The sequence below is a fragment of the Schistocerca piceifrons genome, chromosome 11 (assembly GCF_021461385.2).
Source record: "Schistocerca piceifrons isolate TAMUIC-IGC-003096 chromosome 11, iqSchPice1.1, whole genome shotgun sequence".
In the NCBI taxonomy this organism is placed as follows: domain Eukaryota; kingdom Metazoa; phylum Arthropoda; class Insecta; order Orthoptera; family Acrididae; genus Schistocerca; species Schistocerca piceifrons.
The window spans coordinates 175874182-176450897 of NC_060148.1; positions in this window are offsets into that span (position 1 = coordinate 175874182).

A 576716-nucleotide genomic window follows, 5' to 3' on the forward strand; every position below is an offset into this window, starting at 1 on the left:
GAAGTTAAGTCCCATAGTGCTCAGAGCCATTCACTTGACGACCGAGCGCAGCGGCACAGTTTTCTGTGCTAACAGGCAAGCAACACTGCATGAAATAACCCCAGATATAAATGTGGGACATACGGCGGACTTATTCGTTAAGATAATTAAATTCGGCGTTAATGGACTGTGGCAGCAGACGACCGCCGCGAGTGCCTTTGGTAACAGCAGGACACCGCCTGCAGTTCCTGCCCTGGGCTCGTGGCCACATCGGTTGCGCCCTGGACGACGTGAAAGCCGTGACGTGGTCAGACGAGTCCCGACTTCAGTTGGTGAGAGCTGATGGTGGGCTTCCAGTGTAGCGCAGGCGCCAGGAAGCCACGGACACGAGTTGTCAACAAGGCGTTACGCAAGCCTCCACACGAGGTGCATTCAAGTTCTAAGGCCTCCGATTTTTTTTCTAATTAACTACTCACCCGAAATCGATGAAACTGGCGTTACTTCTCGACGTAATCGCCCTGCAGACGTACACATTTTTCACAACGCTGACGCCATGATTCCATGGCAGCGGCGAAGGCTTCTTTAGGAATCTGTTTTGACCACTGGAAAATCGCTGAGGCAATAGCAGCACGGCTGGTGAATGTGCGGCCACGGAGAGTGTCTTTCATTGTTGGAAAAAGCCAAAAGTCACTAGGAGCCAGGTCAGGTGAGTAGGGAGCATGAGGAATCACTTCAAAGTTGTTATCACGAAGAAACTGTTGCGTAACGTTAGCTCGATGTGCGGGTGCGTTGTCTAGGTGAAACAGTACACGCGCAGCCCTTCCCGGACGTTTTCGTTGCAGTGCAGGAAGCAATTTGTTCTTCAAAGCATTTTCTTAGGATGCACCTGTTACCGTAGTGCCCTTTGGAATGCAATGGGTAAGGATTACGCCCTCGCTGTCCCAGAACATCGACACCATCATTTTTTCAGCACTGGCAGTTACCCAAAATTTTTTTGGTGGTGGTGAATCTGTGTGCTTCCATTGAGCTGACTGGCGCTTTGTTTCTGGATTGAAAAATGGCATCCACGTCTCATCCATTGTCACAACCGACGAAAAGAAAGTCCCATTCGTGCTGTCGTTGTGTGTCAACATTGTTCGGCAATATGCCACACGGGCAGCCGTCTGGTGGTCCGCCAGCATTCGTGGCACCCACCTGGGTGACACTTTTCGCATTCTCAGGTCGTCATGTAGGATTGTGTGCACAGAACCCGCAGAAATGCCAACTCTGGAGGCGATCTGTTCAACAGCCATTCGGCGATCCCCCAAAACAATTCTCTCCACTTTCTCGATCGTGTCGTCAGACCGGCTTGTGCGAGCCCGAGGTTGTTTCGATTTGTTGTCACGCGACGTTCTGCCTTCATTAAACTGTCGCACCCACGAACGCACTTTCGACACATCCATAACTCCATCACCACATGTCTCCTTCAACTGTCGATGAATTTCAATTGGGTTCACACCACCCAAATTCAGAAAACGAATGATTGCACGCTGTTCAAGTAAGGAAAACGTCGCCATTTTAAGTATTTAAAACAGTTGTCATTCTCGCCGCTGGCGATAAAATTCCATCTGCCATACAGTACTGCCATCTCTGGGACATATTGACAATGAATGCAGCCTCATTTTAAAACAATGCGCATGTTTCTATCTCTTTCCAGTCTGGAGAAAAAAAATCGGAGGCCTTAGAACTTGAATGCACCTCGTAGTGGTGTGGGCTGTGTTGACATGAAATGGACTGGGTCCTGTGGTCCAAATGAATCCATCATTTACTGGAGATGGCTATGTTCGTTTTGTGTACATAGTTCCGCGTAGTCAGCGCGTACGCAACTTTCCCACTAGAGCGCGCCCCGCTAAGCACAACAGCGCAGGCGCAGCGCTCGTCCGTCTCCGCACTACGAGATGGCACTGCCGTAGAGATGGACCAAATTCTGTTTCTGCCGATCCGCGTGTTAATGTGTAACGCAGCCAATGAGATTGCTGCTAACGTAGAACCTCTTCTCCTCGCGGATCACACTCGCGCAGTGATACGTTAACGCGCGAGGTATTATAACGAGTGTACAGACCTCCGATTAGTCAGTCTGCATTTGTCTGCACCAGTCTGCATTAGTCTGTACCAGTCTGTACGAGTGCTACATTTGTCTGCACCAGTCTACAGTCAAGTTAAAGTCTGCACCTAATAAGATTACCGTATTCCTGTACATAGTCATGAAGATAAATGTATAGACACTTTTGTCAAGTATCAGAGAAATATGTGACAATAAGATTAACGTACGAATACCGAAGGAACTTCAGATTGTCAATTGTAAATAGCATCTGAAACCAAGTTAAGTAATTTTTATGCTTCTTGTTATTTTAATAAAGTTGTGTGAAAATTAATCAAGTTCTGTTTAAAGTTGGTCACCGTCAATCTGATACTCTAAGCGTGCAAGTGGCATTTCTATCGTCTGACCTTACTGCGGAAGGTAAACACGCCACGATAAGGCCACGAGACATATTGCTGATACTCGCCTACTTCGTTAGAGCGACAGGTCAAATAATCTGATGGTGTGGGCACCGAAGGTCTTACAGTACGCACACAACAGGTCAGCTACTTGCAGACCATTTGCAGCCATTCGTGGACCTCTCGTTCCCAAAGAAAGACGGAATTTTTGAGGATGACAGTGAGACATGTCACTGTGCGACAACCGTCCGCGATTGGTATGAAGAATATTCTGGACATTTCGAGCCACTCAGATCGTCCGACATGAATGCCATCGAACATTAATGGGAGATCTCCTAGAAGGCAGTTGGTGCAGAACACCCTGCAGCGACAACAGTTGGGCTATAGCGGCGGCATGGCTCGAGGTTTCTACAGCGCAGTTGGAACGACTTGTTGGGTGCATGGCAGGTGGAGCTGCTGCACTGCGCCGCCCACGACGGGGCCCGCCTCGATATTAGGAGGTTGTCCATGAGTTTTGTCACCTCTGTATGTCATGGCAGTGCTGTGGCATTTGTGTGACGGTCGCATGTAAGAGTCAGATGGGTCGACGTGGAGACATGACAGAATGACCAAGAGGTGTGGCTGTGACGCCATGGCCATTTCATCAATGAAGTTGCTTGATTTATTGGTGCATCAGTGTGGGCTTTCAGACATGCCTATAAGAAATGGTGTTGCAATCATAGTCACGTAACTAGCCCTAAGAGCACTGGTCGTAAGAAGCCCCTATTGGACATGGACTGGCGAGAAGTCTCATCCCTTGTTACTGACCATCGGTTTCAAACTAGGGAGGAACTGCCACTGTGAGACAATGCATGCCCTTCCCAACCAGCGAGCTTTCCAGGGGAAACGTCATGCAGTGCACATTTGGAGTCAAAAGTCCACTACATCAACTGATTCTGTCCAGAAGAAACAAGGAACAGGGCGTCTACGGGAAGGAGAGGATTAGAACAGGCTGAGCAGCTCCGAACAGCTAGAAGAATTTCAGTGGAGCCGAAGAAAAGATTTGCTGAATGTTTCATCTGGAGTGTAGTGTTAAGAACAGTGAATCATGGTCACCTAAAAAGAAAGAAGAAAGATATTTACATAGTTCTGAAATGTGGCTTTGGAGAAGAATGCTTAGAGAACGCGTAAGGTGAAGTGGACTGAAAGACTTAAGAATGAAGAAGTAATAAAAGAAAATGGGGGAAGAGAGAAGGTTATTGAAAGTGGTCAGAGAGGAAAGAAATATATGCTGGAGGATATCCTGTGTAGCAATTTTCTACGACTAAGAACTCCAGAGGGGAAAGTGGAAGGAATTAGAGGAAGAGGTAGGAAGAGAATCGGAACGGCGGGCTTCATTGGAAGAGGACAGACATAGAGATGAAGGAAAATGCTCAAAACAGAACACAACGAAAAACTTCCAGTTGAAAGCCGTCAGAATACATAAGTGGGACGATTCTGTGGTGATGTTACAAACAAGTTAACAGCTATGAACATTTGTTCAGTAGAAAAAATGTTGAGCCATACCCATGCCATCTCTTATTTTACATCCTGTTTGTTGGTGTTGCCACGTCGATATGTCAGTTTGAATGTCTGTTGTCACTGAGTTCCTGCTTTGTCTGTCCATCAGCGGCAGCAGCAGCGCCTATCGATATAGCCCTCATGTGTGATTTTTGCTGCACTGCCATTACTTCCCGGTTGTCGTCTGCCACGGAGTGAGCCAGAAGGGCAGTTGGGACCTGCGAGTCGTGGAGTTGGAACGCGGCACTAGTTCAGTCGGTCTGGAGCAGCAGTGAGCAGTGGGGCCTGGGTGTCCACAGCTCGGCCGACCGTTGCCGCCACGCATCACTTGAGCCGCGCCACGGTCTTCGTGGACCGTCGGTCGGCCGTCCTACGGGACGACGTGAATTGGTTCGCCGATCGCTTATGGGTTGGCTGTGTGTGTGTGTGTGTGTGTGTGTGTGTGTGTATCGACTCCCGATCTGTTTTCGTGATTGCACAGCCACTGCTGAGTGTCTTCGTGCAAGTGTCTGTCAAACTGTGTGTGTAGTTGGTGTCATTCCCACTGACAACTTGTTTTAAATGTTGTCGGAGTAGTGGCAGTGAGTCGGTCGGTTGGAGCGGATCAGCAAGCAAGTCTCCTCGCGTGGCAATCGGCCGGACTCGCTGGCGCTCTCTACGCAGTGTCGGAGTGTGTGGGGAGCTGTTCCGATTGCCTCAAGGTTCGTGGCTCACCGATCCAGGACATCAGAGTAGAGTGGTGATTTAATTACGGAAGCCACGTCTGTTCACGGTGTCCCCTTGGCTGGTGGTTCGCTGTTGGCGGTATTCTTTGGTCAAGATTTAGCTGCCGTTTGGTGGAATTAACTATGTTTAAGATTCAAGTGCAGCAGTGGAATTTTCTGCCTTGTGGCCGTTAGTGTCCCGGTAACCTGTCCTGGTCGCCGACGTAAACTCAGGCAGCGTCCTTTCCTCACCTTTAGTCGCTGTCCAACATGCTGTGTACTTTTTGTCAGCTTAATGTATTTTTGAATGCATGGTTTCGCGGCGATAGGAATTAATAAAATTTGCTCGGGCTTCCTGCTGCGTCAGGTGGTTAAAACCACCTGGCGCGTCTTGAAGCCCGAGAAAGTTCTATTAATGTATTTTTGGCTGTGGGCGGCTATGGCTGCAACGTTTTGGCTTTGGAATCCTCGTACACGGGTCGGTGGTTAGCAAGTCGTCTTGCCAGTGGGTCCCTGACTGTCTCTTGGTAGTGCTGCCGGCGGGTCGAGTGTAGTTGCGCCGACTTCTTGTCTCACCTAAGCGCACCTTAAGATTTCAAGGTCAGGCCATGCCCCTTGAGCGCCGTTGCCAAGACTACCATTCTTATTGGCATTTAATTGTGTGTTTTTAATGGCTCATTGCCGATGGTTTGAATTTATATGCTCGTGTTTTTAAAATCAAAGGCTTTCTGCCTGTTGAAAATTTATTGTAGTGTATTGGTTTTAAAAGGATCGGCCTTCAGCCGCTTTAAGTTTTAGGGATCTTATTTTTTCAAGTATTACGTTTTGGAAGATAAAGCTGTGGGCTTTCTGCCTATTGAAAAGTTATTGCAGTGTATTGTTTTTAAAAGCATCAGCCTTCAGTCATTTTAAGTTTTAAGTATCTTACTTAGGAGTATTACCTTTTGGATGGTAAAGCTGTGGGCCTCCTGCCTGTTAAAAATTTATTGTAGTTGTGTTGTTCTTAAAATGATGGGCCTTCAGCCTCTTTAAAATTGTGATTTCTTACTTATCAAGTCTTAGGTCACTTGGGCTTGAATACTATTTAAGGTTAAAGGCTTTGGGCCTTCTGTCTCGGCAAAATGGTAGCAGTTTTTCTTAAACAAAGGCCTTGAGCCGTTTTGAAGTAAGGTTTCTTATTGGTCATAAAGCTTGGGCCTTCTGCCTATTGAAAGGTTATTGTAATTATGTTGTTTTAAATGTATGGGCCTTCAGCCGCTTTTGGAAGTAAAGACGTTTTCTGTCGACAGTCAAGCTTAGAAGTTGTGCTGTAATGTTTGCAGCACTGAATAAAGTGTTATGTTTGGAGTGTAACTGACAGCTGCTCATTCTGGCCCGCTTCCACAATTCCTACTACTTATCCTATCCTGCGGGCTTAGCAGCGCGTTTCAGATGTGTTTCACAGTAGCAAAGACGAGCAAGTGATGATCGCTGCTAAGGTGTGCGCTTTAGAGCCCGTGTTTACTGGACACTTGTTTCTTGTTCTGGTCGGTACTACTTCCTGCTAGAAATGGGAAGCAGTGAGGCTGCAGTACAAGAGGACCACTGCCAGAGGTATCAGGACGACTTTGGCCCGAAGTTTTCGATTCGGTCGTTGCCGGACCACGATCCCTCGCCCCTTCACAATCGCCCCTCAAAGTTTGTAACATAGTTACGGAAATACCCAGTGCTCCAAAGAACACCGTCTCCGTTGAATTCGATGTCAATGGGACGTCAAACCCTAATCTTCCTTCCCTCCTCTACTGAACGATAAAAGGCCTGAGAAGCGGCTGGTGCTCACAGCGGCAAATAACTCTACATACCTTCAGAGGGCGAAGCGATGCAGAAGGTGGACGGTGGCTGTGCAGTGTGGTCCGACCGCTCTCCGACTCTTCTTTTTTTCTCAAATTACATGAGGAACTGGGAACGCCGACGGCCCGGCTTGGCTTTTAATCCACTGGTGGCAGCGTTCGAGTGTGGCGCAAGTCCTACGAAGGCATGGACCTAAGTTACAAACAGCCAATGTGCAAGCTGGTGGTGCCGCCATAATGCTGTGGGCTGTGTTTACACGAGTGGTCTCGTAAACTGACATACGGCCGGGAGGGCGGTGTGCTGACCACATGCCCCTCCATATCCGCGTCTAGTGACGTATGTGGGCTGGGCGGTTCGGATGGGGTTTAGTATAGTTTCTGTTGGCATCTAGTCCAAATGAATGCGTCATTGTCTGGAAATTGTTATATTCGGCTACTTGGAGACCATTTGCAACAATTCATGGACTTCATGTTCCCAAACAACGATGGGATCTTTGTGGATGACAATGCGTCAGGTAGAGGGTAGAGTCAAGCCAAGGTGGTCCTGTCGTGTTTGATTGTGTTTTTCGTTGGATAATCTTTTGACGGGAGGTTGTAAAATGAACATCAATGAACTCTGACGGTGACAACAGGCGTCTTCGCAGGGCTGCGCTCACAGTTTGACGGACACTCACACCCTCCATCGTAACTCGACTGGTCCAGTGAACAACCCGATCTGAAATGACTGGAAGAGCTGGTCGAACGTAGCAGTCGGGCTGCCTGCGCTGATGCCTCGCCTCCTGGCTGCGCGGTCACGATATTCATCGGCGCGGTGCACACGCCGCAGCCGGTACTGGGGGCGGCAACCGCCCGTGCACTGCCCGTGCAGTGAGAGCAGCCGCGAGCAGACAGGTGGGGCGCGGCGGTCAGCACGTGGTGGGGGACGGCTGCACGCGTGCGACTGACCAGCGGCGCGCCACGTGCGGGACACGTGACCCTAATGCGATTAGCCGTCGTAATTGGAGGCCGGTTTCGGACGAGGCACACGCGCCGTCTGAAAGGCTTCGCTGCGCAGCGCGTGGTGAGGGGCGGGGGGGAGGGGGGGGGGGTACTGCAAACTGGCGACTTCTCAAACAAGTGTGGAGCCCCGTCCGCCGGCCATTCGGACCCCACAACTACAACCTGTCGCTGTAAAGGGGTAGAGGGCGCACAGGTCACACGCTAATAATGTGTGCTCTCCAAGACTCGGCGCAAACGAGCGACAGCTGCTCTCGGTCGCAACGTCAGAAGTCGTAGACGTCATTCCGATAAAAAAAAATGCTGACATAGCAGATCGCAGCTAGTTATCGAACAATGAACTGGTTTTAATAACTGTGTGGCCGGTCGATTCTGTTTTCGTTCAGTCGTTTCTTCAGGCGAATGAAACTTACAGCTCCGGGCACGTGAGCTGTTTGGATGTTTTCCACACTCCGTCCGAGTTTGAGAGGTTCCTCGTAACATCAGACAACTATCTGATACACGTCTCCGATGGCAGCGCTACTTACATGAATTTTTTGACACTCTCTCCGGGTTGTGTGGGTTGTGAGTTGTTCTCACTCACACACTCGTCCAGCCTTTTCAGTCATACACCAGCCGCTACAAGCTTCCCAACGTTCTTACATCTACATGTACATCACATTCCGCAAGCCAACTAATGATATGTGGTGGAGGGTACTTTTTGTATCACTACCTGAGCCCTTCAGCCCCGTTCCACTCGCGAATAGCGCGTGGGAAGAGTGGCTGTCGGTAAGCCTCTGTCTTGTTGTTGTTGTGGTGGTATTCAGTCCTGAGACTGGTTTGATGCAGCTCTCCATGCTACCCTGCGAGGTGCCGGGGCTAGCAGTGTATTTAACACTCAATTCTTCTAGAATCTACATATATGTTCATGATGCTCTGAGCCCCCCCTATTCTAGCTCCAACTTTTGCTGTTGCACAAGGATAAAAAAAAATACGCGAACTGACTCTAATCAACCCTGCCAGTGGAGTAGAAGAGAGTTTGGCACCTGCAATAATTTAATTTGATAAATAAGTTAATTAAGCGAAGGTTTCATTAACATAGTGAGGAATGATGTGGTTGCTCTACCTATTAACAGAATGAAAGTTCTGTCCAAAATAACAATATGATTTATTAAGACTAAACACAAAATAATAAACAACAACACATGAAACATTAACAATACATCAAATTGGCTCTAATTGGATACTTAAACAAACGCTGTGAAAGTGAAGTTGTCCCTAAAACTAGATTGTGAGGATTATGACGAAGTGATATGTGCAGCCAATTCCTAGCAACTCAATTCTTAGAGAAAACACATAGCCAACCCAACATTAATTGCTGCTACCCAAGACAGAACAAAGTTAGAAAAAGACGAACAGGCGCGCTCTGCTGAACTGTGATTGTCACCTAGGAAAATCCCTATCTGCCGGTGCTGCGGACATACATTACCAAACCGACTTCTTGACTCCCAGGACACGATCTGCCGTACCGGAGCCGCTGGCTGGTTGCTTCGACGTCCTCGACCGAAAGGCGAGAGCCAACTACTCCCCAGAGCACCCGTACAAAACCGAACACAGAACATTCCCGCCCCCCACGACAGTGGCCGTGGTTAAACGTTCCAATCAGCAACTCGAAAACCGGCGGAAAATTCCACTCCATTGCCGGAACGCTACCATTCCACCAATGGAGATTCTTGGCGCCAATTTCTGCGCCGATCTTGCTACGTCACAGAGCTATGCCCTGAGCAAGCCAATCACAGTTACTATTTTGCAGAAAGCGCGGGAATTTTCCCGCCACAGCTGCCTGGGTACACAAGTCATTCCCACGCCTCGCTGGTAGCCCGCCAGAAAGTGTTTTCGCTAAGTTTCTGCGAAGTAACGGAACCTCTAGCCCAGCCGCTACTTCTAGCCCTGTGGGTGTGCCTCTTGACAATGTCGGCGTCTGGAAAGCATTCACTCGACCCCCTCACACCTGCCGGCTTATCCTTTCAAAGTCAGACCGAGCCCGCCTGTCACTGGACCACCCGGGTGACGAGAGACGCTGCGTGGGAAGTCCGCGTGTGAAGGAATAGCAACTTTCCACCGCATGCAATTAGAGAGGAGAATCGTAAGATAGAAATATGAGAGGAGGTTCATGCCACCTCTCATAGCCCCCACGCCATTTTAGATTGTAATTGGTGAGCGGTTGGCTCACTTAGGAGCAAGGTAGTGAGTCAATCGCCCAAGAACAATCTCGCAAACTGGCTGCACATACCGCACTCTATAAAGAAAATCACTGCAACTGAAAAATGCAGCTCATAGAGGGAGGATTGTTTATGATGGAGCCAACATCACCTTCTTAATATGGAACACTAACACTCACATCACACATCCATACCCAGGGAGCCCCTTCCAAACACCGATTCACACAGACATTCACTCTCTAAATATGGCCCGGACATGTGAGCCAAATATGGAGCAATTTATTCTTTACAATCAGAGTTGGAGTGCTCCGCAATTAAATGCCCAAAATGTTACAACAATTTTAATCATTAAACTAACCTGAACTCACTCACACATGATATTATTTAAGTTAACAATCTCTTTGTGAGCTTTCAGAATCTAATTACAACCTCCGATTCATTCTGTCTCCCTGCAGCAAGAATAACCTTTACAAAATGTTCCCTGAACTGATGGTCCATTCACAATGACAGTGGTGGTATCTGCTTCAGTTTATGGGGACTTCAGGCACACTGTTTGCATACACACAACCATAAATACAAGATACAAAAAAACATGGTGTGGAGAACAATACAGTAATTTGTAATAAGAATTACAGTGTAAAACAAACACATACAAGGTATCACATACATTACAAAAACAACACTTGAGAAAGAAATTTAAGAAAAAAAACAAGGTTCATGGGACATTAAGTTGTGCGTGCACATTGCACACTGTTCACGACTGTGCTGAGAATGAGGCACTAAATCACATTGTTAGAAATGTTCGAAGCACTTCACAAATTCATTAGTTTCTCTGAGGTATGTTGAGTCATATGCATTGATGCACGTGGTTCCATGTCTTGAGCATTGGAGGGGGACTTTTGGGATGGGGCCACAGTACTGACATCACATAGGGCTAAACGTCGGGTGTTGTTGCTACGTTGTTGCAACAGCAATAGGGAGTGCTGGAACGTCTGCAGTACGCTGTTGAGATTGAAGTCAGACCCACGCATATGATCACTGCAGTACGGTAGGGAGACACAGTGATAGGCCCTCCTCACGTCGATTAATTGTCTCTGAGGTCTACTTGTTGGGATACATCACTAGTCTAGGTCTCTTCTCTCGCTGGACAGTACTTTACGTTTCCCAATATTGCAGTTCGACGAGGGATGATGGCACGTGGAGTGACTCCACAAGTGTGTGAGGTCATCCATACAGGATCGAACTAGAAGCGACGATTGCCAAAACTGCTCTCTAATAGAGAGGAGAAGTTAGAAATGAGACCATACATTTGTTAGTGTGGCACGATACTGCTTTGTGCATGCAGATCGGCCAATGCTAGTGAGTTGTAAAAACCCAAACAGGTGAGTATATAGCGTCCCTTTCTGTCCTGAGGCACATGAGACGCCGGTTATGACACCATATGTGATCTTCTTCGTGTACTCACGACAACGTGGTCTGCCGCAGGGAATCCCTCCAAACGGCTGCCGCGTCCGGAGAGCTAGTTGGCTGTCGCGTGTGGGTCGCGTGTCAGTGTCAACGACCAGCCTCACTTTCACTTGTGGCCCGGCGAGGACTGTCTGCCGCCAAATCCCTCAGGTATAGAGCCCGGTGACTGTCAGCTTGTAGGACCGGATGCTCTCGCCCCCTTCACGTCAGGTGGCGCGCTGACGCTCTCTTCTGTAGGTAGCCGATGACCTCTTGTTTTTGCTCCGGCTGGCCTCTGCATTGCCACGATCCCCGTCATCTGCACAATTCTTACAAAAATCTTATGCCTCACTTTTCCCCATGACCTTCTATGTTATAATAAATTTACATAACGATACATTGATGGTCTGTCATTTCAGACACTCTAATTTTTAATTTTATAGTTATTTATCTGTAGCTATCTTGGTGTATCTAATCTAGACATGGAAATAATTTATCTTGATATTTGTGTAGAGACCGATCTCAGTATTGTACATGGTGTGTGATAACTGATGCTATGTAATGGATGAACAACTAAATGTGCGGGCCCGTACTAATATTACTGTTAATTATATAGATCGACAGTAGACATGCTCAAGAATTAACTACCATTTGCCAACGATCTACATTCAATGTCTTTTAATTAAATTATGTTGTTACGCAGGTCTAAGTTTTACTGAGCTATAAAGAACATGCAACTATGCTACTTTCGCTCGCCAATCTTCCCTCCATCTCGGGTGTGTGGTTTGATGACCTGAAAAATAGCATCCCAACAGGCGCGCGCCACACTTGTGGTAGAAAACCGCCACAATATTAAGGATCAAGTTATTGTAAAATCCTAAAGTTTAATTTATCCTAGTATATGGTACTCTCTTATTATTATTATTATTATTATTATTATTATTATTATTTTTGTTTGTTTTTTACCTTATACAACACTCTTACATAATTACTGTTACGCTGAGATATCTCGCTGCTCGCCGTTATTGACGACAGTGATGTGCGCGCCGTACGACATGGCCTCCGAGTTCTCACTACGCCTCACTGAAACTCCAGAGACTGGGTTAGCCATGGCTATACAAGACAATAAATTTATAGTTGAACTTAATTTTGTATGTGATGCAGTCTTAGCAATGAAAGCGCACCTTTCCAGAGGCAATGTAATTTGACCCAGCCAAGTCTGGTTCCTGTTGAGGATTCAGTCGCCCACCACACGCCAGCTACACAGTATGTCACGAATACCCTAGTATGAGTCACTGGTTATTCATCTGTGACAGTCGCAAGCAGCATGCTAAATCCCCAACCAGCACATTGGCATGGTAGGCTTTATGCCCGCATTTCTAACGTCTAGGGCACCATTGGAGTCAAACGCTCACAGGTTAACCGCGACTTGTAAGACAACGATGCTGGCGCAGCTCTGCAAAAAAAACTATGCTGCCCATATTCATCCTCGAAATCACGCAATATACCACAATCTTGCAGTGCAATGATGCGTGCCTGCAAGCATTGGTACGAACGTTTTACGAACTGGTTGTGGCCGCCATGGAGCGTAACACGACTTCTCAGAACGCTTCTAAGAGCACGTTCTTGTATGCGCCCGTTTGTGCGACATCTCGTCACTCATCACTATCCCTTAACATGGACACCAGATTGGAAAGGACAAAAACATTGCTCATGGAAAGGTAGTGCCTCTTATCGCATTGACAGTGGAGCTTGCGAACATAAACAGAAAAAAATTAGCAGCAGCAAATTCTTATGCGAGACAACGCAGCGTGTTAATACTTTAACAATCTTAATCTATTAATGCAACGACTATTGTTCCCCGAAGAAAGATTCATATATTTGCCTATTCTACTATGTACACCACTTACACTACTACTATTCCACGAACTTCTTTGTGTGAGAGAAGTGGTGGAGTCCTATGGACTAGCGGCAATCCCTTCTCAGACTCCCCCTCCTCTGACGTGCATTAGGATTTGCAGGTCTAATTTCAATCTCCTGGTTCTCCTGTTGTCCTTGATTTCGCTCTCTCCAGTTACGGTCGCTTTGCCGTTCGTTATTCCTCCTGTCCCAGATTCCTTGTCTAGATTGACCCTGTTCCCTGACGTTCTGGTTTCCGTGTCTCTGGTTTCCATAATCTTGAATTGCGTAACCTTGATTTCCGTAACCCTGGTTTCCTAACTGACGAGCGCGATTATGCGATCTGTTGTCGTCTGCCCTGGCTGGCCCGTGGTATTTGTTATTTTGCGCCTTCTTCCTGTCCTTTGCGTCTTGTTTATCGAAGACTACTTCGAGTTCGCGCAATAGACTCTTGAATGCTTCTACGTCAGATCCGCACTTGCCGACAAGTGTCTGTTGATACCTAACAGGCAATTTGGAAAAACAAAATTTGATGATTTCTCCCTTGCTATATGGACTATCTAAAAATTGATTCTTCTTGAGTAAATCATCAAAAAATTTGGTTGCGCTCCTTTGCCCGGACACTTCCAGTTCAGGACAAAATATTATTTCCTCTTTAATCCTGTCTTGCGTTTCCTTTGACCAGTAAATCCCCAGGAACGCATCAACAAATTCCTGATAAGTCTGACACGTCGCTGCCACACCCCGCATCTTTTCCGCGGCTTGGCCTTCGATGTGTCCACACATGAATTCTAATTTTGCCAGGGTTGGCCATGATGACGGTAATGAATTAGAAAAGTGCATCACCCAGCTCTTCGGATGCATCGACCCTCCATTATCTCTGAACTTTTGGAATTTTAGTATCGACAGGAAGTGATTGTGATCAAAATCCTGTCCGATCCTCGCACTGGTGTTGTCACTCGTTTCCGATACTTGCACGTCTGCTGAGTGTCCAGGTCTATCTTGCTGATAACTGTGATGTGCTACCTCTGTATCACAGTGGCAGTGGCACTCAGAATTCACTCTCCTAAGTGGGCTACAATTATTGGAGCTATTACTAGGTGTTTCTGCGTGTGCATTGTTAGTTCCGCACTCTGTCACTGGGCTAGAGCACGGCGGGCTTTTCCTCGGAGACACAATTCTGTGTATTCCATCATTGGTATCCGAACGCGCAGTTCTCGTGTGCCTGTTTCGCTCTAGTTTTGCTATCCGACTCTCTACTTCTTTCATTCGTTTCGTGATGTTCGTAACCGCAATATTACCTTGAGTCTTTAAGGCCGCTAGGGATTTTGAGTGGACTTGCGTCGCACGTCGCAAGCGCCCTGCGAGTTGAGAAGTTACTCTTGCGATTTTCATTGCCCCTGTTGCTGCAGTTTTGGCTAGGCCTGCTAGTTTTTGTGCTACCATTGACATTTGTTTTGCTTCTCCACATTCTTTCTTTATTGTTAGTAATTCCCCACGAATTTTCCCTATATGCGAAATTATTGCCTCAGTGTCCTTCTTAAGCTGTTCGTCAGCTTCTTCCTTCTCCTTCTTACGTTGTTCGTCAGCTTCTTCTTTCATTGATCGTAGGAAGCTCAGTATTGGGTTAATGTCATCATTTTGATCCTCGTCACACATGGGTGATGTAACTCTGGACACCTGGGCGCTAGAGCTCTGACGTGGCCGAGCTGGCCCCTGTCTGCTCTCGTTCGTTTGATTATAAACTTCTGCTACCGTCTCGACCTGTGTGACTGTCTCTGTTTCATCCTCTACCTCACTATCATAATCACGGCCGCAACGCTGCTCTAAGATCGCGTCCAAATCACCTTGCTCATCAATGAACCTGGCGTCCTGTCCTGCTAAAAATGTGCCCATCTCATCTCCGAACCTATTCCCGTCGGTAAACTGCCCCTTATCCATTATGCTATCCTCTTTTGTTTTAGCGTCGCTCGATAATAGTCGTGCCTTACTTCTCGTTATCATTCATGAAAAACAAATTTATCTAAAATGCACAATAAAATTAATCTACTCCATATATTTTTTACACATAGACCTAAAGTTTCAACAACGCCGCTCCAACGCTGTAATTATACGCACGATTTGTTGTGGTACAGAAACCGCACACAAACCCAACAAAGTGTGATGTGATACGGACACACCATCAAAGGAACACAAAAACAATGAACAAAAAATATATATATATACTGAAAACAAAAACTGTAATCATGCGCCGCTACTTAAAACTAAACGCGGAACTACCAGAAAAAACTTGGGTATTAATCAATAACAAAAATTAGAGAAAAAAAATTTGAATGTTCGTACTAAGAATACTGTTTGTTAATCAGTGATTCTCAGGAAAGATCCGAGGCTAAGGGTCGCCATATTATGCGAGGTGCCGGGGCTAGCAGTGTATTTAACACTCAATTCTTCTAGAATCTACATATATGTTCATGATGCTCTGAGCCCCCCCTATTCTAGCTCCAACTTTTGCTGTTGCACAAGGATAAAAAAAAATACGCGAACTGACTCTAATCAACCCTGCCAGTGGAGTAGAAGAGAGTTTGGCACCTGCAATAATTTAATTTGATAAATAAGTTAATTAAGCGAAGGTTTCATTAACATAGTGAGGAATGATGTGGTTGCTCTACCTATTAACAGAATGAAAGTTCTGTCCAAAATAACAATATGATTTATTAAGACTAAACACAAAATAATAAACAACAACACATGAAACATTAACAATACATCAAATTGGCTCTAATTGGATACTTAAACAAACGCTGTGAAAGTGAAGTTGTCCCTAAAACTAGATTGTGAGGATTATGACGAAGTGATATGTGCAGCCAATTCCTAGCAACTCAATTCTTAGAGAAAACACATAGCCAACCCAACATTAATTGCTGCTACCCAAGACAGAACAAAGTTAGAAAAAGACGAACAGGCGCGCTCTGCTGAACTGTGATTGTCACCTAGGAAAATCCCTATCTGCCGGTGCTGCGGACATACATTACCAAACCGACTTCTTGACTCCCAGGACACGATCTGCCGTACCGGAGCCGCTGGCTGGTTGCTTCGACGTCCTCGACCGAAAGGCGAGAGCCAACTACTCCCCAGAGCACCCGTACAAAACCGAACACAGAACATTCCCGCCCCCCACGACAGTGGCCGTGGTTAAACGTTCCAATCAGCAACTCGAAAACCGGCGGAAAATTCCACTCCATTGCCGGAACGCTACCATTCCACCAATGGAGATTCTTGGCGCCAATTTCTGCGCCGATCTTGCTACGTCACAGAGCTATGCCCTGAGCAAGCCAATCACAGTTACTATTTTGCAGAAAGCGCGGGAATTTTCCCGCCACAGCTGCCTGGGTACACAAGTCATTCCCACGCCTCGCTGGTAGCCCGCCAGAAAGTGTTTTCGCTAAGTTTCTGCGAAGTAACGGAACCTCTAGCCCAGCCGCTACTTCTAGCCCTGTGGGTGTGCCTCTTGACAATGTCGGCGTCTGGAAAGCATTCACTCGACCCCCTCACACCTGTCGGCTTATCCTTTCAAAGTCAGACCGAGCCCGCCTGTCACTGGACCACCCGGGTGACGAGAGACGCTGCGTGGGAAGTCCGCGTGGGAAGGAATAGCAACTTTCCACCGCATGCAATTAGAGAGGAGAATCGTAAGATAGAAATATGAGAGGAGGTTCATGCCACCTCTCAACCCTATCCTGTGCAAGTTTCCTCATCTCCCAGTACCTACTGCAGCCTACATCCTTCTCAATCTGCTTAGTGTATTCATCTCTTGGTCTCCCTCTACGATTCTTACCCTCCACGCTGCCCTCCAGTACTAAATTGGTGATCCCTTCATGCCTCAGAACACGTCCTACCAACCGGTCCCTTCTTCTAGTCAAGTTGTGCCACAAACTCCTCTTCTCCCCAATTCTATTCAATACCTCCTCATTAGTTATGTGATCTACCCATCTAATCTTCAGCATTCTTCTGTAGCACCACATTTCGAAAGCTTCTATTCTCTTCTTGTCCAAACTACTTATCGTCCATGTGTCAATTCCATACATGGCTACGCTCCATACAAATACTTTCAGAAACGTCTTCCTGACACTTAAATCTATACTCGATGTCAACAAATTTCTCTTCTTCACAAACGCTTTCCTTGCCATTGCCAGTCAACATTTTGTATCCTCTCTACTTCTACCATCATCAGTTATTTTGCTCCCCAAACAGCAAAACTCCTTTACTACTTTAAGTGTCTCATATCCTAATCAAATTCCCTCAGCATCACCCAACTTAATTCGACTACATTCCATTATCCTCGTTTTGCTTTTGTTGATGTTCGTGTTATACCCTCCTTCCAAGACACTGTCCATTCCGTTCAGCTGCTCTTCTAAGTGCTTTACTGTCTCTGACAGAGTTACAATGTCATCGGCGAACCTCAAAGTTTTTATTTCTTCTCCATGGATTTTAATACCTACTTTGTACTGGCTCTAATTTCTCGCATTTTCTCCTCGTGGTCACTACGCGAGACGTATGTGGGGGGGATGTGATTTGTTATCCGAGCCCTGCGCTGTCCCGACATTTCAGTAGTAAGTCTCTCCGTGATGCACAACGCCTCTCTTGTAACGTCTGCCAGTGGAGTTCGTTTAGCATCTCCGTAACGCTCTCTCGCCAGCTAAACGATCCCGTGACGAAACGCGCCGCTCTTCGTTGGATCTTTTCTTCTTCTTCTATCCCAAATTGATAAACAATACTCAAGATTCGGTCGAACAAGTGCCTTATGAGCCACATCTTTCGTGGGTGAGTTACATTTCTGTTAGGTTCTTCCTATGAATCTGCGATCTGATTTTCCCACTATTTGTTTTATGTGGTCATTCTACTTGAGGTCGCTCTGGATAGTTACGCCTAGATATTTTACGGCATACGCTGTCTCCAGCTGTTTGTCATCAACAGTGTAGCTGTACAGCAGTGGATTTCTTTTCCTGTGTATGCGCAATATGTCACTTTTATTTACGTTCAAGGTCAACTGCCAGAGCCTACACCATTCATCAATTCTCTGCAGGTCGTTCTGCAAATTCTTACTATCTTCTGGAGTTGCTACTTTGGTACAAACTGGATCATCTGCGAATGGCCCTAAAGAGCATCCAACGATTTCTACTAGATGATTTATATAAAATGTAAACAGCAACGGTCCTATTACACTTCTCTGTGCTACTCCGGATATCACCTTTACATCTGTCGATTTCGTTCCGTTAAGAGCGACGTGTTGAGTTCTACATGCAAAAAGGTCTTGAATCCAATCTCAGTTCTGCTCCGATACTCCGTAAGCTCGTATTATTTTCATTAAACGGCAACGGGGGACGGTGTCAGATGCCTTTTACTGAAACCAAGGACCACGGCATTAAACTGAGCCCCGTTGTCCACTGCGGCGTGGATCTCATGGAGGAACACAGCGAACTGAGTTTCGCAGGATATCTGTTTGCAGTATCCACGTTGATTTTCATAGAGGAGACTTTCATTCTACAAAAACGTTACAATTCTTGAGCATAAAACATGTCCTATAATTCTACAAGAGGTCGTCGTCAACGATATAGTTACACAATTGTGTGCATCTCTCCTAAGGACTTTCTTAAGAACGGGACTGACCTGCGCTTTTTTCCAGTCGTTAGGTACCTTTCGTTACTCAAGCGATCTACTACAAATTACTGCTAGAAGGAGCGCAAGTTCTTTCGCATATTTTTTGTAGATTCATATAGCTATCTCATCTGGTCCCGGCGGCTCTCCACTATTAATCAATTGCAATTACTTTTCTATTGCACGATCGGTTATCTCAGTATCTCCCATCTGGACGTTAGTATGACAATTGGGAGGCGACACAAATAATGCGTCTTACTTCAAGGAGAGATAAGAAAACTATACTTCTAAAAATTAAATATTTTCAAAATTCATGTATTTATTTACGTAAGTGCGGATTTTTCGCACTTCCGAAATTAAATACAATTCTTTTTGTTGGCTGTAAAAGTGTTATAACTCTTGCTACACTGGGAATTTATGGTTACAAAATGAACAACTACTTTGTACTTAAAGTTACTAAAGTTCTATCTATGACCTCCTGTATGATAGCCACTTCCTCATTTCTTATCTTCTAAGGACGCCTAATTTTCAGTACCGTTCTATAGCACCACATCTCATTCTTTTCTTTTCTGCTTTCCCGTTTTCTATCATTCACTTCCACATAATGTTGTCCTTCAGATGTACATTCACACAAAACATTGTCCCGCAAATTGATATTTGATGTTACTGGACTTCTCTTTACAAGGAAGTCCCTCTTCACTTGTGCTAGTCTGCTCCTTATGTCCCCCTTGCATGTCGTGCGTTACTTTGGTTCAAAGGTAGCAGAATTCCTTAAAATCGTCTGTTTTGTGGTCCCCAATTTTGATGTCCAAGTTTATCACTAAGCCCATTAGCTGCTTCATCCCTTTCGTCCTTCTTCTGTTTACACTTAATCCATAGTGTTTGCTCATTGCACTCTCCATTTAATTCAGTATGTCCTGCAGTTTTCCCCTGCTCTCACTAAACACAGCATGGTCATCAATGCATCTTGTCACTCATAGCCTTTCATCCTGAATTTCAACCCCATACCCGAACCTTTCTCCTATTTCCGCAATTGCGTCCTCGATATGTAGATCGAACAGTACGGCAGATAGCATTCATCCCTCTGTTACAGAATTTTTTTAAGGGGAGTACGTATGCCGGAATTGGTCAAAAAGTGACATTTTCGGATTATTATCTCTTATTAATGTTTAATCTCTCCTGGATAATTTGATGCCTTATTTGTCGAAAAATTCCAATTGGAAGTGTAGTTTTTATTATTTCAAAGTTAATAGTGCGTGTGTAAAATTATCCGGTCGTTCTGCACTGACTTGCTTAAGTATCTCTTTCTCTTGAACTACTGAATCTAGAAGGCTGTGGTTTTTAGCTATTTATTTCTTGAAATCATGTTAATGTTCGTGTTAAGAGGTTGGATGCACTGTGTAAACAGAAATGGCGGTATAGCACAAGTCTTTTGTTTATTTACTTTGTGGTTGTCGTGTTTCATGAGTTTTGAACTGAAAACATGGTGGTTTGGTGTGTTATTATACGCTCTTATACCTCTTTTCAACATGACGAAAAGAAAGGGATGTTTCAAGAAGCGACGTTTCCATTGAAATCAGCATATCACAAAATCTGAATCCAGTGTTGATCCTGAAATAGGTTTTTCACAGACCCGTGATAAGGACACGCCTGCTAGCGCTTCGAAGAGGAATCTTGGAGACCATGAGGATTTATTTATTGGCAAAGATCAAAATAGTTTAGGTTATGTTCTTTTAGATTTGAGTGTGTTAGGACAAGTTTTGCAAGATGCTGTGTCATGTAAGGTTTGTGGTGGGCAAATTAGCATCTCTGAGGACTCATCTGCAAAGACTGGACTGGCTAACAAACTTGATATTCAGTGCGAAGTTTGCAGGCTCTCGACATCATTTTGGACTTCTGAAAAGTGCAAGAATGACTTGTTTGAGAGCGATGTTAGATTCCTATATGGAATGATGTGCATTGGGAAAGGACTGACTGCAGCTGAAGTATTATATGCAACGCTGAACTTGTCAAACCCACCAACCAGATCAAGTAAGTACACAGAAGTAATTGGTGAATGTGACAAATCTGTTGCTTTTGCATCTATGAAAGCTGCTGCTAAAGAAGCAGTAGAATTAAATAACACAACAGACTTATCTGTGACAGGTGATGGCACATGGCTGAAGAGAGGTCACACATCAACAAATGCAGTTGCAACTGTTACTAGTGTTGACACAGGTAAAGTTTTAGACACTGAAGTGGTAACTAAATGCTGTCATCAGTGTAAATCTGTTGATGAAACAAGTGAAAGCCATAAAACAAATTGTGCTAAGAATTATGAGGGAACTAGTGGGGGTATGGAGGCTACTGCAGTTGTTTCTATGTTCAGACGTTCAGAACAGGAGAGAGGTTTGTGTTACACTGAGTACTTGGGGGATGGTGATTCAAATGCTTACAAATCAGTAGTGGAAAGCCAACCTTATGGTAATAAGCAGATTGTTAAGATTGAATGTGTGGGCCACGTTCAAAAACGGATGGGAACACGTCTCTGAAAATTGAAGCAGACAAAAGGAAAAGAGAAGTTATCAGATGGAAAGACTCTAAATGGTAAAGGAAGACTTACAGACAAAAACATTGATGAACTCCAGCATTATTATGGAATGGCAATAAGAAACAATACACATGACCTACAAGGGATGAAACGAGCAGTGTGGGCTACATTCTCCCACAAATCTTCCACTGATGATACACATATACATGGTCTTTGTCCACCTGGTGCTGATACATGGTGTAAGTAGCGCAAAGCTCAGGCAGCGGGTAGCGAGGAACAGTTTGGGCACAAAAATAGCATATCATCTGCAGTGGTGGAAGCTATTAAATCGATATATAGAGAATTAGCTCATCATGACCTTCTTTCCAAATGTCTCCATGGTCGAACACAAAACCCGAATGAGTCTTTCAATAATGTAATTTGGACCCGCACACCAAAAAATGTCTTTGTAGGAAGGAAAACACTATGCTTGGGTGTTTGTGATGCTGTGATAACGTTTAATGGTGGTATAAAGGGAAGAACTGTGGTACTAGAGAAACTTGGTATCACTCCAGGTGCCAACACGCTGCAAGCCTTTCAGCGAATGGATCGACTTAGGATCATGAAAGCCCAGCGTGCAGCAGAGGAAATGCCTAAAGAAGCAAGGGGCTGGAACAGAAGGAAGCTTCTAGGTTTGCAGGATAGTCAAGAACAGGATCCAGATAATGCTGATTATGGGCCTGGCTGTTTCTAGAAGCTGGCATGCCTCCATGTGTAATATCAAATATTTGAACTTTATTTACCGGAAATGACATTTTTAAAAATATTTTACCCATTATCTCAGGAACTATTACAGACACATACCTCTAATCTTACACTATGTTACCACTTAGTATACTGCAGCTACTGAACCTCCCAAAACATCTCTACCTCTAACGGTTTTTTACTTACGAAAGAAGAAGTGGACTGTTAAAACAAAATATTGAATAACATTTTTAAAAAATCAAAACTAGCTAATTATTTCTCTGTACGTTTTGATTCTGGTTCAGTAATCAGGAAAGGAGTGATACTATACATCCCAAAAATTTCAGATCTCTATCCGTCACAGGTTCTGGGATAATGTGTCATCAATATTGCAAATTTAACACTGTGGGTATAGGACGTACGTACTCCCCTTAATGCGAGCGCTTGCTTCTTATGTCATCCATTCTTATTGCTGCCTCTTAATTCTTGTACAATACCGGCGTTTCGTTGTAGGTTACACCTGTATTTATCTGACATTGTCTCAATAGGAAATTGGAAATTTTGTGGTAAGATATTATGGGACCAAACTGCTCAGATCATCGGTCCCTTAGCTTACATACTATTCACTCTAACTTAAACTAACTTACGCTAAGGACAACACACACACACCTATGCCCGAGGGAGGACTCCAACCTTCTGAGGAGGGACCCGCTCGAACCGTGACGAGGTGCCACAGACCGCGCGGCTACCCCGGGCGGCCTCAGAATAGGAGAAAACGATCTTAAGCAGGAAGCGAAATACAAAATTATAATTGATATGAAAACTTTCTACAAAACTTACAGCAAGTGGAGTACTGTTGTAACTGTCAGTGCGTGGGGTCTCATGTGTCACCCACTGTACATACATCTTTACTGTTCGGACAGGTTACCCAGCGCTATGATGTTCTCTATATGTATTACGTTGTACTTTGGCTTCAAGTAGAGCTCACATCGCAAATCTCTGTTTGCAGTTACTGACTGTAATGGAAATAATTAAGTTGACGTTTCACTATGTAGGTTCTATGATTCAATTGCTGTCATATTTACTGTTCCTGAGTATAACAAATTTTACCCGAAGATTTAAAGTTAGAATGTTAGGGACGGTGCAAAGGTGTTGTACACAGCTGGTTGCATCTATAATACCGCACGTGATATGAAGATGGTACTTAAGCTACTGAAATTGGTCATCACTTTGTAACAAAAAATTATTGTAAAATGCTACTGAGACGATACGTAGAAGACTTGTGAAAATTTTAAATAGTTTTGTAGAAAAGTTTTAAATTTTTTTATAATTTTATGTTTGACTGCACATCTATTTCTCCGATTTTAGAGCACTATGCAACATTTTACATCGTCGAATGCTTCTCATTAGTCATCAAATAATGTAAATAGGTCTTCGTTTTTCATAAGCGTTGCTTCGATTATCGAGTGCAGTCGAGAACTACTTCTGTGGTGGCTTTACCTCTCCTATAGCCAAACTGATCGTCAGCTAATAGAACCTCAGTTTTGTGTGTGGTGTCTTAAAAGAGGTCATATATTGAAGATCAACAGAAGTAATACGCTGGTATCGAAAACTTAAAGACGAAAGCAACTTTCTCATGATTTACCACTGCCTGGTAATATAGCTCTATGAGTTTTGGACGATGCATACACTGAAGAGCCAAACAAACTGGTACACCTGTTGTGAATCTTCAGGTTTTGGCGGCGCGAATGTCCACGTAACGTGTGCGAGTCCGGGGACCTGCCAAGAGGGGAAAGGGGTGAGGTGGGGGAGAGGGGAGAAAAAGGATGCCAATGGCTGAGGAGACGGGGGCAGGAGGAGAGGGACAGGGGAGGGGAGGCCCGGGGGAGGATGGGGGAGAAAAGGAGGAGGGAGGGAAAAGGGAGAGGAGGGAGGGAGGGTGCCCAGAGGAGTAAGTACAGGAGGAGGGCGGGAGGATCAAAGTTGGTAGGAGGGGTAGATGGAGGGGAGGAGGGCATCATCAGGGAGGGGGAGCTGGCGGAAGCCACCTCGGGAGAGGGTAAGGAGGGTGGAGAGATGGAGACCGGGTGGGACGTGCGAATACAGGCGCGGCAGCGGGCGGGGGTGGGAGAGGATCGGGGAGACGAGCGGGTGAGGAGGATCGAGTTTGCGGGAGGTGTACAGGATCCGTATCCTTTCAAGGAAAAGGAGGAGGTGGGGGAAGGGGATGAGATCGTAGAGGATCCGCGTGGCGGAGGGGAGACGGATGCGATAGGTGAGGCGGAGAGCATGGCGTTCAAGGATTTGGAGGGATTTATAAAAGGTAGGGGGAGCGGAGATCCATGCTGGATGGGCATAACAAAGGATAGGGCGGATGAGGGATTTATAGGTATGGAGGATGGTGGAGGGGTCCAGACCCCACGTACGGCCGGAAAGGAGCTTGAGGAGACGGAGGCGGGAACGTACCTTGGCTTGGATTGTCTGGAGATGGGGAGTCCAGGAGAGGCGACGGTCGAGGGTGACGCCAAGGTACTTAAGGGTGGGAGTGAGGGCGATGGGACGGCCATAGATGGTGAGATAGAAATCAAGGAGGCGGAAGAAAGGGGTGGTTTTGCCTACAATGATCGCCTGGGTTTTGGAAGGATTGACCTTGAGCAACCACTGGTTGCACCAAGCGGTGAACCGGTCAAGATGGGATTGGAGAAGGCGTTGGGAGCGCTGTAGGGTGGGGACAAGGGCAAGGAAGGCGGTGTCAGCGGCAAACTGGAGAAGGTGGACGGGGGGTGACGGCGGCGGCATGTCCGCCGTGTACAGAAGGTACAGAAGGGGGGAGAGGACGGAGCCTTGGGGCACACCGGCGGAGAGGAAAAAGGTGTAGGAATCGGTGTTATGGATGGTGACATAGGAAGGACGGCGGGAGAGAAAGGAGCCGATCAGACGGACGTAGTTAATGGGAAGGGCGAAGGTTTGGAGCTTGAAGAGGAGACCGGAATGCCAGACGCGGTCATACGCACGTTCGAGGTCCAGGGAGAGGAAGATTGCGGAGCGACGGGAATTAAGCTGTTCGGAAAGGAGATGAGTGAGGTGAAGGAGAAGGTCGTCGGAAGAGAAGGACGGCCGAAAGACACACTGGGTAACGGGAAGGAGGCGGTGCTGGCGGAGATGCTGGTGGATGCGGCGGGTGAGGATAGATTCCAGGACCTTGCTGAAGACCGAGGTAACGCTGATGGGACGGTAGGAGGAGACGGCGGACGGCGGTTTGCCAGGTTTAAGGAACATGAGGATACGGGAGGTTTTCCACAGGTTGGGGTAGTAACCAGTGGACAGGACTACATTGTAGAGCCCGGCCAGGGTGGAGAAGAAAGAGACAGGAGCTTCACGAAGGTGACGGTAGGTGACACGATCGTGACCAGGAGCGGTGTTGCGTTTGGTGCGGAGTGTAACAATGAGATCCTGTGTAGTGATAGGGGCATTGAGTTCCGTGTGTGCAATGTTGCCCAAGTACTGGAAACCAGGGGCGAGGGGAGGGACGGAGGTGTCAGTTCGATTGCGGATATCCGGGAAGAGGGAGTAATCGAACTGGGGATCATCGGGGATGGAAAAGACATCGGAGAGGTAGGAGGCAAAGTGATTGGCCTTACTAAGGGTGTCAGGGAAAGGGTGATCATCATGGAGAAGAGGATAATAGGGGGAGGGTTTAGTTCCGGTAAGGCGACGGAAGGCTGACCAGAACTTGGACGAGTTGATTGGTAGGGTAGCATTTAAACGGGTGCATGTCTGTCGCCAGTCCCGGCGTTTCTTAGCCACGAGCAAATTATGAATGTGTCGCTGGAGTTGCCGGTGGTGTCGTAGTGTGTCCGGGTCACGCGTGCGGAGGAAGGCATGGTAGAGATGACAGGATTCACGGAGGAGGAGAACGACCTGTGGGGGTAAGGTAGGACGGTGGGGGTGGATGGCGACAGTAGGGACGTGGGCCTCCACGGCCTCAGACAAGGTCTGCTGGAGAAAGGAGGCGGCATGGGTGACATCGTCAGGGTGGCGGTAGGTGAAGGGGTGGCTATCGACCTGGGTGGAGAGGGTATCCCGGTAGGCATTCCAGTCGGCACGGGAATAGTCATGGACATACTTAGGGGGAGGGTCAGTACGAGGGTCGGGCCGGGGACGACGTCCGTCTGAAACGCTGATGAGGACAGGGAGATGGTCACTACCAATAGGCTCCAGGACATCCACCGTTATGCGACCAAGGAGGTTGGGGAAGGAGAGAATAACATCGGGAGTGGAGTTGGATTCGGGACGGTCGACGTGGGAGAGGAAGTCGAAGGGAAGCGTTGGGGCGGACATAGATGGTGGCGCAGGTAACAGTAAGGCCGGAGAAGAAGAGACTAAGGATCAGGTGTTCGGTGGGGTCGGGAAGGAGAGGAGAGGAGCCGAACGGGGATCTGGCGGCGGTGACCAATAGCAACTCCACCACGCGCAATTGGGAGGGGATTATCGGAGCGGTGGAGGAGGTAGGGCGAAGTGTGGGTGGTGTGGTGGGGTTGGAGGAAGGTTTCATTAAGGAGGAAGGCATCCACGCGGTGGGTGGCAAGGGTGTGCAGGAAGAGGTTCTTGTTGGCGGTAAGGGAGCGGATGTTGTTGAAAAGGATACGTTGCTGTCGTGCCATGACAGGGATTTAGACGAGGGTGTCAAGGCGGGAGAAGGTGAAATGGGCCTGGTTGTTGGAGTAGGTGGCGTACATCTTGAGTTGGAATATGGAACGGGCGGCGAGGGAGATCTGCTGGAGGGTGTGGGGGCGCTGAAAGGGATGAACATTTTGAAGGACGATTGTGAGGAACCTGATGATGTACTCAGCGGCGGGGGGGGGGGGACGAAGGGAATTGCCAGGAGGAGTGGGGGCGTCGAGAGGACGGACAGGTACGGTGAGTTCAGGAGTGGTTGGAGGGGGTCGGGCTTTACACTTTTGGGAGTAGGTGGGATGGGGGAGATTGCAGGTATTACAGGAGGGAGGGGACTGGAGGTTAGGGCACTGCCGGAGGAAGTGCGCTTGCCGACAATGCGGGCAGGTGGGGGCCTCGCGGCACTCAGCTGTTGGGTGTGCATTGTAGCGCAGACACCTCTGGCAGCGCAGGGATTGAGGAGGGGAACAGGAGGGGTCGACCTTGTACCGCTGGTTGAAGAGGAGGGCACCCTCCTTCAGGAGACGGTCAATGGAGGGGGCGTCCTCAGAGAAAACCCGCATAAGGCGGGTGGGGCCGGTTGAGTTGTAAATGCGGCGGATCGCCCGCACCTCCAGCGTGGGATGAGCCTTGAGCTCCGCCAACACCTCCTCCTCCGTGATCGACAGACTGAGCCGCATGATCACGGCAGTGAGGGTCGGTGGGCGACGTGGGGGTTGGGGTTGGCGGGTAGGAGATGGAGAAGGAGCAGGGGTAAGGGAGGCGTTAGGACCAAAACGGGTGATGGGGAGGCGGGAGAGGATGTCAGTATGGAGGGTTGGGCTGGGGGAGGAGATAAGAACAGAATCCCGTCTGGGAGTAAGGAGAGAGATGGGGCACCAGGGAAATGTTGGCGGAGGAGGAGGGAGAGATTCTGGGCCTCGAGAAAGGAAGGATCGGGATGGGACAGGAGATATTTGTATAAACAGGGGGGGGAGGAGGAGGAGGAGGAGGAGGAGGAGGAGGGAGCAGGGCCAGGCGGTGAGACATCCATGGCACCCTGGGGGGGGGGATGGAGGTCAGGGCGGGGCCTTTTTGGGAGCGGAGGAGGTGGGGGTGCCACTAGGGCGTTTGACAGCGGCAGCAGGGCGGGTGGTGACAGGAGGGACGGGAGCAATGTGGAGGTGGTGGGAAGGGACAGGTCCCGGTGTGGACGCAGCAGTCGGCGCCGGAGAAGGTGACGGTGACGGCAAAGGCGAAGGCGAAGGCGACGGCGACGATGAGGATGACGGTGGTGGCGGTGGCGGCGATGGCGATGGCGATGGCGACAGGGAGAGCTGGGCGTGGCCCGACGGGTCACCACCCGAGCCGGAGCTGCAGTGACAGGCTGGGGGAGTGGGGGGAAGGGATCAGAACGAGAGGAGCGAGACGAAGAAGCGGGAGAGGGGGCGACAAAGATGGAGGGTGAAGGGAGAGTGAGGAGAGGTGGGATGGAAGGAGGGGGGTGGGACTGGGCACACCAAGTTATAGTGGTGGAGGCGGCGGAAGGGGATGTATAGACGATGGCAGTGGTGGTAGTGGTGGCGGTGGTGGTGGGGGCGGACATGACGACAGGGAGAAAAAACGCACAGCACGAAAAGGAAAGGACACAAACTGGGAACAGACGAAGACGCAGACGGACGAAGACGCAGACGGACGACCGGGGTCGGACTGCGACGGCGACGGCGGCGGCGGCGGCGGCGACCAGGCGGTGGTGGCGAGAACCGGCCCGCGACGGTGGCGGCGACCAGGCGGCGGCGGCGACCAGGCGGCGGCGGCGAGAACCGGACGGCGACGGCGGCGGCGGCGACCAGGCGGCGGCGGCGGCGGCGGCGAACAGACGGACGGACAGCAGGTAGCAGCGGTAGCGGCGCAGACGGACAGCGAGCAGGCAGGCGGACAGACGTACGGACGGACGGACGAACGAACGAACGAACGAACGAACAGCTACAGCAGGCAGCGGCGGGCAGACGCACAGACAGACAAACACAATCTTCGAAAGCGGAGATTCCAACCTGAGAGTAGCCCAGGCTTTGCAATCAGGCGCCTTCGAATGAGGGGATCCAACCCTCTGATCGCCGCTCCAGTGCTCGCTTCGTCCCTTTATACTGTTGTACCGCGCGACTGCGCATGCCGCCGCAGATGCAAATGCGCCAGAGACGTTGGTCGGCGGCAGAGACGTGCATAATGCGCGAGTTGTATCTATGACTCCGCAGTTGATCTGTGTTGGCATATCGATATATCATTGTGAGCTGCAGTGTGACGACGTCTTTGTGAGTCTATTACAGCAAGTGCCGGATTCCATGATTTATCAAGAATGAAACCACTATCTCTATTAATTAAATTCGTCATCGAGCGAATTTCAATTGCCTCCTTCACTATCGAGTCCCAAAAGGATGATGCAGTTGCCAAAATTTCAACGTTGTCATACAACATACTGTGACCATTATCAATACAGTGCTCTGCCACTGCCGACTTATTAGGTTGTAAAAGTCGTGTGTACCTCCGGTGTTCTGTACATCTTTCTTGGACAGTACGAGTTGTTTGTCCGATGTAAGAAAGGCCACATTGACGTGGAATTTTGTAAACTCCAGATTTTCGGAGCGGCAAATCATCTTTGACGGAGCCCACGATTGCAGCTGTCTTGGGTGGAGGACGAAAAATCACTTTTACTTTGTGTCTGCAGAGAATGCGTCCTATTTTTGATGAGAGGCTACCCACACATGGCAGGAAGGCCATCGATTTAAAGGTTTCTTCATGTTTTTCTGCTTTCTTTGTGCCCTCTTTCGGTTTCATTTTCAGTGCCCTCTGTATTTGTTGTGGAGAGTACCCATTGTCTTCAAACACTCTTTGTAAGTGGGAAAGTTCATCTTGCAGACTGCTTTCGTCGGAAATAAGATGCGCTCTGTGGGTCAAAGTTCGGAGAACACTCATTGCCTGGGCGGGATGGTGGCAGCTATTTGCACGTAAATACAGATCTGTGTGCGTCGGCTTCGTTTACACTTCATGTCCCAAAGTGCCATCCTCTCTGCGCCGAACCAAAACATCCAAGAATGGAAGGCATCACTCCTTTTCAATTTCGATTGTGAGCTTTATTTGATCGTGGAGGGAGTTCAGATGTCTTAAGAAGTCTTGCAAGTTGTCTTCACCATGGGGCCAAACTACAAAGGTGTCATCAACATACCTCCAGAATACCGTGGGTTTCAAGTTAGCAGGTTCAAGCGCCTTCTCCTCGAAGTCCTCCATAAATAAGTTGGCCACCAGAGGGGATAAGGGACTACCCATGGCGACTCCGTCCGTCTGTTCAAAAAATACGTTGTTAAATAAGAAATATGTGGAGGTCAGAACATGTTTAAATAAAGCTGAAATCTCTTTGTCAAAACTTCTTTCAATAAGCTGTAGAGATTCTGGAAGGGGAACCTTTGTAAATAAAGCCACCACATCAAAACTCACTAATATATCAGACGGGTTCATTTTCAATTATTTCAGTTTACTAATGAAGTCAGCCGAGTTTCTTATGTGATGGGTACATTTTCCTACAAGAGGCCTCAACAATAGTCGTGTGAAGTTAGCACCCCTTTTTCGAGAAATATACATTTTTTTCACAGTTCTTGTTAGATGTGCCATAGTTCTAGAGTTCTTTCCACAAAATTTCAATAGTTCTGCAAAATGTAACGAAGAAAACAACAATACTCGAAAAATTTTTCGTATCGAAAATATTCACTGACAATTTTCACAAAATGTAAATAAGTACAAGAGTTCTGAGCACAGTTCTGAACAGAACTCCAAGAGTTCTATCGAAAATCCAAGTAACATTTTTTTGTGCAGCTAATAGTTTACGAGATAATTGCAATTTAAGAGAAAATCTTTTCACTTACTGTGAAGTTGGCACCCTTTTTTTTACAAATGTATACTTTTTTCAGATTTCTTGATAGATATGGCATAGTTATAGAGTTCTTTGTACAAAATTTCAATAGTTCTGCAGAATTTAGCGACGAAAACAATATTCGAAAAAATTTTCGTATCGAAAACATTCTTCGTCAATTTTCGCAAATTGTAAATAAGTACAAGAGTTCTGAGCACAGTTCTGAACAGAACTCCAAGAGTTCTATCGAAAACCCAAGTAACATTTTTTTGTGCAGCTAATAGTTTACGAGATAATTGCAATTTAAGATGAAAATCTTTTCACTTACTGTGAAGTTGGCACCCTGTTTTTCAGAAATGTATATTTCTTTCACAGTTCTTGACAGGTATGCCATAGTTCTAGAGTTCTTTGTACAAAATTTCAATAGTTCTGCAGAATTTAGCGAAGAAAACAACAATACTCGAAAAAATTTTTCTATCGAAAACATTTTTTGTCAATTTTCGCAAAAATTAAACTTGTACAACAGTTCTGAGGACAGTTCCGAACAGAACCCCAAGAGCCCTATCGAAAATCCTAATAACATTTTTCTATGGCGATAATAGTTTGTGATAAATTGATTTAATGTGGGACACACTTTCTCTACAGAAAATATAAATATATTCGTACAACAGTTCTGATGACAGTTCTGGACACCACGTGAAGAGTTCTATCGAAATTCCTAGTAGAATTTTTTAGTGCAGGTAATAGTTTAAGAGGTAATTGCAACTTAATTAAGAACCCCATAAGAGCTCCTACTGTGAAGCTGGCACCCTTTTTTTTCAGAAATATATATTTTTTCAGAGTTCTTGATAGATAAGTCATAGTTATAGAGTTCTCTGTACAAAATTTCAATAGTTATGCAGAATTTAGCGAAGAAAACAACATTGTATAACAAAGCTAATTCAGGAACCCTTTGCTTCTGTTACAGTTCTTACTGTTGCCACAATTAATCACTTGTGCATAGATTCCAACTGTACTGATCATTACAAAAATACAACCATTGACCAAGATGTAAGATTTGTGGTAGTTGCGTACAAACACAGTAAATATTTCTCGAATAGCTGTTAGCTTGTCTAATTGTCTCCTTTCATCACGAATAGCGCGACTGTAAAATCTAAGGCTCTCCAGAATAAATTTGAAACGTTTTATGTTCATTTGGAAGGTGAAATTTTTCAATGCCATCACCATCAGTTCCACACAGATCTTCCAGGCTTTATCTGTTACTTTTGTTAACAACAATTAAAAACAAGAGACAGGTGAAGGCTTTCAATTCAATATCATCTATTGATTTTACCCCTCTCTCACGCTGAAATGAGGCTTTGATGCTCTCAAAATTCTGATTGGAATACAAAACTACAATAGACAAATATCGTTATCTATGAGGCAATTACAGCATCACAAATGCTGCTTTGGCTGCACCTATTGGTACAGGTAAATTTCGAATAATATTATGCTCGCCGAACAATATGCTTTGGATTTCTTCAACATTATCTAGTACTTCCCACTTACAATAATAAAATTCCTATAAAATAACGCAACCAGGCGCAGTGTATTAATCTGAAATTTGACGTTCAGACAGCGGACACTGACTATTAAACAGTTCAAACAGAATTTAAGTGCAGTTTACATTCTGGATTAGCTTTGTACTACTTACTACGTTGATAAACAAATAAATTAATCGCTGAAATGAAATTCGAAAGGGCGCAGTGGATAAAAACGAGCAATCGGCTCATATCTCATCAAGAGAGCATTAGCGTCGATACTGAATCATACAACGTTGAAAGGCACACATGAAGTGTATATTTTTAGAATCAGGAAGAACCAGATGAATTTTATTACGTAAAACAGTAATTGTTTTGAGCTCTCATGACATCCAGGACCCACTAACAGCTAAAAATATGCCCAGGACCCTCATGGATGAAAGTTACGTGGCAACATCACCAGCCGCTAGGATACATAAAAACATGTGCTGTGTGTAACGAATAAATTTGAAATTGCTGTCGTTAATATTGTTGCAAACATTTGTTCTAGTTAGAAAGGAAGTGTGGAAGTTTGATGAGTTACACTACAGCGAGAGTTAAAAGTCTTTACAATGTATAGAAATGTAAGTATATTTACTGAATATATCGTACAAACGAACTAAGTAGTATGTTTAAATCCTAATTCAATACATGACTGATAGAGGTGTTATAATGCTGAGGGGATACAGTATTAAAGTTAATAACAAGTTCGAAATTTGTAAATAAGAACCTCGTTTATTTGGTCCTCAGTAATCCGGATTTCCGGTTTATCCGGATTCATATTTTGTGTCCCTTGGTATTTTTCTCTTTTTTTCTTATAACACGAAGATGTGTAGTCGGTGAGGTACATAGGCTGCTTATCACTAGGCTGGTAATTTAGTCTAGTACTGAGTGATAAGGAACTCGGAGTGTGTGAATGACATTGTTTCTCAAGTATTGTACATTAATATAACGGTGTATTGATGCCCAACAAGTAAGTTGCATAGTAACCAAGCCAACAGCACTCCACCACAGCTCATTGTACCTCTGGTGCGATTCTCGACAGGTGTGACACCATCTGGTTAGTGGCGCGTGTGAATGTATCTGCTCTCTCAGCCATCTGTTTGTTTTGCACTGACGAGCCTTCTCTCCTTGAATCATCTAAGCGTGCACATCCCACGCTTCCACCTACAGTTACTACAGTCAGTCTTAAAGAAGGTGTACTGGCATTTGTATAGTGCTGAACATTTAGACTTTATGTATTTAGTAGAATATACATCCGGGTTTTCGATTTTCGGTTTTCCAAAATAAAAGTGAGAATTTACGATCGTCCTCATAGCTGTACTTCCAGCAATACCTCATCTCCTGCGTTCCCAATTTCGTAGAAGTTGTCCTACGAAAATTGCAGAAGCACTCCTGGACGAAAGGATATTGTGACGATATTCTTTCGTCACAGCCTGGGGTTAGAGACCCGGTCCGGCACACAGTTTTTATCTGCCAGTAAGTTTCACATCGGCGCACACCCACTGCAGAGTGAACACACAATCTATTTCATAATCTACTGGCACCATAAAAATGTTATGAGGGTTTTTAAAAGAACTCTTTCGGTGCTATCCAGAACTGGCAGCAAAAGGGTTGTGCCAATTTATTATAATGTAGACCAAGTGGGTCTCTCGAAAATGCTATTATCTCATTAACTGTTATCCCCACAAAAAATGTTATTACAGTTGTCGGTAGAACTCTTAGGGTCGTATTAAGAAATGCCATCAGATCTTTTGTACGAATTTATTACTTTTACATGACAAAAGTGAGTCCCACATTAATTATCTCATATAATGCCATCGTCACAAATAATGTTATTATAGTTTTTGGTAGAACTCTGTGGGTGATATTCAGAACTGTCATCAGAACTATTCTACGAATTTTGCTATATTAGATAAAGTGAGTATCAGATTAAAACAAATATTGTATAAACTATTATCGCCACAAAAATGTTCTTATCATTTTCAATGCAACTCTTCCGGTGCTATCCAGAACTGCCAACAGAACTGTTATACAAATTTATTTTTTCCAAACTGACAAATAATTTTTTACCATACCAAAATTTTGCCGAGTTATTGTTTTCTTCCCGAAATTCTGTAGAACATTCGTGTTTTGAGCAGGGAAATCTAGAAGTATTGCATATATATCAAGAACTGTTAAAAAAATTTATATTTATCGTAAAAGGGGTTCAAACTTCACGGGAAATGCTCATAAGCATTCCTTAATAAAGGCAGTTACTACGTAAACAATTACCTGTACAGAATATGTTACTAGTATTTTCGATAGAACTCTTACAATGCTATCCAGAGCTGGCATCAGAGCATACGAACAGACATAATTTTTTTTTTTTTTAGTGAGAGTGCCCCACACTTAATCAATTACCATACAAACTATTATAACCACAAAAAATATTATGATTATCGATAGAAGTCTTGAGGTGTTAACCAGAACTGTTCATCAAAACTGTTGAACGAATTTACTTTTTCTGTGGAGAAAGTGGGTCTAACATCAAAGCAGTTACCGTATAAACTATCATCGCCACAAAAAGATATTATTAGGATTTTCGATAGAGCTCTTGGTGTGATGTTCAGAACTGTTGTACGAATTTACTTTTTGCGAAAATTGACAAAGAATGTATTCGAAAAGAAAAATTTTTCGAGTATTGTTGTTTTTCTCGCTAAATTCTGCAGGACTATTCAAATTTTGTACAAATAACTCTAGAACTATGACATTTCTATCAAGAACTCTGAAAAAATATATACTTCTGAAGAAAAGGATTCCAACTTCACAGTAAGTGAAGAGGTTCCCTCCTTAAATTGCAATTATCTCGTAACATGTTAGCTGCACAAAAAATTGTAATTAGGATATTCGATAGAACTATTGGGGTATTGTTCAGAACTGCCCTCAGAACTGTTGTCCGAATTTACTTTTTGCGAAAATTAATAACGAATGTTTGCTATTCGAATTTTTTTGAGTATTGTTGTTTTCTTCGTTAAATTCAGCAGAACTATTCAAATTTTGTACAAAGAACTCTAGAACTATGGCATACCTGTCAAGAACTGTGAAAGAAATATACATTTCTGAAAAAAACGGTGCCAACTTCACAGTAAGTGAAAAGATTTTCTTCTTAAATTGGAATTATCTCATAAGCTGTTAGCTGCACAAAAAAATGTTACTTGGGTTTTCGATAGAACTCTTGGCGTTCTGTTCAGAACTGTGCTCAGAACTGTTGTACTTATTTACAATTTGCGAAAATTGACGAAGAATGTTTTCGATACGAAAATTTTTTCGAATATTATTATCCTCGCCAAATTCTGCAGAACTATTGAAATTTTGTACAAAAAACTCTAGAACTATGGCATATCTACCAAGAAATCTGAAAAAAGTATACACTTCTGAAAAAAGGGTGCCAACTTCACAGTAAGTGAAAAGATTTTCTCTTTAAGTTGCAATTATCTCGTAAACTATTAGCTGCACAAAAAAATGTTACTTGGGTTTCGATAGAACTCTTGGAGTTCTGTTCAGAACTGTGCTCAGAACTGTTGTACTTATTTACATTTTGCGGAAACTGCCAAAGAACATTTTCGGTACGAAAAGTTTTTCGAGTTTTGTTGTTTTGGTCGCTAAATCCTGCAGAACAATTGAAATTTTGTACAAAGAACTCTAGAACTATGCTACATCTATCAAGAACTGTGAAAAAAATGTATATTTCTCGAAAAAGGGGTGCTAACTTCACACGACTCTCAACAATGATGCCAGATGTTTGGCAACGTCATAGGTCGGAGAGCCTATGTTACTCACTATGGGGCGTAGAGGGACATCTTTCTTGCGGACCCTTGGTAGTCCATAAAGTCTAGGAGGCACTGGACCACTTGGTTTCAATCTCGTACTGTCCAAGAAAGATGTACAGAACACCGGAGGTACACACGACTTTTACAACCTAATAAGTCGGCAGTGGCAGGGCACTGTATTGATAATGGTCACAGTATGTTGTATGACAACGTCGAAATTTTGGCAACTGCATCATCCTTTTGGGACTCGATAGTGAAGGAGGCAATTGAAATTCGCTCGACGACGAATTTAATTAATAGAGATAGTGGTTTCATTCTTGATAAATCATGGAGTCCGGCATTTGCTGTAATAAACTCACAAAGACGTCGTCACAGTGCAGCTCACAATGATACATCGATATGCCAACCCAGATCGACTGCGCAGTCACAGATACAACTCGCGCATTGGAGCGGCAGTCTTGCGGCTCAGTCTGAAGATGGCTGAACGTTATACAGCCTAAGTATTAGAAGAAGAAGGAGATTTCTTGCGGCTGCACACCCGAAACTTAATGGAACAAACTGGTACACCTGCCTAATTTCGCGCACGGACCCCGCGAGCACGCAGAAGTGCCGCAGTACGACGTGGCATGGACTCGACTGATGTGTGAAGTAGTGCTGGAGGGAATCGACACCATGAATCCTGCAGGGCTGTCCATAAATCCGTAGGAGTACGAGGTGGTGGAGATCTCTTCTGAACAGCACGTTGCAGGGCATCCCAGATATGATCAATAATGTTCGTGTCTAGGGAGTTTGGTGATCAGCGGAAGTCTTTAAACTCAGACGAGTGTTCGTGGAGCCACACTGTAGCAATTCTGACCGTGTGTGGTGTCGCATTGTCCTGGTGGAATTGCCCAAGTCCATCGGAATGCATAATGGACACGATGCAGGTGATTCGTACGTACGTGTCACCTGACACTTATCTACCTGTATCAGGGGTCCCAAATCACTCCAACTACAGAGGCTCCACACCATTACAGAGCCTCTAGCAGCTTGAATAGTCCCCTGCTGGCATGCAGGATCCGTTCATTCATGAGTTAGTCTGCATACCCGTACACGTTGTAAGTAGGTTGTTTATGTTTTCTTATTGGCAACGTTACGTAGCGCTCTGTATGAAACTTACTGGCTGTGCTGTGTGCAGTCAGTGTCTAGTTTGCATTGTTGTCTGCCATTGTAGTGTTGGGCAGCGGCAGCTGGATGTGAACAGCGCGTAGCGTTGCGCAGTTGGAGGTGAGCCGCCAGCAGTGGTGGATGTGGGGAGAGAGATGGCGGAGTTTTGTAATTTGTCATGAACTGCTATATATATTATGACTATTAAGGTAAATACATTGTTTGTTCTCTATTAAAATCTTTCATTTGCTAACTATGCCTATCAGTAGTTAGTGCCTTCCGTAGTTTGAATCTTTTATTTAGCTGGCAGTAGTGGCGCTCGCTGTATTGCAGTAGTTCGAATAACCAAGATTTTTGTGAGGTAAGTGATTTGTGAAACGTATAGGTTAATGTTTGTCAGGGCCATTCTTTTGTAGGAATTTTTGAAAGTCAGATTGCGTTGCGCTAAACATATTGTGTGTCAGTTTAAGCACAGTCAGGCATAATTGTTCAAAGGGGACGTTTCAACGTCCATCCAGTCGACACAATTTGAAACGAGAGTCGTCCGACGAGGTAACATCTTTCCATTCATCAACAGCCCAGGGCTCACGCGAGGCGTAAAGCTTTGTGTCCTGGAGTCACCAAGGGTACACGAGAGGGCCTTTGGCTGAGAAAGGCCATATCGATGATGTTTCATCGAATCGTTAGCAGGCATCGAAATCTGCAGGGTTGCACTCCTGTCACGTTGACTGATTCTCTTCAGTGGTGGGTGGTCCTGTTCTTGCAGGATCTTTTCCCGGCCGCAGCGATATCGGACATTTGATGTTTTACCAGATTCCTGATATTCACGGTACACTCGTGAAACTGTCGTAACGGAAAATCGCCACTTCTTCGCTACCTCGGAGATCCTGTGTTCCACCGATCGTGCACCGGGTGTAACACGGCGTTCGAACTCATTTAAATCTTGATAACCTGCCATAGGTATAGTACAGAACATAAATAAGCTGTGCTACGGCGCGTGTTGGTGCTGTTGGTAGGTTTCTGTCAGACTGTATAGTTTAGTTGGCATGGCTGCGGTTGTTTGTCTTCTCCTCGTCTTCACTGGCGCCTCTCCGTTTCGCTAGCGTTGCCTGTCCGCTAGTGGCAGCAGCGGCACTTACCGATAGGTAGTAAATGCTGCCCTATCTCTGGGGCGACGCCGTGTTTCTTCCGTGTCGTGTGAGTGTGGCAGTTCGGTTGGGGACGCAGGGGGAGCCAGGTCCGCTCACACCGAGAACACGCCGGGACCGCTGGCAGTGTGGATGGACTGCCGGGTCGAAGGGCTGTGGTCACGAGGGTGCACGAAACCGGATCCTGCAAGTTGAATGCATTTCAATTCGCATAGAGAAACCTGCACCATAGAAGTCTCGCGATTCTCCAGTGACTCGGGTTCGTGTTGCTGCTCGTGGTGTCGCCGAGGCAAAGACCAGCCAGTGGAGAGTTTGGGGGAGGTGGGTCTGAGTAGCCTTCCTGGGCTTCTAATTACTATTAACCATTTTGATCTTGTTACAGTGTTAAGCTGGACCAGCGGTATTTTTCTGCCTTGTGGCCGCTAGCGCCCCGCTTACATGCACTGGAGATTGGTTGGCGATCCTTCTACGTTGGTGGCAGTCATTCCTTCTTGTTCCGGGCTCCCTAAGCGCAGTATTCTGTGGGCAGAGTCCAGACCGCCTGTTCGGGTTTTGGCGTTTTTTGACGCCTTTGCGTTTGTTTTATTGGACGTCAGGTAGCCTCACCAAGATTACCGTGTCACCTGTTACACTGCCACTAGCCCGAGTTACCATCTTGTGATCTGAATGCAGCTCTTGGCTGCCTCCCTCATCGCTCGCAAAGTGTTTTGGCCTGATCTACTCAGAGGTCGACTCCTGGAGCACCGCCTCAAACTGGCCCTTGTGTTTTACTATTGTATTATCGTATTAGCAAGTTACCATCATTGGTCGCACCTGTTTGGTGATCTGTTGCTTGTCTTTTAAATTAACCATGCCATTCTATTTGCCGTTTGACAGTACGTTAAATTTCTTTTTTATAATTGCCATTTTTGGGGTTGAAGAACATCAGCCGTGATTATAGTTACTTGCTTTAAAGTACTGATTTCGACCACATTGGATTGTTTTCAAAAATTATTTCCTGTGTCTGTATTTTATGTATGCTTGTTAAATTTGTTTTAAAAATAATTGCCATTTTGGGCGTTAAAGGCCTTCAGCTGTGATTGTGGTTACCTGCTTTAAAATTCTGATTGCGACCGCATTGGCTTGTTTTCAAAAATTATTTCCTGTGTATGTATTTTATGAATGCTTGTTAATTTTTTTTTAAATAAAAGCCATTTTGGGCGTTAAAGGCCTTCAGCAGTGATTGTGGTTACCTGCTTTAAAATTCTAATTGTGATCACATGGGCTTGTTTTCAAAATTTATTGGCTGTGTCGGTAATCTGCGCTCATTTGGTAAATTGTATCTTACTGAAGATACTAAAATTACACAGTGTTTCTTTCCTTTCATTAACGTGTTGAAGCGGTCGCTCATTGTCATCCATGAAAATGAAGTAAGGGCCGAATGCAGCGCTGAAAAGACGCACATGTTGAGGGAGTACGGTGTCACGGTAACGCTGACCGTCTAATGTACCATGCTCGACGTAACATGTGCTCGGCACACTGTAACACCCGGCCCATCGCCGATTACGTAGTGGTAATGCACTGGCCTGCCCATTCCACCGACATGAGTCCGTTCCAGCACGTGTGGCGTGGGTTGGGGAGACATATTGCAGGAGGTGAACGTGCGTCAACGATCGATCAGCCGGCAGCTGTCAGCTACTCTGGTCCAGGAACAGAACTCCCAGCCAGCTTGACACCACACAGTACTATTATGTACAGTGTCCAGCATTTTGTAAAGTTCAGCGGATCATCATGAAACCGGCAACTCGGATGTCACTGAGCAGAAGTATGGCATCTGTTCGTCTCATTGCATATTTCTTTAGCATACCTTCTGAACTGAACAAAGTGTACTGAACTGAAGCATACTGTAGCACAAATTGGTTCTTTCTATGTTTCTGGTACTAGTTTTATTGAGCTATGTTACTTGGTAGTGATACTTCATGCAAAAGTTATGGCAGGCATTCAGTAAGTAATGCAACACATTTTTCTTCTGATGCCAGGTTGTTCAGGAGTCCAGTACAGCTTAATATTTGCCTTCTTCTTGCTACAAAATCCTATTTTTCGACATAACATTTGAGAGGTGGCATGAGCCCCGTCTCATATTTCTATCTTAGTCTGAGTAATTCGATCTTCCTCTCTAATTGCATGCGGTGAAAAGTCGCTATTCCTTCACACGCGGACTTCCCACGCAGCGTCACTCGTCACCCAGGTGGTCTGGTGACAGGCGGACACTGCGGATCTCGAGAGGGTTAAGCCGACGGGTGTGAGGGAGTCAAGTGAATGCTTTCCAGGCGCTCACATTGTCATAAGAGCGGCGGAGACACGCCCGCAGGGGTCTGAAGGAGCGGCTGGGCTAGAGATTCCGTTACTTCGCAGAAACTCGCTGAAAACACTTTCTGGCGGGCTACCAGTGAGGCGTGGGAATGACTTGTGTTCCGAGGCACTCTTGGCGGGCAAATTCCCGCGTTTTCTGCAAAATCGTAACTGTGATTGGCTTGCTCAGGGCATAGCTCCATGACGTAGCAAATTCGGAGCAGAAATTTGCGCCAAGTATCTCCATTGGTGGAATAGTACTGCGTCGGCAACAATTTTCCGCCGGTTTTCGAGTTGCTGATTGGAACGTTTAACCACGGCCACTGTCGTGGGGGCGGGCCTTCTTTGTCTCTCTCAGAGGCGCATTTGTATTGCTAGGAAGTCTTTAGTCTGGAACAACCAGACCACGATAATTTGTTTCGGGCTATACTCGCGACATTATCATCACCACGACGAGACGACGAAGCAACCAGCCATCGCCTGCGGTACGCCAGATCGTGTCCTTGCAGTTAAGAAGACAGCCTGGTAATGTACGTCCGCAGCATCGTCAGATTAGGGAATTTTGCTCTGTGATAATCAGAGCTGAGCAGAGCGCGCATGTTCCCGTCTTTTCTTACGTGCTTCTGTCTTGGATGTTCATTGTCTGAGTTCTCACTACTATAGCAGCAATGAATGTTGGGTTGGCTGTGGATTTCTCTTAAGATTTGAGTTGCAAGGAATTGGCTCCACATACCACTTCATCATAAATGTCACAATCTAGTTTAGGGACAACTTCACCCTCGCAGCATTTATTTGAGTATCTAATTTGAGCGAATTTGATGTATTGTAAATGTTTCATGTGTTTTGTTTATTATTTTGAGTTTAGTCATAATAAATCATATTGTTATTTTGGACAGAATTTTCATTCTGCTAATCGGTAGAGCAACCCTATCATTTCTCACTACATTAATGAAACTTTCCTTTATTTAACTTATTTATCATATTAAATTATTGCAGGTGCCAAACTCTTTTCTACTCCACTTGCAGGGTCGATTACAGTCAGTTCGCATTTCTTCTTAATCCATGTGCAACAGCAAAATTCGGATTTAGAATAGGGGGGGCTTAGAGCATCATTTACATATGTAGATTCTAGAAGAATTTAGTGTTAAATACACTGCTAGCCCCGGCACCTCGCACACTCACATGAGGCAGCCTTACGGTACCTTAAGGGGACAGCCTGTATGCCCGGATACTTCCACTCTACTGTTCAAAGTCTTAGTCAACGTCTCGCTGCATCAGTAACCTCGCCACTGAGCGCGTCCTCCACTGGGTCGAACAGATGGAGGTCGTAAGCTGCGAGGCCCGGGCTGTACTGTAGGGTGGATGAGGGAGAACAGTCTGATCGAGTCTTGTGAGCTCCACTCCAGTAAGCAGACATCTTATAAGGTGGCGTGGTCCCCTGACCTCGATTTCTTACATATTCCATCCTCACAATCGTATTCTGCACATCGAGATGCTTTATTCGAACCCAAGCTCGATAAGGTAGAGTCAATTTTGTATGAATTCGTGTAAGCGATATGCAAATCTAATAAGTAAATTGCAAGTGCACACCGAGGTTGAAAAAGTCGAGGTTGGCGTGCACCACATGAGGGCCCCTTCAGAGGGGTGGGTCGGCGGAGACCTATTTCGGCCATAGCGACTGCCCAGAGAGAGAGGACAGCTTTTGGCCGAGTGAAGGGATACCGACCCCCGTGTTCGACTTAAAAACAAATTCCACTACATTGTGTGAGAGCACCCAGAAGATGCATTTTTTGACGGACCGACTGTGTAGCTACGGAGTTCTCACAGGAGGATGGTATACACCTAATGGAGATGTTACTTATTTCTGCATTGGTCGACTTAAATGAAACGCTGATTGGCGGAATATTTCTGATGCAAAGAGCAAGAGGAGTGAGGGAAGACAGCGAATGATATACCCTTGAAACATTTCCAGAAAAAAGGGCCATTCGTTGTCGCTCTTGGAGTGGGAACACGTAACGAGAGCGAGTGTGCTCGTACGTGTACTCAAAGAGTGAGGAACAAAGTCTCTCCTCAGTACTTCACTGGGAGAGCACCTCTGTCGAGAACGAATCGGAGTGCGACTCTATATTGAAGTCGCTTGCAATTAGATGTTGTTCACTGTGTTGGTCGCCACACTTATTGTGCGGGGTGAACGTGGACAGAGTACCACTTAAATGCCTGCGAGCAAATTTTTGAGTGGCATCGTGGTGGACTGGTTATCGACCGGTGTACCACGCCAATAGACTAGGGGCGAACAGGAGTCCTCGACTTCATCAAGGTGTAGGGAGAGTTTGATTGGCGAAGGTCAGATAGAAAATATTTCATTTGTCAGCAGCGAGTGGTGCAGACAGCAGTTGTCACAGCTCACGGTATTGCGTGCTACAGTGTATGCGAGCCCCATATTTCCTCCACAACAGTACACTGCATTACATTTCTCATGGGACAACCTTGACCGTACCTAGAAGAGTTATTCAAGTTGTGTAGGCTCGGCTCTCAGCCTTTCTACCGAGTAAATAACGTTCTTAAAGAAAAGGGAGAAAAGAACCTTCCCATACTTCGTAAAATAATAGCATTCCTATCCATAAGAGGCAACCTACTGTTCCGAAAAAAACCGGAAATTTATGAATTTATAAGAAAAAGTTTGACTTGATTTCTCAGAATATTTTTTGGAATAAATTATATTTTTCGTTCGTTTAATGTTTTTCTTACACTTACTAGCAATACACCAGCGGACAACTTCAGAATATATTTGTTGCTGAATGTTTTTCAAGCAGTTCTTGTTGGTACATTAGGAGCGTCTGTCTGACTTCTGTAGCAGTGTGAGGTGGAAATTTTTCCTTGCAGGAGCCAAAGGTTACTTGATGGATCGATCCATTGCGCAACTTGACAAAATAAAACACACACGCTCACAATGTGTGTGGCCTTGCCTTGTCGCGGAGATGCTCCTTGTCACCTTTTGTGGCGACCAAAGTGCTTAAGTCGTTTCTTCAGTTTCCTGAGGGCAGCACAACACACTGCCCCGTGAAGGCTGAGTTGTTAGCCAACATGACAGTTCAGCCAGTCTCGGAGAAGTCGATCGCAACACTGGGGGTCTCTCGTTGCAAGTTACAGAAGCGATTTGCTGAGCGCCGCCACCTATCGGAACCCCACGAAACCGTAGGGGCTGCAGTGGGAATATGCCACGACGTCCCACAAGGAACTGCAGCTTTCTTTCTAGCCGCAAGTGGCCGCAAATAGAAGTGTTGCACTACTTTCCGAATGCTCCCCCCGTACTCCGGTGTACTTGCGTTTCGCTTTGACCGAGGCAGCCAGCGCGGCGTGGCGAGTGCTGTGCGGCAGAGCGGTTCTGCAGAGCCGCTGCGGTCGGCAACAGTCGTCGGTCGGGCAGTCTGAACCTCAGACGGAAATTGCAGGCTCTGTCTGATGTCTGGGCTTTCCGAGAAGCGCTGCCCCCGTCTGCCTGCGGCCGGCGAGGTCAGCGCTCAAGAGCGGAGGGCCGCGACCAGCCGCCCTCACACGGGCACAGCCTCCCGTAGCGTAACCGGACTGGAGAGCTGCACTGGCCACACCAATATTCAAGAAAGGCCGTAGGAGTAATCCGATAAATTACAGCCCCATGTCATTAACACCGAAACGCGGAAGGATTTCCGAATGCACATTGTGTCAGAACATTACGAATTACACTTCTGGCCTTAAAATTGCTACACTAACAAGGTATGTGGATGATAAACGGGTACTCATTGGACAAATATATTATACTAGAACTGACATGTGATTACATTTTCACGCAATTTGGGTGCATAGATCCTGAGAAATCAGTACCCAGAATAAACACCTCTGGCCGTAATAACGGCCTTGATACGCCTGGGCATTGAGCCAAACAGAGCTCGGATGGCGTGTACAGGTACAGCTGCCCATGCAGCTTCAACACGATACCACAGTTCATCAAGAGTAGTGACTGGCGTATTGTGACGAGCCAGTTGCTCGGCCACCATTCACCAGACGTATTCAGTTGATGAGACATCTGGAGAATGTGCTGGCCAGGACAGCAGTCGAACATTTTCTGTGTCCAGAAAGGCCCATACAGGACCTGCAGCATGCGGTCGTGCATTATCCTGCTGAAATGTAGGGATCGAATGAATGGTAGCGCCACGGGTCGTAACGTCCACTGTTCAAAGTGCCGTCAATGCGAACAAGAGGTGACCGAGGCGTGTAACCAATGGCACCTCATACCATCACGCCAGGTGATACGCCAGTATGGCGATGACGAATACACGCTTCTAATGTGCGTTCACCGCGATGTCGCCAAACACGGATGCGACAATCATGATGCTGTAAACAGAACTTGGATTCGTCCGAAAAAATGACGTTCTGCCATTCGTGCACCCAGGTTCGTCGTTGAGCACATCATCGCAGGCGCTCCTGTCTGTGATGCAGCGTCAAGGGTAACCGCAGCCACGGTCTCCGAGCTGATAGTAGGTGCTGCCGCAAACATCGTCGAACTGTTCATGCAGATGGTTCTTGTCTTGGAAACGTCCCCATCTGTTGACTCAGGGATCGAGACGTGGCTGCACGATCCGTTACAGCCATGCGGATAAGGTGCCTGTCATTTCGACTGCTATTGATACGAGGCCGTTGGGATCCAGCACGGCGTTCCGCATTACCCTCCTGAACCTACCGATTCCATATTCTGCTAACAGTCATTGGATCTCGACCAACGCGAGCAGCAATGTCGCGATATGATAAACCGCACTCCCGATAGGCTATAATCCGACCTTTATCAAAGTCGGAAATGTGATGGTACGCATTTGTCCTCCTTACACGAGGCATCACAACAACGTTTCACCAGGCGACGCCGGTCTACTGCTGTTTGTCGATGAGAAATCGGTTGGAAACTTTCCTCATGTCAGCACGTGGTAGGTGTCGCCACCGCCGCCAACCTTATGTGAATGCTCTGAAACGCTAATCATTTGCATATCACAGCATCTTCTGCCTGTCGGTTAAATTTCGCGTCTGTAGCACGCCATCTTCGTGGTGCAGCAATTTTAGTGGCCAGTAGTGTACCTCCAATGGAATGGTCTATTAGGCCATCCACTTGAGTGCTACAAGGAATCCGTTGAACTTTGGTTTCACGATAAATCTGTTTAATCTAAAGCCGATAAATTCAACTAATTACCAACGAATTACAATAACCAACAACTTAAATTGGAAAGAACACACAAACAATGGCAAAGTATGGTAAAACAGGGACTGCCTTTTTTTGGCAGAACACTAACAAAATGTAACAGATCTACTTGAGAGACTCCCTACACTACGCTTGTCCGTCCTCTTTTGGAGTTCTGCATCGCGCTGTGGAATGCTTACCAGATAGCACTGACGAATTACACACATCAAAAAAAAAGTTTCGCATCACCTCTGATCGAAGAGTTCCGGGACTTCTACAGAAAATTGGAATAGAGATCAATATGAACATCATTTCCACCCTTTTTATTGCTCATGAAAACCACCCATTGCATGTTGTACCACCATACAGAGAGACCTTCAGAGGTGGTGGTCCAGACTGCTGTACACACCGGTACCCCTGATACCCAGTAGCACGTCCTCTTGCATTGATGCACGCCTGTATTCGTCGTCGCATACTGTCCACAAGTTCATCAAGGCACTGTTTGTCCAAATTGTCCCACTCCTCAACGGCGATGAGGCGTAGATCCCTCAAAGTGGTTGATGGGTCACTTCCTCCATAAACATCCCTTTTCAATCTATCCCATACATGTCGATAGGGTTCATGTCTGGAGAACACACTGGCCACTCTAGTCGAGCGATGTCGTTATCCTGAAGGAAGTCATTCACAAGATGTGCACGATGGGGCCGCGAATTGTCGTCCATGAAGACGAATGCCTCGCCAATATGCTGCCGATATGGTTGCACTATCGGTCGGAGGATGGCATTCACGTATCGTACAGGCGTTACGGCGCCTTTCGTGACCACCAGCGGCGTACATCGGCCTCTCTGAACAGTCCAAGGGGACTGTGTCTGTGTGACAGTATCCACAGTGAACGTCTATCTTCAGGAGTTCTGGGAACTGGGGTGATGGAAAACTTTTTTTGATGTGTGTACGTAGAGAAAGTTGAAAGAACAGCACCACGTTTTGTATTATCGCGAAATAGGGGAGAAAAAGGGGAAGTAAGGGCACCAGAGAGGCGATTCTGACGTTGTCGTTGATAATGGAAGCAAGACTAAAGAAAAATAAAGACACCTTCATAGGATTTGTCGATCTTTAAAAAGCGTTCGACAGTGTAAAGTGGTGCAAGATGTTCCAAACTCTGAGAAAAAAGGGATAAGTTATAGGGAGAGACGGGTAATATACAATATGTACAAGAGACAAGAGGGAGTAATAAGAGTGCACGACCAAGAACGAAATTCTCGAAATTGTAGTAATGTTCAGTCTATACATCAAAGAAGGAGTAATGGAAATGAAAAGTTCAGAAGTGTAATTAAAATTCAAGGTAAGAAGATGTGAATGATACAGTTTACTGACGACACTGCTATCCTGAGAGAAAGTCAAGAAGAATTGCATTATCTGGTGAATGGAATGAACAGTCTAATGAGTACACGATATGGACAGAGAGTAAATCGAAGAAAGACGAATGTAATGAACAGTGTCAGAAATGAGAAGAGCGAGAAACTTAACATCAGGATTGAAGGTCACGAAGTAGATGAAGGTGGGGAATTCTGCTCCCTAGGCAGCAAAATAACCAGGGACGGACGGAGCACGGAGCACATCAAGAATAGCTGACAATGGCAAAAAGGACATCCCTGGTCAAGAGAAACCTGTTACTATCAAACAGAGGCCTTCATTTGAGGAGGAAATGTACGTCTGGAGTGCAGCATTCTATGGCAGCGAAACATGGACCGTAACAGAAGAGAATCGAAGCATTAGAGACGTGGTGCTATAGACGAATGTTGAAAATTAGGGGATTGATAAGGTAAGGAATGAGGAGGTTCTACGCAGAATCGGAGAGGAAAGGAATATGTGGAAAACACTGATAAGGAGAAGGGACAGGATGATAGGACATCTGCTAAGACATGAGGGAATGACTTCCATGATACTAGAGGGAGCTGTAGAGGGCAAAAACTGTAGAGGAAGACAGAGATTGGAATACGTCAAGCAAATAATTGAGGACGTAGGTTGCAAGTGCTACTCTGAGATGAAGAGGTTAGCACAGGAAAGGAATTCGTGGCGGGCCGCATGAGACCGGTCAGAAGACTGATGACTCCAAAAATAAAAACGAGGCGGGGGATAGAGTGTCACGGACATGATACAGGATTTGGATTGGGCATCATTGAATCAAAGGCGTCTTTCGTTGCGGCGGAATCTTCTCACGAAATTTCAGTCACCAACTTCGCTGATGCCGACCTACATAGGGAGAAACGATCATCATAACAAAATAACCGAAATCAGAGCACGCACGGAAATATATAGGTGTTCGTTTTTGTCGCGCCTAGAACCGCTCGGCCTCAGCGGCCGGCAGCTACACCTGCAAACCATCTATGAGGGATGCTCAGATTGTCCCCTAACAAATCAGGTCCCTTTCACTAGATGAATTTCCGTCAGTTATTACGAATTGTGATGTTTTTGACACGGAAACAGGAATGCAGTCGCACAACTGAGACGATACACCACAGATACACAATTTGATAGAAGTCGCTAGTGAGCAACAGTGTCAGTAAACTTGTGAAAATCTAAAGATATGAAACTAGTCTGACATCCCCTGTCGATAGCACTCACTACTTTCGTAGCTTTGAAGCCCATGTTTGTAATATAACCTGAGTCGTATGAACACACAAGCAAAACTTCGGTTCTTTAAACAGTCGAACCCCCACGCGTAAAACAGCTTCAGAATTTACTTTAGAAATAAATTAATGTGCGGAATGACCATAAACAATAAACAGCTCAGGAATGGTTAAAAACTGTATTTAAACTTGTACCAAATGTCCAAATTATTTTATAGGCTACCGGTTTCGACTATCACGCCCTCTGTTCTACATAGTGGCTGAGCTCTTGAACTACGTACATCAGGTAAGAAAGGTAGGCAATTTTCGCACCAGTTTATGTACACACTATTTTAGCACACCTCGGAATGTGCTACGTTGTAGTCAGCCTCGTGTTTCATTGTCCTTCACTCTGCAGACTTGATTTCTCGATACGATAGATCTAACTGATCGATAAAATCCGACGTATATGGAAATCTCTTCCATCTGGTGAGCAAGATGTATGAGACAGACGAAATATCCTGAGACTTCAAAAAAATGTAATAATTCCAATCCCAAAGAAAGCAGGCGTTGACAGTTTAATAAGTCACGGTTGCAAAACACTAACACGATTTTTTTACAGACGAATGGAAAAACTGGTAGAAACTGACCTCGGGGAAGATCAGTTTGGATTCCGAAGAAATGTTGGAAGGCGCGAGGGAATGTTATTCGATCTGTATACTAAGCAAGCAGTAAAGGAAACAAAAGAAAAATTTGGAATAGGAATTAAAACTCATGGAAAAGAAATAAAGACATTGAGGTTTGCCGATGACGTTGTATTTCTGACAGAGACAGCAAAGGACCTGGAAGAGCAGTTGAACGGAATGGACAGTGTCTTAAAAGGAGGATGTATGATGAACATCAACAAGATCAAAGCGAGGGTAATGGAATGTAGTCGAATTAAATCAGTTGGTGCTGAGGGAATTAGGTTAGGAAATGAGACACTTAAAGTAGTAAAGGAGTTTTGCGATTTGGGGAGCAAAGTAACTGATGATGGTCGAAGTAGAGAGGATATAAAATGTAGACTGGCAATGGCAAGGAAAGCGTTTCTGAAGAAGAGAAATCTGTTAACATCGAGTATAGATTTAAGTGTCAGGAAGTCTTTTCTGAAAGTATTTGTATGGAGTGTAGCCATGTACAGAAGTGAAACATGGACGATAAATGGTTTAGACAAGAAGAGAATAGAAGCTTTCGAAATGTGGTGTTATAGAAGAATGCTGAAGATTATATGGCTATATCACATAACTAATGAGGAGGTACTGAATAGAATTGGTGAGGAGAGGAGTTTGTGGCAGAACTTGAAAGGATGGGTTGGTAGGACACGTTCTGAGGCATCAAGGGATTACCAATTTAGTATTGGACGGCAGCGTGGAGGGTAAAAATCATAGAGGGAGACCAAGAGATGAATACATGAAGCAGGTTGAGAAGGATGTAAGTTAAGTTACTCGGAGATGAGGAAGCTTGCACAGGATAGAGCAGCACGGAGCGCTGCATCAAACCGGTCTCTGGACTGAAGACCACAACAACAACAACATGGAAAGGGCGGTATCATCCGTGGGAGTGCATGGTGATTGCACTCGCAAGTTTTTGGAGCGAGCAGCGGTGACTGGTCATCGTTCAGAGTGTTCCGGGAAGGGACGCCGAACATTCCAGAACAAAACTGTTTCCAGCTTTCGCAGTGGAGAAATAAAGTACACGTCCTGCGGTTGGCCTGGTTGGCTGTTTTGTCGGGCTCACACAGCAGGGGAGCCGGAGACAAAGCAACAAAGGCACAACACTTCTTCAGGGTGTGGGGCAGATAGAGGATACTTTTTCACCGGGAGGCATAGGGGGACCTGGGGAGGTGCAGGCGGTTCACGACAGAGTGGGTAGGATCAGCCTCCAGCTCTTCCCCCACAATCGATTTTCACTGAGGTGTCCAAAGTCGTCAGATGCCATCGAAAATCGCCGCGGACCTTTTCTCCCGGCACAGTGCAGCAACGCGATCTGGCATGCGTTCAACAAGTCGTCCCGAGTCACTTGCAGAAGTACTGAGCCGTGCTGTCTCGCAGCTGTCCATAAATGCGACAGTGTTGCCGATGTAGGACTTTGTTCACCATCTGACATCTCTACTACATCCCGTAAATGTTGAATGGGATTCATGTCAGGCGACCTGGGTGGCTAAATCACTTGCTGGAATTGTCCCGAGCAGCTGTGGCACAGCGACATGGGGCATTGCGATCCATAACAATACCATGGTTGTTTGGGAACACGATGTCCATGAATGGCTGCAAATGGTGTCCAAGTAGATGAACATCCCAACAGCCCAGTCCGTTCCCTATAAATACAGCCCACACCGTTATGAGGCCACCGCCTGTTTGCACAATGCCTCGGTGGGCTCTGCGCCGCACTCATACCCCACCACCAGCTGTTCCCAATGGAATCGGCTCGTCTGTCCGGGCGACGGTTTTCCAGTGGTAGAGGCTCCGACCAGTACCGTCATGAGCCCAAGAGAGGCGCTGCAGGCAGAGGCACTCGCACTGGTCGTCTACTGCTATAGCCCGTTTCTGCCAAATATCGCCTACTGGATACGTTCTTCGTACGTTGATTTCTGCGGATATTTCACGTAGTGTTGCTTGTCTGTTACGACTGACAACTGTACGCAAACGGCGCTGCTCTCGGTCGTTAAGTGGACGCCGTCGGAAACTGCGTTGCCCGTGGTGAGAGGTAGCGCCTTAAATTTGGTGTTCTCGGCACAGTACGGACACTGTGGGTCTCGGGACATTTGAATTCCCCGACGAGTTCCAAAATGAAATATCCCACGCATCTAGGTCCAACTGCTGTTCCGCGTTCAAAGTTGTTAATTGCCGCCTTGCGGCCATAATCACGTGGGAAACCTCTTCAAATGAATCACACGAGTACAAAGGAAAGTGCCGGCCGGTGTGGCCGAGCGGTTCTAGGCGCTTCAGTCCGGAACCGAGCTGCTGCTGCGGTCGCAGGTAAGAATCCTGCATCAGGCATGGATGTGTGTGATGTCCTTAGGTTAGTTAAGTTTGAGTAGCTCTACGTCTAGCGGACTCATGACCACAGATGTTAAGTCCCATAGTGCTCAGTGCCATTTGAACCATTTATGAGAAGGAAAATGCTGGCCTAGGTATGGTGCTTCGACGTCCAATCCACCTGTCATGAAATATGCTATTCAATACCGCTTCAACCGCACGCGACCTATGTGCCGACATCTGTTATCGTCCCGTAATTTCTTTGTGCCCAGTGGTAGAACTGTACACGACGTTCAAAGCCGTCGCCATGCAATTCCTGGTGCATAGAACTATGGTACGGGTGCAATCGATGTTGATGTAGCATTCTCAACACGGACGTTTTTGAGATTCCCGATTCTCGCGCAATTTGTCTGCTACTGATGTGCGGATTAGCCGCGACAGCAGCTAAAAGCCTACTTGGGCATCATCATTTGTTGTAGGTCGTGGTTGATGTTTCACATGTGGCGGAATACTTCCTGTTTCCTTAAATAATGTAACTATCCGGCGAACGGTCCGGACACTTGGATGTCGTCCAGGATACTGAGCAGCATACATAGCACACGCCCGTTGGGCATTTTGATCACAATAGCTATTCATGAACACGATATCGACCTTTTCCGCAATTGGTAAACGGTCCATTTTAACACGGGCAATGTATCACGAAGCAAATACTGTACGCACTGGTCGAACGCTACGTGATGTATATATATATATATATATATATATATATATATATATATATATATATATATATATATATATATATAGACCATTTTCTTCACTTCCTCAAATGTGATCCTATTTCCATCATCATTCCTATCCCATTGTGATCGTATTTTCACCAACATTGAGCAACTCTTCAAAATATTCCCTCCATCTGCCCAAGGAATCTGTGGTGTCACCGCCAGACACCACACTTGCTAGGTGGTAGCCTTTAAATCGGCCGCGGTCCGTTAGTATACGTCGGACCCGCGTGTCGCCACTGTTAGTGATTGCAGACCGAGCGCCGCCACACGGCAGGTCTAGAGAGACTTCCTAGCACTCGCCCCAGTTGTACAGCCGACTTTGCTAGCGATGGTTCACTGACAAATTACGCTGTCACCAGCCGAGACGATAGTTAGCATAGCCTTCAGCTACGTCATTTGCTACGACCTAGCAAGGCGCCATTATCAGTTGCTATTGATCTTGTAATTCATGTATCGTCAAGAGCGATGTTCCCCAATTATGGATTAAAGTTAAGTATTCCAGAAGCCACGTACCTTTTTTACTAGTCTCACCTCCTTTAACTGTTCCAGACCTCACGCCAGCCTGCGTGAGCTTAAACGCGTGCCTTTCGGCTTCACCTCATAGTGGCTTGGTTGTCTTGTCAAGTCACAACAAGAGCCATTTGAACTTTTTTTTTAATATAACTATATCTCTCGAGTAAAAGAATTTAAATATTTAGGTGAATGGATTGCAGAAAACTGTAATGAAAAGAAATCTGTCAGGACAAGAGTCCTGAAAATGGAGACGGCGTTTCAGTTAACGAAAAACATTTACAACAAAAAGAGTCTGTCGTGGACCTGCAAAATACGACACTATACAACAGTAATTAGACGCGAAGCTCTCTACGCATCTGAGACACTAAACCTTCAACACAGAACACTAAAAGAGGAATTAGAAGTGAAAGAACGTAAGATAATGAGGAAAATCCTAGGACCAAGAACTGAAGATGGGGTACATTATCCAAAACCCAATGCAGAAATATATAAAAATGTCTCCAAGATAACAGACACAATGCGCATGAGAAGAATCCAATTCATGGGGCACTTAGAAAGAATGGACTCAAACAGGTTAACGCACAAAATCCATAAATTTTTAATGAACAAAACTACAAGACCGAACTGGTACGAACAGACGGAAAAAGACCTGAGAGAATTAGGGTCTCCAAATCTACGTGATAGAAATGAAATCAGAAAAATCACAAACACACAGGATTTTGAGGAAGAAGAGAGAAAAACTAACCGACATACATGGTCTACGGAACGAAAGCTAGCCCATTCGTTGTTTATGAAGGAATACTGGGCGAAAAGGAAGGCGAACAAATGTTGATTACGCGTGGTCCTAAGTGATCCATCCGCGAAGAAGAAGAAGATGACAGCTCCGCCATGCAGTGCCTGTTTATACCTCGTGTACTCGATACTAGCGCCACCTGTAAATGTGCGTATCTCTATCCCATTACTCTTGCGACCTTAGTGTAAGTTCCGCAGCAAAACGGCGTACGTAATTGGTACTGGGCAATAGCGGCGTCTTTTTTTAGATTAATTAATCATTGATTTCTCGGCTTTGACGTCACCCTTTCGGGGTTGTCCTTCCGATGCCATCATCACTGTCAGTTTCGCGATCAGTGATCAGTTAGTAGATAAGTTAATGCTATTTTTTTTTTTACCAGTTCGGCCTGTTGTACGATCACTTTTCCGCTCCTTTTCTTCCATAGATCCATAACTCTCACACGTCCATGTCTGCATGTTTGTTTTGAGCAATCATCCGATCTGCAACCATTAAAAGTATGCGATTTTTAATTGTTGTTTGATTACAGTAGCTGCGCACTCGACGGTTATTAACGTTTAATCGGGGCACGCAGCCGCACCCCACGTGCTGGGGCTAGGCCCTTCTGTCCGTGTCCTCGCGCACAGTCCCCCGACGCGGCGGGCGAACCCTCGCACTTCCGGCTGCACGTCGGTGGCCGGCACACTTGCTGGAGCACCGGTCGCCAAAAATCTTCTCCGCTCGAAAAAACGTCAGAACAGTGTTGCAGAGACAATGAAAAACGTACGGAAAATTTAGACGAACGCAAAATCTCCAAGACTGGCGATCTTTTACAGAAGCTCGAAATTTATCGAGATGCTTGTAATAGTCCCTACAATGAAATTTTGTCTCCAAACTCAGAAGAAAATCCAAAAACATTCTGCTCGTACGTTTAGTACGCTAGCGGCAAGGCACAATCAATGCTTCTCTGCGCGATAGCAGTGGAAACACTATCGACAACAGTACCGCCGAAGCAGAGTTACTGAACACAGCCTTCCGAAATGCCGCCACAGAAGAAGACGAAGTAAATACTCCAAAATTCAAATTGAGGACAGCTGCCGACATGAGTAACGTAGAAGTAAAATCCTCGGAGTAGTGAATCAACTTAAGTCACTAAAGAAAACCGTCTTCTGGTCCAGACTCTGTACCAATTAGGTTCCTTCCGGAGTACGCCGATGCATTAGCTGCATACTTAACAATCATATTCAACCGTTCATAGACTCTGGACTCGCATTCGGGAGGACGACGGTTCAATCCCTGCGTCCGGCCATCCTGATTTAGGTTTTCCGTGATTTCCCTATATCGCTCCAGGCAAATGCCGAGATGGTTCCTTTGAAAGGGCACGGCCGACTTCCTTCCCCGTTCTTCCCTAATCCGATGAGACCGATGACCTCGCTGTCTGGTCTCCTTCCCCAAAAAACCGAACCCAACCAACAACTGTTCGCTCGACGAAAGAACCGTACCCAAACACTGGAAAGTTGCACAGGTCACACCAATATTCTAGAAAGGTAGTAGGAGTAATCCACTAAATTAGAGGTCCATATCGTTAACGTCGATATGCAGTAGGATTTTAGAACATATAATGTTTTCAAACATTATGAATTACCTCGAAGGAAACTGTCTATTTACACGCAGTCGACATAGGTTTAGAGAACACGGTTCTTGTGAAACACAACTAGCTCTTTATTCACATGAAGTGTTGAGTGCTATTGACAAAGGATTTCAGATCGATTCCGTACTCCTGGATTCCGGAAGGCTCTTGACACTGTTCCACGCAAGCGGCTTGTAGTGAAATTGCCTGCTTATGGAATATCGTCTCAGTTATGTGACTGGATTTGGGATTTCCTGTTCAAAAATGGTTCAAATGGCTCTGAGCACTATGGGACTTAACATCTGAGGTCATCAGTCCACTACTACTTAGAACTACTTAAACCTAACTAACCTAAGGACATCACACAACACCCAGTCGTCACGAGGCAGAGAAAATCCCTGACCCCGCCAGGAATCGAACCCGGGAACCCGGGCGTGGGAAGCGAGAGAGCTACCGCACGACCACGAGCTGCGGACTGCGATTTCGTGTCAGAGGGGTCACAGTTCCTAGTAACTGACGGAAAGTCATCGAGTAAAACAGAAGTGATTTCACGCGTTCCCCAAGGTAGTGGTATAGGCCCTTTTCTGTTCCTTATCTATATAAACTATATGTGAGACCATCCGAGCAGCCGTCTTCGCTTTTTCGCAGACGATACTGTCGTTTATCGTCTAGTAAAGTCATCGGAAGACCAAAACAAAGAGCAAAACGATTTGGATAAGACATGACTATGGTGCTGATTGGCAATTGACCCTAAATAATGCAAAGTGTGAGGACATCCACATGAATGTTAAAAGGAATCCGTTAAAGTTCGGTTACACGGTAAATCTAAAAGCCGCAAATTCATCTACATACCTAGAAACAACGAACAACTTAAATTGCAAAGAAGACATAGAAAATGTTGTCGGGAAGGCAAACCAAAGACTACGTATTATTAGCAGGACACTTAGAAGATGCAACAGATCTGCTAAGGAGACTGCCTACACTACGCTTGTCCGTGCCCTTTCGGAGTACTGCTTCTCGGTCTGGGGTCCTTAGCAATAATCGAACAAAGAAGAGCAGCACGTTTTGTATTATCGCGACATAGGGGAGACAATGTCATTTACATGATACATGATTTTGGGTGTTTAGCTGCGGCGGAATCTTCTCACGAGATTTCAGTCATCAACGTTGTCCTCCGAATGCGAAAATATTCTGTTGCCGACGATCTATCTAGGAAGTAACGATCATCGTAGTAAAATAGGTGTTCTTTTTACAGCGCGCTGTTCGACATTGGAAATAATAGAAAATTATTGTGAAGATGGTTCGACGAACACTCTGCCAGGCATTTAAGTCTTGTTTGAGGAGTATCCACGTAGATGCAGGTGTAGAAGAACCAATACTGCATTGCGGTGTGCCATCTCGGGCCACAGATGTATCGGTCTCATTATTGATCGTTAACCTAGACAAATGAGTAAGTTATGCATCTGCAGTAGAGTAGCTACAGTAATGGCGCGAAAAAGTTGGGCGCCGGACCCCCGAGTAGTGAGCCTTAAAAACGCTTTCATTTGCAACACTTCGTGTCGACTGTTCTCTGTTTCAGATTCCTGCACCCCACACGGACCCCAAAGTTGTGAAGCTGCGACTGTGTGACGAAGCACTGGTGTGTTGTCTGTGTGAGCGAATGATTAACCGATGAATGTCAGTAACTCGTATTCGTACGCATTATGTAGAATGAGCACTATCGTGACAGAATTGTAATACATGTTTTGAACGGTATTTGCCGTGCGGGGTAGCCGCGCGGTCCAGGGCGTCTTGTAACGGTCCGCGCGGCTTTCCCCGTCGGAGGTTCGAGTCCTCCACGGGCGTGGGTGTGTGTGTGTGGTGTTCTTAGCGTAAGTTAGTTTAAGTCAGGTTAAGTAGTATATAAACTTAGGGTCCGATGACCTCAGCATTTTGGTCCCATAAGACCTTACCACAAATTTCCTAAATGTTTGAACGGTATTTATCTTCTACTAATTGCGTTGTCTTATAAGAGGATTCATTCGTTTTCATATCCCTTGCTACAAATACGAGGGCTGACAGCGACATAATTATTAGAACAGATGCAGCAAAACAGCTGCTTGTAATAACAGATCTTTATTTACGACAGGCTGTTTCACCATTAATCGCCATTGTCAAGTACGTCTAGCCCGATGTGACGTCCATATTACGGCGTCAGCCAACTGTTTTATAATTGTCACTGACTTAATAAGGCCTTAAATGGCGTAGTATATCGAAAATAAAACGTCAATCACGGTGTGACAGTAGTTTGACAGTTGCACTCTTACAACGCTACATGTTTACAGAGGCTGAGCCCAACCCCGGCTCCGCTTCGCAACGTCAACAACTACAACGCTAGCTGTACACATTTTGTCATTGAAAAATTCAGCCACTATCTAGAATAAAGGACCAGACAATGGCGTATTGTGTCACCGAAGCTAGTAGCATACAAAATACATTGACATAAAAAAATCGAAACAAAAAAAAATTAAAAATGTAGAGTAATGAAATTTCGGGAGTACGTTTCTATAGGTAACATACGTCAGTGCCTAACGCTGTAGGATCACAGGTCCGAGATAAGCAGTTACAAATCTGAAATGCTGGCACAGTAATAACCGGTGTAACTGCCAGAGTGTTGATGCAAGCATGTAAACTTGCATGCATTGTGTTGCACAGGTGCCGGATGTCAGATTGTGGAATGGAGTTCCATGCGTGTTGCACTTGGTCGGGCAATACAGGGACGGTCAAGGCTGGTTGTGGATGACGCTGCACTTGCCGTCCGATGATGTTCCACGTGTGCTCGACTGGAGACAGACCTGGTGGTGGAGCACGCCGAGGCAACACGTCGACAGTCTGTGGAGCATGTTGGCTCACAACAGCGCTGCTTGGACGAGCGTTATCCTGTTGGAAAACACTCACCGGAAGGGTGTTGATGACTTGCAGCACAACAGGTCGAATCACCAGAATGGCGTACAGTTTTGTAGCCAGTGTGCGTTGGATAAACACGGGAGTGCCCCTGTTGTGATACGAAATCGCACCCCAGACCATAACCATGACGTCCTCTTGGGTAAAATAGTCCGGAGGTAAAATAGTCCCCCATTCGGATCTCCGGGCGGGGACTACTCAGGAGGACGTTGTTATCAGGAGAAAGAAAACTGGCGTTCTACGGATCGGAGCGTGGAATGTCAGATCCCTTAATCGGGTTGGTAGGTTAGAAAATTTAGAAAGGGAAATGGATAGGTTAGATATAGTGGGAATTAGTGAAGTTCGGTGGCAGCAGGAACAAGACCTCTGGTCAGGTGAATACAGGGTTATCATCTATCCACCGTCTTCGTGGCCTTCCTCTGTCTTCTTCCGGTTCGGCTTCATTCAGAAATCTTTTCAGTCGTTCTTCCAGTATCCATCCTGAGGACGTGTCCAAGCCAGGCTGTTTTTCGACTTTTATAATTCTTACGATGTCAGCTCATTGTATGAGGCGGTCTAGCTCGGTATTCGTCCTAGATCTCCAGAAATGATTATCATCCTGAACTGCCCCACAGATTTTGCTCAGCACTACGTTTGACTATCCTGACTCAAATGGTTCAAATGTCTCTATGGGATTTAACACCTGAGGTCATCAGTCCCCTAGACCTAGAACTACTTAAACCTAACTAAACTAAGGACAACACACTCATCCATGCCCGAGGCAGGATTCGAACCTGCGACAGTAGCAGCAGCGTGGTTCCGAACTGGAGCGCCTAGAACTGCTCGGCCACAGCGGCTGGCGAATATCCTGAGCAGCTGCTTATAAAACACTCGTTAGCGTTCATTTTTCGCGTCCGTAAGTTACAAATGGCCTGATCATGGCCTTGTATGGTTGCAGCCTCAGCTGCCAGTTTAATAACGTGGAGTCCAACAATTTCTTAAACGCGTGGAAGCATCTATTACCACTTAGGATGCGCAGTATTATTTCAGTTGTCATGGAATTTGTCCTGTTAATGTCAGAGCCCAAATAGACAAAGTTCTGCACATGTGCAGAATTGAAACCGTCTGCTGGTGGTCTATCCCAGTTATTATTTTCCTTCCTGCTGTAATTCTAGTACTAGAAGCTAGAGGACTTTCTGTAAATCAAACAAAGACGAAGTATGTAATCTCATAATTCTTGAAAAGTGATCTGAAATGCAAAAGTTAAATAATAATGCACCCATTAAACTGTGTACTCCAACGCTCGTGGCTGGAGTACAGTGCTTTGTGTTAAATTTAAGGAAACTGTCCTGTTAGCAGTAGCACAAGCCGCCCGGTGATACAATCGCAAATCGACTGAAAGTTTGATGGCGTTTTCTTTACAAATGCCTCAGGTAATTGTGCTATACTTGCGGTACGAGGGTCTAGTGGGTAGCATTCCTGACTTTGGATCATGAGGTACCGGTTAAAAAGAAAATTTAAAAAAAAAGTTGGATTTTTTTCTGCTCGGGGACTGGGTATCTGTGTTGTCCTCATCATTTCAACACCATCATCATTATTCGTGACACTGGCTAGATTGTGCTGTGTAAAAAAATTGGTCTGCGTAAAAATTGGGAATTTGTAAGGGCGCTGGTGACGGCGCAGTTGAGCGCCCCACAAACCAAACACCATCACCATCATTACACTTGCGACCTACCTCGGTCACCATTTGCCGCTGCTCCCATCTATTGCAAAACTGCGGAAGCAAAGTTGTAGACTTAATTGAACAAATCGATGTCAAGGGTATTGGACGGTAGTTTTGTGGATAACTTGTACACTACTGGCCATTAAAATTGCTACACCAAGAAGAAATGCAGATGATAAACAGGTATTCATTGGACAAATATATTATACTAGAAGTGACATGTGATTACATTTTCACGCAATTTGGGTGCATAGATCCTCAGAAATCAGTACCCAGGACAACCACCTCTGGCTGTAATAACGGCCTTGATACGCCTGGGCAATGAGTCAAACAGAGCTCGGATGGCGTGTACAGGTACAGCTGCCCATGCAGCTTCAACACGATACCACAGTTCATCAAGAGTTGTGAGTGGCGTATTGTGACGAGCCAGTTGCTCAGCCACCGTTGACCAGACGTTTTCACTTGGCACCCCATACCATCACACTGGGTGATACGCCAGTACAGCGATGACGAATACACGCTTCCATTGTGCGTTCACCGCGATGTCGCCAAACACGGATGCGACCATCATGATGCTGTAAACGGAACCTGGATTCATCCGAAAAAATGACGTTTTGCCATTCGTGCTCCCAGGTTCGTCGTTGAGTACACCACCGCCGGCGCTCCTGTCTGTGATGCAGCGTCAAGGGTAACCGCAGCCACGGTGTCCGAGCTGATAGTCCGTGCTGCTGCAAACGTTGTCCAATTGTTCGTGCAGATGGTCGTTGTCTTGCAAACGTCCCCATCTGTTGACTCATGGATCGAGACGTGGCTGCACGATCCGTTACAGCCATGCGGATAAGTTTGCCTGTCATCTCGACTGCTAGTGACACGAGGCCGTTGGGATCCAGCACGGCGTTCCGTGTTACCCTCCTGAACCCACCGATTCCATATTCTGCTAACAGTCATTGGATCTCGACCATCGAGCAGCAGTGTCGCGATACGATAAACCGCAATCGCGGTAGCCTACAATCCGACCTTTATCAATGTTGGAAACGTGATGGTACGCATTTCTCCTCCTTACACGAGGCATCACAACAACGTTTCACCAGGCAACGCCGGTCAACTGCTGTTAGTGTATGAGAAATCGGTTGGAAACTTTCCTGATGTCAGCACGTTGTAGGTGTCGGCACCGTCGCCAACCTCGTGTGAATGCTCTGAAAAGCTAATCATTTGCAATATTACAGAATCTTCTTCTTGTCGGCTAAATTTCGCGTCTGTAGCACGTCTTCTTCGTGGTGCAGGAATTTTAATGGCCAGTAGTGTACTATCCTTCTTGCAAACGGGTGTGACCTGTGCATTCTTCTTCTTCCAACAAGGGCAGAGTGAAAGACTTAAAGGCGAATATTATTGCTCCGAGTGCGGTAGTAAGGAGTAAAACCGGATGCTCGGGAGACAGCCGTAAGCACGCCTCGGCACGCAGTGGACAGGGAAAGGCCGGCCAGCGGACGACCGCCGTCGCCGCCTGTGAATGGACGCCGGCGCACCACCAGTCGGCGGCCACCTGTTTGTCCGAGCTGCGCCGCGCCTCGCCGCGCGCCAAATAATGAATCGGCGCCGGGCGAAGCGCAGCGGCGAGGTGTTTTTTATCCGCCGCTGACGGGGTTTGTCGAAGGGGTTGCGAGGGGGTAGGGGAGCGGGCTGCGGCGGGGGAGGGGGAGGGGGAGGAGTGTCCCGTTATGTCGGCCCGCAGAGGGCAGGCCGCGGCAGAAAGAAAGCAAGAAACGACGCCGGGCCGGCACCTGTTGCGCCGCCCGGCCGCCCGCTACCCTATCTGTTGCTCGGTCGCGGCGCGATGCACAGTGCTCGGCGGCGTGGCGTGCTCTCTTGAAGAAAGCTGAAGGCAAGTTTTCGTTTCATCGGTCAGAATTTTACATCACTTTTATCCCATTCAGTGCTGTTCCTAATGTATACCACACACTTAAGCTCAGCTTCATTTACCAATTCGCGAAACACTTCAGCCGGCCGAAGTGGCCGAGCGGTTCTAGGCGCTACAGTCTGGAACCGCGCGACCGCTACAGTCGCAGGTTCGAATCCTGCCCCGGACATAGATGCGTGTGATGTCCTCAGGTTCTAAATTCTAGGGTACTGATGACCCATAGTGCTCAGAGCCATTTGAATTTTTTTTAAACAGTTCCGGAATTCCATTTCTGGCGTAGCTTCTAACTCTCCGGGAGACGCGTTTTTCATCTCTTTTCCAAGGGCAACGCTGGCGGCTTCCAGACCATCGAACAAGGGCTAGTTATAAGATACTGAAATGTCTTAATTATTTTTTTCAAAATATTTCACTTTTAAATTTCCTTGGAAATTAATTCATTGATTGCGAATTCCTTGGAATAAGCCGTATTAGGTTCAGGTCTACTACCCAGCATAGACATATGAATATTTGTGCCGGATTCGAGTCATGTGTAGTAGAACTACTACCCAATACAGCTGATGGCATGGAATTCTGTCAGCGAATTAATTTTGAAATTTATTAGTGATTGGCCCTGCAGTGAAATATACAGAATATCCCAGAAAGACATTGTAAGTAATGTTTCAGTATCACCGCTTAAAACATTTATTGATTATTAACACAACGGTTACGGAAGATTTCAATTTTCAAGTACACTACTGGCCATTAAAATTGCTACACGGCGAAGATAACGCGCTATAGACGCGAAATTTAACCGACAGGAAGGAGATGCTGTGATATGCAAATGATTAGCATTTCAGAGCATTCACACAAGGTTGGCGCCGGTGGCGACACCTACAACGAGCTGACATAAGAAACTTTGCAACCGATTTCTCATACACAAACAGCAGTTGACCGGCATGGCCTCGTGAAACGATGTTATGATGCCTCGTGTAAGCACAGCAATGCGTAGCATTACGTTTCCGACTTTGATAAAGGTCGGATTGTAGCCTATCGAGATTGTGGTTTATCGTATCGCGACATTGCTGCTCGCGTTGGTCGAGATCCCATGACTGTTAGCAGAATATGGAATCGGTGGGTTCAGGAGGGCAATGCGGAACGCCGTACTGGATCCCAACGGCCTCGTATCACTAGCAGTCGAGATGGCAGCCATCTTATCCGCATGGCTATAACGGATCGTGCAGCCACGTCTCGATCCCTGAGTCAACAGATGGGGACGTTTGCAAGACAACAACCATCTGCACGAACAGTTCGACGACGTCTGCAGCAGCATGGACTATCAGCTCGGAGACCGTGGCTGCGGTTACCCTTGACGCTGCATCACAGACAGGAGCGCCTGCGATGGTGTACTCCACGACGAACCTGGGTGCACGAATGGCAAAACGTCATTTTTCGGATGAATCCACGATATGTTTACAGCAGCATGATGGCCGCATCCGTGTTTGGCGACATCACGGTGAACGCACATTGGAAGCGTGTATTCGTCATCGCCATACTGGCGTACCACCTGGCGTGATGGTATGGGGTGCCATTGGTCACACGTCTCGGTCACCTCTTGTTCGCATTGACGGCACTTTGAACAGTGGACGTTACATTTCAGATGTGTTACGACCCGTGGCTCTACCCTTCATTCGATCCCTCCCAAATCCTACATTTCAGCAGGATAATGCACGACCGCACGTTGCAGGTCCTGTACGGGCCTTTCTGGATACAGAAAATGTTCGACTGCTGCCCTGGCCAGGACATTCTCCAGATATCTGACCAATTGGTAACGTAATGGTCAACGGTGGCCGAGCAACTGGCTCGTCAGAATACGCCAGTCACTACTCTTGATAAACTGTGGTATCGTATTGAAGCTGCATGGGCAGCTGTACCTGTAGACGCCACCCAAGCTCTGTTTGACTCATTGCCCAGGCGTATCAGGCCGTTATTACGGCCAGAGGTGGTTGATCTGGGTACTGATTTCTCAGGAGCTATGCACCGAAACTGCGTGATAATGAAATCACGTGTCAGTTCTAGTATAATATATTTGTCCAATGAATACCCGTTTATCATCTGTATTTCTTCTTGCTGCAGCAATTTTAATGGCCACTAGTGTATGTCTACCTTGTCCTGACGTATATACATTGAGGCGCAAAAGAAACTGGTGCAGACATCGCATTCAAAAACAGAGATTTGTAAACAGGCAGAATACCGTGCTGCGGTCAGCAATACATATATAAGACAACAAGTGTCTGGTGCAGTTGTTAGATAGATTATTTACGCTACAATGGCAAGTTATCAAGATGTAAGTGAGTTTTGAACGTGGTCTTACAGTTGGCGCTCGAGCAATGGTTGTGATGAAGTTGGAACTTTTCCGTACGACCATTCAAAAGTGTACCGTGAATATAAAAAATCCGGTAAAGCAGCAAATCTCCGATATCGCTGCGGCCGGAAAAAGATCCTGCAAGATCGGGACCAACAACGACTGAAGAGAATCGTTAAACCTCACGGAAATGCAACCCTTGCGCAGATTGCTGCAGATTTCAGCGCTGGGCCATCAAGAAGTGTCAGCATGCCAACCATTCAACGAAACATCATCGATATGGGCTTTCGGAGCCGAAGGTCCACTTGTGTACTCTCGATGCCTGCGGGACACAAAGCTTTATGCCTAGCCTGGGCCCGCCAACAACTACATTGGACAGTCTATGAGTGGAAATATGTTGCCCAGTCGGACGAGTCCCGTTTCAAATTGTATCGTGTGGATGGACGGGTACGGATATGGAGACAACGTCGGGAACCGTGGATCCTGGCTGTCAGCAGGAGACTGTTCAAGCTGGTGGAGGCTCTGTGAAGGTGTGGGGCGGGTGAAGTTGGAGTGATGTGGGACCCCTGATACGGTTAGACAGCTAAGGCGCACGTATGCATCCTCTCTGATCACCTGCATCCATTCGCGTCCATTGTGCTTTCCGACGGACTTGAGTAGCTCCAGCAGGACAATGCGACACCCCACACGTGCAGAATTGCTATGGAGTCGCTCCAGGAACGCTCTTCTGAGTTTAAACACTTCCACTGGCATTCAAACTCCCCAGGCGTGAACATTATTGAGCATATCTGGGATGCCTTGCGACATGCTGTTCCAAAGACATTTATATCCCTTCGTACTCTTACAGATTTATGGACAGCCCTGCTGGATTCATTGTGTTGATTCAGCACGACTTCAGACATTAGTCGAGTCCATGCCACGTCATGTTGCGTCACTTCTGCATGCTCGCGGGCACGTGTACCAGCTTCGTTGGCTCGACAGTGTATACTGCAGGACATCAAGCTCAAATTGGCCGTAAATTAAGAGAAATATTCGGTCCGCAAGAAATGAGTTTCGTGAGGAGCGAATATTTGTCTTAATTTATGGTCAATTTTGAGCTTGATCTCCTGCAATATATATTATTGACATAAACACAATTACGTGAAACCGGCATAAAAGGCCGAAACCTGGGTCATAATTAAATAAACAACAATAGATTCAAATGGCGGTGTGTTCTTTTAAAAATTATTGTACGACTGTTGCTCAGCAACGTCAAAAACTGTGTACGAAATATCTTAATTGTTTTTTCAATACATTCCCCTTTAAAATACTTCGAAATGAATTGGCTGACTGCGAATTCCTTGCCATCAGTAGAGACGTGAGGAAATTAGTGACGGGTTCGAGTCCTGTGCTGGCACAAACTGGCAGTAGATATACTACTCGATACAGCTACTGGCAAGGAATTCGGAGTCAGCGAAATGATTTTTTTTTCCTTTATTGAATTTCGATTCCTCCCTAATGGGGCGGGCTGGCAGTAGCTTATTACGCTGCTCTGCAGCCAACAGACTTTTTAAAACGTAAGAAGATGTTCAGAAACAATAAAAGCAGGCGATAAAACTGAGACTTAAATTATAAAACGGTCGAAAATTGTGGAAAGTTAAAACATAAAGCAAAGGGTTGGCAAAGCCAATAAAATACACAGGATGCTGACAGGTAACATAGTGGACACACAATTTAAAAAAAAAACATGGCGACTGTCTGGCATTTGTTCGCAAGAGATATAAAATCATACCTAGCGACAGTATGATGGCCGTTCACAACACTTCGGAAAAGAAACACAACACTGAACACTCACTGTAAACACTGCACTAAAATGTCGGCACAAAGAGGACACACCACAACCTAGGGCAGATGGGGGGGGGGGGGCACCTGGACAGATGAGGGGAAAAACAAGGAGGGAGGAGAGGAAAAACGAAAGGGGGGTGGCACCAAAGGAGGGAGAGGAGTCATAAGGGGAAGGAGGGGCAGGGCAGATGCGAGAGGGAATGGGTAAAGGCAGAGGAGGGAAATGTAAAAGGACTCAGAGGAGAGAAGGGGGGCAGAGAGAGGGTAAGTGGTGAAGAAAGAGAAGGGGGGGGAGAGGGAGCCCAGGGAAAGGACGGAGGAAAGGAGGTGGGGTGAGGATCAGAGTTGATAGGAGGGATAAATGAAGGGAGAGAGGGCATCATCCAGGACGGGGAGTTGATGGAAGCCATCTTGGGAAAGGAGATGAAGGGTGTAGAGATGGTGGGTAGGGGAGGAGCAACCAGGGGGTGAGGGGGATCAAGGCGGCAGGAGGTGTAGAGGATGCGGATATGTTCGAGGAATAGGAACAGATGGGGGAAAGGAATGAGGTCATAGAGGATCAGCATGGGGGACGGGAGGCGTATACGGAAGGCGAGGCGGAGTGCATGACGATCAAGAATTTTGTCGATGATTGCGCTTGCAGTGAGATATATATCCCGTAAGGATGTTGTAAGTAAGGTTCCTGTATCACCACTTAAGTATTTGTTGATTATTACGACAGCTGTATCAGAAGATATCTGATTACAAGTACGTCTACGTTGTCCCGACCTATACAGGGTGGTCCATTGACAGTGACCGGGCCAAATATCTCATGAAATAAGCATCAAACGACAAAACTATAAAGAACGAAACTCGTCTAGCTTGAAGGGGGAAACCAGATGGCGCTATGGTTGGCCCACTAGATGGCACTGCCATAGGTCAAACGGATATCAACTGCGTTTTTTTTAAATAGGAACCCCCATTTTTTAATTACATATTCGTATAGTACGTACACAAACATGAATGTTTTACTTGGACGACTTTTTTCGCTTTGTGATAGATGGCGCTGTAATAGTCACAAACTACAAGTACGTGGTATCAGGTAACATTCCGCCAGTTCGGACGGTATTTGCTTCTTAAAAATGGACCGTTTACCAATTGTGGAAAAGCATCTCCGGCGGTACTCCGAAAAGATACCGCACTTCGATTGTACCATTCCAGCACCAATCGAAGCGTTAGGGTTTCAGGTGCCAGCCAGCCAGCCAGCCAGGCAGCTGAGCAGCAGCGGTCCAGCCGAGTATCATCATCAGCAGCAGCAGCATTCGTCCCGGCCAGCAGCAGCGGTCCCGGCCAGCAGCAGCGGTCCAGCCGGCAGCAGCGGTCCAGCCAGCAGCAGCTCTCCAGCCAGCCGGCCTTCCAGCAGCAGCAGCGGCCCCGGCCCCATCCGCAGCAACAGCAGCAGCAGCAGCAGTGGCTACGTCGTTCCTGCCAGCCGTCGCCAGCGCCAGCAGCGTGGGACTCTGATCTTTGTCCATCTTCGTCGGTCCACAGTTTTTTCCTCCTTTTCGTCCTGTGCTATTTTCGTTCATCCCTGTTGTCATGTCAGCGCCCACCACCACTGCCACTACTACCACCACTGCCATTGTGTACAATTCGCCCTCTGCTGCCACTACCACCATTACATGGTGTGCCCAGTCACCCCCCCCCCTCTTTCCATCCCTCCTCTTCTAAGTCTCCCTTCGCCCTCGCTCTTTGTCGCCCCCTCCCCAGCTTCATCCTCCCGCTGCTCCCGCTCCTCCCCCTCCTCTCTCTGATCCTTTCCCCCCACTCCCCCAGGCTGTCGCTGCAGCTCCGGCTAGGGTGGTGGCCCGTCGGGCAACTGCTCATGCCTAGCTCTCCCCGTCACCTTCATCCATCACCGCCACTGCCACCACCATCGCCGTCGCCGTCGCCTTCACCATCTCCGGCGCCCACTGCTGCGCCCACGCCGGGACCTGCCACTTTCCGCCACCTCCCTATCACTCCCGTCCCTCATGTCACCACCCGCCCTTCTGCCGCCGTTAAACGCCCTAGTGGCACCACCACCTCCTCCGCTCCCAAAAAGGCCCTACCCCGTCCTCCTTGCCCCCCCCCCCCAGGATGCCATGGATGTATCCTCGCCAGGCCCTGCTCCCCCCGCCTCCTCCTCCTCCTCCTTTCCACCCTCTTTATACAAATACCTCCTCTCCCATCCCGATCCTTCCCTTCTCGAGTCCTGGAACCTCTCCCTCCTGCTCTGCCAATGCTTCCCTGGTGCCTTCATCTTACTCCTCACTCCCTGATGGGATCCAGTTCTCATCTCCTCCCACAGCCCCACCCTCCATACTGACAACCTCTCTCGCCTTCCCATCACCCGGTTTGGCCCCAACGCCTCCCTCATCCCTGCTCCTTCTCCATCTCCTACCCGCCAACCCCAACCCCCGCGTCGCCCGCTGACCCTCACTGCCATGATCACTCAGCTCAGTTCGACGATTACGGAGGTGTTGGCGGAGCTCGAGGTGCATCCCTTGCTGGAGGTGCGGGCGGTCCGCCGCATTTTCAACTCGGCCAGCCTTACCTGCCTTATGCGGGTTTTCTCCAAGGACGCCCCCTCCGTTAACCATCTCCTGAAGGAGGGTGCCCTCCTCTTCAACCAGCGCTATAAGGTCGACCCCTCCCGTTCCCCTCCTCAATCCCTGTGCTGCAGAGGTGTCTGTGCTATAACGCGCACCCAACAGCTGAGTGCCACAAGGCCCCCACCTGCCCGCATTGTAGGCAGTGCCCTAACCTTCAATCCCCTCCCTCCTGAAATACCTGCAATCTCCCCCATCCCACCTAATCCCAAAAGTGTAAAGCCCGACCCACTCCGACAACTCCTGAACTCACCATCCCTGTCCGTCCTCTGGATGTCCCCACCCCTCCTGGCAATTCCCTCCGTCCCCCCCCCCCCCTACCGCTGAGGACATCATTGTGTTCCCACCATTCTTCTGCAAAACGTCCACCCTTTCCAGCGCCCTCACACCCTCCAACAGGTCTCCCTCGCCGCCTGTTCTGTCTTCCACCTAAAAATGTATGCCACCTACTCCCTCAACCAGGCCCATTTCACTTTCCCCGGTCTCTACACCCTCGTCTAAATCCCTGTCATGGTGCGACAGCACCATATCCTGTTCAACAACGTCCGTTCCCTTCCCGCCAACAAGAACCTCTTCATGCACACCCTTGCAACCCACTACGTGGATGCCTTCCTCCTCAATGAAACCTTCCTCCAACCCTACCACACCGTTCACACTTCGCCCTGCCTTCTCCACCGCTCCAATAATCCCCTCCTGATTGTGCGTGGCGGAGTTGCCATTGCCCACCACCACCAGATCCCAGTTCGGCTCCAACCTCTCCTTCCTGACCCCACCGAACACCTGATCCTCAGTCTCTTCTTCCCCAGCCTTACCGTCACCTGTGCCACCATCTATATCCGCTCTAATGCCCCTATTCCTTTCCTCTCCCACATTCATCGTACCTTCTCCTCCTACATGATCGCCCCGACCTCAACATCCATAGTCACTCCGCCACCCAGTTACGTTGGTGGCATCGGTTCCTCTCCACCCTCCAAGGCGACCTCGTCCCCATTCCTCAGCACACCCGCCCCGAATCCAACTCCACTCCCGATGTCATCCTCTCCTCCTCCAACCTCCTTGGCCGCATAGCGGTGGATGTCCTGGATCCCATTGGTAGCGACCCTGTCCTCCTCACTGTTTCAGACGGTCATCGCCCCTGCCCCGACCCTCGTAATGACCCTCCACCGAAGTATGTCCATGATTATTCCCGTGCCAACTGGTATGCCTACCAGGATACCCACTCCACCCAGGTCGAAGGCCACCCCTTCACCTACCACCACCCTGACGATGTTACCCATGCCACCTCCTTTCTCCAGCAGACCTTGTCTGAGGCTGTTGAGGCCCACGTCCCTACTGTCACCATCCACCCCCACCATCCTACCTTACCCCCACACGCTGTCCTCCTCCTCTGTGAATCCCGCCGTCTCTACCGTGCCTTCCTTCACACGCGTGACACGGACACACTACGACGCCACCGGCAACTCCAGTGACACATCCGAAACTTGCTCGCGGTTAAGAAACACTGGGACTGGCGACAGACATGCACCTGTTTAACTGCTACCCTACCTATAAACTCGTCCAAGTTCTGGTCAGCCTTCCATCGCCTCACCGGAACTATACCCTCTCCCTACTATCCTCTTCTCCATGATGATCACCCCTTCCCTGACACCCTTAGTAAGGCCAATCACTTTGCCTCCAACCTTTCCAATGTCTTTTCCATCCCTGAAGATCCCCAGTTCGATTACTCCCTCTTCCTGGATGTCCGCTATCGAACTGACACCTCTGTCCCTCCCCTCGCTCCTGGTTTCCAGTACTTGGACAACATTGCACACATGGAACTCAATGCCCCCATCACTACACACGATCTCACTGCTACACTCCGCACAAAATGCAGCACTGCTCCTGGTCGTGATCGTGTCACCTACCGCCACCTTTGTGAAGCTCCTGTCTCTTTCTTCTCCACCCTGGCCAGGCTCTACAATGTGGGAAACCTCCCGTCTCCTGATGTTCCCTAAACCTAGTAAACCACCGTCCGCCGTCTCCTCCTACCGTCCCATCAGCCTTACCTTGGTCTTCAGCAAGGTCCTGGAATCTATCCTCACCCGACGCATCCACCAGCATCTCTGCCAGCACCGCCTCCTTCCCGTTACCCAGTGTGGCTTTCGACTGTCCTGCTCTTCCGATGACTTTCTCCTCCACCTCACTCATCTCCTTTCCGAACAGCTAAATTCCCGTCGCTCCGCAATCTTCCTCTCCCTGGACCATGGATGTGCTTATGACCGCGTATGGCATTCCGGTCTCCTCTTCAAGCTCCAAACCTTTGCCCTTCCCATTAACTACGTCCGTCTGATCGGCTCCTTTCTCTCCTACTGTCCTTCCTACGTCACCATCCATAACACAGATTCCTACACCTTTTTTCCCTCCGCCAGTGTGCCCCAAGGCTCCGTCCTCTCCCCCCTTCTGTACCTTTTGCATACGGCGGACATGCCGCCGCCGTCACCCCCCGTCCACCTTCTCCAGTTTGCCGATGACATCGCCTTCCTTGCCCTCGCCCCCACCCTGCAGCATTCCCAACACCTTCTCCAATCCCATCTTGACTGGTTCACCACTTGGTGTAACCAGTGGTTGCTCAAGGTCAATCTCTCCAAAACCCAGGCGATCATTGTAGGCAAAACCACCCCTTCCTTCCTCCTCCTTGATTTCTATCTCACCATCTATGGCCGTCCTATTGCCCTCACTCCCACCCTTAAGTGCCTTGGCCTCACCCTCGACCGTCGCCTCTCCTGGACCCGCCATCTCCGGACAATCCAAGCCAAGGCATGCTCCTGACTCCGTCTCCGCAAGCTCCTTACCGGCCACACATGGGGTCTGGACCCCTCCACCATCCTCCACACCTATAAATTCCTCATCCGCCCTATCCTTTGTTATGCCCATCCTGCCTGGATCTCCACCCCCCCTACCTTTTACAAATCCCTTCAGATCCTTGAATACCATGCTCTCCGCCTCACCTATCGCATCCGTCTCCCCTCCTCCACGCGGATCCTGTACAACCTCATTCCATTCCCCCACCTCCTCCTTTTCCTTGAACGGATGTGGATCCTGTACACCTCCTGAAAACTCGATCCTCCTCACCCACTTGTCTCACCCATCCTTTCCCACCCCCGCCCGCTGCCGCGCCTGTACTCCCACGTCCCACCCAGTCTCCACCCTCCTTACCCTCTCCCAAGGTGGCTTCCGCCAGCTCCCCCTCTCTGATGATGCCCTCCGCCCCACCATCTACCCCTCCCACCAACTTTGATCCTCCCTCCCTCTTCCTGTGTTTGCCCCTTTGGACACCGCCCTCCCTTATCTCCCCCCTTCCCTCCCTGCTCCATTTCTCCCCACTTCTCCCCTGCGCTTCCCCTCCCCTGCCCCTTTGCTCTTACGCCCATCTCTTCAGCCATTGGCATCTTTGTTCTCCCCTCTCTCCCCCCCCCCTCACCCTTCTTCCCCTCTTGGTAGGTCCCCGGACTCGCACACACTATGTGGACATTCGCGCCCCGGAGATCATCGCCATTAGTGTCTCGTGTGTGCCGTCGTGTTTAGTGTTCAGTGTTCACCGTCACACTCCATCGTTCACCAGTGCCATCGACATCTTCAGTGTTTGTGCGTCGTGTCAACAGTTTGTAGTGTGGATTGTCATCGAGTGTGAACGGCTTCATGTTTTTTATGTTCATGTGTTTCCTGTTTTTCCCCACCGTTTTGTTCCAACTCATGTGTCGTCTCTGTTTTATCATTGTAATATCTTTGGCTGAAGAGCGGCGTATTGTGCTGCTGGCAGCCTACCTTTTTTTACTACGGGTATTAAAATCAGAATAAAGAAAAAAAAATGCGGAAAAGGTCGATATCGTGTTGCTGTCTGGCTATTGTGTTCAAAATGCCCAACGGGCGTGTGCTCTGTATGCTGCTTGATATTCTGGACATGATCCAAGTGTCCGGACCGTTCGCCGGATAGTTACGTCATTTAAGGAAACAGGAAGCCTTCAGCCACATGTGAAGGGTCAACCACGACCTGCAACAAATGCTGAAGCCCAAATAGGTGTTTTAGCTGTTGTCACGGCTAATCCGCACATCAGTAGCAGACAAATTGCGTGAGAATCGGGAATCTAAAAAACCTCGGTGTTGAGAATGCTACATCAACATCGATTGCACCCGTACCATATTTATATGCACCAGGAATTCCATGGAGACGACTTTGAACATCGTGTACAGTTCTTCCACTGGGCACAAGAGAAATTACGGGACGATGACAGATTTTTTGCACGCGTTCTATTTAACGACGAAGCGTCATTCACCAATAGCGGTAACGTTAACCGGCATAACATGCACTACTGGGAAACGGAAAATCCACGATGACTGTGACACATCAGTGACCTTGGTGGGTTAATGTATGGTGCGGCATTATGGGAGCAAGTATAATTGGCCCCCATTTTATCGATGGCAATCTAAATGGTGCAATGTATGCTGATTTCTTACGTAATGTTCTACCGATGTTACTACAAGATGTTTCACTGCATGACAGATGGCGATATACTTCGAACATGATGGACGTCCGGCACATAGCTCGCGTGCGGTTGAAGCGGTATTGAATAGCATATTTCATGACAGGTGGATTGGTCGTCCAAGCACCATACCATGGCCCGCACGTTCACCGGATCTGACGTCACCGGATTTCTTTCTGTGCGGAAAGTTGAAGGATATTTGCCATTGTGATCCACCGACAACGCCTGACAACATGCGTCAGCGCATTGTCAATGCATGTGCGAACGTTACAGAAGGCGAACTACTCGCTGTTGAGAGGAATGGCGTTACACGTATTGCCAAATGGATTGAGATTGACGGACATCATTTTGAGCATTTATTGCGTTAATGTGGTATTTACAGGTAATCGCGTTGTAACACCATCTGTTCTCAGAAATGATAAGCTCACAAAGATACATGTACAACATTGGAACAACCGAAATAAAATGTTCAAACGTACCTGCGTTCTGTATTTTAATGTAAAAAACCTACCTGTTACCAACTGTTTGTCTAAAATTGTGAGCCATATGTTTGTGACTATTACAGGGCCATCTATCAAAAAGCGAAAAAAGTGATCCAACTAAAACATTCATATTTCTTTACGTACTACTCGAGTATGTAATAAATATGGTGGTTCCTATTTTTAAAAAAATCGCAGTTGATATCCGTTTGATCTATGGCAGCGCCATCTAGCGGGCCAAAAATACCGCCATCTGGTTTCCCTCTTCAAGCTAGACGAGTTTCGTTTGATGCTTGTTTCGTAGGATGTTTGGCTCAGTTACGATCAGTGGTCCACCATGTATAAAACATCTGGTGTGACAGTATCTGGTGCCGCACTCGTTATATTTCATGTGATATTCTAAAATATCGATTTCACGTCGATTTTTTTACAGTTCATATCATAGGCATTTTATATTTATATATTAACAGTCTGTTATTAAGTAAATATAGAACATTTATGGTACGAATTGTCCAAAAAAAATTAGAGGAAATACTTAGAATATCATACTAAATTATTACTCCACACTGTTATTATGTAAATATAAAACATCTGTGATGTGAACTGCCGAAAAATTACAGGAAATATTTACAATATCATATCAAAATGTTGCGCCACACTGGACGAAACAGCACTAAATCGAAGTGAAATCGATATTTTAGAAATTTATGTGAAATATAAGGAGAAAAATTAGCAGGTACAGTCATACCACATGATACATATGCGTCAGGACAACGTTGTTGTACTTGAAAGCGGAAATTGTCTGTAACAGCTGTCGTAACAATCCATAAATGTTTTAAGCAGTGATATTGGGACTTTACTTACTATAATTTCGAAGTATCTCGTATAGCTCGGTGGACCGTCAGCAATGTCTGTTCTTTCAGACATCCATGTAAACATTCGCGTTTCACATCGATACATTTCTGCATTCGATAAAACCAGTCCTTAGACCAATGATGCGACTCTTCCTGAGTACCAGTACTTCATCTGAACACACAAAATAGATTCCAGGCCTTTTTATGTTAAACAAAATGAGATGGCAAAGTGCCACGTCTGGGTCCGTGGGGGTGACGTTTAGACCATCGAGACCTTCACTTACTGGTTTCGCTGTATGCGGCGATGTGTTGTCGTGATGGAAAATTATTTTCTTTTTACTAACATTTTCGAAAATTTGCTACAGATAGATATTGATGATCCAGCCGGCAGTGGCGCTACTCTAATGCTAGCCTTACAGTAACAATAAGGCACGTTTTAGAAAAAAAATATCTCGCAACCATATTCTTACAAGCATTGCGAATTAGTCGCAGTTTTGCTGTCTTAGGTTCCGTTCCAAAGACCTATCCGGCCGAGTGATTTTTCTTTTCAGGGTCATAACAATGAATGAAAGATTCAATAACGATATCCCGAAACAAATGTACATATTATGACCAGAGTTTTCGTCACCGTTTATGTGGAATCTCTCGGCGACAAAGTTTGACTTATACCAGTGTCCATTGTCATGCTGATGAGATCACAAGGCTTCTGCAGATCTTTCTCGAGTAACAGCAGTTCTTGGGAATTCTACACGAAATTCATTACCAACGCCGTGAACTCCCCATTTCAGCCCCTTCAGATTTAGTGGCAAGACGGCCCCGTGATAAACTGAACACGGATCGAGCACGAAAATAGGAATAGGGTGTACTGAAGTGTGAAAGAAGAAGCAAAATAGTCAACGATCCAAGTTCAAAATGTGCAAACATCGAGCGCGTTCCAAGAACCGCAGTGGCGTGAAGATGTGAGCGCACTGCTGGGCTGCGAAGGGGGAGGTCCGTGTTAAAATCTCCCTCGTGCCCCATAATCATTATTTTTTTCACAAAATTATGAACTATCCTTGCAGTCACTGACGTGTGTGTTCGATGTGTTCAAATTTGTGTCTGTGCCGTGGTGTAACGTCCGTTTGCAACAGCGGGGGACCTCCATACGGCCGGCCGCGGTGGTCTAGCGGTTCTAGGCGCTCAGTCCGGAACCGCGCGACTGCTACGGTCGCAGGTTAGAATCCTGCCTCGGGCATGGATGTGTGTGATGTCCTTAGATTAGTAAGGTTTAAGTAGTTCTAAGTTCTAGGGGACTGATGACCACAGATGTTAAGTCCCATACTGCTCAGAGCCATTTGAACCATTTTTTGAACCTCCATACGTACACGAGTACCACATGTTCTGACTCTTTGTGTCTTTGACGCTTGAATTCCTTCGTTGTAATATATTTCACATCTGTTCATTTGTAGCTTTCATTTCTGTGAGAGGTCTAAGCGACATCGCGCGTGCTCTCACTATTCACGACATTTACCAGCGACCACGTGCCTCGCATTCTGTGACCAATGTGTGGTGTGACAACTGAGAAGACTACAGAAGGGGGGAAAGACACGTCAGTGACCGGACGGAAAACAAAAACAAGCCACGTCAGAGGTGTGCCCACGGCTCTGCCGCGTTACAGTCCAACACAGTGACCACACAACCACGACGTAACGCTTGTGGCAGCTCGCTACACTTTGCACATCTTGAGCTTGCACCACTTAGTGTCTCTATTTTGCTTCTTTTCTCACAGTCCAGTACACCTTCTGCCTCGTTTCATGCTTGATCTGTGTTCACTTTTTGGCAGGCGGTTCACTGGGTCAGTTGAGCACTAAATCTGAGGAGGGGCGCCTTGGCGAGTTTCCCTCGTAAGGGAAAAAGCGATCCCGTTCGGATTATCGCAAAACATTCGTATTCTCTCACATTCCAACTCGGAATTTGCTGTTTTTATGAAAAAATGCGACAACGTAACTATGAAACTGAACATCACTTTTTTTGTCATTAAAACATATGAGAGTAGAACTGTCAATCTGTTCGTCACACTTATTTCATTGAGATTTTCATACAAAAATACCATCCAAATTTCCGACTTTTCCGGTGGATTTTCCAAAAATGTTCTTTTGTGCAAACCTTGTCCAGGCAGTTGTAAACACAACAACAAAAATCAGCTAAATCGGTCGAGTCGTCCTCAAGTGCTAATTTTTTCGGATATGCGGCAATTGAGTTTTATTTATAAAGATAAATAATCGCCGACATTTTGATCACCTGCCTTCGGTCTGGTGTACTTAGCGGGCACAGTACTGAAGAGCTGTCCGGCTGAACGGCGGCCACACAAGGCTGGTAGATACACAACTAAATCGCGCCGGCCCTGTGGCCGAGCGGTTGTAGGCGCGTCAGTCCGGAACCGCGCGACCGACTTCCATCTCTTCCCAAAACTGAAAATTTTTCTTGGTGGACGAAGATTCACTCCAAACGAAGAGCCAGCTGGGGTGGCCGAGTGGTTCTAGGCGTTACAGTCTGGCACCGCGCGACCGCTGCGGTCGCAGGTTCGAGTCCTGCCTCGGGCATGGATGTGTGTCATGTCCTTAGGTTAGTTAGGTTTAAGTAGTTCTAAGTTCTAGGGGACTGATGACCTCAGATGTTAAGTCCCATAGCGCTCACAGCCATTTGAACCATTTTTGATCCACAACTAAATCAGACACTGCGACAGAGCGACGTCGCGCAGTGGTTAGCACACTGGACTCGCATTCAGCAGGACGACGGTTCAAACCCGCGTCCGGCCATCCTGATTTAGTTTTTCCGTGATTTCCCTGAATCGCTTCAGGCAAATACTGGAATGGTTCTCTTGAAAGAACGCAGCCGACCTCCTTCCCCCTTCTTCCCTAATCCGATAGGACATATGACCTCGCTGTTTGTCCCCCTCCCCCAAATCAATCAACCAACCAACCGAACTATGCGGATTCTTACTGGCGTAATCAAGTCCACTCTGGCTGCACGCCCTGAGGCCGCATTCCCACCACCTAACCTGAGAGGAAAGGGCAATGTTCTCAGGGAATAAAAGAACATCTGCAACAACGAGCATCACGTGAGGACATGCCCGCTATCTGAAACAACAGGCCCCACTCCAGACATTCTCCACCCAGAACAGCTAGCGACCTGGCAAACTATAACTTCAATCTCCACGTATCTCGGACGAGAGACTGGCACAATAGCAATCCAACAGAGTTTCTGAACTTCCTGCAAGCCAACAACAGCGCATGGGAACTTGTTGTGTGCTGGAGGATACGAAGATTCACTTCAAAAGAAGAATTGATAGCCGGAGTTGACAACTACACTACTGGCCATTAAAACTGCTACACCACCAAGATAACGTGCTATAGACGCGAAATTTAACCGATAGGAATAAGATGCTGTGATATGCGAATGGTTAGCTTTTCAGAGCATTCACACAAGGTTGGCGCCGGTGGCGACACCTACAACGTGCTGACACGAGGAAAGTTTCCAACCGATTTCTCATACACAAACAGCAGTTGACCGGCGTTTTCTGGTGAAACGTTGTTGTGATGCCTCGTGTAAGGAGGAGAAATGCGTACCATCACGTTTCCGGCTTTGATAAAGGTCGGATTGTAGCCCATCGCGGCTGCGGTATATCGTATCGCAACATTGCTGCTCGCGTTGGTCGAGATCCAATGACTGTTAGCAGAATATGGAATCGGTGGGTTCAGGAGGGTAATACGGAACGCCGTGCTGGATCCCAACGGACTCGTGTCACTAGCAGTCGAGATGACAGGCATCTTATCCGCATGGCTGTAACGGATCGTGCAGCCACGTCTCGATCCCTGAGTCAACAGATGGGGGCGTTTGCGAGACAACAACCATCTGCACTACCAGTTAGACGACGTTTGCAGCAGCATGGACTATCAGATCGGAGACCGTGGCTACGATTACCCTTGACGCTGCATCACAGACAGAAGCGCCTGAGATGGTGTACTCGACGACGAACCTGGCAGCACGAATGGCAAAACGTCATTTTTTCGGATGAATCCTGGTTCTGTTTACAGCATCATGATGGTTGCATCCGTGTTTCGCGATGTCGCGGTGACCGCACATTGGAAGCGTGTGTTCGTCATCGCTGTACTGCCATATTACCCGGCGTAATGGTATGGGGTCCCATTGATTACGCATCTCGGTCACCGCTTGTTCGCATTGACGGCACTTTGAACAGTGGACGTTACATTTCAGATGTGTTACGACCCGTGGCTCTACCCTTCATTTGATCCCTGCGAAACCCTACATTTCAGCAGTATAATGCGCGACCGCATGTTGCAGGTCCTGTTCGGGTCTTTCTGAATACAGAAAATGTTCGACTGCTGCCGTGGCCAGCACATTCTCCAGATCTGTCACCAACTGAAAACGTCTGGTCAATGGTGTTCGAGCAACTGGCTCGTCATGAAACGCCAGTCACTACTGTCGATTTACTGTGGTATCATGTTGAAGCTGCATGGGCAGCTGTACCTGTACACGCCATCCAAGCTCTGTTTGACTGAATGCCCAGGCGTATCAAGGCCGTTAATAAGGCCAGAGATGATTGCCCGGGATACTGATTTCTCAGGATCTATGGACCCAAATTGCGTGAAAATGTGATGTCAGATCTATTAAAATATATTTGTCCAATGAATACCCGTTTATCACCTGCATTTCTTGTTGGTGTAGCAATTTCAATGGCCAATAGTGTATTTAGAAAATTTTACCTTATTGATGTGACATCCAGTTTAAAAAATTATATAGTTGTTCCACTACGCAAATATTATGAACCATATATCCATATCATATATTTCCCTGCGTCTTTTCTTATAAGAAATTTTATCCCGCTTTACATTGCTTGTCCTGCCTACACAGAGTCTCCACTAAGAATATCGTGTCCATGCACTTCCCTACCCACTCGGTAGCTGCTAGTCCGCCCGACCACAGAGTCTCTTGCCGAGGACGCAGAGCGCTGTCAGCGATATTAACACAGTCTACAGGGCTGCCAACATACAAACAGGCTACTTACAAGGTACTCCATAGTGCATGAAGTACTGCATGTTTTGGAGCACAGCTTGTGCTGCTGGTCCCGGCGGAGGTTCGAGTCCTCCGTCGGGCATGGGTGTGTGTGTTAGGATAATTTAGGTTAAGTAGTGTGTAAGCTTAGGGACTGATGACCTTAGCAGTTAAGACCCATAAGGTTTCACATACGTCTGAACATTTTTTGGAGCACAGCTAAAGGTACATCTGCTAACATATCAGCCAGAACATTCTCTACGAAACTGTGATAACTTTGTCCGTTGGGTAGATGAAAGTAAGGCCCTACCAGACAGTCACCAACTATCCCGGTCCAGACATTGACGGAAGATCTTTGTTGATGACGTGCTTCAGTAGATGCGTGAGGATTGCCCTCTGCTCATCCATGCCAATTGTGAAAATTTACAGTCTGATCCCACAGAAACTCGTCAGAGAAAACGAGCTGTATCATGGAAACTAAGCATTTCCTGAGCTATGTTCAAATAACACAATTTCTTCGTCTACACGTGAGCAATGCGCCCTTCAATTAGTGCCGGACGTTTTTGTGACACCCTGTATACCAGAGCTGATGATATATCGATATATCCGCAGATCGCCGCGAGCGGTAGCCGCTTTGTCCATGACGCCTTTCCACGGTTCGTGGTGCTACCCCCGTCAGAGGTTCGAGTCCTCCTCGGGCATCGGTGTGTGTGTGTGTGTGTGTGTGTGTGTGTGTGTGTGTGTGTGTGTTGTCCTTAGCGTAAGTTAGTCTGACTAAACTGTGTGTGAGCCTAAGGACCGATGACCTCAGCAGTTTGGTCCCATAAGACCTTACCACAAATTTCCAAATTTCCCATATTTTTAAAAATAGCAACAGTTGCACTCCTCCACTGCTAGTGCTGCGAGTCGTTATGGTATGTTGACGGTAGTCACTGGCGGTAGCCACTCGGCCTGGTATGTCAACTAAAGCAAAATTTAACACCTAATTGTTGTTCGTTTGTACAAGTGAATACTTATAATCCGAAATTCATGCAACCTCGAGAGGCTATTATCATCTCACTATAATGTTTAAAAATGGTTCACATGGCTCTGAGCACTATGGGACTTAACTGCTGTGGTCATCAGCCCCTAGAACTTAGAACTACTTAAACCTAACTAACCTAAGGACATCACACACATCCATGCCCGAGGCAGGATTCGAACCTGCGACCGTAGCGGTCACGCGGCTCCAGACTGTAGCACCTTAAAAATGGTTCAAATGGCTCTAAGCGCTATGGGACTTAACATCTGAGGCCATCAGTCCCCTAGAACTTAGAACTACTTAAACGTAACTAACCTAAGGACATCACATACATCCATGCCCGAGGCAGGATTCGAACCTGCGACCGTAGCGGTCGCGCGGTTCCAGACTGAAGCGCCTAGAACCTCTCTGCCACTCCGGCCGGCGGCCGATCCTTTCTTGCAGTTACGTTGTCCCGTAAATTCCTTATTTTCGCAGTTCGATTCAGTACGTACTCACGCGTTCTGTGGCCTACCCACCTCACCGTAAGTATTATTATCTAGCGGCGCATATGAAAAGCCTCTCTTTATTTTCCTTGTCTGAGCAGTTCACTGTCTACGTTTGATTTCCGTACAAGCCTACACTTCAGATTGCTACCTTCACAAAAGGCTTCCTAACGCCAAAATTTAACTTCGATATCAGCACATTTTTCTTGCTCAGAAATGATTTTGTTGCTATACTCTCCCTACATTTTGTATCCTCTCAGCTACTCACATCCTCAGTTATTTTGCTGCCAAAATAAAAAACTCATCTACCGCTTTTACTGTCTCATGTGCTAATATAATTCCCCGAGTATTTGATTTAGTTCGACTAGACTGCCACTATGATTCTTACACTGATTCTTATACTTTTGTTGATGTTCATCTTATGACCTCCATTCAACACACTATCCGTTCCGTTCAGCTGCTCTTGCAAGTCTTTTGACGCCTCTGACTGAATTAAATATCATTGGCAAACCTTAAGTGTTTTTATTTCTCCTCTCTTTCCAAATTTCTCCTTTGTTTCCTTCACAGCTTGTTCAATGTGCGTGCAGACTGTATAACATGGGGGATAGACTACAGCCCTGTCTCACTCCCTTCTCAACCACCGCTTCCCTTTCATACTCTATAGCTCCTACAACTGTTTAGTTTATGTACCCATCATAGTGTATTATTATCTAAAGTGACTTCGCCTGAAGATGACCAATAAGAAACTTGTCGAAACCTTGCCGCAGAACGACGTCTTGGCGCGGTTGGTAACCCGAGAAGAATTCATCCCAGTATCATTATATATTAGTCATGTACTAAGCTTATTGTAAAGTTAAGGATGGCTACTAAGATGTAAAACACGCCCAGAAAGTCTTACCATTCTCCTTTGCAACTGATAGGTTTCTGTTATAAATCGACATATGCTTCTTCCAGTAACGATTTTCTTCTATTTATTCTCTGCACGAGGCGTTCCAGGAAGTAATTCGCATGATAATGTTCGTTTTCGCTAGAACTACCGTGGAACATGAGAAACTCTCTTCGTAATGGGAATTATTTACAGGAACTTGCGGTGTGGAAAACGAACAGAAGAAAATCGTGTGCGGCAGCGGCAAATGTTATTTTACAGCGAATGAAAACGTTTGTTTCACACACACACACCCATTATCTCTATCTTCCACTTTACATTGAACAAGAATTAGTGAGATAGTTGTATGCTTCTGGATTAGTCTCTAAATTTGCAACTGACTGGCCTAGCTAGAGAAAAAAAATCAAGTGCAGTATGTACGGAAAACCTACTTCCGCATAGTGATGTGTTTTCTGAAGGGTTTGAGTCACTGCTGATATCTTTTAAGTGTAAAAACTTTTTGCTTATTTATTATAATATTTTGTTCTGTTAATTCTTCGGAATTTCCAAAGCATTGTTACGCCATACTGCTCCTTACTCCTGGGGCTTTTTTACATTATTTTATGTATTCAGCTTTCTCTTGATTTCTTTTAGTAACTTGTAATGGTATTTGTTCCATTATCTGATCCTGTGAGTGCTTGTATCCGGGTCGTATACCACAACCGCTTTTTTCTTGTTTTTCTCATACTGGAATTTCATGTATGTTATTGTATGCCACTATGCGGTTGGCTCACTCCTTTTATCAACACGTGATTTGTGCATAATTTTGACTTTATATTATTGGTTTGTATACCTTACGCACTGTACTTTATATGTCTATTGTATCTACGGCATTTTATAGCAATGTAAAAATTGTTTTATGGCCTGTCGTTTAACTTTCTTGCTTTGTGCATCTTTCTCAAAGTTATCTTTGATATTCAACAAATTGTTTGTAAATAAATTAAAATTTATCGTTCTGTTTTCGCCGCTATGCGGCACCACCTGTGCGTGCTTCACTACCCTCTTGTGGCGTAAATTGTCTACCTAGAACGCACGATGTTTCTTTCTGAAATTAGTCTGCCATGACAGCTATAGTGTCTTGATGCATCCGGGTACCTAGGTGGTTCAAATGATTCAAATGGCTCTAAACACTATGAGACTTAACATTCCTACCTAGATGGTCAGATGGTCATTGTGAGTATGTAAGCTCTCAATATATCGAAACTTTGTAATGCTTGTGCTCTTGCCACGTTGGTCTGTACACCTTCGTATATTTTCTGTCATTTGTGTCTCTGTTTGCATACTATCTTATAATGGCTATCTCCTGAAACGTGTCAGATAAAGTGATTCAATTTTTTTTAATTAGTGTAAACGGTGGATTTATTTTCAAAGGATGTTCTTAAGAATTTACTTTATTTACTAGCGATTTATCAAGAACATTAACACATTTAATCACACTATGTGAGCGTGCAAGTAGTTGCCAGAGAGCAACTCATGAAATCATCAGCAAATTCCTTTTTAACAAATGGTAATTTATTCACTTTAATGGTGCGTAAACCATTTTTTTAAAGAAACAGATTTAAAATTATAATCAGAAAGCATCCTCTAAATATCAAGTTACAATTTATTCAGAGGTAGAAAGAAACAAATTTTTGACAGTATGAGCTTTCGGGCAGAGAACCTTCCCGCTCCCTTTTGACACGGCCGTAGTTACGACCGCTCACAACAGCCTCTGCAAGACTACACTGGTGCAAATCTGCAACGCACCTGATTACTTTAAAATAAAAGTTTTAACAACTGACACAAGCACACAAACTATGCACTCCGTAGGAGGGATGGAAATGGTACAAAACACTAAAATTAAAATATTAACTTTGCCACCGAAGGTGCAACTTGATCTTAACTTCTAAGAAAAGTCTTACCGTGGAAGGGTGGCAGCTTTATGTACTAAAATGACCATTTAAATAAAAGCCCATGAATTGTAGTCTTATATAAAATTATACAAGGTTTGCCAAATAAGTTAACATGCTTAACACAGATACCGCCTCTCACGATCATAGGCAAGACCAAAACATATTTCAGGAATTAGCCGTTATACTCCAAGCAATAAATTCGTCAACACACCGAATCCGACAAACATGACAGAGGCAGCTCCGAACGACAGGCAGACACTAACTGCCTAACAAATGCGGACGAGAGACAGAGGAGCAAGGTGGGAACGAGACACTGACCAAGAACGCAAGTAGAATTTAACAAGTAAATGAAACAACATATCACCAATCACTTAACTTCTAATACACTGCGATTTCTGGCGAAGACATAACGCAGCACCCCCAAAACGCTCTCCCGGACCGTCCGCTGCCAGCCGCTTCAGCGGACGCAGGAAGGCGCGCCGATCTCCCGTCTCACGGCGTCGCAGCTCGCGCCGGCCAGACCGATGTCGTGGTTTGACTCCTGTTGCTCTCGTGTCGGCCGCGAAGCCACTACCCCTCGCTATACGGCGCGGCCCACTGGACTCACGTGGCGACCTCACACGCGCCGACGCTCAAGGCGGACAAGTCGTCTCGTGTCTCAGTGCGCGACCGACCAACCCATCGATCCAACCGCCAATGACCATTGCTTGAGCCAAACTCGAGCAGACTGGCGGCCTGACACACACTGGCACTCCGGACGACAGACAGACACTGACTGCCTCAGCAATGCGGACGAGAGACAGGCCCACACTGACTTGGCTGACCAACTGACCGACTCGCCTTCTAGCGACCTCGTAGCGCCCATTAAATGCACGTGAACAGGCAACCTTTCCCCTTTCCCACCAGAGGGAGACACCAAAGCTGCGACTGCCACAGCGGCGCCACCGCCAGAAACGGAGGGCGACTGCTTCACAGTATGCGCTCTTCAAAACAGCAAATTTTACCACGGCTCATAGTGGTATTTCATTTAGCGACCAACTAATTTGCAGTATGGTTGAATTCTTCCTGAGCGACTTTAATGTCACATTACAATACAGGATAGTACATGGAGGGCAGTGAATAGATTAAGAACAGGAGTCAGAGGATACAAAGTAAACAGGGTTAAGACGGGCTGCTCTGAAGGTAACCAGTATGGAGAAACACAGACCATCGAACATTTTGCTCATGTGTCTACGGATGGAGTTTGTCTGTACAGCAGAGGATCTATTTTTGTGCAATGACGAGGCCGTTAAAGCTGCAGAGTTGCCACGGAAGTGCACCGAGGTGACTATAGTCATTGGATACCTTGGACGTCCTTGCAATTCGACGTGCCATGGACTAGACAAGCCGTTGGGAGTCCCCTGAACCGTGCCGCCTCTATAGCCGTCCATAATAGCGAAAGAGTTGCCGCTGCAGGATTTTGTGCACGAATCGACGTCTCGATGTCTTGTAAATGTTCGACGGGGTCCATGTCGGGCGACTGGGTGGCCAGATCTCTCGCTCGGATTGTCCAAAAACTAACTGCGAACAGTTGTGGCCTGGCGTGGCGACATCGCGCACAGTGATCCACAGAAATTCCACCGCTGTTTAGAAACACAAAGCGCAGGAATGGCTGAAATGCCAAACATAACCATTTCCAGTCAAAGGTCAGTATTAGCACAACCGTTATGGAAGCACCACCAGTTTCAAATGGTTGAAATGGCTCTGAGCACTATGGGACTTACCAACTGAGGTCATCAGTCGCCTACAACTTAGAACTACTTAAACCTAACTAACCTTGTAAGGTGTCAGGCAAATCCCACACCTTCCATGAAAACCCTGACATGATAAGCAAATCCAGTAGTATGTCACATAGCTCCGAATAAATCGTGACATTAAATTAACCAAAGTCATACGAGTAACGAGTGAGCAAATGGAATACCACAGACTAACACAATAATGCCTAAATGCATGTCATACCTTCCCACCGTGAAACAGACGCAGTTCCGAGGGGAGAAACGAGAAGCCGAGAGCAGAACCGTGTTAAGCTAGAAGGCCCTAAGATAAGGGACGGACACCGAGGTCGCTAGCCAACCACCAGGACCACCCCCCAGACCATGTTAAAAGATAGAGCCCTCCAGAAGAACGGTATAGATCTTACGATAACACTAAAAGGGCCACACCAGCTGCAAGTTTCAGAGTGAGACTTTTTCGCGTCTCTGTTACGTTGCAAACTTTAAAAACATTGCCCCACCACGAAAAGTATAACGTTTCTCATTGGATAGACAGAATTTTTTTGGCGGAGCTTAAGGTTAACATTGAGAACCTGATTGGTCAGATGAAAACACAGCCAGATAGCTTTTTTAAAACCAACTTCGGTAAATTGTAGTAAGGAGAAATTAGAAGAGAGTTGCTTCCGAGACGGCGAGATGCGTGGAGCTGTGCCGGCCGCCGCCCCCTGACGAACACCGACAAGGCAATGAACGCACACGATGCCGCATTTTTGAGCGCATAAGGCTTCACTCAGAACTACAGAAGTCTCATCTGTTACATCCCCGTTTTGCGTAATACTAGTGTCGATCGTCAATTGAAGCTCATGGTATTCACATTTGCTACGTAAGTTAAAATCTGAAACGTGATGATTTTTCTGTTATATAATTATTGAGAAGCCACATCAGCCACTGTAATTTACGACAAGTTAGTAAGTAATTAAAGATAATTGAGGGTCATTGTAGACCATTTTGATAGTTTTCTCTTTTGTGAAACTTAATTTAAACCTAGATTATAAATGTGATATGGCATAGGTCATCCTTCGATCCATTGTAGAACTTGGAAACACACTCAGGGAATATTCGTTCACATTTTTGTTGAACGCAGTTGGTTTTTATCATCCTGTATTAAAACATTTTATCAATAGTGCAATTTATAAAGAATGTTTTGTGAGTAGAATAAAATTTCCAATGGTAAACTTAACTGCTTTTTCGACGTTATTTTACGAGATAACTAAAAACAGGAAAGCCTTGAACCCCTTCCACTAAATTTAGTTAGTATTGATTCTTTTACAGGGAGTGCAGTGGAGCTGACGCTGAAATCATTAAGTGTTTGGTTATATCATCGCTAGTCTCACTGAACTCTTCTGAACTCTACATGTCATGTGTGGTCTGGCGTCTCCTTACCAACAACAGGTCCCAGGTTCAAACTAGTCAATTCCCTAAAAAACACGCTCAGAGCGTCGTTGCGCGAAAGTGGTAGGGAGACACGATATAGAACAAACAGACACCACGCAGAATGTTAGAACCTAAGGACATCACACACATCCATGACCGAGGCAGGATTTGAAGCTGCGACCGTAGCGGTCGTGCGGTTCCAGACTGACATGCGTAGAACCACTCGGCCACATCGGCCGGCACCACTAGTTTGCACCGTGCGTTCTTGACCATTTGGGTCGACAGCTTCGTGCGGTCTGCGCCGCACTCGAACCCCAACATCAGTTCCTACCAACCGATACGGAGACTCGTGTGACCGGAACACGGTTTTCCAGTCGTTTGGGGTCGAACTGGTATGGTAGCGGGGCGCAGGAGAGGCGCTGCAGGCGATGTCCGTGGTGAGAGGTGAGGCCTGAATGAGCGCAACCCCGAATCCTCCCGAAAGCAGGCAGGTAAGCAGGTAACAGGACCGAATCCTCCCACACTGACACACTGCCACAGAGCATTGTGTGCGCTGATGACCACAGCTGCCTGCGGCCACTTCGCGGTTCGCGGCAGATCGTTGTAGAGTGAACATGTCCTCAGAAGAGCTTACACTTTCAGGAAATAGGAAGGGAAGGAAAATGTCGGTTTTCAAAGGTAACACCTTCGGTTTTCAAAAACTGCTGAAAGGTGGTCTAGCGCGATGGACGAGCAACGTTAATGGCTGCAGAAGTTTTGTTAAAACTATTTCTATTGAGGAGCTGGACGTCTTGGAGTGTCAAGAAGAGCAGGATCATTAAGAAATGCCTCGTAACAAAATTCAGAGGCAAGAAATCATTTGTGACCTATAGAGAACAGCCATAGAAGATATTTGTGAGGGACGCGGGATAGAAACTACATCGATGGAAGTAGAGGGCACCACTTCACTACGCGCCATATCGCTGTTGCTATGACGTACTCCAGCCATTCGGAAGCCGTCCTTTGCATATAAAAGGGGGAGCCTCCCTAGTTTACGACAGTCAGTTTTAGCCCTGGCGACGACCATGCAGGTAGTGGTCGAAAGCTTGGAGTTTTATCCTGAATTGACGCGGCATGTACACCGAGAGATTTTTATTCAAGAAATACGTCGCGGAAGACTTGGTAGCCACCGCCAAAAATAATTTATCAGAAGTTAAAAGGAGAAGATACGCAAGATATAACTACGAGATATGTCAACAATTTTCGTAAATCTATTTACAAAGCTAGGCGCAAAATTCTGACAAAACTGCCCATTAATGCTGCAGATGTTCATGATGTTATCAACACGCTGAATGTGGAAACCACAGACGGGACAAAGTGTTTATTAGAAAATAACGCCGAGAAAAAAGTGATCATATTTTTTGATTCTGATAACCTTAATACATTAACGCAGTGTGAATCTATATATGTTGGTGGTACATTCAAGTGCTGTCCAAAGTTTTCCTCAACTCTTTACAATACTTCAGTTAGAAAATGGCCATTGCGTTCCATTGGTCTTCTCTTTATTGAAGGACAAGAAAACTTCGTCGTATCAGTATGTATTTCAAAGCGTTGTTGATAAATGTAGTGATGCAGGTTTGAACTTTTCGCCATCAACAATGTTTTCTGACTTTGAAGAGAGCGTAATGAAAGCTGGAAGTGAGGTCTGGCCTGAAATTCGCATCCAAGGATGCAAATTTCATTTAAGACAGAGCTGGTGGCGAAAAATGCAAACATTGGCGATTGCACAAGTACAAGCACTCAGAGGAAATAATAAAAATATTTTTCGCCGTCTATTGCGCTTCTATAGACCATTCAAATCAAGGTTTCTCAACCATCTCCTATATTCAGACATCGGACACTTATCAATTTGTTGTATGTATAGACTTGTTGGAAATGTAACCATAATTCATAAAATGAACGCTCAGATAGAATATGTGTTGCGAAATTTTGATTTGCTATTTTAATAAATTAATTATGAAGAAATCAAGGCTATAAATGACTCCAGTTTCTAAAAATAAACATCTAAATAAGATAAAAGATAAAATTTCTAAACATAGAATATACGCGAAAAATTTTTACATCATCTACTGTAACTTCATATGCTTTCCTTTGCCTGCTTGGAGTATTCATAACGTTTAGAACTGATACCTGCTTCAAACGGGAGGATTCAGTCCCGCCGTTTTTCAGACCCTTGCGGGCTTGGGCAGATTCGGTACCATTTTCTGACCGCGGTAAGATTCGGGGCAGCGGCCGCCGGAAATGTGACATTCTCGGCACACTATTGAGACTGTGGACCTCGGAATGTTGAATTCCTTAACGATTATCGAAATGGAGTGTTCCAACTGTCTAGGACCAGTTAGCGTCACGCGTTCAGCGTCTGTCAATTGCCGCCGTGCGTCCCTGGTCGCATCAGAAAGCTTCTCATACGAATCACTTGAGTACAAATAAGAGCTCCGCCAATGAACTACGTGTTCATACCTTGCGTGTGCGGTAATACGGCCATCTCTATATGTGCATGTCGCTATCCCATTACTGTTGTCACCTCAGTGTGTATACGGGGTGGTGCATTGAACGTGACTGAGCCAAATACGTCACGAAATAAGCGTCAAACGAAAAAACTACAAAGAACGAAACTCGTCTAGCTTGAAGGGGAAACCAGATGGCGCTATGGTTGGCCCGCTACATGGCGCTGCCATAGGTCGAACGAATATCAACTGCGTTACCTTAAAGAGGAACCCCCATTTTTTATTCCATATTCGTGTAGTACGTAAAGGAATATGAATGTTTTAGTTGGACCACTTTTTTCGCTTTCTGATAGATGGCTCTGTGACAAACGTACAATTACGTGGTATCACGTAACATTCCGCCAGTGCGGACGGTATTTGCTTCGTGATACATTACCCGTGTTAAAATGGACCTTTTACCAATTGTGAAAAAGATCGATATCGTGTTGATGTGTGGCTTTTGTGATCAAAATGCCCAACGGGCGTGCGGTATGTACCATGGCACGCATGTTCACCGGATCTGACGTCCCCGGATTTCTTTCTGTGGCGAAGGTTGAAGGACATTTGCTATCGTGATCCACAGACAACGCCTCGGAACATGCGTCAGGGCATTGTCAAGAACATTACGTAGGCAAACTACTCGCTGTTGAGAGGAATGTAGTTACACGTATTGCCAAATGCCTTGAGGTTGAAGGACATCATTTTGAGCATTTATTGCATTAATGTGGTATTAACAGGTAATCATGCTGTAACAGCATGCGTTCTCAGAAATGATATGTTCAGAAAGGTACATTTATCACATTGTAACAACCGAAATAAAATGTTCAAGCGTACCTACGTTGTGTATTTTAATTTAAAAAACCTACCTGTTACCAAGTGTTGGTCCGAAATTGTGAGCCATATGTTTGTGACTATTACAGCGCCATCTGTCACAAAGCGGAAAAAGTGTTCCAACTACAACATTCATATTTCTTTACGTACTGCACGAATATGTAATAAAAAATGGGGGTTCCTACTTAGAAAAGCGCCATCTGGTTTCCCCCTTGAAGGTAGACGAGTTTCGTTATTTGTAGTTTTCTCGTTTGACGCTTATTTCGTGAGATATTTGGCCGAGTCTCTAACAATGGACCACTCTGTATATCAAGTATCAATTTTTTTCCAGTCTTAAGCGGACTGCAATTTAAGAGTGTTTTAGATCAGAGAACTGGGGATGAGATCAAGTGGTGGAAGGCAGGGAGAAAGCGGAACGTTACAACTCACAACGTAGTGAAGATAAGGGAGAAGAAAATGCCTTGTAGAGAAGAAAAAACAGATACAAATGCGTGTCTGGGGAGATATGGTTTGTCGGCAGTAAACTCGTTTAGTTGGGCATTGCAGAATGGATAAAACGAGATTCGCCATTTCTGATTGTCGATTAAATTGGGTGTCACTGAGCGACGCCGTGCTGAAGGTTGTCTGCGCCGGTGTTACTGTGGCAGCCGCTGTCATACAGTGTGGAGCGAGGAGCTGCGTCTGTGGTCGCCGCGGTGGATGGAGCGAAGCATCGCTGCGTTGACCTTGGTCAGGAACCAGCCTCCCAGGGGGGTAAATACTCGGCTCTGCCAGGGGGGGGGGGGGCAGAGAGGGGAGGTCGGAAGAGAGAGAGAGAGAGAGAGAGCAGGGATCAGAGATACGCGGCAACATTGCTTGTGTCGAGGCATGGGGGGGGGGGGGGCTAGGGGTGTTGCTCAAAGCTGGCCCGCCGTTGCAAGCCGCGCGCTTGTTGGCCTCAGTCAGAGCCTATTCTCTTCTGCCGTGTTCCGTAGTGTCGCGTCCAGAAGGACACACAGTGCGCCCGCCGCCTGTAGCACGAGGTGTGCTGCAGCCAACAGGCTGTCTCCTCCCGTAACCCAATACGCGCGTTAGGGATCGCCGCGTAGCCCGTGCGTCCGCACGGAAAGTACAGGCGGGAGCAAAGTCTTTCCCTGGTTGCAAAAGTCTATTTGTTACAAAAAATGGTTCAAATGGCTCTGAGGACTATGGGACTTAACATCTGTGGTCATCAATTCCCCTAGAACTTAGAACTACTTAAACCTGACTAACCTAAGGACATCACACACATCCATGCCCGAGGCAGGATTCGAACCTGCGACCGTCGCGGTCGCGCGGTTCCACACTGAAGCGCCTAGAAACGCTCGCCACTCCGTCCGGCGCGGTTTGTTACAAATGGCAGCCAAACTCGTAAGTTTTTTTATGGGTACGATTCCGCACGTGTCATGGACTGTGCGGCTGGTCCCGACGGAGGTTCGAGTCCTCCCTCGGGCGTGGCTGTGTGTGTTTGTCCTTAGGATAATTTAGGTTAAGTAGTGTGTAAGCTTAGGGACTGATGACCTTAGCACTTCAGTCCCATAAGATTTTTAAAAAAAATCCGCACGTGGTCTGTTTGCTCTCGGTAGAGCTTTATTTTATCACAACAGATGTGGCTTTTTATTCAAGTACAAATCAAATGAGTGGTACAGATATACTAGAAGCAGAAGTCCGAAGAGTCAGAGGAAGGACGGAAAAGCTGTGGGGCGTGATAAAATAGAAGCAGGCCTCTCAAAACTGATGGATGAAAATCAAGTATAATGGTTACTCAAAATTTTAATTTATTTGTGTAGAAACATTCCATTGGAGTGGCTGCCTGAGGCTGTGCAGGTACGAGCAGCCCATAGTGGCTCGCCTTCATGCTTTCCCTTCTGGCCTGTTATTTATTTTGTACGTCACATGTAAGTACTGTCTCTGTCTAGCATTGTCAGTGAGTACTTACAATTTTATATAAAAGATTTGTTTCTCCTAAAAAATTTGTATTTTTTATAGGCCACTTTAAACGTTTAAATTCTGATGGAGGCACAAACCTGGTTAATAAGATTAGAAATTCTCACCGAGGTCTCACTTGTTTCAGTTTTATCCACGAGTTCGGAAGGCACTGTTGGTCCAGATTGTCCCACTCCTCAACGGCGATTCGGCATAGATCCCTCAGAGTGGTTGGTGGGTCACGACGTCCATAAACAGCTCTTTTCAATCTATCCTAAGGGTGTTCGATAGAGAACATGCTGGCCACTCTAGCTGAGCGATGTCATTATCCTGAAGCAAGTCATTCACAAGGTGTGCACGATACGGGTGGGAATTGTCCATGAAGACGAATGCCTCGCCAATATACTGCCGATATGGTTCCAGTACCGGTCAGACAATGGCATTCACGTATCGTAGACCTGTTACGGCGCCTTCCATGACCACCACCGGCATACGTCGGCCCGACACAATGCCACCCCAAAACAACAGGGAACCTCCAACTTGCTACACTCCCTAGACAATATGTCTAAGGCGTTCAGCCTGACCGTGTTGCCTCCAAACATGTCTCCGACAATTGTCTGATTGAAGGCATATGCGACACTCATCGGCGAAGAGAACGTGGTGCCAGTCCTGAGGGGTCCATTCGGCATGTTGTTGGGCCTATTTGTGCCGCGCTGTATGTTGTCGTGGTTGCAGAGATGGACCAGCATACTGCCATGGACGTCGGCAGTTAAACTGTGAGTCATGGCCGGCCGATGCGGCCGAGCGCTTGTAGGCGGTTCAGTCCGGACCCGCCCTGCTGACGGTCGCAGGTTCGAATCCTACCTCGGGCATGGATGTGTGTGATGTCCTTCGGTTAGTTACGTTTTAGTAGTTGTAAATCTAGGGGACTGATGACCTCACAGGTTGTCCCATGGTGCTTAGAGGCATTTCAACCACTTTTTGTGCGTCATGCAGCGTACTGCGCACACTTTGAGTCGTAACACGACGTCCTGTGGCTCCAAGAAAAGCATTATGCAGCATGATGGAGTTGCTGTCAGGGTTCTTCCGAGTCATAATCCGTAGGTAGCGGTCATCCACTGCACTAGTATCCCTTGGGCGGCCTGAGCGATGCTTGTGATCTACAGTTCCTGTCTCTCTGTATCTCCTCCATCTCCGAACAACATCGCTTTGGTTCACCCCGAGACGCCGGGACGCTTCCCTTGTTGAGAGCTCTTCCTGGTACAAAGTAACAATGCGGACTCGATCGAACCGCGGTATTGATCGTCTAGGCACGGTTGAACTACAGACAACACGAGCCGTGTACCTCCTTCCTGGTAGAATGACTGGAAGTAATAAGCGCTGCTCATGCATGGTTGTTTACATCTTTGGGCGGGTTTAGTGACATCTCTGAACAGTCAAAGGGACTGTGTCTGTGATACAATATCCACAGCCAACGTCTGTCCTCAGGAGTTCTGGGAACTGGAGTGATGCAAAACTTTTTTTTATGTTTGTAGATGACGAACAGCGCATGGCCTATAACACTACTTTTTGGAACGCCAGAAATCACTTCTGTTTTACTCAACGACTTCCCGTCAGTTACTACGAACTGTCCCTGACAGGAAATCACAAATCCGGTCACGTAACTGAGACGATATTCCATGAGCACGCAATTCACTACGAGGCGCTTGTGCGGTACAGTGTCAAAAAGTCTTCTGTAAATCTACAAATACTGCTAGAAATACTTTTCTCTCTTAAACATAGTATTTTATTTACTCATCTTGTTATAATACTATGTCATTAATATCCCAAGTAAACAAAAATAGTTAATACACAGTTATAGGGTAAAAAATTCGACATCGAAGTTTCGGGTATCTCCTAGCCAGATCATAGTTAGTGTGAGAATATGTCAGCTGATGCACGCCGGCTAAAGCGACGGCCTCCGCCTCTCGGCCACCCCTTCGGCAGCAAACGTGACTTTGTACGGTGAAGGAACGTAGGCGTAGACTGCGCTTTATTGGCAGAAGATGTGACACATCTACTAAAGAGACTGCCTACGCTGCGCTCGTCCTCTTTTAGATTAATGCTGTGCAGTGTGCGATCCTTACCAGACAGGAGTGGTGGAGTACACAGAGAAAGCGCAAAGAATAGCTTTGCGAAATGTTGTTTGCTCTTCAGTGATTGCGACTGATTGCCATTAACGCCAGTGGAAAAGATGGAGCTAGGTTCTTCATAGACAGTCTTGCCCCCTATGAATGCAATGCTCTGTTGCCTCGGCAGATGACGCTTTCAGATAGGGGTTTCCATGTGCACTTTATTTTTCTCCTGTGTACTGAAGAACATGGAGGTTTTTGGAGGGTTTGGACGCTTCCAGGAGAAAAATAAACTGCAGATGGAAACCTGTTGTTGAAACCATCACCCAGCAAGGCAACAAAGCATTCTATTTATAGGAGACATGCCTGCCTATGAAGAACCTAATCTTTTCCACGGGCACTAATGGCAATCAGTCGCAATCACTGAACATCATAGGGAGTATTCCTGCCTACGGTCCTACAGCATACAAAGTCACGTTTGCTCTCGAAGGCGTGGGTTAATATCTGGATGCAGGAGCCTACAACTTAAGCGATGTTGGATAAGGTTTCCGGTCACGGATTCCTATCCTCGGTTTGTCCCTCAAAACACCCCCCTACAACCCCTTGAAGTTTGTCGCAATTTCTAGGACGCATTTTATAACAGCTTTACGAGATAACTAGTCTACAAAGTACATTAGTCTGAGTGCACCATTACCGTAAGCGCCACAAATTTGTAATATAAAATCACACAATACACGTAGACTATATAATGCAACACAAGAACATCACCTCAAATTTTAGAGCACACTTTTACAGAACTGGGCGATGGTAAATACATTTGACAGTGCACCTGTCCATGGAACTAAGAGCTACTGTGAGGGAATAATAATCCTTGCTTTTTAAAACATGGTACATTGTAATGGTTCTCGAATGGCTGTATTGACCACCTTCTGTTAATATCTGTACAATGTCCTCGTCAGTGGCCACTCTTAAATGTCTCCTGTGTGCAAAGTCAGACCGTAGACGATATAAACCTTCTGTGACGTCGTTATTCTGAAGCGAACTAGGCCACTGGTGGTAGCACCCGTCTGTAAGTGGATTCTGGAATACTGTTCAGTTTGTCTTAACCATAGAATTTTCAGCAACGTTTTCTTTAATAGAATGCTGAGATCTAGTGCCGCAATGGTTGCACCAAAAGATATGTGAATAGAAGTAATATTTCGTTCTTCAGCTAAAGTACTTTGAAAAACCCAAAAATGATTGCGAACACTTTTCTCCAGGTAAAGTCAGTGAATTTACTCGCCGAAGTTAAGGAATGATATCATTGCCAAGCAGGCGTTTTAGATTGTTTATCTGTCTATAAATCTTACGAACTGAATGATAAGGGTTATTACACGAGGGGCGTTTGAAAAGTCCGTGCAAAGTCCGAGAGATGGCACCACCGGAGGGTATCGAGGTCATGTTTAATTAGTAGCATCTTTGGAAAGAACGCACACAAAGTTTCAGCCATATTGGTCTGTTTATTTGTGTTTGGCATTCGTGTGAATCAAGAAAGTCAAGTGAAGTCAAAAAATGGCCGAAAAAGAATTTCGTGTGGTGATTAAACATTACTTTATGAAAGGCAAAACGCCTCAGGAGACTAAAGAGAAGCTTGATAAACATTACGGTGACTCTGCACCTTCGAATAGAGCAGTTTATAAGTGGTTTAAAAATTTTCGAAGTGGCCATATGGGCACAAGTGATGCTGAACGTTCTGGACGCCCTGTGGTGGTTACGACTCCAGAAATCATTGATAAAATCCAGGTGATGAATGGCAGAAGAGTTAAGGTGCGTGAGATTGCTAGTGCTGTGGGCCTCTCGAATGAACGGGTACATAATATTTTGCATGAACATTCGGACATGAGAAAGCTATCCGCAGGATGGGTTCCGCGATTGCTCACGCTTGACCAAAAACGCAATCGTATTTAGTGTTGCAAAGATGGTTTGCAGCTGTTTAGGAAGGATCCACAGCACTTTAAGCGTCGTTTCGTCACTGTGGATCAAACATGGATATATTACTATACTCCTGAGACCAAACAAAAATCTAAATAATGGGTTACCAAGGGAGAATCAGCACCAAAGAAGGCGAAGACCATTCCTTCCGTCTGAAAGTTTATGGCGACTGTCTTTTGGGATTCGCAAGGGGTAATCCTCATCGACTATCTGGAAAAGGGTAATACCGTTACAGGTGCGTATTATGCATCGTTATTGGACCGTTTGAAAACCGAGCTGCATGAAAAACGCCGGCGATTGGACAGCAAAAAAGTCCTTTCCCATCACGACAATGCACCAGGACACTCACCTCAGCAGTTGTGGTTGCAAAATTATTGGAAATAGGATTGCAACTCGTTTCACATCCCCCCTATCCTCCAGACGTGGCTCCCTCGGACTACTATTTGCTCCTCAATTTGAAGAAATGGCTGGCGGGACAAAGATTTTGTGCAAACGAGGAGGTGATTGCAGCAACTAACAGCTGTTTTGCAGACTTGGACCATTCCTATTATTCGGAAGGGATCAACAAATTGTTACAGCGTTGGACGAAGTGTATAAGTCTAAAAGGAGACTATGTCGAAAAATAAAAAAGGTTTACCCCAAACAAGTAAGTAGTTTTTATTTTTGCACGGACTTTTCCAACGCCCCTCGTATGTGCAGCTCGTAAACAAACGCCGGTCATCAACTGTAAAACTCGATAAATGACAAAGATTTTGACACAACGCAAGATTGAAGTCCAATTCGCTGTAAAAGTTCTCATTTTAACGAAGTTCCATGATATATTGTGCTTCTTAACCTGATGCTGTTTCAATGTCTGTGTACAGTGTTAAGCAAAAAATCGTAAAACGTATACGCTTAGTTTGAAAGAAAAAAGAAAAAGAAACGAATTTATCGACGGAAACTGATCTCACGTGTTATAGAAGCATAATAAAACATTTCAAATGTATTCTACATCTGCATCTACAGCCAGATCTACATACATAGACCGAACTCTACCTTACGGTGCGTGGCGGAGGGTACCTTGCACCACTACCAGTGGTTTCTTTTCCTGTTCTACTCGCAGATGGCGAGACGGAAAAACGACAGCCTATATCCTTCTGTTCGGGCTCGGATTTCCCTTTCTTGTCTTCGTGTCCTTGCGCGAGATGTACGTTGAATTCAGAGAATTCTCTAAATTTTCTCAATAATGCCTCGCGAAAAGAACGTCGCCTCTTCTCCAGGCATTCCCATTCGGGTTCCCGAATCATCTCTGTATACTCGTCTGTTGCTCGAGCCTACCGGAGACAAATCTGGCAGCCCGCCTCTGAATTGCTTCGACGTCTTCCTTTAATTCGACCCGGTGGGTATCCCAAACACTCGAGCAGTACTCGAGAATGGGTGACACTAGTATTGTGTACGATTTCTCCTCTATAGATGAGCTGTACTTTCCTAAGATCGTCCCAATAAACCGAAGTCTACCACTCGCTTTCCCTGCCACAGTTGTCACATGCTCGTCGCGTTTCATGCCACTTTGCTACGTTACGCCCAAATTGTGTCAATGCTAGATCCGAACAGATTGCTGCTCACGATGTTGGTCAGATGTTTTGTTTGTACAGAGAACAAGAGGGATCCTCTCTCACTTCCCTGGCACACACCTGACCAGTTGTCTCTAATGAACAGTCGCCGTTGAGGGCGAAGTACTAGGTTTTGCTACTTAAATGCTGATCACATAACTGAGAACCTACTCGTATGCTCGTACCTTCGTTAACTGTCTGCAGTAGAGCACCAGGTTGAACACTTTCTGGAAATCCAAGACTATCTAGTCTGGACGTTGGCGTTAATCCAGGGTCCGTAATATGTCGTGGGAGAAAAGGGTGATTTGGTAAGGTAAGTGAATTGGACCTGGTCATAACGGGGACTCGACCTATGCTGGTGAAAATCAACATGAAAAGAAGGTCGCGGTCCTAGCATTAAGTCTGTAACCGCCCCAGTATAGGTTTCTGGAGGAAATGTAGCTCACATTAACCTCCCAGTCTTTAAAACGATATGTGCTCACAAACTGTTATCCAACTGAAACTCATATGCTGACCTTTGACTGAACCCTTATTTTAAGTGTAACTGGTATGAATAAAACTTGTCTTTATATTAAATGCACAACTGAAGTAAAGCAATTATCTGGTCTCAATAAAAATTTCAGCTGTTGACCACACTGTTGCAGATTTCTCCGAAGCATAACAGCAATCATCAAGCAGGCAGCGGATGAGACACATTTCCATATCTAAATAATTATTTAATGGTTCAAATGGCTCTGAGCACTATAGGACTTAACATCTGTGGTCATCAGTCCCCTAGAACTTAGAACTACTTAAACCTAACTAACCTAAGGACATCACACACATCCATGCCCGAGGCAGGATTCGAACCTGCGACCGTAGCAGTCGCGCGGTTCCGGACTGAGCGCCTAGAACCGCTAGACCACCGCGGCCGGCAATAATTATTAATGCTATTGCATACCATATGGTGCAATGTGGTAATGTGTAATGATAAAGAGTGGGGTGGAGAGAGTAACTATTCCTGTGAAATATTCCAAGACAGTGGTATCAGAATGAAATATGTAGTCAAAGACACAGAATAAAATTTCACATGATCTTCTGACATAACACTGGTATGAGCAATACTGCGCTTAACAAAGTGAACAATGATTGAAAAGGGCACAATCTGAACAGAGAATTTCTATGAAAACCAAACAGCTTAATCAGTCGATATGTTATTGGGTGACGCAGGGAAGTGTTGTGGTCTTTTTCTCAGCTCTGAGAAAGTGAAGAATGTTCATTGACTGACAACAATCATTTCTAGCTGCACAGTGCTGCAGTCTTACCTCTGACTTCTTCTCTTCAAAAAATAATAACAGCATTCAAAATCCAGGATGAGATCTTCACCTTGCAGCGGAGTGTGCGCTGATATCAAACTTCCTGGCAGATTAAAACTGTGTGGCCGACCGAGATTCGAACTCGGGACCTTTGCCTTTCGCGGGCAAGTGCTCTACCATCTGAGCTACCCAAGTACGACTCACGCCCGGTACTCACAGCTTTACTTCTGCCAGTACCTCGTCTCCTACCTTCCAAACTTTACAGAAGCCTGCGAGCAGATACTGGCAGAAGTAATGCTGTGAGTACCGGACGTGAGTCGTGCTTGAGTAGCTCAGTTGGTAGAGCACTTGCCCGCGAAAGGCAAAGGTCCCGAGTTCGAGTCTCGGTCGGGCACACAGTTTTAATCTACCAGGAAGTTTCATAAGCATTCAAAATTTTTATTCTCTCTGCTTTCCAATATATACATCATATTCATTCTTCCTGTTCATCACAATAAATCATTCTTCATCCAACAGATACAATCACAGGTCGACACAGCACTACTGAGCACTGCAACCCTTGTACCATCTGAAGTTGTAGAGAAAGCTTTTGACATTGTTGACTGTAATACTCCCTTTGAAATCCTGAAAAATACAGGGCCCCTTATTTACAATTTGTAGAGAAGCAGACGGGATCTATAAGACTCGAGGTGCTTGAAAAGGAAGCAGTGATTGACAGGAGAGTAACAGAGTATTGTAGCCTACCGCCAATGTTATTCATTCTGCATATGGAGCAAGCAGTAAAGGAAACCAAAGAAAGGTTTGGAGTACGAATTAAAGTTCAGGGAGAACAAAAAAAATATTCGAGGTTTCTCGACGACATTGTAATCTGGCAGAGTAGGCATAAAATGTACGCTGGCAACGGCAAGAAAAACATTTATGAAGAGAAATTTATTAACATGGAACGTAGCCTTAAGTGTTAGGCAGTCTTTTATGAAAGCGTTGATATGAAATGTAGCCACGTATGACAGTGAAAAATGGATGACAAACAGTTCAGACAAGAAGAAAACAGGACCGATGACCGTAGCAGTCTGGTCCCTTTAATCCTACAAACCACCCAAGAAGAAAACAGAAGGATGCTTAAGATAAGAGCAGTGGATCATATAACTAATAAATAGGTACTGATTAGAATTGCGGAGAAGACAAATTTGTGGCACAATCTGACTAGAAGAAGGGATCGGTTGATAGGAGGTGTTCTGAGACATCAACGGATTCGGTATTGTATGGAACCGTGGGTGCTAAAAATCCTAGAGGGAGACAAAGAGATGAATACAGTAAGCAGATTAAGAAGCATGTAAGTTGCAGTAGTTATTCGGAGATGAAGGGGCTTGCACAGGACAGAGTGGCACGGAGAGCCGCATCAGACCAGTCTCTGGACTCAAGACCACCACAGCAACAACCCACAGTCGGCAGACCTCATCACAGGGGCAAACACACGTCTAGCTTCAGACGATTGCTGTGTGGTTTCCAGAATTGAAGGCTGTCTGGTGGCCCCCGCTGGAAAGCGTGGTCACTGTCCCCCTCTCCAGAGCGCAGTTCCCGGAAAGACTCCAGGGAGGTCCAGGGGGTCGCGTCCGCCAAACCAGTCTGAGACGCTCCGTTAGTCCGTTCTCAGCTCCCACGGAACTCACAGCTCGCTGCCAGAAGGAAAAGTTACCACCACCAAGTTATTTGCGGTATTAACTGGAAACTGAAAATCGGTTTGATCAACCACTGTAATAAAAACAAATCTTTGTAATAGTTAATCTCATATCCGCGCCTATGTAATCTATGATTTCTGATCACATTATGCAACTGCATAATTACACTGAAGAGGCAAAGAAACTGTTACACTTTCCGAATATCGTGTAGGGCTCCTTGAGCTCGCAGGAGTGCCGCAGCACGACGTGGCACGCACTCGACTAATGTCTGAAGCAGTGCTGGAGGGAACTGACTCCATGAATCCCGCAGGCCTGTCCATAAATCCGTTAGAGGGGGTGGAGATCTCTTCTGAACGGCACGTTGTCAGACGTCCCAGATGTGCTCAATAATATCTGGGGAGTTTGATGGTCAGCGGAAGTGTTTACACTCAGAAGAGTGTTCTCGGAGCCACTCTGTAGCAATTCTGGACGTGTGGGGTGTCACGTTGTCCTGCTGGAATTGCACAAGTCCGACGGAATGCACAATGGACACGAATGGATGCAGGTATCAGACAGGATGCTTACGTACGTGTAACCGACAAAGTCGTATCTAGACGTATGATGGGTCACATATCACTCCACCTGCACACGACCCGCTCCATAACAGAGTCCCCTGCTGACATGCATGGTCCACGGATTCGTGAGGTTGTCTCCATACCCGTACACGTGCATCCAACGATACAATTTGAAACGAGACTCGTCCGACCAGCCAACATGTTTCCAGTCATCTACAGTACAATGTCGGTGTTGATGGGCCTAGGCGAAGCGTAAAGCTTTGTGTCGTGCAGTCGTCAAGGGTACACGAGTGGACCTTCGGCTCCGAAAGCCCACATCGATGATGTTTCGACGAATGGCTCGGACGCTGACATTTGTTCATGGCCCAGCACTGAAATCTGCAGCAATCTGTGGAAGCGATGCATTTCTGACACGTTGGACGATTCTGTTCAGTCGTTGGTTCCATCCTTGGAGGATCATTTTCCGGCCGCATTGATGTCGGAGATTTGATATTTTACCGGATTCCCGATATTCACGGTACGTGAAATGGTCGTACAAGAGAATCCCCACTTCATCGCCACCCCGAGATGCTGTGTCCCATCTCTTGTGCGCCGGCTGTAACACCATTTTCAAACTCACATAAATCTTGATTACCTACCATTGTAGCAGCAGTAACCGATTTAATAAGTGGGCCAGACACTTGATTTCTTATATAGGCGTTGCCGACCGCAGCGCAATATTCTTCCCGTTTACATATCTCCGTATCTGAATACGCGTGCCTATACCACTTTCTTTTTCGCTTCAGTGTATAAAAAGTAAATAATTACGGAAAGAGACAGCTGAAGTGGCTTACCGCTTTCCTATGGCATGCATGAGTGGTGCTTTCTGAATCTCTTCTGCCGGCCGGAGTGGCCGAGCGGTTCTAGGCGCTAAAGTCTGGAAACGCGCGACCGCTACGGTCGCAGGTTCGAATCCTGCCTCGGGCATGGGTGTGTGTGATGTCCTTAGGTTAGTTACGTTTAAGTAGTTCTAAGTTCTAGGGGACTGATGACCTCAGCAGTTAAGTCCCATAGTGCTCAGAGCCATTAGAACCATTTGAATCTCTTCTAACATGTGGGCAGGCGCTTTTCTGCCTCAAGGAAGACGAATAGTCAGAAAAGTGAATGCTTCCTGCGAAACTGATAATTCGATATCGGTATGTTGATAATTTTTATTTTCGGTCTGCCTAATTACAAGTGAATGAGGCACAGTTGTTTTACTGTATCCGTTTCGCCTTCATGCTTTCCAAGGTGCATCGTGATTTCATATTATCGATTGCCTGCAGAGTCTTGGAGCTTGTGGGTTCTTCTGTCTGGTGTAGTCTCTCTATTTATCAGCAACTGCGTGTTTAATGTTTTTCAGTGCTTTTTTCAGATTTGGCTGCAACTGTGTGGTTGGGTTTCATTTCAGTGTTTGTATGGTGTTGGCATTTATTTATTCCCTGGTTGTTATGGTGTATTGTTCTTCTCCCTAAGTACTGTTTCCTTTTCCTTCTTCGGTCTCGTTATTATAATGTTATCGGTTACAAACTTTTGCTTCGACGTTTTGATACCAGATACAAAATATCTTTTTCCCATATGAACATAGACTGCATTGATCATTCAGCAAAAGCGTATGAAACGAACAACAGTGGATGGAAACATAAAATGACAGTTGTAGTGAGTAGATAAAAATTAGGTTATAAATCTTCTATACCTGTATGTAAGAAATGAAGCCGATTCTTTTCGTGTGCCTTGGTTAGTCAGAGGAACAACTGTAGATATTTTGACACGGTGTTGGATTTCCGAGGACCGATGTCTTGACAGTATCTATACCGATAACGGGCAGAAATTGATGAGATTATCGATTCCCTGGATGGATGTACACACAAATAAGTTTGCGCAGAACTCTTTAAGTGCGCGAGTCCTACTTCCATTGGACTATGTTTTAATCACCAGTTTCAATATTTTGTGTTCCTGTTTGTCCCTTATTCGTTTCAGTGCTGTGTAAACGCTGTGTTGAGTTTCTTTTCTATTGCTGGCACGACGATTGCGGGGTTTCTTATGTGCTATTCTAACGTTAAATCAGTTTCGTTCATTATCACGTTTAGGTAGTGTTTTTCTTTCCGAATACAGCATGTTAATTTCATTTAGTAACCTATACCGTTCTGCATATAATTTCGACTCCTGTGCCTACGCAGAACTGATTCTAGCCTTTATATTAAAGTGAATTGGGTTTTGGTCCTTCTTTTGGCTAGTTTTCTTGAATTTTGTGTGATGTATCTTGTTACGGAGTCACGGATGTATTTTTTTGAACTTGTGGCTGTTGACAGGGAAAACTTGACATCGCTGTAGTAACGTGTCCAGCTTTTGGATTCCTGTAGACTTCGTTTGTGTGGGACTGGCTAATTACAACTGAATGAAATACAGTTTTTACTGTCATACACGTTTCGCATTTATTCTTTTTGCAAGGGATCTTCAGCGGCATTTATATATGAACATATTTTTGTTTATGCTGCTATTTTGATTACATTTCAGACGTTGTATTTTGTCTTCTACTCCTGTACAAGCGGTGACACAAATGACTCGCGGTGCAACAAATACAGTAGATCTCTGAAGAAATGTAATTGTGTCGTTTGTGAAAAGAAAGAACTGCCAGTGCAATGTTTCAAACTGTTCGTTAGCGTTTCACCTCGCCAAATGGAAAAAAACGATAAGCGGCATACTGATCTGCTAATTCTGGAGAAATCACTGTAACAGCATAAGTGTGTGTCTCATGCTAGTACAACAAGTCGTTCAGATGTTAAAATCAACGCTACGAACGAGAAAAACTGCAACTGTCGGATCCAGTTTGACTGGTGCATAATGGCGGAGACTGTTCTCGGCCCTCCGAGACGTCACAAAGACGTCGGTTTGAGACCTCAACACGACACAGAGGGACGCAAGCGCGGGCTGTGTGTGTACCTCTACGGCCTACGTCCGAGGTGAACACTCGAGTAGTTGGGCAGACCGCTAAATGTGCAGTCGTTTTGAAATTCAGTCCTTCCGCGAGGCAATCGTTTTCCCATTTCTTCAGTCCGTTTCGTTTCGCGAAGTCCAGTGATATCCTCACCCCCGCTTCTTTAAAGAATCGCAGTCTCCTATATAAGACAACTTCAAACGCTTAATTACTAGTCTTACTTCAGGAAGGATTTAATGTGCTACATATTTTACGTTATGCGTATGAGAGAGAAAAAGTTTGGAAAAGGTTTTACGTTACGTTAAGCGTTAGTCCGAAGCCGCCAACTGCTGTCATTATCAAATGCTACATCAATGCACACTACTGGGCATTAAAATTGCTACACCAAGAAGAAATACACATGATAAGCGGGTATTCATTGGACAGATGTATTATACTAGAACAGACATGTGATTACATTTTCACGCAGTTTGGGTGCATAGATCCTGAGAAATCAGTACCCAGAACACCCACCTCTGGCCGTAATAACGGCCTTGATACGCCTGGGCATTGAGTCAAACATAGCTTGGATGGCGTGTACAGGTACAGCTGCCCATGCAGCTTCAACACGATACCACAGTTCATCAAGAGTAGTGACAGGCTTATTGTGACGAGCCAGTTGCTCGGCCTCCATTCACCAGACGTTTTCAATTGGTGAGAGATCTGGAGAATGTGCTGGCCAGGGCAGCAGTCGAACATTTTCTGTGTCCAGAAAGGCCCGTACAGGACCTGCAACATGCGATCGTGCATTATCCTGCTCAAATGTAGGGTTTCGCAGGGATCGAATGAAGGGTAGAGCAACGGGTGGTCACACATCTGAAATGTAACGTCCACTGTTCAAAGTGCCGTCAGTGCGAACAGGTGACCGAGACGTGTAACCAGTGGCACCCCATACCATCACGCCGGATGATACGCCAGTATGGCGATGACGAATACACGCTTCCAATGTGAGTTCACCGCGATGTCGCCAAACACGGATGCGACCACCACGGTGCTGTAAACAGAACCCGGATTCATCCGAAAAAATGACGTTTTGCCATTCGTGCACCCAGGTTCGTCGTCGAGTACACCATCGAGACGGTCCTGTCTGCGATGCAGCGTCAAGGGTAACCGCAGCCATGCTCTGTGAGCTGATAGTCCATGCTGCTGCAAACGTCGTCGAATTGTTCGTGCAGATGGCTGTTGCCTTGCAAACGTCCCCATCTGTTGACTCAGGGATCGAGACGTGGCTGCACGATCCGTTACAGCCATGCGGATAAGATGCCTGTCATCTCGACTGCTAGTGATACGAGGCCGTTGGGATCCAGCACGGCGTTCCGTATTACCCTCCTGAACCCACCGATTCCATATTCTGCTAACAGTCATTGGATCTCGACCAACGCGAGCAGCATTGTCGCGATACGATAAACCGCATTCGCGATAGGCTACAATCCGACCTTTATCAAAGGCGGAAACGTGATGGTACGCATTTCTCCTCCTTACACGAGCATCACAACAACGTTTCACCAGGCAACGCTGGTCAACTGGTGTTTGTGTATGAGAAATCGGTTGGAAACTTTCCTCTTGTCAGCACGTTGTAGGTGTCGCCACCGGCGCGAACCTTGTGTGAATGCTCTGAAAAGCTAATCATTTGCATATCACAGCATCTTTTTCCTGTCGGTTAAATTTCGCGTCTGTAGCACGTCATCTTCGTGGTGTACATTAGTTACAGTTAACTACAGGTACCATCATTCACACAATGAACGTATGATTCGTACTGTATCTTACAATACGTGCTGAAACTGCCAGCCGTCAACCTCAATGCAAGCGTGACATTGGGGAACAAGATTGTGACGTACCCTCAAAAATATCCCTGGCGTCTTTCGAATCACATCGCAGGCAGCTGCAGTTCTGGCGACTAGTTCCACCTCCGTATCCACTTTAGATATTCCCATAGGATATAATCCAGCGGATTCAGGTCAGGTGACCTCGCAGGCGATGGGATAGGACCTCTCCTTCGAGTCTAGGAAATAGAGTACTGAGATGGTCGCAGACGTCCACACCGTCATGTTGTATCCACACCCTCTCACGAACAGCCGTTTTGCAACAGCTCGGGTGGAGCACTTTCCACGAACCTCAAGTAGTGGTGGCCATTCAAACAGGTAGAAGATACGCCACAGCGAGATTGTCGCCTACAGTGCCGGTCCAGATATTCGCAGCAAGACGTACTTGATGGTGTGACTCTGCTACAGCGTCAGGGTTTCCCTCTCCCACACATGGCTGTTCCTGCTGTTCGAAATACAATCACGATGAAATGAGGCCTCTTCAGTAAACAGCTCTACTCGGAGGGAATCTGGACGATGAACCCACTGTTGGAGCAACCACTGACACAGTGTGACCCTTGGTGCAAAGTCAGTCGCAAGCATCGCATGTACTCGCTGTCAGTGATACGGGTGTAACTGCTGTTCGTGTAGTACTCGCCACACGCCGGTACGTGCAGCGCCCCTTTCCCGTGCAGTACGACGAGTGCTTGCAGTGGGGTCCGCTGCAACACGTTGCAGCACCTTCAGAACCGGGTGTGGGAGTGGTCCTCACATTGCCGGGTCCCACGTGTCTCCCGCATTCGTCGGTCGAGAGAAATAGAGGCTCGTCGTGACGCATGATGCCTGTTAGGAAATCGTCCCCCGTACAGCCTTCAGGAGCGAGAGCACTACAACGGGCTTCTCCATACAGGAGGCGCGTGTCACTGAGCTCTACGATACTGTCCCGGTACTGCTGCATCGTACTGCGCTGTACGTCTCCGAACAGCACTGAGTAATCAATGGGTCTGTCGTCGATTCACAGCACGTTCTGTCGAGGGACACTGTAAACACAGCACAACAGCGCCACCTTATGGACAAGTAAAGTAAACAAAACCTGCATCATGACTCCCTACTTATCAGGCTCGTCCTCCGTGTCTCCTTGCAGTAAATGAAGAATGTGCATGTAAATGAACAGCACAGTACGTGTATGCTTGTACACATGTTAACTGTAAATAAGCTGGAGAACAGTAATGCTAGAGAAAGCTGAGCGGACGATTTGGATGGGATTCGGTTAATGAAAAGGGGACATACAATTAAAGGGTTATTTCCCCAAAACAATTAATTAATTGTAATAAATTACACTGTGGCTTGCAAATTACAGTGACACAAACAAATCAAGCTGCTTACAATATGAGGTAATGAAAATGTTATATAGCACAGGTAAACAGAAAAACTTCAAAACTGTTTAGAATTTGATACATTAAGAAATAATTATTGTGCATTAAACTACATACTTTCACCTAATACAGTTAAATTTTCAAATGTGAAGCGCAAATGTATAATTTACAATTAAATTTTCAGTTCAAGTTACTCCTTGCTATACCTTCTTCAAAAGAGTGACAAAATTTTCAACAGGTATCTCAGTTAAAAATGCCCTAAAATCCTTAACACAACAACACGTACATGACTAAATATATGTACGGCAAGGCCAAACAACAACAGCGCAAAACACATTCAAACTTTCGCCAACATGGGCCGCTCTCCGGTGAAAACATGTTACGACTACAGCAGCGGGCAAAGTTACGTAGGTAATAACACAGGCCACCTACCAATCTAGCCAAAATCAGTTTACACGAAGGAGGAAGCAAGGGGGGAGGGGGACACACACACACAATAAATTCCATACGCAAGTGCACTTGCCAAACCTACTACTAAAAATACAGTATAAAAGGGTCTCAATTAATGACAAATCTGGGATAGGCCCAACAATATTGCACCTGAGTGCTAGTAGCCAAAATAAGGTTGACAGATACCAACGTCTGACATCATCTTAGGGCTAACTGGCACATCAAATAAATAAGAGTAAAAGAACAAGCAAACGCTAATGTCCAAGAATTTATATAGGATTAAGTACACACGATGCCAAAATCAATTGCTAGCACCTCGGACATCGTGTTAGGCTTAATTGACACTACAAATAAATAAAGGTAAAAGAACAGACAAATGACAATGCCTAGCAATTTAAATAAAAATAAGTAAGCACAAGGCTAAAAGCAACTGCTAGCAACTTAACAAGCACGAATAAAAATATCAGACTGCTGCCACATCACAAAACGGAACAGGCGCGCACGCTTTCCCCAGCAAGCCAGAAAACCAACAACACACACTCCAGCAACCGAGCCAGCCTGACCACAGTAATCTCAACTCAGAATCAGGGCGCGTGAGCACACCGGGTCCACGCAAAACGCACACTGCCAAATAATTCCCACCAAGAGATACGGCTGCCCCCCGGGCGGGAAAACAGGGGCGACGACCTGGTACACACCAGCAGAAAACTCGACACCTAGACTCCGGCTAAAACGGAATCACGCAGAAAATATAAACAACAGCTGAAGTAAGGTGAAACGAACCCCGCCACGCAGACCGGACAGAGCAAACACGCAGAAAGCCTGCCCTGTAGTCCTTACAACTCCCGGGTGCGGAAACCCGAGCGATATCGAGGCACCATTTTCAGAGGCTGAGAACCTCGAGCGATCGCGCGCGGGGATCCGTCAGTTGTCCACTGCAGCACGTCACCCCCACACCGCCCAGCGGCCAAATCAGCGGGGCCCGCCATCAACGAGACCACACCTCCTTGCCGGGGCGGAAGGCAAAGTGCCGCCAGCTCGGTGCGAATCCCGCTGCGGAGCCGAGCGCGCGCGGCCCCCCGCGATTAACGCTCCGGAGGGCAGCAGCCGACTCAGCGCCTGCGCAGGCCGAACCACACGGAAACAGAAATGCAAGTCGCTGTCGATAGTGGCGGATACGCAACGCGCCAGAGAAATGCCACAAAAGCGGTACACAAGTTTACTTCCATATCTCCCTAAACTGGTTTCTCCGACCCCAGGTTTCCTACCTAACATTGTTGAGTGGAGCATTCTCTATGACCTGTTACATTTTTGCAGGCTCTTGAAACACCATTTATGTACAAACCTTTCATCGTGAAACACATATGGTTCAAATGGCTCTGAGCACTATGGGACTTAACTGCTGTGGTCATCAGTCCCCTAGAACTTAGAACTAGTTAAACCTAACTAACCTAAGGACATCACAAACATCCATGCCCGAGGCAGGATTCGAACCTGCGACCGTCGTGAAACACATATCTTTTACTGCAAGTTATTCAAAGCGCAATGGGAAATCCAGTACGTTCGTCAACTCGTCCCCCCGATCTCAAATCTTTCGATTTTTCTTTCTTTTCTTTTTTTTTTACACCGCAAACCTTTGGTGTATACGAGCCCCATTAATGAGCTAGAAGTAGTAGAGTAGCGCGTCATCGATGGCTGCCAGTGCATCCGTGATGAAACTGGAGTTTCTCAGAGAGAGCGTGGTTGCGTAATGCGTAAGCCGTTCGACAGAAGAAAGCATCACTATGGAACGACACCATACTGAGCCCTGCTTGTAAACTAACAGGGGATGATTTGGTGCTCTTTCAAGTAGCTCGTAATTTAAATTTAAAGCACAGGAGCAGAGATAATATGTTGGGCAAAATAGACCGGAAAATACTTGCTTTGTGTTTTGATGGGAGTTGTAGTTCCGTTGCATAGTGTTTTGGTGTTCTTTTAATTGCAACGAATTATAAAATTGTGGTGATAAATGTGTAAAATTATATAATGTATTTAGATTTAAGTGTTTAAATCTTATAAAAAATTGTAAACCAATTGTGGTCATGTTTAGGGTTTATTTTGACTAATGTAGTGTCACGTGACCCGACTCAGGACTGTGGATATGGGGGGGAAAATCGGGTATTTGGTGGTTATCCGTTGTGGTGGCAAGCCGGCAGCAGCAAAGTGCCGCTAGTGTAAGCATGGACGGCAGTGTGTGTGAAGGAACAACGTGGAAGTGTGTAGGTGCGAGACAATAAACAGTGTACGAATTGCACCCATTATTGTTTGTACAGATAGGATTTATTTGTGAATTTAAAAATGCATGGCCACAAAGTTAAAGCGTTTCTTTTGAATAAATAAGTTTCAATCTGAACGTGTATAATTCAATACACTGCTGCTCAAAAGCTAGCCAATATATGACTCAATAGTAGGGGCTCTAACAATACCACCACTTGCAAAGTAGGTTAGAAATCAGATTAATAATGCTGCTCACGCAGCTTTATCGCTTTGTCGGGCAACAACAAAGTTATTGACTGTGGATGGCATCGTCAGAATGGAAATAATTAAGTCACTCAAAAAAAGTCATTAATTTTGGCACTTATCTTGAATGGATTCCTACGTAGATTTCGTCGAAGTTGTTATGGCTCATCTTGTTGATTCTAGGGTGGTTCCACTTTGACTGCTAGATGGTCCATATTTGTATTTTAGCAATATTTGAAGACCTAATCAATGCGTTTTTCAGGAAATTCTTAATGATCAAACAATCCGAGATCAGAACAATGGTATGGTAGAAATAATTTTTTACATGGCTGCTAGGTCTACATCTACATCCATACTCCGGAAGCCACCTGACGGTGTGTGGCGGAGGGTACCCTGAGTACCTCTATCGGTTCTCCCTTCTATTCCAGTCTCGTATTGTTCGTGGAAAGAACGATTCTCGGTATGCCTCTGTGTGGGCTCTAATCTCTCTGATTTTATCCTCATGGTCTCCTCGCGAGATACACGTAGGAGGGAGCAATCAACTGCTTGACTCCTCGGTGAAGGTATGTTCTCGAAACTTCAACAAAAGCCCGTATCGAGCTACTGAGTGTCTCTGTTGCAGAGTCTTCCACTGGTGTTTATCTATCATCTCCGTAACGCTTTCGCGATTACTAAATGATCCTGTAAGAAAGCGCGCTGCTCTCCGTTGGCTCTTCTCTATCTCTTCTCTCTACCGCGCGAGGTGGCGCAGTGGTTAGCACACTGGACTCGCATTCGGGAGGACGACGGTTCAATCCCGTCTCCGGCCATCCTGATTTAGGTTTTCCGTGATTTCCCTAAATCGCTTCAGGCAAATGCCGGGATGGTTCCTTCGAAAGGGCACGGCCGATTTCCTTCCCCATCCTTCCCTCATCCGAGCTTGCGCTCCGTCTCTACTGACCTCGTTGTCGACGGGACGTTAAACACTAACATCCTCCTCCTCTTCCTTCTCTCTCTCTTCTATCAACCCTATCTGGTACGGATCCCACACTGCTGAGCAGTATTCAAGCAGTGGGCGAACAAGCGTACTGTAACCTACTTCCTTTGTTTTCGGATTGCATTTCCTTAGGATTCTTCCAATGAATCTCAGTCTGGCATCTGCTTTACCGACGATCAACATTATATGATCATTCCATTTTAAATCACTCCTAATGCGTACTCCCAGATAATTTATGGAATTAACTGCTTCCAGTTGCTGACCTGCTATATTGTAGCTAAATGATAAGGGTTCTATCTTTCTATGTATTCGCAGCACATTACACTTGTCTACATTGAGATTCAATTGCCAATCCCTGCACCATGCGTCAATTCGCTGCAGATCCTCCTGCATTTCAGTACAATTTTCCATTGTTACAACCTCTCGATACACCACAGCATCATCTGCAAAAAGCCTCAGTGAACTTCCGATGTCATCCACAAGGTCATTTACGTATATTGTGAATAGCAACGGTCCTATGACACTCCCATGCGGCACACCTGAAATCACTCTTACTTCGGAAGACTTCTCTCCTTTGAGAATGACATGCTGCGTTCTGTTATCTAGGAATTCTTCAATCGAATCACACAATTGGTCTGATAGTCCATATGCTCTTACTTTGTTCATTAAACGACTGTGGGGAACTGTATCGAACGCCTTGCGGAAGTCGAGAAACACGGCATCTACCTGTGAACCCGTGTCTATGGCCATCTGAGTCTCGTGGACGAATAGAGCGAGCTGGGTTTCACACGATCGTCTTTTTCGAAACCCATGCTGATTCCTACAGGGTAGATTTCTAGTCTCCAGAAAAGTCACTATCCTCGAACATAATACGTGTTCCAAAATTCTACAACTGATCGACGTTAGAGATATAGGTCTATAGTTCTGCACATCTGTTCGACGTCCCTTCTTGAAAACGGGGATGACCTGTGCCCTTTTCCAATCCTTGGCAGTTTACGGAAGTGAAGCAAGAGGGAAGTCGACATGAAGTGTTCCGGACAAAACCGCAAGGCGGACCCATCGGACACCTTCTGTTGTGCCACTTGCTTGCCGTTACCATTGTTAGCAAAGTGGTTATCGCCAACCCGGAGCGTGCATCTTTTGCCTTTCAGTTCTTCCTCTAATGGGGATAAACAGGCTGCTAGTTTCTTGATGTACAGAATATCTCATAACAAATCAATACCTAAATCCACAGCTCTGAAACCGGCAGTAAATTTGTAATTTGGAGCCGATATTTTGTACATCGCTTCTTTTTCCCTTGATATATCAATACTTCTTTCCGGTATATCGATGGCCGGTAACGATAGTTTATTAAATATCGATGTATCGGACTCCCGATATTTTTACAAATATCAACAGTTCTACCTAGAATGCCTCCGGTCAGAGCCAAATTCTGAGCTTACGGCACGCGGCACTGACGCAGTGCCCCTGGTCATCAGCCTCATTACTCGCCGCAAATCGCCGATTGGCGTAAGCGTTCGAGCCTGGTGCGCATCTACACCCAAGGCTTCACTGAGCGTCACCGCCTTAACTGTACTGTACATTAGGGGCGTCTATTCTTTCGGAGATAAACTAAAAATGGTTCAATTGGCTCTGAGCACTATGTGACTTAACATCTGAGATCACCAGTCCCCTAGAACTGAGAACTACTTAAACCTAACTAACACACACATCCATGCCCGAGGCAGGATTCGAACAAGCGACCGTAGCGGTAGCGCGATTCCAGACTGAAGCGCCTAGAACCGCTCGGCCACAAAGGCCGGCTCCAAAACTACAGACACCACAAATATAAATAATGACATTTGCTTAAATTCTGACCAATAAATGGTTTGTTGACTTCAGAGAATGAAATGAATAGCAACACCCGTGGTTACAATTGTTGTTGTGGTCTTCAGTCCTGAGACTTGTTTGATGCAGCTCTCCATGCTACTCTATCCTGAGCAAGTTTCTTCATCTCCCAGTACCTACTGCAGCCTACACCTTCTGAATCTGCTTAGTGTATTCATCTCTTGCTCTCCCTCTGCGGGTTTTACCGCCCCCCTCCCCCCTCCATGCTCCCTTCCAGTGCTAAATTGGTGATCTCTTGATGCTTCAGGCTTTGTCCTTTGGTCTAGTTGTGCCACAAATTCCTCTGGCCCCCCAAACCTATTGAGTACTTCCTCATTAGTTACGTGATCCACCCATTTAATCTTCAACACTCTTCTGTAGTGCCACATTTCGAAAGCTTCTTGTCTAGACCGTTTATCGTCCATGTATCACATCCATACATGTCTACACTCCACACAAATACTTTAAGAAAATACTTCCTAACACTTGAATCTATACTCGATGTTAACAAATCTCTCTTCTTCAGAAACTCTTTCCTCGCCAAGGCCACTCAGCATCTTATATCGTCTCTCCTTCGACCGTCATCAGTTATTTTGATCCCCAAATAGCAAAACTCATCTACTGTCTTAATCGTCTCATTCTCTAATATAATTCCCTCAACATCGCCTCACTTAATTCGACTACATTCCATTATCCTCATTTTGCTTCTGATGATATTCACGATGTTCATCTCATGTCTTCCTTTCAAGACACTGTCCATTCCGTTCAACCGCTGTTCCAGGTCCTTTGCTGTCTATGACAGAATTACAATGTCGTCGGCAAACCTCAAAGTTTTTATTTCTTCTCCCTGGATTTAATTTCTACTCCAAATTTTTCTTTGATTTCCTTTACTGCTTGCTCAGTATAGGGAATGAATAACGTCGGGATAGGCTACAACCCTGTCTCACTCCCTTCTCAACCACTGTTTCCCTTTCATACGACTCGACTCCTATAACTTAAAAAATCCTTCCATCTAAAATACGTAACAATAGATCGGCAAGAAAAGTAATAATGAGAATCTCTTCTGATGCGATAGGCAACGACAGTATCGGTATAACCGTGATTAAGAATGTTTCCAGTGTCTTAGTACCTGTCTTAACTGACATATTTAATTGTTCCCTCGTGAATGAAATGTACCCCACTGCATGGAAAAGACGCATAATTCGACCCATCCCTAAGATCGAAAACCCTCAACTGGCTAATGATTACTGACCAGCTAGCATACTGCCTGCTGTTTCCAAAGCGCTTGAATATATTGTTCATCATCAAATCACTCAACACTTGCATGAATTCAACCCATATGACAAATTTCAAAGCCGCACGTAGTGGCCGCGCGGTTTGAGGCGCCATGGCACGGACTGCTCGCGCCCTCCCGACCGAGGTCCGGGTACGCCCTCGGGCTTGGGTGTGTGTGTTGTTCTTAGCGCAAGTTCGTTTTAGTAGTGTGTAAGCCGAGGGACCGATGACGTCAACAGTTTGGTCCCTCAGCAATTCACACACATTTGAACGTTTGAACAAATTTAAATCCGGTTTCCTTAAACACCACAGCACGAACACTGATGTAATTAAAGTTAATGATGACCTGAAATATTCCATCGACAGCCGGAAGGCAACAATATTGACGGTATTAGACTTCAGCAAAGCTTTTGACACTGCTAACTTTGACATATTACTCAGAAAAGTGCTACAGCTTAATTTCTCAGATAGTGTAATGAGGTGGTTTGAACGCTACTTAAAAACAGACAGCATTGTGTGTCGGTGTAAACGAAAAATCTTCCTGGAAACATGTCTCCCGAGGAGTACCACAAGGATCAGTCTTAGGGCCACTTTTGTTTTCCTTATATGCCAACGCCATGTCGTCCGTTCTGGCTTCCTGTAAATATCATTTCTATGCCGATGACCTCCAGCCTTACCTAAGCGTCAGACCTGAAGATATAAACACTGCAATCGTTGATATGAATTATAGTCTGTCTTCAGTAGTAATATGGGCGAAAAACCTGCGGCTTAAACTAAATGCAAGAAAGACACAAGTAATCTTAACAGCTCATCAGAAAGCTCAGATTTCCGCGAACGGCTGTCTCCTGTTCTGCTCGACGGCATTCCAATACCATATCAGAAAAAAGTTAAGAACATGAATGTAGCTTTGGATGAGCATCTCAGCTGGGCAGAGAATACAGTCGCAGTGTGCCGGAAGACTTCCGCTTGTCTCCATGCTCTCAAAAAGTTTAGGAACGTATTTCCATAGGACTTGAAACGCCAACTTGTGCAAGCACTCATTCTGCCGAACGTCCACAATTGTGATCTAGTTCAACACGGTATGAGTAGTGAAAACAAAAGACGGTCAGAACTAACCACGAATGCCTGTGTGCGTTACACCTGCAGCATTCGCCGATATCATCGTGTTAGTGAGTGCTTCATACTCCCAGCTAGGGTGGCTGCGGCCGGACAAACTGCGTGACTACCGCACTCTGTGTCTACTTCACCGACTCCTCGTCACGCAAGCACCCCAGGACCTTGCTTCACAGATTAATCACCTTTCATGCCATCATAATCGAAACACGAGGTCACTCTTCTTTGGCTTCTTAACTGTGCCCACTCACAAAACAAAAACATTTGCAAACTCCTTCTCAGTTGCCGCTGTCCGCCTCTGGAACAAACTGCCTCTTAGTTTGCGCAACATTAAATCCCTTGCACCTTTTAAGAAAAAGCTGAAGCATTTCCTGCTGTCATCGTCATAACGTTTTCTACAAAATTAATGTATAAGGCCAATCTTCCCCTCTGTCTAATAGCAAAGCTAGTGTCTCCTATCTTGCTCCTTTCTCTTCTTCCTCATCATCTATCTCCATTAGCCACGCAATCTTGTTTTCCTTCTTATTTCCTTAACTGTTTTTCATCACTTCCCTGTTCTTCCCTTGCCTTCACCAAGTTTCGCTCATACCCACTGCCTGTACCTCTCCTATCTAAACTCTGTCTGTATCATAACGTCTAATTATTGCATTAGTTATCGTGTATAAACTGTATAAAACGTATGTTTATGTATTTTCCCAAGTATTCCTTTGTAATTGTTTATTTCACTTTTTTTACAAGATGTAGTTTAATATGTCCAATAAAACATACACTACTGGCCATTAAGTCATTTGTATCACCGCTTCTACAGGAGTAGAAGATAAAATACAACGACTGAAAACTACACTACTGGCCATTAAAATTGGCTACACCAAGAAGAAATGCAAATGATAAACGGGTATCCATTGGACAAACATATTATACAAGAACTGACATGTGATTACGTTTTCACCCAATTTGGGTGCACAGATCCTGAGACATCAATACCCAGAACAACCACCTCTAGCCGTAATAACGGCCTTGATACGCCTAGGCATTGAGTCAAACAGAGCTCGGATGGCGTGTACAGGTACAGCTGCCCATGCAGCTTCAACACGACACCACAGTTCATCAAGAGTAGTGACTGGCGTATTGTGACGAGCCAGTTGCTCGGCCACCATTGACCAGACGTTTTCAATTGGTGAGGCATCTCGAGAGTGTGCTGGCCAGGGCAGCAGTCGAGCATTTTCTGTATCCAGAAAGGCCCGTACACGGCCTGCAACATGCGGTCGTGCATTATCCTGCTGAAATGTAGGGTTTCGCAGGGATCGAATGAAGGGTAGAGCCACGGGTCGTAACGTCCACTGTTCAAAGTGCCGTCAATGCGAACAAGAGGTGACCGAGACGTGTAACCAATGGCACCCCACAGGATCACGCGGGGTGATACGCCAGTATGGCGATGACGATTACACGCTTCCATTGTGCGTTCACCACGATGTCGCCAAACGGATGCGACCATCTTGATGCTGTAAACAGAAACTGGATTCATCCGAAAAAATGACGTTTTGCCATTCGTGCACCCAGATTCGTCGTCGAGTACACCATCGCAGACCCTCCTGTCTGTGATGCAGAGTCAAGGGTTACCGCAGCCACGGTCTCTGAGCTGATAGCCCATGCTGCTGCAAGCGTCGTCGAACTGTTCGTGCAGATGGTTGTCGTCTTGCAAACGTCCCCATCTGTTGATTCAGGGATCGGGACGTGGCTGCACGATCCGTTACAGCCATGCGGATAAGATGCCTGTCATCTCGACTGATAGTGATACGAGGCCGTTGAGATCCAGCACGGCGTTCCGTATTACCCTCCTGAACCCACCGATTCCGCATTCTGCTAACAGTTATTGGATCTCGACCAACGCGAGCAGCAATGTCGCGATACGATAAACCGCATTCGCGATAGGCTAGAATTCGACGTTCATCAATGTCGGAAATATGATGGTACGCATTTCTCCTCCTTACACGAGGCATCACAGCAACGTTTCACCAGGCAACGGCGGTCAACTGCTGTTTGTGTATGAGAAATCGGTTGGAAACTTTCCTCATGTCAGCACGTTGTAGGTGTCGCCACCGGTGCGAACCTTGTGTGAATGCTCTGAAGAGCTAATCACCTGCATATCACAGCATCTTCATCCAGTCGGTTAAATTTCGCGTCTGTAGCACGTCATCTTCGTGGTGTAGTAATTGTAATGGCCAGTAGTATATAAAAGCAAAATATGTAGACTGCCTGGTTAGAGGTAAGGGAGGGCCAGATGGACGTAATCTTGGCAGGTTAAATAAATAAACAACAAATAAAATATATATATATATATATCCCCGTGCAAAACGCGTGCAGACGCACGTGGGGCTAGAGTTCAGTGAGGAAGTACCCCCTGCCACCCACTCTACAGCAGTCCACAGGGCTCTGCCACAGAGGAGCGCACGGGGAAACACAGATGGGCGAGGAGAGTCGGAGGATGTACGTCAGGAGCCTCGTGAGGGAAGCGTCGGCCGGGGGCGGGAGGCTGTGTGCGTGTGTGCGTGTGTGTGTGTGGCGCCATCTTGTTGTGTGGGGGCGGGGGTGGCAGGGGCGGCCCAAGGTCAGCCGGAGACGGGGGCCGCCGTTCCGACCGGGCCAAACCGGCCAAACAGACCGGCCACGGGCGTGCCAAGCCAGTACGCCCCTCTACAGCGTGGAAGCTCGGCTTACTGCAGCCACATTATGCGGTAACGAGTCTCCACAGTAGCGGTGCCTTCGGCGATGCGATGCTGTCGCTGGCAAAGACGGCGATACTGCGCTGTGTGTTCTGGACGGAGAGCTACAGTATCAAGTGTGGATTATATCCTCTCTACTTCGACCATCATCAGTTATTTAGCTCCCCAAATAGCAAATTCATTTACTAATTTAAGTGTCTCATTTCCTAATCTAATTCCCTCAGCATCACCTGATTTAATTCGACTACATTCCATTATCCTCTATTCGCTTTTGTTGATGTTCGCCTTATATCCTCCTTTTAAGACACTGTCCATTCCTTTCAACTGTTCTTCCAGGTCCTTTGCTGTGTCTGACTCAATTACAATGTCATCAGCAAACTTCATACTTTTTATTTCTTCTCCTTGAATTTTAATTCCTACTCCACATTTTTTTGTTGTTTTTTTTTTTTTTTTTGTTTCCTTTACTGCGTTCTCAACATACAGACTCAGTAACATCGGGGATAGACTACAACACTGTCTCACTCCCTCCCCAACCAGTGATTCCCTTTCGTCCCCTTCGACTCTTATAAATGCCATCTGGTTTCTGTACAAAATGTAAACAACCTTTCGCTCCCTGTTCAAGAATGGTTCAAATGGCTCTGAGCACTATGGGACTTACCTTCTGAGGTCATCAGTCCCCTAGAACTTAGTACTTAAACCTAACTAACCTAAGGACATCATACACTTCCATGCCCGAGGCAGGATTCAAACCTGCGACCGTAGCGGTCGGGCGGTTCCAGACTGTAGCGCCTAGAACCGCTCGGCCCCTCCGGCCGGCTCGCTCCCTGTATTTGACTCCTGCCACCTCATACAAAATATATTGAGAATAATACGGTCGTGGTGCACACGCTTCCCAATAGAACTGGACATCGATAAAGGGAAAGTTCACGAGAGGGACTGAAATTCAGGCCGGAGGGATACCAGCGATAAGATTCTCTAACGACACTGCGATTCATAATCCTCGTTAGGAAGCTGCTCTGTGTGTTCACGAGTTCACCATGTCGGAGCTGCTAGATGGGTTCGAATGGCTGGAAATTGCTGGTGCGGGCGTGGGGGGTGCTTCTCGAAACAAGGTGGCCCGAGTGTGTGATGTTTCAAGTGGCACAGTGTCGAAATCTTTAGCTCACATAGGGAAAGCGGAGAAACATCATTCGCTAAGCCAGGAAGCAGAGGAATGTGACGACAAATAGGAGGACGACAGCTGCCCAAAACCTCTGCAGGGCTGAACGCCGCCCTCGGGGCTCCTGCCACCACCATTAGCAGGGATCTGAAGGCCGAAGAGCAGCACCAGAACCAGCCGTCAGCGATGGAAATGCCCGTGGAGCCGGTGGGTTTCTGCGCCGGGCGATATCGATTCTAACTTCCATTTTTGATCGTTGTCCCTGTGCGTTGTTCTCCTTGCGTCTTTGAGGCAGGCTATTTGTGGTGGCGCGTGTGCGCGAGCCCGGGAGAGCGGGTCCGCGCGTGATGCGAGTCAGTCGGTGACGTGACGTGCTTTCGGTGTGGTCGCTGTGGGGAGCTGGCGACGCCGTGTGCCGTGAGGACCAGCCGAGTGGGAGCAGCGGAGAAGCGTGGCCCGCTGCCGGGAGGTATTGCAGTTGCGTTGACACGGCTGGCCAGTGGCGGCCAGCATTTGCCAATACCTCGAGGGCTATGTGGAAGGACGGCGTGTGAGTTTCACACGAAGAAGAAAAAATCAACCGCCAAGCTTTCGTGGTGGGTTCCTCCTTCTATATACAGGGTGATTCATTGATCGTGACCGGGCTAAATATCTCACGAAATAAGCGTCAAACGAAAAAACTGCAAAGAACAAAACTACTATAGCTTGAAGGGGGAAACCAGATGGCGCCATGGTTGGCCCGCTAGATGGCGCTGCCATAGGTCAAACGGATACCAACAGCGTTTTTTTTTAAATAGGAACCACCATTTTTTATTACATATTCGTGTAGAACGTAAAGAAATATGAATGTTTTAGTTGGACCAATTTTTCGCTTTGTGATAGATGGCGCTGTAATAGTCACAAACATATGGCTCACAATTTTAGACGAACAGTTGGTAGCCGGTAGGTTTTTAATATTGAAATACAGAACGTAAGTACGTTTGAACATTTTATTTCAGTTGTTCCATTGTGATACATGTACCTCTGAGAACTTATCATTTCTGAGAACGCATGCTGTTACACCGTGATTACCCGTAAATAGCACATTAATGCAAAAAGTGCTCAAAATGATGTCCGTCAACCTCAGTGCATTTGGCAATACGTGTAACTACATTCCTCTCAAAAGCGAGTAGTTCGCCTTCCGTAATGTTCGCACATGCATTGACAATGCGCTGGCGCATGTTGTCGGTGGATCACGGTAGCAAATATCCTTCACCTTTCCCCAAAGAAAGAAATCCGGGGACGTCAGATCCGGTGACGTCGTGTAGTACTTGGACGACCGATCCACCTCTCAAGAAATATGCTATTCAATACCGCTTCAACCCCACGCGAGCTATGTGCCGGACATTCATTGTGTTGGAAGTACATCGCCGCTCTGTCATGCAGTGAAACATCTTGTAGTAACATCGGTAGAACATTACGTAGGAAATCAGCATACATTGCACCATTTAGATTGACATCGATAAAATGGGGGCAAATTATCCCTCCTCCCATAATGCCGCACCATACATTAACCCGCCAAGGTCGCTGATGTTCCACTTGTCGCAGCCATCGTGAATTTTCCGTTGCCCAATAGTGCATATTATGCCGGTTTACGTTACCGCTGTTGGTGAATGACGCTTCATCGCTAAATAGAACGCGTGCAAAAAATCTGTAACCGTCCAGTAGTTTCTCTTGTGCACAGTGGCAGAACTGTACACGACTTCCAAAGTCGTAGCCATGCAATTCCTGGTGCATAGTTATATGGTACGGGTGCAATCGATGTTGATGCAGCATTCTCAACACCGACGTTTTTGAGATTCCCGATTCTCGCGCAATTTGTCTGCTGCTGATGTGCGGATTAGACGCGACAGCAGCTAAGAGACATACTTGTGCATCATCATTTGTTGCAGGTCGTGGTTGACGTTTCACATATGGCTGAACACTTCCCGTTTCATTAAATAATGTAACTATCCGGCGAACGGTCCGGACACTTGGATGATGTCGTCCTGGATACCCAGCAGCATACATAGCACACGCCCGTTCGGCATTTTGATCACAATAGCCATACATCAACACGATATCGACCTTTTACACAATTGGTAAGCTGTCCATTTTAACACGGATAATGTAGCAAGAAGCAAATACAGTCCGCACTGGTGGAATGTTACGTTTTACCATGTACTTATACGTTTGTGAGTATTACAGCGCCATCTGTCACAAAGCGGAAAAAGTGTTCCAACTAAAACATTCATATTTCTTTACGTACTACACGAATATGTAATAGAAAATGGGAGTTCCTACTTAAAAAGACGCAGTTGATATCCGTTTGACCTATGACAGTGCCATCTAGCGGGCCAATCATAGCGCCATCTGGTTTCCCCCTTCAAGCTAGACGAGTTTCGTTCTTTGTAGTTTTTTCGGTGGCCGCTTATTTCGTGAGGTATTTGACCCGGTCACGATCAGTGGACCACCCTGTATAGTGAATATTTGCGTACTAAAGGACAGTTGACTGTTGCAGTTGCTCGTGATAATGGGCAGCAAAACATTCACTGCAGTGGTGGCGAGGCGAGTTACGTTCTGGAACGGCTATGAAATTATGTTACTAAAGTCGCTAGAAATAGCGCCTCGCATTTGTAAGTTTGGATTTGGTGTTTAGTGGCACGCTGGAGGTGGCTGGTTTACTTGAACGTTATTTCTTAATTTAATTACAGATTTAGAATTTTCTGGTTTTACGAATTAGTGGTTCTTGTTGTTTCTTAATAATTTCTTGTGTGTATGGAAGGCAAGTGGCCATGATAGATATGGGTCACGTTGTGTTTTACGGTCGGATAGAGGCCGTGTGGATTTTGCTCTGTAGCCGTAGGGGCCGTGCTTATTGGTTGGTTGGTTGGTTGTTTTGGGGAAGGAGACCAGACAGCGTGGTCATCGGTCTCATCGGATTAGGGAAGGATGGGGAAGGAAGTCGGCCGTGCCCTTTCAGGGGAACCATCCCGGCATTTGCCTGGAGTGATTTAGGGAAATCACGGAAAACCTAAATCAGGATGGCCGGACGCGGGATTGAACCGTCGTCCTCCCGAATGCGAGTCCAGTGTCTAACCACTGCGCCACCTCGCTCGGTCGTGCTTATTGCATTAGCGACCTACTGAAGTGACATTAGTTTTCTATTGCAATTTCAAATACCTATCTGAAGGCTGATTCTGTACGTTAGGTACTGCACGTTTGATTTATGTGGTATCGGCCATTCAGCAAAGACGGATTATCTTGTAACGTGGACCTTAAGTCATTGGGTGTGCACATCTTTCCACGTAGTAACCAAAACTTTTTTTTTGGGTCGAAGGAAACTAAGCTCCTTTATTCTGTTCATTGGAGAACTTGTAATATGTTTATATTTAGGTATTGCTTTTCTGTATATATACAGGGTGAGTCACCTAACATTACCGCTGGATATATTTCGTAAACCACATAAAATACTGACGAATCGATTCCACAGACCGAACGTGAGGAGAGGGGCTACTGTAATTGGTTAATACAAACCATACAAAAATGCACGGAAGTATGTTTTTTAACACAAACCTACGTTTTTTTTAAATGGAACCACGTTAGTTTTGTTAGCACATCTGAACATATAAAGAAATACGCAATCAGTGCCGTTTGTCGCATTGTAAAATGTTAATTACGTCCGGAGATATTGTAACCTAAAGTTGACGCTTGAGTACCACTCCTCCGCTGTTCGATCGTGTGTATCGGAGAGCACCGAATTACGTAGGGATCCAAAGGGAACGGTGATGGACCTTAGGTACAGAAGAGACTGGAACAGCACATTACGTCCTCATGCTAACACCTTTTTATTGGTCTTTTTCACTGACGCACATGTGCATTACCATGAGGTGTGAGGTACACGTACACACCTGGTTTCCGTTTCCAATTACGGAGTGGAATAGAGTGTGTCCCGACATGTCAGGCCAATAGGTGTTCAATGCGGTGGCCATCATTTGCTGCACACAATTGCAATCTCTGGCGTAATGAATGTCGTACACGCCGCAGTACATCTGGTGTAATGTCGCCGCAAGCTGCCACAATACGTTGTTTCATATCCTCAGGGTTTGTAGGCACATCACAGTACACATTCTCCTTTAACGTACCCCACAGAAAGAAGTCCAGAGGTGTAAGATCAGGAGAACGGGCTGGCCAATTTGTGCGTCCTCCACGTCCTATGAAACGCCCGTCGAACGTGTACCTCACCCCTCATGGTAATGTACATGTGCGTCAGTGAAAAAGACCAATCAAAAGGTGTTAGCATGTGGACGTAATGTGCTGTTCCAGTCTCTTCTGTACCTAAGGTCCATCATCGTTCCCTCTGGATCTCTACGTAATTCGTTGCTCTCCGATACACACGATCGAACAGCGGAGGAGTGGTACTCAAGCGTCAACTTAGGTCACAATATCTCCGGATGTAATTAACATTTTACAATGCAACAAACGGCACTGATTGCGTATTTCTTTATATGTTCAGATGTGCTAACAAAACTAACGTGGTTCCATTTAAAAAAAAACGTAGGTTTGTGTTAAAAAACATACTTCCGTGCATTTTTGTATGGTTTGTATTAACCAATTACACTAGCCCCTCTCCTCACGTTCGGTCTGTGGAATCGATTCGTCAGTATTTGATGTGGTTTACGAAATATATCCAGCGGTAATGTTAGGTGACTCACCCTGTATATCTCCTTAGTAGGTCTGTTACATGTTCTGAGTGTCCTGCCAATAAAACGCAGTCTTTGATCAGCCTTCCCCACAGCATTTTCTATGCGTTCTTTCCAATTTAAGTTGTTCGCAATTGTAATACCCAGGTATTCAGTTGAATTTACGGCTTTTAAATTAGACTGACATATCGTGTAACCGAAGTTTAACGAGTTCCTTTTAGTACTCATGTGGATGACCTCACACTTTTCGTTACTTAGGGTCAACTTTCACTTTACGCACCATTCACATATTTTGTTCAAAATCGTTTTCAGTTTGTTTTGATCTTCTGATGACTTTACTAGTCGATAAACGACAGCGTCATCTGCAAGCAACTGAAGACGGCTGGATTTTCTCACATATCGTTCATATCGATAACGAGCAGCAAAGGGCCTATAACACTACCTTGGGGAACGCCTGAAATCACTTCTGTTTTACTCGACGACTTTCCGCCAATTACTACGAACTGTTTCGCAGCATGATTGCGTTAACCACATACAGGAGGGAATACGCCTGCAAGACCGTATACACTTAGTTTTGGCAGAAGGGCCAGGTTGTTGTTGTTGTTGTTGTTGTGGTCTTCAGTCCTAAGACTGGTTTGATGCAGCTCTCCATGCTACTCTACCCTGTGCAAGCTCCTTCATCTCCCAGTACCTACTCCAACCTACATCCTTCTGAATCTGCTTAGTGTATTCATCTCTTTGTCTCCCTCTACGATTTTTACCCTCCACGCTGCCCTCCAATCCTAAATTTGTGATCCCTTGATCCCTCAGGACATGTCCTACCAACCGATCCCTTCCTCTAGTCAAGTTGTGCCACAAACTTCTCCCCAATCATATTCAATACCACCTCATTAGTTATGTGATCTACGCATCTAATCTTCAGCATTCTTCTGTAGCACCACATTTCGAAAGCTTCTATTCTCTTCTTGTCCAAACTATTTATTGTCCATGTTTCACTTCCATACGTGCTACACTCCATACAAACACTTTAAGAAACGACTTCCTGACACTTAAATCTAAACCCGATGTTAACAAATTTCTTCAGAAACGCTTTCCTTGCCATTGCCAGTTTACATTTTATATCCTCTCTACTTCGACCATCATCAATTATTTTGCTCCCCAAATAGCAAAACTCCTTTACTACTTTAAGTGTCTCATTTTCTGATCTAATTCCCTCAGCATCACTCGACTTAATTCGACTACATTCCATTATCATCCTATTGCTTTTGTTGATCTTCATCTTATATCCTCCTTTCAAGACACTGTCCATTCCGTTCAACTGTTCTTCCAAATTCTTTCTACATCTACATCTACATCTACATTGATACTCCGCAAGCCACCCAACGGTGTGTGGCGGAGGGCACTTTACGTGCCACTGTCATTACCTCCCTTTCCTGTTCCAGTCGCGTATGGTTCGCGGGAAGAACGACTGTCTGAAAGCCTCCGTGCGCGCTCTAATCTCTCTAATTTTACATTCGTGATCTCCTCGGGAAGTATAAGTAGGGGGAAGCAATATATTCGATACCTCATCCAGAAACGCACCCTCTCGAAACCTGGCGAGCAAGCTACACCGCGATGCAGAGCGCCTCTCTTGCAGAGTCTGCCACTTGAGTTTATTAAACATCTCCGTAACGCTATCACGGTTACCAAATAACCCAGTGACGAAACGCGCCGCTCTTCTTTGGATCTTCTCTATCTCCTCCGTCAACCCGACCTGGTACGGATCCCACACTGATGAGCAATACTCAAGTATAGGTCGAACGAGTGTCTGACAGAATTACAATGTCCTCGGCGAACCTCCAAGTTTTTATTTCTTCTCCCTGGATTTTAATACCTACTCCGAATTTTTCTTTTGTTTCCTTCTCTGCTTGCTCAATATACAGATTGAATAACATCGGGGAGAGGCTACAACCCTGTCTCACTCCTTTCCTAACCACTGCTTCCCTTTCATGCCCCTCGACTCTTATAACTGCCATCTGGTTTCTGTACAAATTGTAAATAGCCTTTCGCTCCCTGTATTTTACCCCTGCCACCTTTAGAATTTGAAAGAGAGAATTCCAGTCAACATTGTCAAAAGCTTGCTCTAAATCTACAAATGCTAGAAACGTAGGTTTGCCTTTCCTTAATCTTTCCTCTAAGATAAGTTGTAAGGTCAGTATTGCCTCACGTGTTCCAACATTTCTACGGAATCCAAACTGATCTTCCCCGAGGTCCGCTTCTACCAGTTTTTCCATTCGTCTGTAAAGAATTCGCGTTAGTATTTTGCAGCTGTGACTTATTAAACTGATAGTTTGGTAATTTTCACATCTGTCAACACCTGCTTTCTTTGGGATTGGAATTATTATATTTTTCCTGAAGACTGAGGGTATTTCGCCTGTCTCGTACATCTTGCTCGCCAGATGGTAGAGTTTTGTCAGGACTGGGTCTCCCAAGGCCGCCAGTAGTTCTAATGGAATGTTGTCTACTCCCGGGGCCTTGTTTCGACTCAGGTCTTTCAGTGCTCTGTCAAACTCTTCACGCAGTATCGTATCTCCCATTTCATCTTCACCTACATCCTCTTCCATTTCCATAATATTGTCCTCAAGTACATCGCCCTTGTATAGACCCTCTATATACTCCTTCCACCTTTCTGCTTTCCCTTCTTTGCTTAGAACTGGGTTTCCATCTGAGCTCATGATATTCATACAAGTGGCTCTCTTTTCTCCAAATGTCTTCTTAATTTTCCTGTAGGCTGTATCTGTCTTACCCCTAGCGAGATAAGCCTCTACATCCTTACATTTGTCCTCTAGCCATGCCTGCTTACCAATTTTGCACTTCCTGTCGATCTCATTTTTGAGACGTTTGTATTTCTTTTTGCCTGCTTCATTTACTGCATTTTTGTATTTTCTCCTTTCATCAATTAAATTCAATATTTCTTCTGTTACCCAAGGATTTCTACTAGCCCTCGTCTTTTTACCTACTTGATCCTCTGCTGCCTTCACTACTTCATCGCTCAGAGCTACCCATTCTTCTTCTACTGTATTTCTTTCCCGCGTTCCTGTCAATTCTTCCCTTATGCTGTCCCTGAAACTTAGTACAACCTCTGGTTCTGTCAGTTTATCCAGGTCCCTTCTCCTTAAATTCCGACCCTTTTGCAATTTCTTCAGTTGTAATCTACATTTCATAACCAACAGATTGTGGTCAGAGTTCACATCTCCCACTGGAAATGTTTTACAGTTTAAAACCTGGTTCCTAAATCTCCGTCTTACCATTATATAATCTATCTGACACCTTTCAGTATCTCCAGGATTCTTCCATGTATACAACCGTCATTTATGATTCTTGAACCAAGTGTTAGCTATGATTAAGTTATGCTCTGTGCAAAATTCTGCCAGACGGCTTCCTTTTTCATTTCGTAGCCCCAATCCATATTCACCTACTATGTTTCCTTCTCTCCCTTTTCCTACTGACGAATTCCAGTCACCCATGACTATTAAATTTTCGTTTGCCATCACTACCTGAATAATTTCTGTTATCTCATCATACATTTCTTCAATTTCTTTGTCATCTGCAGAGCTAGTTGGCATATAAACTTGTACTACTGTAGTAGGCATGGGCTTCGTGTCTATCTTGGCCACTATAATACGTTCACTATGCTGTTTGTAGTAGCTTACCCGCACTCCTATTTTTTTATTCATTATGAAACCTACTCCGGCATTACCCCTGTTTGATTTTGTATTTATAACCCTGTATTCACCTGACCAGAAGTCTTGTTCCTCCTGCCACCGAACTTCACTAATTCCCACTATATCCAACTTTAACCTATCCCTTTTTAAATTTTCTAACCTACCTGCCCGATTAAGGGGTCTGAGATTCCACGCTCCGATCCGTAGAATGCCAGTTTTCTTTGTCCTGATAACGACGTCCTCTTGAGTAGTCCCCGCTCGGAGATCCGAATGGGGGACTATTTTACCTCCGGAATATTTTACCCAAGAAGACGCCATGATCATTTAACAATACAGTAAAGCTGCATGCCCTCGGAAAAAATTACGGCTGTACTTTCCCTTTGCGTTCAGCCGTTCGCAGTGCGACAACAGCAAGTCCGTTTTGGTTAGTGTTACAGGGCCAGATCAGTCAATCGTCCAGACTGTTGCCCCTGCAACTACTGAAAAGGCTGCTGCCCCTCTTCAGGAACCACACGTTTGTCTGGCCTCTCAACAGATACCCCTCCGTTGTGGTTGCACCTACAGTACGACCATCTGTATCGTTGAGGCACGCAAGCCTCCCCACCAACGGCAAGATCCATGGTTCATGGGGGGAGGCCAGGTAGTTTCCAACAAGGTCTCATTATTACGGTGGATGCCTTAAGATTCGCCGATGAGCAGAGGTCAAACTTAGTCTCCGAAACGCGCTCCCCGCGAATCGCCAAGCCACAGGTGCCGACGAACCTTACGCAGAACGTGTCTGACGCCCGACGCTGTTTCCGCTGTCAAGCTGCAGACCACCTCGTCCGACAGTGCCCGGTGCAGCGTCGTGAGCGTGCGTCCAAGTGACGTCAGAGTAGGGGAGGCGTGAGGCGGCGGCCGACTAGCCAAGGGCCGGGTGACGGCCAGTTCGTGGGTTAACGTGCGCTTCCCGCCTCCCTTACGTATGTGCGTCTCTGGGAAGTGGGCCGGTCTGTGGCCTGCTCGCTCCTGGGAGTTCCCGGTCTTTGGTACATAAGCTGTGGTACCTGGAGTGTCGGCGTTTGTGCAGATTCTCCAACCTTCGTCCTGCCAAGTACAGATGTCGTGTGGCCACTTCGTTCTTGGTCGTCCACTCTTATTATTTCCTTTTGGTTCTTGTACATATAAAATATTACCCGTCTCTCCCTACAGCGTACCGCTACTTTTCTCACAATCTGGAACATCACGCACCATTTTACAATGCCAAACGCTGTTTCTAGGTCGACAGAACCTTTGAAAGTGTCTTGGTTCTTCTTCAGTTTTCCTTCTATTATCAACCATAACCTTAGAATTCATTCTCTGGTGCTTGTACCTTACCAAAAGCCAAACTGGTCGTGATTTAACACATCCTCAATTTTCTTTTCCATTTTTCTGTATATTATTCTTGTCAACAACTTGGATGCATTAGCTGTTAAGCTGACAGTGCGATATTCTCGCACTCGTGAGCTCTTGCAGTCTTGGGAACTGTGGGGATGATATTTTTCCGAAAGTCAGACGGTATATTGCCAGACTCATACATTGCACACATCAGCGTCAATAGTCGTTTTGTTGCCACTTCCCCTAATGTTTTTAGACATTCTGATGGAATTTAATCGATCCCTTATGCCTTATTTCATGTCAAGTCCTCCAAATCTCTCTTAAATTCTCATTCTAATACTGGGTCCCCTATGTCTTCTAAATCGATTCCTGTTTCTTCCCCTGTAACATCAGACAAATCTTGCCCTCATAAAGGTTTTCAATGTACTCCTTCCACCTATTTGCTATCTCCTCTGTGTTTAACAATAGAATTCCGTTTGCACTCTTAATGTTACCACTCTTTCTTTTAATTTCACCGAAGGTTAATTTGACTTTCTTACTATTATTTCTTTTTGGATTTCTTCACATTTTTCTTGCACCCGTTTCGTCTTAGCTTCCTGTTTATTTCATTCCTCAGCGACTTGTATTTCTGTGTTCCTGAGCTTCCCGCAACATTTTTGTACTTCCTTCTTTCATCAATCAGCTGAAGTATTTCTTCTGTTACCCACGGTTTCTTTGCAGTTACCTTCTCTGTACCTATGTTTTTCCATCCAGCTTCTGTGATTCGGTTTTTAGTGGGTTACTCTTGCTACAATGGCGGGTATAAAGATTTAAGTGAGGTTGACCGTGGTGTTGTAGTCGTGAATGTCAGGAATTGGGTAAAACATCGAATGGCCGACATCGCTGCGGCCGGAAAGCGATCCTGCAAGAACGGGAGCAACAACGACTGGAGAGAATCGTTGAATTGCTGTAGATTTCAATGCTGGGCTGTCAACACGTGTCAGCGTCCGAACCGTTCAACGAAACATCGTCGGTATAGGGTTTGGAAGCCGGAGGCCCATCATGATGACTGCATGACAAAAAGCGTTACGAGTCGCCTGCGCCCGCGAACAAAATGGTTCAAATGGCTGTGAGCAGTATGGGACTTAACTTGTGAGGTCATCAGTCCCCTAGAACTTAGAACTACTTGAACCTAACTAACCTAAGGACATCGCACACATCCATGCACGAGGCAGGATTCGAACCTGCCACCGTAGCGGTCGCGCGGTTCCAGACTGTAGCGCCTAGAACCGCTCAGCCACAACGGCCGGCGGGCCCGTGAACATTGATGACGGGAAACATGTTGCCTGGTTGGAAGTGTCTCGTTTAAAATTGTATCGAGCGGGTACGTGACAACCTCATGAATCCGTGGACCCTATATGTCATCAGGGGATTGTTCAAGCTGGTGGATTCTCTGTAATGGTGTGGGGCGTCTGCAGTTGAGGCCATATGCGACTCCTGAGACGTCTAAATACGACTCTTAACAACTGATACGTACGTAAGCATCCTCTGTGATCACCTGCATCCATTCATGTCCATTGCGGATTTCGAGTAATATACGAAGACAGTAACTGTTCTCGAAAGAAGTTACTATTGATGACCGTGCACGCTCCTCGTGAGATGCACATTCCCAACTGTCCGCAATTCTACATATGTATTGTACCTTATAGACATTTGCCCGGTCGGGGCACACATTTTCAGCTGTCCTCATCGAGGTATATCAACAACACCTGTCGGCAGCTGAGGGTTTCAGTTAGTCAACATTGATTTCGAGTAACTTGAGCAATATCAACAGAACAGTGCGACAGCGCACACGTGCAGAATTGCTACAGACTGAACGCAGGAACACCCTTCCGAGTTTAAACACTTCCGCTGGCCACCCAAGTCCCCAGACGTGAACATTATCGAGCGTATCTGGAATGCCTTGCAACGTGAGTTCTTAAGAGATCTCCATCCCTCGTACTCTTGAGGATTTATGCACAGCCCTGCAGCAGTATTCGTGGTGTCAGTTCCCTCCAACACCACTTCAGGCACTAGCCGAGTCCACGCCACGTCGTGTTGCGACACTTCCGCGTGCTCGCGGGGAGCTGTACACGATATCAGGCAGGTGTAGCAGTTTCTTTGGCTCTTCAGTGTATTTCATAAGGTCATGTTGTCAGAGCCAGAATTAAACGGACTGTACAGGTTATGTAGACTATCACAGCACCTGAAGATGAGCTCCCAAGGGCTTGAAACGCACCGCGTATTTTAATAAAGTCACGATTTGTGGTTGAAGTCTTTTGTTCTCTATTTTTTTCGAAAGTAATACAGTCGCAGATGAAACACTGCAAACAATGGATAAAATTGAGCGGCATACATTGTTTGGAGGTGTACAGGCTCGGTTGGCAAACCCTTGCGATTTTGCCAGTACAGGGTCGGTTGGCAAACCCTTGCGATTTTGCCAGACACGTAGAGATGGGCAAACTGAAACACGTAACTGTTTCGAAACAAATGAAACAGTACAATGTAATGTTCCGATACGCTGTTTCGAAACACTGAAACAGTTTGTGTTTTGTAATCTAATATTAAAACCTACACATTTTATCATCTTGACTGTCTACTGTATAAATATGTCCATATAAACACAAATGAGGTGCGAGAACGATGATCATATCGCAGAAAGTATGAAACTATCACTATCAGTTTCGTATTTCCTGCAGCAAATGTGCTGCTTTCGTGTCGTGTGACTTTCATACTTGTGAATTGGCTGAGGACAGCCATAGCTGAAGACAGAAGAACCACCACGAACGGAACTGGAGGTGGGAGCAAAAATGGTTCAAATGGCTCTGAGCACTATGTGACTTAACATCTATGGTCATCAGTCCCCTAGAACTTAAAACTACTTAAACCTAACCAACCTAAGGACATCACACAACACACAGTCATCACGAGGCAGAGAAAATCTCTGACCCCGCCGGGAATCGAACCCGGGAACCCGGGCGCGGGAAGCGAGAACGCTACCGCACGACCACGAGCTGCAGACAAGGCTTGAGCAAACTGCATTCCGTTAGTATGGGTAATATACCCATCCTACTAATTTCCATCTACACATAGGGAATCATTGTGGATAATATGCACAGTGACTGTAGACTCACAAATAACGCCAAATAATTCGAATAAATAACAAAATATGGAGAGCTGCATCACACCAGTCTCAGGACTGAAGACCACAACAACAACAACAACAAAATATAACAGAAAAAATTTTAGTTTTTCAAGATGTTTCGAATCGTTACTATAAATTCACGATGCTTGCCAGCCCGTCCCGTTCATCATTACACTACCAGTGACATATCAAACAAATTGCTTGCAATTATACCTAGATCAATTTTATGTATATGTCTAATAACTGTCACTCTACGCTTTTTTTGTTCAAAATGTCGTAGGCTTACTTGCGTTTCTTAATATGATTACTGTACATGAGCAGAGAAGCGTATGTTATAAAAAAGTGTAATTTAACTGAATGATTTTCACATATTTATTATTTTGAATGAGAATAGTATGCGTTGTTTTATTGTTTGGTTAGTGTTTATAAAGCAGATGTTACGCCATTTCGGAATAGGACAGTCAGCTAGAAACGAAGCTTTATTTTCGGATATCTTAAGCTTGATGCTATTGCTTGTCAAAAAGATTTCGACACTCTTGAAAGAGTTTCACGAAGTGGTATGTTGTGTTTCAGTACCTGTGCCGAGCCCGAATCTCGTCCGACACAGAGCAGAATGAAACATCACTGTTTCGATACAATTAGTCCGTTCCGAGCACAGGTGGACTGAAACAGCCTTATTTTGCAACAACGATACAGTTTCTGTGTCTGGCTCGAGATCGAATCTGGTCCGGTTATCCGAGAGAGGGGTGGAATGAAACACCACTGTTTCGAAACAGCGAACCACAGCCGCTCCGAAACACTGAAACAGTTGCACGTATCGATACACTGTATCGAAACATAGAAACAGTGGCCAAGTCTACAGAGACGTTTGATCGTGTACGTGGAAGTTTGCCGCGTGCCGTGTCCCGTACCCAGGCGGCGGCCCGCCTTCCTCGCTGTGCGCCGTCCCTGACCTGGGGCAAGCGGCGTCCGCTTGCGCTGCGCTGCGCTGTGCTGTGCTGTGCTGGGGACGGGGCGGGCTTTCACTGCGCGCGGCCGGCGCGCCGGTGCGGCTTTTTTTGTCGCGGCGCGCGCACCACTGGGTCAGCCAGCGGCCGCTTATAACGCGACCGGCTCTCAGGGGTAGCAAAAGCGAGGGCGCAGGAGGCGGCGGCGGCGCGTAATTGGGACGGCCACCCCGAGAGAGGCTATTTTTAGTCGGCGGCGGCAGCGAGCAGCGAGTGAGCAGTCGCGGCGGCGGGGCGAGAGCAGAGAGAGGGAGGAGTGGGCAGGGAAAGAAGAAAAAGAAGAAGGAAGGGCGACGCGAATAGGGGCGGCGGAGGCGGCGAAGAGCGCGCTGGGAAGGCGCCTCCAACTCCGCAGAGAAGAGGCGCCTGCCTGCAGCGTCACAGGGATCCGGACACCCCTGGCTGACCACTGGGCGTCAAGGGACGCGGAAATGCCAGCATGAAGGGACCAGCAGGGTACCGCGTGACACAGACAGGATGGTTCAAATGGCTCGGAGCACTATGCGACTTAAAATCTGAGGTCATCAGTCCCCTGGAACTTAACAAGGGAACCTCCCCATCATACCCCCCTCAGATTTAGTTATAAGTTGGTACAGTGGATAGGCCTTGAAAAACTGATCAATCGACAAAACAGGAAGCAGTTGTGTGGGACTATGAAAGAAATAAGCAAAATATACAAACTGAGTAGCCCATGTGCAACATAGGCAACATCAAGGACAGCGTCAGCCCAGGAGCGCCGTGGTACCGTGGTTATCGTCAGCAGCTGCGAAACGAGAGGTCCTTGGTTCAAGTCTTAACTGCGCCATAGTGTCGGGCAACGTAGAAGAATCTTTTTACCCATTCGCCAAGTGTACAAGTTAGGTGGGACGACAACATATTCCTGTCATGTGATACATATGCCGTCACCAGTGTCGTATAGAATATATCAGACGTGTTTTCCTGTGGTGGAATCGGTTGACCTATGACCTTGAGATCAAATGTTTTCGGTTCCCGTTGGAGAGACACGTCCTTTCGTCTACTAATCGCACGGTTTTGCGCTGCGGTCGCAAAACACAGACACTAAACTTATTACAGTGAACAGAGACGCCAATCAACGAACGGACAGATCATAAATAAAAAAAAATTAAACATTTCACTCGAGGGAAGACTTGAACCGCGGACCTGTCGTTCCGGAACTGCTCACGCTACCCACGGGACCACGGCGCTCCTACGCTTTCACTATCCTAGATGTTGCATATCTTGCACATGGACAACTCAGTTTGTATATTTTGCTTATTTCTTTCATAGTTCCACACAACTTCTTCCTGTTTTCTCGATTGATCTGTGTTCAGCTTTTCAAGGCCTATCCATTCTGCCAACTTATAACTAAATCTGAAGGGGGTACGAGGGGCAGGTTCCCTTGTTAGAACTACTTTAACCTAACTAACCTAAGGACAGCACACACATCCATGCCCGAGGCAGGATTCGAACCTGCGACCGTAGCGGTCGCGCCGTTCCAGACTGAAGCGCCTAGAACCGCTCGGCCACACCGGCCGGCCACAGAGAGGAACTCAGAAGGATTCCACTCTCATCTCATTCATTAGTTGGGACCACATTAGCCCGACACTTCAAATAAGACGCCTCTACCCATACTGAACTGACAATTTATGCTCCAACAGATTGCAAGCAAAAGCCATAGGTCCACACAATCATTGAGATATGTGAACATCGCCATTTTTAGATTTCTCTCTAGGAATTTGAGTCTCACCTTCAGCTTCGAAGCTGAAGAAATGAATTAAAATTTTTGCCACAGCCACGACTTGAACCGAGGTCTACCTACTAAGCAGGTACGCCACCCACTACACCACACAGCAGAACAGCTACCACAGTTGCGCGGACTAGTCTAGTGTAGAGCCCTACCTAACACAAACCAGTTCAGATCATCTTATTTTCCCCTTCTTGGGTCGTTACTCGCTTAATTTGTTCACGAGACCCAGAAAATGTTAGCTACAGGCTCCCAGGTAGATGCAACTTTCCTTGACTTCCGGAAGGCATTCGATACAATACCGCACGGTCGCCTGATAAACAAAGTAAGAGCCTACGGAATACCAGACCAGCTGTGTGGCTGGATTGAAGAGTTTTTAGCAAACAGAACACAGCATGTTTTTCTCAATGGAGAGATGTCTACAGACGTTAAAGTAACCTCTGGCGTGCCACAGGGGAGTGTTATGCGACCATTGCTTTTCACAAAAATGGCCGTGAGAACTATGGGACTTAACATCTGAGGTCCTCAGTTCCCTAGAAGTTATAACTACTTAAACCTAACTAACCTAAAGACATCACACACATCCATGCCCGAAGCAGGATTCGAACCTGCGACCGTAGCAGTAGCGCGGTTCCGGACTGAAGCGCCTAGAACCTCTCGGCCACAGCGGCCGGCTTTGCTTTTCACAATATATATAAATGACCTAATAGATACTGTCGGAAGTTCCATGCGGCTTTTCGCCTATGATGCTGTAGTATATAGAGAAGTTGCAGCATTAGAAAATTGCAGCGAAATGCAGGAAGATCTGCAGCGGATAGGCACTTGGTGCAGGGAGTGCCAACTGACCCTTAATATTGATAAATTTAATGTATTGCGAATACATGGAAAGAAGGATCCTTTATTGTATGATTATTTGATAGCGGAAGAAACAATGGTAGCAGTTACTTGTGTAAAATATCTGGGAGTACGCGTACGGAACGATTTAAAGTGGAATGATCATATAAAATTAATTGTTGGTAAGGTGGGTGCCAGGTTGAGATTCATTGGGAGAGTCCTTAGAAAATGTTGTCCATCAACAAAGGAGGTGGCTTACAAAACACTCGTTCGACCTATACTTGAGGATTGCTCATCAGTGTGGGATCCGTACCAGGTCGGGTTGAGACAGGAGATAGAGAAGGTCCAAAGAAGAGCGGTGCGTTTCGTCACAGGGTTATTTAGTAAGCGTGATAGCGTCACGGAGATGTTTAGCAAACTCGAGTGGCAGACTCTACAAGAGAGGCGCTCTGCATCGTCGTGTAGCTTGCTGTCCAGGTTTCGAGAGGGTGCGTTTGTGGATGAGGTAACGAATATATTGCTTCCCCCTACTTATACATTCCGAGGAGATCACGAATGTAAAATTAGAGAGGTTCGAACGCGCACGGAGGCTTTCCGGCAGTCGTTCTTCCCGCGAACCATACGCGACTGGAACAGGAAAGGGGGGTAACGACATTGGCACGTAAGGTGCCCTCCGCCACACACTCTTGGATGACTTGCGGAGTATAAATGTAGATGTAGATGTACCACTGTCGTGGGTCTGCGGTACTGGAATAGCAGGACAGCGTCGGATCTACATCTGGGCCTCAGATATGGACAGGATTTGCCCGTTATGTCCGATACTGTGGTGCTGTTCCAGTACCGGAAAACCTTGGCAACAGTGACGATCTAATGAGGGGAAAATAAGATGAAGATGCGAAGTCTGTCCTAGGAAGGGCATTGGACTGGGGTATTCCATGCAGCCATTTTGCCTCTAGTGCTATGTGGTGTAATGTCTAGTATAGCTACCTAGTGTAGCCATGTATGGAAGTGAAACATGGACAGTAAACAGTTTAGACAAAACGGAATAGAAGCCTTTGAACTGTGGTGCTACAGAAGATCGGTCAAGATCAGATGGGTAGATCACGTAACTAATGAGTAGGTACTGAATAGAATTGGGAAGTAAAGAAATTTGTGGCACAGCCTGACAATAAGAAGGGATAGGTTGGTAGGACATGTCCTGAAGCACCAAGGATCACCAATTTAGAGCTGTAGGGATGCATAGGGGGTCAAAACTGTAGAGGAACGTCAAGAGATGAATGCAGTAACGAGATTCAGAAGGATGTAGGCTGCAGTAATTGTACAGAGGTGAAGAGGCTCGCTCAGGGTACAGTAGCGTGGAGAGCTGCATCAAACCAGTCTCTGGGCTGAACAAGAACAACAACAACAATAACAACCTGGCTAGTAAGCAAGCAGACCCAGGCCCAACTACCAGCAGCGGCACAGCGATTTTCAACTTTGTAGATAAACCTTCATTTTCTATTAATCAAGTCATACCGGAAATGAGAGGGGCACAGCCCTGTGGTTCTTCTGTGAGACAGACGTTCTGTTGTCACCGGAGAAGCAGTAACGCCACAGCGGCTGAGCCACGAGAGATGAGTGACTTTGCACCTGGACTGTACACTGGATGCCACACGACAAACAGATACATTGGTGTCATTTCAACTGTTCTAAAGCTCCCCAAGTCAGTCGTTGGTGATGTGACTGTTAAGCCGAAACGCTAGGAACGAGCACAGCTCAAACAAAACCAGCCAGGCCTCATGTAATGTCAGACACGAACCGTCGTGCATTAAGGGGAGGGGTTAAAAAAATCGCATCAAATCAGAGGACGGAATCACCCGGGAGTTCAAAAGTGACACCAGCACCTCACATAATACTCTGACTTCGCGTGGGCACTTCAAAAGAATGGCTACAGTGGAGTCATAAGCCACACAGTTTTGAGGTACTGGATGATGGGGTGTCTGACACGAGGGCATTAGTGTGTGGGTAGTTGTGCGAGACCGTGACAGTACAAGATTGTATGCAGAAGAAGATGTCTGCTGTGGATGCCCAGGCTGTCAGGGACAGAGCATTTGATGTTGATGTGGTGATATCTTTTGAAGTGTAGGTGTTCTTACTTGTCATTCGGCTTTATGGGGATTAGATTTGGACATGGGCTTGAGTGAGATGGCGGCTGTGGGGATCTTCTGTTGTCACACGTGAAGGTATTTGCCATTCTTCGTAGAATCTGTTCATCAATTTATCGATCTGTTTGATCGGACACTGTGTGTTGTTGCCACCTCGCAAGTTATCGACTGGGGTGGTGTAGAGGGCGACACCTCTGGACAATCGATGGCTGGAAATGAGTGATTCGGAGAAATGAATCCCGCTGTACGCTGTCCTAACCAAATGGAAGGGTGTGGGCTTGACGAACGCCCAGAGAACGCTACCTGGCATCGGGTGTAGCGTCACCATTGGAGTATCTGTCAGGTGTGGGGCTGTCAGTTAGGGTGTCCATCTCTTATCGTGCATAAGAAACCTCTCAATGGGGAAGGATGTCAACACATTTTATAGCATTGCGGACTCCATACAGTAGAGTAACAGTTGAGAGGCGACTGTTTGTATCACCATTACGATGTGCCCTGCCTTCGCGCAGCAATGGTTTGTGGAGCCCAATGGAAAACCTCTGCAATGATGTACACCGCCGACTTCCCTCTTGTCTAGACAGTGGTTTCGGCTCTTCAGGAGGAACGGGCTGCCATTCCCCCTCAGGTGTTCCCGTACATCTTTGAAAGTGTCTCACGAATGCGAAGGGTGGAACACACATCATATAAGTGTCCACTAAGACCACTAAGACAAAATTCGGAGTAAGTATTAAAGTCGACGGAGAAGAAATAAAAACGTTGAGGTTCGTCGATGACATTTAATTCTGTCAGAGACAGCAAAGGACTTGGAAGAGCAGTTGAACGGAATAGACAGTGTCTTGAAAGGAGGATATAAGATGAACATCAACAAAAGCGAAACGAGGATAATGGAATGTAGTCGAATTAAGTCGGGTGATGCTGAGGGAATTAGATTAGGAAATGAGACACTTAAAGTAGTAAAGGAGTTTGGCTATTTGGGGAGCAAAATAACTGATGATGGTCGAAGTGGAGAGGATATAAAATGTAGACTGGCAATGGCAAGGAAAGCGTTTCTGAAGAAGAGAAATTTGTTAACATCGAGCATAGATTTATGTCAGGAAGTCGTTTCTGAAAGTATTTGTAAGGATGTAGCCATGTATGGAAGTGATACATTGGTGATAAATAGTTTGGACAAAAAGAGAATAGAAGCTTTCGAAATGTGGCGCTACAGAAGAATGCTGAAGATTAGATGGGTACATCACATTACTAATGAGGAGGCACTGAATAGAATTGTGGAGGAGTTTGTGGCACAACTTGACAAGAAGAAGGGACCGGTTGCTAGGAGATGTTCTGAGGCATCAAGGGATTACAAATTTAGCATTGGAGAGCAGCGTGGAGGGTAAAAATCGTAGAGGGAGACCAAGAGATGAATACACTAAGCAGATTCAGAAGGATGTAGGTTGCAGTAAGTACTGGGAAATGAAGAAGCTTGCACAGGATAGAGTAGCATGGAGAGCTGCATAAAACCAGTCTCAGGACTGAAGACAACAACAACAACAAGACGTGTGCGAATCCTTTTGGACCAGACGACGTATGTCGGCCCGAACAGCCAGTGCTGTAGTGACGGTAGGCGCAGTGCTGGTATCAGCAAGGACTAGAGATTCGGGCGTGGCGATCTGGTTGGTCTCCACAGTTGTACACTCATCCTGTTTTCGTCCTACCGGCGGCTGCCTTACGAGTGAGTCGCTGTTGTTTCGACAGCAGTGACAGCCGCGACTGACGCGACTACCGAAAGCTGCCACAAAGCATCACCATTGTTGTCCTGGTGCGCTCCACCCCCTCGAATCTTCTCTCCATGCTTCCTGTTTATCACATTCAGCAGCAACATTGTCCCATATAAAATCTGTCAACCTTCCTTATAAGTAGATTCACAGGCTCACAATGTAATGGTCATTAAACAGAGAAGTTAACCACATTAGGACAATTTAACACTATGGTGCACGAACGCTCATTTTATGAGCGAGCTCCACTGACGGAAAAAAAAATCACAACAGCAACAAGGAGTTGTGCGGCATGAACCAAAGTTGGTAGGCGGCCTTCTGTATCTGGAACATGATGTCAATTCAGATTTCGCGCCAGCCGCATATGAGTGGTTCTAGTAGCGCATATCAGATTTGCTTCAACCACACGTCGTACCGGTGTGAGCGTTAGTTATCTTTGAAATTGCCTCTAAGGCGGCAAAGGTGCCACTATCACTGACTTGGAGCACGGTCGTGTGATAGCGACACGAGAAGCCGAATGTTCCTCCTGCGGTACTGCGGACAGACTTGGCAGGAATGTAGCCGGTGTACACGACTGCAGGTAGAGGTGGTCACCAGAATGTACGGCCGCAAGAAGACGGGGCTCTGTATGGCCACGTAGCACCAGCGAGAGCCGAGACCTTCGTGTTCGGCGTACGGCTCTGGCGCAACGTTCTGCATCTGCAGCGGCGACCCGAGCAGCAGTTGGCACCGCAGTGGCGCAACCAACTGCTGCGAATCGGTTACTTCCAGGATAGCTCGGGCACAGACGCGCTGTAGCACGCATTCCACTGACCCCAAGACCGACGCCATTTGTAGCTTCAGTGCCGTCAAGCGACTGCTCATTGGATGGCAGGGTGGACGTGTGCTGTGGTTTCTGATCAGATCTGGTGCTGCCTCGGTGATATCCTTTGGTTAGAAGTAGAGCAGTTGAGAGCCTGCAACCAACCACACACCTGGAGTCATGGTCTGGAGTGCGGCTTCGTATGACGGCAGGAACACTCTCGCGGTTATCCCACGCTACCTGACTACAGATCTGTACGTCAGTCGGGCGATTCGGCTTGTTGTGCTGCCATTCATGAAGAGCATTCCAAGGGGTGTTTTCCAACAGGATAGCGCTCGCCCACATACCGCTGCTGTAGCCCCACGTGCTCTACAGAGTGTCGACATGTTGCCTTGGCCTGCTCGATCCCCAGATCTGGTTCAAAATGGTTCAAATGGCTCTGAGCACTATGGGACTTAACTTCTGAGGTCATCAGTCCCCTAAGAACTACTTAAGCCTGACTAACCTAAGCACATCACACACATCCATGCCAGAGGCAGGATTCGAACCTGCGACCGTAGCGGGCCCAGATGTGTCTCCAGTCGAGCACACAGGGGCCGTCACCTTGCGACAACTCGTGCGTCACCCACAGCCAGTGTTGCCGCCCCTGTATTGAGCGACCAAGGGCAACAGGCGTGGAACTGCCCCCCACAAACTGGCATCCGGTACCGCTGCAACACAATGCACGCATGATTCCTTGCTTGCATTCAACTTTCTGCCGATTACACTGCTCATTAGTGTTTCAGCAATTCACTTTTCCAATGGCCTACATTAATCTGTGATGTTCTAATGCTAATCACTTAAACATGTTACCTAGACAACTGCAATCTCGAAATTACTTTACATTACATTATTTTTTTGGTGTTGCGACTTTTTTTCCGTCAGTCTACATGGCTATATTTAACAGTATGCAAGATGTTACAAGAACTGGTAGCGAGTTTCCATGGGATTCCCAATATTATGGAAATATTTTGCAGAAAATTTCGCAGAATCCGTTTCACTAATTAAGACAGAAAGTTTTAACTTCAGGTAAGTGTAAAGAATAGGACAGGTTGTGTCTCATGAAAATGTGTCACGATAACTTTCTAACTTCGGACAGTCTATGGAATGTAAATTCAAGCGCCGACTTCAGCAGATGAAAATTCAGGCTAGGCGCCCTGGAGGTATTAATACGGTTCACAGTATTTTTAGGTCGTCGGATGCGCACAAAATACTTGCAGATAAATAACTTGCGGATGCCCTGTAGGGAGCGTTTCTCTTATTCGCACATACTTCCGCTTGGGGAATATGGAATTGAGACCTACATACATGCTCTGCAAAGCACTGTGAAGTGCATGGGAGAGGGTACTTCGCACTGCACCAGTTATTAGGGCTGTCGCAGTCACGCAGGGAGCGAGGGATTAACGACTCGTTAAACGCCTCTGTGTTGTGCTGTAATTAACTTAGTCTTACCTACGCAATCCCTACGGCACGAATACGTAGTGGATTGCAGAATGTTCTTAGATTCATCACTTAGAGTTCGTTTTGTTTCCTGCAACGCCTTTTTCTTGCCGCAGTACGTTTACGTTGTATCAAAACGTGTCTCTTTTCCGATTTGTTCTTGACATCAGAACATTAAAGGAAGTTCGTATGAACACGGGTCTAGAACTGCTTCATTAGTGAAGTGTGAAAGTGTAGTGACTACTAGAAGTGCAGTTTACCAAAACGTCGGTTTTTACCTACTTCCTTGGTCATGACATTTTCTTTTTTTCTGATTGTCGTCTCTTTTGTTTTGGAGGAACTTCTGTCACCTCACAATGATGTATTCACTGTTTGTCATTTCCTGGGTCACATACCCCTAGACATAATCCAACAAATGCTTTTTACCCACGATGGAGCTCCGCACCTCACTTTATGTGGATAGTTTGGCAGTACCTGGATAAGAAGTTCCGAACAGGTGGATTAGTCGAGAGGCATCCGTTGCATGGCCTGCCCGATGACCAGATCTGAATCCAGTCTTTGCAGTATGAAACGTCCCCTTAGAAAAATTAAGAATGACAGTGCTGGTAAACCTCTTACGTTATTTGATTTTCAAACAGCTGACCAAAACTGAACATCCTCAGACATTTCTCTCTTTACTTATTCTGATCAACACTAAACTGACACACAATATTTTTAGCGCAACGCAATCTGACTTTCAATAATCCCTACAAAAGAATGGCCCTGACTAACAATAACCTATACCTTTTATGAATCACTTACCTCACAAAAATCTTCGTCATTCAAACTACTGCAATACAGCGAGCGCCAATATTGCCAGCTAAATAAAGGATTCTAACTACGGAAGGCACTAACTACTGATAGGCATAGTTAGCAAATGAAAGATTTTGATACAGAACAAATAATGTATCTACCTTAATAGTGTTCGAAAGTCATAATATATATATCAGTTCATGACATCCGGTCTTACAAATTTGGTTTTTCTGACGGACACACGTCCAGATCGTCCTCTCTCAAAACTCCGCCATGTCTCTCCCCACATCCACCACTGCTGGCGGCTCACCTCCAACTGCGCAACGCTACGCGCTGTTCACATCCGACTCCCCAACACTAGAATAGTGAGTATTCCAACAATGCAAACCAACCACAGACTGCACACAGCACAGCCAGTGATTTTGATACAGAGCGCTACGTGGCGTTACCAATATAAAAACCTAAACAGGCTACTTACAACTACTGAACACCCGTACCTGGTCGTTGAGACATTTGAGTCTCATCTTCATCTGCAATAATGATGAAAGTTGAAGAAAAGAATTACTGGACTGGAATGGCAGCCACTACACCACCACAGTATTCCAGCCAACAGTCCCGCACAGACCACCATTTCGCAATGCCCTCCCCAACACAAATTCAGTTCACATCTTCAGCTCTTGCAGCACTCTTTACTATACTACAATGATGGTGTAATGGCTAGCACCCCCCCCCCTCCCCCACCTTTCTAGTGAGGAAGAAGACTGGGTTCAAGTACTGGCCATAGCACGAATTTTAATTTATTTCTTCAGCTTCCCTCATTACCACAAATTTGTCAAGTATCTGACTCATGTTTTCATACACCCTGTATTTATTTACGTGGCAGACGCGTTTCACCTTTTACGTTAGTCCATCTGGAGTGGATATCATCTGTAATAATACAGTTCTGTGTTTATATGCGATACTTACATAAGGGGCAGTCAAATGAAAACGAGGCAGATAGAAAAGAATTGGCCAGGTTTGAGTAGGACTGAGGGTTCCGTAGTAACTTAATTATGTATTCACATTGTTTGTCGATCCAAGGAGTTGAGAATCTTGACGATTTTTGCCTGTTATCAATAGTAATATTGGCAAGACATTGGTTCAGGGAATTCCAAGACTTTCGAGAATGTTTTCAGTTTAAAGTCGGATAACAAATGGCAGAAGAAATATCTTTCTCGTCTTCTATAGTTACAAACTAACAATTTGTTGGTTATTTCCTTTAATTGTGCTATCAAAGCTTCCTTCTTGCCAAATTTCTTGACTCTACTTCAACGGAAAGTTCCGTGTACGTTTTAATGCGAGAGTTAACGGGTATCAAAATATGTGACACAAACCGTCATATATTAACATTGCAATGACTTAGAAGCTTAACGTATTTCAGCCACCAAGGGACCATGGACGTTGATGTGTGACATTAATCTGAACTTCGTAAGTCTGCTCGCTCCTGAGATAATGGGTCTTAACAGACGAACAGACAGACAGATGTATAACAAATGGCAGTAAGCGTTTTTCGTGTGATATAATTATAAATTCACAGTTTTCGGATTATTTTCTTCCGATCTACTGTAAAACCTTGATTTTTACCAGATTTCATGATTATAGACCAACGAGAGGTACCCTATAGGTTTTCATGAGTGACTTTGCGAGTATCAAAACACGTGACGTAAACGCCCGTATGTTTTGACTGCACCGACGTAGCAGCTAGCGTTTATTCCATCAGCGAGGGACCATAGATGTGTGACGTAAATTTCAACTTGATACATCTAGCCATTGTTGGGAAATGTAGTTCTTGATAGTCGGGTGGACAGAGAGACAGACCTGCGGATTGAGAAAGAGATTACGGAAGGTTCCGGTTTTGCCGACTGCACTACGGAACCCCAAAAAGTAAGTAAACTGTTTAGCATTACAAAAGCAATCTGCATAATAGTAAATACATACATCTCACTGTGAGAGAAGACGACCAGTGCAGTGCGGAAAAACGTTTGTAGTTGCCTACGCAACCCTGATAGTACCCAGGTGTGCATCTCCTCGTCTGAAGCAAAGGACGGTCACGAATGTCTCTCTTCAGGGCTCCTAAAATATGGAAAAAATACGGAAATCGTATGGAGGATGTGTAATTGCTACCCAGGGAAATTTCTGCAACGTAGTCGGAACAATCTTGGCGAGATGTGGGCCGGCACCCCATGACGGCTTTGACCGTCTTCCCTCGCAGTGGGATACACGTATTTAGAGTTACGATGATAATTTTTTGAAATAATGAACAGGTTACTTACTTCCTTTCCTGTCTCTTACAGACAGCACTCGATAAGAGCGTGTAGCACTCGATAAGTGCCTGTAAGGCCAAAACCAACCAATCGCACGAAAAGTAAAAGAGAAAATACAGGGTGTTTCTGTAAGAGTGTGTAAAAATGTAACAGAACGCAGAGAATGCTCCACTGAACAATTCGAGGTAGCGAGCCTGGTGCCGGAGAAGCCAGCTTAAGGAGATGTGGAAGTAAACTTGTCTACCTCTTTGGGTAGCACTACTGTTTTCCGGCGTATTTACGACTGAAAAGCGTACAAGTTTACACGTAGTGTGCTCTTTATTTACATGTACATCCTTTATTTCCTGCAAGGAAACATGGAGGACTAGCCTGATTACTAGTAAGTCATGGTGAATTAGGCCGTCTGAATGGCCACTTGTACTTAAGTTTCCTACAGAGAGCCCTACCTCAGTTGTTGACAGAACGTACCGTTGGCTGTACGTGAGAGGACGTGTCTGCAACACGACGTTGCACCGGCTCCCTTCACTATGGATGTCTGCTGGATTTCCTGCACTGGAAAGGGATGTATTATTGCACGGCCTGCGATGTCACCTGACCTGAATTCCCTTGATTATTTGCTGTGGGGATATCGAAGGTCACTTGTGTATGAGACCCCAGTGGATAAGGAGATGGAATTAGTTGCCAGAATTGTAGCTCCCTGTGATGCGATTCGAAATACACTGGGGTATTTGTCAGGGTGCGTCAGAATCCAATTCGCCGACGCCATGCTTGCATTGAGGTTGATGGCCGTCAGTTTCAGCACATTTTGTAAGACACTCTACAAATGGTACGTTCATTGTGTCAGTGATGTTATCTGCAGTTAACTGTAACTAATATACAACAGTGAATCAAATGAAAACCTTAAATATTTTTTTACATATTATTTATTGTGCAGAAGTGGTACAAAGCTGTATCACTTTTCAACATAATCTCCCACACGCTCAATGCAAGTCCTCCGGCGCTTAACAAAGTGCATAATTGCCTTTAGAAAAAAATTCTTTTGGTAGTCCGGGCAACCACTCATGCACCGCGTGGCGTACCTCTTCATCAGAACAGAACCTCTTTCCTCCCATTGCGTCTTTGATTGGTCCAAACATATGGAAATTGCTTGGGGCAAGGTCTGGTGAGTATAGTAGATGTGGAAGACACTCAAAATGCAAGTCTGTGATCGTTGCAAGTGTTGTACGGGCAGTGTGGGACCTTGCATTGCCATCTTGCAAAAGGACACCTGCTGACAACAATCCACGACACTTCGATTTGATTGCAGACCGCAGATGATTTTTTAGGAGATTTGTGTATGATGCCCTGGTGACAGTGGTTCCTGTAGGCATGTAATGCTCCAAAATGACGCCTTTTTCGTCCCAAAAGAGAGAGCATAACCTTCCCTGCTGATGGTTCTGTTCGAAACTTCTTCGGTTTTGGTGCTCAGGAATGGCGCCATTCTTGCTCGCTCCCTTCGTTTCCGGTTGGAGGAAGTGAACCCAGGTTTCGTCCCCAGTAACGATTCTTGCAAGGAAACCATCACCTTCTCGTTCAAAGCGCCGAAGAAGTTCTTCATAAGCACCAACACGTCGTTCTCTCATTTCAGGAGTCAGCTGCCGTGGCACCCATCTTGCAGACACTTTGCGAAACTGGAGCACATCATGCACAGTGTGGTGTGCTGACCCATGACCGATCTGTAAACATGCTGCAATGTCATTCAGTGTCACTCGGCGGTTTACCTTCACAATGACTTCAACTGCTGCAATGTTCTATGGAATCACAACTCGTTGTGCCTGACCTGCACGAGGAGCATCTTCCTACTCCATTCGTGGACTTGCTACTGTGACAAACATGCATCACCGTACTGAACCTTCATTCGGCGATGAATTTCAATACGTTTCACACCTTCACTACGCAAAAACCGAATAACAGAACGCTGTTCTTCCCTGGTGCCAGTCGCATTTGGGGCGGCCATCTTTATACTGATACTGCGACGGTATGTGTGCATCTGCACTATGCTGCCAGCTACAGGCCATTCTGCACGATGTTTGTAGCACGCTCACCGACTTACAGGATAACGGCGTGATATTTCCATTTGTTATTAGAAATTTAAGGTTTTCAATTGATTCACCCTCGTAAATAAAAAGTACAGAGTAATGCGGTTTTATTCCTATTATGTGGCTGGCTTCTCTGAACCGAGGTTCCCTACCTCAACTTGTCCACTGGAGCATCCTCTATGCCCTGTTAAATTTTAGCACGCTCTTACGGAAACACGAACTATTTTTTACAGGTTGATTCTTGGAGAGAAGTTAACGGCAGCCAGTCATTTTTTATAGAGCTGTTTATTTATATAAATAACGTCGTTGCCGGTTTCGAACAGACAGGTTCATAATCAGAGGACTGTTCAGGTTAAGATACATTTTTCTCGTACTTCTTGAGGGTATTTCTGTCCTGTCGTTGCAACTACGACAGAACAAAAATACCCTCAGAAATTATTAAGCAATTACGGACACTACGGCCACAAAAATTAAGAATATTTCTTGTAGTTTACGTTAGTTTTCAGTTTTCATTGCCCCATATGATGAAAATTCCTTGGGGTGGTGGTGCCCTACAACGAAAATGTAATGTGAGAAACTGTCTATTTAACTGAAACTGTGCCTCATACCGATTTCGAACGATGTAAACAAATTTGTTTACATCCTTCTAAATGGTAATGAGACACAATTGCAGTTTGTTTTGAGCAAGAATTAAAGTTAAATAGACAGTCTGGTGCCCTGAAACGGAAATATTATATGAGAAACTAGAATTGTGGGTTAAAAGCGACTTCGAACGGTGTAAACAAATTTGTTTACATCGTCAGAAATCGTTATGTGGCATAGTTAGGGTTAAATAGAGAGATTCTCACGTTACGATTTCGTCGTAGGGCAGCACCACCTCAAGGAGTTTTCATCATAAGGGGGAATGAATGGTCCCGGCAGAGGTTCGAGTCCTCCTTCGGGCACGGGTGTGTGTGTGTTTGTCCTTAGGATAATTTAGGTTAAGTAGGGTGTGAGCTTAGGGACTGATGACCTTAGCAGTTAAGTCCCATAAGATTTCACACACATTTGAACACACTTTTTTTTTCTTTGAACCTGTCCGTTGGAAAACGCTAACGGCGCAATCTATATAAATAAGCATCATTATAAAAATGGCTGCTTGCGGTTATCTTCTCTGCAAGAGTCAACACGTGTTTTGTACACAGTCACAGGCACAGGCACAAAATGTCTGTTTTCGGCAAAATAGGGAATACTTGTCAGGTAAGCAGCAGTTGATGTGGGACTATTGCAGTATCGAAACTTACTGGCAGATTAAAACTGTGTGCCGGGCCGTGACTCGAATTCGGGAAGGTAGGAGACGACGAGGTACTGGCGGAATTATAACTGTGAGGAGGGGTCGCGAGTCGTGCTTGGGTAGCTCAGTTGGTAGAGCACCTGCACGCGGAAGGCATAGCTCCCGAGTTCGAGTCTCGGTCCGGCACACAGTTTTAATGGGGTTGGGTTGTTTGTGGGAAGAGACCAAACTGCGAGGTCATCGGTCTTGTCGGATCAGGGAAGGACGGGCAAGGAAGTCGGCCGTGCCCTTTCAGAGGAACCATCCCGGCATTCGCCTGGAGCGATTTAGGGAAATCACGGAAAACCTAAATCAGGATGGCCGGACGCGGGATTGAACCGTCTTCCTCCAGAATGGGAGTACAGTGTGCTAACCACTGCGCCACCTCGCTCGGTACAGTTTTAATCTGCCAGGAAGTTTCGTGTCAGCGCACACTCCGCTGCAAAGTGAAAATCTCATTCTATTGCAGCATCCTTCGAAAAGGTACAACATATTCAGGGATACGAAATTAACTGCGGAGTGTGGCCTTGTGGAGGTAAATTTGCCTTCCTCTCCAGATGACTGTATTCTTCGGACAGGGCAAGGCGTGGTATGTCACGACCCCATCTCGTTCGAAGGAAGTCTCGGAGCGGAGGGAATAGCTCCGGACGAGGAGTTGAGTGGCTGAGGTGGGGGCGGGGGTGGGGGTGGTGCTGGGGGGGGGGGGTGGTGTGTTTCCGATGACAGCCGGCGGCGAGCGGACAGCAAACAGGCCGGCAGCGGCAGCGGCAGCGGCAGGGGTGTCCGGGCAGCGGGCGGCTCGCCGCGCGTGGCGCTCCGCTGGCCGGGTGCGCGGCGGTGCGGTGCGTGTGCCAGCCGGAAGTTAGGTCCGCGTGGCCGGCCACTCCGTCTGCAGCCGCCACGGCGGGCGCGTCGTTTACTGACACCACTGGCGGCCGTTTACGGTGACTGGCAAAAGGAGTGAATGCATCCGGGGGACATCTACGAGGGTAACACCAAAAGTAAGGTCTCTTATATTTTTATAAGTACGTAAACCTGTTTATTTCTACAGTCGTTTACATCAGCTTACAGCCTGAACATTTAGCTATTTTTCGACACGATCACCATTTCTGTCGATGCATTTTTGTAGACGCTGAGGCAATTTGTGTATGCCCATGTCATACCAGCTCGCCGCCATGCTGTTCAGAAAATTATGAACCTCTTCTTTGACCTCGTCGTCGGAGCTGACTCGCTGGGACCACAATTAACGCTGACACGTACTGTGAAACTGAAAAAAACTCAAACGGGCAATTGAGAACCAGAGAAGCGGAATGTTGAGCAAGGGCGAACACATTCTCCGTGACAACGCTCGCCCACACATCGCTCGGCAAACCGTTGCTCTCCTGCAACAGTGGAACATAATCACCCACCCAACCTATAGTCCTGACTTCGCGTCCAGCGACTATCACCTGTTCCCTAGGTTAAAAGAACATGGGGCCGGAAAGCGATTCAGCTCCGACGACGGGGTGAAAGAAGAGGTTCATAACTCTCTCAACAGCATGGCGGCGAGCTGGTATGACATGGCCATACAAAAACTGCCACAGCGTCTACAAAAATGCATCGGCAGAAATGGTGATCTGTCGAAAAATAGCTAAATGTGGAAGCTGTAAACTGATGTAAACCATTGTAGAAATAAACAGGTCTACGTAGTTATAAGAAAATAGGAGACCTTTCTTTTCGGATTACCCTCTTACATTTACAGATTACCCAACAATCCACGCTAAAGTACCTGGCAGGGGATTTTTCGAACCACCTTCAGACTATTTCTCTGCCGTGCCACTGTCTAACGGTACGAACTGCGATTTGTCTTATTTCATTACGATGATTGTTCCTCCCTATGTAGCTCGGCGGGAATAAAATGCTTTCATGTTTAGGCGCGAAGCTGTTGACTGAAGTTGCGTGAAGAGATTACGCCGTACCGAAAATCGCGTCTGTTTTAATGACTAGCACCGCAACTCGCATATCACACCCGCCGCACTCCTCCCCTATTTCGTGACAGTACAACACAAACTGCCCCTCTTTGCACCTTCTGGATGACCTCCGTCAGTCCTGTCTGCTAAGGAGCCGATACTGCACAGGCGGCACTGTGGCAGAGAACTGACAAGCGAGCTACATATCGAAAATGTTCAGACAAAGCAGTCTTTTCTTTTTTTGTAGTGTATCTTCCACACAACTTTATCTACGCGATCGTTACAATTTAAGTTGTTCGTAACAGTAATTGCTGCGTATTTAGTTGAACTGACAGCCGTCACTTGTGTGATCTATCGTGTAACCGAAATTTGACTTTTTTTCGTAGCTGTGAGTTCCTTATTGACAGACATTTGCCAGTTTTCGCACCATACAGATATCGTGTTTATTCTGCAGCTGTTTTTGATTTTCAGATGATTTTGCTGGACGCTGTATGACAGCGTTATCCGCAAACAATGTGGGAGGGCTGCGCAAGTTGTTTCCTAAGTCGTTTGTGCAGGTTAAGAGCAACACAGGGTCTGCATTAATTCCTTGGGGAACCGCAGACCAGTCTTATTCGTCTTCGACATGCACAACAAGGAACGGAATTAATTTCAGGAAAACACGCCAAAGGGTGGCCCAACTCGATCCATTATTTATCATTCCAAAACAAGTATTTTTATTTAATAGGAATTCTATCATAATCCAACTGACTCTTACCAAGATTCTTACCAAATACATACAAATCGTTGAGGTTTTTAAATTAATGCACATCACAATAAATAAGGATACATGCATTATACACTACTGGCCATTAAAATTGGTACACGACGAAGATGGCGTGTTACAGACGCGAAATTAAACCGACAGGAAGAAGATCCTGTGATATGCAAATGATTAGCTTTTCAGAGCATTCTCACAAGGTTGGCGCCGGTGGCGACACCTACAACGTGCTGACATGACGAAAGTTTCCAACCGATTTCTCATACACAAACAGCAGATGACCCACCCCCGTTGCCTTGTGAACCGTTGTTGTGATGCCTCGTGTAAGGAAGAGAAATGCGTACCATCACGTTTCCGACTTTGATAAAGGTCGGATTGTAGCCTATCGCGATTGCGGTTTATCGTATCACGACATTGCTGCTCGCGTTGGTCGAGATCCAATGACTGTTAGTAGAATATGGAATCGGTGGGTTCAGGAGGGTAATACGGAACGCCGTGCTGGATCCCAACGGCCTCGTATTACTATCAATCGAGATGGCAGGCATTTTATCCGCATGGCTGTAACGGATCGTGCAGCCACGTCTCGATCCCTGAGGCAACGGATGGGGACGTTTGCAAGACAACAACCATCTGCACGAACAGTTCGACGACGTTTGCAGCAGCACCGACTATCAGCTCGGAGACCGTGGCTGTGGTTACCCTTGAGGCTGCATGGTGTACTCAACGACGAACCTGGGTGCACGAATGGCAAAACGTCCAGGTTCTGTTTACAGCATCACGATGGTCGCATCTGTGGTTGGCGACATCGCGGTGAACGCACATTGGAAGCGTGTATTCGTCATCGCCATACTGGCGTATCACCCGGCGTGATGGTATGGGATGCCATTGGTCACACGTCTCGGTCACATCTTGTTCGGACTGACGGCATTTGGAACAGTGGACGTTAAATTTCAGATGTGTTACGACCCGTGGCTCTACCCTTCATTCGATCCCTGCGAAACCCTACATTTCAGCAGGATAATGCACGACCGCATGTTGCAGGTCCTGTATGGTCCTTTCTGCCCTGGTCAGCACATTCTCCAGATCTCTCACCAACTGAAAACGTCTGGTCAATGGTGGCCGAGCAACTGGCTCGTCACAATATGCCAGTCACTACTCTCGATGAACTGTGGTATCGTGTTGAAGTTGAATGGGCAGCTGTATCTGTACACGCTATCCAATCTCTGTGACTCAATGCCCAGGCGTATCAAGGCCGTTATTACGGCCAGAGGTGGTTGTTCTGGGTACTGATTTCTCAGGATATATGCATCCAAATTGCGTGAAAATGTAATCACATGTCAGTTCTAGTATGATATATTTGTCCAATGAACACGCGTTTATCATCTGCATTTCTTCTTGGTGTAGCAATTTTAATGGCTAGTAGTGCACATGAAATTAGAAATGGTACTCGAACGATATGTAAACTGTGCAATAGAATGGTGGCTCGATTACAAAGAGTTAACTGCATAAATAAATCCGTGGCGGCGACTAGCACCACAAACTGTGGGTTGATTCCATCACAGGTCTTCAGTACAAGTTCGAATAAAAAACATGAAAATGCGCGTATCTCCACGGCGAACGTAAGCTCCAGCCCTAGTCCAGGGCAAGAAATTAGGCAGAAGTACGTAATAATGTTGGTATCCAGAGTCCATTAATCATCTCACCACTAGGAGAAAGACAATCGCGTCAAATATTCCTTTTACTAGGTATAACAGGGAGCGTAAGGGAAATGACGTTACTCTATCGTACTGTCCCCACTTCGTCTTGCTTCGAATGGGCCTACTTTGGACCCCGCCTATTCAGCTGTTGGGCTTTGACCTTTGCCCAGTACTGTGGCACCCTCTGCCGATGCAACGCCTTTCTTTCCTTTGTCCAGTCGGTGCCTTTCTTTCGGGATTTTCCCTGCAATCCTCGGACTTCCTTCAGGGTGCGTCTCACAGACTGTCTGTTCTAGAGATCAGTTATTTCCAGTTCTTTCAGTTTCTGTCAGTCAAGTGGTGCGAAGCTTCTTGTTTTGCCAGAAGGTGGACAGACGGTTGGTCAATCTCTTTGGAGGCAGTCTTCCAACATGGATATAGAGAGCTACACTTCTTTTTCTTGCACAGTCAGAGAGCCTCTCGATATGATACGTGTAGGATCTTCCCGAGGATTCAACTCTCCCTGACTTCCAATTTCTCCATCAGACATCTCCAGTTCATGGGAAGAAATTTTGGAAATTTGTAGTAAGTTCCTATGGGACCAAACTGCTGAGGTCATCGGTCCCTAGGCTTACACACTACTTAATCGAACTTAAACTAACTTACGCTAAGGACAACACTCACACCCATGCTCAAGGGAGGAATCGAACCACCGACGGGGGGAGCTGCGCGAACCGTGACAAGGCGCCTTAAACCGCTCGGGTACCCCGCGCGGCTCATGTGAAGACAATCCATGGTATACAGCGCTACTGGTCGTATGACTGATCTACAGTGCGTAAGTTAAAGGTTCCGTGACAGGCATTTCTTGCTGTTGCTGTTCATCCTACTGTCTTTTAATAATAAGTTTATCCTTAAAGTGTTAGTATTTTTTTGTCATTAACATGTTACGTTCTGCACGTCTCACTGATACTTCTCAATATATTTTTACTTAAACTGAAATAACTGAGAAGGTGGAACTTCTACATTTTTACTTAAATTGCTTGATGCAACTGAACCTTCTAAAACTGCTGAGTGAATCTGACGTACAGTCACTTAGCTTGTCTTTATCGTTAGAACACCGACCTACAGAATTTTCCGTCACAAGTATATTTCAGACTTATTCTATTCATTAATGAGTGACAATATACTAGGATAACGCAATCTGGCTATTAATTAACACAAAAGAATGGCCCTGAATTAGAAGAAAATCTAACAATAACCCATACAGTAAATCGTCATGACACGAACTACAGCAAATACAGCAAGTTTAGAGCCAGCTAAATAAAAAGATTCTAACTACTGCAGGCTCTAACTATTAATAGGCATGCGGTCAGCAAAGGAAAGATTTTGATGCAGAACGAACAATGTATTTAGCACATTTTTACCTTAATCATGTGACATTCAGTCCCAAAAATTATATAATCGCCAATAATTACATTACTTAAATTTTACAAAAAATGGCTCTGAGCACTATGGGACTTAACATCTGAGGTCATCAGTCCCCTAGACTTAGAACTACTTAAACCTAACTAACCTAAGGACATTACACACATCCATGCCCGAGGCTGGATTCGAACCTGCGACAGTAGCAGCAGCGCGGTTCCCGACTGAAGCGCCTAGAACCGCTCGTTCACAACGGCCGGCTACATTTTACAATCCACGTCCAACCAATATTAAATCTCCATCACAGACACACGTCCAGACGAACCGTTCGCGCTAACACTGCTTCCAACCTCCATCACTGCTAACTATTAAATTCTAACTGCATGTTCGACCACTCACTGAGTCTCTTACAAAGGACACACACCGCTGTCAGTAATATTAATGCAGTCTAAAGCGCTGCCAACATACAAACAAATAGACAGGCTACTGACACCATACATCATCTTCGTACTGTTTACAGTCTTGGTCTATAGGATATTTTTGTATCTTTGCTTAATGATAATCTTTACATTGTAAAGAAAACATCAGGTGTATATCACATGTGCCATATTCAACATGCGTGTTGGGAATATGAACAGTGTGGAGCAGATCATATGCTGTTAACCAAAACATCTATGCAACGAAAAATATTAGCCACCTGATGATGGGCATGGTAGGTCGAAACCGGTTATGGCAGCAAAACAAAATATTCAAGAAGTATTTGTGGCTGGTTGCTACATTCTCCAACAAGGAGTGTTTAATGTTGTTACTAGGCCTGGTAGAGCATGTGAGGGGCATAAGGAGTGTCATACGTCGAGTGAGCACGGTCAAAGACGCGGAGATGCCGAGCACTCGCCTGAGATAGCGTTATCAGTACCTGAAAGTGGCCTCATTGCGGGTCTCCGTGTGGCCGGCTGGTCGAGTCGCGCGATATCCCGATTTGTGGCGCATTCCGATCTGACAGCGATACGGTATTGGTCGGTTGGTTGGGAGGGGGTACGGAATCAAACAGCGAGGTCACCAGCTCCATCGGATTGGCGAAGGGAGGGGAAAGAAATCGGACGCGACTTTACAAAGGAACCATCCCCGAATTTGCTTGAGGCGATTTAGAGAAATCGCGGGAAATCTAAATAAGGATGGCCAGATGCGGGTTGCAAACGCCGTCCTCCCGAATGCGAGACCAGTCTGCTAACCGCTGCGCCGCTTTGTTCCGTTCCGGCTGAGCCGTGGTAAAAATTGCTGTTGTGAAGAGCGCGCCGCAGCGCGTAGTGTGAAGCAGTCGCCCTCCGTTTGTGGCAACAGCAGCTTTGGTGTCTCCCTCTGGTGGGAAAGGGGAAAGGTTGCATTTAAGGGGCGCTATGAGGTCACCAGTAGAGCCGGCTCCACCCGCCTTATGCGCGTTTTTTCTCAGCACGCCCCCTCCATAGACCGTCTCCTGAAGGAGGGTGCCCTCCTTTCTCACCAGCGTTATAAAGTTGACCCCTCCCGTTCCCCTCCTCAATCTCTCCGCTGCCAAAGGTGCTTGCGATATAATGTGCACCCAACATCTGAGTACCACGAGGCCCCCACCTGCCCGCACTGTAGGCAAGCCCACTTTTTACGGCAGTGCCCCAATCTCCAGTCCCCCCCTCCTGTAATACCTGTAACCTCCCTCATCCCACCTACTCCCAGAAGTGTAAGGCCTGACCCCCTCCTACCACTCCTGAACTCACCGTTCCTGTCCGCCCTCTGGACGCCCCCACTCCTCCCAGCAACTCCCTTCGCCCACCCCCTACCGCTGAGGTCATCATCCGATTCCTCACCATTGTCCTGCAGAATGTACATCCTTTTCAGCGCCCACACACCCTCCAACAGATCTCCCTCGCCGCCCGATCCGTTTTCACCTCAAAATGTACGCCACCTACTCTAGCAACCAGGCCCATTTCACCTTCTCCCATCTTGACACCCTCGTTTAAATCCCTGTCATGGCGCGACAGCAACGTATCCTTTTCAACAACATCTGCTCCCTTCCCGCCAACAAGAACCTCTTTCTCCATACCCTTGCCACCCACCGCGTGGATGCCTTCCTCCTTAATGAAACCTTCCTCCAACCCCACCACACCGTCCACACTTCGCCCTACCTCCTCCACCGCTCCGATAATCCCCTCCCAATTGCGCGTGGCGGAGTTGCCATTGGGCACCGTCGCCAGATCCCCGTTCGGCTCCAACCTCTCCTTCCCGACCCCACCGAACACCTGATCCTTAGTCTCTTCTTCCCTGGCCTTACCGTTACCTGCGCCACCATCTATGTCCGCCCTAACGCCCCTATTCCCTTCGACTTCCTCTCCCACATTGACCGTAGCTTCTCCTCCTACGTGATCGCCGGCGACCTCAACATCCATAGTCGTTCCGCTGCCCAGTTCCGGTGGTGGCATCGGTTCCTCTCCTCCCTCAAGGCGACCTCACTCCCATCCCCCAGCACATCCGTCCTGAATCCAACTCCACTCCTGATGTTATCCTCCTCTCCCCCAACCTCCTTGGCCGCATAACGGTGGATGTCCTGGAGCCTATTGGTAGCGACCATCTCCCTGTCCTCCTCACCATTTCAGACGGTCGTCACCCTCGCCCCGACCCTCGTACTGACCCTCCCCCTAAGTATGTCCACGACTATTCCCGAGCCGACTGGAATGCCTACCGGGATACCCTTTCCACCCAGGTCGATAGCTACCCTCTCACCTACCACCACCCTGACGATGTCACCCATGCTGCCTCCTTTCTCCAGCAGACCTTGTCTGGAGTCGTGGAGGCCCACGTCCCTACTGTCGCCATCCACCCCCGCCGTCCTACCTTACCCCCACAGGCCGTTCTCCTCCTCCGTGAATCCCGTCGTCTCTACCGTGCCTTCCTCCGCACGCGTGACCCGGACACACTACGACGCCACCGGCAACTCCAGCGACACGTTCGTCTTTTGCTCGCAGCTAAGAAACGCCGGGACTGGCGACAGACATGCACCCGTTTAAATGCTACCCTACCAATCAACTCGTCCAAGTTCTGGTCGGCCTTCCGTCGCCTTACCAGAACTAAACCCTCCCCCTATTATCCTCTTCTCCATGATGATCACCCTTTCCCTGACTCCCTTAGTAAGGCCAATCACTTTGCCTCCTACCTCTCCGAAGTATTTTCCATCCCCGATGATCCCCAGTTCGATTACTCCCTCTTCCCGGATATCCGCGATCGAACTGACACCTCTTCCCCTCCCCTCGCTCCTGGTTTCCAGTACTTGGACAACAATGCACACACGGAACTCAATGCCCCTATCACTACACAGGATCTAATTGCTACACTCCGCACAAAACGCAACACCGCTCCTGGTCACGATCATGTCACCTACCGTCATCTTTGTGAAGCTCCTGTCTCTTTCCTCTCCACCCTGGCCAGGCTCTACAATGTAGTCCTGTCCACCGGTTACTTCCCCGACCTGTGGAAAACCTCCCGTATCCTCATGTTCCTTAAACTCGGCAAACCACCGTCCGCCGTCTCCTCCTACCACCCCATCAGCCTTACCTCGGTCTTCAGCGAGGTCCTAGAATCTATCCTCACCCGCCGCATCCACCAGCATCTCTGCCAGCACCGCCTCCTTCCCGTCACCCAGTGTGGCTTTCGGCCGTCCTTCTCTTCCGACGACCTTCTGCTTCACCTCACTCATCTCCTTTCCGAACAGCTTAATTCCCGTCGCTCCGCAATCTTCCTCTCCCTGGACCTCGAACGCGCCTATGACCGCGTATGGCATTCTGGTCTCCTCTTCAAGCTCCAAACCTTCGCCCTTCACATTAACTACGTCCGTCTGATCGGCTCCTTTCTCTCCCGCCGTCCTTCCTATGTCACCGTCCATAACTCATATTCCTACACCTTTTTCCCCTCTGCCGGTGTGCCCCAAGGCTCCGTCCTCTCCTCCCTTTTGTACACGGCGGACATGCCGCCGCCGTCAGCCCCCATCCACGTTCTCCAGTTTGCCGATGACACCGCCTTCCTTGCCCTTGCCCCCACCCTACAGCGCTCCCAACACCTTCTCCAATTCCATCTTGACCGGTTCACTGCTTGGTGCAACCAGTGGTTGCTCAAGGTCAATCCCTCCAAAACCCAGGCGATCATTGTAGGCAAAACCACCCCTTCCTTCCGCCTCCTTGATTTCTACATCACCATCTATGGCCGTCCTATCGCCCTCACTCCCACCCTTAAGTACCTTGGCGTCACCCTCGACCGTCGCCTCTCCTGGACTCCCCACCTCCGGACAATCCAAGCCAAGGCACACTCCCGACTCAGTCTCCTGAAGCTCCTCTCTGGCCGTACGTGGGGTCTGGACCCCTCCACCATCCTCCACACCTATAAATCCCTCATCCGCCCTATCCTTTGTTATGCCCATCCGGCTTGGATCTCCGCCCCCCCTCCCTTTTATAAATCCCTCCAAATCCTTGAACGCCATGCTCTCCGCCTCACCTATCGCATCCGTCTCCCCTCCCCCACGCGGATCCTGTATGATCTCACCCCCTTCCCCCACCTCCTCCTTTTCCTTGAAAGGATACGGATCCTGTACACCTCCCATAAACTCGACCCTCCTCACCCGCTCGTCTCCCCGATCCTCACCCACCCCCGCCCACTGCCGCGCCTGTATTCCCATGTCCCACCCGGTCACCATCTCTCCACCCTCCTTACCCTCTCCCAAGGTGGCTTCTGCCAGCTCCCCCTCCCTGATGATGTCCTCCTCCCCTGCATCTACCCCTCCTACAACTTTGATCCTCCCCCCCACCTCCTGTGTCCTTTCCTTTAGGCACCCTCCCTCCCCCCTTTCCCTTCCCTTCTCTTTCCTTTCCCCCCTCCCTCCTTCCCTCTCCCCCGGGCTTCCCCTTCCCCCTTCCTCCCTCCCCCTCTCTCCTTTGCCCATGGCATCTCTGCTCCCATTTCCCCTTCCTCCTCCTCCACCATCTCTCTTGGCAGGTCCCCGGACTCGTACACACTCAGTGAACATTCGCGCGCCGGAGATCATCGCCATCAGTGTTTAGTGTGTGTGCATCGTTTTGTGTTTCGTGCAGTTACAACTCAACTGTTCACATGTGCCGTCGCCGTTCTCCGTGTTTTGTGCGCCGTGTCTCCAAGTGTTAGTGTTTTTTTCGTCCAACGTGAACGGCTTCTTGTTTATTGTTTTTTTGTATCTCCTTTTTTTGCCCGCCGATTTTTGTATTGTATATATCACCTCTCTGTCATGTTTATTGTTCCACTTAAGGCTGAAGAGCAGCGTACTATGCTGCTGACAGCCCGCCTGTATAGGTGTTTAAAATTACAATAAAGGAAAAAAAAAGTCACCAGTAGATCAGTCTGGGCCAGTCTCTCGTCCACAGCATGCTAGTCTGTCTCTCGTCCGGAGTTGTTAGGCAGTTAGTGTCTGTCGTTCGGATCAACCTTTAAAGCCGGCAAAATGAGAGTCTTTCCAGTCCGCCAGTAAGAGAACTTAGCGAGTGGTCGCCCAGTCGGGGCTGAGTTCCTGCGTTTGAGTCTGCGCGTTAGGCCGCCAGTCTGCTCCAGTTGCTCAGGCAATGTTCATTGGCGGTTGGATCGATCGGTTGGTCGGTTGCTCACTGAGACGACTTGTCCGCCTCGAGCGTCGGCCCATGTGAGGTCGCCACGTGAGTCCAGTGGGCCGCGCCGTATAGCGAGGGGTAGTGGCTTCGCGGCCGACACGAGAGCAGCAGGAGTCAAACCACGACGTCGGTCTGGCCGGTGCGAGCTGCGACGCCGTGAGAGTGAGACGGGAGATCGGCGCGCCTTCCTGCGTCCGTTGAAGCGGATAGCAGCGGAAGGTTCGGGAGAGCGTTTTGGGGGTGCTGCGTTAGGTCTTCGCCAGAAATTGCAGTTTATTACAAGTTAAGTGATTGCTGATATGTTATTTCATTTACTTGTTAAATTCTACTTGTTTTCTTGGTGAGGTCACCAGCCGTTTTGCTTTGGGGCCGTCGCACCATTCCTCTCCGTTTGCCCACCCGCGGGAAGGTGGCTGTTTTTAAATTGGGCGGTCCGTTTTTTCCTTGTGGAGTAGGGGCGGGTTGGAGCAACCTGCGGTTCAGGTTGTTCGGTAATCTCCTTATGAATCTACCGTACGTTAGTAGTTGCCTCTGTGATGTTTGTCGGATTTGGTGTCCAAACGAATTTATTTCTTGGTGTATAACGGCCTAATACCTGAAATATCTTTTGATCTTTGGAAACTGATATTATTGCCTAGGATCTTGAGAGGCGGTATTGAAACTTCCCCTTTGAACTATTTATACACGAGACTTCCCCTTAGAACAATTATACACGACTGTGCTTAAACTGACACACAATATTTTGTTAGCGCAACGCAATCTGACTTTCAAAAATCCCTACAAAAGAATGGCCCTGACTAACATTAAACTATACCTTTCACAAATCACTTACCTCACAAAAATTTCGCTGCTCAAGCTACTGCAATACAGGTGCGCCACTACTGCCAGCTAAATGAAAGATTCAAACTACTGAAGGCACTAACTACTGATAGGGATAGTTAGCAAATGAAAGATATTAATAGAGAACGAACAATGTATTTACCTTGATATCATCATATATAAATATAGCAGTTCATGACAAATTACAAACCTCCGCCATCTCTCTCCCCACATCCACCACTGCTGGCGGCTCACCTCCAACTGCCCAACGCTACGCGCTGTTCACAGCCAGCTGCCTAACACTACAATGGCGAGTATTACAACAATGCAAAGCAGCCACAGACTGCACACAGCACAGCCAGTGATTTTCATATTGAGCGCTAAGTAATGTTGCCAATAAGAAAACATAAACAGCCTACTTACATAGAGAAAACATAAACAGCCTACTTACATAGAGAAAACATAAACAGCCTACTTACATAGCGAAAACATAAACAACCTACTTACATAGCGAAAACATAAACAACCTACTTACATAGCCCCCATGCTCCCCACAAAAAATTTTTACAAATGGTGTTGGGCACTGGCCAATACAGATTTGACAAAAATTTTTCACAATTACAGTAACAAAGATATAAAATGCACACACTTATTGATACAATGTTGGTCAAAAGCTAAAATTTTCTCACAGTCCATAAAGACAGTCCTAATCGTACATAACAGTAGAATAGCAGTGTTTTTCTCAAAGTCTGAGCAGTAAAAGAAAATGCACACGGAAGTAGTGGATTTCCATGCAATCTTGAAGAAGTAGCGTTGTCCTTCCAACGGAAAGACAGTGCTGACTCTTGACATGCTGACAGATAACGGGCCACAACAGAGCAAACCCACAGCAGAGTCAGTCGTAGTTTGGAAGAATATTGGTAGGTAGGTCATCACAGAGCAGACCCACTGTAGTCCTGGTAGAGAGTATGGTATTGGTGGGCCACCAGAGGTGCAGACCCACTGCAGTCCTTGTAGAAATAATGGTACTGGTGAGTCAGCAAAGGTGTAGACCCACTGTAGTCCTTGTAGAAATGGCCAGCAGCCATCTGTTGCGACTGTGCAGGTGCACAATCACCATCGAAGAGTCTTGCAGAGAATATAGCAAGTCCATAAACCACCACTTGTGCACTCACAAAGTTTTTGGAACTGTCCTTAGAACCAGCAATGCTGTTATCCAGTTCCTTGCTGAATTATTAACACACGTGCAAACACTAACAGACCCAACTTCTCACATATTGTGCATATACTATGACCAACAGAAAAGTGTCAGTGAAATGAATGCTTACAAGTTACTTAATTTGATTAACTGGTGTCAATTACAATTATATAACATAAGAATACAATTACAAAGATACAAAATACATCATTAAAAACATAACAATACAGACAACATTTGTAGTACAGGCTTTACAAAAGAATAGAAATAAACATAGACATCAGTGTTACAGGAATGATGACATGAGTACAAAAATAAAAGATCAGAATCACTTTTGAAACGTCAACTTCACACATGAGCATTAAAACAAAACAGAATTAATAATGTCTAACATCTTTACAAAGTAAATAACATATTATTAACGCAAATTATATTTGAGGATAACAGTATTCCTCATCATAGTTCATGTAGCTGAGTATGAGAAAAATTCGACAACAAAAGTCTGATGAGGTAAACATATAAAGACAGGAAGAACATATATACACAAGGGTACCCAAACACATAGTGGGATAACACAAAAGGAAAGGACAGGGTTTGTTTCATTGCAGTATTTTGCAAACAAAACTTTCTTTGCTTCTTGGAGATCTCCCTTCATTCATCATTATTCCCAAAAGTCCTATCTAAGCCTGCCTTCTGTATTTCGTTCACATCCTCTGTCAAAAATAGTTTTTCTCTCTGCTTTCTGTATTCTGTTCACATCCTCTGTCAATAATAGTTTTTCTCCACTGTACAGTATCCTTTTTATTTTGCCAGACCATTTTCTGATAGCTTCTCAATGCATTTCTTATAAATTTATAATAGTTAGTTTCTTATATAGTCTCCTCTTAAGCTAACTTAAATCTACTGAGCTCAGATACTAAACTAAGGGACGAGGCAATGCAGCAGCACATAACAAATTAACACAAACAGCAATGCAAAAAAAAAGCTAATTGGCAAAGCTAGCAGTATAAATTAGCAAAAGTCAAATTCAATAACACTATGCCTGGCAAACAGCAGCAACTTATACCTAAACATGACATAGCTCAAGCAGAAAAAATATTACAGTAAAAACAACAATGCAGACAAGAGAAATGTCTATTCACATCTTAATGTCTATGTAATTAAAGTGGTGCACCATAACAACTGATTGTAAAAAAATATTACCATGTACTTGAAAAGAAAATTATGTGTTACTGTTACTAGTTCCTTCTTATTGTTCTTTCCTTTCCAAGTGCTCCTTTTTTTAAAGAATGTGGATCATAAAATAATTATTTAATAGATCTGTTGACAGAAAGTGTTCACATTAGCAAATGCATTTCATTTTATAAAAGCAATGCTGCAACACAGCTGGAAACCAGATATCAAGTGAAATAAGCAACTACGAAAAGCAAAGCATAAAAATATCATTCAATAGTCATGTGACATTTCATAAGTTAGTAGAAATTCTCTCAACTCTCGTAGAAAGACGCTTGTCGTAATCAGGTGTGCAGATGTACGAATATTTCCCATCAATTCATAAGCATTTCAGTAATTAGCACAAAGTGCGAGTAATCATATGTTTTCAAGTAACGAGGGTGTCGCATTAGCGATGAAAGGCACACCCTAATGGCTTGTTCTCCAGGTGTTTGACACGTCCCACGTCCCCTTTTTTTTCTACCTGTGCCGCTGAAAAGGGCTCGCAATAATGGCTTTTTCTCCAGGCGTCTGACACAGCTGGGTGCCCGCGACGCATTACGTGCAGGTGGTCACTTAACTTTCTTACGGAAATATTTACGACGACAGCAGTTTTCGCTACAGTGAGTCTCATATAAAAATATTTCACAGGTCAAGAATTAGCGTTGCAAATCTGTAGAAACAAAATCCTATGAATATAACAGTGTCCAAAAAAATTTTCAGTGGCATTGTGATACATTCACACATGATTCACACATGTACACACATTTCATAATTCTAAAGTATGATTCTTGGTTTCCAACATCCTTTTCCATAAGTCAGAGTCCCTAATCACTATTCATTACTCCTTACCTTATTACACATATATATATTCGTCGACACGTCAATCTTGCGACGGCACTTCAATATTTCATCATAATAAATACATAGCATAACCAAATTCCTCATATAGCATCAGCTTATTGATCATAAACATACCTCAACAGCATAATACACATCGTCGTCGTAAAAATAACATCATAACACCTCAGTCAAATCTCAAAATCGTCGTAGCTTCCTCCAATAATTAAAAAAATTCTCTGCTCATGTCAAAAGTGTCATCTGCCTCAAACGTACTTTAAAAATCATGAATCCATACCAAATACATCATTCAAAGCTCTCATAGTATCACAATGGTTCCGAAAAAATATGAGCATTTCACAAAGTACAGACAAAATACAATTTCATAAGTGTGAAGTTATCCAACTGTGTAATTGCGTAAACATCTGTCACTGATGTAATAAAAAAATGTTTATCTCTCAGTTACATGATCAGATAGCTGTGTAATTTGTGTGTTAGAGAAATATGGTACCGATGTGTAAAGTTGTATAAGCAAATACCATATTAGCTAGGGTTCCTTGTGCTTGCCAAACACATGGTACACAAAGTAGGCGTGTACCCCCCTGAGGATTAATGTAATTATACCCTCAGGTGTTACAGATTACAGCAATAGAATGAAATATATCACGGAAAACTTTCTTTGTAATTCAAAAATCTTGAAAAATAAATGGCTTAAGTACAAAATCTCTCAAATGCGTGTCCTGTAGCGCTAAATGTGCGTCTTGCTGTAAGATAATTCTGTGGAAGTGTCGTACTTATCGTCCTCCGAAAGCCAAGTTCTGCAGAAGTCAATGTACTTACCTCATGATAAACAAAGTGAAATGCTTTGCGTATAGATATCATACTTGTTACGCTTATTGCCGTGATGAAGAAAGTACTGTGCTGTAACGTATTGTTGTGCTACAGAAAAGGCTGTTTCCTTGTAGCTATACCACAATAGTCACCACTAAAACATGTCTCACTTTATAGAAGAATTCAGAAAAAACTGTGCAGATATAAAACAGATACACCGCAAAAGCAACATTGTAAATTGTCACGCATTAGCAGCGTCGTGATAAAATCGTGTAGCTGTCACATAAACTAACCACTGTATCATCTGGCGTTTCACAGAAAGCACCTCAAATCCAGGATCCACTCTCAAGCAAACCAAAATGTTGCATGAAAATTTCATTAGCAGTGCTGGTATGTTCTAAGTATGTGAGCCTTATAGTCGTTACATAATCGTGCAACTAACAAGCAAGAATGTACACACACAATAACACTGTGTCTCCTGTTCACAATAACAATGCATTCGTAATTTCTGTTTAAATAAGTTCTCTTGGTTCTTGGCTGGATATTTAACTTCAAACATTGTTGCATGGTAACAGTTTCTAAAGCATACTAGTAACGTGAAGTGAAACGTTTTATGGCAAAGACAAAGTTAAAAGGCAGATTATCTGTCAATAAATGGTTTTACATGTGAAGTGTGGTGCAATCCTTTACTCTTCATAATGCTCAGAGTTTGAACTTGAATGCAATTGTCAGGCGGTATACGTCGGTAAAGAATACTGGAATTTTTCTCAAGGTTAGCGTCTATGTTATTTTTCTCCGAGCTAGCGGGCGCACGCGGCTGCCCGCTGCATGCGGTGTGAGTCATTGTCTGTCCCTTTGTTGGCGCGCGTCGTTATTGGGGTTTGGAGACCTAACTTCTACAAATTCACCGTGACGAGAAGGCCCTGCTCTGTTTGAATCCCGCCAGTTCTGATGCAATTCAGGTCTGTCGTTACGATCATATCGTCTGTCGTCATGTCGGTAGATTCCATAGTTTCTTTCTTGTCGGTCACATGGTGGAGAATTTCTCCCTGAATCGTAACTGTGCGCCAAACTGTTGCGTCTGAAGTTATTCTGCCTCCATTGATAATAATAGTTCTGGTTGTCATATTGTCTATTTCTATGATTGTCTCTGTCATATTCATTACTACGGAAATGCGATCTTTCTCTGTAACTATTACTCTGCCAATGGTTGTCATATGGGCGGTGTCTGTTTTGGTCACGATTTGCGTTGTAAGAATAGGCTTGTCGTGGCCAGTTATTGTTTCTGTCGTCACGGAATTGTGACGGATGTGACCTGTAGTGATTGTTTTCCTGTTTTCGCATCCGGCGACTGTCAGTGTCAATTTCTAATTCTTGTAAGAGTCCCTGAAATGCTTCAATGTCGTCTTTGCAACGTCCTGCCAAAATAATATGTCGTAAATGTTCAGGCAATTTGATTAAGCAAATGCGGATGAGTTCTGAGGGGCTGTATGGGTTTGACAGGTACTGATTCTTGTGCAACATGTCTTCAAAATATTTGACAAGACTGGAAAATTCAGATTGTTCGAAATGTTTCATCATTATGATGTTATGTTTTACGCGGTCTTGTGTGGCTTGAGACCAATATGCTGAGAGGAAGGCATGGTAAAACTCTCCTTCACTGTGGCAATCGTGAATTACCGATCGCATTCTTACAGCTGGTTCATTCTCTAAGTAGCCACACATAAATTCTAACCTGTGCTCCAATGACCAGTTGGGAGGGAAACAATGAGAGAATTGATGGAGCCACGCTTGTGGATGAATGTCGTTCCCAGAATTCTTAAATGTTTTGAATTTACGTGTAGTAATGAACAGCTTATAGTCAAAGTCATCATGTCGGCGAGTCGCATATCGGTCATTGTTACGTCGTTTCGGCGGTTCCATTTCAAAATTCGGTGCACATTGCCAATTTCTTTCATAACTTCCGAAATGCCCTGTGTTATTATTTTGCGGCTTTTCCGTGTTTCTAAGTCCCTCTTCCCGTATTGGAGCGCGAGTGGCCTCTGAAATACGTAATTCTTGTATTACCTGTGTCAGCTGATCTTGTACTTCCCGGATTTCTCTTTGGTGTTGCGTATTAATTTGATTCTGATTTTGTTTGAATTTCCTAATTTGTTCGCATTCTTCTGTGTCATTAAAGACTACCGGTTTTGTGTCGTTCAGATTATCATCTACCTTCGTAGATAAGTTAGTGAACCGATCCGAAAGTTCGGCTACTTTCTCCGATAGTGAACACATTTCCTCAATGTGTTTTTCTGAACCAAGTTTCAGATTGTCCATTTGTGTTGAAATCGAATCTACTGTGTTCTTTAAGTTTTCCTGAGTTTTTGCAAGTTGCGTAACCGAATCGGTAGATGCAACTGAGTCAAATTTAGCTTGCAAGGTCTCATGTTTTTCATGAACAATAATTTGCAGTTCTTTTATGGCTGCTTCGTGATTCTGTAATGCCTTTTCATGCCGCGAAAAAATAGGTTGAAAATGCTCACAAATTTGAGTTTTTACGTCATTACAGACTTTTTGACATTTCGATTCAATGTTATGTAACTCAGTAGTTAAATCTTCACGCGTTTGTTCAAGAGTTTGTTCCAATGAGTCTAACTTTTGAAGCTGTTGCTGTGTTTGTCTCTGGTGTTGTTCCATTGTGTCTAACTGTTGCTGTGTTTGTCTCTGGTGTTGTTCCATTGTGTCTAACTTTTTAAGATTTTGTTCCACCGTGTCTAACTTTTGAAGCTTTTGCTGTGTTTGTCCCATTTGTTGTATTAATTGTAATAACAATGCATTGGTGTCTGAAACATGTTCCTCAGTGCTTTTCGGCAGTGAATTTACACCGGAAACATTCACATTTTGACAAGCAGAAAATGTGTCTTGACTTATTTGAGAAAACGGTGAGGATCCAAAACCTGAATCTACAGTATTTGCGAGATCGTGTCGTGTCATTTCGGCTTCCTGAGGCGAGCTGTTGCCGACCGATCGATCGATAATGATTCCCTCTTCACTAATTGTTTCACTGTCCACGCCATTGTTTGACGCCCGCTCCATTTCCCTGTGCACAGTTACCAAATTACTACTTTGAACATTAGTAAATTCATTACTCTGCGGCGCTGATAAGCTACGCTCGTCGTCACTATTATTTCTCAGTTTAGTTTGGAGCCTAGTGTTACGTTTTTCACACGCCATAATTGTCACAATATTTCACACGATAACACAGAAAAGCACAATTTGAAGTGCAAAAATAGGAGAACACATTAACATAGCACTGAAAATAATATCTAGTTAATTGCAAGCGTAGCTGCGAAATACTTGGTGCAAATCTATATGCATGCCACAACTGTTTTACTGTACAACAATGAAAAACTACAACTACAAAGGAAATTTTCTCTATAATTACGCGCTAGCAATAAACAAAAGCTACACTAAATACTCAAACTACAAGAAAAAAATCAGAAGATTCCAGTGAGGTATCCTAGGCTAAGGGTCGACATATGCAACGTCCCCTTTTAACAATTTATATAAGACTGTCCTTTGTCCCACTACATGTTTGTGTACCCTTGTGTATTTGTGTTTTTCCTGTCTTTATGTGTTTAGCTGATGAGAGCTACGTTGTAGAATTTTTCTAATACTCTGTTATTTTCTTTGTAAAGATGCTTAGACTTTATTTATTCTGTTTTGTTTTAATGCTCATGTGTGAAGTTGTTGTTTCCAAAGCTATTCTGATCTTTATGTAGGTACTTATAATTCCTGTAACACTGATGTATATGTTATTTCGATTCTTTTGTAAAGCCTGTATTACTACAAATGTTGTCTGTATTGTTATGTTTTTAATGATGTGTTTTGTACCTTTGTTATTGTATTCTAATGTTATAAAATTGTTATTGTCACCAGTTCATGATATTATTAACTTGTTAGTTACATTTCACTGCACACGTTTCTGTTGGTCATAGTATATGGACAATATGTGAGAAGTAGGGACTGATAGTGTTTGCACGTGTGTTAATGATTCAGCAAGGGACTGGATAACAGCATTGCTGGATCTAAGGACAATTCCAGAAACTTTGTGAGTGCACAAGTGGTGGTTTATGGACTTGCTATATTATCCGCAAGACTCTTCAATGGTGATTGTGCACCTGCACAGTCACAACAGATGGCTGCTGGCTATCTCTACAAGGACTACAGTGGGTCTGCATCTATGATGACCCACCAACGCCATTATTTCTACAAGGACTACAGTGGGTCTGCATCTTTGATGACCCACCAATACCATTATCTCTACAAGGACTACAGTGGGTCTGCACCTCTGGTGGCCCACCAATACCATACTCTCTACCACGACTACAGTGGGTCTGCTCTGTGATGACCTACCTACCAATATTCTTCCAAACTACGACTGACTCTGCTGTGGGTTTGCTATGTTGTGGCCCATTACCTGTCTGCATGTCAAGAGTCAGCACTGTCTTTCCGTTGGAAGGACAACACTACTTCTTCAAGACTGCATGGAAATCCACTACTTCCGTGTGCATTTTCTTTTACTGCTCAGACTTTGAGAAAAACACTGCTATTCTACTGTTATGTACGATTAGGACTGTCTTTATGGACTGTGAGAAAATTTGAGCTTTTGACCAACATTGTATCAATAAGTGTGTGCATTTTATATCTTTGTTACTGTAATTGTGAAAAATTTTTGTCAAATCTGTATTGGCCAGTGCCCAACACCATTTGTAAAAATTTTTTGTGGGGAGCATGGGGGCTATGTAAGTAGGCTGTTTATGTTTTCTTTATGTAAGTAGGCTGTTTATGTTTTCTTATTGGCAACATTACGTAGCGCTCAATATGAAAATCACTGGCTGTGCTGTGTGCAGTCTGTGGCTAGTTTGCATTGTTGTCTGCCATTGCAGTGTTAGGCAGCTGGCTGTGAACAGCGCGTAGCGTTGCGCAGTTGGAGGTGAGCCGCCAGCAGTGGTGGATGTGGGGAGAGAGATGGCGGAGGTTTGTAATTTGTCATGAACTGATATATAGATTATGACTTGTGATGATATTAAGGTGAATACATTGTTTGTTCTCTATTAATATCTTTCATTTGCTAACTATCCCTATCAGTAGTTAGTGGCTTCAGTAGTTTGAATCTTTCATTTAGCTGGCAGTAGTGGGTGGCGCTCCTGTATTGCAGTAGCTTGAGCAGCGAAGATTTTTGTGAGGTAAATGATTTGTGAAAGGTATAGTTTAATGTTAGTCAGGGCCATTCTTTTGTAGGGATTTTTGAAAGTCAAATTGCGTTGCGCTAACAAAATATTGTGTATCAGTTTAAGCACAGTCGTGTATAATTGTTCTAAGGGGAAGTCTCGTGTATAAATAGTTCAAAGGGGAAGTTTCAGTATCTGTGTAAGGCGGTACATGTGTACTGTAGAGCATCTTAATTATTGCTTGGCCAACCTTGTAGCATTTTATATAAGATTGCATTTCATGGGCTTTTATTTAAATGATCATTTTAGTATATTAAGTTGCCACCCTTTCACTGTAAGACTTTTCTTAGAACTTAAAATCAAGTTGCACATTCGGTGGCAAGGTTAAAATTTTAATTGTTAGTATTGTGTACCATTTCCATCCTCCTAAGGGGAGGGGGGGGTGTGCTTGTGTAAATTGTTAAAACACTTAGTTTAAAGTGTAAGCAGGGTGTTTAGGTTCTTATATTGGTAACGCCAACGCCACGTAGCGCTCTGTGTGAAAATCACTGGCTGTGCTGTGTGCAGTCTGTGGCTGGGTGGCATTGTTGTCTGCCATTGTAGTGTTGGGCAGCTGGATGTTAATAGCGCGTAGCGTTGCGCAGTTGGAGGTGAGCCGCCAGCAGTGGTGGATGTGGGGAGAGAGATGGCGGAGTTTTGAGAGCGGATGATCTGGACGTGTGTCTATCAGAAAGAGTACATTTGTAAGAATGGATGTCATGACCTGCTATATATATTATGACTTTAGAACACTTTTCAGGTAAATAAATTGTTCGTTCTCTATCAAAATCTTTCATTTGCTGACTATGCCTATCAGTAGTTAGTGCCTTCAGTAGTTTGAATCTGGCAGTACGAGGTGCATTCAAGTTCTAAGGCCTCCGATTTTTTTTCTAATTAACTACTCACCCGAAATCGATGAAACTGGCGTTACTTCTCGACGTAATCGCCCTGCAGACGTACACATTTTTCACAACGCTGACGCTGACTGGAATTCGTCAGTAGGAAAAGGGAGAGAAGGAAACATAGTAGGCGAGTATGGATTGGAGGGAAGAAATGAAAGAAGAAGCCGCCTTGTAGAATTTTGCACAGAGCATAACTTAATCATAGCTAACACTTGGTTCAAGAATCATAAAAGAAGGTTGTATACGTGGAAGAATCCTGGAGATACTAAAAGGTATCAGATAGATTATATAATGGTAAGACAGAGATTTACGAACCAGGTTTTAAATTGTAAGACATTTCCAGGGGCAGATGTGGATTCTGACCACAATCTATTGGTTATGAACTGCAGATTGAAACTGAAGAAACTGCAAAAAGGTGAGAATTTAAGGAGATGGGACCTGGATAAACTGAAAGAACCAGAGTTTGTAGAGAGTTTCAGGAAGAGCATAAGGGAACAACTGACAGGAATGGGGGAAAGAAATACAGTAGAAGAAGAATGGGTAGCTCTGAGGGATGAAGTAGTGACGGCAGCAGACGATCAAGTAGGTAAAAAGTCGAGGGCTAATAGAAATCCTTGGGTAACAGAAGAAATATTGAATTTAATTGATGAAAGGAGAAAATATAAAAATGTAGTTAATGAAGCAGGCGAAAAGGAATACAAACGTCTCAAAAATGAGATCGACAGGAAGTGCAAAATGGCTAAGCAGGGATGGCTAGAGGACAAATGTAAGGATGTAGAGGCTTGTCTCACTAGGGGTAAGATAGATACTGCCTACAGGAAAATTAAAGAGACCTTTGGGGAAAAGACAACCACTTGTATGAATATTAAGAGCTCAGATGGAAACCCAGTTCTAGCCAAAGAAGGTAAAGCAGAAAGGTGGAAGGAGTATATAGATGGTCTATACAAGGGCGATGTACTTGAGGACAATATTACAGAAATTGAAGAGAATGTGGATGAAGATGAAATGGGAGATATGATACTGCGTGAAGAGTTTGACAGAGCACTGAAAGACCTGAGTCGAAACAAGGCCCCCGAAGTAGACAACGTTCCATTAGAACTACTGATGGCCTTGGGAGAGCCAGTCATGACAAAACTCTACCATCTGGTGAGCAAGATGTATGAGACAGGCGAAATACCCTCAGACTTCAAGTAGAATATAATAATTCCAATCCCAAAGAAAGCAGGTGTTGACAGATGTGAAAATTACCGAACTATCAGTTTAATAAGTCACAGCTGCAAAATACTAACACCAATTCTTTACAGACGAATGGAAAAACTAGTAGAAGCCAACCTCGGGGAAGATCAGTTTGGATTCCGTAGAAATGTTGGAACACGTGAGGCAATACTAACCTTACCACTTATCTTAGAAGAAAGATTAAGAAAAGGCAAACCTTCGTTTCTAGCATTTGTAGACTTAAAGAAACCAGATGGCAGTTATAAGAGTCGAGGGGCACGAAAGGTAAACATTGGTTGGGAAGTGAGTGAGACAGGGTTGTAGCGTATCCCCGATGTTATTCAATCTGTATATTGAGCAAGCAGTAAAAGAAACAAAAGAAAAATTCGGAGTAAGTATTAAAATCCATGGAGAAGAAGTAAAAACTTTGAGGTTCGCCGATAACATTGTAATTCTGTCAGAGACAACAAAGGACTTGGAAGGGCAGTTGAACGGAATTTACAGTCTTGAAAGGAGGATATAAGATGAACATCGACAAAAGCAAAACGAGGATAATGGAATGTAGTCAAATTAAATCGGGTGATGCTGAGAGAATTAGATTAGGAAATGAGACACTTAATGTAGTAAAGGAGTTTTGCTATTTAGGGAGTAAAATAACTGACGATGGTCGAGGTAGAGAGGATATAAAATGTAGACTGGCAACGGCAAGGAAAGCGTTTCTGAAGAAGAGAAATTTGTTAACATCGAGTATGGATTTAAGTGTGAGGAAATCGTTTATGAAAGTATTTGTATAGAGTGTAGCCATGTATGGATGTGAAACATGGACGATAACTAGTTTGGACAAGAAGAGAATAGAAACTTTCGAAATGTGGTGCTACAGAAGAATGCTGAAGATAAGGTGGGTAGATCACATAACTAATGAGGAGGTATTGAATAGGATTGGGGAGAAGAGAAGTTTGTGGCACAACTTGACTAGAAGAAGGGATCGGTTGGTAGGACATGTTTTGAGGCATCAAGGGATCACAAATTTAGCATTGGAGGGCAGCGTGGAGGGTAAAAATCGTAGAGGGAGACCAAGAGATGAATACACTAAGGAGATTCAGAAGGATGTAAGTTGCAGTAGGTACTGGGAGATGGAGAAGATTGCACAGGATAGAGTAGCATGGAGAGCTGCATCAAACCAGTCTCAGGACTGAAGACCACAACAACGACGCCATGATTCCATGGCAGCGACGAAGGCTTCTTTGGGAGTCTGTTTTGACCACTGGAAAATCGCTGAGGCAATAGCAGCACGGCTGGTGAATGTGCGGCCACGGAGAGTGTCTTTCATTGTTGGAAAAAGCCAAAAGTCACTAGGAGTCAGGTGAGGTGAGTAGGGAGCATGAGGAATCACTTCAAAGTTGTTATCACGAAGAAACTGTTGTGTAACGTCAGATCGATGTGCGGGTGCGTTGTCTTGGTGAAACAGCACGCGCGCAGCCCTTCCCGGACGTTTTTGTTGCAGTGCAGGAAGGAATTTGTTCTTCCAAACATTTTCGTAGGATGCATCTGTTACCGTAGTGCCCTTTGGTACGCAATGGGTAAGGATTACGCCCTCGCTGTCTCAGAACATGTACACCATCATTTTTTCAGCACTGGCGGTTACCCGAAATTTTTTTGGTGGCGGTGAATCTGTGTGCTTCCATTGAGCTGACTGACGCTTTGTTTCTGGATTGAAAAATGGCATCCACATCTCATCCATTGTCAGAACCGACGAAAAGAAAGTCCCATTCGTGCTGTCGTTGCGCGTCAACATTGCTTGCCAACGTGCCACTCGGGCAGCCGTGTGGTCGTCCGTCAGCATTTGTGGCATCCACCTGGATGACACTTTTCGCAATTTCAGGTCGTCATGCAGGATTGTCTACACAGAACCCTCAGAAATGCCAACTCTGGAGGCGATCCGTTCAACAGTCATTCGCCGATCCCCCAAAACAATTCTCTCCACTTTCTCGATCTTGTCGTCAGACTGGCTTGTGCAAGCCCGAGGTTGTTTCGGTTTGTTGTCACACCATGTTCTGCCTTCATTAAACTGTCGCACCCATGAACGCACTTTCGACACATCCATAACTCCATCACCACATGTCTCCTTCAACTGTCGATGAATTTCAATTGGTTTCACACCACGCAAATTCAGAAAGCGAATGATTGCACGCTGTTCAAGTAAGGAAAACGTCGCCATTTTAAGTATTTAAAACAGTTCTCATTCTCGCCGCTGGCGGTAAAATTCTATCTGCCGTATGGTGCTGCCATCTCTGGGACGTATTGACAATGAACGTGGCCTCATTTTAAAACAATGCGCATGTTTCTATCTCTTTCCAGTCCGGAGAAAAAAAATCGGAGGCCTTAGAATTTGAATGCACCTCGTAGTGGCGCTCGCTGTATAGCAGTAGTTCGAGTAACGAAGATTTTTGTGAGGTAAGTGATTCATGGAAGGTATAGGTAAATTTAGTCAGGGCCATTCATTTGTAGGGATTATTGAATGTCAGATTGCGTTGCGCTAAAAATATTGTTTGTCAGTTTAGAGTTGATCAGAATAAGTAAAGAAAGTAATGTCTGAGTACGTTCAGTTTTGCTCAGCTGTTTGAGAAGCAAATAATGTAAGAGGTTTATCAGGACAGTCATTTATAATTTTTCTAAGGGGACGTTTCAAAAGTAATCTGGTGTGTTGCAGATTTGCACCAGTGTAGTCTTTCAGAGGCTGTTGTGAGCGCTCGTAACTACGGCCGAGTCAAAAGGGAGCAGCAAGGTTCTCTGCCCGAAAGCTCGAACAGTCAAAACTTGTTTCTTTCTGCCTCTGAATAAACTGTAACTTTGATATTTAGAGGGTGCTTTCTGATTGTAATTTTAAATCTGTTTCTTTTAAAAAAATGCTTTTAGGCACTATTAAAGTGAATAAAATTACCATTTGTTAAAAAGGAGTTTACTTATGATTTCATCAGTTACTCCTTGGCAACTACTTCCACGCTCACATAGTGTGATTAAATGTGTCAATGTTCTTGATGAATCGGTAGTAAATAAAATAAATTCTTAACAACATTCTTTGAAAATAAATCCACGGTTCACCGGTGTCGGAGTGCGTGAGGACTTGAGGCAGGCGTAATCGTCGTGAAAGGTGCAGACCGACGACGCCTGAACCAGCACGGCGGAAGGGTGGGAGGACCTCTGTACTGAGCACAGAGCGCGCCGTAGCCTCTCCGTACCCGCGAGCGACATCCGAGGACGTGCAGAGGACTCCCCTCCTGCAACATTTTGCGTTATCCCCCAACCAATTGCTGGGACACTAGCGACAACCGCACTGCCAAACTTACCGTCCGACGCCTAGGCTGCCATTGTCAGCACAACACAAACGGCCGCGTCTGGAGTGGTGTGGTGATCAGGAAGCACGCACTGTCAATTATTGGCATCGCACTGCGTTCAGCGATGAAGCGTAGTTCTGCTCCACTTCTGACAACCGTCGTCTGTGCGTACAGCGGTGACCTTGTCAGAGGTCCCACTCTTACAATGGTTTCTGGAGGCGTGACGGTGTTACTTCAGGCTAGCACTCGTGAGGTAACGTACGGGTTGTGGCGGCCTGGAAATGTTGTAAGTTCGGAGTTGGCAGCACGGGCCTCTCGGCGAGCTGGGACTAGTCAGCAACCGCGTGGTGCCGAGCATTAGCAGGAGCAAGAGGGGCAGCCCCAGCCCGGGCTGCACGGGAATTCCGTGTTGGCGCTGTGTCGAGAAATGGGCTTTATGCCGATGAAGGAGATTTGTGTACCGGGAGTGCCAAAGGCGGCCGACTTTGTGAAACCATAACGGCAGATATTTCACAGTTCATGTAGAAATTAAAAACAGCCAGAGGAATCATGATACCTTAAAAAAGAAACATGTACATTACCATTATTTGCACGACAATTCTGATGCTGTAATCAGATTTTCAATATCTTTACTAGTTCAAATATTAGTACCTCACTGTAAGTTATACAAGTAACACCCAGCAACGAATTTCCAAAATCTAAACGGTTCATCCGATTTTGTCGATCGATGGGTCTTTAGAAAGCTATTAGTGTAAACCTGAATTGATATGAATTACAGACATGTAACTTGAAAAGTACATGTGTTTTTGGAGGTCAAAGTTGCCAGTTACCATTCATTGCGTCAGGCCATAAGCACTCCACAGTTACACGAAAAAATGGTAGCAGCATGCTTACAAACACATTTATTCGCCTATGCCTTTGTTTATATCCGATATATACTATTCATGAAGAAATTGGTTAAATATTTACTGTGTTTTAGAAAGCACAGAGACATTAGGCTACTGGCCTAGCTCTTGTTGCTATTCCTTTGATATACATTTATTTGATTTATTTGTGTATTGTTGTGTACATAGTTCTGCGTAGTCAGCACGTACACAACTTTGCCACTAGAGCGCGCCCCGCTAAGCACAACAGCGCAGGCGCAGCGCTCGTCCGTCTCCGCACTACGAGATGGCGCTGTCTTAGAGGCGGACCAAATTCTGCTTCCGCCGATCCACGTATTAATATGTCACATAGAACCTTTTCTCCTCCCGGATCACACTCGCGCAGTGATACCTGAACGCTCGAGGTATTATAACGAGTGTACAGATCTCCGATTAGTCAGTCTGCATTAGTCTGCATTAGTCTGCCCCAGACTGCATTAGTCTGCACCAGTCTGTATCAGTCTGCATTAGTCTGTACCAGTCTATAGTCAAGTTTCAGTCTGCACCTAATGAGATTATCATATTCCTGTACATAGCCATGAAGAGAAATGAATAGACACTTTGTCAAGTATCAGAGATATGTGAGAATGAGATTAACGTACCAAGACCAAAGGAACTTCAGATTGTCAATTTTGGTCACCGTCAATCTGCTACTCTAAGCGTGTAAGTGGCATTTCTATCGCCTGGCCTAACGGCAGAACATAAACACGCCACGATAAGACCACGAGACATATTGTTGACACTCGCCTACTTCGTTAGAGCGACATGTCAATTAATCTGACGGTGTGTGTACCGAAGGTCTTACAGTACGCACACCACATGTATTTAATAATTTGTGCTAGAAAGTGTTTATGGTCCAGCCGTAGGAATAGTTATCTAATTTCAAGTTATTCAAATGTAAATCGAGCATTTCGTATGTGTTTCAATATGTTTGTGAGTGCGCGTTGGCCGGCCGGGGTGACCGAGCGGTTCTAGGCGCTACAGTCTGGAGCCGCGCGACCGCAGCGTTCGCAGGTTCGAATCCTGCCTCGGGCATGGATGTGTGTGATGTCCTTAGGTTAGTTAGCTTTAAGTAGTTGTTTCTAGGGGACTGATGACCTGAGACGTTAAGTCCCGTAGTGCTCAGAGCCATTTTTAGTGTGCGTTGGCTTGGAGAAATAGCGGAAGCGCTCTACTCAATCAGAGCGCTCGTTAATGGGAGACTGGATGGAAGTGGGGGAGGGGTACTGAACAGGACGGCGCGATACGATCGGCTCGCAGAGGACGGGGGAGAGCTGGATGGGGAAGCAGCGACGGTGGGTCGCTGGGAAGACTTGCAGAGTGTGGAGCAGTTTGCGCGTGGTCACGGGAGACAGAAACATTTCGTAGTCCCGACTGCTGCACTTGTGAGATTTCCGTGGCTTCTGCAGTGAAGACGTAGTTTGCGTTTAGAAGTGAGTATCTCACAAGCTATGGTGTTGTTCATGACTAATGACGTGAAGTAGGAATGTGTTGTTTCCCTCTTATGCAACTTACATTTTATTTCATTGCTGCGCCATCGACACCAATAAGTGTTGTGCAGTAATAAACGGCATTCTTAAAGGTACTTCTGCTATCGTACTGATCATGTAAAGTCGTTAAAAATAGTCTCTGCAGATTTTATTTAATTGCAATCTTTCATTTATAAATTTCTATGTTACATTTTCGTCGACAATTCTATTCTTGTGTGTATTCTTATTGTGTACTGCAGACCCAGCAGTATTTGGCTTCTAATGCGGCAGCCCTTGGACAACGAAACCAGCCAAAACTTTTAATATTTCAATTCTAAGTCACAGAGTACGTAGCTGAGGGCCACAATCACATTTTTTTTGAAAGCCAACACACTGTTGATATTTCAAAAGTATCCGAAAAAAGTTATATCGATATTTTTTACAGCAATGCCGTTATAGTCTCTCGATATATGGAGAACGCAACGGATCATCAATAAATCGGCGTACCACAAATATCAACCTAGGATATCAGTCCCACATTTTAAATACACTGGAGGTTTTAGGGCTGTATATTGAAGTATTCATTTATTAATTCATATTCTGTTCATCCTATCCCCCCTCAGAGCAAGAAACGAAATTAAAAAGATGCACATTCATTCTTCATGTTAGCCACTTTACAAAAAATGATAACTGCATGTGAGTGGCACGGTAAGAGGTGTCCGATGGGTCCCACGTTCGCCTTCGCACACATCCAAGCTGTCCGCAACACACCTACATCTACATTTATACTCCGGTGTGTGGCGGAGGGCACTCTACGTGCCACTGTCATTACCTCCCTTTCCTGTTCCAGTCGCGAATGGTTCGCGGGAAGAACGACTGCCGGAAAACCTCCGTGCGTGCTCGAATGTCTATAATTTTATATTCCTGATCTCCTCGGGAGGTATAAGTAGGGGGAAGCAATATATTCGATACCTCATCCTGAAACGCACCCTCTCGAAACCTGGACAGCAAGCTACGCCGCGATGCAGAGCGCCTCTCTTGCAGAGTCTGCCACTTGAGTTTGCTAAACATCTCCGTAACGCTATCACGCTTACCAAATAACCCTGTGACAAAAAGCGCCGCTCTTCTTTGGATCTTCTCTATCTCGTCTGTCAACCCTGCCTGGTACGGATCCCACACTGATGAGCAATACTCAAGTGTAAGTCGAACAAGTGTTTTGTAAGCAACCTCCTTTGTTAATGGACTACATTTTCTGAGAACTCTCTCAATGAATCTCAACCTGGTACCCAACTTACCAACAATTAATTTTATATGATCATTCCACTTCAATTCGTTCCGCACGCGTACTCCCAGATATTTTACAGAAGTAACTGCTGCCAGTGTTTGTTCTGCTATCATATAATCATACAATAAAGGATCCTTCTTTCTATGTATTCGCAATACATTACATTTGTCTATGTTAAGGGTCAGTTGCCACTCCCTGCACCAAGTGCGTATCCGCTGCAGATGTTCCTGCATTTCGCTGCAATTTTCTAATGCTGCATTTTCTGTGTGTACTTCATGTCGACTACCCTGTCTTTCTCATTCCTGCCAACACCAGCGACGTAGCATTTCTAGTGTCAAATCTGCGTAGTGAGTTTAGACGTTGCAGTTTCTGCCGGTAGCGCCGAGCGCCGATTACGTCAGCACATCCCTTCAAACCTGTCCGCTGAACGCAGCAACCGACCTTACTGTTTAGATTTTTGTTCATTTTTTGAAGAATGCCGACGTCAACAAAGAGCACACTAGTTGTGTTAATTTCTTTTAACACAACTTGTGCTGTTTCTTCACATTGATCAGAAATCTTGTTATTCCATACCCTCCCCCCCCCCCCCCAGTGCAAACGTGCTTCTTCTTTTGTGCCACCTATACTTACTCCACACAGTCAAAAAGACTGGACGTGACGTAAGCTCAGAAAATACTAGGCCTACTTCACGCAATGAAAACAGGATCATGTTCTACTACAATTTTAAAACAACAATTTCAAAGATTTTGTAAGATGGCAAGAACTATGCCCCTTACGTGAAGTCATTAAAGATCACCTAACTCACGTTGAACGAGCAGTAGGGCTGAACAAAATGACTGACAAGGCACAATGCATCTTGTAGAGGGTATAGTATGGACCTAGTGAAATAACTAATGTCGGGTGATGGTTTTAAAGTAAGTCACACGACATGAAAACTTTGTGGAAACGAGTCGATTTACTGGACGCTAGTTTACCCCAGGGAAGTATACAGAATTGAGCGTGGCCAGCTGGGGGAGCGGCTAAGGGAAGCGACAATAGGCGGCTTAGGGTGGCTCAAGCTCTGAGAAAGCGGTAACGAAACGCGGCCTCCAGCCGCCTTAACATGAGTGACAGTGAGTGGGTGGTTGACCCCGACCCCAGGCTGGTGTACTGGGAAGCAGACGGAGAACTTTACGCCTGTTGATAAATGTCTGTCCTCCGGTTTTCTGTGAAACGTGCGACAAAGCCACGCAAAGCTACGGTGGAGAGGTCAACAGAGGCCAAAATATGCGTGTTCGTCACTATAGCAACTTGATGCTGAATTCACAGTCTGCAGAGCCTGAAGTAAATCAGGTGAAGAGCGACAGCATGAAATACGCCGGCCTCCGATGGGAACGTAGGACCGAGGAATTTGAAGTACTCTCCTGGGAGTCAGAATTCCGGAAAAATTGGTGTTTGTGCAGACGCTAACCTTGATGGGTGACCTGGGAGGAGCTAAATATCAGAAATTGAGAAGAAGGGAAATTTTATGGGAATTTGTTCACTTTCCAGAGCAGGCATTGGCCGGCAGTGGGAAGCGACGCATAATTAACGCGACTTGCGCTGCAATTGGCGTAAGTGATTTTGCTGGAGGGGAAACCGAGGCGAAGAGCGGACTGGCAGAAGTCCCCGTGGCGGTCTTCCGTTCCCAGCTTGCCTAGAGTGCGGACGTGGCGTTCTTTACTCAGCTTGCCTGAGAAAGGGTGAGCATCTCTGCAGTTTAGGACTTAGCAAATGGAACGATTGAGCTTGGAGATAGAAAGTTTTTGTTTAGCTACGTACTGAGCAAGATAGCTAGGAGTGAATAGACGAGCGCAGCATTGCACTACCAAGAGGTCGGCCGACGTCCACACAACGACGCCGCTCCGCCACGCTGTATTCGGTGATATTGCGCCCGCTCCGGCCACTGATTAATTTGTTGGATCACGTCGCCAAAGTTTCCACGAGGGTTTCATGGGCCATGTAGTGTAGAATTCTTGTCGCACTTCGCATTATGCCTGGGTCAGTCGATAGGAATTACTTTTGAGCTATCGAGCTTTACTCCACGCAAACGCAATTTATTATCACTGCCTGTTAGGAGAGTCATGTAATGTGATGATTGAAGGTCGTGAGTTAAAATAAATCTGTGCTAATCGACTGCATCTGTTTTCAATCAAGTAGTTGAAATCCCAAGTCACTTTCTTAATTAATTTTATGTGCAACATTTGCATCTGGTGTTCGATAGCTGAATATAACATCAATGTGCACCCCTATTTAATTAAAAGGGATCATTTCTAAATCAATTAATGTCAACACTGCCACCGCAGTTCAATCAGGAGTCACAGGGCCTTATTACTTTCTTTGCGTTATCCGATATTGCGGCAGTTTTGCTCTTTCTGTTGATCTGTTAGTCAATTAGCTGGGGTGAACACACGCCAAAACCAGATAAGTGACGGGTGGGATGTTACAATTTATTGGAAAAATGTCATATAAAATAAAAATATCGGCCCTCGAAGAGGCCCTATTGATATCGATACATCGATGGTGGAAAATGTGTCGTCATTGTATATCGATTATGATGATGTTTGGTTTGTAGGGCGTTCAAATGCGCGGTTATCAGCACCCGTACAAAGTCCCAATGTTAGCTCAGTCCGACCTCACCACTTTGTTGAATGATGATGAAATCATGAGAACAACACAAACACCCAGTCCCCGAGCGGAGAAAATCCAAAACCTGGGCGGGAATCGAACCCAGACCCTGTAATCCAGAGGCCACGAGCCGCGGAGATAGTACACTACTCGCCATTAAAATTTGCTACACCAAGATGAAACGCAGATGAGAAACGGGTATTCATTGGACAAATATATTATACTGGAACTGACATGTGATTACATTTTCACGCAATTGGGATGAATACATAATGAGAAATCAGTACCCAGAACAACCACCTCTGGCCGTAATAGCGCCCTTGATACGCCTGGGCATTGAGTCAAACAGAGCTTGGGTGGCGCGAACAGGTACAGCTGCCCATGCAGCTTCAAGACGATACCACAGTTCATCAAGAGTAGTGACTGGCGTATGGTGACGAGCCAGTTGCTCGGCCACCATTGACCAGACGTTTTCAGTTGCTGATAGATCTGCAGAATGTGCTGGCCAGGGCAGCAGTCGAACATTTTCTGTATCCAGAAAGGCCTGTACAGGACGTGCAACATGCGGTTGTGCATTATCCTGCTGAAATGTAGGGTTTCCCAGGGATCGAATGAAGGGTAGAGCCACGGGTCGTAGCACATCTGAAATGTAACGTCCACTGTTCAAAGTGCCGTCAGTGCGAACAAGAGGTGACAGAGACGTGTAACCGATGGCACCCCATACCATCGCGCCGGGCGATACGCCAGTGTGGCGATGACGAATACACGCTTCCAATGTGCGTTCACCGCGATTCCGCCAAACACGGATGCGACCACCATGATGCTGTAAGCAGAACCTGGATTCATCCGAGAAAAGTAATGTTTTGCCATTCGTGCACCCACGTTCGTCGTCGAGTACACCATCGCAGACGCTCCTGTCCGTGATGCAGAGTCAAGGGTTACCGCAGCCACGGTCTCCGAGCTGATAGTCCGTGCTGCTGCGAACGCCGTCAAACTGTTCGTGCAGATGGTTGCTGTCTTGCAAACGTCCCCATCTGTTGACTCACGGATTGAGACGTGGCTGCACGTTCCGTTACAGCCATGCGGATAAGATGCCTGTCATTTCGACTGCTATTGATACGAGGCCGTTGGGATCCAACACGGCGTTTCGTATTACCCTCCTGAACCCACCGATTCCATATTCTGCTAACAGTCATTGGATCTCGACCAACGCGAGCAGCAATGTCGCGATACGATAAACCGCAATCGCGATAAGCAACAATCCGACCTTTATCAGTGTCGGAAACGTGATGGTGCGCATTTCTCCTCCTTACACGAGGCATCACAACAACGTTTCACCAGGCAACGCCGGTCAGCTGCTGTTTGTGTATGAGAAATTTGTTGGAAACTTTCCTCATGTCAGCACGTTGTAGGTGTCTCCACCGGCGCCAACCTTGTGTGAATGCTCTGAAAAGCCAGTCATTTGCGTATCACAGCGTTTTCTTCCTGTCGGTTAAATTTTGCGTCGGTAGCACGTCATTTTCGTAGTGTAGCAGTTTAATGGCCAGTAGTGTATTTCGATGTCTATTGGAACAGTTGTGGTCATATCGATATTTCATCAACAGCTATAGTTTCTAGACACACAGTTCCCAGGGGTCCATGGGAGACCAGCCGGGGGTCTACGCTGCCGTGAAAAAAATAAAGGGGGGTTCGCAACTTGTAAGTGGGGTCCACGAAAATTTTTAAGCACCTTATTTATTTTTTTTTTTTTGAGTAGCTTGTGTATTTCAAGGTGGTCAGCGACTGCTGCTTGTAAAATCAAGCATATACGATATTCAGTAGGACGCACGTAGAGACTCGCAGAGCGTCGCCCGCTCGCCCGGAATGCTTGCTTAGACGTGCAGTGGGACGGAATACGGCTGGTGCTGTGCTTGCAGGCTTCACTAATGTAAATACGAATGCCGAGGACAAATCGTTACTCATTTGTTTCCAGAATTTTTAGAATAAAAGTGTGGGTGAATCGACGTCGGTGTTTGCCTGTGCCGAAAAAAGTAAGTACCTGCCCATTTGTTAGCGATGTATTAAATTTATAATAAAAAGCCTTTCTAACTTCTCAGTCTTATTGTTTGTATTAACAATAAGAACCTACACTAAACAATAAGGCGATGCTCTTATTGAGTGCAGTATATCTAAGTACTAATACAGTCCAGTAACAAAGAGACTCTATGCTTATGAAACGAAGCACTGGTCTCGTGAATTAGGTATACATTTTCTTTAATCATGAATTAACAACCGGTTATTTAATCTCGTGGCTGCTAAAGCTTCGACGATTGAATAATAGTTCTTAGAAGTTTATTGGTTTTAACAATTAAAAACAGTGTTTCCTCTATGTTTTAGTTTCTTCATTGCAGTAAGTGATTCTATTCTGTTCTTTTAAATTAGCCATATCCCGTTAAAATCGCATCATTACTACTAAAAAAACACATTTTTTTCTTTGCAGATTACAACTGATACGGAAAATGGCTGAATCTAAGAAGAAATGTCGAGAATACAGTGTTGATTATTTGAAATTTGGTTTTCTTTCGTCAAAGACAGACAAACGATTGCCCTTATGTCTTTATGCAACAAGGTTTTGAGCAATGACTCTATGAAACCATCGAACCTCGAAGATTATCTAAGAAGGTGTCATCCTAATGAAATAGGTAAAGATTTGAAATAGTTTCAAACATAAAGGAAAAATATGAAAAGACACCCACCCTCCGTGGACTGTATGTTCACTTCAACATCTCAAAGTAATGATGATGGGTTGAGGGTATCTTACAGTATCTCGTTGCTTATTGCGAAATCTGGAAAACCGCATACCATCGGAGAAAGTTTTACCCGATATCGAAGAGGTTTTAAAAACTGTTATGCACAGACCTCCATTTGTCGTACTCAAAAGAATTCCTTTAAATAACAACACTGTACAAAGATGTATTAATGAAATGAGCTCTGATATTAAAAGCTTCTTGTGTAATTACCTGCAAACCACTCATTTTTCTATTCAGCTGGACAAGTCGACTTTATATGATAATGAAGTATCATTGTTGGCATATGGTCGTTTTGTTAAGGACGAAGAAATCCATGAACAGCTGCTATTCGCGGAAACTATGAAAACACACATTAAAGGCGAAACAGTATTTAATGTCCTGAGCGACCTTTTTTAAAGGAAAAATCGATTCCATCTGCAGACATTATTTCGGTGGCAGCAGATGGAGCTCCGGCCACGTTCGGGCGATATCTTGGGTTTATAAGCCACCTTAAAAGAATGATATCAGGACTTACTGCAGTTCACTGTGTCATCCACCGACAACACCTATAGCGAAAAATTCGAGTTATAAATTGCACCAGTTGCTTCAGTTTGTGATTAACGCAGTTAGCAAAATAAGAAGTAATGCGTTGAATAATCGTTTATTTGTACTATTGTACGAAGAAAATGATGAAGATTTCCAACGATTGCTCTTGCATACTGAAGTACGCTGGTTGTCGAAAGGTGCATGTTTATCAAGATTTTACTGACTTTTCGAATCAGTTATAGAATTTCTGGAAACTAAAGATCCAGATTTAAAAGAAAATGTGATCAGATTTAAAGCAGACATTGCATAATTGACATGTTTGTTCAACAAATTTAATGACGTTAACTTGCAGTTACGAGGGGAGCCTAAATTTAATAAAAATAAAGGGTCTAATTCCGGCTTTTCTTGATAAATTGAAATTTATGAAGCAAAATATTAGTCGGCGTGAATGCTGCCAGTTTCCAAACTTGTCACAGGCAGAATGTCTTGATGAGGATATTCATACATATGCTCAACATATAATTACACAGCATGAAGACTTCAAAAATAGATTTGAAGATATTCTATGGAAATACCACCATGGATCATAAATCCATTTGATGAAACGGAAGTGGCGAATGTGGTATTACAAGAGGAACTACTTGAGCGTAGTACCATTGAGGAACTGAAGGTGAAATTTAAGAAGGGCTATCAAACATTTTGGCTGCAGGCAGAAATACCCGAAAAATATCCTGGGCTGTAGGAAATTGCGAGAAAATTTTTTGATAGCTTTCCCCTCGTCATATATTGTCGAAAAAAAAAGGAGCAGGTTGAACATCACAGAACGGTGAGATTTGAGGTTATTCCTTACAATATTGAAGCCAAATATTGATAATTTACTGTCAATTCATGAAGTACATCCGTCTCATTAAAATTATGACTATATTTTTAAATTGTTTATTTGCATTGTTGACTTAATTGTTAATGTTTTGTAGATTTCTGATTAGTACGTTATCAATGTTTATTTTTAATCTTATTAAGCATATAATCATAAGTACTATTTTAATAAATAGGACACAAGAAAATGTGCTATTTTTCTGTTTATTTTTGCCACTCCGAATTTAGGGTTGGGGCTCGACCGCGAATGTGTTTAGGAATTTTGGGAATATAGTAGAAACGTAGCACAAGGGGGTCTACCGAAAACAGTAAGATTTTGAAAGTGGTATAAGAGAAAGAAAAAATGTGGTGACCTCTGCTCTGGACACATAACGGTATCACTCGGGGCGCCGTCGTGTGGCGAAACTATGGCGCGTGGTTTGAGGCGACGGCCGGCTGTGGCTGAGGGCTCTGGTGCCTCATGCGACAGGACTGAGGTTCCACTCCTCAACAGGACGGTGCTGGCCCACACGTGGCGGGTGCCTCCATGATGCTTCTTTATTCCAGTCTCTGATCACAAATGAATTCTTTAGACGATGACCGGTTTCAGTCTGTAATGACCATCTTCAGATCTAAAATATATAGATATATACAACTAGTGAGCAGTGTGTCTTTTAACATAAAACAGCAATATGTATCACAATATACTGTCACACACCAGCGAAATGTACAGATAAAATATGGTATAACGTACCTTTTTTAGACCATGTCCTAAAGTGATACGGCCATAATGGCATCGTCAAAACATATAAATATAATCAGCATAGCATCGTCACATAGATTTATGATATGGTGTAGAATAGGCCACATCGTCCACATAGTGATTACTGCCAACTAGCTACTGAGGTACAGCAGCATCGAGAAACCTGTTTGTCTACATCCTCTCTTGATGTCGCTACTGTGGGCTTGCTTATATGTAGTCATCATTTACGCAAAAACATAATCTGATAAAAGCACATTAGATAAAAGTATAGAAAGTAATTGTGATACATTAAAATATGAGTGCAGGTACCCATGTAAAACTATTAAAAGAAAATGTATGAAGAGTGTAAATCCGACCCTTTTTTATGGTGAATTTACGATCAAGAATTAATATAGCGAAATACATTGCCTGTGGTATCCTATAAGCTACTTATGAAAGATAAAATGTCTATATGACAGCTGAAAGAGAGACGGATTAATGACCAGCGCCCTGTGTTGGGTCGGCTGCTAGGATCTCATGTAGGCGCGCACCGATCGTAAGAACTTCACCAATAGATGGCTTTACATACATCGTGACATGTCTCCCACAGAGAACGTTTGAACAACATATAAGCATTCAATAAATAAAATTATATAGTTTGGCTATACATTCCATGAGTAGGTAGGAGATAATCAGTTACAAGATTAGAGCGACTACTGTGCGGAAGTAAGGCAAATGCCTTCTGTTCTCAACATAACTCATCAAGTAAGGCTACGTATAAATACGCGAGGCATTATTTAGTTATCGTAGTATGCTATCAAATAAAGCAAAGAAGGCGTTGTGTTCAAAATGGCTTTGTCCATTGAGTACTCTAGTGGGCTCATGCCTTTTGGCTTTGTAAATTTCTAACTCTTCCGACAAGTCGAGAGCGCGACCTTTCTCTGCCCTGTGTAAAATACGCATACAACTCTCGATATTGTCTACAGTCTGACCGGTTTCTGCTAAATGCGTTCCTAATGAAGTTTTGTTATGTGCTTGCAAATGCTCCCTGAATCTAATTTCAAAAGAGCGGCCAGTTTGACCGATGTAAAATTTGCCACAACTACTACAAATGATTTTGTAAACCCCAGAACCGTCAAATTTATCAGAGTATTTACTCAAACTGCGTTTTAAACGGAGTTTCAGAGTGTTGTTAATTTGAAAACGACATCTAACCTTAGATTTGTTCAAACACTTTTCCATTTGTTGGGACATTTTTCCGTAAAATTTCATTGGAATAGTTTTCAGGTTTGCTTTATTCTTTCTTTTCTCTAGATGATTGTGGGTCGGCCTATTATTTACTTTCTGTTTTTTTATCCTATTGTATAGGCGCATAACATCTTTAGCTGAAAAACCGTCGGCTACTGCAATTTGCTTTAATATACTAAGTTCTTGGTGTATTTCACTGTCGGCCAATGGTAATTTAAAACGTCGGTGGATCGTAGAGGTGAAAAAAGCCCTTTCATATCGAGGCGGATGGCATGAACTGGCTCCAATTATAGTATCTACATCTACATGATTACTCTGCAATTCACATTTAAGTGCTTGGCAGAGGATTCATCGAACCACAATCATACTATCTCTCTACCATTCCACTCCCGAACAGCGCGCGGGAAAAACGAACACCTAAACCTTTCTGTTCGAGCACTGATTTCTCTTATTTTATTTTGATGATCATTCCTACCTATGTAGGTTGGGCTCAACGAAATATTTTCGCATTCGGAAGAGAAAGTTGGTGACTGAAATTTCGTAAATAGATCTCGCCTCGACGAAAAACGTCTTTGCCTTAATGACTTCCATCCCAACTCGCGTATCATATCTGCCACACTCTCTCCCCTGCGTATCTGTACATGTACACTTTCTGAAAATCGGAAATTTATGTCTGTTATCAACCTTCTTCATGGTAAGGTCTCTCTAAACAGTTAATTGAGCCCGCGATTGTGCCGCAGTTGGTGACTGAACAGTGTCCCTGGTGGAACACGTGACCCACCAGCTGGCACTCGAGCCGTGTTGCAGCGGCCAGCCGCACTGTCCAGGACACGGAGGGCCAGCTGCAACAGGTGTGGGCCAGGTCGCCCCAGGAGACGGCTCAGCTGCTTCCGACCTCCCAACCGCACCACGGCCAGAGGGGGCACAACGCGGTGGCGGTAAAAGGGGGATCACCTACGTAAATATCACTCGATTTCGTCATCACTGAAATAACACCACATTGCCATCCAACTGGTACCTGGAAAGGTCTTGGTCACTGGCCATTAAAATTGATACACCACGAAGATGACGTGCTACAGACGCGAAATTTAACCGACAGGAAGAACATGCTGTGATATGCAAATGATTAGGTTTTCAGGGCATTCACACATGTTGGCGCCGGTGGCGACACCTACAACGTGCTGACATAAGGAAAATTTCCACCCGATTTCTCATACACAAACAGCAGTTGACCGGCGTTGCCTGGCGAAACGTTGTTGTGATGCCTCGTGTAAGGAGGAGAAATGCGTACCATCGCGTTTCCGACTTTGATAAAGGTCAGATTGTAGCCTATCGAAACTGCGGTTTATCCTATGGCGACATTTCTGCTCGCATTCGTCGAGATACAATGACTGTTAGCAGAATATGGAATCGGTGGGTTCAGGAGGGTAATACGGAACGCCGTGCTGGATCCCAACGGCCTCGTATCACTAGCGGTCGAGATGACAGGCATCTTATCCGCATGGCTGTAACGGATCGTGCAGCCACGTCTCGATCTCTGAGTCAACAGACGGGGACGTTTGCAAGACAACAACCATCTGCACTAACAGTTCGACGACGTTTGCAGCAGCATGGACAATCAAATCGGAGACCGTGCCTGCGGTTACCCTTGACGCTGCATCACAGACAGGAGCGCCTGCGATGGTTTACTGCACGACGAACCTGGGTGCACGAATGGCAAAACGTCATTTTTCGGGTGAATTCAGGTTCTCTATACAGCATCACGATGGTCGCATCCGTGTCTGGAGGAATCGCGGTGAAAGCCCATAGCAGGCGTGTATTCGTCATCGCCATACTGGCGTATCACCCGGCGTGATGGTATGGGGTGCCATTGGTTAGACGTCTCGGTCACCTCTTGTTCGCATTGACGTCACTTTGAACAGTGCACGTTACATTTCAGATGTGTTACGACCCGTGGCTCTACCCTTCATTCGATCCCTTCGAAACCCTACATTTCAGCACGATAATGCACGACCGCATGTTGCAGATTCTGTACGGGCCTTTCTGGATACAGAAAATGTTCGACTGCTGCTCTGGCCAGCACATTCTCCAGATCTGTCACCAACTGAAGACTTCTGGTGAATGGTGGCCGAGCAACTAGCTCGTCACAATACGCCAGTCACTACTCTTGATGAACTGTGGCATCGTGTTGAAGCTGCATGGGCAACTGTACCTGTACACGCCACCCAAGCTCTGTTTGACTCAATGCCCAGGCGTTGTGGTTGTTCTGGGTAGTGATTTCTCAGGATCTGTGCACCCACTTTGCGTGAAAATGTAATCAATGTCATTTCCAGTATAATGTAATTGTCCAATGAATACCCGTTTATCACCTGCATTTCTTCTTGGTGTAGCAATTTTAATTGCCAGTAGTGTTCTTTGCTTATGATGAGTTTCGAGTGATCGTCACTGAGCCAATACGGCTCGCTACTTAAATATTTTTTGTTTTTGATCTCACACGGCTTCTCAGTAGTCGCCGCGATGTCAGTACCGATATCGGACTCTGGTCGCCGCATACCTTTGGCGGGTCGGCTTCCCGCGCATAGCGAGGCGGCAGAACGAGGAAGGCGGGCGAGTCAGCTCTGGACAATGCGTGGGGAGCGACACCAGTGTCGGAGAGCGACGCCGGCAGTCGGTGCGCCCCCCGGAGGCAGTCGCTGGGGGACAGAACGCCGTGGGCTCCAAAATCCTGGAGCGATCACCTCACAGTTTGGTCCCTCCAGCCCCCCCCCCCCCCTCCCCAAATTTCTTTTCAACCAACCAACCAATCGGAGATCCTTCTATGGAAGGCCGACGTCGTCCCGATGACCGTCATCGTGTGTTCATTCAAGGGCTGAGAAGTGATTTCTTGATTCTGCCCTTGGCTTCCGACGAAGAATTACGGCAAGTTTGGTGTATGATGTGAACATGAGAATTCTAAAAAGGTGCACGTTGGTGGCGCCTTTTTCAGAATTCTCTTGCTGACAGTACGGGTAGTGTAACTGATGATGACAAACAGAAGGCCGAAATTCTAAAACCAGCTTTCAAACACTCGTTTACGATAGAGGACCGCAGCACCATTCCCCCTTTCAACTATCTCACAAACGAAAGGATGCCTGACGTAGTGTTTAGTCTGTCTGGGATTGTAAAACAGTTAAGATCCTTAGACGCCAGAAAGGCATCTGGCCCAGACGGCATCTCGGTAAGATTTTATTTTAACGCGAATTCTTTACAGACGAATGGAAAAACTGGTAGAAGCCGACCTCGGGGAAGATCAGTTTCGATTCCGTAGAAATGTTGGAACACGTGAGCCAATACTGACCTTACGACTTACCTTAGAAGAAAGATTAACGAAAGGTAAACCTACGTTTCTAGCATTTGTAGACTTAGAGAAAGCTTTTGACAATGTTGACTGGAATACTCTCTTTCAAATTCTGAAGGTGGCAGGGGTAAAATACGGGGAGCGAAATGCTATTTACAATTTGTACAGAAACCAGATGGCAGTTATAAGAGTCGAGGGGCACGAAAGGTAAACATTGGTTGGGAAGGGAGTGAGACAGGGTTGTAGCCTATCCCCGATGTTATTCAATCTGTATATTGAGCAAGCAATAAAGGAAACAAAAGAAAAATTTGGTGTAGGTATTAAAACCCATGGAGAAACTTCGAGGTTTGCCGATGACATTTTAATTCCGTCAGAGACAGCAAAGGACTTGGAAGAACAGTTGAACGGAATGGACAGTGTCTTGAAAGGAGGGTATAAGATGAGCATCAACAAAAGCAAAACGAGGATAATGGAATGTAGTCGAATTAAGTCGGGTGATGCTGAGGGAATTAGATTAGGAAATGAGACACTTAAAGTACTAAATGACTTTTGCTACTTGGGGAGCAAAATAAATGATGATGGTCGAAGTAGAGAGGATATAAAATGTAGACTGGCAATGGCAAGCGTTTCTGAAGAAGAGAAATTTGTTAACATCGAGTATTGATTTAAGTGTCAGGAAGTCGTTTCTGAAAGTATTTATATGGAGTGTAGCCATGTATAGAAGCGAAACGTGGACGATATATAGTTCGGACAAGAAGAGAATAAAAGCTTTCGAAATGTGGTACTACAGAAGAATGCTGAAGATTAGGTGGGTAGATCACATAACTAATGAGGAGGTACTGAATAGAATTGGGGAGAAGAGGAGCTTGTGGCACAACTTGACAAGGAGAAGGGACCGGTTGGTCGGACATGTCCCGAGGCATCAAGAGATCACAAATTTAGCATTGGAGGGCAGTGTGGTGGGTAAAAATCGTAGAGGGAGACCAAGAGATGAATACACTAAGCAGATCCAGAAGGATGTAGGTTGCAGTAGGTACTGTGACATGAAGAAGCTTGCACAGGATAGAGTAGCATGGAGAGCTGCATCAAACCAGTCTCAGGACTGAAGACCACAACAACAACAACAACATGCTACAAATATAGCACAATTCTTATCCGTCATCTATCAGAGATCATCGGAACGCCGGTAAGTTCCACGGGACTGGAAGAAGGCCCAGGTCATAGCAATCTATAAAAAAGGTAGAAAATCGGATGCTCATAATTACCGGCCAATTTCACTGACATCAATTTCTTGTAGAATCATGGAACATATTTTGTGTTCAGACATAATGACCTTTGTAGACTCTGAGTAGGTCATCTGCAGAAACCAGCACAGTTTTAGGAAACAGCGGTCATGCGAGACACCGCTGGCCTCTTTGTGCGAGTTTGTAGATACCGGCTCCCAGGTTGATGCCATATTTCTCGACTTTCGAAAGGCGTTCGACTCAGTTCCGCACTGTCACTTGCTACAAAAAGTGCGCGCTTACGGTCTGTCCGATGACATATGCGGATGGATAGAAGGTTTTCTAACAGACAGGGAGCAGTATGTCGTCCTGAACGGGGAGACTTCAACAGAAACAAGAGTGACTTCAGGTGTGCCTCAGGGCAGCGTAATAGGTCCTCTCCTTTCTACGATTTCCATAAACGATCTGGTTGATGGTATTGACAACGGCCTTAGACTGTTTGCCGATGATGCTGTAGTCTACAGGAAAGTAGTATCACACGAAAGTTGTGAACAAATCAGTGAGGATTTGCAGAAAATAAATGCGTGGTGTAATGACTGGCAGTTATCTCTCAATTTCAGTAAGTGTGATCTACTGCGTATAACAAGGCGAAAATCCCCTTTAATGTACGAGTACAAAGTAAATGATCAGTCTTTCGAAGCGGTGACATCAGTCAAGTATCAGGGTGTGACTATTCGAAATGATCTCAACTGGAATGATCAGATTACACAAGTAACGGGTAAGGCGAACTCTAGATTGCGGTTTATTGGTAGAATCCTGAAGCGATGCAGTCCTTCAACAAAGGAAATAGCTTACAATACGTTATTTCGTACAGTCTTTGAGTAATGTTCGTCTGTATGGGACCCTTACCAGTTTGGTCTGATTCAAGAGACTGAGAAGGTCCAAAGAAGAGCGGCAAGATTCGTGAGTGGTACATTTAGCCATCGCAACAGCGTTACAGATCTCATAGAAAGTTTGAAGTGGGACACATTTGCAGATAGACGACGCGCTAAACAGAAGGAGCTGCTCACTAAATTCTGAAATCTGATCTTCGCCGCGGATGTAAAGCATGTATTATTACCACCAACTTTCAAATCGCGTAATGATCATCATTCAAAGATAAGGGAAATAAGAGCTCGTACTGAGGCGTTCAGACAGTCGCTTTTCCCTCGCGCGAGCCGCGAGTGGAACAGAGGGGTAGGGGGGGGGGGGGGGATGAATATGACTTTGGCGCGAGTTGTGCCCTCCGCCACACACCGCTTGGTGGCTAGCGGAGCATATATGTAGATGCAGATGTAAATGTAGACTTGTGAGTGGTGTAAGCTTTGCTTCGGTACTGCAGTCTCCAGTTAGAGCGCCGCCTGGGAGGAGAGCGTTGATGTCGGCACTGTCAGCTGCTTTAAAGTAAATGACTGTTTTCGATCGAAGGTGCCTCCAAGTGAGGGACCGAATCACTGCTTGCCTTATTAAGAAACCTAAGTCGGCCCCCAGCGTGTTAAATTCTATTATCTACAGTTATAACATCTACGTGATTACTTTGCTATTCACAATAAAGTGCTTGGCAGAGGGTTCAATGAACCACCGTTCCCTCGAATGGCGGGCGGGAAAAACGAGCACTTAAATTTTTCTGTGCTAGCCCTGATTTCTCATATTTTATCGTGATGATCATTTCTCCCTATGTACGTGGGTGCCAACAGAATGTTTTCGCAATCGGAGGAGAAAACTGGTGATTGAAATTTCATTAGAAGATCCCGTCGCAACGAAAAACGCCTTTGTTTTAATGACTGCCATTCCAATTCGGGTATCATGTCTGTGGCTCTCTTCCCTTCTTTGTACTTTTTCGATGTCTTCCGTCAGTCCCACCTGATGCGGATCCCACACCACACAGCAATACTACAGAATAGGGCGGACAAGCGTGGTGTAAGCAGTAGACCTGTTGGACCTTCTAAATCTTCTGCCAATGAATCGCAGTCTTTGGTTTGTTCTACCCACAACATTGTCTATGTGATCGTTCCAATTTAGGTTATTTGTAATTGTAATCCCTAAGTATTTACTTGAATTTACAGCCTTCAGATTCGTGTGACTTATCGCGTAAACGAAATTTAGCGGATTTCTTTTAGTACTGATGTAAATAACTTCACACATTTCTTTATTCAGGGTCGCACCACACAGATACCTTACCTAAATCGTTTTGCAATTCGTTTTGTTCATCTGATGACTTTACAAGACGGTAAATGGCAGCTTCAAGTGCAAATGATCTAAGAGGGCTACTCAGATTGTTTCGTATTCGTTAATATAGATCAGGAACATTAGAGGGCCTATAACACTTCCTTGGGGAACACCGGATATTACTTCTGTTTTACTCGACGACTTTCCGTCTATTACTACGAACTGTGACCTTTCTGACAGGAAAACGAGGATATTGAGTAATTTGACATTCTGGTAGTGTCCACGAGTGAGCTTTGGAGGTACTGTTAAGTGTTTGTAGCAATGGAAAGATTGACTGTGCAGCTTTACAGTGGGACGCTTATGAATCGTCTTAATTGCAGTTCACTACTTATGGTATTTCACGGTTCTACTTGTCGTGGCGAAATCGCCGATAGTATTTCCATAATTTAGATTGGGACGTCATTCTGTGGTGTGGCCCTCCCGAGAGTTTAAAGCCCCAAATATTTTCTTACTGCCTTTGCTGAGACTGCCTTGCAACAGTTGTTGGTTTGTCTCTTGTCTACCCCATGGTACTGCTGTTCAGTGCGGTGCGGTACAGTCGAAGTGTTCAGTAGTACCGCATCTACTCCCTCACCCATTTTAAGATTGGTATCACGGGGATGTCAACCTCGTCCCGTCTGTCCTCAGATCGGTCTGCCGCTGTGGTTGCCCCGGTTGCTGCCCGCAGTGGGGCTGAGCCCTCGCCTGTGGTTGATTGGGAGGTCGTCCCAGGGCGTGGCAGGCAGCGAAAGACGTCCCCAGAGGCTGATCAGAAAGCCTCCCCGGTGCGTCTGACAAACAGGTTTCAGGCACTGTCTCTGGCTGAGCCAGATGCAGCTGCCTGCCCTGTTTCAGAGGATGATTCTCAGACTGCAAGGTCCGGGCAATCGCAGAGGGTGGGCTTATTGGTAGTTGTGAGCTCCAATGTTAGGCGCATAATGGGGACCCTTAGGGACATGGCGGCTAAGGAGGGGAAGAAATCCAGTGTGCACTCCGTGTGCATTCCGGGTGGAGTCATTCCTGATGTGGAAAGGGTCCTTCCGGATGCCACGAAGAGCACAGGGTGCAGCCAGCTGCAGGTGGTGGCACATGTCGGCAATAATGACGTGTGTCGCTTTGGATCTGAGGAAATTCTCTCTGGATTCCAGCGGCTATCTAATTTGGTGAAGGCTGCCGGTCTTGCTTACGAGATGAAGGCAGAGCTCACCATCTGCAGCATCGTTGACAGAGCCGACTGCGGACCTTTGGTGCAGAGCCGGGAGGAGGGTCTGGCTGCAGATTCCTTGACTTGCGCCATAGGGTGGTGGGGTTTCGGGTTCCGCTGCATAGATCAAGAGTTCACTACACTCAGCTGGCGGCTACACGGGTAGCGGAGGCTGTGTGGCATGGACTGGGCGGTTTTTTAGGTTAGAAGGCCTCGGGAAAGTACGGGGTGGGCTGCAATCTCAAAGGGTGCATGGCAAATACAGGACGTGCTTGGATAAAGGAACAGTCGGAATTGTAGTTGTAAATTGTTGTAGTTGTGCTGGGAAAGCCCCTGAGCTACAATCGCTAATAGAAAGCACAGAAGCTGAAATCGTTATAGGTACAGAAAGCTGGCTAAAGCCTGAAATAAGTTCTGCAGAAATTTTTCCGAAGTCTGAGACAGTGTTCAGGAAAGATAGATTAGGCAGAATTGGTGGCGGAGTGTTTGTGTCTATCAGTAGTGGTTTATCTTGTAGTGAAGTTGAAGTAGATACTTCGTGCGAATTGGTATGGGTGGAGGTTATACTTAACAGCCGAACTGTTGTAAGTAGGCTGTTTATGTTTTCTTATTGGTAACGCCACGTAGCGCTCTGTATGAAAATCACTGGCTGTGCTGTGTGCAGTCTGTGGCTAGTTTGCATTGTTGTCTGCCATTGTAGTGTTGGACAGTTGGATGCGAACAGCGCGTAGCGTTGCGCAGTTGGTGGTGAACCGCCAGCTGTGGTGGATGTGGGGAGAGACATGGCGGAGTTTTGAAATTTGTAAGATTGGATGTCATGAACCGCTATATATATTATGACTATTAAGGTAAATACATTGTTTGTTCTCTATCAAAATCTTTCATTTGCTAACTATGCCTATCAGTTTTTAGTGCCTTCAGTAGTTTGAATCTTTTATTTAGCTGGCAGTAGTGGCGCTCGCTGTATTGTAGTAGCTTGAGTAACGAAGATTTTTGTGAGGTAAGTGATTTGTGAAAGGCATAGGTTAATGTTAGTCAGATTCTGAAGTCAGATTGCGTTGCGCTAAAAAAAAAAAAAAAAAAAAAAAAAAAAAAAAAAAAAAAAGAAAAAAAAAAAAATATTGTGCGTCAGTTTAAGCACAGTCCTTTATAATTGTCCAAAGGTGACGTTCACTGTGCTTAAACGACGGGACGGAACGTTGGGTCATAAGGTGCATAGAAAGCCCACACATACTGATCGTCATCTACACAAACATTCAAACCACCACCCTAGACAAAAAAAGAGGTGTAATGAAAACTTTGGTAGACAGGGCGCACAAACTTTGTGAACCTGTTTATTTAAAAGATGAGATTGAACACCTACGGTCAACTTTCGTGAAGAATGGCTATTCTAGCAAGGATATAGATCGAGCACTTCGCTCTAGGCAGAGAATCCGGAGTAACGACGAACAACAGTCGTCCATGGGCAAAGTTTTTCTTCCGTTCATTAGTACGGTCACAGATCGTATTGGGAAAGTTTTAAGCAAGTATGGGGTGGAAACTATTTTCAGACCTACTAGGAAAATAAAAGAATTTTTAAGGTCGGCAAAAGATGCACGGCACCCTTTGGCTACACCGGGGTATATAAAATTCCTTGTAGTTGTGGACAGGTTTACATCGATACCACAAAGAGAAGTGTGAACACCCGTCTTGTCGAACATATGAGGAACTGCCGCCTGGGTCACACGGATCGGCCGTAGCGGAACATGTTTACCAGGAAGGTGATCATGAAATAAAATACAGCGAGACGAGCGTCATATCAAAAACTTCGCATTATTATGCACGCTTGTATAGAGAGCCTATCGAGATTGATAAACATCGTAATAATTTTAACAGGAAAGACGAAGGTGTTAAACGATAAAATTTGGGTGTCAGCGTTGCACCGCAAGCGTGACGATCGATTACTTTCAATCGAGAATGTTGGCGTTCCCAGAGACAATCTGATAGCCGACGCCACGTGATCAACTGTGGCGCCCTCTGCACTGCCTATATAACCAGCGCTTCCTCGAGTTCTCTTCGCAGTTCGCCGCTTTACCTCCGAGGATGTCTCCCGGAGTCGGAGACGAAACGTCAGGAGAGAGTTTTATACTTCGACCACGGCCTATCATCCCGGAAGTTTTAAGTGAAGACAATACCGGCCGTGAAAGTTTACATTGTATGAGCCGAACTAAGTTAATAATTGGCTCCCTCTACCGACTGCCAGACTCCGATGATATAGTTGCTGAACAGTTCAGAGAAAATTTGAGTCTCGTAACAAATAAATACCCCACTCATACGGTTATAGTTGGTGGGGACTTCAACCATCCCTCTATATGTTAGCAAAAATACTTGTTCAAAACCGGTGGTAGACAGAAAACATCTTCCGAGATTGTCCTAAATGCTTTCTCCGAAAATTATTTCGAACAGTTAGTCCACGAACCCACGCGAATTGTAAATGGTTGCGAAAACACGCTTGACCTATTAGCCACAAACGCCGGCCGCTGGTGGCCGAGCGGTTCTGGCGCTACAGTCTGGAACCGCGCGACCGCTACGATGTGTGTGTTGTCCTTAGGTTAGTTAGGTTTAAGTAGTTCTAAGTTCTAGGGGACTTATGACCTCAGCAGTTGAGTCCCATAGTGCTCAGAGCCATTTGAACCATTTTTTCTTAGCCACAAACAATCCAGAGCTAATAGAGAGCATCGTGACTGATACAGGGATTAGTGATCACAAGGTCGTTGTAGCTAGCTAGTCTCAATACCGTTTCTTCCAAATCCACCAAAAACAAACGCAAAATAATTTTATTTAAAAAAGCGGATAAAGTGTCACTAGAAGCCTTCCTAAGAGACAATCTCCATTCCTTCCGAACTGACTATGCAAATGTAGACGAGATGTGGCTCAAACTCAAAGATATAGTAGCAACAGCAATTGAGAGATTCATACCTCACAAATTGGTAAGAGATGGAACTGATCCCCCATGGTACACAAAACAGGTCCGAACTCTGTTGCAGAGGCAACGGAAAAATCATGCGAAGTTCAGTAGAACGCGAAATCCCGAAGATTGGCTGAAATTTACAGACGCGCGAAATTTGGCAAGGACTTCAATGCGAGATGCCTTTAATAGGTTCCACAACGAAACATTGTCTCGAAATTTGGTAGAAAATCCGAAAAAATTCTGGTCGTATGTAAAGTACACAAGCGGCAAGACGCAGTCAATACCTTCGCTGCGCAGTGCCGATGGTACTGTTACCGACGACTGTGCCGCTAAAGCGGAGTTATTGAACGCAGTTTTCCGAAATTCCTTCACCAGGGAAGGCGTATGGAATATTCCAGAATTTGAAACACGAACAGCTGCTAGCATGAGTTTCTTAGGGGTTGCGAAGCAACTCAAATCGCTTGATACGGGCAAGTCTTCAGGTCCAGATTGTATACCGATTAGGTTCCTTTCAGATTACGCTGATACAGTAGCTCCCTACTTATCAATCATATACAACCGCTCGCTCACCGATAGATCTGTACCTACAGATTGGAAAATTGCGCAGGTTGCACCAATGTTTAAGAAGAGTAGTAGGAATAATCCATCGAACTACAGACCTATATCATTGACGTCGGTTTGCAGTAGGGTTTTGGAGCATATACTGTATTCGAACATTATGAATCACCTCGAAGGGAACGATCTATTGATACGTAATCAGCAGGGTTTCAGAAAACATCGTTCTTGTGCAACGCAGCTACCTCTTTATTCGCACGAAGTAATGACCGCTATCGACAGGGGATCTCAAGTTGATTCCGTATTTTTAGGTTTCCGGAAAGCTTTTGACACCGTTCCTCACAAGCGACTTCTAATCAAGTTGCGGGCCTATGGGGTATCGTCTCAGTTGTGCGACTGGATTCGTGATTTCCTGTCAGGAAGGTCGCAGTTCGTAGTAATAGACGGCAAATCGTCGAGTAAAACTGAAGTGATGTCAGGTGTTCCCCTGGGAAGCGTCCTGGGACCTCTGCTGTTCCTGATCTATATAAATGACCTGGATGACAATCTGAGCAGTTCTCTTAGGTTGTTCGCAGATAATGCTGTAATTTACCGTCTAGTAAGGTCAACCGAAGACCAGTATCAGTTGCAAAGCGATTTAGAAAAGATTGCTGTATGGTGTGGCAGGTGGCAGTTGACGCTAAATAACGAAAAGTGTGAGGTGATCCACATGAGTTCCAAAAGAAATCCGTTGGAATTCGATGACTCGATAAATAGTACAATTCTCAAGGCTGTCAATTCAGCTAAGTACCTGGGTGTTAAAATTACGAACAACTTCAGTTGGAAAGACCACATAGATAATATTGTGGGGAAGGCGAGCCAAAGGTTGCGTTTCATTGGCAGGACACTTAGAAGATGCAACAAGTCCACTAAAGAGACAGCTTACACTACACTCGTTCGTCCTCTGTTAGAATATTGCTGCGCGGTGTGGGATCCTTACCAGGTGGGATTGACGGAGGACATCTAAAGGGTGCAAAAAGGGCAGCTCGCTTTGTATTATCACGTAATAGGGGAGAGAGTGTGGCAGATATGGTACGCGAGTTGGGATGGAAGTCATTAAAGCAAAGACGTTTTTCGTCGCGGCGAGATCTATTTACGAAATTTCAGTCACCAACTTTCTCTTCCGAATGCGAAAATATTTTGTCGAGCCCAACCTACATAGGTAGGAATGATCATCAGAATAAAATAAGAGAAATCAGAGCCTGAACAGAAAGGTTTAGGTGTTCGTTTTTCCCGCGCACTGTTCGGGAGTGGAATGGTAGAGAGATAGTATGATTGTGGTTCGATGAACCCTCTGCCAAGCACTTAAATATGAATTGCAGAGTAGTCATGTGGATGTAGATGTAGATCTTTCGGCCAAGCACTTAAATGTGAATTGCAGAGTAGTCATGTAGATGTAGATGTAGATGTAGAACTTTCGGCCAAGCACTCCTTGGCCATTGTCAAGTGTTATGACTGCCAGTGGGCTGTTGGTGCGCCCTTATATACGCTAGCTGCCGGCTGTGACGTCACTGGCGCACGTGACATTGCCACATATGGGCATGTTTTGAGTCGGCGTTCGATGTGCCCTCTTGTATGTCACAATGTTCTTTACAGGTGTTAAAATAAAATGTGTCGAATATTATCGGGGGTGGATACGAACCGACAGAAAAACAAAAACAAAGTCTGTTAAAAATGTTCGCTAAAATGCATATCTTAAGAGCTATAAACACTTGTTCAGTGGGAAAGATGTGTTTGACAGTAAGTTGATACTATCACCACTCTATACATGGAAAGCAAAGACCTTTCAGTACAACAGATGTGTTTCACAGTATCAAAGATGAACAAGTACTCCTGCCTCCTAAGGTTTACTAGACTTTTTTCTTTTTTTAGTGGGTACTACAACCTCAAAAAATAATAGACATTTTTAACACCCTGCGTAGATGTCATATCCAAAAGAATTATTTGTGCAAATATGAGATCTGACTTTATGATTGAAACGGATGCAAATAATAATTTGTCTAGGGAAAAAGCAAACTTTTGAAAATGCTGACAAAACTGTCGTTTTTGAACTCGGTTTGACCATGTAGTGTGTTTTCAGAAAATTTTTCTCTGTGTAAAAGTGCTGATAACTGTTCCAGCAGATCAACTTTCCTACCATTATTTTCTGAGTGCAGTGCAATTACGCGGTTGTTGATGCGATTTAGCGAATTGCAACACTAACAGAGACACGAGTATGTTTCAGTAGCTTTGGGCTTGGTACTAAAGTACACTATGTGATCAAAAGTACCCGGACACCCGGCTGAAAATGACTTACAAGTTCGTGGTGCCCTCAATCGGTAATGATAGAATTCAATATGGTGTTGGCCCACCCTTATCCTTGATGACAGCTTCCACTCTCGCAGGCATACGTTCAGTCAGGTGCTGGAAGGTTTCTTGGGGAATGGCAGCCCATTCTTCACGGAGTGCTGCACTGACGAGAGGTATCGATGTCGATCGGTGAGATCTGGCACGAAGAAACGTTCCAAAATCTCTGAAAGGTGTTCTGTACGATTCACATCTGGACTCTGTGCAGGCCAGTCCATTACAGGGATGTTATTGTCATGTAACCACTCCGGCACAGACCGTGCATTATGAACAGTTGCTCGATCCTGTTGAAATATGCATTCGCCGTCCCCGAATTGCTCTTCAACAGTGGAAAGCAAGAAGTTGGTTTAAACGTCAATGTAGGCCTGCGCTGTGATAGTGTCACGCTAAACAACAAGGGGTGCGGGCCCCCTTTATGAAAAACACGACCACACCGTAACACCACCGCCTCCGAATTTTACTGTTGGCACTACACACGCAGGCAGATGACGGTCACAGGGCATTCACCAAAGCCCCACCCTACGATCGGATCGCCACATTGTGTACCGTAATTCGTCTCTCCACACACACGTTTTTCCACTGTTCAATCGTTCAATGTTTACGCACCTTACACCAAGCGAGGCGGCGTTTGGCATTTACCGCCATGATTTGTGTTTCATGAAATCCAAATTTTCTCACCTCCTGCCTAACTGTCATAGTACTTGTAGTGGATCCTCATGCAGTTTGGAAATCCTGTGTGATGGTCTGGATAGCTGCCTGCCTATTACACATTACGACCCTCATCAACTGCCGGTGGTCTCTGTCAGTCAAAAAAATGTTCAAATGTGTGTGAAATCTTATGGGACTTAACTGCTAGGGTCATCAGTCCATAAGCTTACACACTACTTAACCTAAATTATTCCAAGGACAAACACACAGACCTATGCCCGAGGGAGGACTCGAACCTCCGCCGGGACCAGCCGCACAGTCCATGACTGCAGCGCCTTCGACGGCTCGTCTCTGTCAATCAACAGACAAGGTCGGCCTGTACGCTTTTGTGCTGTACGTGTCCCTTCACGTTTCCACTTCACTATCACATCGGAAACAGTGAACCTAGGGATGGAAATCTCGCGTACAGACGAATGACACAAGTGACACCCAATCACCTGGCCACATTCGAAGTCCGTGAGTTCCGCAGAGCGACCCATCCTGCTCTCTCGCGATGTCTAATGACTACTGAGGTTGCTGATATGGAGTACCTGGCAGTAGGCGGCAGCACAATGGACCTAATATGAAAAGCGTATGTTTTTGGGGTCGTCCGGATACTTTTGATCACATAGTATAGCTTTCTTTGTTCTCCTGCTGTAAAACAGTGTCAAATGTCAGAAAAAAGTCGTTCGGACAGTACTCCGGTGCCTGATTAATGACCAAAGACCGTACAATGACGGAGGGGTAATTTTACGAGTTGTTGTTGTTGTGGTCTTCAGTCCTGCGACTGGTTTGATGCAGCTCGCCATGTTACTCTATCCTGTGCAAGCTTCTTCATCTCCCAGTACCTACAGCAACCTACATTCTTCTGAATCTGCTTAGTGTATTCATCTCTACGATATTTACCCGCCACGCTGCACTCCAATGCTAAATTGGTGATCGGATAATGCCTCATCACATGTCTTACCAACCGATCCCTTCTTCTAGTCAAGTTGTGCCACAAACTTCTTTTGTCCCCAATTCTATTCAATACCTCCTCAGCAGTTATGTGACCTACCCATGTAATCCTCAGCAGTCTTCTGACGCACCACATTTCGAAAGCTTCTATTCTCTTCTTGTCTAACTATTTATCGTCCATGTTTCACTTCCATACAAGGCTACACTCCATACAAATAACTTTCAGAAACGACTTCCTGACACTCAAATCTATACTCGATGTTAACAAATGTCTCTTCTTCAGAAACGCTTTCCTTGCCATTGGCGGTCTACATTTTATACCTTCTCTACTTCGACCGTCATCATTTATTTTGCTGTCCAATTAGCAAAACTCATCTACTACTTTAAGTGTCTCATTTCGTAAGCTGATTCCCTCAGCGTAACCGGACTTAATGCGACTACATTCCATTATCCTCGTTTTGCTTTTGTTGATGTTCATATCCTCGTTTGAAGACACTGTCCATTCCGTTCAACTGCTCTTCCAAGTCCTTTGCTGTCTCTGACAGATTTACAATTTCATCGGCGAACTTCAAAATTTTTATTTCTTCTCCATGGATTTTAATACCTACTCCGATTTTTTCTTTTGTTTCCTTTACTACTTGCTCAAAAGTACTGGAAGTAATAACGAACGAAAGGTGTACAGATTCTCCTTCGAGACTGGCTGCCCCTGTGTGGGCCGCAACCGGTACAGCACATCTACCTGCCGCAACGGACGCAGGAGCGTGCACGTGTACCGAACCACGTGGTTTAAGCGTGACTGAACTACAGTCAGCTGTGTGTTTGCTTAGGCAGCTTCACTGCAGCTGAGTTACAGTAATGGTGGGAGCAGCAAAATGAACAAACCAAACTTTAAAGCACACCGAAGAGAAACTGAGAATTAGGGAAAAGTTTTCGTGTGTTTATGAGGCAGCTTCAGATAAATCAGCAGTTGTCTCGCAATGCACTTCGTGCAAAAATTTTCTACAAGCTTACACTCATTCGGAAACCTCGAGTGTATTCCAATATGTTTGTAAATTTGGCTAGCAGTTTCCGCACTCCGTAGTACATTTTAAAACAGGACATACATTTAGTAACTAGCAAGTGTGTGCAAATGTGTGCTAAGGATTTGAGGAAGTTAGCAGAACATAGACTTTCTAAATTAAGAGCAAACATGCAAATAGGAAAAAAATATGCATCGGTTGATATTAAAAACACATTCGGGTGGTATGCAACGCAGTGCAAAGTAAGCTTAGTACGAAAGAAAAGCTTCTTCTTTCAGACACTTACTTTGTAGTTTAACATAATATAAAAACGAACATCGTGTTTGCTAAAATGGTTTTGGGGCATTTTGAACGAACTATTTTGGCCATTTAGGACGAATTCAGTTCGGAATACTCATCCTGGACAAGTAATTAAAATTGGCGTGATTGGGGTCATATTTGGCTGAAACACACTAGGATTACAGGAAGTAGACTTTCCAAACATTACGTTAGTTGGCGTCGCATTTGCAAAAGTTGTCCACTCTCGGAGACATACTGTAGAAACACGTGTTAGATGTGGCCTGATGGCAGTTGGAAGTGAGGATAGCCGGTACTAGTCGAAAGACGATGAAGCTGTGGAGACAACTGTCCATATAGAAAAAAATGAGCCCTACTTCAGGCGAAAAGGACAAATAAAATGCACCATTTTGTGGCCTACAATGAGCCAAAATGAATATATATATATTTCGTGAGATATATAGCCCGGTCACGATCAATGGAGCATCATTATATATATATATATATATATATATATATATATATATATATGATATATATATATTACCCGTGTTAAAATGGACCGTTTACCAATTGCGGAAAAGGTCGATATCGTGTTCATCAATAGCTATTGTGATCAAAATGCCCAGCGGGCGTGTGCTATGTATGCTGCTCGGTATCCTGGACGACATCCAAGTGTCCGGACCGTTCGCCAGATAATTACGTTATTTAAGGAAACAGGAAGTGTTCAGCCACATGTGAAACATCAACCAAGACCTCCAACAAATGATGATGCCCAAGTAGGCGTTTTAGCTGCTGTCGCGGCTAATCCGCACATCAGTAGCAGACAAATTGCGCGAGAATCGGGAATCTCAAAAACGTCGGTGTTGAGAATGCTACAGCAACATCGATTGCACCCGTACCATAGTTCTATGCACCAAGAATTGCATGGCGACGACTTTGAACGTCGTGTACAGTTCTGCCACTGGGCACAAGAGAAATTACGGGACGATGAGAGATGTCGGCAGATAGCTCGCGTGCGGTTGAAGCGGTATTGAATAGCATATTTCATGACAGGTGGATTGGTCTTCGAAGCACCATACCATGGCCCGCACGTTCACCGGATCTGACGTCCCCGGATTTCTTTCTGTGGGGAAAGTTGAAGGATATTTGCTATCGTGATCCACCGACAACGACTGACAACATGGGTCAGCGCAATGTCAGTGAATGTGCGACCATTACGGAAGGCGAACTATTCACTGTTGAGAGGAATGTCGTTACACGTATTGCCAAATGCATTGAGGTTAACGGACATCATTTTGAGCACTTATTGCATTAATGTGATATTTACAGGTAATCACGCTGTAACAGCATGCGTTCTCAGAAATGATAAGTTCACAAAGGTACATGTAACACATGTGAACAACCGAAATAAAATGTTCAAACGTACCTACCTTCTGTATTTTAATTTAAATAACCTACCTGCTACCAACTGTTCGTCTAAAATTGTGGGCCATATGTTTGTTACTATTACAGCGCCACCTGTCACGAAGCGAAAAAAGTGGTCCAACTAAAACATTAATATTTATTTACGTACTACACGGATATGCAATAAGAAATGGGGGTTCCTATTTTAAAAAACGCAGTTGATATCCATTTGACATATGGCAGCGCCATCTAGCGGGCCAACCATAGCGCCATCTGGTTTCCCCCTTCAAGCTAGACGAGTTTCGTTCTTTGTACTTTTTTAGTTTGATGCGTATTTGGTGAGATATTTGGCCCGGTCACTATCGATGGACCACCCTGTATATATATTTTGAGAATCGGGTAAAAGAAAGCTTTTCCATCAACTTCCGAAACATGCTCATAAAACTACAATGGAAGCGTACCGGAGAAGCTGCTACATAGCGTAGCACGGCGGGAATACGGACGGGCGAGAGCAGGTTTCCTGTAGCCTGCTTGGCCTGGGCACAGCTTGGCCCGCCCGTTCTGCTTACTACGCGCCGCAGCTTGCCTGCCCGGCTAACAGGGAAGGGCAGGCTAATAGCGGGATGCGTACACGAACGTGACTGATTACAGCAATTTGTGTTTTCAGTTGTTGGACTATGTTTTTGTTACTCTTGTGACGTCACTGTTCGCCTTTCGGCGGCGAGATCCACGGACCCTCCATTCCCCCCCCCCCCCCCCCTCCCGCCCCTCTTGCGCTGGAAAGTTCCACCCACAGTGCTAACAGCAGGCATCGAACCCTGCCACCACAAGCTCGAGTCCCCGGCGGACCGGACACCCCTGTAGCGTCGCCGCCTCTTTCTGCGCCTTATTTTCCTCGAGCGGAGCCAGCGCTTTTTTTTTTCTCGCGGCACGCCACCCACCCCTGCGGCACCCCCTCTCTTCCTCTATTGCCACCCCCTCAGCCGGTCCCCCTTCAGACAGCGCGCTGCTATCCCGCCGCCGACGCTGTTAGCTTGATGGCTCCGGGACGATGGTTGGGGAGGGGGTAGCAAAATTGCCAGAATTACAATTTAAAATTACCGCCGCCGCCACCCCTAACTGTCCGACAGGGGTGATTGGAGCCGGACCGCCACCGGATGCTCCCGCCTCACACACACTTATCCTGTCTCGGCTTTTCCTTTTGTACCTTTTCTTTTTATTCTCTCTCTCTCTCTCTCGTCATTCTCGCGACATTATAGCGAGCGCTGGTAGAAAACAGAGGTCGCTATATATCCCTCCCTCCAATCTCTCCCCCAGTAGCCTATCTCTCTCTCTCTCTCTCTCTCTCTCTCTCTCTCTCTCTCTCTCACACACACACACACACGCACACACACAGACATCAGTATTCAGTGCATATCTCATTGCTTCTCTCTACGTACCGTTTGGAATTATTCCCTCCACTAAATCCATTACTGTCCATTGAACCACACATAGAGTAGACGAACTAAAAGACAATCATCCAGTGCTGGCATTCCTTAAACAAACTGTGTTCTTCATTCCCCTACATATCGCTGATGTAGCGAATATCACAGAATTAGTGCCTTTACAAACAACTGGTTTCAATCATCTCTGTTACTTAATGGCTAAACGAGCTCACGAGCAACCAGCTTCAGTTGCAGACTGCCTATCTACCGGCCTGCAGGCGCAACAAAAATTTGATTTTCAATATCTATATAAATAAAAATCACTTGTCACCTGTACGACAGATCATCCCTGAGAACGGCTTGACCGATTTAGTTGATATTTTCTTTTTGTGTTCATTATTGTCGGGACACTGTTTGTACGAAGGAAAACTTTTGGTAAATCTTTGAACATAGCTGCCAAGGTTCAGTGACCGTGTCAGAATTATATTAGAACAAATAAGCCCTCGGTCACAAATATTAAGTCAGAATTGACCAGGTTTCGACGCTACTATGAGCGTCGTCTTCAGAATTAGACTAACTGGTCTAAAACATATTATTTATATAATACATTAATAAAATTAAAGTTTGTACTGACCGGAAAAGATGCAGTACTTACAAGTCACATATTAAAAATGATCTAAGCCGGAGAGGCGACGTCATGAATAGTTGTGAGATGGCGAGCCGCTAAGGGCTGCTCGTACTGTGAACAAGGGTTGCAACAGTCATGCAGGGTTCATGCATTCGTGACAGTGTCTTCATATCCATAGACGTCCATGCGCTAGATGCAATTTGAAACGAGACTCTTCGGACCAGGCAACATATTTCCAGTCATCAACAGTGCAATGTCGGAGTTGACGGGCCCAGAGGAGCTGTAAAGCTTTGCGTCGTGTACTCATCAAGGGTACGTGAGTGTGTTTTCGGCTCCGAAAGTCCATACCGGTAATGTTTCGTTTGGTTCACAAGCTGATTCTTGTTGATGGCCCAGCATTGAAACCTGCAGCAATTTGCGGAATGGTTGCACTGCCGCTACATTGGACGATTCTCTTCAGTCGTCGTTGGTCCCGTTCTTGCAGGATCTTTTCCCGGCAGCAGCGATGTCGGAGATTTGATATTTCACCGGATTCCTGATATTCACGGTACACTGGTGAAGTGGTCGTACGGGAAAATCCCCACTTCATCGCCACCTCGGAGATGCTGTGTCCCATAGCTCGTGTGCCGACTGTGACACCACGTTCAAACTCACTTACAGCTTGAAAACCTACCATTGTAACACCAGTAACTGATCTAATTGCTGCGGCAGACACTTGTTGTCCTATACAGGCGTTGCCGCCAACAGCGCTGTATTCTGCTTGTTTACATATCTCAGTATTTGAATACGCATGCCTATACCAGTTTCTTTGGCGCTTAAGTGCATTTCATCAATGTAACCGAGTGCTGTAAGTAGAACTTCCTATAACGAACACAAATAATAATCTACTGTGGACGAGAACGTGCTTGTTACAAATTTGGTTTTTTGTAAATAACTTGAAAACTAATGGAGGTAGCGTATTGGTGTCACAGATATAATGTTGTTAGATCAAACTGAGGCTACATACGAATTTTCTTGTTCGAGAATCTAATATTTAGTGCCTTCAATTTTTCTAAAAACACCAGTGTTGACCAAAATATTCCTCTGATCAAGTTGAGACTTGTCACTTTTGATTGTGACATAGATTTGCATATTCTGAATAGTTTCTTTAGCTTTCAAGCTTCATATTTAGCGTTACTGTTTTTTTCTTGATATAATATATTTATCAAAACATTTTCATAAGATCGTTCTGGGACTTCATAATGCAAATCATTAATATGCTGAGGTGTACACTGAAGAACTTTGGAAAAGTTACTGTAATTTTTAACTTTACTCACAGATTATGCTGTAATCCTCTGTACGCTACGCATAGGCGCGTCACGATGACGGGGCGCTAGTAGTAGCAGTGAACTGGGGTGAGCTGGGGCGCACGTGTTCGCCTCTGTGCCACAGCGCTTGTTTCCCTTCAACATGGGGCCGGCAGACCTGAAGGCGAGCTGCAAAATATTGTCGCGTCGAACTGGAATAGGGTGTGTGGGTCATGAGGTCCTTTCTCGTAGCCTGTTCCTCACAGTCTGACCGGACACAGCGGCTCCAGCGGACATTCTGAGACCGTCTTCCAGCGCCCGGGCGTATCCGTGGGACGCCGGAACGAAGAGCTGGACAGATGTCGGTCTTTACGTGGTGTTGCAATGCGTCGGCAGCCGTGTTAAACTGGTCTCTCTCTCTGTGGCGCGTCCACAATCGCGTGACCCGAAATTCAGGTACCTAACTGAGATAAAAGCAGGAAGCGATTATCTGCAAACTGGACTCAACCTGTCACCCGACGAAAACTGCTATAATTAGAAGTCGCTGAGCGGTGGAGCGAAGTTAAGACGCTACAGCGCAGTTTCCATACTAGAAGGATTACATGCTTCGGGGACTGTGAGTAGGCGGGGACTGTTAGTCAAACGATAAATCAGGATATTAAGGAAGATTTAGGCAACAGATGAATGAATCAGCAGATACTTTTGATATCAAATGCGCTACTTTGCAGAAAGACAGTGCCATTAACATTTTCGATTAAAGAGATAAGATTGTTGCCCCCTACATCTATATCCGTCTGCATGACTTCTCTCGGAGGCGGTTTACAGAAGCTCATTTAGACCATCTCTGGACCGTTCCACTCTCCAAAGCACGTGGGAAATGCGGACGTCTAAGTCTTTCCGGGTGAGCTCTGATTTGTCTTATTTTATTGCAATGGTCATTTCTTCGTACGTAGGTGGGAGTCAAGACAACATTCCCGCATTCGTAGGAGAAAGTCGGTGACTGAAAGTTTGGAAAAGATGTAGAGGCAATCAGAAACGCGTTTGTTTAAATCATTACCACCCCATCGAACGTATCATATCCGTCACTCCCCCTCCTATCTCGAGACAATAAAAACGATCTGCCCTTTACTGAACTCTTTCGATGTTCTCCGGCAATCTTACCTGGTAACCATGCCACCAGCAAAGGACAGACAAGCCTAACGCAGACAATGGCTTTAGCGGTTCTGTTGCGCCTTGCAAATGTTCTGCCAAACAAACGCAAACTTTGGTTCATCTTCCGCATAACATTTTGCAGGTGATTGTTCCAATTTAAGTTGGTTCACAGTTGTAATCCGAATGGATTAAACTGAATCGCCAACATTCAGATTTGTGTGATTTCTCGTGTATCCGAAATTTAGCGGATTGTTTTTAGTATCCACCTGGACGACCTTACACTTTTCATTTATTGTTCAGGACCGATTGCATATTTTCGCACATTTTTGTAATTTAAGTTCTGAAGACTTTACTAGTCGCCAAACGCCACCATTATCCACAAACAGTCTAAGAGGACTGGTGACAGTGTATGGGGACTAGAAACGGCAGGGGGCCTACATCCTTCGCGAATATCAGATGTCACTTCTGTTTCACTCTATGAGTCGCCGTCAGTTACTAAGAACTTTGGTGTTTCTGGTGGGAAATCATGAACACAGCAGAATGAGAAAATGTGGTATTGGTTTCAAACCAGTTAGGTTTCCCAGAGGTCAAAACCGTGGACAGGAATGAATTTAGGAAAATGGTAGAAAACTGTCGGGGTTTCAAGCTACGTGTGGCCTCGTCAGAAAACGGGAAGCACGCAGCGAGTGAGGTACGGGTGGCACATTAAAACTGACAGCCGAACAGCAGCTGAAAATGGAAAAATGAGCGCCAGTTCGTAGTCCACAGTGCCTCAGTTGGAACGCAGCAGGTTAAATAAGTGATATTTCCCACAGTGACAGCTCCAGCTGCTTGTAGCCGATTATTGCTGTAATTAAGCCGTCGAAATGTTTGAAACTATCAGCGAGACAAAAATCGTTTGGAGATGAAGCAGACAGCGCTAGGGTGGCGCCTACAACCTGCCGTGTATGTGACCCGCGAAGCTTAACGCCGCGCGCCCACAGCGCGCACAGGCGAACAAGCGCCGCAACTCACGGCTATGTCCTACGCACCACGCGTACACGAGAAAAACGAAAAAATAATCATGCTAGGACGGCTGTTTGAGAACTACATACAATTGTACATTGTTGTTGTTGTTGTTGTGGTCTTCAGTCCTGAGACTGGTTTGATGCAGCTCTCCATGCTACTCTATCCTGTGCAAGCTTCTTCATCTCCCAGTACCTACTGCAACCTATACATCCTTCTGAATCTGCTTAGTGTATTCATCTCTTGGTCTCCCTCTACGATTTTTACCCTCCACGCTGCCCTCCAATGCTAAATTTGTCATCCCTTGATGCCTCAAAACATGTCCTACCAACCGATCCCTTCTTCTAGTCAAGTTGTGCCACAAACTTCTCTTCTCCCCAATCCTATTCAATACCTCCTCATTAGTTACGTGATCTACCCACCTTATCTTCAGCATTCTTCTGTAGCACCACATTTCAAAAGCATCTATTCTCTTCTTGTCCAAACTGGTTATCGTCCATGTTTCACTTCCATACATGGCTACACTCCATATAAATACTTTCAGGAACGACTTCCTGACACTTAAATCTATACTCGATGTTAACAAATTTTTCTTCTTCAGAAACGATTTCCTTGCCATTGCCAGTCTACATTTTATATCCTCTCTACTTCGACCATCATCAGTTATTTTGCTCCCTAAATAGCAAAACTCCTTTACTACTTTAAGTGTCTCACTTCCTGATCTAATCCCCTCAGCATCACCCGATTTAATTTGACTAAATTCCATTATCCTCGTTTTGCTTTTGTTGATGTTCATCTTATATCCTCCTTTCAAGACACTGTCCATTCCGTTCAACTGCTCTTCCAAGGCCTTTGCTGTCTCTGACAGATTTACTATGTCATCGGCGAACCTCAAAGATTTTGTTTATTCTCCATGGATTTTAATACCCACTCCGAATTTTCCTTTTCTTTCCTTTACTGCTTGCTCAATATACAGATTGAATAACATCGGGGAGAGGCTACAACCCTGTCTCACTCCTTTCCCAACCACTGCTTGCCTTTAGTGTCCCTCGACTCTTATAACTGCCATCTGGTTTCTGTACAAATTGTAAATAGCCTTTCGGTCCCTGTATTTTACCCCTGCCACCTTCAGAATTTGAAAGAGAGTATTCCAGTTAACGTTGTCAAAAGCTTTCTCTAAGTCTACAAATGCTAGAAACGTAGGTTTGCCTTTTCTTAATCTTTCTTCTAAGATAAGTCGTAAGGTCACTATTGCCTCACGTGTTCCAACATTTCTACGGAATCCAAACTGATCTTCCCCGAGGTCCGCTTCTACCAGTTTTTCCATTCGTCTGTAAAGAATTCGCGTTAGTATTTTGCAGCTGTGACTTATTAAACTGATAGTTCGGTAATTTTCACATCTGTCAACACCTACTTTCTTTGGGATTGGAATTATTATATTCTTCTTGAAGTCTGTGGGTATTTCGCCTGTCTCATACATCTTGCTCACCAGATCGTAGAGTTTTGTCATGACTGGCTCTCCCAAGGCCATCGGTAGTTCTAACGGAATGTTGTCTACTCCCGGGGCATTGTTTCGACTCAGGTCTTTCAGTGCTCTGTCAAACTCTTCACGCAATATCTTATCTCCCATTTCATCTTCATCTACATCCTCTTCCATTTCCATAATATTGTCCTCAAGTACATCGCCCTTGTATAGACCCTCTATATACTCCTTCCACCTTTCTGCCTTCCCTTCTTTGCTTAGAACTGGGTTGCCATCTGAGCTCATGATATTCATACAAGTGGTTTTCTTCTCTCCAAAGGTCTCTTTAATTTTCCTGTAGGCAGTATCTATCTTACCCCTAGTGAGACAAGCCTCTACATCCTTACATTTGTCCTCTTGCCATCCCTGCTTAGCCATTTTGCACTTCCTGTCGATCTCATTTTTGAGACGTTTGTATTCCTTTTTGCCTGCTTCATTTACTGCATTTTTATATTTTCTCCTTTCATCAATTAAATTCAATATTTCTTCTGTTACCCAAGGATTTCTATTAGCCCTCGTCTTTTTACCTACTTGATCGTCTGCTGCCTTCACTACTTCATCCCTCAGACCTACCCATTCTTCTTCTACTGTACTTCTTTCCCCCATTCCTGTCAATTGCTCCCTTATGCTCTCCCTGAAACTCTCTACAACCTCTGGTTCTTTCAGTTTATCCAGGTCCCATCTCCTTAAATTCCCACCTCTTTGCAGTTTCTTCAGTTTCAATCTGCAGTTCATAACCAATAGATTGTGGTCAGAATCCACATCTGCCCCTGGAAATGTCTTACAATTTAAAACCTGGTTCCTAAATCTCTGTCTTACCATTATATAATCTATCTGATACCTTTTAGTATCTCCAGGGTTCTTCCAGGTATACAACCTTCTTTTATGATTCTTGAACCAAGTGTTAGCTATGATTAAGTTATGCTCTGTGCAAAATTCTACAAGGCGGCTTCCTCTTTCATTTCTTCCCCCCAATCCATATTCACCTACTATGTTTCCTTCTCTCCCTTTTCCTACTGACGAATTCCAGTCACAATTGTACAAGGATGAAATGAAATCCAACATGCCAATGTACTCGAGTTGTTAAGTCTCCCATAAGGGTAACGTTATACATTCGAACATTGGTTCCCAAACCTTCTTAGACTATTACCCCCCCCCCCCCCCGAGTGCAATTAGAAACTAGCTAACACCCCCTCCCCCATATCCCCCCTGCTGTCTGTGCCACACTCCCATATTATCACTAAATTTAGCAGCTAACTAAACTGTAAAATTAAACCCTTTTCGTGCAACACTCTTATCTTTAAAATGATGAAAGATCAATGATATTTAGCTTGTGTGTTTGTTTGTTTGTTTGTGTGTGTGTGTGTGTGTGTATATATTAAAATGGATGTCGAAGCAATTACCCACAACTTGTTCTCAGGTAGGAAAGCTAACTATCCACTGTGAAGGGACACACTTGCGTTACTCCTCTCCATTGTGGCAGTTGGTTGATCTGCACACTGCGACCCCATTTCAAATCAAACCAGGTGAAATGTGTGCACTGCACTTACTGTTGGTAAACAGCTTGATTGCCACGTTTCTTACTTCTGAGCTGGTAAAAACTGAAAGGCTTCACGCTGTTTATACTTTGTATCTGACCACAGCCACTAATATAAGAGTAATAATAATGATAATAATAATAATATATTGTACATCACTATAGTATATCTTATACAGGGCGTCCCATATTGATCTATAGCGGCCGATGTCTCTGTAGCGGCACAATTCTGCAAAAAAGTCTCTAGTAAAAGTTGTAAAGTTTGAAGGGGGTCGTGGGGTGGTTACCTCGAAATGACCTTCAACACTGTTTTCAAGGTCAAACAAAGGTCAAGTTCATTTTTGTAAATGGTGACCCCCATCTTTTATTCCATACTGGTATTCTACGTGAAAAGTACGAATTGTTTGTAGAGAACATTTTTTCTCAAAACCAATAGTTTTCCGCCAGGTAGCGCTTTATTGTAACTTTGCCAGGTTACCAGTATGTCGAGAAAGAATTTCAAGGCCATTTCAAGTTCACAAAAATTTCACCAGCGGACAGAGTTCAGAAACCATACAAGATTTTCACTGCAAATTTGTTCATTATCGAGATAAAGAATTTCAAGGCTATTTCAAGACCACGAAAATTTCACCAGTGGACGAGTTCAGGAACCATATAAGATTTTCACTGAAAATTTTTCCCGATCTTGCTTCGTTCTCGAGATACTTGTAACCTGGGAAAGTTACAATGAAGTGCCCTTTGGCGGTAAACGACCGATTTTTCGAAAAAAAATGTTGCCTACATACAATACGTTTTTTCGCGTAGAATACGAATATGGATAAAAAATAGAGGTTACCATTTTCAAGAATTAACTTGTCATTGATTTGACTTTGAAAACAGGGTTCAAGACCGTTTCGAGGTAACCATACCAGACCCCCTTCAAACCTTACAACTTCTACTAACACACTTTTTTTGGAGAATTGTGCCACTCTAGAGATATTGGCAGGTATTGGCAGGTATAGATTAAAGTGGAACACGCTGTATAGTTACTGCTGTGTCGTGCTGTCAATTAATTCATTTGTCCGTTTCTAAGCGAGTAATGAAGCAATTTCTGGCCTACTGCAGATGTACCTACAACTTGGAGAACACATTTTCTTTAGGTATTTAGTGTTTGTTACGCATATGTCTCACTTTTATCATCAGCGATGTACGAGACAAAGCACAACATACATACTGCGATATTTCTGGCAGTGGCCGCCAGTATTTTATCTTGCTAGAAGCTCGCCTTAATACAGCTTTTTATAAGTGAAGTAGCATATGGTACAAAAATGGAGTGAGGTACCAGCAGCAGATGGTACAGTATGTATGTACCAGTCCCGTGGGAGAGTCCGCCAATTGCACTGAACTTCCTTCTGATGGGTCGCCACAGTCGGGTGTTGGGCGCCAAAACACCCAACTTCTGTTATTAATTGTTTAGAAAGTCTTCATGGTATTTAAACCAGTTTTCAGTATGACAATCTCTCATGGTTACCCTACGAGTCTACCGTTTTTGTTTATAACGTTTCACTAGTTTTGAGAAACATAAGAATAATGATACCACAATCGAAGTGCTTCGGACACTTTTGGGACGCTTCGGCGCGCCGGGGAGACGAAGTCTGTTCCGTGTGTTCTTCAGAGGCGGAGGTGTGTGTCTGTTTCGGACGGACATGTCGTACTCTGTATCGGAAGTTGTCAGAAAAGTTACCGTACTATTAAGAAAGCTATGTCGAGTGTTGTAGAAAACAGAGTAAAAAGTGATATTTTAACATACACTCCTGGAAATTGAAATAAGAACACCGTGAATTCATTGTCCCAGGAAGGGGAAACTTTATTGACACACTCCTGGGGTCAGATACATCACATGATCACACTGACAGAACCACAGGCACATAGACACAGGCAACAGAGCATGCACAATGTCGGCACTAGTACAGTGTATATCCACCTTTCGCAGCAATGCAGGCTGCTATTCTCCCATGGAGACGATCGTAGAGATGCTGGATGTAGTCCTGTGGAACGGCTTGCCATGCCATTTCCACCTGGCGCCTCAGTTGGACCAGCGTTCGTGCTGGACGTGCAGACCGCGTGAGACGACGCTTCATCCAGTCCCAAACATGCTCAATGGGGGACAGATCCGGAAATCTTGCTGGCCAGGGTAGTTGACTTACACCTTCTAGAGCACGTTGGGTGGCACGGGATACATGCGGACGTGCATTGTCCTGTTGGAACAGCAAGTTCCCTTGCCGGTCTAGGAATGGTAGAACGATGGGTTCGATGACGGTTTGGATGTACCGTGCACTATTCAGTGTCCCCTCGACGATCACCAGTGGTGTACGGCCAGTGTAGGAGATCGCTCCCCACACCATGATGCCGGGTGTTGGCCCTGTGTGCCTCGGTCGTATGCAGTCCTGATTGTGGCGCTCACCTGCTCGGCGCCAAACACGCATACGACCATCATTGGCACCAAGGCAGAAGCGACTCTCATCGCTGAAGACGACACGTCTCCATTCGTCCCTCCATTCACGCCTGTCGCGACACCACTGGAGGCGGGCTGCACGATGTTGGGGCGTGAGCGGAAGACGGCCTAACGGTGTGCGGGACCGTAGCCCAGCTTCATGGAGACGGTTGCGAATGGTCCTCGCCGATACCCCAGGAGCAACAGTGTCCCTAATTTGCTGGGAAGTGGCGGTGCGGTCCCCTGCGGCACTGCATAGGATCCTACGGTCTTGGCGTGCATCCGTGCGTCGCTGCGGTCCGGTCCCAGGTCGACGGGCACGTGCACCTTCCGCCGACCACTGGCGATAACATCGATGTACTGTGGAGACCTCACGCCCCACGTGTTGAGCAATTCGGCGGTACGTCCACCCGGCCTCCCGCATGCCCACTATACGCCCTCGCTCAAAGTCCGTCAACTGCACATACGGTTCACGTCCACGCTGTCGCGGCATGCTACCAGTGTTAAAGACTGCGATGGAGCTCCGTATGCCACGGCAAACTGGCTGACACTGACGGCGGCGGTGCACAAATGCTGCGCAGCTAGCGCCATTCGACGGCCAACACCGCGGTTCCTGGTGTGTCCGCTGTGCCGTGCGTGTGATCATTGCTTGTACAGCCCTCTCGCAGTGTCCGGAGCAAGTATGGTGGGTCTGACACACCGGTGTCAATGTGTTCTTTTTTCCATTTCCAGGAGTGTATAAACGAGGTGTCGCCCACCATCACTGCGAGTGCTACAGATCTTGCCCTCTGCGGAGACAGAGACTAAGCTGGGCAAGTGGCATCCCAAACACAGGTTCAGTTCGAGATGACAGCATAGGAGCCTCCGCCGAAGAAGATCCCACGACCGACGAACTATCTTCTGCGCTTGGGAACAGCTTTAGATGTCGACAGATTCGTGGAAACAACAGTTAGGGACTCTCATTCCACCTCTCCAGATCTCTCCAAATTCCAGATCTGACTTCCAACGTGACCACGTATAATTTTATAATGCGTAGTAGGTGGGCTATGTCAAGACCCTGTAACCTCCGTCGCATTAATGCCACTAATTGAGAAAAGTGATTATTGATAACTTGTGTAATGACTAGAGTCTTGCTAAATTGTGACAATCATGATCTGTTGAAAATAATTTAGTTTCGTGATTCAAACAGACTCGAAACATTCAGTTATTACCCGTCAGCAAATTTCATGTTGTCCCTCAGGGCGTGACTACCCTCAGATTGGGAACCGCAGCACTGCAAAGTCACATTCACGAGACGTATCACTGCCAGTTGACGTACCTCGCTGAGACCTGGACCGTACATGGAAAGAACAGCAGCGGCGTAGTACACAAGGTAACCGAAACAAATGCGCAGCGAGACGAACAGAAATGACACTTTTATTCAAAGACAGTAGTTATACCGAGGTCACCACGATTTATGATGGTCCCCGGGCATTACAACAGGTGGGACATTTTCATACAGCGCGCCGATGGTAACAGCATGTTTGTGGGCATGCTGGGAACCTGCAGCCCATTCCATACGCCGAATATCCTCAGTTCGACGAGGTCGCGCGTTGTCATCCTGAAAAGCCGCACACGGGGAGCAACCTGTGAGTGTGCCGTGTCCAAAGATATAGAAGTCAGTGTTCCAGTTCTACTTAACGGCCGGCAGCTGTCGCCGAGCAGTTCTAGGCGCTTCAGTCCGGAACCGCGCTGCTTCTACGATCTTAGGCTCGAATGCTGCGTCGGGCATGGATGTGTGTGATGTCCTTTGGTTAGTTAGGTTATTGGTAAGCATGATAGCGTTACGGAGATGTTTAGCAAACTCGAGTGCCGGACTCTGCAAGAGAGGCGCTCTGCATCGCGGTGTAGCTTGCTGTCCAGGTTTCGAGAGGGTGCGTTTCTGGATGAGGTATCGAGTATATTGCTTCCCCCTACTTATACCTCCCGAGGAGATCACGAATGTAAAATTAGAGAGATTAGAGCGCGCACGGAGGCTTTCAGACAGTCGTTCTTCCCGCGAACCATACGCGACTGAAACAGGAAAGGGAGGTAATGACAGTGGCACGTAAAGTGCCCTCCGCCACACACCTTTGGGTGGCTTGCGGAATATAAATGTAGATGTACATGTAGATGTCATCGGCGAACCTCAAAGATTTTGTTTATTCTCCATGGATTTTAATACCCACTCCGAATTTTCCTTTTCTTTCCTTTACTGCTTGCTCAATATACAGATTGAATAACATCGGGGAGAGGCTACAACCCTGTCTCACTCCTTTCCCAACCACTGCTTCCCTTTAGTGTCCCTCGACTCTTATAACTGCCATCTGGTTTCTGTACAAATTGTAAATAGCCTTTCGCTCCCTGTATTTTACCCCTGCCACCTTCAGAATTTGAAAGAGAGTATTCCAGTTAACGTTGTCAAAAGCTTTCTCTAAGTCTACAAATGCTAGAAACGTAGGTTTGCCTTTTCTTAATCTTTCTTCTAAGATAAGTCGTTAGGTCACTATTGCCTCACGTGTTCCAACATTTCTACGGAATCCAAACTGATCTTCCCCGAGGTCCGCTTCTACCAGTTTTTCCATTCGTCTGTAAAGAATTCGCGTTAGTATTTTGCAGCTGTGACTTATTAAACTGATAGTTCGGTAATTTTCACATCTGTCAACACCTGCTTTCTTTGGGATTGGAATTATTATATTCTTCTTGAAGTCTGTGGGTATTTCGCCTGTCTCATACATCTTGCTCACCAGATCGTAGAGTTTTGTCATGACTGGCTCTCCCAAGGCCATCGGTAGTTCTAACGGAATGTTGTCTACTCCCGGGGCATTGTTTCGACTCAGGTCTTTCAGTGCTCTGTCAAACTCTTCACGCAATATCTTATCTCCCATTTCATCTTCATCTACATCCTCTTCCATTTCCATAATATTGTCCTCAAGTACATCGCCCTTGTATAGACCCTCTATATACTCCTTCCACCTTTCTGCCTTCCCTTCTTTGCTTAGAACTGGGTTGCCATCTGAGCTCATGATATTCATACAAGTGGTTTTCTTCTCTCCAAAGGTCTCTTTAATTTTCCTGTAGGCAGTATCTATCTTACCCCTAGTGAGACAAGCCTCTACATCCTTACATTTGTCCTCTTGCCATCCCTGCTTAGCCATTTTGCACTTCCTGTCGATCTCATTTTTGAGACGTTTGTATTCCTTTTTGCCTGCTTCATTTACTGCATTTTTATATTTTCTCCTTTCATCAATTAAATTCAATATTTCTTCTGTTACCCAAGGATTTCTATTAGCCCTCGTCTTTTTACCTACTTGATCGTCTGCTGCCTTCACTACTTCATCCCTCAGAGCTACCCATTCTTCTTCTACTGTATTTCTTTCCCCCATTCCTGTCAATTGCTCCCTTATGCTCTCCCTGAAACTCTCTACAACCTCTGGTTCTTTCAGTTTATCCAGGTCCCATCTCCTTAAATTCCCACCTTTTTGCAGTTTCTTCAGTTTCAATCTGCAGTTCATAACCAATAGATTGTGGTCAGAATCCACATCTGCCCCTGGAAATGTCTTGCTTCTTGTACATACTGTAAATTAGCCGCTTTTCTCCATAGCTATACCTACGTTTCTCAGAATTTAAAACATCTTGTGCCCTTGTGTACTGTTGAATGCTTTTTCTAGCTAAACATATCTAACGAATGAGTCGTGGTTTATCTTCGCCCTCGCCTCTGTTACGAAGCGCAACGTCCCAACTGCCTCCCTGGTGCCTTCACACATCCTAAAGCCAAACTGATTGTCATCTATCATATACTCAGTTTCATATTCCACTGTTTTGTATATTCTTCTTGTCAACGAGTTGGTGCATGAACAGTTGATCCTATTGTGCAGTAGTTCTCACAGGTACCTATCATTGTTATCTTCGAGATTGTGGAAAAGTATTCCGTAAATTGTTTGTGGTGTACGGCAACGAGCCACAAATTGGTTTTAGGTTACTTTATTCAATAATTACTGTTACCGGTGGTTTCGACTTTTTTTTTCCTTTTTTTTGCAGTTCGTCACCAGACAGTTTTTTCATGTTTCCGTCAGTAGCGATTACACATTGGTTTCCTGTGAGTTGCCCTAGGATAAACAATAATTTACAAATATTTACAAATTACAAACGTGTTGCGCTACATATTTGCGTTGGAATGCACCTTACGTGAAAGTCCATCTGGCGCATTTGTATCAGCAGTTTTCTTGCAATGAAATACGTTCTCAAGGATGTTCGTATTTGCACATTCACAAACGTTGCACTGCACTGTAAACTGCTTTTGTCGGTCACAAAACGAATTTTCAATGTGCAGCACATGTTTTGATTTATAGCACACGAAAACAAATACACAATTTGCAAAGTACGTGAGTGTCGAAGATGCTACAATGTAATGACAAAAATATACGGCATATTTCTCTGGATGGGGGGACGGGGGAGGGGGGAAGGAGGAAACAAAAATTACTGCGATGTTACATTTAAATAGTGTTGAACATTAAATGTAGGACATTTAATGGAGACAGAAACGATAAATACATTGGATTATGTGAATTATAACATTACAAACTAAGTTTATACAACGATAGAGATACAAGTGTGGGGAAGATGTCTGCGAATTCTTAAGTTGTGTTTGAACATCGGTAATGGAAATACATTGGCATTTATTCAGTGCCCTAAATAATACGGACTATTGTAGGTACATCAAATATTATATGTTACTTGTTCTGCATATACGTGTACAAATAATTATTTATATTGGACCAGATAGTATCTTTTAGAAATTTTTCAGGAAAGCAGTGTTTTTCAATTCAGTCTTCTCATTAAGAATACTAACACGGTCTCCAGCCATATCTGTGTATGACAAAATTCCTCCGACAGTCCGACAGTACGTCGCCTCTTTCTTGCATTTCACGTAACAACTTGAACTTTCGTTTTGTTGCCACTCCCATTAATGATTTAGGAAATTCCGATGGAATGATATCTATCCCTTCTGCCGTATTTGATCTTAAGTCTTGCAAAGCTCTCTTCAAGTCTATTGGTGGTTTCCCTACTCCTTCCAAATCCGCACTCGTCTCTTCGCCTGCCACGTCAGACAGCTCCTGCCCTTCCTCTGTACTCTTTGTACCTGTCCGCTCCTTCCACTGCGTTTAACAGTGGAATTCCAACCGCAATGGTAATGTTGGCGCCCTTGCTTTGAATTTGACCGAAATTAAACGGTTACGTAGAGAAATCCCCTGTCTCGCTGTTCCCATTCGTAACTGGAAACACAAACTGATTGCTAGCTTACCCCCTCAGATACGCCGAAAAATCTGAAATTACTGTACAGATAACTAAAAGTAGAGGAAGTCTACTTGAAACACGCGGTGTTTTTTTGGTCGATGCTTCCGTGCACCGAATTATTTTTGAATGGCATGAGGGAATGCGCACTGGAGACTGCCGTAAGCAGTGTCCGGCATGTTCTTCAGTTATTGTTGTCGTTAGACGTAAGGCTGACTTTTGTGCAGCGTTTGTAAATACCTGTAAAGTGTTAAAACTATTTCAAATGAATTGTTAATTATTTAGTTACAGGTCGTTAGCTACACATCTACATCTACATTTATACTCCGCAAGCCACCCAACGGTGTGTGACGGAGGGCACTTTACGTGCCACTGTCATTACCTCCCTTTCCTGTTCCAGTCGCGTACGGTTCGCGGGAAGAACGACTGTCTGAAGGCCTCCGTGCGCACTCGAATCTCTGTAATTTTACATTCGTGATCTCCTCGGGAGGTATAAGTAGGGGGAAGCAATATATTCGACACCTCATCCAGAAACGCAACTTCTCGGAACCTGGACAGCAAGCTACACCGCGATGCAGAGCGCCTCTCTTACAGAGTCTGCCACTTGAGTTTGCTAAACATCTCCGTAACGCTATCACGCTTACCAAAAAGCCCTGTACGAAACGCGTAGCTCTTCTTTGGATCTTCTCTATCTCCTCTGTCAACACGATCTGGTACGTATCCCACACTGATGAGCAATACTCAAGTGTAGGTCAAACGAGTGTTTTATAAGCCACCTCCTTTGTTGATGGACTACATTTTCTAATGACTCTCCCAATGAATCTCAACCCGGTACCCGCCTTACCAACAATTAATTTTATATGATCATTCCACTTCAAATCGTTCCGCACGCATACTCCCAGATATTTTACAGAAGTAACTGCTACCAGTGTTTGTTCCGCTATCATATAATCATACAATAAAGGATCCTTCTTTCTATGTATTCGCAATACATCACATTTGTCTATTTAAAGGTCAGCTGCCACTCCCTGCACCAAGTGCCTATCCGCTGCAGATCTTCCTGCATTTCGCTGCAATTTTCTAATGCTGCAACTTCTCTGTATCTGCGAAAAGTCACATGCACCTTCCGACACTATCTACTAGGTCATTTATATGTATTGTGAAAAGCAATGGTCCCATAACACTCCCCTGTGGCACGCCAGAGGTTACTTTAACGTCTGTAGACGTCTCTCTATTGAGAACAACATGTGGTGTTCTGTTTGCTAAAAACTCTTCAATCCAGCCACACAGTTGGTCTGATATTCCGTAGGCTCTTACTTTGTTTATCAGGCGACAGTACGGGACTGTATCGAACGCCTTCCGGAAGTCTAGGAAAATGGCATCTACCTGGGACCCTGTATCTAATAGTTTTTGGGTCTTATGAACAAATAAAGCGAGTTGGGTCTCACACGATCGCTGTTTCCGGAATCAGTGTTGATTCCTACAGAGTAGATTCTGGGTTTCCAGAAATGACTTGACACGCGAGCAAAAAACATGTTGTAAAATTCTACAACAGATCGATGTCAGAGATATAGGTCTATAGTTTTGTGGATCCGCTCGACGACCCTTCTTGAAAACTGGAACTACCTGTGCTCTTTTCCCATCACTTGGAGACTTGCGGTACACGGCTGTTAGAAGGGGGGCAAGTTCTTTCGCGTACTCTGTGTAGAATCGAATTGGTATCCCGTCAGGTCCAGTGGACTCTCCCCTGTTGAGTGATTCCAGTTGCTTTTCTATTCCTTGGACACTTATTTCGATGTCAGCCATTTTTTCGTTCGTGCGAGGATTTAGAGAAGAAACTGCAGTGCGGTCTTTCTCTGTGAAACAGCTTTGGAAAAAGGTGTTTAGTATTTCAGCTTTACGCGTGTCATCCTCTTTTTCAGTGCCATTATCATCCCGGAGTGTCTGGATATGCTGTTTCGATCCACTTACTGATTTAACGTAAGAGCAGAACTTCCTAGGATTTTCTGTCAAGTCGGTACATAGAATTATAGTTTCGAATTCACTGAACGCTTCACGCATAGCCCTCCTTACGCTAACTTTGAAATCGTTTGGCTTCTGTTTGTCTGAGAGATTTTGGCTGCGTTTAAACTTGGAGTGAAGCTCTCTTTGCTTTCGCAGTAGTTTCCTAACTTTGTTGTTGAACCACGGTGGGTTTTTCCCATCGCTCACAGTTTTACTCGGCACGTACCTGTCTAAAACGCATTTTACGATTGCCTTGAACTTTTTCCATAAACACTCAACATTGTCAATGTCGGAACAGAAATTTTAGTTTAGATAGCCTGAAATCTGCCTCTTATTACTCTTGCTAAACAGATAAATCTTCCTCCCTTTTTTTATATTCCTATTTACTTGCATATTCAGGGATGCTGCAACGGCCTTATGATCACTGATTCCCTGTTCTGCGCTTACAGAGTCGAAAAGTTCGGGTCTGTTTGTCTGTTATCGGTAGCAAAATTCTGTACATGTTTTAAAACTAGTTATGTAAGGATACCGTATGGCGATTAAGCCCTACTTCGTCGATCGTGCACCGTCTTGTAGCTTCAAACAGAAGAACGTCTCTTACTATGGAACTGTGACATTTGCAAACTGTCTGAGTTTCGTTACTATCTAAACAATTTTACCTACTTTGAATATGGAAATTTGTGTTATTTTGCAGTATCTTCAGTTTCAAAACGTATTTCACTTGTAACTGGTTTTTGATAGTACTCCTGTTTAATTTGATTTCACTGACTGATTAATGCTAGTAATAACGGAACCGACGTTTAAACAGAACATTAACAACAATTGCTCCATTTGCAACGCTTCTACATTTCAGTACAATGTTTCTTCCTAGGTACATGACCATGTTGTATGTTGGAATTCATTGTCACACGTAGACAAATCTTAATTTCCCGGAGGATTCTTTTAATTTCAGAAAGAGATTTCAGCACATAAAAAGTGAATGCTATCCTTCAGAAATGGAATTAAAGAATTAAAGTTCTATTACACGACTGGTTGGGGGAGAAAGTCTGAGAAGTGTTCCAAGATACAACACTCTGTCCTACTTCAGAATCCTTTTTTAGTCCTACCTTTATTTTTTGATCCATTCAGCCATGTGCAACCCATATAATGGTTTCATTTCGCCGATGTTGATTTGTACTGCTTTGTTTTCGACATCGCGATTATATATTGTTTTCGCTGTATTGTAATTCCATTTGGTCTTCAAGCTCTACATGCACTATAGAAAAACAATAGAATGCTGTTAGTCCACCGAAAACGAACGCCGACTAAACTGAAGGAGCGCCACAAAATAACTGATATAGTGTAATGAAACTTGGGAATATATTTGCCTAGCTAACATATTTAAGTGATTCACACTGCAAGATCACAAGTTAATGTAAGCAGAAAAGCCACTGAAAATGTGCAGTGCTTACACATTTATATCCACTGTAGCTGCCAGAATGTTGAATGCCGTTCGTAGTTTGGCACCTTGTTATAGTGATAGTGGCGTCTCGTTTTCGTAGTGTGTTCACCGGCGCCACTACGTCTGCTCGCCTTGTCTGTCCGTGAGTGGCAGCACCAGCGCGTATCGTTAGCGCGTACTGTGGTACCATCTTTGGAGCGGCCTCTAGTATTTCCGGGTCGTCGTGTGTCGAGGCAGAGGAGTTGGGACGGTGCAGCAGTGAGCTCCGGACAGCCAGTACTCGACCGACCGCTGGCGACACACATGCGCTGTCCGACGGAAGGGTGTGGTCGCCAGAGTGCACGACCACGTCAAGGACCGGATTCAGCAAGTGTTACTTGTATGGACCGTGATATTCGAGTTGCGCAACTGTCACCTGTGTGTGTGTGTGTGTGTGTGTGTGTGTGTGTGTGTGTGTGTGTGTCCGCCAGTCGAAGTGACCTCATGACAATAAGTTGTCAGTCGACGATTTATACTGGGACCTTTCCCGTGTCTGAATTGTGTGGGGACGATCATTGGTTGGTCGTTCGGTCGGTCGTCCCAGCGGACGACGTGCATTTGTTCCTCCGACCGCTTCTGGCTTCTCTGTGTTTGTGCCGACTTACAATTGATCCATGTTGTTTTACAGTGACTGCTTTTAGTATTGAGAGTTGTTGGTGAAATTGTTTTCCCGGATCCGTGTGTTTCGTGTGGTTTTGAATGTGCAGTTATTTTAATGCTCTCTACGTACTGGATTTAGAGGTGAGTTGCGAAAGCACATCAGTTCGGCTTCGGACCGAGCAGCGAGGAGGTCCGCAGTGCAAAGACACTGTCGAACCGAGGGGCTGTAGCCCAGGACGTTTGAAGTTGAGTGAACCGTGTCCAGTACTGAAACCCCCACTGCTTGAGGTCTCTCTGTTGTTTGCGTGTTGCTGCTCCCAGGGTCGGTGAAATGGTTCAAATGGCTCTGGCCACTATGCGACTTAACTTCTGAGGTCATCAGTCGCCTAGAACATAGAACTAATGAAGCCTAACTAACCTATGGTCATCACACACACCCATGCCCGCGGCAGGATTCGAACCTGCGACTGTAGCGGTCGCGCGGTTCCAGACTGTAGCGACTAGAACCGCTCGGCCACTCCGGTCATCGAGTGGTAGTAAAAACTGTTCAAGTAACAAATACACTCCTGGAAATGGAAAAAAGAACACATTGACACCGGTGTGTCAGACCCACCATACTTGCTCCGGACACTGCAAGAGGGCTGTACAAGCAATGATCACACGCACGGCACAGCGGACACACCAGGAACCGCGGTGTTGGCCGTCAAATGGCGCTAGCTGCGCAGCATTTGTGCACCGCCGCCGTCAGTGTCAGCCAGTTTGCCGTGGCATACGGAGCTCCATCGCAGTCTTTAACACTGGTAGCATGCCGCGACAGCGTGGACGTGAACCGTATGTGCAGCTGACGGACTTTGAGCGAGGGCGTATAGTGGGCATGCGGGAGGTCGGGTGGACGTACCGCCGAATTGCTCAACACGTGGGGCGTGAGGTCTCCACAGTACATCGATGTTGTCGCCAGTGGTCGGCGGAAGGTGCACGTGCCCGTCGACCTGGGACAGGACCGCAGCGACGCACGGATGCACGCCAAGACCGTAGGATCCTACGCAGTGCCGTAGGGGACCGCACCACCACTTCCCAGCAAATTAGGGACACTGTTGCTCCTGGGGTATCGGCGAGGACCATTCGCAACCGTCTCCATGAAGCTGGGCTACGGTCCCGCACACCGTTAGGCCGTCTTCCGCTCACGCCCCAACATCGTGCAGCCCGCCTCCAGTGGTGTCGCGACAGGCGTGAATGGAGGGACGAATGGAGACGTGTCGTCTTCAGCGATGAGAGTCGCTTCTGCCTTGGTGCCAATGATGGTCGTATGCGTGTTTGGCGCCGTGCAGGTGAGTGCCACAATCAGGACTGCATACGACCGAGGCACACAGGGCCAACACCCGGCATCATGGTGTGGGGAGCGATCTCCTACACTGGCCGTACACCACTGGTGATCGTTGAGGGGACACTGAATAGTGCACGGTACATCCAAACCGTCATCGAACCCATCGTTCTACCATTCCTAGACCGGCAAGGGAACACAATGCACGTCCGCATGTATCCCGTGCCACCCAACGTGCTCTAGAAGGTGTAAGTCAACTACCCTGGCCAGCAAGATCTCCGAATCTGTCCCCCATTGAGCATGTTTGGGACTGGATGAAGCGTCGTCTCACGCGGTCTGTACGTCCAGCACGAACGCTGGTCCAACTGAGGCGCCAGGTGGAAATGGCATGGCAAGCCGTTCCACAGGACTACATCCAGCATCTCTACGATCGTCTCCATGGGAGAATAGCAGCCTGCATTGCTGCGAAAGGTGGATATACACTGTACTAGTGCCGACATTGTGCATGCTCTGTTGCCTGTGTCTGTGTGCCTGTGGTTCTGTCAGTGTGATCATGTGATGTATCTGACCCCAGAAATGTGTCAATAAAGTTTCCCCTTCCTGGGACAATGAATTCACGGTGTTCTTATTTCAATTTCCAGGAGTGTAGAAATGTACGTTTGTAAATGTTGGGCACTGTACTGTGAGAGAAGAGGTTCTCATTGTGTGCATCGAGGGGTGCTTTAATTGTCACAGAAAGTTGTAAATATTCGGCCGGCTGTCCCACAGTTAGGCAGGATCGGCATGCTTAATCGAATTTGGCAATGTTAGTTTAAGGGGTGGCTGGATGCCCTTCCTGCCACCACCCTGTACCCTCTGGGATGGAATCAGTGTACACCAACTGTCTGCGACAACTGTAATCCATGGAATAGTGCGAAAGTGTTCAAATGTCTGCGAGCCGAGTAGCTGAGGCGGGATGTGGGGACCAGCCCGGTATTCACGTAGTAGGATGTGGAAAACCGCCTAAAAAACACATCCAGGCTGGCCGGCACACCGGCCGTCGTCGTTAATTCGATCCGGAGCCGGCGAGCCTACCCGAGTCCAGGAGGCAGCGCGTCAGCGCTCTCGGCTAACCTGGCGGGTAATCTTTTTGTTCATTCATGTAATAAAGTGTAATAATATTCCATATGCTGTATTTCCAATGAGCCATCTCACAAGGCAATCAAAGAACCTACAGCCATGGCTGGACGATTCTAGTTTCATCTGGTCGCAACACTTCTTTTCCAAATAACAACCTACAACCATCTGAGCCTGCCTACTGTATTCGAGTCTTCTTTCCACACTTTTACTCCCACTCCTCTTCCCCACATACACACAGTTCCCTCGATAACCGAAGATCGCTTAATGATCAGAACGTCTACTGTCAACTGATTCCCTTCTGAAATTGTCCCACAGTTTTGTTTTTTCCCTAGTTCTATTCAGTATCCCCTCATTTTTATTCCGCCTACTACCTACAGGATAAATCTGTAGCAATACATTTCAAAAGTTTCTATTCCTCTCTTGTTTGAACTGCTTTTCTTCTTCATCTCACGCCAGTACAAGGCTTCATTCGACACAAATACCTTCAAAAAAGACTTGTTAAGACTTAAATTTACTCTCAATATTAATAAATTACTCTTTTCGAGAAATAATTTTCTTGCCCAGCCAGTTTTCATTTTATTTTCTATCTACTTCGGCCACCAACACTTACTGTGCTGCCGAAATAGCAACACTCATTATACTACCCACATACCAAAAGATTTCTTCTACCATTACAGTCTCTTTTGCTAATCTAATTGCACTTGTATGTGATGGAGACACTTAACATTTATAATGTCATCTCTCTTGGACGCCTATGTGCTACTTAAGACAATTTTATAAGGCCTGCGTGTTATAGGCAACAATTAATATCACCATTGTTTGCGTTGATGTTGTAACCTGTATGTATCCTAAGATCCGATGAAGGAAGCTTTAGTTTCGGCGAAACCGGTAAATATGGAATAAAAATAATTCCTGCGATCTTGGCTATCAGTTTATTGTTTTACAACCATCTACATTACTGGCCATTAAAATTGCTCAACACCACGAAGACGACGTGCAACAGAGGCGAAATTTAACCGACAGGAAGAAGATGCTGTGATATGCAAATGATTAGCTTTTCAGAGCATTGACACAAGGCTGGCGCCGGTGGCGACACCTACAACGTGCTGACACGAGGAAAGTGTCCAACCGATTTCTCATACACAAACAGCAGTTGACCGGCGTTGCCTGGCAAAACGTTGTTGTGATGCGTCGTGTAAGGAGGAGAAATCCGTTCCATCACGTTTCCGACTTTGATAAAGGTCGGATTGTAGCCTATCGCGATTGCGGTTTATCGTATCGCGACACTGCTGCTCGCGTTGGTCGAGATCCAATGAGTGTTAGCAGAATATGGAATCTGTGGGTTCAGGAGGGTAATACGGAACGACGTGCTGGATCCCAACAGCCTCGTATCACTAGCAGTCCAGATGACAGGCATCTTATCCGCATGGCTGTAACGGATCGTGCAGCCACGTCTCGATCCCTGAGTGAACAGATGGGGACGTTTGCAAGACAACAATCATCTGCACGAACAGTTCGACGACGTTTGCAGCAGCACGGACTATCAGCTCGGAGACCATGGCTGCGGTTACCCGTGACGCTGCATCACAGACAGGAGCGCCTGCGATTGTGTACTCCACGACGAAACTGGGTGCACGAATGGCAAAACGTCATTTTTTCGGATGAATCCAGTTTCTGTTTACAGCATCGTGATGGTCGCATCCGTGTTTGGCGACATCGCGGTGAACGCACATTGGAAGCGTGTATTCCTCATCGCCATACTGGCGTATCACGCGGCGTGATGGTATGGGGTGCCATTGGTTACACGTCTCGGTCACCTCTTGTTCGCATTGACGGCACTTTGAACAGTGGACGTTACATTTCAGATGTGTTACGACCCATGGCTCTACCCTTCATTCGATGACTGCGAAACCCTACATTTCGGCAGGATAATGCACAACCGCATGTTGGAGGTCCTCTACGGGCCTTTCTGGATGCAGAAAATGTTCGACTGCTGCCCTGGCCAGCACATTCTCTAGATCTCTCCCCAATTGAAAACGTCTGGTCAATGGTGGACGAGCAACTGACTCACCACAATACGCCGGTCACTACTCTTGACGAACTGTGGTATCGTGTTGAAGCTGCATGGGCAGCTGTACCTGTACACGCCATCCGAGCTGTGTTTGACTCAATGCCCGGGCGTATCAAGGCCGTTATTGCGGCCAGAGGTGGTTGCTCTGGGTACTGATTTCTCAGGATCTATGCACCCAAATTACGTGAAAATATAATCACATTTCAGTTCTAGTATAATATATTTGTCCTATGAATACACGTTTATCATCTGCATTTTTTCTTGGTGTAGCAATTTTAATGACCAGTAGTGTAGACCGCTCCCACGTGAGCACAATGTGTTCCCTACTAAATCGCCTGCTTCAGTTCGACTACATTCGGTTAACCTTGTTTTCCTGTCTTTGACTATCTTCTTGTTTCTACACTGAGATGAAACAACTCACGGGATTCTGCCTTAATACCGTGTCGGAGCTGCTGTTGCCCGGCGTAGCACAGCAACTCGGCGTGCCGTGGACTCGGCAAGTGGACAGAAGTCCCCTGCAGGAATACTGAGCCGTGCTGCCTCTGTAGTGCTCCATACTCGCGAAAGTGTTCTCGGTGCAGGATTTTGTACACGAAACATCGTGTCCCATAAACGTTCGATGAGATTCATGTCGGGCGATCTGGGTGGCGACGCCATTTCCTCGAATGTTCTTCATAGCAATCGCGAACGAGCCTTTCCCAGTGCCATGACGCACTGTCATCCACCAAAATTCCGTCGTTGTTTGGGAACATGACATCCACGAATGGCTGCAGAAGGTCTCCAAGTTGCCAAACATAGCCATTTCCATTCAATTTTCCGTTCAGTTGGAGCAAAGGACCCAGTCCAGTCCATGTAAACACATCCCACGAGTTTGCACAGTATCTTTTTGACAAGTTGGCCGTGGGGTCTGCGCGACATTTTAACCCTACTGCCAGCCCTTGGGAAATGAAATCGGGGCTCACCTGGAAAGGCCACGGTTTTCCAGTCGTCTAGGCTCCAGACGATGTGGTCACTTGCCCAGGAAAGGCGCTGGAGGCGACTCGCGCCGGTCGTCATGTGCCGTAGACTGTGAACGCCCAATTTCGCCGCGCTGCCCTAACGGATACGTTCGTCGTGCGTCCCACATTGATTCCTGCGGTTATGTCACGCAGCGTTGCTTTTCTGTTAGCACTGACAACTGTACGCAAACGGCGCCGCTCTCTGTTTTTGTGTGAAGGCCGTCGGTCACTGCGTTTTCCGTGGTGAGAGGTTGTTGTTGTTGTTGTTGTGGTCTTCAGGCCAGAGACTGGTATGATGCAGCTCTCCATGCTACTCTAACCTGTGCAAGCTTCTTCATCTCCCTGTACTTACTGCAACCTACATCCTTCTGAATCTGCTTAGTGTATTCATCTCTTGGTCTCCCTCTACGATCCCTTGATGCCTCAGAACATGTCCTACCGAGGGATCCCTTCTTCTAGTCGAGTTGTGCCACAAACTTCTCTTCTCTCCAATCCTATTCAATACTTCCTCATTAGTTATGTGATCTACCCATCTAATCTTCAGCATTGTTCTCTAGCACCACATTTCGAAAGCTTCTATTCTGTTCTTGTCTAAACTATTTATCGTCCACGTTTCACTTCCAGTTCTAGGCGCTACAGTCCGGAATCGCGCGACCGCTACAGCCGCGGGTTCGAATCCTGCCTCGAGCATGGATGTGTGTGATGTCCTTTGGTTGGTTAGGTTTAAGTAGTTCTAAGTTCTAGGGAACTTATGACGTCAGCAGTTGAGTCGCATGCTGCTCAGAGCCATTTGAACCATTTCACTTCCATACATGGCTACACTCCATACAAATACTTTCAGAAACGACTTCCTGACACTTAAATCTATACTCGATGTTAACAAATTTCTCTTCTTCAGAAACGCTTTCCTTGCCATTGCCAGTCTACATTTTATATCCTCTACTTCGACCATCATCAGTTATATTGCTCCCCAAATGGCAAAACGCATTTACTGCTTTAAGCGTCTCATTTCCTAATCTAATTCCCTCAGCATCACCCGATTTAATTCCACTACATTCCATTATCCTTCTTTTGTTTTTGTTGATGTTCATCTTATATCGTCCTTTCAAGACACTGTCGATTCCGTTCATCTGTTCTTCCAAGTCCTTTGCTGTCTCTGACAGAATTACAATGTCATCGGCGAACCTCAAAGTTTTATTTCATTCTCCATGGATTTTAATTCCAACTGCGAATTTTTCTTTTGTTTCCTATTTTCTAACGTAAGTCGTAGGGTCAGTATTGCCTCACGTGTTCCAAGATTTCTACGGAATCCAAACTGATCTTCCCCGAGGTCGGCTTCTACCAGTTTTTCCATTCGTCTGTAAAGAATTCGTGTCAGTATTTCGCAGCCGTGCCTTATTAAATTCGGTAATTTTCACATCTGTCAACACCTGCTTTCTTTGGGATTGCAATTATTATATTCTTCTTGAAGTCTGAGGGTATTTCGCCTGTCTCATGCATCTTGCTGACCAGATGGTGGAGTTTTGTTAGGCCTGGATCTCCCAATGCGTGGACTTCGGTGTTCTCGGCACACTCATTACACTGTGGATCTCAGAATACTGAATTCCCTAACTATTTCTGAAATGGAATGTCCCATGTGTCTACATTCAACAACAAGTCTGCGTTCAAAGCGTGTTACTTCGCATGGTGCGGCCATGATAACGTCGGGCACGTCCTCACATCAACCACCTGAGTGCAGACGACACCTCCGCCTATGCGCTGTTATGTTACACATTGTGTACGCAATTCTGTATGCGTGCTAGTCCCGGATCTATGTTTCCAAACCTGGACAAAAACTTGACAGTGTGGCCCCGCACCCCCTTACTCTCCCCCTATAGCCTTTGACATAAGACGTCAAAATTTTTAAAAAATTCGATATGTTCATTTTGTAGCGCACATCTTTCTGAAGAGTTTGATATCCAAGCAATATATTTTCGAGGCAATGTAAGAGATGCTATTAAGTGTGCCAAAGTGCAGTGCCACGCCTCTTCGCGCAGTATTCTTCTATGCACGTCACTGTATTTCGCTCTGTGTAATCCAAAAGTGTATATTTTGTTATGGAAGCAATCAAAGCCATATTCAGGTCAGTGGAAGTTAAAATGTCCTGTGGTGGCTGTCCTACTCCAAGTCGGACGGTCTGACATCCCAACCCCGTTAAAAAAACACCCCACAATTACTACTGGATGGGATTATTTGTGATCGGGAGAATGAGAACTCTTCAGAAAATTTGCTCCCTTTATTGCCTACTAGTTAATAATTTTCTTTATTGTGTGACGTAAAATTAAGACAAGAGACAAGCTAGACAGTACATATTTATTCGATCCTTAGGTCCCAAACATTTTTTTGTCTCTAATATTGCTATAGCATTGCAGGGTGCGTCATCCTTTCTGCGACAGCATCTGATATCCCATCAAAGTTGGTGTCCGCCTCTATAGGTGAGTGGTCAGCGCGACGTACTGTTATGCCAAGGGGCGCGGGTTCGATTCCCGGCCGGATCGGAGATTTTCTCCGCTCAGGGACTGGTTGTTGTGTTGTCATCATCTCATCCTCATCGACGCTCAAGTCGCTGAAGTGGCGTCAAGTGAAAAGACTGGCACCACGCCACTCATCTATCCGACGGGGGGCCCTAGCCACACGGCATTTCATTCCATCGAAGTTTGTGAAACGTTTTGCCACATGAAAAATCAAAATGTCGTTGTCTAATACTGAAAAACCTGTCAATACGAATAGTATCCAAAACTGGTGTGGTTTCTCGATTTCGATACGTATATTTTCTGACTGTCTCCTAGATAAAACGAAATACGTCTTTCTAGTATTGCCGCAAATGTAACACACATCAAATAACCGTGACTGTTTTCGCACAAATGGTCATTTTCATAACAGGACAGAATATAATTCACGAAGTACCAATATCAAATGCCTATTAGGTCTATTACAAGCAAAAAGTTTTATGTTAGAAAATAGTTTGACATTCCATTCTTAAGCTCCAGTTTCTCACGAATGGGATGGAAAAATATTAGTTGTACAAAATTTTCATATACATTTGGAATGCTCGTGTTCTTCCATACAATTTGTGTGTCCCTGTTTCGTCTCCTTCCTCATTCTAACAAACAATCTGGTCATCACTAATTGTGTAACTATTGCTAATTCTGTAACTATTGCTGCCATTGTCAAAACTTACTCTTCAGTTAACTGCGCTAGGCAACGGCCTTGCCGCAGTGGTCAAACCGGTTCCCGTGACATCACCGAGGTAAAGCGCTGTCGGGCGTGGTCGGCACTTGGATGGGTGACCATCCGGGCCGCCATGCGCTGTTCCCATTTTTCGTTGTGCACTCAGCCTCGTGATGCCAATTGAGGAGCTACTCGACCGAATAGTAGCGGCTCCGGTCAAGGAAAACCGTCATAACGACCGGGAGAGCGGTGTGCTGGCCCCACGCCCCTCCTATCCGCATCCTCCACTGAGGATGACACGGCGGTCGGATGGTCCCGATGGGCCACTTGTGGCCTGAGCACGGAGTGCTTTTGTAACTTCGCTAACCCTGCGAGTATCACCGGTTTAGTTACCCCGCGTTTGTTGTCAGGTGAGGCGTTTATTACGTGTTCGTACGACGCGTTTTTCGCGCTATTCCGAGAACAGAATTTAAGCGGCTTCTAACTGGGGACTGTGCAACTGGCCTTTAAGTAGTGTAGCGATGTGGCAAAAATTTTCTGTCAAAATTTCATTTTCTTGGCTGCACCGAGAAGCCTTTCTTACGTATTATTAACTATTTGTCGTTTAATCATACAATGTAGGCTTTCACGGCCGGTGTTGCCTTCAGTTGAAACTTCCGGGCTGAGAGGCCGTGGTCGATGTATGGAATTTCCACCTAACGTTTCGTCTCCATCTGCGGGAGACATCTTCTGAGGTATAAGTAGTACGAAATTTTCATATAAATTTGAAATCGTCGTGTTCTTCCATCTCAGCCGGGAAGTTTCAACTATTTGTCGTTTATTTTCACAATGGTAGTCTGAATCAATGGATTTCGCTAGCAATTACACCAACGGTGTGATCATTCGCTCACCCAATCAAGCATATAAGCAAACAGCGACTGTCATTCACCCGTTCGGGTTTATTCGGCACAGCTCGCATAGCCTCGTCCCCTTTTGTCAGCGGGAAAGTTTTTTCATTTCCAGATACGACGGGGATTCCCCTGGCAGAGACATCAAGTACACTATCCACGCTTTCAAAAATAAACTTTTGATTCCCTGAGAATGTGTTGAAAATGTCCAAAAACCAACGGGAATGCGTTTCAAAATTATATGAACAATCTATAGACGAACGTGCCCTGGATGCTAGGTGCTTTGTGAAACAAGACTTTTTTCTTGAAGAATATGAATTTGGCGCGCCCTGAGATTCCCCAGTTTGCCCTCCCCCCCCCCCCCCCCGTTTCCCCCCTAGATCAGGGCGTGGTAGCTGGATGTCGATACCCCACCTATCTTTCACTACCTCCGCGTGTGTTCGTGAAGCGATTACCGTTCCTTTAAAATTCGTTCACCTCTTCTAGGGTATCTTGTCTAAGCATAACGCTTACACACGGCCAGATTGCCCTGTACTACCCTTAGTACCTCTTGAAAATGCAAATTAAATGGCAGCGGTGACGTTGATCAGAAGTGACTTGCGTCCATACCGATACCGTGCAAACGCGTGTTATGTGAGTGGCAGAGGGTGCTTCTCATGGTAGCCAATATAAGCGCTTTTTCCTGCTTTAATTGCTTGTGGAGCGCAGGAAGAGTAACTGCTTAAATGTCTCTGCTGGCTGTACATGATAGCAGTATTTTCCTAATTTCTTGAGATATTGCAAGTATGTTTGTAAAGCTGTCGTCAACAACTTTGTCAATCAATGCGCAGCCGAATAATTGCTTTCATAAGGGCTACACGCGGACCAATTCGTTAGTGACTTGCACAATTTGTGCAGATTTTTCACTTAAAAACATTACGCCCTTTATCCAAAATTGCAGCCATTTGTTTGTCTGTACATCTACATCACATCTACCGATTTTCGTCCTATTCCGCTAATTGCACCATTGTGTGCCGTTCTTTCTATCTTGGTGCGTATTAATAATCTAACGTAACGAAGTGAACCTGTGTCTAGCCATCATGTGGCTATTGGTGACCTGAATGGAGAGTTGATGATGATTATGTTTCTGTTTTGGGGCGCTCAACTGCACGGTCATCATCGCCCGTACAAATTCCCAATTTTTTCACAGTCCAATTTTTCTCATAGTCCAATCTACCCACTCTCGCGAGTGATGATGATGAAATGATGAGGACAACACAAACACCCAATCCCCGGGCAGAGAAAATCGCCAACCCGTCCGGGAATCGAACCCGGGACCCTGTGGTGCTGAGTGGAGAGTGACAGATCGCTTTCGCATCAGTTGTGAGAGATTTGTGCCAATCGCAGATGATATTTACTTAAGATATCATTAAGCAACTGGAACACACTTTTGACCTAGCAACACTATAATGAATGACTGAATGACTACCAAAACGTTACACGGCATGGAAGGATCTCCATACCCCCCCCCCTCCCCCGCCCCTTCCCCCCCCCCCCTCCGCCCGCGGCCTCAACGCAGTAAGTCCGTAAATACATGGGAAATACACTCACGAGGAGACGAAAACAAGTAAATGATTTTGCGCAACATAGGAAAATATAAGAGGCTATCAGAATGTTATAGTTCGATGGCTGTACAGTTTAGACTTTGTACGTCAATCAGAGGAATCACCGTGAGCATTGAGGCAATCATCACACCGACGCACGAGGTCGAAGGTATCTGCTTGATGAAACACCGCGTTCTGCTTCGTGAAGAAGTCCGCAACTGCCTACGGTGCCTTTTCTGAGGGACCGAGGACGTGGCAGAGGCGTGTGACCGTAATGGATCACACTGGCCTCCCAGATCGACCGGTCTCTTGTGGTGAATCTTGACCAGCAGCGAACTCAGGACACCATTCCACAACGGTGGTTTTCCACAAACGTGCTGTCCATTAAACATTGTTCATTCTCCGATGGATGTCTACCGGTGTTCGACATTCAACAGGCAAGAAAAGAATAACATACAGTCGGCCCTATTTGGACGACTTTGGTAGTAACGTAGCCATAGTTCAAGTTTGCGGATGTGCCGCACGCACGTCGGAAATACTGTAACGACAGTCCCTTCTCTACAAGTCGGTGCTTATACACCTGCATCGGAATGGCGCTATGTTGCATATACACTGCCATGGCGAAAGTGGCGGGGTAGCGGTACGCACATTTGCAGATGGCGTTAGTATCAAGTACACGAGGTATAAAAGGTCAGTGATCGACGGAGCTGTCATTTTTTCTCAGGTGACTCACGTGGAAAGGTTCCCGACGTGACTGCGGCCGCACGAAGGGGATTAACAGACTCTGTACGCGGAATAGTAGTTGGAGCTAGAGACACACAGCAGGTTACAGGCATTACGTTTCACCTCAGACAACGCAGTGGCCGAAGTGTGACACTTAACGTCCGAGAGCAGTGCGGTTTGTGTAGACTTGTGAGTCCTAATAGACAAGCAACACAGCGTGAAATACATCACTGGCCTTTAAAATTGCTACACCAAGAAGAAATGCACATGATAGACGGGTATTCATTGGACAAATATGTTATACTAGAACTGACATGTGATTATATTTTCACGCAATTTGGGTGCATAGATCCTGAGAAATCAGTACCCAGGACAACCACCTCTGCCTGTGATAGCGGCCTTGATACGCTTGGGCATTGAAGAACAGAGCTTCGATGGCGTGTACAGGTACAGCTGCCCTTGCAGCTTCAACACGATACCACAGTTCATCAAGAGTAGTGACTGGAGTATTGCGACGAGCCAGTTGCTCGGCCACCATTTACCAGACGTTTACAATTGGTGAGAGATGTGGAGAATGTGCTGGCCAGGGCAGCAGTAAAACATTTTCTGTATCCAGAAAGGCCCTTACAGAACCTGCAACATGCGGTCGTGCATTATCCTGCTGAAATGTAGGGTTTCGCAGGGTTGGAATGAAGGGTAGAGCCACGGGTCGTAACACATCTGAAATGTAGCGTCCACTGTTCAAATTGCCGTTAGTGCGGACAAGAGGTGACCGAGAAGTGTAACCAACGGCACCCCATACCATCACACCGGCTGATACGCCAGTATGGCGATGACGAATACACGCTTCCAACGTGCGTTCACCGCGATGTCGCCAAACACGGATCCGACCATCACGATGCTGTAAACAGAAGCTGGATGCATCCGAAAATATCACGTTTTGCCATTCGTGCACCCAGGTTCTTCGTTGAGTGCACTATCGCAGGCGCTCCTATCTGTGAAGCAGCGTCAAGGGTAACCATAGCCACGGTCGCCAAGCTGATAGTCGTGCTGCTGCAAACGTCGTCGAACTGTTCGTGCAGATGGTTGTCGTCTTGCAAACGTCCCCATCTGTTGACTCGGGGATCGAGACGTAGCTGCACGATCCATTACAGCCATGTGGATAAGATGCCTGTTATCTCGACTGCTAGTGATACGAGGCCGTTGGGATCCAGCACGGCGTTCCGTATATACCCTCCTGAACCCACCGATTCCATATTCTGCTAAGAGTCATTGGATCTCGACCAACGCGAGCAGCAATGTCGCGATACGATAAACCGCAATCGCGATAGGCTAGAATCCGACCTTTATCAAAGTCGGAAACGTGACGGTACGCATTTCTCCTCCTTAGACGAGGCATCACGACAACGTTTCATGAGGCAACGCCAGTCAACTGCTGTTTGTGTATGAGAAAACGGTTGGAAACTTTCGTCATGTCAGCACGTTGTAGGTGTCGCCACCGGCGCCAACCTTATGTGAAAGATCTGAAAAGGTAATCAGTTGGATATAACAGCACCTTCTTCCTGTCGGTTAAATTTCGCATCTGTATCACGTCATCTTCGTGGTGTAAGAATTTTAGTGGCCAGTAGTGTAACTGCAGAAATCAATGTGGGACATACAACGAACGTATCCGTTAGGTCAGTACGGTGACATTTGGTGCTAATGGGCTACGGCAGCAGACAACTGACGTGAGTGCCTTTACTGACAGTGGGACATCGCCTGGGCTCGTGACCATATTGATCGGACCCGAGAAGAGTCGAAAAGTGTGGCCTGGTCGCATGAGTCCTGATTTGAGCTGGTAAGAGCTGATGGTAGGGTTCGACTGTGGCCCAGATCCCACGAGGGCACGGATCCAAGTTGTGCAAGCTAGTGGTGGGCCCATAATGGTGTGTTTACAGAGAACGGACATGGTCCTCTGGTCCAACTGGACGAAAAATTTATTGGAAATTGTTACATTTGCCTACATCATGCTGATGTCATGTTCTCAAACAACAATGGAATTTTTATGACAGCAGTGACTTATTTTCCATTGACACACAGTATCGTAACTGCCTGACAAGATAGTGAATCATCCAGTGGGGAAGACAAACTATCTCAGACTTGACAGGTTCAAAGAGTGTGTGATTTTATTTCAGTGACTATAAAGTCGACTGAAATTTACGAAGAAAACTTTGTAGTAAGATCTCACTTGTCAGTATGACTTTGCATTCGATCTCACCTGGATAAGTGGGCCGATTCAGTCGGGAAGGGGTTTCACGAGGCCCATCATATGTCTCCCGAGGTGAGCTGCCCCAGAGCTCTCGCATCTGGCCCCCGATATTATGGATACTGGCGCTGGGACGGAACTGACATTCAAGCTGGTCCCAAATACGTCCTATCGGGGGCAGACCTGGGGATCCTGCCGACTACGAAAGTGTGCTGCCGTAAGCTGGCGCCGGCACACCGTGTGGCACAGAGGTTGTGCGGATATCGACAGAGGCCAACGACAGACTGGCAGGAAACGCGCCGCCAACACGCTCTCGGCCGCCAGTATTTAAATGGCCGCCGCGGACCGGAGGGCCAGTTAGCTGTAGTCTGTTCGAGTCAGCCGCACTGAGTGAGTTACAGGGTGTGACCGAGTCGGAGCTCCAGTGACAGCCTCTAGCTCGGAAGAGGGCAGCACACAGCAACCGTAAAAGTGTTCGTAGTGGACTTTCTACTTCACCAGCAATAAGGCTAACGTGGACTATACAGAAGAGCTTGTACCACAACGGAGATCTCAAGGTAAGTAAATTTCCATTCTTATGAATAAAGATTGCAGACAATCTTGCGTGCAGTTTGTGTTATAGAAAGAGCATACTGGTCACCAAACAACATCCTTTCCTTGCTGCCATGGTACAGTTCTACAGAGGCAACGAGACGACATAAAAAGGTACCTCTGCACCACCACACAGACTGTTCACGGAGACTCGTGCCATGTGCACGGTCATCGTGCTGTTGGAAAATGGCACCGCGATGCAGTCGTATAAGACGTAACACGCGGTTATGCAGGGTGTCCGTGACGAACACGTGTGCCATCACAGTACAGTCAGTCACTGCCAGTTGTAACCTGAAGCTGTACCCGGTGACTCTGACGACACGGGGACTGGAGCACCGCTGCACTTGTCGAGAAACGTTGAAAGACTGGGACATCTCCCGAGGTCACCCTGGAGTAGCGCAGAACCATGGCGAACATAATCCGACGCCACTGAGAGAGTTACTTGTTCTCGGAGACAGATAACCATGTTGGTGCTCCGATTACTCTCTGAGAGACTGTAACAGGTGGATGTGAAGGTGACTGGGCAGTAGTTTTGTGCATCACTTCTACTTGTTGTAGACGGGTGTAGCCTCCTCTTATTTCCACTCACTGAGGACTGTATTCTTGTATTAAAATGGGATCTAACTCATCTGAAAACTGTGCGTAGCATCTGGATATTTTTTGAAAATATCGCTAGTCCGATATATCGATATTTAGAAGATAACATTATGACTCGCGATGTATCGAAAACATATCGATATATATAGACGGAGAGATATCGATGAGCCGGCTTATAAAAATATCGGCTGCCCACTGTAAATACACTGCCAGTTTTAGAGCTGTATATTTAAGTACTCATTTAGTATTGGATATTCTGTACATCAACATGCTAGCAGCCTGCCTTTCCCCCTTAGAGCAAGAATTGAAAGGACAACGATCCACGTTCACGCTTGGCATAACCGCTTTGCTAACTTTGGTAAGTGTATGTAAGTGGCAACATAAAAGGTAGGTGACTGAGGGGTGCAACGTTCGGTTTCGCCGCATGTCGGATTTGTGCGGAACACTTCACGTCGACTTCTGCGTGTTTTTTTTTTTTTTTCTCAAGCTGCGTGGTGAAGCTAAACGTTGCAGTCTGTGCTGGCACCGCCGAGCGTCGACTGCGTCAGCATTTCCGCTGACTCGTCTTCGCCCACCGCAGAGAGCAATCTTGTCGCTTTGACTTTAGTTCACCATTTCCAGAAACTGTTTTGAATAATGCTGGCGTGAAGAAATAGCACACCACACACTAGAGCCGTTTAAAAATTGTTTTCTAACGCAACTGGTGTCCGATTTCATCACCTTGGAAATCTTGTTGTTCCATTCACACCGCCACCACCCACTGCAATCCAACTTCTTCTTTGCGCCACCTGTAGAACCAAACCTGTTCTACGGACCGTAGTATGGTATGTCAGATCCGTTAATCGGGCAGACGAGTCAGAAAATTTAAAAAAGGATATGCATAGGTTAAAGTTACACACTGTGGGAATTATTGAAGCTCAGTGTCAGGAGGAATACACTTGTGGTCAGATGAATACAGGGTTGTAAACACAAAATCCAACAGGGGTAATGCAGCAGAAGGTTTAATAATGAATAAAAAATAGGAACGCGAATAACCTACTACGAACAGTATAGTGTAAACATTAGTGTAGTCAAGACATACACGAAGCCCATGCCTACCGCAGTAGCACAAGTTTATATGCCAACTAGCTCCGCAGACGTGAAGAGATTGAAGAAACGCATGATGACATAAAAAAAATTATTCAAATAGTGAAGGCACATGAAAATTTAGTAGTCGTGGGAGACTGGAATTCCATAGTACGAAAAGGAAGAGAAGGAAAAGTACAGTAGTAGGTGTTTATAGACTGAGGGTGAGGAATGAAAGAGGAAGCCCCCTGGTGCAATTTTGCACAGAGCTTAACTTAATCAAAGCTAACAGTTGGTTTAAGAACCATGAAAGAAGGTCTGGAGCCAGCACAACGATTCAAAAAATGGTTCAAATGGCTCTGAGCACTATGGGACTTAACTGCTGAGGTCATCAGTCCCCTAGAACTTAGAACTACTTAAACCTAACTAACCTAAGGACATCTCACACACACCCATGCCCGAGGCAGGATTCGAACCTGCGACCGTAGCGGTCGCGAGGTTGCAGACTGAAGCGGCTACAACCGCTCGGCCACCCTGGCCGGCTACACAAAGTTTCAGATAGATTATATAATGGTAAGTCAGAGATTTAGGAACTAGGTTTTAAATTGTAAGGCATTTCCAGGGGAAGATGTGTGATCCGACCACAATGTATTGGTTATGAACTGTAGATTAAAAGTGAGAAATTGTAAACAGGTACGAATTTACGGAGATGGAGCATGGACAAAATGAAAGTACTAGATGTAGTAAGGAGTTTCTGAGGGAGCATTAGGGGACGATTGACAAGAACGGGGGAAAGAAGAATAGGTAGCTTTGAGAGATGAAATAGTAAAGGCAGCAGAGGATCAAGTAGGTAAAAAGACGAGGGCCACTATAAATCCTTGGGTAACACAAAAATATTGAGTTTAATTGATGAAAGGAGAAAATATAGAAATGCAGTAAATGAAGCAGGTGAAGGAATACAGACGTCTCAAAAAAGAGATCACCACAAGGTGCAAAACGGCTAAGCGGGAATGGCTAGAGGACAAATGTAAGGATGTAGAAGCATGTATCTCTAAGTGTAAGATAGATGCCGCCTACGGAATATTTAAAGAGACCTTTGGAGAAAAGAGAACTATCTCTATGAATATCAGAAACTCAGATGGAAAACCAGTCCTAAGCAAGGAAGGGAAAGCCGAAAGGTGCAAGGCGTATGTGGAGGAATTGTACAAGGGAGAGGTACTTGAGAGCGGTATTACGGAAAAGGAAGAAGATGTAGATGAAGATGAGATGGGAGATACGATACAACTTGAAGAGTTTGACAGAGCACTGGAAGACCTGAGTCGAAAAAAGGATCCAGGTGTGGACAACATTCCGTTAGAACTACTGATAGGCATGGGAGAGACAGCCACGACAAAACTCTTCCATCTGGTGCGTAATATGTATGAGACAGGCGAAATACCCTCAGACTTCAAGAAGAATATAATAATTACCATCCCAAAGAAAGCAGGTATGAAAATTACCGAACTACCGGTTTCATAAGTCGCGGTTGCAAAATACTCGCACTAAAGCGAATTCCTTACAGAAGAATGGAAAACTGGTAGAAGCCCACCTCGGGGAAGCACAGTTTGGATTCAGTAGAAATGTTGGAACACGCGAGGCATTACTGACCCTACGGCTTATCTTAGAAGTTACGTTAACGGAAGGCAAACCTACATCTATAGCAATTATAAGACTTGGAGAGTGGTTTTGACGATGTTGACTGGAATACTCTCTTTCAGGTTCTGAAGGTGGCATGGGGAAAAAGGCTATTTAAAATTCGTACAGAAACCAGATGGCAGATTTAAGAGACGAGGGGCATGAAGGGGAAGCAGTGGTTGAGAAGGGAGTGAGACAGGGTTGTAGCCTATCCCAGATGTTATTCAATTTGTGCACTGAACCAGCAGTAACGGTAACCATAGAAAAGTTTGGAGTAGGAATTAAAATAAACGGAGCAGAAATAAAAAACTTGAGGTTTTGCCGATGACATTGTAATTCTGTCAGGGACAACAAAGGACTTGGCAGAGCAGTTGAGCTGGATGGAGAGTGTCTTGAATGGAGGGTATAAAATGAAACCAGCAAAAGCAAAACGAGACAAGGGAACATGGTCGAATTAAATCAGGTGATGCTCAGGGAATTACACTACTGGCCATTAAAATTGCTACACCATGAAGAAATGCAGATGATAAACGGGTATTCATTGGACAGATATATTATACTAGAACTTAAAATTGCTACACCAAGAAGAAATGCAGATGATAAACGGGTATTCATTGGACAAATATATTATACTAGAACAGAGATGTGATTACATTTTCTAAGCGCTACAGTCTGGAACCGCGAGACCGCTACCGGCTGAGGTTCGAGTCCTGCCTCGGGCATGGATGTGTGTGATGTCCTTAGCTTAGTTAGGTTTAAGTAGTTCCAAGTTCTAGGGGACTGATGACCTCGGCAGTTAAGTCCCATAGTGCTCAGAGAAATTTGAACCATTTGAATACATTTTCACGCAATTTGGGTGCATAGATCCTGAGAAACCAGTACCCAGAACAACCACCTCTGGCCTTAATAACGGCCTGATACGCCTGGGCATTGAGTCAAACAGAGCTTCCATGACGTGTACAGGTACAGCTGCCCATGCAGCTTCAACACGATACCACAGTTCATCAATAGTAGTGACTGGCGTATTGTGACGAGCCAGTTGCTCGTCCACCATTGACTAGACTTTTCAATTGGTGAGCGATATGGAGAATGTGCTGGCCAGAGCAGCAGTCGAACATTTTCTGTATCCAGAAAGGCCCGTACAGGACGTGCAACATGCGGTCGTGCATTATCGTGCTGAAATGTAGGGTTTCGCAGTGATCGAATGAAGGGTAGAGCCACGGGTCGTAACACATCTGAAACGTAACGTCCACTGTTTAAATTGCCGTCAATGCGAACAATAGGTGACCGAGACGTGTAACCAATAGCGCCCCATAACATCACGCCAGGTGATAAGCCAGTATGGCGATGACGAATACGCGCTTCCAACGTGCCTTCACCGCGATGTCGCCAAACACGGATGCGATCATCACGATGCTGTGAGCATAACCTGGATTCATCCGAAAAAATGACGTTTTGCCATTCATGTAGACATGTTCGTCGTTGAGTACACCATCGCAGGCGCTCCTGTCTGTCATGTAGCGTCAAGGGAAACCGCACCCCGGTCTCCGAGCTGATAGTCCATGCTGCTGCATCGTGCAGATGGTTGTCTTGCAAACGTCCCCATCTGTTGACTCAGGGATCGAGACGTGGCTGCACGATCCGTTACAGCCATGCGGATTAGATTGCCTATTTCTACTGCTAGTGATACGAGGCCGTTGGGATCCGGCACGGCGTTCCGTATTACCCTCCTGAACTCACCGATACCATTTTCTGCTAACAGTCATTGGATCTCGACCAACGCGAGCAGCAATGTGGCGATACGATAAACCGCAATCGCGATAGGCTACAATCTGACCTTTATCAAAGTCGGAAACGTGATGCTACGGATTTTTCGTCCTTACACGAGGCATCAGAACAACGTTTCACCAGGCAACGCCGGTCAACTGCTGTTTGTGTACGAGAAGTCGGTTGGAAACTTTGTAGGTGTCGCCACCGGCGCCAACCTTATGTGAATGCTCTGAAAAACTAATCATTTGCATATCACAGCATCTTCTTCTTGTCGGTTATATTTCGCGTCAGTAGCACGTCATTTTCGTGGTGTAGCAATTTTAACGGCCAGTAGTGTAGATTAGGAAATGAGACACATAAAGTAGTATATGAGTCTTGCTATTTGGGGAGCAATATAACTGAGGATGGTCGGTGTAGAGTGCATACGAAATGTAGACTGACAATGGCGAGAAAAGTGTTTCCGAAGGTTTAAGTGTCGCAAGTCTTTTGTGAAAGTATTAGCACTGAGTGTAGCCATGTACAGAAGTGAAACATGGACGATAAGAGAATAGAAGCTTTCGGAATGTGGTGCTACAGAAGAATGCTGAAGATTAGATGGGTGGATCACGTTGCTAATGAGGAGGTATTGAATTGGGGAGAGGAGGAATTTGTGGCACAACCTGACCAGAAGAAGGGATCGGTTGGTAGGACATGTTCTGAGGCATCAAGGGATCACGAGTTTAGTATTGGAGGACAGCGTGGAGGGTAAAAATCGTAGTGGGAGACCAAGAGATGAATACACTAAGCAGATTCAGAAGGATGTAGGCTGCAGTAGGTACTGGGAGATGAAGAGGCTTGCACAGGACAGGGTAGCATGGAGAGCTGCATCGAACCAGTCTTCAGAGTGTTCCGGCGTAAGATCAAGCGCCGGCACGTCGGCCTGGAACGTCACAGAAAGAAGGCTGTGAGACGACTTCAGCCAATAGTAGGCTGACTAGGGCGACTCCAAGACAGGATCGTCCTCTACGCCGCTCCATCCAGCCTCGGCCGAACTGGAAGAGTCGCACTGGAAGACGAGGCGTGTCCCAAACGATTCAGCCATGACTTGTGATCTATATTAATTGCTTGCATGCGTATATCGAAAGACATTTATTATTTGCATGTTGCAAATTGCTTGTGACACGTCTTTGTGAAAAGGTAAAGTTAATTATTGTCAATTTAATTTACTGTAATGAACATTAATAAGATTTACTCGAATGTTGTCTAGCTATCAGAGGAAACAACTTCCTAGGCACGCTACATTAGACGAGTGGGCAGGATCCCACAGGACTGAAAACGACAACACCTACAACATACCTGCTCCACACAGTCAAAGAGACAGGACGTGATGAAAGCTCAGGAAGTAGTGAAACTCCTTCGCACAGTAAAAGGAAGTTATGCTCTACTACAGTTCCAGAAGAGTAGTATTAAATATTTATCAAAAATTGCGAAAATGATAATATAATATAAAAAAAATATCGGTACTCGATAGTCCCGTTTTGATATCGATACATACGACAGCGAGGAAAATTGTGTCGCCGACATATATATCGCTAGTTTTTGGGAACTTTCCGACATATCCATGTTTTATCAACAGTCCTACCCTGGATCCTTTTTAAACTGGAGCCATATCACCGGTTTCTCAACGGTACTTACGGTAATATCTGTACCACTCAGAGATGGAAACTGGCGCAATACTGCTGAATTTTCCTTTGAAAAGGAGCATTTTTGCTTCTGCTTTGCTACCCTCCATTTCAGCTTTTGTCTCGTCCACGAGTGTCTGGACAATGAGTTTGGCACCGCTGACCGCCTTTACGTATGATCAGAATTTGTTTGGGTATTGTGGGAGGTGTTTCGAGAATTCTCGCACGGACCTGTTGAAGGCTTCGCGCACTGTCCTCCTGAGAGGCAAACGCGTTTTATTCAACATTTCTCTATCTGCAGCCTTATGTTTAGTTTTACACACATTGTGTAGAGGTCTGTGTTGTTACAAGTTTCTTTACAGTGACTGTACACCACAGAGTGTCATTCCGACCACATACTGTTCCACTAGATGAATCTCTATCCCGTGCGTGGACAACTATTACTTTGAACATGAGCCATAGTTATTCTACATGCTCCTGCCCAGGGGAAGATGTTTTGAGATCCTCTACATGATATTATATTACTTGCATTTTATCTACATTTCTTAAAAAAGTTAAGCTCAGTTGCATGAGCAGGACTAAAAGTAATAATATGTTCATTAATGTTAGTACTAATCCTGTAAACTGACTTGTTGCACATCTAACTAACTAACTAACCTGTTTGGCTACGCTTTACTCTCTAGTAAGCATTTTTGGTACAACTGCCTTGTGGTCATTGACACCAGTTTCAGTGTGGACAACCTTACGGGAGACAGGTCTGTTTGTTGCCGTTAGATCTAATATATTTCTATCGCGACTCGGCTACCGAAGTTCCTGTTGTAGTTAGTTATCAGAGAAGGCATTTAGCAACCTCTCGGAAGGCCCGTCCTCCAGTTAAAGTGTAATTTCTCACCGACTGATTGCCGTATGCGCCGAACGTCTCCCAGGATGACACTCCGATTGGGAAACGTAGGTAGCAGCAAACTGAGGCTTCTACATCTACATCTGCGTGGATACTCTGCAAATCACATTCAAGTGCCTGGCAGAGGGTTCATCGAACCACCACAATTCTCTATTATTCCAATCTCGTATAGCGCGCGGAAAGAACGAACACCTATATCTTTCAGTACGAGCTCTGATTTCCCTTATTTTATCGTGGTGATCGTTCCTCGCTATGTAGGTCGACGTCAACAAAATATTTTCGCATTCGGAGGAGAAAGTTGGGCATTGGAATTTCGTGAGAAGATTCCGTCGCAACGAAAAACGCCTTTGTTTTACTGATAGCCATCCCAAATCCTGTATCATTTCAGTGACACTCTCTCCCCTATTTCGCAATTATACAAAACGTGCTGCTCATCTTTGAACTTTTTAGATGTACTCCGTCAATCCTATCCGGTAAGAATCCCACACTGCGCAGCAGTATTCCAAAACAGAACGGACAAGCGTAGTGTAGGCAGTCTCTGTAGTAGCTTTGTTACATTTTCTAAGTGTCCTGCCAATAAAACACACTCTTTGGTTAGCCTTCCCTACATTTTCTATGTGTTCGTTCCAATTTAAGTTTTTCGCAATTGTAATTCCTAGGTATTTACACTACTGACCATTAAAATTGCCACACCACTAAGATAACGTGCTACAGACTCGAAATTTAACAAAGAAGATTCTGCGATATCCAAATGATTAGCTTTTCAGAGCTTTCACACAAGGCTGGCGCCGGTGTCGACACCTACAACGTGCTGACATGAGGAAAGTTTCCAACCGATTTCTCATACACAAACAGCAGTTGACCGGCGTTGCCTGGTGAAACGTTGTTGTGATGGCTCGTGTAAGGGGGAGAAATGCGTACCATCACGTTTCCGACTTTGATAAAGGTCGGATTGTAGCCTATCGCGATTGCGGTTTATCGTATCGCGACATTGCTACTGGCGTTGGTCGAGATCCAATGACTGTTAGCAGAATATGGAGTCGGTGGGTTCAGTAGGGTAATACGGAACGCCGTGCTGGATCCCAATGGCCTCATATCACTAGCAGTCGAGATGACAGGCATCTTATCCGCATGGCTGTAACGGATCGTGCAGCCACGTCTCGATCCCTGAGTCAAGAGATGGGGACGCTTGCAAGACAACAACCGTCTGCACGAATAGTTCGACGACGTTCGCAGCAGCACGGACTATCAGCTCGGAGACCGTGGCTGCGGTTACCCTTGACTCCGCATCACAGACAGGAGCGCCTGCGATGGTGTACTCGACGACAAACCTGGGTGCACGAATGGCAAAACGTCATTTTTACGGATGAATCCAGGTTCTGTTTAGAGCACCATGACGGTCGCATCCGTGTTTGACGACATCGCGGTGAAAGCCAATAGCAGGCGTGTATTCGTCATCGCCATACTGTCGTATCACCCGGTATGATGGTATGTGGTGCCATTGGTTACACGTCTCGGTCACCTCTTGTTCGCATCGACGGCACAGTGGACATTATATTTCAGATGTGTTACGACCCGCGGCTCTATCCTTCATTCGATCCCTGCGAAACCGTACATTTCAGCAGGATAATGCACGACCGCATGTTGCAGGTGCTGTACGGGCCTTTCTGGATACAGAAAATGTTCGACTGCTGCCCTGACCAGCTCATTCTCCAGATCTCTCACCAATTGAAAACGTCTGGTCACAATACACCAGTCACTACTGTTGGTGAACTGTGGTATCGTGTTGAATCTGTATGGGCAGCTGTACCTGTACACGCCATCCAAGCTCTGTTTGACTCAGTGCCCAGGCGTATCAAGGCCGTTATTACGGCCAGAGTTGGTTGTTCTGGGTACTGGTTTCTCAGGATTTATTTACCCAAATTGCATGAAAATGTAATCACATGCCAGTTCTAGTATAATATATTTGTCGAATGAATACCCGTTTATCACCTGCATTTGTTCTTGGTGTAGCAGTTTTAAAGGCCAGTAGTGTATTTACTTCGTCATCTCTTGTGATGGCACCTCGGAAGGCTGTGTTTAGTAACTCTGCTTTGGCATCACTGTCTTTGATAGTCTCCACACTGATATCGCGCAGAGAAGGCGCTTATTGTGTCTTCCTTCTAGCATACTCCAATTACGACCAATATCTCTGTTGATTTTCTGCCAGGTCTGGAGATAAAATTTCGTTGTGGAAACTGTTATAAGTATCTCACATTGAAGTTCGCGCTGAATGTCGAGCTACTGTAGAAGAGCGCCAGTCTTGGAGATTTTGCGTCTGTTTAAATAAATTTCGTATTTTCTTTTTCGTTGTTTCTGCAACAGTTTTCTGACCCGTTTTGCGTGTCAAGGAGGATCAGCTCCGTCGTTTGTTAATTTATTTGGTATAAATATCTCAGTTGCTGCCGATACTATTTCTTTGAATTCAAGCCACATCTGGTCTGCTCTTACATTGCTAATATGGAAAGAGTGGAGATTGTCTGTCACGAAGGAGCCGAATGAATTTTTATCTGCTTTTTTCAATAGGTATATTTTCCGAATAGATTTCGTCTGAATGTTTTTGGTTACACCTTGAAGTGAGTCTGGCAGTAGACAGAAGGATCCTGTCATGATTTTTTGCCAACTGAATCTTGATCAGACAACATCGCATGCAGTTTCGGTTTCTGTGTCGGCGGATTCGAGTTTCTCCATTTATCATCAGCCTCTCCTACCGATGTACGCTTAGTTCAACAGATACACCTACGCTTTTATTTTTTAATTTTTTTAAGGAGTGTTTCATTTTCTGGCACCCCCGTTTGCGAATGCTCCGGCAGTTACTGATTGGGCAAGTGTACATTGAAGCGGACTAAAGTTTCTTCTGAATTTTTTTGTTGTACCTAGAGCTGGTGCTGGTGGTCGAGAGAATCATCCAGTTGCCGAGCATTCATAAGGCGACTTATAACATTATTTGTTTATCGTTCATTTAAATTTTTATGATTTTTTGCTTTAAAATTTTCGCATATTGATACTGTACTATATTTTTTGTATATGTGAAGTAAAGTGTACTACACAAGAGACTGAAGTTCTTAGCATTGTATGTGAGTAATGTATGTAACGTACTATGTAATTTGTCTATTACGTTAAATAATTTTCTGATGACATTTATACTTAAAAATATATGTGTGTATAAACTACTCACGTTGATGTAAATTTGAAAATTGTAAGAAATGGTCACGCAAAGGAACAATGTAAGAAATGGGTGTAATGTAAAAGCCAGTGTGCTTTTGTCTGAAACCTGGAGAATGGAAAAGGTGGCAAGGGCGGATTGGCGCGCTACCTAGAGCAAGCGCAGGAAGAAAGTCACACAGTGCGTAAGCAGCAGTGACTGAGGCAACACCCTTGCCTGCAAACTTTCACAAAATTACTTCGGACGAAGACTGCAAACGGCTTACGGCATACCTGCGAGTTGTTGGGCTACTGTATGTAAAACTGAACGACGCCAAGAAGAGAAATTGGGCTCATACAGTAAGATAATAGTAGGCCACACTGTGGGTAGTATAGCCGTCGTAATTCTTTGCCACACCCGAGCTTACAGTCACCATAAAAGATTTTTTTGTAGTTTTACTTCTGTACAGCATGAACCATTAACTTAAAATGTGTTTTAATAATCATTGTTGAACTTTAAAGAAACTGGTTCACCCTGTTATTTCATCCTAATCATACACCTACATAGGGTTCCTTCCTGGTGTTTGATTAATCCGAGTATCCTGTTTTACAGACTTATGAAGTGCCAAGTTGATATAAAGAGGCACCATTTAAATTGTTTTTGTATTTTCTTAACTACTGCAAAATGTTACACCAAAAGTTTGGTTCCGAAAAATTCAATCAGAGTGAAGCCAAGTTACTAGAATCTGTTAAATGACTATACAGATTTTGTCAAAGAACAATAGCTTTTGAAAGAAAATTCCAGTAAGAATGAGATTTTCTTGAAGTGAAATGTTCAGTATAAAATGTGTGTACTTTAGTATCTAAGAATTTTAGTATTTAAGTTTGTGAATTATGAAAAGTGCATTTCTAAAGGTCTCCCGTGGTCAAATTTTTTCTTAGTTTCCTTTTTCTTTTAAAATCGTAATGTATAGGTGTGTAACGCAACATTGTTTACGCGGAGGAATATTAAATGCAGAAGCAACTCAAACAATAGCAAGAAAGTAGCCAGATCACACACTTCTGCTTTTCCAATACTTCACCGTTTCATTGCGTGGATAGGCTAGTGACCATTAGTTCATGTTCTGAACCACTAAATGAACTTGGAACTGAGATCTGCTAGCTTCAATATAATACTATTCATATTGCATTTCTATTTCTATCTAACAGCTGGGTAGGATCTTAGGAAAAGAAGTAACTAGTCTGATTTACTTGTCCATTAGACACAGCACACGGACAAATCCTGTAGAAAGGGTAACGCCATTGATCAGCTTTTGATATAAACAGGACTATCCTCCCATAGTGTACTTTATTTGGAAACTAAACCAAATTTTAGTAAACATAGAGACAGGGTTTTTTGTCATTTAGGTAAAAGCACACTAAATTATACTACTGGCCATTAAAATTGCTACACCACGAAGACGACGTGCTACAAATGCGAAATGTAACCTACAGGAAAAAGATGCTGTGATATGTAAACGATTAGCTTTCAGAGAATTCACACGAGGTTGGCGCCGGGAAGCCACCTACAACGTGCTGACATGAGGAAAGTTTCCAACCGATTTCTCGTACACAAACAGCAGTTGACCGGCGGTACATGGTGAAACGTTATAGTGATGCCTCGTGTAAGGAGGAGAAATGCGTACCATCACGTTTCCGACTTTGATAAACGTCGGATTGTAGCCTATCCCGATTGCGGTTTATCATATCGCGACATTGCTGCTCGCGTTGGTCGAGGTCCCATGACTATTAGGAGAATATGGAATCGGTGGGTTCAGCAGGGTAATACGGAACGCCGTGCTGGATCCCAACGGCGTCGTATCACCAGCAGTCGACATGACAGGCATCTTATACGCACGGCTGTAACGGATCGTGCAGCCACGTCTCGAACCCTGAGTCAACAGGTGGGGACGTTTAGCAAGACAACAACCGTTTGCACCAACAGTTCGACGACGTTTAAAGTGGCATGGACTATCAGCTCGGAGACAGTGGCTGTGGTTACCCTTGACGCTGCATCACACACAGGAACGCTTGCGATGGTGTACTCGACGATGAACCAGGGTGCACGAATGGCAAAACATCATTTTTTCGGATGAATCCAGGTTCTGTTTGCAGAATCATGATGGTCGCATCCGTGTCTGGCGACATCACGGTGAACGCACATTGAAAGAGTGTATTTGTCATCGCCATACTGGCGTATCACGCGGCGTGATGGTATGGGGTGTCACTGGTTACACGTCTCGGTCACCTCTTGTTCGCATTGACGGCACTTTGAACAGTGGACGTTACATTTCAGATGTGTTACGACCCGCGGCACTACCCTTCATTCGATCCCTGCGAAACCGTACATTTCAGCAGGATAATGCACGACCGCTTGTTGCAGGTCCTGTACGGGCCTTTCTGGATACAGAAAAAGTTCGACTGCTGCCCTGGCCAGCACATTCTGAAGATCTCTCAGCAACTGAAAAAATCTGGTCATTGGCGGCCGAGCAACTGGCTCGTCACAATACGCCAATCAGTACTCTTGATGAACTGTGGTATCATGATGAAGCTGCATGGGCAGCTGTACCTATACGCGCCACCCAAGCTCTGTTTGACTCAATGCCCAGGCGTATCAAGGCCGTTATTACGGCCAGAGGTGGTTGTTCTGGGTACTGATTTCTCAGGATCTATGCACCCAAAATGCGTGAAAATGTAATCACATGTCAGTTCTAGTAAAACGTATTTGTCTAATGAATACCCGTTTATCATCTGAATCTGTTCTTGGTGTAGCAGTTTTCATGGCCAGTTGCGTACAATGGTAGTGGTAGGGTTACAGACTGTATTTAGCGAGTGTCGCAACGCTGGATCGGCGGTACTGCGAAGAACGGAGGAGCAGTGTGCTTTTGTCGCACCCGGAGGTGGTCCCGCTATAACAGCCGGCCGGGGACGTCGGAGGCTGCGCCAGGTTCCGATGCGTGTCTCTGCGCACGCATATGAGCGGCATACGCACGCACGCACGCACGCACATCCTGGCTCACACAGGTATCGGGTTTCATGCCCGCCGTAACGAGATGAGTGCCGGCAATGGCTCTTAGGCGCTAGGGAGGGGGGATACCGAAGGGGAGGGAGGGAGTGGTGACGTCACAGGCGCCAGATGTCTGCCGCCGGCGGCGGGAAACCCTGGGAAAGCGGCGGCTGGCTGCGTTTCCTATCTGCCTGATCGCACCGGCGCTGCACGGAGAGGCTCGGTCCCAGCCACCTCAGGCCGCACTGCCCGTCACGTCCATTCGTGTGTGCAGCGCTACTTCTTTCGTAATTTTTGCCTTTGTACACACTTGGCCAAAAGTACTGAGCAGTCTACACATTTTGTACGTGTCCGATACACATGACAGTGAATAAACCCTTTGGTTCAAAAACTGGTATGTCGGCATTGCAAAAGGCCAAAAATAATGATCGACTTTAAAGCCACCAATAGAATATCTGGCGTAATAAAATTTGCCATTCGAATGTTTTTCTGCGCACTAACCAGTTTGCTGCATTCGCTCGTTGTGGACACACGCCACTAATCTAGTGCTGTTTTGCTGTTGAGATCTGTGACATCGGTGATAGTGCTGCATTGTGCCCAAGAGGAACGAACTTCTGCCAGTACCTCGTCTCCTACCTTCCAAACTTTACAGAAGCTCTTCTGCGAACCTTGCAGAACTAGCACTCCTGATATAGTATTATTGCGGAGACATGGCTTAGCCACAGCCTGGGGGATGTTTCCAGAATGAGATTTTCAATCTGCAGCGGAGTGTGCGCTGATATGAAACTTACTGGCAGATTAAAACTGTGTGCCAGACCGAGACTCGAACTCGGGACCTTTGCCTTCGAGTCTCGGTCCGGCACACAGTTTTAATCTGCCAGCAAGTTTCATATCAGCGCACACTCCGCTGCAGAGTGAAAATCTCATTCTGGAAAGAAACTAACTTAGTTTACAACCAAGAGCTCAGATAAAACCTCTGCATCAGCGAGGGAAATCGCAGGTGGAGACCTCGAAAACTATGAAATGTTCACGCCGATCTGTACAATATGCTACTCAGCGATTCGTTATGACCGTGTTAATACGTCCTGAACCGGGCGCCAGCGGATCACAACAGGCCGCGAGGAGCGAATGATAGCGAGGGAGCCGGAAAAAAAAATAGGTAAAAAATCTCTTTAGGCCTCTTGCTGAGACGCCTGAAAGCATTAAGGGGATACGGAATCACCTATCCCCGCAATGTTAATATATGCCTACTATAGGGAACATTTTCTCACAAACTACTGGAGACAGAGAGGTAAAAATTTTACTGTATGTGCATTCATATGTTACAACAATACTGAAACAACAGTTTATTGTCAAAGTATTTTCTTACAGAGATATTGTACATTTATTTTTAAGTAAATTTTTTCCATCGCTTTTTACTAGACTATCACCCCTAAGTCTTTTGTAAATCAAGTAATTAAAAAATCGTTGTTTCAGTATGTAATAGGGACCTATGTCACTACGTCATAAAAATTTCAGACTTCTAGGTTGACCAGTACCTGAGATAATGTTCCTAGATGAAGTAAAAAGTAAACTTACGGGAAACGGAGAAAGAAGATTAAAACATTCCTGATCCGTAGCTAATACCCCCTTCACAGTCTTCATAATCATCTTCAAGTCTTCTTTTGGCACCCCTCTGCACCTGTCTTGCTTTTTTCACTAATGTCTTGATTATATTATCAGCATGCCTTAGTCTGTGCTGATCTAAAAAGAACATAGCACGTACCGTACGGGAACCAACACACATACCCAACTTTTGAAGGACCTGGCATTTAGTTATATTTCCAAGATTGAAGGTTGCCACAGCATCATACACACCAAAATGTAGTGTATTAATTCCGACAAACACTGTTTTTGGGAGACGATGCCATATCACACTATTCAAGCACTCGTTGGGGTTCTGCGTTTTTCCGTGAAGACATTTCATCAGAAGACTTCTGTCAGCCAGATCTCTGAAAATGGGCTTTATTTCTGCCATGATGGCTGATGGTAGACTGTGGTGGTGAATGTATTTCTCTCCTGTTGTTAGTCCCCTATTGTATTTACACCAGCTGTTTTCACCTTTGGGGCACAAACCATGTTGTGGATGCTCATCCGTGGATGCGGTGTGGAAATATAAAGCCCATATAGCTCTCCTCATTTCTTCAAGATTGCCTGTATTTTGCCTGATTGCAAGGCCATAGCAGTTCTGAATGTGGTCTATTATGGAATCAGTCAATCTTCCTCTGCCATCCAAGGTTTTCCCATCATCTAGTTTTTTCCCTTTCATAACTGATTTTAACCTTCTCAGCCTGGCACCCATTCTCTTCTGCACATGTCCTATACATTCAAGTTTGCTTATATTTACACTGTTCCCATATGGTTTGCTTTCCAAAACTTCTTTGAATGCTTTAGAGTCACCATCTCCCAGATATTTGACATAGCGAACATTATACCACTGTGAAGAGCGATGAAAAATTTTCTTCACCCCAGCAACCTCCATGCCACCACTACTACCATAATAATTAGCAATACAGTCATCACTGTGTTCATTTTTCAGCCTGCCTGTGCACCTACAGTATTTAGACATTATTGCAACATCAATAACCTTGCCAGTATCAACAAAAGTTGCTGTTACAACACCATTGTTGGAGGTGTGGCCCCTTTTCTGCCACGTGCCATCAAACGCCACTGTGAGGTCACGACTGCCGTCATTTTCTTCCACTGCTTCTTCCACAGCAACCTGCATTGACTTCTGTGCTACATCTTCAACTGCAGATCCTAGTACATAATTGTAAGCTTCAAACTTTGAAGGTGCACTTGGAAGATTTAGAACACCACATAGCATATCACCAGCTGCTTTGCCCTTACCAATTGCTCGCAATCCATAAACTAACCTAATATTTACACTATAAAGTTCAGTTTTCTTGTATCCATTATTTACAGTTACTGAAACCGAACTTGGAAACTTACAGCTGTATTTACAAACACTGCATATTAAATTAAACTGGGCAGCCAGGCCAACATGGGATTCTACTTTCAGAGAAACGTTTCCATGACATTTTTTGCAGCACAAACTGTTTTCAAGAGCTTCACACAATATATTCGTATCAATGAGTTCAAAAACTTCATTCCCTCTATCAAGTAAATTATATTTCTCTTCCAAATCTCTTAGTTTTTTATGAGAAGCACTGTTTTCATTTGGTGTAAGTTCGTTCGGCAAATCAGTAATAAGTGGATTCACATTTTCCAACAGTGATGATGATGAACTGCTTTGCTTTGCTAATGAATCATTATTTCTTTTCTTTTGCCAGTTCACACGCTTTTTAAATACTTTTGCTTTAGCTCTAGGCATTTTCACTGCGAAAAATGAAGCACTAAATACGAAATAACTCAACAACAACTACTTTCTTATATCACACTGTTTACAAAACAGTCCCGCCACAAAGTCAAAGAGTAACTTGAGGAAACCAGAGAGAAACATTTTCGGGCAACTAGTGTATAAATAGTCGCTGGAAACCGGGATATTTGAATTCATGTCACTTTAAAGGTACTGCCAAAAAGTTCATGGTCAGCCACGAGAGACGTGTATAACTAAAGCGCAATACCCGATCTCACAAATATATAAAAATAAAATAGTTATAATTGTAGTAGAGCTATGTATGATACGTCATTTTAAAGAGGAAACATGGCAGAATATAATACGCCAATAAAAAAAAATTCCATTTTTTAACCCAAAATCCGATTCCGTATCCCCTTAAGAAAACAATATCTGCTCGCTCCACTCTTAGACGACTTCAAGAAGCTGGCCTAAAAGGCTGTACGTACAGGAAGAAGCAGGCCTCTCTGACAAAAGTGGATAGGCACGGTATTGGTGGGTTCTACTACACCAAACGGTCAACGAACGAGATTTCTGGTCTGACAAAGCAAACATTCAGCTAGCTTCCTCAACTCGATGCGCTAACAACACGTACTCATGTCGATGGGGGGGGAAAAAAAAAACACACACTCCTTCTGCAGGCCACAAGTGGCCCATCGGGACCATCCGACCGCCGTGTCATCCTCAGAGGGTCAGCACACCGCTCTCGCGGCCGTTATGATGGTACTCTTGACCAGAGCCGCTACTATTCGGTCGAGTAGCTCCTCAACTGGCATCACGAGGCTGAGTGCACCCCGAAAAATGGCAACAGAGCATGGCGGTCTAGATGGTCACCCATCCAAGTGCCGACCACGCCCGACAGCGCTTAACTCCGGTGATGTCACGGTAGCCATTGCGGCAAGGCCGTTGCCTAGATTGAAAACAAAATGTTTTAATTTATTAACCCATGATATAATTTGTTCATATTTCAGGTTTTTGGGGCACCGGGTGTGACCTACATCAGTCGCTGGAAGGGCGACTAATACGAGAGCACGGGGTGTGTGGTGACGACCGTAAAACGCGGTGGAGGGGGCGCCTGGATCTCAGGCTGCGTGAGCGCTGCAGGAGGAGAAATGATCGCATGTGATGGCCGCAAGGATTCCACAAAGGACTCAGGCTTCCTAGAATCTGCATTACTGCCCTGTTTTGCAAACGTTTATGGCGACTCAAACATGAACGTCGGTAAATTCCAGCACAATAACGCAACCTGTCATACATCTGTCCGTACATAAACTTGGCGTCCTAGAGAATAACATCGAGCTTCTGGACTGACCTGCCCAATCAAAAATGGTTAAAATGGCTCTGAACACTATGGGACTTAACATCTGAGGTCATCAGTCCCCTAGAGCTTAGAACTACTTAAACCTGACTAACCTAAGTACATCACACACATCCATGCCCGAGGCAGGATTCGAACCTGCGACCGTAGCAGTCGCGCGGTTACCTGCCCAATCACCGGACCTGAACCCCATAGAGCATTTATGAGGTTTAAGGAACAGAAAGTAAAGCAGCACACAATTAAGTCAAAAGAAGAATTAAAAGACCGCCTGCGCTTTAAGTGGAACAGCCGGTCGCGGGGGCCGAGCGGTTGTAGGCGCTACATTCTGGAACCGCGCGACCGCTACGGTCGCAGGTTCGAATACTGCCTCGGGCATGGATGTGTGTGGTGTCCTTAGGTTAGTTAGGATTAATTAGTTCTAAGTTCTAGAAGACTGATGACCTCAGATGTTAAGCCCCATAGTGCTCAGAGCCATTTGAATAATTTTTTTGAAGTATTCATCATTTTGTTTTGCAGCTCCTTATATTGGCCGTGTTTGCAATTAAAATAGTTCGTCAGTTCCGCCAGTTAGGCAAAACACCGTTTTCTCTCAGTACCCAAACATGTTTCGGCACCACTGTGCCATCATCAGTGGGTTTTCGTTTTTATTTACTCTGCATTGTGCACATTATTGTTAAATGATTATAAAATTATGTCCATCTCTAGTTCAAACAACAGATCTTTTCTTTTTGTAAATACATTTACACAGATCTTTTCTTTTTCTAAATACATTTACATTTGGTGTGCATGAATTTTCTGGATCACTAGTGTGTTACTTACTACAAGTAGCAATATAGGTGCGAAAACATCGTGACAAACGAAATTACATTCTAGAAGATAGGTTAACTCCCAGCAAAAAACTTTCTCATCAACATCGTTTGGTTGCAGATGACAAGCTACCTGTAGTATTTAACACAAAAGTGATCCAGAAAATTCATGCACATCAAATGTAAAGGTATTTACAAAAGAAACGATCGTTATTTGAACTAAAAATGCACATAATTTTATAATAATTTAACCAAAATGTTGACATTGCAGAATAAACAAAAACGAAAACCCACTGATGACGGCACAGCGGTGCCGAAACATGTTTGGGTACTGAGAAAAACCGGTGTTTTGCCTAACTGGTGGAACTGACGGAATCCAACTATTTTAAATGCAAACACGGCCAATATAAGGAGCTGCAAAACAAAATGATGAATACTTCAAAAAAAATGATTCAATTGCTCTGAGCACTATGGGACTTAACATCTGAGGTCATCAGTCCCCTAGAGCTTAGAACTACTTACACCTAACTAACCTAAGGACACCACACACATCCATGCCCGAGGCAGTATTCGACCCTGCGACCGTAGCGGTCGTGCGGTTCCAGAATGTAGCGCCTAGAACCGCTCGGCCACCGAGGCCAGCGATGAATACTTCCACTAAATTGTTTTATTTTTCTCTCTGTAAATGGACCAGGTATTTGTGAAATTTGCTTGATTTTAATTATAATGGTGGTGTTACTAAAAGCTCCAACTTACACCCGTGGTTATCGCAAATCACAGACCTGGACAGGATTCGTATCCTAGTGAATGTAATTCCGAGTGTCTTAATTTATTATATGACACTGGCTGAACTCGAATTTAACATTGTGTTGTCATCTGCACAGCCAATCATAATTTTGTGTAGGTCAAAAGAGTGCTTATGAAAGCACATTTGTTATTTAAACAGTTGTAATTTGTTGTGCTTCACTTAACTAATAATTAATAATTAATGATATGAATACTTACCTTCACTCATACACGCTGGTGTAGTTTTGCTAATGACCATGGTTCTTCAAACCATGAAAGTTTAAGGGTCCTCATGTACCAGCCTATTTATTTAATGAAGCAATGCAAAGTCTTCTTCAGAAATAGTGCAGTTAGATTTGCATTGTGTTTAGTTGCTTCAAACCGAGTCAAGAAAAAACTGTTTACTTGTTTTATCTATTCTAATGCTAGTTGGTTAATGCCTAGGCTTAGAGATCCTGACTGAAGTCATAGATTATAATCATTAGTAGACCCCCTGATTTAAATTCAGCATCATTTCAAGCTTTCACATGGTCAGTATTGCTACTAGTTTCATGTGTGTCGGTATTTGCTTTTATAAACTGTTCCACCCAGTGCATTTAAGGTATGTGTTGTTGAGAGGCATATGTTGCTGTCCACTGTCTCATTGGCCATTTGCTGACATGAGTTACTAGTTAGTAATATATTTATTTATAAACAACGTTAGCCTTAGCACTGCCTTCTGCTTTATCATTTTGCTTGACACAAGAATGCCTGATTAGGCTGGCGACCTGTTTCAATACGTAATGTTATAACTTGCTTTTGTGCTGGGAGAACGTCTGTTCCTGACCCACCTGTTTATTGTTCATTATACTCTGCTGGGGTGTTTCGGAAAAGAATCCCAGTTTGATTGCTCTGTTTCCATTAGGTTATCTCAAGGTCAGATCTTAAAATTCCTCGCAGAGGTATGACGTTAGCATTGATTACCGTTTAAGGTGGTCGGTGGTAGCGTTACAGAGGGAGCAGAACAGTTGGGTTGAAAAAGCATAATTACAATACGTGGAATGTGGGTTCGCCTTGGTACAATACACTCTTGTTATTTTATTTGTTTATTCCCCAAACTAGTTTCAGCGACAAATATCGCCATCATCAACGGGTTCTATAATTCTTATTTGCCATACGTCACAGCACGGTTTTCAGATTGTTGTCGCTCTTGGCGGCATGTTTTCTCTGTCTCCCAATTGCCTGTTTTCTCGGCATGCATCATGTCATCTGCAAGTTCGTAGGACCTCTTGCAGCTACTTTCTCTTTTTCTCTCTGTCTGTCTCTCTCTCTTTCTTTCTTTCCAGAAAAACATAACTTTCCCGCTTCGTTCACAAACCAAGAAACATTGAATTATGAACGAAGTGCGAAAGTCTTTTCTTTTCTGTATAAAAAGAAAGAAAGAAAGAGAGAGAGAGAGGGAGAAAGAGAGCTGGGGGGCGAGAGGGAGAGAGAGAGAGAGAGAGAGAGAGAGAGAGAGGGAGAGGGAGAGAGAGAGAGGGAGGGAAAGAGAAAGAAGGCAAAGAGAAAGTAGCTGCAAGAGGTCCTACGAACTTGCAAATGACATGATGCATGCCGAGAAAACGGGGACAGGAACACAGAGAAAATATGCCGCAAACAGCGACAACAATCTTAAAACCATGCTGTGACTATGGCAAATAAGAATTAAACAACCTACTGATGGTGGCGATATTTGTCGCTGAAATTAGTTCGGGGAATAAATAAATAAAATAACAAGAGTGTTTTGTACCAAGGCGGTCACGCAATTCCCATATTGTAGTTTTTTTGTACGCAAACACGGACCAATGGAAGAGTTCAGAGATAAAATTGTTGTACCCTTTGCTGTTTGGGGTCGCGTTTAGACGTAGTCGAATGGTTTCGGTCGTTCCCAAGTGGTTCCAGCCTGCTCACTGGAGCAAAAGTAGCGGCCACTCTGCCACTCGATGCTGAGAGGCGGAGGCTTCGCAGAGGCGCCAACCAGAGGGGTGACACGTGGGTAAGGGGGCGTGTGACACGTCCGCCGTGGCTCGGCCGGAATGGTGGTGACGTTTGGTGCCAATGTGGCATCACCCACCCACCTTACAGCTCACATTAACTTCTGAGCTGTGGCCTTTTTTTCCGCATGTCGCGTCACGCTGCCGGTTGGTTGGCTTGGGGAAGGACACCAGACAGCGAGGCCGTCGGGCCCATCGCATTAGGGAAGGACGGGGAAGGAAGCCGGCCGTGCCCTGTCAATGGAGCCATCCCGGCATTTGCCTGGGGCGATTTAGGGAAATCACGGCAACCCCAAATCGGGATGGCGGGACGCGGGTTTGAACCGCCGTCCTTCCGAATGCCTTCCCGGCTTGCTGAACCCCGCGCCGCCTCGCTCGGTGCCACGGTGTGTGTGAAGCGCCGACCAGGTCGCAGCGCACCACGCTTTGGCGCCACCGCAGAGGAAGCTCGCAGCCGGCTTTGAGCCAATGGGAGGCAACCAGCGCGTTTCCCAAAAGTAATCCTTTAAATGTGTTGCGCAGTCCCGTTTTCCAACCATTCCGGGCTCAGCTCCATGTGGGGCAGATACGAGTTACGTATTCGTTTTGGTAGCCTGATGTTGGATAGTCGCTCTTTGGCAAGAAGATAGATAAAATTTCGTGTATAGATGCCATCACTCTTGAAACTGCGAATTCTATCGTACACTACTGGCCATTAAAATTGCTACACCACGAAGATGACGTGCAACAGACGCGAAATTTAACCGACAGGAAGAAGATGCTGTGATATGCAAATGATTAGCCTTTCAGAGCATTCACACAAGGTTGGCGCCGGGACGACACCTGCAACATACTGAGGTCAGGAAAGTTTCCAAGCGATTTCTCACACACAAACAGCAGTTGACCAGCGTTGCCTGGTGAAACGTTGCTGTGATGCCTCGCGTAAGGAGGAGAAATGCGTACCATCACGTTTCCGACTTTGATAAAGGTCGGATTGTGGCCTATCGCGATTGCGGTTTATCGTATTGCGACATTGCTGCTCGCGTTGGTCGAGATCCAATGACTATTATTAGAACATGGAATCGGTGGGTTCGGGAGTGTAATACCGAACGCCGTGCTGAATCCCAACGGCCTCGTATCACTAGCAGTCGAGGAGACAGGCATCCGCATGGCTGTAACGGATCGTGCAGCCACGTCTCGATCCCTGAGTCAACAGATGGGGACGTTTGCAGCAGCACGGACTATCAGCTTGGAGACCGTGGCTGCCGTTACCCTTGACGCTGCATCACAGACAGGAGCGCCTGCGATGGTGTACCCGACGACGAATCTAGCTGCAAGAATGGCAGAACGTAATTTTTTCGCATGAATCCAGGCTCTGTTTACAGCATCATCATGATCGCATCCGTGTTTGGCGACATCGCGGTGAACGCACGTTGGAAGCGTGTATTCGTCATCGCCATACTGGCGTATCACCTGGCGTGATGGTATGGGGTGATATCGGTTACACGTTTCGGTCACCTCTTGTTCGCATTGACGGCACTTTGAACAGTGGACGTTACATTTCAGACGTGTTATGACGCGTGGATCTACCCTTCATTCGATCACTGCGAAACCCTACATTTCAGCCTTTCTGGATACAGAAAATGTTCGACTGCTGCCCTGGCCAGCACATTCTCCAGATCTCTTACCAATTGAAAACGTCTGGTCAATGGTGGCCGAGTAACTGGCTCGTCACAATAGGCCAGTCACTACTGTTGATGAACTGTGGTATCGTGTTGAAGATGCATGGGCAGCTGTACCTGTACACCCCATCCAAGATCTGTTTGACTCAATGGCCAGGCGTATCAAGGCCGTTATTACGGCGGGAGGTGGTTGTTCTGGGTTCTGATTTTTCAGGACTTACGAACCCAAATTGCGTGAAAATGTAATCACATGTCAGTTCTACTATAATATATTTGTCGAATGAATACCCGTTTATCATCTGCATTTCTTCTTGGTGTAGCAATTTTAATGGCCGGTAGTGTAATACGAATTCTGGTGTTGTCAGCTTCAACTGTCTAGAGGTTGCTCACCATTCACTACGATTGCAAGCCAATATAGTCAACGCCGAAGCAACTACGACTTAGGTTTTCACGTCTAAACCACCGAATCGGTTTCGATTAAAAAAGAAAAAAAGAAAAAGAAAAAAAAGAAAAGGAAACAAAAAAATTTTACTCCAAACACAAAGAAGAGCCAAAGAAACGGGTCTCGGCACGCATATTCGGACACAGTCAGATGTAAACAGGCAGAATACGGCGCTGCCTATGCGAGACGAGTGTGCGGCGCAGTCGTCAGATCGGTTACTGCTGCTCCAACGCCAGGCTGTCAGGACGTACGAGTTTCAACATGGTGTTATAGCTGGCGCACGAGCGTTGGAACACAGCATCTCCGGGATAGCAACGAAATAGATATTTTCCCATACGACCATTTCACGAATGTACCGTGAATATCAGGAATCCGACACAACAACAAATCTCCGACATCGCTGCGGCCGGAAAAAGATCCTGCATGAACGGGACCAACAATGACTGAAGAGAATCGTTCAGCGTAACAGAAGTGGAACCCTTCCACAGAATGCTGCAGATTTCAAAGCTGCTCCATCTACAAGTGTCAGCGTACGAACCATTCAACATCGGCGATATGGGCTTTCGGAGCCGAAGAACACAAAGCTTTACACCTTGCATGGGCCCGTCAACGCCGACATTTGTTGATGACTGGAAACACATTGCCTGGTCGGACGAGTCTCACTTCATATTGAGTCGATGGACGTGTACTGGTATGCAGAGAACCTCATGAATTCAAGGACGTCCTCTGCATGCCATCACGGGACTGTTGCAGCCAGTGCCGGCTCTGTAATGGTGTGGGTGGTGCGCAATTGGAGTGATATGGAACCCCTGATACGTCTAGATGCGACATAGGTGATACGTACGTAAAAATCCTGTCCTCTCTGATCACCACCATCCATTCATGTCGATTGTGGATTCCGACGCACTTGGGCAATTCCAGCAGGACTATGCGACACTCCACACTTCCAAAATTGGTACAAAGTGGTTACAGGAGCACTCTTCTGAGTCTAAACACTTCCGCTGGCCACCGAACTCACCAGACGAGAACATTATTGAGTATATCTGGAATGTCTTGCAACGTGCTGTTCAGAAGAGATCTACAGCCTTCCTATTCTTACACATGGAGAGCTCTGCAGGATTCATGGCGTTAATTCCCTCCAGCATACTTCAGGCATTAGTCGTGTCCATGCCACGTCGTGTTGCAATACTTCTGTGTGGTCTGGGGGGAGGGGGGGGGAGGACTACACGATATTAGGCAGGTGTACCAGTTTCTTTGGGTCATCAGTGTAGGTTAAGTGGGAATGCAATATCTCTTTCTACATTACTGGAGATAACCCATATTGTTGTTGTTGTTGTGGTCTTCAGTCCTGAGACTGGTTTGATGCAGCTCTCCATGCTACTCTATCCTGTGCAAGCTTCTTCATCTCCCAGTACCTACTGCAGCCTACATCCTTCTGAATCTGGTTAGTGTATTCATCTCTTGGTCTCCCTCTACGACTTTTACTCTCCACGCTGCCCTCCAATACTAAATTGGTGATCCCTTGATGCCTCAGAACATGTCCTACCAACCGGTCCCACCTTATCAAGTTGTGCCACAAACTCCTCTTCTCCCCAATTCTATTCAATACCTCCTCATTAGTTACGTGATCTACCCACCTTATCTTCAGCATTCTTTTGTAGCACCACATTTCGAAAGCTTCTATTCTCTTCTTGTCCAAACTAGTTATCGTCCATGTTTCACTTCCATACATGGCTACACTCCATACAAATACTTTCAGAAATGACTTCCTGACACTTAAATCTACACTCGATGTTAACAAATTTCTCTTCTTCAGAAACGCTTTCCTTGCCATTGCCAGTCTACATTTTATATCCTCTCTACTTCGACCATCATCAGTTATTTTACTCCCTAAATAGCAAAACTCCTTTACTACTTTAAGTGTCTCATTTCCTAATCTAATCCCCTCAGCATCACCCGATTTAATTCGACTTCATTCCATTATCCTCGTTTTGCTTTTGTTGATGTTCATCTTATATCCTCCTTTCAAGACTCTGTCCATTCCGTTCAACTGCTCTTCCAAGTCCTTTGCTGTCTCTGACAGAATTACAATGTCATCGGCGAACCTCAAAGTTTTTACTTCTTCTCCATGAATTTTAATACCTACTCCGAATTTTTCTTTTGTTTACTTTACTGCTTGCGCAATATACAGATTGAATAACATCGGGGAGAGGCTACAACCCTGTCTCACTCCTTTCCCAACCACTGCTTCCCTTTCATGCCCCTCGACTCTTATAACTGCCATCTGATTTCTGTACAAATTGTAAGTAGCCTTTCGCTCCCTATATTTTACCTCTGCCTCCTTTAGAATTTGAAAGAGAGTATTCGAGTCAACATTGTTAAAATCTTTCTCTAAGTCTACAAATGCTAGTGAAGTAGGATTGCCTTAATCTTTCTTCTAAGATACGTCGTAAGGTGAGTATTGCCTCACGTTTTCCAGTATTTCTACAGAACCCAAACTGTTCTTCTCCGAGGTCGGTTTGTACCAGTCTTTCCATTCGTCTGTAAAGAATTGGTGTTAGTATTTTGCAGCTGTGACTTATTAAACTGATTGTTCGGTAATTTTCACATCTGTCAACACCTGCTTTCTTTGGGATTGGAATTATTATATTCTTCTTGATGTCTGAGGGTATCTCGCCTGTCTCATACATCTTGCTGACCTATATTAAAAACTATAAATTTGCTGCAAGATGTACACATTGCCCAATATGTAGGTATTGTAGTAGCAGAATGCACAGATGCGTGCTACTGCGCGTATCGCCGCGTTGTTTTGCGTTTGGTAGTTGTAGATGAGGGGGGTGGGGGGGGGGGGGGGTGGGGAGGGGGCAGTGCTCACGTGATCAGGCGGATACTGATGGCAGTCGACGTGTTGCACCTGCAGTAACACACTTATCCAACATTAGTTATCATGAAAAATAGCTGCTTCTACGTGAGTGCAATCACGGGTAAAAGCCAGTTTTAATTAAAGTGCAGCGCTATTCGCAGAGGTACAGTTTGGATTGCAATCTCGTAAGGCAGCGAATCTTGACAGATATTCAAGTACATTAATGCGAAACCGATTTACACCGGAAAAGAAAATTAGTTTAATTTTTGGCCACCACTTGGAAATCTGGCGCTCTACGTTATCTCGTCGACGTGTCTGGTGCTCATAAAGAACAAACTGTGTCAGCTGCAGTCAGCAATAAAATCAACAGTATGTCTTTCTCACTTGTTTTTCCTATACCTTCTGCAATGCATATGGAAACATAGCCACAGGTTATATGTAAACAGAAAGTGCAAGGGCGGCGGGGAGCGGGGGAAGCGGGCAGAATCGAAAGGAAAGGGAAGTGATTAATTATGTTATCTGCGTCTCCACATTACTCGAAATCAGCGGCGACGACTGAAAATGTGTATGGGAGCAGGCCTCGAACCCGGGATCTCCTGCTTAGTAGGCAGGTGTGTTAACCATTTGGCCATCCGGGACACAGCTCCGTTAATCCCACGGAGCACCACCCTATCTATCTCCTGCATGCTCCCTGCTCTGAGATCCCGGCAGGTGGTCGAATGTACTTGTGCATCCACACCGAAGGAGATGGCTCCATGCCCATCTAGGTGAATCAATTATATGAACACAGGGTGTCTGTTCTCTCGCACATGTAAGAAAGAACAGAGACCAAGCATTCGTATAGTATGCCGGCCGGGGTGGCCGAGCGGTTCTAGGCGCTACAGTCTGGAACTGCACGACCGCTACGGACGCAGGTTCGAATCGTGCCTCGGGCATGAATGTGTGTGATATCCTTAGGTTAGTCACGTTTAAGTAGTTCTAAGTTCTAGGGGACTGATGACCTCAGAAGTTAAGTCCCATAGTGTTCAGAGCCATTTCAACTATTCGTATAGTAACCGTATGTCTTTCCTCCTTATGCAACGCTACATCTGCACCTGCTGACGAAAACTCGCACTAATATTTTTTCCAGTGTAAATTGGTTCCACAGTAATGCTTTAGAATATTTACCAAGTGTCGCTGGCATACGACGATTACAGCGCACAGTGGAGCTATGTGAGTGGCTGTAGTTTAATTACAACCACTCACTACATACAGTTTGCCATGATATGTCTACCAGCATCGAGTAAATGCTAAGGTAACTGTTGGATGTTACATTCACTCAAAAATATGAGATATCACGATGAGGCAATGTGCATTAAATATGCAGTCCAGTCGCATTAATGTCACCACTGCCTATGTCCGACGCCAACGTGCAACAACCACTCTGGCGTCCTAAACAGCATGGCCATTGGCTTTCAGGCCAAGGGGAAAGCATTTCTGAAGTGCCGTACATGAAAGTAAACTGTGCACGTTCGTGGTAAGTTGCTATGGACTGTGCGGGTGGTCCCGGCGGATGTTCGATTCCACCATCGATCATGCCTGTGTGTGATTGTCCTTAGGATAATTTAGGTTAAGTACTGTGTAAGTTTAAGGACTGATGACCTTAGCAGTTGTTCCATAAAATTTCACACACATTAACAAAAAAAGTTGCTATGGGACCACCTCCGACCATGAGGGTGTTCGGTGCGGGGGTAGGGGGGGGAGGGGGGGAGCGGCGGGGGGGGGGGGGGGGGAGCCGCGTGAACCTTGCACTGTGCACGCGGCAAAATGGTGGTTCACAAAACCAGCAGCAGCACAGGTATGGTGCACCATAGGGTTAAGAACCGGTGCGGGGAGGTGCACGGCGGAATAGACCTCCTGAATGAACCACGGAGCTGCTAGCAGCATCTCCTCAATGGGTGTTCTGTGACTGCTGCTGCGTGTGGGGCTTTGCAGCAGCGACTGGGTCACGCACCCACGTTCAATGCTTCTCATCAGCGACGAAGGGTGGGATTTGCATGCAAGCAGTGCAACTGCACGCCCACTGAGTAGCGACAGGTCGGGTTTTCAGACGTAGGTCGTTTTATGCTCCATCATCGGACAGGTAGCCGTTGGCGTGTACGGTGCGAAACGTCCAAAAGGAGGGAGCATTTTTGTGTGCAGGATGTTTTCGAAGCGTTTTCTGCGTAATCTCGTCATTGTGGTAGGCGCGATGGACCACGACAAGAACACATCTAGCCCTGGGGACCACGTCCGCCGCTACATGCAGTCTTTGTTTGACATCTACGTGCAGTGTACGTGCGTGGTTCTGGGAGCGCCAGTACGAGTTTACCGCACGCCTCCGTCCACCAGGTCCCCAGAATTAAACCCAGTCGAGATTCTGTGGCTCTTCGCTCTACGCACCCTCAACCGAGAACCCTAGAGCAGCTGTCCACTGCAGTGGAGTCGGCGTCGCTCCACATCCCTGCCACTATCTTCCACAACCTCACTGGCGCTCTTCCTCCACGTCTCGCAGGGATCCGAGGTGCGAAATGTGGTTCTTCACGCTTTCTACAGGACTTGAATTTAATGTGGCTCATGAGTTATAATCCATAAGTCGGCAACCAGAGCCGGCGGCAGTGGACGAGCGATTCCAGGTGCTTGAGATCGAAATCGCGCTGCTGCTGCGGCCGCAGGTTCGAATCCTGCGGATGTGTGTGATGTCCTTAGGTTAGCTAGGTTTAAGTACACTACTGGCCATTAAAATTGCTACGCCACGAAGATGACGTGAAATTTAACCGACAGGAAGAAGATGCTGTGATATGCAAATGATTAGCTTTTCAGAGCATTCACACAAGGTTGGCGCCGGTGGCGACACCTACAACGTGCTGCATCAGGAAAGTTTCCAAGCGATTTCTCATACACAAACAGCAGTTGACCGGGGTTGCCTGGTGAAACGTTGTTGTGATGCCTCGTGTTTCCGACTTTGATAAAGGTCGGATTGCAACCTATCGCGATTGCGGTTTATCGTATCGCGACACTGCTGCCCGCGTCGGTCGAGATCCAATGACTGTTAGCAGAATATGGAATCGGTGGGTTCAGGAGGGTAATGCGGAACGCCGTGCTGGATCCCAACGGCCTCGTATCACTAGCAGTCGAGATGCCAGGCATCTTATCCGCACGGCTGTAACGGATCGAGTAGCCCCGTCTCGATCCTTGAGTCAACAGATGGGGACATTTGCAAGACGACAATCATCTGCATGAACAGTTCGACGACGTCTGCAGCAGCACGGACTACCAGCTCGGAGACCGTGGCTGCGGTTAGACGCTGCATCACAGACAGGAGCGCCTGCGATGGTGTGCTCGACGACGAACCTGGGTGCACGAATGGCAAAACCTCATTTTTTCGGATGAATCCAGGTTCTGTTTACAGCATCATGATGGTCGCATCCGTGTTTGGCGACATCGCGGTGAACGCACATTGGAAATGTGTATTCGTCATTGCCATACTGGCGTATCACCCGGCGTGATGGTATGGGGTGCCACTGGTTACACGTTTCGGTCACCTCTTGTTCGCATTGACGAGACTTTGAACAGTGGACGTGTACGTTTCAGATGTGTTAACACCCGTGGCTCTACCTTTCATTGGATCCCTGCGAAACCCTACATTTCAGCATGATAATGCACGACCGCATGTTGCAGGTCCTGTAGGGGCCTTTCTGGATACAGAAAATGTTCAACTACTGCCCCGGCCAGCACATTCTTCAGATCTCTCAGGAACTGAAAACGTCTAGTCAATGGTGGCCGAGGAACTGGCTCGTCACAATACGGCAGTCACTACTGTTGATGAACTGTGGTATCGTGTTGAAGCTGCATGGGCAGCTGTGCCTGTACCCGCCATCCAAGCTGTGTTTGACTCAATGCCCAGGCGTATGAAGGCCGTTATTACGGCCAGAGGTGGTTGTTCTGGGTACAGATTTCTCAAGATCTATGCACCCAAATTGCGTGAAAATGTAATCACATGTCAGTTGTAGTATAATATATTTGTCTATAGAATACCCGTGTATCATCTGCAGTTCTTCTTGGTGTAGCATTTTTTACGGCCAGTTGTGTAGTTCTAAGTTCTGGGGGACTGATGACCTCAGTTTTTAAGCCCCATAGTGTTCAGAGCCATTTGAACCATTTTTTTCGGCAATCATAGGTACACTATCTTACAACATTCATTTTGATACTACTTCAAATCAAAGTATTGGCCCACACACAGATTCTGTAACATGCAGAACAATACAGATAATTGTCTCAGAGCGACATATGTCATATGTTTGAGCGAATCTCTTTCTGATATGCGGCAGTTGTACAGAACATGCTGGATGCTGGCTGATTTGACGTGACAATGTTTATAAAGCTGTTGTCATAATGGTCAATAGTCAAACACAATGGAATCTTTTTTAACTATATTTATTTACTTACCGCATGACAATACTTACACAAACAATCCAGAAGTCTTACACGTTAACATTTAAGCACAACTCTCCAGTATAAAACAACACAGGTGACAACAGCTAGATATGGATATGAAGGTCTTTTATGTATTTTATAGCATCATTCGTCGCAGTGAGGAAATCTTTGAAAGGACCCTTGTAGGCACCTGCCGGACATGTTCGACACAACACGAGCAGCTGTCTGCCGCTCCGCACCACAGTCACACAAAACAATAGAGACTCGCCCCACTTGTAGAGAGTGTCTGCACATCGTCGACGGCCCGTTCGGTTGCGGTTCAACGCAGTCCAGACAGCCCGAGGTTGGTCGTGTCCAGGGTGTTTCCTCTGCCTCAGGCATTGCGCGGAGCAGTTTTGTGGTCAGCAACGCTTCCATTCATCGATGGTGTTGAATTCAGTTTACATGAGGGTTGTGGCTGTGATGAGAGTGGGGTGTCTTGACCTCAGTCTTTTTCGTTCCGCAGGGGATACGCCGTCCACTATTGGAAGGTCGGTGTTATTAGCGATCTTCTGGTATTCACGCAGTAGCGCGCTCTTCCGTCTCATATCAGGAGGTGGAGTGTGGCTCTTTATAGGTGACGATGGTGATGATCGTTCGGATTGCGGGGCGTTCAACTGCGCGGTGATCAGCGCCCGTACAAATTCCCGACCGTTTCTCAGTCCAACATTCCACTTGCATGACTGATGATGAAATGATGTGGACCACAAAATCACCCAGTCATCTGGAGGCAGGTGAAAATCCCTGACCCCGTCGGAATCGATCCCGGGACCCCGTGCTCGGGAAGCGAGGACGCTACCGCGAGACCATGAGCTGCGGACGCTCGTTATAGGTAGCCAGTACATGGGAGTAGTTATTATTGACCCACTAAAAATGTGAAACTGTACGTCTACAATATGTGATCAAAAGTATCCGAACACCCCCAAAAACATATGTTTTTCGTATTAGGTGCTTTGTGCTGCCACGTACTGCCAGGGACTCCATATCAGCGACCTCAGTAGTCATTAAACAACGTGAGACAGGAGAATGGGGCTCCCCGCAGAACTCGCGGACTTCGAAAGTGGTCAGGTGATTGGGTGCCACTTGTGTCATTCGTCTGTAGCGACATTTACACACTCATAAACATCCATAGGTCCACTGTTTCCGATGTGATAGTGAACTGGAAACATGAAGGGACCTCGTCTGTTGATTGACAGAGACCGCCGACAGTTGAAGAAGGCCGTAATGAGTAATAGGCAGACATCTATCCAGACCATCACACAAGAATTCCAAACTGCATCAGGATCCACTGCAAGTACTATGGCAGTTAGGCGGGAGGTGACAGAACTTTGGATTTCATGTTCCAGCGGCTGCTCGTAAGCCGACAAATACCAAACAATGCCTCGCTTGGTGTAAAGAGTGTAAATACTGAACCACTGAACAGTGAAAAAACGTTGTGTCGAGAGACGAATCACGGTACATAATGTGGCGATCCAATGGCAGGGTGTGGGTATGGCGAACCGTCGGTGTACATCATCTGCCAGCGTGTGTAGTGCCAACAGTAAAATTATGAGGTGGTGGTGTTATGGTGTGGTCGTGTTTTTTAAAATTAAAATCTAAAACAGTCTTGATCACAATTTTTTTATTGGAGTGAATGACCGGTTTCGACTCTTCCATAGAGTCATCTTGTGACTCCAGAGCGGTGGATGGACACTGTCAGACGAGTTCAGTCGATGCTCGTGTTTTTCATGGAGATGGCTTGCACCCGTTGTTGTTTTGCGTGGCACTATCACAGCACACGCCTACATTCATGTTTTAAGCACCTTCTTGCATCCAACCGTTCAAGAGCAATTGGGGGATGGGGATTGCATCTTTCAACACGATCGAGCACTTGTTCGTAATGCACGGCCTGTGGCGGAGTGGTTACACGACAGTAACATCCCTGTAATGGACTGGCCTGCACAGAGTCCTGACCTGAAGCCTAAAGAACACCTTTTGAGATGTTTTCGAACGCCGACTTCGTGCCAGCCCTCACCGAACGACATCCCTACCTCCCCCCAGTGCAGCACTCCGTGGGGAATGGGCTGCCGTTCCCCAAGAAACCTTCCAGCACCTGGAATGAGATTCTCACTCTGCATCGGAGTGTGCACTGATATGAAACTTCCTGGCAGATTAAAACTGTGTGCCCGACCGAGACTCGAGTTTCTGTAAAGTTTGGAAGGTAGGAGACGAGATACTGCCAGAAGTAAAGCTGTGAGTACCGGGCGTGAGTCGTGCTTCGGTAGCTCAGTTGGTAGAGCACTTGCCCGCGAAAGGCAAAGGTCCCGAGTTCGAGTCTCGGTCGGGCACACAGTTTTAATCTGCCAGGAAGCTTCCAGCACCTGGTTGAACGTATGCCTGCGAGAGTGGAAGCTGTCATCAAGACAAAGGGTGGGCCAACACCAAATGAATTCCACTATTACCAATGGAGTGCGCCACGAACCTGTGAGTCACTTTCAGCCAACTGGCCGGATACTTTTGATCACTCTGTGTATCTCGTTTATGCGTGACTGTGAAGCCGGACAGGCGCAGCGCACAGAACTCTGGTGCTGAGTGCGCCAAACCGAGTGCTCGTGGCCGGAGAGCGTCTGCTGACGATCCCCAACCAGAGCCGCACAGTTGATGGTGCGTGCTGTTTCTGGCTTTGAGCTCAGCAGATGTTCGCATCAAGTGCTCCTTAAAACAAAGTCTCCCATCTAACGTGACACCGAGGTATTTTGCACGCATATTATGATCAAGTTTGTTGCGTTCTTAAGAGACATTGAGAACTCTGGGTCTCAATCTATTGGACAGATGAAATCATGAAAATTATATTTCATTTGAGTTTAATTGTAACCAACATTTTCGGAAATAGTGGGTTAAGATCGGAAGTTATGATTTCTTTGGTTCCTTCAAAAGTTTTGTGTAGCTATTGCCCAGTCCTCTGCACACATAAACTTTCTAGACTGTGTTGGAGGGATATCAGGTATACAGCGTGGTCCATTGATAGTGACTGGGACAAATATCTCACGAAATAAACATCAAACGAAAAAACTACAAAGAACGAAACTCCTCTAGCTTGAAGTAGGAAACCAGATGGCGCTATGGTTGGCGCGCTAGATGGCGCTGACATAGGTCAAACGGATATCAATTGCATTTTTTAAAATAGGAACCCCAATTTTTTATTACATATTCGTGTATTATGTAAATAAATATGAATGTTTTGCTTGGACCACTTTTTTCGCTTTGTGATAGATGGCGCTGTAATAGTCACAAACGTATAAGTACGCGGTATCACGTAACATTCCGCCAGTGCGGACGGTATTTGATTCGTGATACATTACCCGTGTTAAAATGGACCGTTTACCAATTGCGGAAAAGGTCGATATCGTGTTGGTGTATGGCTATTGTGATCAAAATGCCCAACGGGCGTGTGCTATGTATGCTGCTCGGTATCCTGGACGACATCATCCAAGTGTCCGGACCGTTCGCCGGATAGTTTGTAACCTCCCCCTCACTTATTGACCTTAATGACAGTGAAAAATTAAACCGCGTGTACCTAATGGAAATTTGGGAAAAGCAATCGTCACCGAAGTTAATTTGTCGGTAAAGAGGGAGGAAAGGATTACATCTAAATGAAAGGAAAAATGCAAATGAAACTGGTGGAAATTAATTTTGAAAAGGGGTAAAGTTAATAAAGAAGTAAATGTGCGGCCGTTACGTTAACAATTAACTAGCGGTAATTAGATATTTGAGATTTGGGGGAAATTATGGTCGCCAGTCCTAAGGACAATTACTATAGTAACTGAAAAAGAAAGGTTATTACACATATAATTAGCACGAGATGCGTGCCAACTGAAGGTTGACACGTGTAGTGTGAAAACTGAAAGTTTGTCAGAAGTAATAAATTTCGCTACACTCTGACTTAATTTAGCAAAAGAATTAATAAAACCGGAAAATCGAAAGTTAATTTAGGGACTGAAGTTAATAGTGAGCTTTCTTTCTGGAGCACATCGAAATTCAGTAAAATACGGTTAGTCTTGGACTACATCAACAATCATTTCAAAAGCTACTTGAATCTACGCAATTTAGAAATAAGAGATTTAACTTTGAACTTGAATTAAATGATTCTGAACAATTAACAATAGCAAAATTTAGTACGTACCAAGCTGAGCTGTAGTCACAGGTAAGCTAAAATATGGTAACAAAACTCACACTCATAATTTGTGCTTGTGTAATCTAAATATTGTAGCCAGCTATGAATACTTTAACTGAACTTTGAAATTGAAGCAGTGAAATAGAATAATATTGCTTTAATGGTGGCGTTTGAATTTCAACGACACTCGGGTTCATTCCGGAAAAGGAAGGGACGCTGCTTGGTAATGCAATTGGGACAATGAGCAACAAAGGTTCATGCTAAGTTGCTGTAATTTTGTGATTTGAACACTTTTAAAAGCTGAGGTCTGCCATACAGTTCTAAGACTTTACGTGCTTCCAGTCATCCTTGTTGGTTGATTGAAGGTTTGAAGTCGTCGATCGAGGAGGTGGCGACAGTCACTTATTGTCGGCCGTAGCTATTGCAGAAGCTGGATGTTGGCGCGCCTTCTTCTCGACACGGTCACCAGGCGAAACGGGCTCTTGATGTGCGCCAGTTAATGGTCCCCGTCCGCGACACCGTGCCAGAAACTATCACAGCAAGTCGAGCGCAATTACATGCTGCCAAACCCCGAAAGCGCGGCAACTCGCGGAAGCGTCACACAACACACCTGCTCCACCGCCCTACTGCAGCCAGACTCTGCTCTGCCCGCGCTCCACGCGGCAGAGTTAACACTACCAAAGATCCTAAACACTTTGGTTCTCCACACGACCTATCGACGTATTCGTTCGATAGCATAGTTTTCCCTAGGCCACACCCAGCGTAAAAAATATTCACAAAACAAACCAATTATACATCGACATAAATGCATATATATATATACAAATAGTAAAACAACTACAATATACGACGACACAGACATGTTATATCTTCAGGTAACAAAATAAGGGAAAAAAATTATAGTACAATAGATGGAAATAGGAGGATATGCATTTCCGGCGTTACAAGTTACGTTATTTAAGGAAACAGGAGGTGTTCAGCCGCATGTGAAACGCCAACCACGACCTGCAACAAATGATGATACCCAAGTAGGCGTTTCAGCTGCTGTCGCGGGTAATCCGCACATCAGTAGCAGACAAATTGCTCGAAAATTCGGGGAATCTCAAAAACGTCGGTGTTGAGAATGCTACATCAACATCGACTGCACCCGTACCATATTTCTATGCACCAGGAATTGCATGGTGACGACTTGGAACGTCGTGTACAGTTCTGCCACTGGGCACAAGAGAAATTACGGGACGATGACAGACTTTTTGCACGCGTTCTATTTAACGACAAAGCGTCATTCACCAGCAGCGGTACGTAAACCGGCATCATATGCACTAATGGGCAACGGAAAATCCGCGATGGCTGCGACAAGTGGAACATCAGCGACCTTGGCCGGTTAATGTATGGTGGTTCATTATGGGAGGAAGGATAATTGGCCCCCACTTTATCGATGGCAATCTAAATAGTGCAATGTATGTTGATTTCCTACATAATGTTCTACCGATGTTACTAGAAGATGTTTCACTGCGTGACAGAATGGGGATGTACATCCAACGCGATGGATGTCCGGCACATAGCTCGCGTGCGGTTTAAGCGGTATTGAACAGCATATTTCATGACAGGTGGATTGGTCGTCGCACGTTCACCGCATCTGCCGTCGCCGGATTTCTTTCTGTGGGGAAAGTTGAAGGATATTTCCTATCGTGATCCACCGACAACGTCTGACAACATGCGTCAGCGCATTGTCAATGCGTGTGCGGACATTACGGAAGGCGAACTTCTCGCTGTTGAGAGGAATGTCGTTACACGTATTGCCAAATGCACTGAGGTTGACGGACATGATTTTGAGCATTTATTGCATTAATGTGGTATTTACAGGTAATCACGCTGTAACAGCATGCGTTCTCAGAAATGGTACGTTCACAAAGGTACATGTAACACATTGGAACAACCGAAATAAAATGTTCAAACGTACCTACGTTCTGTATTTTAATTTAAAAAACCTACTTGTTACCAAGACTTCGTCTAAAATTGTGAGCCATATGTTTGTGACTATTACAGCACCTACTATCACAAAGCGAAAACAGTGGTCCAACTAAAACATTCATGAAACTTCCTGGCAGATTAAAACTGTGTGCCCGACCGAGACTCGAACTCGGGACCTTTGCCTTTCGCGGGCAAGTGCTCTACCAACTGAGCTACCGAAGCACGACTCACGCCCGGTACTCACAGCTTTACTTCCGCCAGTTCCTCGTCTCCTACCTTCCAAACCTTACAGAAGCTCTCCTGCGAACCTTGCAGAACTAGCACTCCTGAAAGAAAGGATATAGCGGAGACATGGCCTAGCCACAGCCTGGGGGATGTTTCCAGAATGAGATTTTCACTCTGCAGCGGAGTGTGCGCTGATATGAAACTTCCTGGCAGATTAAAACTGTGTGCCCGACCGAGACTCGAACTCGGGACCTTTGCCTTTCGCGGGCAAGTGCTCTACCAACTGAGCTACCGAAGCCCGAGTACTGGGCGTGAGTCGTGCTTCGGTAGCTCAGTTGGTAGAGCACTTGCCCGCGAAAGGCAAAGGTCCCGAGTTCGAGTCTCGGTCGGGCACACAGTTTTAATCTGCCAGGAAGTTTCATATCAGCGCACACTCCGCTGCAGAGTGAAAATCTCATTCTTAAAACATTCATATTTCTTTACGTACTACACGAATGTGTAATAAAAATGTGGGTTCCTATTTTTAAAAAACGCAGTTGAAATCCATTTGACCTATGGCAACGCCATCTAGCGGGCCAACCATAGCGCCATCTGGTTTCCCCCTTCAAGCTAGACGAGGTTCGTTCTTTGTAGTTTTTTCGTTTGATACTTATTTAGTGAGATATTTGGCGCGGTCATGATCAATGGACCACCCTGTATACAAACTAAGTAAGAGAGGAAGAAACACGGGTCCCTGTGGCAAGAGATTATTCAATGCTTTCGTGCAGCGAGTGTCTTTTTCTGTAGTTACAGTAAATGTGTCAATTAGTTTTGCTATCCTTTTGCATGGGAAAAGGAGCAATAATTTTTAAACCACTCCATACGTCCAAACTGTGTCATATGCTACTTCATTTGCTACGCTGCTTCAATAAATGGTGTTAGAGATACGACTTGATCAGTGCAGTCCCGTCCTGGTCGGAGTCGAGCTTGCTCAGTAGGGAGGTTCTGAAAGACTGCCGGACTAATCCGCATGTATATTTTCATTAATTGTGTGCTATGAACCAATCAAACCAAGAAAATCTAAGAGGTCACGTGTATCTTGGTGTCACAGAGCCACTAATACAGCATTACGAGATGGAAATAACTTCCGCGTGCAGAAATCTGAACACGAGCCTGCAGAGGTTGAAGAAACCTGTTAACTGAATAGACAAGTAATCCAAAAAAGTGGCAGTTTGCAGTTTTTGTTATTTATACTGAATACACGGTCATGGGTTCTAAAGCATTTGTAACTGACAAAGTATATCTTTTGCCTTTCTGTATTTTCTCTGGAGAGACATGTATTCCCCGCAGGACACCCTAGTGTGTGTGGAGGAGGAGACTTCGCGCACTACAAACTCATCTACTGGCGAGCGGCGCGTGGCGAAACTGACTGTTGGTAAACCTCCGACGATCTCCAGTTGCTCTGACTGCGACGTAGTCGGCACTTCACGGAGACGTATGTGGAACGAAGAGGAGAAAATTTCTGAGGAGGCCAACGTTGTGTTGGAGTGAAGCTTGGACTGAAGAGACTCGGAACCTTTGAGATGTTTTGCTGTGGACGGGTGTTGGAAATTATGTCGACTGATGAGCAATGAGCAGGTTCTCCGCAGAAGCGGCGAAGAAAGGGAAATACGGAGAACACTGACAAGGAGAAGGGACGGGACGATGGGGCATCCTTAAGACATCAAGGAATAAGTTCCATGGCAATAATGGAGCTGTAGAGGGCATAATCTGTACGGGAGGAGAGACTGCAATAGGGGAGACTGTATCTCTTTCGTCAGATTTTTCACGTTCAAAACTTTTTAGTTGTATAACATGGTTATTAATGCATAACTTAATATAGAGGGTGATTTTTTCCATTGTGTACAAAATGTAGGGATTGATTGATGAGATGATACGGAACAAAAAATGTGTAATGAACTTACGTCCGGAAATGCACGGTTTCCATGCTAGAGACGGTTTATTCAACCATACATTGTTACTGAGGGCTAATATGCGCTGTACCCATGCAGCCACAGTTACAAAATGTGCTGAAAATGGTTTTCGTGTGTCTCAGCGCATGCGTGTAGGCGCCACTGCATGTTCTGTCTCATACGTTCACATCGGTCAGGCTGCATCCGAACAGTGCCAAAGGCAGTGTCTCCACATCTGGAATGGGTTCTGATACTCCATACTTTTGAGATGGCTCCATAGTCAGAAATCGCACGAGCAGGCCATGCAACTGGACCCCCTTGTCCGATCCATCAACCAGGGAAGACACGATTGAGATGCGTGCGAACGTTAACGGCGAAGTGGGCTGGAGCACCATCAGGTAGCAGCCACGTAACCCTTCGAATCATCAATGGTACTTCTTCCACAAGGGGAACCAAAGTCACCCTGAAGGAACGGCGATAGTTCCAGCCTGTTAAGCGAAGGAAGATTGGTCCCTGTTGTGTACATAGTTCCGCGTAGTCAGCGCGTACACAACTTCCCCACTAGAGCGCGCCCCGCTAAGCACAACAGCGCAGGCGCAGCGCTCGTCCGTCTCCGCACTACGAGATGGCGCTGCCATAGAGACGGACCAAATTCTGCTTCCGCCAATCCGCGTATTAATGTGTAACGCAGCCAATGAGATTGCTGCTAACGTAGAACCTTCTCTCCTCACGGATCACACTCGCGTAGTGATACCTGAACGCACGAGGTATTATAACGAGTGTACAGACCTCCGATTAGTCAGTCTGCATTAGTCTGTAGTCAAGCTTCAGTCTGCACCTAATAAGATTATCATATTCCTGTACATAGCCATGAAGAGAAATGAATAGACACTTTGTCAAGTATCAGAGATATGTGAGAATAAGATTAATGTACCAAGACCAAGGGAACTTCAGATTGTCAATTGTAAGCAGCATCCAGAATCAAGTTACGTGCTATCTTTGCTTTTTATTATTTTAATAAATGTGTGTGAAAACTAATCAAGTTCTGAAATGATAATTAAATAGACACCCTAGCTGCAAACAGGTGTTGATGTACTTCATTGGGGACATGTTGAAAATGTGTGCCCCGACCAGGACTCGAACCCGGGATCTCCTACTTACATGGCAGACGCTCTATCCATCTGAGCCACCGAGGACACAGAGGATAGTGCGTCTGCAGGGACTTATCCCTTGCACGCTCCCTGTGAGGTCCACATTCCCAACATGTCCACACCACTACATTCGTAGTGCGCCTAATAGATGTTTGCCCATCATACTCATTACTCGTGGTAGATTAATCTACCAAATCCCGTACGAGTTCGGGCATAGCGTGTGCGTTCGCACAAGAAGGTCAATGGCCGGGAAGCCATATTTTAACTATCTATGACGGTAGTATCTGTTCCCGAAAGAACAGTTACCGTGGATGACCATGCAGCTTTGCTAGAAATGAAATGATAATTAAATAGACACCCTAGCTACAAATATAGTTAAAATATGGCTTCCCGGCCATTGACCTTCTTGTGCGAACGCACACGCTATGCCCGAACTCGTACGGGACTTGGTAGATTAATCTACCATGAGTAATGAGTATGATGGGCAAACATCTATTAGGCGCACTACGAATGTAGTGGTGTGGACATGTTGGGAATGTGGACCTCACGGGGAGCGTGCAAGGGATAAGTCCCTGCAGACGCACTATCCTCTGTGCCCGCGGTGGCTCAGATGGATAGAGCGTCTACCATGTAAGTAGGACATCCCGGGTTCGAACCCCGGTCGGGGCACACATTTTCAACATGTCCCCAATGAAGTACATCAACGCCTGTTTGCAGCTAGGGTGTCTATTTAATTATCATTTCATTTCTAGCAAAGCTGCATGGTCATCCACGGTAACTGTTCTTTCGGCAACAGATACTACCGTCATATATAATAAAGTTCTGTTTAAAGTTGGTCACCGTCAATCTGCCACTCTAAGCGTGCAGGTGGCATTTCTATCGTCTGACGTAACGGCAGAAGATGAACACGCCACGATAAGACCACGAGACATGTTGCTGACACTCGCCTACTTCGTTAGAGCGACAAGTCAAATAATCTGATGGTGTGTATACCGAAGGTCTTACAGTACGCACACCACAGACACAAAATACGGTCGTACCCACAACCCGACCCACACATTCTGGCTGCACTGATGCTGATGATTCGCTGCCAAAAAATGGTTCAAATGGCTCCGAGCACTATGGAACTTAACACCTGAGATCACCAGTCCCCTACTTAAACCTACGTGACCTGAGGACATCACACACATGCATGTTCAAGGCAGGATTCGAATCTGCGACCGTAGCAGCAGCGCGGTTCCGGACTGAAGCGCCTAGAACCGCTAGGCCACCGCGGCCGGCGCGATTCGCTGTCACCATACCATGGGTCTTCCGCTAACTACCCCACAGATGTCTGTTATGAAAGCTGAAGATACCACTCTGCGTACAATTGGTCTAATCTCTGAATAGGATGGATCACATAAGTCCCGGAATTTTGGTTGCCTGGTGAAGAAACCAGTGACAAGGTCTGTCGCTAGTAACTCCGCACTCAGTGTAAGGGATAAGGGAGGAGAACGTTGCACACGGACGTCTGGCTTACCCTGGTCTGGCGGGCCAGCTGCGTGGGACTGACACGGCGGTCGCCTTCCTCAGCGTTAATCGCATTTTCCTCGAAGGCCGGTGTCGAAACATTTAGGGTACGTCCTTCACGATTTCCTGCTTCCTGATGTGACCCCGTCTCAGACAAACGGCGAAACACTGTCGCAGACATCGAATGCTGTGGCTGTTGTAGGCGGGGATAGATTTCCTGATACAACCTCGCTGCCCGCCGCCTGTTGCCATTTGCCTTTCCGTAAGTAAACACCTTTTCCTGTACACACCGTAACTGCATTCCACACTACCGCAATCCCGAGTGTATAACGCTGAAATACGAAGTCCACCTTTCAGCATTTGCTTACTAACACCCGCTAGCTCAGTTGCAGATAACATGATGTCTGCTGAGAAAAAATGGCAACAGAAATAAGCAGAGAAAATATGCCGCAAACAGCGACAGTTCAAAAAAAAAAAAAAAAAGGTTCAAATGGCTCTAAGCACTACGGGACTGAACATCTGAAGTCATCAGTCCCCTAGACTTAGAACCACTTAAACCTAACTAACCTAAGCGCATCACACACATCCATGCCCGAGGCAGGATTTCAACCTGCGACCGCAGCAGCAGCGCAGTTCCGGACTGAAGCGCCTAGAACCGCTCGGCCACTCCGGCCGGCTTGGAATATCAAGTCACAATTTTATTTAGAGGCAGAAAGACTAATATTGACAGTATGAACCTTCGGGCTGAGAAGCTTGCCGCTCCCTTTCAACACGGCCGTAGTCATGGCCGCTCACAACCTCCGAAAGAGTACACTGGTGCAAATCTGCAACACACCACATTACTTTAAACTAAAAATTTTAACAACTCACACAAACATATTAACTATGCACCCCGTAAGAGGGATGGACATGGTACAAACACTGACACTAACAAATTATTTGCCACCGAAAGTGCAATTTGTTTTTTAAAAGGACTCTTACGGTGCAATGGTGGCAACTTTATAAAAACGACTATTTAAATAAAACCCATGAAATTTAGACTTACATAAAACGTACAACATGCTCTACATTATGCATATACCGCCTCGCAAGATGATTGGCAAGATAAAAACATATTTCAGGAATTCGGCCCATACACCTTAATTCTATAAATTCGTTAATACACCGAATCCGACAAACATGACAGAGGGAGCTATTAACGTACGGCAGACCGACAGACAGACACTAACTGCCTAACAAATGCGGACGAAAGACAGACGAGCAAGCTGGGGACGAGAGACTGACCAAGAACACAAGTATAAATTAGCAAGTGAAATGAAACAACATATCACCAATCGCTTAAATTCCAATAAACTGCCATGTCTGGTGAAGACCTGGCGCACCACTCCCAAAACGCTCTCCCGAACCGTCCGCTGCCAACGGCTCCAACGGACGCAGGAAGGCGCGCCGATCTCCCGACTCACGGCGTCGCAGCTCGCACCGGCCAGACCGATGTCGTGGTTTGACTCCTGCTGCTCTCGTGTCGACCGCGAAGCCACTACCCCTCGCTATACGGCGCGGCCCACTGGACTCACGTGGCGACCTCACATGCGCCGACCCTCGAGACGGACAAGTCGTCTCGTGTCTCACAAGGGAACCTCCCCATCGCACCCCCCTCAGATTTAGTTATAAGTTGGCACAGTGGATAGGCCTTGAAAAACTGAACACAGATCAATCGAGAAAACAGGAAGAAGTTGTGTGGAACTACGGAAAAAATAAGCAAAATATACAAACTGAGTAGTCCATGCGCAACATAAGTAGCATTAAGGATATTATCAGCTCAGTAACGCCGTGGTCCCGTGGTTAGCGTGAGCAGCTATGGCGGAAGAGGTCCTTGGTTCGAATCTTCCATCGGGTGAAAATTTTACTTTCTATATTCTCGCAAATTTATGATCCGTTCGTTCGTTCATTGACGTCTCTGTTCACTGTAATAAGTTTAGTGTCTGTGTTTTGCCACCGCACCGCAAAACCGTGCGATTAGTAGACGAAAGGACGTGCCTCTCCAGTGGGCACCGAAAACATTTGCTCGCAAGGTCATACGTCAACCGATTCCTCCACAGGACAACACGTCTGATATATTCTATACGACACTGGTGACGGCATGTGCGTCACCTGACAGGAATATGTTGTCGACCCACCTAACCTGTACACTTGGCGAATGGGTAAAAAGCTTGCCGATTTAGGTTTTCTTGTGGATGTGATAATCACTCCCAAAAAAGTGATGAAAACATAGGAGTTTGCACATGAACTGCAACAAATGACTGCAGCAGTTTCACAGTCGCACAGTTTTTCCTGTGCTCTGTCAAAACATATATTTCTAACGTTTTCAAATTTTACCGTGTGTAGACCGTCAAATCCTGCATGTGTCCAAGCAAATCGGAACATGTCCTGGAATTTTGGAGAGCGAAGTTGATTATGTTTGAGTGCCTTAACTTTGATAATAGTCTGAAAATGAAAAAAATTTCACTCGAGGGAGGCTTGAACCAAAGACCTTTCGTTTCGCAGAAGCTCACGCTAACCACGGGACCACGGCGCTTTATAGCTTGCAGTGCCCTTGATGCTGCCTATGTTGCGCATGGACTACTCAGTTTGTATATTTTGCTTATTTTTTCCGTAGTTCCACACAACTTCTTCCTGTTTTCTCGATTGATCTGTGTTCAGTTTTTCAAGGCCTATCCACTGTGCCAACTTGTAATTAAATCTGAGTGGGGTGCGATGGGGAGGTTCCCTTGTCAGTGCGCCACCGACCAACTATAACTCCTCTTCTTCTTGATGATTTGGTTTGATTTGTACTTGGCCTCGGCTAAAACTTGGCGACAGTCGGTAGAGTGTTGAGATCCTTATCAAGTTACTAAGACGACGTTACACAAAATAACAGTGCTGAATCGAAATGTCGACGTGCGTGAGATATTTACTTCACCAAGAATCGTAATTAATCGTTCGTAATCGATGTTCAACTGATTAATGATGAAATATTAATGATAAAACCAATACAGTCACATCCACAACAAATTCCCTACAAGCTGGTCGTAATTCAAAGTACCTAAGAAATCGTTAACAGTGGGCTTGTTATTTGAGTCAAAGATTCTCTGCGCATAATTATTACTTGGGAGTTTCATGTCAATAATTTGATAGAATTTTAAATCACAAATGCACGACTTGGCACGAGAGGGTGTTTTATTGCACAATATCAGTCACTTCCTAACCGAGCATTGAGAAGAAAACTTTTCCAGGTGTTGGAGGGATTTAAATTATATGATTCGGACCTATCACTGAAGTTCCATAAACCACTGGCTATTATGAATGAAAATTGTCTATCAGTGTTCGTTGCCTAAATCACTGTCTAAGTAATGTTAAGTTCAATTATCTAGTTAAAAGTTCACTTCTTTCTAGCAGGTAAAAGTCCTCCGAATTCTAATGCCGTGATATTTGAAGTCAGAAGATCGTATTACTGCGTCATAATAGATCGCAATTATTCAATCTCAAAAACAACCTAAGCGCGCCTTCACGTACGAGCATTCAAATATATGACCTGCTTCGGCTAACTCTCGTAACGTAGTGAGAATGCACCGAATTATACTTAGTCATTACTCACTATTCTTTGGGATCGTTGGTTCTACTTTGCGAATGTTAATTTATGCTAATTTTGCGATTTATTATGATTTTGATTTTAATTTTACTGAAATTTAATCTTTCTTTCGCAGATTGCTAAATTGTCAAGTCATAGATTGCTGATTTAATTACTTGTTATCGTCCTAATAATAGTGATAAATGGAACTTCGTTCGCTTATTCACTTTTCTGTGAATTTGGGACTTGGGGGGAGCAAATTTTTTTTTTTTTTTATTTCTCGTCCGAGGAAGTGGCGTTACACAGCCCATCGATCCAACCGGCAATGACCATTGCCTGAACAAACTCTAGCAGACTGGCGGCCTAACACATGCTAGCACTCCGGACGACAGACAGACGACAGACCCCACACTGACCAGGCTGACCAACTGACCAACTCGCCTCCTAGCGAGCTCGTAGCGCCCCTTAAATGCACGTGAACGGGCAACCTCTGCCGTTTCCCACCAGAGGGAGACACCAAAGCTGCGACTGCCTCAGCGGCGCCACCGCCAGAAACGGAGGGCGACTGCTTCACACTACGCGCTATGGCACGCTCTTCAAGACAGCAAATTTTACCTCGGCTCAACGTGATCATTGCTCTTGAGGCCACTCCGGACGGTTACACACAGGAATTTTACGCTACTCACGGTTTCCAGAGATTCGTCGCCTAAAGTGTGGCCACACAGCCGTGGCACCCCCTCTCCTACGTGTGCGCAACACGTTACGTTTATTTACGTCCAGCGTCAGCTGCCACTCCCTAAACCAGCGCCGATCTCCTGGAAGTCTTTCAGCTGTTCGCCACAGTTCAAATGGTTAAAATGGCTCTGAGCACTATGGGACTTAACATCTACGGTCATCAGTCCCCTAGAACTTAGAACTACTTAAACCTAACCTAACCTAAGGACATCACACAACAGCCAGTTTCGCCACAGTCTTGTGACGTTGTTGCTACCTTCTTGCGGAGAACCACCTCGTCTGCACGGAGCCTCATGAAGTTTCTAACCATCCTCTCTTAATTATTTATATATGAAGGCGTGCCTCCAAATCTTGTTACGTGGAAACTCTTACAGCTTACGAAATAAAACAAAGTTTACTTTCATTCTACATCTTTATCCTGTGGGGCCTCCATATTTACTTCTCAACGCAGACGTCCTATTCCAGACGTCGATGAGGATAAGCCTGTTTCATGCTCGAATATCGATGTTACATATAAGTACCGTGTGTGTGTTCGATGGCTGTGAGGTAATTAGCTACGTTACTACCGCCATCCTTTGCTGCCTTCACATTTAGGTGATGCTATTTACAAGCATAGTACCCGATTTTTCTTCTCTTGGCTTGAGAGAAAGCTCACAGCCGTTCATCATCAGAGGGACGAAAGCGTAACTCTTGATTTTCATTTTCCATCCAGGAAGTATGCAGATGTGGGTTATGGACTATTGGTGCTGCTCACTAGCTGCCCCAACATTCCTCCCTCGTTCCCTGCTGAGTAGACTTGGCTGTGGCAACTCTCCGGTGCTTCTCAGTAGTAACCACCCCAGCACACTGCCTACTGAATAGACTTGGCTCGGGCCACTCTCCGGTGCAACTGAGTCCCAGCAAACCTCTCTCATTCCATACTGAGTGGACTTGGCTGTAGCGATTGTCTGATGCTTCCCAATGCCAACTATCATGGCAAATTCCTTGGCTGGGAAAGCTATTGCACAGCTTCTCAATCCCAGCATTCTTCTCTCGTTCCCTGCTGAGGTCACTTGCCTATAGCGATTCTCTAGTGCTTCCCAGTAGCAACCATCCTGACACATTCCTCACTCAGCAGACTTCGCTGAGGAAATTATCCAGTGCTTCTCAGTCCCAGCATTCGCTCACCTCTCCTATGGAGTATAATTGGCTGGAGCAGTTCTCCAGTGCTTTTCAATAGTAAACATCTTGGCTCATTCCCCGCTGAGTAGAGTTGGCAGGGGCAACTACCCACTGTTACACAATCCCAGAATTTCTCTCTCATTCCCTACTGAGTAGACGTGTTTGAAGAAACTGGTCCTTCTCCTTCTTGGCTGCAGGAACTCTCTGGAGCTTCTCAATAGTAACTACCCTGGCATATTGAATACTGAGGATACATGCAGTGGGGCAAGTCTCCAGTGCTTCTGAATCCCAGCATTCATCTCTCATTCGCTGCTGAGCAGATTTGGCTGGAGCAATTGTCCGGTACTCCTCAACAGTAATCATCCCTACACATTCCCTACTGAGTACATTTGGCTGCGACAACTTTCCAGTGCTCTTGAATAGGAACCATCCCAGCAAAACTCCGTACTGAGCAGACTTGGCTGGGTTAACTCTGCAGAGCTCCCCATAATAATCATCCCGGGACATTCCGTATTCAGTCGCCTTGGCTTGAGCGACTCTCTAGTGTTCCTCAATAGTATTCATCCCGACACATTCCATATTGAGTATACTTGGCTGGGACAACTTTCCAGTGCTCGTGAATAGGAACCGTTCCAGCACAATTCTCTACTGTGTGGACTTGGCTGGAGCAACTCTCCATCGCTTCTTAGTCCCCGCATTCCTCTCCTTCACACTGCTGTTACCCCTTATCTTTGACTTGAGTTAATGTACAGGTGTTCTCACGTTTCTTGTCATTTTACCTCAGAGCTCTCATGTGTTATGTGGCACAGTTAATCTTTTGACGTCGATAGTGGTTTACGCTGATACAGCTCTTCGCGGCTGTAGGCAGACTTCTCGATCATGTACTTGCGACTGAGTAAACGAGACTTATCCCTGGCCTGACGTATGTTTCTTTATGTGGTGTCACCGCCAGACACCACACTTGCTAGGTGGTAGCCTTTAAATCGGCCGCTGTCCGTTAGTACATGTCGGACCCGCCACTATCAGTGATCGCAGACCGAGCGCCGCCACACGGCAGGTCTAGAGAGACTTCCTAGCACTCGCCCCAGTTGTACAGCCGACTTTGCTAGCGATGGTTCACTGTCTACTTACGTTCTCATTTGCAGAGGCGACAGTTAGCATAGCCTTCAACTACGTCATTTGCTACGACCTAGCAAGGCGCCATATTCAGTTGCTATGTATGAGAATGTATTGTGAAGAGATAATATTGTGAATCATATACCGTCAAGAGCGACGTTTATCATTAATTAATTGAAGTTAAGTATCAAACTAATTATGTCCGCTTTCTGAATTCTAATTCCTTGTCATGTTCCAGACCTCACGTCAGTATAGTCATTCCTTCCTCATGCCAGCCTGCGTGAGCTAAAGCGCGTGCATTTCGGCCTCCAATTGTAACACGGTGTTGGCTCTTCTGCCAACACATGACTTTAAACAATGATGGTTGTTACTGTCCAACTCTCTGCAGTTGTTTTAATTACAGTAAATGGGAAAATAAACTTAGAAGTGGTGTGGCTGCAGTGCTGTCCTCCACTTGCATAAGGTAGCTGAATCAAAAGTGTGTGTGAGTCAGTCGTCTGTGTGCGCAGAACTGTCACTGCCGCGACCCAGAGTGAATTAGAGGAATATTGGAGTTAGCAGGAGCAGTATGCAGGGATTCTATAACTAGCCACACATCTCCGAGTGAAAGTCTTCCGCTCCCGCTGTGGTGTTAAAGATATAAAATGGAAAGAACCATACATAGGGGAAGCAGTAACCGTACATCTCTGAGTGAATACTAGGCAGACGAAACATGTTACAGGGGGGGACTTGCCACAGACACCCTTTGTGTCACACATCTTAGGGCCAATATTCTGGAAAGTGAAATGTGACTTCATAGAACGTGTTTCAATATTTGTACTGTGGGCTGGAATTCCCCATGTTATATCTAGCTCAACTTGTCTGTGCAGGTTTGTGACGTCATAGAACCAGAGCCAGTATTCCAGATCTGGACCAGTATACCAGAATTGCACAGAGTTGTATAAATAACCTGACAGCATAGAGATGTGCTGCTTATCCTTGTCGCTATATTGCACTGTAGGTGAGACGTCTTGGATCCTGACGTCGTAGTTAGGCTGGTGCTCATATTTTAAGTCAGCATGACAGAGCACGACGTTGAATTTCCACCAATGTGTTCTCACGACTGCAGCCCTTGTTCCGGCGAAACAAAAAGCGCCGCCACGGCGATGGAGAACGCAAGAGCAGGGAAGTCTGTGAGACGACGTCAGCCGATAGCCGGCTGGCTATGACGTCACCACGACAGCAGCGGCCTCTACGAGCAGAGAATACAAGCACCGCCCCTGCCAGCACAGTGATGGATCGGCACAGTAGTAGTCCGGCACTGCGATACGGTATGGTCATAGTATACAGAGAAAGACACTGGCTGTTTCCATGTCCCCCATCGCTTGCGACATGATCTTATAAATAGGAAGTTAAGTATTGTCAATCTGCTTCATTGAAATAAAAACTATTAATCTTATTTGCTTGAACTTTTGAGTAGCTTTTCGAGAACGCAGCATCCTTCAGGCATCCTATAAGCGACGAGTGGGCAGGACCCCATAGCTCTACTCCCATATGAAACACACTAGTGCAGTTGCGCTATTTCTTGAATTTTCTATCAAGATTCTGAATTTCTCTCCAAAATATTAACTTCGCGTTTGTCACAGAGGGGAGAGGGGTGTATAGAAACCCTCTCACTCTACGATGACGTGATCAGTGATGTCATAGAGATCGGATGGCGTCCTTTGTTGTCCGTGAACTGTCCTTACTTACCTACTAGTGTCTGTCCTATATGCAGCGCCCACAGGTCAGCGTCTGTTACGTAAACTGGAGCGGCTGCTAAAAATATATCTTCATTTGAACAATTAACTCTTTATCTCCGTCAAAGAACATCACGATGGAACATTTTGGTGTTTCTACTTAAAAGCAGTATTCCCATACCGTGCACGTTTTCATAAAATTCTCTATGCTTTTTGACAACTTTTATGTATTGTGAAGTCAACAGCTTTTTCCTTTGTTGTTAGCGAAGATTAAGATCGACATAACTTTGTTGTGTATTCACTTTTCGCACTTCGTTGTCTTGTTTGAACATGCTTTTACTTACGCTGCATTGAGTTTTCTTTACTTCACCTCACTTTCGTAAAACTTCACAAGAGTAATAGCGGTTTCAAGTGTTGCGCTCTTAGCACTCTGTTTCTGTTTATCCATTCGCTTTTCAACTGGCTGTGAGTACTGTCAACCTGCGAAAGCCATTTTGTTTGGTTTTGTGTGTGTGTGTGTGTACGCACCTTGTGTCTGCGTGTTTGTATCTGTAGAAAAGGTGTGTTAGATATTCAATTGAGATGAATAAACTACAGCACTATTCCTAGAATGAGATTTTCACTCTACAGCGGAGTGTGCGCTGATATGAAACTTCCTGGGAGATTAAAACTGTGTGCCGGACCGAGCCACGAACTCGGGACCTTTGCCTTTCGCGGGCAAGTGCTCTACCACTGAGCCACCCATGCACGACTCACGCGCCGTGCTCACAGCTTTACTTCTGCCAGTATCTCGTCTCCTACCTTCCAAACTTTACAGAAGCTCTCCTGCGAACCTTGCAGAACTAGCACTCCTGAAAGAAACGATATTGCGGAGACATGGCTTAGCCACAGCCTGGGGGGATGTTTCTAGAATGAAATTTACAGCGGAGTGTGCGCTGATATGAAACTTCCTGGCACATTAAAACTGTGTGCCGGACCGAGACTCGAACTCGGGACCTTTGCCTTTCGCGGGAAAGTGCTCTACCGCAGCACTATTTCTGTTTCGAAGTTTTGCGAATGTGATATTAAGTTAAAAATTGCGGTAGCCATGTAGGAAAAAGCAGGTTTATAAAAGATGAAAACTACGAAAAATGAATGAATGAAAAAGCAGTCAACAATACATACACAAAAGGTAACTACACAGCAGTTAAATTCTACTTTCACGAGGTTGTACCCCACACCTCCTATACATTTGAAAAATGTCATATTACAAGCTTGATCTGCTGGTAAAATTCTTTATTTCCACAACCAATTCCAGTCGTCTAACCACCATCCAGCTCATAAAAGTGTTCACAGCACCATGTTATGGGTAATATAAAATCATTATCAGATGATAAAACCATGCATTACACACTGTTACCATGTTGTTGTTGTTGTTGTGGTCTTCAGTCCTGAGACTGGTTTGATGCAGCTCTCCATGCTACTCTATCCTGTGCGAGCTTCTTCATCTCCCAGTACCTACTGCAACCTATATCCTTCTGAATCTGCTTAGTGTATTCATCTCTTGGTCTCCCTCTACGATTTTTACCGTCCACGCAGCCCTCCAATGCTAAATTTGTGATCCCTTGTGCCTCAAAACATGTCCTACCAACCGATCCCTTCTTCTAGTCAAGTTGTGCCACAAACTTCTCTTCTCCCCAATCCTATTCAATACCTCCTCATTAGTTACGTGATCTACCCACCTTATCTTCAGCATTCTTTTGTAGCACCACATTTCGAAAGCTTCTATTCTCTTCTTGTCCAAACTAGTTATCGTCCATGTTTCACTTCCATACATGGCTACACTCCATAAAAATACTTTCAGGAACGACTTCCTGACACTTAAATCTATACCCGATGTTAACAAATTTCTCTTCTTCAGAAACGCTTTCCTTGCCATTGCCAGTCTACATTTTATATCCTCTCTACTTCGACCATCATCAGTTATTTTACTCCCTAAATAGCAAAACTCCTTTACTACTTTAAGTGTCTCATTTCCTAATCTAATCCCCTCAGCATCACCCGATTTAATTCGACTTCATTCCATTATCCTCGTTTTGCTTTTGTTGATGTTCATCTTATATCCTCCTTTCAAGACACTGTCCATTCCGTTCAACTGCTCTTCCAAGTCCTTTGCTGTCTCTGACAGAATTACAATGTCATCGGCGAACCTCAAAGTTTTTACTTCTTCTCCATGAATTTTAATACCTACTCCGAATTTTTCTTTTGTTTACTTTACTGCTTGCGCAATATACAGATTGAATAACATCGGGGAGAGGCTACAACCCTGTCTCACTCCTTTCCCAACCACTGCTTCCCTTTCATGCCCCTCGACTCTTATAACTGCCATCTGATTTCTGTACAAATTGTAAATAGCCTTTCACTCCCTGTATGTTACCCCTGCCACCTTCAGAATTTGAAAGAGTATTCCAGTTAACGTTGTCAAAAGCTTTCTCTAAGTCTACAAATGTTAGAAACGTAGCTTTGCCTTCTCTTAATCTTTTTTCTAAGATAAGTCGTAAGGTTATTATTGCCTCACGTGTTCCAACATTTCTACGGAATCCAAACTGATCCTCCCCGAGGTCCGCTTCTACCAGTTTTTCCATTCGTCTGTAAAGAATTCGCGTTAGTATTTTGCAGCTGTGACTTATTGAACTGATAGTTCGGTAGTTTACACATCTGTCAACACCTGCTTTCTTTGGGATTGGAATTATTATATTCTTCTTGAAGTCTGTGGGTATTTCGCCTGTCTCATACATCTTGCTCACCAGATGGTAGAGTTTTGTCATGACTGGCTCTCCCAAGGCCGTCAGTAGTTCTAATGGAATGTTGTCTACTCCCGGGGCCTTGTTTCGACTCAGGTCTTTCAGTGCTCTGTCAAACTCTTCACGCAGTATCTTATCTCCCATTTCATCTTCATCTACATCCTCTTCCATTTCCATAATATTGTCCTCAAGTACATCGCCCTTGTATAAACCCTCTATATACTCCTTCCACCTTTCTGCCTTCCCTTCTTTGCTTAGAACTGGGTTGCCATCTGAGCTCTTGATATTCATACAAGTGATTCTCTTCTCTCCAAAGGTCTCTGTAATTTTCCTGTAGGCAGTATCTATCTTACCCCTAGTGAGACAAGCCTCTACATCCTTACATTTGTCCTCTAGCCATTCCTGCTTAGCCATTTTGCACGTCCTGTCGATCTCATTTTTGAGACGTTTGTATTCCTTTTTGCCTGCTTCATTTACTGCATTTTTATATTTTCTCCTTTCATCAATTAAATTCAATATTTCTTCTGTTACCCAAGGATTTCTATTAGTCCTCGTCTTTTTACCTACTTGATCCTCAGCTGCCTTCACTACTTCATCCCTCAGAGGTACCCATTCTTCTTCTACTGTATTTCTTTCCCCCATTCCTGTCAATTGTTCCCTTATGCTCTCCCTGAAACTCTCTACAACCTCTGGTTTAGTCAGTTTATCCAGGTCCCATCTCCTTAAATTCCCGCCTTTTTGCAGTTTCTTCAGTTTCAATCTGCAATTCATAAGCAATAGATTGTGGTCAGAATCCACATCTGCCCCTGGAAATGTCTTACAATTTAAAACCTGGTTCCTAAATCTCTGTCTTACCATTATGTAATCTATCTGATACCTTTTAGTATCTCCAGGATTCTTCCAGGTATACAATCTTCTTTCATGATTCTTGAACCAAGTGTTAGCTATGATTAAGTTATGCTCTGTGCAAAATTCTACAATGCGGCTTCCTCTTTCATTTCTTCCCCCCAATCCATATTCACCTACTATGTTTCCTTCTCTCCCTTTTTTTACTGACGAATTCCAGTCACCGATGACTATTAAATTTTCGTCTCCCTTCACTACCTGAATAATTTCTTTTATCTCGTCATACATTTCATCAATTTCTTCATCATCTGCAGAGCTAGTTGGCATATAAACTTGTACTACTGTAGCAGGCATGGGCTTTGTGTCTGTCTTGGCCACAATAATGCGTTCACTATGCTGTTTGTAGTAGCTAACCCGCACTCCTATTTTTTTATTAATTATTAAACCTACTCCTGCATTACCCCTATTTGATTTTGTATTTATAACCCTGTAATCACCTGACCAAAAGTCTTGTTCCTCCTGCCACCGAACTTCACTAATTCCCACTATATCTAACTTTAACCTATCCATTTCCCTTTTTAAATTTTCTAACCTACCTGCCCGATTAAGGGATCTGACATTCCACGCTCCGATCCGTAGAATGCCAGTTTTCTTTCTCCTGATAACGACGTCCTCTTGAGTAGTCCCCGCCCGGAGATCCGAATGGGGGACTATTTTACCTCCGGAATATTTTACCCAAGAGGACGCCATCATCATTTAACCATACAGTAAAGCTGCATGCCCTCGGGAAAAATTACTCCCGCTTGTTTTCAGCCGTTCGCAGTAGCAGCACAGCAAGGCCGTTTTGGTTGTTGTTACAAGGCTAGATCAGTCAATCATCCAGACTGTTGCCCTTGGAACTACTGAAAAGGCTGCTGCCCCTCTTCAGGGACCACATGTTTGTCTGGCCTCTCAACAGATACCCCTCCGTTGTGGTTGCAGCTACGGTACGGCTATCTGTATCGTTGAGGCACGCAAGCCTCCCCACCAGCGGCAAGGTCTATGGTTCATGGGGGGACTGTTACCATATTGTAATATAAATTAGGTCGTCGATCAAAAAAGCTGTGATAGGTCGTTTACTCACAACTTTGTTTGCGTGGCCATCTTCCACAGCAAACAGAGAATAGTTTTTTTTTTTTTTTAAATGAAACCGCCTTTTCTTGCTGCAACTTCATTTTCCCAGGCGCGTTTCGCCTCTTTCTTGCTCTAAGACATCTTCAGCGAGATCTATAACGATAGAGTTTTGTTAATTTTGGATTATCAAGCAGTTCACGTCGCTTTTTTTATTTTATATTTTATTTTATTTATTTATTTATATTTTTTTTGTAAATAAGTAATTACTTTTTTTTGTAAATAAGTAATTACTTACAGTCTTCTGTGACCTGTGTTTACTCTTATATGGTCTGGACTTCGCACTACCCCTTTATTTCCGAAACGTAAGTACAATTTTGTATTCCGTCATTCACTCGTATATGATCACAATTTTTATAAACTGTTAACATATAGTATAAATTACATTGCCGGTCTACGAGGATGTGTGTGATGTCCTTAGGATAGCTAGGTTTAAGTAGTTCTAAGTTCTAGGGGACTGATGACCTCATATGTTAAGTCCCATAGTGCTCAGAGCCATTTGAACCAGTCTATGAAACTTGATAAGTGGTGTACTTATGAACAAGTATACTACCTATACAGCTTTCATAAATGGATGATGTAATTTATATTGCGATATGGTAACACTGTATAATGTATGGTTTTATCACATGACGATAATGATTTTATATTTCGCATAACATGGTGCTGTGAATTCTTTTGTGAACTGATGGTGGTCGGATGGCTCAAACTGGTTGTGTAATTAAAGAATTTTACCAGCAGCTCAAGGCAGTAATATATTTTTCAAATTACATTCTACATCTTTAAATACCAAAATGTAAAAACACATTATGTGGACCGTTTTTTCAGTATGACCACAGAAGATGCTTTACAAATAAAAGAGAAACGTGTCTGGCGGAAAACAGCCTTTAACCGCAGTATGTTTAAAACCTGCCCAGACAGCATACAGCGCGCCATCGGCAGGGTAGCGGCGAGGACGTCTTGCTTGCGTCCCATCTGCTGTGCACACAGTCTGTTTATATCTTTACCGCCACATAGTGCTACAATCGTTGATAGATTCGCTATGGCTGACGTGTCTCGAAATCCGAGTTCGGTTTTCAGTCAAACTACGTATGACCCACGGCGTTTGAACTGAGTGCTTCCTTCGCAATGAAGTTGACCTCGATCCCATGGACGTAGTGGCCACCTACCTTTCTATCAGCAGTAGCGTCATATATGTCAAAATGACCAGCGACACTGCCTGCCATGGTATAGTATGCCAGCAGCCTCAAGTTCAAACAGACCGATATACATAGGGCAGTGGTCGCCGTCGATCACATGGGCCTCCGATTATGCTCTCTGCTAGTCATTAACCCTTTGAAGTGCCACCTCACATTGTCATTGCTGCCTTACAACCATATGGGAAAGTGCTTGACAACATACCCGAAAAATGGAATATGTTCACAACATATCCGGTCCTTAATGGACTCAGGATTGTTAAGGTTGAGCTATAAAATAATAACGCATGACATACAGCCACACGTGTGTTCCAGATGTGGCCAGGAAGACCACGTTAGGTAACGGTGCCTCATGCAACCCCCACTGGGCGACCAGTCGCAGGATCATGCAGCTACGGCCCTGACCCTCACTTACTCTGGGCACTGAGTCCAGCAACTTCACCTGACGGAGGGCAGGCTGTCTCTAGTGAGACATCACGTCCTGACAATGCACCAATGCACCGTCCAAGTAAAAATATTTATAGTTGACGGATCGGAATAAAAGTGGCACATCTCCTAGATAATTTAGTTAGATTCGACGGAAACAATGAATCATGCCAATCGGTTCGGTAGATTTGAAGTTACCATACCGTGCGATAAAAAAAAAAGAAAAAAAAAGGAAAGTCATTTGGACAAAAACGCGTTTGAGGTTCTGACTACATATAATTGCAATATTACGCAACGTACGTTCAATCTGCTATTCCAGGTCCACAAACTAGTCCCTCCTCTTCCTCATAGAGCGCGTTCTTCTCGATCTGGGCCATCCTGCGCTGCTCCAGAGCCGCTCGTACGGCCGGTGACTAGCGGTTTTCGGCCACTTGAATCCGGTGGTCGTCCGAATGCTTGGCGAGCTGCGTCGAATAGAGCCCTAGAGTGACGTCCATCGTTGTCACGGTTTTCAGAATTGCTGAATACCCTTCGTTGAAGCTGCTCAGTGCCAGGAAAGTCGCAATCTCCGCAGCCTTCGCACCAGAACGCAAATGCTTGAGGGCTAGCCTCCAAACACACGCGTTCAAACTTTCATTTTAATTTTGTGTGTTTCCTCCCAAGCACCGGTACAATAACTCGTCCTCCGAAAGAAAAAAACTGGTGCGCGAAAAAGGCCGATTTCAGGCAGGTGCATTTTTTTTGTTCAACCGCGAATAACAAACATTCCCGTTCCGTTTTCGGAAAAACCGTTTCAGGGGTGGATTCTAAATACTTGTATGCAGCCAAAAATGCAATTTAAAAAAAATCGATTTTTTGAACCAAAAGATAGTAAACCTCCCCTTAAACACGTGGGTATAGAGGAAGAATAAATTAAATCCCCACACGTTTTGAGCTGCCGACCTATGCTGGAGACAGCGGCACGTGGGACGAAAGACAAAAGGTGAGTGTGAGTGAGAGAGGAGACAATGACAGTGGGATATAGTTGTAAATGAATGGGAGAAGAAGGAGACAGCGCGAGAGAGGCGTTGTGTAGACAGCGGCGGTGAGAGAGAAATGATTAATATGAGGGCTTAACTAGAATGAGAGACTGGCTGAAAGAATTTATTCTCCGTTAAAAGGGCACGAATATGGTCGCGTGCCTAAATTTTTGGCGAGGGAGGCGGACTGACGATTATGGTAGTTGGTTCCCCATTTTTCCGTCAGAATCGTTTCAACAGGAACATATTCACCTTCTTAGAGCTTCGAAAGCAGCAATTTTCCGCCGGTGGTGCTTATATAGATCGAATGGTACAGGTCAGTTAAGTTTTGACACTTTATGGATGTCCACCCTATTGCATGGACGAGGGACTGCAGCTGATAACATATATATGAGAAAAAGTACCGCCACAGCTGTATCTTGAGATTGAGTTTATTGTGTTGTCTCCGTTTGCAACACGGTGTCGAGATGAGACTCCTGAGGAAAGTTAGCCCACGGGTACCTAGTAAGAATGATACAACAATAAATGTGCCAAGAAATTCTAATACTCTTATGGCAGTGGTGCGACCTGAGGATGGCGGTAATGTGCCGCCGAAACTACTCATGTGAGACAATACAGTGATTCCTAAGATACACCTGTGGCGGTACTTTGTCTCATATATTTTGACGCTTTATTTATATACTTTGATACATTTATATATACTGGCACATATGAACAACAAATACGTGCGCATAATATGAGGTTAACACAAAACTGCTTCACAATTTTTGTGGCTACTTTGGTCAGCGACCGCCATTCATTGCAAATGCTCAACTTATGATTTATACCTTAAAAAAATAAAATTTTTATTAGAAGTACTTTGCAGAATTTACAGTCTCGCCAGTTTTACATGATTTTTGGCAGTCGTTTTAAGTTCTTTTTCAGGCTGGTCAAGACCGTGTCACTGCAGTACCACTTTGGGCATATCCGTATAGGCGTGCAGTGTGCATTACACAAGAGACACTGCGTTATGACATTTAGTTGGTCAAAAAATGACAACTATAGGCACAGTTTCCTACTTCAGAAACCTTGCCATGACCCTAAAACCTCTGCCATGTGTTCAATACGTCTGTTAAAACTACGTTTACACTGGATATTACGTGCATACTTTAAGCGCATGTGTACGGTAGTTTTGAACGTCTGATTCTCGGTAACTGATAATGAATAATATCAAAAACGTTTCAAGGCTCCACGAGAACATCATCTTCATAACTTTTTGTACCCAAAGATCATGATTTTTGGGGAGTATCCCAGGAACCGCCCTTGAAGAAGTGGTGCTATTATAAACCGCCTTATGTTCATCCTAGACCACACCTAATGCAAAAGGTCTAATCAACTTGCTCGATTCGCGTGGGATCGGGGAAGCGTGCAATGTTTAAATTTTGACACTGTACTCTGGGATACCTAGAGAAAGCCTGTTCTTGCGGTAGATATGTAAATGGTCGCTATGCCGAGGGCTATCCAAAACGATCGTGTGTCTCTGTGGTCAGTAGAAAGCGAGATATAAACCCCCTGAAAAGTCTCATTTCCGCTAGCGCGTTTCTGGAACGAGTCGGTAAAGTGCCCTGTCGTGTACAAACTCACTGGCGTCTGTGGAGTCCGCACCAGACGCTCGCGTCGAACGCCGAGTTGAGCCGCACGTGTTCGCTGCCCTGGGTCGGGGACAATGCGGCGGCAGCGACGCAGGTGCAGCTCGTGACGTCACCAGACCTTGACAAGGCCGCCTCGGCTAGAGACGCTTCAATTGTCACGGCCGCGGCCCGAGAGTTTCCGAAGCGCGCTTCGTGCACCTCCGCCTCGTCGCGGTCCTATCGCACCGGCGCCTTGCCTGCCGACTGACGTCATCGAAACACGTAGTTCGTAGCCGTGTCTCGTGAGATAATGTAACGGGCCGTTTCATAGGCATGTCACGCTCCACCGTGATACGTCGTACGCCCATGTGCAGTCACTCCTGTACACGTAGCGTCGGTGTGTACTCCAGCTGTGTCCCAAAGCACGTACTCTCTACACAGCAGCTCTAGCACTGCCTAGTAGTGTACTTAACTGTGCGAACATTCCGACATCGACTGATCAGTTAGCCATGACATACTGTACATCGCTCAACGGAGAAATCGTGCACAGTCTTTCGCGAAGAGCACAGTTCACACCCGTCTGCAAGATCGACATCAGAAGCGATCCATAAAAGGACCGTTCAGTATCTTCAACAGCCACTTGTTGTACGGTCTGAGAACATATTCCCAGCTAAAATGTAATGAGGCATATCGAACAGAACGACAAAAAGCTTGGAATTCTTTTATTTATCTATTTATTTATTGCCAAATTATAGACCGATGTTTTAAAACAGGTCTTACATATCACAGTTATTGTTTTTCATCTTTTTGAAGTTTTGTTTTCTTTTGACTACAACGTTTAAAAAGAATAACACTTTTCAAAATAACAATAATTTAAGGTTGAAATATAAATATAATTTTGTTGTTTTTTTAAGAAGAATATAAAAAGATGATAGGATAGAGGAGAGATTATTTTAGTACTATCACCGATTGTGACTGACGGTGAATATCCGACAATGGTTTCTTCGAGCTGTTTTGACCGCCGCTCACACACAGACAGAAAAAAAAGGTTAAAATGGCTTTGAGCACTATGGGACTTAACATCTGAGGTCATCAGTCCCCTAGAACTTAGTACTACTTCAACCTAACTTACCTAAGGACATAACACACATCCATGCCCGAGGCAGGATTCGAACCTGCGACCATAGCAATTGCGCGGTACCAGACTGAACCGCTCGGCCACTCCGGCCGGCTCACACACACACACACACACACACACACACACACACACACACAGAAATTGTTATCAGTAGAGAAATAGTATTGCTAAACCTATTTATTACTAATTCTATGTATTAACTTTACGTGCACATCCGTGTACAGCATTTGGTGATTTCTTGGCTAGATCGCCAGCACCTTATGCTTGTTAACTGTCACATCTCGTCTTCCCCCTCCTCTTCCTCCTCATTGTCACTATTTTCGCTGTCACTGTGGGTATCGCTGTCCATCCTCTGGAGATTGCTGTTACGCTCCACATAGGCACGTCTGTTATGTCGTGTCCGCGTGGTGTACTCTTCGTGTGTTGTTTTTGAAATTCTGTTCGTCATTACGTTTAATTGTGCCCATTGTTCTTCGTCTCTCTCTCTCTCTCTCTCTCTCTCTCTCTCTCTCTCTCTCTATATATATATATATATATATATATATATATATATATTAGTCTAAGTGTAGTGTATGTGTATTGTTCGCGTATTGCCCGCAGGAAAAGACAGTGTGTTCTGGGGAACCTTCTTCCCCGCATGTGCATGTAGGTGTCTGCCTCAGACTCACGCGGTTCAAGTGCGTGGGATAAGGTCCGTGACCGGTTAAGAAATGCACCATACCGCGGCTGGGATCGACACGTCTCATTCTCAACCGCTCCCTTATGTCAGGGAGGAAGTCGTGCAGTCTATGTCCCTTACCACTTACATCCCACTCACCTTGCCATGTATCGTCTCTATGGGCACACCAGTTATTGTGTGTGCCTTATCTAGTCTGCCCATCTTTAAGCAGTACCTTGCAGCTCTGTATCTGATCGTGATATCTATGGGCCATATTCCGAGCACCACACACAGTGCATCTACTGAGGTGGTACCGAAGGCTCCAGGAAGCCTAACAAGGGAATCTCCCCATAGCACCCCTCTCAGATTTAGTTATAAGTTGGCACAGTGGATAGGCCTTGAAAAACTGAACACAGAGCACTCGAGAAAACAGGAAGAAGTTGTGTGGAAATATGAAAAAAATAAGCAAAATATACAAACTGAGTAGTCCATGCGCAACATAGGCAACTTCAATGATAATATGAGCTCAGGAGCGCCGTGGTCCCGTGGTTAGCGTGAGCAGCTGCCAAACGAGAGGTCCTTGGTTGAAGTCTTCCCTCGCGTGAAAGGTTTAATTTTTTATTTTCAGACAATTATTATCTGTCCGTTCGTTCATTGACGTCTCTGTTCACTGTAATAAGTTTAGTGTCTGTGTTTTGCGACCGCACCGCAAAACCGTGCGATTAGCAGACGAAAGGACGTGCCTCTCCAATGGGAAGCGAAAACATTTGATCGCAAGGTCATAGGTCAACCAATTCCTCGACAGGAAAACACGTCTGATATATTCTATACGAAACTGGTAACGGTATGTGCGTCATATCACAGGAATATGTTGTCGACCAACCTAAGTTGTACACTTGGCGAATGGGTAAAAAGATTCTTCTACCTTGTCCGATTTAGGTTTTCTTGTGGATGTGATAATCACTTCCAAAAAAGTGATCGCATCAGACGGACGGACGGACAGATAATAATTGTCTGAAAATAAAAAAAATTAAACTTTTCACTCCAGGGAAGACTTGAACCAAGGACCTCTCGTTCCGCACATGCTCACGCTAACCACGGGACCACGGCGCTCCAGCGCTCAAATTGTCCTTGATGTTGCCTGTCTGGTGCATGGACTACTCAGTTTGTATATTTTGCTTATTTTTTTCATACTTCCACACAACTTCTTCCTGTTTTCTCGATTGATTTGTGTTCAGTTTTTCAAGGCCTATCCACTGTGCCAACTTATAACTAAATCTGAAGGGGGTGCGATGGGGAGGTTCCCTTGTAAGTAAGACACTTCTCTGCCCTCGTCTGACCGATGCTTTGTTGGTGACAAGGTTCAGTCTGCTTTCCCACGTGCTAGCTGAGAAGCTGAGTACTGATTCGAAGAGCGCAGAGTGGTATGTACGTATGACTGTTAGAGGTAGTCTGTACTGTTTTGGACTTAGCCTCAACACTTTGTGTAGTATTTTTCTGCTTTGTCTGTTGTTAACCTTATATGTTCGTGGAAATTCAATTCTTCATCTATGTGTACCCCAAGACAGCGCATAACGTGTGCTCGTTTGATGTTTGTGTCCCCAATTTTAACCGAAGGATACCTTTAGAGTCATCCCTTCAGTAATGTGTATGTTGTTTTGTTTTCGGCTATCTTGAATTTGTTGTTGTGACACCACTGTGTAATTGTTTGTAGTATTCCACTGCTTTTCTCTTCTAACTGGGCTCTATTGTTTCCAGTGTCTACAACTAATAGGTCATCTGCCTAGGCTACAATTCCGTCTGACCTGTCATCCTCGTCCAGAAGTTGTAGGAGCAATTCGATTGTTATGTACCAGAACATGAGTCCGCAGATCGACCATTGAGGACAGCCTTTAGTAATTCTTTTAATTACTTACCGGCTGTCCATCTGCCATTCGACTGCTCGGTGTTTACAGTAGTCTAGAAAACTGTTGTACAGTGATTGCAGTACCTCCAGATGTCATAAGACATTGCGGGCCACCAGAGATTATCGAATGCCCCGGCAATGCCGATCACTATTCTCTACAATTCCCAAGCGTGGAATCCGAAAACATCGGTGAAGTGAAACCCAGCTCACATGACAGGCTGAAGGACATGGGTCGAGGCAGTCAGTCCGCAGCTCGTGGTCTAGTGGCTAGCGTTGCTGCCTCTGGATCACGGGGTCCCGCGTTCGATTCCCGGCTGGGTTGGGGATTTTCTCTGCCCAGGGACTGGGTGTTTGTGTTGTCCTCATCATTTCATTATCGTTCGTGAAAGTGGCTAGATTGCAGTGTGTAAAGATGAGCGCGCAGTTGAGCGCCCCACAAACCAAACATCATCACCATCACCACCGAGGCAGTCACGTAGATGCCCTACTTCTTCACTTCCGAAAACTCAGTGCGATCGTAGCGAGTATCGAGTGAAGGTTGCGGGTAGACTGAGGATTACTGGGCAGGGATCACCCGGGTACCATGGCGTCTCGGATGGAGAATGATCGACAGAAGTGACTTTGGGTGTGCTTGCTGCTCACTTTTAGCACGTGACGCAGTTATCTGCAGTGAAGTACTGTCTTGGAAAAGCTACCCAGATATTCAGTCAGATCTTGGTGAGTTATCAGAGAGGTGCAAATATTTTCCGGCTGCCTTAAATGTTTACAAGTGAAAAATAGCACACTTTACAACACGAAAACAAGTAGTGCCCTTTAATTACTGTATCAGTGAGTTATAGCTATTGGATTGGGTCAGTTCATACAAATAGAAGAAGCACAGCTATAGTGGCAAAAAAGAAAAAAAAAGAAGACTGAGCACAATGAGACTTAACTTCTGAGGTCATCGGCCCCCTAGAACTTAAAACTACTTGAAACTAACTAACGTAAGGACATCACACACATCCATGCCCGAGGCAGGATTCGAACTTGCGACCGTAGCGGTCGCGCGGTACCAGACTTAAGCGCCTAGAACCGCTCGGCCACAACGGCCGGCTATAGTGGCCAAGCCAGGTGAAGAGGCCACTTCATTTAATTGTCATGGAGAGTGCTACGCCATAGTGACGAACATTTGAAATAATTCAAAAACACTTCTTTGATTTTGTCTGCCAGTATCTAGTGAGGACAGCTCTGCACTGAAGTACTTTGTGGCCAATTTGCCGCAACATAAATTTCTTACTGTAATATACCTTTTGTATCAAGTCAGTGGAAGTGATAACTAGACAAGAGTATTTCATCAACTAACAACTTGGTGAAAAGCTATGTTCCCCAATTACAGTCAATCGGGGTCACTTTTTACCAGTCAGGGTACAATAATACCACTTGCCACTTTTAGTTCAAATGTCTGCTGCTCCACCTACTTTCATTATTTTGTACTAAAAATGACAGTTTTATTACCTCTGTGGTTTCTTGTTAGTATTTCAGTTGATTTCCCAACTTGCTACAAGTTCTTAGGCCTGTGATTATTCTTTAATCGCTTTGGATGTGAACAGAGCTTCTGGCGAAAGTCGTTTAAGTTGAACTGTGACCGGTCGATTCAAATATCTTGGTATTTCAAGAGAAACCTGCAGTACTGAGCTAACACTGTTCTCACTTCTTATTAACACCTGATTTTCTTCTGGTGCAATCTATATTTGCCCAGAGCATTAGATATTGGAAAAATCCTTTTTTTTTTAGATTGGCTGAAGTTATCCTCAGTGACACTGTAACTAAACGCTGCAACAATCATGGGATTCGCAAGCCATGCAAAAGGCACTGGGTGCTGGAAGAAAAGAGGAGATACCGTTTGCTACAGCAGCCCAACTGTTCAGTGTTTCAAGAAACACTTAAAAGAAGAGTTGTTAAAAAAAAGCCGTGAAGCTACAGAAGACAAGAAGGTTCTAGGAAACCAGGTGTGTATTCAACCAAGAGGAAGAATCGTTGAAAGGTATTTTTTACGTGGAATGAAGCTATTACGGCATATTAGTTACTGAATTACGCCCCTTGGCATTTCAGCTTGCTGAGAGGAATGATCTACCATAGTACCACAGCCACTGGAGAAAAGAGGAGAACACGATGTGCAAGGGTTGGGTGAAACAGTTTAGGATGAGACAAACAAACGTCAGCCTTAGAAAATCTGATTGCATTTCATATGATTCTTATTATTCATTTTAGATGTGTCTGGCCACATTGCCCAGCCTACCTGGAAATGCTGGGATAGTCCCTTTGAAAAGGTACAGCAGATTTCCTTCCTAATCTTTCCCTAATCCGATGGGACAGTTAACGTCGCTGTTTGGCCCTCTCCCCCAAAGCAACCAACCAACCAAAAGAAGGATTTGAATGATAATGCAACTGTTACAGAACGTATGCCGTTTACGCAGATGTATTTCACGCGCTCATCCGTGAAACGACCTCAGACAAAAACAACATTTTCCTTTCGGTGGCTGCTGCATTCAGCTTTCCCATACCTGAGTAGAGCATTTTCTCACAGTAGAAGAGCCGCAATCGTCCAAGATATCTAACCAGACCAGATACTGCACATTTTTATTTAGCACTCTAGGGGACACTCCAAAAGCTTTGCTCAATACTACTGTTAGTAAGAAGTGCTCAGAGCCTGCTTCGCTCAAGTGCGTAGTGGGGAAATCAAGTCTGTTTGGAGAGGAAACTATTTGTGCATCATTCATGCAATCTGGTCTAAAATAGTGTTCAGTTGTGTGGCACCCTCACAAATATGTCTAGAAGAGGATGTTGGACATCTACAGAGTAGGACAACATGAATGGTCAGAGGATTGCCTGACCCATGCTGAAGTGGCATGGAGATGCTCAAGAAACCGACCTGAGAGGCGCTTAACAATAGACGCAAGCTATCGTGACAAAGCCTCCTTACAAAGAACCACCTTTAGATAATGGCTCTAGGAATATACTATGAACCCCTTTCAACCTACCACACTGCTTTTTTTTTTTTTTTTTTTGAGCCGTCAGTCTTCTGTACACTTTGACCCGCCACGGTAGCGCTGCTTCCTCGACTCGGGTAGGTGCACCAGCCCGGATCGAATCCGTCCAGCGGACTAACTACGAGGGCCGGAGTGCCGTCCAGCCTGCATGTGGTTTTTAGGCAGTTTTCCACATCCTGTTAGGTGAATACCGGGCTGGTCTCCATGTTCTGCCTCAGTTACACGGCTCACAGACATCTGAACACACTCGCACTATTCCATGGATTACACTATACGCAGACAGTTGGGGTACACAAATTCTGTCCCAGGGGGTACGGGGTGGCGACAGAAAGGGCATCGGGCCATCCCTTAAAAATTAACACGCCAATTCCAGTTCACCATAACAGCAGGCTCCACAAAGTTGGGATTAATGCTCAGAAAGAGAAAGAAAGTCTTCTGTATACTTTGATGTGGCCCACCACAAATTACTCTCGTGTGCCAATCTTTTAATCTCAGAGTACAAGCTCCATCCTATATCCTCATTTACTGAATATATTCCAATCTCTGTCTTCATCTACAGTTTTTTTCCCTCTAGTACCATGGAAGTCAGTCCCTGATGTCTTAGTAGATGTCCTATCGTGCTGTCTCTTCTTCTTGTCTGTGTTTTCCATATGTTTCTTTCCTCGCAGATTCTCTGAAGAACTTCCTCATTCGTTAGTTATCAGTCCACCTAATTTTCAACATTCTTCTGTAGCACCACATCTCAAACGCTCCGATTCTCTTCTGTTCTGGATTTCTCACAGTCCATATTTCACTACTTGCGGTGCTGTGCTCCAGACGTACATCCTCAGAAATTTCTTCCTCATATTAAGGTCTACGTTTAATACTTGTAGACCTCTTGGCCAGGAATGCCCTTTTCACCAATGCTATTCTACTTTTTATGTAATCCTTGCTCCATCTGTCATGGGTTATTTTGTTGCCTAGGTAGCAGAATTTCTTAACTTCATCTACTTCGTTATCACCAATCATGATGTTTAGTTTCTCACTGCTCTCTTTTCTGATACTTTTCATTACTTTCGCCATTCTTCGATTTACTCTCACTTCATATTCTGTGCTCATTACACAATTCCATTCAACATATCTTGCAAATCTTCTATGCTTTCAGAGAGGATAGAAGCGGCGTCCGCGAATCTGATCATTGATATCCTTTCACCCTGAATATTAATCCCAGTCTTGAATCTCACTTGCTTCTTCGACTTGCAGGTTGTGAAGTAGGTCCGAAAGGCTACCTCCACGTCCTATACCACCGAGCGAGGTGGCACAGTGGTTCACACATTGGATTTGCATTCGGGAGGACGACGGTTCAATCCCGCGTCCGACCATCCTGATTTCGGTTTTCCGTCATTGCCTTAAATCGCTTCAGGCAAATGCCGGGATGGGTCCTTTGACAGGGCACTGCTGACTTCCTTCCCTAATCCGATAACCCCGATAACCTCTTCCCCCCAAATCATCCCAACCCAATCCATGTCCTACACCCTTTTTAAACTGAGTACTTCGTTGTTGGTATTCCATTCTTATTGTTCGCTCTTTGTTTTTATACAAAGTGTACATTACCAGTCTTTCCCGACAGTTTAACTCTATTTTTCTTAGAATCTAAAACTTCTTGCAATGCATTAAACTGTCGAACGGTTCTTCCAGGTCGACAAACCTTCTGCACGTGCATTTTCTTCTGAACGAGTCTTCATTTTTCTTCAGTCTTGCTTCCATTATCAGCCTCAACGTGAGAAATGCCTCTCTGCTGCCTTTACCTTTCCTAAAGCCAATCTGACCGTCGTCTAACACATTCTCAATTTTGTTTTCCATTCTTCTGTATATTATTCTTGTCACCAACTTTGATGCACGAGATGTTCAACTGATTGTGCGGCAATTCTTGAAGTTGTCGACTGTTGCTGCCTTCGGAATTGCGTGGATAAAATTTGATGGTATGTCGCCAGGCTCATACATACTACACATCGATGTGAGTATTCGGTTTGTTGCCATTTTCCCCCAATTACAAATTCTGTTTAATGCCATCTACCTCCATCGCCTTCTTTGATGTTGTCTTCCTAACCTCTTTTAAATTATTTTTCTAATACTGGATCCCCTATCTCTGCCATGTCGACTGCGGTTTCCACTTTTATCACGTCATCAGGCAAGTGTTCCTCCAGACAGAGGCCGTCAGTGTACTTTTTGCATTTGTCCGCTCTCTCCTCTGCATTAAACAGTTGTATTCCCATTGCACTCTTAATATTGCCGCTCTTGCTTTTAGTTTCACCGAAGGTTGTTTCAACTTTTGTACATGCTGAGTCAGTCCTTCCGACAATCCTTTCTTTTTCGATTTCTTCATATTTTTCATGTGCCATGTCGCTTTAGCTTCCCTGCAGTTCCTGTTTATTTCATTCCCAAGTGACCTGTGTTTCCGTATACCAGAATTTCCCTGAATATTTTTGTACTTACTTCCATTGTTGATCAACTGACGTATTCCTACCGTTATACATGGTTTCTTCGGAGTTACCTTCCTTGTACCCGTGGTTTTCTTTCCGACTTCCCTTTTTAGAAATGTAAATTCCTCTTTAAGTAAACTGCATACTACGCTTTTACTAGCTGACATTTACTGAAGAACTCAAATAGTCTTTCTGCTCTCTGGTTCCTTCTAGGAAGCACATATTCTCCGGTAAGATTTTCTTGTATTTCCTCCCCTAGAACGGCATCCCAGTCCCTCATGACTACCAGATTTTCATCTCTCTTTACGTACTGAAATGTCCATTCAGTATCATCGTATGTATTCTCTGTCTTTTCATCTTCTGCTTGCGACATCTGCATATACACCTGAACTGCTGTTGTCGGTGTTGGTTTGCTGTTGATTCTGATGAGTATTCAAAGTAACTCGCTCTCTACCCTACCCTCGTATTCCTAACAAGTCCTGCGTACGTTATACCATTTTCTGCTGCTGTTGATATTACCCTACACTTGTCTGACCTAAAATCTTTGTGTTCTTTACCTTTGACTACACTGGTCCCCACTGTATCTAATTAAGCCTCTGCACTTCACTTTTCAGATTTTCTAGCTTCCCTGCCACGTTCAAACTTCTGACATTCCACGTCCCGAGTCATAGAACGCCACCCTTTCATTGTTCATTCGATCTTTTTCTTTTGGTCACCTCCCCCATGGCAATCCCCCCCCAGAGGTGGGGGACTCGTTCGGAATCTTTTGGCAATGAAGCGAACTTCATTAAGTTTTTGAACTGCAGGTCACATGCCCTTTGGCTACATATTACGTATCTCTAATGCAGTGGTTTCCATGGCCAGCTGGATCCGTGTGCCGTTGACCATTGCTGATTCTTCTGCCTTTTAGAGGCAGTTTTCCAGCCCAAGGGCAAGAGAGTGCCCTGAACCTCTGTCTGCCCCTCCGCCGTCTTTCACAAGGCCACTGGGTGACTTCTTATGCCGGAAGTCATTGACTGCCACTGCTGACGATTTTTATTCAAAACTTAAGCAGGATCGAGGACGTTTTGTTTACCAGCCAAAGAAGCTACCCCTTGATCATGGGAACTAGAAATTGCTCCTGTAGCCACATAAAAGACGAGATTAGGTTGATTACAAAGCATACAGAACCGCTTAAGCAGTCATCCCCCCACATTCTCTCCACCCACTCCGTAAGAACCCTTTTTATTACAGTTTATAGGATATATGGGACATAAAATGCCGTCTGAGGCCTGCCAAAATTTTTATGTTAATAATTGGCAACCAATGCTGTGCAATCGCAATAAAGTCATAAGTGTTCAACTGACTCTTTTACTAGAAAATGTTACACGTTTCAGGATTATACCCATCTTCAGACACCACAAACTACAGTTCCTTCCTAACCAATCAGGCGTGCAGCCTTGACAACTCAAAGAAAGTGTCGAATAACATAAACTCTGCTTCAAGACTGCCTGTGTCGCAGTCATATGTTATCCGATACGCCTGATTGGTTAGGAAGGAGTTGAAGTTTGTGATGTCTGAAGATGGGTTTAATCCCGAAACGCGTAAAAAGTTCTAATAAAAGAGTCAATTGAACATCTCATGACTGTATTGCGATTTACAGCATTGTTTGCCAACTATTAACAGCTTATAGTCTTGATATTACTCTTTGTACTCTAAAAGCTGATTATTATTTCTGTCAGTTTTTAAAATATCTCCGCCGCGCGGGATTAGCCGAGCGGTCAGGGGCGCTGCAGTCATGGACTGTGCGGCTGGTCCCGGCGGAGGTTCGAGTCCTCCCTCGGGAATTGGTGTGTGTGTGTTCGTCCTTAGGATAATTTAGGGTAAGTAGTGTGTAACCTTAGGGACTGATGAACTTAGCAGTTAAGTCCCATAAGATTTCACACACATTTGAACATTTAAAATACTCCACTTGAGCGTATCAGAATTAACGTCATTCAACTGTTTCCTTTTTAAGAATCTAGCATTTGTCGTGTTTTATTTTATTGCATTATATTACTGTAACTACGTTTACAGCTTATAAGTCCACTAAAAACTTTACTGATTGTTTGCCTCTTTTTAATTTACATCGTACAGCTATCACCGAAGAATATGTGTACGGTTACAGTAGAGACATGTGGCGAGCTTGCGACACAAACATTTTGTTGCTCTGTAGGGCAGTTTGTTTTAAACAATAGCGCCGCTGACAATATATCTCTTGTATAAATTATAATTTATATACCTAAGACCGCTTCTTTCACAAAGATGGTCGTTTTTGGAGCATCACCTGCGACCAGCTTTGCGAGGGAAGCGGCGACACTTTCTGCGCGACCCACCCATCATTTTGCACGACAATGCGCGGGCGCATACAGCGCAAGCTGTGGCTGCTCTGTTCGGGTGATGGGACTGGGAAGTACTGTACCACCCACCATACTCCCCGGACTTAAGTCCTTGTGACTTTGATTTGATTCCGAAGATGAAGGAACCACATCGTGGCATTCGCTTCAGAACTTTTCCAGACATTCGACAGGCAGTGGACCGCTCCATTCGTACCATCAACAGAACAGGCTCTGCTAAGGGTATACTACGCCTTCTACACAACACTGGTGACTACTTTGAAGGTCAGTAACAGGTTCAAACGTGTAACTCTTTTGTATCGGTTGTGAATAAGTAGTTGCCACTATTCAAGTTCCAATCTACGTATGAAACAAGTGTCTGGCGTAGTTGTTAGATCGGTTACTGCTGCTACAGTGGCAGGTTATCAAGATTTAAGAGAGTTTGTACGTGGTGTTATAGTCGAAACAAGCCCTGGGGGTAGACTTCATTCCGATAGAATCACTGCTTTGCCTTGGAAGAGCCAGCCATGACCAAACTCTTCAACCTGGTAAGCAAGATGAATGAGACAGAGGAAATAACGGTTGAGCTCAAGAAGAATATAATAATTCCAATTCCAAAGAAAGCAGATGCTGAAAGACATGAAAATTACCGAACTATCTATTTTATAGCTCCAAAATACTAATACGAATTCTTTACAGGAGAATGGAAAAACTGGAAGAAGCCGACCTCAGGAAAGATCAGTTTGGATTCCGTAAAACTGTTGGAACATGCGAGGCAATACTGACCCTACGACTTCTCATAGAAAGTAGCTTAAGCAAAGGCAAACCTACTTAGTGAAAGCTTTTGACAATGCTGACTGGAATGCTCTCTTTCAAATTCTAACGGTGGATGGGTAAAATAAAGAGAGCGAATAGCTATTTCCAGTTTGTACAAAAAGCAGATAGCAGTTATAAGAGTCGAGCGGCATGAAAGGGAAGGAGTGGTTGAGAAGGGAGTGAGAAAGGTTTGTAGGGTATCCCCGATCTTATTTAAATTGTATATTGAACAAGCAGTAAGGGAAACCAAAGAAAAATTTCGAGTAGGAATTAAGGTCCAGCGAACAATCAGAGCAAAATGCCTCGGACCTTTGGAGGTGACGGAGTCCCATCTCTAACTGACAAACCAGGGACTCCTAAGATACGACTTGGCAAACAAATGGTAATGAGATGGGGAGCTATTAATATCAATGGGGGCTACTCTTGGAAGAAGGTAGAGCTGGCAGAGGCTGCAAGTAAGATGGGGCTGGACGTTTTAGCTGTTAGTGACATTCGGGTAAGGGGTGAGAAAGAAGAAGAAGTGGGAGAATACAAGGTCTACTTGTCAGGAGTCAAAGCGGGAATAGCACAATGGGGTGTAGGGCTTTACATCAGGAAAGAAATGGAACCCAGCGTAGTTGCAATAAGGTATGTAAACGAACGACTGATGTGGATAGATTTGACAGTGTATAGCAAGAAAATTAGGGTTGTGTCAGTATATTCGCATTGTGAAGGGACTGATCAAGATAAGATGGATAGTTTTTATGAGGCACTCAGTGATGTAGTTGTTAGAGTAAAGGACAAGGACAGTGTTCTGCTCATGGGTGATTTTAACGCCAGGATTGGAAATCGAACAGAAGGGTATGAAAAGGTTATGGGTAAATTTGTAGAGGATATGGTGGCCAACAGCAACTCTTGGATTTCTGTGCCAGTATGAGCTTAGTAATCACAAACTCCTTTTTTAAAACATAAGAACATTCACCGGTATACTTGGGAAAGCAGGGGAACCAGATATGTCATTGAGTATATAATAACAGATCAGGAATTCACGAAGGCTGTGAGGGACACACGTGTATTCAGGGGATTCTTTGATGACACTGATCATTATTTAACCTGCAGTGAAATTGGGATTGCGAGGCCGAAAGTGCAGGAGGTCAGGTCCATATGTAGGACGATAAGAGTGGAGAAACTTCAGGATAAGGAAATCAGGCACAAGTACATAACAGCGATCTCAGAAAGGTACCAGTTAGTTGAATGTAGTCAATTACAGTCATTGGAAAAGGAATGGACAAGGTACAGGGACACAGTACTAGAAGTGGCTAAAGAATGTCTTGGAACAGTAGTGTGTAAAAGTAGGAAGAAGCAAACAGCTTGGTGGAATGACACAGTCAAGGCAGCCTGTAAAAGAAAAAAGAAGGCGTATAAAAAATGGCTACATACTAGAACTCAGGTAGACAGAGAAAGTTATGCTGAAGAAAGAAACAAAGCCAAACAGATAATTGCAGCATCCAAGAAGAAATCTTGGGAAGACTTTGGAAACAGGTTGGAGACATTGGGTCAAGCTGCTGGAAAACCATTCTGGAGTGTAATTAGCAGTCTTCGAAAGGGAGGTAAGAAGGAAATGACAAGTATTTTGGACAGGTCAGGAAAACTGCTGGTGAATCCTGTGGATGCCTTGGGCAGATGGAGGGAATATTTTGAAGAGTTGCTCAAGGTAGGTGAAAATACGATCAGTAATGTTTCAGATTTCGAGGTAGAGTGGGATAGGAATGATGATGGAAATAGGATCACGTTTGAGGAAGTGGAGAAAATGGTCAATAGATTGCAGTGCAATAAAGCAGCTGGGGTGGATGAAATTAAGTCGGAACTCATCAAGTACAGTGGAATGTCAGGTCTTAAGTGGCTACACAGGATAATTGAAATGGCCTGGGAGTCGGGACAGGTTCCATCAGACTGGACAAAAGCAGTAATCACACCAATCTTTAAACATGGAAACAGAAAGGATTGTAACAACTACAGAGGTATCTCTTTAATCAGCGTTGTGGGTAAAATCTTCTCAGGTATTGTTGAAAGGAAAGTGTGAGTATTAGTTGAGGAGCAATTGGATGAAAATCAGTGTGGGTTTAGGCCTCTTAGAGGTTGTCAGGACCAGATCTTTAGCTTACGACAAATAATGGAGAAGTGTTATCAGTGGAACAGGGGATTGTATCTATGCTTTATACATCTAGAAAAGGCACATGACCGGGTTCCTAGGAGGAAGTTATTGTCTGTTCTACGAGATTATGGAATAGGAGGCAAACTTTTGCAAGCAATTAAAGGTCTTTACATGGATAGTCAGGCAGCAGTTAGAGTTGACGGTAAACTGAGTTCATGGTTCAGAGTAGTTTCAGGGGTAAGACAAGGCTGCAACCTGTCTCCACTGTTGTTCATATTATTTATGGATCATATGTTGAAAACAATAGACTGGCTGGGTGAGATTAAGATATGTGAACACAAAATAAGCAGTCTTGCATATGCGGATGACTTAGTTGTGATGGCAGATTCGATTGAAAGTTTGCAGAGTAATATTTCAGAGCTGTACCAGAAATGTAAGGACTATGGTATGAAGATTAGCATCTCCAAAACGAAAGTAATGTCAGTGGGAAAGAAATATAAACGGATTGAGTGCCAAATAGGAGGAACAAAGTTAGAACAAGTGGACGGTTTCAAGTACTTAGGATGCATATTCTCACAGGATGGCAACATAGTGAAAGAACTGGAAGCGAGGTGTAGCAAGGCTAATGCAGTGAGCGCTCAGCTACGATCTACTCTCTTCTGCAAGAAGGAAGTCAGTACCAAGACTAAGTTATCTGTGCACCGTTCAATATTTCGACCAACTTTGTTGTATGGGAGCGAAAGCTGGGTGGATTCAGGTTACCTTATCAACAAGGTTGAGGTTACGGATATGAAAGTGGCTAGGATGATTGCAGGTGCTAGTAGATGGGAACAATGGCAGGAGGGTGTCCACAATGAGGAAATCAGAGAAAAACTGGGAATGAACTCTATAGATGTAGTAGTCAGGGCGAACAGGCTTCGATGGTGGGGTCATGTTACACGCATGGGAGAAGCAAGGTTACCCAAGAGACTCATGGATTCAGCAGTAGAGGGTAGGAGGAGTCGGGGCAGACCGAGGAGAAGGTACCTGGATTCGGTTAAGAATGATTTTGAAGTAATAGGTTTAACATAAGAAGAGGCACCAATGTCAGCACTGAATAGGGGATCATGGAGGAATTTTATAAGGGGGGCTATGCTCCAGACTGAACGCTGAAATGCCTAATCAGTCTTAAATGATGTTGATGATGATGATGATGATGATGATGATGATTAAGGTCCAGGAAGAAGAAAGAATTACTTTGACGTTTGCCAACGACGTTGTAATTCTGTGAGAGATACCAAAGACTTGAAAGAGCAGATGAACGGAACGTTGAAAAGAGGATATAAGCCGAGCATCAATAAAACCAAAACAAGAATAATGCAGTGTAGTTGAATTAAAGCAGGTAATGCAGAGATAAATAGATTAGGAAACGGGTCACTTAAAGTAGTAAAGGAGTTTTGTTATTTGGGGAGCAAAATAACTGATGATGGTCGAAGTTGAGATGATATAAAATGTAGACTGGCAATGGCAAAATTAATGGAAAAAGAAATTAAGAATAACCACACAATAGCAGCCACCATGAAAACTTGAAACAAAACTAATGAACTTAAGCCAGTCAACAACCGAGAGGGACAATTTCAGTCATCAGGAACATACAAGCTTGAATGTCAAATTGTGACTCAGTATATGGAAGTAGGACATGCAGAAATTTTAAAACATGGTACAAACAACACGTTAGGTGTTGGAAGATCCGCCCCTGGTAGCTAGGTGGTAAAAAGAAAAGTGGTCAGCGCCACAGAATGTCAATTCTAAGGGCCCGGATTCAATTCCCGGCTGGGTCGGAGATTTCCTCCGCTCAGGGACTGGGTGTTTCGTTGTCCTAATCATCAGCATTTCATTCCCATCGACGCGCAAGTCGCCTAAGTGGCGTGAAATCGAAAGACCTGCACCAGGCGAACGGTCTAGCCGACGGGAGGCCCTAGCCACACGACATTTACATTTTTAGGTGTTGGAAGTACGAAACAAATTATTCCTCATTTTCAGTGCACTTAAACACCACAACCACCATCCTACAAACATGGAGCAAGATATGAAAATTGTCAGAATGAAGGACCATAACAAATACCTTATACAAATGCAAGAAAAATTCCACATCTAGGAAGCCATTGCTGAGAACAAACAGTGATAAATAAGCAGACAGACATCAATAGAGACACTCTGCTACACGAAATAAAAGAAATAACGAGATAAAAGACATTCCACTAGAACGTCCAGTCACAGAAAAACAAATAAACATCCTCTTTCTCTCTCTGCCGGCCGACGTGGCCGTGCGGTTAAAGGCGCTGCAGTCTGGAACCGCAAGACCGGTACGGTCGCAGGTTCGAATCCTGCCTCGGGCATGGATGTTTGTGATGTCCTTAGGTTAGTTAGGTTTAACTAGTTCTATGTTCTAGGGGACTAATGACCTCAGCAGTTGAGTCCCATAGTGCTCAGAGCCATTTGAACCATTTTTTTTCTCTCTCTCTCTCTCTCTCTCTCTCTCTCTCTTCGCTCCTTCTCTCTCTCTCACTCTCCTCTTTGATCACACACACACACACACACACACACACACACACACGTGCCCATGCACACACAAACAGATCACAAATATCACAAAATTACACTCAACAGTTGGCAATAACATTCAATCTTTGGATATAGCACTCCACTGTCGACAACACCAAACAAAACATAGCATCCGAACAAGTGCTCAGTTCCTAGAACTGTGAACTCTGAAAAACAAATTTTCTAATGGCAATTATAAGAAAAAGAACAGCGCCGAAGTGGAACAAAAACACAACATGTAGAACAATATCGACGGAATTTGTGAGGAGAATTTTAATTTATTGCTGTTGTTGTTGTTGTCTTCAGTCCTGAGACTGGTTTGATGCAGCTCTCCATGCTACTCTATCCTGTGCAAGCTTCTTCATCTCCCAGTACTTACTGCAACCTACATCCTTCTGAATCTGCTTAGTGTATTCATCTCTTGGTGTCCCTCTACGATTTTTACCCTTCACGCTGCCCTCCAATGCTAAGCTTGTGATCCCTTGATGCCTCAGAATATGTCCTACCAACCGATCCCTTCTTCTTGTCAAGTTGTGCCACAAACTCCTCTTCTCCCCAATTCTATTCAATACCTCCTCATTAGTTACGTGATCTACCCATCTAATTTTCAGCATTCTGTAGCACCACATTTCAAAAGCTTCTATTCTCTTCTTGTCCAAACTATTTATCGTCCATGTTTCACTTCCATACATGGATGCACTCGATACAAATACTTTCAGAAACGACTTCCTGACACTTAAATCAATACTCGATGTTAACAAATTTTTCTTCTTCAGAAAAGCTTTCCTTGCCATTGCCAGTCTACATTTTATATCCTACTTCGACCATCATCAGTCATTTTGCTACCCAAATAGCAAAACTACTTTACTACTTTAAGTGTCTCACTTCCTAATCTAATTCCCTCAGCATCACCCGACTTAATTCGACTACATTCCATTATCCTCGTTTTGCTTTTGTTGATGTAAATACACGGTTGAAAGAACACAGAAGTCTTTGCCGATTAGGGAAAACAGATAAATCGGCTGTAGCAGAACACGCTTTTCAGTCAGGAAATCATCAAGTGAAGTTCTCCGAAACAAAAATTTTATCTACGATGACGAACTATTACCCACGGCTTTGTAGAGAAGCAATTGAAATGTATAAACATAGGGATAATTTTAATCGGAAAGAAGAGACCATGAAACTTAGTGATATTTGGACAGTAGCACTACAGAATTGCTAGACAGTTTTATCCGTGACGAGATTACGATCGATAGTTAAGTTTTATCTGTGACAAAGATTATCTCTGCATATCACGTGTAACTCTGGCCACGCCCATTTTCTACGATGTATAAGTCGGTCTCAGACCACCGACCTGTCAGTCGGCAAGACTCACCGGAGGAGAAACACCCCTCTGAAGATGTCGAGCGCAGCTCTGGACGAAACGTTAGGAGCTGAAGAGTTTCATGGACCACGACCTTACATCCCGGAAGGTTTACCACTACGTAGAGTTGTCAGTTAATAAAACGACGAGTCTGAGTTTGGTATAAACTCAGAATTTTATTGGGAGATCGTATGTATAATCAGAATTGAAGGATTTATTTTATTACTGTCTCTTGCTTTGTGGTGGGGACTGGTATTCAGTTGGAGTTATATTTTCATGGTAGATCACGCACTTAGTTATTGAAATAAAGGATATTAGTTCCATGAAATATTTTTCGTTAGAGTCTGCAAACTCGGAGGAAACCTTTAAAAACAATTTAAAACAGAAAATTATGGTTTCTGAAGAGTTGGACTATATTTGGCACGAGAAAAAAAATTTCATTTGATCTTTCTTTCTTTTTCTTTTTTATTTGTTTTATTAGAAAGCTTTAAAAACATTCACATAAAAAATTCGGAAGCATTACTTTTCAGCATGACCTAATGAAAAACATTAAGCAAAAATTACACGTCCGCCTACAACGGAGCAACACTATAAATTGAAATATTGTGGAACCTGGTTACAACTAAGTCGAGGGGACCGACAGTTTACGGTTGTTGTAGGCGATAGTCGCACGAACCGTGTTTTAGCTTTGGTTTTTTTTTTATACCAATTCCGTATCTGTAAATTTTAGGCTGCCAGAGAGTTAACACTTCAGAAAGTAGGAGGAATACAGCACGCCTTGTAATGGTACTTGAATTACGTAACCATTACGGTACTTCACCTGAACCTCTCGATACCAGTAATATTCTACTGTATTTATGTTAACTACTTAACATATTTTTGAGACAACATTCAGATTTGATTTCACTTTTGATACATCGATATGTTTATATTGCAATGATATTATTCTTATGTGTATTCTTTCTTTTGTCACTATGATCTTTGACGTACTTGTAACTCTGATGTTTGGACGCGTAAGCGATTGTTAGTTAGTTGTTGAGTTGTTAGAGAGTCGGACCTTGAAAAGGTCAAGTGTAGGACATCATGTTGGAAAGACGCATAACGTAGTCAGCTTATAAAATGTGAACTTTAACAGTCACTGTGAGGAAGATGTTTTCTAGTATGTTTTGTATTGTGAAGTGATGTTTAGTGTGTCGCGTGATATTGCAATAAAAGCAATTAAAAGGAAGTGTAACTTAAATTCGGAGTGCTGATTATTTTTTTTTCTACCTCACCATTGTCCAGCAAAAGTGTAATCTCCAAGAAAGGTCTGAGAAGCGCATCTACATAAGTTTTGAATACAGCAGAACAACACCTAGGCCTCTTTGCATCCGAGCTTGGAATCATAACCACCTAGATTTTCAACGATTGAGCGATGATTTTACGACGAGACCAGCGTGGGAAACACGAAAAGATGAGTGCCTAGTTTATTCATTATTACATGAAATGACTTTATTAACTGTGCTCTAATGACACCTGACACATAACATGACTGTTGTTGCCCGAAAGTGCAGTATTTAGCAGCGTGAGCAACACCACAATCGTTATTAAATTCTAACCTTTGTTGTGGTAGGGTTGTTAGAAGCTGCAGTGTTTAGAATACAGTGTTCTGGAGCGGCACAGACGAGGATTTTTTCCTATGTTTATACTGTATGTAGAGCTATAAAATTCCCACAGGAAAATCTAAGAACCTTTGATAAGTGAAGGAAGGAGTGGCAACAATGAGAAATGAATGAGATAAAATACTGAGCAGATTTAAAACTTACAGTACTGTGCTGTGCTGTATAGTATAGTTGTCATGAATGACACACTTACTGTATTACAAAAGTTAATTAACAGCAGCAGAATGAGAAGACGGTATTCTATACGTACCATAAATTACATTAAAGCCCACACTTTCTCCAATATTTCCTTTAGAATGTTGGTCGAATGTGATTCGCTGTACCCAACACCGCTGAAAATATCTAACGCACATAATCACAAAATATCAGTAACCAATACACTGCTACGCCACTTCCGTACTTTGAAAAAATAACACACACTGGAATTTAGTTTCCTACAATCACAGCTTTGTTTTATAACCAGTTGGTAAAACTTTAAAATGTAATATAGTAACGCATTTTGTCCTGTTTAGGGTAATCAGTTACCTTTGTCTTTTTTGCATTTAAGATGTGCGTACGCATTTTACATTTGAAGATTCATTCGCCTTAACCACTGATTTGATTCCAACTAGCAGCAGAAAACAAGCATTTGGAAATAAGCATTAGATTGCTGTTAGTTATCCCCAAATACATAACAAACAAAAAAGAAACGTTGAACGTTACAGCCGATAAGTTTCTCCGAAAATGTAATAAAAAACACGTCGTTTTACATTACAAGTCACAATAAGCGAAGTCGTACCAAGCGATTTTTTTAAATACAGTGTTCACATAGGACTGAGACGGGATCGTTAGATTTCGTTGCTATAGCCACTGCGAAAAATGCTCGGAATGACTTTTTACTTAATTGTGGTGGAAAATCTTCCAATCTTCAAAAGTGATACTATCAGAGTTCGTTTTACAACTGCGTTTAGGAAATTGGTGTTCAGACACGGACTTTAAAATTGTTTGAGTATAAACAATATCTTGGGAGTAAGTTAGTGAAGGCCTTTTCTGAGACAGGGAAGTAAGATACGGCCATTTATTTAAAAAATTTATATATATTTCTGACGTATAAGCCACAGTCACGCGATACCCCTTGAGGATGTGTTTCCTTACGTTGTCATTCTACATTTTTGCGGACGGACCAACATTATAGAGTTGTTATTTTGAAAAGTCTGCGCTAAACGCTTGCGTTCCGCTGTGAGTTAGCTCACGTGGGCTCTTGACACTGAAGAATGCCGGGCGGGAACAATGCGATACCGTAATACAGCACAGAGGTGCAACTGCGGCGCTTATGACGTCACGCGACCTTGGCAAGGCCACACTCGCTGGCTGGCGACATTCAACTGTCTCAGCGGCGGGCCGAAGGCTTCCCAGGAGAGCTTCGGGCGTCTCTGTCTTGTTGCGGACTGGTTCCCCAAGGGAGGCAGTACTTAACTGAGAAAAGTGAGACTTATTATGCTAAAACCCACCGCGATTTTTTATTGCACCCGTAGCGTTAATGCCAGTTCAAATCCACGAGTTGAAATTCAGCTTGCCGACATGAACTTGAAGTTATATAAAGGGGGGAAGGGGGAGGGGGGCCGCGAAGGGTTTCCAATATTTCCTTGTGTGACGCGACAAGAGATGTACAGCCCTGGATCTCGCTAGCCTCTATCAAGATGCTGTTATACGACCCATGTTTTACGGCAATGTATGGTCGCAATAGTGTTGCCGGTAATATTGCTGCAATTTGGCTGCGATACGGGTCAATATTACCGTACTTCGGGCAGTACTGCAGACAGAACTGCCCGATACAGGTGGTTGCCGACGTATCGTCGGGATGTTGCTGGTGTTGTCCGCCAAGTGTGCACAATATTTCGTATGGCCGGGCCATATCTGCCTCTGTCGTTGTCTGTAAATGCTTCTCCCACAGGCGGGGTTCATACTGAGGCAATACGATACGCAGAAGCAATCCGCACCGGCGGAGTGCATTGAAAGGTAACGTAAGCGACCTGACTGGTTCAGTTTGGGATGACGACAGAACATGACATCGATACGTACATCTGTCGTGCGGCCCAGCGCGAAATAGAATGATGGTTGCTCCACGCAACTCGCATCGTACGATAAACAGAGAGTGAAACTGCAAGTCGTCCATTTGCTAAGAAGCTTGTATTACGTACACGAAGCAAAGCTGCACCCGTCTGTGTAGCTAGTATCTCAGTAAGGCTTTTACTGTTGGCATAAAGAAATAAAAACCACCGTCTCGGAATTCATGCGTGTTCTACGCTGCACAGACTTTCTCATTCGATTTTGAGGAATGTATTCAGAAAGGAAAAAGCAAAAAAAAAAAAAAAAAACTGTCTTGTAGTGAAGCCACAGTGCGTAGTGGGGCGATCACTCTGTTCTAGAAATAATTCAAAAGCCAAGATGGCTTAAATACTGTTTACAGTGTTGTGTTGGCTGAAAAGCCAACACCGTGTTACTAGAGGAGGCCGAAATGTACGCGTTTTAGCTCAGGCAGGCTGGCGTGAGGAGGGAAGGACTATACTGACGTGAGGTCTGGAACATGACAAGGAATTAGAATTCAGAAAGCGGACGTAATTAGTTTGATACTTAACTTTAATCCATTAATGATGAACGTCGCTCTTGACGGTACATGATTCACAATATTATCTGTTCAGAAGACATGGTAACTGAATATGGCGCCTTGCTAGGTCGTAGCAAAGGACGTAGCTGAAGGCTATGCTAAACTGTCGTCTCTGCAAATGAGAGCGTATTTTCTCAGTGAACCATCGCTAGCAAAGTCGGCTGTACAACTGGGGCGAGTGTTAGGGAGTCTCTCTAGACTAGACCTGCCGTGTGGCGGCGCTCGGTCTGCAATCACTGACAGTGGCGACACGCGGGTCCGACGTATACTAACGGACCGCGGCCAATTTAAAGGCTACCACCTAGCGTGTGTGGTGGCTGGCGGTGACACCACATACAGGATAACCGGTTTCAACACACTAAAGGTGCCATCCTCGGATCTAAATGTAGATTAACATTATAAAACTATTTGGGTATAACGATACATGAGGCAGACCAGCTGATATAAAATCATTGTCACAAGAAATAAAAAAAAACTGCTCTGATGGTCATTCTTCTCCATCAGATATGAAGTCACAAGATAAAACTATTTGGTAGATGACCGCTGCTCGACTAACAACGGTCAGAAGCACGCTGCAGAGGTCATGTACCAAATAATTTTTTATCTTGTGACTTCGGTTTTACATATCTGATGGAAAACAAATGACCATGAGAGCAGTCGTTTTTTATTTCTTGTGACAATGATTTTATATCAGCTGGTCTGCCTCATGTGTCGTTATATCCAAATGTTTTATAAATGTTAAGCTGCATTCAGATTCGACGATGGCACCTTTAGTGTGTTGATACCGGTTATCCAGTAAACAACATATGTAAGTGATCTTGGCTTTTAAATTATTTATAAAAAAAAGTGTGGTCACGCATCACAGCTTGAAAATGAACTGGTTTTCTTTTCATTATTGTCCTTAGCTATTGTGATACTTGAAGTAAAGTACAGCATCGCGCGTATTTTGAAAAGCTTTTAGTGAAAAATGTAGTCGCTTGCCAGTTTACGTTTGGTGCTCTTTACGGCGTATATTGCTGCTAAGAAATGTAGCTAACATACCTAAACTGTTTTTAGCGCTGGAGGCAAACCGGTACCCCTTTTCAGTCTTCAGTAAATACGAGATACATTTTGGTGTTCGGTTCGACGCTATCCAGAGCTGTCTCGTGTTGCCGCTGGTACACACCTAACTATTCACTCGCACGCGTGCCTGCAAAGGAGGCAAAGAGAATATGTGTGTGTGTGAAATCTTATGGGACTTAACTGCTATGGTCATCAGTCCCTAAGCTTACACACTACTTAACCTAAATTATCCTAAGGACAAACACACACAGCCATGCCCGAGGGAGGACTCGAACCTCCGCCGGGAGCAGCCGCACAGTCCATGACTGCAGCGCCTCAGACCGCTCGGCTAATTCCGCGCGGCAAAGAGAATATGACGCAGCCATTGTCCACATCAGTGCTGTATTTAATTTAAAAACATAACGAAAAGACATTATTCCATTATAATTATAGGATGACATTTTAGTGTTAAGAACTTGATAACTTTTCAAAACTTGTTGTTTTTTTAAAAATTAAAACTAGATAAATTTTCAAAATATGTTTCTTTAAAATTAAATCTCGAGAACAGGTGCGTTATATTTTCCGAAATGATACCGCAATAGGAATGTACTGCGGCTTCACAAGGCATTCATTACAATATTCTCCCGTCAGTGAGGCACCCATAACCGCCAACGTCAATAAAATGCAGTGCCCAACAATGCATGTTACTCGTCTGTTGATTAACGTTGATTAAGTTGACTAACGCCAGGAAAGTTTCATCGTCCGAGGAAGATGTAACGACACGTACGTTGTTTTCTGTCTCCTGCAAGCGTCGCGACACACGTGTGACAAGCCCCGTGCCACACCGCTCGCTCGTCGCGCTTCGTGTTATGACACTGTCACAGCAAACAGGGGAGTGGATGTTCGAAATGTTGTCTGTCAAAATACGTACACAGAGACGCACGGTGATGCTACGTGTGATTTACATAACATGAAAGTCCAGGTCGTCCCCCCAATAATCTTGTAGTCAACTTACCTCGGGTCTCGTAGAGGTAGCCCCAATTAGTTCCTTCTGCATCTAATTCTAACGCTTGTGCAATAAACACTGCATAATGATAATCGTAAAATGGGAGGAAGTCAACTAATTTTGTTTCATTTGTTCCATCGCAAAATTAGTAAAATGATTTCTAGAGACAGCCTATCATTAACGAGATTAATCATTAAATGTCGCAAAATATTTCACACAGTCCTAGAATCCCCATAAGAACGCATAAATACGTTTCCCGACATAACTTTTACAACCGATTCAGTCTATACGCATGTTAACACTTCACACACTGGTTACAATATTGCCACTTCGAAAATTGGTCGCAGACTAGTAGTGAGACATCTTAACAGTTTGGCGCCTGTTCTCTCGGATCTTACTTGTGATTGGCCACCCTACCCGTCAATCAGAACTGACAGTAACTTCAATTTGACGAACTGAGTGATACTGCAATTACACTACTGTCCATTAAAATTCTTACACCAAGAAGAAATGCAGATGATAAATGGGTATTCATGGGACAAATGTATTATACTAGAACTGACATGTTATTACATTTTCACGCAATTTGGGTGCATAGATCCTGAGAAATCAGTACCCAGAACAACCACCTCTGGCCGTAGTAACGGCCTTGATACGCCTGGGCATTGAGTCAAACAGAACTTGGATGGCGTGTACAGGTACAGCTGCCCATGCAGCTTCAACACGATACCACAGTTCATCAAGAGAAATGACTGGCGTATTGTAACGAACCAGTTGCTCGGCCACCATTGGCCAGACGTTTTCAATTGGTGAGAGATATGGAGAATGTGCTGGCCAGGGCAGCAGTCGAACATTTTCCGTATCCAGAAAGGCCCGTACAGGACCTGCAAAATTCGGTCGTGCATTATCCTGCTGAAATGTAGGGTTTCGCAGGGATCGAATGAAGGGTAGAGCCACGGGTCGCAACACATCTGAAATGTAACGTCCACTGTTCAAATTGCTGTCAATGCGAACAAGAGGTGACCGAGACGTGTAACCAATGGCACCCCAAACCATAACGCCGGGTAATACGCCAGTATGGCGATGACGAATACACGATTCCAATTTGACATCACCGCGATGTCGCCAAACACGGATGCGACCATCATGATGCTGTAAACAGAACCTGTATTCATATGAAAATATGACGTTTTGACATTCGTCCACCCAGGTTCGTCGTCGAGTACACCATCGCAGGCACTCCTATGTGTGATGCAGAGCCAAGGCTAATCGCAGCCATGGTCTCCAAGCTAATAGTCCATGCTCCTGCAAACGTCGTCGAACTGTTCGTGCAGATGGTTGTTGTCTTGCAAGCGTTCCGATCTGTTGACTCAGGGATCGAGATGTGGCTGCACCGTCCTTTACAGCCATGCGGATAAGACGCCTGTCATCTCGACTGCTAGTGATACGAGGCTGTTGGGATCCAGCACGGCGTTCCGTATTACCCTGCTGAACCCACCGATTCCATATTGTGCCAACAGTGTAAGTAGGCTGTTTAGGTTTTTATATTGGTAACGCCACGTATGAAAATCACTGGCTGTGCTGTGTGCAGTCTGTGGCTGGTCGGCATTGTTGTAATACTCGCCATTGTAGTGTTGGGCAGTTGGCTGTTAACAGCGCGTAGCGTTGTGCAGTTGGAGGTGAGCCGCCAGCAGTGGTGGATGTGGGGAGTGAGATGGCGGAGTTTTGAGAGCGGATGATATGGACGGAGACAGTAAATTTGTAAGACTGGATGTCATGAACTGAGATTATATATATATATGACTTTTGAACGCTATTAAGGTAAATACATTGTTTGTTCTCTATCGAAATCTTTCATTTGCTAACTATGCCTGTCAGTAGTTAGTGCCTTCCGTAGTTTGAGCCTTTTATTTAGCTGGCAGTAGTGACGCTCGCTGTATTGCAGTAGTCCGAGTAACGAAAATTTTTGTGAAGTAAGTGATACATGAAAGGCATAGGTTAAAGTTAGTGAGGGCCATTCCTTTGTAGGGATTATTGAAAGTCGGATTACGTTGCGCTAAAAAAATATTGTGTGTCAGTGTAATGTTGATCAGAATAGGTAAAGAGCGAAATGTCAGAGTACGTTGAGTTCTGCTCAGCTGTTTGAAAATCAAATAATGTAAGAGGTTTACCAGCACAGTGATTCACTAATTTTTCTAAGGGGACGTGTTTCAACAGTCATTGGAGCTCGACCAACGCGAGCAGCAATGTCGCGATACGATAAACCGCAATCGCGATAGGCTACAATCCGACCTTTATCAAAGTCGGAAACGTGATGGTACGCATTTCTCCTCCTTACACGAGGCATCACAACAACGTTTCACCAGGCAACGCCGGTCAACTGGTGTTTGTGTATGAGAAATTGGTTGGAAACTTTCCTCATGTCAGCACGTGGTAGGTGTCGCCACCGGCGCCAACCTTGTGTGAATGCTCTGAAAAGCTAATCATTTGCATCGCATAGCATCTTCTTCCTGTCGGTTAAATTTCGCGTTGTAGCACGTCATCTTCGTGATGTAGCAATTTTAATGGCCAGTAGTGTATTACTAACAAGTTGTCAGTGCAAGTAACGAGAACGGCACAATTGGAGCTGTATGTTGATATTTAACCAGAAAACATGAATGGTAAAAGATTCGCTTCTTGGTGCCCAGCGTGGCTGACGAATTCCCACTCTCTCCCTCTGCTCCAGTAAGATAAGGCGCCCGCTCGCCAGGCCGGTCTCGCGCTATATGACCATATGGCGCGTCGTTCGACAAATCTGATTCGTTATAGAACCCACTCGGTAGCCTCACAAAATCTTCCTACACTGTGCATTAAAACGTAACAAGTAAAATCTAATGAACGTGGGCAGGCACGCGGCACAAGTGCCACTCGCTCCGCACTCGGCGAGTGAGCGGCGCGTGGGGAGAGGGGCGGCCGCGTGCGAGCGCGTGCGCGCATGCGGGCGAGGGCTGCCAGCGCGTGTCGCTCACGCGGTTTCGCCTCGCGGGTGCACGGCTCTCTGTAAACGCTTCCTGTTTATCCTGACGACAGTGCCGCACTACCAAGTCACGTGTAACAGTATTATTTCGCGTTGTAAGGATATTGTATTATACAGAAAATCGTAAGAAGCATAATTCGACCCATCCCTAAGATCGAAAACCCGCAACTGTCTGGTCATTACCGACCAATTAGCATACTGACTGCTGTTTCCAAAGCACTTGAATATATCGTTCATGACCAAATCACTGAACACTTGCATGAATTCAGCCTATATGACAAATTTCAATCCGGTTCCCGTAAACATCACAGCACAAACACTGCTCTAATTAAAGTAACTGATGACCTGAAATATGCCATCGACAATCGAAAGGCAACAATATTGACGCTACTGGACTTCAGCAAAGCTTTTGACACTTAACTTTGACATATTACTCAGAAAAATGCAACAGCTTAATTTCTCTGATAGTGCAATGAGATGGTTTGAAAGCTACTTAAAAGACAGACAGCAATGTGTTGTCTGCGTAAATGAAAAATCTTCCTGGAAACATGTTTCCTCAGGAGTGCCACAAGGATCAGTCTTAGGACCACTTTTGTTTTCTTTATATGTCAACGATATTTCGTCGGTTCTATCCTCCTGTAAATATCATTTGCATGCCGACGACCTCCAGCTCTACCTAAGCGTCAGACTTGAAGATGTAAACACTGCAATCGCTCCCATGAATGATGATCTGTCTTCAGTAGTGACATGAGCGAAAAACCTGGGGCTTAAACTAAATGCAAAAAAGACGCAAGTAATCTTATTAATTTCTGATGGGCTATTAATAAGTTCAGATTTCCGCGAACGGCTACCTCCTATTCTGCTCGACGGTACTCCAATACCATATCAGAAAACGGTGAAGAACTTGGGTGTAACTTTGGATGAGCATCTCAACTGGGTGGAGAATACAGTCGCAGTGTGCCGAAAGACGTCTGCTTGTCTCTATGCTCTCAAAAAGTTTCGGAACATATTTCCACACGACTTGAAACGCCAGCTCGTGCAAGCACTCGTTCTGCCGAACCTCCACTATTGTGATGTAATTCAACAAGGCACGAGTAGTGAAAACAAACGACGGTCAGAACTAACCACGAATGCCTGTGTGCGTTTCGCCTGCAACATTCGCCGTTACGATCGTGTTAGTGAGTGCTTCATGCTCCCAGCTAGGGTGGCTGCAGCCGGACAAACTGCGTGACTACCGCACTCTGTGTCTACTTCACCGACTCCTCGTCACGCAAGCACCCCAGTACCTTGCTTCAGAGATTTAAAACCTGTCATGCCATCATAATCGAAACACGAGGTCACTCTAATTTGGTATCCTAACTGTGCCCACTTACAAAACAAAAACTTTTGCAAACTCGTTCTCAGTTGCCGCTGTCCGCCTCTGGAACAAACTGCCCCTTACCTTGCGCAAAATTCAATCTCTCTGCTTTTAAGAAGAAGTTGAAGCATTTCCTACTATCATCCTCATAAAGTTCTCCACAAAATTAATGTACAAGGCCAGTCCTCTCATCTGTCAAATCATCTTGCTCCTGAGATGCCTTCCTCTTCATCTATCTCTATTAGCAACGCAATCTTCTCTTCCTTTATATTTCCTTAATTATATTTCATCATGTCTCTCTATTCTTCTCCTCCCTTCACCATGAGTCTCCCTCATACTCCCTGCTGCCAGCACTCCTATCTAAAATCCGTCTCTTCAATAATGTCTAATTATAACAGTACTTATGATCTACGAATATAAACTCTATATGTATGTATTTTTCCAGGTGTACCTTTCTAATTGTTTGTTTCACTTTTTGTACTAGATGTAGTTTAACATGCCTACTAAATCATATGAAAGAAAAATAAGTAGACTGCCTGGTTAGATGTAAGAGGGGGCCTGATGGCCCTAATCTTGCCAGGTTAAATAAATCAATAAAAAAATAAATAAAATAAATAATTTCGGTAATACACTTGTGTCCAAAATGAAAGCAACAAACCACTATTTCCCCGTCCTGCATCTAATTCGCGGTATAATCATACAAACTGTCAACCAGTTGACGGTACTATCTTATTCTGCACGGAAGATGGCATGCCGGTCAACTGACGACTATGCCAACAATGACGTCAGGGCACCTATGAAACGATGCAGTGTTTGCCGGGTAGTCCCACATCGACAGTCGCTGTGTACACGGTAAGAGGCTGTGCAGTACGGCAATGAGAAGACGCCTCTCTCCGGTGGGGGGCCAGAGGAGGAATGGAAGCCAGAACAGTGGCAAGATGATGTGGCCCGATGGCTTAACGTCAATCATTATGTTGCTTGTCGGATGTGTTGAGGGTTTATAGATACTGTATCCCAAAGACCAGGCGGGGACAACCACGTATTTCAGAAGAGAAGGCCGTTATTTGGCAGTAAGGGCACGACACTGGCGTCCCAGCACTACACGCCAACTGTCGTGTGAGCTCGCAGCATCCACTGGACGTGTTGTATCGAGGTAAACAGTGTACAGGGAGCTTCGACAGATTGGTCCTTACCGTCGGGGACCTACTGTATGTCTACCTCTCAGGAGTCTTCACAGAAGCGATCGTCTAGATTCGAGTAGTCAACATGCCACCTGGGCGATCCAACAGTGGGCCAATGTTGTTATCACACATGAATGCCGATTTGGTATGGAGAGTGATTCTCGACGGATTCGTGTTTGGGGGTAACGTGAAACACCATTTCAGAGCGCATACATTATGGAAAGAGACTGATATTGAGGAGGATCCCTAATGGTAGGGGCAGGGATTACGTTGACCACTCGACCTCCTCTTCATGAAATTTTGCAGGATAATCGGCGAGGCTTAAGTGCTGTTAGGTACCGTGACGAGGTCTTGGAGCCTCATTTGCGGTTGTTGCGAGGTGATGTGGACCCAGATGTCGTACTGATGGAAGATAGTGTTATGTCTCACAGAGCACGGATTGTTGATGTTTTCTTGGAAACTGAAAACGTTGCACGCATGGCGTGGCCTGCTCGCCCTGCCGATGTGAATCCCGTAGAGCATGTTTGGGATGGACTAAGGAGACGGCTTACATCACGTCAGCATCCACCAACTACTCTCCAAGACATAGAGACATCGAAGCGAAGTAATTAATTTAGCCAGGGATTCAGAAATTGGTGATTTCTTATGATGACGTAACACTGTGTGATTTACCGATTTTTTTTTTTTTTTTTTTCAAAGAGACTGTGAGCAGCTCTACAGGAAGAACGGACTTTATTGCCTGAACATGAGACTGATGACATCATTAACAGCAAGCCCCGTCATTTTTAAGCCTGTATTGGTGTCAGAGGTAGTCACACCCCATACTGATAACATTATCAAGTTGTCTGAAACTGCGTAGAAATTCGTTAAATTGGAGAAAAATGAAGAACATTTTTGTGTACTATTATGCATGATGCAGTTGTCTGCGTTCTGTATTTTTTACATTGTTCCTACTTTACTATCTCCAGTTTATAATGTCCTGTGGCAATCTTGCAAAATTTCAGTTTGTTGCTTTAATTTTGGATGTAATGCGGAAAAGTAAAGCTTCAGTAGCATATGAATAACAATGGGCAACATCTAAGCCAAAGAGGTTGCGCTGCGAGAGACTGTTAGTGCAAGACCAGCTACAATACATCAGACCACAACACAGAAACCAAGATGGCGGCCGTCTTAGGCCAAGTATTTCAGCGCTACCCTAATACGAATAATTTACAAACTTCATAAATGGAAAGTAGATTCTAAATTGCATAAGAAATGTATTGTTATGTATTTTTCTATCTTCAAACTTAAATAAAAAGTTGTCACTAAAGCTACAAATTACGTAATAAGAACTATGACGAAGTAAAATTATGAGATGCAACTCAAAATCAAATCCAAAAAACTACTACAAAACACATGTAAATGGCATATTTGGACACTAATAATAATTTGCACAATAGAAGCTACATAGCAACAATAAATGAAGCGTGTAACTAAAGCACAAAACTCTATTAAACAATATGCAGTTAATTCTAGTCACTGTCATTACGTAATATGTTAGAAGTGTTTGATTTTGAGTACCTGTTGGATTTATTTGCTGCTCAGCTTGGCTACTTTGCGTTTTGTTATTTTTGCTGCAATGTCTTCATGAGTTCCTCTTTTTTGTTTGACTAGTGTTCAAGCAATTTCCTTTGAAACACTCTTTTCATTCAACAGTTTTGTGTAATTATTAATAAAAATATTTGAAAGCCCTTTAATACTTTTCTTGATTATTGTCTTTAAGGGAATGCCACATTTGCACACATCACTGAGGTTACTAATGGCATTTTCACACAATTCAGTTCCTAAGGCAAGTACTGCATCTCTCTGATTTTCAAGTTTTAGGAATTCTGGTTCATATGTGCTGCTAATCAGAACTTGAAAAAGTTTATATATATTAAGACACAAGGAAATCATTATAGAAGAAGGACACTTCAATCCCCCATGATTCAGTTGCTTGAAATAGGAAAGGAGTTCTTTGGTTTCACACTGCAACAAAATTTCATCCTGTGTCTGCAACATTTCTTCACAGCCTGAACATTTTCCACCTTTTTGCAGCTTCTCAAGCACTGTTTTGCTGGTGTAGCTAGCAATACAAACCAAGACTTTCAAGTCTTCATCCATCATGGGCATGTTCGCTAGTTCCTCTAGAGCAGGTTCTAATTTATCTAAATTTTCATACTTTTGGTTTTTTATGCTGTAATTTACTTTTGCTGCAAAATCATTTAATGTAAATTCACCATGTTTAGTAGATCTGAGCTTTAGTAGACTTATTACTTTCAGTTTCCTCTCAGATTCCAAGATTTGCTCAACTGAAACATTATATGTGCAGCCACTTAGCCTCCTATAAGCTCAAATCTTGCTTCCAAAGCATCAGTTTGTAATTTTGCTGTAAGAATATAGGACCAGTTGTAAGTGTTAAAAATGTATCTGCATAACTGAACTGTTGCTGCAAGTGTGTGAGAGAAAGCAGTATATGTTTCATTGGTTAAAATTCCATGAGTAGGCAATGCATGCCAGATATCAAGAAATGTTTTCAAATTTTCAAGAAACACAAGTTTGGAGTCAGTAGGTCCAGTGATTGGGCCAGAATTATTATCTGATGTGTATTTTCCCTTCATGGGATGCTGTACATTAGAAACTGTCCACCATTTAATGATTAATTTCAAAAACTGAATAGTGCCATCAGAAATCTCAATCCCCTGACTTTTCAAAATTTCTAGTGCTGCCACATTCTTAGAATAAAAAACACTGAGAGCAAGGATAACATTCTGTCTCTCAATAGAAGTTGGATATACTGCCTTTCTCACTAGCTTTGGGGCAAGTTTCAACAGTTTATTTTTCTCAGAATGAAACAGGTTCCTCAAATCTGAAAACTTTGCTTCACTGACAGTATATTCACATGCAGCATTCCCTTCATCACTGTGTAGAAAGGTATTGATGAAAGCAAATGTATCCTCAATATTTGGCATTATGAAGGATTCATTTTTTGCATTCAATCAGTTATTTCTGATACACTTAAGCAAGTGCACATTGTCAAACAGAAGAAAGAGAAATTTGGATGGAGCTACTGGATTTGTAATACACGGCTGTAAAGTGCCACCACACATAAGCTGATACATTTTTCTATTAGTGCTATGGTTATCTGTTACCAGGCATATAACATCATACTGCAGCTCATGCATTAACTTTAATACATCAATTGTCATTTTCAGTAGAGTATCAGAAGTAACATTTCTTACAGGAAAGGAGCTATCACTTCTTTATAATCAGAATGTAAAGATGATGCCATGAAAACCTGCATTGTACCTGCTGTTGTAGTATCTGAAGCATTCTCAGCAACACCAAGTATCTTTCCAGCCTTATAAGAGAATTTTGAATTAACATAAACTTCATCTAGCATCACTGAAATTACTTTATCACTTCCCTGAAGAAATTTATTTTTTCCCCTCAAAAACGCTACCTGTGATGGACCAATACAAGGTTTATTTGGACCCATTCTGCATAGAAACTGCCTTAAATAGACAGGATGAGGTAATGTTAATACATTTGTTTTTCTCATGTGATGGTAGGCACCAAGAAATGAAAAGCAAATGGTTGCTGCCCATATCAAAAGCTCAGGAGAATATCTACTTTGCTTTGTTATTGCTAGTTGTAATTGATCCAAAACAAATTCTATTTTAGGTGCTATTTCAGCGTCAAAATCACTACCAGCGTTTAGTGCTTGTTTGAGAACATTGACTAAAATTATAATCTTGTCAATGGTGCCAGTAGAGTTATCTGTGAAACCATTTAGGTGACTCACCAGATTATCAAATTTCGTCCACTTGTCACATTTCAAGTTCTCTTCCTCCCCAGACTGTAGTATCCATTTCAAGGTTTCCGTAGGCAGACACACATTTTTGTGAAACACTTTTACTTCCAAGGAACTTGATACCTTGAAGCACACTGAAGCTAATGGCACATCACTGACTGAATCATCCTTTAATTTAATGAAACATGCGTAGTCATCCTTTACTAAAATTGTAAATGGACAAACATTCCTTTTCTGCACTTCGCTTTTAAAATGCTGAAAGTCAGGTATATTGTCATTTTCACACCACTTACTGAAACTACATTCATCACGTAAGAGTAACTGTTGAACACGATCTTCAGGATTCTTCCTTTGCTTAGGAACTGGCACTGTGTGATAAGAAGGTTGATTAGGAAAGATGGTTGGAATTGCATCATTTGTTAGTCTTGGTATTTTTCGGGGCACACGTATTGGCTCACTATGTTCCACAGGAAAAATGTCTTCCCTAACCACAAACTTAGGTTCAAAATGCTTAATGCACACCACAGCTTTATCGTTCACTTCAAAATTATCTCTATGAATTAGTTTAATCCATTTGTTCCTCAATGCTGTCTCCTTGGGAAACTTAAATGTTGAGGTATCGTATGTTTTGCCGTAATTGGATTTACATCCTGGTACACAACAGCTATGACCCATCGCAAGAATAGTTTACACTTTAAATTATGCGGAACTTACTACAGAATATAGAAAGTAAATACTAGCGTAGCACTTTTGACGACATTCACAGCATATAGTATAAATAACAGCTAGTAATAAATGCTTTCGCTTCTCTTGAACGTCACGTATACAATGTTACACACACGCGTTATGGAAACACAAGCACGCTGGTTTGTTTCCCCCACGATTGCCGCCATATTGTCAACTACCGATATCTGCCTTAAGGTCTGATTTATTGTAGGTGGTCTTGGTTAGTGGAACCTTTGATTGTGAGTGGAGTGCTGTCAGAGAGAGAGAGAGAGAGAGAGAGAAGAAATTGAGCTGAATCTTCTGATGCAGTAACATGTGTTTAGGCAGTGCTGTGTGATGATAATAATTTTCTTATATTATTTTTCGTTAATCGAGAGATATATTGTAAATACATTCAGAAGAATTCAAAAGGTACCGAACTAGCGCATTTGCCGAGATATCGAAGCATAGTAATTAATTTAGCCAGGGAATTAGAATTGGAGATTTTTATGATAACGTAACACTGTGTGATTTACTGACTTTTTTAAAAACATGGACAGCATATATGTTTGCGGGAGCAGGAGGAAGAGATTAGTGTTCAACGCCCAATCGACAACAGTGTCATTAGGGACGGAGCACAAGCTCGGATTAGGAAAGGATGGGATAGCATATGGGCCGTGCCCTGTCAAAGGTACGGTGAAACTTTCAGGAAACATTCCTCACACACAAATAAAGAAAATATGTTATGTGGACATGTGTCCGGAAACGCTTAATTTCCATGTTAGAGCTCATTTTAGTTTCGTCAGTATGTACTGCACTTCCTCGATTCACCGCCAGTTGGTCCAATTGAAGGAACGTAATGTTGACTTCGGTGCTTGTGTTGACATGCGACTCATTGCTCTACAGAACTAGCATCAAACACATCCGTACGTAGCATCAACAGGTTAGTGTTCATCACGAACGTGGTTTTGCAGTCAGTGCAATGTTTACAAATGCGGAGTTGGCAGATGCCCATTAGATGTATGGATTAGCACGGGGCAATAGCCGTGGCGCGGTACGTTTGTATCGAGACAGATTTCCAGAACGAAGGTGTCCCGAAAGGAAGGTGTTCGAAGCAATTGATCGGCGTCTTAGGGAGCACGGAACATTCCAGCCTATGACTCGTGACTGGGGAAGACCTAGAACGACGAGGACACCTGCAATGGACGAGGCAATTCTTCGTGCAGTTGACGATAACCCTAATGTCAGCGTCAGAGAAGTTGTTGCTGTACAAGGTAACGTTGACCACGTCACTGTATGGAGAGTGCTACGGGAGAACCAGTTGTTTCCGTACCGTGTACAGTGTGTGCGGGCACTATCAGCAGCTGATTGGCCTCCACGGGTACACTTCTGCGAATGGTTCATCCAACAATGTGTCAATTCCTCATTTCAGTGCAAATGGTCTCTTTACGGATGAGGCTTCATTCCGACGTGATCAAATTGTAAATTTTCACAATCAACATGTGTGGGCTGACGAGAATCCGCACGCAATTGTGCAATCACGTCATCAACACAGATTTTCTGTGAACGTTTGGGCGGGCATTGTTGGTGATGTCTCGATTGGGCCCCATGTTGTTCCACCTACGCTCAATGGAGCACGTTATCATGATTTCATACGGGATACTCTACCTGTGCTGCTAGAACGTGTGCCTTTACAAGTATGACACAACATGTGGTTCATGCACGATAGAGCTCCTGCACATTTTAGTCGAAGTGTTCGTACGCTTCTCAACAACAGATTCGGTGACCGATGGATTGGTAGAGGCGGACAAATTCCATGGCCTCCACGCTCTCCTGACCTCAACCCTCTTGACTTTCATTTACGGGGGCATTTGAAAACTCTTGTCTACGCAACCCCGGTACCAAATCTAGATACTTCGTGCTCGTATTGTGGACAGCTGTTATACAATACGCCATTCTCCAGGGCTGCATCAGCGCATCAGGGATTCCACGCGACGGAGGGTGGATGCATGTATCCTCGCTAACGGAGGACATTTTGGACATTTCCTGTAACAAAGTGTTTGAAGTCACGCTGGCACGTTCTGTTGCTGTGTGTTTCCATTCCAGGATTAATGTGATATGAAGAGAAGTAATAAAATGAGCTCTAACATGGAAAGTAAGCGTTTCCGGACACATGTCCACGTAACATATTTTCTTTCTTTGTGTGTGAGGAATGTTTCCTGAAAGTTTGGCCGTACCTTTTTGTAACACCCTGTATTGTTAAAAATTTAAGTCATATACAAAAACTACCATTTCCAACATTTCAGTAGCATGAATCACTCTTACAAAAAATTTTTACAAAACGCTTACTGCGTCAAACCTTGGACGTACAAACCCTAACTCTGAACATTATCTAACAAAACCCATTTTGAAATCATTATATAGCTTCTCCCATTAACGTGCTAAAGTTTGCTCAGTGTGCAAACTAAAAATGCGTAGCGCGTATCCTTCCTTAAAGCCACCACCACACGTCTGCTTCCTCCGGGAACCTAGCTGCGACTCCCAAGTTTTTTACTGCACGCACCTGGCACTCTTTACCATCACAGATCCTCCTACTCAAAGATGTTATACTCATTCCACCTTCGGCTGGCAACTATCGACTTTGTTTTCTGGATCCACCCTCATCAGACCTTAGCACATTCCTTTCATAAACCCCTGGACTGCTGGACCAGAATGTTGTTCGAAGGTATGTGCTAAGGCGGATTTTGGCGGAAAGTTTGAATTTTGACCGGAAAGTGCCAAGCTCCACTTCCCCCAGGAAATGGCAGGAAGTTCAAATTCCAATATGATAATGCACCAAGAAAATCGCAGGAAGAAGGTCAGTTGGGCTATCTCCACTAAGTCACCCGACCGCTACTTCCTCCTACAGACTGGCGCCAAGTTTGAATTACTTTATAGCTGGCTGGGGTGGCCGAGCGGTTCTAGGTGCTACAGTCTGGAACCGCACGACCGCTACGGTCGCAGGTTCGAATGCTGCCTTGGGAATGGATGTGTGTGATGTCCTTAGATTAGTTAGGTTTAAATAGTTCTAAGTTCTAGGGGACTGATGACCTCAGATGTTAAGTCCCATAGTGCTCAGAGCCATTTTTGAATTCCAACAGGATAATGCACCACACCACTCTTATCTCTACTTTTTTGGTCATCAGTCTGCCGACTGGTCTGATCCGGCCCGCCACGAATTCCTTTCCTGTGCTAACCTATTCATCTGAGAGTAGCACTTGCAACCGACGTCCTCAATTATTTGCTTGATGTATTCCAATCTCTGTCTTCCTCTACTGTTTTTGCCCTCTACAGCTCCCTCTAGTACCATGGAAGTCATTCCCTCATGTCTTAGCAGATGTCCCATCATCCTGTCTCTTCTCCTTATCAGTGTTTTCCACATATTCATTTCCTCTCCGATTCTGCATAGAACCTCCTCATTCCTTACCTTATCAGTCCACCTAATTTTCAACATTCGTCTATAGCACCACATCTCAAATGCTTCGATTCTCTTCTGTTCTGGTTTTCCCACAGTCCATGTTTCACTACCATACAATGCTGTACTCCAGACATACATCTTCAGAAATTTCTTCCTCAAATTAAGGCCGGTATTTCATATTAGTAGACTTCTCTTGGCCAGAAATGCCTTTTTGCCATAGCGAGTCTGCTTTTGATGTCCTCCTTGCTCCGTCCGTCATTAGTTATTTTACTGCCTAGGTAGCAGAATTCCTTAACTACATTGACTTCGTGACCATCATTCCTGATGTTAAGTTTCTCGCTGTTCTCCTTTCTACTACTTCTCATTACCTTCGTCTTTCTCCGATTTACTCTCAAAGCATACTGTGTACTCATTAGACTGTTCATTCCGTTCAATGGATCATTTAATTCTTCTTCACTTTCACTCAGGATAGCAATGGCATCAGCGAATCGTGTCATTGATATCCTTTCGCCTTGTATTTTAATTCCACTCCTGAAATTTTCTTTTATTTCCATCATTGCTTCCTCGATGTACAGATTGAAGAGTAGGGGCGAAAGGCTACAGCCTTGTCTTACACCCTTCTTAATACGAGCACTTCGTTCTTGATCGTCCACTCTTATTATTCCCTCTTGGTTGTTGTACGTATTGTATATGACCCCTACTTTTTTCAGAATCTCGAACAGCTTGCACCATTTTATATTGTCGAACGCTTTTTCCAGGTCGACAAATCCTATGAAAGTGTCTTGATTTTTCTTTAGCCTTGCTTCCATTGTTAGCCGTAACGTCAGAATTGCCTCTCTCGTCCCTTTACATTTCCTAAAGCCAAACTGATCGTCACCTAGCGCATTCTCAATTTTCCTTTCCATTCTTCTGTATATTATTCTTGTAAGCAGCTTCGGTGCATGAGCTGTTGAGCTGATTGTGCGATAATTCTCGCACTTGTCAGCTCTTGCCGTCTTCGGAATTGTGTGGATGATGCTTTTCCGAAAGTCAGATGGTATGTCGCCAGACTCATATATTCTACGCACCAACGTGAATAGTCGTTTTGTTGCCACTTCCCCCAATGATTTTAGAAATTCTGATGGAATGTTATCTATCCCTTCTGCCTTATTTGACCGTAAGTCCTCCAAAGCTCTTTTAAATTCCGATTCTAATACTGGATCCCCTATCTCTTCTAAATTGACTCCTGTTTCTTCTTCTATCACATCAGACAAATCTTCACCCTCATAGAGGCTTTCAATGTATTCTTTCCACCTATCTGTTCTCTCCTCTGCATTTAACAGTGGAATTCCCGTTGCACTCTTAATGTTACCACCGTTGCTATTAATGTCACCAAAGGTTGTTTTGACTTTTCTGTATGCTGAGTCTGTCCTTCCGACAATCATATCTTTTTCGATGTCTTCACATTTTTCCTGCATCCATTTCGTCTTAGCTTCCCTGCACTTCCTATTTATTTCATTTCTCAGCGACTTGTATTTCTGTATTCCTGATTTTCCCGGAACATGTTTGTACTTCCTCCTTTCATTAATCAGCTGAAGTATTTCTTCTTTACCCATGGTTTCTTCGCAGCTACCTTCTTTGTACCTGTGTTTCCCTTCCCAACTTCTGTGATGGCCCTTTTTAGAGATGTCCATTCCTCTTCAACTGTACTGCCTACTGCGCTATTCCTTATTGCTGTATCTATAGCGTTAGAGAACTTCAAACGTATCTCGTCATTCCTTAGTACTTCCGTATCCCACTTCTTTGCGTATTGATTCTTCCTGACTAATGTCAGGAACTTCAGCCTACTCTTCATCACTACTATATTGTGATCTGAGTCTATATCTGCTCCTGGGTACGCCTTACAATCCAGTATCTGATTTCGGAATGTCTGTCTGACCATGATGTAATCTAATTGAAATCTTCCCGTATCTGCCGGCCTTTTCCAGGTATACCTCCTCCTCTTGTGATTCTTGAACAGGGTATTCGCTATTACTAGCTGAAACTTGTTACAGAACTCAATTAGTCTTTCTCCTCTTTCATTCCTCATCCCAAGCCCATATTCTCCTGTAACCTTTCCTTCTACTCCTTCCCCTAAAACTGCATTCCAGTCGCCCATGACTATTAGATTTTCGTCCCCCTTTACAAAATGCATTACCCTTTCAATATCCTCATACACTTTCTCTATCTGTTCATCTTCAGCTTGCGACGTCGGCATGTATACCTGAACTATCGTTGTCGGTGTTGGTCTGCTGTCGATTCTGATTAGAACAACCCGGTCACTGAACTGTTCACAGAAACACACCCTCTGCCCTACCTTCCTATTCATAACGAATCCTACACCTGTTATACCATTTTCTGCTGCTGTTGATATTACCCGATACTCCTTGTCTTCTTTCCACTTCACTTCACTGACCCCTACTATATCTAGACTGAGCCTTTTCATTTCCCTTTTCAGATTTTCTAGTTTCCCTACCACGTTCAAGCTTTTGACATTCCACGCCCCGGCTCGTAGAACGTTATCCTTTCGTTGATTATTCAATCTTTTTCTCATGGTAACCTCCCCCTTGGCAGTCCCCTCCCGGAGATCGGAATGGGGGACTATTCCGGAATCTTTTGCCAATGGAGAGATCATCATGACACTTCTTCAATTACAGGCCACATGTCCTGTGGATACACGTTACGTGTCTTTAATGCAATGGTTTCCATTGCCTTCTGCATCCTCATGTCGTTGATCATTGCTGATTCTTCCGCCTTTAGGGGAAATTTCCCACCCCTAGGACAAGAGAGTGCCCTGAACCTCTATCCGCTCCTCCGCCCTCTTTGACAAGGCCGTTGGCAGAATGAGGCTGACTTCTTATGATCTACAAAGCAAAGAGAATGGCATGAAATAACTAACCTGGCCTACCTTCACTAACCTGTCACGCGACCGCCACCTCTTCCTACGAACCGGTACCAACTTTTAATTTTGGCAGTAAACAAAATTCAATTCCCATATCTTTACTAAGCTAAGAAAATGGCTCGAAAGAAAAGACACTTGTACTAACCCCAGTCACCAGACTGCCACCCCCTCCTAAGGATTCGTGGGAAAAGAACTTAGACATAACACGTCATTTAAACAATTCCACGCTGGTGTGTTAACCACAAGGTCAGGGCTCCAACTGATTTAGTACACATCGCCACCACCAGAGGGCACTCTCATCTGTGACATAATCCAATATGGCGAGACCCAGTGTATTCACCACTAGGTTTGGATTCCAACTGACTTAGTACACAGCGCCACCGCTAGAGGACGATGCCATAACGTCAGATCATGACGCAAGTACCGTTATTCAAGATGGCTGCAGCCAGCGTGTCCACCACCACGAGGTCCACAGTCTACTTCACATCGGTGACACCAGAGAGCACCACCTTCACGTCAGAACATGACTCATGTATACAGTGCATCCACCACGTGGTGTAAGATTGTACACTTGGCCTAGCTCCAGTAACCTAACCCAATCCCCAATAAAATAAAGTTCAAATTCCAACATGATAATGCATCACACCTAAGAAAATCGTGGGAAGATAGTTGACTTGCGCTTTCACTACCAACCTAAAAGAATTGTAGGAAAGAAAGGATGCTTTTACTAACCTCATCCACCCGACCGCCACCTCCTCCAAGGAACCGGCGCCAAGTTTGAATTCTGGTAGTAAAGAAAGCTCACTTCTACTTTCGCTACCAACCTAAGAAAACTGTTCAAAGAATGTTCAAATGTTTGTGAAATCTTATGGGACTTAACTGCTAAGGTCATCAGTCCCTAAACTTACACACTACTTAACCTAAAGTATCCTAAGGACAAACTCACACACCCATGCCCGAGGGTGGACTCGAAGCTCCGCCGGGACCAGGTGCACAGTCCATAACTGCAGCGCCTGAGACTGCTCGGCTAAGCCCGTGCGGCAAGAAAACTGTTGCAGACGAAGTGTGGGCTGACGAGAATCCGCACGCAATTGTGCAATCACGTCATCAACACAGATTTTCTGTGAACGTTTGGGCAGGCATTGTTGGTGATGTCTTGATTGGGCCCCACGTTCTTCCACCTACGCTCAATGGAGCACGTTATCATGATTTCATACGGGATACCCTACCTGTGCTGCTAGAACATGTGGCTTTACAAGTATGACACAACATGTGGTTCATGCACGATAGAGCTCCTGCACATTTTAGTCGAAGTGTTCGTACGCTTCTCAACAACAGATTCGGTGACCGATGGATTGGTAGAGGCGGACAAATTCCATGGCCTCCACGCTCTCCTGACCTCAACGCTCTTGACTTTCATTTATGGGGGCATTTGAAAACTCTTGTGCACCCAGGTTGGTCGTCGAGTACACCATAGCAGGCGCTCCTGTCCGTGATGCAACGTCAAGGGTAACCGCACCCTCGGTCTCCGAGCTGATAGTCCATGCTGCTGCAGACGTCGTCGAACTGTTCGTGCAGCTGGTTGTTGTTTTGCAAACGTTCCCATCTGTTGACTCAGGGATCGAGACGTGACTGCACGATCCGTTACATCCGTGCGGATAAGATGCCTGTCATCTCGATCGACAGCTAGTGATACGAGGCCGTTGGGATCCAGCACGGCGTTCCGTATTACCCTCCTGAACCCACCGATTCCATATTGTGCTAACAGTCATTGGATCTCGACCAACGAGAGCAGCAATGTCGCGATACGATAAACCGCAATCGCGATAGGCTGCAATCCGACCTTCATCAAAGTTGGAAACGTCGTGGTACGCATTTCTCCTCCTTACACGAGGCATCACAACATCGTTTCACCAGGCAACGCCGGTCAACTGCTGTTTGTGTATGAGAAATCGGTTGGAAACTTTCCTGATGTCAGCACGTTGTAGGTGTCGACACCGGCGCCAACCTTGTGTGAATGATCTGAAAAGCTAATCATTTGCATATCATTTGCATCTTCTTGCTGTCGGTTAAATTTCGCCTCTGTAGCACGTCATTTTCGTGGTGTAGCAATTTTAATGGCCAGTAGTGTAGGTACGGATACGCACGCTCGGGGCGCTGGTGCATAGGTGTACGGTTTAGGCGCATCGTGTAATAGGGGCCTTAATCCTTTGTCCAATGTGCTCATTACCGCACCGAGGTTTCCAGGTTTGCCGTTGAGTTAGCAGAGAGGAGCCGCGGTCGGTGCCGTGGGAATGCAGCCCCGGACACAGTAGGAAGTGCGCCGGCTGCTTCTAGCACCCTCCCCCCCCCCCCCACCCCTTCGCGTTTCGGTTCCGGCAGCAGGTGCGATGCGGGGGCGTAACGGGACCCGCGAGGCGGCGCAGCCCCTGCCCCCGCCGCCCCCGCAACCCGAGCGGTCGCTTCCGGAGCGAGAGGAAAGCAGGCAGGCTGCGGAGGAGCACACCTGTTGCTCGCGGGGGCGTGGCCTCGCCGGACACCGGCTGTCCGCGCCGCGCCGCGCCTGATCACGTGACGGAGCCACCGGCGTCCGGAAACGCCAAGTCTCGCGCTTCCTCCGTCACTATTCGTCCACGGTGCTGTGCGGCTTCGACCCACCTACATCTACATCGATAGCTCCATTGCGTCTGTTGACTGGAATACTCTTTCTGAAATCCCGGAGCTAGCAGATTTAAAATACAGGGAGCTCTTTACACCTTGTGCAGAAACCGGATGCAGCTGTAAAACTCGAGGACATGGAAAGGAAGCAGTCTGAGCACTAAAGGCAACCGAAGGAAAATTTGGAGTAGGATTTAAAGTTCAGGGAGATAGGAAAAAAAAAAGTTTGCCAATGGTATTGTAATTCCGTGAGGAACAGCAAGGGAGTTGGAAGGTCCGTTGAACGGGATGGACAGTGTCTCGAACAGAGGATATAAGATGACCACTAGTGAAAACAGAACAAGGGTAAAGTAATTTAGTTGAATTAAATAAGGTGATGCTAAGGGAATTTCATCAGGGAACGAGACACTCCAAGTAGTAGATGAGTTTTGCTATTTGGGTAGACAAAAGTAGAGAGGATATCAAATGTACACTCGCAATGACAAGAAAAGCGTTTCTGAAGAAGAGAAATTCGTTAACATCGAATATAGATTTAAGTGTTAGGAAGTCTTTTCTGAAGGTATTTGTCTGGAGAATTGCAATGTTTGGAAGTGAAACGTCGACGATACACAGTTTACATAAAAAGAGAATAGAAGCTTTTGAAATGTGGTGGTACAGAAGAACGTAGAGGATTAGATGCGTCGATCACATGACTACTGGGGAGGTAGTGAACAGTACTGGGGAGACGAGAACTTTGTGGCACAGCCTGGTCAAAATGATCAGTTGATGGGACACATTCTGAGACATCAAAGGAGTACTCGTTTACACTGAATCACCAAAGAAACTGGTATAAGTATGCGTATTCAAATATAGGCATATGTAAACATGCGGTCGGCATCACCTATATAAGACAACAAGTGTCCGGCGCAGTTGTTAGATCGGTTACTGCAGCTATAGTGGCAGGTTATCAAGATCTAAGTGAGTTTCAACGTGGTGTTATAGTCGGCGCGTGACCTATGGGACACAGCATCTCCCAGGTAGCGATGAAGTGGCGATTTTCCCGTAGGATCATTTCACGAGTGAGTGTACCTTGAATATCAGGAATCCGGTAAAACATCAAATCTCCGACATCTCTGCGGCTGCTAGAAGACCCTGGAAGAACAGGACCAACGATGAGTGAAGGGATTTTTGACAGAATTGCAACCCTTCCACAAATTGCTGCAGATTTCAGTGCTGGACCATTAATAAGTGTCAGCGTACGAACCATTCAACGAAACGTCATCGATATTGGCTTTCGCACGACTGCACGACACAAAGCTTTACGTCTCGCCTGGGCCCGCCAACACTGACATTCAACTGTTGATGACTGGAAACATGTTAGCTGATTGGACGAGTCTCGTTTCAAATTGTACCGAGCAAATGGACGTGTACGGGTGTGGAGACATCCTCATGAATGCATGTACCCTGCCTGTCAGCAGGAGACTGTTCAAGCTGGTGGAGGCTCTGTGAAGGTGTGGGGCGTGTGCACTTGGAGTGGTATCGGATCCTCTCCTTGATACGTCTAGATACGACTCTGACAGGTGACACGTACGTGAGCATCCTGTCTGATCACCTGCATCCATTCGTGTCTGTTGTGCTTTGAGGAATACTGAAACGCAAGTCGCTCAGGAACGAAAGAAATGCATCGACAGGGAAGCTAAGGCGAAATGGCTACATGGGAAATGTGGAGAAATTACAAAAGGAACGAAAGTCCGGAAAACTGACTCAATGCAGAGAGAAATAAAAACAAGCTCCGGTGAAAATAAAACGAAGGATAGTACCATTAAGAGTGAATTGGGAATTCCACTGTTAAACATGGGAGAAGTAGCGGATTGATGGAAAGAGTATATTGAAGGCCTCTATGAGGTAGAGGACTTGCCTAATGACCTAACAGAAGAAGAAATTGGAGTGGGAAGAAATGCCAGAGCGGATCCAGCATTAGAATCAGAATTTAGGAGCGCTTTGGGAGACACAAAATCATATAAGGCAGAAGGGATAGATAACATTTCATCGGAATTTTTAGAATCATTTAGGGAAGTGCCAACAAAACGAATATTCACGTTAGCATGTAGAATGTGTGGGATTGGATAAACGCTCTCATATTTTCGGGAAAACATCATCCACATAATTCCCAAGATCGGAAGAGCCGACAACTGCGAGGTTTACCGTACAGTCCATGCATCAAAAGTTCCCCGCAAGAATAGCATACATAAGAAATGAAAAAGAAATTGACGATGTTTAAGATGATGGTCAGTTTGGCTCTGGGAACGGCAAAGGAATCAGAGAGGCAATTCTCACATGGAGGTTGATAACGGAAGCAAGACAGAAGAAAAATGAAGACACATTCATAGGACAGTTCGACCTGGGTCCGACACTGTCAAATGGTGCAAGATGTTCGAAATTCTAAGAAAAATATGGAAAGAGGGGTAATATACAATATGTACAAAAGTACTAAATGCTCGGTTTGAAAAAGATGTCAGACAGGGATGCAGTGTTTCGCCCCTACTGTTCAATCTGTACATCTAAGAAGCAATGACAGAAATAAAACAAAGGTTCAGGAGTGGAATTAAAATTCAAAGTGAAAGGATATCAGTGATAAGATTCGCTGATGAGACTGCAATCCTGAGTAAAAGTGAAGAAGAATTACATGATCGGCTGAATGGAATGATCAGTCTAATGAGTACAGAATATGCACCGAGAATAAATCGAAGAAAGACGAGAAGTAGCAGAAATGAGAACAGCGAGAAACTTAAAATCAGGAGGTAGGTGAGTTACGGAATTCTGTTACCTCGGTAGCAAAATAACCCGTGACGGACGGAGCAGGGAGGACATAAATAGCAAAAAGGGCATTCCCGTCCGAGGGAAGTCTATTACTGTCAAACATACGTCTTAATTTGAGGAAGAAATTTCTCAGAATACACATCTAGAGCACAGCATTGCCTGGCTGCGAGACGTCGACTTTGGGAAAACTGGAACACAAGAGAATAGTTGCACTTGAGATCTGGTGCTACAGAGGAATGTTGATAATTGGGTGAACTGAAAAGGTAACGAAAGAAGAGGTTCTCTGAAGAATAGGCGAGGAAAGGAACACATGGAAAACACTGAGAAGAAGAAGGGACGGGGCGATAGAACAGTAGGGAATAACGACCATGGTATAGACCAGCTGTGGAGGACAACAACTTCTAACAACCCTACCACAACGAAGGTCAAAATTTAATAATGATTGTGGTGTTGCTCACGCTGCTAAATACCGCATTTTCGGGCAACAACTAAGTTATTATGTGGCAGGTGTCATTAGAGCACAGTTAATAAAGTCATTTCATGCAATAATGAAAAAACTAGGCACTCATCTTTCGTGTTTCCCACGCTGGTCTCGTTGTAAAATCATGGCTCAATCGTCGAAAATCTAGGTGGTGATGATTCCAAGCTCGAATGCAAAGAGGCGTAGGTTTTATTCTGCTATATTGAAAAGTTTTATAGATGTGTTTCACAAACCATTCTTGAAGATTAAACCTTTGAAAGTTAGCACAATGGTGATATAAAAAAATAATCAGCACTCCGAATTTAAGTTACACTTTCTTTTTATTGCTTTTGTTGCAACATCTCGTAACACACAAAACATCACTTCACAATACAAAATATACTTGAAAACATCTTCCTCACTGTTAAAGTTCACATTTTATAAGCTGACTACGTTATGCGTCTTTCTAACATGACGTCCAACACTTGACTTTCTCAAGGTCCGACTCTCTAACAACTAATAATCGCTTACGCACCCAAAAATCAGAGTTATAAGTACGTCAAAGATCATAGTGACAAAAGAAAGAATACACATAAGAATAATATCATTGCAACATAAACATATTGATGTATCAAGGTACCTCTACATTAATGAAATCAAATCTGAATGTTGTCTCAGAAATATGTCAAATACTTTACAGAAATACAGTAGAATATTGCTGGTATCGAAAGGTTCAGTTGAGGTGCCGTAATGGTTACGTAATTCAAGTACCATTACAAACTGTAGAGGAAGACATAGATTTGAATACGTCTAACAAATAATTGAGGACGTAGGATGCAAGTGCTTTCTGAGATGCAAAAGTTGGCACAGGAGACGAATTCTAACTCTTAAAAACCATTATCTTTAGAGAAAGAAAAACTGTGGAGAATTATTTACTGATCGATCCTCGTACATCTACACCTAGGTGCAAGCAGCGTCTTTACGATGTGTGGTCGGGGTTACTTGTGGAAACAGCATCACATTTCCCCGCCCCTTCCCCCACCGCCATCCCCTCCACACATCTGTGATCCGTTCGTGAGGGAAGCAGCGTCACGGTACAGAGCAAAAGTGTCAGTACGTTAGTCGGCAACAGTACCGTAAGAAAAAATCTTGAAGTATCGAAAGAGATACCGATAATTACCCTATAAAGGAACATTACAGTCGATACACTTCATCGGCTCCAGTCTCTTTATCTCTGTTTTTAAAAACAAACTGTAATAGAGAGGAGAGAGAGTCGATTTAGGCAAGTTTTAAACAGATTATTACGTCTAAAATGAAGCAATGTGGTTGTTTTGTTTAAGAATTTCAATTTTTTAAAAATCGGATGATCCTGCTCTTTGAAAACTAGTATAACATCAGTCCGTTTATTGTAGTCAACAGTAACTCAGACTCAGAGAACAGCCGATAATACCCAAATTTGTAAATTTATGAATCTGGGCCCCTCCAGATCTCTGTGACGAGTGGTGCCATTGGTCTGATAGCGCTCAACAAGTAGCAGAATTACAGAAATTAGTGGACGGCTGTTTCTTTTGCTTCAACACATTTTTAATGTTTTGCTGCACTTTTCTCCCACATTGGCAAATTTTGGAGCAGTGTTTTGGGGAGACACATTACCGGATAAAGAATAGGTGAGTAACTATTTCCATCCAGCACGTAATCAGTGTATTTCAACGTTTGTAAGATGCATGTCATGTGAATGTTAAGTTCCCCAGTGCTGTGTTCTGTTCAGTTTTTCACTGTGGGGCAAAACCAGTTGCACCAGATGGGTCAAAACTCGGGCAGCCCGGTTTTGCTTTGGGCTTTAAAGAATATTAATATATTGCAGTTTTGATGTATTGGAAGTGTTTAAGTTTTCTCTGCTTTTGTCTTTAACCGACGAGGGCGAAAATTTTTCGTTCAAGTCAACAATTTCGTACCAGATTTTTTAAAAAGTTTCAAGATAATTGGGTCTCTGTTCCTGGGTGTTCTGAAAAGACATGGGACGTACTGGTTGCCGTTTCTGCAACTTCTGGTACGTCATCTTCATTCTCTGTGCCATCAAAGCTGCTAGTGCCTCCTCCAAAGATTGACAGGGTGTTGTTGTTGTGGTCTTCAGTCCATAGACTGGTTTGTTGCAGCTCTCCATGCTACTGTTTCCTGCGCGAGATTCTTCATCTCCGAGTAAGCATTGCCACCTACATTCTTCTGAATCTCCTTGGTATATTTGTCTACCGGTCTCCCTCTACGACTTTTAACCTCGACGCTGCCCTCCAGTACTAAATTGGTGACCCCTTGATGCCACAGAACATGTCCTACCAACCGATCCCTTCTTCTGGTCACGTTGTGCCACAAACTCCTCTTCTCCCCAATTCTGTTCAGTACCTCCTCATTAGTTACATGATCAACCCAACTAATCTTCAGCATTCTCCTGGAGCACCACATTTCGAAAGCTTCTATTCTCCTCCTGTCTAAACTACGTGTATTTATCGTCCATGTTTCACTTCCATACAAGATTACACTCCATACAAATACTTTCAGAAAAGACTTCCTGACACATCTATACTCGATATTTACAGATTTCTCTTCTTCAGAAACGCTTTCCTTGCCATTGCCAGTCTACATTTTATATCATCTCTAGTTCGACCAACATCAGTTATTTTTCTTCCCAAATAGCAAAACTTATTTACTACTTTAAGTGTCTCATTTCCTTGTCTCATTCCCTCAGCATCACCCGAGTTAATTCGCCTACGTTCCATTATCCTCGTTTTGGTTTTGTTGACGTTCATCTTATATCCTCCTTTCAAGACACTGTCCATTCCGTTCAGCTGCCCTTCCAGGTCCTTTCCTGTCTCTGACAGAATTACAATGTCATCGGCGAACCTCAAAGTTTTTTTTTCTTCTCCATGGATTTTAATTCCTACTCCGAACTTTTCTTTTGTTTCCTTTACTGCTTGCTCAATATACAGATTGAATAACATCGGGGATAGGCTACAGACCTGTCTCACTCCCTTCCCAACCACTGCTTCTCTTTCATGCCATCTGTTTTCTGTGCAAATTGTAAATAGCCTTTCGCTCCCTGTAGGGTCAGTACTGCCTCACGTGTTCCAACATTTCTACGGGATCCGAACTGACCTTCCCCGAGGTCGGCTTCTACCAGTTTTTTCATTGGTCTGTAATGAATTCATGTCAGTATTTTGCAGCCGTGGCTTATTAAGCTGATAGTTCGAAAATTTTCACACCTGTCAACACCTGCTTTCTTTGGGATGGGAATTATTATATTCTTCTTGAAGTCTGAGAGTATTTCGCTGTCTCATACATCTTGCTCACCAGATGGTAGAGTTTTGTCATGATTGGCTGTCCAAAGGCTATCAGTAGTTCTAATGGGATGTTGTCTACTCCCGGAGCCTTTTTTCAACTTCGGTCGTTCAGTGTCTGTAAAATTCTTCACGCAGTATCATATCTCCCATTTCATTTTCATCTACGTCCTCTTCCATTTCCATAATCTTGCCGTCAAGTACATCGGCCTTGTATAGACCCTCCTTGTACTCCTTACACCTTTCTGCTTTCCCTCCTTTGCTTTGAAATGGTTTTCCATTTGAGCTCTTGATATTCATGCAAGTGCTTCTCTTGTCTCCAAATGTCTCTTTAATTTTCCTGTAGGCGGTATCCATATTACCCCTTGTGATATATGCCTCCACATCATTTCATCTGTCCTCTAACCATCCCTGCTTACCCATTTTGCACTTCCTGTCGATATCATTTATGAGACGTTTGTATTCCTTATTGCCTGCTTCATTTACTGCATTTTTGTATTTTCTCCTTTCATCAATTAACTTCAATGTCTCTTCTGTTAGCCAAGGACACCTACAAGCTCTCGTCTTTTTACCTTACTTGATCCTCTGCTGCCTTCACTACTTCATCTCTCAAAACTACCCATTCTTCTTCTACCTTATTTCCTTCCCCCATTCTTGTCAATCGTTCGTTAATGCTCTCTCTAATACTCTCTACAACTTAAATATCTTCAACATTTCGCGGCCCTGTCGGCAACTGTATAAATATTAATTTTAATGTTAATAATGAACAGCCTCAGTTGCACGTTTACCTAGAATTTACCTAGGTTTCAGTTGGGGTAACCCAACCTTCTTCAGAATAACAGAAACTACCGTTTGTCCATAGTGGACATCGTCAAGCTAAAACTACAAATCCATAAATTATCGTCAGGATGTAAAAACGTATCTGAAACTTTTGGCGTTCGCTGGGTTATTCAGTGGTTTGGTATTTAACTAATTTGTAAATGAAAATGATAATCTTATTTTATTACATTGAGTAATTACTAAATAAATTTTCTCCCGGCTAAAGATTTGGTCAAGTTGCTAAAGAACTCCAAGTTAACGTTGTGTTAAAGTGTTGTCCGTAAGTTGTGTAAGTGTCACTAAATCACAGTTCATACAACAGATTCTATACAACTATTGATGATGATGGAAATCGTTATCTTCAGCAAATGATCATTAAAACCACCGAATATCAGCCGCGCACAACACTGACGTATGTTACCTGAAACAATATTCTTCGCAACTCGTGCGTAATTAATTTCAGCTCCATACATCAGCTAGAAAAGTTTGTTATAAGGATCGTGCTATGAGCACTGCATTTAAAGAACCAATCTGATTCGAATCATTTTCATTAAAATGAGTTCGGGACCACCGGTGCACATTTATTTTTACACATTTGTATTGAGTTCGGCATTTATGTCTGCAGAGTTGCGTCATTTGAATTTGCCGCTGAGATAATTGTTAAGATGTCGGCAGACAATTGATAGAGACTTTCTATTGTTAGAGCAAATAAGATAAGTGTTTGAAATGCTTACTAAACTCTCCTTTCGTATTGTGCACTATTTAGACTTCATCAAGCAAACATTTGATTTTTTCTAAGGAAAACACACAAAAACGAGATACAAATCGCTATAATCAATGGCTGCACTCCTTGCAGCGGAAAGAAGTAATTAACACAGATATTGCTTACTGAGAGAGGAATTAAAGTCACAAATAATTATTCACTCATATTTACAATAATAATGAACTATATTTATAATAATAATGAACTCTATTCTCAAGTAATAATTAACAGATAATTGCAATTTCTTAACAGACCTCAGTTTGATATGTGTCCACAACCTACAAAAGCCAACCAAAAATAAGTAAAAACAATGGAAGACAAACGCAGATCATAAAAGGAATTTACAATTATCATTGTCTTTATATGATACACATCGATATGTCCAATTACACCATAAAATATTACATAAATAATTAATATTTATCATCGTTTTCACTGTTTCTTCATATGTTGAATAGATAACATTTATAATTGTTAGTGGCATAATTTCCTCTCGTCGCACTGTAGCTAAAATTTATCTCGTGGATGTTACAAACTGCCTCGGCCCCACTTCGCGACCGGTATGTGGCAGCCACGAGTGATGTACTGGAACACCAGTACACACTTCGCGATTCTAGGTAAACGGTGCAACTGAGGCTGTTGTTTATTAGAATTAAAATTAATACTGTCTGTAACCTCTGGTTCTTTCACTTTATCCAGGTCTGGTACCGCGCGCCGCGGAATTTGAATCCCCGCCAGACGTCATGGACGTCGAAGACCCATAGAGGTCTCTGCACCATAAGCTGTGGCGGCGCGCGCCTCCTGGCCCGCTCTTAGTGTGGGGGCGCCACAGTGGAGCACGTGGTCCCAGCGGCCAATAGCGGCGCCCCCGAGAGCGTACTTAAGCGCCGGCCTCTCGCTCAGCCAGCTCACCCCCACCCTCACCTACCTTGGCCTCACCATTGAGCGTCACCTCACCTGGATCCCTCATCTCCACTCCATCCAATCCAAAGCCCACAACCGCCTCCGACTCCTCAAACTCCTCTCTGGCCGGACATGGGGGTTGCACCCCTCTACCATCCTCCACACCTACAAATCCTTCATCTGTCCCATCCTCTGCTATGCCAGTCCCGCCTGGATATCTGCCCCCCCCCCCCCCAAATTCTATAAGTCTCTACAGATCCTCGAGTGTCATGCACTCCGCCTCGCCTTCCGTATACGCCTTCCGTCCCCCGCGCGGATCCTCTATGACCTCATCCCTTTCCCCCATCTGCTCCTATTCCTCAAACACATCCGCATCCTCTACACCTCCCGCCACCTTGATCCCCCTCACCCCCTCGTTGCTCCTCTCCTCTCCCTGCCCTCCATCTCTACACCCTTCATCTCCTTTCCCAAGGTGGCTTCCATCAACTCCCCCTCCCAGATGATGCCCTCTCTCCTCCATTTATCCCTCCTCTGAACTCCGATCCTCACCCTCCTCCTTTCCTCCTTCCTTTTCCCGGGCTCCCTCTCCCCCCTTCCATCCTCTTTTTTCGCCACCTCCCCTCTCTCTGCCCCCTTCTCTCGCCGAGTCCTTTTGCATTTCCCTCCTCTGCCTCTTCTCATTCCCTCTCGCGTCTGCCCTGCCCCTCTCGCCCCTTATGAGTCCTCTCCCTCCTTGGTTCCCCCCCCGCTTTTCGTTTTTTCCTCTCCTCCCTCTTTGTTTTTTCCCCCTCCTCCAGGTCCCCCCGCCCCCACCATCTGCCTTTGGCTCGGGAGTGTCATCTTTGTGCCGCCATTTTCGTGCAGTGTTCTACAGTGAGTGTTCCGTGTTGTGTCTTTTGGGAAGTGTTGCGAACGGCCATCATACTGTCGCTGGGTGTGATTTTTTATCTCTTGCGAACAGAAACCAGACTGTCGCCATGTTTTTTAATTATGTACCTACTCTGTTACTTGTCTGATCCTTGTGTATTTTATTAATATTGCCAACCCCCTTTTGCTTCTAACTTTCCGCATTTTTCCGCCATTTTACACTTTAAATCACCGTTTTATCGCCTGTTTTCCTTGTTTCTTTCTTCTTCCGTTTTTAAAAAAAAGTCTGTACGCTGTAGAGCAGCGTACTAAGCTGCTGACAGCCAGCCCCCTTCGGGGGGGGGGGGGGGGGGGGGGAATTGAAATGAAAAAAAAAAAAAAAAGCTCAGCCAGCCAGTCTAACCTTGAGTACGTATCTGGACATATCGTCTCGCATTAGACAGCGTATTTAATTCTGTGTTTTGTTTAAGAGAGGACGTGGTTGCCTAGTAAGGTTTTCTTGACTCTGTTCTTGTTGTTCGTTCTGTCCTCCGTCGGTCGTGTCCGTCCTCTCCCGCTGTGTTGTTGTTCGTTTTCCATCACTTCAACCCAGCGACTGTTCCGGTCGCCATTACAACACCAGGTCCCATCTTCTTAAATTCCCACCATTTTGCAGTTTCTTCAGTTTTGGTCTCCAGTTCATAACCAATAAATTGTCATCAGAGTCCACATCTGCCCCTGGAAATGTCCTACAATTTAAAACCTGGTTCCTAAATCTCTATCTCACCATTATATAATCTATCTGAAACCTGTCAGTATCTCCAGGCCTCTTCCATGTATACAACCTTGTTTCATTATTCTTAAACCAAGTGTTATGTACATTACGCTATGATCTGTGCAAAATTGTACCAGGCGGCTTCTCTTTCATTCCTTACCTCATTCCATATCCACCTACTACTTTTCCTTTGGCAGCCGCTGTGGCCGGGCGGTTGTATACGCTTCAGTCCGGAACCGCGCTGCTGCTATGGTCGCGGGGTCGTCTCCTTCCTTGGGCGTGGCTGTGTGTGATGTCCTTAGGTGAGTTAGGTTTAAGTAGCTCTACGTTTAGGGGACTGATGATCTCAGATGTTAAGTTCCATACTGCTTAGAGCCATTTGAACCATTTTGAATTTTTCCTTTCCTTCCTTTTGCTACTATCTATTTCCAGTCCCCCATGACTTAAATTTTCGTCTCCCTTCACTATCTGAATAATTTCTTTTATTGCATCATACATTTCTTCAATCTCTTCACCATCTGCGGAGCTAGTTTGCATATAAATTTGTATTACTGTGGTAGGTGTGGGCTTCGTGTTTGTCTTGGCTACAAGAATGCGTTCAGTATGCTGATCATAGTAGCTTACCCGCGCTCCTATTTTTTTTAATTCGTTATCAAACCTACACTTGCATTACAGGGTAGAAAGCACAAAAAAGGTCACCTACCCTCAGCTACACACGAAAACGATTTAGTAGCTGAAGAAAAACCTACGAATGAGGGAGGTTAAGCAGAACTGAAAACGAAAACTTTTATTGCGGAAGAACCAAAATGGCCAAGCCGAGAAGAAGAAGAATTTGAAAGGACATTAGAAACACTAAAGGAGCTCAAAAAATTGAAAGAAGAAGATTCTTCGACTTCATCAGGCGGAGGAGACCCAGACGAAACATTCAAGTTTTGTAATGGGCTGTAGTCAGACTGAAAAGCGACAGAGGGGGGGGGGGGGGGGGGGGAATCCATCCAGCGTCCATGTTCCATGTTCTGGTAGCTGGACCCATGAACATTGTTCCTCTGCTGAGGGAGGAGACAGCTATTTCGCCATCGACTTCTTAATGACGTGTGATTTTGTTTTTTCTTAGGACCATTTATTGGTGACTTTTCCCCTATTGCTTTAGTATTCTGAAAATTTTCAGTTCTTTATTAAAAACCATCCGGAAAGTTACAGATCAGCGGTAACAATTTATGCGAATTAAAATTATTACAGGTGTCCTTGGTTTTACCCCACTGTCCCCTAGTTCAGGCAACGAAGGACAGTTAAGGGAAAAATTCGTGGAGTCGTAAATTTTGTACACTGGTAGAAGGGAGTGCTATGAATGACATAAAAATAACCGTGAGCGAAGGTGTGCGGAACGTGGAGGTGACTGCTCGTTTAAAGGTCACTTTTTATGTTTTTCTGGAATTACTCGAAAACCGTGCCCTGTAGCTGAAATGTTTGTCAGTACAAAACGAAAAGGTATTAAATTTCCTAAAAAAGAATGTCCCATTCGTTCCTTGTTTAGGAGTAATAGTTTCCGCGTAGAAGGGCATGGAAAAATAGTGGATTTTTAAGTGTACTGTTTCAGTGGTATAAATTTCATGTTGATTCTCAAATGAAGTGGGTTAAGAACAAGTGCAAAAAGCGTATAACACTCCTAAGTGCACTAGAGCCGCACTGAGGGATAAGTTGTGTTCTGGGGTGCAACAGTGTGGATGTGTGAGGGTGGTGGGGGATGGGTAGAAGTGCGAAGGAAAGTACGTACGGTACTGTTGCGCCTCTGTTGTTCAGAAGTTCTTCCGCATACGCACGCAATCGTTCCTAAAAGTAGGGCGGCCGTGGGGAATTCGGGTTCGAGTCACGGCCCAGCAGAAATGTTCATTGTCGCCAGTCCATTACACGCATGACAGTTGCCCATATTCGCGACTGGGAGGACGTTTCACGTACGAGGGAAGGTAGGTCGCTAGTTTGTGGTCCGGCACTTCTGTCCTTAGACCGAGCATGCGATTCCACACACACACACACACACACACACACACTCTCTCTCTCTCTCTCTCTCTCTCTCTCTCTCTCTCTCTCTCTCTATCCCGCCAAGTTCCAAGGAGCGCCTACAGGCTGTTTTACCAAGTTACGGCGACCCTGGCGGTGTAGTGCTCCAACACCCGCGAGGGTGTTTGTTTACCGCAATACATGGAATACAAATAAGAGTTACTAGTAATACTACTGCAAGAAGAGACGTAAATGTTCGCACTCTGTTCTATACTGCTGCAGGGGAAACTGATTTTCAGTTTAGAGACTGACTACACCTCGCCAGTACTTTTTCTCCTGTACTCTTACGTCAGTAGACGAAATAACATCATCACTGAGCCCGTATTTACAGGGTGACACTTACTGAACTGTATGAAATAAAATCGTCACAACTTCTGAACGGTTTGCGTCAGGACGTTCAAACTGCGCGGTTGGGCGCGGGGCATGATGGGAATTAATATGGTTTGGTTAAGCGACGAAGCCCACATCCATTTGGATGGGCTCATCAACAACCAAAATTGGTGCATTTGGGGGACTGAGAATACGCATTTCGCGATCGAGAAGTCTCTTCACCCTCAACGGGTGACTGTAGTGTCCAATGTCCAGTCATGGAATAATCTATGCGATATTCTTCGGTGGCACCATGACTACCGAGCGGTACGTGAAGGTCTTGGAAGACGATTTCATCCCCATTATCCAAGGTGACCCTGATTTCGCATTGTGAGGAGAAAGTTTGTATTTGAAATTTAATGAGAACCTCCTGTTGCAGCGAAAAACGCCTTTGTATTAATGACTGCCACGCGAGTTTGTGTAGTCTATCCGTGGCTCTCTCAGTCCCTTATTTCGTGATAATACGAAACCCGCTGCCTTTGTTTGGACTTTTTCAATTTTCTCCGTCGATCCTGCCTGATGCGGACACGACACTCCACAGACGTGCTCCAGAAGGCGGTGAAGTATTGCGTAAGCAGTCTCTTTAGTAAACCTGATACATTTCTTAAATGTTGAGCCAATAAATCGCAGACTTTACTCTGATTTTCCCAAAACACTATCTACATGATAAAAAAAAAAGGCTCTGAGCGCTATGAGACTAAACTTCTGAGGTCATCAGTCCCCTAGAACTTAGATCTACTTAAACCTAACTAACCTAAGAACATCACACACATCCATGCCCGAGGCAGGATTCGAACCTGCGACCGAAGCGGTCGCGCGGTTCCAGACTGTAGCGCCTAGAACCGCTCGGCCACTCCGGCCGGCTGTACATGATCATTCCAGTTTCATTTGTTGGTATTATTAAGCCCAATATATACAGCGCACCATAGAATAACAGGAATGTTTGAAATGAGTAGTGGCAGCCATGGACAGGTGGTAGCACTGCGTGTTCCTGACAGCAAGCAAACAGTCCGGCATTTTAGTAATCGTGGATCAGTGGAATGGGCAACAGCGTGCGTTAGCCATTAAAATGTTTTATAAAAACAATGACAGTTTGGTTGCGGACAGACGGAGTTTCGACGTTTTCGTAATTTAGGACGTCATGATGCCGCTCCGTCGAAACACGCGATAAAATGTTGTATTAATAACTTTGCCGTCGACAAGAAACCAACAGGACGACCAAGAAGTGTGCGCTGTCGAGCGAACATTGATGTTGTACACGAGGCTGTCTTACGGTGCCCACGTCGTTGCATTCGTAAGCAAGCAGCAGTGGTTGGAATGTCCCGGGAGAGTGTTCGCAGAATTCTTCATCTTGATTTAAAATTTCATCTGTACAAACTGCAGATGGTGGAACAATTGAAGGACATCGATTACCGGTTACGATTAGGACCCTGTGAACAAACGATAACAAAAATAAACAATGACGATGAATTTCTAAACAAATTGTGGATGTCAGATGAGGCACATTTTCATCCCACAGGCTACCCGGATAAACAGAACTACCGTTACTGGGCAAACACAAATCCTACTTGAGACGCCCCGCTAAACCCGCAGGACAGGACAGTAGAATAAATTGTGGAAAGGGGTCAAAATAAGGGGCTGTCCGTTACACTCGAACATACAACTTTATTACTTGACCAAACATTACAAGAGCGCCGCGCGGGGTTAGCCGAGTGGTCTTAGGCGCTGTAGTCGTGGACTGTGCGGCTGGTGCCGGCGGAGCTTCGAGTCCTCCCTCGGGCATGGGTGTGTGTGTTTGTCCTTAGGAAAATTTAGGTTAAGTAGTGTGTAAGCTTAGGGACTGATGACCTTAGCAGTTAAGTTCCATAAGATTTCACACACATTTGAACATTACAAGAGCCCAAAAAAAATTTTTTTAACACACAGCTTTAATCTTTGGGACTGAAAGCGACCTTTATGTGAAAACGGCTGAAGGCCAATAACTTAAAATGCAACCATAATGATAAATTTAAAAGGCACGCCTTACCTTAAAACAGTTCTTTAGTTAGGCTGAAGCAAACAAGTTAAATTCAAATCGGCTGAAGGCCTAACACTTAAAACTCCATAACATTAATTTTTTTAAATGCCAAAAGCCTTATGTGAAACAATTATTTAAATTAGGCTGAAGGCCTTAAGAGCAAACAGCTCAAACTCAAAATCGGCTGAAGGCCCAAGAGTTAAAATTCAACAACATTAAAATCTTTAAAATGCCAAAAGCCTAATGGTGACACAGTTCTTCGAACTAGCCTGAAAGCCTTAAGAGAAAAACAACTATAATTTAAAAAAACATTGGCTAGAAGCCATACAAGTACAAACAACAAGAACAAATTTAAAAAAGTAGGGCAGTACACCCAAGGGCACTCAGGTGTTCGGGTTTCGGCCTGTAATTCAAACACTAACGCTCGCTTAGGTGAGACAGGCAGTCGGGCCAACCGTTCTCAATCCGACGGCAACCCAACCGACAGACCGTCAACAGACCAATGATCAAGATCAGTTCCGCTCCACAGTTGCACCAAAACTCAGAAGATGCCAACACCAGAGACTGTGGAACAACAACCAGACCAGGTCACAGCCAACCCATAAGCGAATGGCGGCCAAATACACGTCGTCCGACAAGGCGACTGACCGACGGTCAACCAAAGCCGTCCCCACGCAAACACGTGTGTCGGCAGTCGCCGGGTAAGTGGTGGCTATCCGCGCCTCCCTGGCGCTGCGTGCTGTGACGCGACTGCGCCAACCGACCACCTGCTGCACACCCGCACCGAGACAGCACTGAAATAACTGGGCAGCCGGCATCACAAGCTACACACGATTTCACAAACACTTGGGCGAAGAACGCGACCAGTGCTAAAAGCAAGTGACTGTGCAATCACCAGGACGAACCACGGTTTGAGACACACACCGCCAACCCATAAGCGATCGGCGGCCAAATACACGTCGTCCGGTAAAACGAACAACCGACGATCAAGCAAGACCGTCTGCGCTCTAGCCGTCTGTGCCGGCAGCGGCCGGGCGAGTCACGGCTATGCGAACCACACAGCCGCTCCGACCCGACCCAACTCCTGCCGCGTCCCAACTGTCCGACTGCCAGGTCCGAACTCCACTGCTGGCGCTGTAAGGTGTCAGGCAAATCCAACACCTTCCATGAAAACCCTGACATGATAGCAAATCCGGCAGTATGTCACATAGCTCCGAATAAATCCTGACATTAAATTGACCAAAGTAATACGATTAACGAGTGAGCAAATGGAATACCACAGACTAATACAAGAACGCCTAAATGCATGTCATACCTTCCCACCATGAAACATACGCAGTTCCGAGGGGAGCAACGAGAACAGAAGCCGAGAGCAGAACCGTGTTAAGCTAGGAGGCCCTACGATAAGGGACGGACACCCACGTCTCCAGCCGACCGCCAGCCCATGTTAAAAGATAGAGCCCCCCAGAAGAACAGTATAGATCTTACGATAACACTAAAAGGGCCACACCAGCTGCAAATTTTAGTGTGAGACTATACGCGTCTCTGTTACATTGCAAACGTCGAAAACATTGCCGCACCACGAAAAGTATAACGGTTCTCATTGGACAGACAGAATTTTTGTGGGCAGAGCTTAAGGTTAACATTGAGACCGTAATTGGTCAGTTGAAAACACAGCCAGATACCTTTTTCTTAAACCAGCTTCGGTAAATTGTAGTAAGGAGAAGTTAGGACAGGGTTACTTCCGAGACGGCGAGGTGTGTGGAGCTGTGCCGCCCGCCGCCCCCCGACGCTGCCTAACCACCGACAAGGTAATGAACGCACGCGATGCCGCATAAGGTTTCACTCAGAACTGCAGAAGTCTGATCTGTTACACTCCCTTTTTGCATAATACTAATGTCGATCGTCAATTAAAGCTCATGGTATTCACATTTGCTATTAGAATTTCAAATCTGAAACGTGATGATTTTTTGTTATATAATTATTGAGAAGCCACATCAGCCACTGTAATTTGCGACAAGTTAAATAAGTAATTAAAGATAATTGAGGGTCACTGTAGACCATTTTGATAGTTTTCCCTTTTATGAAACTTAATTTAAATCTAGATTGTAGATGTGATATGGCATAGGTCATCCTTCGATCCATTACAGAACTTGGAAACCCATTCAGGGAATACTCGTTCACATTTTTGTTGAACGCAGTTGGTTTTTATCATCCTGTATTAAAATATTTCCTTTTATCAATAGTGCAATTTATAAACAATGTTTTGTGAGTAGAATAAAATTTCTAATGGTAAACTCAACTGCTTTTTCGACGTTATTTTGCCAGCTAACTAAAAATAGGAAAGCCTTGAACCCCTTCCACTAAATTTAGTTAGTATTAAGATTCTTTTACAGGGAGTGCAGTGGAGCTGACGCTGAAATCATTAAGTATTTGGTTGTATCATCGCTAGTCTCACTGAACTCTTCTGAACTCTACATGTCATGTGTGGTCTGGCGTCTCCTTACCAGCAACAGGTCCCAGGTTCTAACTAGTCAATTCCCTAAAAAAACACGCTCAGAGCGTCGTTGCGCGAAAGTGGTAGGGAGACACGACATAGAACGAACAGACACCACGCAGAGTGTCAGAGCGCGTTCCAAATCACTGCACAACACACGACGATCGGGAAGTAATAGCAGTCCAGCAAAGATAACACGGCAGGGCATATATCGATAAGCGCTGCTGCTGCCGCTCACGGGAAGGCAAGGCAGAAACTCAGTGACACCAGTAACTGAATTAACAAAACGAGCTGCTGGTACGGTAAAAACAAAACAGAATATTAAATAATAGATGGCACAAACACTAGCCACGCATGGCTCACTAATGACATTCGTGAGCGCCCTTTATACGCCAGTAAAGTCACAGTATGGTGTGGTGTTTCATCACGTGGGGTTATCGGACCGTATTTTTTCGCAGATGAACAGGGAAACACAATAGCTGTCAATGCCGATCGTTACGTGCAGATGTTACGAACTTCCGTTACACCTGCGCTGAACAAGTTTCCAAACGTTTCAGAAGCCTGGTTTCAACAAGACGGAGCGACATCACACACCGCACCGCAATCAATGGCATATGTGCTAGAATTGTTTGGAAAACGTGTGACCTCACCATTCGGTAACATTCCCTGGCCCATAGACCGCCAGATTTATCCGTTTGTGATTTTTTTTCTTGTGGGGCTGCCTCAAGAGCAAAGACTACACGGCTCGACCAAGAACCCTGGATGAGTTAAAAAGAGAATTCGGGTTGCAATTCACAGTATCGCAGCTGAGATGTTGCAGCGGTCAGTGAAGAATCGACAGCAGATTTCACGAATGTATTCGTATAGGAGGACGCCATCTAAAGGATGTAATTTTTTAAAAAAATGATAAATGCCATCAGTGTTTCGCAAATGGCAAAGTTGTAAGGTTTCAGTTACTATAAATGAAATTTCTTTCCTTAATCACTTCTAGTTTATTGCATTGTGGAAATATTCCCGTTTTTCTGTGTCACCCCGTATTTCATTATCTGCAATACTTTACACAGCGTGAGGGCTATCAAATGCTCCCCCAACATGCCAGCAGGCTAAGAGGCTTAAACCGGCTCCCTTCACAGTGGAAGTACGTCAAAATGGTTCAAATGGCTCTGAGCACTTCTGCGACTTAACATTTCAGGTCATCAGTCCCCTAGACTTAAAACTACGTAAACGTAACAAACCTAAGGACATCACACACATCCATGCCCGAGGCAGGAAAAAAAACAATTCAAATGTGTGTGAAATCTTATGGGTCTTAACTGCTAAGGTCATCAGTCCCTAAGCTCATACACTACTTAACCTAATCTTAAGGATAAAGACACACACTCATGCCGGAGGGAGGACTCGAACCTCCGCCGGGACCAGCCGCACAGTCCATGACTGCAGCGCCTGAGACGGCTCGGGTAATCCCGCGCGGCCCGAGGCAGGATTCGAACCTGCGGCCGTAGCGGTCGCGCGGTTCCACACTGTAGCGCCTAGAACCGCTCGGCCACTCCGGCCACCGGAAGTACGTCGCGTGTGTGTTGTGCAACTACAGATATTTCAATCCAGGTCAACCGATCGATTGCAGCCGACTTCTGTTGTAGAGCTGAACACGATCAGTATCATTCCATGAGACATTTTCACGCCCACGTAGCACGAAACACTGTGGATGTGCGGTCCGTGAGCTCACTCTGCAAGTGCCAGCAGTTCCTGGATGAAAGAGATTCACACAGTTCCCTAGTAACGCAGTTACAGGCTGTAACTTTCCGGTCATTTATTAATTCACCACTAACAAATTACACGGCTTTACAATACGCTCCCAATGATAGGCAGCAGCAAGGTGCCACAGTCACCAATCAAATACCTTGCTCGCTGACAACATCACGCTGAGAAATTAGTCCTCTTAGCCATTGTTTATAGGAACGTGTTCCATCTACAAGCTCACTTAACGACGGCCCCGAGTAAGAACCCGCTTAATAGACCAAAAATAAATTCAGGACATCAACACGAGCCCAGCAGACTGGCTTTGTCTGTTGGCATAAGAGAGCTGGACAGGAAGTGCTGCGGACGTACAGTTTGTCCGTAAACTGAAAATCGAGCAGCGCTTGTGATGGAGAATGTCACCTTCGTGGGACGAACGCTACAGCTGCCTTGCAGGGTGACTAAGAATCATTGTTTTTTCTTTTCACACATACTCCGCAAGCAACCCAAGCCGCCGTAGCAGTGTGTAGAACAATGTGCAAAGATTTACTTATTGAAACGTCCCCATTGAACAATTATACATGACTGTGCTTAAACTGACACACAATATTTTTAGCGCAACGCAATCTGACTTTCAGAAATCCCTACAAAAGAATGGCCCTGACTAACATTAACCTATGCATTTCACAAATCGCTTACCTCACAAAAATCTTGGTTACTCGAACTACTGCAATACAGCGAGCGTCACTACTGCCAGGTAAATAAAAGATTCAAACTACGGAAGGCACCAACTACTGATAGGGATAGTTAGCAAATGAAAGATATTAATAGAGAACAAACAATGTATTTACCTTAATAGTCATAATATATATAGCAGTTCATGACAAATTACAAAACTCCGCCATCTCTCTCCCTACATCCACCACTGCTGGCGGCTGACCTCCAACTGCGCAACGCTACGCGCTGTTCACATCCAGCTGCCGCTGCCCAACACTACAATGGCAGACAACAATGCAAACTAGACACTGACTGCACACAGCACAGCCAGTGATCAATTGCACACACTTATTGATACAATGTTGGTCAAAAGCTAAACTTTCTCACAGTCCATAAAGACAGTCCTAATCGTTCATCACAGTAAAATAGCAGTGTTTTTCTCAAAGTCTGAGCAGTAAAAGAAAATGCACACGGAAGTAGTGGTTTGCCATGCAGTCTTGAAGAAGTAGTGTTGTCCTTCCAACGAACAGACAGTGCTGACTCTTGACATGCAGACATGTAATGGGCCACAACAGAGCAAACCCACCGCAGAGTCAGTCCAAGTTTTGAAGAATATTGGTACGTAGGTCATCACAGAGTAGACCCACTGTAATCCTGGTAGAGATTACGGTATTGGTGGGCCACCAGAGGTGCAGACCCACTGCAGTCCTTGTAGAAATAATGGTATTGATGGATCATCAAAGATGTAGACCCACTGTAGTCCTTGTAGAGATAATGGTACTGGTGGGTCATCAAAGATGCAGACCCACTGTAGTCCTTGTAGAGATGGCCAGCAGCCATCTGTTGTGACTGTGCAGGTGCACAATCACCATTGAAGAGTCTTGCAGATAATATAGCAAGTCCATAACCACCACTTGTGCTCTCACAAAGTCTTTTTGGAATTGTCCTTAGAACCAGCAATGCTGTTATCCAGTCCCTTGCTGAATTATTAACACACGTGCAAACACTAACAGTCCCTACTTCTCACATATTGTCCATATACTATGACCAACAGAAATGTGTGCAGTGAAATGTAACTTACAAGTTAATAATATGATGAACTGGTGACAATTACAATTTTATAACATAAGAATACAATTACAAAGATACAGAAAACATCATTAAAAACATAGCAATACAGATAACATTTGTAGTAATACAGGCTTTACAAAAGAATAAAACTGAACATATATATCATTGTTACGGGAATTATGAGTACCTACATAAAAGATCAGAATAACTTTTGAAATATCAACTTCACACCTAAGCATTGAAACAGAACAGAATAAATAATGTCTAAACATCTTTACAAAGTATATAACATATTATTAATGCAAATTATATTTGAGGATAATAGTATTCCTCATCATAGTGAATGTAGCTTAGTACTAGAACAGAAAAAAATTTCTATGAAACAGTACACAAAGACAGGAAGAAAAGAAATACACAAGGGTACACAAACACATAGTGAGATAACACAAAAGGAAAGGACAGGGTTTGTTTTCAGTGTAACATTTGGTACTGCAGTCCAACCCAGAACTTCATTCCATATATCTTTCCTCTTATTTCAATATTTGTTTCCACCAAAAAAATTCTATCCAAGCATGCTTTCTGTATTTATATGTTCACACATTTCTTACCTCATTATTTATTTTCCATTATCTTACCTCATCATTTATTTCCAAGAAAATCCTACCTAAACCTGTTGTCCCGAAACCCGACTTTTTTGGTTCATATCCTCTTTCAAAATACTTTTTTTTTTGGCCAAACCATTTTCTTATAGCTTCTAAATGCATTTCTTCCAATTCATCATAGTTAGTTTCTTATATAGTCTACCTCTCTTAAGCTAACTTAAATCTACTGAGCTCAGATATATATACCAAGGTACGAGGCAATGCAGCAGCACATAGCAAATTAACACAAACAGCAATGATAAAAAAATACAAATGCCAAAGCAAGCAGCATAAATTAGCAGAGCAATTGCAATATTACAACTAATATAAGGCAATGTGCAGCAAACAATCAAGCAGAAAAAATAGTACCCTAAAGACAACAATGCAGATAAAGGTAATGTATAATCGCATCTTAATGTCTATGTAATTAAAGTGGTTCACCACAACTATTTCTACAAAAGAAATTACCAAGTACATGAAAAGAAAATGATATATGCAGTTACTGTTATTAGTCCCTTCTTATTGTTCTTTCCATTCCAAGAGCTCCTTTTTCGAAGAATGTGGATTACAAAATTATTATTTAATAGATCTGTTGACAGAAAGTGTTCACATTAGCAATTGCATTTTATTTTATAAAAGCAATGCTGCAACACAGCTGGAAACCAGATAATAATGAAATAAGCAACCATGTACAAAGTAAAGCATAAGAGTATCATTCAGTACTCATGAGGCATTTCATAAGTTAGTAGAAAATCAGGTGTATAGACATAAAAATATTTCTCGTCATTTCATTAGGCATTTCAGTAAATATCATAAATTAAGAGCTCCACAGTGTAATCATACGTTTTCAAGTTCGACCATGTCGTTTTTGCGATGCTTTCTACAAAGGAACGTCAATAGCGAGGATAATGGCCTCCCTTTTTTTTTTCTCCACCTGTACCTCTGAAAGGGGCACACACTAATGGTTTTTTTCCAGGCGACTGTCGCCCAGCTGGGTGCCCAAGACGCATTACGTGCAGGTGGTCACTTAACTTTCTTACGGAAATATTTACGACACCAGTTTCCGCTACAGTGACAGTCTCATATGAAAATTTCACAGGTCGAAAATTTATGTTACAAATGTGTAGAAACAAAATCCTATGAATGTAACAGTGTGCAAAAAATTTTTCGTCGGCATTGTAATACACTCACGCATTTACATACATTTCAGAACACTTAAAGTACAATTCTCGGTTTCCAACATCCTCTTCCACAAACCAGAGTCCCTAACCACTACTCATTATTCCTTACCTTATTCGTCGATACTTCTTCAATATTTCATGATAACAGATACATAGCATACTCAAATAACTCATATAGCATCAGCTTATTGATCATAATACCTCAACAGCATAATACACATCGTCGTCGTAAAAATAACATCATAACACCTCAGTCAAATCTCGAAAACGTCGTAGCTTTCTGCAATAATGTCAAAACCTAAAAAAAATTCTCTGCTCGTTTCAATAGTGTCATCTACCTCAAACGTACTTTAAAAATCATGATCTCATACCAAATACATCATTCAAAGCTCTCATAGTATCACAATGGTTCTGAAAAAATATGAACACTTCACAAAGTACAGACAAAATACAGTTTCATAAGTGTTAAGTTATCCAACGGTACAATTACGTAAACATTTAGCACTGATGTAGTAAAAAAAATGTTTGTTTCTCAGTTAAATGATCAGATAGCTGTGTAATTTATGTGTTAGAGAAATATGGTACCGATGTGTAAAGTTGTATAAGCAAATACCATATTAGCTAGGGCTCCTTGTGCTTGCCAAACACATGGTACACAAAGTAGGTGTGTACCCCCCTGAGGATTAATGTAATTATACCCTCAGGTGTTACAGATTACAACAATGGAATGAAATGTATTACGGAAAATCTTTGTATTATTGTACTTCAAATATCTTTAAAAAATAAATGTTTTAAGTACAAAATTAATCACTCAAATACGTGTACTGTAGCGCTAAACTGTGCGTCTTGTTGTAAGATAATCTCTGTGGAAGTGTCGTAGTTATCGTCCTCCGAAAGCTAAGTTCTGCAGAAGTCAATGTACTTACCTCATCATAAACGAAAGTGAAAATCTTTGCGTATAGATATCGTAGCTATTACATACCTGACCGTAATCAAGAAAGTACTATAATGTAACGTATTGTTGTGCTATAGAAAAGGCTGTCTCATTGTAGCTATACCACAAAAGTTACTACTAAAACAGAAAACACAAAACAGAAAACTGTGCAGATATAAAACAGAAACACTGCAAAAGCAACATTGTAAATTGTCACTCATTAGTAGCGTCGTGATAAAATCGTGTAGCTGTCACATAAACTAACCACTATGTCATCTGGTATCTCACTGAAAGTACTTTAAATCCAGAATGTATTTTCAAGTAAACCAAAATGTTGCATTAGAATCTCATTAGCAGTACTGGTAAATGTTCTAAGTATGTGAGCCTTATAGTCGTTACGTAATCGTGCAACTAACAAGCAAGAATGTACAAATAACAGCACTGTGTCGTCTGCTCACTATAACAATGTATTCGTAATTTCTGTTTAAAAATGTTCCCTAGGTTCTAGACTGGATATTTAACTTCAAACATTGTTGTATGTTAACAGATTCTAAGTCTGACAAAGCATACTAGTAATGTAAAGTGAAAAATTTTATGGCAAAGACTAAGTTAAAAAGCAGATTATCTTTCAATAAACGGTTTTACATGTGAAATGTGGTGCAATCCTTTACTCTTCCTAGTACGCAGAGTTTCAACTTCAACGCAATTATCATGTGGTATACGTCGGATTCTGTAAGGTCCATTGTAAACCAGAAAGAATTTGTGACTCAAGTGTTTCTTCTTATGTGACAATGAATGAGCTTTAATGAGAACTTTCTGACCAATATATAATTTCATTACATTTGCTTTACCGTGTAGTTTTCTCCTTTTGTCTGCTGCAGATTTTATATTTTTAAGAGCCAAATCAATTATGTCTTTGTGTCGAAGTTTACATGTATTCGGGAAAGGTACGAGCTCTCTGATTCTGTTCGGTGGTTCTTCATTCTTTAGTACAAGAGTAGGTGGTAAAGCAGTGGAATCATGAGGCATTTCATTCAGCACATTTTGAAATAAGTGTAAATGTCTGTCCCAATGCTGATGCTTTCTGTGACAATAAAGTCTGCAAAGCTTATTGATTTCTTTCATAATCCGTTCAGACGGGTTACAATGTGGTGAATACAATGAAATAAAAACAGGTTTGATTTTATGATTCCGAAGCATGCGTGACCAAACAGCAGATCTGAATTGCGGTCCGTTATCTGAAATTACTTTACTAACGTGTCCAACTTCACGTAAGAAATTTTTAACAAAGGCGTTGGATACAGACCGTCCAGTGGCTTTACGTAACAGAGTGAAAGAAACAAATTTTGAAGTAAGTTCAACAGCGACTAGAACGTACGAATATCCATTAGATGTTCTGACCAGCGGTCCCAAAAGATCAACAGCAGCAAATTCTTTTAATTTAGAAGGAATAATAGGAAACAACGGAGCACGATGTGAGACAGTAGATGGTTTCGCCTTTTGACAAAGTTTACAAATAGACAAGACTCTTCGAATTCTCTTTTCCATATTGTTAAAATATTCGAAGAATATGATAACATTTTCGTGGACCAAAACGCGCGTAGCTGAAATGAATGTACCAAATGAGCTTATTAACAAAATCGTCAGGAATGCAAAGTACCCATAGCTTGTCATCAACAGTGCAGCGTTTGAAGAGTATGTTGTTTCTAACCAGGTAGTAATGCCGAATCTGTGTGTGTGTCTTTTCATGCCATTTGCTCTTGATGTCTTTCCAAATCGGATCTTTATCTTGTTCATGAGCAATGTCCTTTAAAGATGTGGTGATGAAGTTTTCAAAGGCGACTTTCTGAATGTAAAGAATACTGAAATTTTTCTCGAGGTTGCCTTCTGTGTTACTTTTCTCAAGCTCAACCGGTGCGCGTGACAGTGCGTCCGCAACAATGTTCACCTTGCCGGGAATGTAGACTATTGTGAAGCGGAATTCTTGCAGAAACAATGCCCAACGTTTTAACCTGTCATGATTTAATTTTGAAGACATAAGAAATTGTAATGCACGATGATCACTGTATACTTTTACGTGCTTACCAGAAAGAAAGAAACGGAACTTGTTAAGTGCCCAAACGATAGCTAAAGCTTCTAATTCAGTAACGGAATAATTTTTTTCAGATTTTGTTAGCACTCGGTTAGCAAAAGCAATGGTTTTCTGAACAGTAGTGTCATTTTCTGTGGCTTCTTGAAATAAATGGGCACCAAGACCGACTTTAGAAGAATCCGTGCTAAGGCAGAAATCTTGTGACAGATCTGGATGAGCTAGTATTGGCGCGTTAAGTAGCGATTCTTTCAAAGAATTGAATTCCAACTGTGCTTGTTCGTCCCAGTTCTAAATAGTATTTTTTCCAGTGAGAGAACAAAGTTTTGGTGTAACTAGAATTTGCATATTCAGAAAACGACGGTAAAAATTTATGAGACCTAGAAAACTGCAGACTTGTTTTTTTGTGGATGGAACTGAAATGGCTCTTATTGCTTCTAACTTTTCAGGATCCGGCTGAATGCCTTCAGAAGAAATAATATGTCCCAAAAACCTCACCCTTGACCTACCGAATTCAGACTTTTCCAAGTTAACTGTAATTCCAGATTCTGCAAAAATACGTAACAAACTGTTGAGGATGCGATTATGTTGTTCCCATGAAGCTTCTGCTATTAGAATATCGTCCACATATAAGGTGATGTGACGTTTTAAGAACTCAGGTAATATGGAATTTAGCGCGCGAATGAATGCCGCCGAAGAAATGTTCAAACCAAAAGGAAGTTTCCGAAACTGATAAACGCCGAAACAAAGGAAAGCTGTGTATTTTCTACATTCTGGATGAAGTTCGATCTGATAAAAGCTGGATCTGAGATCAATGGAAGACAACACTTTTACACCATTAAAATTTTGAAGAAGTTCTTCCATCGTCTGCGGCCTGTCTGTTTCAGGAATAATGATAGTATTGATTTGTCTCGAATCTAAGACAAGCCTGATCGATCCATTTTTCTTCTCAACAACATGTAACGGATTGTTGTATGAGCTTACTGCAGGCTCAATAATGCCCTCGTCAAGCATAGATTGTATTTCTGTTCTAACACGGTCCCTATAATGTGCTGGAATTACGTATGGTCTAACACAAAATTTAGTATGCTCACGAACACGAAATTGGTATTGAAATCCCTTGATTGTTCCTGTTTTGTGAGTAAAAACTGTGGAATGTTCTTGTAAAATCTCAAAAAGGTCCTGCCTATCAGTGTCATTACAATTCTCAATTGTTTGAATTTTATTCTGAATTAACTTATTAGTGTCAAATGCGCCGTTGATATCATCCCTGTCAGTACTTGCAGAGTGATTGTTAGTGTCTAGTTCTGTAGAAAAGTCCGAACTGTTGTCTAACAGAAGGTAAGGCCGATTAATTTCCTCGTCATGGTTTGAGAGCCAATCTTCAAATTTCAAAGCTATTGACTTACCTTCTTTCTCTAAACTTATTTCAGCATCGTGAAAGCTTAAGATTGCTTTGTATTCATTCAGAAAGTCTACTCCCAATATAATTTCCGTCGACAATAATGGAACAATAAGAAAGTTCATAGAGAAGCTGTGGCTCTGGCAAAAGAATTCTAAATTGGTTTGTTGGCGTACATCTACACTTTTTCCAAAGATTGCACCTTGTAATTTAATCTTACGTAACGGAAGTGTGGGCCAATCGTTCGATTTGTTGCACTTGCTAAAAGCTGTTTCACTAATTACTGAAATGGGACTGCCAAAGTCAAGTACTGCCGTAAATTTTACGTCATTTACAGTAATGTGAATCACAGGATATGCAATGTTGTTAAGTTTTACGTCGTGTTCCTGGAGTAAGATGTCCCTAATGTCTTCCATTTTTACGTAATTACTAGCTACGGCAGCTGCGTCGTCAGTTTCATAAGTACGTTTTGTGGCTGCCAGCGGTATGAGTCATTGGCTATTGTCTCTTTGTTGGCGCGCGTCGTTATTGGGATTTGGAGACCTAACGTCTACAAATTCGCCTTGTCGAGAGGGCTCTGCTCTGTTTGAATCTCGGTCTGTCGTTACGATCATATCGTGTGTCGTCATGTCGGTAGATTCCATAGTTTCTTTCTTGTCGGTCACGTGGTGGAGAATTTCTCCCTGAGTCGTAACTGCGCGCTGGACCGTTGCGTCTAAAGTTATTCTGTCTCCCTTGATAATAATTATTTTGGTTCCCATATTGTCTATTTCTCTGATTGTCTCTGTGATAGTCATTACCGCGGAGAGGTGATCTTTTCCTGTAATTATTACTACTCTGCCAACGGTTGTCATACGGGTGGTGTCTGTTTTGGTCACGATTTACGTTGTAAGAATAGCCTTGTTGTGTCCATTTATTATTTCTGTCATCTCGGAATTGTGACAGATGTGACCTGTAACTGTTGTACTCCTGTTTTCGCGTTCCGCGATTGTCAGTGTCAATTTACAATTCTTGTAACAGTCCCTAAAAGCTTCAATGTCGTCTTTGCAACGTCCTGCTAAAATAATATGTCGTAAATGTTCAGGCAGTTTGATTAAGCAAATGCGGATGAGTTCTGAGGGGCTGTATGGGTTTGAAAGATACTGATTCTTATGCAACATGTCTTCAAAATATTTCATATGACTTGAAAATTCAGATTGTTCGAAACGTTTCATCATTATGATGCTATGTTTTACTCGGTCTTGTATAGTTTGAGACCAATATGCAGAGAGGAAGGCATGATAAAAATCTCCTTCACTGTGACAATCGTGAATGACCGACTGCATTCTTACAGCTGGTTCATTCTCTAAGTAGCCACACATAAATTCTAGCCTGTGCTCCAATGACCAGTTGGGAGGAAAACAATGAGAGAATTGATGAAGCCATGCTTGTGGATGAATGTCGTTGTCAGAATTCTTAAATGTTTTGAATTTACGTGTAGTAATGAACAGCTTATAGTCAAAAATCGTCATGTCGGCGAGTCGCATGTCGGTCATTGTTACGTCGTTTCGGCGGTTCCATCTCAAAATTCGGTGTACCTTGCCAATTTCTTTCATAATTTCCGAAGTGCCCTGTGTTATTATTTTGTGGCTGTTCCGTATTTCTATGTCACTCTTCCCGTACTGGAGCGCGAGTGTCCTCTGAAATACGTAATTCTTGTATTACCTGTGTCAGCTGATCTTGTACTTCCCGGATTTCTCTTTGGTGTTGCGTATTAATTTGATTCAGATTTTGTTTCAGTTTCCTAATTTGTTCGCACTCTTCTGTGTCATTAAAGACTACCGGTTTTGTGTCATTCAGATTATCATCTACCTTCGTCGATAAATTATTTAGCTGATCCGAAAGTTCAACTACTTTCTCTGATAATGAACTAATTTCCTCCATGTGTCTTTCTGAACCAATTTTCAGAGTATCTACTGTGTCCTTTAAGTTTTCTTGAGTTTTTGCAAGTTGCGTAACCGAATCGGTAGATGCAACTGAGTCAATTTTAGCTTGCAGGGTCTCATGATTTTGATGAACAATAGTTTGCAGTTCTTTTATGGCTGCTTCGTGATTCTGTAATGCATTTTCATGCCGCGAAAAAATAGGTTGAAAATGCTCACAGATTTGTGTTTTTACGTCATTACAGACTTTTTGACATTTTGATTCAATGTTATGTAACTCAGTAGTTAAATCTTCACGTGTTTGTTCAAGTGTGGTGTCTAACTTTTGAAGCTTTTGCTGTGTTTGTCTCTGATTTTGTTCCATTGTGTCTAACTTTGTAAGTAGGCTGTTTAGGTTTTCTTACTGTATGAAAATCACTGGCTGTGCTGTGTGCAGTCTGTGGCTAGTTTGCATTGTTGTCTGCCATTGTAGTGTTGGGCAGCTGGATGTGAACAGCGCGTAGCGTTGCGCAGTTGGAGGTGAGCCGCCAGCAGTGGTGGATGTGGGGAGAGAGATGGCGGAGTTTTGTAATTTGTCATGAACTGCTATATATATTATGACTATTAAGGTAAATACATTGTTTGTTCTCTATTAATATCTTTCATTTGCTAACTATCCCAATCAGTAGTTAGTGCCTTCCGTAGTTTGAATCTTTTATTTAGCTGGCAGTAGTGGCGCTCGCTGTATTGCAGTAGTTCGAGTAATGAAGATTTTTGTGAGGTAAGTGATTTCTGAAAGGTATACTTTAATGTTACTCAGGGCCATTCTTTTGCAGGGATCTTTGATAGTCAGATTGCGTTGCGCCAAAAATATTGTGTGTAAGTTTAAGCACAGTCCTGTACAATTCTTCAAAAAGGGGACGTTTCATTATGTTCTTAGTTTACTGGTAATTCATGTATGTAGATCAAGTCAAAGCAGCCAGTGCAATTAAAAAAAAGTGGTGGTAACATTAAGATATAGTGCAATGGGAGTTCAAATGTTATGCAAAGGACAGAGCGGATAGGTGGAAAGAGTACATTCAAAGCCTCTATAAGGGGGAAGATTCGTCTGATATGATAGAAGAAGAAACAGGAACCGAATGAGAAGAGGTAGGGGATCCAGTATTATTATCAGAATTTAAAAGAGTTTTGGAGGACTGAACATGAAATAAGGCAGAAGGGACTGATAATATTCGATCAGAACTTGTAAAATCGTTGCGGGATGTGGCAAGAAAACGACTATTCGCTTTCGTGTAGAGATGTATGAGTGTGGCGACATGTCATCTGACTTTGCGAAACATATCATCCACACAATTTCGAAGATTGCAAGAGGTGACAAGTGCGAAAATTGTAGGACAAACAGCTTAACAGCTTAAGCACCCAAATTCCCGCCAAGAATAATATACAGAGGAAATGAAAAGAAAATTGGGGATGTGTTAAATGACGTTCAGTTTGGCTTTAGGAAAGGTAAAGGCACGAGAGAGGCAATTCTGACGTTGCGGTTGACAATGAAAGCAAGACTAAAGGAAAATCAAGACAGGTTCGAGGGATTTGTCGAGCTGGAAAAAACCTTCGACGATGCAAAACGGTGCAAGATGTTCAAAATTCTGAGAAAAGTAGGGATGAACTATAGGGAGAGACGTGTAATATACAAAATGTGCAAGAGGCAAGAGGAAATAATAACAGTGGACGACCAAGAACGAAATATTCACATTAAACAGGTCTAAGACAGGACTGTAATATTCGCCCATAATGTTCAGTCTGTGCATCAAAGAAGTAATGACGGAAATAAAAAAAAGGTTCAGGAGTCGGATTAAAATTCAAGGTGAAAAGATATCAATGATACGATTCGCTGATGACATTGGTATCTTGTGTGAAAGTGAATAACAATTACATGATCTGCTGAACGGAATAAACAGTCTAATGAATACAAAATATGGATTGAGAGTAAATCGAAGAAAGACGAAAGTAATGAGAAGTAGCAGAAATGAGAACAGCGAGAAACTGATCACCAGGATTGATTGTCACAAAGTAGATGAAGTGAAGGAGTTCTACTGCCTAGCCAGCGCAATAATCAGGGAGGGACGGAGCAACGACAACATGAAAAGCAGACAGTTGTTGTTGTGGTCTTCAGTCCTGAGACTGGTTTGTTGCAGCTCTCCATGCTACTCTATCCTGTCCAAGCTTCTTCAGCTCCGAGTAACCACTGCAACCTACATCCTTCTGAATCTGCTTAGTGTATTGATCTCCTACGTTTATTACCCACCACGCTTTCCTCCAATACTAAATTGACGATCCCTTGATGCCTCAGAACGTGTCCTACCAACCGACCACTTCTTCTAGTCAAGTTATACCATAAATTCCTCTTTCTCCCCAATTACATTCAATACCTCCTCATTAGTTACGTGATCTACCCATCTAATCTTCAGCATTCTTCTGTAGCACCAAATTTTGAAAGCTTCTATTCTCTTCTTGTCTAAACTCTTTATCGTCCATGTTTCACTTCCATCATAACTACACTCCTTACAAGTACTTTCGGAAAAGACTTCCTGGCACTTATATCTATACCTGGTGTTAACAAATTTCTCTTCTTCAGAAACGCTTTCCTTGTAATTTCCAATGCAGACGTTGACTGGTGAAAAGGATATTCCTGGCCAAGAGAAATATACTAGTATCAAACATAGGTGTTAATTTGAGGAAGAAATTTTGAGAATGTACGTTTGGAGCACAGCATTGTGTGGTAGTGAGACGGACTGTGGGAAAACCGGAAGAGAAGACACTCGGAGTATTTGAGATGTGGTGCTACAGGAAAATGTTGAATATTAGGTGGTCTGACAAGGTAAGGGATGAGGAGATTCTGTGCCGAATCGGACAGAAAAGGAATATGTGGAAAAGACATAAGGAGAAGGGAGAGGATCGTAGGACATCTGTTAAGACTTCAGGGGATGACTTCCTTGTTACTAGAAGGAGCCTCAGAGTGTGAAAACTGTAGAGGAAGACAGAGACTGGAATACGTCCAGCAAATAATTGATAACGTAGGTTGCCGGTGCTACTCTGAGATGAAGAGGTTGGCTCAGGAGAGGAATTTGTGGCGGTCCGCATCAAACCAGTCAGTAGACTGAAGTAGTATAAACACAATTCGTGAAAGGTAGCCCCCACCTCCGTCTGTCTCTTTCTCTCCGTCTGTCTACGCGTGCCTGAGCAATACGTCACCAGTGACTCGAAAGATGCACTGAGGAAGGGTCGCTATAACTCTGAAGCAGCCTGTTAGTGTTTCTTGTGATACTGGGGGTAGAAAGAGAGCACCTGGAATCGCCTGATATATTTTCAGATTCCAGACGTACGAAGGAGAGAAGTGCGTCGTGACCAGAGACTGTCCACCTCCCTTACTCTAGTACCCTCCAACGCTCCCCCTCCCCCTGCATCCATCCTGTTACACCCCCGGCTTGCAATTTATCCTATAATACGGCTCTGGTGTGCTTATATATGGTGCACGCATTTTATATTTGCTCTTAGGCCACTTGATTTAACAAAAAACATTAATTTCATAACATTGGAACAATATCTTTAAAAATTTGTAATTTTCCATTCCCTTCAACGTGGAAACTATTAGTCCTACGGAGAAAATCAAATGGCAACTTTTTTCCGTACGTGTAGTTTTGTTCAATTTTGTACCGGAAAACATGTTCCTTAGAGGACACCATTATTAAGGAAAAAAAAAACAGAAAATGACCTACAAAGGAGCCCTGTCTCACTATCAAATCCTACAGGGCAGGGTTTTTAGTAAGTTAATTTTTACTTTGGCTGGAACCGCAGCCATGATAAATTTTTTCACTGGTGCTACCACCATTTGATTGGAATAATTTTTGTTGTTGTTAAACGCTCCAGCTTTCGGCCTTACGCCATTTTAAAGTGCAAGAACTTATTTATATATCAAAAGACATCAGACTGTGTGATATTCGCTATTTTTGGCTTAATTAAAACAGCAAATTCAGCCAGAAGGCAAATACTTGTTTATAAAGAATGATTAATATATAATAAGGCGTCGCATGGCGACGGTGGAATTTTCTAGATAATGTAATTCGTCGTCTTTGGGCGGCAATATAAACAGAAAAGTACGGATGGATATGCGATCCTTCACTATTTTGTTCGCTGGAGAACAAATGAAGCCTGGAGCGCTAAGAGACTTGTACTGTTTTTCTCGAGTAAGACGGACGCAAATCTGTGGCAGTCTGATCTAATTTTTTACTAAATGTATAAAAACGTGTTATGTTTAAGTTTGAGTGAAGTGTAAAGAACTGTTATAATTTACCGTGACGACGCACGAGCGACTCAAAGAAGACAATGGCTATATAAAAGAGCGCTCAGTGGACATGATACGGACATAAAAATCTACCGTCATTGTAGTACTAAGCTTAAGGTACGAAATGTTTTAGTTTATAATAAATATTTGTTCTGGGAATACTGAATCATTTAGCAGTGCTCATTCCTATTATCTCCTCAGTATTATTTTCATTTTAATTATGCATTTTGCTAATATTACAGACTCCAAGATCAGCAGTCCAATGTGCGTGTTACCTTGATAAAAAGAAAACTGTTTTATCGTCTTCTTGCATCAGCTTTAATATTGAATTTCTCTTTTGTGTGATGTTACAGTTGTTTTGGCGCCCTTAAGAACTTTCTGGTCCCTTAGGAAATTTTTTTTGTCATAACAATAACTTCACGACCGGGTATGATCGTATCTACGATCATGAAGTAATTAGAAAGACGATAACGCAACTTCTTAATCAATAGCACGCTAGTTGTGACTGCCTCAAGCCACGCGAAACCGCAAGTAAAAACTATTCACATCTCATAATGCAATATTTTATGACAATGGTCAATCCATGATTCTTACGCCAATTGTGATTGATAAAACACTTAGTTAAATCTCAATTTCCAACTTTCCATTGAATAGCAACATCACTTCTATTTTGTAACATCACAACTGGTATGAAATACAAGTCCTAATCGAAAAGTTTACCCAACCATATTGACCGGATGTCTCCTGAGTAAAAGTGAGAACGTCTATAAATCGACTAAATATAGTGAAGAGTTTCATTTAGGGACACTATAGCACAGCCGTTATGTGAGACTCCTATCCAGCAAACAGGTATGCGCTGCACAACTATTTCTGAACGACGACTGATACGGGCGTAGATGAAACCTACGTCCATGTCAGTTCTTGTCCAGGCATAATTCTGCTGGGCATATCTGTTTGCTGGTTAGGAGTCTCACATATATAGTGCCCAAAAATGAAAGTCAGCAACATATTTAGTTCCTTTAGAGATGTTTTCACTTTTACTGTGGGATAAATGGTCAGATGTATTTTTTCGACGAGGACTTGTATTTCATACCAGTCTGATGTCTTTTGACATAAGGACCTCCCGCCTAAACTTTTCACCTCCATTATCTCTGGAACCACAATAGATACTGACAAACGGTTTTGACGGGTATGAATGTGCAGTATGGGCTCACCAAAGTAAATACTACGAGAGATTCTAAACCGTGAGAAAATACTGGTTTCTACACAAAAGTATTGTTCCATACGCAGCCAATAACACGAGAAAACACAGTAATGGTGCCGCTGGCTGCATCGCAGTACGTCAGTTCCAGCCTGAGAAACTGGAACGTGAATACGACGCATGATACCAACGGAACGCACTGCTATTGCCATCCCGCGATGCAAGAGTCACCCACACTTTGCTCATAATTGACGTGTGTAGTCGCTATTATCACGAGGGCCCACAATAGCAATAGGGAATCCGACCCCAAACATTCAAGCTAAGCATTTCCTAAGCTAATTAACCTATTTATTCCTTAATTAGCTTATCTCATGCATCTGCAACATGGACATTAATTAAGAAGTATGTAAAGTAGATAATTGTTAAGATTTGTTCTGTTATGATATAAGGTTCTTCAACTGATCGTTTACCAATTCATGTTAATAAACATACAACAATTACTATAATTCAGAATAGAATCCGAACGATAGGATAAAATTGGATGCCTCGGAATGGTGTTTTGTTATAGAATGGTAAAATGATTAAGATTCTAATTGATAAGAATAGTGCAATAACACCTCCTAACTTGTTGAGAATTGATGGCAGAATTGCATATGCAAATGGGAAGTATCATTCTGGTTGAATGTGAACTGGTGTTACTAATGGATTGGCAGGTGCAAAATTATCTGGGTCTCCTAGAAGGTAAGAGTTAATTAACCATAATATAATCAATAATGATGTTATTAATGAAAATGTGATAGAATCCTTGAAAGTAGAGTATGGGTGATATGGAATCTTTTCGGTATCTGCCCCATGAACCATGGACTTTGCCGTTGGTGGGGAGGCTTGCTTGTCTCAGCGATACAGATAGCCATACCGTAGGTGCAACCACAATGGAGGGGTATCTGTTGAGAGGCCAGACAAACGTGTGGTTCCTGAAGAGGGGCAGCAGCCTTTTCAGTAGTTGCAGGGGCAACAGTCTGGATGACTGACTGATCTGGCCTTGTAACATTAACCAAAACGGCCTTGCTGTGCTGGTACTGCGAACGGCTGAAAGCAAGGGGAAACTACAGCCGTAATTTTTCCTGAGGGCATGCAGCTTTACTGTATGGTTAAATGATGATGCCGTCCTCTTGGGTAAACTATTCCGGAAGTAAAATAGTCCCCCATTCTGATCTCCGAGTGGGGACTACTCAGGAGGTCGTTGTTATCAGGAGAAAGAAAACTGGCGTTCTATGGATTGGAGCATGGAATGTCAGATCCCTTAATCGGGCAGATAGGTTAGAAAATTTAAAAAGGGAAATGGATAGGTTAAAGTTACATACAGTGGGAATTAGTGAAGTTCGGTGGCAGGATGAGCAAGACTTTTGGTCAGGTGAATACAGGGATATAAATACAAAATCATATAGGGGTAATGCAGGACTAGGTTTAATAATGAATAAAAAGATAGGAGTGCGGGTAAGCTACTACAAACAGCATAGTGAACGCATTATTGTGGCCAAGATAGACACGAAGCCCACTCCTCCACACCTACTACAGTAGTACAAGTTTATATCCCAACTAGCTCTGCCGATGAAGAAATTGAAGAAATGTATGATGAAAAAACGAAATTATTCAGATAGTGAAGGGAGACGAAAATTTAATAGTCATGGGTGACTGAAATTCCGTAGTAGGACAAGGGAGAGAAGGAAAAGTAGTAGGTGAATATGGATTGGGGGTAAGAAATGAAAGAGGAAGCTGCCTCGTAGAATTTTTCACAGGCCACAACTTAATCATAGCTAACACTTGGTTCAAGAATCATAAAAGAAGGTTGTATACACGGAAGAAGCCTGGAGATACTGACAGGTTTCAGATAGATTATATAATGGTAAGACAGTGATTTAGGAACCAGGTTTTAAATTGTAAGACATTTCCAGGGGCAGATGTGGACTCTGACCACAATCTATTGGTTATGAACTGCAGATTAAAATTGAAGAAACTGCAAAAAGGTGGGAATTTAAGGAGATGGGACCTGGATAAACTGAAAGAACCAGAGGTTGTACAGAGTTTCAGGGAGAGCATAAGGGAACAATTGACTGGAACGGGGGAAAGAAATACAGTAGAAGAAGAAGAATGGGTAGCCTTGACTGATGAAGTAGTGAAGGCAGCAGAGGATCAAGTAGGTAAAAAACGAGGGCTAGTAGAAATCCTTGGGTTACAGAAGAAATATTGAATTTAATTGATGAAGGGAGAAAATATAAGAATGCAGTAAATGAAGCAGGCGAAAAGGAATACAAACGTCTCAAAAATGAGATCGAAAGGAAGTGCAAATATGGCTAAGCAGACATGGTTAGAGGATAAATGTAAGGATGTAGAGGCTGATCTCACTAGGGTAAGATAGATACTGCCTACAGGAAACTTAAAGAGACCTTTGGAAAAAAAAGAACCACTTGTATGAATATCAAGAGCTCAGATGGAAACCCAGTTATATGCAAAGAATGGAAAGCAGAATGGTGGAAGGAGTATATAGAGAGTCTATACAAGGGCGATGTACTTGAGGACAATGATGAAATGGGAGATATGATTCTGCGTGAAGAGTATGACAGAGCACTGAAAGACCTGAGTCGAAACAAGGCCCCAGGAATATACAACATTCCCTTAGAACTACTGACAGCCTTGGGAGAGCCAGTCCTGACAAAACTCTACCATCTCGTGAGCAATATGTATGAGACAGGTGAAATACCTTCAGACTTCAAGAAGAATGTAATAATTCCAATCCCAAAGAAAGCAGGTGTTGACAGATGTGAAAATTACGGAACTATCAGTTTAATAAGTCACAGCTGCAAAATACTAACGCGAATTCTTTACAGACGAATGGAAAAACTATTGGAAGCCGACCTTGGGGATTGTCAGTTTGGATTCCGTAAAAATATTGGAACACGTGAGGCAATACTGACCCTACGATTTATCTTAGAAGCTAGATTAAGGAAAGGCAAAACTACGTTTCTAGCATTTGTAGACTTAGAGAAAGCTTTTGACAATGTTGACTGGAATACGCTCTTACAAATTCTGAAGGTGGAATGGGTAAAATACAGGGAGCGAAAGAAACCAGATGGCAGTTATAAGAGTCGAGGGACATGAAAGGGAGGCATGAAACAAAAGAAAAATTCGGAGTAGGTATTAAAATCAATGGAAAAGAAATAAAAAACTTTGAGGTTCGCCGATGACATTCTAATTCTGCCAGAGACAGCAAAGGACTTGGAAGAGCATTTAAACGGAATGGACAGTGTCTTAAAGGGAGGATATAAATGAACATCAACAAAAGCAAAACGAGGGTAATGGAATGTAGTCAAATTAAGTCGGATGATGCTGAGGGAGTTAGATTAGGAAATAAGACCCTTAAAGTAGTAAAGGAGTTTTGCTATTTGGGGAGCAAAATAACTGATGATGGACGAAGTAGAGAGGATATAAAATGTAGACTGGCAATGGCAAGGAAAGCATTTCTGAAGAAGAGAAATTTGTTAACATCGAGTATAGATTTACGCGTCAGGAAGTCGTTTCTGAAAGTATTTGTATGGAGTGTAGCCATGTAAGGAAGTGAAACATGGACGATAACTAGTTTGGACAAGAAGAGAATAGAAGCTTCCGAAATGTGGTGCTACAGAAGAATGCTGAAGATTAGATGGGTAGATCATATAACTAATGAGGTGGTAATGAATAGGATTGGGGAGAAGAGGAGTATGTGGCACAACTTAACTAGAAGAAGGGATCGGTTGGTAGGACATGTTCTGAGGCATCAAGGGATCACCAATTTAGCATTGGAGGGCAGCGTGGAGGGTAAAAATCGTAGAGGGAGACCAAGAGATGAATACACTAAGCAGATTTAGAAGGATGTAGGTTGCAGTAGGTACTGGGAGATGAAGAAGCTTGCACAGGATAGAGTAGCATGGAGAGCTGCATCAAACCAGTCTCAGGACTGAAGACCACAACAACAACAACATCTCCGTTTAGCCGAAATGTGTTATTACACCCTTTTTGATGAAGAAAGAATAAGTGAACTGCTACCATAGCTGCAATAATAAATGGTAATACAAAATGAAATGTAAAGAATCGATTTAATGTTGCGTTATCAACAGCAAATCCTACCCACACTCATTGAACTTAATCTGTTCCTAAGTATGGAATTGCTGATAGTAAATTAGGAATTACTGTTGCACCTCAGATTGATATTTGACCTCAAGGTAAAACGTATCCTATAAATGCAGTTGCTATAACTAAGAATAGAATTACTGTACCAACTGTTGAGGTGTGCGTATATATATATATATATATATATATATATATATATATATATATATATATATATATAAGATCCATAGTAAATTCCTTGTCCTACATGCAAATAAAAAAATATTGATGCTCCATTTGTATGTAAAGTTCAATAATTCAACCATTATTTACGTCCCGACAGATGTGTACTACACTACTAAATGCTATTTCAATATTTGATGTATAATGTATAGCTAAAACTAGTCCAGTTACGATTTTTATTACCAAACACAGTCCTAGTAGGGACCCAAAATTTCATCAAAATGAAATATTTGTTGGTGCAGGTAAATCAACTAAAGAGTTGTTAATAATTTTACTTATAGGCTGTCTTAATCATAAGGGTTTATTCATTAGTAATTTATCTTATTTTACGAATAGGCCCCTGGCTAATTTTAGTGATTTTACCTGCATCTAATAGTGCTAAAAATAAATAAATAATTATTATTATTGTAAATATAAATGTTGGTCTATTATATAATTTTTCTAAGGATATTGTTATTTCTTGGTAATTGATTGAATTATCAATATTTATGGTTTCGGTATTTTTGAAGAAGTCTATAAATATTGTTATGTTTAGGATAATTAATGTTGATATAATAAAGACTCATATTGTAAAGGTGATAATTACAGAAATTGGTTTAGGTTGAAATATTTCGTTTGATGCAATTCTTGTAATATAAATAAATAGAACTGATATACCACCAAGAAATGTTAACTTTATAATGTTGTCCTTCATGCATGTTGTATTTACCTACATGTTAGCATATCGCGTCTGAGACATGTGACTGCACACCGGTGTACATTTTGTGTGTTATGGAGAAGACACATGCTTGTATTGTTGGTACTACTCTACGTTTGTGTATGCGCTGCGCAACCTGCAACTCTTCAACAGTGTTGCAGTCATTAAAGACGTTCAGTGACCCTTCCTGTACGCGGCATGTACTGTTGTGTAATTAATGTTCAACTATGTACAAATAGCATGTATCCCTCTGTGCGACCCTTTGACAGCCATTAATTTTGTTTGCTCTGGCCCGTGGTTATCGGTTTGTCGTTAACGTTATGTGCACTGTAGTACTGTCGAAAAACTCAATAAAGCACACTCGACTAAAGCGTGTCCTTGTTTTCATTGTGGGTGACTGGAGATCTGTATGTTTCCCAGGCCATGTACTGACGATGCACACAGCTATACATAAACACAGTGTTTGTCGCATCATAGTACGTGCATCACATTGTAAGAGGTCCATGACTAAGGAATTTTTTGCTAGCGGACCCGAGCAGATGTAATTTCGATGTATTGCTCACGCGCCGCCTGCGATATGTAAGCTATTAGAGAATCTCAGACCAGAGAGCAGTGTTGTCAGCAGTAGCAACTGTGTGGCAGTAGGAGTAAGCAGTAGCCAGCAGTCTGGTGTGTGGAGTTGGCTGGGCCAGTCGTGGGGGGCGATGGCCGTGCCTGAGCGATGTAGTATAAGGTAAAAGCAGCCTCGCGCATATGTATTATTGTTATATCGAGTCCCATGTAAATGTTTTTAAAAAATCTCTTAATAATAACCTTTCTCATAAAAAATTAACTTTTGACAATCATTCCTCTCAATTTAAAGAATTTACTAATTTCTCCAATCCATGGTCATCCCAATTATTATAAATAAAAATCAACTGTTTCTTTTATACATGTCAAATCTATCGGCCAGCATTGCACAGGGCTGTACCAGAAAAAATTCTTATAGGAGCAGATATATACGCGTTATCCGGCAACTTCTTTGAGGTAAGAATTTTCAATTTATTCAGTATGATCTTTCAGGGCCATGACGCAGCACTGCTGACGTCCAAATTTACCTGTTTAGATTCATAGTCAGTCAATTATTGAAAGGTTATAAGTGAGCCTCAATTTTATTGAGAGATTAGCCACATTTTTATTATTGGTATGTTACGGAATTTATCTGTTGGTAGTTTACGCTGAATGTGAATTTATATATATATAAACACTTGGGAGGTTACATTTGTCGACAACCGGCCAGGATCGTATTTTTGTGAATTTCTGAGAAGTAGTCAGTTATATATCTGCTCTTATTTACCTAATGTTAAATGTAGTTCGCATTTGGCGCAACGCATTTAATAATTTGTCACTCCTTCTTTCACAGATCATCGGCAATTTATTGCTCTTTGTTGTTATTGTATTTGTTCCATTTTTGCTTTGTCTTTGTTTGATTGAGTTGTGAAAAATGCCGCGTATAACTGCTAACAGCACATCACGATACGCGGCAATGAGTGAAAAAACCGACTTAAATAATTTGACTGATAATACTAGCGTCACTCAGTGTCATTATGATGATCTTCCAATTACAGATAATCATTGTGTGCCGGCCACAAGTAATGATTTTATTTCAAATGATGAACAAACAAATTCAGTTATGTCCACTGTAAATTTAGTGACAATTGATGATGCGGACGTTCCGTTGCAATGAACGCTGCCCAGTTTGACACACCTGATTTGCAAAATTTACACAGTGAACAGGTAAATGTTTCTCACGAAGATCAACAATGTACTCAAAATACGTCAGATTTATTTGATTCCGATGTAGTGACCCACAGTGCACATCCAATTGAAGAGCACAAGGCAAAAATTATGATAGTTAATTTTTTCCCATTTTCAGGTTAGGACAGGAATTTGTAGCTCAAATACGGCCGAATTTGTAGGGGAGTGTACACGGCAAGAATGCTGGCAGTTACTAAGTTATTCGCCATTTTATTTTTGTTGTGCACGGTAAAACCGATGAATGTCATCTGTGTTCACGGCACATATGATAAGAGTCATTTCATAAGGTTGGCAAAACCTGCTTGATCAGGAGTTCAACGTGCTGTCTTCTTTCTTTTGTTTACTTTGTGTTTGTGGTTAGAAAGTTGCCAAAGTTTATAGCTTTTGTTCTTGGTAGTAGTTTCTGTGAAAATGAGTGAATTAAGTGAGTCAAGTATGGATGAAGATTGCGAAAATGTCAGTAAACCTGGCACAAAGAAGTGTGTACTCACGAAACTGGGCCCGATTGCAGATGTAAAAGACTACAGTGTTTTGATAGAGTTTGAGAAGGTGAAAGAAAAAGATTAATATCTCGTTTTAATAGTTTAGAATCTAATGATGCTCAGTCCACATACTTAGCTGGGCTTATCAATGTTTATGACGTCAAAAATCACAGACCAAAAAACCCCCAACAGACAAGAGAGGAACTTATGACCACAAACATTGTAGGACCTCAGAAGAAGTTAAGCAAAGTGTCATTGATCACATTGCATCGCTTAAGGGCCGTACAAGCCATTACAGTTTTGATAAAACTAAAAAAACATTCTTGCCAGACACTTTAAATTTGAAAAAAATGTACACATTGTACAAGACAGGTTGGCCTAGTGGTAAGATTGTGTCCTATGAATATTACAGACAGATATTTGTATCTAAGTTTAACATAGATTTCGGATATGCCAGAAGCGACACCTGCAGCGCATGTGACAGGTACCAAGCAGAAATGAAAGCTCTAAACCTCCAGCTGCAAGAGGATAATGATGACAAGGAAAAAGCAAGTATTTTAAGCAGTATTAGGACAAAACAATGTGAAAATGAACTACACTTGGGGAAAGTTAACACGTTTTATGACACAAAGAGAAAATGTAGGAAAATTTCAAGGAAAAGGGAGGATACTGAGGCAATTACCGTTGATTTTCAAAAAAATTACGCTTACCTAATTTGACCACAAATGACGTTTACTACCGCCGTCAATTGTCATTGTATTTGTTCAATATCCACAGCCTATCTACGGGAAATGCAACTTTTTTTGCTTACCCAGAAACAGAAGGACGTAAAGGTGCAGACGATGTAGTATTGATGTTGAACTATTATATCTTCACCATGTTACAGTCCAATGTCAAAAACTTGTACATATTTTACGATTCTTGTAGTGGACAGAACAAAGAACTACACCATGTTTCGCTTCTGTCATTATGTGCTACAAATCTTAAAAAAACTAGACTGCATAACAGTCATATTCCCCATTCACGGCCACTCTTACGTAGAATGCGATAGAGATATGGCCCTGATAAACGGCAAATTTCCCTCAGAGATATCAGAACATTGGGTAAATGAAATAAAGAATGCCAGAGTAAAGCCTTCGCCTTTCACTGTGATTGAAGTTGACCAAAACCTATTTAGAAAATGGACTGCTTTTTTGGAAAATCACTATCACAAGAAATGCCCATTTGCTACACGACCAATTCGTGAAATAAAATTTTCAAAAGATCATTGTAGGTTAGCTGAACACAGATCATCTTACACTGGGTACTTTCTTATGTCACCGATCCTAACGCAACACCAGCTTACCAAGCTTTCAAGAGAGACATCAGACCCTGGTAATAATACGTCCTCTTAACCACCAATTCTGCGTGAAGGTAAGAGAAAATGACTCAACACTTTTTTGATTTCACATATCAGTATCTACAGACCTATAATGAGTTATAGAATAATACCTCATAACAATAGAGTAACCTTAATAGTAATGAAAACTTATCAGTATAGGCAATATTTTTGCCATTATTGCAACAGATATTTAGTTAGGTTATTAGTTAAATTCATAATACGCTATGTAAGTAGGTAGGTTACTGTTTTATGACAAAAACCACCAGCAGGTTCCCTTTTTTTAGACCAAAAGTTTGCGAATTTCCAGATCTGATTAAACTAAAACCTGGAAAGTACCAAGGCCTGCAGCACCTGAAGCAGTTTTGCAGTCCATCTGCTCAAAAGTACTTTGAAAAACTTCCTCATTGACAAAACATAAGTTGCAAGTAACAGTATTAAAATAAAATCTATATGGGCCTAATGTCTTAAAATCTAAAATATTATAAAATAAACAGTAAGCAGAATCTGTTTACAGGTTACAAGATCCACTGAAGAAGCACAGAAAGATAGTGGACTTTCATCGTTTTTACCAAGTTTTTTTATGACTACCATCACTTTTACTATGTTTTTTGTGTACCTATTTAAGTACTCAATTAATAAAGCACCTTAAAATTGAAAATGTGTTTGTTGTATTACAAGATTTTAAACATGGCTGCAACAGCAACTGTTGAATTTCTTCACGATAAAGGATGACAGCCAAAAATTGTTGTATTACATTTATTACCTAAACAAATAGATACAGAACAATAAAAATGGTCCCGAGTTCGAGTCTCGGTCGGGCACACAGTTTTAATCTGCCAGGAAGTTTCATATCAGCGCACACTCCGCTGCAGAGTGAAATCTCATTCCGGAAACATCCCCCAGGCTGTGGCTAAGCCATGTCTCCGCAATATCCTTTCTTTCAGGAGTGCTAGTTCTGCTAGGTTCGCAGGAGAGCTTCTGTAAAGTTTGGAAGGTAGGAGACGAGGTACTGGCAGAAGTGAAGCTGTGAGTACCGGGCGTGAGTCGTGCTTCGGTAGCTCAGTGGTAGAGCACTTGCCCGCGAAAGGCAAATGTCCCGAGTTCGCGTCTCGGTCGGGCACACAGTTTTAATCTGCCAGGAAGTTTCATGTTGTTGTGATAATTATACGGTGAACGTTTATGATATACGAGAGACTAGAGCAGAAAATTCGTCGTCCTGAAAAGTTACAAGAAAGTGACTATCATCAGTTTTGCCTTGTGCTCTTCAATTAGAAAACCTTTTTCAGACAATGACCAAATGGTTACACAAAACGTGACACATACAGATACACCATCACACAGCACAGACAAAAGAGTCGGTATTTTTGGCTTGGATCAAGTTATGGCAGTATTGCTGCAATAGAATGAAAAACAAAACAACAATTTCAAACAGTTTAGTGAACATTGCCGTGCAGTGTCATGATACTAAATAACAATTACGTGAGGAAATTAAGGCTTGTGCTAGGAACAGTAGAGAAGAAATTAGATCTGTTGCACAAGAATTAAGTAATACACATACAGCGACAACGAAATTACTTAGAGATGAAATTAGTGTAGTCGCTAAACAATGTTCTGAAAACGCAAGACAGTTACGCGACGAGTTTAAATTAATGTCAGCAGAACTTTCACGCACACTGGATGCGAAAGTCGACAAGAAACTGGAACAACAGAACAGCCAAATTGAGGAACGTTTTAATCACCACCTACAGAACAGTGAAACGCGTTACCGTAAATTCATACAGGAACAGAACAAAGTAAAGAAACAAGTCACGGAAACAATTACTGCACAGACAGGAAGACAAGCGTAAGTTGTTTACGAAAGCAAAAACATACGTACACAACATTGCGACAGTATCAGACGAAATCAATACTATGAAACAGTTGAACACCGAATTGCGTGATGAAATCTCCGATCTTAAAACAAAAACACACACACACACACACACACACACACACACACACACACACACAGTAGACTTTTGGACAGTGACCAACAGACTTGAACAATTAGGATTAATACAGGATCCCGATGCCTTTAAAGCAGACGTTAAGAAATGAAACAAAACCACACGTAAAATGCAAACACAAATTAATGTTTGTGACAGTAAAAATGACGATCGGGTAAAAGCACTGACTGAAAAATATGATGAATTGGCCAGTCGTATCGACGTTACCGATAATAACAATGACACCAAATTAGGCAATACGTCACCAGTTTCGTTCAATCGAACACTCGAATTCCAAAACATACAACAGACAATCAGTGAGATAGGTTCGTCCAATAATACATTACGTAGAAAATTGTCAACTTTACAGCAAGAAGTGGCAGAAATGAAAAAATGTTTCAGCCTCTAACACGTCACAGCATATGCCACATCTTTAACATTTGTCACACTCACACAGCCAGTATAATTTAGGTAATTTACAGAGAGTATGTGACAGATTCCGAACAGACACAGACAAATAGATTCTCGTGCAATCATGAATCTGCTCAGACACTCAGAGACGTTAATTTTGATTACAAGGACTTCCTATCCATGAGAAAATTTAAGGTATTTAAGAATGACAGAGCACAGATTCATCCTTTTGACTGGATAAAACAATTTGCTTTTGCATTTCCACTGGCTTAGCCTGTAACGCAGAAACTAAAATCTATTTGCAGCGTGTCAGTGACCTCAGGGGATTCATTACACTTCGATGAATATGTGCCGTGGCGTGCACAGGGCCCCGAGCCATAGTAGTGCTATTTCTTGTTTAGTTTTCTGCACAGTTGCCTACTCTATTTTTCTACCAAAACAGCTCTTCAACTATCGATCTATCTAGGATTAAAAATGAGTAAAGAAAACCTGATATGACAAGTTTTACCTGAAAGTGACAATTTTTATTAGACACTCCTGAACTATCAGTATAATTTTAATAAGTGTCAAAATTTTAATAATCAGTATCGTCATAATTATCAGCAACAGCCTACACATTTTGGCAACAATATAGGTTTTTCCCCACAACAACATCAAAACCAGCCAGTTGGCATACCTAACCAACAATGTAGTGTACAAGGTCAACCAAGCGTAAATGTTCCGCCGCCTACACGTATAGCGTCGGCCCTGCCAAATAGTAACGCACAGCAACAAGGAAATCACTACGTACAGAAAACACCTCATTTCAACTCCTGTCGCAACGCGCCGTATAGCAATGACTATCATGACAGACGTAAAAATAATGAGCACAGTTTTCAGCGTGACGGTCAGTCTTACCAGCAGCAGAATCATCCACAACAACAGATTATCATGAATGAAGCAGACAGCCGGTATCATCCCGAACCTAATATGTCAGGAAGAAATAAAAGAACACTACAAATAGTCGAAATGCCACAGCATCCTCCTGCAAATAACAGCATGTCAGAAAGAATTTGACTAGATACAGTACTGGTTGCATCTTCCAGAAACGTAAGCAGTACTTTTGACACACAGAATCTTGTTCACGAAAATGTTATTACTTTTGACGACATCCGAGACACACTTTTGCATGAAAAACTAGTTATACAAAAAACCATTTCCCACCCTGTCATTGAAGTAAGGATTGGATCATCCACATTTCCAGCAGTAATCGATTCTGGATCACCTATGTCAGTTATAAATGAAGAAACTTTCAACGAATGTAACAAAGAAAATACCTACGTTACCATTAGGGAAAACTAAAGTAAAAGGAGCAGTATCTGGTAAACGAGTAGATGTAAAATTACAGACACACTTATCATTTTGTCTTGGAAGTCATACGTTTCACTCAAATTTTTGGATTGTTCCCTTATTGACAACAGACGTTATTTTAGGTACGAATTTTCTGATACAACATGACGCAATTATTGACTTTCAAAATTCCTATGTAATGTTAAAGGATGAAAAAGTATAACTGGCATTAGAATTTCAGCACGCTTTATCTGCAGACGAACAGGCAATTAATCGAACAGAGGTCATTTCTACATCGCGTAAGACGGACTGTCATTCAACATTCTTCGCAGATACGTTTGTACACAACTACAACACACCAGACGAAGCCCACTTTGACGTTATGTGAATGATTTCTGAGAAGGTAAAACAGAGCAGTGCAAATACAAATGATGAACGTATTCAACTAAGCGAAACTCTTTTACAGCAAGCTGCAGTTCTTGACAACATACCTGGTACTATGTCCGATTTTATATATGAATTTCAAGTTAAACAGCATGACACATTTAAATTATCCTATTCCGTATATCCGTACACAAAATATTGTAGCAGACGCACTATCCCGTTCTGTCCGCAACAATTAGCAAGACATCGCAACCGACTTCTGCCAAGCAAATTTTAGAGTCATGTATATTCAACGAGTTGCATTTGAAAATTTCATTTCGTCGTCATTACGAGACATAGCACAAGAGCAGACCAAAGACAACGTATGGAAAGAAATTAAACACCCTTGGCAAGATATGAATAACATTACCATTAGAAATCATTATACTGTACACAACAGCATTCTATTCCCTGACAGCAACAACTGGTTATTATGTATTCTTGACGAGCTTGCTAACAAATTAGTTTGGTATACTCATTTAAGTTACGCACATTATGGAGCCAGAAAATGCTTTCTTATACTGAGAAAGAACTGTTATTTTACCAACAAGGAGAAACGTATTCGACGAGTTTTAGCGTCATCTAAAATCAGCCAGAAAGCTAAATCACACACGACTTCACTTATTCCTCCGTTACATCCCATTGTACCCGTTAAATTGAGACACATGGCCGCTGTAGACATTTTTGGACAGATTCCCAGAACTAATAGAGGTTTCTGCTACATCTTTGTCGCTGTTGAACACACTTCGAAATTTGTTACCTTCACCACTCCGTTACGCAAAGCTACTGCTAAATCTGTTTCGAATGCATTTGTAAAACAAATTTTATGTCATGTAGGGCATGTATTGAAAGTAATTTCCGACAGTGGACCACAATTTCGATCTGCGATATGGACACGTATGTTACGAGCTGGAAACAGTTATCACGCTTCTTCGAACCCTTCTGAACGACTGATGAAAGAAATAGGTAAACTATGTAGAATATACTGCCATAAAAGACATATTGATTTGGATAGACACATACTTTCATTCCAGGATGTAATTAACTCAACACCAAATGAATCTACTATGCTATCTCCGACTGTTATATTGAAAAATGTTGAACCACCCAACAAAATTAAAGAATTAGTATCTTTTCCTACATCTCGTCGACTACGCCACCATGAAATATTTGACATTGGGTAGAGCGCCGGAGAAGACAGCAAAAACAGGTTTGTACACGCCGTCACTTTCACATTGGACAGAAGATATTAGTACGTACACACTATTTATCCAACAGAGGAAAGAGTAGATGCAGTAAATTTGAGCTTCTATACGCAGGTCCATATAGAATTCGTAGCATTCCTCACCCCAATGTAGTACACATGGAAACTTAGAGAACCAGAACAAGCAAGGGCAAGCACCATATTTCCAATATTAAACCGTTTATTGAATGAACATACTTTATGATTTATCACACTGTAATGCCATTTCCAGATATTGATATGACCACTTACTGATGATGATTATATTTTTTCTTGGTATATGCCCGGCAAGGTAAGGTTAGCCGGTCGCTTTTCTTGTCGATGTATATCAGACCGTGGACATTTTCCATTTTTTTATCTATGTGTGATGGTTTTCCTATCGAAAGAAGAATTTTATCTGTATGTACTATGAAATCTTTAAGATGTAACAAATACCAGTTGACTTAGACATTTTTCCTTATGATATCTCAATATCTTGACTATTCTACAGTTTTTGCTACTATATTATGATACTGCGCGTAAATTTTCGCACTTGAAAACTGTCTGTGTTTTTGACCTAATACGTTTTCTGTCATGCTATGTTGTATGCTTGGTTATATCACTAGAAACAAGTTTTTATTTAATGGGTATATGATTTAAATGCAAGATATTAATCCTTATTCGTCATTTTCAGAAAGTGATACCATGTAAAAGAAATGAATTAAACAAAATACAGTGGTTTATTATGAAAAGGAAATTTCACCATCGGAATGAACGAAAGAAAACGCAATACCTTGTCATGAAGAGTAACTGGATCAGAATTAACAAGGATTAACAAGAATATACTATGCACACTGTATAATAGCAGTCTTAACTAATTATTTTTCTTTCAGAATACGAGGCGATTGATGAAGGCTGTCAAACAGAACTACACATGTTAATTTTAGTGATGAAATACTCTAGAAGTAAGAAAGTCTATAATATATGAAGTAATGAATGATAATGTATAGTTGTATGAGAAGAATGGTAATATGAAAATGAATAATGAATTATGAAGTGTCTATTTTTTTCAGATGATAATAAATGATGATGAATAGCTATGTGAAGAATATGGTAATATGAATAATGAAGTTTTTTTGCAGATGATGATGATGATGGAGATTATATATTTTATATTAGTTAAGAAATGCTATGTAGTTATTCAAGTATTTGTTGCAGTTCTTTTTGACAGTATGTCTTATGTCGCATAGCATAATGACTGAATGTTTTGGGAAAGACAGCTAGAGTACATACATATTAAGTACACATTTCATTACCTGTTAATTCGACGTTTACTACTTTTCAGCATAACATACATTTTTCTTTCAGCTTAATAATTCATTTTGTATTTTTTACAGGAGAAGCTATTCATGATATGAATATGCTACAATCACTTAGTTATTAAACCTAGTACTTGCATTTTTTTACCCAGTTGTGTCTATCATTTATGAATGTGATCACATATACTGTACTTGTTTCATAACCTTGCTACAGCTAACTCATGATGGATGACGTTATTAATCCTTATTTCCAGCATTAAGTGAAAAGAAAATATTTTCGTGCCCCAGCAATGCATTGCTGGCACAAAAAAAATTATTACCAGTCCCAACTATTAGCAGTATACAACTAAATAATGCTACCAGTTTAAGATATATTTCTAGTCCTACATATAACACAAATTTTTCTGATGTATTGATTACATTATGTCTATGTATTATTGGACTAAACGCCTTGAATACTAGTTCCAATGTCTTACATTTTAAATATGTTTTATGTCACTTACATGATATCATATATAAACACTAGCAGCTTGATGCTACACACAATAACTCCTGTTTTGAATGATGACTTCTGAATAATGCATAATAAATGTTTAGTAACTGACCAATGAATTGCAATGATTACTGTAATGAGGTGACTTATGCATAAATGCTATGCCAATAGTTACTGTAATGAAATGACCTATGAATAATGTTCTGTAGTACTCCGTACATACTACATAAATGTTTAGTAACTGGCCAATGACTGTCAATGATTACTGTAATGAGATGACTTATGCATAACTGCTATGTCAATAATTACTATAATGAGATGACGTATGAATAATGTTCTGTAATACTCCATACATACTACATAAATGTTTAGTAACTAGCCAATGAGTGTCAATAAGTATTCAAATCTGTTGATACACTAGTGTAATTCTGAATGATGACTGGCATAAGACTTAATGTCCTTCACCTTCTGACGTAATTACCAGCAATTACTGCAATATCCGTATGTCCTGTCCATCCTCATGATCATGGAGCATTATATTTGGTTTTTGCACGAATTCTTCGTTGATGTAAGAGTATGGATTCTACCAGAATGTGTTGATATCAAGCTGTCCACCTCTCTGACCAAAGGAGATGTCATTATGGTCCTTCTGTTTGGTATACCTAATGTTCTACAAAATAACCTACAATATTAACACAACATTTCAGTGTCTTGGCTACACTGATAGATACTTCAGATTGTCTCACTTGGTGTTGTGCTTCTGTAGAGAGATATGGACTTTCAGTGCAGAGCCGTGCAACCCACTATGCTACAACCATGATGCTATCCTTCCCATTACTTTCCTAGTTCTTGTAAAATGTTCGAAACTTATACAGTGCGTGTGCACTTTATTTCACTCCTTGATATTTTTAATTCATGTAAAAATGCTAAAGACTTTTACAGTGTGCGTGCACTTTATTTCATCTATAATGTGATAAGTTCATGTAAAAATGTTAAAGAATTATGCAGTGCGTGTACACTTTATGTCATTTGTTAATATATTTTGTACTCATTGCGTATACACTATGTCATTTGTTAATATGTTCTGTACACAGTGCACGTGCACTCTGTTTCATTTCTTAATATGTTCTGTATTTATATTATTTATGAATAATGTTATATATACATACATACTCTGCGACTGTAGACTTAGTAAACTCAAAAGACTATAGAAAAATTTGTTGTTCATGGCAAGTCCAATTGAGTCACCATCGCTGCCAAAGTTTTGCCCCCCCCCCCTCCCCCAGTGGAGGGTTATGTAAGAGGTCCATGACTAAGGAATTTTTTGCTAGCGGACCCAAGCAGATGTAATTTCGATGTATTGCTCACGCGCCGCCTGCGATATGTAAGCTATAAGAGTGTCTCAGACCAGAGAGCAGTGTTGTCAGCAGTAGGAACTGTGTGGCAGTATGAGTAAGTAGTAGCCAGCAGTCTGGTGTGTGGAGTTGGCTGGGCCGGTCGTGGGGAGCGATGCCCGTGCCTGAGCGATGTAGTATAAGGTAAGAGCAGCCTCGCGCATATGTAGTATTGTTATATCCAGTCCCATGTAAAAGTTTAAAAAAAAATCTCTTAATAATAACCTTTCTCATAAAAAAATTAACTTTTGACAATCATTCATCTCAATTTAAAGAATTTCTCCAATCGATGGTCATCCCGATTATTACAAAGAAAAATCAACTGTTTCTTTTATACATGTCAAATCTATCGGCCAGCATTGCACTGGGCTGTGCCAAAAAAATTTCTTATAGGAGCAGATATATACGCGTTATCCGGCGACTTCTTTGACGTAAGAATTTTGAATGTATTCAGTATGATCTTTCAGGCCATGACGCAGCACTGCTGACGTCCAAATTTACCTGTTTAGATTCACAGTCAGTCAATTATTGAAAGGTTATAAGTGAGCCACAATTTTTCTGAGAGATTAGCCACATTTTTATTATTGGTATGTTACGGAATTTATCTGTTGGTAGTTTACGCTGAATGTGAATTATATATATATATATATATATATATATATATATATATATATATGTTAACACTTGGGAGGTTACAACATCGCGGATAGGAGCAAACTACAGGTCACTCTTGCATCGTCGGAAGTGCAATAGCGGCACGTTTCGTTCATTCCACGCACCACCTTTTGACGTATTGCGATGCAGACATAGTCATTATTACTGTGACTTTTCATGTTACTGATTGCGAAAGGAATAATATGGGATGTCCATTAAAGAAAAGGAGATGTTTGCGTCGAAACCAGTATTTCCTCACTGTTTAGAATGTCTCTTAGTATTTACTTTTTGTGAGCCCTTGCCACACATTCACACCTGTGGAAGCCGTTTGTCAGTATCTGTTGTGTTGTAGAGATATTGGCGGTCAAGAGTTTAGGTGGGACACACTGTATAGATAAATTTTTGTAGTTCAAAATGGCCCGAAATCTGAGTCATATAACAACCAAATGGCGACAGTATCAATCAAAAATAGTTTAGTATGTTGTTGCTGGCACACGCGGCTGCCGCTGTACAAAAATGTTAACTACACGAATTTCTTTCAGAGGATCGACCTCTTTCGGTCTCTGTTGTGCTGGCTGGTTGTACGCACGAGTGGTCCGTGTATGCACCCCTGAGGAAAGCGGCGCCCGCTGGGAGGGAAGTGCGAGATGCGGTGGCGACGGCGCCGCCCACCAGCCGGCGGCGAGGAAGAGCCGAGGAAGAGCGGGCAGCCGCAGTTCCGGTCGGCCGATCACAGTGGAGGCGGGGGCGTCGGCTGCCGACACGCCATACACACGCGTCCGGAGTCACCTGGCACGCACCGCCCACGCACACTGCTGTTCAGGTCGAACCCGGGTACTCGAGGCGGACTGCCTCCACACGGACAAACGCCCACGCGTTAGCCCGCTTCGACAGTCGCACCGACCACGGTCGTCAGACTCTGTCGGCAGACGTCACCAGATTACGTCGGCCGACAGTGCGACCGATCTCCTCCTCGAGCCCCTGGCGGGATGGATGCCACGGGGCTTCTGTTTGTAGAGATGAGACCTGCACGAGGCTTTCGCTACCAAAACGACACCGAGTGCGTGCCAATGAGCTTCAGCATTAGCAGTCTCGGGATAGCGACACGCGCATACACGGATGGCCGTAGCATAGCTTACAAAAGCTATAAAAGGGCAGTGCGTTGGCGGAGCTGTCATCTGCAGTCACGTGATTACGGCCGCACAACGGCATCTAACAGCCTTCGAACTCAGGGTTGTAGTTGGAGCTACAGGCTTTGGAAATTCCATTTCGGAAATCCTCAGGCAATTCAGTAGTCCGAGATCCTCAAGATCAAATTATACGCTTAAAGCCGGTGGCAGCCATAAAACGTTATCCGAAATTGTACTGAATGCTTTCTCAGAAAATTATTTTGAGCAATTACGAGGCGTGTTTTTTAAGTAAGAACCGTTTTAAAATTTAAAAAAATTCGAGGTAAGATATCTCAATAATTTCATTTTTACATGAAAGCCTGTACCTTAATCTACTTTTCTACATAATTTCCGTCAATATTGAGGCAATTGTCACAACGCTGTACCAGTTTTCGAATACCCTCCTCATAGAAGTCTGCCGCCTGACTTGTTAACCACTGCATCACCACTGTTTTGACTTCGTCGTCGTCTCGAAGACGCTGACCGCCCAAGTGTTTCTTCGAGTGCAGCAACAGATGGTAGTCAATGGGCGTAACGTCGGGGCTGTACGGAGGATGATCCACAGTTTCCCATCGAATAGATGTGATGAGATTCTCGGTCTGATTCGCCACATGCGGACGGCCATTGTCTTGCAGCGAACCGATGCCCTTGCTCAACTTCCATGGACTGTTGTTTTGATTCTGGTGTGACGTAGGCCACCCATCTTTGATGGCCCATAACAATTTGGCTTAAGAAATCATCACCGTCGTTGCACCTACCGCTCAAGGAAAGTCAATGCACTGTCTAAACGTTTGATTTTGTGCACATTCGTCAACGTTTTCGGATGTGCACACTATTTTCGGTAATTAAAGTGCTCGGTCAAAATGCCGTACAAAAGACTATGAGAAACATTAGGAGAGTCATCCCGCAAGGAGGAAATCGTAAAGCGTCCGTTTTCTCTCGCCTTATTGTCCACTTCCTGCACCAAACTTTCATTAACGACCGAAGGACGCCCACTCCGTTGTTCATCGTGCACATTTGTGCGGCCGTCTTTAAATGCTCTCACCCACTTTCTTACCATTCCATCACTCATAATGTTTTCTCCGTAAACTGCACAGATCTCACGATGAATATCAATAGATCTTAGGTGTTTAGCACTATGAAATCTTATAACAGCCCGTACTTCACAGTCGGCGGGACTCACGATTATCGGAGGCATCATAAACACTCAGTACACAACGTAAACAAGGAAGAATCAGACTGTAACGGCGTCAGTGCGTAGATTAAGGTACGGGCTTTGACGTAAAAATAAAATTATTGAGATATCTTAGCATGTCTTTTTTTGAATTTCTAAACGGTACGTACTTAAAAAAAACACGCCTCGTATTTAAGACAATTCCAAAAATTAAGGTTGCTCTATATCTGTCTGATTCTACTAGAGTATTAGTCAGTAGAACATTTAACACTGAGCCTGCGACAGTAGTATAATGACCAAGATATAATTTCAACTGAATCTGTTCGCAAATCATCCGCCTTCTTTAATTTGTGGAATCAATTAATCGTTTTCGATTAATATAAATTTCCGTACGGTTGAAACATACACTGTCGCAAAAAAGCATGCTGACAGCAAATACATTGACGGAAGAAAAGGTCGCACCATCAAGGAGTTATGCGAAATAACCTACAGTTCGTAGGCGTGTTTGCACATCTGCAGCATGACTGTTACAAATCGGTTACTTCCAGAACAGCTCCGAGCCAGACGCCAAAAGCATGCATTCTGGTGACCCCAAACCGCCGCCATAGGCGTGCGTTGGTTAGGTGGAGACCACGTGACGGCGTACCTGCCTGTGTGCCAGGACACACTGGGCACACACCACGGGTTACTGTCCGGGGTGCGATTTCGTATGACAGCAGGAGCGCTCTCCTGATTATCTCACGCACCCTGACAGCAAATTTGTACGGCACTCTGGCGATTCGACCTGTTGTCCTACCATTCGTGAACAGCATTCTAGGGGATATTTTCCGACAGAATAACGCTTGTCCACAATCGCTGTTGCAACCCAACCTGCTCTGCGCAGTGGCGACATGTTGCACTGACCTGCTCGATCAGCAGGTCCCTCTCCGAGCACATCACCGGGTGACAACTCCAGCGTCATCCACAACCAACACGAACGGCCCCTGTACTGACTGACCAAGTGCAACAGTCATGGAAATCCAGCCCACAAACTGACACCCGGCACCTGCTCAACACATCATTGTGGCAGATACAGCCGTTGTTAAAGTACGAGCATTCTCATTTGCACATGGCTCATCCGGCGCTTACATTATCCTGTGAACTTGCAATGGTAATCACTAGAATACGTTACCTACACAAAAGTATTTCCAAAATTTCGTTCCTCTACAGTAACTAGTTTTTGATGCTGTCATATTTTTCCGTCAGTGTGTTTCATAGTTTATAAAGAAATACAGTTGCAGGTTTTAAAAAATCAGTATTGAATGCAAACAGTTTTATTACAAAAATATCGAGTTACATTTTACAAACGATTACGTAATGTAGAAGAAAAGGTATTCCTCTTCCGTGCTCATCAAAAGAATGACATCACTTGCTTGTACCTCTGGAGAAAACTAAATAACGATCCATCCAAACATGCCTATCACGCTGACATCACTCCAAATGAGATTGCTACACAGATTCTCGAGTATACTAAACCAAGGTCTCGTATCAAAAAATAGCACTTCAAATTAGAGTTTAAGGAACAATGTCAGAATGATAACCTGACTAGACCGTTCAACCTACGTGAACTAGAAGAAGCGATTCACAAATGCAAACATGGCAAGGGAGCAGGATTAGACGACATTTGTGTAGAGCAAATTAAACATTTTGGCACCGCAACCAAAGACTGGCTCTTAAAACTGTATAACCACTGTCCCGAAATTATGGCACGCATGATTGCGATACTAATACCTGGAAAGCCACCACCGGATCCGAAGGACTTCAGGCCAATATCTCTCCTTTGCCATCTCTATACGATCGTAGAGAGAATGATTCTTCACCACTTAACTGCGGTAATTGATCCACTTCTTACGTCGCAGCAAGCTGGCTTTAGACCAGGCAAGAACGGCACCTCACAAATCCTTTATCTTTCTCAGTTCATAGAAGATGGCTCTGAGCAGAGAGAGATAACAGGTGTAGCTTTTGTTGACCTTTCGGCGCCCTTTGAAACCGTGAATCACAGAGTGTTACCGCACAAAATCTACAATCTGACTAACGACTACGCACTGATGGGGTTAATTCCAACACTCCGACAGAATCGACGTTTTTTGGTTCAAATGGCTCTGAGCACTATGGGACTTAACATCTGTGGTCATCAGTCCCCTAGAACTTAGAACTACTTAAACCTAACTAACCTAAGGACATCACACAACACCCAGTCATCAGGAGGCAGAGAAAATCCCTGACCTCGCCGGGAATCGAACCCGGGAACCCGGGCGTGGGAAGCGAGATCGACGTTTTTTCGTGGATTTCCAAGGAAAACACAGCCGATGGAGGACTCAAAAGAACGGTCTCCCTCAGGGAAGTGTAGTGTCACCTATTTTATTTAATGTGTACACTAGCGATCAACCACAGCTCTTGCTGCCCAGGGCCATCAGTTTGAAGATGTAGAGATAATGCTTACCCACGGTCTACAACAGTTGGTTTTTACTATGAAAAGAATCAACTGGCACCCAATCCTAAGAAAATGCAAGTGTGTTCATTCCATCTGAAACGTAAACAAGCTGACAGGAAACTTGAAATATTCTGTAATGAAGTTGTCCTAGAATACTGTTCCCACCCCAGGTATTTGGGAGTCACTCTCGATCGTACACTAACCTAAAACGAACATTGTCTGAAGCTGAAGCAGAAAGTATCCTCCAGAAACTGCCTTCTTCGGAAACTGGCGGGATCGAACTGGGGTACACATCCACAAACATTAAGAACAACAGCTCTTGCCTTATCCTATTCTGCAGTAGAGTATGGTAGCCCAGTGTGGTACAATTCAGTACATGCAAAGCAGGTTCATGTAGCCTTAAATGACAGCTGTAGGATTGTTACAGGATGCCAAAGGCCATCCCCCATGGACAAAGTTCAACGTCTCGCTGGGATTGCTCCATGTGACTTCAGAAGAGAGGTCGCCGCTAACATTGAGAGCCATAAATGAGACACAGTGACCTCGCATCCACTCTCTGGACATCAAACTGCGAAGCCAAGAAGAGTTTCCTAAAAACCTCACACCCCTTCGAAGGATCAGCTGCGGCTCCCCGACTCACCAAGTGGAAAGAAAGATGCCAACACCTGTCAAACTGGATGACACTAGAATGTAAACTTTCACGGCCGGAAATATCATGTCCATTATAATTATCCGGGCTGTTATGCCGTGGTCGGTTGATGAATTCTGAGGGATTCCCAACGTTTCGTCTCCGACTGCGGGAGACATCTTTAAGGGGGTCCGTAGCGAGCTCGTGTGTGTGTTGGACCTTCCATCAAGCTACGAACCCCCTTGAAGATGTCTCCCGCAGTCGGAGACGAAACGTTGGGGATCACCTCAGAATTCATCAACCGACCACGGCATAACAGCCCGGATAATTATAATGGACATGAAACTGGATGACACCACATGAATCCCTGCCGCCTGGACACATGGTGAAGCGGGACATCTGGAAGTCCTTAGACTACGGACCGAAGTCGCAAGATCGCGGACAACCTCCTGAAATGGAGCTTCTAAGTGCCAAATGCCAACACAACACTGTGCGAATGCGGTGAATTGCAGACAACCCGGCATCTCCTCAAATGTAACTTACGCCCAACCAGCTGTAGCATGAAGGGCTTAACGTCTGCAGCACCAAACGCTATCAAAGTTGCCCAATTCTGGGTGGATACTGTACAGTTTTCTTTGTATGTATGATATATGTGTTCATTTTAGTGTACGTCTCATACGAATAAAGAAGATCAAAGAAATACGATTTATGTCGTGTGAACAAGAATTTTCAACTTGTTGCAATACAAGTACGGTTTCTGAATTTTTGCGGATTTCAGCGTGACAAATATGAGCAGCTGAGGGCCAAAGTAGTATAACAAAGTTTTTGACACTTCTGAGAAGTGAGAAGATTTGCGTTTCGGTTAATTTAAATTCATGCTTTACAATAATTTGTGATCATTTGATGGAACGTACAAGATTGCCGGCCGGTGTAGCCGAGCGGTTCTAGGCGCTACAGTCTGGCGAGACCGCTACAGTCGCAGGTTCGAATCCTGCCTCGGGCATGGATGTGTGAAGTCCATAGGTTAGTTAGGTTTAAGTAGTTCTAAGTTCTAGGGGACTGATGACCATAGATGTTAAGTCCCATAGTTCTCAGAGCCATTTGAACCATTTGAAGCGTACAAATGAGATATTACAATTGCGCTTATTACAGACATTTTAGTTATTTGTACCTTAAATTCCCTTTCACAATCCCTAAAAGTTGGGATACCGCTTTTCCTCTAAGAAATTTACTCATAGTGAATGGAAAAGTGGTATAAATCGAGAGTTTTACCACTCTTCTTACAAACGTTTTGGTGAAACTGAATACGTCAAAAGGAATATTCTGTCTTATTTATGGATTCTTCCGTCGCTTCTTGATAGAAAATTTCCATATTGGGGGTTGAATAACGGTTTTTTTATCCTATTGATTTTTATTTGTATGAACTGCTTTTCGGCTTATTGGGTCATCTTCAGTTAACTGCTGGCTATTGTTTACAAGGAGCTTGTGATCTTACGAAGATTAAGATACAACGCACTTACATACGATCTTTAGTTGTGTTATTGTCTTTGGAATTGTCAAACGGGTCTTTTGACTTTTTGTTCTGTGAAACTGTTCTGTACCATTTTATGGTTTCTCAGTACTATCTATGACAAAAATTAGAATTATTTAGAATACACACTACTACAAAATTACAATTTTTTGGTATTTGTTGTGAACAGTTGCACTGAACACTGATTATTGGTTGTATAACAGCGATGTTTCCTTTGGGGGTTACATTTTGGTATTAGAAAAATTGTGCAGTAATAAATACCAAATATTACATTGTTACAGATGAGTTACAGTTAGGCACATAAAAACATAAGGGATGTTACATTATATTGGGGTGTGAATTTGTTTGCTATTCGAACACTTTGTGGTCAGTAGCAGGTTTACTCTCTTGTGTAAAGTTTAAGAGTCATGATGTGGCTGAGTTGCAGTTGGTCATTTAGAACCAGCTAGGGATTTAGCGCTAAGTGTTTGTTAGTTACAAGTGCCAACAAAGGCAGAAAACTCAGCCTACTAGAAGCACTTGAAATTAACAAACACTTCCTCTGTCACATACGTGTATATAAAGAAATATCTCTGAGTGGGAATCTTTGGTATTGTTATGGTTGTAATATCGCCATCTGTGTATACATACCTCCATGTGGTGAAACTTCTTAGTGTGTAAGTGGTGCTTTAGATTATGTGCCTACATATACCTAAGAAAGTGTATCAAAAGTTTTCGTTGCTGCAAGACCATAAGCAGCCTGCACTGGAACATAACAGAGTGGATTTTTCATCGTAAGTAATAATTTGTTTACGCTACTTAAAATCATAGTGAGGCACAATTACAGATAAAAAACGTTGTCTCACATCTTGTTTCGGTTGTAGGGCACCGCCACCCCAAGGAAATTTCGTCAGTTGGGGAAATAAAAGGCGAAAGCTAATATAAAACGTAAACTAGTCGTCTGACTAGTTCTAAACCGGCAATGGCGCTATTTAAATAAATAAATAACATTGTGTAATGTGTAGCTGTTATCTTCTATGTGAGAGTCAATCTAGATGTCATTTCAGGCCGGTGTCAGGCTAAAATGGCACGGTACTAAGATAGGAAAGAAATGCAGGTAGACATATATTCGATATATTTATTAAATTTGTACTTAATAATGAAAACACTCTTCAAGAATATCATGAAAGGTTTCTCAATCCAGTCGTCAAAAAGTGAAGACAAAGTAGAATCTCGAATGTTATTGCATGAAGCAACAGAATTAGCGCCGTTTTTGAAATGATAATTCTCACCATTTATATAGGTTTGCAGTCATCACTAATGAGGCTTTTTTCGTTGCGTGGCTTACTCCGGCACATTCAGTGTGTGCGCACAAAACACACAGAGATGGGGGCCCCTCCACGCCCGCACCAACGTGGTGACCAAACCAAAAGTTCTACTGTCACCTCCGTAAACATGTTAGTTGTCTAGTAAGTGGATCACAGGATGCTGGACTGTGATGTTATCCGTGCGTCTGGGTAAGACTACGCATTAACACGGTCCATCAGGTGATAGTGGACGAAACGCGAGTGAGGGTAGCGATTTGAAGAGCAGAGGGAAAAAAGTGCCATGGCTCGTGCCGTGGGAAAAAACCTCTGCGACAGTGGGATGGGTAGTAAGAGCAGTAGTGGCTTACTAGCTGCGATAGTTGATGCAAGGCTGGGTTTGTTAGTATGGGTATCATGCATCATTACCGTGACAAGCGATGGCGATGTGTCCCAGTTGCTGCAGCTGCTACATTCCTGGAACAATCAAGATCGTTATACAGTAGTGGGAGATCGGCCATAGATCATCTCACTGTGTGGGGGATGTGTGGAGCTTGTCTGCATGCAGTGTACGGTACGGCTTCCCTGTGTGGTGCCAGTTATTCGGCAGTGTATTCCAGCTGGATATCCAGTAATGGCGTCTGATTAACAGGGGCTCGCCTGTGCCGTTATGCTTGCGTATGCTTGGCCATAGATGTTATGTCCTTGGAAGTATGTCTTTTGGTCTTTTATGTTTCCATCTATGGTTGTGGTCGTAGTTCCCCAGATTCAGAATAAACGGGTTCTGCGAATGTCTGGCGTTTCTGTATAGTCTTGAGGTGAGTTTGTGGATTACCTCCGTGAGAGTCTCAAGTCGGTATTCCCGGTGAAGGTCCGCGATGCGTGTGTATCGTGGGGCATTGCTTATGATTTTGAGTACTTTGTTTTGTAAGAGCTGCAGACGGCGCAGCCGTGTAGGCGCAGCGTATCACCAGGCAGGAGCTGCGTACGTCATCAGGGGTCGGATAAGTGTCATGTACATGGACCTCGACACCCTTCTGTTCGGTGTGCTACGCCTGTTGAGCATAGGATAGAGCTGTTTGAGCCTCGCGCTAGCTCGGTTGGTCATGTGTTGTATGTGGTCCCCCCAGAGTAATTTCCGGTCCAGCCAGACACCGAGGTATTTGTCTTTCTCGCGGAAACGTATTGGGCGTGCATGTAGAGTTATAGGTCTGCAGTAGCGGTGTTTGCGCAGTTGCTTCGGTCTTCTAGCGAACAGAACGGCTTCGCACTTGTCGACGTTTACCCTAACACGCCATTTCTCCAACCAAGGCTCGGCCACTCTGAGTGCAGTTGCCGGCCGTTGGTGGCCGAGCGGTTCTAGGCGCTACAGTCTGGAACCGCGCGACCGCTACGGTCGCAGGTTCGAATCCTGACTCGGGCATGGACGTGTGTGTTGTCCTTAGGTTAGTTAGGTTTAAGTAGTTCTAAGTTCTAGGGGACTTATGACCTCAGCAGTTGAGTCCCATAGTGCTCAGAGCCATTTGAACCATTTTTTTGAGTGCAGTCTGTAGGCGTGACGTAATGTTTGATGGTTTCCAATCTTGCGCAAGGATGGCTGTGTCATTCGCGTAGATTGCCATCATTGTGTTGTGTGTGGTTGGAAGATCGTTTATGTAGAGGTTAAACAGTAGGGGCCCTAGGATGCTTCCCTGGGGTACTCCCGTGTGTATACCGTGTCGTGTTGATTGTTTTCCCTGCACGTCAGTGTTGAAACTCCTGTCTCTGAGGTATGAGTGTATTAGACGCAGCAGCCCGTCGGGGAATCCCGCGTAGCTGAGTTTGCGGACGAGGCCGTTGTGCCATAGACGGTCGAAAGCCTTTTCGATGTCCAGGAACAGCGCCCCTGTAGCTTTGTTTATGTTGAAGCCATGTGTTATATGTTCAACGACCCGTAGGAGTTGTGTTGTGGAGTGGTGATTCCTGAAGCCGAATTGCTCCGGTCTCAGGATGTCATTTGTTATGCAGTGCCTAGTGATGCGTTTGAGAATCACCTTCTCAACAACCTTACTGAGCGAGCTCAGAAGGCTGATGGGTCGGTAATTTTTTGGGAGGCTGTGGTCTGCTGACTGGCACCTTAACGAGTGAAGTTCCGAGCAGTACAAACAGTGACAGTCCCCGGAAAAACCACTCTTGTCGCCTAAAAGGTTTTTTCGTACAACATTTCTTTTCCAAAACTAAGTTTCCTGCTTGCTTTTCTCGGCTATTTGGAATGCAAGTTGTCTCTTATTCATCAGTCATACCAAACATGCGCGACTCCACTAGTTTCAGTTCACGCTCCAACTGGAATCTACCCATTACTTTCTGAACACCGCTACAGCTGCTAATTTTGAACAGATACATAAAATAAATAGCTTAATTGATATCAGACATCACCCAGAACATAACTAGTGCGCACATCAGGGTTAGATGACATACTGTGTCATTTTACCGTGACACACGGTATGTCACTGTGGCCTGAAACGCCTTCTTTGATTCATTCGAGAAACGTTCAACTACTGCGTGGTTTAGCAGAACCTTCTCCCTCTCTCAACATAGCTAAAAGTATGCTCTACAAGATATACTTTTCTCAAACATGTAATTACCTACAGTACTGATGAATAATTAAATGTGAATAAGCGTAAAAAAGCTGGAAGGTTGGCTATGAGTTTCGTTGAGAGTACCGAGACGGAAGGAGGCAGCTCGTCTAGCAACAGGGTTGCCAACCGACGTTTCTACACAGCTCTGCGCAGGTGGCGTCACTCGGATGGCTCCGTCCATAGGCCCGCTACGTCATATTACCCGGGTACGTCACTGTAGCCCGACTTCCCCTACTACGAAGAAGAGCGTGAAATAGCGCAGATATCGTTGCTGGCTGCACCCAAATACAAGTCAAACATGGCGAAAGACCAGTTTTACAAAGTACACGAAGAGTCGCAAAAACACCCCGAATAATTCTTTCAGTACTATAGAATAACTAAGAACAGCTTTCAGTGCTTCAAGTAATAACACTGAAAATAGCAGAAGAAGACGTGACATGGGGGAAAGTCTACACCGCCGGAGGAGGCCTTACCGGTGACTTTAGAAGGATATGTGTATCGTTTCATTCAGCCGTTTTTATTGCCCTTTCGTATTATCGAGGATACATCAAGAAAATCACTACTACAAGTCGAAACTGGCGAATTTGTTTCCTGTGTCAGCAGAGGGGACAGGAACACACTATATGATCAAAAGTATCCGGACATCTGGTTGAAAATGACTTTCAAGTTCCTGACGCCCTCCATCGTAATTCTGGCATTCAATATGGTGTTGGCCCACCGTTAGCCTTGATGACAGCTTCCACTCTCGCAGGCATACGTCCACTCAGGTGCTGGAAGGTTTCTCGGGGAATGGCAGCCCATTCTTCACAGAGTGCTCCATTGAGGAGAGGTATCTATGTCAGTCTGTGAGGCCAGGCACAAAGTCGGCGTTCCAAAACATTCCAAAGACGTTTTATAGGGTTCAGGTCAGGACTCTGTGCAGGCCAGTCCATTACAGGTATGTTATTGTCCTGTAACAACTCCGCCACATGCCGTGCATTACGAACAGGTGCTCGATCGTGTTGAAACATGCAATCCCCATCCCCGAATTGCTCTTCAACAGTGGGAAGCTAGAAGGTGTTTAAAACATCACTGTAGGTCTGTGCTGTGATAGTGCCACGGAAAACAAGGGGTGCAAGCCCCTCCGTGAAAAACACGACCACACCGTAACACCACCGCCTCCGAATTTCACTGTTGGCACTACACACGCTGGCAGATGACGTTCACCGGGCATTTGACATACCCACACCCTGCCATCGGATCGCCACTCCACACGTCGTTTATCGACTGCTCAATCGTCCAATGTTTACGCCCCTTACAGCAACCGAGGCGTCGTTTGGCATTTACTGGCGTGATGTGTGGCTTATGACCGAAATGCAAGTTTTCACACCTCCCGCCTAACTGTCATAGAACATGCAGTGGATCCTGATTCAGTTTGTAATTCCTGTATTGTTCTCTGGATAGATGTCTACCTATTACACATGACGACCCTCTTCAACTATCGGCGGTCTCTGTCAGTGAACAGACGAAGTCGGCCTGTACGCTTTTGCGCTATACGTGTCCTTTCACGTTTCCACTTCACTATCACATCGGAAGCATTGGACCTAGGGATGTTTAGGAGTGGGGAAATCTCGCGTACAGGCGTATGACACAAGTGACACCCAGTCACCTGACCACGTTCGAAGTCTGTGAGTTCCGCGCAGCGCCCCGTTCTGCTCTCTCACGATGTGTAATGACTACTGAAGTCAGTGATATGCAGTACCTGGCCGTAGGTGGCAGCACAATGCACCTAACATGAAAAACGCATGTTTTTGGCGATGTCCGGATACTTTTGATCACTTAGTGTACATTTTGGGGAAGTTCCTTTTCAGTTACGATGTTTGCCGAGTACGGCTGAATGAATGAATTTTCCGGAGAATAAGTTACTTGAGGCACGTCGTTACGACGGATGCTGGGATGCCATGGCAGAACTGGTGCGAGATGGTGACATCGGAGATTGCTCATCACATTCTGTATGTCAACTTTCATGTAAAGTTGTTGTTGTTCGGTCAACTTCATCAGCGTGTGGACAAGCATTGAAGGAAACTTTTCGTCCTCGTTAATTTCTGTTTGTCGTATGAAGTTACGATCTTCGGTTCTCTTATTGTAGAATGCCTTGTGTGAGTTCTGTGCTGGACCGTCGTCGTCGCTGTTGTTGTTTTGTGAAGACAACCAGGGGGGATGGGGGGCGTATATCCGTTGTTTTCTCTGCTACTTGCCAGAATTTCTATGTTGCTGGTGGTCCATCTGTTTTACATTTGAGGGAGAAGAAACAAAATTGCATCAAAGTACACATATTTTCTCCGTTTTCTTGCAGCCTCGCAAGACTTTTTCTGTGTTGTCTTACTGTATTGTAAGTATGTAGCCTAATAATGCTTTGACTGAATATTAATGATGTTGCTGAATATTATTTCTTCCAAACACCTCGCAGCTGGAAATAGCTTTCTACATCTACATCTACATCCATACTCCGCAAGCCACCCGACGGTGTGTGGCGGAGGCTACCTTGAGTACCTCTATCAGTTCTCCCTTCTATTCCAGTCTCGTATTGTTCGTGGAAAGAAGGATTGTCTGTATGCTTCTGTGTGGGCTCTAATCTCTCTGATTTTTATCCTCATGGTCTCTTCGCGACTTATACGTAGGAGGGAGCAATATACTGCTGGACTCTTCGGTGAAGGTATGTTCTCGAAACTTTAACAAAAGCCCGTACCGAGCTACTGAGCGTCTCTCCTGCAGAGTCTTCCACTGGAGTTTATCTATCATCTCGTAACGCTTTCGCGATTATTAAATGATCCTGTAACGAAACGCGCTGCTCTCCGTTGGATCTTCTCTATCTCTTCTATCAACCCTGTCTGGTACGGATCCCACACCACTGTGCAGTATTCAAGCAGTGGTCGAACAAGCGTACTGTAACCTACTTCCTTTGTTTTCGGATTGCATTTCCTTAGGATTCTTCCAATGAATCTCAGTCTGGCATCTGATTTACCGACGATCAACTTTATATGATCATTCCATTTTAAATCACTCCTAATGCGTACTCCCAGATAATTATGGAATTAACTGCTTGCAGTTGCTGACCTATTTTGTAGCTAAATGATAACGGATCTATCTTTCTTTGTATTCGCAGCACATTACACTTGTCTACATTGAGATTCAATTGCCATTCCCTGACCATGCGTCAATTCACTGCAGCTCCTCCTGCATTTCAGTAGAATTTTCCATTGTTACAACCTCTCGATGCACCACAGTATCCTCTGCAAAAAGCCTCAGTGAACTTCCGATGTCATCTACCAGGTCATTTATGTATATTGTGAACAGCAACGGTCCTATGACACTCCCCTGTCGCACACCTGAAATCACTCTTACTTTGGAAGACTTCTCTCCATTGAGAATGACATGCTGCGTTCTGTTATCTAGGAACTCCTCAATCCAGTCACACAATTGGTCTGATAGTCCATATGCTCTTACTTTGTTCATTAAACGACTGTGGGGAACTGTATCGAACGCCTTGCGGAAGTCAAGAAACGCGGCATCTACCTGGGAACCCGTGTCTCGTGGACGAATAGCGCGAGCTGGGTTTCACACGACCGTCTTTTTCGAAACCCATGCTGATTCCTACAGAGTAGATTTCTAGTCTCCAGGAAAGTCATTATACTCGAACATAATACGTGTTCCAAAATTCTACAACTGATAGACGTTAGAGATATAGGTCTATAGTTCAGCACATCTGTTCGACGTCCCTTCTTGAAAACGGGGATGACCTGTGCCCTTTTCCAATCCTTTGGAACGCTACGCTCTTCTAGAGACCTACGGTACACCGCTGCAAGAAGGGGGGCAAGTTTCTTTGCGTACTCTGTCTAAAATCGAACTGGTATCCCATCAGGACCAGTGGCCTTTCCTCTTTTGAGCGATTTTAATTGTTTCTCTATCCCTCTGTCGTCTATTTCGATATCTACCATTTTGTCATCTGTGTGAGAGTCTACAGAAGGAACTACAGTTCAGTCTTCCTTTGTGAAACAGCTTTGGAAAAAGACATTTAGTATTTCGGCCTTTAGTCTGTCATCCTCTGTTTCAGTACCATTTTGGTCACAGAGTGTCTGGACATTTTGTTTTGATCCACCTACCGCTTTAACATAAGACCAGAATTTCTTAGGATTTTCTGCCAAGTCAGTACATAGAACTTTACTTTCGAATTCATTGAACGCCTCTCGCATAGCCCTCCTCACACTACATTTCGCTTCGCGTAATTTTTGTTTGTCTGCAAGGCTTTGGCTATGTTTATGTTTGCTGTGAAGTTCCCTTTGCTTCCGCAGCAGTTTTCTAACTCGGTTGTTGTACCACGGTGGCTCTTTTCCATCTCTTACGATCTTGCTTGGCACATACTCATCTAACGCATATTGTACGATGGTTTTGAACTTTGTCCACTGATCCTCAACACTATCTGTACTTGAGACAAAACTTTTGTGTTGAGCCATCAGGTACTCTGTAATCCGCTTTTTGTCACTTTTGCTAAACAGAAAAATCTTCCTACCCTTTTTAATATTTCTATTTGCGGCTGAAATCATCGATGCCGTAACCTCTTTATGATCGCTGATTCCCTGTTATGCGTTAACTGTTTCAAATAGTTCGGGTCTTTTTGTCACCAGAAGGTCTAATATGTTATCGCCACAAGTCGGTTCTCTGTTTAACTGCTCAAGGTAGTTTTCAGATAAAGCACTTAAAAAAATTTCACTGGATTCTTTGTCCCTGTCACCCGTTATGAACGTTTGAGTCCCCCAGTCTATATCCGGCAAATTAAAATCTCCACCCAGAACTATGACATGGTGGGGAAATCTACTCGAAATATTTTCCAAATTATCCTTAAAGTGCTCAGCCACAACAGCTGCTGAGCCAGGGGGCCTATAGAGAGATCCTATTACCATTTCTGAGCCTGCTTTAACCGTGACCTTCACCCAAATCATTTTGAGAGGCACCCACATGCCTTGCTCATACTGTGGCATCAAGCAGTCAGGCCAGCAAGATGAGTGGTCTGCCAAGCGAGTGGATTCATTCTTATCTATCGAGTAACATGAACTCTAGTACTCACACTTAAGTTACAAGTTATCCTCCTATATGATTAATATGCAACGGAAACGCACATCTGACCATCAGTGATTTACCGAACTCTGACTGTTCACTACGCACTGGCAATACCACATTTTTTCTTTTTTGTCTTTTATTTAACGGCTTTTATCAACACGTGGCCACCGCACTGAATATGAATGGCGCACACATTATAAATTCGGGACATCGTGACAACATACAATTCGAAGGAAAAGTCCTCCAATCTTTTTCTTTTCACTATCTTATTTATTCCGATAAATTCTCTAACCTAAACACACAAATTCTATAACCTACAACAATAACACATGAGAAATTCCGCCCAGTGGGCATGGCTTTACAATGGTGAATCACTATATTATGGTCTCGTAATTATTTTTAACGCTACAGTGCACTTTCTGGATAGGATGGTGGATCTTTTATTATACCTCGCACTTCGACTCTCACAATCATCATCACTAAACTTTCCTCCAGACCGAGCAGTACCGAAGGAACAAGCATAACCCACTAATCTTTTGAAACTAACTCGCTACTCTCCCATGCAAACCACACATACCCAAATTACATGACATTCACCACACTACAATAGGAAACACTACACAGAGAATGGTCACAACATTATCACTTTCAGCTTTCCCACTTCAATTAATATTTATCCCAGTTTCACACGACACTGCCCCACTTCGTAATTCTACTTTTCTACTATGAACACTGGAGATATATGCACGTCTTCCTGTGCAATGCAAGCCAAGTGGCGTTGCTGGATAGACGGCTGACTCACCTTGATTCTCTCTCAGAGTTTAAATCTAGCGTCACACGGAATCATATCACGCAAAGTAACATTAAGAACATATTCATCACACACGCGAGTCCTCAACTGATACCATGGACGAGTACTTCTCTTTATCGTTTGTCTCATACACAGATTGAGACTCTCACAGTACTCACCACGTGGAAGTACTCGTCTCTAATTTCAAGTCCTGCAAATGCCATTTCTTAAATATTTCAACTTATGGTACACACGCTATTTCTTAAATATTTCAACTTATTGTACACACACTAGTAATTCAGCTTAACTTAAGCACATGGAAGTATTTCAACTTAATGCTACACGTGGTTTCATTGTGACCGTTGGTCACTTCCGAAGATTCCTACAATCCCATTATTATTACCTGCCTGACATTTAACTCTCCCCACAAAAGTTCCTGAAATAGAGAAATTAATATTTCAAACTACTCTTAAATATTCCACATGCATACCATGTCTCCACTCTTTCGTCATCACGGAGCACAACTGAAACAGGTCTTAACAGCACAAGATCCAGTGGCAGAGTGCTGAAACATGGCCGTTCTCTAGGTCCTCTCCCATCTCTGTCGAGGTGGGGGAAGCACCTTGCTATCATATTGGTCAGCCACATTTCAGGCGCTCAAAGCTCAGGCAAATTTCATCTCTTTGGGCCCACCAAAGGTGGCCATAGGATCGACTCAAAGATGATCATATATTCACATTCACTATCTGCGGTTAGCAGACGACCATACATTCATTCATTTCAGAGATCTCACCAAACTGGATGTGGGGATTTACTTTGTGGGAGTGCACATGTGATCAATTAAATAAATAAATTGTCATTCTTTCCCACACTGGTATCCGGCTTCACTGTATTAATTGAAATTGAGTTATTTTACCAAAAAAAATGTGTTCTTCTGACAAAAATAATGAAGTATGTTGTACCTATTTTCAATGTCGGGCGGTACTGTACCCTTTCACCACCGGCTACCCATGCAGAAAAAAATGGCATGGTACTATCCTTGCAATGCGAGGGTAGTTCCGAACATTTTTTTTAAGAAAACTGTATTAGAACAAACATAGCAAGTCATCAAAATAACCAGGAGGAGACCTTAGCCCCTGGTGACCTCAAATAGACTGGTACTTTACCGAATTATTGACACAGTTGTTGCATTATTGTATTCTCCACAATCCGGAGTAACATACACATACATATTTACAACAATCCAAATGACAAATAAAACATCACATCATAGAAATAAAAAATAATGGTGAGATAAAAATTAGCTTAGCTACTGGGATCTCTGTTATTTTTAGGAGTAATCCAAACTTCAATAATTCTAAAACAAATAAAAAAATACTAATTGTACTCATGAAATTTTAAATAGCTCACCATCCAAACACAGAGCAAGTAATCTGACATTCATAAATTGCAGGGTAAAACCCTTTTCACAGCAAAGTCTAAATACAAAAAATCAACAAAAGAAAAAAATTGCATACACTAGTTACATGTAGAATTCAGGCTCCATATCAATACACGCAATAAATAGTTAGCAATAAGTGCTTGAATCCACCAGTAGCTCTGGTATCTTACTCTACTGCTCATTTCTCTGTTGTCACACACTTGGATGACAAGAACTTGCATTTTGACTAGCCTTCGTTACACTTTAATGTGAAATATCACCACTGTGATAATAAAAATAAGTGGCTTCAGTCAACACACCAACAAGATCATTACTGTCCACGACATCAAAATCCATCAGTTAATTCCGATATTTGTTGTGCAATGCAAACCCTTGTCCTCTGTGACAACCTTACTGATCAATGGTACGTTAATATTACGCCACTGGCTAATAATTAAAGCATCATTGTACCAAATATTCTAATAAACATGCTATGTGAACTTGATATCCCAGAACAAACAAAAAACAAACCCTAACTATTCTAAACACAAATGTTAATGAAATACAATTACACTTGCTGTCCCTTCAAGAATGAAACATATAAAAAATTTACACAATTACAAGTACAAATACATTATTCCCTATCTTGCGAGTCACATGGAAACATTTCATTCTGTGATTTTCTTGGGGTCAAAAAGTTGCTGATAGTTTTCCTGGAAACACTGTCTCGGTGTCAAAGCTCTCCCATGGTTACCTGGACGAAAGTCTTTAAGTCACTCAAATCGGCATTTTGAACACGCACTGAACAGTAAACTGTATCTCACATTAAACACAAATGTCATAGTCACTCTCAGCGTACCATCCACACGAATCTGGTCGTCCAGAAATGGCCCTACAACTACTATTACCCACGGTTCTGTCCTTTCAGTTCATGGTGTAATTAAAAGTCGTAAGTTCCAACAAACAGCACTTATTCCCACACCAATTAAAGAAATATCTCCTACTACAAATCCAAATGTCATCGTCCCACTTTAGTTTCTTGCGTTCATACAATAATTAGTCACCAAACGACAACTGTCCTCTTTAAGTATACCAAGCATCCCACATGCAATTCACAAAGCACACTTAACAAGTCACTGCCAAAAGTTTATGGATCCCACCGTTCAGTGGTCAAGACAAAACAAAACAACAAAATCTTTTCCACCACTCACAACGTGAGAACACCTGTCTTTCACTTTCCACCTTATGGAGACATACGAGCAGTCATCTTGTTTCACGGCTCCACAGTCCAGTACTAGTTAATAGCTGCTGGTAAAAAATGCCCGCCGGACTCTGCCGCGCGTCGTTCATTCTGCCGTCGCTCCGCCGTTGAGCAGAAGAAACCACCTGCTGTTGCCTCCGCGGGATACTTTCCCCAGTCGTAAGGGTGGCGGAACTTATGAATGGCCAGTGGTACGTGCGTGTCGCCCCAGGTCGTTGACCTGCTGTAGCGGGCGCGTGGAGTGTACCCCGACCGGCAGTGGAGTGGGGAGTGCACCGGCTCTGTTGCCGACGTCTACTTGGCTTATGTGGTACGGGCGCATTCGGCGTAGCCCCTCAGCGCTACGACACCCAATCAGTCAGACCCTTCCGTGCATCTTGCAACATTACAGACAAAAGGATATTCTTACAGTATTTAAATACTCATTGATTACATGTATGATCTATTAGATACATTGGTAATAAAAGAATCTTTGTTCTAAAAACATAAGATCATACCCCCTAGTTTTCTACACATACAACATCAACATTTATCCCTTTTCTATACACAGCCCACACTTGTGCTATTGATGGTACCTGTCGTCCCTCATACAAAACATGAAAGTGTAAAAAAAAAAACAAAAGGAATAATAAGCAATCTATACAGCTCATAATTACAATATCAAATAGTAGGCTACTCTAACATCCTATCACAGTGAAAATATTACAAACTGTTTATTCTAAAACTACAATATACAGTGAACCTTTGTGCTTGTGACAGACTGAAATTAATATCCCTTGAAAGCGTTCTAACAGAAAAATAAGAAATAATCTACACAGCTCACAATTACCTACCACATGTTATTAAATAGTAAACTACTTTCACATCCTAACACAATAAACGTTTTACAAACTGATGACTCTAAATCTACAACATACAATGCACCTTTGTGCTTGTTACAGACTGAAACTTGTATCTCTTTATATATTTTACCTTTTTATTATATATCACAACATTTCTAGGACATGTATGTACCATCCACATGATGCCAGATCCTGACCTGCCATCGAGGTTCATCCAAATCAAACAATACACAATAATGTTTTAGTTACCGATCGGTAGCATCCCCTTTACAGGAGTGTGCGCATTGATAGCACTACTCTACGACTCTCACTCACCAGACATCACATTTTCCTTCTCATTCAACCCATTAATACACTAACAGAATAGGTCTAGAAGTCAGCTAACCCTAACACCACCACACTCACGACAACATACCATACCTTTGCTCCCTTATACTCAACCACATAACACATGAAGCTGCTTCGGAGATAGCTTTCCAGTCTCCAAATTCGTCCTTTCACTCTGGTACCTCTCTCCATCGGCTTACCTCCGCATTCGCTTTACCGATTATTCATCCTGCTAGATATCAACTTAGAATTGCGACATTTCATCTAAGAACAAAAAATACACAAATTATTCCTCCTGCAAAATAACTGTACACATTCTTGGTGCCGTTTTGATTAGTTATACTGGTACCACGCTTCAACAACAACAACAACAACAAAATTTTTTTTTTTTTTTTTTACATAGCAACTGTTATGGTAAGAATTAGATTTACACTTATATTACATCTTACGTCAGTATTCCACAATGTTCACCATCTGGATCTCATACTCCCTTTATGTCCTTTCACGTTGTGCAGTTGTCCTCATCTCTTCATTCGTATTTCGGCTCTCCGTCCGTCCATTACTCCATCATTTCCTGGTCTTCCTTCGCCATTCGCATCTATCTCGATTGCAGCATACACCGGCCTCTCTGTAACATACATCTAAGACATCTCCACATTATTCAATTCTATTCACCTTTATTTACCACTGTTTCACCACGTCGAATCTCTCTTTATTAATCACACTGCTCCACGTCGCTTCTCTCCTTATATATATCACCTTTATCCACTACTATTTATCACGTCGCTTCTCTATCTACCATCTTTATCCACTCATTAATCATCACGTCGTTACTGCTTGATCCTTATTCATATGACAAAAAACACGTACATACACCACTCTGTCGACTCCTGTTCATGGCTCATTCGACCAGTCTATTCCGTCATACTTCCTGACATCCCGCCTGAAAATTCTTATGTTCGATTTTGACCCTGCACAACGTTATACACCACAAATAGATACACTGACTATCTACCATAAATTGCCTACTTTAGATCTATCCTTAACTTTTCCATAATTTGATGTTAGAAATGTGATGAAGCCCACGAGACTGTTTTCCCTTGATCGTCTCTCAATCAGTACAGCATTTTCCTGGACAATCCGCCTCACTCTGAATGGTCCACTACACACCGTAAAGAATTTGCTAGTTAGGAATCTGTGCTTCTTTGATAATCGATGAGTTTTAATTAGAACCTTGTCTCCTACTGCCAATTCGATCTTACGGATCTTTCCTTTCTGCTTCTCCTGCCTATCCTTAGCTGCTTTCTTAACACGCTCTATCGCAACCTTGACAATTTCTGTGTGCCTCTGCTTTCCTGATCGCGGAAAATCTACCAGCTCCCTGACTCGATCTGGTGGTGGTTCATTCTTTAGTACCGTAATTGGTGATAATCCAGTTGCTCCATGTGGTAGCTCATTGAGGATGTCCTGAAAATCTTTGAGAAAAATACTCCAACTTCTGTGTTGCCTATGGCAATAGATCTTACACAATTTTCCCAGTTCTTTTACCACTCTTTCACTGGGGTTACTTGCAGCATGGTATCGGGATATGAACACCGGTTTTATCCTTCTTCTCTTCAGTGTGGTTAGCCATTGTCTGGATCTATATTACGGTCCATTGTCAGCTATGAACTTTTCTACAGTTCCTACTTCTCGCAAAAAGTTGTTAACGATCGCTGCTGCCACTGTCCTTCCCGTTGCACGTTTCAATGCGGTAGAAGTCACATACTTCGACACCAATTCCACTGCTACTAAAACATATCTATATCCCTGCACTGACTTAGGTAGCGGGCCAAACAAATCTGTTGCTCCGAATTCCCTCAATCTACCTGGCACTATCGGAAAAAGCGGTGCTTTGCATGAGATAGTTAACGATTTTGCCTTCTGGCACAATTTGCAGCTACCAAGCATGTTCTTGATCCTCCTCTCCATACTAATGAAATAATCTGATTCCCTTAACTTCTTACAGCATTTCCCTGCCCCGTAATGCCCGTAACTTAGGTGCGTGTACCAGATCAACTTGTTGACTATTTCATTTGGTGTACACAACACCCAGTTCTGTGTATTCGGATTTCTACGGTAGAAAAGGACCCCGTTCTGAATTGTATAGAAGCGTGCTATATTGGCATCTAAGTTCGCTCTAACTCTGTCCTTCACCATTCTCCATGACGCGTCTTTATCCTGCTCTTTCGCGATATTTGTGAGTACCGCCCCTATGTATTTCTCGAACGGCACGCCCTGCATATACAACATATCATATCTGTTCTCGTTTACCTCCTCATCAAAGCATTGACCATGACCTACTGGGTTCCTTGACAACGCATCTGCCACTATATTCTGTGGCCCAGGAATATACATGACCGAAAACTGAAACTCCTGTAAATAGAGTGCCCACCTAGCGAGTCGTCTATGGTTAAGTTTGGCCGACATCAGAAACTGTAGTGACTTGTGGTCAGTATAGATTTTAGTATGCCTTCCATACAAATAGTATCTAAACTTACTAAAACCCCATACTATTGCCAAAGCTTCAAGCTCAGTTACCGTGTAATTTCTCTCAGCTTTGCTAAGCACTCGGCTCGCAAACGCATTAGGTTGTTGTATTACTTCTCCTCCTTGCTCTTGCTCTTGGAACAATGTTACCCCAAGTCCACTACGGGAACTGTCCGTGGCCGTACAAAACTCTTTCCCTAGGTCTGGATGCCCGAGAAGAGGTGCTGATAGCAGTGCCTTCTTTAACGCCTCATATTCTTCCTGCGCGACAGGGTCCCAATTCCATACCGTTTTCTTTCCAGTCAGCTGACATAGTCTGGGTGTCGCTTCACCCCCAATCTTAATGAACCTCCTGTAAAAATTGATTAATCCTAAATAACCCCGCAGCTGGCGTTTTGTTCTTGGCACCGGAAAATCTCTGATTGCTTCGAGTTTGTCTGGATTTGGTCTTATTCCCTCTGGTGTCACAATGTGACCTAGAAACTCTATTTCTTTTCGTCCAAATTCTGACTTTCCCAAATTCACGGTTACCCCATGGCTCTCCAATGCACCGAGCAATATGCTTAACGTTCTATTGTGGTCTTCCCAGTTTCTTTCGGCTATCAGGACATCATCCACGTACTGTGTTACCTTATCTTTTATTTCCTTAGGGATGACAGTATTTAGCGCTCTGATAAATGCCGCGGATGATACATTTAACCCAAATGGTAGTTTCCGGAATTGATACCATTTCCCGTAGCACAAGAAAGCAGTGTATTTTCTACACCCCCTATCTAACTCCACCTGCCAGAAACTCATTCTCAAATCAACTGAGCTGAGAACTCTGATCCTGTGGAACTTTTGTAGCAATTCGTCAAGTGTCAGCGGCCGATCTGTCTCTGGCTCTATTATCTTATTAATCCTTCTTGCGTCCAAAACTAATCTAATTGACCCATCCTTTTTTTCAACACAAACTAACGGGCTGTTGTACGGACTGGATGCTGGTTCGATAATCCCTTGTTGTAGCATGCTTTCGATCTCAGCTTCCACTCTTTCTTTGTACACAACAGGTATCGGGTACACTTGGGCCCTAAACTGTTTATGTGGCTTGACCTTGAATCTATACACAAAATTTCTTATTCTTCCCGCAGCATGTTTAAATATCTTTCTATTCTCGTATAAAATTTTCTGCAATTCCCCGTAGACCGTGGTCCCTCGTAAATGCCAGATTTTCTCCCTGATCTCCTCCTCCAAACATTTATGAATTTCCTTCTTCCCTTGGTCGAACCCCGTATTCTGTGCCTGTCTACCGGACTTTACCGCCAGACATAATGCTAAGTGTGCGTTATCTTTAGCATATAAGCAATCGTCGAATCTTAATGTAATTTCCTCCGAATCTCGTTTCAACTCCATCGAACGATTTCTCATGTTAACGACTGCTTTATATTGGTTCAAAAAATTAACTCCTAATATCCCTTCAACAGTTAGAGATGACACAATCATGAACACTGTACTAAACCTCTTCGCCTGGCACACAAAGTCTACCTGCGCTTGTAACTTCACCTCAATTCCCTTACCTGTAACTACCCCTCTCACTGTTGTCCTTTGTAACGGCAACGTTGGCCATGGTTTTGTAAGACTACAACACTTAAACACATCTTCCCTCAAAACACTCATTACACTGCCTGTGTCGATGACACAAGGTACGATTATATTATTTATTTCTCGCTAATTATTGGGTGGACTTCACTCCTCACATCTTCTACCTCCTGTAACAGATTCTCCCTTAGTTTTCCGTAATCGATATACCTAATATTTACGTCATTAATAGCCCTGGTTTGTACCCGTCTATGATGCAGTCACCTTCTTGTCCCTCCGTCATTGTGAGAGTGATTGGCCTCTCGTGAACCCAATGACTGCCTATCCTCTCTTCGCCCATCATTTTCATTTTCCCTTCTTCTTCCATCTCTGTCCGATCTTCTATTTTCCCTGTTTGCCGGTCGATATCCCCATGAATTCGGCCCCCTATTTCCTCGCCATCTTCAATTTCCGTCATTCCTCTGATTCCATGCTCTCCTGTCATTCTGATAGTTTCTACCATTCCTGTCCTCAACTCTGTCTGACCTATGAGTCATGTCGCCGTTCACAATGTTGCTCTCATTACCAGTTCCTGTAAGAAGTGCTGAAATGACGCAGAATCGTTCAAGCCTCTGCCTGCTATCACTATATCTCTGCGCAATCTCACTGGCAACTTCGTTATACAGATCCTAATGAACTCCCCAGTTTCGTATGGCACATCCAAATACCTGTTTCGTCTCAGCATTTCCTGATAGCACGACACTGGCTCTCTTATACCATCTTCGTTACAATTTGGCATCATCAATATGCTTTGCTTAACCTGGTCCTGCTTACTTTTCGACTAGAATTCATTTAAAAACTTGTCACAAAATATCTTGTAGCTACTACAGTCTTTAATAACTTCCTGCATTTTCGCTCTCGCCTCGTCCCTCAAATGGTTACACACAAACTTCATTTTGAGGAGCGGTCCCCACGATGAAGGTAATGAATCTTGAAACTGAGACAGCCACAGGCATGGATATTGGTAATTATCAGGATCCGGAAAACAAGTGTACGTTTGTACCGACACGAAGTGCCTCCTACATTCTTCTTCCGCATTTATGTTTTCCGATCTTGGACTATACCCAGTTGGGTTTGCCACCTGTTTTATCCGACACAAGCGTTCTTCTAACTCTCTGAGTTCGTCTTCCTCTTTCTGCCTATTTTCGTTTTTTGAATTTATCTCACTCTCCCTCTGCAGTCTACCTGGTGGTGTTTCACCTTCGCTTCTGCACGCTAATTGCAACTGTGCAAGTTCTTCCCTATGTTTCCTATTTGTTTCTAATTGTGCCTCTTTAAACTGTAATAGTGATCGTATCTCCTCCTGGTCAGCATAAACCTCTCGCTGCGTACTGTCAGAGCCTGTTTCGCCTCTTATACTGATCTTTTCTACATCTGCGCTAATCGTATTCGTTCTGACCACTACCTCCGCAACTTCATCCCTGTGTTTATTTGGCGCCACTTCCTGCCGTGTGACTTGAGCTTCCACGCTGTCTAATGCCCCTTGTTTATCTGCAAGTAAGTCCTCCACTATCTCTCTGATTCGCTCATCCGGCAACACGTTCCTACCTTCTGTAATACCGCTCTCTATTGCACTTATTCGTACCTCCAAATTATTGGCTTTTTCTTTCATGGCATCACATTCTTGCTTCACTGCATCCAGATTCTTCTCCCCCTCATCTAACCGATTATTGCGGACAGACGCTCATCAATAACTGTGTGTAGCTTCCTCATTGCCTCTTTATTTCCCTTATCCATTGCCTCCAATCTTTCCTTATTTGCTTCCAATCTTTCCTTAGTCTCCCTATCTCTCTCATTATCTCTGTCCATCGCTTCCAATCTTTCCTTAGTCTCCCTATCCATCGCTTCCAATCTTTCCTTAGTCTCCCTACCCATCGCTTCCAATCTTTCCTTATTATCTCTATCCATCGCTTCCAATCTTTCCTCAGTTGCGTCAAATCTTTCCTTATTCTCCCTATCTCTCTCCTTATTCTCCCTATCTCTCTCCTTAGTCTCCCTATCTCTCTCCTTATTATCTCTATCCATCCTCTGTAAAAACTGCAGTATCACATTGTCATTTGCTACTTTCGACGCGCTCACCTCGTTCGCCTGAGAAACCGTAGCTTCGCTAAGGGTAGCTGCACTTTCACTGCATACCTGACCTAGTCCCGGCTCGCCCGCGTCGTCGGGAAAAGCCCCCAATTGTGAACAAAGCCCGCCGCATAAAGGATCACCTAGCCGCGGTCCGCTGAACAATTCAGCCCCTTCTGAGTGCTAACCATCCCCGCTCATTAACCCATGGTCAACAGCTACTTCCTGCTGCACTGCTACGTCCACCCCAGAATCGCTATTCTCCATAGTGGCTACACTTTTCGACTGCGACATAGTTACTACGGATATTACGCAAAAAAAAATTATACCACGATCTTCCCTCCTTGGACGATATAGCAATTAATTACATAAAAAAATAGAAGATCCTCACCAACCCAGAAAGAAATTGCACACAGAAAAAAATTTTACTTCCTATCGCTATCACAATACATTCCATAAAAAAAATCTTTACAGCAAACCCTAACAGCAAAATATCCTGAAAAAAAATATCCTGGCAAAATATATCCTGGCCAAATTATCCTGGCAACAAAATATCCTGGCAACAAAATATCCTGGCAACAAAATATCCTGGCAGGGCCGAAAGTATGAGAGGCACCCACATGCCTTGCTCATACTGTGGCATCAAGCAGTCAGGCCTGCAAGATGAGTGGTCTGCCAAGCGAGTGGATTCATGCTTATCTATCGAGTAACATGAACTCTAGTACTCACACTTAAGTTACAAGTTATCCTCCTATATGATTAATACGCAACGGAAACGCACATCTGACCATCAGTGATTTACCGAACTCTGACTGTTCACTACGCACTGGCAATACCACATTTTTTCTTTTTTGTCTATTATATAACGGCTTTTATCAACACGTGGCCACCGCACTGAATATGAATGGCGCACACATTATAAATTCGGGACATCGTGACAACATACAATTCGAAGGAAAAGTCCTCCAATCTTTTTCTTTTCACTATCTTATTTATTCCGATAAATTCTCTAACCTAAACACACAAATTCTATAACCTACAACAATAACACATGAGAAATTCCTCCCAGTGGGCATGGCTTTACAATGGTCAATCACTATATTATGGTCTCGTAATTATTTTTAACGCTACAGTTCACTTTCTGGATAGGATGGTGGATCTTTTATTATACCTCACACTTCGACTCTCACAATCATCATCACTAAACTTTCCTCCAGACCGAGCAGTACCGAAGGAACAAGCATAACCCACTAATCTTTTGAAACTACCTCGCTACTCTCCCATGCAAACCACACATACCCAAATTACATGACATACACCACACTACAATAGGAAACACTACACAGAGAATGGTCACAACATTATCACTTTCAGCTTTCCCACTTCAATTAATATTTATCCCAGTTTCACACGACACTGCCCCACTTCGTAATTCTACTTTCCTACTATGAACACTGGAGATATATGCACGTCTTCCTGTGCAATGCAAGCCAAGTGGCGTTGCTGGATAGACGGCCGACTCACCTTGATTCTCTCTCAGAGTTTAAATCTAGCGTCACACGGAATCATATCACGCAAAGTAACATTAAGAACATATTCATCACACACGCGAGTCCTCAACTGATACCATGGACGAGTACTTCTCTTTATCGTTTGTCTCATACACAGATTGAGACTCACACAGTACTCACCACGTGGAAGTACTCGTCTCTAATTTCAAGTCCTGCACACGCCATTTCTTGAATATTTCAACTTATGGTACACACGCTATTTCTTAAATATTTCAACTTATTGTACACACGCTAGTAATTCAGCTTAACTTAAGCACACGGAAGTATTTCAACTTAATGCTACACGTGGTTTCATTGTGACCGTTGGTCACTTCCGAAGATTCCTACAATGCCATTAATATTACCTGCCTGACGTTTAATTCTCCCCACAAAAGTTCCTGAAATAGAGAAATTAATATTTCAAACTACTCTTAAATATTCCACATGCATACCATGTCTCCACTCTTTCGTCATTATGGAGCACAACTAAAACAGGTCTTAACAGCACAAGATCCAGTGGCAGAGTGCTGAAACATGGCCGTTCTCTAGGTCCTCTCCCATCTCTGTCGAGGTGGGGGAAGCATCTTGCTATCGTATTGGACAGCCACATTTCAGGCGCTCAAAGCTCAGGCAAATTTCATCTCTTGGGTCCCACCAAAGGTGGTCAAAGGATCGACTCAAAGATGATCATATATTCACATTCACTATCTGCGGTTAGCAGACGACCATACATTCATTCATTTCACAGATCTCACCAAACTGGATGTGGGGATTTACTTTGTGGGAGTGCACATGTGATCAATTAAATAAATAAATTGTCATTCTTTCCCACACTGGTATCCGGCTTCGCTGTATTAATTGAAATTGAGTTATTTTACAAAAAAAAAATGTGTTCTTCTGACAAAAATAATGAAGTATGTTGTACCTATTTTCAATGTCAGGCGGTACTGAAACCTTTCAATTTCACATTTCGGATCTCCGTCAATTTCCTTCGATACTATTGCACTTCTTATCGCTATAAACACGCCTCCCCCTTCACTGTCCAGCCTGTCTCTGCGGTATACATTCCAATCTGAGTTTAGGATTTCATTACTGTTTACATTTGGTTTCAGCCAACTTTCTGTCCTTAGTACTATATGGGCGTTGTAACCGTTTATTAATGAGAGCAGTTCTGGGACCTTTCTATAGACGCTCCTGCAGTTTAGTATTAGCACATTAATATTGTTATTCCCTGTTGCATTTTGCCTACTCCTACCTTGCCGCGTCTCAGGAGGCGTCTTGTCGGGCCTAGGGAGGGAATTCTCTAAAAAACCCCCATGTGCACTCCACACGTACTCCACTACCCTTGTAGCCGCTTCCGGCGTGTAGTGCACGCCTGACCTATTCAGGGGGACCCTACATTTCTCCACCGGACAGTGGAGGTCGAGATATTTGCACCCCAGATTTCCACAGCATCATCTGAGCCTCTGGTTTAAGCCTTCCACTCGGCTCCAAACCAGAGGACCGCGATCGGTTCTGGGAACGATACTACAAATAGTTAGCTCTGATTCCACCCCACGAGCTAGGCTTTCCGCCTTCGCCAACTCCGCCAACGGCCTGTACGAACTGAGGATGACCTCTGAACCCAGACGGGAAGAGTCATTGGTCCCAACATGAGCAACAATTTGTAGTCGGCTGCACCCAGTGCTCTCTATCGCTGCCGGCAGGGCCTCCTCCACATCTCGGATGTGACCCCCCGGCAAGCAGACAGAGTGAACACTGGCTTTCTTCCCCGACCTTTCCCTATTTCCCTAAGGGCTCCATCACCCGCCTAACGTTGGAGCTCCCAATAACTAATAAACCCCTCCCCCCCGTGTGCCTGCTCAGACCTTGCTGAAGGAGCAGCCACATGTCCACTCACAGGCAGAGTGGGCGATGCCACATGGCCAGCCTCCACATTGACCCTCCACCTCATGCGCCGCGAACGCCACTGAACCCGCCACTCCCCTTGGGGAGAGGGTGGCCCAGCCACGCCCGGTATCCGTGAAGATGCCTCGACAGCAGGGACAGTGGGTGAAGCATGTAACACCTGGGGTGTACCTAGCGACGCACCTGACTCCCCACTGCCGCTACACTCCGAGGCAGCAGCCTGAAGATGGCTGACCACGGCCATAACACGTTCAGCTGTTTACGAACAGTGGCCAGCTCCTCCTGCATCCGTACACAGCAGTCACACATCCTATCCATCCTAAGGAATCAATTTACTGAAGAGAGTTAATCAGCTGTTAACTAGACTGTGAAACGTCCCATTAGAAAAAAATTATACATGACTGTGCTTAAACTGACACACAGTATTTTTAGCGCAACGCAATCTGACTTTCAAAAATCCCTACAAAAGAATGTTCCTGACTAACATTAACCTATACCTTTCACAAAACACTTACCTCACCAAAAATCATCGCTACTCGAACTACTGCAAAACAGCGAGCGCCACTACTGCCAGCTAAATAAAAGATTCAAACTATGGAAGGCACAAACTACTATAGGCATAGTTAGCAAATGAAAGATTTCAATAGAGAACAAACAATGTATTTGCCTTAATAGTCATAATATATCTAGCAGTTCATGACATCCAGTCTTACAAATTTCAAGATTCCCCACATCCACCACTGCTGGCGGCTCACCTCCAACTGCGCAACGCTACACGCTGTTCACATCCAGCTGCCGCTGCCCAACACTACAATGGCAGACAACAATGCAAACTAGCCACAGACTGCACACAGCACAGCCAGTAACGTTGCCAATAAGAAAACATAAACAGCCTACTTACATAGCCCCCATGCTCCCCACAAAAAATTTTACAAATTATCTTGGGCAGTGGCCAATACAGATTTGAAAAATGTTTCATAATTACAATAACAAAGAAATCAAATGCACACACTTATCGATACGATGTTGGTCAAAAATCTAAAATTTTCTCACAGTCCATAAAGACAGTCCTGACCGTTCATCGCAGTAAAATTGCAGTGTTTTATTTCTCGAAGTCTGAGCAGTAAATGAAAATGCACACGGAAGTAGTGGATTTCCATGCAATCTTGAAGAAGTAGTGTTGTTCTTACAATGGAAAGACAGTCCTGACTCTTCACATGCAGACAGGTAATGGGCCACAACAGAGCAAACCCAGAGCAGAGTCATTCGAAGTTTTGAAGAATATTGGTAGGTAGGTCGTGACAGAGCAGACCTACTGTAGTCCTGGTAGAGATTATGGTATTGGTGGGCCACCAGAGGTGCAGACCCACTGCAGTCCTTGTAGAAATAATGGTATTGGTGGGTCATCAAAGGTGCAGATCCACTGTAGCCCTTGTAGAGACGGCCAACAGCCATCTGTTGCGACTGTGCAGGTGCACAATCACCATCGAAGAGTCTTGCGGAGAATATAGTAAGTCCATAAACCACCACTTGTGCAGGGACAAAGTTTTTGGAATTGTCCTTAGAACCAGCAATGCTGTTAACCAGTCCCTTGCTGAATTATTAACACATGTGCAAACACTAACAGTCCCAACTTCTCACATATTGTGCATTACTGTGACCAACAGAAGCGTGTGCAGTGAAATGTAACTTACAAGTTACTTAATTTTATGAACTGGTGTCAACTGCAATTTTATAACACGAGAATACAATAACAAAGGTACAAAATACATCATTAAAGAACATGACAATACAGATGACATTTGTAGTAATATGGGCTTTACAAAAGAATAGAAATAACATATACATCAGTGTCACAGGAATTATGACATAAGTACATACATGAAAGATCAGAATAACTTTTGAAACATCAACTTCACACATGAGCAACAAAACAGAACAGATAAATAATGTCTAAACATCTTTACAAAGTCAATAACATATTATAAATGCAAATTATATTTGAGGATAACAGTATTCCTCATCATAGTGAATGTAGCTTAGTACTAGAAAAATTCTACAGCATAAGTCTTGTCAGATAAACACATAAAGACAGGAAGTACACAAATCCACAAGGGTACACAAACACATAGAATAATAATACAAAAGGAAAGGACAGGGTTTGTTTTACTGCAGTATTTTGCAAACAAAACTTTCTTTACTTCTTGGAGATCTCCCTTCATTCATCATTATTCCCAAAAAGTCCTATCTATGCCTGCTTTCTGTATTCTATTCATATTTCTTTCAGTGCACAATACTCATTTTTGTCAAATCTGTTTCATGTAACTTCTCAATGCATTCTTTCCCTGTTCTTCATAGTTAGTTTCTTATATTGTATCCCCGCTTTAGGTAACTTAAATCTACTGAGCTCAGATGCTAAACTAAGGGACGAGGCAATGCAGCAGCATAAAGCAATTAATACAAACAGCATTGAAAAAAAATGGAAATTGTCAAAGCAAGCTACAGTAAATCTAAATTACCAAGCAATGCAACATTACGACTAATATGAGCCAATGTGCAGCAACAAGAAAAATAAATCAGTAGTAAAACTAGCTTAACAGAGTAATACAAAGTGAAATTTAGTAGCACTATGCCTGGCAAACAGCAGCAGCAAATGCAATAACTTATGTCTAAACATGACAAAACTCAAGCAGAAAAAATATTACACTGAAGATAACAATGCAGATAAGGGAAATGTATAATCACATCTCAATGTCTTTGCAATTAAAGTGGTGCACCACAACTATTTCTACAAAAGAAATTACCAAGTACTTGAAAAGAAAATTATATATGCAGTTACTGTTATTAGTTCCTTCTTATTGTTCTTTCCATTCCAAGAGCTCCTTTTTCGAAGAATGTGGATCATAAAATAATTATTTAATAGATCTGTTGACAGAAAGTGTTCACATTAGCAAATGCATTTAATTTTATTTTATAAAACCAATGCTGCAACACAGCTGGAAACCAGATAGCAAATGAAATAAGCAATTACGCAAACCAAAGCATAAAAATATCATTCAATAGTCATGTGACATTTCATAAGTTAGTAGAAATTCTCTCGACCCTCGTAGAAAGATGCTTGTCATAATCAGGTGTGCAGATGTAAGTATCTTTCCAAGTAATGAGCGTGTCGTATTTGCGATGCTTTCTACAAAGGAATGTCAATAGTGAGGATAATGGCCTTTTTTTCTCTCCACCAATGGCTTTCTTTTGTCAGACGACTACCTCTCAGCTGGGTGCCCAAAACCATTACATCAAGGTCACTTACCTTTCTTACTGAAATATTTACGACAGCAGTTTCCGCTACAGTGGCAGTCTCATAAAACATTTCACAGGTCAAGAATTTGCGTTACAAATCTGTAGAAACAAAATTCTATTGATATAACAGTGTCCAAAAAATTTTCATTGGCATTGTAATACATTCATGCATTTACATACATTTCATAACTCTTAAAGTACGATTCTTGGTTTCCAACAACCTTTTTCACAAACCAGAGTCCCTGACCACTAGTCATTATTCCTTACCTTATTACACATGTACATATTCGTCGACACTTCTTCAATATTTCATCATAACAAATACGTAGCATAATCAAATTCCTCATATAGCATCAGCTTATTGATCATAAACATACCTCAGCAGCATAATACACATCGTCGTCGTAAAAATAACATCATAACACCTCAGTCAAATCTCAAAAACGTCGTAGCTTTCTGCAATAATTTCAAAACCTAAAAAAAATTCTCTGCTCATTTCAATAGTGTCATCTACCTCAAACGTACTTTAAAAATCATGATCCCATACCAAATACATCATTCAAAGCTCTCGTAGTTTCACAATGGTTCCGAAAAAAATATGAACAGTTCACAAAGTACAGACAAAATACAATTTCATAAGTGTGAAGTTATCCAACGGTGTAATTATGTAAACATCTGTCACTGATGTAGTAAAATAAATGTTTGTCTCTCTCAGTTAAATGATCAGATAGCTGTGTAATTTATGTGTTAGAGAAATATGGAACCGATGTGTAAATTTGTATAAGCAAATACCATATTAGCTAGGGCTCCTTGTGCTTGCCAAACACATGGTACACAGAGTAAGCGTGTATCCACCTGAGGATTAATGTAATTATACCCTCAGGTATTACAGCAATGGAATGGAATGTATCATGGAAAACTTTCTTTGTAATTCAAAAATCTTGAAAAATAAATGGTTTAAGTACAAAATTAATCACTCAAATGCGTGTCCTGTAGCGCTAAATGCGTGTCTTGCTGTAAGATAATTCTGTGGCAGTGTCGTAGTTATCGTCCTCTGTAAGCAAAGTTCTGCCGAAGTCAATGTGCTTACCTCATCATATACGAAAGTGAAATGCTTGGCGTATAGATATCGTAGTTATTACGTACCTTACTGTGATCAAGAAAGTACTATATTGTAACTTATTGTTGTGCTACGGAAAAGGCTATCTCATTGTAGCTATACCACAAAAGTTAGTAGTAAAACACCACTTTACTTTCCAGAAGAATTCAGAAAAACTGTGCAGCTATAAAACAGAAACACCTCAAAGGCAACACTGTAAATGGTCACTCATTACTAGCGTCGTGATATAATCGTGTAGCTGTCAAAGAAACCAAATGCTAAGTCATATTTAATCCCACAGAAAGTACTTCAAATAAGGAATGACATTTCAAGTAAACCAAAATGTTGCATGAAAATCTCATTAGCAGTACCTGTATATGTTCTAAGTATGTAAGCCTTATAGTCGTTACGTAATCGTGCGACTAACAAGCAAGAATGTACACACACAATAACACTGTGTCGTCTGTTCACTATAACAATGCATTCGTAATTACTGTCTAAATATGTTCCCTAGGTTCTAGACTGGATAGTTAACTTTAGAACATAATTACATGTTAACAGTTTCTCAGTGTGACAAATTGTACTAGTAGCGTGAAGTGAACAATTTTATGGCAAAGAATAAGTTAAAAAGCAGATTATCTTTCAATAAACGGTTTTATATGTGGAATGTGGTGCAATCCGTTACCTTTTCTAGTACGCAGAGTTTCAACTTCAACGCAATTATCATGTGGTATATGTCGGTAAAGAATACTGGAATTTTGCTCAAGGTTAGCGTCTATGTTATTTTTTTCTGAGCCAGCCAGCGCACGTGGCTGCGTGCGGTGCGAGTCATTGTCTGTCTATTAGTTGGCGCACGTCGTTATTGGGATTAGGAGACCTAACTTCTACAAATTCACCTTATCGAGAGTGCCCTGCTCTGTTTGAATCCCGCCAGTTCTGATGCAATTCAGGTCTGTCGTTACGATCATATCGTCTGTCGTCATGTCGGAGATTCCATAGTTACTTTCTTGTCGGTCACGTGGTGGAGAATGTCTCCCTGAATCGTAACTGTGCGCTGGTCCGTTGCGTCTAAAGTTATTCTGTCTCCCTTGATAATATTTAATTTGGTTGCCATATTGTCTGTTTCTCTGATTGTCTCTGTGATAGTCATTACTGCGGAGAGGTGATCTTTCCCTGTAATTATTACTACTCTGCTAACGGTTGTCATACAGGTGGTGTCTGCTTTGGTCACGATTTGTGTTGTGAGAATAGCCTTGTCGTGTCCAGTTATTATTTCTTTCATCGCGGAATTGCGACCGATGTGAGCTGTAGTTGTTGTGTTCCTGTTTTCGCGTTCCGCGATTGTCAGTGTCAATTTCCAATTCTTGTAACAGTCTCTGAAAAGCTTCAATGTTATCTTTGCAACGTCCTGCCAAAATAATATGTCGTAAATGTTCAGGTAATTTGATTAAGCAAATGCGGATGAGTTCTGAGGGGCTGTATGGGTTTGACAGGTACTGATTCTTGTGCAACATGTCTTCAAAATATTTCACAAGACTGGAAAATTCAGATTCTTCGAAACGTTTCATCATTATGATGCTATGTTTTACTCGGTCTTGTGTAGCTTGAGGCGAATACACTGAGAGGAAGGCATGGTAAAATTCTCCTTGACTGTGACAATCGTGAATGACCGATCGCATTCTTACAGCTGGTTCATTCTCTAAGTAGCCACACATAAATTCTAATCTGTGTTCTATTGACTAGTTGGGAGAAAAACAATGAGAGAATTGGTGAAGCCACGCTTGTGGATGAATGTCGTTGCCGGAATTCTTAAATTTTTGAATTTATGTGTAGTAATAAACAGCTTATAGTCAAAATCATCATGTCGGCGAGTCGCATGTCGGTCATTGTTACTTCGTGTCGGCGGTTCCATCTCAAAATTCGGTGCACCTTGCCAATCTCTTTCATAATTTCCGAAGTACCCCATGTTATTATTTTGTGGCTGTTCCGTATTTCTATGTCCCTCTTCCCGTATTGGAGTGCGGATGTCCTCTGAAATACGTAATTCTTGTATTACCTGTGTCAGCTAATGTTGTACTTCCCGGATTTCTCTTTTGTACTGTGTATTGATTTGATTTTGATTTTGTTTGAATTTCCTAATTTGTTCACACTCTTCTGTGTCCGTGAAGGCTACAGGTCTTGTGTCATTTAGATTATCGTCTACCTTCGTAGATAAGTTAGTGAACTGATCTGAAAGTTCGGCTACTTTATCCGATAGTGAAATTATTTCCTCTGTGTGTTTTTCTTAACCAGGTTTCAGAGTGTCCATTTGTGTTGAAATCGTATCTACCGTGTCCTTTAAGTTTTCCTGAGTTTTTGCAAGTTCCGTAATCGTATCGGTAGATGCAACTGAGTCAATTTTAGCTAGCAAGGTCTCAGGATTTTCATGATCAATAATTTGCAGTTCTTTTATGGCTGCTTCGTGAGTCTGTAATGCATTTTCATGCCGCGAAAAAATAGGTTGAAAATGCTCACAAATTTTTGTTTTTATGTCATTACAGGCTTTTTGACATTTCGATTCAATGTTATGTAACTCAGTAGTTAAATCTTCACGTGTTTGTTCAAGAGTTTGTTCCAATGAGTCTAACTTTGGAAGCTGTTGCTGTGTTTGTCTCTGATTTTGTTCCACCGTGTCTAACTGTTGCTGTGTGTCTCTGGTGTTGTTCCATTGTGTCTCACTTTTGAAGATTTTGTTCCATTGTGTCTAACTGTTGCTGTGTTTGTCTTTGTTTTTGTTTCATTCGCTGCATTAATTGCAATAATAGGGACTAGTGTAGCAGGGGATACAACCCGTCGGCTTTGGACATTGACGTCACAAGTCGCCAATCGAGAAGCGATTCTTCTTAGTGTTGTAGCTCCCTTTAGTGGCTGATAAGTGTTTTTTGGCTTTTTAAAAAAAAATCTCACGAGATAGAATAAACAGATCCACTTTATTAAGCAATCAGTAAAAAAACGAAACTGAAACATAACGGCAAAAGCGAAAATGGTAAACTGCTATCTGGCGACTTGTGACGTCATTGTCCAAAGCCGACGGGTTGTATTCCCTGCTACACTAGACCCCAATAATAATGTATTAGTGTCTGGAATCTGTTCCTCTATGCTTTTCGGCAGTGCATTTGCACCGGCAACATTTACATTTTGACGAGCAGAAAATGTGTCTTGACTTATTTGAGAAAACGGTGAGGACCCAAAACCTCAGTCTACAGTATTTGCAATATTGTGTTCCGTCATTTCGGATTCCTGAGGCGAGCTGTTGCCGACCGATCGATCGATAATGCTTCCCTGTTCACTACTTGTTTCATTGTCTACACCATTATTTGCCGCCGTCCGCCCTGGTAGCTGAGTGGTCAGCGTGACAGACTGTCAATCCTAAGGGCCCGGGTTCGATTCCCGGCTGGGTCGGAAATTTTCTCCGCTCAGGGACTGGGTGTTGTGTTGTCCTAATCATCATCATTTCATCCCCATCGACGCGCAGGTCGCCGAAGTGGCGTCAAATCGAAAGACCTCCACCAGGCGAACGGTCTACCCGACGGGAGGCCCTCGCCACACGACATTTCCATTTTTTATTTGCCGCCCGCTCCATTTCCCTATGCACAGTTACCAAATTACTACTTTGAATGTCTGTTAATTCACTACACGGCGGTGCTGGTAAGCTACACTCGTCGTCACTATTATTTCTCAGTTTTCTTTGGAGCCTAGTGTTACGTTTTTCACACGCCATTATTGTCACAATATTTCACACGATAACACAGAAAAGCACAATTTGAAGAGCAAAATAAGAAAACACATTAATATAGCACTGAAAATAATATCTAGTTAATTGCAGCTGCGAAATAGTTGGTGCAAATCTACATGCATGCCACACCTGTTTTACTGTACAACAATGAGAGACTGCAAAAAAAATGGCTCTGAGCACTATGGGACAACTTCTGAGGTCATGAGTCCCCTAGAACTTAGAACTACACTCCTGGAAATGGAAAAAAGAACACATTGACACCGGTGTGTCAGACCCACCATACTTGCTCCGGACACTGCGAGAGGGCTGTACAAGCAATGATCACACGCACGGCACAGCGGACACACCAGGAACCGCGGTGTTGGCCGTCGAATGGCGCTAGCTGCGCAGCATTTGTGCACCGCCGCCGTCAGTGTCAGCCAGTTTGCCGTGGCATACGGAGCTCCATCGCAGTCTTTAACACTGGTAGCATGCCGCGACAGCGTGGACGTGAACCGTATGTGCAGTTGACGGACTCTGAGCGAGGGCGTATAGTGGGCATGCGGGAGGCCGGGTGGACGTACCGCCGAATTGCTCAACACGTGGGGCGTGAGGTCTCCACAGTACATCGATGTTGTCGCCAGTGGTCGGCGGAAGGTGCACGTGCCCGTCGACCTGGGACCGGACCGCAGCGACGCACGGATGCACGCCAAGACCGTAGGATCCTACGCAGTGCCGTAGGGGACCGCACCGCCACTTCCCAGCAAATTAGGGACACAGTTGCTCCTGGGGTATCGGCGAGGACCATTCGCAACCGTCACCATGAAGCTATGCTACGGTCCCGCACACCGTTAGGCCGTCTTCCGCTCACGCCCCAACATCATGCAGCCCGCCTCCAGTGGTGTCGCGACAGGCGTGAATGGAGGGACGAATGGAGACGTGTCGTCTTCAGCGATGAGAGTCGCTTCTGCCTTGGTGCCAATGATGGTCGTATGCGTGTTTGGCGCCGTGCAGGTGAGCGCCACAATCAGGACTGCATACGACCGAGGCATACAGGGCCAACACCCGGCATCACGGTGTGGGGAGCGATCTCCTACACTGGCCGTACACCACTGGTGATCGTCGAGGGGATACTGAATAGTGCACGGTACATCCAAACCGTCATCGAACCCATCGTTCTACCATTCCTAGACCGGCAAGGGAACTTGCTGTTCCAACAGGACAATGCACGTCCGCATGTATCCCGTGCCACCCAACGTGCTCTAGAAGGTGTAAGTCAACTACCCTGGCCAGCAAGATCTCCGGATCTGTCCCCCATTGAGCATGTTTGGGACTGGATGAAGCGTCGTCTCACGCGGTCTGCACGTCCAGCACGAACGCTGGTCCAACTGAGGCGCCAGGTGGAAATGGCATGGCAAGCCGTTCCACAGGACTACATCCAGCATCTCTACGATCGTCTCCATGGGAGAATAGCAGCCTGCATTGCTGCGAAAGGTGGATATACACTGTACTAGTGCCGACATTGTGCATGCTCTGTTGCCTGTGTCTATGTGCCTGTGGTTCTGTCAGTGTGATCATGTGATGTATCTGACACCAGGAATGTGTCAATAAAGTTTCCCCTTCCTGGGACAATGAATTCACGGTGTTCTTATTTCAATTTCCAGGAGTGTATATATAGCAGTTCATGACATCCAGTCTTAGAAAGTTCAAGATTCCGCCATCTTTCTCCCCACATCCACCACTGCTGGCGGCTCACCAACTGCGCAACGCTACGCGCTGTTGACATCCAGCTGCCCAACACTACAATGGCAGACAACAATGCAAACTAGCCACAGACTGCACACAGCACAGCCAGTGATTTTCATACAGAGCGCTACGTGGCGTTACCAATAAGAAAACATAAACAGCCTATTTACAACTGCTAATTCACTAAAGACAGCTGACTATTGACTAAACTGTGATTGCTAGCCACTTCTTGTTGAAAACAAAGAAAATAGCACTACCTGTCTCTGGACTGTATTGGAAACAAACACTAGCACTACTGGCACTGTGGCTGACTAAAGGGACCCTCTCGGACTGTATTCAAAACAAACACGAAATCTATGGAACACTATTAATAGCACTCAATACACTATGAAAAATGGTTCAAATGGCTGTGAGCACTATGGGACGTAACATCTGAGGTCATCAGTCCCCTAGAACTTAGAACTACTTAAACCTAACTAACCTAAGGACATCACACACATCCATGCCCGAGGCAGGATTCGAGCCTGCGACCGTAGCGGTCGCGCGGTTCCATACTGAAGCCCCTAGAACCGCTCGGCCACCTCGGCCGTCTACACTATGAATATCTGTTAATATCTGCCGGGAGCCAGTAAAGTCAGACAAATTGTGAAACATACATTCGAGCAGTTGTGGACACGTTACACGCTCTCCATAAGGCAGAACAAAACCTGGAGATGACTGGATGATTACTGCCAGAATAGTTTATCGACAGAACTGATTTTGCAAATTGTGCCAGTAGGTGTGGTACGCAGGTATACGACTATTTCGAAAATTACTCCGCGACTACATAAGGATCAGTACCTTGGCAATATGAAGTCATTTAAATTATTGTAAAGGCGGTGTCTACGCGAATGAATAAAATTAGCGAAGTACGAAATACCTTTTTTAATTGTTTTTCTGGTCCAGACAATTCGGTCCAGTTCGGAACGACGTCACAAGACACTTCTCCCCACAGTTTCTCTTTCATACTGCGATCGCTGTACTTTTTTAATTTCATATTGTAGACAAGTGGCCTTTTCTTCTACTTGTGCAATCAGTCTTTGCGAATCGGGTGCACAGCTCACAATGTCATCCGCAGCGCAGATCTCGTTACCAAGACACGCTGCTGGGGATCAGAACTTGTCTGTCTGCGACACACTGCGACAGCAACCGAGAAACGCCGCCGCTGGTGATTCGCGTGGTCCATTCAGCGCCGGCGAATACCGCGTCGCACGTGAAACAGGGCCGGCTGCATCTCTTCAATCGCCGCTACTGTCTGAGCGCAGGTGCGCGCGCCTGTATTCCAGCCACCGTGTTCCATAACTGTTCACTGAAAATATTTGATCTTTGCCTTACTTGTAGCGTTATGTGTCAGCTTCGTGCCCATCATCTCGCTAATGACCATTCTTATTGTGTTGTACACATTTCAGTAAGACACTACGCAAAACTCAAAAAGTTTGCAACGAAAATTAGGGGTCGCTATGATTTTGCGTTTGGTGCGTGTTACACCATATGTTGCTGCGTATGAAATTTAGCTAACATGCTGAATTTTTGTTTAGACTTGGGAGGAGGTCTCTATCTGCCTCCGATCTCGAGAAAATGTAGCGCGCTCACTTCCGATCTCACGCCCGCGAGAATGAAATACTCGCAACATCTCTCATATCTCCTAAACCGCTAGAGACATCGAAACGAAAGTTTGGAGAATGATAGCACACAAGGAAGACAGTTTTTTTGACAATTTTTAAACACACGGAACTTTCTTATCCATGGCGGTATATCAGTACTTCCCTTTTTATTTATTTCACTCCAGTGATTGTAATTTCTTAAGAGTTATCGACGGCTAGCGAAACAAAAGCTTCCTAGTATGAAAAAAAAACATGAAATTTCTTCTTTTACGTTACTGCAAACCGACACTATGAGGTTTTTCGTAAGCTATTGAGCTCTGTGATTGCCAATTATTTGTTTCATGAGGCACTCCGTTCCGGAATTCTGTCGCAGTAGCTGCTGAAAGATGCGTTTGTGCAAATTACGCTGTGTTTTGACAAAGGAAGTTCAATTTAACCAGTCACCAAGAGAAATGTGGCCGTTACTCACAAACGGTGATGCTTCTTCGAATGAGAAAAGGTTAACAACACACACACACACACACACACACACACACACACACACACACACACACACACACAAATAGATTGCCAACTCTGTTGGAATTTTGGTGGAATCCCGTATCCTATCGTATTTTTAACACTGAGCGACTGAAATGGAAACTTACCAAAGGATTTGATTCCTTCTCTTGATCTGAGCATTATTAAAACAATGACGAGCGTTCCTTCAGCCGGAATGATAGGCACATGCCAGATACTGGTTACTCACCTAGGGCTTGCCAAATGGTTCAAATGGCTCTGAGCACTATGGGACTTAACATCTGTGGTCATCAGTCCTCTAGAACTTAGAACTACTTAAACCTAAGTAACCTAAGGACATCACACACATCCATGCCCGAGGCAGGATTCGAGCCTGCGACCGTAGCGGTCTCACGGTTCCAGACTGAAGCGGCTAGAACCGCTCGGCCACAGCGGCCGGCGGCTTACCAAATTGAGAATGTTTGATCGCGAAAAAATTAGTTGTTACTGAGAAAAATAAACAATTGATCTGCCTCAAAACACAATGGTCAGTGTATTGTCAGCAGCGGAGGATAATGTGAGCGACCTGAACCTAGCCATGTGTGCCTTGTGAGTTGGAGTTCGAAAAACATTGTCGTGAAAGTAGATCTGGCTTTGTCAGCAGTACATTTCAACAAATTAAATACATCTAATTTAACACTCTTTTAGGATATTCCTATTTTCGTAATAATACCGATCATTTTCTTCATTTGTGTAGCCTGTTGTTGTATAATTAGTTGATTAATGCTGATAATGTCCATGCAACAATTGAAATGCTTTTTCTCATCACGGCGAACCTATTAAAACATTGTTATTTGTGACTGCTTTTCGACTCTTTCTAGTTTGCAGTAGAAATGTGGTGTTCACATGCATGTAGTACAGTGTGTCGTATTACATCCATATCAGAGTAATCACAGTGAGACTTCCATACTTCACATCTTGGGCGCTTTTTACCAGCAGCACAAAGGGATCACACCTGTGGAGATTATCCTTTTCTAAATTTTTGTAACAGATCGTACAGATAGGCCAGCATACTAGGCAGGGAAGAGATAACCTTGTTCTACTTTCCTGCCTTGCTTCTTAATCACATGATTTTATAATATTCCTTGCTTCGTTATTCACTACCCTCTGCCCTTTCCCGCGATCTGAAAACATCGCGGGGGCATATGAGAATTCCAGCGGCCAATGGCTCATCAGTTACTGAAGTATGCATTTTTCTTGACAGAAGAAAAACAAAACTATAGAGATATAAATAACAGAAGAGTATAATGTATTAACGAAGAAAACTGGAGCGTTTAAATGGCGAAAAACGAAACACTACGCAAAGGCAATAAAATTTAGTACACAGTAACGTAAAATTTATCGTACGGGCAATGCTACCACTGCTCATATGCGCCGTTCCGATGTGAGCATATGGCCGGGCTACTTTTCCGCTCCCCGCCTCAAATTTCCCACGGTGCTAGCGAGGCACGCGCGACACGAGAAACTGTGCCGCAACCACAACGCGGCGCAACCTGGCGCAGACGCGCGTCGCGTCCCAGTCGCGTCGCGTCGCAGTTTCCGCGGACCCATTTGAACCTGCCAAGTCACGAAAACGCGCGCCGCACTGCTTCGCGCCACAACACCGACACCACGACAGCGCAGGCCACGGCTACTCTGGCGTCGTTAAAGACTTTGACTGGACAGTCGAATGGCGGTCTGTTCTGTGTGCATGCGAGTGCATGCGAGGGGCGGACGTACACCTGTGTGACGTAAAACTGGTGAGCTGCCTATTCTAGAGTACAGTCGCCCACGGCACGCAGGTCACATCCCAGGGTTCACGGTGCGGCGTGTGTGATGTAACAAAATAAAAGTGATATTGTTATTCAATTGAAAAGTTGGAATTTGAGATTTCGTTTACTGTTTTATCAATCACAATTGGCGTAAGAATCATGGATTGACCATTGTCCAAAAATATTGCATTATGGAATGTGAATAGTTTTTACTTGCAGTTACGCGTGGCTTGAGGCAGTCACAACTAGCGTGCTATTGATTAAGAAATTGCGTTATCGTCCTTCTAATTACTTCATGATCGTAGATACGATTATTCCCGGCTGTGAAGTTATTGTTATGACAAAACAATTTTCTAAGGGACCAGAAAGTTCTTAAGGGCGCAAAAACAACTGTAACATCACACAAAAGCGAAATTCAATATTACAGCTGATGCAAGAAGACGATAAAACAGTTTTCTTTTAATCAATGTAACACGCACATTGGACTGCTCATCTTGGTGTCTGTAATCTTAGCAAAATGCATAATTAAAATGAAAATAATCCTGAGGAGATGATAGGAATGAGCACTGCTAAATGATTCAGTATTCCCAGAACAAATATTTGTTATAACTAAAACATATATCGTACCTCAAGCTTAGTACTACAATGACGGTAGATGTTTATGTCCGTATCATGTCCACTGAGCGCTCTTTTATATAGACAGCCATTCTCCTCTTGAGTCGCTCGTGCGTCGTCACGGTAAGTTATAACAGTTCTTCTTTCTTTACACTTCACTCAAACGTGGACGGAACACGTTTTTATACATTTAGTAAAAGTTAGATCAGACCGCCACAAATCTGCGTCCGTCTTACTTAAGAAAAACAATACAAGTCTTTTAGCGCTCAAGGCTTCATTTGTTCTGCAGCGAACAAAATAGTGAAGGATCGCATATCCATCCGTATTTTTCTGTTTATATTGCCGCCCAAAGACGACGAATTACATTATTTGGGAAATTCCACCGTCGCTATGCGACGCCTTATTATACATTAATCATTCTTTATAAAAAAATATGTGCCTTCTGGCTGAAACTGTAACTATTTGCTGTTTTAATGAAGCCAAAAATAGCGAATATCACACATGCCATCAACTAAAACTCGCGGTCGCACGCAGTATGAAGAAACCGGCATCCCCTGCATTGCACAAACTGGTTTCTAAGTCGTACGGCCATTTCCTCGACAGTAAGGCGACGTGCTTTTTCAGCAGGACAATGCACGGACATATACACCTGGTGCGACGCGGCGTTCGCTTCGCTGTATCACCGGACATAGTGGAGCAGGCACTTACTACGAGGCTCACTCCAAAAGAAATACACATTTTTTTAAATCCACCTTTTATTCTACATGTTGTAAAGTTTTACAGCATGTAGATACATCCTTTAGGAACAATAGTTTCATTACTCTACATAATTTCCATCCCTCTCAGCTGCTTTACGCCATCTTGGAACCAGCGCCTGTATACCCGCACGGTAAAATTCTGGACCAACGTGTTGGAGCCACTGTTTGGCAGCGTGCACAAGGGAGTCATCATCTTCAAACCTTGCTCCACGAAGAGAGTCTGTCAGTTTCCCAAAGAGATGATAGTCACATGGAGCCAGGTCACTACTGTAAGGCGGGTGTTTCAGTGTTGTCCATCCGTGTTTCGTGATCGCTTCCACGGTTTTTTGACTGACATGTGGCCGTGTATTGTCGTGCAACACCAAAACATCCTGCTTTGCCGATGTGATCGAACAGGACCCAGTTGAGCTTGACGTTTCTTCAGTGTGGTCACATATACATCAGAATTTATGGTGGTCCCACTTGGCACGATGACCACAAGCAAGAGTCCTTCGGAATCGAAAAACACTGTGGCCGGAACTTGTCCAGCAGAAGGTGTGGTTTTGAATTTTTTTTTGTTGGGTGAATTTGCATGATGCCAATCCATTGATTGCCTCTCCGTCTCTGGTGAAAAATGACGGAGCCATCATCACCTGTCACAATTCTTCCAACAAATTCATCTCCACCATTCTCGTACTGTTCCAAAACTTCGCTGCATACCGTTTTTCTTGTTTCTTTGTGAGCCACTGTCAACATCCTGGGAACCCACCAGGTACAAACCTTTTTTAACGCCAACACATTCAGTATTCTGCAAACACTTCCTTCCCCTATCCCAGCGTAGCGTGACAATTCGTTCACTGTGATGCGTCTGTCAGCAGTCACCAATTCGTTAACTCTCCGCACATTGTGTGGAGTGTGAGCAGTACGAGGCCTGCCGCTGCGAGGGCAGTCCTCAATACTGCCGTGCCCGCTTTCGTCACGTAACCTGCTCGCCCACCGACTAACTGCACTGCGATCAACAGCAGCATCTCCGTACACCTTTTCCAACCTCTCGTGGATGTTGCCCACTGTCTCGCTTTCACAGCACAGGAATTCTATGACAGCACGTTGCTTCTGACGAACGTCAAGTGTAGCAGCCACCTTGAAGACATGCTGCGACGGCGCCACTCACGGGGACAGGTTGAACTAAGTTTGAAGACAAGCGGGAAGGATGTATCTACACACTGTAAAAGTTTCACACATGCAGAATGAAAACTGTGTTTTAACAAAAATAGTGTGCATTTCTTTTGGAGTGACCCTCGTAGGTCTGCAGGATGTGCGAGAACCACAGCCTAATTGCAACAGCAGGCGCTCGGTGCTTGGGACAGCCTACCGCCGGATGCCTTTCGGCTCCGTTGTGGTCGTTTGCATGCGAGAAAGACGCCAGCGCTGCCCCACCAGAGGTGGAGACGCCGCGTGTTAGCGTCAGTCTATGAACACCCATTAATGTGACGCGAGTATTCCATTTGGACATAGATTGTAATCACTTAGTTCTACATTGATCAACCACCTGTCAACAGAGTCGTCAATATAACGAGGTGCAAGCGGAGAGCGTAGCATTTTTTTTTAATTTTTTTTTTTTTCTACGGCTGTGTACATGTCACATCGTCCGGCTTGTATATCCTGTGTGGAGAAACGAAAGTTAAAACAGAAAAGAGTCCCAAGTGCTTCTGTGTGTGTATGTGTATGTGTGTGTGTGTGTGTGTGGGCTTATCTGGGGTCCAGATAACTCTCCCTATCCTCCGACTCGGCTCTGCCCTACGGCCACAAAGCGGAGAAAGGTCTGTCTTTCAGACAACCCAACAGCTTTACCGTAATACCGACAACGGCTGTTTATTAGTGTCTGCTGCTAGTTGTGATGCAGCACGTCTAGCCCACATAAGAAGCAAAACCTAATAACTGTGATAAAAAAACCCTGACGAATACAAACGCATTTTTGTAACACCTGATCTAAATTTGCCTGCCTTATGGCAAAAAACTGAAGACACTGATAGTAAATTATTTTATTAAAAAGGTGAAGGTAACAGCAATCTGCCCTTCACACAGTGACGGAAAGAAATTACAACACCAAAAAAGTAATTGCTGTAGACTAATGAAATTTCGAGAATACATTTGTGTAGATAATATATTTGAGTACTCCAGAATGAGATTTTCACTCTGCAGCGGAGTGTGCGCAGATATGAAACTTCTTGGCAGATTAAAACTGTGTGCCGGACCGAGACTCGAACTCGGGACCTTTGCCTGGTTCGCAGGAGAGCTTCTGTAAAGTTTTGAAGGTAGGAGACGAGGTACTGGCAGAAGTAAAGCTGTGAGGACGCGGCGTGAGTCGTGCCTGCCTAACTCATTCTGTAGAGCACTTGCCTGCGAAAGGCAAAGGTCCCGAGTTCGAGTCTCGGTCCGGCACACAGTTTTAATCTGCCAAGAAGTTTCATATTTGAGTGGTTAACGTTGCAAATACCACGGTTTAATGCAGCCACGAGATAAGTCATTCTACATGTTAAGTGGTGGTACAGTAATAACAGGTGTAACCGTCAGAATGTCGAATGGAAGCATACAAACGCGCATGATTGTACTGTTCAGGTGCCAGATGTCAGCTTGCGATACGGAGTTCATGCCTGTTGCAGTTGATCGGCCAATACAGGAGGGTTAATGCTGCTTGTGGGTGACGCTGGAGTTGTCGTCCCATCCGCGCTCCACTGGCGACAGATCTGGTGATCGGGCAGGCCAATGCAACATGTCGACAGTCTCTAGAGCACGTCGGGTTACAACAGCGGCATGTGTGCGAGCGTTACCGTGTTGGAAGACACCAGTTCGTTACAGGCGAATGGAATAATTGGTAGAAGCTGACCCCGGGGAAGATCACTTTGGATTCCGTAGAAATGTTGCAACACGCAAGGTAATACTGACCCTACGACTTATCGTACAAGATAGATTAAGAAAAGGCAAACCTAGCATTTGTAGCATTTAGAGAAAGCTATTGACAATGTTGCCTGGAATACTCTATTTCAAATTCCGATGTTGGCAAGGATGAAATAGAGGGAGCAAAGTGTTGAAGGCATGAAAGGGAAGCAGTGCTTTGGAAGGGAGTGAGACAGGGTTGTAGCTTATCCCCGATGTTATTCAATCTGTATATTAAGTAAGCAGTGAGGGAAAAAGAAGAAACATTTGGAGTAGCAATTAAAATCCAGGGAGAAGAAACAAAAATTTTGAGGTTTACCGATGACATTGTAATTCTGGCGGGGACAACAAAGGACCTGGAAGAGCAGTTGAACGGAATGGATAGTGTCTTGAGAGGAGGATATAAGGTGCACATCAACAACAGTAAAACGAGGATAATGGAATACAGTCTCATTAAATCAGGTGATGCTGACGGAATTAGATTAGGAAACAGGACACTTAAAGCAGTTGTGAGGTTTGCCATTTAGGGAGCAAAATAACTGATTATGGTCGAAGTAGAGAGGATATGAAATGTAGACTGGCAATGGCAAGCAAAGCGCTTCTGAACAATTGAAATCTGTTAATGTCGAGTATAGAGTTAAGTTCAGGAAGTTCTTTCTGAAAGTATTTGTATCGAGTGTAGCCATGTATGGAAGAGAAACATGGACGATAAATGGCTTGGGCAAGAAGAGAATAGAAGCTTTCGAAATGTGGTGCTATAGAAGAATGCTGAAGATTGGATGGGTAGCTCACATAACTAATGAGAAGGTATTGAATAGAATTGGGGAGAAGAGGAGTTTGTGGCACAACTTGACTAGAAGAAGGCATCAGTTGGTTGGACATGTTCTGAGGCATCTAGGGATCACGAATTCAGTAATGGAGGGCAGCGTGGAGGGTAAAAATCGTAGAGGGAGACCAAAAGATGAATACACTAAGCAGATTCAGAAGGATGTATGCCGCAGTAGGTACTGGGAGATGAAGAAGCTTGCAGAGGATAGAGTAGCATGGAGAGCTGCATCAGATCAGTCTCTGGACTGAAGACCACAAGAACAACAACATTTCTGGAATTCCAGAAGGCCTTTCATACTGCACCACACAAGCAGGTTGTAGTGAAATTGAGTACTTATGGAATATCGTCACAGTTACGTGATTGGATTCAGTCACTGAAGGAAAGTCATCGAGGAAAGCAGAAGTGATTTCTGGCGTTCCCCAAGGTAGTTTTGCAGGCCCTTTGTCGTTCCTTGTCTGTATAAAGGATTTGGGAGACAATCTGAGCAGCCGTCTTCGGTTGTTTACAGATGACACTGCCGTTTATCGACTAATGTAGTCATCAGAAGATCAAAACAAACTGCAAAACGATTTACAAAAGATATCTGTGTGGTGCGAAAATTGGCGGTTGACCCTGAATAACGAAAAGTTTGAGGTCATCCACATGAGTGCTAGAAGGAATGCGTTGAACTTAGTTGCACGATAAATCAGTAAAATCTAAAGGCGGTAAATTCAACTAAATTACGAACAAATTAAATTGCAAGGAACAAATAGAAAATGTTTTGGGGAAGGCTAACCAAAGACTGCTTTTATTGGAAGGACGCTTAGAAAATGTAACAGATCTACTAAAGAGACTGCCTACACTACGCTTGTCTGTCCTCTTTTAGAATACTACTGCACGGTGTGGGATCGTTCAGAGACAGCACTGACGCAGTACACCGAGAAGGTTCAAAGAAGGGCAGCACGTTTTGTACTATCGACAAACAGGGGAGAGTGTCATTGAAATGGTACAGGATTTGGGTGGACAGCATTAAAACAAAGGCGTTTTTCGTTGCGACGGAATCTTCTCGCGAAATTTCATTCATTAGTTTTCTCCTACGAATGCGAAAATATTTCGTTGATGCCGCACTACATAGGGAGAGACGATTACCATAATAGAATGAGGGAAATCAGAGTTCGCACAGAAAAATGTGTTCGTATTTTCCTCGCGCTGTACGAGATTAGAATAATAGAGAACTCTGAAGGTGGTTCTATGAACCCTCTGCCAGTCACTTAAATGTGATCCGCAGAGTATCCATGTAGATGTAGATGTAGAGTGCCGTTATTGTGGTCTTCAGCCGGCAGACTGCATTGTTGCAGCTCTCCATACCAGTCTATCTTCTGCGAACCCCTTCATCTCTCCGTAGCCGCTCCAGCCTACCCCCATCTGAACCCGATTACTATATTTTACTGCATTCATCGCTAACTCTTCCTCTTCAATTTTTCCCCTTCCGCCCCACACTTCTCTGCACCACAAACTTACGATTGCTCGACGTGTCAGATTATGGTCAGTTACCCGGCCCGTTCTTTTAGTGAAGTTTTCCCATGGATTTCTTTATTCCCGAATTCGATTCAATGCCTCCTCATTCGTTATTCGATGCATCCATCTACTCGTCGACGTTCTTCTACAGCACCACTTTTCAAAACTTCTGTCCTCGTCCTGTCCGAACTTCTTATCTTCTTCTGGACACTCCAGAAAAAGACATGTTAACAAATATTTCTTGTTCCGAAACTTTTTAATTGTTGCTGGCATTCTGTATTTTATATTCACTTTGTTTTCGCCATCATCAGTTTATTTTGCTGCCCAAGTAACAAAAGCCATCTACTGCTTTTACCGTGCCATTCCGTAACACAGCGTCGTGTTTATTTAATTCGACTAATCCGATTACTCTTTTTTTAGCTCAATCGATGTTCGTGTTGTAACGACTGATCAAGACACCATCCACTCCAACTACATCCGTCTCTGACGGAATTGATTACCTCAAAGTTTTTATTTTTTTCTCTCTGAACGTTAATTACTTTCACAAAATCCTGCCCGGTTTTCCTTCACTATTTGCTCAATGCACACACCGGATGACATCGGGGATCAGCCACAACTTTGTCTCACTCCCTCTCTCAAATGGCGCTTCCCTTTCAAGTCCTTAGGCTACAATGAAATGCACAGTAGCTTGTGGTACCGGACACGAGAGTGTGGCCAATTATTCTGTAGACTGTGATTTTAGGCATGACTTGCCGATGCATCGTGCATGGCGTCCGTCACATACGTGGCAATATTTTAGAGTTTTGGTCAGACGTTTAAGAGCCTCTTATCGAGATGTGTGGTGTCATCGTAAGTCACCGCTCCTGTGCTGGCCGTTAGTATCTGCCGACCCCGATGGGTGGCGCCAGCGTGGCACTGTACGCGGGGGCTGTCGGTATTTTTAAAACTATCGGGTATCAGACATATCGATACTTAGTAAAATATCACTGTCTGCTCTAGATATATCGAAAAAGTCATGATTTATCATATATCGGCAGAAAAAAACATCGACGAACCTACCTACAAAAATATTGGCCGGACGTTGTAACTATAATGCTGGTTCTAGAGCTGTATATTTAAGTACTGGACTGATAACCACAGCAGTTAAGTCCCATAGTGCTCAGAGCCAGCCATTTAAGTACTGGTTTGTTATTAGATACTTCGTACATCAACAAGCTAGCAGCCTCTTTCAGAGCAAGAACTGAAAGGAAAACTATTCACGTTGACGCATGGCGATAACCACTTTGCTAAGAATGGTAACTGTATGAAGTGGCACAGTGAAAGGCGTACGATGGGTCTCTCGCTGGGTTGCGTCACATGTGGGATTTGTCCGGCACACTTCACTTCATGTCGACTTCCTTGTTCTTTCATTTCTGCCAACGCCAGCGACCTGGCAGCAGTGGCGACAAAATTGCGCCGTGAAGCTGAACCTTTGCACTTTCTGTTCGTAGCGCCGAACGGCGACTGCGTCAGCATTTCCCCTCACACGCCACCGTCAATCGCGAAGACCAGTCTTGTCACTTAACATCTGTGTTCATCGTTTTCAGCAACTGTTTTTGAGGAATGTCGATGTGAAGAAACAGCACACTAGTCGCGTTAAAATTTTGTTTCTTAGCGCAAATGGCGTGGTCTTTCTTCACATCGGAAATCTTGTTACTACATTCGATTCACCCCCAGTGCAATCGGAGTTCTACTTTTGTGTCACATATACTTGCTGCATACAGTGAAAGCGAAGGACTGGACGTGATGAAAGCTAAAAAAGCAGTAAGACTCCTTCACACAGTGAAAAAAAAATTACGTTCTACTACAATTTCAAAACAACAACTTGAAATATTTATCGAAAAAATGTAATGTAAAATAAAAATATCGGCGATCGACATTTCCATGTTGATATCGAAACTCCTAAACAGGTGGGGGGGGGGGGGGAGGAGGGGGGGGGATGTAAAATCGAAATATATCTGTGTTTTCCGGAAAAGATATCTATACCGATATGTCGATACTCTATGAACACCCCTATCATACTCTAAGCAGGGGCCGCATCTTCCCTCGCCGGGAAGACTATACATGAGTGCCGTCTCCCAGCGGCTGCATAGAGGGCGCGAATCAATTCGTCAGCGCAGATCGGGTGATCAGTTAGACAGCTTAGCTCCACGGTACAGCTTTGTAAACGTGAGCACGGTCGGTTGTAGCCTGTGATGCGATGTTTGTTTAATCGCGCGATTAGCTAATTTCGACTAAGCGTCCTTGTCAAAAACATTTGTAACATCTGTATTTTATGTCACTTTCAAATCACTCATATTGCGTCATTTTACGAAAGGATCCACGCTGTCGATCTTAAAAAGGCGTCGCTGTTGTGAGGATCCTTTCGTAAAATGACGCAATATGGCTGCGTTTCACTCGTACGTTACAGTGGTTTAAAAATGACTTGAAACACAGATATTACAATCGTTCTTTGACAATGACGGCTAGTGGAAATTAGCTAATAGCGCCATTAAACAAACATCGCATCACAGGCTACTACCGACCGTGTTCACGTTTATCAAGCATCTGGACGCTGTGCATGCCAACCAACACAAAATTGCACGTGACAGGGGCTGCCCACGTCATAGGTCCACTAGCACCAGCGCAGCTGGTGGGATAGTTTATTGTTGAGTTGAGGAAAAGCTTTCTTCAGAGATTGGTGCTGTATGTTCTACATGACCGCTCGATTGCTCAGTTACAGCACTGCCTACTGGTGTTCCTTAGTGTGCCCAGCCACCCTGGTCTAGATCCTGCTTGCCAGTAGGGCCGATAACAAGCTATCGCTACATCGTCCTTCTCCCAAAAATATAGATAATTACCATTGTTACTTCTCCAGAGGATAAGGATATACAACTTGCAGGATCTAACAGATGGATATTGTTGTTAAAATTAATCAGGGAAGAATAATATGGGCATGACATGTACAGAGAATGCCAGAAACTCTGAGTGTCAGAAAACCTGACAGGAGTAGGAGAACAAGTAGACCCAGGAAAAGGTGGCTGGACGATATGGAAGAAGAAATTGGAGAAGGAAGGCGATGGACAGAGAAGAATTGAGGTGGTGATACAGGAGGCCAAGGTTCTTCAACGACTGTAGAGCCAACCAAGAAGAACAAGTATCGGCTCCCGATATTTTGGTTTTATATTATACAGTCGTGGAAATTGAAATAAGAACACCGTGAATTCATTGTCCCAGGAAGGGGAAACTTTATTGACACATTCCTGGTGTCAGATACATCACATGATCACACTGACAGAACCACAGGCACATAGACACAGGCAACAGAGCATGCACAATGTCGGCACTAGTACAGTGTATATCCACCTTTCGCAGCAATGCAGGCTGCTATTCTCCCATGGAGACGATCGTAGAGATGCTGGATGTAGTCCTGTGGAACGGCTTGCCATGCCATTTCCACCTGGCGCCTCAGTTGGACCAGCGTTCGTGCTGGACGTGCAGACCGCGTGAGACGACGCTTCATCCAGTCCCAAACATGCTCAATGGGGGACAGATCCGGAGATCTTGCTGGCCAGGGTAGTTGACTTACACCTTCTAGAGCACGTTGGGTGGCACGGGATACATGCGGACGTGCACTGTCCTGTTGGAACAGCAAGTTCCCTTGCCGGTCTAGGAATGGTAGAACGATGGGTTCGATGACGGTTTGGATGTACGGTGCACTATTCAGTGTCCCCTCGACGATCACCAGTGGTGTACGGCCAGTGTAGGAGATCGCTCCCCACACCATGATGCCAGGTGTTGGCCCTGTGTGCCTCGGTCGTATGCAGTCCTGATTGTGGCGCTCACCTGCGCGGCGCCAAACACGCATACGACCATCATTGGCACCAAGGCAGAAGCGACTCTCATCGCTGAAGACGACACGTCTCCATTCGTCCCTCCATTCACGCCTGTCGCGACACCACTGGAGGCGGGCTGCACGATGTTGGGGCGTGAGCGGAAGACGGCCTAACGGTGTGCGGGACCGTAGCCCAGCTTCATGGAGACGGTTGCGAATGGTCCTCGCCGATACCCCAGGAGCAACAGTGTCCCTAATTTGCTGGGAAGTAGCGGTGCGGTCCCCTATGGCACTGCGTAGGATCCTACGGTCTTGGCGTGCATCCGTGCGTCGCTGCGGTCCGGTCCCAGGTCGACGGGCACGTGCACCTTCCGCCGACCACTGGCGACAACATCGATGTACTGTGGAGACCTCACGCCCCACGTGTTGAGCAATTCGGCGGTACGTCCACCCGGCCTCCCGCATGCCCACTATACGCCCTCGCTCAAAGTCCGTCAACTGCACATACGGTTCACATCCACGCTGTCGCGGCATGCTACCAGCGTTAAAGACTGCGATGGAGCTCCGTATGCCACGGCAAACTGGCTGACACTGACGGCGGCGGTGCACAAATGCTGCGCAGCTAGCGCCATTCGACGGCCAACACCGCGGTTCCTGGTGTGTCCGCTGTGCCGTGCGTGTGATCATTGCTTGTACAGCCCTCTCGCAGTGTCCGGAGCAAGTATGGTGGGTCCGACACACCGGTGTCAATGTGTTCTTTTTTCCATTTCCAGGAGTGTATTTTTTCCACAATTTTCGGTACATATTTGGAAATTGTAGTAGATCACAGTTTTACTTTCACTGTGCAAATGACTCTTTCTACTTTCTGAGCTATGATCACGTCCAGACTTTCTCTTTTCTGCTTGAAGGAAGAATAGATGGCACAAAGAAGAAATCCGATTACACTGCTGGGAGGCAGGGGGGGGGGCAGTGTGAATTGAATAACAAGATATCCGCTCTAGTTGCTTTAAAAGTTTTTTTTTTTTTAACGCAACTGATGTCCTATCTCTTCGCATCGACATTCCTCAAAAACAGTTACTGAAAGTGATGAACAAAAATCTAAGTGACAAGACTGGTCTTTGTGGTGGACGGGGAGGCGTGAGAGGAAATGCTAACGTAATCGGCGCTCGGCGTTATCAACACGAAAGTACAGCGTTTAGCTTCCCCACGCAATTTTGACAGTACAGCTGCTAGGTCGCTGGAGTTTCCAGAAATGAAGAAAGACAAAAAAAAAAAAAAAAAAAAAAGCAGGGACTCCGGCACGAAGCGTTTAGGACAAATCCGACAGATGACGAAACCAGACGACGGACCCATCGGCCACGTTGTATTGTGACACTTTCAGGCAGTTAGCATTGTTAGCCAAGTGGTTATCGTCCAGCGTGAACGTGCATCGTTTTCTTGCTCTAAGGCGGATAGGCAGGCTGTTAGTTTGTAGACGTACAGAATATCTAACAACAAATCAATACTTGAACGTACACCCCTAAAACCCGCAGTACATTTACCATGTGAAGACGATACTTTTATGGGGTCGGTACGTCGACATTTTTTCTGATATGTTTCCTGTCGCTACATCGATATATCGATACTTTTTCACGAAATATCGGTGGCTGTTAATGATCTCGTTTTAAACGTCGATGTATGGGTTCCCGATACTTTTAGAGATATCAACACTCCTACGAATTACTGTTGTGACCACCCGTGATACAACAGCAGCCTTGCTTACCGATACCAGGAACCGAAAATGAAGGTTCCTTACAACCGATCTGCAAATGGCCCTGTCGCACTGCTAACACACGGAACTTCACATCACCGAAGTTAAGCGCTGTCGAGCTGGGCTAGCACTCGGGTGGGTGACCATTCGGTCTGCCGAGCGCTGTTGGTAAGCGGGGTGCACTCAGCCCTTGTGAGGCAAACTGAGGAGCTACTATACTGAGGTGTAGCGGCTCCGGTCTCGTAAACTGACACACGGCCGGGAGAGCGGTGTGCTCACCACGTGCCCCTCCATATCCGCATCCAGAGTCACAAGTGCCCTTAGGATGACATGGCGGCCGGTCAGTCCTGCTGGGGCTTCCGAGGCCTCTTCGAGCGGAGTGCTTTACAACCGACCTTGGGTACGAAGCTCACTTTCTCTCAAGTCTTATAATGGCACTCTTTTCTGTGCAAGGTGTTAATGACTATTGACTCCCTGTATTTTACGCTGCTGTCTGGGAGAATTTAAAGTAGTGTATGCGAGTCGACATAGTCAAAGAAGCGTCCTCTAAGTCTAGAGCTGACAAAATTTTTTCGTGCGTTGTGCTTACGAGGTACCAAATATTTTCAACTGCTTAAGCGCCTAGACACTGCAGTGATACACAGAGACGCAGATTTGACTTCGCCAAATTCATCTACATCTACATTTATACTCCGCAAGCCACCGAACGGTGTGTGGCGGAGGGCACTTTACGTGCCACTGTCATTACCTCCCTTTCCCGTTCCATTCGCGTACGGTTCCCGGGAAGAACGACTGCCGGAAAGCCTCCGTGCGCGCTCGAATCTCTCTAATTTTACATTCGTGATCTCCTCGGGAGGGATAAGTAGGGGGAATATATATTCGATACCTCATCCAGAAACGCACCCTCTCGAAACCTGGACAGCAAGCTACACGGCGATGCAGAGCGCCTCTCTTGCAGAGTCTGCCACTCGAGTTTGCTAAACATCTCCGTAACGCCATCACGCTTACCAAATAACCCTGTGACGAAACGCGCCGCTCTTCTTTGGATCTCCTCTCTCCTCCGCAACCCGACCTGGTACGGATCCCACAGTGATGAGCAATAGTCAAGTATAGGTCGAACGAGTGTTTTGTAAGGCACCTCCGCTGTTGATGGACTACATTTTCTAAGCACTCTCCCAATGAATCTCAACCTGGTACCCGCCTTACCAACGATTAATTTTATATGATCATTCCACTTCAAATAGTTCCGCACGCATACTCCCAGATATTTTACAGAAGTAATTGCTACCAGTGTTTGTTCCGCTATCATATAATCATACAATAAAGGATCCTTCTTTCTATGTATTCGCAATACATTACATTTGTCTACGTTAAGGGTCAGTTGGCACTAGCTGCAACAAGTGCCTATCGGCTGCAGATCTTCCTGCATTTCGCTACAATTTTCTAATGCTGCAACTTCTCTGTATACTGCAGCACAGTCCCCGAAAAGCCGCATGGAACTTCCGACACTATCTACTAGGTCATTTACATACATTGTGAAAAGGAATGGTCCCATAACACTCCGCTGTGGCACGCCAGAGTTTACTTTAACGTCTGTAGACGTCTCTCCATTGAGAACAACATGCTGTGTTCTGTTTGCTAAAAACTCTTCAATCCAGCCACACAGCTGGTCTGATATTCCGCAGGGTCTTACTTTGCTTATCAGACGACAGTGTGGAAGTGTATCGAACGCCACCCGGAAGTCAAGGAAAATGGCATCTACCTGGCAGCCTGTATCTAATATTTTCTGGGTCTCATGAACAAATAAAGCGAGTTGGGTCCCACACGATTGCTGTTTCCGGATGCATGTCAATTCCTACAGAGTAGATTCTGAGTTTCCAGAAATGACATGATACGCGAGCAAAAAACATGTTCCAAAATTCTACAACAGATCGATGTCAGAGATATAGGCCTATAGTTTTGCGCATCTGCTCGACGACCCTTCTTGAAGACTGGAACTACCTGTGCTCTTTTCTGATCACTTGGAACCTTCCGTTCCTCTAGAGACTTGCGGTACACGGCTGTTAGAAGGGGGGCAAGTTCTTTCGCGTACTCTGTGTAGAATCCGGTGAGTTTGTTCCGCGCTGCCGGCGCTGAGTGTGTCCCTGTGACGTCTCCATCTGCCTCGGCACGTCCGGCCGACTCCAGCTCGCCTCTGACGTCAGATGCCACGCTGCACAATCCTTATGCTTGTTCCCAGGAAGCTTGTTGATAATGTCTAACTTTCCATTGAAGCGTTCCTCGGCATCAGAAGTTGAACGACGTCCTCGTTTCTGTCCTCGAGTTCCTTCTTCGGCAACTAATCCTCTTATAACACTTTTACGAAATGCTTTGTGAGACGGTATTGTCAAGTCGTTTTTCTCACAGTGGTTCTTGTATAGTAAATAGCCGTTTACAAGTCCTACCTCCAACAGCGGGAAGTATAGTTTTCGCCACCACTTGAGACTTTTCATTAGAAAACCGTAACTGGAAATAAAATGGTCAGATCGATCAACTCCACCCGTCTTTGAAGTATAATCAATAGTCACATTTGCTTTCTTTATTTCTTCCCTTTCCTTTCTGTTTCTCCTTTCTATAAGTGACACTGAGTTATTGGCTTCTGTAGGAACCATGAGAACTGTTCGTTTATCTTCCCATGCCACAACCATCATTTTGTTGTTGCGGAGGCACTTTATTTCGTGCTTCCTTAGACGCAGACATCCATTCTTGATTGCAGCTGGAAGGTTTTAGCGATTGGCCTGAATCGCTCCTGCGAGATGCCTCTCCTGTTTCAACAGTTCATCAGCTAATGCAACACTTGTATAAAAACGGTCAGTGTACAAATGATAGCCTGATTGCCTTGTAGCATTTCTGATGTTAGCTAGCAGCTGAAGAACTATTCTCTCAGAAAAATTCAAGTGTGGACAGATTAATGACTCAGTTGTTACAGCGCCGAAATAGGGTATCAAACTGCAGATATAACCATTTGATGAATCCGAAATTACATACACCCTGAGTCCCCATTTTGTTGGTTTTTGCGGATTGTACACTTTGAATAATACACGACCCTTTAACCATACTGTAGATTCGTCAGCAGCTAAATACTGATATGGTCGATAAATTTCGAGAAACGTGCCAGACAGGTAATTCAGTACATTTGTCATTTTACCCAGACGTGACTGAACTTGACTGTTGACATGTGTAGCACTCGTCGGATTAGAAACATGAAGTGACCAGAAAATTTGCATAAATCGTCGGCGACTAAAACAGTCTGGCAAGAAGTTGCATGATTGTAACCATTATCTTGAAAAAAAGTGCTGCAAGTTCTTACGCTTTTGTAATGCCATATTCAGTAGCAGCGTTTCATTTCTTCCATGGTAAAATTTCTCCAGTCCCACCATGAAGAATGTTCTGGAAGTGATGTCACTTTACGTATTTTTGATGTAGCATACCTATTCGTTCCATCTTCTGTTTGTTGAAATAGGTTATCTGCAAAAATTAATTGAAAGAATCCGACGGGCGATGATGGAACAGAACAAGTTTCTGTTACAAAACCACACTTTTATTCGTCAAAAGGAAAATCTGTGAAGTCAGTGTCAGCGTCGCTCCACATTCGCCACGAATCCTCTGCTGAATCACTAGAAACATCCACAGTGTCGCGGTTTTCTTCGTCATTGTCACTCGAATTGTTTTGAAATAAATCACTATCATAATCAAAATCATTTCCACTCTCCTTTTCACTTAGAGATTCCTCTAAAAGATCTAAAATCTCTTCCTCATAAAGGACTGTACGTGAAGAACTAGCCACTTCGAGCGCGTGCACTTGAACGTAATAATTACAATCTCTGACTTAACACAGCTGCTACCGTTCGACGCCAAGTTAACACTAAAGTGCGCGTCATTTATGACGGCGGCCGAATTTAGGTTCGTTCTGCGCATCTGAAGTCACAAAACAGTCAGCCAATGAACAGAGAACGACGTTGCCAGAGCTCGACTGCAGTGCAGGGGTCGGACGAATGTCTTCAGTTTTAGAAACGTTCAGTCATAAATAAAGTAATAGAACAAAAGCAATGTCTTGATAGCAGACTTTCTTTTATCGAAAGTTTGGAAAAAGCATTCTTTATACCAATTGCTTCATATTCTATTAATTAATTAAACCAAACAAGCAATAAGCCTCCTAATTCAGGCGAAAGCGAGGAAAGGTGTTTGTATCATTCTCAGTAACCGCCTTTTCGCATTAAAGAACGTCGGTAACTGTTTATTTCCTATTGTACTTCGACGAAACGTAATTCATAATCATACCCACAATGTGTGTCGGTATTTTGCGTGATATTTTAAAGTCCTCCGGGAGATTCATCAGATAACGAGATGCCTTAGCGTAATGGTTAAAGTGTTTGCCTGCTAAGCGAAAGGTTCTGAGTTCAAACCTTGTTTGGTGCTTAATACTTTCTTTATTTAAAAACAATATCGAAGTGTCTTACTTCATGAATTTTATTCGTTTGAATGTAATTTTTTGAAATTTCTAGTGGCAACTAAAATCGACCATATAGAAAGTATACGCTATGGACTTTTACCACTCCAAACTGTTCAAAATTTCGTGCAATGGTTTATTACATCTAATGCTGCACAATAACTACGTTGAACATCGAAACAAAATTAAGTCATTTATGGGGGGAAGGTATCAGTCAAGAAGATGTGTAAAAATCAAATTTTTGGGCCCAATAGTTTTTATGAAATCGAATGATAAGTGTGTCAAAGCAGTCTAAACACCACGTGTCTGCACAGGCGAGCAATGCAGTGATGACAAAATCGCGCACATCGCGGAATGCGGGGAGCACGTCTGTGCAGCAGCGAAAGGGTCAATGCGGCCGTGGTGGCTTTACTTCATAAACTGCGCGCTCCCCCCTAAACGTAAGTTTGCGAACTATACTATACTATGGCGCTGCTTCTCTTAGCGCGTACAACTGGCAACGCAGCAATCTCCCGCGTCTGGGCGGGCTTGCGCGAACCGCCAAGATAAAAGAATTTAACTATAGTTCTCCTAGATGGCAGCACACTGCAGCAATAATGCCTAGTACACTCAAAATACGTCTGAGAGCTTCGAAAAGTCGTGTCGAATGGGGCTCGACATCGGAGCGGAAAACAAATTTCGCGATGTCGAGTGGCACTCGACATTGGAGTGGAAAGGGTTAAACACTACGACTTGGCAGACACCCTCCAAGCCGCCGCAGCCACACGGCTACTCCGCAGTTCCCACTTACGTCCCTGGCAGAGGGCTCATCGACACCACTTCCCACACTCTCTCTCTGCCTATCCACTCTCGAACAGCGCGGCGTAGGGATAAACATTTAAACACCTCCGTGGCACCTCACATTTCTCTTATTTTATTACGATGATCAGTTCCCCCTCTGCAGATGTGCGTCAACAAAATACTGTCGCATACGGTGCAGAACGTACGAGAGTGAGATTTCATGAGATGATCCTGCCGCAACAAAAAACGTGGTGTATCACATCCGTGACACACTCTCGCCTGTTTCGCGATAGTACACAACGAGCTGCCCTTCTCTGAACTTTTTCCATATTCTCCTTCAGCCCTATCTGGTAAGAACCCCACACCGGACAGTGGTACTCCACAAGACGACGAACAAGCGTAGTACAGGCGGTCTCTTTAGTAGACCTGCTCCATCTTTTAACACGCAGACTTCCAGGTGCGAGACACTCAGATCGGTAGGGAACGTTGTGTGTCAAAGGAGTATCAACCAGGACACCGCTTCAGTTCGTGCTGTGTGCTGTTGTCCAGTAGAACATGCGTAAACAGTAATTAAAAGTAACAACAGACCTACCGAGTGTAGGGAAAGGCTATCTACATCTACATCCTTACTCCGGAAGTCACCTGACGGTGGGTGGCGGAGGGTACCTTGAGTACCTCTATCGGTTCTCCCTTCTATTCCAGTCTCGTATTGTTCGTGGAAAGAAGGATTGTCGGTATGCTTCTGTGTGTGCTCTGATGTCTCTGATTTTATCCTCATGGTCTCTTCGCGAGATATACGTAGGAGGGAGCAATATACTGCTTGACTCCTCGGTGAAGGTATGTTCTCGAAACTTCAACAAAAGCCCGTACCGAGCTACTGAGCGTCTCTCCTGCAGAGTCTTCCACTGGAGTTTATCTATCATCTCCGTAACGCTTTCGCGATTACTAAATGATCCTGTATCGAAGCGCGCTGCTCTCCGTTGGATCTTCTCTGTCTCTTCTATCAACCCTATCTGGTACGGATCCAACACTGCTGAGCAGCATTCAAGCAGTGGGCGAACAAGCGTACTGTAACCTACTTCCTTTGTTTTCGGATTGCATTTCCTTACGATTCTTCCAATGAATCTCAGTCTGGCATCTGCTTTACCGACGATCAACTTTATATGATTATTCCATTTTAAATCACTCCTAATGCGTACTCCCAGATAATTTATGGAATTAACTGCTTGCAGTTGCTGACCTGCTATATTGTAGATAAATGATAAGGGATCTTTCTTTCTATATATTCGCAGCACATTACACTTGTCTATATTGAGCTCAGCTACCACAGATATATCATTTACTTGTGAGTGTACATATCTGTGGTAGGTGAGCTGGCAGAGCGTCAGATTATCTTATTAAAAGACCCGAGTCCGACACCCAGAGATGGTGATTGTTTTGTTAAACAGATTACACGTGCAGTTGTTATATGGCAAAACGTTTTCCTGCCATGTAAAAGGACGTTTCGGGGTTTGTAGCAATGTTCTTTTGACAGCCTGCTTTCGCTTCGTTATTTGAAAGTAGCAAACGTATAGAGTACATTTGTATAGATAACATTACACCTATGTATAGATTTGCTACTTTCAACTAACGAAGCGAAAGCACACTGCCAAAAGAAAGAACATTGCTACAAACCCCGAAACGTCCTTTTACATGCCAGAAAAATGCTCTCCCATATAATAACTGCACGCGTAATCTGTTAAACAAAAAATCACCATCTGCGGGTGTCGAACTCAGGTCCGTTAATAAGACGATCTGTCGCTCTACCAGCTCACCTACGACAGATCTTTACACTCACAACTAAATGATACGCACTGCCTACACTCGGTAGCTCTGGGGTTACTTTTAATTACTGTTTACGCATCTCCTACTGGACGACAACACACAGCACGAACTAAGTCGGTGTTCTGGTTGGTACCCTATTGACACACAACGTTTAGTACCGATCTGGGTACCTCGCATCAGGAAGTTTGGGTGTAAGTGTTCTGCCAATAAATCGAAGACTTTGCTTCGCCTTCCCCGCAGCGTCACCTATGTGATCGATTCACGTCAAGTTCAAATGTTCAAATGTGTGTGAGTTCCTAAGGGACCAAATTGCCGAGGTCATCGGTCCCTAGACTTAGACACTATTTAAACTAACTAATGCTAAGAACAACACACACACCCATGCCGGAGGGAGGACTCGAACCTCCGGCGGGAGGGTCCGCGCAATCCGTGACATGGCCCCTCACATCGCGCGGCCGCGTTAAACTGTTCTTTGTTGTTGTTATTCCTGGCTATTTAGTTGGTTTAGTGGCCTTCAGATGTGTGTAATCTATCGTGTAACCGAGATTTAGCGGATTCCCTTCGCAAATTATGTGGGCGACCTCAGACTTTTCATTACTTACACTTGGTTGGTTGATTTAGGGGACAGACTAAACATTCCCGGCGGGGTCCGGGATTTTCTCTGCCTCCTGATGACTGAGTGTTGTGTGATGTCCTTAGGTTAGTTAGGTTTAAGTAATTCTAAGTTCTAGGGGACTGATGACCATAGATGTTAAGTCCCATAGTGCTCAGAGCCATTTCAACCATTTTTTGAATAGACTAAACAGCGAGGTCTTCGATCCCATCGGATTAGGGAAGGAAGTCGGCCGCGCCCTTTCAAAGGAACCATCCCGGCATTTGCTTGAAGCGATTTAGGGAAGTCATGGAAAACCTAACTAAGAATGGTCGGGAGCGGGTTTGGACCGTGGTCCTCACGAATGCGAGTCCAGTGTGCTAGCCACTGCGCGGCCTCGCTCGGTTACCCAGAGCGAGTTACACCTTTCCGCCCCATACAGATATCTTGGCTTAATCATTTTGCGACTGCTTGTCATCTTTTGATGACTTCAATAGGCGGTAAATGACGATGTCATCTGCAGACAGTCTAAGAGACCTGCAGAGATCGTCACCTGACTCATTTACAGCAGAGGCCGTTAGCACTTCCTTCCCCTACGCTGGGTATCACTTCCATTTTAGTCGATGACTTCACATCAATTACTACAAACTGTCACCTCTCACACAGAAAGTCATTAATCTAGTCGCACAACTGAGACGATACTCCACAGGCATTAGAAGCCCCTGGTGTGTGTGTGTGTGGGGGGGGGGGGGGGGTGTACCAAAAAGCTTTTTGTAAATCAAGAATGTGGAATCACTCTGAGATCACCTCTGGATGGCACTCATTACTTCGTGAGAATAAAGAGCTGGTTGTTTTGCACAAGAACCATATTTTCTGAATTCCTACAGTGTGCCAAAGTCCGTTTCCTTCGAGGTGATTCATAATGTTCAAACACGGTGTACGTTGCAGAAAGCTACTCAAAATTCACCTTAGCGATATGTTTGCTGACTGCTTAGTTTTTAGCCCAACTTAGTACATACCAACATTTTTTTTTTTTTTTTGGGTCCAAATGAGGACATAGTTTTGCGACTGGTTAAAGCAATTTATTGGGACATCATTAGTTGCTACGATAATGAATGAAGCTCAAGAAATGAATTATAATTTGTGCCACAGCGGGGACTCGAACCTTTGTCTTCTTGTTTATTAGGTCAGAAATGCTAACTATTACACCACTGCTGCACTAACGTCAATATCGCTACACAAACTACAAAAGTAGAAATGCCTTCTCCAAGAAAAACTTCGTATCTTCAGCTTATTTTCCCCTACTGTGTCTCGGGGAATATTTAATTATAAGACCTATGAGATCACCTATGTTACAGGACTTCCCCGTTACGTCCATCGCTGGGGTGCTATTCCAATGCTGGAGACCCCTGGCAGTAACGACAATGTAGGGGAAAGTAAGATGAACATAAGAAGTTTGTGCTGGGGAGGGCATTCGAATTGAGTAGTCCCTGCAGCAATATGCGCTATAGTTGTGCGGTTTTGGAGTGGATAGCGCTTATACCCAGCGACCGACAAAATCCAGGTTCAGTACGTGCCTGACACACATATTTTAATTCGTTCTTCAGCTTCCATCATTATCGCAGATAAAGATGAGACTTAAATGTCTCGGGGAATATTTAACTAGTATGGAAATGTATCCTCTTTAGTAGCACGCTGCAAAATCACTGTTATTCCCACTTTTGTCTTTAACGACAATTTTATATGTGTGGCGGAGCAGCGGCGTTAGCATTCCTTCTCCGTTTCCCTGGTTGCATGTATTCATTGACATCTCTCTTTCCTTTCTAAGCAACACGAGATTCTCCAGTGGACATAGGGTGCAGCAAGCACGTTCATTGTAACTGTCATAGCGCAGTTTCAAAAATTTGTATTCCTGTTGCCGGTTAACACACATTCTTTCGCCCATTGCTACACGATCTGACAGAAAAAAAAAAAAATCGAATGGAGATAAATTAATCACAAACCTGTAGACAAGTTACTACACACACGAAAACATTAACCATGTCTTTTTGTCAAATATCTGAGGGAAAAGTTTTAGAGCACTTGTTCCCAGCTTGGAGTAAATACCCTTTGGGTGGTAAAATGGAATTTTCTGAGGGGTAAAAACTAAACAATTCGATTTTGTTTCATTCACGAAACTAAATTATTTTCAAAAGATCATTGCTATATCACAATTAACACTTTAATACTGATTATTTAAGTTATTAATAATTACTTGTTGCCGGCCGGGGTGGCCGAGCGGTTCTAGGCGCTACAGTCTGTAACCGCGCGACCACTACGGTCGCAGGTTCGAATCCTGCCTCGGGCATGGATGTGTGTGATGTCCTTAGGTTAGTTAGGTTTAAGTAGTTCTAAGTTCTAGGGGACTGATGACCTCAGAAGTTAAGTCCCATAGTGCTCAGAGCCATTTTTTGAATTACTTTTTCTTACTTAGTAGTATTAATACAGTGGAGGTTACAAGCCCCTCATATACTTCATCTACTACACACATGTCTTGCTGTGTCCCGTGCATCGCCGATGATGAAAGTGAGACAAAATACCTCGAGAAAATCGCTTGTCCGAGTTGTAGATAATACCTGCAGTAGTCCATAAACTGCTTAATTACTCGGTTTGAAACAGAAAATGAATTAATTGACAGCACGAGACAGAAAAAAACTATATAAGGCCCACAGTAGTGTAGTACACAGTACTCATATTATTATTGTTATTATTATTATTATTATTTTGGAGTGTTTAGTGAAAAAGCTTTAACAGCCTGATGTCTTCCAATTTCTGCCTATTCACAAGTAAGGAGCATTGCAATAAAGTCACTTACAAACAGTAAGTAAACTGCACACATTTCAACTTGGTTAATTTTAATTGGGGTTGCAGTGTGGAGGTCAAGCAAGTGCCACAATGGAGAGGAGTAATGCACGGGAAAAATGTTTTGTAACAAGTGTCTGCCCTCACTGTGGGTAGTTAGCTTTCTTATCTGAGAACAAGTTGTGGGTAGCGCTTGCAATGCACAGCAAATTACTTCATCATTCATTCTAACACACACACACACACACACACACACACACACACACACAAACATTAAATGTCATTCATCATTGATCATTTTACAAGTAAAAAGTCTTTCGTTCCACAGTTTAGTTAGGTGCTCAAGTTGATGATAGTGTGGGAGAGAGAGGGGGGGGGGGTCACAGATGGCAGGGAGGGTGGATGTACTAGCTAATATCTAACTGTAGTCTGTGGTAATGGTCTAAGAAAGCTTGGGAACCACTGTTGCAGGGGAACCATGAGCTACACCTTTCTATCGACATCTGCTTCTGCTCCAAGATCGACTGTGTAAAGCACGGCTGTATGAGAGTTTTTAAAATCACAGTGTCCAAAATGTAGGTCTTAGATTAAAAAGAAAACAAAATCTTCGGCAGTCATAAAATCCTCTATCTCCGTATGTTTTCGACATTATCTGGGACGTCACAAAAGAACAGCATAATTCCGGAATATCCTGGGCTTACGACAGCGTATTGGCAAGGTTCTTTAACCTCGTACATCCTTTCTTCAGTACTGGTGTGACCTATGCAACTTCCTATCCTTTAGGTTGGTACTAAGTATGGAGCTATTGTATGAGCACACTCGGCGCTGAATTTAAGTGGTACACAATCTGGACCAGAAGACTTGCTCTCATTAAGTGATTTGAGCACCGAGGCACCAGTTCCCGACTCTAGTTCTGGAATGTTTATTTACTGTTCTTCGGTCAATGAATTTCGGAAACAAGTATTTAGTAACTCCGCTTTGGTGCTACTGTCATCACTGTTCCGCAGTGAAGGTGTTGACCCCGTTTTGCCGCTGGTGTACTTTCCGTATGACCAGAATCTCTCTAGATTTTCAGCCAGATTTCGAGACAGCATTCTGGCAAGAAGGGAGGTCTCTTTCAAAGCTCTCGCGTCACACAACGCATTTCTTTACATCTGCACCATACTCCGCAAGCCAGCTAATGGTGCTTGGTGGAGGGTACTTTTGTACCATTAACTGACACCGCCAACCATATTCTACTCGCGAATAGCGCGTGGGAGGAATGATTGTCGGTAAGCATCTATTCTGACTAATTTCTCGAATTTGCTCCTCGTGGTCTACGCAGGACGCGTGTGGGTGGGTGGGTAACATGTTCTCCGACTCTTCCCGGAAAGTGCTCCATGGAAATTCCAACAGTAAACCTCTCCGTGATGCGCAACGCCTCTCTTGTAACGTCTGCCGCCCCCGTAACGCTCTCGCACCGACTAAACGGTCCCATGACGAGCCGTGCATCTCTTCATTACATTTTCTCCATCTCTTCTACCAATCCTACTTGTTAGGGATGCGAAGGTGAACAACACTCAAGAATCAGGCGAACAAGCACCTTATAAGCCGCTTCCTTAGTGGATGAGATTCATTTCCTTAACATTCTTCCTGTGAATCTCACTCTGGCATCTGATTTTCCTAGTATTTGTTTTAAGTGGTCACGCCACTTGAGTTCGCTCTGGATAGTTACTTCCAGATATTTTACGGTAGAGACTGTTTCCGACGGTTTGTCGTCAGTAGTGCAGCTGAAGAATGGTGGATTTCTTTTCCTACGTATGCGCAAGATGTTACATTCATTTACGTGCTGCCAGAACCTACAGCATTCGTCAACTCTCCGAAGGTTATTCTCCAAATCGTTATTATCTTGTGGAGTTGCTGCTTTCTTACAGAAAACCGCATCATCTGCGAACAGCCTTAAAGAGCATCCGACGCTTTCTCCTACATCATTTATAAACTGAAGTGCCAAAGAGACCAGTATGCCTGCCTAATATCACGCAGGGCTCCCGCGAGCGCGCTCAAGTGCCGCAACATGAAGTCGACTAATGTCTCAAGTAGTGCTGGAGAGAACTGACACCATGAATCCTGCAAGGTTGTCACATAAATCCGTAAGAGTACGAGGGGGTGGAGGTTTTGAAAGGGTCCTGTAGCCACCTTTCATTAGCCCGGTAGCCCATATGCACTAGCATTTCTCTTTGCTTTCCTTGTTTATCTTTTCTCATAACTCTCATAGTGGTGTGATTGAATGACTGTGGTTGTGTGTCACGCTGCTAGACGGTGGCGTAGTCTGCTGCAGAAAGTCTGCGATAGTCGTACAGATTCAGCAGCAGTTGTACAGAATAGCCAACTCTCGTAGAGTTCAAGTAGGCAAAGAGGTTTGCGCTACTTGTGAGAAATCCACCTGCGTTAGGTTGGTGGCGGAAATGGCATCTTTGGGTTTTCCGGAGGCTGGAGAGGAGAAAGGGAGGCAGTCTGCCGCCGGTACGGGAAGCGTCCACAGCTGTGCTCCAGTCGAAGAAGGGTCAGTTAGACTGACCGCGTGGCGCGTTGTTACTTGGCGAGGGGAGAGCTGTTACCTTTTGGTCTCGCTTTTCCAATCTGGAAGATTGCTTTGCCTTGTCGCAGCAAGGAATGCGAAACTTTGGCAGATTTTCCTTTTAGTAAATTTCTGTAGCAGACTTGCATCCGCCGGAAGAGCGCCACACAAAGGTGTCGATAAGAAGTGAGCACTCGCTTCTGTATCAATGTCTGTTTGCCTTCAGCTGTGCCTGTATTAAGTTTTCATTTTGCTAAATATTAATAGCTTTGCCTTCTCGCAAATTTTCCTTGCTTTATGTATCTTTCGGCCGTGGGGAGCCGACCACGTGGTTGAACATTAAAATTTTGTTGGGCTACCGTCATCACTAACTGTCCGGTCTCATGTTTGTTTTAAAGAATGTTCATGATTGGGTGATGTGATATTGTTGCAACTTGGCCACGATACCTAGAAATCGCGTCTCCACAAACCACGTGGGCACGCGGGAGTACTGCCAAACGTGTACCGCTTCACGAGTTATTGCGATCAGTTATCAGGCAACAGCAGTTGTATGAATGATTCACACCAATGATTTTAGGTGTAGATTATAGCAGTGAACGTATCGATGCTTTTCTTTAATGTTTTAGGAATTAATGTTATCAGGAATTGTGTACATGCCTCACATCCATACCTTAGGAATAAATGATTTTATCTACAATTTTCTCTTGTGTTCCGATGTTATGTTTTTACACCTAAGCCACTCACCTCGTAGCTTTCCCGTTAGCACACCCAACGCGTTTCCTTACGCACAGGTCCAGTGATTAGATTCCCCTTGTATTTTATAACAAATGCTTTAGATTAAGTCTTATTTTCAGGTGTGTTGCTGGGAGCTGATCTTACGCAGTGTTCATGCATTTTCTATTTTATTTTAAATGTTTGATTGTCGTGAACAGTGCACGGGCAATACTATTAATTACATCGTATCCACTATGAGCGACATCACAACTTATGCATTTTTGTGAGTTTTTGGTCTGTGATAATGTAATGTTGTTGCATTAATTTGTTCTGATTGCGGTGCTGAAGACCATAAAAGTGAGTTAAAACCTGTGTGCTGTCTGGGGAAGTTAATCTTGCATTACTGAGCAACTGTTTCACCGGGTATCCAGTCTAGCTTACCAAATTCCCAACCAGACTAACATTAATTATAATCTTTTAATAGTCATACGACAACCGGTGATTTATATATATATATATATATATATATATATATATATATATATATATATATATATATATATAAGAGAATTTAAATAATCATAAATAAATCAGTTTATATTTGGAAATTTATTTTAACATTGATCATTGAAATTTGAGCATATTAAACTTGATTCATAACTAAACTGGTGCCTTATTTAGGATTGTGAAAATGTGATATTGTAATCTTACGGAACACATCAAATAGGGAGCCAAGATTAGGAGACTCCATACAACACTGCATTCATAAAATAACACACGAAGAACGTTGAAACATATGCAAGAGGAAATTAACCACAACCAACCGATTCAATTTTCACCCAAAGAAGTTACATTCGTAGCGCAATCCTATCCGTCATGTAATTACCACACACTGGTATACTAAATTCATACTAACTCTCTGTGAAATCTTCCCGAAAAGAATAGCTGAGGGCTACTTTGATGATTACACCACATGCTTCACCTGGTCAACTTGGTTTACACAAAGAGTGTAACTCCACAATAATTTTGATAATTAAAATAAATTGGATCGAAAAGCAATTTACAAAAGAAAAACCTCGAACTGGTTACTATCGTCTTACTATAAACCTGATGCGTAAAATAATTGTATAAGTACGTGGTACTGGCCTCACAAAGTACACCCCACGTGGGTTGAACATAAAGAAGTTGCTATATTGAAAAATATTGTCAAGACGAGACGTTATAATCTCACGCACATTCGCATTTAAGATTGATGATCTTAGAGTTACTGATCAACACGTGGTTCCACTTTACTCACAAAGTAGTGACAAAGCAACTACTGGAAGATATTTTAGAGCTAAACCTGAAATAAAGGTGATTAAATTTTCATTTAGGCTGAACTTAAGAAATCCATTGTCCTACGGACTTAGCAGAGACGCACTTAGCCGGAGATCTTACCACTTCAGACGTTCGCCACGGACAGACTGACGTGGGCTCCTACCGAGCGTGCTTAACAGATACAAACGGAAGTGACCAGAGAGGCAGCTTCCTATACCAACATGACAAGGGACGGACAGGACCATACTAAGAATAGAAACCCTCTCTGCTTTTAGAAAGCGTAGCTACCTGTTCCGACGTTGGTCCTACTGTTCTCTAGCAGACAGGCTTGTCTGCTACCATCAAGCATGCAACTAGAAATGCATTTGCTCATTCATCCTCTCACACAGAAGGGAAGGGGGATGACAGTATCTTATCATATACAGTATATAAAAGAAAGCGGATGTAGGTTCCGTATGAGGCTGTGTGACATGAATTACATATAAACTGTGTTTTAAAGTGTAGTAGTGTGACAGATCGTCCTTGTTTATGTGTAAAAGTAACACGTTTCACTGCTCAGTCTCCTCCCAGATAGTCAGAAACACCACAGTAAATTTAGAACAGGAATTCATTCCGTAAATGACAACAGATTTAAGAAATTAACATGAAAGGAATCCAACAGAGACTTTTCAATAAAATTAATTTATTTTCCGACGCGACCAAACCTTTGATTAGTTGTATGGTTAGAGTCGGTGGCGACCCTAATCTTGTCACGTTAATTTCACAGCCAATAATAATGTAATACCCGTAGAAACAGGTTAGTTACAACTTTCTTCTGAACAGCACGTTGCAAGGCATCCGAGATATGCTTAATGATGTTCATATCAGGGGAGCTTTGCGCCCAACAGAAGTGTTCAAAATCAGAAGAGTGTTCCTGGGGTCACTACGCATGATGTGTCGCATTTTCCTGCTCGAATTGCCCGAGTCCGTCGGAATGCACAATGGACGTGAATGGGTGCAGGGGATCCGACAAGAGACTTATGTACGTGCCACAAGAATCCTGAAAATCTAGAAATGTGGAACCTACCTGGATTCACCTTTGGTAGTCCTGGATGGATCTAAGCACTATGGGACTTAACATCTTAGGTCATCAGTCCCCTAGACTTACAACTACGTAAACCTAACTAACCTAAGGATATCACAAACATCCATGCCAGAGGCAGGATTCGAACCTGCGACCGTAGCATTGGTAGTACTCATTACTTCGTGCGAGTTCCGTTTCGCTTAAGATACCACATTTGCCCGGGCTCCAGCGCAGTTCTTTCAGTTTGCTTTCACGATCTTGTGTAGCGCTTTCATATTTAATTTTTTGTCGTTAGGTATCGTTTATTATAGATAACGTGCTTACTGAGCATTTTCAGTTGCCTTGCTTCAGTTTGTCGTGTGGTGGTGAATGTTGAACTGAGCCGCAGCACAGAGAAGAATGCTCACATTTCGCTGCTGATCTGCTGAACTAATTCTTCGATAGGCGATGTCAGCACAACAGCAGTCACTGCCAGCCTCGGCTGTTTACACCCTTAGAGCTAGACTGAAATTTTCTGATGGATAAAAACCGAAAGTATTTGACGGTGTTTTAGTCATGTTGTTGTTGTTGTCGTCTTCAGTCCTGAGACTGGTTTGATGCAGCTCTCCATGCTACTCTATCCTGTGCAAGATTTTTCATCTCCCAGTACCTACTGCAACCTACATCCTTCTGAATCTGCTTAGTGTAATCATCTCTTGGTCTCCCTCTACGATTTTTACCCTCCACGCTGCCCTCAAATACTAAATTGGTGATTCCTTGTTTTAGTCATGACACCAAGTTATTTTCAGAAAATCGACACAATTATGAAAATTTTGTAATATTCTAATGTTAATCATGTAAGTTATTAATGATTACTTTTTCTCAGTTAGTAACATTAGTGCGTGGGACTACGGGGTGGACGCTACAAGTTCCTCACACATACCTCCCACTGGACATGTGCAATTTGCTTTGTACCATACATCGGTGACAGTAAAAGTGAGATACACTCCTGGAAATTGAAATAAGAACACCGTGAATTCATTGTCCCAGGAAGGGGAAACTTTATTGACACATTCCTGGGGTCAGATACATCACATGATCACACTGACAGAACCACAGGCACATAGACACAGGCAACAGAGCATGCACAATGTCGGCACTAGTACAGTGTATATCCACCTTTCGCAGCAATGCAGGCTGCTATTCTCCCATGGAGACGATCGTAGAGATGCTGGATGTAGTCCTGTGGAACGGCTTGCCATGCCATTTCCACCTGGCGCCTCAGTTGGACCAGCGTTCGTGCTGGACGTGCAGACCGCGTGAGACGACGCTTCATCCAGTCCCAAACATGCTCAATGGGGGACAGATCCGGAGATCTTGCTGGCCAGGGTAGTTGACTTACACCTTCTAGAGCACGTTGGGTGGCACGGGATACATGCGGACGTGCATTGTCCTGTTGGAACAGCAAGTTCCCTTGCCGGTCTAGGAATGGTAGAACGATGGGTTCGATGACGGTTTGGATGTACCGTGCACTATTCAGTGTCCCCTCGACGATCACCAGTGGTGTACGGCCAGTGTAGGAGATCGCTCCCCCCACCATGATGCCGGGTGTAGGCCCTGTGTGCCTCGGTCGTATGCAGTCCTGATTGTGGCGCTCACCTGCACGGCGCCAAACACGCATACGACCATCGTTGGCACCAAGGCAGAAGCGACTCTCATCGCTGAAGACGACACGTCTCCATTCGTCCCTCCATTCACGCCTGTCGCGACACCACTGGAGGCGGGCTGCACGATGTTGGGGCGTGAGCGGAAGACGGCCTAACGGTGTGCGGGACTGTAGCCCAGCTTCATGGAGACGGTTGCGAATGGTCCTCGCCGATACCCCAGGAGCAACAGTGTCCCTAATTTGCTGGGAAGTGGCGGTGCGGTCCCCTACGGCACTGCGTAGGATCCTACGGTCTTGGCGTGCATCCGTGCGTCGCTGCGGTCCGGTCCCAGGTCGACGGGCACGTGCACCTTCCGCCGACCACTGGCGACAACATCGATGTACTGTGGAGACCTCACGCCCCACGTGTTGAGCAATTCGGCGGTACGTCCACCCGGCCTCCCGCATGCCCACTATACGCCCTCGCTCAAAGTCCGTCAACTGCACATACGGTTCACGTCCACGCTGTCGCGGCATGCTACCAGTGTTAAAGACTGCGATGGAGCTCCGTATGCCACGGCAAACTGGCTGACACTGACGGCGGCGGTGCACAAATGCTGCGCAGCTAGCGCCATTCGACGGCCAACACCGCGGTTCCTGGTGTGTCCGCTGTGCCGTGCGTGTGATCATTGCTTGTACAGCCCTCTCGCAGTGTCCGGAGCAAGTATGGTGGGTCTGACACACCGGTGTCAATGTGTTCTTTTTTCCATTTCCAGGAGTGTATATACGTAACAAATGCTGAGTAGCTCACGATATTGTGTTCCACAGTAGACAAACTTCACTACTCATTTCGGATGAATTGACAGCACGATACAAGAGCAACTACATAATGGCGTCCACAGCGCAATACACAATATATTTACTAGTATTAGAGGTCGGACGCAAAGAATTAACAGCTTGAAACCATCCAACATCTGCAGTGAGAGGTAAGAATTGCACGAATGAAATGATTTGCTCACGAACACACACACACACACACACACACACACACACACACACACACATTCTCTCTCTCTCTCTCTCTCTCTCTCTCTCTCTCACTCACACACACACACTACCTGAAGACAATGCATGGTAACGAAATGTGACATTCAAGATTTCTGGATGTGAAAGTATATTTTTGACTATGATACCAGTGTAAACAAAAAAGAGCCGAATGTCCAACTGAAATACACTCCTGGAAATGGAAAAAAGAACACATTGACACCGGTGTGTCATACCCACCATACTTGCTCCGGACACTGCGAGAGGGCTGTACAAGCAATGATCACACGCACGGCACAGCGGACACACCAGGAACCGCGGTGTTGGCCGTCGAATGGCGCTAGCTGCGCAGCATTTGTGCACCGCCGCCGTCAGTGTCAGCCAGTTTGCCGTGGCATACGGAGCTCCATCGCAGTCTTTAACACTGGTAGCAGGCCGCGACAGCGTGGACGTGAACCGTATGTGCAGTTGACGGACTTTGAGCGAGGGCGTATAGTGGGCATGCGGGAGGCCGGGTGGACGTACCGCCGAATTGCTCAACACGTGGGGCGTGAGGTCTCCACAGTACATCGATGTTGTCGCCAGTGGTCGGCGGAAGGTGCACGTGCCCGTCGACCTGGGACCGGACCGCAGCGACGCACGGATGCACGCCAAGACCGTAGGATCCTACGCAGTGCCGTAGGGGACCGCACCGCCACTTCCCAGCAAATTAGGGACACTGTTGCTCCTGGGGTATCGGCGAGGACCATTCGCAACCGTCTCCATGAAGCTGGGCTACGGTCCCGCACACCGTTAGGCCGTCTTCCGCTCACGCCCCAACATCGTGCAGCCCGCCTCCAGTGGTGTCGCGACAGGCGTGGATGGAGGGACTAATGGAGACGTGTCGTCTTCAGCGATGAGAGTCGCTTCTGCCTTGGTGCCAATGATGGTCGTATGCGTGTTTGGCGCCGCGCAGGTGAGCGCCACAATCAGGACTGCATACGACCGAGGCACACAGGGCCTACACCCGGCATCATGGTGTGGGGAGCGATCTCCTACACTGGCCGTACACCACTGGTGATCGTCGAGGGGACACTGAATAGTGCACGGTACATCCAAACCGTCATCGAACCCATCGTTCTACCATTCCTAGACCGGCAAGGGAACTTGCTGTTCCAACAGGACAATGCACGTCCGCATGTATCCCGTGCCACCCAACGTGCTCTAGAAGGTGTAAGTCAACTACCCTGGCCAGCAAGATCTCCGGATCTGTCCCCCATTGAGCATGTTTGGGACTGGATGAAGCGCCGTCTCACGCGGTCTGCCCGTCCAGCACGAACGATGGTCCAAGTGAGGCGCCAGGTGGAAATGGCATGGCAAGCCGTTCCATAGGACTACATCCAGCATCTCTACGATAGTCTCCATGGGAGAATAGCAGCCTGCATTGCTGCGAAAGGTGGTTATACACTGTACTAGTGCCGACATTGTGCATGCTCTGTTGCCTGTGTCTATGTGCCTGTGGTTCTGTCAGTGTGATCATGTGATGTATCTGACCCCAGGAATGTGTCAATAAAGTTTCCCTTTCCTGGGACAATGAATTCACGGTGTTCTTATTTCAATTTCCAAGAGTGTATGAAGAAGGTTGTTACGTAAGGTGCCAGGACATGGGCAGTTACATGTTAGCTTAGCAACATTAGTATTAATAATAAAGGGACTGGCAAGGGCATTAGAGCATGACTATTGAATTATGATAAATATGAGGCACTCTCGCCGGCCGTGGTGACCGAGCGGTTCTAGGCGCTACAGTCTGGAACCGCGCGACCGCTACGGTCGCAAGTTCGAATCCTGCCTCAGGCATGGATGTGTGTGATGTCCTTAGGTTAGTTAGGTTTAACTAGTTCTAAGTTCTAGGGGACTGATGACGTCAGCAGTTAAGTCTCGTAGTGCTCAGAGCCATTTGAGGCACTCTCGAGCAGTACTCCCTGCATGTCTGCGTGATTGAGCCACTAACTTAAAGCGTTGGTGAAAAGCATCCGAAGTTGAGGATTGTGCAACGTAAAGTCTGCAGATGGCCGTAGCTCGCCGGGCCGCCGTGGGCGGCAGGTAGCGGTCACCGGAATCGCGGGACAATGCGGCGCTTCTGCGGGTAGCCGGCATCCGGAGCCACCTGTGCTGGGCAACACGTGGCCAAGACGGGAATTTCGTTTGCCTAGGGGCGTTATGACCTACCCGATCATTGGCTAGATCTCAGAAATGCCGTTGGAGGGATTTCGGCGATGATAGAGCTTTCGACATTGGCCGAAACTGAGTACCCGTCCACCGCGTTTTCGTACGCGTGGGAGACGGGAGAATTGTGGAGAGAGTGGACTTTGCCTCCAGCCATCGAGCGGCACGGACTTTGAGACGGCGTCTTGGCCATCGTCTTCGAACTACCCCAGCACTGCACCAACTCGTGTTCCGTGCAAGAATTGTGCGGTTAGAGCTCTTTGTGTGCTCATAAGCATGATTTTCACCAACGCCTAACCACTTCCAACAACATACCTAATATTCTCGATCTAGAAGTTTTCCTTGAGAGGTGCCGAGTATTTATCAACGCAGCTGCCGGTAATAGGGGCCATTCTCAGGAGTGTGTGGGTGGACAAAGAAATTCACATTTTTTTTGTAAATTTTGTCAGTTGTGGGGAATATTAAATTAAGATGCCAGTATTACAATCGTATTATAGACCTCATTGTAGCTAGCATTTGCCCTGTCCCAGTAAGCTTTACACGTACTCTAGTCACTGCACAGCTTGCCCAGACGGGAAGGAAAGAAGGTTTGTGGTCTTCTAGGTCAGCGACGGAGAAATAAGCTTACAGTTACACGTAAGCAGTGCCAATTGTCTCAATAGTTCCCGCCTTAACAAAACTCCCACAAAATTGAATAGAATTCTGTTGTGGACTGGCAAGACAGCCAATCCACTATCACAGGAAGCCGAAAGGCATGCGTTTAAGCTCACGCAGGCTGGCGTGAGGTCTGGAACGGGACAATGAGACTAGCAAAAAAGGTAGGTAGCTTCTGGAATACTTAACTTTAATCCATAATTGGTGAACATCGCTCTTGACGGTACATGTTTTATAGCATCAATAGTAACTGGTAATGGCGCCTTGCTATGTCGTAGCAAATGACGTAGCTGAAGGCTATGCTAACTATCGTCTCGGCAAATGAGAACGTAATTTCAGTGAACCATCGCTAGCAAAGTCGGTTGTACAACTGGGGCGAGTGCTAGGAAGTCTCTCTAGACCTGCCGTGTGGCGGCGCTCGGTCTGCAATCACTGACAGTGGCGACACGCGGGTCCGACGCATACTAGCGGACCGCGGCCGATTTAAAGGCTACCACCTAGCAAGTGTGGTGTCTGGCGGTGACACCACAAATTCTTCTTCCGACCTTCCAGAGTAAAAGTATACGAAGAAAACTCTTTTTCATCCTAAAATTTAGGTAGGTGCTGTAGTTGGTTACAGTGGGTGGGGCGCTGGCGGTGAGGACGACCGTGGTGCTTAAGGGGGGGGGGGGGGAGGAGGGGGGAGGAGGGGCGTGTTACCAGTTAGTATGGGACTGCACACAGGGGTAGCGACAGGTGGGAAGCACTGCACTGTACTGCAGCAACACGCAGTTGTGGGCGTTCAGATGTCTACGTCCCACATCTGTCCGCTGCTACCATCTGGTACATTACTACATTCCTCAGAAACTCTGCCGCTTTGTACGCAACTTATCTTTAATGAAACGTGTATGCTCCAACAAACTTTACAGATTAAACAAAATATTGGTACGTGAAATGTGGAAACCTCCTCCAGGGGGCACCAGTTTCTACAGGGTGAGTCACCTAACGTTACCGCTGGATATGTTTCGTAAACCACATCAAATACTGACGAACCGATTCCACAGACCGAACGTGAGGAGAGGGGCTAGTGTAATTGTTTAATACAAACCATACAAAAATGCACGGAAGTGTTTTTTAACACAAACCTACGTTTTTTTTAAATGGAACCACGTTAGTTTTGTTAGCACATCTGAACATATAAACAAATACGTAATCAGTGCCATTTGTTGCATTGTAAAATGTTAATTACATCCGGAGATATTGTAACCTAAAGTTGACGCTTGTGTACCACTCCTCCGCTGTTCGATCGTGTGTATCGGAGAGCACCGAATTACGTAGGGATCCAAAGGGAACGGTGATGGACCTTAGGTACAGCAGAGACTGGAACAGCACATTACGTCCACATTCTAACACCTTTTTATTGGTCTTTTTCACTGACGCACATGTACATTACCATGAGGGGTGATGTACACGTACACACGTGGTTTCCGTTTTCAATTACGGAGTGGAATAGAGTGTGTCCCGAAATGTCAGGCCAATAGATGTTCAATGTGGTGGCCATCGTTTGCTGCACGCAATTGCAATCTCTGGCGTAATGAATGTCGTACACGCCGCAGTACATCTGGTGTAATGTCGCCGCAGGCTGCCACAATACGTTGTTTCATATCCTCTGGGGTTGTAGGCACATCACGGTACACATTCTCCTTTAACGTACCCCACAGAAAGAAGTCCAGAGGTGTAAGATCAGGAGAACGGGCTGGCCAATTTATGCGTCCTCCAATTCCTATGAAACGCCCGTCAAACATCCTGTCAAGGGTCAGCCTAGTGTTAATTGCGGAATGTGCAGGTGCACCATCATGCTGATACCACATACGTCGACGCGTTTCCAGTGGGATATTTTCGAGCAACGTTGGCAGATCATTCTGTAGAAACGCGATGTATGTTGCAGTGCTCTCCGATACACACGATCGAACAGCGGAGGAGTGGTACTCAAGCGTCAACTTTAGGTTACAATATCTCCGGATGTAATTAACATTTTACAATGCAACAAATGGCACTGATTACGTATTTGTTTATATGTTCAGATGTGCTAACAAAACTAACGTGGTTCCATTTAAAAAAAACGTAGGTTTGTGTTAAAAAACATACTTCCGTGCATTTTTGTATTAAACAATTACACTAGCCCCTCTCCTCACGTTCGGTCTGTGGAATCGATTCGTCAGTATTTGACGTGCTTTACGAAATATATCCAGCGGTAATGTTAGGTGACTCACCCTGTATAATACAGCTGGCTGGGTACTTAGCTGATAACGTGTTCCACAGATCATTTCACCTTCTTGGTGCGTAGATTGTGTGTGTTTTTACCTGAGAGAGGTGTTATGTAACTAGACTGAAGCGGCGAAGAAACTGGTATAGATATGCGCATTCAAATACTAAGATACGTAAACAGGCGGAATACGGCCCTCCGGTCGGCAACGTCTATATAAGACAACAAGCCGTTAGATCGGATACTGCTGCTGCAATGGCAGGTTGTCAAGATTTAAGTGAATTTGAACGTTGTCTTATAGTCGGTGCACGAGCGATGGGACACAGCATCTCCGAGGTAGCGATCAACTGGGGCCGGCCGCGGTGGTCTCGCGGTTAAGGCGCTCAGTCCGGAAGCGCGCGACTGCTACGGTCGCAGGTTCGAATCCTGCCTCGGGCATGGATGTGTGTGATGTCCTTAGGTTAGTTAAGTTTAAGTAGTTCTAAGTTCTAGGGGACTGATGACCACAGATGTTAAGTCCCATAGTGCTCAGAGCCATTTGAGCCATTTGACCAACTGGGGATTTTCCCATACGACCATTTCACAAGTGTACCGTGAATTTCAGCAACCCACTACAACGTCAAATCACTGACATCGCTGGGCCGGAAAAAGATCCTGCAAGAAAGGGACCAACGACGACTGATGACAATCGTCCAACGTGACAGAAGCGCAACCCTTCCGCAAATTGCTGCAGATTTCAATGCTGGCCATTAACAAGTGTCAACGTGCGAACAATTCAACGAAACATCATCGATATGGGCTTTCGGAACCGAAGGCCCACTCGTGTACCCTTGATGACTGCACGACACAAAGCTTTTTGCCTCGCCTAGGCCCGTCAACACTATTGGATTGTTGATGATTGGATACATGTTGCCTGGTCGGACGAGTATCGTTTCAAATTGTATCGAGCGCATTGACGTGTTCGGGTATGGAGACAACCTCATGAATCTATGGACCCTGCAGGTGAGCAGGAGACTGTTGAAGCTGGTGGAGGCTCTGTAATGATGTGCGGCTTGTGCAGTTGCAGTGACATGAGACCCCTGATGCGTCTAGATACGACTCTGACAAGTGATACGTACGTAAGCATCCTGTCTGATCACCAGCATTCCCGTGGACTTGGGCAATTCCAGCAGGACAATGCGACAACGTCCAGAATTTCTACAGAGTGGCTCCATGAATATTTTTCTGAGTTTAAACACTTCCACTAGCCACCAAACTCCCCAGACATGAACATTATTGAGCGTATTTGGGTTGGCCTGCAACGTGCTGTTCAGAAGAGAGCTACACCTCCTCGTACTCTTACCGATTCATGGACAGCCCTGCAGGATTCGTGGCGTCAGTCCCCTCCAGCACTACTTCAGACATTACTGGAGTCCCTGCCAAGTCGTGCTGCGGCACTTCTGCGCGCTCACGGAGGCCCTACACGTTATTTGGCAGGTGTACCAGTTTCTGTGGCTCTTCACTGCATTTCACCTTGGCAATGAGAATAAATTCTCGAACCGCAATGTCCTAAGCATGCAAGAAACATTCATAATGCGTTTCCTTATTTAAACCACGTATCATTTTCAATAAACATCGACTACGTCATTTGTGTTACAGCGAAGTATGGGAGTTAGTGTTACGGGTACGATACACGAGTTGGGGTGGCAATCAGTTAAACGAAGGCGTTTCTGCTTGCTACGACATCTCTTCACGAGACTATAATCACCAATATATAAGAAACTATCAGTCTCTATTGCTGTAATGAAATCAACCGCCGGCCGCTTCTAGGCGCTTCTAGGCGCTTCAGTCTCGAACCGCGCGACCGCTGCGGTCGCAGGTTCGAATGCTGCCTCGGGCGCCGATGTGTCTGATGTCCTTAGGTTATTTAGCTTTAAGTAGTTCTGAGTTCTAGGGGACTGATGACCTCAGCTGTTAAGTCCCATAGTGCCCAGAGCCATTTGAACAAGTTTGAAACCAACCTTTACCTCGGTTTCATTACCGCTATCGAGGTTGATAGTTTCTTATATATTAGATTATCACAATTTCTGACTGGGCTGCAGTTTTGAAAGTACTAAAATATGATCACCAAGTTTATCCTCCTAATACCAAGACATTTTGTTGACTTCAACCTAGATAGTGAAACCTGAGTATCGCAACAATATACGGAGGAGTCAGTCCGCGTGGGAACATTGAGGTGTTCATTTTCCTCAAACAGTATTCGAGAGTGGGAAGGAGATAAATAGTGTGAATGTGGCTCTACCAACGCTCTGCCGAACGGCCATGTGTGCATTGCAGAGTACTCATCTAGGTGTACACGGTGGTTATCATTGAAGTTTCGGTACCCGAGAGGGCTCCGACGAAAAATGGATGTTCGCAGGATAATGACGAATTGCATAGGCATTGCTAAGGACAGAACGAATAAATCACGTTCCAGGCTACAAACGTTGCTAAGAGTGGCGACCTGTACCGCACTAGAGACACCGTTCCACATCATTGCTCGCGGCATCTTCGGAACGTGGGCTGTGGAATATTCAGGTGTCGTGGCGGAGCCCGTGCCAACGGCCTTGACGCAGTGGTAACACCGGTTCCAGTCAGATCACCGCAGTTAAGCGCTGTCGGCCTGGGCTAGCACTCGGATGGGTGACTATCCGGTCTGCCGAGAGCTGTTGGCAAGCTGCGTGCTCTTGTGAGGCAAACTGAGGAGTTACCTGACTGAGAAGTAGCGGCTCTGGTCTCGAAAACTGACACACGGCCGAGAGAGAGGTGTGCTGACCACGTGCCCCTCCATATCCGCATCCAGTGACGTGTGTGGGCTGAGGATGACATGGCGGCCGGTCGGTCCCGTTGGGCCTTCCAAGGCCTGTTCGGACGGAGTGGCGCAACCCTTGCGCTGCCTGAAGATCGCACACTGCGTGAAGCATTCTCAAGCACGGCAGCGATAACTTCTTCCACAGTATGTGGTACGATTGGCCGTCAGCCTCTCGCAGGAGCAGTTGATCAATCACCAGCTAATTCTGTCTTACCAGTCCTATTCGCCGAGCTTGGTGTGGAAAGAGGACACCGACACTGGCCAAAGCAGCAGAAGCAGACCTGTTCCTGTCGTTATGGCCGGCCGGGGTCGCCGAGCGGTTCTAGGCGCTACAGTCTGGAACCGCGCGACCGCTACGGTCGCAGGTTCGAATCCTGCCTCGGGCATGGATGTGTGTGATGTCCTTAGGTTAGTTAGGTTTAAGTAGTTCTAAGTTCTAGTGGACTGATGACCTCAGACGTTAAGTACCATAGGCTCAGAGCCATTTTGCCGTTATGATAAAACATTTTCCCGAGTAGCGAGCGCCCTGCTCGCTTTGTCCAGGCCCACTTTGGCCGTCTGCAACCGTAATGCACACTGACGCTTGTGTTTCAACCCTGTGTCTTAACACCAACACTACTAATATCGTAAACTTTGCAGCGGGGAGACTGAACACCATTCCTGCAAAATTGGGAACCCATCCGCAGAATAATTTTCCGTCTAAACTGGATCAAGTAGTGAAACATTAATCGTGACTACCTTGCAGATTCGTGCTTCGGAAACTGGACAGTCCAGGGTGGGACACAGCGTCGCAGCACCACTACGTGTTACACATACTCAAGGGCATCAGAGCAGCGCTGGAAAGCGACGTAGGAATCAAGCTTCTGCGGGCGGAACGTCTTTCCAGAAGGAAACCGTGGGTGAGCCAGCAATGAGAGGCACCAGGGAAGGAAAAGTTCAGCCAATGAGGATTCCCTTTACATATTTCGGGTTCTAAACTTGGGTCAATATTATACGGAGAGAGGATTTTGGAACGCAACAATAGACAGGTGTGCATTTGGCCAGCGTTCAGCTGAAGATACTAGGGGCGTTCTACAAATAATGCAAAACTTTTTTTTTTCTGAAAGCAGATTGGTTTTACTAAGGATTTCAATACAACGTATTATAGCCGGCTTCTTGGCTACTAAACCCTATTTCTCAGCATAATGTCTGTGAGTGCCACTGGTTAATGCCAACTAACTGATGTGCTCTCGTGCTACTGTAACGTTCTCTGGCAGCACGCATCCAAAGTGAAATTTAAAATAACATTACGATGTATAATACTCACTGTAACATATAATTTAAAAAGGACACTTAATTTTGTGAGGAAAAAGATAATTACGAATTTTGATATTATAAATGATTATTCACAGAGTGTCAAATACTATCTGTGGTGGAGGATGTGAAAACCTTCACAGAAGAAACGATATGTAATTAAAAATGACAAAGACTGTCCAAGAATTACTTAAGATATAAATAGGCAATAGGCAGTATATTGCAGTAGGATCGCTTGTCTTGTGCACGGACTGAATGCGAGAGGTACCCGTGACGCTGCACTCGGCCCTTACGGAGTCTTCATTTGTCATTAGTCGGTGATCGACGTCATTTGTAGCTCGGATTGTAAAAGGTGTGTAAATATTTTAATTGTATCTGTTAAAATATATTTATCTAGTGAAATCTGTTTGTCACAATTACTGCAAAGTTCCCACCGGACTTTAGCCATTTTACTTAAGAAATTTCATCATTTTATTGGATATCGCTGGCAACGCGGAGCTGCGCGGCGAGTGAGCAGTCTGCAGCAGCGGCAGGTTTAATAATATACGATCGCATTAACGACCACATCCAAAAAGGGTACAGGCAGAGGTGAACGAAAATAGTAAAGTGTTTGTTTTCACAGCATTCCAAACGCAGAATGAAAGGAGATAGTAGATTTCATCTTGTGCATTCACAAGTGCAGCTTTTGTAAATTTTCATTCAAAAAGGTGATAAATTCTGAACATATCGTAAAGTGTATTTAAAAGTGGATAATTTTCATGAGAGCTTAGCAATATAAAAAAAGAAAACATTTTCATATAGTAAAGATAGACATGCTTCAAAGCTAGTCGGGGTATTTTGGAGGAACTTGTGGCACTGCCTTCAGTGATCGCAGGTTCCTTTTGCTGTCGTAACACATCACATGTATACTGCCACATTTGTAAAAAAAAAAAAAAAGTGGCAGTATACATGTGATGTGTTACGACAGCAAAAGGAACCTGTGATCACTGAAGGCAGTGCCACAAGTTCCTCCAAAAATCGTAACACAACACACACACAAATGTAATACTTACTAATGTAAATCCACCCGATGATGGAGGTTTAAACCTTCGAAACGCGTCGTGGGAATAAATAAAACGGTGACTGGTAACAGTGAACTTGTTGTTTCATTTAATGTCAGTAACAGTCACGGTAAAGCCTAACCTAAAAATGTTTGCATTTAAAGTAAAACAGGCAGGATCGCATTAAAGTACGACTCCTTAGCATCCACGTACTGGTTCCCGCGGAGTGCATCTTTTACTGGGTTAAAAAGATGGGCGTCGGAAGGTTGGAGAACCGGTCTGTAGTGTGGATGAACAAGAAAACTTGAATGAAGTTCCGCGAAATCCTCTTGAGTGAGGCGTTGCGTTGTCACGGAAAGAAGAAGTTCGTATGCATTTTTGTGGCGAAGTCGCTTCTTCAATTTCCTGAGGGTACTAGCACGATACATCTCGATCGTTGCACCACGAGAGAGGACAACAAACAAGATAACCCCTTCAGAGTTCCAGAAGAGAGTCGCCACGACTTGCCGAAGGCGCGGCGTTGAACTTTTCTCGAGAGCAGAGGTGGTGTGGCGCCACTGCACCGACTCACGTCCTGTTTCCGATTCGACGTGACGGACCCGCCTTTCATCGGATGTTGCGATGTTCGACAAAAGTGACGGACGAGTGCGTCAGCACTACCAACATAGGCGGCCAGTCGCCCAGCGAGCTGTGCGGCTGTTACCCGCCGATCACCTGCAATGAGACTGTCCGCACGTTCCGACACTGCAGGAGTCGGACAAGTCTGCGCGACGTTCTCGCGATTATGACACACGCCACGCCCAACGATTCACCGTGCTTTTGTTCGGTGCCAGATCTCTGAAGACATCCTGCAAGCGCCTACGGATATCTGGTCTTTCCCCAAAAGAAACTCGATGAGTGCTCTCTTGTTGCACAGCTCCACCTCTGCAGACGTCATATTGAAGGCTATCGGAACTTCAGGAAACTGTAGGGCCTGAAGCGGGAGTATTCCGCGCTGCGCCAAGACGATCTGCGCATTTTTTCCAACGGAAACTTCCGAGAAAAAGAGATGTCTCGACGCCCGTCACGGTAAGCACCCTGAAGGTGTGCGACCTGTTGGTTGCGGAGCGCCGACCTTGCGCAGAGGAAGAAGGACGAGGCCGGGGAATGCGCCGTCCTCGTGTGACGAGTGGCGGCCCCTACTGTGGCCACGACCTCCGCGGTGGAATGTCCGGGCAGCAGAGTTGCGGTTTGGTGGCCGCAGCGCCTGGCGATCGCGTGAGGATCCAGCAGACGCGTTCACCTCTGTGTTTTGTGTACAAGCGTTAACCGTTCCGGCAACTCTCACAGTACAGCGGTGTAACAGGTTTTGTAGGGCAGTGCCGCGGCGACGAACCACCGATGCGTCGCAGATGTGCGACACGGCTGTGGATGCGACGTATTTCAGTTGTGTTTAATACGACGATCTGAAGGCTGATGCGGGTCCCTCACAGGGCCTGCCATTTAACTGATAATGAGGCGAGTTTTAAGATTTCTGTGCGATGTCCGGAATTACTCCCTACAATATTTGGTGTGAGGTTTTAATGCGTCACACAGTGGCTGACCCAGCGATTCTTCCAAGTAGTCATCCGCCGACACTCACTTATTTCCCGTTTTGCTGTGTCTTTACTGTATCCTCGATTTTCTCTAGTTATCCTGCTGGGTTTCGTCTTACATTTACTGAGGGTTTTTCTGATGCTCTCCTTATCGGTACTGTCTCTTCAATTCTTGTGTGAGAATTCAGTTTCCTTTTCCATTTCACGGTCATTTTTAAAAAAGATTTTCACCGTGCTCGACTGTATACCATTCATGCAAGGAAGCTGATGACGTTGCTGTTCAGTGCTCTCAGCCACAAATCATCATCATAATCCTTTCACTGATCCACTAAACGTGCCATGTGCGGATTAGCAAAGGTCTTATTGGATCACTTTAATTACATAAAATGTAATCCAGGGTGACTTGATCCATTATAAATGGTTTTGAAAGCCTGCGACTCTGGAAACAATAGGTTTCTTTATAAATAAATAAATCTTCCGCTACCAGGCACGATTTTTCTTTATTTTACTTTTCGCACGACGCGTTCCGAGAAATAATTCCCATTTTCAAGTGCGTTTTTTGTGTGTTTTAAGCCATTTCATTTGATGTTGTCAGTGTGTGTGAGTCTGCTTCATTTCGTTGACTTGTACTGCAATACATAAGAAGCACACGATTTTTTAGTTGGGTATCAATTCTTTTGTGAAGTTAGTGGCGAAATTTATAAGAATTTATACTTACTGTTTTCTAATGGTCCATTTGTACACAGTGTCACACACACTAAACATCACACACAACTTCTTGTACACTTTACACATCGAAAATATGCAAGGTATCCCAAAGTTACTGTACCCCTTTGGGGCGTGAATAAAATATTTAATATATTTTGTATTTCGACGTAATTGTCAGCAAAGAATGTGACTGAATAAAATTTAAAATGTTTATTTGACACCACAAACGGTCCTCAAGACACAGTCACTAAAACAGTGAAGTTTTCAAAAGGTTACATAACTAGTTTCGACGCGCTGAGTCGTCATTTTCAAATGTAATCACAAACCTGGAAATTTGCATTAATAATTGGTTCGTTCAAATATTACGAAAAATTCACGAAAACCAGGGAAATGGCCAGTTTATGCAGCCTTTGCTTCAGTTTACTGGTTTTCGTGTATTTTTCCTGATATTTGAAATAAGTGTAGTAATTATTAATGCGGTTTTCCAGATTTGTGATTACGTTTGAAAATGACGACTCAGTGCGGCGAAACTAGTTATGTAACCTCCTGAAAATGTCATTCTTCTAGTGACTGTGGCTTGAAGACCGCTTGTGCTCTCAAATAAACATTTTAAACTTAGTATATTAAGTACACCGGTGTGCGAAACTTAAAATAACTTTCGCATATGTCACTGCCAGTCAACACAGCTCGACGAAATTCGGACCACAGATAGAAAGAACAGCTCCAGTATAACAAAGAATGTAAGCGAAAGAAATACGCAATGGGACGGAGACAAATGACACTTTTATTCGAAGACAATAACTACAGAGAAGTGACCGTGATTTATGACGGTACGCTTGACATTCCAAAAGGAGCAACTCGGCTGTGTGGAGGACGGCAAAGAGCAGCCTGCGGCGTGCTCCCGTACCAGGCACAGAGGTGGAGGGCAGTTGATGTGGCCAGCAGGCCGTTTCTTCCTCCTCCAGTGCGGTTCACACCTGATGGAAGGCCGTTGCCCGGTTGGAATTAAGTCGGGGTAACGAACACGGCACTCGATTCGCCGAATACTTTCTCCTTTCAAGAACTCCTCCACATACGCTCTTAGTTGCGGTCGCGCATTGTCATCCACAAAAATGAAGTCATGCCAGACTGCACCAGTGGAGAAACGCGGGTAGGGGAGGAGTACAGTGTCTCACTAACGGAGACCGCTAACTGTACCATGTTCAAAACATTTGGAGGTACAGGGTGACGTTTTTCGAACTACACTACTGGCCATTAAAATTGCTACACGGAGAAGAAATGCAGATGATAAGCGGGTATTCATTGGACAAATATATCATACTACAACTGACATGTGATTACATTTTCACGCAATTTGGGTGCATAGATCCTGAGAAATCAGTACCCACAACAACCACCTCTGGCCGCAATAACGGCCTTGATACGCCTGGGCATTGAGTCAAACAGAGCTCCGATGGCGTGTACAGGTACAGCTGCCCATGCAGCTTCAACACGATACCACAGTTCATCAAGAGTAGTGACTGGCGTATTGTGACGAGCCAGTTGCTCGGCCACCATTGACCAGACGCTTTCAATTGGTGAGAGATCTGGAGAATGTGCTGGCCAGGGCAGCAGTCGAACATTTTCTGTATCCAGAAAGGTCCGTACAGGACCTGCAACATGCGGTCGTGCATTATCCTGCTGAAATGTAGGGTTTCGCACAGATCGAATGAACGATAGAGCCACGGGTCGTTAGATATCTGAAATGTAACGTCCACTGTTCAAAGAACCGTCAGTGCGAACAAGAGGTGGCCGAGACGTGTAACCCATGGCACCCCACACCATCAAGCCGGGTGATACGCCAGTATGGCGATGACGAATACACGCTTCCAATGTGCGTTCACCGCGACGTCTCGAAACAGGGATGCGACCATCATGATGCTGACAACAGAAAAAATGACATTTTGCCATTCGTGCACGCAGGTTCGTCGTTTAGTACACCATCGCAGGTGCTCCTGTCTGTGATGCAGCGTCAAGGGTAACCGCAGCCACGATCTCCGAGCTGACAGTCTGTGCCGCTGCAAACGTCGTCGAACTGTTAGTGCAGATGGTTGTTCTCTTGCAAGCGTCCCCATCTCTTGACTCAGGGATCGAGACGTGGCTGCACGATCCGTTACAGCCATGCGGATAAGATGCCTGTCATCTCGACTGCTAGTGATACGAGGCCGTTGGGATCCAGCACGGCATTCCGTATTACCCTCCTGAACCCACCGATTCCATATTCTGCTAACAGTCATTTGATCTCGACCAATGCGAGCAGCAATGCCGCGATAAGATAAACCGCAATCGCGATAGGCGACAATCCGATCTTATAGTCCTTACACGAGGCATCACAACATCGTTTCAACAGGCAACGCCGGTGAACTGCTGTTTGTGTATGAGAAATCGGTTGGAAACTTTCCTCATGTCAGCACGTTGTAGGTGTCGCCACCGCCGCCAACCTTGTGTTAATGCTCGGACAAGCTAATGATTTGCATATCACAGCATCTTCTTTCTGTAGGTTAAATTTCGCATCTGTAGGACGTCATCTTGGTGGTGTAGGAATTTTAATGGCCGGTAATGTATATGAAAAAAGAAACGTAAATTAGTTACAAAGTACGGCATGCACACACTTTACTCGACATGTAAACGTCACTGCAGATATTGGGATTTATGTTAGACATGTTCGACACGCCTGCCATCGTTGGTTTGCATGACTCGCTGAAGTGTCAGCACATCAGTGCTGTCGATCACCTCCTGAACGGCTATTTCCAGCTCAGCAATTGTTTTGAGTTATGCTGTACACCTCAATATACTTACTTACTTTACTCGATCACGGCCAATGGACCGCGAGATGCTTTGAGAGATTGCCTCCACTTCGCCTGTCTTCGGCTCCTGTCTGCCATCCTTCGAGCAGTCCCACTCTCTGAAGGTCCTTGGGTACGCAGTCACTCCATCGAGTCTAGCTCTTCCTACGGGCCATCTGCCGGTTGGCTTGGTGTCGAGTTCAGTGTTCGTCCATCTGTTGTCCTGCATTGGAGCAACATACCCTGCACACTGGAGTCGTCGTGTCCTCATTATGGCCACGATGTTCGGCTCTTTGTAAACATCACACAACTCTGTATTGTGACGAATCCTCCATTTTTCACTCTCATTTTCGTAAAATGGTCCACAAATATTCCGAAATCTGTCCAGATCTTGCTTGGTTGGACTCCAGGTGGCACATCCGTATAGTACTACTGACTGTAGGAGTGTTTTGGAGATGTTTATTTTCAAATGTCTTGACAGACTTCTGGTTTTGAGGAGAGCATTAAGGCCGTGGTAATAGCGATTACCTGCCTGTAGTCTTCCCTGTATTTCCATTTTACTGGATGGTTCATCTCTGAATACTCCACCCAGATACTTGAATTTGACGATACGAACCCTCAGTTGTCTGTAAGGGTGGAAGTGGTTCTTGAATTTCATTATGTCAACGCTGTAGAACCATGTATTGCGACTTGTCACGATTTGAAGTCCAATTTTCCTCGCTCTCTTAAATGTACCCCAACACAAAGGAGTCAAACGTGTTCAGATCCGGAGAATATGTAGTGCCAATCAAGGCCCTTGCCAGTGGTCTCTGGGTACGCTAGAGCCAGAAAGCGATCCCCAAAGTGCTCCTCCAGGACATCAAACACTCTCCTTCCTCCGATGGGCTCGAGTTACGTATTGCATGAACCACATCCTGTCGAAATCAGTGTCACCTTGGGTAACGCAGTTGAAATGACGTTCCAAAACCTTTGTGTACCGTTCGGTAGTCACCGTGCCGTCGAGGATTATCGCACCGATTATTCGGGTACTGGACACTGCAAATCACACAGTCACTTGTTGAGGGTGAAGAGACTTCTCTATCGCGAAATGCGGATTCTCAGTCTCCTAAATGCGCCAATTTTGCTTGTTGACGAGCACATCCAAATGAAAGTGGGCTTCGTCGCTGAACCAAACGATAATGCAGATAACCATGTTGGAGCTGAAGCTGTTTTTTCTGTGTTTGCTTTAGCAACACATATGTTTTTGGACGGTGACCGCCTTTATCAAAACACAGGTTTTTTTTTAATCCCAAACATGTTTCACTGGTAGAGCACTTGCCCGCGAAAGGCAAAGGTTCCGAGTTCGAGTCTCGGTCCGGCACACAGTTTTAATCTGCCAGGGAAGTTTCATGTTTCACTGCAATTGCAGCATCATCAGTGGGCTTTTATTCTATGGCTGTTAAATTTGAAAAATGTTCTTTCCTGTTTGTATACACGTAAGTATTAGTTTCTAGAACCGTAAGTACACATTTTTTAGAAACACATGAAATTATGAATTTAATAATACTTAATACCTTGGGTAATACTTAATACCTTGGGTAACAGAAGAAATACTGAATTTAATTGATGAAAGAAGAAAATATAAAAACGCAGTAAATGAAGCAGGCAAAATGGAATACAAACGTCTCAAACATGAGATCGACAGGAAGTGCAAAATGGCTAACCACGGATGGCTAGAGGACAAATGTAAGGACGTAGAGGCTTATCTCACTAGGGGTAAGATAGATACTGCCTACAGGAAAATTAAAGAGACCTTTGGAGAAAAGAGAACCACTTGTATGAATATCAAGAGCTCAGATGGAAACCCAGTTCTAAGCAATGAAGGGTAAGCAGAAAGGTGGAAGGAGTATATAGATGGTCTATACAAGGGCGATGTACTTGAGGATAATATTACAGAAATTGAAGAGAATGTGGATGAAGATGAAATGGGAGATATGATACTGTGTGAAGAGTTTGACAGAGCACTGAAAGACCTGAGTCGAAACAAGGCCCCCGAAGTAGACAACGTTCCATTAGAACTACTGATGGCCTTGGGAGAGCCAGTCCTGACAAAACTCTACCATCTGGTGAACAAGATTTATGAGACAGGCGAAATACCCTCAGACTTCAAGAAGAATACAATAATTCCAATCCCAAAGAAAGCAGGTGTTTACAGATGTGAAAATTACCGAACTATCAGTTTAATAAATATACTAATAAAAATACTAACGCGAATTATTTACACGCGAAAGGAAAAACTGGTAGAAGCCGACCTCGGCGAAGATCAGTTTGTATTCCGCAGAAATGTTGGAACACGTGAGGCAATACTGACCCTACGACTTATCTTAGATTAATGAAAGGCAAACCTACATTTCTAGCATTTGTAGACTTAGAGAAATCTTTTGACAATGTTGATTAGAATACTCTCTTTCAAATTCTAAAGGTTGCAGCGGTAAAATACAGGGAGCGAAAGGCTATTTACAATTTGTACAGAAACCTGATGGCAGTTATAAGAGTCGAGGAGTATGAAAGGCATGCAGCGGTTAGGAAGGGAGTGGAACAGGGTTGTAGCCTGTCCCCGATGTTGTTCAATCTGTATATTGAGCAAGCAGTAAAGGAAACAAAAGAAAAGTTCGGAGTAGGTATTAAAATTCATGGAGAAGAAGTAAAAACTTTGAGGTTCGCCGATGACATTGTAATTCTGTCAGAGACAGCAAAGGACTTGGAAGAGCTGTTCAACGGAATGGATGGTGTCTTGAAGGGTTGATATAAATGAACATCAACAAAAGCAAAACGAGGATAATGGAATGTAGTCGAATTAAGTTGGGTGATGCTGAGGGAATTAGATTAGGAAATGAGACACTTAAAGTAGTAAAGGAGTTTTGCTATTTGGGGAGCAAGATACCTGATGATGGTCGAAGTACAGAGGATATAAAATGTAGACTGGCAATGGCAAGGAAAGCGTTTCTGAAAAAGAGAAATTTGTTAACACCGAGTATAGATTTAAGTGCCAGGAACTCGTTTCTGAAAGTAATTGTATGGAGTGTGGCCATGTGTGGAAATGAAACATGGACGATAAATAGTTTGGACAAGCAGAGAATAAAAGCTTTCGAAATGTGGTGCTACAGAGGAATGCTGAAGATTAGATGGGTAGATCACATAACCAATGGGGAGGTATTGAATAGAATTGGGGAGAAGAGGAGTTTGAAGCACAACTTGACAAGAAGAAGGGACCGGTTGGTAGGACATGTTCTGAGGCATCAAGGGATCACAAATTTAGCATTGGAAGGTAGCGTGGAGGGTAAAAATCGTAGAGGGAGACCAAGAGATGAATACATTAAGCAGATTCAGAAGGATGTAAGCTGCAGTAAGTACTGGGAGATGAAGAAGCATGCACAGGATAGAGTAGCATGGAGAGCTGCATCAAACCAGTCTCAGGACTGTTGACAACAACAACAACAATACTTACGTGTGTACAAACAGTAAAGAACATTCTTTATCTTTAACAGCGATAAACTAAAAGCCCACTGATGATGCTGCCGCTACAGTGAAACATTTTGGGATAAAAAACAAGAGGCGGCCCTCGTCCAAAAACATGTGTATGGATAATGGGCGTAGTAATTCCCATCACGCGCCGCGGCCAACCGCGCAATTTGAACGTCCTAACGCAAAACGTCCAGAAGACACGACGATTTCATTTCATTTACACTACTGGCCACTAAAATTCCTAGAGCACGAAGATGACGTGCTACAGACGCGAAATTTAACTGACAGGAAGAAGATGCTATGATATGCAAATGATTACCTTTTCAGGGCATTCACACAAGGTTGGCGCCGGTGGCGACACAACTTCAACGTGCTGACATGAGGAAAGTTTCCAACCGATTTCTCATACACAAACAGCAGCTGACCGGCGTTGCCTGGTGAAACGTTGTTATGATGTCTCGAGCAAGGAGGAGAAATGCGTACCATCTCGTTAAAGGTCGGATTGTAGCTTATCGCGATTTCGGCTTATCGTATCGCGACACACTGCTCGTGTTGATCGAGATCGAATGACTGTTAGCAGAATATGGAATAGGTGGGTTCAGGAGGGTAATACGGAACGCCGTGCTGGATCCCAACGGCCTCGTATCACTAGCAGTCGAGGTGAGAGGCATCTTATCCGTATGGCTGTCACGGATCGTGCAGCCACGTCTCGATCCCTGAGTCAACAGATGGCGACGTTTGCAAGACAACAACCATCTGCACGAACAGTTCGACGACGTTTGCAGCAGCATGGACTATCAGCTCGGAGACCACGGCCGCGGTTACCCTTAACGCTGCATCACACATAGGAGCGTCTGCGATGGTGTACTCAACGACGAATGTGGGTGCACGAATGGCGAAACGTCATTTTTTTCGGATGAATCCAGGTTCTGTTTACAGCATCACGATGGTCGCATCCGTGTTTGGCGACATCGCGGTGAACGCACGTTGGAAGCGTGTATTCGTCATCGCCATACTGGCGTATCACCCGGCGTGATGGTATGGGGTGCCATTGGTTACACGTCTCGGTCACCTCTTGTTCGCATTGATGGCACTTTGAATAGTGGACGTTACATTTCAGATGTGTTACAACCCGTGGCTCTACCCTTCATTCGATCCCTGCGAAACCGTACATTTCAGCAGGATAATGCATGACCGCAAGTTGCAGGTCCTGTACGGGCCTTTCTGGATACAGTAAATGTTCGACTGCTGCCCTGGCCAGCACATTCTCCAGATCTCTCACCAATTGAAAACGTTTGGTCAATGGTGGTCGAACAACTGACTCGTCACAATACGCCAGTCACTAATGTTGATGAACTGTGGTATCGTGTTGAAGATGCATGGGCAGCTGTACCTGTACATGGCAGCCAAGCTCTGTTTGACTCAATGCCCAGGCGTATCAAGGCCGTTATTGCGGCCAGAGGTGGTTGTTGTGGGTACTGATTTCTCAGGATCTATGCACCCAAATTGCGTGAAAATGCAATCACATGTCAGTTCTAGTATAATTTATTTGTCCAATGAATACCTGTTTATCATCTGCAATTCTTATTGGTGTAGCAATTTTAATGGCCAGTAGTGTAGTTCAATAATCATCACCGTACACGTATGCTGGTGCAATATTATGGCTCGGCGGTGTTCGACGACGTCACCCGGCAGCAAACCCGTAAGTTATTTGAACAATGGTTCAAAATGGCTCTGAGCACTATGGGACTTTACTTCTGAGTTCATCAGTCCCCTAGAACTTAGAACTACTTAAACCTAACTAACCTAAGGACATCACACACATCCATGGCCGAGGCAGGATTCGAACCTGCGACCATAGCGTTCGCACGGTTCCAGACTGCAGCGCCTAGAACCGCTCGGCCATCCCGCCCGGCCACACCATAAAACCTGGACTACCAAAACGAAGATCACAGACAATGGTGGACGTGGCCTCACATGACCACAGATGCGAACACGTAAAGCACTCATGGATGTCGAACATCATCGTTTTGGTGTTCCATATGTTATGCTGTGGAGAGGCACAATGTTCCATGTGCGCACTGATTTCGATGTCTTTGAATGCGCTGCATTCGATGGTCATCGTTATTGTGGTGCTGTACTCCTTCCCAATGTCCGTCTTTCTAGGGGTTGCATCTGACGATGACGCAATTTTTATGGACGGCTCTGTACGACCGCTTCGTACAGCTCAGGTGGGGAAGCTCTTGGAACGAGAGGATATTCGGCGAATGGACTGGCCTGCCCGTACCGCCGGTTCAAATCCCGTCGAGCACGTGTGGGAGGCGTTGGGCAGACGTACTGCGGTACGACCACGTCCGTCCAGCAGTTGTCAAACGCACTGCTGCAGCGACGGAGCGCAGTGCCGTAAGAACTGCCCACCAGGTTTGTGGCCAGCGTGGCAGCAGGTGGCAGAGCATGCGTGCACCGCCGTCAGCGGTCGCCACCTGCCCTACCAACGACCACGTCCCGCATTCTCTAATGGTCAGGGCACGATCATGTCGAGACGAAATCGGCGTAATTGTTATCTCTGGATAAAAGATTTCTCTTCTAGTCGTTAAGTATTTCGTGCGTCAATGATAAAATCCGCTACAGTTATAAAAATTATTTATATCTGAACAGGAAAGCACAACCTGGTTTCAGGACGTGCCCCATTTCCCCGTGCAACTCTAGAATTGTAAATCAATAACGGTACCGTTTCACACGGTTTAAGATAATCGAAGCTAAACACAAGCAACAATAACTCTCAAATAAACCACCTTGTGCGTACCTTAAAATGTGAGTCCACAACGGATGCATATTTGGCGAGTCACGGAACATACCGTGTGATCAAAAAGTCAGTATAAATTTGAAAACTGAATAAATCAGGAATAATGTACACTCCTGGAAATGGAAATAAGAACATATTGACACAGGTGTGTCAGACCCACCATACTTGCTCCGGACACTGCGAGAGGGCTGTACAAGCAATGATCACACGCACGGCACAGCGGACACACCAGGAACCGCGGTGTTGGCCGTCGAACGGCGCTAGCTGCGCAGCATTTGTGCACCGCCGCCGTCAGTGTCAGCCAGTTTGCCGTGGCATACGGAGCTCCATCGCAGTCTTTAACACTGGTAGCATGCCGCGACAGCGTGGACGTGAACCGTATGTGCAGTTGATGGACATTGAGCGAGGGCGTATAGTGGGCATGCGGGAGGCCGGGTGGACGTACCGCCGAATTGCTCAACACGTGGGGCGTGAGGTCTCCACAGTACATCGATGTTGTCGCCAGTGGTCGGCGGAAGGTGCACGTGCCCGTCGACCTGGGACCGGACCGCAGCGACGCACGGATGCACGCCAAGACCGTAGGATCCTACGCAGTGCCGTAGGGGACCGCACCGCCACTTCCCAGCAAATTAGGGACACTGTTGCTCCTGCGGTATCGGCGAGGACCATTCGCAACCGTCTCCATGAAGCTGGGCTACGGTCCCGCACACCGTTAGGCCCTCTTCCGCTCACGCCCCAACATTGTGCAGCCCGCCTCCAGTGGTGTCGCGACAGGCGTGAATGGAGGGACGAATGGAGACGTGTCGTCTTCAGCGATGAGAGTCGCTTCTGCTTTGGTGCCAATGATGGTCGTATGCGTGTTTGGCGCCGTGCAGGTGAGCGCCACAATCAGGACTGCATACGACCGAGGCACACAGGGCCAACACCCGGCATCATGGTGTGGGGAGCGATCTCCTACACTGGCCGTACACCACTGGTGATCGTCGAGGGGACACTGAATAGTGCACAGTACATCCAAACCGTCATCGAACCCATCGTTCTACCATTCCTAGACCGGCAAGGGAACTTGCTGTTCCAACAGGACAACGCACGTCCGCATGTATCCCATGCCACCCAACGTGCTCTAGAAGGTGTAAGTCAACTACCCTGGCCAGCAAGATCTCCGGATCTGTCCCCCATTGAGCATGTTTGGGACTGGATGAAGCGTCGTCTCACGCGGTCTGCACGTCCAGCACGAACGCTGGTCCAACTGAGGCGCCAGGTGGAAATGGCATGGCAAGCCGTTCCACAGGACTACATCCAGCATCTCTGCTATCGTCTCCATGGGAGAATAGCAGCCTGCATTGCTGAGAAAGGTGGATATACACTGTACTAGTGCCGACATTGTGCATGCTCTGTTGCCTGTGTCTATGTGCCTGTGGTTCTGTCAGTGTGATCATGTGATGTATCTGACCCCAGGAATGTGTCAATAAAGTTTCCCCTTCCTGGGACAATGAATTCACAGTATTCTTATTTCAACTTCCAGGAGTGTAGATAGAGAGGTATAAATTGACACACATGCTTGGAATGAATGGGGTTTTGTTAGAACCAAAAAAAAAAAAAAAAATACAAAAGTTCAAAAAATGTCCCACAGATGGCGCTTCATCTGATCAGATTAGCAATAATTAGCATAACAAAGTAAGTTCTTTACAGGAAATGCTCAATATGTCCACCATCATTGCTCAAGAATAACTGTAGTCGAGGAATAATGTTGTGAACAGCACTGTAAAGCATGTCCGGAGTTATGGTGAGGCATTGGCGTCGGGTGTTGTCTTTCAGCATCCCTAGAGATGTCGGTCGATCACGTTACACTTGCGACTTCAGGTAACCCCAAAGCCAATAATCGCGCGGACTGTGGTCTGGGGACCTTGGAGACCAAGCATGACGAAAGTGGCGGCTGAGCACACAATCATCACCAAACGACGCGCGCGAGAGATCTTTCACGCATCTGGCAATACTTTTTTTTTGTTCTAATAAAACCCCATGTCATTCCAAGCATGTGTGTCAATTTTTATCTCTCTATCTACATTATTCCATGTTTTATTAAGTTTTCAAATTTATACTGACTTTTTGGTCACCCGGTATAGTGGAAAGAGAGACCACACGCCACAGGAGGGGGATTGGTCATTGCAGTTGACAAAAATATTGTCTCTATAGAGGTCGAAATTGAGCGCGATAGTGAAATTACCTGGTCTCGTGTAGGTGAAACCTAGTTAACTGTTGGATGTTTCAATCGGACGCCCGATTCTGCTGTGGCAGTTGCAGAGTCATTCAATGCAAGTCTACGGTCAGCAGCACGTAAATATCCCGATCATGCGATACTAGTTGCAGGCAACTTGATCCTACCGAGCCTAGTCTGGGATTTCTATGGATTCATTGCGGGGAGGGGGGGGGGGAGGGTGTCCGCCCCCGGTAGGTGAATGGTCAGCGCGACAGAATGTCAATCCTAGGGCCCCAGGTTCGATTCCCCGCTGGGTAGAAGATATTCTCCGGTTGTTGTGTTGTCCTAATCATCATCATTTTATCCCCATCGACGCGCAAGTCGCCGAAGATCAGTCAAATCGAAAGACTTGCACCCGGCGAACGGTCTACCCGACGGGAGGCAGTAGTCACACGATATTTATTATTTGTTGCGGAGGGGTGCAGACACACATTCGTGTTAAGTTTTCTGAAAATTGTTTTGAGCAGTTAGCTCGGGAGCCCACAAGCGGAGGAAATGCACCGAAGCTCCATAGAAACTGGTATAGGCATGCGTATTCAAATACAGAGATATGTAAACAGGCAGAATACGGCGCTGCGCTCGGCAACGTCTATATAAGACAAGTGTCTGCCACAGTTGTTAGATCGGTTACTGCTGCTACAATGACAGGTTATCCAGACTGAAGTGAGTTTGAACGTGGTGTCGTAGTCGGCGCACGAGTAGTGGGACACAGCATCGCCGAAGTGGCGATGAAGTGCGGATTTTTCTGTACGACCATTTCGCGAGTTTACCGTGAATATCAGGAATCCGGTAAAATGTCAAACCTCCGTCATTGCTGCGACCGGAAAAAGACCCTGCAAGAACGGGAACAGCGATGACTGAAGAGAATTATGCGACGCGACTAAAGTGCAACCCCTCCGGAAATCGCTGCAAGTTTCAGTGCTGGGTCATCAAGAAGTGTCAGCATGCGAACCATTCACCGAAACATCATCCACATGCGATTTCGGAGCCGAAGGCTCTCTCGTGTACCCTTGATGATAGCACGTCACAAAGCTTTACGCCTCGCCTGGGCCCATCAACACCGACATTGGACTGTCTGTGACTGGGAACATGTTGACTCATCGGACGAGTCTCGTTTTCATATTGTATCGAGCTATGTTATGAATTCAATTACCCTGCATTTGAGCAGGGGACTGTTCAAGGTGGTGGAGGCTCTGTGATGGTGTGGGGCGTGTGCAGTTGGAGTGACCCCTGATACATGTAGATACGACTGTGACAGGTGACACGTATGTAAGCAACTTGCCTGATTACCTGCATCCATTGATGTCCATTGTGCATTCCCATGGACTTGGGCAATTCCAGCAGGACAACACGACACCGCACACGTGTAGAATTGCTACAGAGTGGCTCCAGAACACTCTTCTGAGATTAAACAGTTCCACTGGCCACCAAATTCCCCAGACATGAACATTATTGAGCTGCTTCAGACAAGTCGAGTCCATGTCATCCCGGGTTGTGGCACTTCTGCGTTTTCGCGGGGACCCTACACGATATTAGGCACGTGTACCATTTTTTTGGCTCCTACACATTTCTCCTTTTGGAAATCATGAAATGACTTTTGAACAATATTAAGGTAAATACATTGTTTGTTCTCTATCAAAATCTTTCATTTGCTAACTATGCCTGTCAGTATTTTTGCCTTCAGTAGTTCGAATCTTTTATTTAGCTGGCAGTATTGGCGCTCGCTGCATTGCAGTAGTTCGAGTAAGGAAGATTTTTATGGGGTAAGTGATTCATGAAAGGTATAGGCCATTCTTTTGTGGGGATTATTGAAAGTCAGACTGCGTTGCGCTAAAATATTGTGTGTCATTTTAGTGATGACCAGAATAAGTAAAGAGAAAACTGTCTGAGTACGTTCAGTTTTGCTCGGATGTTTGAAAATCAAATAACGTAGAAGTTTACTAGCACAGTCATTCATAATTTTCAAAGGGGACGTTTCACGACGTACGCCGCTGGTGGTCACGGAAGGCGCCGTAACGCCTGTACGATACGTGAATGCCATCCTCCGATCGATAGTGCAACCATATCGGCAGCATATTGGCGAGGCATTCGTCTTCATGGACCACAATTCCCGCCCCCATCGTGCAAATATTGTGAATGACCTTCTTCAAGACAACAACATCGCTCGACTAGAGTGGCCAGCATGTTCTCCAGATATCAACGCTATAGAACATGGGTTCCCAAACTGGGGGGCGCGACCCCCTGGGGGGGGGGGGGGGCGTCATGATGTTGCAAGGGGGGCGCGGGTGGAGTTAGCGGTATAAACCTGATATTTCTTTTTAATATTGATATTTTAATAAAAATGAATGTGCAGGTATTAATGGTAGTTTATGGTGCTAAATGCAATCGTTTGGCGTCCCACTTCCCGCAATCCTATCCCAATAACCTATCCTACAACATACAGCTCCTGAAGATCACGTTTAGAATGTCATGTTTAGAATGTCTCACACAGAAACTCTCAAAATTACGAAGGCGATATGCGTTAATTCTAATATATCAGATTTGTAAACAACTTACTTCTGACAGTTGGAAAACAGAAAAGTCAGGCATTAACTATTCTGTACATTTGTACACATGAACTGAACGTAATCATGTTACAACTTTTAGCCGTAGTAGGCTATGTTCATGAGGGTAATAATCACTTATACTGCGTAACTGCAAAAATGCCGTTTTACTACCCTGTCAACCCACGGATCCCCATGTGATGCGATTACAGTGTATCCCAGCACAGCAGAACAAGCACTGAAACTGTATTTACCATTTTCAAGCACTTATTTGTGCGAAAGAGCATTTTCAGCGGTAGTTGCGATAAAAAATAAGCTTAGAAGCAAACTCAGTATTGCCAACGATTTACGTTGCGCAGTTTCTACTATTCAGCCAAGAATTCAAAATCTTGTAAAAAATATGCAAGCTCATGCTTCACATGGATTTATTTGTTTGTTTCTTGCCATATGTGTGTGGAAATAATATTTTTTAATAAATACGTCACATTATAAGAGAACTTGTTATTTTCCTCCTAACTATCATTACATGTAAGTTATACTGTAAAATTATAAAAAAACTATTTCGAAGAAACAATATAAAATAAACATAGTGAATCTGATTCAAATATAAATACTGCGTGTGATCCTTATGGATTCTGATGTTACGTGTGGTATGTTATTTCAACTAATAATGGTATTTCTTCTGGATGAAGAAACAGCGAAAGTTTATCCTAGATATGGCGAGCGAAGAGCAGTCCTACAATCGTATACTGGTGAAGAAATGGTGTGCAGCAAAGGAATGTAATCAAGGTAAGGAAGTGTTTCATTCATATTTTTTAAAGTTCTGTGTAGGCTGCAAAATTATTTCGTAAAACTTATTTTTTATTTTTTGTCTAGTTCTGGGAACTGGACGTTTGTCGCCGTTCGGTAACTGTCGTCGTTGACATAAATGCCAACCTATGCGCAATGACAATGGGGAGCACTATAGGCGTACAAATCAGTGATGTCTGTTAACACAGTGACTGAGTGACTATTTTGGCTTATAATCACTAGACTAGAGTGAAAGTAATAAGCTACACTCAACTTAAAATAATGGTCCGCATCCACTAATCTGCAAAGGTCGCAAATATTTTTCCTTGTTTACCACGGACTTTCTTTACTTTAGGAGTGGCTTATAATCACTAGACTAGACTGATGACGTAATAACTGCGAGTCGATACATTAACAGCCCACCATGTTACATGACGTCACCATCACAAATTTTTCAATAGTTTCTTGATAATTAATAAAAATCTCTATATTTTTTTAGGGGGGGGGGCACGGAAGTTTTCTTTTCGGCAGAAGGGGGGCGTGACAAACAAAAGTTTGGAAACCTCTGCTATAGAACATGCCTAGGATAGATTGAAAAGGCTGTTTGTGTACGACGTGACCCACCAACCACTCTGCAGGATCAACGGCGAATCGCCGTTGTGGAGTGGGACAAACTGGACCAGCACTGACTTGGTGAACTTGTGGATAGTACGCCACGACGAATACAGACATGCATCAGTGCAAGAGGATGTGCTACTGGGTATTAGAGGTAACGGTGTGTACAGCAATCTGGACCACCACCTCTGAAGATGTCTCTGTATCGTGGTACAACATGCAATGTCTGGTTTTCCTGAGCAATAAAAAGGGCGGAAATGATTTTTATATTGATCTCTATTCCAATTTTCTGTACAGGTTTCGGAACCCTCGGAAGCGAGGTGATGCAAAACTTTTCTTGATGTGTGTATAGTCTATTAAGAGCCCAGCATCCCAAACCCCCATTATAAAGGTTAAACGGTCTGGATCCGCATAAACACTGAAATTTACAAAAAAGAGGTGCTACATAGACTGTTCAGCTGCAGGCACGTGAGCAAAACAATGTTGTCACCTGAGTGAAGCTTGTGACTCACCAGTGCTGCATAGACACAATCCAATGTTCAAATGCCGGCGCTAGTGGCTATCTACTAGTGACATGAGCGAGTGGACTGATCACGGCATCTGATGGTCATAATTTAGATTCACAAGCTCCAATTTGGTCGCTAATTGAACAGTGACCCGAGTATTGAGTAAATTTCCACTAGTTGACGTCTATGGTCACAAATTTTTTGTCATCAGACCACCGGTTTCGGTCTATAACGACCATCTTCAGATCTGTTTTATAAAAACATGTGGAGGCACAAAACCATATGTTTGACGGTGCTGGTGCTGATTTTATGTTTAGCATTTGTCGATGCCACTACAGCTCCAGTATGTTGGGACATGTTTTTATAAAACGGATCTTCGTTCAGCAAAAGAAATTTCAGTTTTCGGAAAAAATGGAAGTCTGACGGAGGCATATCAGGGGAATAAGACGGGTGCGGCAACAATTCATACCTTATTTCGTGTAATTTTGCCATGGAGACGGGGCATGTGTGCGGGCGGGCGTTGTGTTGATGGAGGATGACTTCCTTCCTTGTTAAACCTGGCCTTTTTTCGCATATCTTTTGTTGCAATTTGTCCAGGAGGTTAGCGTAGTATTCTCCAGTAATTGTTTGCCCAATGGGGAGATAATCTACGAACAAAATCCCCTTCAAATCCCAGAACACTGATGCCATGACCTTTCCCGCCGAAGAAAGTGTCTTTGCTTTCTTTGGTGGCGGAGAATCATCATGTTTCCACTACTTTGACTGTTATTTTGTCTATGGGGTATTTTAGTGCACCCAAGTTTCATCTATGGTCACAAACCGGCGCAAAAAATCTTTTACGTTACACCCAAAAAGGGCCAAACATTGTTCCAATATGTCCATTGCCGTGCGTTTTTGATCCAGCGTCAAGAGTCCCAGTACCCATCCTGTAGATAATTTCTTGATTTCTAATTCTTTGTGATATACTCTACATGACATCTGGTAAGCGCGAGCAATTTCACACACTTTCAATCGGTGATTCTCCATTACCATTTCGTGCACTTTTGCAATGATTTCTGGAGTAGTGACACATCTCGGCAGCCCATTGCGCGGATCATCATCTAAGCTCTCCCTACCAAATTGAAATTCATTTGGCCAATTGGCAACAGTTGAATATGAAGGAGCAGAGTCCCCCAGTGTATTCTGGAAATCGGCATGAACATCCTTTGCTTTCAACCTTTTTTTACGAAGTACTTGACCACTGCTGGAATCTCGATTTTCTCCATCTTCGCAAATCACTATGTGGGAGCAACGGAGCCACGTCACCGACACAGCTCTCTTCCAAGAGCACTGACGTGGCACGTGCTTATACAGGCAGCAGTCTGATGAATATCACGTGAGCAACTCGTTGTGCTAGCGCTGACCTCTTGTGGTGATTTCGAGAACTTTTCAAACCACCCTCGTAGACGGAAACCGGTAGTCCGATGACATAATATTTGTAACCATTGACGTGAACTAAATAAAATTTGGATTAATGTGCCCACCAAGAAGGGGTCTTTTCTCATGTTCCAGCGTGCCACTAATTACAAATTACCGCCCTGCATGTGAATTCGTTGCAAACCAGCCAATAGGGTCAAACCAGAGTAACGTGACATAATTCCTGAAATAACACTCAAAAATTCATATCCCACGCTTAGAGAACATAGTACCATATTGTCACTACCCGGTACATATACAGTGTTGTGGAACAGCTAATGTAAATGGAAGGAAACCGATAAAACACCAACCATTACAGCAGAACCAGATAATGAGCGCATCATTGATCACATTAAGATTAGCCATTACATTAAAAAGCACAACGAAAATCTTTAAGGAACATTGCTCTCAGCAGCACTCACTACGTCAATAAAATTGAAAATAAAACAAAAAATAGAAATCACTGAACAACTAAAGCCATAAGATACATGGTAACCTCCAGTAAGGAAGCCCGTAAACTTGCTGTCGTGGATAGGCGTCAATCGCCGCCCCTTCTCCACCGCCGCTATAAGAACTACTATTTTCAAAACTGTAGAACAGAGTGTAACCATAGAATTAACACTAGATATTAGACAGACAGCAATAACCTCTTAAGAAATCCCAACGTTTGTGTGGGAGGAAGAAGAATGCATAAAAAAACAGAAAATATTTCTGTTGGTTCTGTTTAGCTCTGATTGTATTAACCATGTGGACAGGTCTTAGTATTGATGTATAATTTTGCAGATGCATCTGAAATGGGACACATAACCTGAAACCGATCAATGCTTTCTTTTTTACTTATAAGTAATTTTTACAACTGTCGTGGATTTTGTCACTGATGATGCCAAACAGTTGGGGATGTCCCATCAAGAGAAACCTGTATTTCATTCAGTACAGAAGGTTCCAGGTTCGTATCCTGGCAGGGTCGCCATATTCAAGATGCTACCCCAGCCGGTGTAAAAATGAATGTGCGCAATGGAAAATAATAAACTCTAAAATGATGATTTGGCCCTGTCTGACTACCCCCTGAAGCAGATCTTACAAGGGAACCTCCCCATTGCACCCCCCTCACATTTAGTTATAAGTTGGCACAGTGGATAGGCCTTGAAAAACTGAACACACATCAATCGAGAAAACAGGAAGAAGTTGTGTGGAACTATGAAAAAATCAGCAAAATATACAAACTGAGTAGTCTATGCGCAAGATGGGCAACAACAAGGATAGTTTGAGCACAGCAGCGCCGTGGTCCCGTGGCTAGCGTGAGGAGCTGCGGAACGAGAGGTCCTTGGTTCAAGTCTTCCCTCGAATGAAAGGTTTAATTTTTGTTTTCAGTTCATGTGACAAATTCTTATGTTTTCATCACTTTTTTGGGAGTGATTATCACATCCACAAGAAAACCGAAATCGGGCTAGGTAGAAGAATCTTTTTACCCACGCGCCAAGTGTGCAAGTTATGTGGGTCGACAACATATTCCTGTCATGTGACCCACGTGCCGTCACCAGTGTCGTATAGAATATATCAGACGTGTTTTCCTGTGGAGAATCGGTTGATCTATGACCTAGCAATCAAATGTTTTCGGTTCCCATTGGAGAGGCACGTCCTTTCGTCTACTAATCGTACGGTTTTGCGGTGCGGTCACAAAACACAGACACTAAACTTATTACAGTGAACAGAGACGTCAATGAACTAACGGACAGATCATAACTTTTCGAAAATAAAGGAAGTAAACTTTTCACTCGATGGAAGACTTGAACCAAGGACCTCTCGTTCCGCAGCTGTTCACGCTAACCATGGGACCACGGCGCTCCTGTGCTCAAACTATCCTTGTTGTTGCTTATCTTGCACGTAGACTACTCAGTTTGTATATTTTGCTTATTTTTTCATAGTTCCACACAACTTCTTCCTGTTTTCTCGATTGATGTGTGTTCAGTTTTTCAAGGCCTATCCACTGTGCCAACTTATAACTAAATCTGAGAGGGGTGCGATAGGGAGGTTCCCTTGTTAGGATCTCTTAATTCCATAAATTACAATCTAAATATAAATGAAGGATGAAGGCAACTAATACTACTAAATGATAAACATTGTTTCTTATTATACATCTAATGTAGATTTTAAAAAAAACACCCTTTAGGACAAATGTCTATATTTCCTAAAATTATTAATCAATTGTCCAACTCTGCCCCATTTTATGGTCACGCGATCTAACATAAATAACGCAAAATGACTGACATCTACGTACCAAACACCAGAAGACACTACTTTCAAAGATGACCTACGGTGGTGTGGAACCTCAGTACAAGTAAACTAACGTGATCACAGCTGTTCAGCTTACACAGCCCTAATAACCCGAAGCCATTTGCGGTATCACCACATGTTGTAGAATTTTGGAACACGTATTATGTTCGAGTATGATGACTTTTCTGGAGACTAGAAATCTACTCTGTAGGAATCAGCATGGGTTTCGAAAAAGACGGTCGTGTGAAACCTAGCTCGCGCTATTCGTCCACGAGACTCAGAGGGCCATAGACACGGGTTCACAGGTAGATGCCCTGTTTCTTGACTTCAGCAAGGCGTTCGATACAGTTCCCCACAGTCGTTTAATGAACAAAGTAAGAGCATATGGACTATCAGACCAATTGTGTAATTGGATTGAAGAGTTCCAAGATAACAGAACGCAGCATGTCATTCTCAATGGAGAGAAGTCTTCCGAAGTAAGAGTGATTTCAGGTGTGCCGCAGGGGAGCGTCGTAGGACCGTTGCTATTCACAATATACATAAATGACCTTGTGGATGACATCGGAAGTTCACGGAGGCTTTTTGCGGATGATGCTGTAGTATATCGAGAGGTTGTAACAATGGAAAATTGTACTGAAATACAGGAGGATCTGCAGCTAATTGACGCACGGTGCAGGGAATGGCAATTGAATCTCCATGTAGACAAGTGTAGTGTGCTGCGAATACATAGAAAGAAAGATCCCTTATCATTTAGCTACAAAATAGCAGGTCAGCAACTGGAAGCAGTTAATTCCATAAATTATCTGGGAGTACGCATTAGGAGTGATTTAAAATGGAATGACCATATGAAGTCGATCGTCGGTAAAGCACATGCCAGACTGAGATTCATTGGAAGAATCCTAAGGAAATGCAATCCGAAAACAAAGGAAGTAGGTTACAGTACGCTTGTTCGCCCACTGATTGAATACTGCTCAGCAGTGTGGGATCCGTACCAGATAAGGTTGATAGAAGAGTTAGAGAAGATCCAACGGAGAGCAGCGCGCTTCGTTACAGGATCATTTAATAATCGCGAAAGCGCTACGAAGATGATAGATAAACTCCAGTGGAAGACTCTGCGGGAGAGACGCTCAGTAGCTCGGCACGGGCTTTTGTTGAAGTTTCGAGAACATACCTTCACCGAAGAGTCAAGCAGTATATTGCTCCCTCCTGCGTATATCTCGCGAAGAGACCATGAGGATGAAATCAGAGAGATTAGAGCCCACACAGAGGCATACCGACAATCCTTCTTTCCACGAACAATACGAGACTAGAATAGAAGGGGGAAACTATAGAGGTACTCACCCTCCGCCACACACCGTCAGGTGGCTTGCGGAGTATGGATGTAGATGTAGATGTAGATAGCGGAGTATGGATGTAATGATGGTTCTCGTATTCGTCTGCGACGATGGAAGAGTTCCAGCCACAAAATAAAACTCTTTAAAACTCTAGGACGGCAGAAGGTGGTCCTCTGACTAATACACTCTAATACTGTCTTCTCCTCTCTGTGTTCTACAGACGAGAAACGCGAACTCCCACCCACAGGGACGGGCTTTAGATAACGTCTCGACGTAAGTATAGGCAGAGCAAGTGCTCTCAATTACTGAACGCTGCGTGCTCAACGACGACTTCCAACCCAGAGGTGAAGTCCAGAACCGTATAGGTTTGCAACAGTACAGTGCCTAACTGTTTTAACTATAAATTCCCCTGAGAGCAAAGACAGCAAATCCGTCTGTACCAACAGAAGCTGATATCGAGCGACCGTCACACACGGAAGACCTCGTCTCTCCACCGCTGGCCTCCCAGCAAGGCTCGGCTCCCCACCATCGTAATTCCGAAAACGAATCAAATTCCCGAAACCACGGAATATTCTCCCTCTCTACAGATTCTTCCGAATGCCGACCAACCACATTTGAGTCCTTTGCCGTCCAGCGAGGAAAGTTTGCGAGGAAAGACCTGTACTCGCACAATGGTACGCTTCTGAGTAAAAACCTTGGAAATAACCCAGCCTGTGTGGTTTCCGAGGTGCCGCTCCTTCGTTCCTCTCACCTGCGTCCAAGATTTTCAGCGTTTCCGAAGTATAATCCTTCCGGTTCGGCTACAAATCTGGCCTGTCGCGACTCTATTGTGCTCCAGCGCTTAGGTGCTACGACGTCCGTCTCGTGCTTCATGTGTTTAAGCAGGACCGACACACATGTGTCGGCCTCCCACCCAGGGCTTCAGTTCCGTCTGCCTTTTCATTTCCACTGTCGTTCCAACCTCTACTAGTATGGTAATAAAGCCACTCCGTCACCTTTCGTGCAATAAGCGTTAACAATTATTTAAAAAGCGCACGTGACAATGTCAGTCTCCTTTATATTCTTATATACGATGTACTGTCTATCAAATAATACCTAATGTGGTTGTAGATCATGAGAAAGTATGTACCTAATGTGGTTGTAGATCATGCTTGTTTCAGATGCTTAACATGACCTTGCGGATTTATCAGGAACAACTGGATTAATAGACAACGCACCGATATGGTTGAACCGTGCTCCACACATGTCGTGCAACTCCTCTGGGCACACAAAAGAAAACGGAATTAATGCTCGCACTGCTCCACCAAAACACGATTTAAGAGGATACTTGAATCGACTGCGTAACACCGGTAATGTTGCCGATGTGTGGACATCCAAAATCCATGTGAAACGTGGCGAATACTGTAAACGCCGGTGCATCAGTGGCAAGCACTCACTGAAAGTCAGTTCGTTGCAAGCCTCAGGAACTTGGTGTACCGAAATCCTCGTTACACACAATGTTTACAAGATTTCCGTATCCGTAAAAATTCAGATTTCGCAACCGGTATTGATTACTGATTTGACAAAGATACTGTAGTTTGCAAATGAATTTTTCTTGTCGGTACAAAATGGTTCAAATGGCTCTGAGCACTATGGGACTTAACATCTGAGGTCATCAGTCCCTTAGAACTTAGAATTACTTAAACCTAATTAACCTACGGACATCACACACATCCATGCCCGAGGCAGGATTCGAACCTGGGACCGTAGCGGTCGCGTGGTTGCAGAGTGAAGCGCCTAGAACCGCTCGGCCACTGCGGCCGGCTCTTGTCGGTACAACAACACAGTTTGCACAAGAAACTAACAAAGAGTTGCCAAGCTCATTTCGATCTCAGTCACTTTGGCAGTAAGCTGAACTGCTACATTTGGGCCACGGAACAGCGATAAATTACTAATGTAAGGCCTCTCTACGAGAAATTTGTTGTAGTATGGGTTGGGATGATGTGACATAGTGTGTTTGCCAGTTTCCGTTTTTATTATATTTATCTTCTTAGTTTGAAAATTCGGGAGGAGCAAGTGTCTCCGTGAATGGTGAACGTCACAGTTACGCTTTAAACAAGTACCCAAGAACCTTATTAGCTATGGGAAACAATGATCCGTGGTTTCAGTGAAACAGTGTAACCTACCACACATCTCGACAGTCAGTCGTACTTCTTCAAGGGATGCTTCGTGGTCAGGTCATGTCTCGTAGCGCAAATATTAGCTGGCCACCGAGACATCCGAATCTCTCGGCCCCTGATTTTTCTCGTTTGGTATTTTGTCAATGTCAGTGTCTGCAGGAATAAAGCACGGACACTTGTTGCATCCAAAGACAAGATCGGTACGATAATCAGTACGAATTTTCACAAGCGACTGTGCAGAAAGTAACGGAGCATGGTGTACTACTGATTACTTAATGTCAAATCTTGAGTGCTGGACGTACACTCAAGTGTCAAAAGTCATGGGGTACTTGCTAACATTATCGCGGGCCTGCTTTTCCCGGCGTAGTGAGGCAGCCCGACGTGGCATGAACTCAACAGGTCGTTGGGAGTCCCCTGCAGAAATACTGAGCCACACCACCTCTTTCCATAACTGCAGAAGTCCGGCGCAAGATTTTGTGCACTAACTGACCTCTCAATTATGTCCCATAAATGATGGACGGGACTCATGCCAGTCGATCTGAGTGGCCAAATCACCTGCCCAGAATGTTCTTCAAACCAACCGTAAACAATTGACACCAGGGGACATGACGCATTGTATTCCGTGAAAATTGCTTCTTTGTTTGGGAACATGACGCCCACAGAAGGCTGCAAATGGTCTCCAAGTAGCCGAACATCCAGACGACCAGGTCCACTCGTTGGAAACTCGGTCCAAACCATTACGGAGCCACCACCAGCTTGCACGGTACCTTGTTAACAGCTTGGGTCCTTGGCTTCGTGGGTGGGGTCTGCGCCACTCTCGAACCCTACTGGCGACACGGCACGCCATTGCCTGGGAACACGGAGCTCATGAACGGCTGCAAATGACCTGCTAGAAGCCGAACTCAGCCATTTATAGCCAATGATGGGTTCACTTGGACTAGAGGACACAGTTCATTACTGAGCCACCACCAGCTTGCACGGTGCTTAGTTGGCAAATTGGGTGCAGGTGTTCATGGAGTCTGCGCCACATTCCAACCCCACCATCGGCTCTTGTCAACTGAAATCGCGACTTATCTAACCAGGCCCTCAGGTTACCCTCCATTCAGAGGCTATTGCACGCACCGACCGTTATTTTGATTTGTAAATAATAGATTTCAGCTATCAGTAGTCCTTTGGAATTGTTACTGGCAGATCTAGATTTCAGCTAAACCTAGAACTGCCAATAAAAGTTCCAAAGGACAACTGATAGCTGAAATCTGTTATCTAAGTAACCAGGCCCTGTTTGCAGGTGTGTAGGGTGCAAGCGCAACGCTAACGAAGCCCAGGAGAGCCACAGCCCATTAATGCCAGAGTTCGCCGCACCGTCCCGACGGATACGTTCATTGTCCATCCCACGTTGATTTCTGCGGTTATTTCACGCAATGTTGCTGGTCTGTTAGCACTGACGACTCTTCGCAAACGCCGCTGCTTTCGGTCGTTAAATGAAGGCCTTCCGCCACTGCGTTGTCCGCAGTGAGAGTTACTGAATGATATTTGCTATTTGTGGCGCACTTTTGGCTCTCTGGGTCTCGGAATATTGAATTCCTTAACGATTTTCGAAATGGTATGTCCCGTGTTTCTAGTTCCGACTACCATTCCACGTTCGGTCTATTAACTCCCGTCGTGGGGTCACAATGGCGTCGGAAACCTTTCCCCATGACTCACCTGACTACAAATGACACCTTCGCCAATGCACTGCCCTTTTCTACCCTGTGTACGCGATACTAGCGCGTGTTTTTCGCAAATAAACCCCGATTATAGTTTGCAAATATATATGAAGGGTTCGGTTGCAAACAATTATTTGTTGCTGAAATGGGTACCGTGCTCTTGTCTCACCGTGTTGTTTTATTCATCGTTATTCATCGGTTTTACAAGATTGCTGAACGTGTCATGGTATTACACATTAGGAACAAGAAAACAAATGTAAGCCATTTACACAGGCATTTTCAGGCTGGCTAATCTAGTTCGCCAAGGATGGGGCAGACACTCGGTTGTGGCATTACCCTGGGAACCATCCCAGCATTTACCTGAAGTAATTTACGGAAACCACGGCAAACGTAAATCAGACATATTTTGATGGAAAGCCTGTAGCCATTACCTTCCCCACCTCAACAGCAGAACCTCATTCGGTTTGCCTCTAGTATACAACACTGTTTTGCATAGAAGAACGCCAGCGCAACACTGTTCGTTCATTTCTCAGTACCGACCACCGCGAACGCCACACGCAGTGTCGGCTGGCACCGCGACCCTAGGGACGATGTTTGGTTTCCATTCCGTGAACCGCAGGAGGCTAAACTACTGCTGTCATACACTGTATAGCTCTGGCAGTAAGGTTATCTCGAAAAAAAATTCTAGTACAAAAGGGAAGCGTAAAAGTAAAATCAACACTTGCTTTATTTTTATTTATTTGCATCAGGTTTATTTCCCGAATTTCTACTATGTGTTACATAAGTGATCGTTTACCGCATACGATGTTCAGCTAAACGCATTCTTTTGAACTGTACCTTTGTATTAAATAAGTTAGCTTCGGTGATCCTTTTAGTCTCCTTCGGCAGTTTATCTTAAAATTGTATTCCTTGGTAGAAACAGCTGTTTTCAGTTTTACGTGTAGTCTTTCACGGTAAATGTACATTCAGTCGAGACGTTGACCCACCGTTGTGGACAGAGCTGTTTTCGCAGTAATTATCAACGCAGTTTGTGATGATCGGAACTGATTGCTAAGTGCACTCCCTTTGCGTGGTTTGAAAACACCACTGTTTCGGACAGAACTTTGCACTGACCGGGTTTACTAACATGTTCTGTCATGAACTGATTGTACGAATGAATAGCAAACATGCAAAAGACATCGACTGTTACACGCTGTCGACATTTTATTTGCAAGTGTGTGTGTCTTTCCACTGAGAATCAATATTCATATCTAGAATTTTCGTACTTGTTACACAGTCTATAGAAGTACCATCTACGAGTTCATTTAACACTATCATTTTACCTCTTTAAACTGAAATTGGTGGTACTCGATTTCTTTGTAGACTATGTAACTTCATTGCATATCGACCAACTGTAAGTCTCCTTCAGGTCTTCATTTGTTTTCCCTGCTAGAAGTTCTCTCACTTTCTCCGTGATTATAATATTTCTGCCATCAGCGAAGATAATTTTTTCACTATCACTAACAATCTAGGGAAAGCTAGTGCCATAGATCAGAAACCATAATGAGCGTAACGTGCTACCACGAGGAATTCCTGTATATAAAAAAAAAAGATCTTAATGTGCTAGTATAAAACATAGGTCATAATTCTACCACAGATTCACATCAGCGATATAGGGGTATAATTTCTTTCCTTGAAATCGTGGCCGGCCGGAGTGGCCGAGCGGCTTTAGGCGCTACAGTCTGGAACGGTGCGACCGCTACGGTCGCAGGTTCGAATCCTGCCTCGGGCATGGATGTGTGTGATGTCTTTAGGTTGGAGAGGCTTAAGTAGTTCTAAGTTCTACGGGACTGATGGCCTCAGAAGTTAAGTCCCACAGTGCTCAGAGCCATTTGAACAATTTCTTTTGAAATCGTGAATGACACGTTCTTTTTTTTCCTTTCGCTAAATACCCTTCGTTGCTCCGGTGATCCCTGATAAACTACAGCTAGAGAAGGCGGGGGATTAGTTTCACGCAATATGTGTAGAACCTCACAGGTATCTGACCTAGAGCAGATGCCTTGTCACGATTCAGCGAGTGTTGATTTTTCTATTCCACGGTCAATTGTTTCAATAGCTACCATTTCGATGTTCGTGCTGTGAATGAAAGGAGGAACCGTGTTGCAATGTTAGGCTGTCGGACGCTTCCAGATGATCGTATTCAGTTTTTCTCCCTCTCTGTGTCGCCTCTGCTTCATTGCCAGTATTGTCACTCTGACACACACAATTTCGATCCGCTTACTGATTATAAGTAGAGCCGAAACGTCTTAGGATTGTTAGATCGATTGACTTTGAAAGTCAATGACGTTTCTTGCGTTGCTCTCTTTACAGTTATTTTCGCTTTGTTCAGCTTCTGTTTTATGGTTTGACTTCGCTTACATCTGTGACAAATCGCTTTCTTGAAGGTTTCGTAGCAATTATCTAACACGTCTACTAATCCGCGGGGAGTCTTTCCTATCCCTTACAATCTTCCCGGGCACATATTCGCTGATTACATTTCTGCTCGCCGTCAAGGTGAGTAACAATAACAGGACAAACTGAAACGAATAAAGAAGATAATTAGCACAGAATATGGCATAAGAGTACACCGAAGAAAGACGTCAGTAATGAGGATTGGCAGGAATGAGACCGGTGAGAAACTTACCATCAAAAGTGGGGACTACGAAATGGAGGAACTTAAGGAACGCAGACACCTTGGGAAAGGAAATGGAAGGAAAGAGCGCCAGAAGCAATCCATACAAATAATAAGATGTGTATTAACAGATTTCTATATGCTGTCGACAGTGTATTAATACAAAATTGTCAAAACGAACTACAAAAATTAATCAATCTTTTAAACTTGAATGGAAACTATTGTAGTTTTAAAGAAGCTGTACATAAAACTAGGACAATGGTATTGCACGGGAAATACACAGCGCGATACAAAATCGTAATTGAAGGTCGAATTTTGGAGCAAGTTCACCACCTCAGTTAGCTAGGAAGCTATAAGCAGAAGATCAAAAAAATACACCAAGAGACACAAAATGAAATTCTGTAAGGTGATGGTTGTACGTGTTCTACCGAATGCCGGGGAATCCTGTGCTACGAAGAGAAAAGATTCTAGCCAAGTCCTCAAACGAAATTTTTACGACCAGTCAACATATTGCATTAACACGGACGTGCTTCCTAATGAAAACAATTGACAAGGATAGAATATTGCCGTAAATCACAAAATAACAGGAGACAAAACTGGAGGGAACACTTGGAACTAATGGAAGAAACAAGGACTCTACATTAACATCTACGTCTGCGTCAGTACTCCATAAGCCACCTGACAGTGTGTGGTGGAGGGTACTTCTCGCACCACTAACTGATCGTCCCTTGCGTCTTCCACTCACGAATGGCGCGTGGGAAGAATGATAGTGGCGCGTGGGAGGAACGATTGTCGCTAAGCCCCTGTATTGGCTCTATCTTCTCTCGTATTTTCTCCTCAAGGTCACTTCTCGAGACCCAAGTGGGGGGGGGGGGGAGGGGGAAGCGGTATGTTCTGCGACTCTTACCGGAAAGCAGTCTCTATAAATTTCGATAGTAAACGTGTGCGTGATGTAGCACGCTTCCTTCGTAGCGTGTTCTGACACAGGACGAAAGCTGAACACGCCGTGGACTAGAAGACTAACAAGGTTGCACAAAGGAGCGAGAAACAAACGGAAACGGTATCAATGTTTCAGATGGCTCTGAGCACTATGGGACAACATCTGAGGTCATCAGTCCGCTAGAACTTAGAACTACTTAAACCTAACTAACCTAAGGACATCACACACATCCATGCCCGAGGCAGGATTCGAACCTGTGACCGTAGCGGTCTTGCGGTTCCAGACTGAAGCGCCTAGAACCGCTCGGCCACACCGGCCGGCGGAAACGGTATCAAATAGCGTCAACGGCAAGAGATGGAGATGTCAGACGCAGACAGTTCAGGGAAGCAAAACAAAGGTACAAGCAAGAGTAATACAAAAACACGAGAAGAACGTTGGAACACACACGTGCGGAAACAGCTCCAGACCAACATTTGCGGGGAACCCTTCAAAATACAAAGGGAGCGTCCGAAGACGCCACGAGATGGCGGTACCATAACAGAGGGGTCGAGAAGTTCTGCGGAATTCCTCCTAAACCAACTCCTCCTCGATGACGAACAACAACCTGCATGAACAGATTCATACCGGACGGCGGTCCTTAATAAACTCTTGCTATGGAAATGATGCTGTCGTTACTCCCTTTGCACGTGAGGTGTTCACGCTTGCGATTGCCAAACCAAAGAACAAAAAAACGTCCGGGCCAGACGGTATCCACCCGGAGACACTGAAAACTGTCGTTCCACAGACTGCTCCATACCTGACGGATGTACTCAACGAAGCGAGACGGCTGGGACGGGTACCTGCTGTCTGGAAAACAACAAATGCCGTCGTAATAAAAAAATAAGAACACGCGGTGCCTCGGATCCAAGAACGTGTAGTCCAGGAAGGACTTCTATGCGATCGCTTGCAAACGCACAGGCAGCTCCTCGGCCTTACGCCGCATCAATTCCGTTTTAGTTCGGTGAAATCTGTAGATGACGCACTGTTAATAACATACAAAACAAATACACAGTTGCTAGTGTTATAGACATTTCGGATGCCTCTGATAGTGTCTGGGCCGGCCGCTGTGGCAGAGCGGTTCTAGGCGCTTCAGTCCGGGACCGCGCTGCTGCTATGGCCGCAGGTTCGAATCCAGCCTAGGGCATGGATGTGTGTGATGTCCTTAGGTTAGTTAGGTTTAACTAGTTCTAAGTTCTAGGGGACCGATGACCTCCGATGTTAAGTCCCATAGTGCTCAGAGCCATTTGAACCTGGAAATTGGGAATATTTACTTCCTCTTCTTTGATAAAGGATACTCGGAAAACCATGTTTAATAACTCTGCTTTAGTGCCACTGTCGTCAGCGACTTCACCGTTGTTACCTTGCAGTTACGGTACTGATTTGCGTCTTGCCACCGCAGGTAACTAAGGCCCTCTACGATGAGCTCTCGGAGTTCTGTAGAAAGAGGATGGTCGACTGGAGCGCGTGAGACCAGAAAGTGATTCAAAGAGTCACTGAAGGTTGCCCTCAAGGATCGATCTGTGACCCCAGCTTTTGGGATATCGTCTTTGAACCCCTCCTCCATCAGCTGGATCGGGATAACCGCGTGAACGGGGCGATAGCATACGCAGCTCACCATCTGGTGGTGGCCTTCGCATACGCAGAGAACGGAAAACACGATATCCTGCCGTCCATCTCGACGGACGACTGTCTCTTGACGAATACATCAGAGCGACGAGTGACAGGGCTGCCAGGATGAGGCACAAGTTGGCTAGATTCACTTGAGGGTACCATTGCAGACACTGAGAACTTACTATTCTGCACTCTTCGAGTCTGTGGTCCATTTTGCAGCCAGTACGTGGGCCCACCGAGTACGTCTGGTGACGAATTGAAAGATCGGGCAGCGAGGCCAGAGAAGGCTGTCAGGAGGTTTCAACACCACTGTCACTGTGCGTTGGGCTGGGAACCTTCACTATCGACATAAATACACTACTGGCCGTTAAAATTGCTACACCAAGAAGAAATGCAGAAGATAAACGGTTATTCATTGGAGAAATATATTATACTAGAACTGACATGTGATTACATGTTCACGCAATTTGGGTGCATAGATCCTGAGAAATCAGAACCCAGAACAACCACCTCTGGCCGTAATAACGGCCTTGATACGCCTCGGCATTGAGTCAAACAGAGCTTGGATGGCGTGTACAGGTACAGCTGCCCATGCAGCTTCAACACGATACCACAGTTCATCAAGAGTAGTGATTGGCATATTGTGACGAGCAAGTTGCTCGGCCACCATTGACCAGACGTTTTCAATTGGTGAGAGATCTGGAGAATGTGATGGCCAGGGCAGCAATCAAACATTTTCTGTATCCAGAAAGGACCTGCAACATGTGGTCGTGCACTATCCTGCTGAAATGTAGGGTTTCGCAGGGATCGAATGAAGGGTAGAGTCACAGGTCGTAACAAATCTGAAATGGAACGTCCACTGTTCAAAGTGCCGTCAATGCGAACAAGAGGTGACCGAGACGTGTAACCAATGGCACCCCATACCATCACGAGGGATGGCGATGACGAATACACGCTTCCAACGTGCGTTCATCGCGATGTCGCCAAACACGGATGCGACCATCGTGATGCTGTAAACGGAACCTGGATGCATCCGAAAAAATGACTTTTTGCCATTCGTGCACCCAGGTTCGTCATTGAGTACACCATCGTAGGCGCTCCTGTCTGTGAGGCAGCGTCAAGGATAACAACAGCCACGGTCTCCGAGCTGATAGTCCATGCTGCTGCAAACGTCGTCGAACTGTTCGTACTGATGGTTGTTGTGTTGCAAACGTCCCCATGTGTTGACTCAGGGATCGAGACGTGGCTGCACGATCCGTTACAGCCATGCGGATAAGATGCGTGTCATCTCGACTGCTAGTGATACGAGGCCGTTGGGATCCAGCACGGCGTTCCGTATTACCCTCCTGAACCCACCGATTCCATATTCTGCTAACAGTCATTGGTTCTCGACCAACGCTAGGAGCAATGTCGCGATACGATAATCCGCAATCGCGATAGGCTACAATCCGACTTTTATCAAAGTCGGAAAAGTGAAGGTACGCATTTCTCCTCCTTACACGAGGCATCACAACAACGTTTCACCAGGCAACGCCGGTCAACTGCTGTTTGTGTATGAGAAATCGGTTGGAAACTTTCCTCATGTCGGCACGTTGGAGGTTTCGTCACCGGCGCCAACCTTGTGTGAATGCTCTGAAAAGCTAATAATTTGCATATCACAGCATCTTCTTCGTGTCGGTTAAATTTCGCGTCTGTAGCACGTCATCTTCGTGGTGCAGCAATTTTAATGGCCAGTAGTGCAGTAAATAAAACCGCTGCCGGTATCTCAAGGACATTACATGACGAATACACACAGACGCGGCCGTATAACGGAATACTGCAACACACGCAAAGCACATAACACACCAGTTCCAATTCATACACCAACACAGACAGCAGTACCGAAACACACACTTACTCAACCAGCGAACGCTTTCATCAACGCGCACTGCAGACAACTTTACACAGCATCTGGAATAATTAAACAGGCCGGCCGCGGTGGCCAAGCGGTTCTAGGCGCTTCAGTCCGGAACCACGCTGCTGCCACAGTCGCAGGTTCGAATCCTGCCTCGAGCATGGATGTGTGTGATGTCCTTAGGTTAGTTAGGTTTAAGTAGTTCTAAGTTCTAGGGGACTGATGGCCTCAGATGTTAAGTCCCATAGTGCTCAGAGCCACTTCAATAATTAAACTGTATTAGAATATACAGTGTAATGCAATCTACTCTGTTAACCTGTCCTACCTTAATTATAAAGACCAGGCATATCTATTCCGCGGTCATTACACCGCTGTTGTGATGTAACACTTGTAAATGAACACCAGTATGTAAGCAACATAATAACTAAAATTCAAGACAGGTAATGTAGAAATTGAAAGTTAGTTAAATACTACAACAAAAAACATACTTTACACTCACGCACCATTGCGCTTTCCACAATATAGTTATAGAGTTTGTGGAAATAGTGTTTAGAAATATTAATCGGTAAATTAAAGTGTAGGGAAGCGGCACTGCAAGGCTACAAGTACTTCCGAAGCTCTCTGACCAGACTGGCTCACACAGGGTAATATTTCTCTCGCTCTTTCTATTCAAGTCCTTCGTATTACCTATCATCATATGTTCTAAAAATTTGAATATCTTTTGTGTTTCTTTTCTTTCAGTTTGTAATGTGCTTTTAATTTATTATTGCTTCCCTTGCATTTGCTGAAAATAATAATTCCTGTTTGTAATATAATGTAATCTGCATGAGAAGGCAAAATGAACGACCTGTTAAACAGTGAAGACCCAGTGGAACTGGTACACTTGCCTAATATCGTATGGAGCCCCCGCGAGCGCACAGGAGTGCCGCAACACGACGTGGCACGGACTCGACTAATGCCTGGAGTAGTGCTGGAGGGAACTGACACCACGAATCCTGCAGGACTGCCCATAAATCCGTAACAGTACGAGCAGTCGAGATCTCTTCTGAACTGCACGTTGTAAGGCATCCCAGATATGCTCAACAATGTTCATGTCTGGAGAGCTCGGTGGCCAGCGGAAGTGTTGAAACTCAGAAGAGCGTTCCTGGAGCCACTCTGTAGCAATTCTGGACGTGTGGGGTGTCGCATTGTCCTGCTGGAATTTCCCAAGTCCGGCAGAATACACAATGGGCATGAATGGTGATCAGACAGGATGCTTACGTACGTGTCACCTGTCTGACCCGTATCTAGACGTATCAGGGGTGCCACATCACACGCCCCACACCATTACAGAGCATCCACCAGCTTCAAGAGTCTCGTGCTGATATGCAGGGTCCATGGATACATGAGGTTTTCTGCATATCCGGTCACATCCAACCACCCGATGCAGTTTGAAACGAGACTCGTCCTACCAGGCAACATGATTCCAGCCATCAACACTCCAATGTAGGTGCAGACGGCCGCACCGAAACCCCATACCTATGATGTTTCGTTGAATGATTTGCACGCTGACACTTGTTGATGGTGCAGCATTGAAATCTGCAGAAATTTAGGGAGGGGTTCCACTTCTGTCACGTTGAACGATTTTCTTCAGTTGTCGTTGGTTCTGTTCTTGCAGGATCTTTTTCCGGCCGCAGCGATGTCGGAGATTTGATGATTAACCGGATTCCTTATATTTACGGTACACTCGTGAAATGGCCGTACGGGAAAATACCCCACTTCATCGTTACCTCTGTGTTCCATCGCTTGTGCACCGACTGTAACATCATTCTAACCCAGTTAAATCTTGATGACCTGCCATTGTACGAGCAGCAACCGATCTAACAACTGCGCCAGACACTTTTTGTCTTAGTGCCGTATTCTGCCTGTTTACATATCTCTGTATTTGAATACCAGTTTCTTTGGCATTTCAGTGTTAAATGTAAGGCAACAGGTATCTAAATGAGATCCTCTAAATGAAGGATCTGTTTGCGGGATCCATGTTGATTTTTATAGACGACATTTTCCTTCTCCAAAAACGTTACAGTTCTTGAGCATAAAATACACCCCTGGAAATTGAAATAAGAACACCGTGAATTCATTGTCCCAGGAAGGGGAAACTTTATTGACACATTCCTGGGGTCAGATACATCACATGATCACACTGACAGAACCACAGGCACATAGACACAAGCAACAGAGCATGCACAATGTCGGCACTAGTACGGTGTATATCCACATTTCGCAGCAATGCAGGCTGCTATTCTCCCATGGAGACGATCGTAGAGATTCTGGATGTAGTCCTGTGGAACGGCTTGCCATGCCATTTCCACCTGGCGCCTCAGTTGGACCAGCGTTCGTGTTGGACGTGCAGACCGCGTGAGACGACGCTTCATCCAGTCCCAAACATGCTCAATGGGAGACAGATCCGGAGATCTTGCTGGCCAGGGTAGTTGACTTACACCTTCTAGAGCACGTTGGGTGGCACGGGATACATGCGGACGTGCATTGTCCTGTTGGAACAGCAAGTTCCCTTGCCGGTCTAGGAATGGTAGAACGATGGGTTCGATGACGGTTTGGATGTACCGTGCACTATTCAGTGTCCCCTCGACGATCACCAGTGGTGTAAGGCCAGTGTAGGAGATCGCTCCCCACACCATGATGCCGGGTGTTGGCCCTGTGTGCCTCGGTCGTATGCAGTCCTGATTGTGGCGCTCACCTGCACGGCGCCAAACACGCATACGACCATCATTGGCACCAAGGCGGAAGCGAATCTCATCGCTGAAGACGACACGTCTCCATTCGTCCCTCCATTCACGCCTGTCGCGACACCACTGGAGGCGGGCTGCACGATGTTGGGGCGTGAGCGGAAGACGGCCTAACGGTGTGCGGGACCGTAGCCCAGCTTCATGGAGACGGTTGCGAATGGTCCTCGCCGATACCCCAGGAGCAACAGTGTCCCTAATTTGCTGGGAAGTGGCGGTGCGGTCCCCTACGGCACTGCGTAGGATCCTACGGTCTTGGCGTGCATCCGTGCGTCGCTGCGGTCCGGTCCCAGGTCTACAGGCACGTGCACCTTCCGCCGACCACTGGCGACAACATCGATGTACTGTGGAGACCTCACGCCCCACGTGTTGAGCAATTCGGCGGTACGTCCACCCGGCCTCCCGCATGCCCACTATACGCCCTCGCTCAAAGTCCGTCAACTGCACATACGGTTCACGTCCACGCTGTCGCGGCATGCTACCAGTGTTAAAGACTGCGATGGAGCTCCGTATGCCACGGCAAACTGGCTGACACTGACGGCGGCGGTGCACAAATGCTGCGCAGCTAGCGCCATTCGACGGCCAACACCGCGGTTCCTGGTGTGTCCGCTGTGCCGTGCGTGTGATCATTGCTTGTACAGCCCTCTCGCAGTGTCCGGAGCAAGTATGGTGGGTCTGACACACCGGTGTCAATGTGTTCTTTTTTCCATTTCCAGGAGTGTATGTTCCATACTCAAATATAAAACTTCTGCCACGCTCTCGAGCCCGCTAAATGGTCCCTTGATGAAACGCGCCGCTCTCCGTTATATCTTTCCTGTCTCTTCTATGAGTCCTACCTGGCAAGCGTCCCGGACTGACGAACAGTACTTAAGAACCAGTCGAACAAGCGTCTTGTAAGGCACGTCTTCCGTGGATGAGTCACATTTCCTTAAGATTCTTCCTATGAATCTGAGTCTGGCATATGCTTTTCCTACTATATGTTCAATGCGATCGTTCCACTTAAGGTCGCTTCGGAAAGGCAGTCCTAGACATTTTGCGGTAGTTACTATTTTCAGAAATTTGTCATCTACATCTACATCTACATTTATACTCCGCAAGCCACCGAACGGTGTGTGGCGGAGGGCACTTTACGTGCCACTGTCATTACCTCCCTTTTCTGTTCCAGTCGCGTATGGTTCGCGGGAAGCCTCCGTTCGCGCTCGAATCTCTCTAATTTTACATTCGTGATCTCCTCGGGAGGTATAAGTAGGGGGAAGCAATATATTCGATACCTCATCCAGATAATATACAGTAATGTCACCTTGTACTTTAATATAACTTGACAACACACCATCAATCTTACACCAAACATTAATTCTTTCATTAGCATTTACACGTCTCCTGTTTCTTGTATATAATGAAAATGGCTTATCAGTATGCACTACAGCTGTACCATAATCCCTATCACCTTGTACACCAATAGAAAATGTACGATAGCAAACAATGTCTCTGTCATAGTACGATTCCAGTCCTTGTAATGCTTTATCACTACCTCTTACTATGGCAAGTGTTAACCATGCATTACCGGGAACAACTTCTGTAGTAGTACATGAAAAGTTAATCTTGCATCCAACAAACGTGATAGGTCCAGTCAGCAGCTCCTCTTGAGAAACATTGCCAGGAACAAAACTGAAAGTGTCAACTGTTTTATACACTGGAAGTCTGCTCCTCCTTGTGTATCTTCTACGGCGGTACGGAACCTGGACAGCAAGCAACTCCGCGATGCAGAGCGCCTCTCTTGCACAGTCTGCCACTCGAGTTTGCTAAACATCTCCGTAACGCTATCACGGTTACCAAATAACCCTGTGACGAAACGCGCCGCTCTTCTTTGGATCTTCTCTATCTCCTCCGTCAACCCGATTTGGTACGGATCCCACACTGTTGAGCAATACTCAAGTATAGGTCGAACGAGTGTTTTGTAAGCCACCTCCTTTGTTGATGGACTATATTTTCTAAGGACTCTTCCAATGAATCTCAACCTGGCACCCGCCTTACCAACAATTAATTTTATATGATCATTCCACTTCAGATCGTTCCGTACGCATACTTTCAGATATTTTACAGAAGTAACTGCTACCAGTGTTTGTTCCGCTATCATATAATCATACAATAAAGGATCCTTCTTTCTATGTATTCGCAATACATTACATTTGTCTATGCTAAGGGTCAGTTGCCACTCCCTGCACCAAGTGCCTATCCGCTGCAGATCTTCCTGCATTTCGCTACAATTTTCTAATGCTGCATCTTCTCTGTATACTACAGCATCATCCGCGAAAAGCCGCATGGAACTTCCGACACTATCTACTAGGTCATTTATATATATTGTGAACAGCAATGGTCCCATAACACTCCCCTGTGGTACGCCAGAGGTTACTTTAACGTCTGTAGACGTCTCTCCATTGATAACAACATGCTGTGTTCTGTTTGCTAAAAACTCTTCAATCTATAGTGTAGTTGTAGAGCAGTGCATTTCTTCTGCTATGCGTGTGCAATATGTTATATTTATTTGCATGCAAAGGCAACTGCCCAAGCGTACACCGTTCATCAATCCTACGTACGTCACTTTGCAAATCGCCTCACTCTTCTGGCGTTACTACTTTCATGCGGAAAAACCACCTCATCTGCGAATAGAGCTTCCGACATTTTCGACTCGATATATACTTTAAACATGACATTTCGTTTGCGTGCTAGGAAAATACCTCAACATCTGGCCATTTGGTACCGTTAAGAGCCATTTGTTGAGTTCTGTCTGCGCAGAAGTCTCGAATCCGGCCGCCAATCCGGTCCGATACTCGGTAAGCTGGTAATTTTTTTTTTTTTTCAGTAAACGGCAGTGGGGGGCGGTGTCAAGTGTCTTCCCTGAAGTCAATCAACACGGCATCAGCCTGAGCGCCTTTGTCCACTGCGCTGTGGACCTCACGGAAAAACAGAGCGAGCTGAGTTTCACGGGAACTCAGCAGAATCCATGCCGACTTACAGAGAGGAGATTTTGATTCTCCAAAAATGTCACAGTTGTTGAGCACAGAACATGCTGCACAATTCTACAACACATTGACGTCAACGATATACGTCTGTAATTGTGTGCACTCAAAAGATGGCCGTATAATACAGACCCACGGGAAGAGGGAGACAGGGCGGCCAGTTAAAAGTTAAGAACAGATCGACAGGCATAACGCGGAACAAGAGGAAGAAGATCATCAAGACGTGAGCTTTCGCAGCTGTAGCGAAATGCGACAGATTTCAGTTAAAACTTTCGGGCTAAGAGATTCTGCCCGTCACATGAAACTGAGCACCGACGTTTCGTCCCTATTTGCGGGAATCTTTCCTGAGATGAAAAGGCAACTCTGAAGACGCCTACGGGAAAAGGGGACGAAACGTCAGTGAACAGTTTGACACATCGGTCGCAGACTCTCAGCCAAGAAGTAAAAACCCACGTTGCGTATTTATAAGACAAACTTGTGATAAGAGGGCAGCCGGTATCGTAGGAAGGAGTTTACTCCAACAGCGGCAGTACCTGTGTAGAGTCACGCACCGGGCGGCTGGAGAGCGCTGGAGTGGCGTGACCCAGGGCCGTGGAACGTCCGGTGCGGTCCAGCTCCAGCGCTACGGCTCCAGCTGCGCCTCCAGCGTCCTTGGGCGACTGACCTTGAGGCCAGGCGCCCGTGGGAACGGCGGCGTGACTCAGACACGCAGGGTGCCATTGCGAGCGGCCGCCGACTGTACCACCAAACCACCAAACCTGTCCCCTCGGAGGAGTAATTGCTTCCTTACTGAATATCGTAGTACGGTTCGTCCTTACGATCGCTGCACGAACACCGAAACCTTACGGGTTCCAGGACGGAGAGTCGGCTAAAACAGTGCAACGTACGAAGGACACCCAGATTTGAGATTTTTGCGGCCCACCACGAGTTCGTCTCTCGAGCCAACCTCTTCATCTGAGAGTAGCGCTTGCAATTATTTGTTGGGTGTATTCCATTCCCCAGCAGCTGTTACCGCCTACCGGCCCCCCTGGTTCCGTGGAAGTCATTCCCCGATGCCTTAACATCTACATCTACATCTACATGGACACTCTGCAAATCACATTCAAGTGCCTGGCAGAGGGCTCATCGAACCACCTTCACAATGCTCTATTATTCCAATCTCGTATAGCGCGTGGAAAGAATGAACACCTATATCTTCCAGTACGAGCTCTGGTTTCCCTTATCAAATGGTTCAAATGGCTCTGAGCACTATGGGACTTAACATTGGAGGTCATCAGTCCCCTACAACTTAGAACTACTTAAACCTACCTAACCTAAGGACATCACACACAGCCATGCCCGACGCAGGATTCGAACCTGCGACCGCAGCGGTCGTGCGGTTCCAGACTGAAGCGCCTAGAACCACTCGGCCACTTCCTGCCGGCCCTTTATTTTATCGTAGTGATCGTTCCGCCCTATGTAGGTCGGTGTCAACAAAATATTTTCACATTCAAAGGAGAAAGTTGGTGATTGAAATTTCGTGAGAAGATTCAGTCGCAACGAAAAACGCTTCTAATGATTTCCAACCCAAATCCCGTATCATTTCTGTGACACTCTCTCCCATATTTCGCGATAATACAAAACGTGCTGCTCTTTGTTAAACTTCGTCGATGTACTCCGTCAGTCCTATCTGGTAAGGATCCCACACCGCGCAGCAGTATTCTAAAGAGGAGGGACAAGCGTAGTGCAGGCAGTCTCCTTAATAGGTCTGTTACATTTTCCAAGTGTCCCGCCAATAAAACGCAGCCTTTGGTTAGCCTTCCTCACAACATTTTCTATGTGTCCCTTCCAATTTAAGTTGTTCGTAATTGTAATACCTAGGTATTTAGTTGAATTTACGGCTTTTAGATTAGACTGATTTGTCGTGTAACCGAAGTATAACGAGTTCCTTTTAGTAGTCATGTGGATGACCTCACACTTTTCGTTATTTAGGGTCAACTTCCACTTTTCTCACCATTCAGATATCTTTTCTATATCCTTTTGCTGCTTGTTTTGGTCTTCTGATGACTTTATTACTCGTTAAACGACAGCGTCATCTGCAAACAACCTAAGACGGCTTCTCTGATTGTCCCCCAAATCGTTTATTAAAAAGGAACAGCAAAGGGCCTATAACACTACCTTGGGGAACGCCTGAAATCCGTTCTGTTTTACTCGATGACTTTCCGTCAATTACTACGAACTGTGACCTCTCTGACAGGCAATCGCAAATCCAGTCACGTAATTTCAGCACGCAATTTCACTACGAGCCGCTTGTGTGGTACAGTGTCAAAAGCCTTCCGGAAATCCAGAAATACGGACTCGATCTGAAATCTCTTGTCAATAGCACTCAACACTTCATATGAATAAAGAGCTAGTTGTGTTTCACAGGAACGATGTTTCCTAAACCCATGTTGACTGCGTGTCAATAGGCCGATTCCTTTGAGGTAATTCATAGTGTTCGAACACAATATGTGTTCCAAAATCCTGCGGTATGTCGACGTTACGGGCCTGTACTTTAGTGGATTACGCCTACTACCTTTCTTGAATATTGGTGTGACCTGTGCAACTTTCCAGTCTTTGGGTACGGAACTTTTGTAGAGCGAGCGGTTGTATATGATTGTTAAGTATGGAGCTAATGCATCAGCATACTCCGAAAGGAACCTAACTGGTATACAGTCTGGACCAGACTTGCTTTTATTAAGTGATTTGAGTTGTTTCACTACTGCGAGGATACTTACTTCTACGTTACTCATGTTGGCAGCTGTTGTCGATTCGAATTCTGGAATGTTTACTTCGTCTTATTTTGTGAAGGGATTTCGGAAGGAAGTGTTTAGTAAATCTGCTTTGGCAACACTGTCTTTGATAGTCCTGTCATCCTGTCCGCTCCTCTCGTCAGTGTTTTTCATGTGTCCCTTTTTTCACCAATTGTGCAGAGAACCGCCTCATTGGTTATCTTGTCAGTCTACGTAATTGTACAACGTCCTCGTACAGTACCAGAGCCGGCCGCGGTGGTCTAGCGGTTCCAGGCGCTCAGTCCGGAACCGCGCGACTGCTACGGTCGCAGGTTCGAATCCTGCCTCGGGCATGGATGTGTGTGATGTCCTTAGGTTAGTTAGGTTTAAGTAGTTCTAAGTTCTAGGGGACTTATGACCACAGATGTTAAGTCCCATAGTGCTCAGAGCCATTTGAACCATTTTGAACCAGTACCACATCTCAGAGGCTTCCATTCCCTTCTTTTCCGGTTTCCCCGCAGTGCATCATTCACTGCCATACAGTGCTGAGCTCCAAACGTACACTCTCAGAATTCTAAGGCCGATCTTTCATACTGCCAGACTCGTCTTTGCCAGATACGCCCATTTTTCCTGTGCTGGTCTTCTTCTCTTGTCCTCGCTTCGTTTGTCGGGTGTTGTTTTGCTTTAAAGGTAGCAGACTTCCTTAACTTCGTCTGCTTCGTGGTCCCCAATTCTGATTTAAGTTCGTAGCTAACCTCATTCTGCCATTCCTCATCACTTTCTCCGGTTTACTCTCAATCGTTATCCTGTGCTCATTACGCTGTTCATTCCTGTTGACACGTCCAGTAATTCTTCTTCATTTTTCACGGAGGATAACAAATTCACAAGCGAATCTCATCGCTGAGTTGTAATTGCATTCTTGAATGTTTCTTTTATTTCCGTCACTGCTTCTTCAGTGGGCAGGTGGTAAGGTAGAGATGTGGGACTACATCCATGTCTCACAGCCTATTTAATCTGATGACATACAGGGTATCCATAAAGTCCCTTTACAACTTCAAAATTTTATTACAACTGCAGTTGCTGAAATATTTTAACAACATTTCGTTTATTGTAATCACTGTTTGCTAAAGTTTGTATATGTACTAAAACTTTGTGTTTCAGATACTCTGTTGATGGAAGGAACTGAACCTCTATATAATGGCAACTCCTCAAGAGAAGGCACAATGTGTGTCGTGGTTTATTGAGACAAAATCGGATTTTCAGATTCAACGGAACTTAAGAATTGAGTATGAAAAAGACCCACCGTCGCGCCCTTCAATCCGTGCATGGCACAAAAAAATTATGGAGACAGGGACAGTGTTGGATAAAGGGAGGAGCGGGCGACCGAGAACATCCGAGGAAATCATCGATCGCGTTTCAGACGCCTTCACTCGGTCGCCTACGAAGTCCCTCTGCACTGCTGCCAGATAAGTTGCAGCTATCACGTTGCACTGTGCATAGAGTCCTCCTCAAGAACTCACGGCAGTACGTTTGCAAAGTGCAACTGTTACAGACACTTGAGCCAAACGACGAGCCAAAACGGACAGAGTTTGCGCTCGACATGCCGGAGCGCCTTTCGGAGGTTGAAGCATTCATGTTTCATGTTTCTGGGACGTTAAAGAGACACAACGTGAGAATCTGGGGACCTGTGACTACGGAGCTTCAACCAGGGTAGTCCAAAAGTGAATGTGTGGAGTGGAATCATGTGCCACCGAATAATTGGTCCATTATTCTTCAACGAGTCAACAGTTACTGCAGATGTTTACCTCGACCTTCTGACGGAACATGTAGCACCACAGTTGTTTGACTTAAGACCAAAGCAACATGGTGTACCACCACATTGGGGACTGCATGTCTGTCGGTTCCTCAATCGAACATTTCCAGCCAGATGGATTGGGAGGGGTGGGCCAGTTCCTTGGTCACCGCGTTCGCCAGATATCACTCCCTTGGACTTTTTTTTATGGGGGTGTGTAAAAGATATCGTGAATCAGACCCTGCTGATTCGTAATGCCGTTGCCACCATTGATGACGCTATGCTACAGCGAACACGGCAAGAAATCGAGTACCGTCTTGATGTGCTTCGTGCAACTAAAGGCGCTCATATAGAGGTCTATTGAACACTGTCAAAAAAACTTTTATAAACACTGATTACAATAAAGGAAATGTTGTTAAAATATTTCAGCAACTGCCGGTGTAATAAAATTTTGAAGTTGTAACGGGACTTTATGGACTCGCTGTACATCTGAGCCGCACGTGCTGTCCGGATGAACCTGCGCCGCTTCCAGCAGCAGATCTTCCGAGGTCTGCGCAGTAACCGATTTCAAAATAAATAAATAAATAAACCGGCCAGGTCGATGCCGTTTTCAGAGCGCGGTCCTACGTCGGTCGCCAGATCTGTTGTCGAATTCGCCATCCTCACCGGCATCAGTTCCCCGCTGCGCAAGCACGCCTCTGGCGTCTCCATTCCCTGCGATCCGTTGGTTCCTTTCTAACGCAGGCGACCAGCGCATTGTCTAGGATTTGAAATCTTTTCTTCCCTAGGTCCCTTCCACACACTCGTCTATTCCTCTCAATAAATATACGATTCGGTACACAGGGTGGTCCATCGATTATGACCCGGTCAAATATCTCACGAAATTGGACGTATATATTATACCACAACTCACATGTGATTACATTTTCACGGAATTTGGGTCCATAGATCCTGAGAAATCAGTACCCAGAAGAACCACCTCTGGCCGTAATAATGGTCTTGATACGCCTGGGCATTGAGTCAAACAGAGCTTGGATGGCGTGTATAGTTACAGCTGCCCATGCAGCTTCAGCACGATACCACAGTTCATCAAGAGTAGTGACTGGCCTATTGTGACGAGCCAGTTTCTTGGCCACAATCGACCAGACGCTTTCAGTTGGTGACAGATCTCGAGAATGTGCTGGCCAGGGCAGCAGTCGAACATTTTCTGTATCCAGAAAGGCCCGTACAGGACCTGCAACATGCGGTCGTGAATTATCCTGGTGAAATGTAGTGTTTCGCAGGGATCGAATGAAGGGTAGATCCACGGGTCGTAACACATCTGAAATGTAACGTCCACTGTTCAAAGTGCCGTCAATGCGAACAAGAGGTGACCGAGACGTGTAACCAGTCGCACCCCATACCATTACGCAGGGTGATACGCCAGTATGGCGATGACGAATACACGCTTCCAATGTGCGTTCACCGCGATGTCGCCAAACACGGATACGACCATCGTGATGTTGTAAACAGAACCTGGATTCATCAGAAAAAATGACGTTTTGCCATTCGTGCACCCAGGTTCGTCGTCGAGTACACCATCGCAGGCGCTCCTGTCTGTGATGCAGCGTCAAGGGTAACCGCAACCACGGTCTCCGAGCTGTTAGTCCATGCTGCTGCAAACATCGTCGAACTGTTCGTGCAGATGGTTGTTGTCTTGCAAATGTCCCCATCTGTTGACTCAGCGATCGAGACGTGGCTGCGCGATCCGTTACAGCCGTGCGGATAAGATGCCTGTTGTCTCGCCACCGGTGGCAACCTCGTGTGAATGCTATGAAAAGCCAATCATTTGCATATCACAGCATCTTCTTCCTGTCAGTTAAATTTCGAGTCTGTAGCACGTCATCTTCGTGCTTTCACAATTTTAATGGCCAGTAGTGTATCTGCGCTCTTATCCTTTAAAAAAATGGTTCAAATGGCTCTGAGCACTATGGGACTCAACTGCTGAGGTCATTAGTCCCCTAGAACTTAGAACTAGTTAAACATAACTAACCTAAGGACATCACAAACATCCATGCCCGAGGCAGGATTCGAACCTGCGACCGTAGCGGTCTCGCGGTTCCAGACTGCAGCGCCTTGAACCGCACGGCCACTTCGGCCGGCTATCTTACCCTTTACACACAGTATGCGTCTATATCTGTAAATATTCAGTCTGATACGTTATAACAATTAGATCCAAAGTACATAAATGGCATGCTTCTGTCAGTAAGTTAAAATTGCTCCACGCGTTTTCAGCTATGTCTCTGTGTCGCTACTTTCTCACACACACCCCTATAAAGATTAGACTGCTCTAACCCCGGAGTGTTTGTTTGCAGATAGTAACTTGTCTCTGTATCACATTTGACTGAAATCGATACAGGGATTTAGGAGGAGACGTGCAACATGCATACATCTGCATGGAGGGTGATCAGAAACAGTCTGATAAGTTCGACAGGGCGATGCAGGATAGGTTGTGCTGAGAAATAATCGTTTAGAAAAAAATCTGTTACGTTGTGTCATTTCCGAGTTAATTAGCATTGAAGTTAGCCAGTCAGGGTGTCGTACGCGCAATTTCAAGCAGCCTGCAAGAGACGCTGCTGCCAAAAGAGTTCCTAGTTTCGTTTCCTCAAACCGAGAGCGGTACAAACACTGGACATTCGACGGTAGCAAGGACCTCCTGTTCGCTTTGATGAAGCCAAAGGAAGGACACTTTTGGAAACATCGCCTGTGACAAGCTTCTCGCGTTTGCACCTGGAGCAGGCTGAATGGGTAGCTTCAAAGCTAATTAAACCGAAAACGGTGTAACTTTGGTAATTCTTTTTCTGACAATTAGTTCTCAGATAAATCTACCTTGCAACACACTTGCAAGCTTTTCACACTGTTTCTGACCAAACTGTACAAATAAAGTGAGTTGTGAGAACACCGGCTCACAAACTCGGCATTGCACGGTTATTCATTTTGACAGTTTTCTGTTAGAAACGAAAAGGAAAAAATCAGCTGTGTTGTAGTGTAATATGTCGGACCGTTTCTGTGCGACAGAGGTGTCTACATCGCGATTTTGTAAACGTCTCTATGGCAGTGCCTCTTCATTCTTCTACAGACTGCTGTCCGTCTGCGCTTCGTAGTGGAAAACTGTCAGGAGCGGTGTCGGGTGTCAGGGATTTCCCCAACCTGACTCGACTGTACGAGTGTCTTGGTAGTAAAACTTCAGGCATGATGTGGCACTTTTTCATTCATCTCAGTGTTTATGACGTCATACCCGTTGAACTATCTGAAGCAGAATGATATACACTGAAGCTCCAAAGAAACAGGTAGGCATGCGTATCCAGATACAGAAATACGTAAACAGGCAGGATACGGCTCTGTGGCCGGCAACGCCCATATAAGACCACAAGTGTCTGGTGCAGTTGCTGCATCGGTTACTGCAGCTACGATGGCCAGTTATCGAGGTGTAAGAGAGTTTAAACGTGGTGTTTTACTCGGTGCACGACCGATGGGACACAGCATCTGCGAGATAGCCATGATGCGGCGATGTTCCCGTACGACCATTTCACAAAGGAACCATGAATATCACGAACTCGGTAAAACATCAAATCTCCGACTTCGCTGCGGCCGGAAAAACACCCTACATCTACATCTACATCTACATGATTACTCTGCAATTCATATTTAAGTGCTTGGCAGAGGGTTCATCGAACCACAATCATACTATCTCTCTACCATTCCACTCCCGAACAGCGCGCGGGAAAAACGAACACCTAAACCTTTCTGTTCGAGCTCTGAATTCTCTTATTTTATTTTGATGATCATTCCTACCTATGTATGTTGGGTCCAACAAAATATTTTCGCATTCGGAAGAGAAAGTTGGTGACTGAAATTTCGTAAATAGATCTCGCCGCGACGAAAAACGTCTTTGCTTTAATGACTTCCATCCCAATTCGCGTATCATATCTGCCACACTCTCTCCCCTATTACGTGATAATACATAACGAGCTGCCCTTTTTTACACCCTTTCCATGTCCTCTGTCAATCCCACCTGGTAAGGATCCCACACCGCCCAGCAATATTCTAACAGAGGACGAACGAGTGTAGTGTAAGCTGTCTCTTTAGTGGGCTTGTTGCATCTTCCAAGTGTTCTGCCAATGAAACGCAATCTTTGGCTCACCTTCCCCACAATATTATCTATGTGGTCTTTCCAACTGAAGTTGTTCGTAATTTTAACACCCAGGTACTTAGTTGAATCGACAGCTTTGAGAATTGTACTACTTATCGAGTAATTCGAATTCCAACGGATTTCTTTTGGAACGCATGTGTATCACCTCACACTTTTCGTTATTTAGTGTCAGCTGCCACCTGCCATACCATACAGCAATCTTTTCTAAATCGCTTTGCAACTGAGAATGGTCTTCGGATCACCTTACTAGACGGTAAATTACAGCATCATCTGCGAACAACCCTGCAAGAACGAAGTGCAACTCTTCCGTAAATTGCTGTAGATTTCAATGTTGGGTCATAAACAAGTGTCAGCTTGCGAACCATTCAATGAAACATCATCGATATGGGCTTTCGGGACCGAAGGCCCACTCGTGTACCCTTGATGACTGCACGACACAAAGCTTTCCGCCTCGCTTGGGCCCGTCAACACCGACATTGGACTCTTGATGACTGGAAACATGTTGGCTGGTGGACGAGTCTCGTTCCACATTGTATCGAGCGGACGGAGACAACCTCACGAATCCGTGGACCCTGCACGTCATGAGGCACCTGTTCAAGCTGGTGGAGGCTCTGTAATGGTGTGGGGCGTGCGGACTTGGAGTGATATGTGACCCCTGATACATCTAGATACGACTCTGACAGGTGACACGTACGTAAGCATCCTGTCTGATCACCACCATCCATTCATGTCCATTGTGCATTCCGACGGACGTGGGCAATTCCAGCAGGATATTCCGACTCCCCACACGTCCAGAATTGCTACAGAGTTGGTCCAGGAACACTCTTCTGAGTTTAAAACACTTCCGCTGTCCACCAAACACCCCAGACATGAACATTGTTGAGCATATCTGCGATGCCTTGCAAGGTGCTGTTCAGAAGAGATCTACACCTCCTCGTACTCTTGCCCTGCAGGATTCGTGTTGTCAGTTCTCTCCACGACTACTTCAGACATTAGTCGAGTCCATGACACTTCGTGTTGCGGCACTTGTGCAAGTTCGCGGGGGCTCTACACGACATTAGGCAGGTTTATCAATTTCTTTGGATGTTCAGTGTAGTGGCGTACGCACATTCAGTGGCGTGTGTGGACAACGTCAGCTAAATTTATTGCAAATAGAGTTAATAATATAGAAGTAATAAATTAAACGGCACGCGTGATTCGGCACTTTTTGTTCATGACGTCATAACTCTTGAACTATGACACGCAGCTGGTTATAACTCTAACACAGTTTGTGGACTGACAGTGATACGTATAGCAAGTGTGGTTGATATTGGTTCATTGATTTAGGAGGAGATGTTGAACGTACACACACACACACACACACACACATTTATAATATGTGTGGGTGTACAAAATGTGGTAAATTTGTTGCTACATTATTAAATACCTGAAAAAGTGCTGCAGCTAATCTTAGAGCCGTTGACAGAACCGGTGAAAGTATTTGCGTTGTGGTCGCTGCAGACGCAGGTGGTGTAGTTCGTAAATCGATTTCTCTACCCTTGCCTGTAGCGACATTTTGGTAGCGAGTGTGAGACAGCACGCGCAGAGCACTGTTTTCGTCTCACGGCACTGCAAGTACAGCGCTGGACCAGCGATGCGGCGTAAACAGGCCAGTGGCTGGCCAGTGGGCGGGGTGCGAGCGTCGACGACGCGGCGTAGACGCGGCCGCGCTGACCGCCGCCGTGTCCTGGGGGTGAGCGGGGCCAGCGTGGGGGTGGGACCACCCCAAGAGCGGCGGTGCGGTGCGGCAAGGGTTGCCGGATCAATACCCGACACCGGCTGGCCGGACGCCGTCTTCTGGACTTACCCCCACCTTCCCTCCAGCACTCCTCCAGTGCAGGCACGTGCTCCAGTGGTGTGCCCCGAGCTGTGGCTGTGGGCGGTATCTCAGCCGAGAACTAAAGTAAAGAATTAGGGGGTGCAGAGTAGCCAAAGCGAAATAGCTGTAGGAAGAAAGCAAAGTAATTGTGGAATAAATGGTCGTCCGAAGAGAAGCCAAAACAGCTTCGACGAAATTAAAAGCAAGGTGGTCAAGATTAAGAGTGCAGCGGCAGTTCCACAGGTGATGGCAATGGAGGGAGCGGACAGGTGTAGCGAAGACGTCTACGAGTGGTGCAAATGGTTCAAATGGCTCTGAGCACTATGGGACTTAACTTCTGAGGTCATCAGTCCCCGAGAACTTAGATCTACTTAAACCTAACTAACCTAAGGACGTCACACACATCCATGCTCGAGACAGGATTCCAACCTGCGACCGTAGCGGTAACGCGGTCCACACTGTAGCGCCTAGAACCGCTCGGTCACCCCGGCCGGCTTCTACGAGTGGAGGGACGTGTCTGATAGCATGATTGAGGAAGAGACGGGAGTCTATATAGCAAACACAGCTTTGGAGGCCTTTCAAGCAAATAAGGCAGAGAGGATAGATGAGACTCCTTCGGAAGGTTTGACATCATTGGGGGAAGTGCTAACGAAACGACTAATGAAGTTGGTGTGTCAGATCTACGATACTGGCGACATCAGACTGTGATAAACCTTTTGCATTTCTTTTATGTTCTCGTCTTCCATAAAGGCAAAGAGAAAAGATGAAGCGGTGGCCTACCGTCAGATAGTTTTGATTTTCAGTTGTTAAAAAACAGAGGAGTTTTTCTTGTACCAGTAGGAGGTAGGAAGGATTCGCGCTCAGCTAGTGAACGAGTGAGAAGCACGCCATTTATAAGCGAGTAATTGGAGACCGCCATTTTGGGTTCGCTATGAATAAGTGAGTATTTCATATGTGCACCGTTTAGAAAAATACGGTATCGTTTTATTAACAGAAAGGTCGGGTGATTCGTTATTTCAAATAGTACGATAATTACAAGAACTGAAGTCCACCTATGTACTTTGGAAAATTACGAAGATCCGATAAGCTCAATGGGAACACAGTCAAGACTTCGAAGGTAAGCGCGGCGAACAAACGTAGCATTATAAAGAATGGTAAGCACAAATCTACAGCGGAGGAAGAAACTAGTTCGCCCAGAAAAGATAAAAAGAACTAATACGAACTTATTTCCAGGCAAAGCTCAGCTTATTGTGCTTGTCATTAATCTCATTAATTCAATACATTTTAAAAAGCCACGCATTGTAACATTTTATTATCATCTATTCCATTATTTTATTGTATTATAAGACTTCCGGAAAAACGTCATCCACACAAATTCGGAGATAGCAAGAGCTGACGAGTGCGAGAATTAGAGCACAATCAGCTTAACAGCTCATGTTCTAGTACGCTGAGGAGAAAAGCTAAGATCTATTAGGTGACAATCTGTTCGGGCTTACGAAAGCCAAAGCCACCAGATAGGCACTCCCGACCCTACGCTTCATGATAGAAGCTGAACTTATGAAAAATCTAGGCGCGTTCGACGGTTTAAAATGCTGCAAGATAATGAAAATTCTTCGGGAAATAGGAGTGAGCTATAGGGAAAGACGAGTAAAACACTAGTGGATAATGAAAACAGAACGCCATGAATTCGTCTACTGAGCAGAGGCAAATTTTATTGACACATTCTTGAGGACGTACACGGCAAACGATCACACCTGCACAGCCACACGCGCCTGAATACAGTGGACAGGGCGTGCGAAACGTCGCTCTGCAGATGTTACTGTGGTGTCACCGCCAGACACCACACTTGCTAGGTGGTAGCCCTTAAATCGGCCGCGGTCCGTTAGTATACGTCGGACCCGCGTGTCGCCACTGTCAGTGATTGCAGACCGAGCGCCACCACACGGCAGGTTTAGAGAGACGTCCTAGCACTCGCCCCAGTTGGACAGCCGACTTTGCTAGCGATGCTACACTGACAAATTACGCTCTCATTCGCCGAGACGATAGTTAGCATAGCCTTCAGCTACGTCATTTGCTACGACCTAGCAAGGCGCCATTATCAGTTTATATTGAAATGGAAATTATGTATAGTCAAGAGAGATGTTCACCAATTGTGGATTAAAGTATTACACAAACTACGTACTTTATTTGTTACTAAAAATTCCCTTAACTGTTCCAGACCTCACGCCAGTCTGCGTTTAATTAAAAACGTGCATTTCGGCCTCCTCTAGCAACACGGTGTTGGCTCTTCTGCCAACACAGCAGTTAACGGGCACTGAAGGGTATGAAAAAAAGGCGTCAGTTCGATGACTGGCGTGGGTCTGGAGAGAATGAATAGGAAATTCGAAAAGACGGGTTGTTTTGGTGTGCAACCCGGAAGAAGCAGGAAACGAATTGATTCGACGTCAGTGGAAGCAGCGGCCACAGCAATGCAGGAGGAGACCAGTGGTGGGGTGCAAACGTGTAGTGAATGGAGAATTGCCCGAACACTGAACGTACCCATGAGCATGGCAGGTAAAATCTTACGAAACATCCTTCTTTGCTACCCATTCAAAATTACCCGTGTGCATGTCTTCCTTCCTGTTGACGTGCCACCAAGAGAGAGCTTTGCTTTAGAATTTCTTGCTCGCACGGAAGTGGACAATGACTGGCGGTGGAAGATTTTGTGGACACATGAAACCCGCTTCCTTCTGACAGAATATGTCAATACACAGAATTGTCGAATATGGGCAACGGAAAATCCGCACGCAAGTCGACCAGTACCACCAGTTCATCCTGAAAAGGTCGCTGCGACGGCATCATTTATCATAGATCCACATTTTTTTCGAAGAGACAGGTGCTTCCGATGCTGTTACCTGTACCGTCACTGGTAAGCGCTATCAGTCTCTTTTGCGCAACCACGTCATTCCACCTCTCCAACAGCGTGGATGTGTGGATGGGATCATTTTCATGCAAGATGGCGCACCTCCGCACATTGCAAATCCAGTTCAGCAGCTGCTGAAGCGCCATTTCGGAAATACTAGAATTATCAGCCGCCAATCCGTACACCCTGATCTTAATCTGTGTGCCTTCTGGCTGTGGGGCTATCTCAAAGATGAAACTTCCTGGCAGATTAAAACTGTGTGCCGGACCGAGACTCGAACTCGGGACCTTTGCCTTTCACGGGCAAGTGCTCTACCATCTGAGCTACCGAAGCACGACTCACGCCCGGTACTCGCAGCTTTACTTCTGCCAGTATCTCGTCTCCTACCTTCCAAACTTCACAGAAGCTCTTCTGTGAACCTTGCAGAACTAGCACTCCTGAAAGAAAGGATATTGCGGAGACATGGCTTGGCCACAGCCCGGGGGATGTTTCCAGAATGAGATTTTCACTCTGCAGCGGAGTGTGCGCTGATATGAAAAGTTTGGAAGGTAGGAGACGAGCTACTGGCGGAAGTAAAGCTGTGAGGACGGGACGTGAATCGTGCTTGGGTAGCTCATATGGTAGAGCACTTGCCCGCGAAACGCAAAGGTCCCGAGTTCGAGTCTCGGTCCGGCATACAGTTTAAATCCACCAGGAAGTTTCATATCAGCGCACACTCCGCTGCAGAGTGAAATTCTGAAGACTTGCATTGGCGGCCAATCTTCCCCGATTGGGGGCCTCCCGGCCAACGACGCCGTACGATCATTTAATTTTTTTATTTTATTCTACACTCTTTTCGCAATTTTCGATAAATATTTCAAGTCGTGCTTTTCAAATTGTAGTAGAACATAATTTCACTTTCAGTGTGCGAAGTAGTCTTACGAGTTTTCGACCTCTCGTCACGTCAGATCTTTCTCTGTCTGCGTTAAGCAAGTATATGTGGCACAAGAGGAGGGGGGTGAGGGGGGATGGCGGTGTGAATGGAATAACAATATTTCCGACGTGCAGAAACAAGACACCGGTTGCGCTAAAAATCAATTTTTAGCGCAGGCAGAGTGGTAGTCCTTCACATCGACAGTCTTCAAGAACAGTTGCTGAAACTGATGAATAAAAATCTAAACGACGGGACTGGGGTCTGCGGAGGGCAGACGCGTGTGAGGTGACGTAATCGGCGCTGGACACTACCGACATTAACTTTTGGCTTCAGCACGCAATTTTGACAACACAACTGTTAGGTCGCCGGCGTTGGCAGAAACGAAGAAACAGGGAAGTCAGTTTCAAGTGTTTGGGCAAATCAGGTATGTCTATCGGACATCTCTTATTCTGCCACTTAAGTGCTGTTGGCATTGTTAGGAATGTGGTTATCTCCAACCGTGGAGGTGCACAGTTTTCGCTTCAATTGCTGCTCTAACGGCGATGAGCAGGCTGATACCTTGCTGATGTACAGAATATCTAATAATAAATTGACACTTAAACATACAGCTCTAAAACTGGCAGTATATTTACTTGTGCAGCTGATATTGATTTTGGTCGACACGTCGATATCCTTCCCGTCAATACATCGATATTTATTATCTACGCACCGCGTACCGATCCTCTAAATATCGATATATCGGATTCCCGTAATTTTAAAAATATCAGCAGTTGTAGCGCCTGCTGCAGACCACTGGCGACAACACGCCCTCTCTAAGTGTCCCGTGCAAGTGTACCAAGCCATAGTCACTGCATCAATATGAATAAGAAAGGAGAGGGGAAATGAGAATAGAAGATCAAGAACGAAATGGTTGCAATACAAGAACTACAAGGAAGGCCCACCAGAACTACTGATAACCTCGGAAGAGCCAGCCATTACAAGACTCTATCGTCCGTTGAGCTACATGGATGAGGCAGGTGGAGCACCCTCAGACTTCAAGAAAATACAGTCATTACAATCCCGAATAAAGCAGGTGTCGACAGGTGTGAAAATTACGGAACTATCAATTTAATAAGTCATGGCTGCAAAATACTAACACGAATCCTTTACAGACGAATCGAAAAACTGGTAGAAGCCGATCTCGGCGAAGATCAGTTTGGATTCCGTAGAAACGTTGCAACACGCGATTCAATACTCACCCTACGAGATATCTTAAAGGATAGGTTAAGGGGACGCAAACCGACGTTTCTACCATTTGCAGACTTAGAGAAAGCTGAAGGTGGCAGGCGTAAAATACAGGGAGCGAAAGCATATTTACAATGTATACAGGAACCAAATGGCAGCTATAAGAGTCGAGAGGCATGAAAGGGAAGCAGTGGCAGGAAAGAGAGTGAGATTATTCAATCTGTATATTGAGCAAGCAGTAAAGGAAACAAAAGAAAAATTTGGAGTACGAATAAAATCCGTGGAGAAGAAATAAAAACTTTGAGGTTCGCCAATGACATTGTAATTGTGCCAGAGACAGCAAATGACCTGGAAGGGAACTTGCATGGAATGGACAGTGTCTCGATAGGAGGATACAAGATGAACGTCAACAAAAACAAAACGAGGATAATGGAATGTACTCGAATTGAATCAGGTGATCAAACTTCCTGGCAGATTAAAACTGTGTGCAGGACGGAGACTCCAACTCAATCCTTTGCCTCTCGCAGGCAAGTGCTCTACCATCTGAGCTATCCAAGCAGGACTCAAGACACAGTTTTAATCTGCAAGTAAGTTTCATATAAGCGCACATTACGCTGCAGATTGACAATCTCATTCTGTAAATCAGGTGATGCTGAGGGAATTGTATGAGAAAATCAGACAGTTCAAGTACTGAATGAGTTCTGCTATTTGGGGAGGAAAATAACTGATGATGGTCGGAGAGCATATGAAATGTAGAGTGGCAATGGCAAGGAAAGCGGTTCTGAAGAAAAGAAATTTGTAAACATCGAGTATACAGGGTGTTACAAAAAGGTAAGGCCAAACTTTCAGGAAACATTCCTTACACACAAATAAAGAAAAGATGTTATGTGGACATGTGTCCGGAAACGCTTAATTTCCATGTTAGAGCTCATTTTAGTTTCGACAGTATGTACTGTACTTCCTCGATTCACCGCCAGTTGGCCCAATTGAAGGAAGGTAATATTGACTTCGGTGCTTGTGTTGACATGCGACTCGTTGCTCTACAGTACTAGCATCAAGCACATCAGTACGTAGCATCAACAGGTTAGTGTTCATCACGAACGTGGTTTTGCTGTCAGTGCAATGTTTACAAATGCGGAGTTGGCAGATGCCCATTTGAAGTATGAATTAGCACGGGGCAATAGCGGTGGCGCGGTACGTTTGTATCGAGACAGATTTCCAGGACGAAGGTGTTCCGACAGGAAGACGTTCGAAGCAATTGATCGTCGTCTTAGGGAGCACGGAACATTCCAGCCTATGTCTCGCGACTGGGAAAGACCTAGAACGACGAGGACACCTGCAATGGACTAGGCAATTCTTCGTGCAGTTGACCATAGTCTTAATGTCAGCGTCAGAGAAGTTGCTGCTGTACAAGGTAACGTTGACCACGTCACTGTATGGAGAGTGCTACGGGAGAACCAGTTGTTTCCGTACCGTGTACAGCGTGTGCAGGCACTATCAGCAGCTGATTGGCCTCCACGGGTACACTTCTGCGAATGATCCAACAATGTGTCAATCCTCATTTCAGTGCAAAAGTCCTCTTTTCGGATGAGGCTTCATTCCAACGTGATCAAATTGTAAATTTTCACAATCAACATGTGTGGGCTGACGAGAATCCGCACGCATGTGCCTTTACAAGTACGACACAACATGTGGTTCATGCACGATGGAGCTCCTGCACATTTCAGTCGAAGTGTTCGTACGCTTCTCAACAACAGATTCGGTGACCGATGGATTGGTAGAGGCGGACCAATTCCATGGCCTCCACGGTCTCCTGACCTCAACCTTCTTGACTTTCATTTATGGGGGCATTTGAAAGCTCTTGTCTACGCAACCCCGGTACCAAATGTAGAGACTCTCCGTGCTCGTATTGTGGACGGCTGTGATACAATACGCCAGTCTCCAGGGCTGCATCAGCGCATCAGGGATTGCGTGCGACGGAGGACATTTTGAACATATCCTGTAACAAAGTGTTTGAAGTCACGCTGGTACGTTCTGTTGCTGTGTGTTCCATGATTAATGTGATTGGAAGAGAAGTAATAAAATGAGCTCTAACATGGAAAGTAAGGTTTCCGGACACATGTCCACCTAACATATTTTCTTTCTTTGTGTGAGGAATGTTTCCTGAAAGTTTGGCCGTACCTTTTTGTAACACCCTGTAGATTTCAGCATCAGGAAGTCTTTTCTGAACTAGTTGTATGGAGTGTAGCTATGTATGGAAGTGAAACCGGAGCGATAAATAGTTTAGTCAAGAAGAAAATACAAGCTTTCGAAACGTGGTGCTACAGAAGAATGCTGAAGATTAGGAGGGTAGGTCACGTAAGTAGTGAGGAGGTACTGAACAGATGTGGGGAGAAGAGGAATTTGTGGCACGACCTGACTAAAAGAAAGGATCGGTTGTTAGGATATGTTCTGAGGCATCAAGGGATCAACAATTTAATATTGGAGGGAAGCGTGGAGGGTAAAAATTTAGAGGGAGACCAAGAGATGAATGCGCTAAGCAGATTCAGAAGGATGTAGGTAGCAGTAGTTAGTCAGAGATAAAGAAACTTGCACAGGATAGAGTAGCATGGAGAGTTGCATCTAACGAGTCTCTGGACTGAACACAACAACAAGAGCATCAACCAAGCGATGTAGTCTTTCACCCTACTGTTCAATCTACAGACTGAGGTGACAAAGGTCACGGGGTTAGCCATACGCACATATACAGATACCGGTAGTATCACATACACAAGGTATAAATGGTCAGTGCCTTGACGGAGCTGTCATTTGTCCTCAGGTGAGTCATGTGAGAAGGTGTCCGACATGATTCTGCCTGCACGACTCGAATTAACACATACTGAACACAAAATGGCAGGTGCAGCTAGACGCACAGGAAATCCCATTTTGGAAACCGGTGAGTCGGCTACTGTGGGTGTCAGTACCAACACAAACAAGGAAGTAGAGAAGTTACGACAGCCGATGGCAAGGATCCAAAATCACCTGTACAAAAGACTTTCTGCTAAGCGAAGAAAACGTACCTTGATTTCTGTGCCTCGTACATTCGAGTACTTTACTCTCTATTGATACTCGCAGGAAGCAGGCAGAGTGCCGCCTTTCTGTTAGCACAGACGCTGGTGAAGTCTGCGACCGAACTGGGCGGCTGGATGAGTCAGCGGCGACGGGCGGCGCCAGACTGTCCTCCTGGAGGTGTGGCGCTGGCCGCTCCTTCCATTGGCGCGCCAGCCACCGCAGTCGATGTTTTACGACTGCACAGAAATCCTCAGTGTCAAGAGCTTGCCGAGGGTACCAAATTTCAGGCATCACCACTCAAGATGTACAACGCACTGGCCGACTGTCTCCACTTCACGACTGAGAGCAAACATGGTTCAAATGGCTCTGAGCACTATGAGACTTAACATCTTAGGTCATCAGTCCCCTAGAAGTAAGAACTACTTAAACCTAACCAACCTAAGGACATCACACACACCCACGCCCGAGGCAGGATTCGAACCTGCGACCGAGAACAGCGGCGTTTTCATAGAGTTGTCAGTGCTAACAGACAAGCAACACTGCGTGAAATAACCGCAGAAATCAATGTGGGACGTACGACGAACCTATTCGTTAGGTCGGGATTTCGGAATTGATGGGCTATGGCAGCAGATGTCGGACGTGGGTGCCGTTGCTAACAACACGACGTCGCCTGTAGCGCCTCTGGTGGACTCGTATAAAGACTCCTTTGAAAAAAAAAAAGAAAAAAAATTTTTGTATGTTCACTGTTGTTGGTAAATACATACAGCGTACACAGGGCGATGTGTGAAACTGATAGCCATTAAACGCTTCCGCTGTTGTAGAAATCTGCTCCAGATGCCGCAGATACCGTGTTGAGCTGAAAGTGGTAACCAAAGTACGGAGAAATATTCTTCGGGGCTCTGTTGCATAGCAATCACATTGCTTTCAGTTCTGAGAAATGTCCAGGTACTATTGTGGGTTTGAATGACCCATGAAGTGACTTCTTTTCCGAAGAAAACAACGAACTATTTCACTAGAACTGAACGCTCCCGTCGGAACTGTTCTCAAGCTGGTGTTTATTAGTAAATCACAATAGAAGTATATCGCTGGGTGTATAATAACACGTACCTTCTTGATATGAACAATATTCTATTGTTCTGTTAACTGATTTCCTTCCATATACACTTATACTTTACAATGTGAATCAAAAACTCGCAATGGCGTCGATTTTTGCATCACAAGAATGGCTATCCTCTTCTCCAATTTTTTTTACTCTTAAGATGAACAAAAGCTCTATCTCCTAAGAATAATTATGTGAGCGCTGACCGCCACAGAGTAATAAACAATATCTTTGTCTCTCTCTCTCTCCCTCGGACTGTCACAGCAAGTTACGCTGCATAGTACTCGTAACCATAACGACTGGAAAACAGTGGTCTGGTAAAATGAGTCCCGATTTCAGTTGTTTAGAGCCGATAGTGGACTTGGAATGTGGTGCACGAAGCCAGGGATCCAAGCCATCAACAATGCACTGTGCGAGTTGACGGTGCCTCCATAATGGTGTGGACACCGCCTACATGGAATGGGCTTGATTCTCTGGTCCAACTCACTCGATCATCGACTGTTAGTGGCTATGTTGAGCTACATGGAGAGCATTTGCAGCCATTTGTCATGGCGTGAAACGGTGGAATTTTTATGGATGACCATCACCATGTCAGCGGGCCACAGTTGTTCGCGACTAGTTTGGAGAGCATTCTGGACGACTGCCCACCCAGAACTCCTGAAATGAATCCCATCGGACACCTGTGGGATGTAAGCGAGAGATCATTTCGTGCGCACAATCCAGCACTCCCAACACTCTCCCATTTAAGGATGGCTATAGAGGCAGGGTGGCTCAATAAGTGTTGAGGTGACTACCAGCGACTTGTCGAATCCGTGCAACGTCGAGTTGCTGCACTGGCGCGATATTAGTGGCTATCCCACGACTTTTGTCATCTCAGTGTTCATCAAAAAAGGGGTGAAGGAAATCAGAGATGGGTTCACGAGTGGGATAAAAATCCATGATAAAATGAATATCAATGATCACGTTGCAGATCACATTGCTTTCCTCAGCAAAACTGAAGACAAATTACAGTACCCGTTGAATGGAATTAACAGTCTAGTGAGCATAACATATGATTGAGACGTAGGTATAGGCTGAGAGTGGAGATTTAGGGGTATAGAAACCGTCCCGAAATGTCCAAAAAGGGAGAAGAGATCTCAAAGTCGACTGCAGTGCAACATTTATTTCAAAATTACCGGTTTTCAAACTTAGGGTATTGCCGGCGTGACATAATGTGTGAGGGGAATACAGTAGCGACAAGCCAACGTTGGCTGCAATATTGGCAGCCCAAGTGCTGACTGAGTGTCAACGGAATGTACTTTGTCTGGAGACCTGCAAAGTCCAGGTAGAGCTGTCCCTGTGTGGAGCTATGCTACTTGCTACAACTGCTGCTACAGTCTGGAACAGCGCGACCGCTACGGTCGCAGGTTCGAATCCTGCCTCGGGCATGGACGTGTGTGGTGTTCTTAGGTTGGTTAGGTTTAACTAGTTCTAAGTTCTAGGGGACTGATGACCCCAGAAGTTGAGTCTCATAGTGCTCAGAGCCATTTGAACCATTTTCGAGAACTGCTGCGGCTGCGTGCAGTGAGTAGGCAATCCTCCAAAGACACAACACACAGTCAATGGCTTCTCTGCGCGATAGCAATGGAAATGGTATCGAAGACAGTGCTGCCAACGTAGAGTTACTGAACACAGCACTCCGAAATGCCTTCACAAAGAAGACGAAGTAATATTACAGAATTCGAATCAAGAACAGCTGCCAACATGAATAACGTAGAAGTAGATATCCTAGGAATAATTAAGCAACTTAAATCACTTAATAAAAGCAAGTCTCCTGGTCCAGGCACTATAGCTATTAAGTTCCTTTCAGAGCACGCTGAGTCAATAGCCCCACACTTAACAATTATACACAACCTCTCGCTCGACGAAAGATCCGTACCCAAAAGACTGGAAAGTTGCTCGAGTCACAGCAATATTGAAGAAAGCTAGTAGGAGTAACCCGTTACTTTACAGGCCCATATCATTAACGTCGATATGCAGCAGGATTTTGGAACATATATCGTGTTCGAACGTTATGAATTACCTCGAAGAAAACTGTCTATTAACGCACAGTCAACGCTGATTTAGAAATCATCGTTCCCGTGAAACACTGCTAACTCTTTACGCGTATGAAATGCTCAGTGCTATTGACAAGGGTTTTCAGATTGATTCCGTATTTCAGGATTTCCGGAAGGCTTTTCACACTGTACCACACAAGAGGCTTGTAGTGAAATTGGCTGTTTGTGGAATATCGCCTCAGTTATATGACTGGATTTGTGATTTCCTGTCAGAGAGGTCAGAGTTTGTACTTAGTGGTAATTGACGGAAAGTCGTTGAGGATAACAGAATTGATTTCTGATGTTCTCCAAGGTAGTGTTATAGGCTCTTTGCTGTTCCTCATCTATATAAAAGATTAAGGGGACAGTCCGAGCAGCCGTCTGAGGTTGTTTGCAGATGACGCTGTCGTATGTCGTCTAGTAAAATCATCAGAAGATCAAAACAAATTGCAAAACGATTTAGAGAAGATATCTGAATGGTGTGAAAATTGGCAATGGACCACAAATAACGCAAAGTGTGAGGTCATCCACATGAGTGGTCAAAGCAATCTGTTAAACTTCGGTTACACGATAAATCAGTCAAATTAAAGGCCGTAAATTCAACTAAGTACCTAGGATTTACAATTACTAACGAGTTAAATTGGAAGGAACACGTGGAAAATGTTGTGGGGGAGGCAAACAAGCAACTGCATTTTATTGGCAGGACACTTAGAAAATGTAACAGACCTACTAAGGAGACTGCCTACACTACGCTTGTCCCTCCTCTTTTAGGATATTGCTGTGCGGTGTGGGATCCTTACCACACAGGACTGACGGAGTACATCGAAAAAGTTCAAAGGAGGGCAGCACTTTTTGTATTTCTGCGAAATGAGGGAGGGAGTGTCAGTGAAATGATACAGAATTTGGGATGGACATCATTAAAACAAAGTCGTTTTTCGTTGCAGCAGAACCTCCTCAAGAAATTTCAATCAATCGTGGTGATCGTTTCTTCGTGTGTAGGTCGGTATCAACAAAATATTTTCGCATACGAAGGAGAAAGTTGGTGATTGTAATTTCGTGACAAGATTCCGTTGCAACGAAAAACGCCTTTCTTTTAATGATGTCCATCCCAAATTCTGTATCATTTCTGTGACACTCTCTCCCATATTTCGCGATAATACAAAACGTGGTGCCCTCCTTTGAACTTCTTCGCTGTACTCCGTCAGTCCTATCTGGTAAGGATCCCACGCCGCACAGCAATATTTTAAAAGAGGACGGACAAGCGTAGTGTAGGCAGTCTCCTTACCAAATGTTACATTTTCTAAGTGTCCTGCCAATAAAACGCAGCCTCTGGTTAGCCTTCCCCACAACATTTTCTATGTGTTCCTTCCAATTTAAGTTGTTCGTAATTGTAATACCTAGGTATTTAGTTGAATTTACGGCTTTTAGATTAGACTGATTTGTCGTGTAACCGACGTTTAACGAGTTCCTTTTAGTAGTCATGTGAATGACCTCACACTTTTCGTTATTTAGGGTCAACTGACACTTTTCTCACCATTCAGATATTTTTTCTAAATCCTTTTGCAGTTTGTTTTGGTCTTCTGATGACTTTATTACTCGATAAACGACAGCGTCATCTGCAAACAATCTAAAACGGCTTCTCAGATTGTCCCCCAAATCGTTTATATAGATAAGGAACAGCAAAGGGCCTATAACACTATCTTGGGGAACGCCAGAAATCACTTCTGTTTCACTCAATGACTTTACGTCATTTACTACGAACTGTGACCTCTCTGACAGGAAATCACGAATCCAGTCACATAAGTGAGATGATATTCCATTAGCACTCAATTTCACTACGAGCCGCGTGTGTGGTGCAGTGTCAAAAGCCTTCCGGAAATCCAGAAATACGGACTCGATCTGAAATCCTTTGTCAATAGCACTCAACACTACATGTGAATAAAGAGCTAGTTGTGTTTCACAGGAACGATGTTTTCTGAACCCATGTTGACTGTGTGTCAATAGACCGTTTCCTTCGAGGTAATTCATAATGTTCGAACACAATATATGTTCTAAAATCCTGCTGCATATCGACGTTAACGATATGGGCCTCTAATTTAGTGGATTACTCCTACTACCTTTCTAGAATATTGGTGTGAGCTGTGCAACTTTCCAGTCAAACGACAAATGTCCCGCTTTCATCAAAATGTGCGTAACTGCAACAGCTTTAGTCAGGACTCGTACAAAACGCAATAAACTCACTGATTCTTCATTTTATATACAATTCGTACAGTGACATCTACAATGGTCCTATACGTCGGATAGCTGGCGAGCGACTATCTCGATGCTACCCCACTCTCTGCTTATCTAACTTTCGTTGCGCGGGAACATCTGAATTCTGATTCGCTGATGAAAAATGGTCCTTCTGGATCATTCTCGCAGCAAAACTTGCCTGAACAAATCACTAAACAGAAAGTCTTTGACGTCATTCCTAACGCAAATACTAATATATTGTTTAATGTAATAGACCGAAATGAAAATTAATCTTTAAATTAATTTAGTAACTTATTTAACTTCAGACATCCTGGCTGCCTTCTTACAAAAGCAAGCACACCTCGACATACGTCATCAGGTTCGTGGTTATGACACAATTTCCCACCCTTCAATTTCATAGTCATCATCATCATCATTTAAGACTGGAGCATAGCCCCCTTATAAAATCCCTCCACGATCCCCAATGCTAACATTGGTGCCTCTTCTGACGTTAAGCCTATTACTTCAAAATCATTCTTAACCGAATCCAGGTACCTTCTCCTTGGTCTGGCCCGACTCCTCCTACCCTCTACTGCTGAACCCATGAGTCTCTTGGGTAACCTTGCTTCTCCCATGCGTGTAACATGACCCCACCATCTAAGCCTGTTCGCCCTGACTGCTACCTATATAGAGTTCATTCCCAGTTTTTCTTTGATTTCCTCATTGTGGACACCCTCCTGCCATTGTTCCCATCTACTAGTACCTGCATCATCCTAGCTACTTTCATATCCGTAACCTCAACCTTGTTGATAAGGTAACCTGAATCCACCCAGCTTTCGCTCCCATACAACAAAGTTGGTCGAAAGATTGAACGGTGCACAGATAACTTAGTCTTGGTACTGACTTCCTTCTTGCAGAAGAGAGTAGATCGTAGCTGAGCTCTCACTGCATTAGCTTTGCTACACCTCGCTTCCAGTTCTTTCACTATGTTGCCATCCTGTGAGAATATACATCCTAAGTACTTGAAACCGTCCACCTGTTCTAACTTTGTTATTCCTATTGGGCACTCAATCCGTTTATATTTCTTTCCCACTGACATTACTTTCGTTTTGGAGATGCTAATCTTCATACCATAGTCCTTACATTTCTGATCTAGCTCTGAAATATTACTTTGCAAGCTTTCAATCGAATCTGCCATCACAACTAAGTCATCCGCATATGCAAGACTGCTTATTTTATGTTCACATATCTTAATCTCACCCAGCCAGTCTATTGTTTTCAACATATGATCCATAAATAATATGAACAACAGTGGAGACAGGTTGCAGCCTTGTCTTACCCCTGAAACTACTCTGAACCATGAACTCAATTTACCGTCAACTCTAACTGCTGCCTGACTATCTATGTAAAGACCTTTAATTGCTTGCAAAGTTTGCCTCCTATTCCATAATCTCGTAGAACAGACAATAACTTCCTAGGAACCCGGTCATATGCCTTTTCTAGATCTATAAAGCATAGATACAATTCCCTGTTCCACTCATAACACTTCTCCATTATTTGCCGTAAGCTAAAGATCTGGTCCTGACAACCTCTAAGAGTCCTAAACCCACACTTATTTTCATCCCATTGGTCCTCAACTAATACTCGCACTTTCCTTTCAACAATACCTGAGAAGATTTTACCCACAACGTTGATTAAACAGATACCTCTGTACTTGTTACAATCTTTTCTGTTTCCTTGTTTAAAGATTGGTGTGATTACTGCTTTTGTCCAGGCTGATGGAACCTGTCCCGACTCCCAGGCCATTTCAATTATCCTGTGTAGCCATTTAAGACCTGACATTCCACTGTATTTGATGAGTTCCGACTTAATTTCATCCACCCCAGCTGCTTTATTGCACTTCAATCTATTGACCATTTTCTCCACTTCCTCAAATGTGATCCTACTTCCATCATCATTCCTATCCCATTCTACCTCGAAGTAGGGCAAGTAAGGCTAGCAACCTGCTTCCCTGGTACTTTAAATATGATGCTGCCAACAATCAGAGAAAAATGCCTCAATTTCATAGTGTTTTACAAAATTAATACTGAGTTTTAACGTATGTCCCACATACAGTTTGTCATTCATTCCCATTTATTCACACAACAAAATAATAATAAATAATTTTGAATGGATTTTTTCTATTACATAACATAAAGTTGCGAAGTTTTGAAACGGAAATTCCATTTAAGTGATTTTATACATTGAAAATTCTGGGATGACTTTAAATGATAACCAACGACAAACTATTATTTTCCTAACTGAATCTTGCAACCTAAGTGTCGGTTTTATGATTTTTAAGTAATTTTGTAAATCTCCGAGACTATAATAGATAAAAATTTTGAATTTTGTCGAGACGCTTCAGTAAATAACAGAAGATGCTGTACCAAGTGTGAACAACATCAGTTGATAATTATTATATTTTATTTAGATTCGTAGGGGGCATGAGTTTGCGTTCCTACTAGCCGTTACTTGCGATCGTTCCCACGGAGGCAAGAGTCAGCTGCGCGAGATTCATAGCTGAGGCTTCTTCCTGCAGCCTCCGTGACACACTTCTGCTTGCTACAATTTTCTGAATGTTATCTGGTAATAACTTGCTACGTTACAACTCGACATGAAGTGTTTCTGACAAATCCGGTACGTCATGAAACCGAACGACGGACCCTTCGGACACATTTTATTGTGCCTCTAACATGCGGTCGCCATTGTTAGCCAAGTGGTTACCATAGAATGAAGGGTTTGACGGCCAGATAACATAGCTGCTGGTAAAGCTTTCTGGATGTGGGGTCGTGCTCCAAGAAACTGTTCTGCTCTTGAAACTTCCTGGCAGAGTAAAACTGTGTGGTAGACCGAGACCCGAACTCGGGACCTTTGCCTTTCGCGGGCAAGTGCTCTACCAGGCTGTGGTTAAGCCATGTCTCCGCAATATCCTTTCTTCCTGGAGTGCTAGTTCTGCAAGGTTCGCAGGAGAGCTTCTGTAAAGTTTGGAAGGTAGGAGACGAGGTACTGGCAGAAGTAAAGCTGTGAGGACGGGGCGTGAGTCGTGCTTGGGTAGCTCCACAACTTATCTTACGGCATTACAGCAGCCCGGAAAACTTCAAAGTCGATTTACTCGAGCGTTTTAGAGAGTTGCATCCAATTCCTTTTGGGGATCGACATTTGTTTTCTGAACTTCACTTACCATAAATACACTGACGGAAAAGTAAATGTTGTGCGACGTAGATGAAAGTTGGTAGGCGTGTTTCAACATCTCAAACATGTCTATCCGAATTTAGCACCAGTCGTATACGAGTGCCGCTAGTAGCGCCATGTGAGGATGGGAATAAGGTTTGTTTTAAATACACGCTACAGCGGTTGTGTGCGTTAGTTAGCTTTGAGGTTGGGCGTGGTGAGTGGTGTTAGTCATGAATGCCTTCAAGACGACAACACCTGACTTTAAACGAAGTGTTGTAATAGGGCTGCGAGAAGCTGGATATTCCTTCTGCGATACTGCAGAACGACTTGGCAGGAATGCAGCCACTGTTCATGATTTCTGGCAGCGGTGGCCACGAAAGAACAGGGTGTCCAGGCGCCAACGTGGCACTACCCACAGGGAAAACCAAAGTGTTCGTCGTATATCTCTGACTCATCGTGCTGCACCTCCTGCATCAGTTGGCACCACTGTGACACAACAGCTGACGTTCCAGTATTAAAGGAGCTTGGCAAACTTGAAAGTCCATTTTCCAGAGAATTTTTATGAGTTGCGTCGAGTTCCTTCTGTGGATTGATAGTACATTATCTTGGAGATTTCCATTTCAGTCAAGATTTATTGTTGCGACAGTGCATATGGAGTACATGAAATGAGTACACCTCTGACAGCCTATCAGTTCCGATCATTCCACCAGGAAGGAGGTACACGGCTCGTGTTGTCTGTAGTTCAACCTTGCCTAGACGGCCAATACCGCGTCTCGATCGCGTCCGCATTGTTACTTTGTACGAGGAAGGGCTCTCAACAAGGGAAGTGTCCAGGCGTCTCGGAGTAAACCAAAGTGATGTTGTTCAGACATGAAGGAGATACAGAGAGACAGGAACTGTCGATGACATGCCTCGCTCAGGCCGCCCAAGGGCTACTACTGCAGTGGACGACTGCTACCTACGGCTTATGGCTCTGAGGAACTCTGATAGCAAAGCCACCATGTTGAACAATGTTTTTCGTGCAGCCACAGGACGTCGTATTGCGATTCACTCTGCGCAATAGACTGCATGATGTGCGACTTCACTCCCGACTTCCATGAGGAGGTCCATCTATGCAACCACGACACCGTGCAGCGCGGTTCAGATGGGCCCAACAACATGCCGAATGGACCGCTCAGGACTGGCATCACGTTCTCTTCACCGATGAGTGTCGCACATGTCTTCAACCAGACAATCGTCGGAGACGTGTTTGGAGGCAACCCGGTCAGGATGAACGCCTTAGACACACTGTCCAGCGAGTGCAGCAAGGTGGAGGTTCCCTGCTGTTTTGGGGTGGCATCATGTGGGGCCGACGTATGCCGCTGCTGGTCATGGAAGGCGCCGTAACGGCTGTACGATACGTGAATGTCATTCTCCGGCCGATAGTGGAATGGTATCGGCAGCATATTGGCGAGGCAATTCGCCTTCATCGACGAGAATTTGCGCCTCCATCGAGCACATGTTGTGAATGACTTCCTTCAGGATAACGACATCGCTCGCCTAGAGTGGCCAGCATGTTCTCCGGACATCCCTGGGATAGATTGAAAAGGGCTGTTAATGGACGACGTGGCCCACCAAACCCTCTGAGGGATCTACGCCCGAATCGCCGTTGACGAGTGGGACAATCTGAACCGGCAGTGCCATGATGAACTTGTGGTGGTACAACATGCAATGTGTAATTTTTTGAGCAATAAAAAGGGCAGAAATGATGTTTATGTTGATCTCTATTAGAATTTTCTGAACAGGCTCGGGAACTGGCGGCACCGAGGTGATGCAAAACTTTTTTTGATGTGTGTATAAGGAAAGGTATTTTAATTACTTGTGTGGCATAAACGGTAGCGTCGTAGAATGGTAATCGTGTACGCCGGCGTGCGGTGGTTTGGAACTCGTCGGCTATAATTTTTTTTATTTGAATGACTAAATAGTTTAACGCGGAATTCATGAAATATATGTAGCTTAACCCATACTTAACCAACATTTCTTAAGAAAAATGCACGGCTTCTAGTTTCTAATTACATATCGCACGCAAAATTCTGGTTTTCATTGCACATATACATTCTTAGTTATCGATATTGCATAAAAGATTGTTAGAGATTGATGAAGTTATGAAAACATTACATAATTAAATATTTTGAGGAAAATGAAAAATCAAATACTCTTTATTTGAATATGCCCATTGTTTTGTAGGATGGGCGTGATCTCACACGAGCCAAAGTCATGATTGTCGCAGAAATGTGGAAAACAATGATTTCCGCGGCGTCGAACACACAGTAGAGCCGCCGCATTTTTATAGTCGTCACCGTAAAACTAGTATCTGAACCCAGTGGGATTGATCTGGGCCCAAGTTAAGCGATCTGCACCGAGAAATAACAAGACATTTAAGCTGCCAAACGTACTGAAACCATTGCACGCAGCAATGTCACACGTCACTGGCAAACGAAGGCCAAGTGCACAACAGCACGTCATAAAAGTGTGGATCTTCTGGTGGCTTTGGATTATGTTGCTGGTCGCCTCGTTATCAACGTAGCTACTGAAATTAATTCCACGGGGTCCAATATGGAAGGACTTCAGAGATTACCAGACGAGCGACTGGAACACATTCAGTGGCTTAAATATTTAACTGCAAGGGAAATGAGCGGTGTGTTTTTACGCCCACAGAGCTCATACAGAAAAATTACCCTTGGTAAGGTCAGGACTTTTTATGACTCTTGTTTTTATTGATAGAGAGCGTGTTGTTTTCCGTCCGGTCACCTAAGAAGCGTATCGCCTGAATTTTGCCACATATTGTCTTCTCCCGCTTAAAAATTAAGTGACATTCAAAGCTATATTGTTTCTCTGCTCGCCTCTTTCTACATCTTTACTGCAACTGTCTTCCCCCATGAACCATGGACCTTGCCGTTGGTGGGGAGGCTTGCGTGCCTCAGCGATACAGATAGCCGTACCGTGGGTGCAACCACAATAGAGGGGTATCTGTTGAGAGGCCAGACAAACGTATGGTTCCTGAAGAGGGGCAGCAGCCTTTTCAGTAGCTGCAGGGGCAACAGTCTGGATGATTGACTGATCTGGCCTTGTAACACTAACCAAAACGGCCTTGCTGTGCTGGTACTGCGAACGGCTGAAAGCAAGGGGAAACTACAGCCGTAATTTTTCCCGAGGGCATGCAGCTTTACTGTATGGTTAAATGATGATGGCGTCCTCTTGGGTAAAATATTCCAGAGATAAAATAGTCCCCCATTCGGATCTCCGGGCGGGGACTACTCAAGAGGACGTCGTTGTCAGGAGAAAGAAAACTGGCATTCTACGAATCAGAGCGTGGAATGTCAGATCCCTTAATCGGGCAGGTAGGTTAGAAAACTTAAAAAGGGAAATGGATAGGTTAAAGTTAGATATAGTGGGAATTAGTGAAGTTCGGTGGCAGGAGCAACAAGACTTTAGGTCAGGTGAATGCAAGGTAATAAATACAAAATCAAATAGGGGTAATGCAGGAGTAGGTTTAATAATGAATAAAAAATAGGAGTGCGGGTAAACTACTACAAACAGCATAGTGAACGCATTATTGTGGCCAAGATAGATACGAAGCCCACACCTACTACAGTAGTACAAGTTTATATGCCAACTAGCTCTGCAGATGATGAAGAAATTGAAGAAATGTATGAGGAGATAAATGATATTATTCAGATAGTGAACGGAGACAAAAATTTAATAGTCATGGGTGACTGGCATTCGGTAGTAAGAAAAGGAAGAGAAGGAAACGCAGTAGGTGATTATGGATTGGGGGGAAGAAATGAAAGAGGAAGCTATCTGGTAGAATTTTGCACAGAGCATAACTTAATCATAGCTAACACTTGGTTCAAGAATCACAAAAGAAGGTTGTATACATGGAAGAAGCCTGGAGATACTGACAGGTTTCAGATAGATTATATAATGGTAAGACAGAGATTTAGGAACCAGGTTTTAAATTCTAAGACATTTGCAGGGGCAGATGTGGACTCTGACCACAATCTATTGGTTATGAACTGTAGATTAAAACTGAAGAAACTGCAAAAAGGTGGGAATTTAAGGAGATGGGACCTGGATAATCTGACTAAACCAGAGGTTGTACAGAGTTTCAGGGAGAGCATAAGGGAACAATTGACAGAAATGGGAGAAAGAAGTGCAGTAGAAAAAGAATGGGTAGCTCTGAGTGACGAGTCCGCATCTCGTGGTCGTGCGGTAGCGTTCTCGCTTCCCACGCCCGGGTTCCCGGGTTCGATTCCCGGCGGGGTCAGGGATTTTCTCTGCCTCGTGATGACTGGGTGTTGTGTGCTGTCCTTAGGTTAGTTAGGTTTAAGTAGTTCTAAGTTCTAGGGGACTGATGACCATAGATGTTAAGTCCCATAGTGCTCAGAGCCATTTGAACCATTTCTGAGTGACGAAGTAGTGAAGGCAGCAGAGGATCAAGTAGGTAAAAAGACGAAGGCTGGTAGAAATCCTTGGGTAATAGAAGAAATGTTGAATTTAATTGATGAAAGGAGAAAATATAAAAATGCAATAAATGAAGCAGGCATCAAGGAATACAAACGTCTCAAAAATGAGATCGACAGCAAGTGGTTGGTTGGTTGGTTGTTTTGGGGAAGGAGACCAGACAGCGTGGTCATCGGTCTCATCGGATTAGGGAAGGATGGGGAAGGAAGTCGGCCGTGCCCTTTCAGAGGAACCATCCCGGCATTTGCCTGGAGTGATTTAGGGAAATCACGGAAAACCTAAAGCAGGATGGCCGGACGCAGGGATTGAACCGTCGTCCTCCCGAATGCGAGGCCAGTGTCTAACCACTGCGCCACCTCGCTCGGTGACAGCAAGTGCAAAATGGCTAAGCAGGGATGACTAGAGGACAAATGTAAGGATGCAGAGGCTTATCTCACTAGGAGTAAGATAGATATTGCCTACAGGAAAATTAAAGAGACCTTTCTAAAAAAAAGAACCACTTGTGTGAACATCAAGAGCTCAGATGGAAACCCAGTTCTAAGCAAAGAAGGGAAAGCAGAAAGGTGGAAGGAGTATGTAGAGGGTTTATACAAGGGTGATGTACTTGAGGACAATATTATGGAAACGGAAGAGGATGTCGATGAAGATGAAATGGGAGATACGATACTGCGTGAAGAGTTTGACAGAGCACTAAAAGACCTGAGTCGAAACAAGGCCCTGGGAGTAGACAACATTCCATTAGAACTACTGACGGCCTTGGGAGAGCCAGTCCTGACAAAACTCGGGTGAGCAAGATGTATGAGACCGGCGAAATACCATCAGATTTCAAGAAGAATATAATAATTCCAATCCCAAGGAAAGCATGTGGTTACAGATGCGAAAATTACTGAACAATCAGTTTAATAAGTCACAGCTTCAAAATACTAGCGCGAATTCTTTACAGACGAATGGAAAAACTGGTAGAAGCCGACCTCGGGGAAGATCAGTTTGGATTTCGTAGAAATGTTGGAACACGTCAGGCAATAATGACCCTACAGCCTATCTTAGGAGATAGTTTAAGGAAATGGAAACCTACGTTTCTAGCATTTGTAGACTTAGAGAAAGCTTTTGGAAATGTTGACTGGAATACTCTCTTTCAAATTCTGAAGGCAGGGGTAAAATACAGGGAGCGAAAGGATATTTACAATTTGTACAGAAACCAGATGGCGGTTATAAGAGTCGAGGAGTATGAAAGGGAAGCAGTGGTTGGGAAGGGAGTGGGACAGGGTTTTAGCCTATCCCCGATGTTCTTCAACCTGTATATCGAGCAAGCAGTAAAGGAAACAAAAGAAAAATTCGAAGTAGGTATTTAAATCCATGGAGAAGAAATAAAAACTTTAAGGTTCGCCGATGACATTGTAATTCTGTCAGAGACAGCAAAGGACTTGGAAGAACAGTTGAACGAAATGGATAGAGTCTTGAAAGGAGGATATAAGATGAACATCAACAAAAGCAAAACGAGGATAATGGAATGTAGTCAAATTAAGTCGGGTGATGCTGAGGGAATTAGATTAGGAAATGAGACACTTAAAGTAGTAAAGGAGTTTTGCTATTTGGGGAGCAAAATAACTGATGATGATCGAAGTAGAGAGGATATAAAATGTAGACTGGCAATGGCAAGGAAAGCATTTCTGAAGAAGAAAAATTTGTTAACATCGAGTATAGATTTAAGTGTCAGGAAGTCATTTCTGAAAGTATTTGTATAGAGTGTAGCCATGTATGGAAGTGAAACTTGGACGATAAATAGTTTGGACAAGAAGAGAATAGAAGCTTTCGAAATGTGGTGCTACAGAAGAATGCTGAAAATTAGATGGGTAGATCACATAACTAATGAGGATGTACTGAATAGAACTGGGGAGAAGAAAAATTTGTGCAACAACTTGATTAGAAGAAGGGATCGGTTAGTAGGACATGTTCTGAGGCATCAATGGATCACCAATTTAGTGTTGGAAGGCAGCGTGGAGGGTAAAAATCGTAGAGGTAGACCAAGAGATGAATACACTAAGCAGATTGAGAAGGATGTAGGTTGCAGTAGTTACTGGGAGATGAAGACGCTTGCACAGGATAGAGTAGCATGGAGAGCTGCATCAAACCAGTCTCTGGACTGAAGACCACATCAACAACAACAACTGCAACTGTTCACACCTCTGCAGGTTGGCTGGATCACTTGCCTGGCCAGTGCTCTCCAAGTTAAATGCGCTGGTAAAGCCGTTGCACCGTGTTATCGCTGAGTCGATGTACGCGTAAAGCACAGCATAAAACGCTTCCTCATTATCGTACCTGACTGTACTCGAGACAGCTTGGCTTCCGCTCCGTGTGAAACGAAATCCAACGAGGTTCCAGCAAACGCGGAAGAATAAACACTGTAACGTTTACACGAGGTTTATTATCATAAACGGACTATAGTCCTGAAAATGGTAGCAGTGTTACTTTCGTAAGTATAGCGTTAGCATGGATAAAACTCGCAATAACAGTATTTTTTTCTGCGATCCGATTTTGATGGAATAAGCCCTAGACAACGTCCCAGCATACGCCGAGGTTACCTGCGAAAACCCCGCGAAAGAAGTCAGCGTGTTCAGAGAGATACAAAACAAGTCACGCTATCTTTTTCTGTTCCGATTTTGTTCTTGTTGTTGTGGTCTTCAGTCCTGAGACTGGTTTGATGCAGCTCTCCGTGCTAGTCTATCGTGTGCAAGCTTCTTCATCTCCCAGTACCTACTGCAACCTACATCCTCCTGAATCTGCTTAGTGTATTCATCTCTTGGTCTCCCTCTAAAAATCTATACTGTGCCTCAGGCTAGGCTCAAGTTCTCTGTGCAACCACTGATACAATCCTAAGTAGTTGCCTGAGGATAAATCCTAAGCAGTTGCCTGAGGATACGTACCGCCAGATGTGTATGCAGAGGTGCAGCAGTTCGCATGATTTACCAGATGGAGGTTTTTAAGGATGGAGCTGGCGCCCAAAAGCGTAGCAAGTGTGTTCTGTCGGGTTCAGATTTGGCGCATTTAGTACCCAAGACAGTGACGTGATTTCATTGTCATTCTGTACCAATCAGAACCTTGCGTTACTTTTCTGGGCTTGACATGGGCAGTCAGCCTGCTGGAAGATTATATCAACGTCGGGGAAGGCGTCAAGCGTGAAGGGATGTAGCAGGTCATGTTCATATGGTCCATACATGTGTACAGGAGTGAACGAGAAACAGAACAACGCAGACTAATAACCTTTGAGATTTGGAAGTCCCACAGAACGCAGGTGTCGTGGCTGCAGTGTTGAACCGAGTTGCCGGCAGTTCAGTGACTTGTTGTCCGGCTTGGCTGTGGGGTGGGCGTCCGGGTCTGCAGAGTGCTGTTGGCAAACGGTGTCCACTCGGGCCAACTGAGGAGCTACTTGATGGAGAAGTAGCGGCTCGGGTCACAAAAACTGACAACGGCTGGGAAAGCGGTGTGCTGGTCGCATCCTCCCCCACATCCAGTGATGCCTACAGGCTGAGCACGACACGCCGGTCGGTCGGTACCGTTAGGCATTCCGAGGCCAACTCGGACACAGTTTGTTTCGAGACAAGGTATCAAGAGAATAAGTGTCCCACAAAGAGTCAGAAGAGAAGTTGTGTCCTTGGTGGAGCACCCAGCGCAGAAGCGACACATGGGTCGGTCACCTGTCGAGACATGATTGTGTCATTAAAAATGTCACTGAAGAGGTACCAGATTCTGAGACTGGTATACATCAACTATACCATACCACCTTCAATTGGAATGCTGAAGACAGAAAATCGTGGACAGCCGCTTGCAGCCAACCTGGTGGAAAATGGTCTAAGAAGAAGCCCACATGTACATTTGCTATCTTTCCACATGTAACAACTTCATAGTCAACAGTGAATAACTTACTCATTGACCAGTATCACCAAGCTGTTCCAGTACTGAAGAACAGTCTGGACAGATCCATACTTCAACCTATGCACCAACACACAAACCTACACTACTGGCCATTAAAATTGCTACACCACGAAGATGACGTGCTACAGACGCAAAATTTAACCGACGCGAAGAAGGTGCTGTGATATGCAGATGATTAGCTTTTCAGAGCATTCACACGAGGTTGGTGCCGGTGGCGACACCTACAACGTGCTGACATGAGGAAAGCTTCCAACCGATTTCTCATACACAAACAGCAGTTGACCGGCGTTGCCTGGTGAAACGTTGTTGTGATATCTCGTGTAAGGAGGAGAAATGCGTACCATCACGTTTCCGACATTGATAAAGGTCGGATTGTAGCTTATCGCGATTGCGGTTTATCGTATTGCGACATTGCTGCTCGCGTTCTTCGAGATCCAATGATTGTTAGGAGAATATGGAATCGGTTCGTTCAGGAGGGTAATACGGAACGCCGTGCTGGATCCCAACGGCCTCGTATCACTAGCAGTCGAGATAACAGGCATCTTATCCACATGGCTGTAACGGATCGTGCAGCCACGTCTCGATCCCTGAGTCAACAGATGGGGACGTTTGCAAGACAACAACCATCTGCACGAACAGTTCGACTACGTTTGCAGCAGCACGGACTATCAGCTCGGAGACCGTGGCTGCGGTTACCCTTGACGCTGCATCACAGACAGGAGCGCCTGCGATGGTGTACTCGACGACGAACCTGGGTGCACGAATAACAAAACGTCATTTTTTCGGATGAATCCAGGTTCTGTTTTCAGCATCATGATGATCGCATCCGTGTTTGAAGACATCGCGGTGAACGCACATTGGAAGCGTGTATTCGTCATCGCCATACAGGCGTATCACCCGGCGTGATGGTATGGGGTGCCATTGTCTACACGTCTCGGTCACCTCTTGTTCGCATTGACGGCACTTTGAACAGTGGACTTCACATTTCAGATGTGTTACGACCCGTGGATCTACCCTTCATTCATCCCTGCGAAAGCCTTTATTTCAGCAGGATAATGTACGACCGCATGTTGCAGGTCCTGTACGCGCCTTTCTGGATACAGAAAATGTTCGACTGCTGCCCTGGCCAGCACATTCTCCAGATCTCTCACCAATTGAAAACCTCTGGTCGATGGTGGCCGAGTTACTGGCTCGTCACAATACGCCAGTCACTGCTGTTGGTGAACTGCGGTATCGTGTTGATGCTGCATCTGCAGCTGTACCTGTACACGCCATCCAAGCTCTGTTTGACTCAACGCCGAGGCGCATCAAGGCCAGAGGTGGTTGTTCTGGGTACTGATTTCTCACGATCTATGCACCGAAATTGCATGAAAATGTAATCAAATGTCAGTTCTAGTATAATATATTTGTCCAATGAATACCCGTTTATCATCTGCATTTCTTCTTGGTGTAGCGGTTTTAATGGCCATTACCCATGGTCTAGGGGACACAGTCTGCCGCCGGCAGTGCTGCGAGGCGGTCACGCGCCAGAGCGCTGCGGGCGAGGCGCGCACGGTGTGTTTGTGTTTACTTCGGCCGCTGTAAGTGCCGTTTTCCTTCTAGACCACCATGGCGCACAACTATCGGAAGAAGACATTACGTTTCAACTTTTGTTCCGACTTCGCCCGACCCAAGGCCCTGGAGGTAGAACGGTTTATACGCGATGAAGTTAAAATACCACCAACGGATCTAATTGGTATCCACTTGTCCATAGTTAGCAGTACCGTCTACGTCAAAATGATCAACGATGCGGCGTGCGACAAGGTGCTTCAAGAGGCAAAACGTGGACTGCGCTTCTGTCATTCCGACGGCAACGTCGGACCCGTTACCGTCGATCACGCAGGTCTCGGCACACGGACGATAAGGATCTTCGAACTGCCGTTCGAACTACCTGCAGACGTCGTCATCGAGGCGCTCCGTCCCTATGGCAACGTTCTGGAACATGTTGCCGAACGATGGGTCCAATTTCAGACCTATCCAGTTTTAAACGGTGTTAGACAGGTCCGCATCGAGTTGCAGAAACACGTGCCTTCCTATCTACGTATCGGAGGCTGCCGTGCCATTATAATGTACGACGGCCAACCTCGGACCTGTTCCGGTTGCGGGAAAGAAGGTCACCTACGGTCTGAATGCATTCAACGACGTGTCGCGCAGCTCCCGTTGTCGGAAGCGTCCGTCACACCCACGATGACCGCCCTACCGGTCACTTACGCAGCGGCTCTTGCCACGTCTACAGTTTCGTCCAGTCCGTCGCCCGGTCCTTCCGATCGGCACGTCCCACCGTCCCAGTCACCAACGGACGGTACAGACGTCCCACCTGACAACCTTGCCTCCGAACAGGCTCCCGCACCGGATGCTGAGGAGACCAGTACATCTTCACAACATCTGTTTGACAATTTCATTGTACCCACCGACGCCTTCGAACCAGGTCGACGCTCCTCCTTGCCGTCGTCCGACACTGAGGAACACGTGCGCAAACAACGCTCGCCACGTAGGCGCAAGCGCCGTCGCCGTTCACCCACGGGCTCTCAGAGCGTTGCCACCCGCGACGACGAAGACGACACCCAAGCAGCCGACATTTCCACGCAGAGGTCGGCGGACAACTTTCACGATGAACAAGACGTTTCGCAGGACGGAACCACTATGGAGGTCGCCACGCACAATGTAACAATCGGTGCGCCGGTTGAGACGCCTGTCTCCCCGCCGACAACTCCAGATCTCTCTCACAACGACGCAATTCCCATGGACATTGGACAGACCCACGGCACAGGAGCATGGGCCGACGACATTGAGGAAGGTACGCCCCCTCCTCCGGATGAGTTACCTCCGCCGGACGAGGCTACCTGTTAACATCAAAAGCGAGGCATTGCAGCTGATGGGACGGGACTTCCTGTCGGTGCCCTCCTCTTACTTCCCTTGGTGATGGTAGATGCGCGTCCACCACCACTGAAACAAACATACCGGTTTGCCACACTGAACATCAACATGATCGGCACTGCACCCAAGCTGCAACTCCTATGTGACATGCTTCGGGCCTCTGACGTCGACGTCGCCCTTCTTCAGGAAGTACGCGTTGCCACACTACCACCAGTCTACGGCTACGACTCATACACGTCCACATGTGATCAATCAGGGCGTGGAGTGGCTTTCTACATACGCGAAGGAATCCCACTCACGGACACGACAATCCTTCCCTGTGGAAGAGGCATGGCTGTTACCATCTTCGACACGCGCGTCATCAATATCTACGCTCCGTCTGGCTCCACGAACCGTCGGCAGCGGTCCACTTTCTTCGGACATGACGTGGCGCCCCTGTTTTCTGGACGCTATGATCGCCTTGTCATGGGAGGCGATTTCAACTGTGTCCTCCATCCGCAGGACCAAGTACCTGGTTATTCGCCATGCCCGGCGCTGCTCACCTTAATCGAAGATTTTCATCTAGTGGACGTTTGGGAGAAAATTCATGGCAATACCCCCGGTTTTACCCATTATACAGCACATTCTGCGAGCAGACTGGACCGGTTTTATGTCTCTGCTCACCTCGGCAATGAAGTCGCCCAAGCTGAACGATGGCCCCTTGCATTTTCGGACCATTGCGCCGTCATTTGCTCTCTGGCTCTGCCACCTCAGTCAGTGTGGCGCAGCAGAGGTTACTGGAAGCTTAATACCTCCCTCCTTAATGATCCACACTGCCGACAATGTATTGCCACTACATGGGCGTCTTGCGAAAGACGCCTTGCGCAGTACACATCCACGTTCCATTGGTGGCTCAAATGTGCCAAACCTGCGATCAGAAAGGCCTTCATACAATGTGGCAAGGAAGCAGCAGCATGGCATCGAGACACCACAAATTTTCACTACGCCGTCCTCCGTGAGCTCGATGCGCTCCCTCCATCACCTGACACCCACAGGGAACGACAACGTACTAAAGCTCGTCTCCTCTCTCTTCAACGTGCACGACTGCATGGTGTCGTGGTGCGTTCCCGACGACAAGACCTCCTCCACGACGAAACCCCATCCACAATCCATGCCGCATCCGACCATAGTCGTCGACGTCGGCTTTTCGTCCCCAACATCACGACCTCCGATGGTGTTCACCACACAACACAGGCGGCGGTCGTGTCCGCCTTTGCTGAACATTATCGCCAATTTTATGATGATGAACCGATGGCGACGCCCATTCCTGATGATCTCCGTCCTTCCCCTGATCGGACTCTCACCGTAGCGGAATCAACGTCCATGATGTCTGCAATCACCGCAGAAGAGGTGGTAGATGCGATCAACAAAGGGGCCAAGAACAAATCACCCGGACCAGATGGTCTCCCAGTGGAATTTTACCGGGCGTTCACCACGTTAATGCTTCCTCGCTGGACGGAAATGATTCAGGAACTCTTTACTCCGTCCTTCCCAGTTCCACCTGAATTCGTCACTGGCATTCTTCTACCTGTGCCTAGGCCGAAGGGAGGGTCTCATGTCTCTGCATATCGCCTCCTTACATTGATGAATGCAGACTATAAAATCTATGCACGCCTCTTAGCAGCGCGCATACGCACCGTCTTACCTACGGTCCTTTCACCGGAGCAGACTGCACGTGGTTGTGGGGCCACCTTACAAACAGCCCTAGGAGAATGCCGTGACCTCATTGCACTGGCGTCGATTTGTCGCCTTCGTGCAGCACTGGTATCCGTCGATTTCACGAGTGCCTTTGATCGCGTTTGACACCCATTCCTCCTCATGGTGGCGACACGTATGGGGTTCCCATTACTTTTTGTCGATGTCATTCGCCGGTTACTACTTCCCGCGGTCTCGATGGTACAAGTCAATGGGAGGCTTGTAGGACCGATTCCTATACGCCGCTCTGTGCGCCAAGGATGCCCTATGTCGACTTTACTATATGCCATTGCACTTGAGCCCCTCATCACTGGTCTTACCTCTAGACTGCAGGGCCTCACTTTGCGTGACCACACCTTTCACTGTAGGGCTTATGCGGACGATCTCCTCTTTCTCACCTGCTCCTCCACGGAACTCAATGACGCCATCCAATGGATCCACCAGTATGGACGTCATTCTGGTAGCATTCTTAATGTCAGTAAATCGACTATGATGCACATTGGGCGCGGCCTCCCGGCTATGGTGCCGACCCCACTCCCAGTTAGTGCCACCCTTCGTTACTTGGGTATCGAATTTACGAGCTCCACACACCGCACAGTGGCCCTGGCTTACCGGCGGCTTTTGCAGTCGATTCGGCACCATGTTCGCGGTCAAGTGCACCGTAACTTAAACCAACTCCAACGTGTGTCCTATGTCAACATGTATGTCGCCCCTAAACTGGTACACGTCGCCCAGATCCTCCCAATGCCGTTACTCCTTGGCCGCCGCATCCAATCAGCCTTTGGATATTTCGTGTCAGCAGGGGCACTTTTCAAAGTCCGCTACAACACTCTAACACTGCCTCCTGCAAAAGGTGGCCTCGGACTCGCCAACGTGCGGGCACGCTCTTCTGCACTCTTTGTCCACACTCTGTTGCGGCACTGGCAGGGGCCGGTCCCGTCCTTAACACGCAGCCTCTTAGATGTCCTCCGACCAGCTTCTCTCGATCCACCGATCAATGTGGCACCTATTTCTCCATTATTGTACTACGTCGCGAATTGTTTCATAGAACTCAGCTACGTTCGGGCCGATCTTCCAGTCACCCGTCCTCCCCGTACAAAAGATTATTATCGTTTGTTTATGCTGTCCAACCCTTGCGACCCCATGGTGCTACAGCATCCTGACATTCACTGGCGCACTGTTTGGGGGTGTGTGCATGCACCCTTTTTACCGTCGTCTGTGTCTGCACTCTGGTATGTTTTAGTCTATGGAAAATTCCCGACTAATAGTCGACTTTATCACATAGGACTGGCCACCTCCCCACTCTGCCCTGACTGTCAGCTCGAAGACACCGACGAGCACCGTCTTACGTGCCCCCTGAAACAAAACGTATGGCTCCTCATCCAACGAATCGTGGGCTTTTACCTCCGTGCCCCGCCAACGACGGTAACCCCGGATTTCCTGTTGTTGCCCCAGACATTTCACTACCCTCTTGCTAAGCACCATACCCTAATCTGGTTTCGAGGACAGGCTTTAGAATATCTCTTTCGGAGTGGTCCGCATACAGTCCTTGACTTCTGGCACAAAGTTGTGACCGCGCATAGCACCCTCACCCGAAAACCATCTTACCGACAAACTTTTGCCGGTTATCTCCGCAGCGTCTTCCTTGACCCCCCTCAAAGTTGGGGTGTACCATGCCTACCTGTCACATGATGCAACACCCTTATCCACGTTCTCATGCATGGACCAAAAACAAACAAAATTTTTTTTTCTTTTTTTTAGGAAGAAGACAGAATATGTTATATTTTGTTGTATTTAATTTTTTTTTAACTAACAGTCATTTGTATATTTTTAAATGGTACCTTGAAGAACTTTTGCATAGTGAATATATATGTACTTTTAGTTTGTTCAATACAAATTTTTAAACAAAAACAAAACAAAAAAAACAAAAAAAAAAAGGAAAACAGGATATGTTCTAATTTGTTGTATTTCATGTTATTCTAATAATTTGTTTACCTAACACTCATTTGTATATGTTTAACTGGTACCTTGAAGAACTTTTGCTTTGTGTATATATATATGTACTCTCCGTTTGTTCAATAATAAAGAATACAAAAAAAAAAAAAAAAAAAAAAAAAAAAAAAAAAAAAAAAAAAAAAAGGGGTAGCGTCTTTGATTCATAATCTAAACGTCTTCGGTCCCGGGTTCGATTCCCGCCACTGCCTAAATTTTGATAAAATAATCAGCATTGGCGGCCGGAGACTTCCGGCATAAGAAGTCAGCCTCATTCTGCCAACGGCCTTGTCAAAGAGGGCGGAGGAGCGGATAGAGGTTCAGGGCACTCTCTTGTCCTAGGGGTGGCAAATTGCCCCTAAAGGCGGAAGAATCAGCAATGATCAACGACATGAGGATGCAGAAGGCAATGGAAACCACTGCATTAAAGACACGTAACGTGTATCCACAGGACATGTGGCCTGTAATTGAAGAAGTGTCATGATGATATCTCCATTGGCAAAAGATTCCGGAATAGTCCCCCATTCGGATCTCCGGGAGGGGACTGCCAAGGGGGAGGTTACCATGAGAAAAAGATTTAATAATCAACGAAAGGATAACGTTCTACGAGTCGGGGCGTGGAATGTCATAAGCTTGAACGTGGTAGGGAAACTAGAAAATCTGAAAAGGGAAATGCAAAAGCTCAGTCTAGATATAGTAGGGGTCAGTGAAGTGAAGTGGAAAGAAGACAAGGATTTCTGGTCAGATGAGTATCGGGTAATATCAACAGCAGCAGAAAATGGTATAACAGGTGTAGGATTCGTTATGAATAGGAAGGTAGGACAGAGGGTGTGTTACTGTGAACAGTTCAGTGACCGGGTTGTTCTAATCAGAATCGACAGCAGACCAACACCGACAACGATAGTTCAGGTATACATGCCGACGTCGCAAGCTGAAGATGAACAGATAGAGAAAGTGTATGAGGATATTAAAAAGGTGATGCAGTATGTAAAGGGGGACGAAAATCTAATAGTCATGGGCGACTGGAATGCAGTTGTAGGGGAAGGAGTAGAAGAAAAGGTTACAGGAGAATATGGGCTTGGGACAAGGAATGAAAGAGGAGAAAGACTAATTGAGTTCTGTAACAAGTTTCAGCTAGTAATAGCGAATACCCTGTTCAAGAATCACAAGAGGAGGAGGTATATACTTGGAAAAGGCCGGGAGATACGGGAAGATTTCAATTAGATGACATCATGGTCAGACGGAGATTCCGAAATCAGATACTGGATTGTAAGGCGTACCCAGGAGCAGATCACAATATAGTAGTGATGAAGAGTAGGCTGAAGTTCAAGACATTAGTCAGGAAGAATCAATACGCAAAGAAGTGGGATACGGAAGTACTAAGGAATGACGAGATACGTTTGAAGTTCTCTAACGCTATAGATACAGCAATAAGGAATAGCGCAGTAGGCAGTACAGTTGAAGAGGAATGGACATCTCTAAAAAGGGCCATCACAGAAGTTGGGAAGGAAAAAATAGGTACAAAGAAGGTAGCTGCGAAGAAACCATGGGTAACAGAAGAAATACTTCAGTTGATTGATGAAAGAAGGAAGTACAAACATGTTCCGGGAAAATCAGAAATGCAGAAATACGAGTCGCTGAGGAATGAAATAAATAGGAAGTGCAGGGAAGACGAAATGGCTGCAGGAAAAATGTGAAGATATCGAAAAAGATATGATTGTCGGAAGGACAGACTCAGCATACAAAAAAGTCAAAACAGCCTTTGGTGACATTAAAAGCAACGGTGGTAACATTAAGAGTGCAACGGGAATTCCACTGTTAAATGCAGAGGAGAGAGCAGATAGGTGGAAAGAATACATTGAAAGCCTCTATGAGGGTGAAGATTTGTCTGATGTGATAGAGAGAGAAACAGGAGTCGATTTAGAAGAGATAGGGGATCCAGTATTAGAATCGGAATTTAAAAGAGCTTTGGAGGACTTACGGTCAAATAAGGCAGAAGGGATAGATAACATTCCATCAGAATTTCTAAAATCATTGGGGGAAGTGGCAACAAAACGACTATTGTCGTTGGTGTGTAGAATATATGAGTCTGGCGACATACCATCTGACTTTCGGAAAAGCATCATCCACACAATTCCGAAGACGGCAAGAGCTGACAAGTGCGAGAATTATCGCACCATCAGCTTAACAGCTCATGCATCGAAGCTGCTTACAAGAATAATATACAGAAGAATAGAAAAGGAAATTGAGAATGCGCTAGGTGACGATCAGTTTGGCTTTAGGAAAAGTAAAGGGACGAGAGAGGCCATTCTGACGTTACGGCTAATAATGGAAGCAAGACTAAAGAAAAATCAAGACACTTTCATAGGATTTGTCGACCTGGAAAAAGCGTTCGACAATATAAAATGGTGCAAGCTGTTCGAGATTCTGAAAAAAGTAGGGGTAAGCTATAGGGAGAGACGGGTCATATACAATATGCACAACAACCAAGAGGGAATAATATGAGTGGACGATCAAGAACGAAGTGCTCGTATTAAGGAGGGTGTAAGACAAGGCTGTAGCCTTTCGCCCCTACTCTTCAATCTGTACATCGAGGAAGCAATGATGGAAATAAAAGAAAGGTTCAGGAGTGGAATAAAAATACAAGGTGAAAGGATATCAATGATACGATTCGCTGATGACATTGCTATCCTGAGTGAAAGTGAAGAAGAATTAAATGATCTGCTGAACGGAATGAACAGTCTAATGAGTACACAGTATGGTTTGAGAGTAAATCGGAGAAAGACGAAGGTAATGAGAAGTAGTAGAAATGAGAACAGCGACAAACTTAAGATCAGGATTGATGGTCACGAAGTCAATGAAGTTAAGGAATTCTGCTACCTAGGCAGTAAAATAACCAATGACGGACGGAGCAAGGAGGACATCAAAAGCAGACTCGCTATGGCAAAAAAGGCATTTCTGGCCAATATCAAACACCGGCCTTAATTTGAGGAAGAAATTTCTGAGGATGTGCGTCTGGAGTACAGCATTGTATGGTAGTGAAACATGGACTGTGGGAAAACCGGAACAGAAGAGAATCGAAGCATTTGAGATGTGGTGCTGTAGACGAATGTTGAAAATTAGGTGGACTGAGAAGGTAAGGAATGAGGAGGTTCTACGCATAATCGGAGAGGAATGGAATATGTGGAAAACACTGATAAGGAGAAGGGACGGGATGATAGGACATCTGCTAAGACATGAGGAAATGACTTCCATGGTACTAGAGGGAGCTGTAGAGGGCAAAAACTGTAGAGGAAGACAGAGATTGGAATACGTCAAGCAAATAATTGAGGACGTAGGTTGCAAGTGCTACTCTGAGATGAAGAGGTTGGCACAGGAAAGGAATTCGTGGCGGGCCGCATCAAACCAGTCAGTAGACTGATGACCAAAAAAAAATGTGTAATGCAAAAAACATCAACAAAATCCTTCCTGTGGAGGGAAATCCGTTGCCGATAATCGTTGCAGGTGATATAGGGATAGTAGCGGTTGTCATGCAGGACCCACATAGTCGTACTTCGGCTTACACCATGTTGGCGGCGGGCCACTTGGCCGGAACTCGCAGTAGGTTTCGTCTCAGTATGCTTTAGTATCCGGGTCTCCAGGTGTGGTGTACGCACAGTCGGCCGCCTTCCTCCACGTCCGTCTCTCTGGAGGGACACATGATCACGTAAACGACCAGAGAGTTGTGTGCTGTCTGAGGGTACTCTTCTCTGGCATAGCCTGGCTGCCTCTCCAGTGTTTCCATCACAAACACCATCTCGGCTCGTTCCCGACATCAATACCGGGCCACTCTGGTGCTTACAGTACTCTGCGTCAACCGCACAGCCTGCGACACACGAGCGGCACACGGCACGTGGTCAGAGCAACTTCCAGTCGTCAGCACCATCTACTGTGACAACGTTGCGATACCGGACACACACTCATAGGACCTTTTTTTCCTCCAGTTCTAGTGAGGAATCCGACGCTGCAGTTTGCCTGTTTTCTTAATTTTCACCCTGCATGAAAACTGTATCAATTCGTTTTTGTAGCAGCCTAAGTAGAGTTCCTAAACACTCCGACAGAGTTACAGTTACGGTGTAGTTACACTATGTGATCAAAAGTATACGGATACCTGGCTGAAAATGACTTACAAGTTCGTAGTGCCCTCCATCGCTAACGCTGGAATTCGATATGGTGTTGGTCAACCCTTCCACTCTCGGAGCCATAAATTCAATCACGTGCTCGAAGGTTTCTTGGGGAATGGCAGCCCATTCTTGACGGAGTGCTGAACTAAGAAGAGGCATCCATGTCGGTCGGTCAAGCCTGGCACGAAATCGGCGTTCCAAAACAGTCCAAAGGTGTTCTGTGGGATTCAGGTGAGGACTCTGCGCAGGCGAGTCCATTACAGGAATGTTATAATCGTGCAACCACTGCGACACAGGCCGTGCGCTACGAACAGGTGCTCGATCGTGTTTAAAGATGTAATCACCATCCCCGAATTGCTGTTCAACAGTGCAAAGCAAGAAGGTGCCTAAAACATCAATGTAATCCTCTGCTGTGATAGTGGCACGAAAAACAACAAGGGATGCAAGGTTACTGCATGAGAAACACGCCCAAACCATAACACCACCGCCTCCGAATTTTACTGTTGGCACTACACACGATGGCAGATGACGTTCACCGGGCATTCACCATACCCACACCCTGCCATCGCATCGCCACATTGTGTATCTTGATTCGTCACTCCACACAATGTTTTTCCACTGTTCAATCGTCCAATGTTTAGGTCCGTTGCACCGAGCGAAGCGTCGTTTGCCGTTTACCGGCGTGATGTGTGGCTTATGAGCAGCCGCTCGACCGTGAAATCCAACTTTTCACACCTGCAGCCTAACTGTCATAGTACTTGCAGTGGATTCTGATGCAGTCTGAAACTCCTGTGTGATGGTCTGGATGGATGTCTGCCTATTACACTTTACGACCCTCTTCAACTGTCGGCGGTCTCTGTCAGTCGAGGTCGGCCTGTACGCTTTTGTGCTGTACGTGTCCCTTCACGTTTCTACTTCACTATCACATCGGAAACAGTGGATTTAGGGAAGTTTAGCAGTGTGGAAATCTCGCGTACAGACAATCACCTGACGACGTTCGAATTCCGTGAGTTCCACAAGCGCTCCATTCTGCTCTTTCACGATGTCTAATGACTACTGAGGTAACTGGTATAGAGTACCTGGCAGTAGGTGGCAGTAAAATGCACCTACTATGAAAGACATATACTTTGGGGGTGTCCGGATAGTTTTGATCACATAGTGTACTTTTTTCCTTTTTTTTTCTAACCGCATCATATTCTTCAGTGAACAATCCCCCCACATTTTACCAATAGACCAGCGGTCGTCAAAGTGTGGCCCGTAACTCCCGTCTGAACGTTTATTACAGAATCGTGTAAAATTTGAAGTAAATTTGTGAAGAACCATTGGAGAATTTTGTTAACAATGTTTGTAAATCCTAAAACGTCGACTAGCGTCAATAGCTTCGTAAGAGTGTAGTTTTCCTGCTCAGCAGTGACCCAGAAATAAAGTAACAGTCAGGCTGATGGAAGGCATCATCGTCACCTCGGAAAAAAAACGTCGCCAAGTCACATCTAACATCAAAACAATGCTGATTTGCTTTTTTGATGCCAAGGACGTAGTTCATTCTGAGTTTGTTTCCCCTTGTTAGACGGTCAAGATTGCAGAACAGTGTTCCTCAATTTTACGTCTAATAATGTCAATAGTTTCATTTACTGGGAAATTACTGTAGAGCTTTTTTACATCCAAGGGTGCTAATGTCACATTAATTGGTATATCTACATACTTGATGCATTTGCTAGCTCAGAAGTGTTCTTGACCCCAAAATAACTATCGAACGTGTAAACTGATTCATTGTTATGAAACCAATTTAGTTTACAGCATAGTGATGAGACGTTGTCCATAGTTGGACGAACCGGATTTCCATCTTTGTGAGTCTTAACTTAAGATCTAATCTGGGAAAGTTTGACATAGGCGGTTTGCTTTGAACAGTAGTGCTGTTGACAAGATGTGTCTTGTACATACCACATTATTTATACACTTATGACGATGCTGGCGCTGATTTTGTTTTTATCATTTGACGAGGCGCTATGGCTCCAGTATATTAGGACATGTATTCATAAAACAGATCTGATGATGGTCATTATAGACCGAAACCGGTAGTCTAATGGCAAACAATTTGTGACCATAGGAAATTTATTCTATATTCGGATTACTGGTTAGTTCGCGACCATGTCGCAGCTTGTGAAAGGTGGCTGGTTCTTGCAAGACGACAAAGCACCTGCGCACACAGCCATCTCTGTCAGACAGTTTTCGGCTAAAAATAGCAGGGCTCCGCTGCCCCATGCACCTTACTCGCCTGACCTGGCTCTGTGAGACTTTTTCTTGTTTCCAAAAATGAAAAGGGGCTTGAAAGGACAGCGATTTGACAACACTGAACAAGTCAAGAGAAAAACGAGGGAGAAACTGTCTGCCATTTCTAAAGATGAGTACAGAAATGTTTCGACCAGTGAAAAGTAGCGCTGGGACAAACATAATGGAGAATATTTTGAAAGCGACAAGATTGTTCTGAAAACAGTCTGAAAAACATACAGCTTTTAAATAAATACTTCGTTTTTTGTTTTGTTTTTTTGGTGGGGGGGGGAGGGGGGGTACCGACTCGAATACCGCTCAGGGTGGCACAGCATTGCAAAACAGACGACAGTCAACACTAAGTGCTGCGATTGGTTAACGTATCTAGCGATCAGCACTTGGCAGGCGGACGCCAATTTATCGTGCCGTTACCGTAGGTAGTCTATTGGCGGCTCAATGACACACTAATTCATGTAGGTTACTAATTGATAAGAACGGTACATATGCCAGCAGAGGTGTCGTCGCACTGTGTCAGTATTGGCTCCTGAGCGAGAACGTCTGACCACGACCGCAGTAGGCATAATGAGTGATATTAGGCGAAGTTCACCAGCCTAGTGGCCGACTTCAAAGAGCACACCGGTTCATACGGTGCGCTGTAGCCGCCCACGTGACCCTCCACCGCCGACGTATGTATGCGCTGTAGGTGGTCACATGACCTTCCGCCACTGACGTCAATCTGGCTGTAGGTGGTCACGTGACTGTCCACCGCTGACGTAAATCGCGGCAGTGACGAGGTGTGTGACGGTAGGAAGTGCGGAGTCAGGGCAGTACGATGCATCGACGGAGGTGCAGTATGTGATCAAAAGTATCCGGACACCTGGCTGAAAACGACTTACAAGTTCGTGGCACCCTCCTTCCAGTATCGTGTTGGCCCACCTGAGCCTTGACGACAGCTTCCACTCTAGCAGGCATACGTTCAATCAAGTGCTCGTAGGTTTCTTGGGAAGTGGCTGCCCATTCTTCACGGAGTGCTGCACTGAGGAGAGGTATCGATGTCGGTCGGTCAGGCCAGGCACGAAGTCGATGTTCCAAAACATCCCAAAGGTGTTCTATAGGTTTCAGGTCAGGACACTGTGCAGGCGAGTCCGTTACAGGGATGTTACTGTCGTGAAACCACCCCGCAGCATTGTGAACAGGTGATCGATCGTATTAAATGATGCAATCGCCATCCCCGAATTCAACAGTGGGAACTAAGTACGGGACCCGCCAGGTTAGCCGAGAGCGCTAATGCACTGCTCCCTGGACTCGGGTAGGCGCGCCGGCCCCAGATCGAATCCGCTCGGCAGCTTAACGACGGAGGCTGGTGTGCCGGCCAGTCTGGATGTGGTTTTTAGGCGGTTTTACACATCCCACTAGGTGAATATCGGGCTGGTCCCCATGTCCCGCCTCAGTTACACGGCTCGCAGACATCAGACCACATTCGCACTATTCCAAGGATTACACTTGACGCAGACAGTTGGGGTACACTCGTTCCGTCCTGTGGGGTACGGGGTGGCAGCAGAAAGGGCGTTCGGCCAGCCCCTAAATTAACCTTGCCAAATCCGATTAACCGTGTCGTCACTGTGGGAAAAAGGCACAAGCAAAAGAGACAAAGAAAGAAAAGAAAATGGGAGCCAAGAAGGTGGTTAAGACATCAATCTAGGCCTATGCTGTGTTAGTGCCACGCAACATAACAAGGGGTGCATGCCCCCTCCATGTAAAACACGACCACACCATAACACCACCGCCTCCGAATTTTACTGTCGGCACTACACACGATGGCAGATGACGTTCACCGGGCATTCGCCTTACGCACACCCTGTCATTGGATCGCCACATTGTGTACTGTGATTCGTCACTCCACAGAGCGTTTGTACACTGTTCAGTCGTCCAATTTTTACGCTCCTTTACAACACCTTTGGGATGTTTTGGAACCCCGACTTCGTGCCAGGCCTCACCGACCGACATCGATACCTCTCCTCAGTGCAGCACTCTGCGAATAATGCGCTGCCGTTCCCCAAGACATCTTCCAGCAGCTGACTGAACGTATGCCTGCTAGAGTGGAAGCTGTCATCAAGGCTAAGGTGGGCCAACACCGTACTGAATTCCAGCAGTACCGATGGAGGGTGCCCCGAACTTGTAAGTCATTTACACGAAGCGAGGCGTCGTTTGGCATTTACTGGCGTGATGTGTGGCGCGAAATCCAAGTTTTCTCACCTCGCGCCTAACTGTCGTGATACACTGCTGGCCACCGTAAATGCAACACCCTGAAGGAAGCATCCGAATCAAGTGAAATTTACACCATGAGTTTGCAGCGATGAAATATGCAACTGATTAGAATTTCAGCGCAGACGCACATCACGCGCGTATGTGGCGCCACCTCACAGCGCCATTTAAGGCTTGGCGATTTCGACGAGTGTACGTTCGGCACGTGTGTTTACCTTGTGGTTGTTTCACAAGACGATTAGTTATGCCTCGTAGACAACAGCGAACATCTTTTAATCAAGTATCAGAGTTCGACAGAGGAAGGATAGTGGCTTACCGAGATTGTGGATTATCATACAGAGAAATCGCTAGTCGTGTTGGACGAATCCAAACAACTGTAATGCGGATATGTGACCGTTGGATGCAGGAGGGTACGACGGACCGACGTGGTCGATCGCATTCACCTCGGTGCACCACTGCACGTGCTGATAGGCAAATTGTACGCATGGCAGTGACGGATCGCTCAGTGACATCCCGAACCATAGCACAGCACATTGCGTCTGTAACGCATCATCCAGTGTCGGCGCGTACCATTCGACGCCGTTTACAGCAGAGTGGTCTGTCCGCGAGACGTCCATTGCTTCGTCTACCATTGACGCAGAACCACAGACGTCTCCGTCGCCAATGGTGTGATGACAGACGGATGTGGACGGCAGAATGGAGTGACGTTGTCTTTACTGACGAGGCACGCTTCTGTCTGCAGCACCACGATGGTCGGATTCGAGTGTGGAGACACCGTGGAGAGAGGATGCTGGACAGCTGCATTATGCACCGCCACACTGGTCTTGCACCGGGTATTATGGTATGGGGCGGTATTGGATATTACTCTCGCACGCCTCTAGTACGCATTGCCGGTACTTTAAATAGCCGGCGCTACATATCCGAGGTGCCGGAGCCAGTTGTCCTTCCTTACCTTCAGGGCTCGGCCAGAGCCATATTTCAACAGGATAATGCGCGACCACACGAGGCACGCATTGTCCAAAGGTTCTTCGTCAATAACCAGATTGAAGTGCTTCCCTGGCCGGCTCGCTCTCCGGATCTTTCGCCGATAGAAAACATGTGGTCCATGGTTGCTCAACGAGTGACCCAGATTACATTCCCAGCTGCCACACCAGATGATCTTTGGCAACGTGTGGAAGCTGCTTGGGCTGCTGTACCCCAGGAACACATCCAACGTCTCTTTGACTCAATGCCGAGACGTGTGGCAGCGGTGATCTCCAACAATGGCGGCTACTCTGGCTACTGATTCTGGCAGGAACCACATGTCACAGACGTCTGTAAACGTAATCATTTGATACTTGGTCAACATGTTATCTACAAAATAAATTTTGTTGTGCTACCTCTTGTCTTTCTTGGTGTTGCATTTACGGTGGCCAGCAGTGTACTTACAGTGTATCCTGATGCATTTTGGAATTCCTGTGTGATGGTCTGGATAGATGTCTGCCTACTACACGTTACGACCATCTTCAACTGTCGGCGGTCTCTGTCAGTGAACAGACGAGGTCGGCCTGTACGCTTTTGCGCTATACGTGTCCCTTCACGTTTCCACTTCACTATCATATCGGAAACAGTAGACGTAGGGTTGTTTAGGAGTGTGTAAATCTCGCGTAGAGAAGTATGACACAAGTGACGTCGAATTACCTGAC